The 546,240-nt window shown below is 47.3% G+C and overlaps 8 protein-coding genes and 1 long non-coding RNA gene across 34 annotated transcripts; 5 read left to right on the top strand and 4 right to left on the bottom strand.

Moving 5' to 3' along the window:
• Positions 1 to 11,552: 11,552 nt before the first annotated feature.
• Positions 11,553 to 178,393, top strand: MGA (MAX dimerization protein MGA). Of its 20 annotated transcripts, none has more exons than XM_008016971.3 (24): positions 11,553 to 11,638; positions 83,082 to 84,212; positions 110,550 to 111,498; positions 113,342 to 113,420; positions 113,543 to 113,638; positions 122,517 to 122,648; positions 122,893 to 122,997; positions 125,776 to 126,443; positions 128,175 to 128,523; positions 137,144 to 137,370; positions 139,117 to 139,302; positions 145,594 to 145,666; positions 147,239 to 147,756; positions 150,994 to 151,291; positions 153,613 to 154,239; positions 159,637 to 159,927; positions 160,062 to 161,569; positions 165,237 to 165,367; positions 168,595 to 168,646; positions 171,100 to 171,306; positions 172,542 to 172,653; positions 172,931 to 173,164; positions 175,058 to 175,234; positions 176,213 to 178,393. In XM_008016971.3, the coding sequence occupies exons 2-24, from the start codon at positions 83,149 to 83,151 to the stop codon at positions 177,487 to 177,489; spliced, it is 9,360 nt and encodes a 3,119-aa protein (XP_008015162.3). In that variant the 5' UTR covers positions 11,553 to 11,638; positions 83,082 to 83,148; the 3' UTR covers positions 177,490 to 178,393. The 20 variants fall into 20 exon arrangements, with proteins under 20 accessions (XP_008015162.3, XP_037865783.2, XP_008015160.3 ...); XM_008016969.3 differs by lacking the exon at positions 11,553 to 11,638 and adding an exon at positions 11,747 to 11,929; XM_008016968.3 differs by lacking the exon at positions 11,553 to 11,638 and adding an exon at positions 73,815 to 73,939.
• A 5,612-nt stretch (positions 178,394 to 184,005) lies between these two features.
• Positions 184,006 to 238,081, top strand: MAPKBP1 (mitogen-activated protein kinase binding protein 1). 4 transcript variants are annotated; one of them, XM_008016941.3, is made up of 31 exons: positions 184,006 to 184,543; positions 185,098 to 185,320; positions 209,881 to 209,972; positions 221,155 to 221,217; positions 221,449 to 221,506; positions 222,209 to 222,379; positions 222,767 to 222,904; positions 223,170 to 223,352; positions 223,873 to 224,033; positions 224,792 to 224,981; positions 225,501 to 225,647; positions 225,865 to 226,040; positions 226,802 to 226,893; positions 227,152 to 227,277; positions 227,629 to 227,699; positions 227,855 to 227,976; positions 228,252 to 228,327; positions 228,435 to 228,546; positions 228,761 to 228,824; positions 229,073 to 229,207; positions 229,496 to 229,629; positions 229,835 to 229,890; positions 231,082 to 231,318; positions 231,847 to 232,013; positions 232,240 to 232,385; positions 232,500 to 232,697; positions 232,868 to 232,952; positions 233,211 to 233,494; positions 233,719 to 234,333; positions 234,756 to 234,841; positions 235,476 to 238,081. In XM_008016941.3, the coding sequence occupies exons 2-31, from the start codon at positions 185,207 to 185,209 to the stop codon at positions 235,701 to 235,703; spliced, it is 4,527 nt and encodes a 1,508-aa protein (XP_008015132.2). In that variant the 5' UTR covers positions 184,006 to 184,543; positions 185,098 to 185,206; the 3' UTR covers positions 235,704 to 238,081. The 4 variants fall into 4 exon arrangements, with proteins under 4 accessions (XP_008015132.2, XP_072868173.1, XP_072868174.1 ...); XM_073012072.1 differs by lacking the exon at positions 184,006 to 184,543 and adding an exon at positions 184,556 to 185,012; XM_073012073.1 differs by lacking the exon at positions 184,006 to 184,543 and adding an exon at positions 184,556 to 184,994.
• Positions 238,082 to 238,230: 149 nt separating this feature from the next.
• JMJD7 (jumonji domain containing 7) lies at positions 238,231 to 247,978 on the top strand. 2 transcript variants are annotated; one of them, XM_008016934.3, is made up of 8 exons: positions 238,231 to 238,355; positions 245,167 to 245,320; positions 245,397 to 245,650; positions 246,015 to 246,071; positions 246,551 to 246,646; positions 246,874 to 246,950; positions 247,180 to 247,339; positions 247,467 to 247,978. In XM_008016934.3, the coding sequence occupies exons 1-8, from the start codon at positions 238,292 to 238,294 to the stop codon at positions 247,553 to 247,555; spliced, it is 951 nt and encodes a 316-aa protein (XP_008015125.1). In that variant the 5' UTR covers positions 238,231 to 238,291; the 3' UTR covers positions 247,556 to 247,978. The 2 variants fall into 2 exon arrangements, with proteins under 2 accessions (XP_008015125.1, XP_008015123.1); XM_008016932.3 differs by having other exon boundaries at positions 238,252 to 238,355; positions 246,455 to 246,646.
• Positions 247,979 to 248,878: 900 nt separating this feature from the next.
• Positions 248,879 to 258,637, top strand: PLA2G4B (phospholipase A2 group IVB). Its single transcript, XM_073011959.1, has 20 exons — positions 248,879 to 249,082; positions 250,526 to 250,622; positions 250,915 to 251,051; positions 251,163 to 251,294; positions 251,436 to 251,476; positions 251,613 to 251,655; positions 251,880 to 251,934; positions 252,204 to 252,334; positions 252,604 to 252,687; positions 253,532 to 253,629; positions 254,142 to 254,277; positions 254,934 to 255,070; positions 255,305 to 255,527; positions 255,652 to 255,769; positions 256,064 to 256,201; positions 256,371 to 256,475; positions 256,641 to 256,820; positions 257,108 to 257,274; positions 257,797 to 257,983; positions 258,107 to 258,637. The coding sequence occupies exons 1-20, from the start codon at positions 248,879 to 248,881 to the stop codon at positions 258,316 to 258,318; spliced, it is 2,625 nt and encodes an 874-aa protein (XP_072868060.1). The 3' UTR covers positions 258,319 to 258,637.
• Positions 258,638 to 258,727: 90 nt separating this feature from the next.
• On the bottom strand, positions 258,728 to 305,615 carry SPTBN5 (spectrin beta, non-erythrocytic 5). Its single transcript, XM_038009863.2, has 67 exons — positions 304,649 to 305,615; positions 304,261 to 304,428; positions 301,496 to 301,612; positions 299,355 to 299,512; positions 298,622 to 298,850; positions 297,143 to 297,774; positions 295,066 to 295,204; positions 294,713 to 294,945; positions 294,307 to 294,460; positions 293,993 to 294,193; positions 293,669 to 293,878; positions 292,764 to 292,958; positions 291,912 to 292,064; positions 291,487 to 291,617; positions 291,014 to 291,253; positions 290,387 to 290,674; positions 289,186 to 289,426; positions 288,895 to 289,034; positions 288,634 to 288,733; positions 287,826 to 287,996; positions 287,170 to 287,334; positions 286,555 to 286,769; positions 286,006 to 286,192; positions 285,559 to 285,759; positions 285,208 to 285,324; positions 284,027 to 284,184; positions 283,508 to 283,643; positions 283,103 to 283,248; positions 282,173 to 282,287; positions 281,970 to 282,080; positions 281,568 to 281,747; positions 280,019 to 280,222; positions 279,690 to 279,839; positions 279,157 to 279,261; positions 278,601 to 278,768; positions 277,987 to 278,136; positions 277,681 to 277,872; positions 277,449 to 277,544; positions 275,540 to 275,655; positions 275,336 to 275,450; positions 274,480 to 274,593; positions 274,219 to 274,340; positions 273,814 to 273,976; positions 273,426 to 273,614; positions 273,113 to 273,190; positions 272,294 to 272,466; positions 269,821 to 269,911; positions 269,533 to 269,679; positions 268,535 to 268,672; positions 268,200 to 268,456; positions 267,815 to 268,001; positions 267,306 to 267,518; positions 266,465 to 266,661; positions 266,140 to 266,344; positions 265,699 to 265,893; positions 264,942 to 265,097; positions 264,398 to 264,603; positions 264,058 to 264,247; positions 263,619 to 263,795; positions 263,385 to 263,486; positions 262,942 to 263,073; positions 262,537 to 262,608; positions 262,055 to 262,141; positions 261,831 to 261,922; positions 261,624 to 261,709; positions 260,351 to 260,441; positions 258,728 to 259,114 (listed from the first exon to the last, which is right to left on the bottom strand). The coding sequence occupies exons 1-67, from the start codon at positions 304,862 to 304,864 to the stop codon at positions 259,102 to 259,104; spliced, it is 11,016 nt and encodes a 3,671-aa protein (XP_037865791.2). The 5' UTR covers positions 304,865 to 305,615; the 3' UTR covers positions 258,728 to 259,101.
• Positions 305,616 to 309,597: 3,982 nt separating this feature from the next.
• On the bottom strand, positions 309,598 to 384,549 carry EHD4 (EH domain containing 4). Its single transcript, XM_008016928.3, has 6 exons — positions 384,203 to 384,549; positions 366,457 to 366,633; positions 355,551 to 355,648; positions 328,999 to 329,411; positions 319,135 to 319,299; positions 309,598 to 312,323 (listed from the first exon to the last, which is right to left on the bottom strand). Exons 1-6 carry the CDS (start codon positions 384,436 to 384,438, stop codon positions 311,787 to 311,789), a joined length of 1,626 nt encoding a protein of 541 aa, XP_008015119.1. The 5' UTR covers positions 384,439 to 384,549; the 3' UTR covers positions 309,598 to 311,786.
• Positions 384,550 to 384,656: 107 nt separating this feature from the next.
• On the top strand, positions 384,657 to 411,146 carry LOC140710449 (uncharacterized). The gene is made up of 4 exons (XR_012091468.1): positions 384,657 to 384,942; positions 385,772 to 385,926; positions 393,814 to 393,965; positions 409,213 to 411,146. It is a non-coding gene; the product is annotated as an uncharacterized lncRNA (long non-coding RNA).
• Positions 394,942 to 457,895, bottom strand: PLA2G4E (phospholipase A2 group IVE). 2 transcript variants are annotated; one of them, XM_008016926.3, is made up of 20 exons: positions 457,713 to 457,895; positions 425,896 to 425,968; positions 419,907 to 420,043; positions 418,158 to 418,289; positions 417,104 to 417,144; positions 414,717 to 414,759; positions 413,211 to 413,274; positions 412,156 to 412,334; positions 411,965 to 412,051; positions 411,571 to 411,608; positions 409,198 to 409,333; positions 407,463 to 407,599; positions 404,869 to 405,091; positions 402,301 to 402,415; positions 401,609 to 401,746; positions 400,527 to 400,634; positions 399,725 to 399,928; positions 398,390 to 398,556; positions 396,982 to 397,165; positions 394,942 to 396,520 (listed from the first exon to the last, which is right to left on the bottom strand). In XM_008016926.3, the coding sequence occupies exons 1-20, from the start codon at positions 457,893 to 457,895 to the stop codon at positions 396,300 to 396,302; spliced, it is 2,610 nt and encodes an 869-aa protein (XP_008015117.3). In that variant the 3' UTR covers positions 394,942 to 396,299. The 2 variants fall into 2 exon arrangements, with proteins under 2 accessions (XP_008015117.3, XP_072868176.1); XM_073012075.1 differs by lacking the exon at positions 457,713 to 457,895 and adding an exon at positions 433,128 to 433,223.
• A 17,191-nt stretch (positions 457,896 to 475,086) lies between these two features.
• On the bottom strand, positions 475,087 to 495,870 carry PLA2G4D (phospholipase A2 group IVD). Of its 2 annotated transcripts, XM_038010285.2 has the most exons (18): positions 495,463 to 495,690; positions 494,362 to 494,493; positions 493,638 to 493,678; positions 493,244 to 493,286; positions 491,831 to 491,894; positions 491,326 to 491,462; positions 490,421 to 490,528; positions 489,944 to 489,981; positions 489,627 to 489,762; positions 489,148 to 489,284; positions 487,378 to 487,600; positions 479,750 to 479,867; positions 479,258 to 479,395; positions 478,922 to 479,029; positions 478,602 to 478,793; positions 478,197 to 478,363; positions 477,391 to 477,577; positions 475,087 to 476,425 (listed from the first exon to the last, which is right to left on the bottom strand). In XM_038010285.2, exons 1-18 carry the CDS (start codon positions 495,547 to 495,549, stop codon positions 476,199 to 476,201), a joined length of 2,283 nt encoding a protein of 760 aa, XP_037866213.2. In that variant the 5' UTR covers positions 495,550 to 495,690; the 3' UTR covers positions 475,087 to 476,198. The 2 variants fall into 2 exon arrangements, with proteins under 2 accessions (XP_037866213.2, XP_072868177.1); XM_073012076.1 differs by lacking the exons at positions 475,087 to 476,425; positions 477,391 to 477,577 and adding an exon at positions 495,791 to 495,870 and having other exon boundaries at positions 477,590 to 478,363; positions 495,463 to 495,599.
• Positions 495,871 to 546,240: the final 50,370 nt, after the last annotated feature.

Consider the following 546,240-nt stretch of genomic DNA (forward strand, 5'->3'; position numbering starts at 1 on the left):
ACCTCAGCCTCCCAAAGTGTTGGGATTACAGGCCTGAGCCACTGCACCCAGCCATTCATCTATATTGTTGATATATCAGCAGTTCATTTCTTTTTATTGTTGAACTCCAGAACTCCATTCTTTTTTTATTGCTGAATATAGTCCATTGATAATCAATTTGTTTACTCATTTATCTGTTGATGGACATTTGAGTTGCTTCTAGTTTTTGGTTATTATGAATAAAGCTGTTATAAAATTTTTAATACAATAGTTTTTTTGTGTGTGCTGGGCACAATGGCCCAGGCCTGTAATCCCAGCACTTTGGGAGGCCGAGGTGGGAGTATTGTTTGAGCTCAGGAGTTCCAGACCAGCCTGAGCAACATAGCAATACCTTTTCTCTACTAAAAATAAAAGAAAATTTAGCTGGATGTGGTGGTGCACACCTGTAGTCCCAGCTACTTGGGAGGCTGAGGCTGGAGGAGTGCTTGGTCCTGGAGGTTGAGTGCGCAATGAACTGTGATCACACTACCACATTCCTGCCTGGGCAACACAGCGAGACTCTGTCTCAAAGAAAGACATACAGTTTTTTGTGGATATATGTTTTCATTTCTCTTTAGTAAATACCTAGCAGTTAAATTGCTAGGTGATACATTAAGTATATGTTAAATTTATAAACAATTGTCAAGCTGTTTTCCAAAGGGTTGTACCCTTTTTTTTTTTCTTTTTTTGAGATGGAGTTTTGTTTTTCATTCAGGCTGGAATAAAGTGGTGCGATCTTGGCTCACTGCAACCTCTTTCCTCCAGGTGCAAGTGATTCCCCTGCCTCAGCCTCCCGAGTAGCTAGGATTATAGGCGCCTGCCACCACGCCCGGCTAATGTTTGTACTTTTTAGTAGAGATGGGGTTTCGCCATGTTGGCCAGCCTGGTCTCGAACTCCTGGCCTCAGGTGATCCACCTGCCTTGGGCTCCCAAAGTGCTAGGATTACAGGTGTGAGCCACTGCGCCCGACCGATCATACTATTTTTTAATAGAGATGGGGTTTCACTCTGTTGTCCAGGATGAAGTAAAGCAGTGCAATCCTACCTCACTGCAGCCTGAATCTCCGAGGCTCAGGAGATCCTTCAACTTCAGCCTCCCAAGTAACTGAGACCACAGGTGCACACCACCACTCCTGGCTAATTTTTAAAATTTTTTGTGGAGATGGGGTCTCACAATTGCCTAGGCTGAATTGTAGCAGTTTATACTCCCAGCAGGAATGTGTGAGAGTTTTAGTTGCTACAAATCCTAGCCAACACTTGTTATTGTCAGTCTTTTTATTATTCATTTATTTATTTTTGAGATGGAGTCTTGCTCTTGTTGCCCAGGCTGGAGTGCAACGGCACAGCCTTGGCTCACTGCAACCTCCCCTTCCTGGGTTCAAGTGATTCTCCTGCCTCAACCTCTGTAGCTGGGATTATAGGCGCCCACCACCACAACTGGCTAACTTTTGTATTTTTAGTAGAGACGGGGTTTTACCATGTTGGCCAGGTTGGTCTCGACCTCCTGACCTCAGGTGATTTGTCCACCTTAGCCTCCCAAAGTGCTGGAATTACAGGCATGAGCCACCATGTCCAACCTTGTCAGTCTTTTTAATTTTAGACATTGTAGACGGTGTGAACTGGTATCTCTTTGTGGTTTTAATTTGTATTTCCCTATTAACTGGTAGTGTTAAGCATGTTTCATGTGTTTATTGGCCATTTGTAGATTTTCTTTGGTAAAATGTCAGTTCGTTTACTCATTTAAAAAATATTGGCCATTGAACATTTTCTGTTTTATGGAATGAATTATTACCTGATTTTAAAACTGCAATAAAGTCAATTGAATTCTTTAAAAAAATGTATTGGCCAAGACTATACTTTCAGGAATAATTTTTTTAGTTTGTTACTAGAGAAGTTTCTCTGAATGCATACAGCAAAATATGTAATAAGAAAAAAAGGGGGCCGGGCATGGTGGCTCATGCCTGTAATCCCAGAACTTTGGGAGGCCAAAGCAGGCAGATCATGAGGTCAGGAGATTGAAACCATCCTGGCTAACATGGTGAAACCCCATCTCTACTAAAAATACAAAAAATTAGCTAGGTGTGGTGGCGGGCGCCTGTAGTCCCAGCTACTTGGGAGGCTGAGGTGGAGAATCTCTTGAACACAGGAGGTGGAGGTTGCAGTGAACTGAGATTGCATCACTGCACTCCAGCCTGGGTGACAGAGTGAGACTCCATCTGGAAAAAAAAAAGAAAAAGAGGCCGGGCGCGGTGGCTCAAGCCTGTAATCCCAGCACTTTGGGAGGCCGAGGCGGGCGGATCACGAGGTCAGGAGATCGAGACCATCCTGGCTAACACAGTGAAACCCTGTCTCTACTAAAAAATACAAAAAACTAGCCGGGCGAGGTGGCGGGCCCCTGTAGTCCCAGCTACTCGGGAGGCTGAGGCAGGAGAATGGCGTAAACCCGGGAGGCGGAGCTTGCAGTGAGCTGAGATCCGGCCACTGCACTCCAGCCTGGGCAAGAGAGCCAGACTCCGCCTCACAAAAAAAAAAAAAAAAAAAAAGAAAAAGAAAAAGAAAAAGAAAACAAAGGCCTGTAGGCTGGGTGTGGTGGCTCATGCCTATAATCCCAGAACTTTGGGAGGCTGAGGCAGGTGGACCACCGTGAGTTCAGGAGTTTGAGACCAGCCTGACCAACAAGGTGAAACCTCGTCTCTACTAAAAATACAAAAATTAGCCGGGTGTGGTGGCAGGAACCTGTAATCCCAGCTACTCAGGAGGCTGAGGCAGGAGAATTGCTTGAGCCTGGGAAGCGGAGGCTGCAGTGAGCTGAGATTGTGCCACTGCACTCCAGCCTGGGTGACAGAGCAAGAATCCATCTCAAATAAAGGAAAAAAAAAGAAAAAGAAAAAAAACATATTGGCCAGCCTGGGCAACATGGCCAAAACCCATCTCTGCAAAAAATACAAAAAATTAGCCAGGGGTGGTGCTGCATGCCTGCAGTCTCACTTACTAGGGAGGCTGAGGTGGGAGGATTACTTGATCCCAGGAGGTTGAGGCTGCAGTGAACTAAGGAGCTGTGATCTTGCAACTGCCCTCCAGCCTAGGTGACAGAGTGAGACCCTGTCTCCAAAAAAAATAAAAAATAAAAAAAAAAATTGGATTTCCACTTTATTATTATTATTACAGGGTTCTTTTTTTTTTTTTTTTTTTTGAGACAGAGTCTCATTGTCGCCCAGGCTAGAGTGCAGTGGTAGCACCATCTCAGATCATTGCAACCTCTGCCTCCTGGGTTTGAGTGATTCTCCTGCCTCAACCTCCCTTGTAACTGGGATTACAGGCTCCTGCCACCACACCTGGCTAGTTTTTTCTTTTTTTTTTTTTTTTTTTTGAGAGGAAGTCTCGCTCTTGTCCCCCAGGCTGGAGTGCAATGGCTTGATCTTGGCACACTGCAGTCTCTGCCTCCCAGGTTCAAGTGATTCTCCTGCCTCAGCCTCCAGAGTAGCTGGGATTACAGATGCCTGCCACCATGTCCGGCCAATTTTTGTATTTTTAGTAGAGACAGGGTTTCACCAGTTTGGCCAGACTGGTCTTGAACTCCTGACCTCAAGTGATTCACCTCAGCCTCCCAAAGTGCTGGGATTACAGGCATGAGCCACTGCGCCTGGCCATTTTCCTGTATTTTTAGTAGAGACGTGATTTCACCATGTTGGCCAGGCTGGTCTTGAACTCCTGACCTCAAGCGATCTCCCACCTCAGCCTCCCAAATTGCTGGGATTACAGGCGTGAGCCACCACACCCAACCTATTACAGGGTTCTTAACACATTGTGGATTTTTGTCCTTTGTTAGATATATGCATTGTGACTACATGTTAATGAATCAGAAGTCTCAATATTAAAATATTAATTATTCAAGAATTGATCTGTAGATCCAATGCCATTCCACTAAAAATCCTAGCAGGATTTTCATAGAAGTTGATGAGCCAATTCTAAAATTTATATGAAAATGCAAGGGCCGGCCGGGCGCGGTGGCTCAAGCCTGTAATCCCAGCACTTTGGGAGGCCGAGACGGGCGGATCACGAGGTCAGGAGATCGAGACCATCCTGGCTAATACAGTGAAACCCCGTCTCTACTAAAAAATACAAAAAAAATAGCCGGGTGAGGTGGCGGGCGCCTGTAGTCCCAGCTATAGGGAGGCTGAGGCAGGAGAATGGCACAAACCCAGGAGGCGGAGCTTGCAGTGAGCTGCGATCCGGCCACTGCACTCCAGCCTGGGCGACAGCGCGAGACTCCCTCTCAAAAAAAAAAAAAAAAAAAAAAAGAAAATGCAAGGGCCAGGCACAGTGGCTCACGCCTGTAATCCCAGCAATTTGGAAGGTCAAGGCAGGAGGATTGTTTGAGCCTAGAAGTTTGAGACTAACCTGGGCAACATGGTGAGACTCCTGTCTCTATAAAAAAATTTTAAAAATTAGCCAGGTGTAGTGGTGTATAACCACAGCTACTTGGGAGGCTGAGGTGAAAGGATTGCTTCAGCCTGCAAGGTCCAGGCTGCAGTGAGCTGTGTTCATGCCACTGCACTGCAACCTGGAATAGCCAAAACAGTTTTGAAAAAGATAAGTTGAAGGACCTAACTACTGACCTCAAGACATACTATAGTTACAGAAATCAAGGCAGCATAGCTGTAGTCAATGGACAAATAATTAGATCAGTTGAACAGAATACAACCTAGAAATAGACCCAAATATATACAGACAACTGATTTTTGACAAAGGTGTTATGTTATGATGGACCAGCCTCTAATGATGGACCCTAATCTATCAGGTCACACTTAGTAGAGATTGCATGTCATTGAATATCATGATTCCTACCTCCAGGTGTTCACACCCATATGTAATCTCTTTTGGGTGTGGGCTGATAGGTGTCAGAGGATGTCACTAATAGAGTTAGGTTTTTTTTTTTGAGACGGAGTCTTGCTCTGTCACCTAGGCTGGAGTGCAGTGGCCGTATCTCAGCTCACTGCAAGCTCCTCCTCTCGGGTTCACGCCATTCTCCTGCCTCAGCCCCCTGAGTAGCTGGGACTACAGGCACCCGCCACTTCGCCAGGCTAGTTTTTTGTATTTTTTAGTAGAGACGGGGTTTCACCGTGTTAACCAGGATGGTCTCGATCTCCTGACCTCGTGATCTGCCCGTCTTGGCCTCCCAAAGTGCTGGGATTACAGGCTTGAGCCACCGCGCCCGGCCTAGAGTTAGGTTTAAAAGAGACTATGGCTTACATTTTGGGGTCATTGTTTCTGTCTTGGATTGTTTACTATCAGTAACGCTAACTGCCATGTTGTGAGGTAGGCCTGTGGAGAGGCCTATGGGGCAGGGGACCAAGGCTTGCCAAGAAGCACAAAGGAGCTTGGAAGCAGACTCCCCTCACATTGAGTCAAGTGTTCAGTTGAGACTACAACCCTGGCCAACAGCTTGACTGGACCCTCATGAGACACAGTGAGCCACTGGCACCCAGGTATGCTGTGCCCATATTCCTTAACCACACACACAAAAATGAGGTAAAAAGTATTTGTTATTTTAAACTGCTAAGTTCTAGAGGTAATTTGTTATACAGTAACAGATAACTAATACAGATGTCAAGGTACTTCAAAGAGGGAAAATAATGTTAAACAAATAGTGTTGGATCAACTTGACATCCTTATGAAATAAATGAATCTCAACCCCTACCTCACACCATACACAGATTATTATTATTATTATCATTTTTTTTTGAGACAGAGTCTCACTCTGTTGCCCAGGATGGAGTGCAGTGGTGCCATCTCAGCTCACTGCAATCTCTGCCTCCTGGGTTGACACCATTCTCCTGCCTCAGGCTCCCAAGTATCTGGGAAGCTGGGACTATAGGCATCCACCATCATGCCCGGCTAATTTTTTGTATTTTTAGTAGAGATTTCACCATGTTAGCCAGGATGGTCTCGGTCTCCTGACTTCGTGATCAGCCTGCCTTGGCCTCCCAAAGTGCTAGGATTATAGGCATGAGCCCCCGGGGCCAGCCTTTACGGATATTAATTTGAGGTGGATATTAGACTTAAATGCAAAATGGAAAATAATAAAAATTATGCAAAAAACATAGAAGAAAATGTGTACAACTTTGGGATGAGCAAAGGTTTATTAGGTAAGGCACAATAAGTACTCACCACAAAATAAAAAGTTGATACATTGGAAATTATCAGTGTTTTATAAAGTTTATTTTTATTTTTAAAAGTAACAATTATTTTTATTATTTTTTTGAAACAGGGTCTCACTCTGTCACCCAAGTTGGAGTACAGTGGTGTACTGATGGCCAACTGTAGCTTCAACTTCCTGGGCTCAAGCGATCCTCCCGCCTCAGCATCCCAAGTAGCTGGGACTGCAGGCATGCACCACCACACTTGGCTAATTTTTTTGTTCATTTCTTTTTTCAGAGATGAGGTCTTGAAATTTTGCCCAGGTTGGGCTTGACCTCCTGGCCTCAAACCATCCACCCACCTTGGCCTCCTAAAGTGCTGGGATTACAGGTGTGAGCCACCACACCCAGTTGATTATGAATAAAACTTTTATAAACACTTGTGTGTAGGTTTTTGTGCAGACATATTTTCAGCTCATTTGGGTAAATACCTAGGAATGTTTTTGTTTTTGTGTGTTTTTTCTTTGTTTTTAGATACAGAGTCTCTCTTTGTTGCCTAGGTGGGAGTACAGTGTTGTCATCATAGCTCACTGTTAACTTCCAACATGTGGGCTCCTGTCTTGGCCTTCCAAAGCATTGGGCTTACAGGCATGAGCTACCACATCTGGTCTAATACCTAGGAACGTTATTGCTGGGTAGTATAGTAGGACTATACTTCATTTAGCTGTATAAGAAACTACCAAACTGTCTTCCACAGTGACTGTATGATTGTGTACTAGTAATGACTGAGTGTTCCTGTTCCTCTTCATCCTCATCAGCATTTGGTGTTGGCAGTGTTTTGGATTTTAGTCATTCTAACAGGAGTGCAGTGGTATCTCATTGATTATTTTCTAATTTGAAAGCTGTGGTAAAATATACATACATAAAACTTACGTTTTTTTTTGAGATGGAATTTCACTCTGTTGCCCAGGCTGGAGTGCAATGGCATAATCTTGGCTCACTGTAACCTCTACCTCCTGGGTTCAAGCAATTCTCCTGCCTCAGCCTCCCAAGTAGCTGGGATTGCAGGCATGAACCACCATGTCTGGCTAATTTTGTATTTTGAGCAGAGATGGGGCTTCTCCATGTTGGTCAGGCTGGTCTCCAACTCCTGACCTCAGGTGATCAGCCTGCCTCGGCCTCCCAAAGTGCTGGGATTACAGGCGTGAGCCACCGTGCCTGGCTTTTTTTTTTTTTTTTTTAAGACAGAGTCTCACCCTTACCCAGGTTGCAGTACAGTGGCTTGGTCCTGGCTCACTGCAACCTCCGTCTCTCCCAGGTTCAAGTGATTCTTGTGCCTCAGTCTCGTGAGTAGCTGGGATTACAAGCCACCATGCCTGGCTAATTTTTGTATTTTTAGTAGAGACAGGATTTAGCCACATTGGCCAGGCTGGTCTCGAATTCCTGACTTATGGTGATCCACCTGCCTTGGCCTCCCAAAGTGCTGGGATTACAGGTATGAGCCACCGTGCCCGGCCTAATGGTGTTTGACTTATTTCACATAGCTTAATGTCTCCCAGGTTTATCTATATTGTTGCAAATAGCAGTGGTTTCTTTTTTATGGCTGAATAATATCTCATTGCATATACAATTTGATATTCTCAAATAAACTTTAACATTTTGATTGTCATTATAGTGGAATACTTCTATATTTGTAGGGTCTCACAGAGAAAAATGTTTAACTAGTGTAATGGTGGAGGAAATGGAAAGTAGGTATTAAATTTACAAGACATTTAGACTGCCGGGCGCAGTGGCTCATGCCTGTAATCCCAGCACTTTGGGGGGCCAAGGTGGGTGGATCACGAGGTCAGCAGTTCAATACTAACCTGGCCAGGATGGTGAAACCCCATCTCTACTAAAAATACAAAAAAATTAGCCGGGCATGGTGGTGGGCACCTGCAATCCCAGATATTCAGGAGGCTGAGGCAGAGAATTGCTTGAACCCAAGAGGCAGAGGTTGCAATGAGCTGAGATCGCACCATTGCACTCCAGCCTGGGTGATAGAGTGAGACTCTGTCTTAAAAAGAAAAAGGACATTTTGGCTGAGTGCGGTGGCTCATGCCTGTAATCCCAGCACTTTGGGAGGCTGAGGCGGGTGGATTACTTGAGGTCAGGAGTTTGAGACCAGCCTGGCCAACATGGTGAAACCCCATCTCTACCAAAAATATAAAAATATTAGCCCGGTGTTGTGGGGCATGCCTGTAATCCCAGCTACTTGGGAGGCTAAGGCAGGAGAATTGCTTGAACCTGGGAGGCAGAGATTGCAGTTGCAGTGAGCTGAGACTGTGCTACTGCACTTCAGCCTGGGCAACAGAGTGAGACTCCGTCTCAAAAAAGAAAAAAAAAAAAAAAAGAAAAAAAAAGACATTCAAATGTTGGAAGCAATAGAACTCTGGGATCAAGTGATTGTGGAAAATAGATGAAAAGGGTCAGTTGAGGATAAGATTCGTAGCCTGGCAAACTTACTGGAATGGTGGTGGTATTGCCCATTTAGAGGAATGCTATAGTACTTGTGTGTGGTGGTGAAGGGATGGATAATTAGTTTGGCTTTGGAAATGCTGAGTTTCGGATGTCTATGGGAAGTTCTGCCTAAGCGAATCCCTCCCTTTTTTAAGGGTAAATGATGAAGCTAGTAGAGGTTCTATGGAACCACTGGAAGGAGGCCGGGAAGACAGCATCTGAAATATTGTTATGTAAGTGAAGAGTGAGTTTTGAGGTGTCTTTACTTTGAGATATTTATATAAAAATTTTCAGTCTCCTTGAAGTTCACACACAAGTGCCCTCTCTAATCCTCTATCAGCATTATTTTACTGCAATAATGTCTACAGCTCAGCATTTTAACATGTTAAGAAAAAAAAAAAACTGAAATGAAGGTGGGAGACAATGTAAATATATATACCAACAGATGGGGAGTAGTCACTAAGCAGTCCAAAAAAGATCTGTGGTATATGAATCTGTTAGTGTTCCTCTAGCACTGTCTAGGGGAGAAACAGAATAGCAGAGGAAAAAAGATTCAACAATGTGCTGTATTGCAGAGTACAGGGTGCTAGTTCGAATACAACCTTACCACTAACTAGTACTCACATTCATAGAGTCCATCCTATTTATCAGGGATTATGACAGGTATTCTAAATATTTTGATCTGAGAATCATTATGACAACCCAAATACAATCCAGGCAGGGCATGGTAGCTCATGCCTGTAATCCCAACTACTTGAGAAGCTGACGCAGGAGAATCCCTTGAACCTCGGAGTCGGAGGTTGCAGTGAGCCGAGACTGCGCCACTGCACTCCAGCCTGGGCAACAAGAGCAAAACTCCATCTCAAAACACACACACACACACACACACACGCACACACACAAAGACAAGCTGGGCACAGTGGCTCATGTTTGCAATCCCAGCACTTTGGGAGGCTGAGGTGGGCGGATCACAAGGTCAGGAGTTCGAGACCAGCCTGGCCAACATGGTGAAACTCTGTCTCCACTAAAAATACAACAATTAGCCAGGTGACGTGGCATGCGCCTGTAATCCCAGCTACTCAGGAGGCTGGGGCAGGAGAATTGTTTGAACCCGGGAGGTGGAGGTTGCAATGAGCCAAGATTACACCATTGCACTTTAGTCTGGGCAATAGAGTGAGACTCTGTCTAAAACACAAACAAACAAAAACAAAGACAATCCAAAAGTGGCCTCAATTTGCAGTTAAAGGAACTGAAAATCAAAAAGTTCAAAAATGGGCGGGCATGTGGCTCACGCCAGTAATCCCAGCATTTTGGGAAGCCTAGACAGGCAGATCACCTGAGGTCGGGAGTTTGAGACCATCCTGGCCAACATGGTGAAACTCCATCTCTACTAAAAATACAAAAATTGCCAGGCATGGTAGCAGGCGTCTATAATCCCAGCTACTCAGGAGGCTGAGACACTAGAATTCCTTGAACCTGGGAGGCGGAGGTTGCAGTGAGCTGAGATTATGCCTTTGTATTCTTGCCTGGGCAACAGACTGAGACTCGGTCTCAAAAAAAAAAAAAAAAAGTTTAAAAACCTGTCACCACAATCAGAGTGCAGGAAGTAAAAGAGCTGCAAGTTGACATGGATCTGTCTGATTTCAAACCTTGGGTTCTTTCCACTACAGCCAGTATGTCCCAAACCCACTTGTGCATAACAATTGCCTGGAGAACATGTTAAAATACGTTTTTCCAGATTCCCACTCAAGACTGACTCAGAAAATGGTAATACTAGTATAGCACTTTTCTCTGAGTTGTTATAAGGATTATACATAATGAATATTAGAATGTTTTATAAACTTCAATATAACATCATATGCTTACAATTTAATGCTTTTTATTACACATGATCATCTAATACCCTTTCTTTTGATTTTCTAGTCAGGGAATAATTTTCTGATAGTTAGGCTTATGAAGTACCTTGAAATTAGAAAAGGGTGCCACAAACTATATTTTGGCTTGATAACCACATTATAAATGGATACATTTAATTTTTAATCTATAAATAAGAACTCTTGAGCTTGACCATCGCTAGTCAAATTCTTCAAGCTTAATCATCTCTTTAAGAATTGATGAAATCGTTCTGAAATCGGCAAAGCTGAAGAATGGAGTTCAAAGCAGAAAAGGTGTGAATTGTTTTGAGTGGGGGTTTCATGGGAGTAAAATATTAGGTTTTGGCCTGAAGGGCAGTTTGTGAATACGTTACAAAGTTAATTGGTTCTGATGCATGCATGACCACTTTTTCTGAGTTAGGAGACGGTGTTTTTTTTTTCTCGTTTCCAATATACCGTATCTCGTATGAGGTGGAACCAGTAACTGTGATACAGACATGTCCCTGCCTCCTTTAAAACGCCGCATGCTCTTATCACCCTGCTTTCCCCAACAGTAGCAGTGAGTTTAGCAAGAAAGGGCTCATCTTCTATCCCAAGGGAAATTCCAAGTGCCATTTCCACTCTCACGTGGGGCTCCTGGTAAGTTGCATTTAAATTAGCATTCTTTTTCACTGGCCAGGAAAGGCTGGCAGTTCATTTGTAGGCAAATACTCTTGCTGTTTTTTTTTTTTTTTTTTTTTTTTTTTTGAATCTTTACAAAGTCACTCAGCAGGCACACACTTAACGCTTGCTCCGTGGAGAAAGGTTTAACGGTTTCCCCAAGACCACACAGATCAAACAAGTGGGGGAGGAGGGGCTCAAAGTGCCTGGTATACCTCGCCACACTCCCATAATTACCCAAACCGTCTCATTCCAAGCCCAAGGACCGGGCTTTCAAAGGGGACACGAAAGGAACGCCCGGGAGGTGAGCGCCAGGAGATCGGGAGAGGTGCCTTTCCCGGCATGCTCTGCAGCACACCGAGGGGCGCCAGGCGTATCCCGGCGTGCATCGGGGAGCGCCCAAGGGCGATGGTTCCCGGCTCCTGGAGAGGCGCGCGAAGTTAAGCCGGTAGGTGCGAGCTTCCTTAGCTTTGAACCTCTGGTTTCTCGTTTCCTCTTTATGAGTTTAATTCCATAATGGCAGAAAAGGATGGCCCTATAACTACCCTCCCTCTCCGCGTGCGAACGACTCGGCGCCGCTTCGAGCTCGGTGCCAGGTGATTAGCGGGTAGGGGCGGGCCGGCGACCAGCACGTGACCCGAACTGGCAGCCAATGACTAGCCGGGTGGTCCAGCAGCGCGAGGATTCCGGGACCCGCGAGCGGAGCGGCGCGTGGGTCGGTTGCTGTCGGCCCTGGCAGGTACGCGCAGGCGCTTTGCTTGCCACGCGCTACGCTCGTCCCCACGCGCCTGGTGGCGTGTTCTTGGCGCGAGGTGTTAACAGTCTGGGTGTTTTTGTGAGTTGGGGGGAAGGAGAGGGTGGCAGGGAGGGGGCTGAGGCGTCACGTGGATGCCACAGCCAATCTCAGGCCGAGGCGCACCCACAGCTTTCCCCGGCGCCCCGGGGTGCGACGTGTTCAGTGAGATTCGACCGGGCCCTGACGGCCTGAGCGCTCTTTCGAAGCGCGTGTGCGGCCCGTAAATTCTGGCCGCGGCTTTTCGCGGCGTCCTGCTCCGCGGCGAGCACAGACGACAAGTTCTCAGCAAAATGGCTGCTGGAAAGAGTCGCCAAGCAGGGGGAGCGCTGGGGCCGCGTGAAGGTCACATGACGAGGTTGGCAGCGCGTGCTGCTGGCGCGGGGCAGGGGGAGGGTGGGGGGCGTGGCGGGTCACGTGCCTTCGACTGCGCCGGCCTGTGGTTTTCCAGCGTCTTTGCTGCGGTCGGATTGCCTGCCTTTACTCCTCCCACCTCGAAGCGTGGCAAGCGTCGGTGAGAAGCTGTGTGGTGTACTGGGATGAGCCGAAATCTGGGAATTCGGAGGCCTGGGGTCCAGGCCTTTGGCTGGTTTCATCTTGCCACTCTCGGCTTCCATTTCTCGTTCAGCTCAGTAGAGGAGATCACCTCTTAAGGTCCCTCATACGGCCTCTGACTTCCTCACCTCAATTTCAATGCAGAAAAAAAAAAATTTAACAAATTCTTAACAATTAAATGAGACAACCCCCCCCCCCAAAAAAAACCCACAGCCTCTCCCCTCTCAGTCTTTACAGTGATGTGGGAAACCTGGTAGAGGTAATTTGTTATAATATTCTGGGCATGTCTCTCCATCTTTATCATTCCCATTTATACTTTATAGGGGCCCACGACCTCATTTGAAAAATACTGTCTTTTAGACATTTAATCTCTATGTATTTTCTGGGAGGAAATCAAAAGGTAACTACTATTGTCATAACTGTGGAGATGGGGAAATAGTAATATTTAAAAGGGAAATGCTGATCACCCATAACGCTGACTAGAAGGGCCTAGAAGTCTTCGTTTCCACTTGATGGGCTCTCTTTGTAAAATTTTAGAGACCTGGTAGCCTGTGGCATTTTTCTTGGTCTCTGTTCCCAGTTCCAGCTCTTTATTTCACCAAAGAAGGGTCAAGGCGTTGGTGAAGAAAAGTATACATTGTATGTTTTCCACACCACTGCTTATGTTTTATGATACCTTTTGATTTATCTTAAAAAGAGCCTTTGAAGATTGTGCGAACACATCTGGAAAACATTTATTGAGCAATCATAATAGCTGTCACTTTTGAGTAATTATAATAGTTAACATCTTTCTGGCTTGGTGTTTTAAATACTTTGTACTGTATTTAATTTATTTAGTTCTCATAACAAACCTACGAGGTAAGTACTGTTATTTCCATTTTACCACTGAGGAAAATAGCAGCAGAGAGATATGGCTGGCAGTTTTACATGATTTCAACCAGATTTCCTTTTGAAAACTTGACAAAATGGTTTTAAAATTCATTTGAAAAAGTAAACCTAGAAAGTAAGAAACTTTTTGGAAGAGAAGAATGGGAAAAGGACTTGTACTAGAGAATATACAAATAAAGCTATGATAATCAAAATATAAGTAGCAACCCTGGAACACAAGAGTGGTGAAACAGAATAATCTAGAAATATATAAGGTTATTTAGTGTTACAAAGGTGGTATTTCGTATCAGTAGGGAAGGGGTTCCAAAATTTATGTTGGAACAATCAACTGTTTGGAGAAAGAATGGGATTTTTACCTTAAAATTTAAATAAAATTGCCGGGTGTGGTGGTTCACGCTTGTAATCCCAGCACTTTGGGAGGCTGAGGCGGGCGGATCACCTGAGGTCGGGAGTTCCAGACCAGCCTGACCAACATGGAGAAACCCTGTCTCGACTAAAAATACAAAATTAGCCAGGCATGGTGGCGCATGCCTGTAATCATAGCTACTTGGGATGCTTGAACCCGGGAGGTGGAGGTTGCAGTGACCAGAGATTGCGCCATTGCACTCCAGCCTGGGCAACAAGAGTGAAACTCTGTCTCCAAAAAAAAAAAAAAAAAAAAAAAATCTAGGTGATTTATATGTATGTGTGTGTGTGTGTGTGTGTGTGTGTGTGTGTGTGTGTGTATATATTTTTTTTTTTTTTTTTTTTTTTTGAGAGGTAGTTTTGGGCTTGTCCCCAGGCTGGAGTGCAGTGATGCTCACTGCAACCTCTGCCTCCTGGGTTCAAGCAATTCTGCCTCAGACTTCCGAGTAGCTGGGATTACAGGTGTCCACTGCTACACCTGGCTAATTTTTGTAATTTTAGTTGAGATGGGGTTTCACCATGTTGGCCATGCTGGTCTGGAATTCCTGACCTCAAGTGATCCTCCAGCCCCATAGAGATGGGGTCTCACTATGTTACCCAGGCTGGTCTTGAATTCCTGGGTTTGAGCAATCCTCCCACCTGGGCCTCCCAAAGTGCTGGGATTATAGACATGAGCCACCGAGCCTAGCCAAATTAAAATTTTTTTTTTTTTTTTGAGAGTCTCACTCTGTGGGCCCAGGCTGGAGTGCAATGGCATGGTCTCGGCTCACTGCAACCTCCGCTTCCTGGGTTCAAGCAGTTCTCCTGCCTCAACCTCCCGAGTAGCTGGGATTATAGGTGTAGGCCACGACACCCAGCTAATTTTTGTATTTTTAAAAAAATTTTATTTTTTGAGACGGAGTCTCGCTCTGTTGCTCAGGCTGGAGTACGGTGGCGCGATCTCGGCTCACTGCAACCTACGCCTCCCAGGTTCAAGTGATTCTTCTGCCTCAGCCTCCCAAGTAGCTGGGACTACAGGCAGACTATGCCTGCCACCCCACCTAGTTAATTTTTGTATTTTTAGTAGAGATGGGGTTTCACTATATTGGCCAGGCTGGTCTCAAACACCTGACCTCATGATCCGCCTGCCTCGGCCTCCCAAAGTGCTGGGATTACAGGCGTGAGCCACCACACCCGCCCAATAATTTTTGTATTTTTAGTAGAGACGGGGTTTCACCATGTTGGCCCGGCTGGTCTCGAACTCCTCACCTCAGGTTTTCCTCCCATCTCGGCCTCCTAAAGTGCTGGGATTACAGAAGTGAGCCACTGCTCCTGGCCCAAATTAAATATTAAAATGTAAAATGTAAAATCAGAAAATTACTGCTTTAAAAAACTGGGAAAACAGTTTTCCAATCTTGAAATAGGATGAGGCCAGGCACGTGGCTCATGTCTATAATCCCAGCACTATGGGAGGCCCAGGTGAGAGGATTGCTCAAACCCAGGAATTCAAGACCAGCCTGGGTAACATAGTGAGACCCCATCTCTACAAAAAAATTGCAAAATTAGCTTGGTGTGGTGGCACGTCCCTGTTGTCACAGCTACTCAGGAGGCTGAATTGGGAGGATCACTTGACCTCAGGAGGTCGAGGCTGCAGTGAGATGTGACGTGTCACTGCACTCCACACTGGGCAACAGAGTGAGACCCAGGCTCAACAAAAGAGAAAAGAGCTGTTCTACTAAGCATGACTGCCAAGGCGAATCCATAAAAACAAAGATTGATGCAGTTATTACAAAAAACATCTGTCTAGTTGGCAGAAACACGGTAAAGTTAAAAGACAAATTTATTTATTTAGTATTCATTTATATTTACTGAGTGTTTACTATGTGCCAGCCAATGTTTTTAGGTTTAGGAGATCCAGTAATCAGCAAAGCCTGGCAAATTGTGGGGGAAAAAAAAAAAAATTGAACAAGGCTAATGCAGGAGGATTCCTTGCGGCCAAGAGTTTGAGAACAGCCCAGGCAACATAGTGAGGCTCCATCTCTAAGAAGAATAAAAAATAAGTTAGCAGGGAGTGGTGGTGCTATCTATGCTTTCAGTCCCAGCTATTCAGGAGGCTGAGGAGGGAAGATTCCATGAGCCCAGGAATTTGAGGCTGTGGTGAGATATAGTGCCACTGTACTCCAGCTTAGGTGACCCTGTTTCTAAAATTTTTAAAAAAACATAATAATATGGGATTGGTTAAATAAATATGGTGCCTTTAGGCCTGATGCAGTGGCATGCACCTGTAATCCCAGCACTTTGGGAGGCCAAGGTGGGCAGATCACTTGAGACTGGAGTTTGAGACCATCCTGGCCAACACGGCAGAACCCCTACCAAAAATACAAAAATTAGCTTGGTGTGGTGGCACATGCTGTAGTCCTAGCTACTCAGGAGGCTGAGGCAGGAGAATCACTTGAACCCAGAAGGTCAGCGCTACAGTGAGCCATGATTGTGCCACTACACTCCAGCCTGGGCAACATAGTGTCTGTCCCAAAAAATAAATAAATAAAAATAAAAATAAATAAATATGGTACCTTTATAGAGGGGAGTACTTTGTACCTGGTAAACATGATATAGATCTCTATTAATGACTTGGAAAGCCTGTAATAAGTGAACAAAGCAGGTTACAAAATTATGTGATCACATTTTTGTAGAAATATACCTGTATATATCCCTTTATAGTACTTCTTCCTTATCCATGGTTTCAGTTTCAGTTATCTGCTGTCAACCGTGGTCTGAAAATGTTTTGAGAGACCACATTTATATAACTTTTATTACAGTATATTGTTATATTTTATTAGTTATTAATCTCTCACTGTACCTAATTTATAAATTAAACTCTATTATAGGTAAGTATGTTAGTATAGGGAAAAATACTGTATAGGGTTCAATACTTTCCTAGGTTTTAGACATACAGTGGGGGGTCTTGGAATGTATCCTGTGGGGATAAGAGGAGAATTAACTATACCTGGAAGTCTAAAAAGATGAATATCAAGCGTAAGCTAATGGTGACTTTTTTTGAGCAGTAGGATTTTGGATGAATTAGATTAGAAAAAACTATTTTCCTCTTTTTTTTTTTTTTTTTTTTTTTGACAAGTGGTCTTTCCACGTTGCACAGGCTGGTCTCAGACTACTGGGCACAAGGGATCTTCTTGCCTTAGCCTCCCAAGTAGCTGCGACTGCACCTGCACACTTGACTCTAAAAAAACTTTTTTTTTGAGACCGAGTTTCACTCTTGTTGCCCAGGCTGGAGTGCAATGGCGCTCTCTCAGCTCACTGCAACCTCCACCTCCCAGGTTCAAGTGATTCTCCTGCCTCAGCCTCCCGAGTAGCTAGAATTACAGGCATGCGCCACCACGCCCGGCTAATTTTTGTATTTTTAGTAGAGACAGGGTTTCTCCATGTTGGTCAGGCTTGTCTTGAACTCCCGACCTCAGGTGATCCACCTGCCTCGGCTTCCTAAAGTGCTGGGATTACAGGCGTGAGCCACTGTGCCCAGCCTAAAAAAAACTATTTTTTAAAAGTTTTAGATTTATAGAAAAATTACAGACTACAGAGAGAATTTTCATACACCTAGCTTCCCTTCCAGCTTTTCCCATTATTAAAATCTTATGTTAGTATGGTATATTTACTATAATTAAAATAAATTATTTTATTTTAGTTTTTGAGATGGAGTCTCTGTCACCCAGGCTGGAGTGCAGTGGCACTGTCTCTGCTTTCCGCAGCCTCTGCCTCCTGGGTTCAAGTGATCCTCCCACTTCAGCCTCCCCAGTAGCTGGAATTACAGGTGATACTCATGTCCCAGTCACCCAAGTAGCTGGGATTACAGGCATGCGCCACCACGCCCAGCTAATTTTTTTGTATTTTTGGTAGAGATGGAGTTTCATCATGTTTCCCAGGTTGGTCTCCTGAGCTCAAGCAATCCACTCTCCTTGGCCTCCCAAATTGCTGGGATTATAGGTGTGAACCACCACACCCAGCCTTTTATAATTAAGGCACCAATAATGATACGTTATTATTAACGAAAGTCCATAGTTTGTTCAGATTCCCTTTTTATCTAATGTCCCTTTTCTGTTCCAGTATTCCATCCAAGATAACACAGTACTTTTTGTAGTCATATCTCCTTAGGATCCTCTTGGTTATGATAGTTTCTCATGCTTTCCTTGTTTTTGATGACCTTGACACTTGTGAAGAATACCAGTTAGGTTTTTTGTAGCATGTTACTCAATTGGGATTTGATACTTTTTTCGTCATTAGACTGGGATTAGAGTACTTAGTATCAACATGATTGTCACTATTGATGTGACCTTGATCACTTGGCTGTCAGTTTGGTTGTTAAATGTTTGCTTTTCTATACCTAATATTAAAAAAATTTGTTACTTGCAATATAAAAGTAAATATTTGTTGTTATTCTGCACATGTCTACCAGTAGCATTTATAATAAGTAATACATTGACAAGCCTAATAATACAGAAAAATGATAATGAATGTTATAATCAAGGAAAAATAATGACGAAGTTGCCTGAAGGGCTAATTGTAGAAAGGAATTAAGGGCATTAGTACCATATAGCTTATTTTAACAGTCTTTAAGCTGTTTTAGGACTCTGTTCTAAGAAGAACATTCTGGTAGTCAAGAATTGGATCTAAATTCAAAGGTAGGAAAGGAATTATTCAATTATTCATAATAGGATGAAAATACAAATAGGATAGTTTAGATCAATTAGGTAAAATCTTACAATTCAACAACAAATAATTAATGAGCCCTACTGTGTGCCAGGTGCTAAGGATTGAGCAGTGAACAGGACAAAGTTCATACCCTCATGGAAGTTATATTTTGGTAGACTATGAGCTAATAAAGAAAGATTATTTCAGGGCCAGGCATGGTGGCTCATGCTTGTAATCCCAGCACTTTGGGAGACCGAGGCAGTTGGATCACCTGAGGTCAGGAGTTTGAGATCAGCTTGGCCAACATAGTGAAACCCCGTCTCTACTAAAAATGCAAAAAATTAGCTGGGCGTGGTGGTGTGCGCCTGTAGTCCTAGCTATTTGGGAGGCTGAGGCACAAGAATCACTTGAACCCAGGAGGCGGAAGTTGCAGTGAGCTGAGATCATGCCACTGCACTCCAGCCTGGGTGACAGAGCAAGACTCTGTATCCAAGAAAAAAAAAAAAGTGCTATGAAGAAAACAGAGAGTGGTGGTGGTGGGTTTGGTGGTTCTTTTAGATGGGTTGCCAGGCAAGGCTTCTCTGAAGTAACATTTGAAAATAACACAACCTGAATGATAAAGAGTAAGACACACCAAAACGTGGAGAATTGGAAGTAGTGCAAAGACTTTGTGTCAAAAATCAGTTTGGGAATTTTCAAGGAATTGCAAGAAGGCTAGTGTGCCAGAGTTGGGAGAGTGCTGGGGTATGAAGTGGTGGTGGTGGTGGTGCATGGTGGTAGGAAACGAGATTGAGAATTGGCGGGGCTCAGAACGTGTGGAGCCTTGTAGACCATAAGGTTTTTGGATTTTATTCTAACTGATGGTATTCATTGGACAGTTTTGTGCAGAAAAATGATACCTAATTTATGTTTTGAAAACATTGCTTTGCTGCAGAGGCAATTAAGAAGCCGTTGGAGGCCAGGTGTGGTGGCTCACACCTGTAATCCCAGCACTTTGGGAGGCCAAGGCAGGTGGATCACGAGGTCAGGAGATTGAGACCATCCTGGCTAACATGGTGAAACCCTGTCTCTACTAAAAATACAAAAAAAAAAAAAAAAAAAAAATTAGCCGGGCGTGGTGGTGGGCACCTGTAGTCCCAGCTACTTGGGAGGCTGAGGCAGGAGAGTGACGTGAGCCTGGGAGGCTGAGCTTACAGGGAGCTGAGATTGTGCCTCTGTACTCCAGCCTGGGTGACTGAGCAAGACTCTATCTCAAAAAAAAAAAAAAAAAAAAAAGAAGCCGTTGGAGTGGTGTGAGGTACAGTAGCTTGGACTAGTGAGGTAGATAGAGATAGAGGCAGTGAGAAGTGATTGAATTCAGGGCCTGTTTTCAAGGTAGAACCAACAGGATTTGCTGATAGATTAGCTGTGGGAGGTGAGTGAAAGAGAGTAATCAAAGATGATTACAAGGCTTTTAGCTAGAGCGACTGGTGCCATTTACAGAGATGGGAAACAGGAAGGAGCTAGTTTGAATGAAGTGTTAAGATGTTTGGAGCTTGAGATGCCTGCTAGATATCCAGGAATAGCCATTGAGTAGGCAGTTGACTATTAAATTCTAGAGCCTAGGGTCAAGATCAGGGTTGTGAATATACCTTTGGGATGTCATCGATATGTTGATGGTGTTTAAACACATAGAACTGCCAACCTCGGCAACATAGTGAGACCTTGTCTCTAGAAAGAAAAACAAAAAATTAGCTGGGTGTGGTGTGATGTGCCTGTGGCCCCAGCTACTTGGGAAGCTGATGTGGGAGGATTACTTCGGCCTGGGTGGTTGAGGCTACAGTGAGCCATGATCATGCCACTGCACTCTAGCCTGGGTGACAGATGGAGATCCTGTCTCAAAAACAAAAACAAAAACAAAAACAAACTGAAAACAAAAACATGTAACTGGTTAGGACAGCTAGGGAGTAAAGAAGAGGGCCAATGCCTGAGCCCTGAGACTACTGACGTCATGGAGGGGAATAGATTGTAATATATACTTAAATTTCTTTTGTGTTGGTATTGGGACCAAATTGAGCAGCACGTAAATAGTATAACACTGAATAATGTCTTTGAGGTGATTATAATGTTACTAGGCTCTTCCTGTTACTTGAATCCTCATGTTTTTGTCACTTTCCTGCCCGAAGATTTCTACTTTCTCTCCATTGTTTGAGGACATAACCCCCCAGACTTCTTAGCTTAGCAGAGCCTTCATTGTCTGACTACTCTATATCATCTCGCTCCTTTTTATCTTTTCTCTTTATCACACCTACCGTGCCCCATGTGCTTGGCTCCTCTATAACCCCTTGTTTGCCTGGAATACTCTTTCTCCTCCTACTGCTCTGCCTCAAACTCAGTCTTCAATGTCCATCTTAAATTTGCTATGTAATTTTCCCCAATTTCAATGGATAAAATTGACCCCTTCACTGAATGGTACATTCTCAGTGCTGTTGCTTATACTTCAATTTATAGCAAAATACAAAATCAGTTGGTATTTTGGGTTTTAAAAAAATTCTTTTGTTTCCCCAGTGCTTGGCATGTGGTAGATACTTAATCATAATGCATCGAAAAAGTTTAAAAGTTTTACTTTGGCCAAAGAGTAAGTAATTAAAAACTAGATCTTATAATACATGATCATATGGATCATTAGCTGAGATTTTTAGGATCTTTTTATTATGTCAAGTTGTTGGTTTTAATGATATTCATTGTGGCATAATTTAGCCAGTACAAAGTTTAGTGAAATGTCAGTTAGGAATCTTAGTTCAGAGACATATTAGGAATGTTTTATTCTCTAGGGCTGAATAATGCTTATTCTTTGGAGGCAGGCTATTATAATAGATTTTTCCTTCACTTGCCCACTTTTCCACCCACCTTCTCAGTAGTTGGGAATTCTATTTTAACAGTACACGTGTACTTTGAGCTCTTTGCTGGAGACGGAACCTAATGTTGTAAATCCAGTAGAATTAGCAGTACTCACCCCAGGAATGTCCTTTAAATTGTTGGACAGAAGGAGGCTTACTGGTGTGAATTGTAGGTGTGAAGATTTTTCAGCCTGTGAGTCCAAAGTAGGGTTGATTATTTTGTCATTCGATCATAAGCATGTATTGAGTACCTGCCATATCTGGATATTGTATGAGGTGCAGTGTGGGGGACACACAAAAGAAATAAAATAAAAGGCATGGTTCTCTGCACATGAGGCCCTGACAATTTAGTTGAGGAACTGAAACATAGGAAGGAATTTAATCTTAACAAGCAATATATCAATAATTGCAAAGTACTGTAGTATAAATCAGGGACTGCATTTCTTAAGCCCATAATTATATTCTCAGGGTTATATACAGTCTTATATCAATTTTTAACATTTTAATTTGACTTGAAGTTCTGCATTTTCTCTTATCCTTTAACATTTCTGGTTTCAATAAGATATTGATTTAGCTCTTTGTTTGATACGATAAAAGCCATATATAAGAAGACTTCTCTGCCACAATGTTGCATCCAAGCATTTTATTCTTTCATGTCTGTAAAGAAAGTACATAGGCCCACACCTGTAATCCCAGCACTTTGGGAGGCCGAGGAAGGAGGATTGCTTGAGTCCAGGAGTTCGAGACCAACCTGGGCAACGTAGCGAGACCCTGTCTCTATGAAAATATAAAAATGAAAAATAAAAAATAAAATACGTAATTTGAAATGGTGGAATGTCATTTATCCTTTGCAAATATGACAGAGGCAGACTTTCATTTTTTTGCTATGTGTAGGTTCCTCCTCCGCATACTTTGTGTTTCCACTTAAAGGGGTGGAGGGGGAGAAAGAACCTGGAGAACAAATTTTGTGTGTGTATCTGAATGTGAGTTTAAAAGTATGTATTTTCTTTTTTTTTTTTTTTTTTTTTTTTGAGACAGAGTCTCACTCTGTCGCCCGGTCTGGAGTGCAGTGGCCGGATCTCAGCTCACTGCAAGCTCCGCCTACCGGGTTTACGCCATTCTCCTGCCTCAGCCTCCCGAGTAGCTGGGACTACAGGCGACCACCACCACGCCCGGCTAGTTTTTTTTTTTTGTGTTTTTAGTAGAGACGGGGTTTCACCGTGTTAGCCAGGATGGTCTCGATCTCCTGACCTCGTGATCCGCCCGTCTCGGCCTCCCAAAGTGCTGGGATTACAGGCTTGAGCCCCCGCGCCCGGCCAAAAGTATGTATTTTCATTAAAGGCAACCAACTGAACAGAAAAGAAGTACGTATTTTCATATTTGAATTATAAAAGTAGTTTTTTTTTTTGAGAAGATAAATACATAAGCACAAATAATAATTTCTTTTTTTTTTTTTTTGAGACGGAGTCTTGCTCAGTTGCCCAGGCTGGAGTGCAGTGGCACAGTCTCGGTTAACTGCAAACTCTGCCTCCCAGGTTCACGCCATTCTCCTGCCTCAGCCTCCTGAGTCGCTGGGACTCCAGGTGCCTGCCACCACGCCCAGCTAATTTTTTTGTATTTTTAGTAGAGACTGGGTTTCACCATATTAGCCAGGCTGGTCTCGATCTCCTGACCTCGTGATCCGCCCGTCTCGGCCTCCCAAAGTGCTGGGATTACAGGCGTGAGCCACTGTGCCCAGCCAGAATAATTTCTAATAAGCCAACTATCACTGTTAGCGTGTTGATATGTTTCTAGGTTTCTTTTTTTTTAAATGGCAAGTTTTGCTTTTTAACTCAGATACCTTTAGAAAAAAGATAATTGTCTTTACATAGGTTTATCTGATCAAGTTACTCTCAATAAAATTCTGTAGTGGCTTTGCATAGTAAATGGAATCAAGTTGAGACAAGTTCAGATTCCTTACTTAGCTTGACACATAAAGCCCTCTACCTCATAGTTTATCTCATGCCATATGACTCCCTCATACACAACTTGTTTTATCCATATTACATGTGTGTACTACTTTCAGTCCTCTAGATGAGGGGTTGGCAAACGTTTTCTGTAAAGGACTAGATAGTAAATATTTTAATTTATGGGCCTTAGCATTTCTTTTAAGTACTACGCAATTCTGTTGTGGTAGTAAACTGCAGGACCAGCCCAGAGAGTGTCTACTCTGTTGATAACAGAATGTCAGGTTGCAAGTCATGTAGCCTGGGCATGCACAATAGGAAAAGCTTTGATCTCTAACAGCACCCAGAACCAACATCCCTCCTCCCCTCTCTCAGCAGAACCAAGAAGTCTGGGACATGACCAGAACTTGAATGCTGGAATGTTTTCAGAAGCAACGGGTCCATTGGCCGTAAAGATCCAGGGCTAAAATTCGCCTCAACATACCTTACTGAAATGGTTAAGTTTGAAGCCCCCCATCAGACCTTGGCAAGCCAACATTTCCAGATCTTTTCCCTTGCCCTCCAACCTCTTAAAACTTGTCCCAGACTCCAAATCAGGGAGACAGATTTGAGCTGGGCCTCCTGTTTCCGCACTAGTCTGCCTTGCAATAAAGCGTTTCTTTTCTCAAAAGCTGGTGCCTCCTACCTATAGGAGATCTCCTTCCTATAGGAGATAGGAAAAAAAAAAAAAGGCTGGTGCTGTAGTATTGGCTTCAATGCATACTGGGCAGCGAGCCCATTTGCTAGATAACAGCACTAAAGCAGCCATAGACAATAATACACAAACAAATGAAATGGCTGTGTTTCAGGGAAACTTCATATATAGACACTGAAATTTGAATTTCATGTAATTTTTTTTTTTTTTTTGAGATGGAGTCTCGCTCTGTTGCCCAGGCTGGAGTGCAGTGGTACAATCTTGGCTCACTGCAACCTCCGCCTCCCAGGTTCAAGTGATTTTCCTAGCTCAGCCTCCCGAGTAGCTGGGACTACAGGTGTGCGCCACCATACTCGGCTAATTTTTTTTTGTATTTTTAGTAGAGAGCAGGTTTCACTACGTTGGCCAGGCTGGTGTCAAACTCCTGACCTCAGGTGATCCATCCACTTCTGCCTCCCAAAGTGCTGGGATTACAGGTGTGAGCCACTACACCTGGCCTTTCATATAATTTTTACATGTCATAAAATTGTATTTCCTGGATTTTTTTTCAACCATTAAAATATGTAAAAAAATCATTCTTAGCTTGTGGGGCATATGAAAACAAATGGCAAAGCATGGCCTTTGGGGCTATAGTTTATGGATTCCTGCTCACTTCCTGGGTGCCTCTGTCCTTGCTGAGTACACTCTTTTCCCTCTGCCGCACTTTGTTTTCCTAGTATGGCTAACTTACTCAAACTTCATCTCAATATTACAGTTTCAGGGTATTCAGAATTTGTTTTAGATTTTCTTTTTCTGGTGATGGAAGTGCTCTGTTCAGATCTCTCTCTTGTTTGGGACAGGGTCTTGCTCTGTTGCCCATGCTGGAGTGCAGTGGTGTGTGCACAGCTCACTGCAAACTTGACTTCCCAGCCCAGGCCCAAGCCATCCTCCTGCTTCAGCCTCCCAAGTAGCTGGGATTTTGTGCCACCCACCACCCCTGGCTAATTTTTTTTTGTGTTTTGTTCTTTTGAGACGAAGTTTTGCTCTTGTTGCCCAGGCTGGAATGCAATGGCACAATCTCGGCTCACTGCAGCCTCTGCCTCCTGGGCTCAAGGGATTCTCCTGCCTCAACCTCCTGAGTAGCTGGGATTATAGGCAGGCACCACCATGCCTGGCTAATTTTGTATTTTTAGTATTGATGGGGTTTCTCCATGTTGGTCAGGCTGGTCTCCCAACTCCCAACCTCAGGTAATCTGCCTGTCTCGGCCTCCCAAAGTGCTGGGATTACAGGAGTGAGTCACCGCACCTGGCCCCACCCCTGGCTAATTTTGAAAAATATATTTATGTTTTATTTTTATTTATTATACTTTTAAACTTCTTATTTTTTTAAATAGAGGTGGCATCTCACTGTGTTACCCAGGTTGATCTTGAACTCCTGGGCTCAAATAATCCTCCCACCTTGGCCTCCCAAACTGCTGTGGTGGCCTGTAATCCCAGTACTTTGGGAGACCAAGGTGTGAGCCACCATGCCGGGACTGAGTTTTAAAATTTTTGGTAGAGATGGGTTGCACTGTGAGCCGTGATTGCGCCACTGCACTCCAGCTGAGAGTGAAACCCTGTCTCAAAAACAAACACACACACAGAAAAAAGAAAAGAAAAAGAAAAAAAACTACAAGCGTGTGCCACACACAGACACAGAAATTAAGAGGAATAAAAAGTTGTCAGTGGTAAGATTGTAGGTGTCACAAATTATATTATTTGCTTATTTATTTTATAGGTTCTTTGTTAGAATGTAAACTAGAGGTCAGGGATTTTGTCTGTCTTAGAACAGTGCCTGGCTTACGATAGTTTTGAGTAAATATTTGTTTATTGTTTCATGAATTGAATGTGGAAACATTTCTTTTTGTTGGCCTTAATGTTATAGTAATGCTTATTTACATTAAATTAAAACAAAAGTTAAAAAGAAAATTCCTGGTGGGCGTGGTGGCCCACGCCTGTAATCCCAGAACTTTGGGAGGCCAAGGCAGGTAGATCACCTGAGGTCAGGAGTTTGAGACCAGCTTGAACAACATGGTGAAACCTTGTCTCTACTAAAAATACAAAATTATCTGGGTGTGGTGGCGCATGGGTGCCCTATAGCAGCTGCTTGGGAGGCTGAGGCAGGAGAATCGCTTGAACCTCGGAGGCAGAGGTTGCAGTGAGCTGAGATTGCACCACTGTACTCCTGGGCAACAAGAGCTAAACTCTGTCTCAAAAAAAAAAGAAAAGAAGAAGAAAAGAAAATTCCTAATTCTTTTTTTTTTTTTTTTTGAGACAGTTTTGCTTTGTCTCCCAAGCTGGAGTGCAGTGGCTCGATCTCAGCTCATTGCAACCTCTACCTCCTGGGTTCAAGCGATCCTTCTGCCTCAGCTTCCTGAGTAACGGGAACTACAAGCGTGTGCCACCACACCTGGCTAATTTTTGTATTTTTTGTAGAGATGGGATTTTGCCATGTTGGCTAGGCTAGTCTTGAACTCCTGGCCTTAAGTGATCCACCTGCCTTGGCCTCCCAAAGTGCTAGGATTACAGGCGTGAGCTACTGTGCCCAGCCCCAACCTTTTTTTAGTGCAGCATGGTTTTTGCATGTTCTCACCACTGTTACTGGCCACCTCTGGTCCTCTGTAAGTATTGTACCCAAAACAGGACACACTCTTCTAGATTTAAGCAATCCAGCCCAGCATATAGAGGAATTACTTCCTCTCAGAATCTAGATACCACACATTCAATTTAGGGTTTCTTGTACATGTTGTCCCATTGTTGGGTCATATTAAACTTTGTAGGTATAAGAGATAGGAAAAACCAAACTGCTTTTTCCTGATCTCACATACTACTCAACAATTCTGACACCAGATGTGTGTTGGATTTTTCCTTACACACTAAGCAGTTCTCTCGTAGACACCAATTGGATATCCTATAATTCAATTGTAACAGTGTCTACCTGCAGATAGTGTCAGATAGGATCTGATAGGATCTGACACTATCTGCAGGTAGACACTGTTACAATTGAATTTGTAGGGCTCAACCATGCACAACTGTCTCCACTTAACATGCCAGTTGCATGTCCCAGGTTGTGACCTGTGTTAACCAACTGGCTATAAATTGGGGGTTCCCACAACCTTCTCCTTGGGTTTGGTTAATTTGCTGGCGTGGCTCACAGAACTCAGGGAAACACTTTATTTGTGTGTATCCATTTATTATAAAGAATATTATACAGGATATAGATGATCAGCCAGATGGAAGAGATGCATAAGGCAAGGTCTGTAGGAAGGAGTGTGGAGTTTTTGTGTCCTCCCTGGGCACTCCACACTCCTGGCACCTCCCTGTGTTCAGCAGCCCAAAAGTTGTCCAAACCCTGACCTTTTAGGGTTTTGTGGAGGCTTTATTATGTAAGCATGGTTGATTAAATTATTGGCCGTTGGTGATCAGCTTAACCTTCAGCTCCTCTTCACTATCAGGAGGTGGGAGTGAGGTGGGAATCACAGTTTCAACCTTCCAATCACATGGTTGGTTCTCCTGGCAAGTAGCCCCCAGAAGCTATCTAGGAGTTCACCCTAAGTTGCTTTGTTAGAACAAGATATGCTCCCGTCACCCAGGAAATTCTAAGGGATTTAAAGGCTCTCTGTCAGATGCTCCTATCACTTAGGAAATTACAAAGATTTTAAGAGTTTTATCTCAGGAACTGGAGGTAAAGACCAAATATCTATTTCTTATTATATTACAATATTATAGTAGGCATTTAAAACTTTAATTTTGCTAACACATTATAATAGTTTCCAACTCTTTCCCAGTAAATGTTTACCTGCTAATGTAACAGAACTGGCTAGCTTGACTTTTGTGTATTTTTGTTTTTCCCTGCCCTCCTTCATTGGAGGTACTAGTAAGTAGCAAAATGTTCAAAAGATGGGTAGGCAGAGAAATGGAGTGACACCTCTGGAAAGTCTACACTTTTTTTTCTTTTTGAGACGGAGTCTCGTTCTGTCGTCCAGGCTGGAGTGCAGTGCGCGATCTCTCCTCACTGCAAGCTCCACCTCCCAGGGCGCCTGCCACCGTGCCTGGCTAATTTTTTGTATTTTTAGTAAAGACGGAGTTTCACTGTGTTAGCCAGGATGGTCTCTATCTCCTGACCTTGTGATCTGCCTGCCTCAGCCTCCCAAAGTGCTGGGATTACAGGTGTGAGCCACCGCACCAGGCCGAAAGTCTACACATTTTAAAAAATTTTTGTTTTTAATTTTATATTTTGCTAACTTCTTTTTTTAACTGTCCTTACTGCTTATGCAAAGTCTGCACATTTTATATTATAAAATATATATTTTAAATTTTATAGAGTATTATAAAATTTGTAATATTCTCCAAATAATTCAATGATGATTATACATTTTCTTTTTTTCTTTTTTTGAAACGGAATTTCACTCTTGTGCAGGCTGGAGTACAATGGTACGATCTTGGTTCACTGCAGCCTCTGCCTCCCGGGTCCAAGCGATTCTCCTGCCTCAGCCTCCTGAGTAGCTGGGATTTCCGGCATGTGCCACCATGCATGACTAATTTTGTATTTTTAGTAGAGTTGGGGTTTCTCCATTTTGGTCAGGCTGGTCTTAAACTCCCGACCTCAGGTGATCCGCTTGCCTCAGCCTCCCAAAGTGCTGGGATTACAGGCATGAGCCACCGCGCCTGGTTGATGACTATACATTTTCTAGATGCTTTCTTCAGAATTCCTGAAATTGCAGGAGAGTAAGTGCTTATGTAAAAATCAGAAACTGATCTCATGGCTGTCTGTTCAGAAAGTATTGAAAACCTATTTTTTCCAGGAAAATGTGTCATTATAATTTTACCCTAACTTTCCAAAACTGTAACTAAATTCTTATTCCCATCAGCCCTTCATTTCTCATGGATGTCACTATGATATCGTGTGGATGTCACTGAGATATAGCTCATGGATATCATAGACCAAGGGATGTCAACCTTTTTCTTTCTCCTCCTCAGTGTTTCAGGAAGGCAAATATTTTCTGTGAAGGACCAGATAGTAAATATTTAAGCTTTGTGGACCAGAGGGTCTCTGTCTCAACAATTCGACTATGCTTTTATATCACAAAAGTGGTCACAGACAATATGTAAATCAATGGACATGGCTGTCTTTCAATAAAACTATTTACAGAAGCAGACATCAAACCTAGAGTGAAAAGAAATCATTGTACCAAAAAGACACAGGCACATTGCAGCACTATTCACAGTAACAAAGAAATGGAGTCAACCTAAGTGTACCCATCAGCAGTGGACTGGATAAAGAAAATGTGGTACATACCCACCATGGAATACTATGCAACCATAAAAAAGACTGAAATCATGTCATTTGCAGCAACATGGATGCAGCTGGAGGCCATTTTCCTAAGTGAATGAACACAGAAAACCAAATATCACATGTTCTTACTCATTTTTTTCTTTTTTTTCGAGATGGAGTTTTGCTCTTGTCACCCAGGCTGGAGTGCAATGGAGTGATTTTGGCTCACTGCAACCTCTGCCTCCCGGGTTCAAGCGATTCTCCTGCCTCAGCCTCCCGAGTAGCTGGGATTACAGGTGCCCGCCACCATGCCCAGCTAATTTTTGTATTTTTAGTAGAGACAAGGTTTCACCGTGTTAGCCAGGCTGGTCTCGAACTCCTGACCTCAGGTGATCTGCCTGCCTGGGCCTCCCAAAGTGCTGGGATTACAGGCATGAGCCACTGCAGCTGGCCCACATGTTCTCACTTATAAGTGGGATCTAAACATTAGGTGCTCATGGACATAAAGATGGCAACAGTAGATACTGGGCACTACCAGAGGGGGTAGGGAAAGGGGGACAAGGGTTGAAAACTCTAATTATTGGGTATTATGCTTACTACCTAAGTGACAGGATCATCCGTACCCCAAACCTAAGTATCACACAATATCCCCATGTAGCAAACCTGCACATGTACCCTGAAATGTAAAATAAAAATTCAGATGATGATGATGATGATGATGATGATGATTATTATTATTTTGAGACGGAGTTTTGCTCTTGTTGCCTGGGCTGGAGTGCAGTGGCGCCATCTCAGCTCACTGCAACCTCTACCTCCCAGGTTCAAGCAATTCTTCTACCTCGGCCTCCTGAGTAGCTGGGATTACAGGCTTGTGCCACCACCCTGGCTAATTTTGTGTTTTTAGTAGAGATGGGGTTTCTCCATGTTGGTCAGGCTGGTCTTGAACTCCCAACCTCAGATAATCAGCCCTTCTCAGGCTCCCAAAGTGCGGGGATTAGAGTCGTGAGCCACCATGCCTGGCCAAAAATTGAAATTATTAAAAAATACCAGGCCAGGCGCGGTGGCTCAAGCCTGTAATCCCAGCACTTTGGGAGGCCGAGACGGGCGGATCACGAGGTCAGGAGATCGAGACCAACCCGGTGAAACCTCGTCTCTACTAAAAAAATACAAAAAACTAGCCAGGCGAGATGGCGGGCGCCTGTAGTCCCAGCTACTCGGGAGGCTGAGGCAGGAGAATGGCGTAAACCCAGGAGGCACAGCTTGCAGTGAGCTGAGATCCGGCCACTGCACTCCAGCCTGGGCCACAGAGCCAGACTCTGTCTCAAAAAAAAAAAAAAAAAAAAAATACCTAGAGTGATGTCTGTTGTATCAGGCCTAGTATAATGACCGTCATCATAGACCCACTATCTTCACCATCCATGAAGATAGACTAGAATTCTACATGGAAATCATTTTCCTCCAGAGTTTTTGAAAGCCTTGGTTCTGTCTTCCAATGTCCCTTTTGAGAAATATTTTGCTATTCTGATTCTTTTTTTTCCTTTTGTTTTAGAGATGGGGTCTTATTATTCCCAGGCTGGTCTCAAACTCCTGGTCTGAAGCAATCTTCTCATCTCACCCTTCCAAAGTTCTGGGATTATAGGAGTGAGCCAAAGTGCTTGGCCCCATTCTGACTCTTTTATTGTATTTTATTTTATTTTTGAGACGGAGTCTTGCTGTGTCACCCAGGCTGGAGTGAGTGCAGTGGCACGATCTCAGCTCACTGCAAGCTCCACCTCCCGGGTTCATGCCATCTTCCTGCCTCTGTCTCCCAAATAGCTGGGACTACAGGTGCCTGCCACTATGCCCGGCTATTTTTTTGTATTTTTAGTAGAGACGGCGTTTCACCTTGTTAGCCAGGGTGATCTTGATCTCCTGACCTTGTGATCTGCCCGTCTCGGCCTCCCAAAGTGCTGGGATTACAGGCGTGAACCACCGTGCCCGGCCTCTGACTCTTGATCCATTGTTTAAACCAGTCTTTTCCTGTCTTTCTCTGTCTGGAGGCTTCTCTTAGTTCTTAGCACTTTCTGTGTGTGTCTTTCAGGTTACTTAAATTCTCATCACTTTTTCTAGTCAGTGCAGTGGAGTTGGCAGTACCTACCTTAGGCTTGTTTTGAATATTAATGTGATAAAGAATATAAAGTGCTAAAAACAGTGCTTTGCATATAATTGTTGCTGTTATCATCAACATCTTACTGAGGCATCTCACTAAAATGCCTTTCTGTAGTTTTGACCGTTCATAACCACCTTTTGGTACTGTGGGGTTCCTATGGTGTGAAATTCTGATTGCAGAGACAAAGTCTGGGATAACTTGAAATGATACTAGAGATTTGTAGGGTTAAGGAATGGAAATGGGATCTTCCAGTAGCCCTGAGCCTAAAATAGAGGTTTGGAGTCACGTAAGAATTTGGTATAATTGGAATGTTTGTAACACAAGGAAATGATAAATGCTTGAGGTGATGGATACCCCATTTACCATGATGTGATTATTATGCTCTGTATGCCTGTATCAAAATACCTCATGTACTGCATAAATACTATATACACCTACTATGTACCCATAAAATTAAAAGTAAAAAAATAAAATTGAAAAAAAATAGAGAATTTGGTTCCCAGTTGCATTCACTGAGTTGGAGGTTACAATAGAATACACGTGTACCTTCCTCCACCCAGGTGACCCCTTGCCAGGATTATGCATATGTTAGTGTCAATCACAGTGTTTTCCAAGCTGCTAACTGTATTTATATTTTTCAAGTGAAAGCTTTTTAGCACTGCAGGTTACTTTTCAGTTCTTTTAAAGTGTTATAACTTCCCTTTTATTTTAAATAGTGTGTTCTTGGAACCAGCATTTTATATTGCCACTAAAAATTTAAAATAATTAGATCAATATTGGTGTCATTTGAAATAGGATATTTGAAAAGAGCAGATTGTTTTCAGGTTATATTTTTACGCAAAAGCATACTTAATTTCCTCTGATTCTCCTTAATTTTGTTTTTTGAGGACACTCTGCCTTCTGAGTAGCATATTAGTAAAGATGTGGGTAGGAACAGACCTTTTATGTCATCTTTAAGGGAAATAGGGAATCATAAAAGTCCTTATTTGTTTAATTTTTTTTAGTAATAAAATTAAAAAAATTTTTTAAAAAGTTTCTAACTCAGTAATTTTTTTGTTTTTATTGAGACAGGGTGTTGCTATGTGCCCAGGCTCAAGCTCAAGGCCCGCCTCAACCTCCCAAAGTGCTAGGATTATAGGCATGAGCCTCCACTCCTGGCCAGAATGTTTTTATTTTTGATGAGCCTAAGATTATATGAGATACACTTGCCTTGCCCCCTAACTTCAGCCTTAAGTTCAGCTGGCTATTTTACTGGTGTTTTGTCCAACAGGTGAGAAAAGGTGAGCTGCCTTGTTAAATTCTTCCCCCTGCTGGGAAAATAACCAGAAATGTATTAAGTTTATCATCTTTACAAATGAATTGTTCATAGTATACTTTTCCTGGCAAGGAGACTTGGACTAATGTTTGAGCCAAATATGAAAGGAGGTAATCATACAAGTGCTGTTAAAAGGTGAGCAAGATCTGGTGACGGGCTTTGGAAGCAAGGATGACCATCCATTAAGCATAGTAGGCACAGTGCATATGTGGCCCACAGTACTTTTAGGGGGTCTATGATAATGTTTTAGTCTCATGTAAAATCAGAAGAAAAAACTATTAGGTGAAACAAAATATTTTCATATATTTCTTTTTGTGTCAGTACAGCCATAAAATATAATTTCAATTAAATTTTATTTATTTATTTATTTTGAGATGGGGTCTCACTCTGTTGCCCAGGCTGGAGTGCAGTGGCATGATCTCACTGCAGCCTCTGCCTCCCGGGTTCAAGCAATTCTCCCACCTCAGCTTCCTGAGTAGCTGGGATTACAGGGGTGTACCACCACGTCCAGCTAATTTTTGCATTTTTGGTAGAGATAGGGTTTCACCATATTGGTCAGGCTTTATTTTTATTTTTATTTTTATTTTTATTTTTAATTTTTTTTTTTTTTGAGACGGAGTCTCGCTCTGTCACCCAGGCTGGAGTGCAGTGGCCGGATCTCGGCTCACAGCAAGCTCCGCCTCCCGGGTTCACGCCATTCTCCTGCCTTCGCCTCCCGAGTAGCTGGGACTACAGACGCCTGCCACCTCGCCCGGCTAGTTTTTTGTATTTTTTAGTAGAGACGGGGTTTCACCGTGTTAGCCAGGATGGTCTCAATCTCCTGACCTCGTGATCCGCCCGTCTCGGCCTCCCAAAGTGCTGGGATTACAGGCTTGAGCCACCGCGCCCGGCCTATTTTTATTTTTAGAGAAAGGGTTTTGCTCTGTCACCCAAGCTGGGATAGAGTAGCCTGATTGTAAGCTCACTGTAGCTTAGAACTCTTGGGCTCAAGTGATCCTCCTGCCTTGGCCTCTCAGTATTGGGATTACAGGCGTGAGTCACTGAACCTGGCCAAAATACAGTTAAAATATATATATATTTTTTTGTACAGGAAGGAGCGCAATAAAGCAAGTGCCCAAGGCCCACAAAAGCTGTAATATGGCTGTTTGGAATGATGGAAACCAGTCAAAATGACTTTTTTTCTATCTTGAGATGAGGGAGAAGTAGTAGCTGTCAGTAAGGAAATTGGAGGACATATCACAAATTTTGCCTTAGATTAAATGAGTTGTGGGACATTTATGAAGAGAGGTGGATTATATAATGCATTTTTAAACTAGTAGTTATTCTTCAAGAGCCTAAGGCAGGTTTTCTGTGACTTACTTGTTCCATGGTAGGGAACAGGTCCTGGGGATATAAGCCTTTCTTCCAAACTAGTATATTGTGAATGTGTTAGTGACAAGTAAGACGTCAGTTCTTTTTTTTTTTTTTGAGATGGAGTCTCACTCTGTCGCTCAGGCTGGAGTGCAGTGGTGCGATCTCGGCTCACTGCAAGCTCTGCCTTCCCGGGTTCACGCCATTCTCCTGCCTCAGCCTCCCGAGTAGCTGGGACTACAGGTGCCCACCACCACGCCCGGCTAATTTTTTGTATTTTTAGTAGAGACAGGGTTTCACCGTGTTAGCCAGAATGGTCTTTATCTCCTGACCTTGTGATCCACACGCCTCAGCCTCCCAAAGTGCTGGGATTACAGGTGTGAGCCACCGTGCCTGGGCAGACGTCAGTTCTTAAGTTGTAATTTAGGATTTTGCTTTTACTACTATCCATGATATCTTCCATCTTAGCCTTTTAAAAAATATACATATTTTATATTGTTTGCTTTAAATGTGTTCACAGAGGGGACACATGAAATTTCATAGTTTGATATATTTTTTGTTTGAGGTATTTACTGGCAAAGTTTAGAATATTGTTGAAAATTTCAGTCATCATGGCTCTAGAATTTCATTTTCCCTCATTTCTCTGTTTTGCTGCTTGTACTAGAACCCAGAGAAGACAATTAGAGTCAAGAGTCAGTGCCATTTTGGTTTGCTTCCCTGCAAGGTAGTTCTCTATGTTACTGAAAGGGGCTGAACACTCAGGTCAGTCACCAAAAATCAATATGGTAGCCACCTTTTTTTTTTTTTTTTTCCTGAGAATGAGTCTCGCTCTGTCACCCAGGCTGGAGTGCTGTGATGCGATCTCAGCTCACTGCAACCTCCGCCTCCTGGGTTCAAGCGATTCTCCTGCCTCAGCCTCCCGAGTAGCTGAGACTACAGGTGCGTGCCACCATGCACAGCTAATTTTTGTATTTTTAGTAGAGACGGGGTTTCACTGTGTTAGCCAGGATGGTCTCGATCTCCTGACCTGTGATCCCCCCACCTCGGCCTCCTAAAGTGCTAGAATTACAGGTGTGAGCCACCACACCTGGCCTGGTAGCCACCTTTTAAGGGAAACTTACCATATGCCGGGCATTGTGTTAAGGATCATTATTTAATCTCCTAAGTGGTCTCTTCCTCACCTTGTCCTCTTACGGTTTTTTTTTTTTTTTTTTTTTGAGATAGAGTCTTGCTCTGTCACCCAGGCTGGAGTACAGTGGTACAATCTTGGCTCACTGCAAGCTCTGCCTCCTGGGCTCAAATAATCCTCCCACCTCAGCCTCCCTAGTAGCTGGGACCAATGTAACTGTGATGTTACAGAAAAAAATAAAGCAGGGAAGAGAGATGGGGAGGAAATCAAAATCTGAATCAAGACATTCAAATCAAAATCTGAATTGAGATTGAGCCACCATACCTGACTAATTTTTGTATTTTTAGTAGAGATGGGTTTTTGCCATGTTGCCCAGGCTGGTCTGGAACTCCTGAACTCAAGTGATCCACCCACCTTGGCTTCCCAAAGTGCTGGGATTACAGGTGTGAGCCACTGTGCCTGGCCTGTGATATATTCTTAATATGGCAGCCAGAGAGAAGCTGTTAGATCAGAGATGCTGATGCTGTTTAGGTCCAGTCATATCATTCCTCTGCTCAAAACCTTACAGTGACTTCCTATTTCTGGCAAAATAAAAGCTAAAATCCTTACAGCAGCCTTTAAGGTTCTATGTGAGCTGGTCGCCTCTTACTTCTCTGACCTTCTCTCTTAACATTCCCTTCCTTAGTCTCTGCTCCAGCTTCTTCATCTCCTTGCTTTTCCTTGTTCATGCTGGGCATGTGCCTTTTCATTTCTAATTTCCCCTATGTGGAACACGGCATAGCTTGTTCCCTCAATTCAGATTTTTTTTTTTTTTTTTTTTGAGACGGAGTCTGGCTCTGTCACCCAGGCTGGAGTACAGTGGCCGGATCTCAGCTCACTGCAAGCTCCGCCTCCCAGGTTTACGCCATTCTCCTGCCTCAGCCTCCTGAGTAGCTGGGACTACAGGCGCCGCCACCACGCCCGGCTAGTTTTTTGTATTTTTTAGTAGAGACGGGGTTTCACTGTGTTAGCCAGGATGGTCTCGATCTTCTGACCTCGTGATCCACCCGTCTCGGCCTCCCAAAGTGCTGGGATTACAGGCTTGAGCCACCGCGCCCGGCCTCAATTCAGATTTTGATTTGAATGCCCTGATTCCGATTTTGATTTCTTCCCCATCTCTCTTCCCTGCTTTATTTGTTTCTGTAGCATAACAGTATATAACATACCATGTTACATCATGTATTTATTTGTTTTCCTTGTTTGATGTTTCCCCTACTAAAATTCGAGTACCATGAGGACAGGGATTTTTGTCCTGTTTCCTGCTGTTTTTGTAGCACCTGGCAAGCACAAAGTAAGTGCTCAATAATGTTTGCTGAGCGAATGAATAAATTGCCACAACCCTCTGCCATGGACACTGTTATTTCATTTTGCAAATGAAGAAACTAAAGCCCAGAGAGGTTAAATGATTTGCATAAGGTCACATGACTCTTAATCTTCCTGCTGAATGGCTTTATCTCGTGTCATCTCATCATGCCTCTGTGCTCAGTCATGGGACACTAAATATTTGTGTATGTTTATGTGTGTGTGTATGTGTGTGTGTGTGTATGTATGTGTGAATATCATATACACAGTTTATCTTCTGTGCCTTTGCTCATGTTTCCTCAGGAGACGTCCTTCTTTCCTTCCCTTACTGAGGTAGAACTTTATTTGCAGAAGAAATGGTGATTTAGAGGAGTTGCTGGGTACGAAGATTGTTTGGTGAGGTAGAGGGATGAGTATTGGGAGCTAAGGCCAAATTATGGTAAATGCTTATAATGTGTGTTCAGGGAGCTTTTGGTTAGAGTGAGGTTTTGTTTAGGAGTATGATAGACAATGAAGTTAAAGAGAGAGAGGGTTATAGTCCCACTATCGGGACCTTGAGCTTCAGGCTAAGGAGCAGATATTTTTATCTTGTCCCTTGAAGGTTTTTGAGCAGGAGAACGTTAATGAGTATTAGTGAAAAAATAGTACTTTGAAAAATACTTGATTTTGCAGGGTGATGAGAATAGTTTGAAGTAAGAGGCTAATATTAGGAAGAACACTTAGGAGATTATTAGGATGACATAGTTTAGAGGTGAGGCAATCAGGGCTGAAGTTTATACTTAAGATTGGAAATTGCCGGGCGCAGTGGCTCAAGCCTGTAATCCCAGCACTTTGGGAGGCCGAGACGGGCGGATCACGAGGTCAGGAGATCGAGACCATCCTGGCTAACATCCTGGCTAACACGGTGAAACCCCGTCTCTACTAAAAATACAAAAAACTAGCCGGGCGAGGTGGCGGGCGCCTGTAGTCTCAGCTACTCCGGAGGCTGAGGCAGGAGAATGGCGTGAACCCGGGAGGCGGAGCTTGCAGTGAGCTGAGATCCGGCCACTGCACTCCAGCCTGGGCTACAGAGCAAGACTCCGTCTCAAAAAAAAAAAAAAAAAGATTGGAAATTGGCTAGGTGTGGTGGCTCACGTCTGTAATCCCAGCACTTTGGGAGTCCGAGGCAGGTGGATCACTTAAGGTCAGGAGTTCGAGACCAGCCTGGCCAGCATGGCAAAACCCCATCTCTACTAAAAATACAAAAATTGGCCGGGTGTCATGGCACGCGCCTGTAGTCCCAGCTATTCGGGAGGCTGAGGCAGAAGAATTGCTTGAACCCAGGAGGTGGAGGTCGCAGTGAGCCAAGATTGCACTGCTGCACTCCAGCCTGGGCAACAGAGAAAGACTCTGTTTAAAAAATAATAATAATAAAAGTGGAAATTCAAGTGCAGAGATGAGATACTAGACCAACAAAAATCAAACACACACACACATACACACACAAAATAAGGCTGGGCGTGGTGGCTCATGCCAGTAATCCCAGCACTTTGGGAGGCCGAGGTGGGAGTTTGAGACCAGCTTGGGCAACATAGTGAGACCCCCCACTCCTTTAAAAAATTTTTAAAAATTAGCTGTTTACGATGGCATGTGCCTGTGGGCCCAGGTACTTGGGAGGCTGAGGTGAGTGGATTGCATGAGCCTGGGAGGTCAAGGCTGCAGGGAGTCATGATCGTGTCACTGCATTCCAACCTGGGTGACAAAGTGGGTGTCTCAGAAAAAAGAAGACTAAATCCCAACAACAAATACAGTCATATGCCACATAATGATATTTTGGTCAATGATGGACTGCATATACTACAGTGGTTCCATAAGATTATAATGGAGCTGAAAAATTTCTGTTGCATAGTGATAGGGTAGCTGTTTTAACGTGGCACAGCATTTTACTCTTGTTTATGGTGATACTGGTGTAAACAAACCTGTGCTACCAGTTGTATAAGAATATAGCAGGTACAATTCTATATAGTATATAGTAGTTAAAATGTTTTTTAAAAATTCAGTACTAGATGATACTGCAGTAGCATATAGTATATAATATATAGTGGATACAAATATATTACATAGTTCATAATAAACTAGGTTACTGGATTATGCATTTATTATACTATATTATTTTATTTTCTATTTTCTTGCAAATACCTCACCTACTACTTGAATTTAATTTTTTTTTTTATAGACAGGGTTTCATTCTGTCACCCAGGCTGGAGTGCAGTGGGATGATCGAAGCTCACTGCAGCCTCCAACTCCTGGGCTCAAGCAATTCTCCCATTTCAATTTCCTGACCATGTCAGACTAAATTTTTTTTTTGAAATGGAGTCTCGCTCTGTCTCCCAGGCTGGAGTGTAGTGGCACAATCTTGGCTTACTGCAAACTCCGCCTCCTGGGTTCACGCCATTCTCCTGCCTCAACCTCCCGAGTAGCTGGGACTACAGGCATCTGCCACCATGCCCAGGTAATTTTTTGTTACTTTTAGTAGAGACGGAGTTTCACCGTATTAGCCAGGATGATCTTGATCTCCTGACCTTGTGATCTGCCTGCCTCAGCCTCCCAAAGTGCTGGGATTACAGACGTGAGTCACCGTGCCCAGCCCAGCCCGATTTTTTTTTTTTAACTTGTAGAGAGCCATGTTGCCCAGGCTGGTCTTGAACTCCTGGCTTTAAGTGATCTTGCTGCCTCAGCCTCCCAAAATGCTGGGATTACAGGCATGAGCCACCACACTCTGCTATACTATATTGTTTATCATTATTTTAGTATATACTCCTTCTACTCATTGAAAAAAAAAAGTTAACTGTAAAACAGCCTTAGGCAGGTTCTCCAGGAGTTATTCCAGAAAAAGGCAATTGTTTATCATAGGAGATGACAGCTCCATGTGTGTTACTGCCCATGAAGACCTTCCAGTGGGAAAGATGGGGAGGTGAAAGACAGTAATATTGATGATCCTGACCCTGTGTAGACCTAGGCTAATGTATGTATGTCCTAGTTGTTTTTTTTTTTTTTTTTTTTTTAAAACAAAGTTTATTTTTATTTTTATTTTTCTGAAATGGAGTTTCTCTCTGTTTTCCGGGCTGGAATGCAGCGGTGTGATCTCAGCTTGCTGCAACCTCTGCCTCCCAGGTTCAAGCCATTCTCATGCCTCAGCCTCCCGAGTAGCTGGGATACAGGCATGTGCCACCACGCCCAGCTAATTTTTGTATTTTTAGTAGAGAGGGGGTTTCACCATGTTGGCCAGGCTGGTCTTGAACTCTTGACCTCAATGATCCGCTGGCCTCAGCCTCCCAAAGTGCTGGGATTACAGGTGTGAGCCATCATGCCCATCTTTTTTTTTTCTTTTTATTAATAAATGAGACAGGGTCTTGCTCTGTTACCCAGTCTGGAGTGCAGTGGTACAATCAAAGCTCACTGTAGCCTCAACCTCCTAAGCTCAAGCAATTTTCCTGCCTCAGCCTCCTGAGTAGCTGGGACCACAGGCATGTACCACCACATCTGGCTAATTTTTGTTTTGTTTTGTTTTGTTTTTTGAGATGGAGTCTCGCTCTGTTGCCCCGGCTGGAGTGCAGCGGCACGGTCTCGGCTCACTGCAACTCCCGCCTCCCAGGTTCAAGCGATTCTTCTGCCTCAGCCTCCTGAATAGCTGGGATTACAGGCACCTGCCACCATGCCTGGGTAATTTTTTGTATTTTTAGTAGAGACGGGGTTTCGCAGTGTTGGCCAGGCTGGTCTTGAACTCCTGACCTCGTGATCCACCTGCCTCAGCCTTCCAAAGTGCTGGTATTACAGGTGTGAGCCACTGTGCCTGACCCACATCTGGTTAATTTAAAACAATTTTTTGAGGCTGGGCATGTTGGCTTATGCCTGTAATCCCAGCACTTTGAGAGGCCAGCGTAGCTAATGACTTGAGCCCAGGAGTTTGAGACCAGCCTGGGCAACATAGCGAGGCCCCATCTCTATTAAAAAAAAAATACAAAAAACTTTCGCCAGGTGTGGTAGTCTCACTCTTGTAGTCTCAGCTACTTGGGAGGCTGAGGCAGGAGAATCACTGAACCTGGTAAAGTTGAGGCTGCAGTGAGCTGAGATTGGACCACTGCACTCCATCCTGGGTGACAGAGCTGGACCCGGTCTGAATTTTTTTTTTTTTTTGTAGAGATGGAATCTTGCTATGTTGCATAGATTGGTCTTGAACTCTTGAGCTCAAGGGATCCTCCTGCTTCAGCCTCCCAAAGTTCTGGGATTTACAGGTGTGAGCCACCGTGCCTGGCTCAGACTAGATATTACCAAAATTTTAAATATTTGCTGGTCTGGAAAATGATACCTTGTTTTGATTTGTATTTCTCTGATTAGTGAAATTGGGTTTCTTTCCATATCCTTATTGGCTTTTTCTGTTTTTTTTTGAGATGGAGTCTCACTCTGTCACCCAGGCTGGAGTGCAGTGGCATGATCTCGGCTCACTGCAAGCTCCACCTCCCGGGTTCACACCATTCTTCTGCCTCAGCCTCCCGAGTAGCTGGGACTACAGGCATCCGTCACCACACCTAGCTAATTTTTTGTATTTTTAGTAGAGGCGGGGTTTCACCATGTTAGCAAGGATGATCTTGATCTCCTGACCTTGTGATCTACTCGCCTCAGCCTCCCAAAGTATTGGGATTATAGGCATGAGCCACTGTGCCTGGCCTTACATATGTATTTTTTTTGTGAATTGCATAGTCATATTTTTTGTCAGTTTGTCTACTCAATTTATAGGAGCTTCTTGTGTTCTGGGTATTAATCCAGATTTTTTTTTTTTTTCTTTTTTTCTTTTTGTAATAGAGACGAGGTCTCGCTATGTTGCTTTGTTGCCCAGGCTGGTCTTGAATTCCTGGGTCCAAGCAATTTGCTAATTTTGTCCACCCAAAGTGCTGGGATTTACAGATGTGAGACACCGTGCCTGGCCCAGATATTAATCTTTTGACTATCACGTATCTTTAATATTTTCTCCAAGTATGTCACTTACTTTTAACTTTTTTAATGGCACATTCTACTATATAGAAGTTTTCAGTTTTGAGGCAATGGTAGCTGCTAGTCTTTTCCTGTATGATTTTGAGGTTTTGTTTCCTTATCCTGTGATTATATACAATTCTCTTATCTTACAGAACTAGTATAGTTTTTAGAAATAGAACCTAACTTTTTTTTTTGAGATGGAGTGATTTTTATTTTATTTTCATTTTTTTTAGGGAGGGTAGGGAGGAAGGGCCTTTTTCAGTGATTTGAAATGCCTCCCTTTTATAAGTTTCCCTTCAGTCAGTTTCTGGAGTCTCCTTTCTGTTCTGTTTATGTATCTATGCATCAATATCATATACCATTTCAAATTCCTATAGCTTTATAATTTTTCTTGTTGTTGTTGGGTTTTTTTGAGATAGGGCCTTGCTCTGTCACCTAGGATGGAGTGCAGTGGTGTGGCATGATTACAGCTCACTGTAACCGCTGGGTTCAAGTGATCTGCCTGCCTTGGCCTCCTAATGTGCTAGGATTATAGGTGTGAGCCACTACACCTGGCCTGGGTTTTTAGTTTTTGATAGCAGGTAATAAAACTTTATTGAATATTCTCATTTTGATTTCTAGTTGTTAGACTATGAAGTTTCAGAAAACATTCTGTTGAAATTTTGATTAGAATTACATTGAATCTATAGAATAATTTGAGGACCATTTCACATCTTTACAACATTGAGTCTCCTTGTCCTGGACTATGATGTTTCTCTATGTTTTCTATTGTTATATCACCTTTGAGCTTTGTAATTTACTTCAGTTGGCTTTATATATTTCTTTTTAGTTAGAAATAATCCCCTTAAACTGGGTGAAGTGGCACATGCCTATAATTCTAACTACTCAGGAGGCTTAGGTGGGAGGATTGCTTGAGCCCAGGAGTTTGAGGCTATAGTATGCCATGATCACACCCATGAATTGCCACAGCAGTCCCCAGCCTGGATGACATAATGAGAGCCCTATTTCCAAAATTAAAAACAAAAATCCTCCTTTGATTAATTTTATTTTTGTAAAGCTTCAAGGGAAAAGAAATACCCAGAATTGCTCTGGTGACTGGTTATGATTTTTTTTCTTTTTAAAAATATTTATGTATTTGTTTGTTTATTTAGAGACAGGGTCTCACTCTGTCACCCAGGCTGGAGTGCAATGGCATAATCTAGGCTCATTACAGCTTTGACCTCCTGGGCTCAAGATATCCTCCTGCCTCAGCCACCCATGTAGCAGGGACTATAGGTGCACACCGCCATGACTGGCTAATTTTTTGTGTTGTGTGTAGCGACAGGGTTTCACTGTGTTGCCCAAGCTGGTCTTGAATTCCTGAGCTCAAGCAATCTACCTGCCTCGTCCTCCCAAACTGTTAGGATTACAGGTGTGAGCCACAGTGCCTGGCCTTTTTTTCTTTTAAAATAGAGACAGAGTCTCACTCTGTCAGCCAGGTTGGAGTGCAGTGGTGCAATCACAGCTCACTGTAACCTTGAACTCTAGGGCTCAAGTGGTCTTCCCACTGCAGTTTTCCAAGGAGCTGGAACTACATGCATGTGCCAACATGTTCAACTCATTTTTAGAATTTTTTATAGAGATGAGGTCTCGCTGTGTTGCCCAGGGTGGTCTTGAACACCTGGCCTCAAAACATCATCTCACCTAAGCCTCCCAAAGTACTGGTATTACAGGATTAAGCTACCATGCCTGACCTGTTTCATTAATAAAGTTACTAAGTTATTAGATTTGCCTGCTTCATAGGAACTTAAAACCCTCAATGGAGAAAAATATAGACAAGCATAGATGGCTTAATCAGGGACATTTTGGGTCTTTATTTAACAGAAACTGGCTTTCATTATATGCTTGATAACCTAAGACCTTTTACATGGTTAAAAGTATAGAAACTGTTGAATTTAGTAGATGTAGCAGGAAGAGTCATAGTGTATCTAAGGTGTCTTACGTAGATTTCTGAATCTTAGCAGTTTTCAAAATTGTAATTTATTGATATCTACTTTGTGTAAAACCCTGTGCCAGTTGTTCTGAAGAATACTAAGACTAAATTCCTGCTGTCTAGGCATTTACCAGCTATAAGACTAGCAATATAACATTTAAGAAAACCTATAATTGCTGGGTGCGGTGGCTCACGTCTGTAATCGCAGCACTTTGGGAGGCCTAGGCAGGCAGATCACCTGAGGTCAGGAGTTTGAGACCAGCTTGACCAACGTGGTGAACCCCTGTCTCTATTAAAATTACAAAAAATTGGCTGGGCGTGGTGGTGTGCGCCTGTAGTCCCAGCTACTCAGGAGGCTGAGGCAGGAGAATCATTTGAACCGGGAAGGTGGAGGTTGCAGTGAGCTGAGATCGCGCCACTGCACTCCAGCCTGGGTGACAAAGTGAGACTTGGTCTTAAAAACAACAACAAACAAAAAGTCCTGTACTTGAAGGCACTGTATGATATGTCCAGTGAGTGTTGGAGAAACTTCACTGAAGAAAAAACGAATTACCTGTAGTTGAATATTCTGGGTCAACTTGGTAGGTAAGCTGTGATTTGAGGCGGACCTTGAAAGATGAATGAGATTTTCGTTGTGCTAAGGTCTGCATATAGTACTTTATGTGAATTTTTAAAATGTAATCTTTACAACAACTTTTATGAGACAAGTCTAGTTATGATTGCTATAGTAAAGATGAAGAAACAGGAGCTTAAAGTGTATATTTTTTGCTGGAGTATAGTGGCGCCATCTTGACTCACTGCAACCTCTGCCTCCCTGGTTCAAGCGATTCTCCTGCCTCAGCCTTCTGAGTAGCTGGGATTACAGGTGCCTGTCACCACGCCTAGCTAATTTTTGTATTCTTAGTAGAGACAGAGTTTCACCATGTTGGCCAGGTTGGTCTCGAACTCCTGACCTCAGGCAATCTGCCCACCTGGGCCTCCCAAAGTGCTGGCATTACAGGCATGAGCCACAGTGCCCGGCCATGAAAAACATTTTTAAAAAAAGTCTAGAAAGATTCATGTTCTGTTACATATTGGTTACCTATGGGGGAAGGTACTGAGATTTTGGAGGTGGAAGTCAAAAGGAGGCTTTGGAATTTCAGGTTGTCATTTAAAGGAGGTATATTTAAAAATGCATTTCAAGAAGAAAAATATAAACATTTTGGAACTAAGATAATGGGAAAGGAAGGCTAAGGTACTAAAAGTTTTAGAAAAGATATCTACTTGCAAAATAGTGCAAGGTAGTCAGTTGGATTGGCTCCTGAATTTAAAAATATGAGTATTTATAGGGAAAATGCATGAGATCACCAGTTATTTAGTTTACATTAATCTGTCACGATGGAAAAACTCCACCTTTCTCACATTATTATATCCACAAAGGTCATACCATTTCTTTGGATACCACTGTTGGGCATAAAGTTAGGGACAAAGTTGTTTAGTTAGGGGGTCTAGGCTTATAGGAAATGCTGCAGGTTATATTTATTTTGGGAAAAGTATTTTCTTTCCCCCATCTCTGGGATGTGAGTTTTATTCATATTGGTGGCAAGGCAGAACATCAATTTTACTTTCCCAGTAGGTTGTTCAAGGTTACATAGCTAACAAGTGGTTCAGTAGGATTTGAACCCAGACAGCCTGGGTTCAGAGTTCTAGATCTCAGCTACTCTGTTATTGAAAATGGAGAGACAGGAATTCCAAAGGAAGAATCAAAGTTTACAGAAGGAGGGCAGTATAAAGTATGTTCAAGGGTGCCGTAGTAAAGTAGTATAGTAATTATGCCTGTAATTGGCGGGAGATAAAAGATGATGAGGCTTTTTCGGGCTATAATGTGGAATATCTTGAAAATTAGGATAATAGATGGGTCCAAGGATGGATGAAAAAGATTCATTCCTCTTACAAATATTGCATTGAAATAAAATTTCAGATACATAAAGGATCATTCTTTGAGTGTACTTACAGGATTGTGGCTTATCCATCCTTTACAAAGGTTATTTAGCTTGGCCAGACATGGTGGCTCATGCCTGTAATCCCAGCACTTTGGGAGACCAAAGTGGGCAGATCATGTGAGCCCAGGAGTTCGAGACCAGCTTGGGCAACATGGCAATTGCCACTACATTAATTTAATAATAATTAAAAATAAAAGATATAATTTATTTTTATAATTAAAAAATTTAAAAACGGTTATTTAACTTCAGCTGTTCCTTATAATATACCAGATTCTTTTCAAAGGAAAGGATAAAGTTCTGTTCCAGCAATTTTCAAATTTAACTAGCATTCTTACCTTTGAGAATACTACCATGACTTTTTTTTTTTTTTTTTTTTTTTTTTTGAGACAGGGTCTTGTTCTGTTGCCCAGGCTGGAGTTCAGTGGTACGATTTCGGCTCACTGCAGTGAGCTCAGTTGATCCTCCCACCTTAGCCTCCCATGTAGCTGCTACTGTAGGTGTGTGCCACAATGCCCAGCTAATTTTTTTGTAGAGACAGAGTTTCACCATGTGGTCTGGGCTGGTCTTGAACTCCTGGGCTCAAGCAGTCCACCCACCTTGGCCTCCCAAAGTGCTGGGATTACAGCCATTACTTTTGTATTATGGTAAAATATATATAACATAAAATTTACCATTTTAATAATTTTTCATTGTATGGTTCAGTAGCATTAAGTACATTCACATTGTTGTGCAACCATTACCACTATCCATCTCCAAAACTTTTTCATTTCCCCAAACTGAAATTATGCCTATTAAACACTAAACTTCCATTCCTTCTTCCTCCTAGTCCCTGGCAACCACCTTCTACTTTCTGTCTCTATGGATTTAACTATTCTAAGTACTTCATAAAAGTGGAATCGTACAATATTTGTCCCTTTGTGTCTGGCTTATTTTACTTAATGTCTTCAAGGTTCATCCATGTTGTAACATCTGTTAGAATTTCCTTCCTTTTTTTGCAAATTTTTAAAATTGTGGTAAAGTACATGCAACAAAATTTAACCATTTTAAAATGTACAGTTTAGCCGGGCGCGGTGGCTCAAGCCTGTAATCCCAGCACTTTGGGAGGCCGAGACGGGCGGATCACGAGGTCAGGAGATCGAGACCATCCTGGCTAACACAGTGAAACCCCGTCTCTACTAAAAAATACAAAAAACTAGCCGGGCGAGGTGGCGGGCGCCTGTAGTTCCAGCTACTCGGGAGGCTGAGGCAGGAGAATGGCGTGAACCTGGGAGGCGGAGCTTGCAGTGAGCTGAGATCTGGCCACTGCACTCCAGCCTGGGCCACAGAGCGAGACTCCGCCTCAAAAAAAAAAAAAAAAATGTACAGTTTAATGTTATGAACTACATTTATACCGCTGCACAACTATCACCACCATACATCTCCAGAAACTCTATCTTGTAAAATTGAAACTCTATACCCATTAAACAATCAATCTCCATCTTTCTCCCAGCCCCTGGCAAGCACCATTCTACTTTCTGTCTCTATGATTTTAACTACTGTAAATACCTCACATAAGTGGAATAATACAATATTTGTCTTTTTGTTACTGGCTTATTTTACTTAGCATAATGCCCTCAAGGTTTATCCATGGTGTAGCATGTATCAAAATTTCCTTCCTTTTTAAGCCGAAAAATACTCCATTGTATGTACATGCCACATTTTGCTTATCTATTCATTCATTTATGGACACTTGCATTTCTTTCTTTCTTTTTTTTTTTTTTTTTGAGACGGGGTCTCGCTCTGTTGCCCAAGCTGGAGTGCAGTGGCATGATCTGGGCTCACTGCAACTTCCGCCTCCCGGGTTCAAGCAGTTCTCCTGCCTCAGCCTCTCGAGTAGCTGGGATTACAGGAGCCTACCACCACACCCAGCTAATTTTTATATTTTCAGTAGAGATGGAGTTTTGCCATTTTTGTCAGGTTAGTCTCAAACTCCTGACCTCAGGTGATCCGCCTGCCTCGGCCTCCCAAAGTGCTGGGATTACAGTCATGAGCCACCGTGCTCAGCCGGACACTTGCATTTCTTCTACCTTTTGGCTACTGTGAATAATGCTGCTATGACTGTGCATGTACAAATGTGAGTTTTCTTTGTTTTTATTTATTTATTTTGAGACAGAGTTTCACTCTTGTTGCCAGGCTGGAGTGCAATGGCTTGATCTTGGCGCACTGCAGCCTCTGCCTCCCAGGTTCAATCGATTCTCCTGCCTCAGCCTCCTGAGTAGCTGGGACTACAGCCATGTGTCAGCACACCCGGCTAATTTTGTATTTTTAGTAGAGACGGGGTTTCACCATGTTGGTCAGGCTGGTCTCGAACTCCCAACCTCAGTTGATCTGCCCACCTTGGCCTCCCAAAGTGCTGGGATTACAGGCATGAGCCACCGCGCCTGGCCGTTTTCTTCCTTTTTAAGACTGAATAATATTAGATTGTGTATGTGTGCAAATACACACACACACACCCCATGTTTTGTTCATCCATTCGTCAGTGGACATTTGTTGTTTTCTGCTTTTGTTGAACATTTGTGTACAAGTTTTAATTTAAGCATGTTTGAATACACGTTTTCAGTTCTTTTAACCCTCTAGCTAGAAGTGAAATTGTTGGATCATATGGTAATTTCATGTTTGACATTGAGGAACCACCAAATTCTTTTCCACAATGGCTGTACCATTTTACATTCCACCAGTAATGCAGAAAGGTTTCAAGTTCTTCACTTCCTTGCCAACACTTGTTCTTGGTGAGTGCGTGCCGCGCGCGCACGCGTGTGTGTGTATGAATAGCTATCTTAGTGGGTGTGAAGCAGCATTTCATTGTGGTTTTGATTCACATTTCTCTTAACAGCTAGTGATGTGGAGAATGTTTTTATGTGCTCGTGTGCTTATTGCAATCAGTATATTTTCTTTGGAGACGTGTTTATTCAAGTCTTTTGTCCTGTTTTGAACTGTGTCATTTATACCACCATTTTTAAAATCTAGTAAGTCTCTCAGCTGTCTTCTGGGTTGAACCAAAGGCTCCTTATAACACTGAAGCATATTGTGATAGGAAGGACTTATTAGGAAGTTAATAATGAACTATTAAGTATTAATGTAGGAAACCTCTTAGTTGGGGGTGACTGACTCAGATTGTTCACCTAGATCTATTTTTCTATAACATGACATCAATAGTAAATTATCCAAATGTGGCATAATCTCCATTGGTTGCTGGAAGTCATCATTGTTTTTCTGTTCCATGGCTTTTCTACAGCTAGAAACTATTCCTTTTTTTTTTTTTTTTTTTTTTTTGGTGAAATGGAGTCTTGCTCTGTCACCCAGGCTGGAGTGTGGTAGCATGATTTCAGCTCACTGCAACCTCCACTACCCAGGTCCAAGCGATTCTCCTGCCTCAGCCTCCTAAGTATCTGGGATTACAGGTGCCTGCTGCCACGCCCAGCTATTTTTTGTAGTTTCTGTAGAGAGGAGGTTTTGCCATCTTGGCCAGGCAGGTCTCGAACTCCTGTCCTCAACCAGTCCGCCCGCCTTGGCCTCCCCAAGTCCTGACATTACAGGCCTGAGCCACCGTGCCCGGCCAACTATTCCTGTTTTCATTTTTAGTTTTTGCTAGGGTGTGCTTAATAATGTCAATCTTCCATTTAACTTTCTGTCTCCCTCTACTTTCTCTAATCCATTGCCACAGATGAACTTCAGTGTTGTTAGGGAAACCCCTCACTTGCTTACTTTAATAATCCTGTGACCTCATGGTCATTCCTAATGGTAGTAATTTCTAGTTATGATACACCTAATACAAAGATGGCATTAACTTGATTACTTCTGTTAAAGAAAAAAAAAAAATGGAGTAATAATTTTGCAATGGATAGCATATTGAAATTTTAATCTTTTTCTAAAAGATACCATAAATATCTCTAGAACATGAAAACAAAAGCAATGAACATTGAAAGCACTAAATGAGTCAACGGGCAGTTTTTGAATCTAAGGATAGAGTCTTCTTAAGAGTTGCCCAGGTAGGTCTGTTAAATCTGAGTAATTAGGCACCTCCTGAGGAAGTATGCAGTGACATTTGCTATCACTCTTTGGAATTAACATGAGGGTTCAGTGCAGTTTTCCTGCTGGCTCCCTGACAGTATTGGTTTAAGTGACAGCCAGAATTAAGTTAGCCTAGCTCACAAACTTCATAATGGAAATCTGAATCACAAGGAGGTGAGTACCTTAAAGGATTCTGTCTTTTTCACTTTTTTTTTTTTTTTTTTTTGAGATGTCTCAGTCTCCCAAAGTGCTGGGATTACAGGCGTGAGCCACTGCGCCCGGCAACTTTTTTTTTTTTTTTTTTTTTGAGACAGAGTCTTGCTCTGTCACCCAGGCTGGGATGTGGTTGTATGATCTTGGTTCACTGCAACCTCTGCCCCCTGGGTTCAAGTGGTTCTCGTGCCTCAGCCTCCCTAGTAGCTGGGATTACAGGCATGTGCCATCACACCTGGCTAATTTTTGTATTTTTGCAGGGTTTCACCACGTTGGCCAGGCTGGTCTTGAACTCCTGACCTCAAGTGATTCGCCCACCTCAGCCTCCCAAAGTGTTGGGATTACAGGCGGGAGCCACTGTGCCCAGGGTTTGAGTCTAGCCGGGGCAACACAGCGAGACCCTGTCTTTACAAAAAATTGAAAAATGAACCAGGCTCTGTGGCACACATTTGTGTCCTAGCTGCTCCAGAAGCTGAGATGGGAAGATTGTTTGCACTCAGGAGGAGTTGGAGGCTGCAATGAGAGTGCCACTGCATTCTATCCTGGGCAACAGAGTGAGATCCTTTCTCTATGAAAAAATAAATACAAAGAGAAAGGAGGGCAAGTGACCTGAAATTGTAACATAAGAGACTTAGGCCGGGCGCCGGTGGCTCACGCCTGTAATCCCTGCACTTTGGGAGGCCGAGGCGGGCGGATCACGAGGTCAGGAGATCGAGACCATCCTGGCTAACACGGTGAAACCCCGTCTCTACTAAAATACAAAAAATTAGCTGGGCACGGTGGCGGGCGCCTGTAGTCCCAGCTACTCGGGAGGCTGAGGCAGGAGAATGGCACGAACCCGGGAGCGGAGCTTGCAGTGAGCCGAGATGGTGCCACTGCACTCCAGCCTGGGCGACAGAGTGAAGACTCTGCCTCAAAAAAAAAAAAAAAAAAAAGAGACTTAGATATGTAATCTTAGGATTTGGACTGGGGGGAATCAGAGGGATTATAGATCAAGGAGCAGGTATGGTCAGAGTAAGATTTTTGCAAGGTACTTGAGTATCAAGACGGGACAGTTTCAAATGATGACAAGATCCAGAGTTAAAGAAGTAAAGACCAGGTACATTAAATAGAATTGAACTAAAGATTGCTGGGCGCGGTGGCTCATGCCTGTAATCCCAGCACTTTGGGAGGCCGAGGCAGGCAGATCACCTGAGGTCAGGAGTTCGAGACCAGCCTGACCAATATGGTGAAACCCCATCTCTACTGAAAATACAAAAATTAGCCCAGCATGATGGCGTGTATCTGTAATCCCAGCTAGTTGGGACGCTGAGTCAGGAGAATTGGTTAAACCCAGGAGGCGGAAGTTGCAGTGAGCCAAGATCGTGCCACTGCACTCCAGCCTGACTGACAGAGTGAGACTCTGTCTCAAAAAAAACCAACCAGGTTGGGTGCAGTGGCTCACGCCTGTAATCTCAGCACTTTGGGAGGCCGAGGCAGGCGGATCATGAGGTCAGGAGATAGAGACCAGCCTGGCTAACACAGTGAAACCCCATCTCTACTAAAAATACAAAAAATTAGCTGGGCATGGTGGCGGGCGCCTGTAGTCCCTGCTACTTGGGAGGCTGAGTTAGGAGAATGGCGTGAACCCAGGAGGTGGAGCTTGCAGTGAGCCAAGATCGCTCCAGTGCACTCCAGCCTGGGCAACAGAGCAAGACTCCATCTCAAAAAAAAAAAAAAAAAAGAACAAAAAATACAGTAACCACTATTTGTATAGCATATTTGTATAGCATTTACACTGTATTAGGTATTGTAAGTAATCTAGAGATTATTTAAAGTGTACGGGATGATGTGTATAGGTTATATGCAAATACTGTGCTTTTTAAAAATTTAATTTAACTTAATTTAATTTAATTTAATTTTTGAGTCAGAGTCTTACTCTGTCACCCAGGTTGGAGGGCAGTGGTGAAATCTTGGCTCACTGCAACCTCTGCCTCCCAGGTTTAAGCAGTTCTAGAGCCTCGACTTCCCAAGTAGCTGGGATTACAGGTGCTCGCCACCACGCCTGGCTAATTTCTTTTTTTTTGAGATGGAGCCTTGCTCTGTTGCCCAGGCTGGAGTACATTGGCGGGATCTTGGCTCACTGCAACTTCCGCCTCCTGGGTTGAAGCGATTTCTGGCTTATTTTTTTTTTGTGTTTTTAGCAGAGACAGGATTTCACCATGTTAGCCAGAGTGGTCTTGAACTCCTGACCTCAAGTGACCTGTCCTCCTCAACCTCCCAAAGGGCTGGTATTACAGGCCTGAGTCACCACACCCAACCTAATTTTTGTATTTTTAGTAGAGATGGGATTTCACCATTTTGGCCAGGCTGGTATCAAACTCCTGACCTCAGGTAATCCACTTGCCTCAGCCTCCCAAAGTGTTGGGATTACAAGCTTGAGCCACCACACCTGGCCTGTGGTATTTTATATCAGGGATTTGAGCATCCATGGATTTTGGTATTTGCAAGGGTGTCCTGGAACCAGTCCCCATAAATAACAAGAGACAACTGTGTATCTCAAAGGTGAAGCCGTAAAGGAAGATGATCGTGATCTGGAAACTTTGATAGAAAGGCAAGAGAATGACAATCATTTCTGGCTCGGGGTGGGGGGGGGCGGTAAAGGTTGTAGTAAAGAGAGAAATGTGAGAAAATACTTGATGGGGGACAGCCAGGTTTAAGTCAAGGTAAATAAGTGGAAGGACCATTGTTCAGAAAGATTGAGGAAGCCTGATACTTGGTATGATAAGAGTGAGTATTCTCTTGGGCATAATGGAAAGCTTTGGGCAGTGACAGTGTGGAAAGAACCAGGGTTGAGGACCTACAGATTAGTAAGATAGTTCATGGTTCGTATCATATTGCCTTTGTCTTTGGTGACCTGGGATTATAGAGATCAGAGGGAATGTTGGAAGTTATTGATTGACTTAATTGTCTGGACTTTGTAAGTTGTTTTGGTACTGAAACTGGTTTAAAGATCCAAATAATATATTATGTGATCTCATAGAGGTGGTAAATACTTTTTATAAAGTTAGTGTGAAAGTCAACAAAGACTATATTCTGGGTGAGGGGTTGAATAAACAGAGTTGAAATCACTTGTTAGGTAAAGGCTCCCAGAAGGAATGTGGTGAAAAACTGATTGTGTCCAAGGACTCCTGTGATGCTTATAGAGGGGCTATAAAGTTCCCCCAGGTTGAGGGGAATGTGGTGACAGGGATCATTTTATAATAGAGTGATTATCAGTTTAAAATTGAATGGCTTGTGGATATATGCTAGAAGGAAACAGAAATGAATACCTGTTAGGATATTGGGATATGGCTTACTTTTTTTTTTTTTTTTTTGAGACAGTGTCTCTCTCTGTCATCCAGGCTGTTGTGCAATGGCGTGATCTCGGCTCACTGCAACCTCCGCCTCCCAGCTTCAAGGGATTCTCCTGCCTTAATCTGCTGAGTAGCTGGGATTACAGGCACCTGCCTTCACGTCTGGCTAATTTTTATATTTTTAGTAGAGACAGGGTTTAGTTTGCCAGGCTGATCTCGAACTTAGTTGGTCCACCCGCCTCGGCCTCCCAAAGTGCTGGGATTACAGGCGTGAGCGATTACCATGCCCGGCCTTTTTTTTTTTTTTTTTTTGGGACACAGTCTTGCTCTGTTGCCCAGGCTGGAGTGCAGTGGTGAGATCTCAGCTCATTGCAACCTCCGCCTCCTGGGTTCAAGCAATTCTCTTGCCTCAGCCTCCTGAATAGCTGGAACTATAGGTGTGCACTGCCATGCCCAGCTAATTTTTGTATTTTCAGTAGAGACAGAGTCTTGTCATGTTGGTCAGGCTGGTCTCGAACTCCTGACTTCAGGTTATCTGCCTGTCTCGGCCTCCCAAAGTGCTGGGATTACGGGCTTGAGCCTGGCCAGATATGAGTTAATTTTTAATTTTAAAATATACTAGAATTTTTTTTTTTTTTTTTTTTTTGGAGAAAATCTCACTCTGTCACCCAGGCTGGAGTGCAGTGTCATCATCATAACTCACTGCAGCCTCTAACTCCTGGGCTCAGGAGATCCTCCTGCCTCAGCCTCTTCAGTAGCTGGGACCACAGGCATGTACCACCACAGTCAGTTAATTTTTAAAATTTTTTTGTAGACAGGGGTCTTCTTATGTTTCCAGGGATCTTGCTTGTCTTGAACTCCTGGGCTCAAGCTATCCTCCAACCTTGGCCTCTCAAAGTGTTGGGATAACAGGTAAAAGCTATTTTACCTGGCATTTCTTTTCTTTTTCTTTCTTTCTTTCTTTCTTTTTTTTTTTTTTTTTTTTTGAGACAGGGTCTCTCTCTGTTGCCCAAGCTGGAGTGCAGTGGTGTGATCTTGGCTCACTGCAACCTCTGCCTCCTGAGTTTGAGCGATTCTTCTACCTTAGCCTCCCTATTAGCTGAGGCTACAGGCATGTGCCACTATGCCTGCTAATTTTTTGTTGTTGTATTTTTGGTAGAGATGGGGTTTTGCCTTGTTGCCCAGGCTGGTCTTGAACTCTTGGGATCAAGTGATCCGCCTGCCTTGGCCTCCCAAAGTGCTAGGATTACAGGTGTGAGTCACTGCACCTGATGTTTTTTTGATGGGGGTCTCACTGTGTTGCCCAGGCTGGACTTGAACTCCTGGTCTCAAGTGATCCTCACATCTCAGCCCTTTCAGCATGAGAATTTGTCCTTCTCCTCCTGGTTGGGGATCATAATGTCTTTTTTTTTTTCCACCTCTTGTTATACTATTCTTGTCCCATCCAACTTCTGACTTCACCCTTTTCTTTTGTGTGTTTTTCCTTGTCTTATGGTTTCCTCTCGTGTGGCTCTACTATTTTATGGCCCCTTCTCTGGCAATGTTTTAGTTTCTCTTCTTGATTCCAGCTCCATGAGTCTTTTCCTCCCATTTTCCATTCAGTTGAGAGGGAATGAGAGAGTACATTTTTACATTTAAGGCAGAGAATCTGTTTGTTACTCCTATTTGACTAAACTCTCATAGCACTCTTTCCTCACAAGCTGATGGTTAATTCATAGAACCTTTAGGTCTGTTGGATCCCTCCTATCTAATTAGCTTGGCACAGGAGTCAGGAGCATGTAGGTTTTTTTTTTTTTTTTTTTTTTGAGATGGAGTCTCGCTCTGTCGCCCAGGCTGGAGTGCAGTGGTGCAGTCTTAGCTCACTGCAAGCTCCGCCTCCTGGGTTCACACCATTCTCCTGCCTCAGCCTCCCAAGTAGCTGGGACTACAGGTGCCCGCTATCACGCCCGGCTAATTTTTTTTTTTTGTATTGTTAGTAGAGACGGGGGTTTCACTGTGTTAGCCAGAATGGTCTTGATCTCCTGACCTTGTGATCCGCCTGCCTTGGCCTCCCAAAGTGCTGGGATTACAGGCGTGAGCCACCATGCCCAGCCTATTTTTTTTTTTTCCGAGACAGATTCTTGTGCTGTTGCCCAGGCTGCAGTGCAGTAGCATGATCAGGGCTCACTGTAGCCTCATCCTCCCAGGCTCAAGTGATCTCTTACCTCAGCCTTCCAGTTACAGGCATGTGCCACCACACTTGGCTAATTTATTTTTTTTAGAGACGGAGTCTTGCTGTGTTGCCAGGCTTGGTCTTGAATTGAGCTTAAGCCATCTTTCTGCCTTGGCCTCTCAAAGTGCTGGGATAACAGGTGTGAGCCAGGGTGCCTGGCTCCCCCCCTTTTTTTTTAAGACAGAGTCTCGCTCTGTGGCCCAGGCTGTAGTGCACTGGCGCGATCTTGGCTCACTGCAGCCTCCGCCTCCTGGGTTCACGCGATTCTCCTGCCTCAGCCTCCTGAGTAGCTGGGACTACAGGTGCCCGCCACCACACCTGGCTAATTTTTTGTATTTTTAGTAGAAATGGGGTTTCACTGTGTTAGCCAGGGTGGTCTCGATCTCCTGACCTTGTGATCTCCCTGCCTTGGCCTCCCAAAGTGCTGGGATTACAGGGGTGAGCTACTGTGCCGGCCCTAGCTCCTATTTTTAAAGTGATTTTGTTGTTGAGTTGTAGGAGTTCTTTTTATATTCTAAATATTAGTCTATTATCAGATATATAGTTTGCAAATATTTTGTCCTTTTCTGTACGTTGCCTTTTCACTATCTTAATAGTGAATAATATACAATAGGTTTTAATTTGATGAAGTCCAGTTTATCTTTTTTTGTGTGTTACTTGTGCTTTTTGTGTCATACTTTTTTTTTTTTTTTCCCTGAGATGAAGTCTCGCTAAGTCGCCTCTGCCCGCCTCTGCCTCCCTAAGTGTTGGGAATATGGGCGTGAGCCACCATGCCCAGCCTTTTGTGTCATACTTAAGACCATTGCTAAATCCAAGGTTGTGACTCTTTTTCATTTTTTTTCCGTAAAAGTTTTATCGTTTCAGCACTTACATTTAGATCTTTGATCTGGTTTGTGTTCATTTTTGCGTATGGTGTGAGGTAGATGGTTCAACATAATTCTTTTTTTTTTTTTGAGTCACTGTTCTGCTGAACCAACATAATTCTTTTGTATGTATATCCAGTTGTCCCAGTACCATTTTTTCATCCTCTATAAATCTAATAAAGTACTTCTTCATATTTTACATAAGACATTTCTTCATACTTTATATAAAACTGGCCTAACATTCCATTCAAAATATTACTATACAGGTCAGGTACAGTGAGTGGATGGATCATACATGTAATCCCAGAACTTTGGGAGGCTGAGGTGGGAGGATTGCTTGAGGTCAGTAGTTTGAGACCAGCCTGGGCAACAGAGCAAGATTCCATCTGTACAAAAAAAAAAAAAAAAGGAGAAGGCTGGGTGTGGTGGCTCACATGTGTAGTCCCAGTACTTAGGGAGGCCGAGGTTGGAGGATCACTTGAGTCCAGGAGTTTGAGACCAGCCTGGTCAACATGGTGAAACCCTGTCTCTACTAAAAATACTAAAAATTAGCCAGGCGTGGTGGTCGCACACCTGTAATCCCAGCTACTTGGGAGGCTGAGACATGAAAATCACTTGAAACCCGGGAGGAGGAGGTTGCAATGAGCCGAGACTGCACCACTGCCCTCCAGCCAGCCTGGGCAGACTCTGTCTCAAAAAAAAAAGAGGAAAAGAAAAAATATTACCATTCAAAGTGAATATGAAATGTGTATTATTACTTGTGGAATACTAAAGTTGAAGTATATACCATAGAGGTTGTCTTCAGTCCCCCTTATTTAATAATTGTGGAAAGAAAGACCTAGAAAAGTTAACTGATGTCCAGTGTTGTATAGCTAATCAGTTAGAGATAATACTTTAACCCAGGTGTTTGCAAACTTTTTCTGTAGAGGGCCACATAGTAAATATTTTAGGCATTGTGGGCCAAGAGGCAAAATAGGGTATTATGTAGGTACATATATAAAAGTAAAACCAAATTTCCACAAATTTTGTGTTGATGAAAATTAAAAAATGTAATTATTTAGTACTTTTTCATTTTGGTAATACATGTCTACAGATGAGAAGAATGGAATTCTTTTTTTGGGGAGAATAACAATTTGTTTAATTGAGATTCAAAGTAAATGTTCCTTAGCCTTAAAATCAGTTGCAAATGTTCATCTGTTATTATTTATCTGTATGAGGTTTTATGTATTTAATCTTAGAAAATGTCATTTTTCACAGACAGGTCCTGCCAATTACTGATATCAGTTCACAAGCATGTGTTTCTAATTGAGCCTGTTAGTCTCTTGGAAGGCATTTTAAGAATTCTGTTAGGGCCGGGTGCGGTGGCTCACGCCTGTAATCCCAGCACTTTGGGAGGCCAAGGCGGGCGGATCACTTGGGCGGAGCTCTAGACCAGCCTGGCCTATGTGGTGAAACCCTGTCTGTACTAAAAATACAAAAATGAGCTGGGTGTGGTGGCACGTGCCTGTAATCCCAGTTACTTGGGAGGCTGAGGAAGGAGAATCTCTTGAACCTAGGAGTTGGAGGTTGCAGTGAGCTGAGATTGTGCCACTGCACTCCAGCCTGGGCAACAGAGTGAGACTCTGTCTGGAAAAAAAAAAAAAAGACTTTTGTTAGATTCTTTGATTTTTAAAACATTACTTGAAGATTAATCACTTTAAATTTGAGGCTAGGTGGAAGCTCCTCAATTGTACAAGTAAATAGATTTTGAAATGGGGAAATTCCCTTTTCATTTGCACCAAGTTCTGAAAAATGCTGCTGGAACTGTAAAATGCTGAACTTGGAAGATACATTCACTACAACTTTGTATGGAAATGGACATTTCTCATACTGTTTTAATTCTTGACAACACAGGAGTTGTATGTACCTTGACAATACTTGTGGTTCAAACAATGTTAGTTTTTATTTAAATGACTTTGTTGCAGCATAAGTTCTGCATATAATCACTGTTTTGCTATTTTACTAGGTTGAATTCATTAAGACACATGATGAAGTCTGTCAGAAAAGCTAATTTCCAAAGCCATTCAGTGTTCAATTAATAGTGAATGTGGGTAGTCTCATTCAGAAAAGTTTCAGCTCACCCTGAATTTTAAAAATTGCAGTAAAAATTTCCCTCTGCTAAGCTAAGTCACTGCTTCAGAAAATAAAGTGAAAAAGTTTATTTTCTCTGGATGTACAATTCTTTGGCAGCTATAGTCAGACATGATTTAGTTAACTAACCATTGCTAAGTGACTTTCCTTGCTTGGCTAATAGAGGTGATATTCAGAAGCTTACTTTCGTTGTATCCTCATTTTTAGTTTTTATTTCTATGAAGAAATTTAGCTGTGAGGAGATATTCCATTTTATTTTGTTTATTAATATTTATTAATTTTTTTTCTATTTTTCTTTTTTTTGGAGATGAAGTCTTGCTCTATCGCTGAGGCTGGAGTGCAATGGCATGATCTCGGCTCACTGCAATCTCTGCCTCCCAAGTTCAAGTGATTCCCATGCCTCGGCCTCCCCAGTAGCTGGGATAACAGGTGTGCACCACCATGCCTAATTTTTGTATTTTTAGTGGGGGGGGGGGGGTCCGCCATGTTGGCCAGGTTGGTCTCGAACTCCTGGCCTCAAGTGATCCACCCACCTTGGCCTCCCAAAGTTCTGAGATTACAGGCGTGAGCCACTAGAGGGAGAATTGCTTGAACCTGGGAGGCGGAGGTTGCAGTGAGCTGAGATGGCGCCACTGTACTGCAGCCTGGGCAACAGAATGAGACTCCATTCCTGCCCCCCACTGCCAAAAATGCATTTTTGACTTAATGAGATTTTCAATTATGATGGGTTAATTGCAATATCACCCCCACTGTAAGTTGATGGGGACCTGTATTGGTGTCATTCCAGGTTACTAGAAAATTATTTCTGTAACCTGTATGTGTACACTGGTTAGCAATGTAGTTTTAATGAGTCACAGTCAGAAAAGTTAGAGAAATATTTATAGAGCATATATGATGACAAGTAAAAAATGTCTGAAATCCATGCAGACTGCCTCTCTTCCGTGTACAACTTACTTCTTCAGATTTGTTATTTCCATTGGATAAGCTTCAGGTTTTTTTTATATGTTGATGTTCTCCAGGGCTATTTTCTAGCTTGGCTCTCTTTTCTCATTCAGCTTCTATGGTTCTTTACCTTTTGTTGGGTCATACACCTCTTGGGAAAATTGATAAAATTTATGGACCCTTTGTCAAAAATTGCTTGTATGTACCTTACACAAACTTCTGCTTAAAATTTTAGGAGTTTCACAGGACATCTATCTGCCTGCAAGCTCATTCGTAGATTCCAGATCAGAGCCGCACCTCCCTATGTGCTACCTGAATAATTGCACTCACATTTGTAGTTTGAAATACATTGATTTTCCAATCTATTTCTTCAGTATGATTCTCTGTGCTGAGCACTAGACCCTGATACTCATTTACTTCCTCTCCTTGCATATGTGACTGTTCTGTTGTAGTACTCCACTTACGAAACTGTGTAGTTCCTGGAATACATTTTCCTGTTGTTAAATCCTTGACTCCTTGGTTATGAGGCCCTGCCACTTCCTTGTTCTTCAAGACGTTCTCCCTCCTTAGCTTCTGTAATTCTACTTTCATCTATTTTTCTCTTATTTCTGTGACTACTCTTCTCTTCCTTTTTCCTAGATTCTTTTTTCACCACCTGTCCTCTAAATGTCTATTCTGACCATAACCCTCTGAGATATTTGACTCTACATTTTTGGGCTTTTTCATACCCCTGGCTTTAGTTACTTCCCAAATCTTTGTATTTAGCTAAAGTTCACCGTTTTTATCTCCAATGTCTACTGGACATTTCCACTTAGATCAATGGTTCCTAAATATGGTGGGGGATTACATACTCCCTTAATAATCTGATTAAGGTATATCTCTCTTCCCAGAAAAGTGTACTGCATACTAAATTTTGCATATTGTTTTAGGGTGTTCCTGGACCTCTTTCAGCCCCTCCATGGAATCCCTGTGGTATTCTAATTAAACACATATTAAGATGTTCCTGAACTGCCTTTAATTCAGTTTGTCCAAAATTGACACTATCATGATTGCCTCTAACCCATTTTATTTTTATTCCTCTCCCTGATGCCTCTAAATATAATTATTTGCCTCTTAATTATTTACTAACAAATTCATTCTGCAAATACGTGAATGCTTACTTCATATCTGGCACCTGACTTGAATATGCAGTGATGCACAAAATAGACATGGTTATTCCGTTCTCTCAAAGCTTACTCTATAGCATAGTGATTAAAAGTGTGAACTTTGGAGCCATAGTATCTGGGTTCAAGTTTTGAATCCTTACTGCTTTGTGACCTTGAACAAATTACTTAACCTCTCTGTTTAACCTTTAACTTAACCTTTTAGTTTCATCATCAGCCTGCTTCACTGGTTATTAGGATTAAATGAGTTAATATATGGCAAATGCTCTGTATATGTTAGCTTTTATTCATGGAGGAGACATTGAATAATCATAAGTAAATAATTATACATTTTGATAAGTACTATGAAGGAATAGAACAGGGTACTTTGAGAGAGAATTTAAATTAGGGAGTAGGGATAGGATTGCTAAGGGAGTGATATTTAGACAAACTGGTAGGATGTATAGGTGTTTCCCAGGTGAAGGTTTGTGGGGACTGGAAGCAAAGCGTTTCAGGCAAATAGAAAAGGCAGTGTAAGAGTCCTTCTCTGAGAAAGTGTTTGGAACATTTCAGAAATAGAAGGTCATTGTGCCTGGAGTATGATGTGTAATGGGGAGAATTATGTGAACGCAGAGATCTGTAGGCCATATCCAGGAGGTTAGATTTTATTCTAAATGAAATGGGAAGCTAATGGAAGGTTAAAAATGGCAGAAATGGCATGAACTGATTTATGTTTTGAAAGGGTCCCTTGATACTGTGTGGAGAATGGATTAGAGGAGAGCCATAATGAGGGCCTAGAGAGAGAAAAGAAAAGTCTGTTGTAGTAGTCTGAGTAAGAGCTGCTGGTGGTTTGGACTAGGGTGATGCATGAAGGTGGAATGAAGTGTGTGGGTTCAAAATGTTTTAAATTGAGTGCTTCTATGTGCCAGGTACCATTGATAGAATCTGAGGGTACAATGTAGAGGTTAAAAAGGACATACAGGCTGTGTGCAGTGGCTCACGCCTGTAATCCTAGCACTTTGGGAATCCGAGGCGGGTGGATCATGAGGTCAGGAGTTCAAGACCAGCCTGGCCAAGATGGTGAAACCTTGTCTCTACTAAAAATACAAAAATTAGCTGGTCATGGTGGCAGGAACCTATAATCCCAGCTACTTGGGAGGCTGAGGCAGAGAATTGCTTGAATCTGGGTGGCGGAGGTTGCAAGTGAGCCGAGATCACACCACTGCACTCCAGCCTGGGGGACAGAATAAGACTCTGTCTCAAAAAAAAAAAGAAAGAAAGAAAAAAAACAAGGACATAAAGTCTATAGTTTATAGGGATGGGATGAACAGGAGAGAGAAGACAATTATACAAATAAATATAAAAAATAGACCTGTATAAGTTCTAGGAAGAACAGATACATGGTGTTTTGACAGCATATCATGGTCAGGAAGGTCAGTGATGTTTCTACATCAACAGGCAGATTTGATGATTGACTTGATGTAGAAGGAAGGGAGAGGAGGATATGTAGATGGATATGGAGAAAAATCTTACTGGGTTCTAGTCTTGTCATCTTCCACACCATCTTGTTTGTTTATTGAGCTGGAGTCTCGCTCTGTCGCCTAGGCTGGAGTGCAATAGTGCGATTTCAGCTCACTGCAACCTCTGCCTCCCAGGTTCAAGTGATTCTCCTGCCTCAGCCTCTTAAGTAGCTGGGATTACAAGCACCCGCCACCACATCTGGCTAATTTTTGTATTTTTAGTAGAGACAGGGTTTCGCCATGTTGGCCAGGCTGGTCTTGAACTCCTGACCTCAGGTGATCTGCCCACCTCGGCCTCCCAAAGTTCTGGGAGTACAGGCGTGAGCCACTGCACCCAGCCTTCCACACCACGTTAACCAGTAACCAAAGTAATTCTTTACTTCCTATGAGAATTATTCTATGATCCCGCAGTATAATTTAGCTGCTTTTTGTTTGTGCTTCCATTACACCCCAGGCACAGAGCCAGTAGCTTTCTTTATTCTTTGCTGTCATCGAGTATTGGTTATCTGATAATGGATTGTAAGCTTTTGAGGGTAGGAATCATGTCTTTGTGTTTCAGGATATGTACATGGTAAGTGCTCAGTAAATGTTTGACTTGAGGAATTAATGAATACTCTGTTCTTTTTTGTCATGTGCCTTTGCATAAGCGGTTCCTTCTCCTTGGAATGCCTTTCCTTCCCTTGTCTGCTTTGTCAACTTCTAGACATTCTTTAACACTAAGCCTTACTTGATACCTCAGTTACAGTTCCTCCTATCACTGTGCTTCTATAGTTTTTCTTAATTTTAATTTTTTTTTTTTTTTTTGGAGACAGAGTCTCACTCCATCACCCAGACTGGAGTGCAGTGGTGCAATCTTAGCTCACTGCAACATCTACCTCCCTGATTCAAGCCACATCATGTGTCTCAGCCTCCCGAGTAAATGGAGTAAATGGAATTACAGGCGTGCGCCACCATGCCTGGCCAACTTTTGTATTTTTAGTAGAGATAGGGTTTCACCATGTTGACCAGGCTGGTCTCAAACTCCTGACCTCAAGTGATCTGCTTCTCATAGCCTCCGAAAGTGCTGAGATTACAGGCATGAGCCACTGTGCCTGGCCCTATAGTTTTCCTTTTGTGTACCTCTTATAAATATTTGATAGTGCAGAGTAGGGATCTAAATGTTCAAAAGAGTGAATATATATCATTAACATCATGGACTTGTAGATTGGATACATATTTTCCAAATGTCCAAGCCCATTTCCAAGTAACCTAGGTTATTTTCATCTGGTCTTAGTTCATTTTCTTCTGCTATAATAGGATACCACAGAGTGGGTAGTTTATAAACAATAGAAGTTTATTTGGCTCACAGTTCTGGAGGCTGGGAAGTCCAAGAGTATGGCACTGGGATCTGATGAGGGTCATTGAATGGTGGAAGGCAGAAGGGAGCATGTGAGATAGAGGGGGACACCAGGGGCAGGACTCACTTTATAACAACCCACTCTTGAGATAACTAACCCACTCCTGTGATAGCAACATTAATCCATTCATGAGGGCCCAGACCTCATGACCCAGTCTCTCCTTACTAGGCCCTACCTCCCAACTGTTGTGTTGGAAATTAAGTTTCCAATGCAGGAACTTTCTGGGTACAGATTCAGACCATAGTACTTAGGAGGTAAGTTTACTGATCTTACTTGGTTTTAATTTTGTCTCTTGTTTTGATCTTTAGTGTTTTACTCTTATAAAGGCAGCCCTATCTCCAAGTTCTGGATAATTTATTGTAATTCATTGTTTGTTTACTACATAGCCACTGATTGCAATGTCTTCCTCCACTTTCTCTCTCATTAATTTTATTTCTCCTTCAAGAGTCAGCTGAAAAGTCTCTTCTTCTTTGTAAAGTCCCCTTTCTTTTCCTTCTTCCCTTTCCTCCCCCTTCCCCCTCCCCTGCCCCTTCCCCCTTCCCTTCTCCTCCCTCCTCCCCCCCTCCCCTGCCCTTCCCCTCCCTCCTCCCCTCCTCCCCCTCCCCTCTCCCCTCCCTCCTCCCCCTCCTTCCCCCTCCCCTGCCCCTCCCCTCCCCCCTCCCCTGCCCCTCCCCTCCCTCCTCCCCCGCCCCTCCCCCCTCCCCCTCCTTCTTCCCCCTCCCCTGCCCCTCCCCTCCCTCCTCCCCCTTCCCTCCCCTCCCTCCTCTCCCCTCCCCTGCCCCTCCCCCCTCCCCTGCCCCTTCCCCCTCCCCTGCCCCTTCCCCCTTCCCTTCTCCTCTCTCCTCCCCTTCTCATCTCCCCCCCCTTCCCTTCTCCTCTCCCCTTCTCCCCTCCCCTTCTCCTCTTCCCTCCTCCTCTCCCCTCCTGCTCTCCCCTCCCCTTCTCCTTTCCTTTCTCCTCTCCCCCCTCCCCTGTTTTCCCCTCTTCCCTCCTGTCACCTCTCCTTTCCCCTCCCTCTCCTCTCCCCTCCCTCTCCTCTCCCCTCCCTCTCCTCTCCCCTCCCTCTCCTCTCCCCTCTCCCTCTCCTTTCCCCTCTCCTTCCCTTTCCCTTCCCCACTTCCTCCTCCCCCTCCTCCCTCCTCTCCTCTTCTCCCCCACCCTTTTTTTTTTTTTTTTTCCCAGATGGAGTCTCGCTCTGTCACCCAGGCTGAAGTGCAGTGGCACCATGTTGGATCACTGCAAGCTCCGCCTCCCGGGTTCATGCCATTCTCCTGCCTCAGCCTCCCGAGTAGCCGGGGCTACAGGCTCCCGCCACCACGCCCGGCTAATTTTTTGTTTTTGTTTTTTTGTATTTTTAGTAGAGACGGGGTTTCACATGTTAGCCAGGATAGTCTCGATCTCCTGACCTCGTGATCCACCCGCCTCAGCCTCCCAAAGTGCTGGGATTACAGGTGTGAGCCACCACGCCTGGCCTCCTCTTTCCCCTCTTCTTTCCTCTCCTCTCCTCTTTCTCCCCTCCCCTCTGCCCTCCGCTTCCCTCTCCTCTTTCCCCTCTCCCTTCTCCCCTCTTCCGTCTCCCTTCTCCCCTCTCCTCTCCTTTCGCTCTGATGCCTAGGCTAGAGTTTAGTGGTGCAGTCATAGTTCACTGAAGCCTCAAACTCCTGGGCTCAAATGATCCTCCCACCTCAGTCTCTGAGTCGCTAGGACTACAGGCATGCACCACCACACTCAGCTAATTAAATGTTTTTTTTTTTTTTTTTTGAGAGACAGGGTCTCACTGTGTTGCCAGGCTGGTCTCTAGCTTCTGGCCTCAAGTGATTCTCCTGTGTTGGCCTCCCCAAGTGCAGAGACTTTATACCCTTTGTAGATTTTGTATGTTTCTATAGTGTTCTCAGAGGTTTTTCCACACTACCAACTACAGTTTTTCAATATGATTATTCTGTCTTTTCAATCAGAGCTTGAGCTTTTTGAGGGGACTTGTTTTTGTTTATTCATTTTCCCCAGTTTTAGGGCTTAGCACATAGTTGATGCATAATAAATATTAGTTTAACTCATTGTAGCCTTATTTACTTACGCTAATAAGGATAGATAACCCCAAGAATGTAGAGTGGAACTAATCATGAGATGAAAAATAGTGCCTGTATATAATCGCTACAATTTATAATCTATATACATACAATTTGCACTGCATTCAAGTTACTTGAATAATCTTTATGTTCTCTATTTCCATACAGCTTTTTTCCTCTTTTTAAAACAGGTGTAGCTGGGTGCGGTGGCTCACGCCTGTAATCCCAGCACTTTGAGAGGCCGAGGCAGGTGGATCACCTGAGGTCAGGAGTTCGAGACCAGCCTGGCCAAGATGGTGAAACCCTGTCCCTACTAAATATATAAAAAAATTAGCAGGGTGAGGTGGCGGGCGCCTGTAATCCCAGCTACTCCCTGAGGCAGGAGAATTGCTTGAACCCGGGAGGTGGAGGTTGCAGTGAGCAGAGATCATGCCATTGCACTCCAGCCTGGGTGACAGAGCGAGATTCCATCTCAAAAAAAAAAAAAAAGAACCACACAAAAAACAGGTGTTCCCCTGCCCTCCAGTGTTTAGATCACAGCTAACAATTTTAGTAAAGGTCAAGATTATAAAACATTTTGAATATTTATTTATTTTGAAGTAATATTTAAAATTCGACCTAGCAAGACCCTATCTCTACATTAAAAAAAAAAAAAAAGAAAATTAGCCAGTTGTGGTGGCATGGCCTGTAATCCCAGCTACTCAGGAGGCTGAGGAAGGAGCATCACTTGAGCCCAGGAGATTGAAGCTTCAGTGAGCCGTGATCATACCACTGCACTCCATCCAGCCTGAGAGACAGAGTGAGACCCTGTCCCTTAAAAAAAAAAAAAAAAAATCCCATTTGGTTTACTTTTCAAATAAAACAAGTTTCCCCCACATTTTTTCCTCATATATGTGATATGCCTGGAGCCTACGTTTAAACTAAGTGTAACTTAACCTGCCTCTTCCTTTGCCACCATGTGTTCCACAGTTTTTCCTAGTTATGTGATTGGGTGGGTCTGTTTGACCTTGGTTTCACTACACTGTTCTGTACCATTACCAAAGTTCCAGGATCTTGCCCCACCATAAAGGCTTTCCTGTTTTCAGTGTCTCTCCCACCCTGATTCCCAAAGTAGCTTCTTAATCTTGTGGCTGTCCTTTGGTCTCGACTGAGATGTCTCTTGGCTAATATCTTCTTCTTCGGTATTGTTACTGATGAGGAGAAGCTGACTCTTGACTTCTTGGCAAAGTGACTTATACCCCATCACAGTCCTGTTGTATATATTTTCTTCTATGAATATCAAATCTTAGCTGTCTAGGGAGGCTGATGTATGGCTGATCAGGCATTTCTAAATACCTGTCTGCAAATAAGTTTTCAGTGGTATATCACAGAATAAGGACAATGTAGTGAATTTTTCATCTATCTAAGTGTATTAAAAATAAGACTATTATAATGAGATGTTCTTTCCAGTGGTTTTTAATCTTAAAATGATCTTTTTTTGGCCGGGCGCGGTGGCTCACGCCTGTTATCCCAGCACTTCGGGAGGCCGAGGCAGGTGGATCACAAGGTCAGGAGATTGAGACCATCCTGGCAAACATGGTGAAACCCCGTCTCTATTAAAAATACAAAAAATTAGCCGGCTGTGGTGGTGGGCACCTGTAGTCCCAGCTACTCAGGAGGCTGAGGCAGGAGAATGGCGTGAACCTGGGAGGTGGAGCTTGCAGTGAGCCAAGATCGCGCCACTGCACTCTAGCCTGGGCGACAGAGCTAGACTCCATCTCAAAAAAAGATTTTTTTTTTTTTTAATAAATCATAGCAATAACAGAGGATGGATGTTTGGTAAGATAAATTTTTTTCACCTTATGATGGTCCTCTAAATACTTTTTTGGGATATCTTGCTGGTCTGTGATGTCCAATAGCTGGGGAATTCCTGTGTTGACCACCATAGCTCTTTTCCCTGAGGCAGTATTGCCTTTCATGTACAGTAAGGATGGCTTCTTTCGTATGCATTTGCAAACAATTTTCCAGTATATTCTTCTCTCATAGGCTTCTTCCTGATTTTTGCCTAATTCCAAAGTGATGAGATTACAGGCATGAGCCACTGTGCCATCTTCTAAATAAAGATGGAGTGCCATTGTGTTATCTAGGCTGGTCTCAAACTCTTGGACTCAAGCGATCCTTCCACCTCCTCCTCCCAAAATACTGGGATTACAGGCGTGAGCCACTGTGCCTGACTGACATTTTCCCTTTAGAATTTAGTAAAACAAATTCACTGTTACTAAAGTGTCCTTTCTTTAATACATTTGCTATTTTTTCTTATAGATGAATATATAACAGATGGTGGTCTCTATTACAGCTTGTTGCTTCTATTACCAGATGGTATCATAACATTTTTTCCATTTTATTCTAAGGATCTCTTTGTTTTTGTTGATTTTCTAGGTAACACAGTTGTCCCTCAGTATCTGTGGGGGATTGGTTCCAAGATCCCCGCCCCCACAGGATACCCAAATCCTCAGATGCTCAAGTCTCTTCTATAAAATGGCATAGTATTTGCATGTAACCCATGTATGTCCTTCCATATACTTTATTTTTTTTAATTTACTTTTTTTTTTTTTTTTTTTGAGACAGAGTCTTGCTCTTTCACCCAGGCTGGAGTGCAGTGGCAGGATGTCAGCTCACTGCAACCTCCGCCTCCTGAGTTCAAGCAATTCTTGTGCCTCAGCCTCCCGAGTAGCTGGGATTACATGCCTGGCTAATTTTTGTATTTTTAGTGGAAACTTGCTATGTTGGCAAGGCTGATCTCGAACTCCTGACCTTAAATGATCTGCCCACCTCGGCCTCCAGAAGAGTTGGGATTACAGGCGTGAGCCACCGTGTCTGGCCTCTCCCGTATGCTTTAAATAATCTTTAGATTACTTATAATACCTAGTATAATTTAAATGCTTTGTAAATAGTTATACTATTTTATTTTTATTATTGTATTGTCATTTTTAAATTTTTTCCACGTATTTTTGATCCACGATTGGTTTAATCTGTGGATTTGGAACCCACAGATAGAGGGCAGACTGTATCCAGTCAATGGGCAGTCAATAAGACTTTCCTAGAAAAATATTTGTATCTCCTCAAGTATCTGCCCTGTCAACATTTATCCATTCCCCTAAAGAGAAATAATTTGGGATAAGAGTCACTGGGTGCTAGTTTTTTTCTTTTTTTTAAAATATTTTAAGTTCTAGGGTACATGTGCACAACGTGCAGGTTTGTTACATATGTATACATATGCCATGTTGGTGTGCTGCACCCATTAACTGGTCATTTACATTAGGCGTATCTCCTAATGCTATCCCTCTCCGCCTGCCACCCCACAACAGGCCCCAGTGTGTGATGTTCCCCACCCTGTGTCCAAGTGTTCTCATTGTTCAGTTCCACCTGTGAGTGAGAACATGGGGTGTTTTGTTTCTGTCCTTGTGATAGTTTGCTGAGAATGATGATTTCCAGTTTCATCTATGTCCCTACAAAGGACGTTAACTCGTCCTTTTTTATGGCTGCACAGTATTCCATCATGTATATGTGCCACATTTTCTTAATCCAGTCTATCATTGATGGGCATTTAGGTTGGTTCCAAGTCTTTGCTATTGTGAATAGTGCTGCAATAAACATACGTGTGCATGTGTCTTTATAGCAGCATGATTTATAATCCTTTGGGTATATACCCAGTAATGGGATTGCTGGATCAAATGGTATTTCTAGTTCTAGATCCTTGAGGAATCGCCACACTGTCTTCCACAATGGTTGAACTAGTTTACAGTCACTGGGTGCTAGTTTTTTAAAATCACAACTCTACCCCTTTGGGAAATGTTGGCCAAAGCCAGGGATGTAACTGCTTAATATAACTTCAGTATGTATTATGACCCTGTTTTCCAAACCCCATATTGTTGGACACTGAATCAGTATTTGATACTTAGACTTGCCTTAAAAATGAGGATCTATGGTTTTCTATTTATTTATTCAACAAATATGTGTCCACCCTATTCCAGGCATTGTGATAAGCACTAGAATAGAGTGGAGCTAATGGTCTAATGGGGAAGACACATTAATACATGGTTTTAAAAATAACACAGTTGTGGTAAATGGTATAAAGAAATAACAGGGTACTATGAGAGCATGTAACTGGGAGACCTTACCTGATCATGGGAGTTAGGGCAAGTGTCTTGAAGAAAATACATTTAAACTTAAGTATGAAGGGTGAATAGAGTTATCTGAGGCCGTCTTCTTAGGCAAGGGTAAGGAACGTGGTTATGTGGGCTTGAGATGTGGGGGCAGCAAGAAGGAATGGTGTTTTTCTTCCTCTCCCCTCTTTCCTCTCTCTCACTCTGTCACTCTTTCTCTCTGTCACTCTGTCACCCAGGCTGGAGTACAGTGGCGTAATCTTGACTCACCGCAACTTCTACCCCCTGGGTTTAAGCAGTCCTCCCACCTCACCCTCCTGAGTAGCTGGGACCATAGGTGTACACCACCAGGCACAGCTATTTTTTTAAATTTTTAATTTTGTTTTTGTATTTTTGGTAGAGACAGGGACTTGCCATGTTGCCCAGGCTGCTCTCGAGCTCCTGAGCTCAAACAGTCCATCCTGCCTCAGCCTCCCAAAGTTCTGGGATTATAGGCATGAGCCACTGGGTGTTTCTTAATGAATGTTGATTATATTCTACAACATTTCTGTCCTTCTTTTCATCCTCCCTTCTCTTAGCATTTTCTAAAACGTGGTTTTAATCATATTACTATGCTGATTAAGAAACTCTTTTCTTTAAGAGACGGGGTTGGGGGGTAGGTCTCACTTCGTTGCCCAGACTGGAGTGCAGTGGCACAATCACAGCTCACTGTAGCCTCGACCTCCTGGGGTCAAGCAGTTCTCTCACTTCAGCCTCCTGAGTAGCTGGGACTGCAGGCACCACCACACTTGGCTAATTTTTTAATATTTTGCAGAGATGGGTTCTCACTATGTTGTCCAGGCTGGTTTTGAACTCCTGGGTTCATGTGATCCACCTGCCTCTGCCTCCCAAAGTGCTGGGATTACAGGCATGAGCCACTGCGCCCTGCCCAGAAAGTCTTAAAAGTTCTTCTTTGGGTAGATTATTAGCTCCTTAAAGGCAGAAATCTTGCCATTTTTAATTCCTTAAATCCTTAATTTTTAATTCCTTAATTCCTTCATTACAGATATTGGAGGCAATCATACTTTGCCCCTCAGCATTTGATTTCAGTTGTAGTACTAAATGGTGGGCAAGGATGGAGTTGTCCATGATTCTCTTTTTACCCTCTGCCTAAGACCTAAGTTTTCAGGTTGGCTAGTGAGGGGCTTTTTTTTTTTTTTTGGAGATGGAGTCTTGCTCTGTTGTTCAGGCTGGAGTGCAGTGGCGCGATCTCGGCTCACTGCAACCTCCACCTCCCTGGTTCAAGCAATTCCCCTGCCTTAGCCTCCTGTGTGGCTGGGATTATGGGCGCATGCCACCATGCCTGGCTAATTTTTTTGTATTTTTAGTAGAGACAGAGTTTCACCATGTTGACCAGACTGGTCTCCAACTCCTGACCTTAGGCAATCTGCCTGCCTTGGCCTCCCAAAGTGCTGGGATTACAGGCGTGAGCCACCGCACCTGGCCGAAGGACTTTTTGTAAAAACAAAACAAGCATCTTTTGCAACTCGTTCTGTATGTAGCCCTTATTTTATGAATGTTCTTTATTATATTGATATTTAAACAAGGCCATAGTCCAGGAGTTTGTTCATGGTAGTGGTTTCATCTGAAGAGTGAGGTCTTTTTGTCAGTTGAGAGAGGATGTTTTAGAAATCAGAACTGAGAGGACTGGATCTGAATATATTGGATTAGGAAGTTTGTCTTGGTGGATTCTGTTACTTAAGTTGTGCCAATCTTTGGCATTCCACTGTAGACATCTGAAAAGTGCATGAGGTGCCAGCCTTTCCCCTATCCTTAGCATATAGTAGGCACTCAGATATTTGCTGAATAGGAAAAGTGTGCATGGAAATGGGATAGTTCCTATGGGTTTATAGAACAATCTAGGATCAAAACTGTGTACATTCTAGGCCAGATTGTTTAATGACATGCATTCTCTTTAGTTTTTTGTTTGTTTCCCCTTAATATTCAGAAAAATCTCCTTGAACGTGCAGCCTAGGAAAATCAAGGCAAAGACTTTTGTGTTAGGTTGGACCAGTAAGTTGAGCAACCATAACTGAAAAAGGTGGAACTTAGGAGCATCACTTTAGCAGTTAGCTTGGCATTCTTAAACCTTGGGTTATATATGGATGCCTTTTAAAGGAGGAAATTTCTTACATTATCCAAAGTATACAACCAAGAATTTCAGTATGAGAATACTGCATTAAAAGTTGAATGTAACCATTTAAATGGTTACTTGAAGCAAACAAAAAATAAAAAAGAAAAACAGGTGGTTACTTGGTACCTGCATGATGGTAAATCCAAACTGGATCTCTGAAATGCATGTGGTGGTATGATGATTTTTAGAATATCATATAAAAACAACACTTAAAAGTTCTCATAGGACCCTCAGATTCTTGACATTTCCTGACCTTTCTAGGTTAGACAGACTCCACTTTGAAAAACTATGGATAGTTTTCCTCTCCCACCAAGATATTTAGTACTGAATCTTCAAAGTTCAGGGTTTTTAATTTTTTTTTTTGTTTTTTGTTTTAAGTATCTAGTATTTAGTAATATGTTTGCCTGGTGTAGGGAAAGAGTACCAAAAGAGAATCTCCATTCCCCTTCTTCCCGAGTTGTCCTCACAGATCCCCTAGTTAGATAGATCATTTGGTTTAACCTGTCTCTTTGGGGATGCATGGTTGTTAACCAGTCATTCACACCTTGGGATCATATGTTTTAATGCTAAATCAACATAAATTTACTTCTTCCCCAGAAAATGGAAATTTTTTATGAGGAAACTTCAGATCCTTGAGAGGAAGACATTCTTGGTAAGGTGGGAGATTCTGACAGGGCAGCTTGTAGGAAAGAGGTTCTTGGGGTCAGGGAAGAGAAGGAAGGTGTTAAACCGTTACTTTTCAATTTTGCCTAGGATCGTGAATGCTCCTGCTGACGGTGCCTGAATTAGGGTTTCAGAATGCCTTCAGAAGTCTCTAAAGTAGTCTAGACGTTTTCTTGTTCAGACTATTCCAGCAGTTTCTGTCCATGTTGTTGTATATCTCCTCAGGAAGAGCAAAGTGTAGAGAAACAGGATCCTTCCTAAGTAAAAAGTAGGTCAGATCAGTAGTGTTGGATAAGCCTCCTCCTGTTGACTCCTTCCTCATAGTCTCCTCATTCTCCTTCATAGTGTTTTGTATTAAGTCACCTAGCATGTCACGTAGTGGGTTCTCAGTGCTTGCTAATTCTTATGAAAGAAAGCAGTTTTGGATCATTGACCACAAAATCTGCTCTCCTACTCCCTACTTTTTTGCCTCTTAAGAAACTATGCTTCCTTTTTACTGGTGTGTCAGGAGCACAGAAGAAAGAACAGCTGGTAAGGAGCACAGAAGGAGAAAGATAACTAATTTTTGAAGATTGGGAGAAATACTGTCCATTGATTTACTTCAGCAACTGCCTGACACATAATAGATATTCAGTAATACTTTCTTTGCACCTCGTAGCTTAAATGTCTTGAAGAAACAAAAATTGAATGCACAGGATCAAGGCACTAAAGCTCAAATAACACACTCCTGCAAGTTTCTCGTTTCCCTGTTTTATCAAGATATCTTTCATCTTTGTATCAGGCAATTTAGTGCCAACTCTTCGCTTTCCAACTGCTCACTGAGTCTTTCGGTCTCCTCCCCATTTTCCTAGTCGTCTTCGGTTGTGGATGTTGTAAACTCGACCATCCGTCTCTCAAGGTCTTTGCTTCAAGGTTTCCCAATGCTTTGGCGCTGTCCAAGCCCCAGTACTCCGGGGAGGAAGACCTCGGATTCATTTGACGGGCTTTTGGAGGCTGGGGGTCTGTGGAGCCCCATGTGGGTGGGGCTGGGCGCGGCCGGGGCGGGGCCGGCTAGGAGCCCTAGGGAAAGGGTGAAAGGCACAGTTGAGAAAGGCCCGCCGGGCATTGGTTTCACAGTTTCCACGAAGGCTTCGTGTGCAAGCCTGAGGAATCTAGGTGCCTCCCATCTGCCTCGCCTTTCTTGATTCTAGAAGCTTCAGTAGGCTTTTCTGGGACCCGGAAAAGCAGCGGCTTCCACTCTGGGGGCGGGTCCCAAGGGTCTTGCTGCTGCTCTGGGGCCGTTTGGACTCCTGGTGTTGGGGGAGGGGCCAGGGAGGTGCTGCTCGCGTTTCCTTTTGCGCCTGCGCGGCGGGCTCTGAGCGGGTAGGAGCGCGTGCGCGGTGACGTGGACGTCCGGTGCGCGCGCGCAGGCTCTTCAGCTGGAGCGGACACACGGTGTGCGAACCGAACAGAATAACCCGCCCCCAGCGGGATATGAAGGACTCCGGGTGAGGCCGGCCACGCCCCGCACGGTAACTCTCGGGCCTGGGTGGAGGGCATCGCTTAGTACTGGCCCGATTGGAGTTTTTCGAGAGTTTGAAGCTCTTGTGTATTTGAACGGCGTGAGAAACGTTCTGCTGAGAGAGCTTCGCACGCCCTCGCCAGGCCGGGCCTTGCGCGGGGCCGCCTTTGGCGCGCGCCTGTGGTCTCTGAGCGAGGCTGCGCATGTCACCTCGCGCGCGTCCCCGGCCTCACTTCCGCGTCGCTCAGCTACCTAACTGGGAGCATCGACGCCAGAGAGAGCGGCCACGAGGCGGGAGGGGTGAGAAGCGCCCATGGCTCGGCCCTGCCCTCGCGTGCGTGGGGTGCCGCTCCGCGTGGTACGGTCCGCGTGACGACTTAGCCTGGCGCTGGGCTCTAGGTCGAGAGCCATGCTTACGCGCTTTGCAGTTTAGCGCCCAGGTCTCGTGGTTCTAGAACTCCAAGGGAAACGGTGTTGGCGTCGCTTTTCTGAGGAACTGGGCACAGCGTTTTGACACCTGTGCAAACGTCTTTTCTAACAAGTAATTTCCGGCCAAATTGTTTGAGGCAGGACGGCAAGTTTAATAAAGGAGGGCGAGGAAGTGAGCTGTAGGAGTGGGGACTTGGTAAACAAAGGACCGGTGGTGTGTGAGTGCAGAAATGAGGGAGGGGAAAACAGGTGGGAAGAGCAGGTGTTATTTTCTTTTTTCCTCTGTGGGGCAGCCTTTACCTAGTTCTGTTGATGGGGTTTCCTGTTTCTGTTAAATGGTCAAGTAGGTCTCTGCCCTCAGTGCAAGATATCTGGGATATTAACAGCACCCTCCGGCCCCCCGCCCCCCCCCCCCCCCGCCTCCCACAAAGCTCCAGTAGCCAAAGTTGAGGAATCTGTGTGTCAGAAGAATATGGAGAAACTAGGTATCGTTTCAGACTGGGTCGAGAGTGCAAAGTGGTAGCGTCTTGCTGTATAGATTTTTGCTTTGCCTTTCGAACCCTGGGGAATGCCTTCTTCCTCTGGCCGGGGTGGAAGCAGGACCGGGTAAATGAGGTCTGAAAGGAGGGGTTACTGATGGCAGACCAACATGAGAAACCAAAGTGCACTCTTTTAGAGGAAAGATAACTTTCCCAAGGTTCGCCTCGCCGGAGCAAACACGTGGATCATGAGAAGTCTCGAGCCCACCCGCGCGCGTGTTGTTGTAGAGCTTCCCAGGCTTATGCGGCTGAGTCCCTGGTTAACTGCTTGCTCTGTTCGTTCTTTTTGGGCACGATGCCGCAGCTAGGCTGCAGGGAAAGTGCCTGGGGGCGGCGTGACGGCTGCTGGGAAGGGGGTTGGCCGCGGAGGGTCTGGTGGCTGGTTCTGTAGTCTCCAAGGTAACAAAATGCGGCTGGGTCCCGCAGAGAGATCCTCGGGTTCCGGACGGCGGCACGTGATCTGTCGGGACTCCTCTTCCCCGGAAGAGCTTTCCTTGCGGCATTTTTTCACGTGGTTCTTGGCCAGCTGTCTTTGCAGTTGAAAAGCGGCGGTTTGTGGGTCATTAATAGTCGACGGCGTCTGCTCCTCTTGGGGAAGGCAGTGAGAGCCTTTTACTTTCTTGCGTATCGGAACAGCGCCAGTGTTTCTTGCCGCCTACGGTTGTTTCTAGCGTTTGTGTGGGTTAAGTGGCTTGGGTCCACTTAACAGAAACACAGGCTGAGGACTTGAGGAAATTCAGTGCCCTGGGTACCTTGGCATACTTCAAGTTTGACTACAGCCCGTTTCTGCCTTAAAAGTTCTTCAAATTCTGCTTATCCAACTGCTAGGGACCTGTCAGCTCGTTGGCCCTGAGTTGTAGTTAAGGGTCCATTCTTAGCAATAGAAAATACTCCTGGGGCCAGCAGTAACAGATGGTATCTGGGAAGAGAAGGGGGCAGTACTGTCTTAGGCAGGTGCAATTCTGTGCCTTAAAACCTAAAAGCGTTTCAGATAATATTTTGACATTTGCCCTATAAGGTTGTGACGATAAAATGCCCAGGATATTGTCTGTTCCGAAGTGAGTAGTTCTTAATAAATAGCAAGTGTCATTTGTTAAATTAGTAAAAATAAGCAAATGATGGTTAACAGCGATTAAGAAAGTATTAATAGTTGGCTATTTTACTGTCTTTGCCACCATTTACTGTCATATTCTTATTATATTTATATCCGCATTCTGTTTTTAAAAAACTTAAAATTTCTTTACCCAGTGTTTATTAGTAAATGAAATCTGAGTGAACCTGTTCTCTTGAAATTTGAGTTTCACAAATATAATTTAACTTAATCATATTCTTGTGGTGAAGGATTATGTTAAGGAATATACTAACATCTTGGTGCCTACCATACTATTGTATTTATTGTATGAAAGGGTTGTAGATGTTTGTAGCAATTTGGAAAACGTTGAGAATGTGTTGCTTAGCATTTGAATATTTGTGTTTTTAAATCATGGTATTGACTTGGAATTTTGATTTTGTGTAACTAATTTTTGGGGTTGAGCACAGTACATAAATCATTGAATTAGGAAACTAGTAAAACTGGTGTATTTTGTGAGTTGTATGAGGGTCATTGCTTTAGTAGATAAACATTTCCCAAAGAGGTCACTGATGAAAAGACATTAAAATAGGGAGTCTGAAATTGTAACAATTTATGGAACTTGTCAGATTACTTAGCTAAAAAATGTTTTCTATGATAGGTTTTGTGTGTGTATATATGTCTTCTGGTGTGAATTTTCCCCTCCACAACGTATTTGGTTAGGTTTTTATTATAGCTGTTTTATCTAGATAAAAAAAATTTGATGTTGAAAAGCCGAATTGAACGTTTTTGAATGTTAAGGTGTATATGTATGTACCAAAATTGTGGTTTTCATTAAAGCTTTTAGTTTACAAGAGTATTTTTAGGATGTTGCTAGATTTATTTCTTAATGAGTAGTCTACCCCTTTCTTTTCTTTATTATTATTATTATTATTATCTTGAGACCGAGTCTCTATCTCGAAGGCTAGAGTGCAGTGGCACTATCTCGGCTCATTGCAACATCTGCCTCCCGGGTTCAAGTGATTCTTGTGCCTCATCCTCCCAAGTAGCTGGGACTACAGGTGCACAACATGACACCTGGCTAATTTTTGTATTTTTTGTAGAGAGAGCGTTTTGTCATGTTGGCCAAGCTGGTCTTGAACTCCTGACATCAAGTGATCCACCGGCCTCAGCCCCTCAAAGTGCTGGGATTACAAGCGTGAGCCACTGCGCCCGGCCTAGCCTACCCTTTTCTAAAGTACATTTGAGTTTAGCAGTTGGCTTAAGATTGTCTTAGACTTTCGAGTGGTCTTGGTATCTGAAACAGCTGAATATTCTTAATTGACTGCCTTTTGATTAGAAAATTAAAATGTTTTGCAATATTTATCTTAGAAAAGAAAATTCATATGGTAGCTCCAAACCTAGGCATATGCTTATAGTGAAGTGGAATCTGTGCTTAGATTTGATGTAGAATAAGAATTGCATTCCATGTTCTTAAACCAGTAGCTGTTATGGCTCAAGATAGAGATGGTTTTAGTTGTAAATTAAGTCTTTAATTCAATGCATTTTCATCAACTAACGGATTAATTTGATTAGTGGAGTTAAAAACCAGTCTTATACAAATCATAAGTCAGAAAGTTTGTTTTCTTGTCTTCAGGCACATTTTTACATTTTTTTATTAGATGCCTGTGCACAAAGTTGAAATAGGTTAATGTGACTTCTCTGCACTAATTTTTTGCTTAGGCAGAAAGAAAAACTCAAAATGTGCGTATATAAAGTTAGTGTAAAATTTACTTCAAGTGCAGTCTAATATTCACTAAACTGGGTTTTTGTCAGTTGCATCTTTGACATTTAATAGATTAATCTTTAGAAGAGAGTAATTTTTGGCTGGGCGCGGTGGCTCAAGCCTGTAATCCCAGCACTTTGGGAGGCCTAGATGGGTGGATCATGATGTCAGGAGATCGAGACCATCCTGGCTAACACGGTGAAACCCCGTCTCTACTAAAAAGTACAAAAAACTAGCTGGGGGAGGTGGCGGGCGCCTGTAGTCGCAGCTACTTGGGAGGCTGAGGCAGGAGAATGGCGTAAACCCGGGAGGCAGAGCTTGCAGTGAGCTGAGATCCGGCCACTGCACTCTAGCCTGGGTGACAGAGCGACACTCTGTCTCAAAAATAAATAAAAAAATAAAAATAAAAGATAGTAATTTTTAAAGAATTGGTTAAAACTTCTCTGTCTTGATTTTACCAGTAATGATCTGAAAATCAAAATTTCCCCATCTCTACTAAAAATACAAAATATTAGCCGGGCGTGGTGGCGGGCACCTGTAGTCCCAGCTACTCAGGAGGCTGAGTCAGGAGAATGGTGTGAACTCAGGAGGTGGAGCTTGCAGTGAGCCGAGATCGCACCACTGCACTCCAGCCTGGGCAACAGAGTGAGACTCCGTCTCAAAAAAAAAAAAAAAAAAAAAAAAAAAGGTAATGTTTAAGAAATTCGGCACCTTTTCATGTAATTTATAGGTTTGGGATAACAAAATTTTTTTTCATATACTTCTTTACTGCCTTAGTCATGTTAAATACACCTAAGGATGTTGTGCTCACATGGAGCACATACACACAAAGGATGTTTTGCATACTTGACTCACAAAAATAGTTGGTGATTTGTAACAAAACTTTGAAGTTTATGAGTTAATAAATACAAGCTAGGAGTTTGCGTTGTTTGAATTATACATCATTGTAGAGGTTTTTTTTTTTTTTTTTGCCTGTTCTTTAAGCTTTCATATTTTACCTTATTTGTGACTTCTGAGTCTGTTTAGTTTTGTTTTGTCAATCTCTGATAGGTATTGCTTAAGTGTGTTAGGTTTAAAAAACCAATGAACTTCATAGGTAAAAGCTTGAGGCCACTTTTGAAAAGAATCACTGTAAATTTTATCTGTCTTTTAAAAATAAACTTCTCATCAGAGGAGAGATTTTTTGTTGTTGTTCCTCACCTTCCCTGATATTAGTGCTTTAGTGTTAGGAAGTGAATTTCTATTTTTATCTCTAGTCATAATAGGAAACAATAGTAAACCTTTTGAAGTCTTGATTTTAAAAATATCTATTATCTGTAGACTAACAGATATTTTAAGCTTTGGAGATGTATGACCAATCTTGTAAGAAGAGGTAAAATTCAGATTAGATGCTTTTACTGCTCATCATTAGCCCTGATGAAAGGTAAAATACTTTTTAATTATAATGAAGACTAATAATGGCTGAATTTGATTAAGATTACTGACCCACTTACACAGGGGTGAGGAAGTGTCATCTTCCTTTTTGTATAAAAACTAGAAGCTGTAGCTTTTATTTAGTATATCAGTTCAGTTGATTTTAGCAGTCAGATTTCTTTTTTTTTTTTGATACAAGGTCTCACTCTGTTATCTAGACTGGAGTGCAGTGGCCCCATCACAGCTCATTGCAGCCTCAGCCTCCCCACCCCCAGGCTCAAGTGATCCTCTCACCTCAGCCACTCAAGTAGCTGGGACTACAGGTACACACCATTGTAGAGATGGAGTCTCACTGTGTTTTCCAGGTTGGTCTCAAACTCCTGGGCTCAAGTGATCCTCCTGCCTTAGCCTCCCAAAGTTGTGGGATTGTAGGCATGAGCCACCACGGCCGGCATCAGATTTCTTTATTATAACTTTTTATTGAGATGCAGTTCACGTAACATAATTCATCATTTTAAAGTATACACCAAAAAGAAATCCCACACCCTTTAGTAGTTAGTCCCAGTTACCCCTTCACCTGAAACCACTAATCTACTTTGTGTTTCTCTAGATTTGCCTGTGTTGGACATCTCATATAAATGGAATCGTACAATATATATGATCTTTTTTTAATAACCTTTAATAATTAATTTAATTTTAACTTTGTTTTTTTTAAAAGAGATGGGGTCTCACTCTGTCTCCTAGGCTGGAGTGTAGTGATATAGTTATGGCTCACTGCAACCTGAACTTTAAGGGCTGCTGAAGGTGTCCTCCTGTCTCAGCCTCCTAGCCACCATACCTGCTAATTTTTTTTCTTTTTTTTTTTTTTGGTAGAGACCGACTCTGGCTATTTTGACCAGGCAGGTCTTGGACTCTTGACCTCAAACGTTTCTCCCACCTTGGCCTCCTAAAGTGCTGGAATTACAGGCGTGAGCCACTACACCTGCCCACCTGGCCTGTTTTTTAGTTTTTAAAGATTGTGTGTTCACAAGGCACAAAATTTAGAAAGTGTAAAAGGGTATCTTTTCCAAGTCACCAAGTTTTCCTTGGATATGACCAATACTACTGTTTTCTGTCTTTCCAGAGATAGTCTGTGTAAAGCAAATATGTACCTGTTCTTTTTCATTCTTTGGTTTATTTATTTTAAAGACCGAAATGCTGTCTATTTCTTTGACTTTATTAAGGAAAAAAACTTTTACAAGGGTTGAAAAACTACCTATCAGGTACTATGTTCACTGCTTGGATGATGGGATCATTAGAAGCCCAAACCTTATATTATGCAGTACACTTATATAAACAAACCTGCACGTGTACTCCCTGTCTGAAGTTTAAGAAGTACAATAAAAAACTTCTGACTGGGCGCGGTGGCTCACGCCTGTAATCCCAGCACTTTGGGAGGCCAAGGCGGGTGGATCATGAGGTCAAGAGATTGAGACCATCCTGGCTAACGTGGTGAAAACCCGTCTCTACTAAAAATACAAAAAAATTAGCCGGGTGTGGTGGCGGGTGCCTGTAGTCCCAGCTGCTGGGGAGGCTGAGGCAGGAGAATGGCATGAACCCGAGAGGCGGAGCTTGTAGTGAGCTGAGATTGAGCCACTGTACTCCAGCCTGGGCAGTAGAGCGAGACTCCATCTCAAAAACAAACAGACAAACAAAAAAACTTTTAAAAGACGTGTGGCATAATTTAAACTCTTCTGAACATTTTGCGCTTAATATATCTTGTAGATATTTTTTGCATGCATTCATTAAGCTTATACATTCTCTTTTATGACTGTTATCATTCCACTCTATGGATGTGCCATCATTTGTTTTACCACTTTAAGGACTTCTCTCTTCCTGTCTAGTCTTTTGCTGTTATAAATGGGAATGCAGGGGATAATCTTGTATAGATATCATTTATCATAGGTGTGTGTATTTAAAATAAAGTTCTATAGTGGGTTTTATCAGTGAATTAAAAAAACTTAAAGTCCTGGAAAAACTTCTTTGTTGTAGGATGATATATGGATTTGTACTTTCGATATTTTCAAGTTGCCCTTTCTCATAGAGATTCTGTTATTTTATACTCCCAGTAACTAGTTAGGGGAGAATGCTGGTTGACCTATACCCTTTCCAACACTACCAGGCTTTGATTTTTGCCAGTCTGATAAGTAAAAAAACAATCTCAAGATGATTTTAATTTCCTTTCCTCTTCACTATATACATATTCATAGCCATTTGCGTTTATTATCTTTTACTTATTTTTCTGTTAGGTATTTGGTCTTGTTGATTTGTAGGAAGCCTATAAAAATTATTATTACTGTTAATGTATTTTTATTTTATTTTTTTGAGTCAGAGTCTTGCTCTGTCACCCAGGCTGAAGTGCAGTGGTGCCGTCTTGGCTCACTGCAACTCCACCTCCTGGGTTCAAGCGATTCTCTTGCCTTAGCCTCCTAAATAGCTGGGATTATAGGCGCACACCACCATGTCCAGCTAATTTTTTTGTGTTTAGTAGAGATGGGGTTTCACCATGTTGGCCAGGCTTGTCTTGAACTCCTGACCTCAAGTGATCTGACCTCCTTGGTCTCCCAGAGTGCTTGGATTACAGGCGTGAGCCACTGCTCCCGGCCACTATTATTTTTTAATAGAGACAGGCTTTCACTATGTTGGACAGGCTGGTCTGGGACTCCTGACTTCAAGCAATCCTCCTGCCTTGGCCTCCCAAAGTGCTGGGATTATAGGTGGGAGTCACCATGTCTAGTCTCCTTTTTATATTAGGGAAATGAGTTCTTTATAAGTTGCACATACCTTTTCCTGGTTAGTTGTTTGCTTTTTGATTTTGCTTAAATGATTTTGCCAGATTAAAAAATTTACAGAATATTACATTTTGTTTTATTTTTATTTCTTTGAGACAGTCTTTCCCTGTCACCCACGCTGGGGTGCAGTGGCGTGATCTTGGCTCAGTGCACCTTCTGCCTCCTGGGTTCAAGTGATTCTCGTGCCTCAGCCTCCTGAGTAGCTGGGACTACAGGCATGCGCCACCACACCCGGCTAATTTTTTAGTTTTTAATAGAGATGGGGTTTTGCCGTGTTGGCCAGGCTGGTCTCGAATTCCTGGCCTGAAATGATCCACTGGCCTTGGCCTCTCAAAGTGCTGGGATTGCAGGTGTGAGCCACCGCACCTGGCCTTATATAATATTAAATTTATCAACTTTTTTTTTTTCTCCTGCTTTACTGGTTTTAGGTTTTGTGTCTCATAAAAAAACTTTTCTCAGGATTTAGGAATAAAAAAATTAAATATTAGATTCATCTGGAATTTTTTTCAGTGTAAAATCCATTGAGTTCCAGTGATTTGTCATGGCTTCTTTAAATGCATGTACTAAGAAGTTAAGATAGCTTTTTACTTACTTATGGAACCATGTCTTCTGAACCATGTGAAGAACTAATTCTGTACAATTAGCTCTTTGGAATGAAAATGGAAATTTACTTATTTAATTTACTCATCACAGGGGAACTTGCTATATAAAGGAATCTTCTGGCAAATTAATTCATAAAGTGTTAGGATGCTTTAAAAATGCATAACCTTCCAATTTAACTTTTTAATTTTGTATATTTTTATTTTTTTAAATAATGAATATATGCTTTTGTTTCTTTGTGTGAGATTATAGTATTTATAGTGAATTGTTAGAGGATTAGGATATGAGCGACTTAACTAATTAGATTAAAATGAACTTTAAAAAATGATTAGATATTCCAGAATAAATATTCTTGCTGTGATTGAAAGAAAAGCTTAGAAGCAAAGTCTTACAAGAATTTAGGAATATTTTGGGGATGACATCATTCTTGTATTTTTGTTCAAGAAATAAATACTCACTTGATTAAAGGGTGTTTTTTGTTTTTGGTTTTTTTGCTTGTTTCTTAGGATGGGAAGGCCATTGTGACTATGTGGTGATTACAGTTGTCTTACTACTGAGTTTCCTACTGAAATCATGGAGGAGAAACAGCAGATTATATTGGCTAATCAAGATGTTGGAACAGTGGCAGGAGCAGCACCTACCTTCTTTGTCATCTTAAAGCAGCCAGGAAATGGCAAAACTGATCAAGGAATTTTGGTTACTAATCAGGATGCCTGTGCTTTGGCTAGTAGTGTGTCATCACCAGTAAAATCTAAAGGGAAGATTTGCCTTCCAGCTGATTGTACTGTGGGTGGAATCACTGTTACCCTCGATAACAATAGTATGTGGAATGAGTTCTATCATCGAAGCACAGAAATGATTCTGACCAAGCAAGGAAGACGCATGTTTCCTTATTGTCGTTATTGGATAACAGGTTTAGATTCAAATTTGAAGTATATTCTTGTCATGGATATATCTCCTGTGGATAACCATCGTTATAAGTGGAATGGTCGTTGGTGGGAACCCAGTGGGAAGGCTGAACCTCATGTTTTGGGGAGGGTTTTTATTCATCCAGAATCTCCTTCCACAGGTCATTATTGGATGCATCAACCAGTATCTTTCTATAAACTCAAACTTACCAACAATACACTGGACCAAGAAGGGCATATCATCTTGCACTCTATGCATCGTTACCTGCCAAGGCTTCATTTGGTGCCTGCAGAAAAGGCTGTGGAGGTGATACAATTAAATGGCCCTGGTGTCCACACTTTTACCTTCCCACAGACTGAATTCTTTGCAGTCACAGCTTATCAGAACATTCAGATTACTCAGCTGAAAATAGATTACAATCCATTTGCCAAAGGCTTTCGGGATGATGGGCTGAATAGTAAGCCCCAAAGAGATGGAAAACAAAAGAACAGCTCTGACCAAGAAGGGAATAATATTTCCAGTTCTTCTGGTCATCGGGTCCGTCTTACAGAAGGTCAGGGGTCAGAGATACAACCAGGTGATTTGGATCCTTTGTCAAGGGGTCATGAAACATCAGGCAAGGGTTTGGAGAAGACTTCCCTTAATATAAAACGAGACTTTCTTGGTTTCATGGATACTGATTCAGCACTTAGTGAAGTTCCTCAATTGAAGCAAGAGATTTCTGAATGGTAAGTAGTAGTTTTTCTGTTCTTAGAAATAAAAGGAAGATTGAGATGGGCCAGGTGTTGGATTTAACATCTTGTTTCTGTGGAATGCTACACATGTTGATAAATGTAAGTCACTATCACTATAAAATGTACCACAACTGCTTTTACATTCTGTGAAATGACAGATAATTTTTCTGTAATGAGAATCAGTTGGGTTCAGGATCTAGAATTGTAGGCAAATTGGATAACTTACCTGAATTATTCATATGTATTTAGAATGTTCCTTGATATCCTTGGGGGATTGGTTCCAGGACCACCTGAGGATACCAACACCTTACTATATTTGAGACTCCGTCTCAAGAAAAAAAGAAAATCATACCAATTGTGACAACATAGATGTTCCTAGAAAATACTGTGCTAAGTGAAATAAGCAAAACAAAAAAGACAAATACTGCAAAATATTCTTAAAAGTAGAAAGTAGAATGGTGGATGCCAGGGGGTAGAGAAAGACTGAAAGATGTTGGTCAAAGGGTATAAGGCTTCAGTTATGCTAGGTAAATTTTACAGAAACAGTAAACATGCTATTTTAACTAGTAATAATTTTCAGCTGCTTCTTTGTTTGGGCAATTTATGGATTAGGATATCCCTCAGGCAGTAAATTCACAAGTATTAGGTACAAATAACGACTGTAAATGCATTTTGTGCCTTGTGTAGATAAGTTTGGTTTCCATTATGATTTGGGATTTTCTTCCCTTCTTCAATTATAGTAGGCCCACCACATCTTCTGGTTCTGCATCCACAGATAAAACTGGCCAACTAAGGTACTTGAGTATCCTCAGATTTTGATATCTGGGGAGGGTCCTGGAACCAGTCCTCCTCAGATACAGAAAGTCACCTGTAATCATGAGTTGTCTATACAATCAGTCTTCCATGGAGGCTGCAGCTGTGTGTTCAACCAACCACAAATCCAAAATATTTGGGATGGAATGTGGGGGAGGATTTCACAAAGTTCCAAAAAGCAAAACTTGAATTTGACTATTGTGAATGATACTGTTGTTTCTTTTTGTTTGAACTTGCCTTATTTTTGTTTGTTTATTGTTTTTGAGATGGAATCTCGCTCTGTTGCTCAGGCTGGAGTGCAGTGGCGCCTTCTCAGCTCACTATAACCTCTGGCTCCCAGGTTCAAGCGATTCTCCTGTCTCAACCTCCCGAGTAGCTGGGATTGCAGGTGTGTGCCACCATGCCTGGCTAAATTTTTTGAATTTTTTTTTTTAGTAGAGATGGAGTTTCACCATGTTGGCCAGGCTGGTCTCAAACTCCTGACCTCAGGTGATCCACCCGCCTCGGCCTCTCAAAGTGTTGGAATTACAGATGTGAGCCACTATACCCGGCCTGAACTTGCCTTATTTTTATTTTTATTTTTTTATTTTTTGAGACGGAGTCTGGCTCTGTCGCTCAGGCTGGAGTGCAGTGGCATGATCTGGGCTCACTGCAAGCTCCACCTCCCAGGTTCACGTCATTCTCCTGCCTTAGCCTCCCGAGTAGCTGGGACTGCAGGCGCCTACCACCACGCCCGGCTAATTTTTTGTATTTTTAGTAGAGATAGGGTTTCACTGTGTTAAGCCAGGATGGTCTTGATCTCCTGACCTCGTGATCTGCCCACCTTGGCCTCCCAAAGTGCTGGGATTACAGGTGTGAGCCACTGCGCCCAGCCATTATTTTGATTTTTAAACCCAAGTTCAGCAAAAGTAAAGAAATCCCTGCACACGAATTCCCTGTACTTTCCTTTTCTTGCTAAAATTGTAGGCCACTAACAGCTACTATTTTTTGAATTTGGAATCACCATGCTCATGAGTTCCCCTTGCCTTGTCTATGAGCTGGTTATTGCTTTGCTTTTTCTAAGGATTGTTGCAGCAGGAGTAAGTGCTACTCAAGCAAGGCATACAGTTTTTTTGTCAAAGGTTCTTTCAGGTTACACTTTTTGCTGTGGTATTGTTTGTAATTGCAACTGGTGGATGCCGTCTTTAAACTTGATTCTTCAGCCACAGCTTAATCATCTTGATTAACATAATTAAAATAGGATTTAAACAGTTGACCACAAATTATATTTTTACCCTTGTTATCCAGAAATAGTTGAGTGTACCGTTGGATGATGCAGAATTTATTAAAATTCCTTTGGAGGATGGGGCCTGAAGAAGTTCTTCAGGTTAAAGGGTCAGATGTATGTTGGTTTGTTTTTTGAGGCAGTGTATGGCTCTGTCACTTAGAATAGGGTGCAGTAGTGCAATCACGGCTCACTGCAGCCCTGACTTCCTGGACTTGGGTGATTCTCCTACCTCAGCCTCCTGAGTAGCTGGAACTACAGGCATGCATCACTATGCCTGACTGATTTTTTGTATTTTTAGTAGAGACAAGGTTTTGCCGTGTTGCCCAGGCTGGCCTCAAACTTGTGAGCTGAAGTGATCTGCCAGCCTTGGCCTTTCACAGTGCTGGGATTACAGGCATGAGCCGCCATACCCGGCCAGGCTTATTTTTTTTGTTACAGAAAGCAGCTGTTGGGATTACATATGGTTGAGCTTTTGATTTTAATGAATCAAGAGAGTGGTTCAGATTTATTAACATGTAGTATCTCTGTCACTGAAGGGAGAAAAGCAACTCGAATCATGCTCCAAGAAATAACATTATCTTTATGTGTGAAAATGGTATTTAGCTCTGTGTAAACTTTTTCTCTAAATGCTTGATATGGGAGCAGAAATTATTTTTAGGCGAGAGTTGGGCAAATCTGGCCTATAGCTTGTTTTAGTGTGTATACAAGAATATGTGGCAGAGACCATAGATGCTTGTAAAGCCTAAAATATTTACTATCTGTTCCTTTACAGGAAATAATTGCCAACCTCTGATTTAAGGGTCTAAAAAATTATATACACATGCGTGTGCATGTGCACACACACACACACACCCCCCACACTATTTTCCCATTTTCTATTCAGTTACTGATATATGATTGCTTTGTCATTCTGCTTTGTTTTAGCTAATGCTATTGGTAAATGCACTGATCTTTAGGCTTTATTTGCTACATTTCCTGTTGCTTGACCGTTTTCTCCTACTTGAAACTCTATTTTTTCTTCCTTGGCTTTTACCATACCATTCACGTGGTTCTCCTAACTCTTGATTTTTTCCCCTTCTTTCAGTTATTCTTACTGACTCCTTATAATATATTCAGATATTTATTAAATGAAGGTTATTTCCTAGTATTATGCTCCTGTAGTCCCCTTTCTTCCTTCCTTCCTTCTTTTCTTCCTTTCTTCCTTTCTTTTCTTTCTTTCCTTCCTTCCCCCCCCCCCCCTTTCTTTCTTTCTTTCTTTCTTTTTTTTGAAGGGGGACAGAGTCTTGCCCTGTTGCCCAAGCTGGAGTGCAGTGGTATGATCTTGACTCGCTGCAACCTCCGCCTCCTGGGTTCAAGGGATTCTGGGTTCAAGTGCCTCAGCCTCTGGATTAGCTGGAATTGCAGGTGCATGCCACCATGCCTGGCTAATTTTTGTAGTTTTAGTAGAGACAGAGTTTCACCATGTTGGCCAGACTGGTCTCGAACTCCTGGCCTCAAGTGATCCTCCTGCCTCAGCCTCCCAAAGTGCTGAGATTACAGGCATGAGCTACCATGCCCAGCTGTTGTAGTCTTTTTCTTTTTCTTTTCTTTTCTTTTCTTTTTTTTTTGTGATGGAGTTTTGCTCTTGTTTCCCAGGCTGGAGTGCAGTGGCACCATCTCGGTTCATAGCAACCTCTGCTTCCTGGCTTCAAGTGATTCTCCTGCCTCAGCCTCTGAAGTAGCTGGGATGACAGGCATGTGCCGCTACGCCTGGCTAATTTTTGTATTTTTAGTAGAGATGGGGGTTCACCATGTTGGCCAGGCTGGTCTTGAACTCCTGACCTCAGGTGATCCACCCGCCTCAACCTCCCAAAGTGTTGGAATTATAGGCATGAGCCACCGTCCATGGCCATCTTGTAGTCTTATCTATGACTTTGACCTCTTCTCCCATCTAATATTGTTTATTATTTTGTTTTGAGATGGAGTCTTGCTTGTTGCCCAGGCTGGAGTGCAGTGGTGCAGTCTCGACTCACTGCAACCTCTGCCTCCTGGGTTCAAGCAATTCTTTGCCTCAGTCTCCTGACTAGCTGGGATTACAGGCATGTGCCGCCACACCCAGCTAATTTTTGTATTTTTAGTAGAGGTGGGGTTTTGCCATGTTGGGCAGGCTGACCTCAGGTGACCCACCCAACTCAGCCTCCCAAGTGCTGGATTACAGGGGTGAACCACTACATCCCACCAATTATTATTTTTTATTTTTATTTTTTGAGACAGTCTGCCTCTCTTGCCTCAGCTGGAATGCAGTGGCGCGATCTCGGCTCACTTCTTCTGCCTCCCAGGTTCAAGCAATTCTCCTGCCTCAGCCTCTGGGGTAGCTGGGATTACAGGTGCCCGCAACCATGCCCAGTGGAGTCTCGCTCCGTCACCTGGGCTGAAATGTAGTGGCATGATCTGGGCTTACTGCAATCTCTGCCTCCTGGGTTCAAGTGATTCTCCTGCCTCAGCCTCCTGAGTAGTTGGAACTACAGGCGTGCGCCACCACGCCCAACTGTTTTTTTGTATTTTTAGTGGAGATGGGCTTTCACCATGTTGGTCAGGATGGTCTCGATCTCTTGACCTCTTGATTTGCCTGCCTCTGCCTCCCAGAGTGCTAGGATTACAGGTGTGAGCCACGGTGCCCTGCCAATAGTGATTATTTTTAAAGCTACTGATATCTCTAGCTTATTTGTCTCTCTTCTTAGTTCCAGACCTCTACATCAAAATGTTCATTATTATACATAATTCCAACTGAATTTTTCTTTTTGCTTTTAAATCCTGCCCTTTTTTTTTTTGCATTAGCTGTCGTAGTCATTCAAATCAGAAAACTCTGCATTATTTTTACCTGATTACATAAACCTGTTAAGTTATTCTATTGATGTGTATTTGGATTGTTTCTAGTTTTTGACTATTATGAATAAAACTAATATGAACTTTCTTATACGTGTCTTTGGTGGACATATGCGCTAGTGTCTTTTTGTTATATGTCTAGGAGGAGAATTGCTGGGTCATACAGTAGGCATACTTTTAGTAGACACTGCCAGAATTTTCCAAAAGGATGATACCAATTTACACTTCCACCAAAAATGTATTATGAGAGTTCCTGTTACTTCTACATCTTTGTCAGCACATGTGGTATTGTCTGTTTTGTTTTTAGCTATTCTGATTTCACTATCTCTAGAGGCTACTGCTGCTTTTTTTTTTTTCCTATCTTTTTTTTTTGTGTCAAGATCTTGCTCTGTTTGTTTCTCAGGCTGGATTGCAGTGGCAGGTTCATGGCTTGCTGTAGCCTTGACCTCCTGGGCCCTAGCGATCCTCCTGCCTCGGCCTCCCTAGTAGCTGGGACTACAGGCATGCACCACCAGGCCTCTTTTACACGACCTTCAAACATTTGGGGGAAAATTATACTCCTTTATGATTTTTGTTATCTTTTATTTGTAACTGAATACCTTTTAGTTTCAGGTACTTTTCTAAGTACCAAATGAAACAAATTCCTGCATTATGGATCTTAGGTTTTACATAATTCCAACCTAAACACAGCTTTTCCATGTGTGACATAGTTTTCCGATGTTTTTCCGTTTGATTAGTTGATTGCACACTACCATGGGTGCACCTCGAGTTTCTGGCACATTTATTTTTCTCCCAAGAAAGCTCATCAGAATGCAAGTGAGTGAGAATGATATTGTTATAGAGAGAATCACTCTGGTTTGATTTTTTTGAGACAAAGTCTCACACTGTTGTGCCAGCTGGAGTGCAGTGATACAATCTCAGCTCATTGCAACCTCCACCTCCTGGGTTCAAGTGATTCTCCTGCCTCAGCCTCCCGAGTAGCTGGATTTCAGGCACACGCCACCATGCCTGGGTAATTTTATATAGGGGTTTCACTATGTTGGCCAGGCTGGTCTCATGATCCGCCTGCCTTGGCCTCCGCAAGTGCCGGGATTACAGGCGTGAGCCACTGCGCCTGGCCTGGTTTGATACATTTAAAACAATAATTAATTCACAAATGTCAATATTAGACAAATATGAACAGTTTTACAAAAATGCTGTTCCCACAGTCTAGAATCCTGCTGTTTTCCCCAACATTATACATTCTATGACAGGCATTTTAAAGGGGCTGCATTAGTATCCATAAGATGTATTTAATCAGTTCTCTGTTGATGGCTCTTGAAATTTAGTTTTTTTAGCCACTACAAATAATACTTCAGTAAAATTTCTTACACACAGTTTTTATATACTTTTGCAAATATAGCAATTAATTCTTCGGAATGGAATTGTCTAGATCAAGATTTTAAATTGTAATTAATTGTTAAATTATATTCTAAAAGGTTATAACCATTTATATCCCTACCCATAGTACATGAACCTGCTGATTTTTGTATCATCTTTGCTGTTGTTATTGTAGTCCAAAATACCATCCCTGCTGCATAACATCCGCCTGGTTTCCCAGCTGCTTTTCCCCCCACAATCCCATGCTCTGTTTGGTAGACAGAAGGATCTTTGAAAAATATGACTTACAGGGGATTATGTCCCCTCTTAAAATTCTTCAGTGGCTTTCCTTTGCACTTGAAGGCCTCTTGCCCGATCTCTTTGGCCTTATCCCATTTATCTGTTGATGGACACTTGGATAGCTTGTACCTTTTTGCTACTGTGAATAATGGAATTACGAATTCATTTTTTTTTTTTGGAGATTGAGTCTCATTCTATCGCCCCCAGGCAGGACTGCAGAGGTGTGATCTTGGCTCACAGCAACCTCTTGCCTTCTGCATCCAGGTGATCCTCCTGTGTCCAAGTGATCCTCCCACCCCAGCCTCCAGAGTAGCTGGGATTATAGGCATGTGCTGCCACACCCAGCTAATGTTTATATTTTTATTAGAGGTGGGGTTTCGCCATGTTGGCCAGGCTGTTTTTGAACTCCTGACCTTAGGCGATCCACCCACCTCAGCCTCTCAAGTGCTGGATTACATGGGTGAGCCACTGCACCTGGCCAGTGAATTCTTTTGGGTATATACCCAGAAGTAGAATTGCTGGATCATATGTTAATTCTATTTTTAAGTTTTTGAGGAGCCACAATACTGTTTTCCAAAGTGGCTGAACCACTCTACATTCCCATCAACAGTGCACAAGTATTCTAATTTCTCCTTATCCTGGCCAGCACTTACTATTTTTAATAATAGCCATTTTAATGGGTATGGAGGGATAGCTCGTTATGGTTTTTAATTTGCATTTCCCTAATGATTGACAATGTTATTTAGGCATCTTTTCACATGCTTATTTACCGTTTGTATAAGGAGAAATGTTTATTCAAGAGCTTTGCCTATTTAAAAATTGAGTCTTTATTTTGTTGTTGAGATGCAGGAGTTCTTTATATATTTTGGATATTAATCCATTAGATAAAATATTTGCAAATCTCTTGTCTCATTCTGTGGGTTGTTTTTTCATTCTTATATAGTGTGTTTTGATGCACAAGTTTTTAATTTTAATGAAGTACAATTTTCCTATTCTTTATTCTCTTGCCTGTGCTTGATGTTACGCTTAAGAAATCATTGCCAAATCTAACATTAGAAAGAGTTTCCCTTATGTTTCTTACTAAGGGTTTTATAGTTTTATCTCTTAAGTTTAGGTCTGCGATCAATTTTGAATTTTTTTTTTTTTTTTTTTGACACAGAGTCTTGCTCTGTCACCCAGGCTGGAGTGCAGTGGTGTGATCTTGACTCACTGCAACCTCTGCTTCCCGGGTTCAAGCGATTCTCCTGCCTCAGCCTCCTGAGTAGCTGGCACTTGCCACCATGCCTGGCTAATTTTTGTATTTTTAGTAGAGATGAGGTTTTGCTATGTTGACCAGGCTGGTGTCGAACTCCTGACCTCAAGTGATCGGCCCGCCTCAGCCTCCCAAAGTGTTGGGATTATAGGCGTGAACCACCACGTCTGAGTATTTTTATTAGTGGTATAAGGTAAGGTTTCAGCTTCATTCTTTCGCATGTGTGTATCCAGTTTTCCCATCACCATTCATTGAAAAGACTCTCCTGGCTGAGTGCGGTGGCTCACGCCTGTAATCCCAGCACTTTGGGAGGCCGAAGCGGGCTGATTACGAGGTCAGGAGTTTGGGACCAGTGTGGCCAACATAGTAAAACCCTGTCTCTACTAAAAATACAAAAAAAATTAGCCAGGCATGGTGGTGCACACCTGTAGTCCCAGCTACTCAGGAGGCTGAGGCAGGAGAATTGCTTGAACGGGGGAAGTGGAGGTTGCAGTGAGCCAAGATTGTGCCACTGCCCTCCAACCTGGGCAGCAGAGTGAGACTCTGTCTCAAAAAACAAAAAACAAGAAACGAGAAGACTGCCCTTTTCCCGTTGAATGGTCTTTGCACCTGTTGAAAATCAATTGACCACATATGTGCAGATTGATTTCTCAGCTCTCTGTATTCTGTTTGCCTGTATGTTTATCTTTATGCCAGTATGACATTATTTTGATCACTAGAAATTTTCAAATTGGACAGTATGAGACCACCAACTTTGTTCTTGTTTTTCAAAATTGTTTTTGCTATTTAAGGTCCCTTGAGATTCCATTTTCTTCCTCTTTTTATTTTTTTAAGACTGAGTCTTGCTCTGTTGCCCAGGCTGGAATGCAGTGGTGTGATCTCGGCTGGCTGCAACCTCTGCCTCCCATGTTTAAGCGCTTCTTCTGTCTCAGCCTCCTGAGTAGCTGGGACTACAGGTGTGCACCACCATGCCTGGCTAATTTTTTGTATTTTTAGTAGAGACGGGGTTTCACCCTATTGGCCAGGCTGTTTTTAAACCCCTGACCTTGTGACCCGCCTGCCTTGGCCTCCCAGAGTGCTGGGATTACAGGGATTATAGGCATGAGCCATCGTGCTCGGCCGAGGTTTCATTTTCTACTTCTGAAACATCCTGTTGGGATTTTGATAAGGATTTTGTTGAATTCGTTCAACACTTTGGGTTGTCTTCCTGTTCATGAACATGGGATATCTTTCCATTTTAATTTTTTTCAATAATGCTTTTATGGTTTTCAATGTAAAACTGTTTTGCTTTCTTAGTGAAATCTATTCGTAAGCATTCTTTTTGATGCTGTTATATATTGAGTGGTTTCTTTTTCTTTTTATATTGCCCATTGCTGTTTTGTGTTGCATATTGTTCATTGTATAGGAATACAGTTGACTTTTGTGTGTTGAGTTTGTATCCTTCAACTTTGCTGAATTTGCTGAAGTGAGTGGTTTGTGTGTGTGTTGTGTTGGGGGGTGTACTGAGAGTGGGTTTTTGAAAGTTTTCTATATGTAGGATTGCACCATCTATTAATAGAGAGATCTTTACAAACTCCTTGACAATTTGAATATGCTTTTTTTAAATTTATTTTTCTTATCTAATTGCTCTAAATAGGACTTTCAGTAGTAGGTGGCAAATAGTGGCCAAAGTGGGAGCATTATGGTTGTAGTTTGTCTTTTTCTAGTGATTAGCAAAGTTGAACACCTTTTTGTATTATTTATTGACCATTGGGGTTACTCAGGTGATTGTGTGTGTGTGTGTATGTTCTTGGGCACTGTTTTCTTCCCTTGATCAATTTGTCTACCCTTAAGGCCCAAATCACACTGTTTTAATTGGTATAGCTTTATGATGGTTAACTGCCTGACCATGGTCCTACTGTATTCCACTTCTGTGGTGAGGCGTTTTTCTAAGTAGTCATTGTTGGTTCTTAACTACTTTGATGCATTTCTTACTCTCTTGAGTGTATTGCTCAGGTTGTTGCAGCATTCTTTCTTCTAGTTTTGCCCTTGTCAGAATTTTAATTTTTTAAAGGAAATTCAATACTGTTACTAATCTGCTTAACTTTTCAGAGGTACACAGTTGCCTTACAATTTACAGAATTAAGTAAAAGTAGTACTATTCTGTGTTAACCCCACCTGACATATTGAATAAGAACCCATAGTTAGTCTCCATAGGTTGAAATGCATGGTCCCCAACAAGACTGCCCCTAGTTGAGACATTAACCACAACTGGAGATTCTAGGCCACCTGTACTTTTCACTAGTTGGCTACAAATCCTGAGATTCTCACAATCTCCCTCAGGTTCACTAATTCACTAGACTCACAGAACTCAGGAAAACGCTGTATTTAGAATTAGAATTTTGCTGTAAAGAATACAAATTAGAACCAGCCTAATGAGACGTAAAGAACAAGGTCTGGGAGGGTCTCACATGCAGAGCTTCCATGCCCTCTCCCCATGGAAACATATAGGGTACATCACCCTTCTGGGACATCAATGTGTTCACCAACCAGGAAGCTTTTATTAAGCTTTGGTATTAAAAATTTTGGGGGTGCATTATGTAGGGGTAATTGACAAAATCTGTGATTGAACTTAATCTTCAGTTCTTTTCCCCACCCTAGAGGTTGAGCTGGCTCAGAGTGCCAGTTCTTTAATCACAGTGTTCTTTTTGGAGACCAGCGCCATCCTGGATCTATTTAGGGGGTCTACCACAGGTCATGTCATTAGCATAAACTCAGATGTGAGCCATTGGGCTCGTAAATGACAGTCCCTTCTGTCACTCTGGAAATACCAAATATTTTAGAAGCTTTGTACCAGGAACCCTGGACATAGACCAGGCAAGCTCATTATACAGCAAATACATAATACATAATTTAAAAGGATTAGAAAAAATCACTTATGATGAAAAATAGTAGTGACTTGCTTTACCGTTTTTCACCTTCTAGTTTTCTTCATAGAGGAAATTAGTTTTTCCATCTTAGCTATTTCTTGTGGTATTTGCCTCTGTCTGGGTCATATGCATAATGCCAAATAATTATCAATTTTACATGTAATCCGTTTAAAAAATTATTTTCTAGTACAATATATAGGCCATTTAGTTGTTACTCTTTTTAAATCCTCTTAGTATAGTTACTCCTTTTTTTTTTTTTTTTTAAATTCTCTTAGTATCATTATCATAATTTTTGGTCAACTAATTTTTCTTTCTTTTTGAGACAGAGTCTCACTTGGTTGCCCAGGCTGGAGTGCAGTGGGTGATCACAGTTCACTGCAGCCTCAACCTCCCAGGCTCAAGTGATCCTCCCACCTCAGCCTCCTGAGTAGCTGGGACTAGAAGTGTGTGCCACCTCATCTGGTTAATTTTTTTATTTTTGTAGAGATGGAGTTTCAGCACGTTTCCCAGGCTGGTCTTGAACTCCTGCGCTCAAGTGATCCTCCTGTCTTGGCCTCCCAAAGTGCTGGGATTATAGGTGTGAGCCACCATGCTTGGCCAAATAATCCCTTTTTTAAATAAGATAAATACTCTATACTGCTGAGCCAAATGTTACACTATGAGTTAATTTTCTAACTTTGTTTTGTAGTAGTTAATTATTGCCTTTTTTAAATATATATTTGTAATTTTATATGTACTGGTGCTTATTCTATAGACCACATTACTTTTCTTCCCCCATCCCGAGATGGAGTTTTGCTCTTACTGCCCAGGCTTGAGTGCAATGACTCGATCTCGGCTCACTGCAACCTCCGCTTCCCAGGTTCAAGCGATTCTCCTGCCTCAGCCTCCCGAGTAGCTGGGATTACAGGCATGTGCCACCATGCCTGGCTAATTTTGTATTTTTAGTAGAGACAGGGTTTCTCCATGTTGGTTAGGCTAGTCTCCAACTCCCTACCTCAGGTGATCTGCCTGCCTCGGCCTCCCAAAGTGTTGGGATTATAGGCGTGAACGACTGCACCCCTCTTCTACCTACATTCTTTAATAAAATCTTTTGGTTCATTCATACGCACACACACATTCATACATATATGTGCATACACATATTCTTCTATTGAAAGTAAATTTTTGTGTGTACCTTCTCTGCGTACTTCGGGAGCTCTTTATTCTCCTTTGCCAATCTGTTCTGGTTGTTCTCTAGCCCCCTACCAAGCTGCCATCTTGGGATTTTCCTTTGCTGTCGTCCTGCTAACTTTACATTTGCTATTTTCATATAGGTTCTTTTTATTTGTCTGTTTGTTTATATGTATGTATATTTATTTATTTGAGACAGAATCTTGCTCTGTCGCCCAGGCTGGAGTGCAGTGGCGTGATCTCGGCTCACTGCAACCTCTGCTGCCTGGGTTCAAGGGATTCTCCTGCCTCAGCCTCCCAAGTAGTTGCGACTATAGGCTCATGCCTCCATGCCGTGCTAATTTTTGTGTTTTTAGTAGAGACGGGGTTTCACCATTTTGGCCAGGCTGGTCTTGAGCTCCTGACCTCAAGTGATCCTCCTGCCTCAGCCTCCCAAAGTGCTGGGATTACAAGTGTGAGCCACTGCACCTGGCCCTGTAGGTTCTTTTGTGTACCATATCTTAGGCTGTCTTTACTGGTTTGTGTTGTTTTTGTTGATTTGTGAAGTTCCTTTTTCAGTAGTTTCTTTAGAAAGTATCTGTGGAACATAGAATTTTAAGATGTTTAAGTAAAATTACTTATGATGAAAATAGTTCCCAGCTTCACCTCTCTTCACCCCTCAATTTCTTCTTATATGTTGGTAATTGGCTTTATTCTGCTTTTCACATTTTATAAAATTGTTTCTGTAACGAGTTCTTTGAAAATGTGTTGTTGCCTCCCAGTTTCCTGTTGAGAAGTTTGATGCCATGTTTTGCTCTGGTGATTTGAATGTAACCTTTCCCCCTTCTGCTTTCAGAACCTTTTGTTGATTCCTCATATTATGAAATTTCACAGTTATAAATGTTGGTACGGTAGTTCTCATCATTGTACTGTGCTTTATTTTTTTAAATTGAGACAGGGTTTTGCTTTGTCACCCAGGCTGGAGTGCTGCGACACAATCCATGGCTCACTGCAACCTCGGTCTCCTGGTTTCCTCAAGTGATCCTCTCACCTCAGCCTCCTGAGTAGTTGGGACTGATTACAAGTGTGCACCACCACACCTGGCTAATTTTTTATTTTTATTTTTATTTTTTGTAGAAACAAGATCTCACTGTGTTTCCCAGTTTGGTCTCAGCCTCCTGGGCTCAAGCAGTCCTCCTGCCTTGGCCTGCCAAGAGCTCTTTTATTTTCTTCTGTACTCTACATTTCTCTTAATTAAAGCACTAGGTTTTTTTTGTTTTTGTTTTGGAGATAGTGTCTCACTTTGTCACCCAGGCTGGAGTGCAGTGGCACCATCTTGGCTCACTGCAGCCTTGACCTCCTGGGGTCAAGTGATCATCTCATGTCAGCCCCGTAGGTAGGTAGTTGGGACTACAGGCATGAACACTTGACTAATTATATTTTGTATTTTTTGCGGAGACGGGGTTTCGCCATGTTGCCCAGGCTGGTCTCGAACTCCTGAGCTCAAACAGTCCGCCCTTCTTGCCCTCCCAAACTGCTGGGATTACAGGCATGACCCACCGTGCACAGCCTAAACACCAGTTTTATTTTCTTTTCCCCTTTCCTTTTTTTTTTAAAAATTTATTTTTATTTTGGCCGGGCGCGGTGGCTCACACCTGTAATCCCAGCACTTTGGGAGGCCGAGGCGGGCAGATCACGAGGTCACGAGATCGAGACCATCCTGGCTAACACGGTGAAACCCCGTCTCTACGAAAAACGCAAAAAATTAACCGGACATGGTGGCGGGCGCCTGTAGTCCCAGCTACTCGGGAGGCTGAGGCAGGAGAATGGTGGGAACCCGGGAGGCGGAGCTTGCAGTGAGCAGAGAATGTGCCACTGTACTCCAGCCTGGGCAACAGAGCGAGACTCTGTCTCAAAAGAAAAAAAAAAAAATTTATTTTTATTTTATTTTAAGTTCCTGGGTACATGTGCAGAATGTGCAGGTTAGTTACACAGGGCATGCTAAGCACCAGTTTTGTGGAAGGTGCTATAATATTGTTTCTTCTTATGTGCACCCTTACTGCCTATATGTATGTTTAATCATAGCATCTGTTAAATTACATCATATTGTCTACTTGTCTGTCTCCCGCACTGGCTTGTAAATTTCTTGAATCTACATAGAGACAGTGCTTTGTTTACTTTGTTAATCTCTGTGCCTAACAGAATGTCTGGCATTACTGGGCACTCAGCAAATGTTAAGTGAATGAGTTTATCAGGAGTATTTAAAACTTTCTTAATGTGTCTTAGAGTGGGTGGTATTGTCACACATTAATATGTAGTGTTATTTGTTGCATTGATTACATAATGCCAACAAAAAAAATCCTTTTAATTGATGTTTGTAATTCATTGATTTTTGCCTAGGTATTCTTTTGCCTAATTTACTTGGATAGAAGAGACTTCTTAGAAGAATGAAACTTAACTGTTTGTAAAATTCTTTCCCCAAGGCAAGGTTTCACGTATTATGTATAAAGTTTTTGTTGGAAAATAGAAGAAATCCTTTCTTAGAGTGTTTATAACTTAGCAAGTTCAATTTCTCAGGAAGATGTGAAAGCAGTTATTACAGTAGCAGCCAAGATCTAGCCTCAGGGGGTTTCCCAGCTACTGCAAACAAACTGCGTGTTGTGTGCTAAATGAAAAGAAGATAAAAAAATTTTTTTCTACATTATGAGAGTTATGTCTTGAAACGCGAAGATACTGAGAGAACAATAGCAAGTTATTTAAGCGTTAATCTTAAATTACTTGATATAGAATGTCATTTGTATGTGATATACATACGAACTGAGATAATTGGGAAAGGGAAAAGAGTGGGCTTGATTCTGGAAATCGATTGACTTGTGGCTTTTCTGTAGTTTTTGCTTGCTTAACCTTTAAAAAACAGATAAAGGGAAACTGGATTTTGGTAATGGCTAATAACCATACATTTATTAAAAATTATTGAGTTAACACTTAAAATGCGGGTGGGTATTATATTATGTAACTTACAAAGTAAAGTTGTAAAAAAAATTGATAAAGAGATAGCTGTTTTCATCAGTTAAGTGAAATACGTGAAAGGGGGAAGTTTTGGTTTTCACATTTAAGTCTGTGATCTATCTTGAATTATTAATAATTTTTGTACATGCTGTGAAGGGTCAGCGTTCATATTTTTCCATGCAGATGGCTAGGTGCTCTAGCATCACTTATTGAAAATATTTTCTCCATTAAATTGCATTGTTGCTTAGGAAAATCAGGTGACTATATGTGTACAGGTAGGTTTATTTTATACTAAATTCTGTTCCAGTGATTTATTTGTCCATGTTTTCTATTATTTTGGGCAATACCATGCTGTCTTACTGATAGTAGGTTTATAGTAAGTCTTAGAATCTGGTAATGTAAGCCTTTGAACCTCCCATTATTTTGGTAGAATTATTCTAGGTTCTTTGTATTTCCACATAAATTTTGAGTCAGCTTGTCGGTTTCTGTGAAAAAAACCACTGGAATTGCCTTGAATAATAGATCCATTTGAAAAGACTTGATATCTTGACATCATTGAATCTTCTGATAAACATGGTGTATATCTCTGTTTATTTACATCTTATTTAGTTTATCTCAACTGTAATCCATTATTTTCAGTCTTTAATTAAACTTATTCCTAGGTGCTTTAAAAACTGATCCTTGTAATTGGCATTTAAAATAATTTCCAATTTTCGCTGGGCACGGTGGCTCACGCCTGTATTCCTAGCCCTTTGGGAGGCCGAGGAGGGTGGATCATGAGGTCAGGAGTTCGACACCATCCTGGCTAACATGGTGAAACCCCGTCTCGATTAAAGTTACAAAGAGAAATTAGCCGGGCGTTGTGGTGGGCGCCTGTAGTCCCAGCTACTCAGGAGGCTGAGGCAGGAGAATGGCGTGAACCTGGGAGATGGAGCTTGCACTGAACCGAGATTGTGCCACTGCACTCCAGCCTGGGTGACAGAGCAAGACCCTTGTCTTAAAAAAAAAAAAAAAAAAATTCAGTTTTGATAGTATATAGAAATTCAGCTGAGTTTTACTACTTTATAGATTCCTTTAGAAATTTTTTACATATGCATTGTTACCTGTGAGCAAAATTAGTTTTATATCTTCTTTCCAATCTTTATGACTGTTCTCTCTCTTGCTTTATTGTATTGCTTGGACTCCCAGTACTGTGTTGAAAATAAATTTTGAGGCAGGGTGCAGTGGCTTACGCTTTTAATTCCAGCACTTTGGTAGGCCAAGGCAGGAGGATCACTTGAGCTCAGGAGCTTGAGAGCAGCCCTGGCCACATAGTGACACCCACCCAGCCCACCCCCATCTCTATAAACTTAAAAAATTAGCTGGGCATGGTGGCACACACCTCTAGGCCCAGCTACTTGAGAGGCTGAGATGGGAGGATAGCTTGAGTTGAGCCTGGGAGGTTGAGGTTGCAGTGAGCCATGGTTGTACCACTGCATGGGCAACACAGTGAGATGCTGTCTTAAAATAAAAAAAAAATTTGAGTGGTCATTCATGTCTCCTGATCTTAGAGAAACTCACTCTGTATTTTTATTGCATATTGGGTGTAGTTTTTGTGTAGTGCTCTTTATCACATTGAAATACTTTCCTACTATTACCCATTTTCCTGAGTATTGTTAAGAATGAATATTGAATTTCATCAAATGATTTTTCTAAATCCATTGAAATATCATATGTTTTTTCCCTTTTATTTGGTTAATATGGTGAATTAACATTGATTTAGAGGGGAGGGGTGATGATGTTATACCACTCTTACATTCTTGGGCTAAACATTACCTGGCCATGATGATATCATCCTTTTTAATGTTACTGGTTTCAATTTGCTAATATTTTATTGAGGATTTTTGTACCAAATGCATGTGGGATATTTGTTTATAGTTTTATTTCTGATGTGTTAGCAGTAGGGTCATGGTTACCTCATAAAACATGTTGCAAAGTGTTCTGTTGTCTGTATGTGCTGAGTTTGTGCAAGATTGCTATTTTTTTTTCATTATGTATTTGATATAATTTATCAGTGAAGCCACAGAGTTTTCTTGTTGGCAGGTTTCAAATCATGACTTCAAGTTCTTTGTTTTTTTCTATTTCGTTGATTTTTCTCTCATCATTAATTCCTTTACTTGTTTTTGCTTTAATTTTCCTTAGATTAGGGTTTGGTGGACTAAGACCCATGGATCATATGTGCCTACCACTGGTTTTTACTTGACTTGTAAGCTAAGAATGATTTTTACACTTTTCAGTAGTTGGGGGAAAAAAACAAAAGAACAGTTGTTTGTGATTGAAAATTACAGTTCAAATTTCAGTGTCCTATTTTTTGGAAGACAGTCATGCTCATTTGTTTATGTATTGTCTGTAGCGTTTTTTTGTGCTAAGATGGCAGAGTTGAGTAGTTGGAGCAGAGACTGTATGGACTGCAAAGCCTAAAATTTTTACTGTTTAGCCCTTTACAGAAAAAATTGATCAACTCCTGTCTTAGATAATTTATTTAAGACTTTTTCATTTGTATATATTTTAAACTATACATTTGACTCTTGAGCACTACTTTAGGCACATTCTACACATTTGAAATGTTGAGTTGATGTTTGTTATTGATTTGTAGTTTGATTCCATTGTTGTCAAAGAATATATGGCTTAAAATCTTTGGATATTTATCAAGGGTTTGCTTTATTGTTTAGCATGTGATCTGTTTCTAATTGATACTTCATGTATACTAGAAAAGGAGGTGTGTATTGTACAGTTGTTGGATATAATGATCTATAAAGGCTTATCAAGTAAGTTTGATTGATAGTATTATTCAGTTCTTCTGCTTCCTGGTATTTTTAATGTCAGTTACTGATAAGGATAGGTTAAAATCTCCTACTGTAGTTGTGGATTTGTCTGTTTCTCTTTTTGGTACTATAGATTTTTGCTTCAAATATTTTGAAGCTATATGATTTAGGTACATACACTTCTGGGTTGTTAATGTTTTCTTGGTGAATTGAGCTCATAAAGTTTTAATTATGTGCCTCTTTATCTCTGATAAAACTCCTTATTTATTTTATTTTTATTTTGTTTTGAGATGGAGTCTCGCTCTGTTGCTGAGGCTGGAGTGCAATGGCGCGATCTCGGCTCACTGCAACATCAGCCTCCTGGGTTCAAGTGATTCTCCTGCCTCAGCTTCCCAAGTAGCTGGGATTACAGGCACGCACTACCATGCCCAGCTAACTTTTTGTATTTTAGTTGAGATGGGGTTTCACCGTGTTGCCCAGGTCGAACTCCTGACCTCAAGTGATCCACCCGCCTTGTCCTACCAGAGTACTGAGATTACAGACATGAGCTACCGCGCCTGGCCTGAAACTCCTTATTTTAAAGTCTACTTTGATGTTATTGAGCCATATTGGTTTCCTTCTGATAAGTTTTTGCATAGTTTATCTTTTTCCCTCCTTGTATTTTAATTCTTCTTCCTTGAATTTATGTTGCAGCTCTTTTAAATAGCTTATAGTTGGACTTGTTTCTTTATCCCCTGTTACAATTGGACTGTTTTGTTCATTTACATTTAATGCCATTACTTATGTAGCTGAGTTTTAACCATGTCATCTTACTGTTTCCTGCTTCTCTTACCTGTTTATCTTTCCCTGTTTTTGTGTGAATTGAGCTTTTCAAATTTCATTTATATAAACATTACCTCTTTGTAATTTTTTTAGTGGTTGCATTTGTCTACTCAGGCTGCAGTAACAAAATATCATAGATTGGCTGGCTTAAACAACAGAAGTTTTTTTTTTTTTCCCCACAGTTCTGGAGGCTAGAAAGTCCAAGATCAAAGTTCTGGCAGGGTTTGGTTTCTCATGTCTTATCTTGGCTTACATATATAGCTGCTTTCTTGCTATGTCCACATATAGGGGGAGCGGGAGATGTCTCTTTTCCTCTTCTTATGAGCCCACCATCCTGTTGGATTAGAGTCCCACCCTTAAAACATCTTTTAACCCTAATTTTCTCGTAAAGCCCTGTTTGGGCTTCCACATACAAATTTGGTGGGGGACACAATTCAGTATATAGCAGTGGTTATATGAATTACAATATGCATCCTTAATTTATTGAATATAATTTGAATACGAACTGCTAATGCAGTTATAGTTGATGTCCTTGTATGTGATATAAGCCTCTAAACCTTGTTACTTTATTTGCTTTAAACAGTCAGTAGTCGGTGTGTGTCCTCTCCCTCTCTCTGGCTCGCTCTCACCCTCTTGCCTTCCCTTGCCCTCCCTCCCTCTTCCTCTCCCTACCTCTTTCCCTCCCTTCTCCGTTCTCTTTCCTCCCTTCCTTTCTCTCTTTCTCCTTTTCTCCCTCTCTCCTTCTCCTCTCCCTCTTTCCCTCTCTCCTTAAAAATAATAAAAGTCAGTCAGTAGTCGTTTAAATAATATAAGAAAAAGTCTTTTATATCTATTTATTTATTTATTTTCTTTCTTTCTTTCTTTTTTTTTTTTTTTTGAGATGGAGTCTCGCTCTGTCGCCCAGGCTGGAGTGCAGTGGCCGGATCTCAGCTCACTGCAAGCTCCGCCTCCCGAGTTTACGCCATTCTCCTGCCTCAGCCTCCCGAGCAGCTGGGATTACAGGCACCCGCCACCGCGCCCGGCTAGTTTTTTTTTTTGTATTTTTTAGTAGAAACAGGGTTTCACCATGTTAGCCAGGATGGTCTTGATCTCCTGACCTCGTGATCTGCCCGTCTCGGCCTCCCAAAGTGCTGGGATTACAGGCTTGAGCCACCGCGCCCGGCTATTTATTTATTTTCATTTGTTTCTGGATCTCTGTTTATTTTCGTTCATTTTTTTTCTTTTCCTTTTTTTTTTTTTGAGATAGGATCTCACTCTGTCGCCCAGGCTGGAGTGCTGTGGTGCTATCTCAGCTCACTGCAACCTCTGCCTACCAGGTTCAGGTGATTCTCCTGCCTTAGCCTCCCGAGTAGCTGGGACTACAGGTGTGCACCACCACGCCTGACTAATTTTTGTATTTTTAGTAGAGACAGGGTTTTGCCATGTTGGCCAGGCTGGTCTTGAACTCCTGGCCTCAAGTGATCCGTCCACCTCAGCCTCAGTCACCACACCTGGCCCATATTGTTTCATTTTCTAACAGTCTGAAGAACTTCCTTTAAGAGTTATTTTTTAAAAACTTTTAAAAAATTGAGATATAATTCACATACAATAAAATCTACATAAAATTCACCCACCAACTGAAAGTGTAGAGTTCAATGGTTTTTAATATATTCACAGGATTGTGCAACCATTACTTCAGTGCGGCAGTCAGTTTTAGGACATTCTCAGCACCCCAGGAAGAAAACTCATTAAAGTAACTTCCCATTTTCCCTCAGCTACTCTCAAGCTCCACCCAATCCAGCACAACCACCTGTCTGTCTCTGTAGATTTGCGTATTTTGGATATTTTATATAAATGGTATCATTTAATATGTGGTCTTTCGTGCCTAACTTATTTTACTTAAACTTGATGTTTTTAAGATTCATCCATGTGTAGCATGTATCTGTACTTTGTTTCTTTTTATTGTCAAATAATATTTTATTGTGTGGACATTGCCACATTTTATTTATTCATCAGTTGGACAGTAAGGTTTTCAGTTTTTGGCTGTTATGAATAATGTTGCTGTGAACATTTGTGTACAAGTCTTTGCGTGAACACAGTTTTTTTGTGTTGAAAAGACCATTTTTTTCCTTTGTTGAATTCTCTTGGCACCTTGGCAATTGAATCAGTTGACATAAATGTGGGCATTTGTTTCTGGACTTGCAATTCCGTTAGTTGATCTGTGTATCTAGTCTTATGTCAGTCTCACACTGTTGACTGGGCACAGTGGATCATGCTTATAATCTCAGCACTTTGGGAGGCCAAGGCAGGAGGATAGCTTGAGCACAGGAGTTTGAGACCAGTCTGGCCAACATGGTGAAACCCCGTCTCTACTAAAGAGAACCTGTCTCTACAAAAAAATAAAAATAATAGCTGAGTGGTGTGGTGGTATGTGTCTGTAGTCCCAGCTACTCAAAAGGCTAAAGTGGGAGGATCACTTGTTTCCAGGAATTTGAGGTTGCAGTGAGGTATGACTCTAGCCTGGGCAACAGAGTAGGACCTTGTCTCAAAACCCAACCAAACCAATAGACACACTGTCTTAATTACTGTAGCTTTGTAATAAGCTGAAATCTGGAAGTGTGAGTGTTCTGAGAACTTTGTTTCTAATTTTCAAGACTGCTTTGGTTTTTTTGGTGGATCCCTTGCATTTTCATGTGAATTTTAGGGTCAGTTTGTTTGTCGCTTTAAAAAAAAAAAAAAGTCACAGATAGGATTTTGGTAGATATTGCGTTGAATTTGTAGATCACTTTAGGGATTATTGCTGTTTTACCAATATGAAATATTTTTTTCCCATAAACATGGGATATTTTTCTATTTATTTTGGTCTTTAATTTGTTTCAACAATGTTTTATAGTTTTCTATGTATAAGTCTTGAACTTCTTTTGTTAAATTTATTCCTATTTTATTCTTGTTGATGCTATTGTAAAATGGAATTATTTTCTCATTTCACTTTTGATATTCATTGCTAGTTTGTAGAAAAACTATTTGTGTGTGTGTGTGTGTCTTGGATCCTGGAATCTTGGTAAACTGATTAGTTCTAATAGTTCTTTAGTGAATTCTTTAGTATTTTCCATATACAATATCATGTTACCTGTGAATAGAGATAGTTTTGCTTTTTCCTCTTCAATCTGGATGCCTTTTATTTCTTTTTCTTGCCTAATCATCCTGATAGAATCTCTAGTACAAGTAAGTAGAAGTGGCAAGAACCGATATCTTTGTCTTATTTCCGAGCTGAGGAGTATTTTTATGCAGTCTAAATGATCTCAGCTGTCCGAAAATGTCTTCAAGTTTAAAGGCTTCTTTTGATAGATATAGAACATTAGGTTGGGAGTTTTTCTTTCAACACTTCATGATGTGGGGTATATTGTCTTCTGACTTTCCAGTGAGTCACTAGTCAGTCTGTTGTTTTTTTTCTTGTTCCTCCAGTGTAATGTCTGTTTTTCCCTCTGCTGCTTTCAGGATTTTTCTGTTCGTCTTTCATTTTCAGCAGCCTGACCTTGATGTGCCTAGATAATGACTTTTTTTTTTTTTCCTTCTGTTTGTCCCCCATTGTTGCTTACTGAGCTTGGATCTGTGGGATAAAATCTTTTGCTTTTGGAAGATTTTTGTTCATTTTCTTTTCAAGTATTTCTTCACTTTGTTTCTCTTGTCTTTTTGGAAGGGCGGTTACTAGTATGTTAGATCGTTTTATGTTGTCCCAGAGATATCTGACAAGGTTTGTTTTTGTTTGTTTGTTTCTCTGTCCTTCAGTCGAGGTGATTTCAAGTGGCTTCCTAAAATACAAAAAACTAGCCGGGCGTGATGGCGGGCGCCTGTAGTCCCAGCTACTCGGGAGGCTGAGGCAGGAGAATGGCGTGAACCCGGAAGGCGGAGCTTGCAGTGAGCTGAGATCTGGTCACTGCACTCCAGCCTGGGCGACAGAGCGAGACTCTGCCTCAAAAAAAAAAAAAAAAAAAAAAAAAAAAAAAAAAATTTCAGCTCACCTCACCTTTCAGCTGTGTCAAGGGAGGAGTGATTGGTCTTCTATCCCTGGCAGGACCTTAGGATCTAAGCATTGGTAGACTACATGTTCTCTTATTTCCAGGCCAGCCTTTCTGCAGCACGCTGTTTATTCCGCAGAAGTCCTCTGGAGTCGGTGGTAATTGGACAGCAGTGAGAACTAGTTTTCTATTTGGGATCCTCGAGATTCTGCCCATGCTCAGGCATTAAAAGTTGGTTTTTCCGTGGTTTTGCAGATCCTTTGCATATAGTTGCTTTTTTCTCTCCTTACTCTATGTTCACGCAGTGCAAATGCTGCTTAGGGTTGAAAGCAGTAGCTATCTCCGGTCACCTAGGGAAGGCTAGTCCCCTTCTGTAATTCACTTCATTTAGACTTATTTATGTCCAAATGTTTTCAGTATCTTGTAAGAAAAATAATTTACTTAGTGTTTTCTCATTGTTACGGCAAAAGTGATGATCTTTTGTGATCCTCCACATTCTAACTGGAGGTGGAAATCTTCGATTGGAGGATTTTCTTTTTTTTTTTTTTTTTTTCGTTTGAGACAGAGTCTCACTCTGTTGCCCAGGCTGAAGTGCAGTGGTGCAACCTCTGCCTCCCAAGTTCAAGCAGTTTTCCTGCCTTAGCCTCCTGAGTAGTTGGGACTAGAGGTGTGCACCACAAAGCCTGCCTTTTTTTTTTTTTTTTTTTTTTTTTTGGAGACCAAGTCTCGCTCTGTTGCCCAGGCGGGAGTGCAGTGGTGTGATCTCAGCTCACTGCAACCTCTGCCTCCTAGATTCAAGCGATTTTCCTGCCTCAGCCTCCCAAGTAGCTGGGATTACAGGTGTGCGCCACTGCACCCGGCTAATTTTTTGTATTTTTAGTAGAGATGGGGTTTTATCATGTTGGTCAGGCTGGTCTTGAACACCTAACCTCAGTTAATCCACCCGCATCAGCCTCCCAAAGTGCTAGGATTATAGGCGTGAGTCACTGCACCCAGCCTATTGTTTTAGTAGAGAATGGGTTTCACCATGTTGCCCCCAGAGTGGTCTCAAACTCCTGAGCTCAGGCAATCTGCCTGCCTCTGCCTCCCAAAGGGTTAGAATTACAGACGTGAGCCACCACACCCGGCTTCTATTGGAGGAATTTGAAGTAAGGTAAAAAATCTTAAGTAGAAATTGTGCAAGGAACAAGTAATTACACATTCATGTAGTAGTTGCTAGTGCCTATTTTAAGTTTTATAAAGTTTTACAAAGACAGTGACTTTAATTGGGTTAGCAAGTAGTGAAAAAAATAGTGCTTCATTCATTAATGATGGATTGGTGTTGAAAATGTATTTTATGGCCGGGTGCGGTGGCTCAAGCCTGTAATCCCAGCACTTTGGGAGGCCGAGACCATCCTGGCTAACCCGGTGAAACCCCGTCTCTACTAAAAAAATACAAAAAACTAGCCGGGCGAGGTGGCGGGCGCCTGTAGTCCCAGCTACTCCGGAGGCTGAGGCAGGAGAATGGCGTGAACCCGGGAGGTGGAGCTTGCAGTGAACTGAGATCTGGCCACTGCACTCCAGCCTGGGCGACAGAGCGAGACTCCATCTCAAAAAAAAAAAAAGAAAATGTATTTTATTGGACAGAGACACTAATGTAATATTTTCCATGTGATTGGATCCTATGCAGGTTTATTGTTTAAGATGAGGCTGAAATGGCTGAAGATAAATTATATTGGACTTTGAAAAACATCCCAGATATTTATACTTTTTTCTTTAGTTTCAGAAGCCTTTGAAATGCTTTTGAACAGGCAAGTAATGTAAATATAGTTCAATATTTTAGGGAGATAAATTAGGTAATAAAAGTAATGGATGTGGAAATATCTTGATTGGGGGTATTTAATTTTATTGCCTTTTCTTGTGATTTTGCCCCTCAAATCACTGCCTTGCTAGCTTTTTGATGTCTTCAAATAGATTTTAAGAAATATTCTGGGGTGGGGGGGGAAACTGTTTAGTGTAACTTTTCTAGTTCTAAGTGGAGGAGGGTCAGTCTGCTCTGAGCTATTTCACACTACTAATGGGAACGTACCTACCTAACTTTTAAAAAAGTGACTAGGCTGGGTGTGGTGGCTCATGCCTGTAATCCCAGCACTTTGGGAGGCTGAGGTGGACAGATCATGAGGTTATGAGTTCAAGACCAGCCTGGCCAACATGGTAAAACCCTATTGCTACTAAAAATACAAAAATTAGCCGGGCGTGGTGGTGCATGCCAATAATCCCAGCTACTCAGGAGGCCGAGGCAGGAGAATTGTTTGAACCTTGGAGGTGAAGGTTGCAGTGAGTTGAGATCATGCCACTGGACTCGAGTCTGGGCGACAGAGCAAGACTCCATCTCAGAGAAAAAAAAAGTGACTGATCAGAGGAAAATATTTTAGTTGCGTAAATGCTGTTTTCTTATTTTTAAAATTTTAAAATTTTTATTTATTTATTTTAGAGGAGGCGTCCTGCTCTGTTGCCCATGCTTTAGTTCAGGGTGTTATTGTAGCTCACTGCAGCCTTGAACTCCTGGGCACAAGCAGTTCTGGCACCTCAGTCTTCTGAATAGCTGTACTACAGGCATGTGCCACCATGCCTGGCTATAAATGCTATTTTCAGTCATAGACTTTGAACTATTTAAAAAAAAAATGCCCACAGTCCCTTGTTACATACATATTATTTGTTAGTGAATATATATAGTGGGTGTGTATAGCTTTTCTCAAAGCAGTTTTCATCCTGCTTTCCTCTACTGTTAACATGTTGACTTGTATGGATATTTTGGTGGGGGGAAATGAGAGGTGCAGTTTTGGAATTTCTGAAGCTGAGAATTCTAATTCCAGTCGTATTACTTTATGTGGAATCTTTTTTTTTTTTTTTTTTGAGACAGGGTCTCGCTCTGTCGCCAGGCTGGAGTGCAGTGGCGTGATCTCGGCTCACTGCAACCTCCGCTTCCCGGGTTCAAGCGATTATTCTGCCTCAGCCTCCCAGGTAGCTGGGACTACTGGCATGTGCTGCCACGCCCAGCTGGTTTTTCTAGTTTTAGTAGAGACGGGATTTCACCATGTTGGCCAGAATGGTCTCAATCTCTTAACCTTGTGATCCGCCTGCCTTGGCCTCCCAAAGTGTTGGGATTACAGGCGTGAGCCATTACACCTGTTATGTGGAATCTTAGCCCAATTTTTTATTTCTACTATTTCTTTTACTTCTCAAGATACATTGATATAGTTCTTAGACTTTTAATGGCTGATTGGGAGGGAGGGGGAAACTAGATGTTTATGTTGCTTTTTGATGAATTAATACACAATATATCTGGGTCATACGTATTTGCCTTCAACTACTCTATCTTTTATTTTGGAAGAATTAGTGGTGAAATCTTTATATTGAAAGTGAGTTTTTCAATTTTAAAGTTGAAAAATCATCTGGCAACATCAAGACTATACTAAAAACCAGTGAACTGTATATTCTAAAATAGCTGAAATATTATGTTTTATGTTATGTGAATTTAATCTCAAACACACAGGAAAATATCAGCTGGCAGTTTGATGGCCCTTTCCTGTTTGTTGCAATTCTTAGTTGTGATGGATGTGTGTTTGCTTTACAGGGTTGTTAATCATCATGTGGATTTTTAGAGTTTTTTAGTGTTTTTGAGGAATGACTCAGGAAATCTGATGTATTACTTGGATTCCTAACATCTTTTTTTTTTCCTCTTTGAGTCTTGTTTATGGATCATTTTGTACTTTTAAAATCCCTTTCTCCCCTCTCTCTCCAGTCTTATTGCCAGCAATTTTGAAGATGGCTCCCATGTAGCCTCACCATTAGACCAGAATGGAAGCTTCAATGTTGTTATTAAAGAGGAACCTCTAGATGATTACGACTATGAACTTGGTGAGTGCCCAGAAGGGGTCACTGTGAAACAGGAAGAGACAGATGAAGAGACAGATGTATACTCAAACAGTGATGATGATCCTATACTAGAGAAACAGCTAAAGAGGCACAATAAAGTTGACAACCCAGAAGCTGACCATCTATCTTCTAAATGGCTTCCAAGCAGCCCATCAGGTGTTGCTAAAGCTAAAATGTTCAAATTAGACACTGGAAAGATGCCAGTAGTCTATCTGGAGCCCTGTGCTGTCACTAGAAGCACAGTGAAGATTTCTGAACTCCCTGATAACGTGCTTTCCACATCTCGAAAGGATAAATCTTCTATGTTGGCAGAATTGGAATATTTGCCTACGTACATTGAAAATTCCAATGAGACTGCCTTCTGCTTAGGCAAGGAATCAGAAAATGGTCTTAGAAAACATTCATCAGATCTCCGAGTGGTACAAAAATACCCCTTACTGAAAGACTCTCAGTGGAAATATCCTGATATATCTGATAGCATTAACACAGAAAGAATACTTGACAGTTCAAAGGGTTCAGTTGGAGACTTACTTTCAGGAAAAGAGGACTTGGGCAGAAAGAGAACAACTATGCTTAAGATTGCAACACCCCCAAAGGTAGTGAATGCTAATCAGAATGCCTCTCCAAATGTCCCTGGAAAAAGAGGAAGGCCACGAAAATTGAAACTCTGTAAGGCAGGACGACCACCCAAAAACACAGGAAAGTCTTTAATTTCTACAAAGAATGCGCCTGTAGGCCCTGGGAGTACTTTTCCAGATGTGAAGCCTGATCTGGAAGATGTGGATGGTGTTCTCTTTGTTTCCTTTGAATCAAAGGTAAGATTGTAATTTTCAGGATTCTTTTAAAGGCTAATTAGTTGCATTTGAATTGTATACTGGCTTGTAACTAACTCAATTTAGAATCTAGTTTTGTGACATCTATTTGTGAGGGTGTATGGGTGGGTGGAATTGGGAGGGAAGTGTCTCCAAAATGTTTGGTTTAGTTAATAAGAATAACTTAAGATATTTCATTTGAATAGACTTAAAAAATTATGTCTTAGATTTCAGTTCATGATTTTTGCATAGCTGTGTTTAAAAAAAATCTTCGGGTCTTACTGGAATTATCATCATTATGGATTTTGGAAAGGCCTAAAAATACATGAAATATTTACTAACTCTTTGGTGACACTCCATTTCTTTTACCTCCTGGTTTTCTTTTCTTTTCTTTTTTTTTTTTTTTGAGACAGAGTTCTCGCTCTGTTGCCCAGGCTGGAATTCAGTGGCGCGATCTCAGCTCACTGCAATCTCTGTCTCCCGGGTTCAAGCCATTCTCGTGCCCCAGCCTCATGAGTAGCTGGGATTACAGGCGTGTGCCACCACACCCAGCTAGTTTTTGTAATTTTGGTAGAGACGGGGTTTTGCCATGTTGGCCAGCTGGTTTCGAACTTCTGACCTCCAACAATCTGCCTGCTTCAGCCTCCCCAAAGTGCTGGGATTACATGCATGAGCCACTGCTCCCGTCCCCGGTTTTCAATAGTAGTAGTAGAGTACCATTGGAGAACCAAATATTAATAGTCATCTTAACTCTGCTGTCTTACACATTGACAGTCTCTCTATTACACTCTGACTCTTCAACCAGATTATTTTTCTTTGAAATTTTTATAGAAGCCTGGTCTTTCTTTTTTTCTTTTTTCTTTTCTTTTTTTTTTTTTTGAGATGGAGTCTCGGTCTGTTGCTCAGGCTGGAGTGCAGTAGTGCAATCTCGGCTCACTGCAAGCTCCCCCTCCTGTGTTCACGCCATTCTCCTGCCTCATCCTCCCGAGTAGTGCAGGTGCTCACTACCACACTCGGCTAATTTTTTTTTGTATTTTTAGTAGAGACAGGGTTTCACTGTGTTAGCCAGGATGGTCTCAATCTCCTGCCTCGTGATCCTTTTGCCTTGGCCTCCCAAAGTGCTGGGATTGCAGGCGTGAGCCACCGTGCCTGGCCTCTTTTTTTTTTTTTTTTTTTGATACGGAGTCTTGCTCTGTCGCCAGGCTGGAGTGCAGTGGCACAATCTCAGCTCACTGCAGCCTCTCTCCCAGGTTCAAGCAGTTCCCCTGCCTCAACCTCCCAAGTAGCTGGGACTACAGGTGTGCGTCACCACACCCAGCTAATTTTTTTATTTTAGTAGGGGCAGGGTTTCACCATGTGGACAGGATGGTCTCAGTCTCCTGACCTTGTGATCCACCCGCCTCGGCCTCCCAAAATGCTGGGATTGTAGGTGTGAGCCACCCTGCCAGGCTGTCTTTCTTAATTGACTACACAGATGTTAGATATTTAATCCCTTCTGGCTGTTCTTTTCCTCCCTTGTTAGCTGAGTAAGCTATCTGAATATAGGCAATGAGAAATGAACATGCAAATTGGCATATACTTTGAGGTCAGTTAGCTCAGTATGATATCACATTCACATTTTTTTACTTTCCCCTTTCCCCCTTGTGATTATTAAAGTAATATTAATGTAGAACACTTAGAAAATATCAAAAAGTGTGAAAAAATTGCTCCTGTTCTTCCAATTTTAGTGTAACTGTAGGCATGGACATATTTTCCTTCTGGTCTTTAATTTTTTTAAATCCAGTTTTACATTTAATTTTTCAGAAGCAACATGAACTACCTTTTTTTTTTTTTTTTGGATGTATAGGAAGCTCTAGACATTCATGCAGTTGATGGGACAACAGAAGAATCTTCTAGTCTTCAGACATCAACCACAAATGACTCAGGTATTATAAAATAGTATAAAATGAGTTGTATTTGTGGTTTGGGCTCCAGTAATGAAACATGCAACATTCGTTTGTCTGTAGTGTACAGTAGCTTATTTTATTACTGTTTATTTTGGGAGTAGGTTACAGAGCAAGAATTTCCCAGTTGGAAAAGGAGTTGATAGAAGATTTGAAGTCTTTGCGGCACAAGCAGGTGATACATCCTGGTCTTCAAGAAGGTAATAGACTGGCAACTTTTTTTTTGGTTTTCTTTTTTCTTTCTTCCCTGTTTCTCCTCTTTTTCCTCTCTCCTCTTCTTTTTGTTTTTTTCCTCTTTCTTTCTATCCTTGATTTCATTTCTTTCAGCACCTCTTTCAGTTTGCATATTTTTCTCTTCTCTGTCTCCAGAATTCTTCCCTTTAGTTTAAAAACCATGTCTAGGTCTTTTTTATCCTATTATCTTATGTAAGAAAAAAATGTGTCATGGTGAAGCAAGTGATATTTTCTTTGTTCATTCTCACAACCTGGTATTCTGCCCCCGCATTTCTCATCTTAGTTTGGTTACTTTTGTTTATGTGGTTGTTTGTTTATTTGAGACGGAGTCTCACTGTGTTGCCCAGGCAGCTGGAGTGCAGTGGTGCTATCTCGGCTCACTTCAAGCTCCGCCTCCTGGGTTCACACCATTCTCCTGCCTCAGCCTCCCGAGTAGCTGGGACCATAGGCGCCCGCCACCGTGCCTGGCTAATTTTTTTGTAGTTTTAGTAGAGACAGGGTTTCACCATGTTAGCCAGGATGGTCTCCATCTCCTGACCTTGTGATCCACCCGCCTCAGTCTCCCAATTACGTGCTTGTTTTTATAATTTTGGAGGAAGGGTCTGCCTTGTCCTTTAGTAATATATTTAGGTGTATAAATAGTAGAATACTTTTCTCTCTCATGTTTTGGCTGCAAACATCTATTTTATATATTCGATGTACCAGTGGGAAGTTAATTTAAAATTTTCATTATCTTTTTTTTTTTTTTTTAAATTTAAGTTCTGGGATACATGTGCAGAATGTGCAGGTTACATAGTTGTACATGTGCTATGGTGGTTTGCTGCACCTATCAACCTGTTATCTAGGTTTTAAGCCCCACATGCATTAGGTATTTGTCCTAATGCTCTCCCTCCCCTTGCCTCCCACCCCCCGACAGGCTCTGGTGTGTGATATTCCCCTGCTTGCATCCACGTGTTCTCATTGTTCATCTCCCACTTATGAGTGAAAACATGCAGTGTTTAGTTTTCTGTTCCTATGTTAGTTTGCTGGGAATGATGGCATCCAGCTTCCTCCATGTCCCTGCAAAGGACATGAACTCATTCTTTTTTATGGCTGCAGTTTTCATTATTATCTTTATTTTATTGCAGTGCGTTATCTTGGCCTTGATTATGTTGCTTAATCTTTAAAAAAACATATCTACTATGGTTATTAACATCATGATCACTACTGATTTTCTACTATGGTTATTAACATCATGATCACTACTGATTTTCCTGTTTTGGGATGTAATGAAAAATTTTAAGCCGTGCCCCAATTTTTAGTTTCTTACAAATATCTTTGATTTTAGATACACATCTTGGAGTAGTTTTTTGATTTTTTGACTCTTAACAATTTTCAGAAGGGTGTCTAGACTATTTATACTAATTAGTAGTTCATTTACCTGAGAGTCTAAACATTACAAGTTATCAAACAAAAGATTTATATGCTGGTCATTCAGTTTCTAAATCAAATGGTAATACTTGAAGAAGTTTTGCTTTAACGGAAGGCAGCTTGTGTGACAGTGCGATCTTAAAGTGTGCGGATCCCGGTCTCAGTCAATCAATATGGGCTGATTGCTGTGGATTGTAATGGACAGTCACATCATAGCAATCTTGCAGATAACGTTTGCTGCTGTTTATTGTCAGCTTTAACGTCTACTATTTTATTTAAATAATATTCTCTTATTTCTCCCTATCTTTTTTTCTCCCCTTCGTTCATTTCTTCCTATCTTTAACTTAACCTGTCTTCTCCCTTTCCCACTTCCTTTTTTTCCGTTATTTTCTTGATAATATAAAAATATTATGACATTTATATTGTGTTCTTTTAACTTAATCCCCACATTTAAAAAACCTTAGTTCTAGAGTTAAATATATTCAGTGCTTGCAGCTGGTCCTTTTGATCTGGTTTATTTGCCTAGTATTTGCTGGTTGGCAAAGCTTTGACTGTTTTTCTTTCTTTTATAGACAACTTAGTCAAATTTGTAATCTTTTCCTTAATGGAATGGGGTGTTCAAAGGCCAATGTTTATGGAAACTGACGAGGTACCATATATAGTGAAATTAGCCTGAATTTGGGGGGTAGAGTTGGACTCTGGTGGGGTAGAGTACAGGCACTTCTTCGAAAGGGACAACTGCATCAGTGGATTCTTGTCATATGGAAAAATGGGCCCAAAATTCTCAGGTCTTCCTATAGTTCAGTAGAAGCTGGAGTGGCTATGTGATGTGTCTGAAGTGGTGGCCGCTAATAGTTTTTTGGGCACCTAACTCAAAACTTTAAAAACACAGCCAAACGAAACATATCTGTGAGCTATTATTTTTCACCTTCTTTATAGATTCTGCATTTGGTGCAAGTTTGTATTTAATCCTAAGGTTGTTAAAATTTATTCAACTACATGCTGACATAGTTTTGTTTTTTTAAAAATAATTAAATCTGTAATCTCTCTGGTACTTAATTTTCAATGTGTGAGGTGGAGTCCTGTTTTGGATTTTTTTTATTCCTCTGTTTTATTTTGGCATATTTTTCTCCCCAACCTTGACTTCCTTTAAAAAGCCATGCTTGGGCCAGGCTCGGTGGCTCGGGCCTGTAATTCCAGCACTTTGAAAGGCTAAGGCTGGTGGATCACTTGAGGTCAGGAGTTCGAGACTAGCCTGGCCACCCTGTCTCTACGAAAAATACAAAAAATTAGCTGGGTGTGGTGGTGAGTGCCTGCAATCCCAGCTACTCGGGAGGTTGAGGCAGGAGAATAGCTTGAATCCAGGAGGTGGAGGTTGTAGTGAGCTGAGATCCTGCCACCGCACTCCAGCCTGGGTGACACAGGGAGACACTGTCTAAAAAAAAAAAAAAAAGCTAGACTTAAACAGTTTCTAAAGAATAAGTTAATTTGGCCAAATATTTGTAGTAACTGGGTGATGCCAATCCCAGGGCTCTGAAGATAATTAAAGTATTCTAGGTCCATCTCTAAAATTTGATTCTTGAAATAATTAGTTAAATTTCAACTTAATGTCATATTTCTTTGCCCTGCTATTAACTGTAATTTCATTATTTAGAAAATAGCACTTGGCCGGGCGCGGTGGCTCAAGCCTGTAATCCCAGCACTTTGGGAGGCCGAGACGGGCGGATCACGAGGTCAGGAGATCGAGACCATCCTGGCTAACACAGTGAAACCCCGTCTCTACTAAAAACACAAAAAACTAGCCGGGCGAGGTGGCGGGCGCCTGTAGTCCCCGCTACTCGGGAGGCTGAGGCAGGAGAATGGCGTAAACCCGGGAGGCGGAGCTTGCAGTGAGCTGAGATCCGGCCACTGCACTCCAGCCCGGGCGACAGAGCAAGACTCCGTCTCAAAAAAAAAAAAAAAAAAAAAAAAAAAAGAAAATAGCACTTAAACTTCTTTTGAGCTGAAAACCCTTGAAAAACTAGAAAATCTTTTTGAGTTTGCTTTAAAATTGGGAAAGCAGTGTTGATTAAGCCTGGGAAAATGTTTTTATTGTTGTTGGTAGTTTTACTTAAAAATAAAATAAGGTTCTTAATTTTTCTTTCCATGGTACTATATTTTTGTTTGCTATACTAAATTTACTATATCTACGTTGGTCTGCTTTTTAAGTCTGTTAGCTTATCTGAAATTATCATCTGTCTTTGCATTTTAAAAGTGTGTTCAAAGCATTTCTCCTTCATTGCTACCAAGTCAATTATTGTCAGTTTTTAGAACTTTATATTTTAGAAGAGTTTTAGATTTATAGAAAAATTAAGAACACAGTGCAGAGAATTCCGGTTTTTTTTCTTTTTACTCATTCCTAATTCTCTCAGTATCCAGAATTTCTCCTATTAATATCTAACATTAGATTGGTACATTTGTTACAGTTAGTGAACCAGTACGGATATATTATTATTTAAAGTTCCTACTTTATTGAGATTTCTTTAGTTTTTACCCAATGTCCTTTTTTTTTTTGCATCTAAGATCCCATTCAGGATACCACAGTACTTTTAGTAGTGATGCCTCCTTAGGATCTTCCTGGTTGTGACAGTTTCTCAGATTTTGTGTTTAATGAAATTGACAGTTTTGAAGAGTCAGGTATTTTTATAGATGTCCCTCAGTTGAGACTTATCCTGTCATATCAAGAGTACATACATTAAGCATAATTTATCACTATTGATGTTACCTTGATCACCTGGCTGAGATATTGTCAGTTTATTCACTGTGAAGTTACTCCCGACTCCCTGCCTTCCGTTTCTCTCCATACTGTACTCTTTGGAAGGAAGTCATTGTGCTTAGCTCACACTTAATGTGCAAGAAGTTACATTGTACCTCCTTGAGTGTAGCCTATCTATGTAAGTTATTTGGAGTTATTTTTCACCAGAGATTTATCTAGTCTTCTTTTTAAAAAATTCACTTAGGTGAATCTCCAGCTCTACTAAAAATACAAAATTAGCTGGGTTTGGTGGCATGTGCCTGTAATCTCAGTTACTTGGGAGGCTGAGACAGGAGAATTGCTTGAAACTGGGAGACGGAGGTTGCAGAGATTCTGCCACTGTACTCCAGCCTGGGCAACAGAGCGAGACTCTGTCTCAAAAAAAAAAAAAAAAAAATTCACTCATCAGTATGGACTATTGTCAGTTTTAATGTTTTGTTTTGATGTTTATTGTTTGTTTTAGAGACAGGGTCTCGCTTTGTCACCCAACCTAGGCTGTAGTGCAGTGGCATGAACATGGCTCACTGCAGCCTCGACCTCCTGAGCCCCAGTGATCCCATGTCAACCTCCCAAGTAGCCGGGACTACAAGCACATGCCACCACACCTGGCTAATTTTTTTTTGTATTTTTTTTTCTGTAGAGATGGGGTTTTGCCATGTTGCCCAGGCTGGTCTCGAACTTTTGAGCTCAGGAGATTTGCCCACCTTGGCCTCCTGAAGTGCTGGGATTATAGGCATGAGCCATATGTCTGGCTGATTTTAATGTTAATTTCATTTATGAGTAATAACAATATTTTAATAACTCTCTCCCTCTTCCTTTTTTAGTTATTTAATAAAAATGCTTTATTTTTCCTTAAAAAATTCTTTTTTTTTTTTTTTAGAGATGGTGTCTCCCAGTTTTGCCCCGTCTTGTCTCAAACTCCTGGCTTCAGCCCATCCTCCAAGTAGCTGGAATTACAAGTGTGAGCCATGGTGCCTGCAGTAAAAAAAAAAAAATTCTGAATGTTGTATTAAATTAGTGTTTAGTGGCCAGGCGCGGTGGCTCACAACTGTAATCCCAGCACCTTGGGAGGCAGAGGCGGGCGGATCACAAGGTCAGGAGATCGAGACCATCTTGGCTAACACAGTGAAACCCTGTCTCTACTAAAAATAAAAAAAATTATTTTTTTTTTTATGCGTGGTGGCATGTGCCTGTAGTCCCAGCTGCTGGGGAAACTGAGGCAGGAGACTGGCGTGAACCCGGGAGGTGGAGTTTGCAGCGATCCGAGATCGCGCTACTGCACTCCAGCCTGGGCAACAGCGCGAGACTCCGTCTCAAAAAAAAAAAACAAAAATAAAAATAAATTAGTGATTAGATAGAGTTTTCCTTGTAATATATCCTTTTCTAGTCTATGTTTACTGCTTATATAGGTGTTTATAGAACTATAAACATCTTGAGTGTACTTTTGTATTTCAGTGGGTTTAGGTAGCAGTAGGCATTTTTGGCCATATCTTATCGTAGGTGAATCTGTCTTTGCTTGAATCTAAAAGTTATCTCTTTTCAGCTTTATCTTTATGAGTCTTTTTTGTAATGACATTATAACAAATTTTTAAGAAGTAGCTTCTGATATGGTGAAATGAAGGAAAACTGTTTAGAAGTGTAGTTTAAACTGACATATGTAGACAGGATTTTAGGTTCTAAGTAGGCTCTGGTTGAATAAAAATATAAAAAGATAGTAGGGCTTTCACAGTATGCTTTCTATGAATTATTCAGCTATATTATTTTCTGCAAGCTAAAGTTTTTATGCCCATTTCATATGAAATCAACGAGTCTAGGTCTCAGGTGTCTTACTTGGGGAAGGATTTTCTTACATGACCTCAGGTGATCCACCCACCTCAACCTCCCAAAGTGCTGGGATTACAGGTGTGAGCCACCATTCCCAGCCTCAGATTTCTTTTTGTTTACCTCTCTTAGGGACTTATTTACCCTATGCTAACTACTAAAAATCAATTGGGAAAACAACACTAAAGCTTCTTGAGGTCTTTTTGTTTGTTTGTTTCAACACAGGATTTTGCTTTTTTGCTCAGGTTGGAGTGCAGTGGCATGATCATGGCTCTCAGTACCCTCAACCTCCTGGGCTCAAGCAGTCCTCCCACCTCAGTTTTCTGAGTAGCTGGGATCACAGGCATGTGCCATTACACCCAGCTAATTTTTAAATTATTTTGTAGAAATGGGGTCTCACCCTGTTGCCCAGACTAGTCTTGAACTTCTGGGCTCAAGCAATCCTTCTGCTTTGGTCCCCCAAAGTACAGGGATTACAGATGTGAGCAGACACACCAGGCCTGAAAAATGTGTTTTATCTTTCTGAGACCATCTGCTTTACAGAGAAAGTACAGTAGATTCTCAAAGCATATGACTGAGTGTGGTGGATTGGTGTTCATTTTACTGTTGAGAAAATGTAGTAGAGACAAGATTAAAAACCATTGTTTTGACTCATTATCCTATATTTCCCATAGTTGATTGAGAACATGGGGAAAGAATGTTGTTTTATTTGATTGATGTTTTAATCATACTGTGTAATTAAATACCATAAATATGTAATACAGGCAGGGTGCGGTGGCTGACACCTGTAATCCCAAACTTTGGGAGGCTGAGGCGTGCAGATCATGAGGTCAGGAGTTCGAGACCAGCCTGACCAACGTGGTGAAACCCCATCTCTACTAAAAATACAAAAATTAGCTGGGCCCGGTGGCGTACGCCTGTAATCCCAGCTACTCAGGAGGCTGAGGCAGGAGAATCGCTTGAACCTGGGAAGCGGAGGTTGCAGTGAGCCAAGATGGCACCATTGCACTCCAGTCTGGGCAACAGCGAGACTCCGTCTCAAAAAGAAAAAAAAAAAAAAGTAATACAATAAAGATATGTTAGAGAATTGGAATTGCAAACTAAAACAAAATAGCTGTCTTTTTTTTTTTAAAGAGATGTGGTCTTCTCACCTCAACTTTCCAAGTAGTTGGGACTACAGGTGCACGCCACAGTGCCTGGCTTGCCATCTTTTGTTCAGATAGATTTTATGTATAGGGTACATGGGGTTCATAACCCACCTAATGTCTTTAACTGTTAGAGAAACAGCACTATGTGAGCTTTTTAATGGAAACTTATACCTGTGACTTTTAATGGCTTTACTGTGATACTTAACACTTAGCTTTTTTTTTTTTTTAAAGATAGAGTCTTACTCTGTCTCCCAGGCTGGAGTACAGTGGCATGATCTCGCTCGGTTCACTTGAACCTCCCAGGTTCAAGTGATTCTCTTGCCTCAGCCTCCTTAGTAGCTACAGGCACACACCACCACACCTGGCCAGTTTTTGTACTTTTAGTAGAGGTGGGGTTTCACCATGTTGGACAGGCTGGTCTCAAACTCCTGACCTCAAGTGATCCGTCTCCCTTGGCCTCCCAAAGCGCTGGGATTACAAGTGTGAGCCACCAGGCCTGGCCAATAATTAACGCTTCACTTTGAACTTCTTTTGCCTTCAGTTTATTAAAAGTTAAGTTGAATACCTTCCCAAAAGATTGCCTTTTAACCTATAAATAAGGAAGTCATAATGTTTTTAGGCTTGATTAACCATAAATGTCATTAATAAGAACTAGAGAACCAGTAGCCATAATCAGGCCAGCAGCTTAGTCTATGGTAAGTTCATAATAGAGGCCTTAGATAATCTCTGGACCACAAAGAGTTTTTTTTTTTTTTTTTTTTTTTTGAGACGGAGTCTCGCTCTGTCGCCCAGGCTGGAGCGCAGTGGCCGGGTCTCAGCTCACTGCAAGCTCCGCCTCCCGGGTTCACGCCATTCTCCTGCCTCAGCCTCCCAAGTAGCTGGAACTACAGGCGCCCACCACCTCGCCCGGCTAGTTTTTTGTATTTTTTAGTAGAGACGGGGTTTCACCATGTTAGCCAGGATGGTCTCGATCTCTTGACCTCGTGATCCGCCCGTCTCGGCCTCCCAAAGTGCTGGGATTACAGGCTTGAACCACCGCGCCCGGCCTGGACCACAAAGAGTTAAAGCACAAACGATCTGAATTTTGCCATTTTTAAATTAGTTACCTTGCTTAATAGATTATCACAAACTTAGCAACTTAAAACCATATGTTTACTGTATCACAGTTTCTATGTGTCAGCAGTCTGGGCATAGCTTGGTTGGGTTCTCTGCTTAGGTTCTTACAAGGCTACAGTCAAAATATTGGCCAGGCCTGGTTTCTCAGAGACTTGGTTGGAGAGGGATCTGCTTCCAGTTTCCCTCAGCTCATCGGCAAAATTTATTTCATTGCAGCTCCAGCAAGATGGATAACTTGTGTTATCACATGCACATTATCATGCATGGCCCATCTCCCTTACCACATTTTATTGATTAGAAACAAATTAAGGCCCTGCCTACCACACTCAGCAGAGTGAGGGGGATTATACAAATGTGTGATACCAGATGACATGGATCATGGGGCCACCTTAAAGTGAATCTGCTACAGTTTGTTTCATTGTTTTTGTTCTTTACTATCTCCTTTCTCTCTTGACCTTACCCCCCACCATCTCTCAGGCACAAGTTAAAAAAAAGAAGGGAGATAATATGATTTGTGATTGATCTATGGAAATAAGATTTCCTTTTTTCTTGTAGTGGGCTTAAAATTGAATTCAGTGGATCCAACAATGAGCATTGATCTTAAATACTTGGGAGTACAGTTACCTTTGGCTCCAGCTACTAGTTTTCCTTTTTGGAACCTTTCAGGAACCAACCCTGCCTCTCCTGGTGAGTATGTAACATTGGTAAAGTCATACACTATTTTTCTTGAAGTTTACATTATTTGTAATGTAAGTAAAAAGCTACCTTTATTGGTGACATTTAACATTAGTCTAAGATAGGTCTTTTGTCTGTTGTTATAGTTTCAGTAAGTGATTTATACACTTACCAAATTAAAGTTTTATTAATTAATTAGGTCCATAATATTGGCCTGCTAGAATTTTGGTCATCTGTTTGACTTTTTCTTTTATAGATGCGGGATTTCCCTTTGTTTCTAGGACAGGGAAAACCAATGATTTCACTAAGATCAAGGGATGGAGGGGAAAATTTCATAGTGCTTCTGCATCTAGGAATGAAGGTAATTAGTTTTTAAAAATTTTGTAAATGTTCTGAAACATGTAGCCAAAAACCTTTTGTTAAAAGTAAGTCTTGGTTGTTTTTCTTCATTCCTTCTCGCCATGGTTTTTTTCTTTTTTTTTTTTTTTTGAGACTGAGTTTTACTCTTGTTGCCCAGGCTGGAGTGCAATGGTGCGATCTTGGCTCACTGCAACCTCCACCTCCCAGGTTCAAGAGATTCTCTTGCCTCAGCCTCCCAAGCAGCTGGGACTACAGGCATGTGCCACCACGGCTGGCTAATTTTTTGTATTTTTAGTAGATACAGGGCTTTACCATGTTGGCCGGGCTGGTCTGGAACTCCTGACCTCAGGTGATCCATCTGCCTCAGCCTCCCAAAGTGCTGGGATTACAGGCGTGAGCTGCTGCTCCCAGCCTTCCATGGTTTAAAATGAACTGAAAATACTTGTCTTGCTGTTTTCTGTCTGCTACCCATTTTCCTGTAGTCACAGCCCTGAGGTTCAGTCAGGCTTAAATAATTGCTGCAGCCTTTTAAACAGCATTTCTGGTATTTCTGTTTCTGCAGTTACAAAAAACATTCTCAAGCATTAGTTTAGAACTGTATACCTCACAGTTGTATAGTGATTTCCTATAGTCTTATACTTCAGACTAAATTTCTAATCCAGGCATTTTGACTGTATCCCTCTTGGTCCCCATTCTTAGTGCTTTTCCTTGTCCACTGCATTCGTTTGCAGTTTAACCAGATAAATATGCCAGTTTTTCAAAATACTTTTTCTTTTCTTTGAATCTTTTCACTGTGTTTATAACAGTGTAATTCATGTCTCTGTACTTAATTTTTTTGTTTCTTAAAAACTAAATTTTATGGTTGGGCATGGTGGCTCATGCCTGTAATCTCCCAGCACTTTGGGAGGCTGAAGCTAGCGCATTGCTTGAGCTCAGGAATTTGAGACCAGCCTGGGCAACATGGTGAAAACCCCTCTCTACAAAAAATGCAGAAACAGCCAGATGTGGTGGCACATTCCTGTAGTCCCAGCTGCTCGCAGGGCTGAGGTGGGAGGATCACTTGAGCCCGGGGAGGTTGAGACTGCACTGAGCCGCGATCACACCACTGCACTCCAGCCTGGGTGATAGAACAAGACCCTGTCTCAAACAAACAAAAACCCAACTAAATTTTATACCCCTTTTTTTGTGGTCTTCCTTCTTCTCTAATGTTTTGTATCACACTACAGGCATTCCAGTCTCTCTCCCTTGCTTTTTAAGGATGGGGTCTTGATCCATCGCCCAGGTTGGAGTGCAGTGGTCCAGTCTCAGCTCACTGCAGCCTTGACCTCCTGGGCTCAGGTGATTCTCCCTGCTCAGCCTTCAGAATAGCTGTGACCACAGGTGTGCGCCCCCATGCCTGGCTAAGTTTTTGTAGAGCTGGGGTTTGCCATGTTGCCCAGCCTGGTCTTAAACTCCTGAGCTCAAGAAATCCACCTGCCTTGGCCTCACTAAGTGCCGGGATTATAGGCATGAGCCCCTGTGCCCAACCTCACTATTACAAATAATCTTTTGGCATTCTGTTGAGGCCTGCTTTGGTTTTTTTTTCCCCCCCCGTTATGTGTTTTTTTTTTTTTTTTTTTTTTTTGGAGATGGAGTTTCACTTTTGTGCCCAGGTTGGAGTGCAATAGTGTGATCTCGGTTCACCACAACCTCCGCCTCCCGGATTCAAGTGATTCTCCTGCCTTAGCCTCCCGAGTATCTGGGATTACAGGCATGTGCCACCACGCTCAACTAATTTTGTATTTTAGTAGATAATGGGTTTTCTCCATGTTGGTCAGGCTGGTCTCGAACTCCCGACCTCAGGTGATCTGCCTGCCTCGTCCTCCCAAAGTGCTGGGATTGCAGGAGTAAGCCACGGCACACAGACTCCCTGTTATGTTTTTACTTATCTTTGGTCTCTTTAATCAGGTCAAAGATTGTCAAAGATTGATGATTTTTAGGTTAAATACATTGTTAGCACTTTGTAAAAAGTAGTGCCTCAATAAATAATATAATGTGGTAATTTTAGGGTAAGACATAATTGTAGATAATGGATTTTAATTTTTTGTTTGTTTGTTTGAGACAGAGTCTTGCTCTGTTGCCCAGGCTGGAGTGCAGTGGTGCGATCTCGGCTCACTGCAAACTCTGCCTCCTGGGTTCATATCATTTTTCTGCCTCAGCCTCCTGAGTAGCTGTCACTACAGGCACCAGCCACCATGCCCAGCTAATTTTTTTGTATTTTTAGTGAGACGGGGTTTCACCGTGTTAGCCAGGATGGTCTCCATCTCCTGACCTCGTGATCCGCCTGCCTTGGCCTCCCAAAGTGCTGGGATTACAGGCGTGAGCCACCGTGCCCGGCAAGGATTTTAATGTTTTTAGTGCCCAAGACTAGAGAATAGATTTTAATGTCAGTAGTATCTGAGACTCATTCTCTTCACTTGGTTTTATTTATCTTTTCTTTCTGAGGAGGGATGGTTTATTTATTAATGTTTTTATTTTTAAAAATTTTAAAAAATTTTTTAGAGACAGGGTCCTCGCTATGTTGCTTAGGCTAGTCTTGAACTCTCGGCCTCTAGTGATCCTTTTGCTTCTTCTTGCCAAAGTGCTGGGATTATAGGTGTGAGTCACTGTGCCCGCTAAGGGATAGTTTAGAGGATTCAGTATTTTGTAGCTCAATATTCTTGACCTTTTTAGTGTTTTTGTGGAGATTCATAAATCTGCCCTAGATTTCTTTAAGCATTTTGTGTTTTCTTATTTCTAGGTGGAAATTCAGAAAGTTCACTGAAAAATCGTTCTGCTTTCTGTAGTGATAAGCTAGATGAATACTTGGAAAATGAAGGCAAGCTGATGGAAACAAGCATGGGTTTCTCTTCTAATGCTCCCACATCTCCTGTGGTGTACCAGCTTCCCACTAAGAGTACCAGCTATGTACGAACACTTGATAGTGTACTAAAGAAGCAATCTACTATTTCCCCTTCTACCTCTTACTCTTTGAAACCTCATTCTGTACCCCCTGCCTCTCGAAAGGCAAAGTCTCAAAACAGACAGGCAACTTTCAGTGGCCGAACTAAATCATCTTACAAGTCCATTTTACCATACCCTGTTTCACCAAAGCAGAAATACTCTCATATGATTCTGGGAGATAAGGTTACCAAGAATTCTTCAGGCATCATCTCAGAAAATCAGGCGAATAACTTTGTTGTGCCAACTTTAGATGAAAATGTGTTTCCAAAGCAGATTAGTTTGCGGCAGGCACAGCAGCAGCAGCAGCAGCAGCAGCAGCAACAGGGAAGTCGTCCTCCAGGCTTGTCTAAATCTCAGGTGAAGCTAATGGACCTGGAAGACTGTGCACTTTGGGAAGGAAAACCGAGGACATATATCACAGAAGAGCGAGCAGATGTATCCTTAACAACTCTACTTACAGCTCAAGTAAGTAGCTGCTGTTTTCTGGAGGTATATTAGTGCTTGGCTAGAAAGAGTGAGGTTAGTGAGGGGAAATGGGAACGGTAGTTTTTGGCAGGATGATCAGCTAGTTTTTAGCATTTAGAACCTTCATGGGAACTAAGGCTACGTCTTCCCTGTTTGTTCTTTACCAACTGGACCCTCAGGTGTAGATTCCTCCTGCCAGCAGAGGGAGACAGTACAATTGTACTTTTGAATAACCTCTCTGCTGTCTAAAGACTGACCATTCTGAAAATCTCTCAATTTCATTTTCCAACATATGGGCAAGTACATTTGCTGATCTTGTTAAAACAACTTTGAAGATCGTGCTTTTTTTTTTTTTTTTTTTTTTTTTTTTTTGAGATGGAGTCTTGCTCTACTGCCCAGGCTGGAGTGAAGTAGCAGGATCTCAGCTCACTGCAACCTCTGCCTCCTGGGTTCAAATAATTCTCCTGCCTCAGCCTCCTGAGTAGCTGGTACTATAGACACATGCCACTGCACCTGGCTAATTTTTGTGTTTTTAGTAGAGACGGGTTTTTGCCATGTTAGCTAGACTGGTCTGGAGCTCCTGAACTTAGGTGATCCACCTGTCCCGCCTCCCAAAGTGCTGGGATTACAGACATGAGTCACCACGCCTGGACTTTTAAAAGATACTAAATCTCAGGAAATTAAAAATTTAAAACCTATGGAGAAAAACCTTTATCTTTTGTGAAATTTTGTATTAACACTTTTTCACTTATTTATTTTTATTTTTATATTTTAAGAGTTTTATGGCAAGGGATGCAGGAAGGAATTTTTGATCTATTGATGATATACCTATCTTAGCAGCCTCTGATGCACGTGTACCCAGGCTGGAGTTCAGTGGCATGATCACAGCTTACTGCGATCCTCCCACCTCAGCCTCCTGAGTAGCTGGGGCATATAGATGTGCACTACCATGCCTGGCTAATTTTTTTATTATATTAAAAATACAAATCGAGTTTTGCCACGTTATCCAGGCTGGTCTCAAACTCCTGGGCTCAAGCTATCCGCCCTTCCTCGGTCTCCCAAAGTGCTAGGATTACAAGTGTGAGTTACTGTGCCTGGCCTTTCCATTAATTTTTTTACTTTCCATTTTGTAATTCTGTGACTGAATTCTGGAACTAAAGATCATCAGATGTTGGAACTAAATGCAGATTGTTTTATTTGTTATTAATCCTTCATAAAGACTTTTATTTATATATTGTCCTATTCTTTTTTTATTAATTACCTTAGAATAGGGACCAGCAAACTTTTTCTGGTAAAGGGCCAAATAGTAGATATTTAAGGCTTTGCAGACCATACACTCTCTAGCAGTTACCGAACTCTGCTGTTGTAGTTCTTCAGACGGTATGTGTATGAATTAGCCTGGCTGCGTTCCAGTGAAACTTTATGACACAGGCTGGATTTGGCCCATGGGTCTCACCCTTTGTTAATCTTTGCCTTAGAACATTGTGTATAATTTATATTGAAAATAAATCCATCCTTGATTGTTTTGCTGATAATTGTCTGTACTAAACATTAGAATGGCAGATTGTTTAGAGCCCTGGTTATATTCATGTTCTGTCCTTTGAATCTGCATTAATCCTGTGCTGTTAGTACTTAAAGTCAGAGAGTAATGTAGTCCAGTATATGACCATAAATTGTTGGGGGTGTGGGAGGATGGTTTAGTGGAATTACAATTTTCTGCTTTGACTTTAGGCATCCCTCAAAACTAAACCTATCCACACAATTATAAGGAAACGAGCCCCTCCCTGCAACAATGACTTCTGTCGACTGGGTTGTGTATGTTCCAGTCTAGCTTTGGAGAAGCGCCAACCTGCTCACTGCCGCCGACCAGACTGCATGTTTGGTTGTACTTGTTTGAAAAGAAAAGTTGTACTTGTTAAAGGAGGATCCAAAACTAAGCATTTTCAGAGGAAGGCTGCTCATCATCGAGATCCAGTATTTTATGATACTCTGGGAGAGGAGGCAAGGGAAGAAGAAGAAGGAATCAGGGAGGAGGAGGAACAGTTGAAAGAGAAAAAGAAGAGAAAGAAGCTAGAATACAGTGAGTATTCATTGAGAGTTAAAACTCTGACATATCAGTTTTTGGAAAAGTATGGTTATTTTAGAATAATACAATCTACCTTAATCCTGATCAATTATCCAATAAGAGTTTTGAGACTTCTTATTATCCTTACATGCTCTTTCTGACTGGCTGTCTAGATGCACACATACACACACACCTTTTTTAGGTTGTTCTCTGAAAATTGCTTTTTTGTGCTAAATTTAAATCATACTGTTACTTGGTTTTCTAAAATGCCCTTGACCTTTGAGTTTCTTCCATTTTCTGGATTGTGTGCATGTGCACGCACACACAGACACACGTATGTTCCTTGGAAAGACTACAGATGATCCATATAATGCATCATGTTTTCTAAAAGGAGAAGTTTGCAAAAAGACCCGCTGGTCATGGTTGAAGATTTGGGGACAAAGTAGGGGTGTGGTAAAGCTGAACGTCATGTACTGTGTTGAAAATTGGAGCTTTTTTTGGTAGGAAAGGATAAAATATGATGTAGATGTAGACCCAAGTTATATATTATTTCATTATTGATTTTTTTCGTTTCTGTTACATCTTTGTATTTTGTTCAAATGTATTGAAATGATTTCACCATATAATTGAAACAGGTTTCTTAGTTTGTCAGGGGATTGATACTCCTTTTTTGGCAATTTATATTTATATTTCCTGTTGCTCTGTACTCATTTCAATCAGAGATGATGATTAATATTTCAGTGTATGTTCCATCATAAGGTCATGTTCTGCTTTCCACGTCAGCAATTGTAGATCTAATTTATAATGTTAGTTTTAATGGCTTCATGTTGTTATAATCCCTTTGGTTGGATAGTTAGCCTTTTTGGGTTTTCTTTATTATAAACTGTATGGTGATGAACATCCATGTTCAGGATAGGCTATTAAAAGTGGAATTATTGTGACAGTGCATACATGTTAAACATTTGTAGATGTCATTAGAGTTGTACCAACTTTAGACGTATGCTAGTAGTCGGATACTAGCTGGTGCCAGTTTTCTGTTCTTTTTTTTTTTTTTTTTTTTTGAGACGGAGTCTTGCTCTGTTGCCCAGGCTGGAGTGCAGTGGCATGATCTCAGGTCACTGCATCCTCTGCCTCCTGGATTCAAGTGATTCTCCTGCGCCAGCCTCCTGAGTAGCTGCGATTATAGGTGCCCAGCTAATTTTTTTGTATTTTAGTAGAGACGGGGTTTCACCATGTTACCTAGGCTGGTCTATGAACTCCTGAGCAGTCTTCCTGTCTCAGCTTCCCAAAGTGCTAGGATTATAGGCATGAGCCACTGTACCCAGGTAGTTTTCTATTCTAACACTGAATATTTTAAAACTTTTAAGTCATATGGATAGGCAGAAATTGGTATTGTTTTAGATTTGTATTTCTTCTGTGATAGGTTTATTGACCATTTATCATAAACTTTTTTTCTATAAATTGCATTTTTGAATTCTTTGCTAACTTTTTTTGGAGTATGTTTTTTTCCTTTAGTTTGCAGAAGCTTTGTTTTTTCTAGGTTGTAATTTTGTAATTTACATTTTCATTTTGTTCAAGTTTCCCTCCCTCACTGCCCACCACCGCCAGTGAAAAAACAGTGATAGTTAAACTTGGCAGTCTTTTTATGGTTTCTGTCTTTTTTTTTTTTTTTTGAGACAGAGTCTCTCTGGAGTGCAGTGGCGTGATCTCGGCTCACTGCAACCTCCGCTCTCCTGGTTTCAAGCAATTCTTCTGCCTCAGTCTCCCAAGTAGCTGGGACTACAGGCGTGCACCACCACACCTTACTAATTTTTGTATTTTTCGTAGAGATGTGGTTTCACTATATTGGCCAGGCTGGTCTTGAACTCCTGACTTTATGATCCGCCCACATCGGCCTCCCAAAGTGCTTGGTTTCTGTCTTTGAGGTCTTGCGTAGAAAGTCTTTCTCTACCTTGAGATTATAAAAATATTTAATTATATTTCTTCTAGTACTTTTTTGGACTAAAAAAATAAGTTGTTAATATGTCTGAATTTATTTTATGTGAGATTTGTAGTAGGGAATCACATTTCCCCCAAATGCCTAGCCAGTTGTACCATCACTTATTGAGAAATATACTTTTCCTACTGAATTAAAATGTCACCTATAATAAAATAAATTAAAATATATTAATGCCTGGATCTCTTTCTGGCCTCTCCTGTTTTGTGACCAGTGCCAGGCTATTCTTATTTCTATTTTAGCATTTAAGTGAGATATAGTGTATTTATATACCTAAGTGATCTTTGTGTAAATAAGAATTCAAAGGTTTAAAATGCAGCATAGTGTAGATTTATTAGTTTAGTTCTATCCATATCTCCTTACTGAGTTTACTCCCTTCTTATGCTTATGACAACGCATTTCCATTTCAAAGCAACAAAAATAAGATACAGAAGCCCACATAAGCAGGAATACTGCTTACCTGTTAGGCTTTACTGCTTTTTGATTATTGTCTTCATCCTTTGTCCTATCCTTGACTATCATTAAACACCGATAGCCAATTATCAAAGTATTTTTTGGTTTTCTTACTGTTACAGTTCATTATAAAAAGCAAAGCTTGCTATTCCCTATCTAGGAGCCATCAGTTTTCTTGTGCTGTTAGGGAAGGATGAAAAAGGAGGGGTGATATTTTTGTTAACAACTGATATGTAAAGGGAGTAGAAATAGGAAAGAGTTCTTACAGGTAAACATGTTGCCGATACCAAAAATGGACAAAGAAAAAAATATAAAAGCTGAAAAAGTTGAAATCCTTTAGTATGTTTTTCAAAAAGATAGGTGGAAACTGAGGGGAAAAAAAGTAAGTTGTGAAATTGAGGTATAAGCATTTTATTTAGAATGATTGAGTGTAACGACTAAAAATAAACATAAATGGTTAAAAGTAGTCACTTGTGGTCACTGCAACACTGGTTTTGATGGAAGACTTGTTTATTTTTATATTCTTTAGCACAGTTTTAATTTTTTTGTGTGTTTTTGTTATGTAGTTAATATATAAATAAAATCAGTATTCTCAATGCATAAAATCTTGGCATTTAATACTTTTTTTGGTCATTGTAACAGACTTAAATTTTTTTTTGTAATGGTTCAATCCATTGCTGAAAAAAAGATGGGTAACGTTATTGGACCCTCTTATGCATGACACTGTGAGGGTTCTATCGTTTAAACCTGCAACCTTATATGATAAGGAGGCTTCATTCTCCGTTTTACAAATGAGCTAATTGAGTGCTTAGTGACTTGTTCTCCAAGGTCGTCATAAAGATACTAGGTGAGTTGTAGGGTACTGCCAAGTTCTCATGCTTTTTCTGCCTTGTAAGATTATAATTTCTGAAATTTTAATTCTGCCTCCTTGTTTTTTGGCCTTTACTTTTATCACCTGCTTATCATTTGGCCTTTACTTTTATCACCTGCTTATCCTTTGGTTTGTCAAAAAATACTGCTGACCGTGCAGAGGTACTGTGCCTAGCTATTGTGGGTAGTACCAAGGGAAAGAATAAAACCTGACATTTCTATTTTCTTAGCCCACTTTATATACCTATAAATTAACTATATAAAGAAAAAAATCAATAAAATTGGTACTTGTAGCCAGACTGAGGAATAAAGAGAATATACTAATTACCAATATTAGGAATGAAAGGTGACTTCAGACATTGAAAGGATGATATGGCAATATTGTGAACAACTTTATGCCAGTAAATTGGACAACTCAAATGAAATGGAGAAACTCTTTAAAAGACACAAGGTACAAAACTCACTCAAGAAGAAATAGACGACTGTTTAGCCTTATACTTATTAAAGAATTGAACTTGTAGTGGAAAACACTGCAATAATAATTCTGGTCTGAGTTGCTTCACTGTTGAATTCTACAAAACATTGAAGACTAAATCCCATATGATACAATCTTCCATAAAATGGTATCATCTTGTGAGACTAGCATTACCCTGATATTCAATCCATAAAAAGACTTTATAAGAAAACTGTAGACTGATAACCCTTATGAACATAGATGTAAAATTTCTAAATAAAAGTTTAGCAACTCAGATCCAACAATATATTTAAAGGATACTGCATCATGGCTAAGTGGGGTGTATCCTAGAAGTGTAGGATTTGTTTAACATTCGAAAAATTGATCATTATACTTTGCCATTACAATGGATTTAAAAATAAAACTATATAATCTCAAGATCAATCTATCACACTATATATACATATATAGTGTATATATGTAGTATAGATATATGTAGTATTATCTAATTAGGTTCTTAAGAAATTTAAAACACCAGTTTGTGAGGATAAATTCCATTTGTCAGGGCAAACACAGATCGCAGGTAGCCCTGGAGCTGAGGAATAGCTTTGATTTTTTGTACAATTTGTGAGTCCACAACTTTCTCATCAATCTTGCACTGCTCTGTAGTCTTGTAGTTCTCTTTTTCTGTGTCAGAGATCTCATCTTCCTGGTGTCTGGGCTTCTGTAGCTGCTTCTTGAAGTGAGCATCAATAAGATGTTTTGGGATTTTTACATTGCTGATGCTAATTTTGGTTGAGGTGGCAATGACAAATTTCTGGTGTGTTCAAACTCCACCTGATTAAGAGATATTTTTGAAAGATTGACAAAATTCGTTTCTGGTAAAAAATTCTCAGCACTCTAGGAATAGAAAGGAATTTTCTCAACTGGATAAAAGAATCTTTGAAAAATATTACAATTGACATATTAATGATAAAAGACTTATTGTTCTCTCCCAAAGACTGGGAATGAAGAAGAATGCCCACTTTTTACCACTTCTGTTTAACTTTATACACAGGAGGTCCTAGCTGGTGCAGTAAGGCATGATAAAGAGAGAAGTGTCCAGATTGGAAAGGAGGAAGTAAAAATTGGCTTTATTCGTGGATAGGAAAATCCTAGGGAATCTACAAAATAAGCTACTAGAACTGTAAGTCATTTTAATGAGGTTGCAGCATACATTATCAGTATGCACCATGTTTGTACATATAAACAATGAACAATTGGAAATTGAGATAAATTGAGATTAAAAAATAAAAAACCATTTAAAATAGCATCCAAAGAGAAGAGACACTTAAGGATAACTTTGATAAAAGATGCCTAAAACCTATATACTAAAAACTACAAGACATTGCTGAGAGTGATTTTAAGAGGCCTAAATAAATGGAAAAATATATTGTTTGCATTTATCAGAAGACACTCTTGGTAAGATACTTTTCACAAATTGGCCTGTAGATCTGCTGATGCTATTCCAATCGAAATCTTAATAGGCTTCTGGGGGATAGAAATTGGCAAGTTTCTAAAATTTTTATGAAAAACAAAGGACTTAGAATAGTTCAAACAACTTTGATAAAGAATGTACCTGGCCATGCATGGTGGCTCATGCCTGCAATCCCAGCACTTTGGGAGGCCGAGACTGGTGAATCATCTGAGCTCAGGAGTTCATGACCAGCCTGGGCAACATGGCAAAACCCGGTCTCTACCAAGAATACAAAAAATTAGCCTGGTATGGTGGCATGCACCTGTAGTCCGAGCTGCTCCCGGCTGAGGTGGGAGGATCACTTGAGCCTGGGAGGCAGAGGTTGCAGTGAACTGAAATCATGCCACTGCACTGCAGTCTGGATGACAGAGTGAGACCCTGTCTCAAAAAAAAAAAAAAAAGAAAAATTAATGTTCTAAATTCTGGTGACATTATATGTTGTAATTAGTAAATATGTCCATATGTATAAAATACATATTAGGGATTAGAGATAGAAATTTGATTTAGATATGAATATTTGTGTAATTTTCCATATAACAGATTAAATGAGATAATTTATATTAATGAATTAATATATTTAAATTGATAACAGTTCAACATTTTTTATTTAAAAAAATAACTAGCTATCATTAAGTGAATCCTTTTTTTATAGGAAGGGGAGGGACTGATTGAGAAAGGGTCTGGAATTGATAGCACTGTTCTATTTCTTGTATTGTGTTTATGTGGATGTATAGTTCTTAATATGTATTGAGCTGTATATTGTTAATGTACTTTTTAAATAAATATTATATTTCATTATAAAGATACTCAAAATGCCTACAGAAATCAGAGGAAGAGGAGCATGGTGTGTTAGTGTGCTGTATTAGCATGGCAGTTCTTGTAGGTCTTCTAAGTGTAATGCTATTCATTTATGGTGCGACTACTATGGACACTGCTAAGAGTGAGGACATGGAATAAGGCAATTAAAACAAATCCATCTCTCTAAGAGGTTACTGTCAATTTGATAAAACGAGTGTGTGGTGAAAAGATACATATTTATTGTAATTTTAAGTCCCACAAGTAACTAAATTCCTGTAATGTTTTAAGTGTCATCAACAAAAGGCTTACTGAGAAGCCAGAAGACAGAGTGGAGTGATAAAGCCAGGGGACTTGGGGAAGGTAATATATATTAAGAGGCATTTCAGTAGAAATGAGGAGACCATTTCTTTGTTAAAACTGTTTTCCATTCTTGGCTCCTGTCAATGAATATGTGCTACTGAGGTTCTTCCCTTAATTCTGCCTTTTCCTGCTGAGTGTTGTTCTGTTTTTTTCCTGAGTTTCAGGGAAAGAGTAGGGGAATCTCTAGTGTCATTATAAGGGGGAATGAAGAGGTGCTATATCTTGAATCCCAGGCTGTAAAAAGGAATCAAGTGAACAGTGGGCCAGTGAGTGTGAGGGATCAGTATCTTCTTCTTGCCTTTGTGAGGAGTCTGTTTTCATGGCTTCAATTCTACTAGTCTCTGCCAGTGATAGTCCTGATTTTTAATTCCCATACTATTTTATTTATTTACATATATTTTTGAGAGAGAGGGTCTTGCTCTGTCACCCGGGCTGGAGTGCTGTGTCTTGATCATAGCTAACTGTACTGTATCATTGATCTCCCTGGCTCAAGCGATCCTTCCATCTTAGCCTCTGGAGTAGCTAGGACTACAGGTGCATGCCACCATGCCCAGCTAAAGCTTTTTATATTCTGTAGAGACAGGGTCTTGCTATGTTGCCCAGTCTGGTTTTGGACTCCTGGCCTCAAGAGATCCTCCGACCTTGGCTTCTGTATTGGGATTATAGGTGTGAGCTACTGCACCTGGCTCCCTACCCTATTTTTAGTATGTTGTTGTCCTTCCAATTTAAGACATCTTGTAAACAGAACTGAACTCTACCCCTCTCAGCTAGCTCCTTTTATGAACTCCCCTGTTTATTGGAAGCTCCATTTCTCGTTTTTTCCCATTCTGGTGACAGATTAACCATTTCCTACGTATTCACAGTTGAAATTTTAAAATTGTCTTTGCCTGTGAGAGATTAAGAAAAATACGAATAATCATTCTTGGCATCTTAAGAGGTTTTTTGTTTTTGTTTTTTGAAGTACTGTACTGTGTATTTTGTAGCTATTATTTCAAAAGGAAAAGATGAAAAGGGACCTTTGCTTAGTATAATGCTTAGTTTATGAAGGCTTAGAAAATCCTTAAAAGATTATTGATAGAAGTCCAAGACGTCTTGCTTGCCCTAAAGGTGCTTTTGTTTTTGTCTTATAATTAATATGTGTATAAAATAATTAACTACACTGAATAAGAAAGTTTTTACTAAATGTGTGGTAGAACCTCTTAATACCACTTTCACTGGGAGGGCAAACCTCAAAAGACATACTTGTATATACTTACTACACATGCTACCTATTTCCTTTCCTTTTTTTTCTCTTAAGTACCTAACCATATTCCAACACATTTTCCTTATTCGTCACATTGCCTGTCTCATCTTACTTCCCCCAAAATCTACCTGAGGGCAAGGATTTTTGTCAGTTTTATTCATTGTTGTATCTGCAAAGTCTGATACGTAGTAGAAATTCAAATATTTGAATGCATAAATGAATATTGGTGGCTCACAACTATAATCTGACACTTTGGGAGGCCAAGATGGGCAGATCACTTAAGGCCAGGAGTTCGAGACCAGCCTGGCCAACATGACAAAACCCCCTCTCTACTAAAATATAAAAATTAGCCAGGTGTGGTGGCGTATGCCTGTAATCCCAGCTATTCAGGTGGCTGAGGCATGAGAATCTCCTGAACCTGGGAGGCAGAGGTTGCCGTGAGCTAAGATCGTGCCACTGCACTCCACCCTGGGTGACAGAACAAGACTGTCTAAAAAAAAAAAAAATTTTTTTTTTTTCAGTAAAATCTTCTCTGACTCTGCTAAATATAATAGCATCCCCCTTTTAATTCTTCATTCCTTAATTACCTTGCTCTGTTTTTCTACATGGCTTACCATTACTTGATACTATATATTTATGGTTTTGTCTTCTCCTACTTGATTTTAAACTCTGAGGGCAAGAACTTTGTTTTATTCATAGCTGTGTTCATTCTAGTGCCTAAAACGGTATCTGGTTGATAGCTGGTGTTCAACAAATATTTATAGATGAATAAATTAAAAGTATATGAATGCAACTAAATGCCCTTTTTTTGAGGGGGGGTAGCTACTTGATTGTTTTAATGAGTTACTGCCTTTTGTGAAGGAGCATATTTTGTTTTGTCAGTGCCTCAGTATTGATTGATTGTTGCCAAAAGCACCTAAAATCTTACCCTTCTTTTTTGTTAAGCTATATGTGAAACAGAGCCTGAACAGCCTGTTCGACATTACCCATTATGGGTAAAAGTAGAAGGTGAAGTAGATCCAGAACCAGTTTATATCCCCACACCTTCTGTCATTGAGCCTATGAAACCATTGTTATTGCCTCAGCCAGAAGTTTTATCTCCTACTGTGAAGGGCAAACTGCTCACTGGAATTAAATCTGCACGGTCATATATTCCCAGACCCAATCCTGTGGTAAGTTTGGAATTTAATCTTTTATTATGAGTTACCAAAGTCACATGTAAAGATGATGTGTTTCAACTAAATTTTTGGTTGATATTTTGTGAATCATTTTGCTTTCAGTAATACGTTTATAAGACATCTTCCTTTCTGGTTTAATCAGTTTAGTGCTGGCACTTTAAAAAGTCTTAAAAGTAGAAATGAGTAGTAGTAATTTTAAAAAACAGCAATCTTCTCTTCAAGAAGATCATAGAAAGATGGGCTTTTTTACATGACTTGGAAAAAGTTTTAAAAAATACTGCTCCTGTATTGTAGAATATTAATAGTCAAGATAAGCAGTATATATTATTAGTAGAAAAACATTAGGAAAAAGCTTTTAAAAGCAAATTTAAAAATGCACAATAATATCAGTAAAGTTTAAGATTTAAAGTAACAGTTGATGTAATATGACTGTGAAGACTGGTAGGTAAAAGTAGGAAGTTATTCATTGTGTTAATGGCTTAAGCAAGTCTTATTATCAAATCCATATATCCTACTAGTCCATTAGATTGAAGAAAAATCCTATACTACGATGCTACTGAATATGTTCTCTGTAGCAGAGCTATTATAGCATAAAACTGTTTCTGGCCTGTGATGGAATAGGCAAGGGTAGGCTGGGCGCGGTGGCTCACACTTGTAATCCCAGCACTTTGGGAGGCTGAGGCGGGTAGATCACCTGAGGTCGGGAGTTTGAGACCAGCCTGGCCAACATGGTGAAACCCCGTCTCTACTAAAAATACAAAAAATTAGCCCTGTGTGGTGGCTCATGCCTGTAATCCCAGCTACTCGGGAGGCTGAGGCAGGAGAATCGCTTGAACCTGGGAGGCAGAGGTTGTGGTGAGCTGAGATTGCACCACTGCATTCCAGTCTGGATGACAGAACAAGACTCCATCTCAAAAACAACAACAAAACCTGAAAAAGGCAAGAGTTAGGGCCGCTGATCTCCACGCAGTCAAAATTCTGCATGTAACTTTCAGCTCCCCTAAAACTGAACAATAGTGTACTGTTGACTGGAAGCCTTACCAATAACGTAAACAGTCAACACATATTTGTATGTTATATATAGTATATACTATATTCTTACAATAAAGTGAGCTGTGGAAAAGAAAATGTTACTAAGAAAATAATAAGGGAAAGAAAGTGTTGTTATTGTTCATTAGTGGATCATCATAAAGGTCTTCATACTCACTGTCTTCACATAGAGTAGTCTGAGGAGGAAGAGGAAGGGTTGATTTCACTGTCTTGGTGACAGAGGTGTAAGAAAATCCATATGTGAGTGGACCCACACAGTTCAAACCTGTGTTGTTCAGGGGTCAACTGTATAGAAAAGAGAGTAAATATTTAGAAATTTCTACAGCAAGTTGATTAGACTGAATCTAATATTTAAAAAACCTTGCATTTTATATGTTTTTAGTTTTTCTAGTAATTTATTGTATTTACTAAAGTGTCAGTCTATGATGGACTGGTAATTAGGAATGTATCCTTCATCATAGGTAATTTGAAATGTGCTGTTCTGGTATGATCTGAAATTTCCTGATAGAGAACTGGATCCTTTCTGACTATCCTAAGATTAGGGCGTATGAACTGTACTTGTGCTATTTGATTTTAAAGTTGGCATTAAAAAATTTCAACTATTGTAATAGAAAAAAACATTCATTTTGTTTTGGGGTCTTGGGGAGTTTTTCCCATTGTATGGAATGTTTTGTTGTATGAAATTTACAGATTCGGGAAGAGGACAAAGATCCCGTCTACTTGTACTTTGAAAGTATGATGACTTGTGCTCGAGTTCGAGTATATGAGCGAAAAAAAGAGGACCAGAGACAACCGTCTTCTTCCTCCTCCCCATCTCCATCATTTCAGCAGCAGAGTTTATGTCATTCTAGCCCTGAGAACCATAGTAATGCAAAGGTGAGTTTCTTGTTGCATAATTTCTTTTCAATTTCGAATTCCCTGTTTTTGGTGTTAAGATTTGCATTACTATCAGAATAATTAATCCACCAATTATCCTACAGGGTAGAGAAGTCATATGTGACATGTTTATCAGTTTATTTTTCTGTGTACCTATTGTATGATATGTCCCTTAGGGTTATTACAAGTATTATTCTTTCTTGGTTGGGCGCCGTGGGTCATGCCTCTAATCCCAGCACTTTGGGACGCTGAGGCAGGCGTATCAGTTGAGCCCAGGATTTCAAGACTGGCCTGACCAATATGGTGAAACCCTGTCTTTACTAAAAATACAAAAAAAAATTAGCTGGGCCTGGTGTAGCATGCCTGTAAACCCAGCTACTTGGGGCGGTGAGGAATGAAAATTGCTTGAACTTGGGAGGCGGAGGTTGGAGGTTGCAGTGAGCTGCTATCATGCCACTTTACTCCAGCTTGGGTGACAGAGTGAGACTCTGTTTAAAAATATATATATATTGCCCTTTCCGCCATCTTTCCGCGCCGCTACAGTGGTGTGCATGAATGTCCTGGCTGATGCTCTCAAGAGCATCAACAATGCCGAAAAGAGAGGCAAATGCCAGGTGCTTATTAGGCCGTGCTCCAAAGTCATCGTCCGGTTTCTCACTGTGATGATGAAGCATGGTTACATTGGCGAATTTAAAATCATTGATGATCACAGAGCTGGGAAAATTGTTGTGAACCTTACAGGCAGGCTAAACAGGTGTGGAGTGATCAGCCCCAGATTTGATGTGCAACTCAAAGATCTAGAAAAATGGCAGAATAACCTGCTTCCATCCCCCCAGTTTGGTTTCATTGTACTGACAACTTCAGCTGGCATCATGGACCATGAAGAAGCAAGATGAAAACACACAGGAGGGGCCGGGCGCGGTGTCTCAAGCCTGTAATCCCAGCACTTTGGGAGGCCGAGACGGGTGGATCACGAGGTCAGGAGATCGAGACCATCCTGGCTAACACGGTGAAACCCCATCTCTACTAAAAAAATACAAAAAACTAGCCGGGCGAGGTGGTGAGCGCCTGTAGTCCCAGCTACTCGGGAGGCTGAGGCAGGAGAATGGCGTGAACCCGGGAGGCGGAGCTTGCAGTGAGCTGAGATCCGGCCACTGCACTCCATCCAGCCTGGGCGACAGAGCGAGACTCCGTATCAAAAAAAAAAAAAAAAGAAAACACACAGGAGGGAAAATCCTGGGATTCTTTTTCTAGGGATGTAATATATACATTTACAAATAAAATGCCTCATGGGGAAAAAAAAAATATATATATATATATATATATATATAAATTCTTTTTCTTTTCTTTTTTTTTTGTTTTTGTTATAATAATCTTTTATTTATTTATTTATTTTGAGATGGGTTTGTTTTTTTTTGTTTTTTTGTTTTTTTAAAAAGATGGAGTCTCACTCTGTCGCCCAGGCTGGAGTGCAGTGGCGTGATCTCGGCTCACTGCAAGCTCCGCCTCCCGGGTTCATGCCATTCTCCTACCTCAGCCTCCCGAGTAGCTGGGACTACAGGCGCCCGCCACCATACCCGGCTAATTTTTTGTATTTTTTAGTAGAGACGGGGTTTCACCATGTTAGCCAGGCTGGTCTCGGTCTCCTGAACTCATGATCCGCCCGCCTTGGCCTCCCAAAGTGCGGGGATTACAGGCGTGAGCCACCGTGCCTGGCCTGAGATGGAGTTTTGCTCTTGTTGCCCAGGCTGGCGTGCAATGGTACGGTCTCGGCTCAGTGCAACCTCTGCCTCCCAGGTACAAGCGATTCTCCTCCCTCAGCCTCCCGGGTAGCTGGAAATACAGGTGCCTGCCACCACATCCAGCTATTTTTTTGTATTTTTAGTAGAGACAGGGTTCCACTATGTTGTCCAGGCTGGTCTTGAACTCCTGACCTCAGATGATCCACCCGTCTCAGCCTCCCAAAGTGCTGGGATTACAGGTGTGAGCCACTGCACCCGGCCACATTTGCCCGCAGCACTTTGGGAGGCCGAGGTGGGCTGATCGAGACTAGCCTGGCCAACATGGTGAAACCCCATCCCTAGAAAAAGTACAAAAAATTAGCTGGGCGTGGTGGTGGGCGCCTGTAATCCCAGCTATTTGGGAGGCTGAGGCAGTAGAATCACTTGAACACAGGAGACCGAGGTTGCACTGAGCTGAGGCCACATTGCACTCCAGCCTGGGCAACAAGAGCAAAACTTCATCTCAAAAGAAAAAAAAGAAAAATGTAATTATGCACTGGTTATCAAGAAAGTTAACTCAATAATAGGGAATAGTTTTCAAATATGCAGCCTGTACCAACAAAATCCTATATGATTTACGCAGTCGTTCAAGCAAAGACAAGAAAATTGGTTCAATTTCTATGAATTATCAAGAGGAAAGGAAAACATGCCCTTCTATCTCAAATAAATCAATCAGGTTTGAATGACAGCTTTTTTGGATATAATAAAGACATACATGCACACAATAAAGACAAAATGTGTCTTCCCATTTAGAAACACTTCCTCTTTTAGTCCATTATATACTTTGCATAATCTTGTGTAGTAAGTCTTTGCTGCAAATGATAATATTCAAAGTAAATCCCTCCTCGTTTAGTGTCCTAAGAAGCCAATAGTTGCAGCAATTTGAGCATTAAATAATATTCCAGTGCTGTTACCAGGCAAGTAAACGCTGAGGCTGTAAAAAGAAGAAACTATGTTATAAATCATGTATTTGTGATTATTTTGCAGAGATAAAGAGAATAATGTTATCGTTAAGTGGAGAGCAAAATACAAAGGACATCCAACCAATTTTCTCTCCTGCATTTTTCATTCCGTGGAAAATTAAGGATGAAAGACATTCTTAAGGGCAACATTAATGCCATTTCTTCTTAAAAACTCCTGTATTTTAAAACAAAATAGGGATGACAGTAATTTAAAAATGTAAATTATATGTAATTTAGAACCTATAAACAGTATTTAAAATCATTAGCACTAACATTATTAATGACCACTTTAATTATAAGTTCTAATTTCAGATCTCATGATAAATAAAAACTTTGTTACCTATATTAAAATATTATGTAGTTAAGCTAGTAGAATAAACATCTATGTATGTATGAAGAGAAATTTTTAATTACCTTTTTAGTATATTTTAAAATAATTTCTCTCATAATTATTTTAAACATTTTAATAAAAACTCTTTAAACTCAGGTAGAAGGAAAGACAGAAAAAGCATCATGTTTTTAAAGTAGTTAATATACTACTTTTACTTTGTTACATCATTTTGGATAAAAAAAACTTCTGTTTTCCCAGCTTTCAGGAGGTAGATCTGGCTTTTAGGGACTTTTAGGGACTCCCTAGTCTCCAGTTTGTTTAAAATACCCATGAATTAATTTTTAAGAAGGACAAACTTTTATGAATAAAGACACAAGAGGTTAGTTTTTCAAAGTAAAGTTATTCATAGCAAATAATCCTAATTATACACTATGACATTTGATCCCAGTACTAACTGAAACTTGGTAAATAAGATCATTTTCTCAATTTTAAGAAATGGAATTAGGCATCTCTTAAACATGTGGGGAAGCAGGACATTTGAGAAGTAATAACACCAATGAGAGTTTTTTGTCTAACTGCAACTGGGCAATTATACATTCTCCCATTTGATCCTGCTACTGTTTACCATGTGTCAGGTAGTGTGCCAGTGTGCTGTGCAGTTACATGTACTACCTTATTTAACCATATGAGGTTGGTGGTATTATCCCCATTGCACACATGAGGCAATAAAGGCCTAAGTTATATTGCTAGCAAGCAGTGGAGCCAGGATTTAAGACTAAGTATACTTGACACCAAAGGTGTCGTTTTTTTTTTTTTTTTTTTTTAAAAGAAAAAGCCCCCGAAATCCATTTTGTTATCCTGTTTTTGTGGCAGAGTCTTGCTGTGTCCCCCAGGCTGGAGTGCTGTATCCCAGCCTCAGCTCATTGCAAGCTCCGCCTCCCAGTTCACACCATTCTCCTGCCTCAGCCTCCTGAGTAGCTGGGACTACAGGCGCCCGCCCCCACGCCCGGCTAATTTTTTGTATTTTTAGTAGAGACAGGGTTTCACCGTGTTAGCCAGGATGGTCTCTATCTCCTGACCTCGTGATCCGCCCACCTTGGCCTCCCAAAGTGCTGGGATTACAGGTGTGAACCACTGTGCCTGGCCTGTTATCCTTATTATACCCTGTGGCACCCGAAATACTCAGTCTGTCATTTACTTGAGCCACATAATGCTATCTAGATGGTTATATCCTCTGCTAATGCAAGAGCTGATAAATTTTTAGATAACCAAGTGAATACTTACTCATTGTGAGGTGGGAGGTATTTTAGTCCTTCATTTAAATTTGCTGTTTATCCTCTGTGGCCTGTCTAGGGAGACATACTACATATATGTAAAATGCTTAGGTCAGCATGTGCCTGGTACATTTTAAATAACCTGTAAACACTAGCTTTCATTATTATCTGCCCAGAACAAAACCTGCTATTAATACGTTAACTACATAGATTAAATGGAAACTGCCATTATCCTACAGCTCTTGCCTCCTTGGCAACATTGTTCTGGGTCAAAGGATGGTATCTGATCCAAGATGAACCATTCAGACTCCTTTCCTAGGATTTTAAAAATTGGAACTAAGGGCTGCTCTGTCTATGGAGTAACCATTTTTTTATTCCTCTCCTTTTTTTTTTTAAAAGATGGAGTCTCGCTCAGCTGCCCAGGCTAGAGTGCAACCACTGTCCCTGGGGGTCAAGTGATTCTCCTGTCTCAGCCTCCCGAGTAGCTGGCATTACAGGCGGACGCCACCATGCCTGGCTAATTTTTATATTTTAGTAGAGACAGGATTTTACCATGTTGACCAAGCTGGTCTTGAACTCCTGACCTCGGGTGAGCCGCCTACCTTGGCCTCCCAAAGTGCTAGGATTACAGGCGTGAGCCACCAAGTCCAGCCTCTTCCTCTACTTTCTTAATTTGCTTTCACTTAAAAAAAATTGGAACTAAGGAAAGAGGGCAGTCTCTCCTGATTAGTGAAAGTGGAATGATAAAAGAGTCTAGGTGGCAATCTTTCCAACCCATGGAGGAAGCTGGTATGAGAAACTTGAGGCACACATTCACAGATAATTTAAAGAATGAGTTCTGATTCCAGTTACCCTTGTAGTTAGGCTATACCTCTCCCTTTCCATGGTTCAGCTGATGGCTGGGGCTCCACCTTCACTTGTACTGCCACCTCTACATCAGTGGTGACTACCCAGAAAACCACTAAAGGTATAAATCAGCAGTTTTCTTTTAAACAGCAATTTGTTAATAATGACAAAAACAAAAAAATTTAAATGTACATATCTTTTTGACCCTAAATTTTAAGTGTACATAGCATGAGGGCACAAAGATATGTGCGTGTATGTGTGTTTACTCAAACATATACATATATATGACTGTTCAGTGCATTTTTGTCCTCACTAATGAGAAATTGGAGGCAGAATGCCTGTTAATAGAGGATTTGGTAAATTAAAAAGTATTATTCTTTCTGATCCTGGAGTAATTTTTAAAAATTCTTGTTTTATTTGTTTATCTGTAATTATTAGGGTGTGCATCTTTCCACATTGGCAAATTTTCTTTCTTTCTCCCTTTTTTTTTTGAGATAGGGCCTCACTGTGTCACCTAGGCTGAAGTGCAGTGGCGCGATCTCGGCTCACTGCAACCTTCACCTCCCTGGCTCAAGCGATCCTTCTGTCTCAGCCTCCCAACTAACTGGGACTATAGATGTGTGCCACCATTTGTGGCTAAGCTTTTGTATTTTTTGTATAGATGGGGTTCTGCCATGTTGGCCAGGCTGGTTTTGAACTCCTAGGCTCAAGTGATCTGCCCACCTTGGCCTCTCAGAATGCTGGGATTACAGGCATGAGCCACCGAGACTGGCCTCAATTGGTGAATTTTCTGAATAGCTGCAGTTTGTTTTGTTTAACAGCAAATAAATATGTTTCCCTCTTTACTATAAAGTACAATGTGAATTATTTTCTTGATGACTCAGTTACTATCAGGGACATTAGGGAACAAAGCTACGTGTTTTTGCCCAGGGTTTTATATGATAGTAGTGTAGCTGTGGATGTGGATTGAAGCTGTTGACATTTTAATCATTCTAATGATTTAAACTTCCATGAGAGATTTAATGCTTTTGTCCAAGTTTCTGTGGGTATTGAATATATGTTAAGTTAAAGTATTTCTGTGTTACTCTCTCCTTCAGGAACCTGACTGTGAACAGCAGCCCTTAAAACAACTCACCTGTGACTTGGAGGATGATTCTGATAAATTACAAGGTCAGAATGAGCACTAGATCTTAACATTTGGTAGAAATTATTCAGATCTAGATTATATTAATAATGGGAGAAAACCCAAACCATCAATTCAGAATATGGCTGCTTACCCTGTTTGAAACTTATGCCAAAAACAAGGACAATAAGTAAAAGTTTTTTTTCCCATTATTTGGTCTGTTAACACTCCTGCTCTCAAAAGAAAATTCGTTCATGTTGATACAGCATGTTGTTGCAAGAGACATTTAGGATGAGGTCAGTGAATTTTTTTTTTTAACTTCTTTCCAAACCTCAGCAATATTGGCATCATTAACTATTGGTCCTCCATCACTGCCACCTCTGGGGAAATCTAGAAGGAGAAAGGAAGGGAATATTACTGTGATTTACTAGTAGAGGCTACTATCAGAATTACTTTGATGAGAGGTAGTGGTCAGGGAGTTAACAATTTGTTTTTGGTTATGCTTCCTGTGACTTCTGACACTTAAGGAGCAGGGCTTCCTAACTTCTTAAAAAATGTCATGGTACATACAAATAATTACAATGTTTCTATAGCACATTGAGGTAAGTGGAGGAGGCTGCTAGGGTGGAGGGAACCTGCCTGAGAGTGTGAGCACCCTGAGAGGATTGTGGGGGCCCTTAACATACCAGTACACTCATTGGGAAGCTGTACTAAGGAAATCCGGGAGTCTAGTGAAATACGTATCTAGTCAACATGTTGCCAACTTTGGGGAGTTGAGTGGTCTGCATACAATGTAGAAATGGAGCAATCATATCTAGAAGCACAGAAGTAATTCAGAAGTGTTTGCAGTAGAAATTAGAGGTAGAGTGCACTTAAAATCAGAATACTACAGCTGGGTGCAGTGGCTCACGCTGTAATCCCAGCACTTTGGGAGGCTGAGGCAGGCAGATCACGAGGTCAAGAGATCCAAGACCATCCTGGCCAACATTGTGAAACCCCGTATCTACTAAAAATACAAAAACTAGCTGGGCGTGGTGGCGCACTCCTGTAGTCCCAGCTACTTGGGAGACTGAGGCAGGAGAATCACTTGAACCTGGGAGGCAGAGGTTGCAGTGAGCCGAGATCACGCCACTTTACTCCAACCTGATGACAGAGCTAGACTTCGTCTCCCAAAAAAAAAAAAAAAAAAAAAATCAGAATACTATTTTTCTGGCTGTTCTTTAGGATTGACTCTAATCTTTACATGTTTCAAAGCATCTTGTAAGTAGCTTCACTTTGCTTATATGAATAGCAAAATAGTAACCTATACCAGTGAAGCTTAACCTTGGTTATAGGTCATGGTTTCTTTGCAAGCTAACTCTACTGTAATAATTGTGGCATTTAGAGCAGTGTTAAGGGAGCTCCCTGTTAGAGCCCAGTCACCAGGATAATGAGGACTATTGTAGTCTTATTCTCTGGAACTTTTTCTTCCTGGAAAACTCCCAAATTGTGAAAGTTAATAGATGTTAAACTACTGTGAAAGAACATGAGAATGTGGCAGTTGTTTTCAGAGTTCCATACAAAATGCTGGGATGCAGAAATCTTTCAACTTTTTATTTATTATTATTATTTTTCATCAGAAAAGAGTTGGAAGTCTCCCTGCAATGAAGGGGAATCCTCTTCTACTTCCTTTATGCATCAGAGGTCACCCGGTGGTCCCACCAAACTGATTGAGATCATCTCAGACTGCAACTGGGAGGAGGATCGGAACAAGATTTTGAGCATCTTATCCCAGCACATCAATAGCAACATGCCACAATCACTTAAGGTGGGCAGCTTCATCATTGAGTTGGCTTCTCAGCGAAAGAGCCGGGGTGAGAAGAACCCTCCTGTTTATTCTTCTCGTGTGAAAATCTCTATGCCATCATGTCAAGACCAAGATGATATGGCTGAGAAATCTGGATCAGAGACTCCTGATGGTCCATTGTCCCCTGGGAAAATGGAGGATATCTCTCCTGTGCAGACAGATGCCCTGGATTCAGTGAGGGAGAGATTACATGGAGGCAAAGGTCTGCCTTTTTATGCAGGGCTTTCTCCTGCAGGGAAGCTTGTGGCCTATAAACGTAAACCCAGTTCAAGTACATCTGGGCTTATCCAGGTGAGAATTATCTTTAATCTGGGTATAGCACCTTTTTATACCTAGGTAGCATCATGATTTTTCAGAGCCCTTTATGGTCCTGATATCCTTTATCTTTACATTTCCTGGGAACTGGGTGACAAAATTATTATCTCTTTTTGTAATAGGCCTAGTTTAGATGGATACCTAGAGTGAATTTTTGTCCCATTTATGAACAGAAATGTAGAGCCTTGTATTAGTTTATAATTTTCTTTCTAATCTTCCCAGAAAGTTACTCTTCATAAACTTTATTGCCTGCAGGCTCTAGTGATACTTTGACAATAAAGCAAGGATAATCAGGGTTTCAGTCTAGCTCTTGGAATTTATTATTAGCAGATAGGTTTCAAAACAAAACCATGGTTAGAATGGTTAGGTGTAAGTGGAAGATGAAATTGACTTAAAGATAGGCAATGTATGTTTAGAAACTTGGGGAAATTTTTCATTTTTAAAATTCTGTTTATTATTTATTTAGCACAATCTTGGCTCACAGCAACCTCTGCCTCCTGGGTTCAAGCGATTCTTTGTGCTTCAGCCTCCCAAGTAGCTGGGATTACAGGCATGTGACACCACACCTGGCTAATTTTGTGTGTGTGTGCGTGTTTTTTTTTTGTTGTTTCTTGGTTTTTTTTTTAAGTAGAGACGGGGTTTCGCCATTTTGTGCAAGCTGACCTCGAACTTCTGAGCTCTGGTGATCCACCCACCTTGACCTCCAAAAGTGCTAGGATTACAGGTGTGAGCCACCATGCCCGGCTGAAAATTTTAATTTAGTAAGGTGTTATTTAAATACAAGAGTAAAAATTGAGCCATGTTTACTTAATTATATCTTTATTTGATTCATAGGGGTTTTGTCATTGTAATCGTTGTAGGACAAATATTTCTATCCTTGATATTTAGTAATTCACGCAGGTTATATTAGTAAAATTATACTGGCATATAGAAAATTTGAAACGAGATGTTCTGAATTAATGTCATAGTCAAAAAGGTTTTTCTAGCTGAGCACGGTTGCTCACACCTGTAATCCCAGCACTTTGGGAGGCCGAGGTGGTGGATCACCTGAGGTCAGAAGTTTGAGACTAGCCTGGCTGACATGGCGAAACCCCATTTTAACTAAAAATAAAAAAGCTCAGCATGGTGGCGCGGGCCTGTAATCCCAGCTTCTCGGGTGGCTGAGGCAGGAGAATCATTTGAACCTGGGAGGTGGAGATTGCAGTGAGCTGAGATTGTGCCACTGTACTCCAGCCTGGGCCACAGAGGGAGACTGTCTCCAAAAAAAACAAAAAAAAACAAACAAAAAAACATATTAAAGTAGCAAATGTGTGGAAGTGCCTGATATTGCGACTTGACTTTCATTAGATTGGCTGCTTCTAAGTCACTAAGGACTTCTCCATTAATAATATGATTGATCTAGGCTGGGCATGCTGGCTCACGCCTGTAATCCCAGCACTTTGGGAGGTGAATGCAGGTGGATCGTGAGGTCAGGAGTTCAAGACCAGCCTGACCAACATGGTGAAACCCCATCTCTACTAAAAATAGAAAAATCAGCCAGGCATGGTGGTGCACGCCTGTAATCCCAGCTACTCAACAGGCTGAGGCAGGAGAATCGCTTGAACCTGGGTAGCGGAGGTTGCCGTGAACTGAGATTGCGCCTCTGCACTCCAGCCTGGGCAACAGAGCGAGACTCCATCTCAAAAAAGAAAAAAATTATAAGATTGATCTAAGATTGATCTACTTAATTTAAAAACTTTTTATTGCAGTTTACTATTGTGCATGCTATGTAAATACTTCTGTTGATATTTCTTACACTCTTGATGAGGAGAACAGTATTTTCTCTACCTTATTTATTGATTGACACTTTGAAAACAAAGGTTTGGCTGATATAATTTCTAATGAGACCAGGCTCCCTAAAATACAAGCATGGAAATTTTTTGTTCTCTTCTACCCAGGACTCACAAAGCCACCATAGAATGTGTCTATGTAAGCAGTCAGGCAACTGTAAGATAAACTTTGGGGAAGCTACAGAGTAGGCTTCAGCACAGTCCCAAGGGAGCCGGGAGGGTATCTGACCTGTTTCCATATAGCCTAAAAAGTTACAGTAAAGTTTACTTTCAGGGGGAATGATCACATTCTTTGTACCAAACTCAAGGCAGAGATATTCTTGATCTCTGTGGAAATAATCATAATTTTACCAAAGTAGCAAAGAGTAATTTTGTTTTGTGTCTCTGAAGATGGAGTTGCTTGCTGTAGCTAGTCTCCTCACCAATTCCCTATTAGAGGGTAGATTCTACCCCACTCCATCTCCCCCGACCCCCAGCTTTTAAATGGTGAAAGTGATGTAGAAAAGATTATCTTCTCTAGAGTTGCCTGGCAATATGACCTAGAGAACATGGGTAGAGACTTGGGAAGTTTTTGTTTTCTTTCTTTAAAAAAAAAAAAAAAAAAAAGAGAGAAGAAAAGAAATCAACCCCCACAAGAAACAACTGTGCTGGTACCCGTGACGGGCAGTCCAGTCAACTTAGGCAGCAGAGGGAATCTTTACTTCATTTGTTAGTTCACTTTCTTCTGACTGTTTAGTTAATTATATCTAGAATTAGAATGAGTTTCTACCAACATTCATTTTGAACCCATGTTTTATCCAACAGATGAAAATAGTATTTTCAAAACTAAGCTTTTTGAAAATTAACAACTGTGAGGTAATTGTGGCTTAGATTATTGCAACAATGATTGCCTTATAACTTAAAGTAGATTTCACTTATATTTTTCAAATATGAAGGATGCTTGAAAGGACCCTTGTGTTAGAGCTTCATTATGCCTCTCTGGTCTTATCAGAGAGATTCTGTGGGACACAGTTACTCATTTTTGCTGATGAGGTTAATAGCTTAACCAGAATGGCTTATTTACGAGGAAAACAATTGGATAATTCTAGTTGTTTAGATTTGATGATAACTTTCACATACCTAGTGCAGAAATGATGAGTTTCTGATTCTCTGTTTTCGAACTACAATATGAAGGCGATGAGATTAGTTCAGAATATCAGATGACAGCATTTTTCTACCTCCTGGTTACTCAGATTATTCTCAATGGAAAAAGTCTACTTCTTTTTCCCTTTTAAATCTGAAAAATAGACTTATAAAAACTTGTAAAAATGAAGCCCCTGTCAAGGGAGAGGAGTTAGCAAGAGAATTTTATCTTTACAGAATTTCTCTTTGCCACTTGTTTCAGGTTAATGGTAAGAGTTACCCGCAGGCTAAGTTGCTATTGGGACAGATGGGGGCATTGCATCCAGCCAATAGGCTAGCTGCTTATATCACAGGCAGGTTGCGACCCTCAGTCCTGGACCTCTCAACCCTCAGTACTGTCATCTCCAAGGTAGCATCCAATGCCAAGGTGGCTGCATCCAGGAAACCACGTACCCTGTTGCCTTCAACATCCAATTCCAAAATGGCATCCTCCTCTGGCACTGCAACAAATCGCCCTGGGAAGAATCTGAAGGCGTTTGTCCCAGCAAAACGGCCAATTGGTAAGTTAGGGTGTATGTATAGTTTGGAAAGGCCTATGACTTGGTGGTGGGACAGTAGGTAACAGGTATGGAGGTTGTAAAAGTTAGAGAAATATGTAATTTGGCATTATTCTTATTCTTGATGTCTGTCTTGCCTGGACTTTTTTGATTGATTGGGGTTAACTTCTGATAACCTGCAATATTAGATGAATTGTTTTATAGTTGTTTTCTTTGTTTTAAATTTTTATTTTATATTTTAATAATACTGACCAGAAAGCAAGTTTTACAGTTATTTTTAAGGTTTTTACTGGTTTTTATTAATGTAGAAAAGACAGGATTTTAATTTTGTTTCTAAAAAGGGAAGATATTTAAAAATACCATTTTACTAAATTATTTACTAAAATATTTTACTAAATTAAAAATAGTTAACTATTTTCCTATGAATACTGGTGTTTTTGGCATCTTGCTGAACTCTTGCTGGTGCTGTGTAAATGCTTCTGTTGGTATTTCTTAAACTTACGAAACCAAGGAGCTAGCAAAAGCTAGTGGGGTAAGTAGTATAGGCTTAAAGTGGAAAGCTCCTATAAATACAATTTTGGAAATGTTGATTTATTCCATTCATCTCGGTTCTATGAATGAAAATCTCTCTTTTCCTTAACATTTAAATGCTGAAGTCTATAATAAATTACCTTATTGAAGCATTGGTGTTTTAGCATTGAGAGTATCTGTAGTTGGTTTATGGAATTCCTCTTTTTGTTGTTTCAAATCTATTAGGAATGTTAAGTAAGAGTGTCAGTTGAAATCTCTGGCTGAATGGCTAGAGTTGTGTGAAGATAGAAGATATTTATTGTTTGCCTTAAAAGAACCTATTTTGGCCGGGTGCAGTGGCTCACGCCTGTAATCCCAGCAATTTGGGAGGCCGAGGCGGGCGGATCACGAGGTCAAGAGATCGAGACCATCCTGGCCAACATGGTGAAACCCCATCTCTACTAAAAATACAAAAATTAGCCGGGAGTGGTGGCGCACGCCTGTAGTCCCAGCTACTCGGGAGACTGGGGCAGGAGAATCACTTTAACCTGGGAGGCAGAGGTTATAGTGATCCAAAATCGTGCCACTGCACTCCAACCTGGCGACAGAGTGAGACTCCATCTCAAAAAAAAAAAAAAAGAACCTATTTTACCTTTTATTAAAGCAGCTTCAGGTGTGATTAAGGGGGGAAAAAAAGCAATCCTATCCTGATCTCTTTTGAGAAACGTCTTTATATATTTTAGGAATATGTAATACATAAGCATCGCATAATAGCACAGCTGTAAAGAGGTGAGAGTGCTCAGACAGGAGGAAATGGTAGAAACAAGTTTTTACATTAGAAATCAGGGGAAACAAACCCTCTCATTCTCTTTTATCTGTTTTAGGTGATGAAGTTTTTGCTAGTGTATTGTCTTTTTAGTATCCTGACAGGTTGAATATATTGCATAGTCAAAAGAATTTTAGTAGGAACACTCTATTTAATTTTTTAATTTTTCTTTCAAGACAGAGTCTTGCTCTGTCTTCCAGGCTAGAGTGCAGTGGCACTATCTCATTTCACTGCAACATCCACCTCCTGGGTTCAAACCATTCTCCTGCCTCAGCCTTCTGAGTAGCTGGGATTACAGGCATGCGCCACCATGCCCAGGTAATTTTTGTATTTTTAGTAGAGATGGGGTTTCACCATGTTGGCCAGGCTGGTCTCGAACTCCTGACCTCATGATCTGCCCGCCTCGGCCTCCCGAAGTGCTGGGATTACAGGTGTGAGTCACTGTGTCCGGCCTGGAACACTCCATTTTAATCCCTTTCTTGTTAGAACTGAGATTTGTTTTTGGTCAAGGCAAACGTTTGATTTCTGAGAGTAGAAATTAGCTCAGATGCTGGGTGTGGTGGCTCACGCCTGTAATCCCAGCACTTTGGGAGGCCCGAGGCAGGCAGATCACCTGAGGTCGGGAGTTCAAGACCAGCCTGACCAGCATGGAGAAACGCTGTCTCTACTAAAAATACAAAAATTAGCCAGGTGTGGTGGCGCATGCCTGTAATCCCAGCTACTCAGGAAGGCTGAGGCAGGAGAATTGCTTGAACCCGGAGACAGAGGTTGCAGTGAGCCGAGATCATGCCATTGCACTCCAGCCTGGGCAACAAGAAAGAAACTCCATCTCAAAAAAGAAAAAAAAGAAATTGACACAAATAATGCAGGTAGGTAGTACCTGTAAGAAATTGACCCAGTGGTGCACAATAAATGTCGGTAAGCACAGTCACTGAGAGGATAAAATATGAGAACTGAAGATTTTTGACCTGCAAATTTCTATTTGCAGCGGCTCGACCCTCTCCTGGTGGTGTGTTCACACAGTTTGTGATGAGTAAAGTTGGAGCCTTGCAGCAGAAGATACCTGGAGTTAGCACACCCCATACCCTGGCAGGGACACAGAAGTTCAGTATCAGACCTTCTCCAGTAATGGTCGTCACACCTGTGGTTTCTTCTGAGCCAGTTCAGGTGTGCAGCCCTGTGACTGCTGCTGTCACTACTACCACCCCTCAAGTGTTTTTAGAAAATGTTACTGCTGTGACACCTATGACTGCTATTTCTGACGTGGAAACTAAAGAAACTACTTATTCTTCTGGTGCCACCACTACAGGGGTTGTTGAGGTCTCTGAAACTAATACCAGCACCCCTGTAACATCTACCCAGTCTACAGCCACTGTGAACCTTACCAAAACCACTGGGATAACTACCCCTGTGGCTTCGGTTGCTTTTCCTAAGTCTTTTGTAGCATCTCCTCCAACCATAACTCTTCCTGTTGCTTCCACTGCCTCCACCTCCTTAGTCGTGGTGACTACAGCTGCATCTTCCTCCATGGTGACCACACCAACTTCATCTCTGGGCTCTGTTCCTATTATACTCTCAGGAATTAATGGGAGTCCACCAGTGAGCCAGAGACCAGGTAAGGCCTAGATGTTACTAGCTGCTTTATTACTGTACACCTATTTATATAACTTTGTGGTTGTGACAGGATTATAACTATATCAAGATAACAATATAGGTGTTTCTATTGTAACATGATACACGTATTCCTGAAAACCTCTGCATGCTGCAAAACTGAACACTTAATAGAGCTCATGGTTAATACAGGATTGGGATAAATCACTGAAAATATATGCAGTTTTGTAAGCAGAATATTAATAAAAACAATAACTGATAACCTTGAGAGAGAACTTGAACAGTCTTAACTGATAGTTTAGTGGAACTGGAGATTGTGACTCAAAATACTCAAAAACATTAGAATGGAAGTGGTGGCTGAAGGATACTAAAGTAATGCAGGTAAGACTGGAGCTCTGAGCCACTAAGATGGGCATGGGAGGAAACCTGACCTGTGTGCTGAGAGCTGGGGGTGCACATCTTTGAGGAGGGAGCCCCAAATGCAGATGTTCCTTTTGTGGGGTGCAGGGGTGCTGCTTTTTAATTAGAGACAGATGAGCAGACTTCATCTCCTTTTGTCTAGTAAAAATCACTAATGAATCAGGATCTATTTAATTCCTGGACATGAACTGATTGAAATAGAAACAAGGAGGCATATTTGTTTAGGGCTCTAATATTTTTATAAACTTTTTAGTTAAAGTATTTCTTTTATTGGCTTAGGTTGAATGAATTTGAAATAGGAATATCCTACGCTTTGTGTAGTTTTTATATCTAGATGCAACTAGCTAAAGTAAATGGTTCTTTTAATCCACTCATAGAGGAATTAATATGGAAAAGAGCAAGAAACTTTGCAGAATTTGAGGGGAAATAGTTACCCAACAGCAATTCTGTCTGGGTTATTGATGTTTTTCTCTTAAATATTTTTGCATTTAGTGATATGGTCTAAATTTCTCTCTGTCTTTTATGGAAGAAGAGATTGGGAGTTAGTTTGTAAGTTGAAGTTCTGTTGAAGGGAAAAGTGAATCTCATATATATATATATTTTCATATATATATATATATTTTTGTTGTTGTTGTTGTTTTTTTGAGATGGAGTCTTGCTCTGTCACCCAGGCTGGAGTGCAGTGGCGGGATCTCAGCTCACTGCAACCTCTGTCTCCCAGGTTCACACGATTCTCCTGCCTCAGCCTCCCGAGTAGCTGGGACTATAGGCGCCCACCACCACGCCTGGCTAATTTTTTGTATTTTCAGTAGAGACGGGGTTTCTCCATTTTGGTCAGACTGGTCTGGGTCTCCGTGATCTGCCCACCTCGGCCTCCCAAAGTGCTGGGATTACAGGTGTGAGCCACCGCATTCAGCTTGCGAATCACAATATTAAATGTGTCTGTCTTCTGCTTCATCCCATAAATAAGCCCATAAAACATGACTAGTCTGATACATAGTTTTGGGAGTGAAGTCGTTAGTGAAACTACTTTGATTTCCTATTGAATCTCAAGGTGCATATCTGTTATATTTTAACAGATCATGTCTTCTAAACCATACGGATTCCAGCCTTTTTCAGTACTCTTAATTCTTTCATGAAACAGTAAAGTAGTTTATTCTTCTGTAGTTTTGTTGTTTCTCAGACTTTAGTTATTTAGGATATGCATTCACATATTTTGCTGAGTCCCATCTGTACTGTCACCTGCCTAATATTTTCATTTAAATCAACTGCTTTTTTATATGTAAATGTGTGTGTGTGTGTGTGTTTGTTTGTTTATTTATTGAGAAGGAGTCTCGCTCTGTTGCCCAGGCTGGAGTGCAGTGGCGCCATCTCAGCTCACTGCAACCTCCACCTCCCAGATTCAAGTGGTTCTCCTGCCTCAGTCTCCTGAGTAGCTGGGGTTACAGGTACCTGCTACCATGCCCGGGGTATATTGTATTTTTAGTAGAGACAGGGTTTCACCATGTTGACCAGGCTTGTCTTGAACTCTTGATCTTGTGATCTGCCTGCCTTGGCCTCCCAAAGTGCCAGGATTTTTACAGGCATGAGTCACAGCGCCTGGCTGTAAATGTGTTTTTAAAAGAGATAGCATTAATTGGAAACCAGCATTACTTGGCATAATAGAGGTTAACCCTATAAAGAAATATACTGGAAACTATAATAATAAAAAAATCATTAAATTCCTGTTACCTACTATATATTCTGAGCACATGGCTTTGCTTTCTTTTAAAGAAGAAAGCTAGAAAATACTAGAGTAACATTAAAGACATATCATCAAAGACTGTACCTAAAAGTATCTTCTGTAATACCATTTGAGGGAAAAAAAGTAGATATATTTTTAATAAAAATGTATTTTTATTAAAAAAAAAATATATATATATATATAGAGAGAGAGACAGACAGACACACACACACACACAGATGGGGTCTTGCCCTGTCATCCAGGTTGGAGTGTAGTGGCATGATCATGGCTCCCTGCAGCCTCGACATCTCAGGCTCAAGTGATCCTCTCATGTCAGTCTCTCATAGCTGGAATCATAGGCATGTGTCACCACACCTGGTTAATTTTTTTTGATTTTCAATAGAGGCGAGGTCTGGCTATGTTGTCCAGGCTAGTCTTGAACTCCTGGGCTCAAAGCAGTCCTTGCATCCTTGGCCCCACAAAGTGCTGAGATTACAGGCTTGAGCCGCTGCATTCTGCCAGGAAATACTGACATTTAACAAATTTTCTAATCTTTTAAAATAAATGGACCTGACTCAGGTAACTGCTACTTAAGGAAGTGTGTGTAGTTTTTTTCTCTGTTTATAAAGAAGATCCCATGTTGGCACTTTGATATCTGTGGCTTTTAAATTTTGATTTTTCTCCTTTTTCTCTTTACCTTCCTTTCCCTTGGCACACATTTAAGTAAACCATCACATATTTAGTGCATATATTAAAGATTGTTTTCATTGTCTGAATTAGTTTTTGAATCACTCTCTAAAAGTTAATTTGAAGAAAAAAGTTGAAAATTAAGAATGCATTAACATATTTGTTTCTTAATTCATGTATGATAGATTAATATGGCCGGGCGCGGTGGCTGATGCCTGTAATCCCAGCACTTTGGGAGGCCAAGGTGGGTGGATCACCTGAGGTCAGGAATTTAAGACCAGCCTGGCCAGCATGGCGAAACCCAGTCTCTACTAAAAATACAAAAAAATATTAGCCGGATGTGGTGGTTGCATGCCCGTAATCCCAGGTACTCTGGAGGCTGAGGCAGAAGAATCGCTTGAACCCGGGAGGCAGAGGTTTCAGTGAGCCGAGATCTTGCCATTGCACTCCAGCCTGGGCAACAAGAGTGAGACTCCATCTCAAAAAAAAAAAAAGGATAGATGAGTATTTTTTGTTTAAATTGCACGACTATTTTCATGAAGTTTGGTCTTTGTGTTTTATTTAATATTTAAGAGTAGTCCTGGATTTTCTATATAATTTTTTCATCTAAATGTTATGAGCATGACTTTGTTAGAAATATGATATTTTTTTGTGTGGGCAGAGTGCCTGTTTGATAGAAAATCACATGTTAAGCTAAAGTCTTTTGTTTCATTTGTTTGTTTTTTTTTTCTCTTTAGTAGCAAACTTTTTAAGTTTTATTTATTGTTAAATAAACCCACCAATTTTTATTTGTTAATGTTAAATAAGCTCACCAATTTGAATAGTAATGTTAGACCAGTTTCATTTATGCTTACTATTACCATGATTCCTACCTCTTTATCTCTCTGATATAAAAAAAATTCTAGATTATTCATACTGTTTTTTCCTGTGTCTTTAGTATTTCGAAATATCTCTTCCAGTCAGTAAAGGGTATCTTTAAGTACTATTAATGGTTTGAAATCTCTATTAATTCATATATTCTGTATTAAATTTCTGCTTTTTCTTTTTGTTTTAAAAGCATCTTTTGCCTCTTCTAAGCCAGGTTTATTTCCCTGCTTCTTTGATGTCTCTTAATTTCATTTCATTCTGGGGGTTTTATGTAATTTTTTCCTTCTGAAAAATAATTCCCACAAACCTTTAAGCTTTGCTTATTTGTTAGTGAATTTTAAAAACCAAAAAGCCCTTTATAAACCAAGGATTTTTAGTTCTTTATCTTCCTCAGGTGGTATAAGCTTAGAAATTCAGTCATAACTCTCTAGTAAGTGTTATGTGCTTTAATTTTAAAGTTAAATTGTGCAGGATCTGGATTTTATTTAAAAAAAATAAAGAAGAAGCCAGGCACACTGACTCATACCTGTAATCCCAACACTTGAAGAGGCCGAGGCAGGAGGATTGCTTGAGCCCCAGGAGTTCGAGACCAGCCTGGGCAACATAGCAAACCCCATCTCTAGAAAAAAAAAAAAAAAAGTGTGCACCTGTGGTCCCAACTACTTGGGAGGCTGAGCCTGGGAGTTCAAGGTGGCAATGAACTGTGATTGCACCTCTGCACTCTAGGCTGGGCGACAGAGTGCGATCCTGTCTCAAAAGAATAAAGTTGAAGCATAATTTTATCATAAATGATCTCTTTAAGAAAGGAATCCAGATTTAGAGAGATACCCACGTTTTTCTTTAGGCAAAAGTATTATCTCTTTAAATGTGCCTCTTGACAATTGGTACTCTATTTTTTTACCATTCTAAATGTAAAGCTCCATAATGTCTGGCTGTTCTCAGCCATAAATAATGTATTATGAAACTACAGAATTTTAGCAACTTTATAATCCAAATTAGAAGTTATTTGCAGCAAGGTCAGATTCTGTGTCTTAATGACTGGGCATGGTGGCTAATGGCTGCAATCCCAACACTTTGGAAGGCCGAGATGGTAGGATCGCTTGAGGCCAGGAGTTTGAGACTAGCTTGAGCAACAAAGCAAGACCCTGTCTCTGCAAAGAATAACATAATTAGCCAGGCGTAGTGACACATCCCCGTAGTCCCAGCTACTTGGAAGGCTGAGGCAGGAGGATCTCTTGAGCCCAGGAGTTTGAGAGTACAGTGAGCTATGATTGAGCCACTGCACTGAAGGACTGAAGGTAACAAGTGCAACCCTGTCTCTCTTAAAAAAAATTAGGCTGGGTGCGGTGGCTTATGCCTATAATCTCAGCACTTTGGGAGGCTGAGGAGGGCAGATCGCTTGAGGTCAGGGGTTTGAGACCAGCCTGGGAAACATAGTGGAACCCTGTCTCTACCCAAAAATACAGAAATAGGCCAGCTGTGCTGGTGCACACCTGTAGTTGCAGCTACTCAGGATGCTGAGGTGGGAGAATTGCTTGAACTATAGAGGCGCGGAGGTTGTAGTCAGTTGAGATTGTGTCATTGCACTCCAGCCTGAGCAACAAAGCAAGACTGTCTTAAAAAAAAAAAAAAGTATGAATACTTTTTTTCCTACATGTGTTAAAGGGGAATTTTGGTACTATGTTTCCATTTCCTGTTTTTCAGAAAATGCTGCTCAAATTCCAGTGGCTACTTCACAGGTCTCTCCTAACACAGTGAAACGTGCTGGACCTCGACTGTTGTTGATTCCAGTGCAGCAGGGTTCTCCTACTCTTAGACCTGTCTCAAACACACAACTTCAGGGACATCGAATGGTCTTGCAGCCTGTTAGGAGTCCAAGTGGAATGAACTTATTCAGGCACCCTAATGGGCAGATTGTCCAGCTTCTACCTTTGCATCAGCTTCGAGGCTCTAATACCCAGCCCAACTTACAGCCTGTCATGTTTCGGAACCCAGGTATAAAGTTATTTTTCATGAACTTTTCTTTTGTTAAATCACTTGGCCATATGGTATGTTAATACACCAGGACATCAGAAGTCTTGATATGGGCAGTCATGATTTAAAAATTTCTCTCTTATTTTTTAAACCAGGGTCTGTGATGGGAATCCGGTTACCTGCTCCTTCCAAACCCTCTGAGACTCCGCCATCTTCCACTTCGTCTTCTGCTTTCTCTGTCATGAATCCTGTAATCCAAGCTGTTGGGTCTTCTTCAGCAGTGAATGTTATCACTCAGGCACCATCATTGCTTTCCTCTGGAGCTAGTTTTGTGTCTCAGGCTGGTACATTGACCCTGAGGATTTCTCCTCCTGAACCACAAAGCTTTGCAAGTAAAACAGGCTCTGAAACCAAAATAACCTATAGCTCAGGAGGACAGCCTGTTGGTACAGCCAGTCTTATTCCTCTCCAGTCTGGTAGTTTTGCCTTATTACAGCTCCCAGGACAAAAGCCTGTTCCTAGCTCCATTCTTCAACATGTTGCTTCCCTTCAGATGAAGAGGGAATCTCAGAATCCAGACCAGAAAGATGAAACAAACTCAATAAAAAGAGAGCAAGAAACCAAGAAGGTTCTACAGTCAGAAGGAGAGGCTGTAGACTCTGAGGCTAACATAATAAAACAAAACTCAGGAGCTGCTACCTCAGAAGAAACTCTGAATGATTCCTTGGAAGATAGGGGTGATCCTTTGGATGAAGAATCCCTTCCAGAAGAAGGTTCTGCAACTGTCAAACCATCTGAGCATTCCTGTATCACTGGGTCACATACAGATCAAGACTATAAAGATGTTAATGAAGAATATGGGGCTAGGAATCGTAACAGTTCCAAAGAAAAAGTGGCTGTTCTAGAAGTTAGGACGATTTCTGAAAAAGCCGGTAATAAGACCGTCCAAAATTTAAGTAAAGTACAGCATCAAAAACTTGGTGATGTGAAGGTGGAACAGCAGAAAGGATTAGACAATCCAGAAGAAAACTCAAGTGAATTTCCAGTCACCTTTAAGGAAGAAAGTAAATTTGAATTGTCAGGAAGCAAAGTTATGGAGCAGCAATCTAATCCACAGCCAGAGGCCAAAGAGAAGGAATGTGGAGACTCTCTGGAGAAAGACAGTATTAGAGAAAGATGGAGAAAACATCTGAAGGGCCCCTTAACCAGGAAATGTGTTGGAGCTTCACAGGAATGTAAGAAAGAGGTAGACGAGCAGTTAATTAAAGAAAAGACATGTCCGGAAAATTCAGATGTGTTTCAGCAAGAACAAGGCATCTCTGACTTACTTGGAAAGAGTGGAATTACTGAAGATGCCAGAGTTCTGAAAACTGAATGTGCTTCTTGGAGTAGGATTTCTAATCCTTCAGCCTTCTCCATTGTTCCTAGGAGAGCTGCAAAAAGCAGCAGAGGGAATGGACATTTTCAGGGTCACTTACTGCTACCTGGAGAACAGATACAACCAAAGCAAGAGAAGAAGGGTGGGAAAAGCAGCGCTGACTTCACTGTTTTGGATTTGGAAGAAGATGACGACGATGAGAATGAGAAAACCGATGATTCTATTGATGAAATTGTGGATGTTGTTTCTGACTACCAGAGTGAAGAGGTTGATGATGTAGAAAAGGTGGTGAGCCCATTTTTGTTGTGACTGAAACCTAAAGGATTTAAATGATTTATTAGAGACAGAAGCTTTTTCAGAAGATCACTAAGACATAATACATTTAATTGGATGCCTAGGTTTAGATTATGACTTAAATGGCTTAGTAGTTTTTTAGGCTGTGTCAATCAAGCATCACTTGTTGAGCTTTTATTCTTTGAGACTTGCCTGGTTTTATGGGAAGGCTGGTTTAAGCATTTGGGGGATAGGTGCTTGAGAGTCCCTACTCTTTTTAAGTTAGATTTTTAAAATACCGAAACCACTACTCCCATTTGATCCCAGTCAATTTCTGTGACGTTTTCTATGTGAGATGGTTGTAGCTTCTCTGGTAGATGTTAATCAGAAACTGGGAATGGGTGACCTTACAACTGGAGGAGAACTTACTTGCATATAGAGAGATGTTTTTGTTTTTGGAGAAAAACTGGAAAATACCATCTTTTGATATTCTAATACCATTTTACCTTGAGTTGCTTTTATTTGTAGTCTCTGGAATTTATATTCTAGACTTCGGTCATCGTCCTTTGTAATATAACCTTTATGGCCTAGTTTTATTATTTTCCCGAAGTGTTTTTTATAGGATTCCTTTTTAGGGTTGTCGTATTTACTGAAATAAGTAACTGTCAGGTATTGATACAGTGCAGGAGTTGTACAAATGTTTTCTGTAAAAGACCAGATAGTAAATAGTTTTAGACTTTGCAGAGAGCTAGAGGGCTCTCTGTTCCAACTACTTGACTGCTGTTGTAGTATAAAAGCAGCTGTATTCCATTAAAATGTTAGTAAAAAAGGCCAGGTGCGGTGGCGCACACCTGTAATCCCAGCACTTTGGGAGACCGAGGTGGGTGGATCACCTGACGTCAGGAGTTTGAGACTAGTCTGGCCAACATGACAAAACCCCATCTCTACTAAAAATACAAAAAATTAGCTGGGTGTGGTGGCAGGTGCCTGTAATCCCAATACTCAGGAGGCTGAGGCAGGAGAATTGCTTGAACCCAGGAGGCGGATGTTGCAGTGAGCCCAGATCACGACATTGCACTCCAGCCTGGGCGACAAGAACAAAACTCCGTCTCGGGGGAAAAAAGCCACAACTTCTTTAAAAAAAAAAAAAAAAAAAAGTTAGTGGGCTGTGGTTTGCTGACACCTGACGTAAGGTCTGATTTTAAAACATGGGGAGATCATAACCAGCTGCCTGTGGAGTGCCCTAAAATCTGAACTGTAGCCTTCTCTTCAGGAGCAGATGAAAGCCATCTGCACTGATTGTCATACAACTGCTTGTTTTAGAATCGTACTTCCTTGAGATTCATTCTGCCTCTGTTATCTGGTCCTTTTCTGTTAATGCTTAATTGCTTTATGCAAATAAAACAAAAAAAGATTACTGTTTTAAAAATCTAAAATGTTGAAATATTTTATTTTAGAGACGGAGTCTTGCTCTGTCGCTCAGGCTTGAGTGCAGTGGCACGAACTCGACTCACTGCAACCTCCGCCTCCATGGCTCAAGCAGTTCTCCTGCCTCAGCCTCCCGAGTAGCTGAGATTACAGGAGCCCACCACTGCACTCGGCTAATTTTTGTCTTTTAAGTAGAGATGGGGTTTCACCATCTTGGCCAGGCTGGTCTTAATGTTGTTTATGTTGGTTATTTCAGTACCTCCATTGTCTTATTTATAAAGGAGGATCTTGCTCTAAAATTGGATGATTCTATATTCATTTGAGTTATACTTTCTCTCTAGACTAATCTTTTTCAAGAATGGATGTAAATTCATTGACTTTAGCAGTTATATTGCAGATTTTTTTGTGTTTTTTTGCAGCCGAAGTAAACATGAGACCAAAAAACAGTTCAACTTTAAAACCAGTGAAAACTGTTATTACTATTAGGGGAACTGATATAATAGATCTTCTAAAGTAGGTTTTTTCCTTTTTTCTTTTTTTTGACTGAGTCTCGCTATGTTGCCCAGGCTGGAATGCAGTGGTGCCATCTCGGCTCATTGCATCGTCTGCCTCCCAGGTTCAAACGATTCTTCTGCCTCAGCCCCCTGAGTAGCTTAGGATTACACGCGGGCACCAGCATGCCCAGCTAAGTTTCGTGTTTTTTTAGTAAAGACAGGGTTTCACCATATTGGCCAGGCTGGTCTCGAACTCCTGACCTCAGGTGATCCAACCACGTTGGCCTCCCAAAGTGCTGGGATTACAGGCGTGAGCCACTGTGCCCAGCCTGAAGTATCTTAATCATACAAGGAGGCATTGCTTGAATGTACTAATAGGGAATTTGACAAGCAAATGAGTTATACTGACTTTTTTTTTCTTTAAAGGTCATATTAAGTGATCTCTAAAATCTAAACATTGTTTTTATTTACACGTCTCACACCTATGTTACCTTTATGATTAGCATTGGAATACCGTGAGGGAAGTGGTAAATAGCTTCTTTAATTTAAATCTTCCTTGTGGAAGTTAATCCACAGATCTTCCTTGTGGATATTATTTAGAAATCCTGCAGTTATACCAGGTGCTGTAGCTCTCTCCTGTAATCCCAGCACTTTGGGAGGCTGAGGCAGGCGGATCACCTGAGGTCAGGAGTTTGAGACCAGCCTGACCAACATGGTGAAACCCTGTTAGTAAACAATACAAAAATTAGCTAGGTGTGGTGACACAGTCCTAGAGTCCCAGCTGCTCGGGAGGCTGAAGCAGGAGAATCATTTGAGCCCGGGAGGCGGGCTCGTTTACTATGTTTCTGGCATAGTAAACAGTTTTGTTTTGTTTTGTTTTTTTTGAGGGGGGCACAGAAATGTTGCAAGTAAACACTATTTTTAAAGGTGGCCTTAAAAAGATCTGCTTATCCCATATATCCATATAACTCTAGTGTTACATAAAATATTTAGCAAGTTTCTGTGACAGGTGCTCAGTAAACACTTTGACTCCTTTTTTGGTATAATAAGGAAATACAGCAATCCTGGGCTTTTTTGAAACCTGAAATTCCTTACAGGCTCTGAATTTGTGGGGTTGAGAGAGTTGCAGGACTGGGCTGTATCCTATTTCCATACCTGCCTGTGTATGCTAATGTGTGTTGATTTGTGGGCATCTGATAGGATGTTGGTCATGAAGCCCCCTTAAAGTGGCACTTGAGTTTTTCTCCTTTCTATATTTATCTCACCAAATTTTATTTTACTGTTATTTAATCTTAAGATTTATGAAACCTTAATATATCTGTACCTGAATTTTGTCCACTAGAAATAACACTGAAGCATCAATGCAGTCCTTTGAGGACGCTGTTAAGTTTAATGATGTATGTTTATTTATTTTTTATTATTTTTTTTGAGACAGTCTCACTCTTGTCTCCCAGGCTGGTGTGCAGTGGTGCAGTCTTGGCTCACTGCAGCCTCGAACTCCTGGCCTCAAGCAATCCTCCCACCTCACTCTCCCAAGTAGCTGTAATTATAGGCGAGCGCCACCATGTCTGGCTGATTTTTGTATTTTTTGTAGAGACAGGGTTTTGCCATGTTGCCCAGGCTGGTCTTGCACTCCTGAGCTCAAAACGATCCACTTGCCTGGGCCTCCCAAAGTGCTGAATTATAGGTGTGAGTTGAAAAGTTTAGGTGTTCTTGCTAATCAATACATTATTTACTTTTGTAATGATGTATTTCAGAATAACTGTGTAGAATATATTGAGGATGACGAGGAGCACGTGGACATTGAGACTGTAGAAGAGCTCTCAGAGGAAATTAATGTTGCTCACCTGAAGACCACAGTGGCCCACACACAGTCATTCAAACAGCCGTAAGTCTTATTGCTCTTTGGATTGTTGTTTTTGTAGTGTTGTAACCAGAAATAAAATGAAATGTTCTGTTTAGGAGCTCTGGGTAACTGATCTGGTTCCTTCTTCCTCTAGCTTTTTTTTCTGATTAGTATAGATGAGGAGAGGAACTAGAATTTGGATAATTTTCTTTGGTCATTGGTAGGAGGCAGTGTGTAAATGTGAATAACATGCTTTTGGAGCCCGATAGACTGGTGTTATAAAATACTAGTTTTGCTAGTTTGTAGGTATTTAACCTTGGGCAAATCTTTAATCTCTCTGAACCTCAGATTCTTTACCTATGAAATGAGGAAAATGCTCCCATTTGAAGTGTTAAATGAGGTAGTATGTACAACTAGCATAATAACTGATATAAATGGACTACTCAACAAAAGTTAGTTTCTTGTATCATTTAAGAATAGGCATTACATTCTAAATTTGGTTACTTTACTAGTTGAATAGATGAGATACAGGTAGGAAAATTTTTCTTCATATTTCACTGCTGAGATGAAAATGTGGAAGGAATGATGACTTGCTCAGGAAAATTTATTTCATTTTCTGTTTTAGTAAGCCTTATATTGATTATGGATTGGGGTGTGAGAAAGAGTAGGGAAGGAAGATATCTTGTGCCAGACATTGTACTTTTCCTGCCATCTCATTAACTACAATGATATGAAAGTAGCTATGAGCTGAGAAAGAATAATTCTTCGTTCCTACTGATACTGAGAAAGTTGAAGGAGTAGAAAGTAGGACTGATAGTTCTCTTCACTCCGGAGCTGTTTGCAGGCTACTTCAGTTACCTACTGGCTAAACTTGAAAGAATTTAAATCCCTTAAAAACTTAATTAGACTTAATGAGTTTAGCAGTATTACTGGGATAATGAGTTCTGTATACTAAAACTGAATTTGTAAACAATGGCAACAAACAAAACCTCTAAAAAATATTTGCAATAGTAACAGGAAAACTGCTGTGTGAGAACGTTCTCTGACAAACTGTGTAAGAGTTTTCTTGGAAAATTGTATTGAAAGACGAAGAGGAATTCAGCAAATGGGGAGAGATAACATGTTAATGGATTGGAATAGTAAAGGGCCAAGAATAACCAACACACAGCACAAAAACCGTAAGGGAACAGATTAAAATAAAAAACTAAAGATTTAGGCTGGGCGTGGTGGCTCACGCCTGTAATCCCAGCACTTTGGGAGGCCGAGGTGGGCAGATCACCTGAATTCAGGAGTTCAAGACCAGGCTGGCCAACATGATGAAACCCTGTCTCTACTAAAAATACACAAATTAGCCGGACTTGTTGGCACACCCCTGTAGTCCCAGCTACTTGGGAGGCTAAGGCAGGAGGATCGCTTGAACCTAGGAGGTGGAGGTTGCAGTGAACTGAGACTGTGCCACTGTACTCCAACCTGAGAGACAGTGAGACTACATCTCAAAAAAAAAAAAAAAAAATTAAAGATTTAATTAGATTTGTTTAAATGGTTTAAATTTAATTAAAAATAAAGGCTAAAAGAATTTAAAAATTCTGTCAGAACACCATGAAAACAGTGAAAAGGCAAACTCAGACTATGAAGAAAGTGTTTGCCATACATATTAACTAACAAAGGATTAATGTCGAGGGTATAAAAAAATTGTTACAAGTCACAGAAAGATGACCCAGTAGAAAAGTAAATAATGGATATTAGAGACAGTTGACAGAAGAAGAAACCTAAAAGCCCAGTAAGCACATGTACATTTGTTCAACTTCACAAGTAATTAGGGAAATGCAGATAAAACCACAGTGACTTTACCAATTCACACTCATGAGACTGCAAAAATGGAGATTTCTGATAGTACAGTTATCTAGGTTTGGAGCAATGGGAACTCTCATACAGCAAGTGGGAGTGTACATTGTATTACCAGTTTAACAGTTCCTGAACTTGAAGGTGTGCATATCTTTCTTTTGCCTGGCAATTCTGCTCCTATGCCCTAGAAAAATTCACACAAGGGGTCATGTATGGGACTGTCCATTGCAGCATTGTTTGCTATTATGAAGATTTAGAAACAACCTAAATAACTACAAACATTCTGGAAAAAAAAATTCGGGGAAATTCACATTGTGGAATACTACGTAACAGTTAAAACAATTGGAATTAGAACTCTGTGTATCAGCATATATCAGGTGTAATTTATTTGTACTTTTATTTTCGATTTTTTTTTGTAGAGACGGAGTCTTGCTATGTTGCCCAGGCTAGTTTTGAACTCCTGGCCTCAAGCAGTCCTCCTGCCTTGGCCTCCTAAAGTTCTGGGATTACAGGCATGAGCTACTGTGCCTGGCCTTCAGGTCGAATATTGAATGAAACCAATGAGTTGCAGAAAGATATAGTTTAGTATATAATATTTAAAGTAGTACTTTTTTTTTGTTAAGATATATATATATATTTCTAGTAAAACTTACAAAGATGTGCATGGTAAAACTCTGTCTTAGAATGTTTACCTTTGAGAAGGAGGGAAGGGAGTGTGATTGGACTGCACATAAAACCTGTATTTTTGAGATGTATTATTTCTCAAGCTAGATGGTTCATATGTGGGTGTTCATTATACACTTGGTCCTCCTTCACAGTTGGGAGGGACCAAGTGTATAATGGAAAAGCATGTATCCACAAATATAGAAAGCATGTATTTGTGGATTCACCCAACTGTGGATTGGAAATATCTGGAAGAAGAAAAATTGCATCTGTATTGAACATGTATAGACTTTATTTTCATGTCGTTATTCCCTAAACAATACAGTATAACAACTATTTACTTAGTTTTTACATTGTACTAGGTGTTATAAGTAATGTAGGGGTGATTTAAAGTATATGGGAGGAGGTGCCTATGTTATATGCAAATACTATAGCATTTTATATCAGGGACTTGAGTATTCAAGGATACTGCTGGAAGTTTTGGAATGAGTCTTCCATGGATACTGGAGGACGACTTTAAATTTGTTTATATGGTTTTGTGTATTAAATATTTCATGATTGTACAAAGTAATTTGAAGTTATAGTGACTATTTGTACACTTTTAGAGAAAATATATAATGTCAAGTAAATAATGTGGCTATATATCACACCTTGGGAAAAAGAAACTGTTTGTAATTTGGAATGGTTTGGTTGTAGCTGTGAAATAGGTCTTAAGATTATTAAATTTCAGTAAGATGCTGAAAAATCCTGTCTTTATCCAGGTCCCGTACTCACATCTCAGCAGATGAAAAAGCAGCTGAAAGGAGTCGAAAGGTATTTAGGATATATTTAGTGATAATTACTCATTGAATAAAATTGTTAACATTTATTTTAGGGTTGAAACAACATTAGCTATATTAGCCACGATTTTTTCTCAGGGCTATTTTTGCCAATGAGTTAATATAATCAGTTTTTTCTCCTTAATGAAATTATACTACTAAGGTCCTTTTTTTCCCCCTTTTAATTCTTCTCCTCAGAGGATAGACTAATTTAGAGGAGTTAAAAATGGATATGAAATTTATGAGAATATATATGCTTATTTGAAAACTGTTCTTGTAATGGTTTGATGTAAAACAAGCTGCCATTCTTTCTTGCCTGGGCTTATGATTTTCAGTGACTTAAAAAACTATCCTCTGCAAAATGGCTAGCAGTTCAGGGATCCATGAAACAATAAACCTTTAATTTTCTTAATCTTTTTGGTATATATCATAGTAACATAAGTAAGCAGGGTTTTCTGTTTTTCCTAACCAACAGTAGGCATGGAGGAGAGTTTGGTTTGTTTAAATTGTTTTCCACTTGTTTTTTTATCTTAATTTAAAAGATTAATAAAAGTCAATGATGGCTTGGGTTGAAGTAGAGGGTGGCATTTGGTTCCTTTAAAACATCATAGTGCAGTTTGGTTTTGATCTGATTTGGGGACTCACGATACAACGTATTTGCATGGTTGTAATTATTTGCATATATCATTATATTTGGCTTTTAAAAATTTATTCTGAAGCATTTTTCAGATATAACAGGAATTTTCATAATAGCTTATTTACGTAATCCATTGTTTTGTACCCAAATAATTACATGCAAATTCTTGCTTCACTTTGCTATATTTAATGTTTATATTGCCTTTCTTTCTGTCTTGTTGGCTCTTTTATTCTCCCATTCTATCTTAATGCATAATAGGTTTAACTTTAGAAAGGCAGTGGCTTTTCCATGAGAGTTTTTGGGTACTGTCAGAGTTATGATTAAGCAAACAGTGTCAGAAAAAGAGACAATTAGAAACGTCAGAGGGAAAAAACACAAAACCAAGAAACTGCACAGGACAGGAAATATTATTCACTTTGTATGAGTAGTGTTTATAATGTCATAATAGTTAATGTTGATGTTTTTCAAAAAAAGTTTATAACCTATAATTAAAATATAGAAGACTTAATTTCAGTCTTGAAAAATGTGAGAATACATATGACAAATTGGGAGGTGAGAGAGGGAAGAAGAAATAAAGGGAAGGATACAGGTGCTGATACCCTCATTTTACAAAGTAGAAAGGCAAGATAGATTGTTTATTCTTGATGAAATAAGAAATTAAGGTAGAATTCAAGTTGCTAAGGGATCAGTAGAAACTAAAAGTAGTGATGTAACTATATTGGAATGATAAGGTGGTATAAGACATGAGAGTGATATGAGCTCAATCCTCTTCTGCATAGCAAGAAGGCAGTAGATAGCATTGAGAATAGAAAAAAAATAAGCTTATGTTACTATTTTTGGTTTAGGGTATAGATTTAAGAACTAGAAGAAGCTGCTAAAAGAATTAAAAAGTGATTGTTTCTGAGGATCCAGGTACAAGTTCAGGGCATAGTTGGTTTTCATTATAAACGTGTGTGTGTGTGTGTGTGTGTGTGTGTGTGTGTGTGTGTGTGTGTGTAGATGAAGTCTTACTGTGTTGCCTGTGTTAGTCTCAAACTCCTGGCCTTGAGTGATCCCCTACCTCGGCCTCCAAAAGTGCTGGAAATTAAAGATTTCAGCCACTGTGCCTGGCCAGCCTCTTCATATATTTTAAGTCCTATAAACAAAGATTGTAATGGAATAAATAAGATAGAGAAAGGAGGCCTTAAGCCTTTCTGAGGATCAAGAAGGACTTTCCTGAAAAAGTTTGAGTTTGAAGTGTTAAGTTTTAAATGTTATGGAGGTTTAGGTAAGAGGTGGGATAAGTAATCTAGTACAGGTAAAAAGCCTGTGTAATGGCAGGGAGGTGTGGGATTGTGTAGTATGTCTTGGGAATTTCTAGCAGATAGGAATGGTTGGAGAGAAAGGGGATTTAGAAGAGTGGCAGTTGATTCTTTACCAGATTGAGGAGGATCTTACAGTATTTTTTGAAAAACAGTTAATGTAATTTGTATCATGAAAAGTTTTAGTAATATAATAAATTACATAAGTAAGCTCTTTCAGATCTTCTATGCCTGTAACATACACAATTTCTTCCTTGTTTGAAAATCACTGAAATTTGAACTAAGAGCTGGTAAGATCACTTCAGCATGCATTAGAAATTATACTATTGGCATTGTAAGAGTTAGATTTGAAGGAAAGATAGACTGGTAGTAAGATGACCAATTGAGAGGCTGTTACAACATTCCAGACAAAAGGTAATGGGTGCCTGAAATAGGGCAGTGTCATTTGGAACAGAATAAGAGGGCCAATTACATGTTCAAGATGTTTAGGAGGCAATCTTGTTTGAACAGGCTCCACCAATTCCTCTAAAACTGAAGCCTGATTACTGGAGTGACAAACTACAGAAAGAAGCAGAAGCGTTTGCTTATTATCGCCGGACACACACTGCCAATGAGCGGCGGCGGCGTGGTGAAATGAGAGATCTCTTTGAGAAATTAAAGATCACATTGGGATTACTTCATTCTTCCAAGGTTTCTAAAAGTCTCATTCTTACTCGAGTAAGTGTTCTGTGTAAATGACAATAAGAGCTTGACTAAGAGATTCTTACTGGTGCTATGAGAAAGAGAATCCACTGACATATATAAGGAACATTGAAATAGAGCTACTTAAATTTAACAGTTGAATATGGACTAGTGAATGCCCAATAAATCCCTTAGGGGGAAAATCATTATGCTAAGTCACAGGAGCTTTTCATTGAAAGTCAGGTTCTTTTTTTTTTTTTGAGACGAAGTTTTGCTCTTGTTGCCTAGGCTGGAGTACAATGGCACGATCTTGGCTCACCGCAACCTTTGCCTCATGAGTTGAAGTGATTCTCCTGCCTCAGCCTTCCAAGTAGCTGGGATTTCAGGCATGCACCACCACACCTGGCTAATTTTGTATTTTTAGTAGATCAGTAGTAAAGTTTGTATTTTTGTATTTTTATTAGAGACAGGGTTTCTCTATGTTGGTCAAGCTGGTCTCGAGCTCCCGACCTCCAGTAATCTGCCCACCTCTGCCTCCCAAAGTGCTGGGATTACAGCCATGAGCCACCACACCCAGCCGAAGGTCAGGTTCTTAAATGGGCACAGCTCACCTTTCTTCAGATAGAGTCAGAAACTCTGGTTAGCCATGTTGACCACATTCTCTTTACATTGGTGTTCTTGATAGCACTTAGTACAGGTTATCACAGTGTAAGTGATATTTTAATATGCTTAACAGCATAAGTGATATTTTAATATGCTTAACAGTTGACAGTCATTTTAAAAGAAAATCTGAAATATTCAAGGGAGCAGAAGTTTTAACTTTGCGTGTAGAATATCTAAAGTATTTCATTTAAATTGTTCTTAAGTAGAAGCTGGAAGAGGACAAGATAAGCAGTCATATCCCTCTAGAACAAAGTTATTTCAGCCAGATTTTGGTTAGACTAGAAGATGATCTTGAAGTTGATTATTAAAATCTAAGCAGAGCACAAGTGTTTTGTATCTCCTTGCAGTAGTGGAATACCTACTACAATTCAGTGATACTCTTTGGAAATAATCATGGTCACGTTCCTTAAAAGTGTAAGCCAGAAACCCTCTTACAGTTTAACAAAAAATAATTTCTGAAACATCAACAATTGTTAATGGAATTTAAAAATTCTCTTAAGATGTTAGATTAAGTTTTTTTTTTTTTTCATTAGAGAATTGTGTAGACCTTACCTGTGTTTAAAGAAAGAGTGAATCAATTTTCAGTAATACCACTATTTCTGTTCTAGGCCTTCAGTGAAATTCAGGGACTAACAGATCAGGCAGACAAATTGATAGGACAGAAAAATCTCCTGACTCGAAAAAGGAATATTCTCATACGGAAAGTATCGTCTCTTTCAGGTGAGATAAGTAAATAATCTCTGGTAAAGAGCATAATTATAGCTTCAGCAAGGAGGAATCCTCAGTAGATCTTTCAGATACTTAATTGAAAGCTTGACTCCCACAGTTCACAGCACAGTTATCCTCTGACTGGGTGGGTTGTTTCTTGTGAATTGTAATCACCTTACTTTCCATAGTTTTTGGGAATATTGTTAAAGTGACTAGATTTCCGTTGACTCTGTTTCTCATTATGTGGGGTAATGCAGAAAGTACTAATGTATTGTCTGTCAACCTATAGGTAAGACAGAAGAAGTGGTCCTGAAGAAGCTAGAGTATATTTATGCAAAACAGCAAGCACTAGAGGCACAAAAAAGAAAAAAGAAGATGGGATCAGATGAGTTTGACATGTCTCCCAGAATTAGCAAACAGCAGGAAGGATCTTCTACATCATCTGTAGATCTTGGACAGATGTTTATAAATAACAGGAGGGGGAAACCTTTGATTCTTTCCAGAAAAAAAGACCAGGCCACAGGTAGGAGGGAGATTCTTTGCTTTCCTTAATGTAGATTTGTATCAGTTGACTTTACTGGACTGACCATCTTCTCTTGTCCACATTTTTAGTTTTGTTTTTTTTGTTGTTGTTGTTCTTTTGTTTTTTGTTTTTGAGACAGCCCTGTCACCTAGGCTGCAGTGCAGTGACGTGATCTCAGCTCACTGCAACCTCCACCTCCCGGGTTCAAGCGATTATCCTACCTCAGCCTCCTGAGTAGCCTCCTGAGTAACAGCATGCACCACCATGCCCAGCTAATTTTTTTAATTTTTAGTAGAGATGGGATTTTGCCCTGTTGGCCAGGCTAGTCTCGAACTCTTGACCTCAAGTGATCCACCCACCTCGGCCTCCCAAAGTGCTGGGATTACAGGCATGAGCCACCACACCGAGCCCACAGTTTTAGTTTTAATTAAATGAATTAAAGATGGGTTGTATAAAAAATAGAATATTAGCTACATTAGATTTTGGTTTCTGGTTGTAATACACACTCATGCAAATCCTGAGAAGTTACCAGTCCTGGTAAGATATTAGTCTATAGTCATGTATTTTTAATGAGTAGTTTTTTAAACTTAATCTTTTCAGACTTTATACTTTGTGATTTCCCTGCAGTTCTGCTGATGGGTTTAAGAAGTTGGGTCTGGCTGAGACCAATAAATGGGAAATTTTTTGTAAAATTTAATTTTGTCAAATCAGGCTCTATTTTTCATCAGATCACTTACTAATACATTGCTGTTAAGAAACAGTAGGCCAGGCACGGTGGCTTATGCCTTTAATCCCAGAACTTTGGGAGGCTGAGGTTGACAGATCACCTGAGGTCGGGAGTTTGAGACTAGCCTGACCAACATGGAGAAGCCTTGTCTCTACTAAAAATACAAAATTAGCCAGATGTGGTGGTGCATGCCTGTAATCTCAGCTACTTAGGAGGCTGAGGCAGGAGAATCGCTTGAACCCTGAAGGTGGAGTGTGAGGTTGTGGTGAGCTGAGATCGTGCCATTGCATTCCAGCCTGGGCAACAAGCGCGAAATTCTGTCTCAAAAGAAAAAAAAAAAGCCAAAGCCAAAGTAAATTGGTCTTAAATTCTTATTACCATCTTGATTTTGGAAGTAAAGCTATATTGATTTTATGTGTTACTTATATTCTTAGAGAATGGTATATATCTGGCTGGGCACGGTGGCTCATGCCTGTAATCCCACCACTCAGGGAGGCAGAGGCAGGAGAATTGCTTGCACTCAGGAGTTTGAGACCAGCCTTGGGCAACATGGTGAAACCCTATCTCTACTAAAAATACCAAAATTAGCCGGGTGTGGTGGTGCACACCTGTAGTCCCAGCTACTTGGGAGGCCGAGGCAGGAGAGTCACTTGAACCTGGGTGGTGGAGGCTGCAGTGAGCCGAGATCACACCACTGTACTCCAGCCTGTGTGACAGAGTGAGACTCCATCTCAAAAAAAAAAAAAAATAATAAGGTATATTCTTTTTTACTCTTTGGATGTTTGGATAGCCCAGTGTATGAGCCAGAAAAATCTGGTGTGGGTGTTTTGTTTTGTTTTGAGACAGGGCCCCACTCTGTAGCTCAGGCTGGAATGCAGTGTCTCGCTTGCAGCCTTGACCTTCTGGGCTCAAGCAATTCTCCCACCTTAGCCTTCCTAGTAGCTGGGACCACAGGTGCACACCACCACACCCGCTTAATTAAAAAAAAAATTTTCTTGTAGAGATGGAGATGGGGTCTCACCATGTTGCCCAGGCTGGTCTTGAACTCCTGGGCTCAAGTGATCTGCCTGCCTCAGCCTCCCAAAGTGCTGGGATTAGAGGCATGAGCCACCACACCCAGCTGTGACTGCCTTTTATCTGTAACTAATTTCTGATCTTTCTTGCAGAAAATACTTCACCCTCGAACACTCCACACACCTCTGCCAATCTTGTGATGACTCCACAAGGGCAATTGCTCACCCTAAAAGGTCCCCTATTCTCAGGACCAGTGGTAACTGTTTCTCCTGATCTCTTAGAATCTGATCTTAAGCCTCAAGTTGCCAGTAGTGCTGTGGCTCTACCAGGTATGTCATAAGTGTTGTCCTCTATGGGAAGTGATAAAGTTATCTCTAGCATCTCACAGTGACCAAGGAAGGCTTTGGATGTGTTCTGTAATGAAAAAGAGCTATTCCGTTGGCATTTGCCTTGGTAAGAGGTGGCCCTATTTTTAGAACATATTTGGCTTGAGTTACGGTACTGTTTGGTGTGTTTTACACCTGGTATTGAGCACCATTTTGTGAACTCTAGTAATTTCTAAGAGGAAGAATAAAAAAGATGTCAGAGGGAAAGGAAGATGTTAAATAATCACGGTCTTAGGTCTTGGTGTTGATAAATATTTGTCAGTTTCTTGTGGTACTCAGAGATGATAACACTCCTGCATTACAAGCCTCATTCACTTTGAGCACTACTCTGTTTTGGGGCAAAGAGTAAAGTTGAAAGAGAATTCTCACTTGGGTGATTAGGTGATAAAGGTAAAAGGGTCTCTTTAGTAATATTAGGTAAAAGGTAAGGGTCTATTAAGGTAAAAGGGTCTCTTTAGTAATATGTGAGGATCCTCATTACTTTATTGCTATTGCCAGCCAAAATTCCTTGTCTCTACCTCTTGCCAGACTCACTCTGGAGGACTCATCTTTTCCTGGTTCCCATGCTGCCTCTAGGGCTTCATTTTCTGTGCTAAGTAGCAGTTAATTGGGTGAACAGAATCAAGATGTATTTCTGCCTTAGGACAAGAATTAACTTGGGGGAGCATTTCTATAAAATAATTAAATGGAACTTTAAAAAATGGTGGAAAGAACCTTTTGGTTGGATTTTAGTTGAGTTTTTTCTTATTGGGTTAGGTCAGTAATTTGAAGAACTGATACTTCTTTCATCTTCTTGATAAAAGCAGAGTGCTGAATTTAGACTACAACTCCCTAAGATCGTCATATGGTATGACAGAGAGAAAGAGATGCTAACTCTGTAGATCTAAATGAATTTTTCTTTTTTTAATTTTTGTTTTTCAGAAAACGACGACTTATTTATGATGCCACGAATTGTTAATGTGACATCATTGGCCACAGAGGGAGGTTTGGTAGATATGGGTGGCAGCAAATATCCTCATGAAGTTCCTGATGGCAAGCCATCTGAGCATCTGAAAGACACCGTCAGGAATGAAGATAATTCCTTAGAGGATAAGAGTAGAATCTCTTCCAGAGGAAACAGAGATGGCAGAGTGATGTTGGGTCCAACGCAGGTTTTTCTGGCAAACAAAGATTCTGGTTATCCACAAATAGTTGACGTTTCCAGTATGCAGAAAGCACAAGAGTTCTTACCTAAAAAGATTTCTGGTGATATGAGAGGGATTCAGTATAAATGGAAAGAGAGTGAATCAAGAGGGGAGAGGGTGAAGTCAAAGGAGTCTTCATTTCATAAATTAAAGATGAAAGATCTCAAGGACTCAAGCATAGAGATGGAACTGAGGAAAGTAACATCAGCTATAGAGGAAGCAGCTCTTGATTCCAGTGAACTGCTAACTAACATGGAAGATGAGGATGATACTGATGAGACACTGACTTCACTGCTCAATGAAATTGCCTTCCTTAATCAACAACTAAATGATGACTCTGTTAGCCTGGCTGAACTACCCAGCTCTATGGATACAGAGTTCCCAGGGGATGCTCGGCGGGCTTTTATCAGTAAGGTTACTTCTGGAAACAGAGCAGCTTTCCAGGTTGAGCACTTGGGAACTGGTTTGAAAGAGTTGCCTGATGTTCAAGGGGAGAGTGACTCTATCAGTCCCCTCCTCTTGCACTTGGAAGATGATGACTTTTCTGAGAATGAAAAACAACTTGCAGAACCAGCCTCTGAACCAGATGTCCTTAAGATTGTTATTGACTCTGAAATAAAGGATTCCCTCCTTTCCAACAAAAAAGCTATTGATGGAGGGAAGAATACTTCTGGCCTCCTTGCAGAGCCTGAAAGTGTATCCTCACCCCCCACCCTACACATGAAGACTGGCCTGGAGAACAGCAACAGCACAGATACTTTGTGGAGGCCTATGCCAAAGTTGGCCCCTCTAGGTTTAAAAGTAGCTAATCCTTCCAGTGATGCAGATGGTCAGAGTCTCAAGGTGATGCCTTGTTTGGCACCTATAGCTGCCAAAGTTGGGTCAGTTGGACACAAAATGAACTTAACAGGGAATGACCCGGAAGGCCGGGAAAGCAAGGTGATGCCTACATTGGCACCTGTTGTGGCTAAATTGGGCAACTCGGGGGCCTCACCAAGTTCTGCAGGGAAATGAACTTACTTGTCCTTAAGCAGAAGCCAGGCTGTGAGGGGGAACTGATCTCACCTCCTTTCTCTGCAGGCATCTGTTTGTTTGTGTCTTGGAACTTGGATCCTTGACTTGGATGATGCGTGGATAATGATGGGAGAAAGGGGGTAGGGTGCTGACCCTGGTATTAAGAAGTACTCTGAAATTCTGATCATGTTAAAATGTGTTACCTCACTTGTGGTGCTGGGTCCCCTCATCCTCTCTAAGAAGATGTGATCCATTACTGAACACGAGGTGCCCCTCTTACCCAAGGAATTTATAACAGGACTCTGGCTCCACAGTGGTTTCTAGTTCTTCCCCCACAAGCGAAAGAGCTGTTTGCAACTTTGGAGTTGCTGTGGACTGAACTGTAACTTGTAGCTGTTGAATTAAGTCTGAAATCTAAAGAATGTGATGGACTTGTGCAAAGGGATCCAGAAGAGATACTTCTTAGTTGATGTTTCAAGAATAGGGAGAGAGAGGATGTGTACCATGGAATACCAAAGTGAAGGACTTTGTGTCATTCAGCAAAATTTTCTTTTTTCATATCCCAAGTAGCTCCCATTCCCTCACCTTTTCAATCAGAATTAACAAATTCAAGCCTTCGGTAAAGTAGGGATGCTTTTAACTTTTACTATTAAGTTAAATATTTTGAGATCTTAAAAAAATAGTAGTTCTCCCTTATTATTTTTGTGGGCATTGAAAAGCTCATTTTGCAGTACCAGGGATTTTTACTGGGAATATATATTTTGGAGGTAGGCATAGAGGGAGCCCTACCCCTTCCACAAATTACGTCACTCAAGAGACGGCTAAAATAAAATGCATTATCCCCCCAGACCAGAGACAGTGGCCAAAATAAAAAATCATGGGGCTGGAAATTTCCCAAATCAAACCAGCCTCCTGGTGCTTGAAGGTTTCATTCACTATTACCTGCACAGGATGTAAAGAAAAGTCACAGTAGGCACTCTTTACCAGGGAAATAAGGCAGTATTTGAATCACAAGATATATTTTTTATCTGCAACCATGGATTCAATGATGTGTAGAGCTTTTTCACTCATTAGCTGTCAGGATATGAAGGACTGACAGTCTGTAAAGATATTTATATTTTTGTATAGTTGTTTTCATAGATTTCTCAAAGGCTGAAGTTTTCAACCTAGAAGATGAGATTTGTATTGAGTATAGAAATGATGTTTCCTATCTAGTTTGTAAATAATCATGGTGCACTTGAGGGGTCTCTTGGAAACTCCTGGGGGCAAGAATCACTATTCTGAAACTGTATAGACTGGGATTTAGCTGCTGCATTTTGCCTTTCTTAAATAATTATATTTTGGAATGTAACCCCTGTTCTGTCTTCATTGACAGGATTTGCTTGTGTTGTTACAACACTAACACAAGAGCTTCCAGTGCCTGGGCCGTGCCTAGGTGATGCTGTTTCTTCTATATCTCCTGTCTTGTTTATCCCAAATCCCACTCAGCGTATCTTCAGACCTAGGTTGTGAGACCAACTTTGGATTGGATCTAGCCAGTGAATTATTATTTCCATGGTTGGTTCCCTGTTAACTCTGGTAATCAACGGATTGAAAACGGTGGAAGAACTTCCTCTGCAAATTGCAGTGGGAGCAAATTCTTGTTGGTTTTGTGCTGCTTGCCTTTCTAGATCTGCTCATCAGCACTTAACCTTCCCTCCTCTAAAGGTTACTAAAGAAGCTTGAAGTAGGTAAAGAGTGCTCCTCAGCTTCTCGTTATCCTTCCACTCTTTACCCAGCAGATTTCATTCAATGCCTTAGCCAAGGAATCCAGCACCTGTCTCCCCTGCTAATAATTGTCCTTAGAGATGCTAGTACTTTAATTCAGGTATAACAGTTTCCCATTATTTTCTTGCTTGTCTTTTCCCTACATTTCCTCCTGATTTCCCAAGGCTCTTTTTGTGGCTTTTGAGGGTCAGCCAAGGAGCAGGCAAGTGAGTGAACAATCCTCAGGAAAAGAAGGACCATTTTAGCTTAACACTTCCTTTTTGTTTTTTTTTTTAAAGAAGAAAATAGGTAAATAGGTAATGATTCTTGATTGGAGATACTTGACTCTTGATGAGAGTTGTATGAAGATAGAAATGAGGGATGATTCCAGGCGTTTTAGGGGGAAGGCTGCAGATATCATTCTAACCCCCAAGATACTGTGTTCTCAAGACCTCTTAGAGCTAGGTGTTGTCAGGGATAATTTGAGGAGGGCTTAGTCTTCAGAACAATCCTGCAGTCTTGACAGAAATCTAAAATCTCCAAAAACTCCTACCCTTTAACCTTACCCTAGGGGGAACTGATCTATGAATATTACATGTGTGATTATGAAAGGTGAAGTTGAGTGAGAGGAGTTGAGGAACGTGGAAGACAGTGAGCTCTCACCCTAACACTATAAGAAGCATGATCTCAGTAGACCAATAATTCGCCTTTTTATACATCTGTAAATAAATGGAATGTTTTTAAGAATATAATTATGTCAGATTTAGCATTTTCTTTTATATATTAAATATATATATCTTTCCTTTTCTGCTTTGGAAAAGTGACTATTTTTTTAGAATTCTAAGAACAGAAGTTTGGTGATTGAAAGGTAGGATATATAAATCTGAAATAAATCAGTTAAAATAATTAAAGCAGAACTTGGTGTTGGGAGGTTTGTGCCAACTTGGAGTAGAGAAATCTAATTCCCTAAGACATATTCGAGAGAGCTGCCACTGAAGTGGTTTTATCATAGGAATCCTTTCCTTTTCTCAAAGTTTCTGATATGCCATTTGGGGGAGGTTTTTGGTGTTCTAATCCTTGTAGCATGTTTTACATGGAGGCTTCAAAATTGTGTGCAACCTGATGGCAAGTATTTGTTTTAGAAGTCATTCTAAAATCATTCTAGTATCAGTATGAGCAAGGCAGTTTACCTGTTAACCTTGGGGAGTAAAGGTACACAAACACAGTCTTAGTGGTAAAGGACAGTAGGTATTCTTAAGGGAGGATGTGTTAAAGGGTTTGACAGTTAACAAAAATGTTTAAAGGAATCCTTTAGACATCCAACTACTCTTAATCTATTAAGGTCACTAACAGATCAAGTCCAGTTATATAAGCTTCATACAAATTGTTCACTTTGTGTAATTTTATAGTAAATGGAATAGTTTTTTCCTGGAATTATGAAATCCCTGATGCTAGGCTCTTCCATAACAAGTTTGAAAATGTTTTGAACACACAAGAAAGACAATCCGTGTTATTTTGGGTTTAGTGGTTTAGATAATTTTTTTATCTTTTTCTTTTCCCTTTTTTTTTCTTTTTCTTTTCCCTTTTTTTTTTTTTGAGACGGAGTCGCCCAGGCTAGAGTGCAGTGGTGCGATCTCGGCTGACTGCAAGCTCCGCCTCCTGGGTTGACGCCATTCTCCTGCCTCAGCCTCCCGAGTAGCTGGGACTACAGGTGCCCGCCACCAGGCCTGGTTAACTTTTTTGTATTTTTAGTAGAGACGGGGTTTAACCGCGTTAGCCAGGATGGTCTCAATCTCCTGATCTTGTGATCCACCTGTCTCGGCCTCCCAAAGTGCTGGGATTACAGGCGTAAGCCTCCGTGCCCGGCCTACTAATGAAATTTTACCTGGACACAAATATCTAGGTGCAGATAAAATTAAGGCTAAGATACTCAGACTCACTGCCAGTTGGAGGAAAAAAATCAGTTAAAATGCATTTTTTTGGAATAGAGGAAAATAATTTGGTAAGTACAACTTTTTATTTGAGGCATAGCTAATATTACATGACTGAGCTGCTCTTACACATAAGTGTTGAGTAGAATAGTGATGGTAGTGCATTAAGAGGATGGGAAGACTGGGATGAGTTGGAAATTTTGAGACAAATCTGAACTCTACTAATTTCTATTGTAAACTGCTGGTAGAAAAGATAATAGGAAAGCAGTCTTGGAAGTATGGTTTTTGAGATCCATTCTGTTTCCAACTGCAATCATTGGTCTCAGCTGTTGCACAGTGCCTTGCATGTAAAGGTGCTCAATAAATATTTGAATTGATGAGCAAATGTTTAGCCTGTTTCCCAGGATCTTATAATTGTACCTTATTTGCATGTTATGCCTAGGATGAATTTTAAAATTTGATCTAATGAGTATAGTGCTAAACAGAACTATATAACATCTATTCCCAGACATCTAGAATTTCAGAAGCTGGCAAACACTCTGTATAGATGTTTAGGACATATAAAAGCAGAATAAAGTGTTAAATAGTTTATGGATGATGAAATACGAAGAGTTAACTGCATTTTGGAGGATTGGGATTGCAAGTAGAGTCTTGCGTCACTTAATGATGGGGATATGTTCTGAGAAATGCAGCTTGAGTGGTTTTGTTGTGCAAACATCATAGAGTAGACTGTACTTACACAAACCTAGATAGTGTCGCTTAACCACACACTTAGGCTATGTTGCTCCTAGGCTACAAATCTGTACAGCATGTTAACTGCACTGAATATCATAGGCAGTTTTAACACATGGTAAGTGTGTGTCTACACATAGGAAAGGTACAGTAAAAATATGGTATTATAATTTAATGGGATCATGTGGTCATTGAAATGTATACAATGGCTGTAAATCTGAGTGGAGAAAAGTGAATAATGCTTCTGTTCACATTAGACCTGGGACTGTTATTTTCTGAGGAATTCATGAAGAATGGGAATAGCCTATAGCCTATTTCTATATTGGTATCTCAAAGGCAGCATAGTACCTAGACAATAAAAGTTGGACTGAATTGTGAAGAATTAAAAATGTGTGGGCTGGGCGTGGTGGCTCACACCTATAATCCCAGCACTTTGGGAGGCCAAGGCGGGCGGATCATGAGCCGGAGATCGAGACCTCCTGGCCGACATGGTGAAACCCTGTCTTTACTAAAAATACAAAAATTAACTGGGCATGGTGGCGCGTGCCTGTAATCCCAGCTACTTGGGAGGCTGAGGCAGGAGAATGGCTTGAACCCGGGAGTCGGTGATTGCAGTGAGCTGAGATCACCACTGCACTCCAGCCTGGCGACAGAGTGAGGCTCTGTTTAAAAAAAAAAAAAAAAAGTGTGGCTTTGGCCTAAGAAAGTACCCAGGTTTCAGACTTAAGAAATCCTCATTACACTGCTTTCAGTTGTTTTTCATGAAAGAAATGACCAATGATACTTTGTAAACCATTTACCTGGCCATGAGTGATTAGGTGAGAAAACCGTTAGTGGACACCAGAATGATCTGAAGAGGATTAGGGATGGCTCTTTGGGCACATTTTTACTCTAGTTTAATGGGTGGAGATGGCAGCTGCTGTGGTCTGCAGCATGCAAGTAAAGACACCAGGTGGCACCATTTATTAGCTTTTACTCCCATGGAGAGGTTGCATCATGTAACAAGAGGTTGAGGGAACCAACTATCTTTTGCATATTGTAGCTAATGGTTCTTGCCTTCTTCCTCCAGACTTGGGAAATAAATGTGAAAATCGTATTTTATGTTTCATAATATTTGCAGTTGCATGGTTGAAGGGAAGAAGGCCACATGCTATTGCCGGTTGGTCTTCCAGGAGATGACATCCATCATCTCCATGTCAACTTGTGAGCTTTACAAATCTCATTTTTAGTATGTGGCTACAGTATACACAAGCACATATGTGCTTTGCCACTTGGCTGTACAAGGCTCACCATTGTACACAAGCAATGAGTTTAGGGGTTCTTCCCTCTTGCTATCACATGTCTTCTCCACAGGGCTGCAAAAGATCTGGGTAGGGTGAGACAGATACACCAGTGTAGTATTCCCTTGGGTCCCTTGTCTTTGGCTTAGGCTTTTTCATAAGGTATAATAATTTCTTAGAGGTTCTTCCCTCTTGCAGACACATGTCATCTCCACAGGGATTCAAAAGATCTGGATAGGGTGAGACGGACACACCAGTGTACTATTCCCTTGGGGCCCAAGTCTCTGGGTTAGGCTTTTTCATAATTTCTTATGGTAGTAAGTGGAGAATACAGAGGAAATACATATTTCATGTAACATTTCTGTGTATTCCCTCTGCCTCCCCCGACATGAGTTAGAAAAACTACCCCTCGATATAGTATCAGCAAGCTCGACAGTGACCTCAGCAAGGAACAGCCCTAGAGAAAAGGATTCACAAGTAAATGGAACGAGGAAAGATCTGGAGCAACGAAGTGCTGGTCAGCTTTAGCTGAGGAAGCACAATGGGACGTCGGAGGCTAAAGAAACGATGAAACCTGCAGTATTATTAACATAGCACATTCACTTGTCTTCTCTTGCCCCCGCACGCCCAAAGCTCTGTTCAAGGCCACCCTTTCCCCTTTCATAATGACCAATCAGGTTACCCAGTGCAAAAACACTATTAAATTCTTAGCTATTAAATTGCGTTATTCAGAATAATCCTTTTCACTTTGAGTCTACGTGCCGGACTGGCTGCGAGCAGAAACTACTTCAGGCGCTTTAAATCTCAACACTTGTGGTCGCTGGGAGCAGAGCTCGTAGGCTGTAGCTCAGTCTTGTAATTCTGAGCTACGAGTTTCAGCTACGGTCCCTCGGGCCTATCAAATGGCAACCTGAACACTGGAGGCGTGGTTATCGTCTTGGGGCTCTGGGAAGTGCAGTTACATGGGGGACCAGGCCTGATAATACCATAAAAGGCTTGGTTCTCTCAATTCTGAAGTCATGTTCTGTTGACCTTCCTCTAAAAGCGGTACCCGCAATTGTGCGGATTCCGTGGTTCTCTAGTCCCAAGCCGTCTGCTTCCTGGGCCCTTTCATTGGCTACGCCCCCGTAATTCTTGCTCGTCCACTCTGGAAGCGCTCTCCTGACTACGGGCCGCGCCCCTCGCATCGGCTCCGCCCACCTGGCGCGCAGCTTGGCCCGGGCGGTAGTTCGCGTTTTGAGCCGATCGTGCCACCATAGCTCCTGCTGCTGCCTCTACCACTGCCGCTACAGCGGCGGAGCTGAAATTACCGAACGCGATGCCCGAGGGCGCTGTGAGTGGGGTGGCCCTCGCTCGCCGAGGCTGGTGAGGCTGGCCCGAACGGGGGCGCTGGCGAGTAGCAGGGGCCTCAGAGGCCGGTGAAAGATAAAGGTCCAAAGCCGCTGTGGAGGGCGGAGAGCGAGCTCTGGAGGATAGGGAGTGGGGGAGGGAGGCTCCCGTGGCAGAACGAGTTGTGGGCTGCGGCGAGCCCCGCCGCGCCGAGTCCCCGCCGGCGCTAGCGCAGGTGTCCAGGCCTGCGGAAATCCCTGGTGGTCTCGGCGGCCTCCTCCGTTGGACTCTACAGTTGCCATGGGAACAGTTGGGCATTAACGGGAACCAGATCGTCCACGAGACCAACTAGGGCCCATCCCATCCATCTCGCCAGTTAAACGCCTCTGGCGGGCGTGGGCCTGGCATTTCTTAGTGGCTTAGGATTTCCCCCCTTTTTCGTGAGCCTTTCCTTCCGACGTTGCAAGAAACTGTGCAGGGCTAGAAGGTGGGGGTGAGGAAAATGGTGAGAGCAATACCCAGAGGTAAAAACTGCAGACTTCGCTAGGCAGAAGGTAAGACACTGTTATACTTGGTTTCTGCCATCTCAGGTCAGTGAGAGGGCATATTGGGAAGCCCTGTGGAGTGGGAAGACAGTGCCGCTGTTGAGACAAGACCCAGGACTGTGCCGGGGACTGTCCCAAGGGGTTTCTCATCATAATGGCTGTGGAAGGGTCAACCATTACCAGCCGGATCAAGAATCTGTTGAGATCTCCATCCATCAAACTGCGCAGGAATAAAGCAGGAAACCGACGAGAGGACCTCAGCTCCAAGGTGAGTCCTGTTGGGAGCCACCTCTTGCCAAACCCACCCTCTCCTGCTCAATGTTCCTCGTTAACCTTCCTGTTTCTTGGGAAAGGTAACTAGAAGCTCTTGTTTACTCTAAAGGATCACATGTGATCTGTGCAGGCAATTTAGGTTGAAGGAAAAAGCAGCAGGGGTGGGCATGCTGAGATTCATCCATGAGAAGAGGTGAATAGTAGGAAGGCCACCTGGGTTCAATTGAGGCCTCACTATACACTAAGCATGTGCTTGGGAAGCCAGTTGATATGCTATGACTCAGTTTCCCTTCTTGGGAGAGGACAGTAGGAACACATACCTTGTGAAGGGCTAAGGTGTGACTAATGTAGCTGCAGGTGTTAATGTAACAGCTGGGGTTATGTAAGACTGTAGTGGCAGAAAGAAATATGCTAAAACACCTAGTCAGAATTACTGGCTTGGTAATTGCTCTTGCCTAGGGTCAAAACAAATTTTTTTTGGTCCTTCAAGAGGCTAACTGGAGCATCTTGGCTTCTTAGGAATGATAACATGCAAGAAGCCAGATATCTGTCAGCAAAAAGTTCTGGATGGCCCTTGAGCATTGCTTATCTCATTCACTATATGCCAAGAGCCACATGCCACTCAGCTGCAGATGATCCTCAGAGGCAAAGTTCCTTTCCATCCCTTCACTTGTCTGGGTTTTGGTCCTTATGCTTTCTTCAACTAAATAAACCCCACAACTTTGGGAACCCAGAAGTAGACTACATTTGTTTAATCACTTGAGACCAAGGCTTTATTCCCACAGGATCAGATCAGATTTTGTGTCTTATTAGTAGCCTGTAAACACAATAGCCTTGTGAGGTACGAGGTTGTTACTGGGAGAGGCATTTGAGACCACAGCATTGTATTGCTTTGCCTGTATCTCTTCAGTGATGAGTAACTCCCATGAGGAATGATTTAGAATGCCACTGTACAACTGGCAGGGTTCTGGGAGGACTTAGTTCAGCCCTGTATTCATTAGCAGAACCTGGAGTAGGTTTGGTAAGAAGGTGAACAACTTTCCTGTATATTTCAGCAGAAGTTGTGTTGAATCACAGTTTGCTACAAGGTTTTGTGATCGGTGGACATTGTGACCCTTCCAAGGTCTCTTATTCATCATTGTTTCTATTCTCCTGAGGCAGGCAAATAAGCCTGAAATGTAGAAATTGTTTTAGATATGACTCTGTTCATTCTTAATACTGCAAGTGCTCTTATTCTTGGCTGGTAACTTGGCAGTGATCAGCACTGTTAGAACAATCTTCTCAAATCTTTGGCCTCTTTTTCTGGCCAGGAATGGTGTATGTAGTAGAAATGTATAATAAGAGTTTAGCCTTCATTGTTAATTCTTACTGTAATTTTGGTCTGGAATCCAGAAAGTATGTTGCCATTCTTTAAGACTTCCAATATCACCCATTATTAATGCATTTAACAAGTGTTTATTGAGTGCCTATTAAGTGTGCAATCAGTTATGGGTAAAACATTACCCTTGCCATCAAAGAGCTTATGGCTAGTCAGACATGTAAACAATTAAAACACAGTGTGGTTAAGTGCTGCTCTAAAAGTATGTGTACGTTGTTAATGGAAGCACAGGGGAGGCAACCTAACTCAGTTTAGAGGAATTAGGAAAGGCTTCACAGGCTGGTCATGGTGGCTCACCCCTGTAATCTCGGCACTTTGGGGGGCCAAGGCGGGTGGATCACTAGGTCAGGAGTTCGAGACCAGCATGGTGAAGATGGTGAAACCTGGTCTCTACTAAAAATACAAAAATTAGCCAGGTGTGGTGGTGCACGCCTGTAATCCCAGCTACTTGGGAGGCTGAGGCAGGAGAATTGCTCGAACCCAGGAGGCCGAGGTTGCAGTGAGCTGAGATCCCGCCAGTACACTCTAGCCTGGGTAACAGAGCAAAACTCTATCTCAAAAAAAAAAAAAAGGAAAGGCTTCATAGAGGAAGGGATGCTTGAACTGTGAGTCCTAAGGCAGGTGGAAAAGAGCTCTCCAGGAAAACAGTGGAAAAGGGGCATCCCTGGCAAGACCATTTACACATTCCCTGTTTAAAATAGGAATTCAGTGCTTCAGACTGCTTTAGATGGCTTTGTCTGTCCTGAAGCTGTGTATGAAATACTTAGCTGAAGTTGAATGACCCTTGAATGGTCTGGCAGCAAAATGACTGGTGCATATCTTTAGTACCCAAGAGGCATAGCTGTCTTTGTGTGCCCAGGACCCTAAAGATGCCAGACTCCCCACACTCCTTAGTAAAAGGTCTCTACCTAAGATTATTCTAAAAGCCTGCCTTGAGATTACTCTAGTGTATTAAGCTCTGTGGACCAGGCGTATTAAGCTCTGTGAGTTGCTCTAATATGTGGTGGCTGTGGGTAATCATGATAAAAGGAAATCTGTGATTCATGGATAGCTAATTCTCAAATAAAATTTGAAGACAAAAAGGCACATGCCCCTTTTGGGGGGCAAAGAAGGAAATGTCAGAAAGCCTTTATGCAGCTCTTACTTCAGATTGCCTCCTGCTTTGAATTATACTATTGTTTCTATCTAAAGTAGCCTTCTCCTTTACACCAAATTCTACACTTATTTTTAGGTCCAATTCTGTATTTATCAGAGCCACAGGGTTTTCTGTGACTAGCCCCCGACCTTGAAACCGATATCTTATTGTTGTTTCATGTATGTCTTCATTTCCTAAGGATCGGGGTCATGTTCTCTATTTCCTCTACATCACACCGTTTAAGACAGTGTAAAATAGGCAGTAAGTACTAAAAAAAAAAAAAAAAAAGAATAATTTAAAGATGTCAAATATAGTGCGGGATAAACTTGGACATCTAGGTGAATAAAATAATCAGGACGAATTTATGACCTCTTTAGAAGAGAAATCAAAACTAGGATTAATGAAAAGGTGACAAAGAAGTAGAGATGCAACCTAATTAGGTGTGAAGGACGTAAGAGAGAAGAAGTCCACGTATGCAGAAAGCAGTGCTCTAGTAAAGGGTTCTTAATTCAGGAGAAATCTAGTTAAAAAATATGGCTAAATGCTGGTGTGAGAGAGCCAGTGGAGGTGGAGATTTAAGTTACAGCAAAGAGAGTAGATCAGTGCTGAGATTTTCATTAAGCTTTTTCGAAGGGAGGGAAGTCTCTTCAGTGGAGTACATTGGAAAAGACTGATTTAAAGTTTTTTGTTTTTTTTTTTTTTTTTTTGAGACGGAGTCTCGCTTTGTCGCCCAGGCTGGAGTGCAGTGGCCGGATCTCAGCTCACTGCAAGCTCCGCCTCCCAGGTTTACGCCATTCTCCTGCCTCAGCCTCCCGAGTAGCTGGGACTACAGGCGCCCGCCACCTCGCCCTGCTAGTTTTTTGTATTTTTTAGTAGAGACGGGGTTTCACCATATTAGCCAGGATGGTCTCGATCTCCTGACCTCGTGATCCGCCCGTCTCGGCCTCCCAAAGTGCTGGGATTACAGGCTTGAGCCACCGCGCCCGGCCTGATTTAAAGTTTTATATTAAATCAGCTTAGTCTTGGTGAAGCGTGACTTGAAGTTATCAGTAAAGCCGCAAGTTCAGATCCTGTAGACATGTCAATTCCTGCCTCTCATCTCTAAGTTGGGGTGTGTTTTCCTTAAGAAGCAAATGTGAGTGATCTTGGTAGCTAACCCTCCTCCTCTTAGAAGTTTCTGAAAGATTTTTATGTGGAGGGAGTTGGGCTTGTTTTCAAGGACAAAGGACAGAAATGGACCGAAGCCCAGCAGGCAAGATTTAAGTTAGGGTTACAAAAGGATTGTCTGCGCTGGAGGGTTGCTAGATTTTTTAAAAGTAACCGAAGGAGGTATTGAGATCTTCCTCCTTAAGAGCCATTAATCTGATCTAGGTTATATTATTCCTTCTGGAAACAATGGGTAAGATGACTTTCTTCTAGTTGTGTTTTTTTCATTGTAAATCTAATTCTTCTTTCTCTATTTTTGTCTCCAAGTTTTTTTCCTGTATAGTTGTGTAGTGGTACTTCGAGCTTGAGCCACCACGCCCAGCCAGTTATTTTTGTTTTTTGTAGAGACAGAGTCTCACTCTGTTGCCCAGGCTGGTCTCGAACTCCAGGCCTCAAGGGATCCTCCTGCCGCAGCCTCTCAAAGTGCTGGGATTACAGCCATGAACCACCATGCCCAGCTCCTGCCTTACTTTCTGAGTAGCTGGGACTAGCGGTGCTCGCCTCTGTGCCAGGCTCCAGAGAACACACTCTGAGCTCTCCACATAGAATAAATGACTAAGAGTGGATGTCATTGTGGCCAGCAGCTATGCCCCTCACCACCCTTTGTGAATGACCTTGGTCTAGCTCTTGTTGAATTTTCTCTCTCAGATCTCTTGAAATAAGGCTTGTGAAGTGTCTTGAGATCCTCACTACAGGTGGTATACAATGAAAAATGTCAGTGTTCTCCTAGTTTTGTTTCTTTGATCTCCATTTCATTCCTCCTTCCGGTGCCTGCAGCTGCCCTCAGCCTTCAAAGTGATTCTCATTGGAGAGAGGATGCATCTCTCCCTGGACCCAATACCTCTTCCTTTACTGTCTAAAAATAGCCCAGCCTCTTCAGGCTCGGAGTTGTCTTTCGAAACCTCTTCTCACCTACTTGGCCTCACTCATTTCAGAGTGGAACAGCACTGCTGCTTTCCAAGTATTTCTCTCTTTCAGTTTGCAGTTTAGGGCAGGTTCCCCTCTTGGATTTGAGTCAATGTCTTATTTCCTGCTGGTATTTTGAATGTCTTCCATTTGTCACCTGTGTATTTTCATTTCTTGACTAGTGAAAAAACAGGTAGAAATGAGGCTTTGGCCTGACCTCTGTGACCTCCGCACCAACCCCCTGATCTGAAGTTGGGCTTGATGCTGTTATCACTGACCCTTTGTTTGGAGAAAACAGTCCAGGGCTTGAAATTGGGGCTATGTTTATTCAAACTAAGCTTCTATGAGCACATGGTCTGCCCCACTCATCCTCAGAGTATCTGTTGGTTTTACTTCATGTTCAGACTGCAGTGTTGTTAAAGAAATAAAGCTACAGTGTTTTCAGAAGGATTTGTTATATTATACTTCACATTCCCACTGTTCCAGGCTAAGCCTCTCCTCTGGGCTCCATTGTTTAGTGTAGGACAAAGCCAGGTTTTCTGGCAGCTTCCTTTTCATAGCAATTCTCAGTAGAGGTGTAGAATGAGACCTGCCCACCTTCTTGGGTGTTTATTACCCCATTTGTGGATTTTACTTTAACTTCTGTTACCTTTTAAAAAAAAAAAAAAAAATGTTGGTGAGGAAGGCAGTAAATAAAAGTGAGTTTGACAGCCAGACTGGGTAGTGTGGATTTTTAGCGTTGTTATTTTTGAATGTCTAGATTTTCCAAATCCTTCCTTCCTTTCAACAGGTAGAGCAGCAGGTCCAGTGCTTCTTCATTGGTCACATTATTTTCCTCTGGTTTTGAAGGATACTTAACAGAAGAATGAGTTTACAATATGGATAGCTCCTTCTAGATTTCTAGGGAGTAAATTCCCCCCTCTCATTTTATCATAATGTTTGCAATGCTTTCTTCCCCCCCCCCCCCTTTTTTCTTTTTTTGAGACAGAGTCTCGCTCTGTCACCTAGGCTGAAGTGCAGCGGTGTGATCTCAGCTCACTGCAACCTCCACCTCCCAGGTTCAAGTGATTCTCTTGCTTCAGCCTCCCAAGTAGCTGGGATTACAGGCATGTGCCACCATGCCCGGCTACTTTTTGTATATTTGGTAGAGACAGGGTTTCAACACGCTGGCCAGGCTGGTCTCGAACTCCTGACCTCAGGTGATCTGCCCACCTCGGCCTCCAAAAGTGTGCAGTGCTTTTTTTGGTTGCTTCCGTATTCTGTAAAACAATCCTGTGTTTTTTGTTTTTTGTTTTGTTTTGTTTTTTCTTGCTGCGATTTTAAAGTTTATATGCCTTATCTCTCCCCCTCAAACTGAAATGAAGCTAAAGATATTTTCCTTTCCTTGCTATGCTGGGCATGGTGGTGCACACCTGTAGCCCCGGCATCTTAGGAGGCTGAGGCAGGACAATCGCTTGAGCCCAGGAGTTTGAGGCTACAGTGAGCTGTGATGGCACCACTGTATTCCAGCCTGGGCAACAGAATGAGACCCTGTCTTAAAAACAAACAAAAAACTCTCTGCCCCTCTGTTTATAATTGATATTTTAATTTACTTGAAGATCTTAGAACAACCCTTTCTGAAACCATATGACTGATTTTTTTTTTCCCCGCTTTGCCAAATGTTCTTTTGGAGAAATCCTGAGAAGAGAGTTTCTTTCGTGGTTCAGGATTTGAGCATTGCTCCTTATTCATCACAGTTCTAATCAGCCTTTGAGACCCATCTTCCTTTAGTGGCTCTTCTGGTCCTTTCTTCATAAGTTTGGCTGATGCTGTTACAGGTGCTAGCACTTAAGAAAACAAGACTTTAAAAAATTATGAAATACAGGCCGGGCATGGTGGCTCACGCCTGTAATCCCAGCACTTTGGGAGGCCGAGGCGGGCAGATCACGAGGTCAGGAGATCGAGACCATCCTGGCTAACACGGTGAAACCCCATCTTTACTAAAAATAAAAAAATTTAGCCGGGCATGGTGGTGGGTGTGTGTAGTCCCAGCTGCTTGGGAGGCTGAGGCAGGAGAACAGCGTGAACCCGGGAGGCGGAGCTTGCAGTGAGCCGAGATCGCGCCACTGCACTCCAGCCTGGGAGACAGCGAGGCTCCGTCTTAAGAAAATATATATATATGAAATACAACAGACATTAAGAGAGTGTACAGATATAATATTGTATTATAAATAATGATAAATGATTCCCCTGTGTAACCACAGCCCAAGTGAAAAAATAGAACAATGGTAAGGGTCTTGGCAGTTTCTGAGGGATATGATGTGAATGGTGTCATCAGGGTGGATGAGGATGTACTAGGCCTGTGCTAAGCATTTTACATATACTATCTTATTTGAGTTTTACAGAACTCTACCATAGATAGTATTACTACCCCATTTTGTAGTTAAGAAAACGAATGATAAGAGAGGTCAGGTGAGTAGCTGGTAGTTACACTAGTGTGTAACCAGTGAGTGGCTAAGCAAGAATTCAAATAGAGGCTTTCTGAACTCCAGGGCCCACACTTAATCTTTATTCTGCATTCCTCCCAAGGAGCCTTCATGTGCACAGCATGGCGCTGACTGAAGAAGTGTGCCTAGTATTGCCATAGCCAAGGGGCACATCCTGCACTCAGCTTAGAAAAAGGGGCAGCTCCCAAAGAGGGGGGGGGGGACAGCTCTCTCTCCAACATTCCTTATAAAAGTCAATTTAATGCATTTCTCAGACTGTTATTTTAGATCCATCACTCAGTAACCCTTGTCCATCTGTATCCTTACTCCTCTTCCAACCTCCAGTTCCATATTTGCTGAACTGTTGTTCCTGCTTGTTCTTGTTAGAAACTGTGCAACCTTGGTTCTGTGGGTATGTGAATGTCAAGTTGGCAGGCTGAAGCTGCGTGATTCCTGATGACCAGAAGCCACAAGCAGTTGCTGCTTCTCTCTTAGGGTTGGTTGGAGAGTGAAGGGCAGACCCACAGATGCCTTGGTTGTTTTTGTGTGTGGGTATCACGGGGCTTCAAACTTGTGCTCTTGGTTGGCTGATTGATTTTGTAGCTCATGCTCTTGACCAGTTTCAGTGCTCCTTCAGGTCTCTCCCTCTTTTCCTCTGAATTCCACCTCTTTGTTATCTCTGTTAGCATACAGCTGACCTTGTTTTTGAAAAGCTGTTTAGAGTAGCTGGTGGAAATACCTCTTCCAGTTGGGATAAAACGAACTTAAAATGTCCCATGTCCAGGCTGACCTGGATGATGACATTTGGTTGATGAGTTAATTTGAACATAAGCAGAAATGAGGTCACTTGCCCACCTGACTCCATGCGGCCATGCTGGCTCCAGGTTGCAAAGTTCTTCGAGCAAGTGCCTTGTCTTGCCTAATCTCGAATGTCTATTCTTTTTATTTCTTCTCTCAAATAGGCACTGTGATAACATTATAGGTGCAAAAGTATGAGGTCTAAAGGCCTTTGCTTCCCTGCACTCACTCAGTTTGTCCTGAGCAGAGGAGCCCCAAGCCACATGGATTGGATGGGTAAGAGCCCATAGGCAGTTTGCAGTTGTGGGGCATAGCTGGGAGCATGCTCAGAAACTCTGATTCTTGCACCTCTATGCTACTGCTTTGGAGAAAAGCAAGCAGCTGTTTGTCAGGACTAAACTTGTAACATGCAGGCCTGCCTCCGTTACCATGACATTCATTGGTTGGCTTCTGTTTGAGAGGGCACAGTATCTTTGTATGCCATGATTGTTTTCATATGATATAATAACCTGCTGCTGACTTTTCTCAACATGTCCTTTCTGCTTATGATGCTCTTTCTCCAGGCTGCTTTGGATTCTCTTTTGAGGCCTCTACAGCTGCTGTCACTGAGATACTGCCTCATAACAAACCTAGAATGGGCTAGTGAACAGAGCTTCTCAAGAGTTAATATGAGCTGGACGCAGTGGCTTGGGCCTGTAACTCCAGAGTAGGCTAAGGTGGGAGGATCACTTAAGGCCAGGAGTTCAAAACTAGTCTGGGCAACATAGCAAGATCCCACCTCTAGAAACTTTTTAAAAAAATTAGCTGGGCCGCACGTGGTGGCTCACGCCTGTAATCCCAGCACTTTGGGAGGCCGAGGCCGGTGGATCACGAGGTCAGGAGATCTAGACCATCCTGGCCAACATAGTGAAACCCCATCTCTACTAAAAATACAAAAATTAGTCGGGCGTGGTGGCGCACACCTATAGTCCCAGCTACTCGGGAGGCTGAGGCAGGAGAATTGCTTGAATCCGTGAGGTGGAGGCTGCAGTGAGCCGAGATCGCGCCACTGCACTCCAGCCTGGCAATAGAGCAAGACTCCGTCTCAAAAAAAGAAAAAAAAAAAAGCTGGGACTTTGGGAGACCAAGGCGGGGAGATCACTTGAGTCCCAGAGTTTGAGACCAGCCTGGGCAACACAGTGAAACCATGTCTGTGTAAAAAAAAAAAAAAAAAAAAATTGGCTGGGCATGGTGGTGCATGACTGTAGTACCAGCCACTTCGGAGGCCCTAGGTGGGAGAATTGCTTGAGGCTAGGAGTTCTAGGTCACAAGGTGCTATAGACTCCCTCCCAGGGCCATTGTGAGATTTAAATGAGATTTAATGAATTTGAAAGCACATTGTAAGTTTTTTTGTTTTTTTTTTTTTGAGAGGGAGTCTGGCTCAGTGGCCCAGGCTGGAGTGCAGTGGCTGGATCTCAGCTCACTGCAAGCTCCGCCTCCCGGGTTTACGCCATTCTCCTGCCTCAGCCTCCCGAGTAGCTGGGACTACAGGCGCCCGCCACCTCGCCTGGCTAGTTTTTTTGTATTTTTTAGTAGAGACGAGGTTTCACCAGGTTAGCCAGGATGGTCTCGATCTCCTGACCTCGTGATCCGCCCGTCTCGGCCTCCCAAAGTGCTGGGATTACAGGCTTGAGCCACCGCGCCCAGCCGACATTGTAAGTTTTAAATAACTTTATAGCTATAAGGGGTTGCTAATACTATCAGTATCTGAGATATCTAGAATACCAAGGAATTTTCTTCTAATTTGTTAGCAATATTTTATTCCTTCAAGTTTCCATTTGTGAGAGGTCCTTTTTTGTAGGCTCAGCCTCTTCTGTTTCAACATTTTTCATCAGCCTTTCTGCATGGCTTTTTATTGTGAACTATCTTCAGTACCTTTTTCTTGCCAATATTCTAACATGTATCAACGATACTGACCAAAAGGAAGGCTTAGCAGAAATTCTTTTTGATACTAACTTCTGTGTAATTTATTTCAGGACTATGACTATGATTTTGGGGGGAAATTTTTTAAAAATGTCAAACCAGTGAACTCCAGGAATAGAGGGGAGTCCTAATTTTTTTCTTTATCTGTTTAGAAACCACCGGGGTGATGAGCATGATTTTTAACAGGAAAAGCTTCTCTAGGTATAGAAATAACTTTTTTTCTTTTGGGTCTAATTTGTATTGACAAATAATTTGAGAAATGAATTAGCCTTTTGTCAGACTAGGAATTTACAGGCCAAGTGAAAATGTGTTAGTTTTGTAACTCGTTATTTAAGTTTCTAAGTTTATCTAAGAGTGAAATAATCTATTAAAAATTCTTTTTTGCTTAAAAAAATAAAGATACATGAAGATGTGAAGATACAGGTGCAATCATACCCTTACACTATTGGTGAAAACATACATTAATCCAACTTTCTTAGAGGACAATTTGGTAATATCTGTTAGAAAAATTTGCACATTCATACCTTTTGATTCAGCAGTTATCATTCTGGCATCTTATTCTGTGCAAACACACATACTGCACAAAGGTGTATGTAATTGAATTTTTTGGTGTTATTCATAAGAGTGAAATTTTGAAGTAATCCAGGTACCTATGAGTAGGGGATTGGTGTACATCAATAAGATGAAATTCCTTGTACCCACCAGAAAGAATGAGGTTAATCTGTATATACTGATGTGGAAGAGTATACAAGATATCTTAAGTGGGGGAAAAAAGCAAATTGTATAATACTTTTTTATGTTAATGATTATATTTTTGTTAAAACATATATGTGTTAGTGTATGCATATTAAAGAGTGAGGCTATCAATACCAAACTTGTTAATATCGGTTATCTCAGGGAGGGATGATAGTAGATTATGATGGACTTTCACTGTCTACATTATATATTTCTGTAATGTTTAAATTTTTCACAAAGAGCCTGCATTATTTTTGTAAGTAGAAAAAAAAATAAAGATGGAAGTCTCTCCAATTTAAACATGTGTATTTCATATATAAATCTAACATGTTTAAAATTTAAAATCTGTATGCTCACTTTATTAAAGCAGTTATGCACAAGTGCTATTGAAAAATATGTCTGGTATAATAAGCTTTTTTTGTTTTTTAAAGAAGCAATAGTACATAAAAATATTTTCTTGAAGATTAATGATTAGCTTGTTGAATTTGAGACAATTCGTTTCCTTTTCTTTTTGAGATTGAGTCTTGCTCTGTCACCCAGGCTGGAGTGCAATGGCGGTATCTCAGTTCACTGCAACCTCTGCCTCCCAGGTTCAAGCGATTCTCCTGCCTCAGCCTCCTGAGCAGCTGGGAGTACAGGCGTAATCCTGACCTCAAGTGATCTATCTGCCTAGGCCTCCCAAAGTAGATTTTTTTTTCCTGTTGGGATTACAGGTGTGAGCTACCGTACCCGACCAGTTTCTAATATCTTCAAAAATATTTCCTCATTTAGCTTTGATAAATAAAATATTTTTTGATACTTTTTGAAGTACCTGTGCTTTCTGAAAAGATTTGATACAACTAATATAGAAAAGCATAAAGAAGAAAAATTATAATTCCAACACCTAGAGATAACACTGTTCTGATTATCAAGGGCATTTAAAGCTCTTTTTGAGCAACATGGTCGCTTTTATTTTATTTATTTTTTTGGGGGGTGGGCAGGGACAGTGTCTCGCTCTGTCCCCTGGGCTAGAGTGCAGTGGTGTGATCTCGGCTCACTGCAACCTTTGTCTCCCAACTTCAAGCAATTCTCCTGCCCCAGCCTCCCAAGTAGCTGGAACTACAGGCACGTGCCACCACACCCAGCTAATTTTTATATTTTTAGTAGAGATGGGGCTTCACCATGTTTGCCAGGCTGGTCTTGAACTCCTGACCTCGTGATCCACCCGCCTCAGCCTCCCAAAGTGCTGGGATTATAGGCATGAATCACCATGCCTGGCCACGAACACATTCTTTAATTATAACTTAAGTCAGATTTGTGAAGAGCCACACTATGCATGTCTTTACTAAAGTCAGGGATAAGAGTGTTCTGTTTGTAATCATGTATGGCACATGGATTATGTTATTCAGGCCTTCCTCTGTCTTTCTGGAAAGGCATCAGAATCTTACTTCCTGCTGCAGCTTCTAGGGCCGGCATTGATACATAGCTGGGGAATTCCCTAGGAGGTAAAAGAACTTACTAAGTAAGATTAACCAAAGAGTAGTCATAAAGATTTTAAGTTTTTTATTTAATTTATTAATTAATTTCCCCCCTGCCCCGGAATGGAGTCTTGCTCTGTCACCCAGGCTGGAGTGCAGTGGCACTATCTTGGCTGACTGCAACCTCCGCCTCCCAGGTTCAAGCAATTCTTCTGCCTCAGCCTCCTAAGTAACTGGGATTACAGGCACATGCCACCATGCCTGGCTCATTTTTGTATTCTTATTAGGATGGGGTTTCACCATGTTGGCCAGGCTTGTCTTGAACTCTTGACCTCATGATCCACCTGCCTCGGCCTCCCAGAATGCTGGGATTACAGGTGTGAGCCACCATGCCCGGCCAAGATTTTAAGTTTTTAAACAATGTTTTTGAGTATTTAAAAAACTGATTCAACAAATATATATTAAACACTGTGCCCTGTGCTATAAGCATACAGTTGTATGAGATACAACCTCTGCCCTCTGGGAGTGTATAGACTGGTAGGAGAAATCCATAAAGAATAGAGGTTCTTTACAAGGTTCTAAGCAGTGCATGCCATGTGAATGATGCAAATTAAGTGCTGCTATAAGAGTACTGAGGAGGAAGGAATCATTTCTGGCCAGGCGATCACAGAAAGAATCAGAGGGGATGTGACATTTGAGCTGGTCCTTGAAGGAAAGGTAGGATTTCAGTATAGGGTAGTGGAAGGGAAGGTTAGAAGAAGCATATGAGCTGTAAACGAGGCTCCTTTCCAGAAAAATGAATACTCCAGATTGACAAAGGCACATGATTCATATAGGTGAGTAGTAGGAAATAGAATTATGAGAAGGGCAGGGCTCACTGATGCTAGGCTGAAACATTTGTGTTTTATTTAGTTGACAGGAAGGAGTGACTGAAAAAGTTTTTGGGCAGGGAGAAACATGGATCAAAGCTATGCTGTGGAAAAATTACGCTGATGGGTTGGAGGAGGGGAGGAAAGAGTCTATAGTAAGGAAATTGATTAGAAACCCATTGCTATATCCAGGAATGTGTTGAAGGCCTACACTGGGGTGTTGGCACAAAGTGAGCATTTTGTAGAGAATAGGTTGAGGAAACCTTCCTTCCCTGGAGAGTTTCATGGCATAAGTTGTGTGACTGTAGGGGCACTGAGAGCCCTCCACACTCCCCTTTTTGTTCTGGGAGACACATTCACTTTGTACACTTAGTCCACAGAAGGAACAGTTAATAGTCTCCCTGGTTACAAAATAGAAAAACAAGAGTTTAAGAAAATTCAGGTGTGTAGAGTTGGTATGTGAGGAGGGATTAGATCCTTTTGATGACCAGATTTTTAGCTCATAAAGCTTTGCTTGTGGTTCTGGTTTTGCTGTAGTATTGTAGAGAGGACTGACTTTAGAGGAAAAAAAAAATCTAACAACCCCTACCCCCACCCCAATTCTGCATGCTTACATTGAGATAACTCCTTTTCTTGCCTTTCTGATAACTGTGGAAGAGAAAAGAGAGGGCAGAAGGGCTGTACCAGGCACTGTAAAAGCTGGTAAATCTGCTCTCTGGACTTGGGCACGTGCTGATGACTGTACTATTAATATAACTAACTGGGCCTTTTAGCTGGAGTGTCTTCATTCCCTCTCCCTCTAGTCTGACGCCTTCCTTACCTCTTCCTCCATCTGCATACGAAATCAGCTTCTCCTGCTTCTGACCCTGCAATGCCAGTTGCCTTGGAAATGGGTGTCTGCTGTCTATATTTGGCTATAGCATAGGCTGGACATGGGCAAGCTCTGACCACATGAGATACTCTGGCATTAGGAAGACCCTCCCTCTTTCTTGCAACCATCTCAGTGAGGAGAGGTCAGAACCCATTTTTTAGACCCATTTTAGCTACTGATAAGTTCTGTTAAATTTTTTTGTTAATGTTAAAGATAGCATGAAAGGTCTCTATTGTCTGTCTATCTTGTGACCCTCTGCCTTCTGTCTCGGCTCTCAGACCTGTCCCTGATGCCTGCACAAAGGCATAGTGACTTCCCTTTGTGCTGTTTCAGAAACTGTAGCATTCTGGTGGTGCTAAAGAATTTGAACTCGGCCGGGCGCGGTGGCTCAAGCCTGTAATCCCAGCACTTTGGGAGGCCGAGACGGGCGGATCATGAGGTCAGGAGATCGAGACCATCCTGGCTAACATGGTGAAACCCCGTCTCTACTAAAAAAATACAAAAAACTAGCCGGGCGTGGTGGCGGCGCCTGTAGTCCCAGCTACTCGGGAGGCTGAGGCAGGAGAATGGCGTAAACCCAGGAGGCGGAGCTTGCAGTGAGCTGAGATCCGGCCACTGCACTCCAGCCTGGGCGACAGAGCCAGACTCCGTCTCAAAAAAAAAAAAAAAAAAAGAATTTGAACTCTCTCCTCAAAGCATCCCGATTTCTGGAACCAGACAGCCCCAGGTCTAAATCCTGGTTCTTCCACTCACTACTTACCTCTTTCATCTGTAAAATGGAGATACTAGTCCTTCATGAAGTTGTCAAGAGTATTAAATGAGATGATCTGTCTGAAGTGCTTAGAACAGTTATTGGCACAAAGTATACATTCAGTAAATGGCAGCTGTAGATCATCTCTCTGCCCCAGACCTTTTGTACCTCTGGTGTGTTCTTGTAAAAAATACTTGGAACACTGGGACTAACCCAAGAGAGGCTAAAATTTGGAAATAAAAGGGCAAATGCCTTAATTTAGTAGTTCCCAATCTGATATCAATCATTAGAACTACCTGGAGAGCTTTAATATGCACATTCTTAAACCCTACTCCTTTTCTTTTCATTCAGAATCTTGCAGTTAGGGGAAGTGGATTGGGTAGGGATAGAGTAGGGACTGCTACATGAAAAAAGCCTTGGCCGGGCGCGGTGGCTCACGCCTGTAATCCCAGCACTTTGGGAGGCCAAGACGGGCGGATCACGAGGTCAGGAGATCGAGACCATCCTGGCTAACACGGTGAAACCCCGTCTCTACTAAAAAAAATAAAAAAAACTAGCTGGGCGAGGTGGCGGGCGCCTGTAGTCTCAGCTACTCAGGAGGCTGAGGCAGGAGAATGGCGTGAACCCGGGAGGCGGAGCTTGCAGTGAGCTGAGATCCGGCCACTGCACTCCAGCCTGGGCGACAGAGTGAGACTCTGTCTCAAAAAAAACAAAAAACAAAAAAACCTTAAGTTCTTTGGGTACTTTGTTGACTGGCCAGGTTTGGGAACTTTTGTTCCAGTCTCCTTGTCCACAGGGGCTGTGGCTAGAGGCTTTGTCAGGTTACCCTTTCCAAGCAGTGGCAAATGCACCTTCCTTAGAAACTAAGGCTGTTTTAATCTTAGTCTGGAGAATTTACTCAGCTCCAACTAATTCTAAACTGTAAAGAGGATACCCTTTTTTTGTTTGTTTGTCACATTGGAAGTTACTTGTTTCTGGGAGTCTTTGTGGTATAGATGGAACTCCAAATCAGCCAAACTGGGTAGAGACCAGGAGCAGAGACTAGATCCAAGGTCTGCTCTTTTCTTCGATTGACCATTGTGTCCCTGCCTACCTCTGACCAGGTGGCACTTTGAACTTTGAAGGAACAGGAATGAGTTACCCTGAGCATGATACTTGCCCTTCCTCCCCACTCCCAGGTCCACGGTCACTGGGTCTCTGCCCTGCTGTCTAAGTCTCTGCACAAAGCCTCCTGGCCTTGGCTTCTTCTGTGGCTTTTGCATAAGTGGCAGTTCTCAGAATCTGGTAGAGAATCTGCTTTGTGAGATTAGAGTGTAGTGTGTGGGCAAGAGACAAATATAGTTCTTAACCTGCAGGAAGGGAGGGGAGGGCGAAGAGAGCTCTGCCTTGGACAGGTCTCTGACATGCTTGTTTATAGAAATAGCAAGTCCATGGTTTGGCTGGAATGACTTACAACTCAGGTATTTATAACTTGAATTGAGTGGGATTGAGAAGTGGGGGAAGGGAAAAGGGGGAAGAAAGTAGCTGGTGGCAACAAAACATAGCAACAAAAACAGATTGTTTTCCTCACAGTTGCTGGGGTTTCCTTGCCAGTTTGAGGTCAGCCAAATCCTAGGGGACCCTGGCCTTCTGTGACTCTGGCCCCTTAGTTCTGTATCTCAAGGGAGCAGCCACTCCGTGCCATTGCAGACTCCCTGTAGTGGTCCCTAACACTAAAAGGGAAAGCATTTCCTGCCAACTTCTGCTGTGGGTCCAAGCAGGAAGCCCTTCCTAACTGTGCCACTGTCTTGGCTCCACTTGGACTCGCTTCCTTTGGCTAGTGCCTGTCCTCTAGCTCGTGGACATATCTGATCAGATCCAGGGACTTGAGAGAGAGCAGAAAAGCTTCGAAGGCCCTGCCCAGTGTCTAGGATTGTGTGTTTATGGCTCTGAGACGACTTGAGACCCTATACTGTGACACCTCTGTTGAGGATGACTCTGGACTCTGGAGAGTTCTGTCCTTACCTCCTTCATTTCTTTCAACACTCACTATTAATCACGCCTCCCTTCTGGGAGCTCTCCACTTCACTGGCTTCCTGGTTCTCCTCCAGTCTTTCTCACTGCCTGTACCTCATCTTCTCCATGCTCTAAAAAGAGGTGTTCCCTGAGGTTGGGAGTTCGAGACAAGCCTGACCAACATGGAGAAACACCGTCTCTACTAAAAATACAAAATTAGCCGGGTGTGGTGGCGCATGCCTATAATCCCAGCTACTCAGGAGGCTGAGGCAGGAGAATCACCTGAACCCGGGAGGCAGAGGTTGCTGTCAGCCGAGATCGTGCCATTGCAGTCTAGCCTGGGCAACAAGAGTAAAACGCCCTCTCAAAAAAAAAAAAAAAAAAAAAAAAGCCGCAATCTACAGGCTGGAAACTACTGTTCTATCTAGTATGAATGAGCAGTCCTGTCTCTTGCCTCTACGCCACCTGTTTTTTCCATCTACTTTAATGAGAGCCAGAAGAGCACTTAAACACGTGGCTTTATTCTTTCTTTCTCTCCTGGGAATAGACTAGTATGCAGTTACCCGTTTATCTTATTAAAGTGATGATTTTGCTGGCCCTCTTTCTCTTGGGAGGATACAGTAGTGCTCTGCCTAGTTCCTACTGGGAGTGGTGGGTATTCAAGCCTTCCCTTGCATTATACTTGTAGTAATTCTGCCTCCAGTAGCCTTGCTTCAGGGGAAAGATGACACCTCTGTCAGGTTGGTATACGCTTTCTTCCATCTCAACACTGTCCACCTGCCAAAGCAAAAGCTGGGTCACAGCTTGGGTATTCTCCCTGCTTCGAGGCTGCATTCTGGGTGTGGAGGAGCTCACTGTAGAGAACCAGCTGAGTCCTCTCTTCTTCCTTCTGAGTTTCCACTTGTGCATGAAGCAGTGTTCCTAGAGCTGTAGATTGACAGGTCAGGGTGCCAGCTGCCTGCAGCAGTTGTGTCCCAAGTCACTGACCAGACACAGTTGCCTGGACTGGTGTGTCTCTTGGGCTGTATTTCATTGGCATTTGGGCCTTGAAGGTTTGGAGCTGAAGTTCCCATCAGAACTTTGGGCTGCATCCCAGACTTTATGGACAGTTATTTTCTCACAGGGCCTCTTTCCTACCTCACTTTCTTCAAGTGATCCTTGAGGCCAGAACTCTCTCACGTGTGGGCTTGCTTCCTCATGTGGAAAGATGCTGTAGTATTTAGAGGGGTAGGTCATTGGTTCTCAGAGTGTGGTCTGAGAAGCCTGGAGTCCCCAAAACTCCTTTAGAGGGTCCATGATGTCCTGTTTCCAACTACATATCCACATGAGGCTAGGTTTTCTTCACATACTTCCACCAGATAATGTCAGAACAGATTGAATGCAGATGCAGATATGAGAACCCAAACTCCCTTCTGTTAAGCCAGATATGAAAAAGATTTACAAAAATGTAAAACAGTGCCATTCTTCTCACTAATTATTTTTGTTTTGGAAAATAAAGTTATCTTTAATAAGAATATTAATATGTGGGCCGGGCGCGGTGGCTCACGCCTGTAATCCCAGCACTTTGGGAGGCCGAGGTCAGGAGATCGAGACCATCCTGGCTAACATGGTGAAACCCCGTCTCTACTAAAAATACAAAAAATTAGCCGGATGTGGTGGCGGCACCTGTAGTCCCAGCTACTCGGGAGGCTGAGGCAGGAGAATGTCGTGAACCTGGGAGGTGGAGCTTGCGATGAGCCGAGATCGCGCCTCTGCACTCTAGCCTGGGTGACAGAGTGAGACTCCGTCTCAAAAAAAAAAAAAGAAAAAAAGAATGTTAATATGTAATGGGTTTATTGTTATTTCTAAATTAATTAGTAAATATTTTTAATGTTTCCGATTGTGATTTCAAATATAGTAAATATTGATAGATGTAGCCTGCATAATAAGCTCTAAGACTGTGAAGAGGTCCCAAGACCAAAAAGTTTGAGAATCTCTGGGCTAGGTCCTGCTTGATAACAAACCACCTCAGAAATCCCCCTGGCTTAAGCAACAGTTTATTTCTTGCTCATGCTACGTATTCAGTGAAGGTCAGCATGGGGACCTCAGGCCCATCTCATTGCCTGCTGCCATGCTTAGCAGTCAGAAAGGGGTACGCACAGTGGTTCTGTGACAGGTCAAAGAATTATACAAATACATAGCTGCCTAAGGACAGACATGAGAAACTTAAATAAAAACACAGATTTTTGGCCAGGCGCAGTGGCTCACTCCCGTAATCAGCACTTTGGGAGGCCAAGGTGGGTGGATTGCTTGAGGTCAGGAGTTTACGACCAGCCTGGGCAATATGGTGAAACCTCATCTCCCCACTAAAAATACAAAAATTAGACAAACACGGTGGTGGGCGCCTGTAATCCTAGCTACTGCAGAGGCTGAGGCAGGAGAATCGCTTGAACCCTGGAGGCAGAGATTGCAGTGAGCTGAGATCACCCCACTGCACTCCAGCCTGGGTGACAGAGCGAGACTTGTCTTAAAATAACAACTACAACAAACCAGATTTTTGAGTTCTTCATACCCCTTCCCTCCACATTGCCAGGTCAGTGAGTGTTAACGAAATGACTTGAGGCTAGAGAGAGAAGTGGGGATGTGAGTTATAGAAGGATGTTGCTTATAAGGTCCTAAGCCCCACAGCACATGTTCCATTATATTTTTTCTCTCTTTTTAATATTTGTTATGCAATATTTAAGACATACAATAAAGACATGGAATAATAAGCAATTATGTGCCTACCATCAGCTTATGAAACAAAATGTTACCTGTACCTTTCTGCTTGTCCTCAGTTCGTCATAGCCTTTCTGTCACAGCCAGTTTTAGATACTTTGTGAAGAACAGTTTATTGGCCTGAAATACCCCAGTTTTCCTGGGCTTTCACTGTTGCTGAAGCCTCTGCAAGGCGTTCATTTATTCCTTAAATATGTGTCAAGTGCCCATTGTGTGCCAAAGGCTGTTTAAAGTACTGGGAATACATCCATGGGGTACAGCAACCTAGGTCCTGTCCTCAAGGAGTTCACATTCTGATGGGACAGGCAGGCAGTAAGCACATGGACAGAAATCAATGTTGGGTTGCTACCTGCCTCTGTGAGCTATGAAGAAAAATAAGGCTGGGTGGCCGGGCGCGGTGGCTCATGCCTGTGATCCCAGCACTTTGGGAGGCCGAGGTGGGCAGATCACTTGAGGTCAGGAGTTTGAGACCAGCCTGGTCCATATGGTGAAACCCTGTCTCTACCAAAAATACAAAAACTAGCCGGACATGATGGCAGACACCTGTAATCCCAGCTGCCTGGGAGGCTGAGGCAGGATAATCGCTTTAACCTGGAAGGCAGAGGTTGCAGTGAGCTGAGATCGCACCACTGCACTCCAGCCTGGGTGACGAGTGAAACCCTGTTTCAAAACAAAAAAAGAAAAAGAAAAAATAAGGCTGGGGCTGGGCACGGTGGCTCACCCCTGTAATCCCAGCACTTTGGGAGGCCGAGGTGGGCGGATCACGAAGTCAGGAGATCAAGATCACGGTGAAACCCCGTCTCTACTAAAAATACAAAAAATTAGCCAGGCGCTGTGGCGGGTGCCTGTAGTCCCAGCGACTCGGGAGGCTGAGGCAGGAGAATGGCATGAACCCAGGGGGTGGAGCTTGCAGTGAGCCGAGATCCGGCTACTGCACTCCAGCCTGGGCGACAGAGCAAGGCTCTGTCTCAAAAAAAAAAAAAAAGAAAAAATAAGGCTGGGTAAGTTGGGTATAAGATTATGGCAGTAGGCGGGTGCAGTGCCTCACACCTGTAATCCCAGCACTTTGGGAGGCCGACACCGGTGGATCATGAGGTCAGGAGTTCCAGACCATCCTGGTGAACACTGTGAAACCCCGTCTCTACTGAAAATACAAGAAAAATTAGCCGGGCATGGTGGCGGGCACCTGTAGTTCCAGCTACTCAGGAGGCTGAGGCAGGAGAATGGCGTGAACCTAGGGGGCAGAGCTCGCAGTGAGCAGAGATGGTGCCACTGCACTCCAGCGAGGCTCTGTCTCAAAAAAAAAGAAGAAAAAAAGATTATGGCAGTAAAGCTAGTCTAAAAGGCCCTCTCTGAGGAAGAGACCTTTGAGCAAAGACTTTAGGAAATTAGCTCTGTGCATAGCTGAGAGAAGAACTTTTTAGTCCAAGGAATGGCATATGCAAAGGACCTGAGGCTACAATCGACTTAAGGTGCTTAAAGTTGGTCCGCTGGGGTGGAGTGAGTGAGTAAAGGGGAGGGTGTAGGAAATGAGGTCAGAGGTAGCCAGAGGCCCGATGATTTAGGGCTTTTAAGCCTGGGTAGAGTATTTGGATTTGAACTTAAGGGAGATGGGAAGCCATTTGGAGGGTTTTGGGCAAAATGATGACATGATCTCATTCATATTTTTAAAGAATCCCTGTGACCTACCGTGTGAAGAAAAGACTATAGGGGGTAAGGCCTGAAGCAGGGAGAGCATGTGGGTGTTACAGTCCAAGTGAGAGATAATAGTGACTTGAACTAAGTGGCATGCTGGTAAATAGTTACAGGCTCTCTGAGAGGGGAACAAAACTGTGATTTGGAAGATTTGTGAGCCTTTGCTGATTTCCATGGCGTAAGTCGTCCTGCAGTGGTGATTTCAGGGCCACTCGTGTGCTAACACTGCATATGGGAAAAGTTGTGCACAGTCAGCATTCATGAGTTAGTGCAAGCCAGCTCCAGCACACCACTGACTGAACTTGAATGCATTGAACCTGGGGTGTGTTTGCAGGGGATGTTCAAATTTGTCTCCATCTTCTAGGACAGGTGGAAGCTCTACCACCTTCTTGGAAAGGAGGCGAGGAAGAAGGTTATCAGAGGGAGAGTCAGTTTATGAAGTCCATCATGTTGAAGCCTTGCAAAATAATCCTAGATGTTGAAGGCCTTGCAGGAACTCTGGACTCTTAGATCCTTTGAAAGTGGAGCTCAATCCAAAACCTCCCTGCAAACAGGAAGCTGGTTTGAGTTAAGAACATAAAATAAAAACCAGCTGATGCCCCTGAATGTTTTCCCCTGCTCCTCCCCTTCCACAGAGCCAAAGGAAACTGCTTTTTTTCCCCCTTGGATAGCTACTTAGAAGGCCAGAAAAAGCCAAAAACATAAATCCTTTGAAAATAAGCCAAGTTTTGAGCTCAGGCAAACTCCTGCCTGTGGGGTTTTCCTAGTGCGGAAGTATGTTCCACTGCTCAGAGTCCTAGGAGGAAAATGACTAACAAACACAAAGGTGCCGGTGATCAGAGCCTGTCTCCCAGGCCAGGCGGAAAGAGATAGTCTGTAGCAGGGTTTCCCAAACTAGAGCTTTCAGCCCATTGTAGGTGAAATCAGTAAAGTGGGCCATGACCAGAATTATTTTTTAATGAAATGGATATAATAGAAAATAGAGTATATTCCACTCTAGGATTAACAATAGGATATTGTTTTGTGAAACTTTCAGTTTTATGCATATGCATACACATGTCTCTGTATACTGGGTCATGCTATAAAATGTGCTTCTTCCTGTGGGTCATGGCCAGAAAACTTTGTTAAACACTGGTCTTTAGAGTGTTACTAGCCCACGTCTCCTTCTTGCTTTAGAGAATTAATTCTCTTTGGAATGGGATCATCTACCCACAAAACACCTACCCAAATTCCTGTTAGAAAGAAGATCAGCTGAGAACCAATGGACTTGGTGTAATTCTTCGGGACCGACACTGAAGCGTAAGGGATGGAAGGGATCAATGCAAATTTGAATCCAAAGGATTTACCTTTAATCACATTACCAGGAGAAAATAAGAGTTGAGCAGCCCTTTAGCTCCCTACACTTGATTTTGTGGCCTCTCCCAGCTGTGTGGGTAATGCCAGCCTGGGGCTGTTCTCTTTCCTGTCTGCAGAAGGCAGTGGGTGTGGCAGGAATGTCCCTAAATATCCCCTCCTCTGGGAGAGTTGCAGGTTCAGTGCCAGGATGACATGGTGACTTAAACTGAGTATCCCCCAGACTTCCCCAGGATGATTTTGTTGCTCTCCAGTCAGTAATAAGTGACTAGGTCCCAGTGGTTCATTAAGCTGAGAAAAAGTAGAGCAGGTATAAGTTAGGGTAACATATCAAGAATGTATAGAGAAGGCCAAAGTTACTTTATTCCACACTAGGTTTAGTGCCTCAGATTGGCACAAGGGTAATTGGCAAGTTTGGTGCTTGCCAGGTGGCTCTGGGTTCCTTCTCTGTATCGAAACCATATCTACCAGTGAGCAGACACATGTTAGAATTCCTCATCTGCATCCCCAAGATACACAGATAATCCTTGGGGACCTTTCTGGGGAATAGGTATTAAATGTAACATCTCTGGAGACTTATTTTGGTCTTCGGCCACCACAGGGCATTTCCTTCCAACCTAATTCAAGCTAAAATAATCCTCAGAGATAAAAATTTAAACACGGTCTCTAAGAGTACTTTTTTTTTTTTTTTTTTTTTTTTGAGATGGAGTCTCGCTCTGTCACCCAGGCTGGAGTGTAATGGTGTGATCTCAGCTTACTGTAACCTCCACCTCACAGGTTCAAGCGATTCTTGTGACTAAGCCTCCTGAGTAGCTGGGATTACAGGGACCCACCACCATGCCCAGCTAATTTTTGTATTTTTAGTAAAGACAGGGGTTTCACTATATTGGCCAGGCTGGTCTCGAACTTCTGACCTTGAGTGATCTGCCCACCTTGGCCTTCCAAAGTGCTGGGATTACAGGCGTGAGCCCTTGCCCCTGGCCCGTCTAGGGGTACTTCTGATTCTGCAGTTGGAGCAATAAGAGAGAAGGAGAAACTCCAAAACTGTCCTAATTGATTTTGAGCCTCCCCTCTCTAGAAACTGGCCTGGACTAGTAGTAGACCACCCTGCCACAAGCATCTACCCTATGTGTTTCTGGTTTACATTGTCCTCTTAGGGCCTCCGAGACTCTTCTCAGGGTCAGTGTTTTCATAGCAAAGTGCTGTCTAGCCTGTTCACATGTCCGTCCTGCATTCTGAAGCCCCACTCTCTGAGCCAGGGGAGATCAGGGACATTCCTGAGCAGGGCCAGTGCAGGGAGTGCACAGTCCTGGAGCAGGTAAAGACCTGGAGCAGCAAATGAAGACCTGGAGCAGAGGATGACGTGAAGTGACAGCAAGAGGTTAGAGGGAAGTCTCAATCTCACTTGGCATCGTCTAGCAGAAAGAGCAGTGAGTTAATTTGAGGTTAGTTCAGTGTGGGTCCTGGGGTCCGCAGACAGTGTGGGGTAATAATACTAATGATGAGAGTGATGAGTGTCTCCCGTGGCCATGTCCTCTCCGAATCTCTGAGCATTTTATCTTTCATCTCTGTGGGAGTTGTGGCTTAATAATAATAATTAGAATAACCTGAGCATCGGTGCTTTGCAGAACACAGCATTAAACCCTGTTTCTGCCTCCTTGGATTGTAGTGTGTACGAACTGGCAGACATTTGGGAGGTGGAGCCCTCTGATGGAGGGGAAGAACATGATAGAATGCAAAGGTCAGGGATATTCTGAGTCACCTAATTGATACCTAACATTCTTTTGGCTCTTGGTAGGTCAGAGTGGCCTTTCCTTCATGTCTGCCAAAGCACAAAGATCAGTGGCCTCACCCAAGTCTCACGGATCCAAGAGTCTAGTCTGGGGATCCCAGGCTCCAGCTTATACATGGTGCCTTCCTGGTTTTGGGGAATGCTTGTTCCTCTGTGGCCATGAGTTATACTTTAACGAGTTGGTTTTCTTTCCTGTGGTACCAGCAGACTGAGCCCTCCTGAAAATAGGTGTTGCACACTGGGTTTTTCCCATGTGATCAAGAAGCCCAGTGGCCAGAACGGAAAAAGCTGCAGAAGTCATAGTTCCATTCTCCTGAAGACATGGGCATCTGGAAAGTAGCCAGTGCCTCAGGATGTCCCAAGTGCCTTCAGCACCTTCTTCCCAAACATACTCTGTCTATAACATGTCACTTCTGTCTTGCTCTGACAGGTGACCTTGGAGAAGGTGCTGGGAATTACAGTGTCTGGAGGCAGAGGACTTGCCTGTGACCCCCGGTCAGGTTTAGTTGCCTACCCAGCAGGGTAAGTAAGTGCCTTGGAAGAGATCTTGATGCATGGGAATTTATAGCCATGCTAGAGCAGTTGGGGTGGGCAGGGGTTTTCTGGTATCTTCTGGAAGATACATACAGGTTAATGTTTCGTTGCCATTTTTGTAAAGGGACGCAGGACCAGGTAAAGGTTCTTTGGTGCTATCATTGTTGCCATCCTGTCCTGCTTTTTGGTTATCTACTCCACCTCCCACACACAAATTTCACACAGTTCCCAGCACCATCTTCAGTAGCTACCTTCTAGTCATTTAAAAGACAACTTTGTTGAGATGTAATTCACATACCATATAACTCACTATTTAAAATATCCAATTCAGTAGTTTTTGGTATATTCACAGAGTTGTGCGGCCATCACCACAATCAAATTTAGGACATTTTCATGACCCTGTTCCTTTTTTTTTTTTTTGAGACAGGTTTTGGCTCTGTCACCCAGGCTGGAGTACAGTGGCTCGATCTCAGCTCACTGCAACCTCCACCCCCGACACTCAAGCAATCCTCCCACCTCAGCCTCCTTAGTAACTGGGACTACAGGCGTACTGCCCCATGCCTGGCTAATTTTTTGTAGAGATGGGGTTTCACCACATTGCCCAGGCTGGTCTCGAACTCCTGAGCTCAAGCCATGTTGAAGCCTCAGCCACCCAAAGTGCTGGGATTACGGGTGTGAGCCACCGTGCCTGGCCCCGTTCCTATCAGTCACTCTTCATTCCCACCCCTACCTTACCAGACCTTCATCCCTAGGCAACCAGTGTCTCCATTAATTTGCCTATTCTGGATATTTCATACAAACGGAATCAGATAACACTGTATTTGGCCTTTTGTAACTGGCTTCTTTTTGTTGTCCAGCCTGGAGTGCAATGGTACGATCACGGCTGACTGCAGCCTCAGCCTCCTGAGTAGCTGGAACTATGGTGTGTGCCACCATGCCCAGCTAAGTTTCCCATTTTTTTGTAGAGACGGGGTCTAACTGTGTTACCTAAGCTAGTTTCAAACTCCTGGGCTCAAGCAGTCCTCCTGCTTCAGCCTCCCAAAGTGCTGGGATTACAGGCGTGAGCCACCACACCTGGCCAGCATACTGTTTTCAGGGTTAATCTATGTCACAGCGTGTATCACTATCTTATTCCTTTTTGTGGCTGAATAATATTACATTGCATGGATGTACCACATTTTATCTGTTCTTCAGTTGATGGACATTTGAGTTGTTTCTACTTCTTAGCTATTAGGAATAATGCTGTTATGAATCTGTTCTAGTCACTTTGAGAGAGATCCGTGCCATAGAAGAGAAGTAGGGGACTGGGGCTACTATTCTTTCTCTTGCTGCCTTTTCACTCCTCTGCTCCTAAAGTGGGAAACCTCCATCCATAGTTTCTTCAGCCTTCTGGAGAAAGCTTGGAATCCCTCCTGCTTCTGGCTCCCTCTGTTCCATGCTGATAGGCACAGGAATATGAACATGAGTAGGGCTACTGCTGTACCTTTCTTACTCTACCATTAACTTGGTAATGCCTAGTTCATTCCCCAATGTAATTTTCATAGCAACTTTTATAGTTTTTATACTAAATACATGATTTGCTTAGTTTTATCACCTCATCAAAAAAGCTCTGTTATCAGGCTGGGCCCGGTGGCTCAAGCCTATAATCCCAGTACCTTGGGAGGCCAAGGTGGGCAGATCACTTGAGGTCAGGAATTCGAGACCAGCCTGGCCAACATGTTGAAACCCTGTCTCTACTAAAAACACAGAAAAATTAGCTGGGCGTGATGGCGGGTGCTGGTAGTCCCAGCTGCTCAGGAGGCTGAAGCATGAGAATCACTTGAACCCAGGAGGTGGAGGTTGTAGTGAGCCAAGATTGCGCCACTGCACTCCAGCCTGGGTGACAAAGAGAGACTCTGTCTTAAAAAAAAACAAGCCACCACCAAAAAAGGCCACCTTTATCAATCAAATACAGTCACATGTCACTTAATGATGGGGATATGTTCTGAGAAATGTGTCATTTTGCAATTTCGTTGTTGTGCGAACATAACAGAGTGTACTTACACAAACCTAGATGGTGTAGCCTTCTACACACCTAGGCTACGTGGTATAGCCGGTTGCACCGAGGCTAGAAACCTGCACAGCATGTTACTGTACTGAATACTGTACATAATCCTAAGACGATGGTATTTGTGTATTTAAACATAGAAAAAGTATGGTAAAAATATCATATAAAAAATATATATAAAAGGCACACCTGTATAAGGGCACTTACCATGAATGGAGCTTCCAGGACTGGAAGTTGTTCTGGGTGAGTCAGTGAGTGAGTGTGAGTACCCAGAACATTACTGTACACTTTACAAGCACTGTACACTTGGCCATACTAAATTTATTTTAAAAACATATATTCAACAATAGATGAACCTAACCTACTATAACTTTCTTACATTTTATAAACTTTTTTTTTTAACTTCTTGACTCTTGTAGTAATACTTAGCTTAAAACACAATGCAGTACAGCTATACAAAAATTTTTTTAAAAATTTTTTTCTGAGATGGAGTCGCCCTCTGTCACCCAGGCTGAAGTGCAGTGGCACGATCTTAGCTCACTGCAACCTCTGCCTCCTGGGTTCAAGTGATTCTCCTGCCTCAGCCTCCTGAGTAGCTGGGATTACAGGCTCCTGCCACCACACCTGGCTAATTTTTGTATTTTAAGTAGAGATGGGGTTTCGCCATGTTGGTCAGGCTGGTCTTGAACAAATGACCTCAAGTGATCCGCCCACCTTGGCCTGCCAAAGTGCTGGCATTACAGGCATGAGCTACCATGCCTGGCCCAAAAGTATTTTCTTTTTATCTTCTATAAGCTTTAAATTTTGTTTTTAACTTTTTAAAGTTTTCTGTTAAAAACAAAGACACAAATACACACATTAGCCTAGCGCACAGAACTACATAGGGTCGAGATCATCAAGATGTCACTAAGTGGTAGGAATATTGTAGCTCCATTATAATCTTACGGGACCACTGTCATACATGCCCTTTACTGTTGACCAAAATGTTATTATGTGACGTATGACTGTACTTATTCTATGCCAGGCACTTTTTAAGTACTGTATATTAATTATTTAATACTCTGAGCAACGCTTTGATGTTGGTACTATTATCACCCTCATATTTTAGAGGAGGAAATTGAGATTCAAAGAGGTCAAGCAGGCCCAGTGCGGTAGCTTACGCCTATAGTCCTAGCACTTTGGGAGGGCAAAGTGGACGGGTCACCTGAGGTCAGGAGTTCAAGACCAGCCTGGCCAACATGGTGAAATCTTGTCTCTACCAAAATACAAAAATTAGCCTGGCACGATGGCAGGTGCTGGTAGTCCCAGCTACTTGGGAGGCTGAGATGGGAGAATCGCTTGAACCCAGGAGACAGTGGTTACAGTGAGCTGAGATCGTGCCACTGCACTCCAACCTGAGCAGTGAGCAAGACTCCATTTCAAAAAAAAAAAAAAAGTTAAGCAGGCAGGGTGCAGTGGCTTTGGGAAGCCAAGGCAGGAGGATTGCTTTGAAACCAAGAATTTGAAACCAGCCTGGGCAACATAGTGAGAACCCTGTGTCTACCAAAAGGTAAAAATAAAAAAATTGGCTGGGTATGGTGGCATGTGCCTGTAGTCCTAGCAACTTGGGAGGCTGAGGCGGAGGATTGCTTGAGCCCAGGAGGTTAAGGCTGCAGTGAGTGAACTATGATCGTGCCACAGTACTCCAGCCTGGGTGACACAGTGAAACCCTACCTCTTAAAAAAACCAAAAGGGTTAAGGAGTTTGCTCGAGGTAACATAGCTAGTATGTGTATTGGGGTTCTAACCCAAGTAGTATGACTGTAGAGCTCTGATTGTTAAAATGGCATAGGGTGAGGGAAGACCACACTTTTTTTTTTTTTTTTTTTGAGACAGAGTTTCATTCTTGTTGCCCAGGCTGGAGTGCAATGGCATGATCTCGGTTCACCACAACCTCCACCTTCTGGGTTCAACCAATTCTCCTGCCTCAGCCTCCCAAGTAGCTGGGATTACAGGCATGTACCACCACACCCAGCTAATTTTGTATTTTTAGTAGAGACAGGGGTTCTCCATGTTGGTCAGGCTGGTCTTGAACTCCTGACCTCAGGTGATCTGCCCACCTCGGCCTCCCAAAGTGCTGGGATTACAGGCGTGAGCCACTGTGCCTGGCCACTTTCTGCTTATTTTTAACAAATTGCTTTTCCTCTAAGCTGCCTACCTGCCCTTTGAATAAGAAGAGCCCCCTTTATGGGCAACTCAGTCTGCGCCAGGGAGACTTCTGCCCCTGGGTTTGGGGTCATTCTCTCTCCCAAGTGGTCCTCTGGTGTTCAATGGCTGCAGTAGGGGTGCTGTGGAGCCACACGGGCTCTGCCTGGCAGAGGCTGGACTGGGCTCCATTTTCCCCTGGAGAAGCAGGTTGATGGAAAGACCTCTCTACTGGATAAGTTTGTGCAGCCTGCCTCAGGGGAATTCCACTTGTTCTTGCCTCTGCCTGGGAAAGCCAGGTTCCCTCTTGTTGGAGGTGGGGCTGGGGCTGGATGTAGCATAGGCAGAAAAGGCCTTGGGGTGCTGCTTGGTGCATGCTGAGCCCTGTGTCCCTGCCCTGGGGAGTGTGGAGTCCTGCCCGCTTTCTTCCTCACACACCCCTGGACTCCAGGCCTGACCTTTAAGGGCGTGTGCTTATGCATGTTGATGGGCATGTCTCAGCCCAGTGCATGTGCCTGGGAGTCATGATCCTTCCAGGTGGTGTGCAGGCTTCCCTGATGGAACCTCTAGTAGGTTTCCTGAGTGTGTGTGCTTGACTTTGGCCACCCCTGGGCAGTGTCCCTAATCTGTTCCCTGACCTTTTGATTTCTTAGAACTTCAAGTTCTCTGTGCAAATGGCTTCTTTCTGGGTGTTTGAGTTTTGCTGTGTTCCAGAGCTCCCTGATGTGCTGCTGTGATGTTGGGGGCCACCAGATTCTGTGTGAGCACAAGCAGGTTCTTCACCTCCCTCCTTGTCTCCCTGCTTTTCTTATCTGATCATCCTTACACTGCCCCCAGCCCCCGCACTCTTGTTCCTCCTGTGCCTGTTGCTTTAGGAGCCAGCTCAGGTATCCTAGAAACAAGGAGAGAAACAAAACTCAGAAAATTCTCTGAGTCCCAGAGGCGAATATCAAACCAAAACAAAGTTTTCTGAAAGGAAATGGAACAGCACAGGAAAGGAGGGTGGGCATTGTGTCAGGGAGAGGTGGGTAGGAGCTCCAGGCTGAGCATGGAGCCTGTCCTAGTGGCTCCTACATCCCTTGGCTTTTGTTTCCCCATGGGAAGCCCCCCTACCAGAGGATGTCAGACAGCCCCTTTGAGAGACTTAGTTGAGCTGAACACCGTTAATTGTTGGGCCTTTTCCCCAGCCAGCTTAGTGGAGATGGATGTTCCAGCCCAGCACAGCCCCTGGGCACCTGTGCCCCTGTGCCTAGTCCTGAGAATGGGTTTCTCCTGGCTCCCATGCCAGAGTGGCCTGGGTGAGTGTCCTGCGCACAGCTGCTCCTCTCCCGCTGGGGTGGGAAGTGTCCTAGTGAGGTAACAGGGTGCTAAGAAGAGATCTCTTGGTTGATTTAAGTGGGGAGGAAAAGAGGGAACCCCTGCTCTCCTGAGGAGGCCCTCCATTTACTCAGCCCATGTTAGAAATGATGTTGAGATCCTCAGCTTGGAAGCATTGCACTGGGTGTGACGGAATCCGCCTCCTGAACTGTGTTCTCGTGGCACCTGAGCTGAAGGAACACAGAGCTGCCTTCTTACTCTCTGTAGGGAATTCGCCAGGGACAGTGGAGAGACCCGTGGACCTGAGAGAAGAAAAGGCTGGGACTTGGTGCCCAGGATCACGCAGTGTGTTAGCAGACAGGCCTGTGACCTTAGTGTTCTGCTCTTTCCACCTCAGCGCTGCCCTTGAGCATCAAGGAGTCCTAAATGCCTGAGGTGCGGGAGAAACATGGACCTCTCCCCAGGGCCCTGGTTCACACTCTGCTACACAGGAGGTTCTTGGCAGCCAGGGCTTTGAGATCTTGCAGCTAGTGACTTGAAGATGTATTCACTCATTTACAAATAATTACTGAGGGCCTATCTTCTAGGCCCTGGGAACTTAACAGTAAGTAAAACAGACCAAAAATACCATCCTCACAGAACTGGCAGTCTGGTGTGTGAAGATGGATCCCCACCCCCAATGTAAGTTATAAGCATAATTACAAGTTGATGTGTGCTTTGGAAACAGTATAAGCAGTAGCAGTGACGGGGGTAGGGTTGTAATGATAAATAGGGCTGGAGGGCGACATTTGAGCGAGGCCAGAAGCCCCTTTGGTATGCTTCTGTGAGTCACTCTCAGATTTTACCTGGTCTGAAAGAAACAATTCAAAGGCCCAGGGTCCCTGGTTGATCTTGTGTGCCCTGCTCCCTGTCTGTGCTACCCCGTGCATAGCTCATCCCGTCCGGGGGATGGAGAGTGGTAGGAGGTGGATCCTGTGGGAATCCTGGGCTCTGTGGTAGCAGCAGGCCTGGACCTGTGTAGGGAAGGGGGATGTTGAAGGCTTGGCCCTTCCTGGGCAGTAGGCCCAGCACCTGGCGCCAGTACTCCACAGCGTGACTCCCCCAGGCTGAGGCCTTACACCCTCCCCGTGAGAGTGAGCAGCCGCCCTGCACCCTCGGGTGCTGAGTTGCGGGACTCGGCTGGTTGGGCCAACCCAGCCCTTGGCATGTGGTGGATCCCAGCCAGCACTGCAGCAAGGGCTCACCCTGCTAGGCAGGGTCAGGGGATGTGGAGGGAAAGATTGATACAAACCGTGCCCCGCGCTCCTCTCCCCGGCTGACCTAGGAGCTTGCTCAGAATTCACCAAGAAGGCTGAGAGGGCTCCTTGGTGCTTCTGAGAACAGGTTGGGAGGGCGTCAACAAGCCAAGCACACAGGGAGCCCTGGCCATGCTGCTGTCACTTCAGCATCTGTGTTATCGTCCCTGCATGTGGAGCTGTGGCCATGATTGCATGCTCTCTTTCTTTCTCTTGTTGGATGGCTTCCAAATATCAATAATTAGAAACAAAAATAGTTGCTTAAGGGACGACCTCTGGTGTTTCCTTTTCTTGCTTAGCTCTTCCATGGCACACCTGAGAATTTCTTAGGCTATACTGGGAGCAGGGGGATGTTAGAGGAGGGAGAGATTGCCTCATTGCCATTGCCTCTAGCCAGTCATCCTTCTATCTACGTAGTGTTCCTACATATACACACACACACACCATTCATCCTTCTTTTTCCACCATGGAGCTGAACATAGAAGGAGGAGGAAACAGGATATTGTGTCCCAGGAAGACTGAGTTTGTATGCAGTGACTTGGAAAGTGTTTTAAGCAGTCTGATGCACTACCCTTTAAAGGCTGAAATACTGCTTTGGGATGAGAATTAAGGGAAAACTCACAAGCTTGCAAATAGAGCCCACTTTTTCTGGATTTGGGATACGGTTGGCTGGATTATGCATTGAGTCAATTCAATTAGATCAACTCTCAGCTGAAGCCCTTTACCATTGTTCCTGTGGAACTCATCAGAAAGCTAGGGAACCTGTCCCCATTTAGACTGAGCCTTTGCTGGAGAGAGGAGCCTGCAGAGGGCCTCAGGTCAGCACAGACTGCAAGAAGGTTCAGAAAACGTTGGTTAACCACTGAGAACTTTCTGGGCTCTGAATTCATGATGGTGGCAGGCCTGGGGCTATAACTTTTCATATACTGCATAAAGTATTAAAACCTAAATGTCTAAATCTGGCTGGGCACAGTGGCTCACGCCTGTAATCCCAACACTTTTGGAGGCCAAGATGGGTGGATCACCTGAGGTCAGGAGTTTGGGACCAGCCTGACCGATATGGTGAAATCACATCTCTACTAAAAATACAAAAAAATTAGCCAAGCTTGCTGATGGGTGCTTGTAATCCCAGCTACTCGGGAGGCTGAGTCAGGAGAATTGCTTGAACCCGGGAGGTGGAGGTTGCAGTGAGCCGAGATCACATCACCGCACTCCAGCCTGAGTGACAAGAGCAAAACTCCATCTCAAAAAAAAAAGAAAAAAAATCTAAATATGTGGACTTTGAACTCTGTTATAATTTTCTTTTTCTTTCTTTCTTTCTCCTTCCTTTCCTTTCCTTTCCTTTCCTTTCCTTTTCCTTTTCCTTTTCCTTTTCCTTTTCCTTTTCCTTTTCCTTTTCCTTTTCCTTTTCCTTTTCCTTTTCCTTTTCCTTTTCCTTTTCCTTTTCCTTTTCCTTTTCCTTTTCCTTTTCCTTTTCCTTTTCCTTTTCCTTTTCCTTTTCCTTTTCCTTTTCCTTTTCCCTTTCCTTTCCTTTCCTTTCCTTTCCTTTCCTTTCCTTTCCTTTCGAGTCTCACTGTCCCCCAGGCTGGAGTGCAGTGGTGTGATCTCGGCTCACTGCAAGCTCCGCCTCCCGGGTTCCCGCCATTCTCCTGCCTCAGCCTCCTGAGTAGCTGGGACTACAGGCGCCCGCCACCACGCCCAGCTAATTTTTTGTATTTTTAGTAGAGACAGGGTTTCACTGTGTTAGCCAGGATGGTCTCGATCTCCTGACCTTGTGATCCACCCGCCTTGGCCTCCCAAAGTGCTGGGATTACAGGCGTGAGCCACCGTGCCTGGCTTTGTTATAATTTTCATGTGCCTCCTCAAGAGCGATGGGGTGCAGAGTTTCCAAAGCCATCTTGCTTTTGTCATACTTTTTTTTTTTTTTTTTTTTTTGGAGACAGAATCTAGTTCTTGTCTCCCAGGCTGGAGTGCAATGGCATGATCTCAACTCACTGCAGCCTTCACCTCCCAGGTTCAAGCAATTCTTCTACCTCAGCCTCCCAAGTAGCTGGGATTACAGGCACCTGCCACCACACCTGGCTTATTTTTGTATTTTTAGTAGAGATGGGGCTTCACCATGTTGGCCAGCCTGGTCTTGAACTCCTGACCTCAGGTGGTCTGCCTGTCTTAGCCTCCCAAAGTGCTGGGATTATAGGCATGAGCCACGGTGCCCGGCCTGTTATAATTTTTAAAACCCTCCTGACTGTGACATTCTTGAAGGGGAAGCAGGAGACTAGAAGGTGGTATAAAAAGAGAAAGGAGTTCAAGACTAGCCTGGGCAACATGGCAAAACCCTATCTCTACAAAAAAATACAAAAATTAACTGGGTGTGGTGGCATGTGCCTGTAATCCCAGCTACTTGGGAGGCTGAGGTGGGAGGATTGCTTGTCCAGGAGGTTGAGGCTGCAGGGAGCTGTGATGGTGCCATGGTGCCACTGCACTCCAGCCTGGGTGACAGAGCAAGACCCTGCCTCCAAAAAGAAAAAAAAGGAAAGAAAGAAAGGAAGGAAGGGCTAAGCAGGGTGGCATGAGCCTGTAATCCCAACTACTTGGGAGGATGAGGCGGCAGGATTACTTGAGTCCAGGAGTTCAAGACCAGCTTGGGCAACATAGTGAGACCTGGTCTCAAAAAAACGGAAAAAGGAAACAGGAACAAGGAAAGAGTAGGAAATGGAGAAAGAAGGAGAAAAAAAAAAAAAAAAAAACAGGAAGAGTTGAGGGGTTAGAGGAGAAAAGTGACTTAGGAATTCCACAGCTGTTGGGCAACCTGGCAGTTCTGGGCATATCTGGTCACATCGGAGGTCCCAGTGTCCCCAAATTTGCATATTGAAGTGGTTTATTGAGCCCAAGATGCTTAGCACTCACTAGCAACTTGCACCTACCTCCCTTCAAGCTTCCAGCCAGTAGTGGCATTCAGATACGGGGGCTGCAATGGGGTCCTACTAGGGAAAGTTAGGTCTGGGGGTAGTAGCTGTCTGCTCTTTCTCTCCTCCCTGCCTTTCCTATTCGCAGCCTGCAGGCTTGCTCTTGTTTGCTAGTTCCAGTGTTAACGAAGAGTTGAGGCAGAAGGGGCAACGGGCCAGGGCCTGCTGACAGCCAAGAAGCCTAAAGAGAAGCTGCCTGGCTGTTGGCCTTTGGCTTCTTGCCCCTGATTCCTACTACCCAGCTTCCGTCTCCAGAGCTGCCTCTGGAAAGGCAGGACCTGATTCCATCCAGCAGCCTTGCTGCCTGGTGGGAGAGGTTGCCCCCCCTCTCTCTGTGAGGCAGGCAGAGTCCCTGATTGTCTGCTTCTGGCAGTCGGGGGGCTCTTCTCAGGTTTTTTGGGGCCAGGGATTCTCAGGGTGGGGCTTGGGACCTCCGTGGCACTGTAGGGCTTTCCCAGGCCTTCTCAGGCTATCTCTATCCCTCTACCCCATCTTACTGAGCCTTTCTGCTATGTGGCCCCTTCCTGGCCTCCCACTTCCTTCCTCATTCAACACATACAGGGTGTGGGGGGCCAGCTCTTGCCAAGTACACACGTGGGTGCACATGTGAGAGACCTTACATCTTCAGGCACACATGCTTGATACACGTGTGACCCCAAGCCTGTGAATGGGCTGTGCACCTGAGGCCTGCTTTGTCCAAATCACATTTCTTCTCCCCTCCTACACCCCTTCCTGGGGTATACGGAAGAGCTGCGGGATGGCCTGTGTCCCTGCCAGCCCTTTGTGGGTATGGCCAGAGATAGAGCTGGTATTTAGGGGTCTGGTTCGGGGGACAGGCTTCCAGGGAGTCCTTATGACTCTCATGGGGCTACAGAGATAGGCCCTCTTGGGTGGGGAAAAGGAGCAAGAACAGGTTGCCAGGAGAAAGCGGTAGAGGCTGGGCGAGGTGGCTCATGCCTGTAATCCCAGCGCTTTGGGAGGCAGATCACTTGAGCTCAAGAGTTTGAGACCAGCCTGGGCAACGTGGCAAGATCCTGTGTCTACAAAAAAAACAACAACAAAGATTAGCTGGCATGGTGGCACATGCTTGTGGTTCCAGCTACTAGGGAGGCTAAGGTGGGAGGATTGCTTGAGCCTGGGAAGTTGAGGCTGCACTGAGCCATGTTTGCACCACTGCACTCCCGCTGGGGTGACAGAGTGAGACCCTGTCTCAAAAAAAAAAAAAAAAAAAAAAGCAGTGGAACCCTTGTGCTGTCTCTACCCAGCTCCCTCTGCTGGGTGACTGGAAGTCCTGGGTGGCCTGGAGGGCTCCTGGGGGAGCTGTGGTTTGGTGCTGAGCCTGTTGTCTGCTCATCCCCTCAGGTGTGTGGTTGTGTTGTTCAATCCCCGGAAACACAAACAGCACCACATCCTCAACAGTTCCAGGTAAATGGGCCGGGTCCTCAGGATGCCTCTTCCTTCTAGGAGCTATGAGAAGGGCACTATCTGGAGTTTCTGTGGCTCTGGGGGCTGGGACCTGGTTGGAGCGTAAGGTCAGATGCGGAAGTGCCACATGTGCCATTGGTGTCTGCTGGTCTCACCTTTTGAGAGGCTGGGAGGGGGCTAGGCTTAGGCCAGGATGCCAGTGCCCCTCTGAGCCTGCCCCATCTCTTGCAGGAAAACCATCACTGCCCTTGCCTTCTCCCCTGATGGCAAGTACTTGGTCACTGGAGAGGTGAGTGAGGAAGAGGGCTGGCAGTACTGTAAAGAGGGCAGGTGTCCTGGCCTCAGCAGAGAGCTGCGGTCCTAGGCCTGCGCTCACTTTGGCTTCTGAAACAGACATCAAATCCTGGTTTTCGCTATACCTTAAAACAGTGGTTCTCAAGCTTTAGTGTACATCAGAATCACTTGGAGGGCTTGTGAAAGCACACATCGCTAGGCTGGTCCTCAGAGTTTCTGCTTCTGTAGGTCTGGGATGGGGTTTCGAAATGTGCATTTGTAAGAAATTCCAAGATAGTACTGATGCTGCTGGTCAGGGAAGGGTGCTTTGGAAACCACTGCCTTAACTATTCCTTACCCCCGGGGGCCCCCTGCTGGGCTCAGGAGGAACGCCTCTGTCCCGGCGGCAAATAGACCTGAGTGGTAGTGGCTCTCAATGCCGGCTGCCCATCAGAACCATTCAGGGAGCCTTGAATAACCAGAAGTACAGACGGGCACCCAGAGATGCTGACTAAACTCCGGGGCCACTTTCTCCCTGATAATCACTGTTGCTCTCAGATCTTTACCATATTTCCTCTGTACCCTGCCCTGACTTTTGGCCGGGAGAATGATGGTATCCAGTGACTGAGGAGGCGAGGGCCCCACTCTGGAAAACAAACAGGGGCTGTATGCCTGTGGAGAACTCAAGAACTCACTTCCAGTTCTTGCCTCCCTGCAGAGTGGGCACATGCCTGCCGTGCGGGTTTGGGACGTGGCAGAGCGCAGCCAGGTGGCCGAGCTGCAGGAGCACAAGTATGGTGTGGCTTGTGTGGCTTTCTCTCCTAGCGCCAAGTACATCGTCTCTGTGGGCTACCAGCATGACATGATCGTCAACGTGTGGGCCTGGAAGGTGAGTGGCTGGGTGGGATGGCCTGGCAGCCTCACAGGGGTCAAGTGTCAGCTGGGGAGGCAAGAGACTGCTGGCCTGCATGGCTCCACTCCACCCCACTGAACCATTCTCATTCTAGAAAGTTATTTGAAGCAGAAAAGAGCAACCGTGTGGCCAAGCATGTTGGTAGAAGGAGCTAACTTTATGCCTTCAGGGACTTCTGCAGGAAATGAATCTTTTCAGCTCCTCTAGAAAGGGATTATTTCCCCACCCCTCTTTTTCTGGCCAGTAAATTCTGGAAAAAACGCTTTTTCAAGTACAAATTCGAATTCTCCTCCATTCTCTGAGTCACTGTCTTCTTAGCTCCAAGAGACAGGGCCTTGATTCTTCCTTTGGCATCCCCTCTAGAAAAACATTGTGGTGGCCTCCAACAAGGTGTCCAGTCGGGTGACAGCAGTGTCCTTCTCTGAGGATTGCAGCTACTTTGTCACTGCAGGCAACCGGCACATCAAATTCTGGTATCTCGATGACAGCAAGACCTCAAAGGTGAGGTGCTAAAGCTGGGAGTAGCCACCAAGTCCCCGGCCAGGGCCTGCCCAGCCCACCCCGGGAGACTCTGCCCGACTTGGGTCTCTCTCTGCATTCCCAGCAGTCATGCAGAAGTTTTGGATGAGCCAGATGCTGTCTGGGCTGAGGAGTAGGCTCAAAGAGCACGGGGGTGCTGGAGGCATCCCCTGTCCTCTCCTAGGGCCTGGTTTCCAGGGGCAGGCTCTGGGGTGGATAGGGGGGTAACAGTGGTGTACGTCCACAGGTGAATGCCACTGTGCCCCTGCTGGGCCGCTCAGGGCTGCTGGGAGAGCTGCGGAACAACCTATTCACTGATGTGGCCTGTGGCAGAGGGAAGAAGGCGGACAGCACCTTCTGCATCACGTCCTCAGGGCTGCTGTGCGAGTTCAGTGATCGAAGGCTTTTGGACAAGTGGGTGGAGCTGAGGGTAAGTACCTCTGTCCCCAGGGGTAGGGTCTACCCATGTCTCAGCTTAGGGGAGAACTAGTGCCCAGGGCTTCAGACTAGGGGCTGGGCCCTCATGCATATGGGAGATCCCAGGAGAACGAAGCTTGGGGGAGCTAGAGCTTGGCCCAGTTCCAGCCCTTGGTGATCTGTGTAACTGCCTCCTCTCTGCTCTTTCTGTCTCTCTTTCCCCTGCTTTCCTCTTCTGCTCAGAACACAGACAGCTTCACAGTAAGTGGTGCCTGCACCCTCCTCTCTTTCTCATGCTGTTTCCTTCTCTTCACTGGGCTTTTCTTACTGGATCCTCTGGTGCCTAGAAGAATCCTCAATTCCTATCCCCTGGCTGGACAGGGCTGAGGGCTCAGAATAGAGCAGCTGGGCAGCTTTTCCCTTGCCCCTGCCTTGGCTGGTCCCTCCTCTTGGCAGGTGGCTGTTGATGGGTGGGGAGGAGAGAAGACTGAGTGGGCAGGTGGCCTTGCTGAGCTGAGCCACTCTGCCCACAGACCACAGTGGCCCACTGCATCTCTGTGAGCCAAGACTACATCTTCTGTGGCTGTGCTGATGGCACCGTGCGCCTTTTCAACCCCTCTAACCTGCACTTCCTTAGCACCTTGCCCCGACCCCATGCTCTGGGGACAGACATTGCCAGCATCACTGAGGCCAGGTGAGCTACGTGGGCCCCCTTCCTCCATTCGTAGCCTTACCCCTGCCCAGTCTTTCTTGTCAGTGCCTCAGGGAGCAGGCGAAGAGTGTATTGATGCCCCAGAGATTACTGGGAACACCTCTTTAGACAGAAGAATTTGGGTTTATTGGTACTTGTTGCAACCAAGGAGACCCCACCCTGTGGAGGACTGTGGAGAGTCTCAGTAAGTGGGTGTTAGAAGGGGCATATGGGATTTGGGCTTGCGTTGGGTGATTTTAGGAGTAGTTCAAGGGATTGAAGTATTCTGGTTGGATGCTGTCAGGAGCTAGGGGGCAATTCTACAGTGGCACATCTTGTTAATTTATCTAAGAGGTGAAGGAAAGGTATGGGGCTAAAGCTGTATTTGGTCAAGAAGCCGCCAGCAGTCATGTAGATGGGAAAGGTGGTGTTTGGTCATCGTTGTGGTTTGTGTGGTGATCTTGTTTTTATTTGTGCACAGAGTAGTCGTGGTTTTGTTTTGCCCCATCACAGCCATAGAATTACCTTGTCTAACGTTGGTGTTCTGTGAAACTGTGTTCATCCGAACACCAAGGCCCAGCAGCTAGCGCCGGGTCAGGTTCCTGCTGCTGGCTAGTAGGGGCTCCTTTCTTCTCTCAAGCAACTACTTCCAAACCTGCAGGTCCGGGAAGGGCTCCTCACGCACTGCTCCTTCCATTGTGGATTGGCTTCTCTTTTCAGTCCCTTCAGTCTCACTAGTGTGCCCTGTCCTCTCCCTACAGTCGCCTCTTCTCTGGAGTGGCCAATGCCAGGTATCCAGACACCATTGCCTTGACCTTTGATCCTACTAATCAGTGGCTGTCTTGTGTGTACAACGATCATAGCATTTATGTTTGGGATGTGAGGGACCCCAAGAAAGTGGGCAAGGTGTACTCGGCTCTGTATCATTCTTCCTGCGTCTGGAGTGTGGAGGTATGTGGGCTGGCTGGCTGGCTGGAGACTGGCCAGGTTGGCTGGGATACCATTTTGAGGACAGAAAGTAGGGATCCCCAAGTATAATCTTAGATTCCTGCTGCCTCCCTGTTTCTCCAGTGAATTCCCTGGGATAGATCCTGGGGACTGAATTTGAATGTTACAGGCTTCCCCAGTGTGCCCCATCCTTAGTTTTGCCTCGGTGATCTTGAACAAGTTACTGAATTTGACCAAGCTTCAGTTTCCTCAACTGTAAAATGGTGTACTTGCTTCACCTAATTGTTCTAAGAATACAATGAAATAATGTAAGTGGGAGGCATAGAAGAGTGCCTGATTTATAGTGGGTGCTTCCCCTTGGTCATAATGAAGAGTATATACTAGTTATGCATGGCCTGTGACAGGCACTGGACTAAGTCCTGGCCACCATTCCCTCTTTCGTCCCATTCCCTTTCATCTCCTTGGGTAGGCAGAGGACTGCTCCCGAATGGAGGTCTGATTGTGTTCCCTCGGCCCCTTCAGGTCTACCCCGAAGTGAAGGACAGTAACCAGGCCTGCCTGCCCCCCAGTTCCTTCATTACCTGCTCCTCAGACAACACCATCCGCTTATGGAACACAGAGAGCTCCGGGGTGCATGGCTCCACCCTCCACCGAAACATCCTCAGCAGTGTGAGCCCTGAGGCTGTGGGGCCCTGCTTCACCCTCAGTGCCCCCCTCCCCACAGCTTTTACACCTTGTTATTGGGAACGGGTCCCTAGGCCTTGGCTTTCCAGCCTTCACTTGGCTGTGCTCTGTGGTCCAAGGGTTTGTTTTGCCCAGCTGTCTTCCCCTTACAGCTGTACCGGTCAGGCCTGCCTCATCTACCTCTTCTAACCTGTTCCACTAGGACCTCATTAAAATCATCTATGTGGATGGGAACACCCAGGCCCTGCTGGACACAGAGCTGCCTGGAGGAGACAAAGCGGATGCGTCCCTGATGGATCCCCGCGTGGGCATCCGCTCGGTGTGTGTCAGCCCCAATGGACAGCATCTAGCATCAGGGGACCGTATGGGCACACTTAGGTAATGCCAGGCCCTGGGTGGGTACTGACTGCCGCTCGTGATGCAGAGTCAGGTGTTTAGAACTTTAGGGAGGGTTGGGCTCAAAAAGGTTGGGCAACAAGATACTTATTTACAAGGGAAAGGTAATAACTTTACAATGAGTAAACCTAGCAGAAATCATCTTCCCCAAGTGGTCAGGCCTAACATCCTCCTATCAACATCATGATGCCCGTAATAGGATGTACTAGGAAGGATGTGACATTGTTTCTGTGGTATTCTTACCAAAAATGCATAAACTCAATGTAGGCGTGAGAAAACATCCAACAAACTCAAATTGAGGTACATACCACAGAGTAACTGATCAGTACTCTTCAAAAGCATCAAGATCATTAAAAGTAAAGAAAGACTGGAGAACTGTTACAGACCACAGAAATCTAAGGAGAAGTAACTAAATGCAATTTGGACTCTGGATAGGATCTGGAGTCAAGAAAAAGGACATAGCAGGAAAACTGGGGAAATTTGAATAAGTTTTCTAATTAATAGTATTATACCAACATAAATTTCCTAGTTTTGATAATTACACTATTGTTATGTAAGATGTTAACATTAGGGGAAGCTGGGTAAGGGAAACATGGAAGCGCTCTGTTCTTTCAGCAACTTTTCTCTAAGCCTAAAAGTTCACAAAAAGGAAAAAGGTAGGAGGAGAAAATGTAGAAGTGGGCGTGAGTCCTTCTTCCTGCGGCCTGGCCATCACCTCTTCCCACCTCTCCTCATCTTTGCAGGGTGCACGAACTTCAGTCCCTGAGTGAAATGCTGAAGGTGGAGGCCCATGACTCTGAGATTCTGTGCCTGGAGTATTCTAAGCCAGACACAGGTCAGGAGAATGCCCGGAATGGCACAGGGCTCCTGCAGTCCTGCTGGTGCCACTTATATTTGTCCTGGCTCTTGGATGTGGGGTCGGTAATCTTTGGATCATTGTGTCTTTGCTGGTTTAGAGGAGGACAGTTCTGTCCTTGCTCTGTGGTTCACATGGCTTGGGGATATGGGGCTCAGTTCCCTTGGGGCTCTTTGCCAGGCCCAGATAAGGGCTGTTCAGGGCACTCATGGGCTGATGGAGTTCTTCCATCCCCAGGTCTGAAACTGCTAGCATCGGCGAGCCGGGACCGGCTGATCCACGTGCTGGATGCCGGGCGGGAGTACAGCCTACAGCAGACACTGGACGAACACTCATCCTCCATCACTGCTGTCAAGTTTGCAGGTGCAGGCAGGGTGAATGAGACACATCCTGCCACACTCACCCCTGCTGCCATCTGCCTCCCATCTCCATGAGAAGGGTCTGCTAGTCGTTGGGGAGTGTTGGACAGCAGCTGGGAGGCCTGGAACTGGTTGGGAAGATAGGTGGAACAGAGACTCTCAGTGCAGGGACTTGAGCCAACCAGGTTGGACTGAGGAGAAGGAGAAAGGCAAACCTGAGTTTCCAGGTTTAATTTAGTTGGTTTTCCCTAGCATGTAGAGTAGCTTGATGGGGGATCTCATGGAGGGAAGGTGGGAGACAGGCTGCTCCCATGTGTGAGAACAGTGGGAACAGCTGGGCCTCCCTCCTTCATAGCCAGCGATGGGCAAGTCCGCATGATCAGCTGTGGAGCCGACAAGAGCATCTACTTCCGCACTGCGCAGAAGGTGAGGGCACTGGGCTTTCCTGAGAGGGGTGGGGCAGGGCAGGGTCTGCCATTCCCTGCCTAAGGTTACAAGAGGTGAAGGGAGGCGCAAGTAGGGCTCTTGGGGCCTGGTGAGGCATTTGAGTGTGGGCCTGCCCACATGCTCCACCCCTGCAGTCTGGAGATGGAGTGCAGTTCACACGGACACACCACGTGGTGCGGAAGACGACGCTCTATGACATGGATGTGGAGCCCAGCTGGAAGTACACGGCCATCGGCTGCCAGGACCGAAATATTCGGTGGGCATCCCCTCCTCAGACTCTCTGCCCACGTTCCTTCATCGCCCTAGGGGGTCAGCTCTGTGCAGCTAAGTTCCCACATCTGTCGTTCTGTACAGGACTTTGTACTCCCTTGAGCCTACAATACTTTGCCTCACCCAAGAGGTGGTAGCCCGTTTGCTGCTGGTGGTAGCTCCCAGAGAGTGTAGACTGGGAGCGAAAGCTGGCATTTCCATCCCCCAGGCGTGTTCCACCTTCACCGCCTCCTCACGTGAAAGAGACTGTGTTTCTTACAGGATATTTAACATCAGCAGCGGGAAGCAGAAGAAGCTGTTTAAAGGGTCACAGGGTGAGGATGGCACACTCATCAAGGTAAGGACCCAGGAGGGGGCACCGGCTAGGGGATCGGGGACAGAGTGGTGCTGGATGGGAGGGACTGGTACATCCCGTGTCCTCCAGCTGCACACCCTGCTCCTCAGGTACAGACAGACCCCTCAGGGATCTACATTGCCACCAGCTGTTCCGACAAGAATCTCTCCATTTTTGACTTCTCCTCAGGCGAGTGTGTGGCCACCATGTTCGGCCACTCAGGTGAGTGTAGTCCTGAATACCTGAGTAGAAGCTGATACCTGCATAAACCTGAGTGAGTTCTACCCCTGAAACTTCACTCTTCTGTTAGTTTCTTGGGACCCACAGAGCTACCTGCCCCTACCCTGCAGCCAACCCCCGTGTCCACTGTTGGGACGGAGAGGACTTGGTTGGGAATTTAAGGTGGCTTATAGGCTGTATTCTTTGTTCTTCACAGAGATTGTCACTGGCATGAAATTTAGTAATGACTGCAAACATCTCATCTCTGTGTCTGGGGACAGGTGAGCAGAAGCCAGCTTCCCTGAGAGGCAGATTCTTACTCTGCCGCAGCACCCTGCACTCCCCTCTCTTCATTTTAGTGATGTCTCTGGGAAGTGGGGTTAACAGGAATATCTCTTGGCTGTGCCTGACCTGAAGTGGAGGGTGGCTCTGGTCTCCTTGCCAACCATGGATAAGGGGAACGAATGGCACTGCCCCCTTCAGAGTTCTGCCCACCCCCGCTTCAGCCAACTGTGTGGCTTTACCCCAGCTGCATATTTGTGTGGCGCCTGAGCTCTGAGATGACCATCAGCATGAGGCAGCGTCTGGCCGAGCTGCGCCAGCGTCAGCGGGGCGGCAAGCAGCAAGGACCATCCTCTCCCCAAAGGGCTTCTGGACCCAACCGGTGAGAACAGAATGTGGGCAAGTGATGGGTGGGTGTGCAGATGGTTTGCTGGGAGCTTTCCGCACTTCCTCCATGCTCTGGGCCTGCCGTTCACAACTCTGTCTCCCAAGACCTTACCTCTCACACAAGGATCCATGATGTCAGCCTCTTCCCCTTGTTGAGTCTCCTCTCCCCCCACTGAATCTTGTCTTCCCCGCCGTTGAGTCTCCTCTTCCTTCTTCCCCCATTAAGCCTCCTCTCCCCCTGTTGAGTCTCCTATCCCCATGCCCTTCCTTGTCTCGGACTCAGGCACCAGGCCCCATCGATGCTGTCTCCTGGACCTGCTCTCTCATCAGACAGTGACAAGGAGGGAGAAGATGAGGGGACTGAAGAAGAACTTCCAGCACTGCCCGTCCTTGCCAAGAATACCAAGAAAGCACTGGGTCTGTGGCAGTTGGGTGTGGGGGCAGATAGTCCCTCGTTGGTATAATGGCTAGATACGGTTTTTCTGGGACTCTGGGGTGAGAGCAGTGTGAGCTGAGGAAACTGAGGCATCACTGTGGCCACACAGGGTATGGGTTGATGGGGCCAGGGCTCCAGGGGTGGGTGGGCAGGAGACACCTGCCCTGACTGCCTGTTTCTGTCTAGCCTCGGTCCCCAGCCCTGCCTTGCCCCGAAGCCTGTCCCACTGGGAGATGAGTCGGGTGAGTCGCCATTGTTAAAATGTTCTTCCAAGGTTAGAGGAGGCAAAGGAAGGTGTGAGAATGGGGCTTTCTGGGCCTAGTAGGGGTATTGGGGCATGGGGTCTGCCCACATGCTGCACTCCTGTATCCAAGGAAGGCCTTGTCAGGGAAGTTGAAGCAGCTGGGCCAGTCCTGGGTACGGGGTGAAGAAAGCCCAGGTATTTCCTTCTTGTGGACCAGATGAGGTGGATGGAACACAGAGTTAGTCAGCACTGGGGAGGTATGGCACTTATTCAGCTGCCTGGTACCTGGAAGTAAATATCATCAGAGAACAGCTCAAGGTGGAGAGGGCAAAGGGCCTCTAAGCCAGATAGAACTAAAGTGCAGGAAATCAAGAATCCAAAGAGCGGAGATCTGGAGAAACAGTAGTTCTAAAGACCCCGGTTAGGAGGTAAGCAGAGAACTTCCAGAATAGTTAGAGGGAAAAGGCCATGAGGGGACCTATAACTGAGTGACTGCTCTGGGGTGGCCAGAGGGGGATCAAGGTTCAGAGCAAGTCCCCAAGCACCAGTACCTTCCGTTGTCAGCAACAGTTTCACAGAGTGATGATGCTGTGATGTCTCTGGAGCATCCTGACCGTCCAGGGGTCTCAGGCCTGGGCTATAGGTTTGTCCTCAGTGCTGTGAAGGGACTTTGGGGCCCCCAGCCATTGGAGCGATTAGGGTAGAGAGGCAAAAGTGAGGTAGAGAGGCAAAAGGAGTGGTTGGGGTAGACAGGCAGAAGTGGCCTTTGCCCTGGGCTGGGTTTCTTGGAGGACTCTTGGTCGTAAGTGGTTGCTGTTGGCTGTCCTCAGAGCAGGAGACTTTGAGAGGCCTCTGAGGCGTCCATGATACCAGGTGAAGGCTGAGACTAGAGGTTCATGTGCCCGAGGATGTGGAGTGCAGCTAAGAGCATGAACTCTGGAGCCAGACTAACCTGCAGGCCACTTCCTGTCTGTGGGATGCGGCCTGGTCACTTAAGCCCCCTGCGCTTCAGTCTCCTCATCTGTAAAACAAGGATTATACTAGTGCCTGTTTCAAAAGGTTGCTGTGAGGATGAAGTAAGCTAGTATGTGTAGTGTGCCAGGCACATAGTAAGGGATATGTGGATATTTGTTGATCTTACTGTGTGGTGGTGGTTGTTACTCCTCCCCCACACCCTACCTCCCACCAGGCACAGGAGTCCGTGGGGTTCCTGGACCCAGCTCCTGCAGCCAACCCAGGACCCAGAAGAAGGGGGCGCTGGGCTCAGCCAGGTGTGGAGCTGAGCGTTCGATCCATGCTGGACCTCCGGCAGCTGGAAACGCTGGCTCCAAGCCCACGGGGCCCTAGCCAGGACTCGCTGGCCACCATCTCATCTGGTTCCAGGAAGCATGGGCAGCAGGCCCTTGAGACTTCACTCACTAGCCAGGTGAGCCCGCTTTCTCCCAGCTCTCTAGAGAGCTCCAAGGGGCCTTAGGCAGCCTTTGCCACCAGCTGGGACCTGAGCACTGGTCCAGCTATGCTTGCTCTGCCCCTGTGGCACATGGGTAACCTGAACTGCAAAGCCAGGATGAGGCTGGCTGGGCTGTATGGTTTGGTCATCAGGATAGGCAGGGGAGGGGTTGGGGTAGAGAGGCAGAAGTGGCCTTTGTCCTGGGCTGGGTTTCTTGGAGGACTCTTGGTATTAAGTGGTAGCTGGAGGTTGGCGGCCCAGAGTGCTAATATAGTTCATCCAGAAGCTCACATCAGCAGCTGGAGCTCAGCCTGGCTTCTTGGTGTCTGTCCTTCAGCTCCCCCTAGAATTAGTGCACAGCACATCGTTAGTCACCTCCACCTCTTCTCCACGGGGAGGGTTGGCCCCCAGGATACTCAGGGCTTACCCACCAGCTACCACTGCCTCATCCGCCACCTCTTCTCACGCCAGCTGCTCTGGTAACATCCCTTTGCCTGTTCCCAGAATGAAAAGTCCCCTCGGCCTCAGGCTTCCCAACCCTGTTCCTGTCCCCATATTATCCGATTATTGTCACAAGAGGAAGGGGTCTTTGCCCAAGATCTGGAACCTGCACCCGTTGAAGATGGTATTGTCTACCCGGAGCCGAGTGACAGCCCCACCATGGATACCAGGTAAGGATCCTGCCCTGGCCAGACCTCGTGGGCTGTGCAGCACCCCTGTCTTCCCCTCCCTGTGAATGTTCTTTAGTTGAGGGAGGGTTGGCCCCCAGGATACTCAGGGCTTTCCTTCTAGCTCACCACTGCCTCATCCCTCACCCTGATCACAGGCAGGAGTCCAGCAGGGCTGCTGCCCACCTCTGCTCACTGCCTTTTCTTCTCCCTGCTGGAATCCTGGCAGTGAGTTCCAGGTGCAGGCTCCAGCCCGGGGAACTCTGGGAAGAGTGTACCCAGGCAGCAGGAGCTCAGAAAAGCACAGCCCTGACAGTGCCTGCTCTGTGGATTACAGCAGCAGCTGCCTTTCCAGCCCCGAGCACCCCACTGAAGGTGAGGCTGCAGCCTGGAGGGAGGGGTCATGGTGGGTGGGGCCTGGAGGTGGGTGGGGAGGCTCTGGCAACAGATGGGTGCAGTGCAATGCCTCTCTCCCCTCCCCACACCCAGACTCTGAGAGCACGGAGCCCCTCAGTGTGGATGGCATCTCTTCAGACCTTGAAGAGCCAGTTGAGGGCGATGAAGAAGAGGAGGAAGAGGAGGGAGGCATGGGCCCCTATGGGCTGCAGGAGGGCAGCCCCCGGACTCCAGACCAGGAGCAGTTTCTGAAACAGCACTTTGAGACTCTGGCCAATGGAGCTGCTCCAGGTGTGGTCAGAGGGCCAGCATTTAGTGCCTGCAATTTGCCCTTCTCCCCTCCTTGCCTACCTGAGAGGAGGGTCCCAGGATATAGGCAGTGGCTGGGGGTCTCAGGGAGGCAAAATCTGGGTCAAGGGCTTGATTTCTGCCCCAATTCATGATTTCTCTGACCCTGGTAGGGGCCCCAGTGCAGGTGCCAGAGAGGTCAGAGTCTCGGAGCATCTCTTCACGATACCTGTTGCAAGTACAGACCCGCCCACTCAGGTACAGAGGCCCCTCCCCCCAGCAGCAGCTCCAGCTCTCCTGGCCTCCCAGGGCTGCTGCCCTCTCCTCCAGTGTTCTCTCTCTCCATGCCTGGGGTGTTTAGCACTCCCAGTTTTGGGCTAACTGGCCTTTTCCCAGCCCTGTCTGGCTTTGTGCTTGTCCTTCTCTCCTGGTGCCCTGGTGCTATGAGTTTCTTGCCATTTTGGCAGGGAGGAGCATGGAGCCTTCTGTTTCTTCTTTCACATTTCCTCCCTATAGGGAACCATCCCGGTCCTCCTCAAGCCTGGCACTGATGTCGAGACCAGCCCAGGTGCCACAGGCATCTGGTGAGCAGCCGAGAGGCAATGGTGCCTGTCCCCCTGGAGCACCCCCGGAGGTAGAACCGTCCTCCGGCAACCCCAGCCCCCAGCAGGCAGCCTCTGTGCTGTTGCCACGATGCCGTCTCAACCCTGACAGCAGCTGGGCTCCCAAGAGAGTGGCCACAGCCAGCCCCTTATCTGGACTCCGGAAGGCCCAGTCTGTGCACAGTCTGGTGCCACAGGGTGAGGAGCCTGCTGGGCTCAGTGCTGGGGTGTAGGGTGTGTGGAACACATGTACATGCTGGAGGAGGGAGGGCCTAGTGTGGCCCTGATGTGTCACTGTGCTGGCCACTGGGTGTCCCTTAATGGGCATGTGGAGGGGAACAGCAGCTCTTTGAGATTGGGCGTTGGCATCTGGGATGCCTTCCTCGCCACCTGACCTGCGTATACCTCTGTCTCCTTTGCAGAAAGAGATGAGGCCGGTCTACAGGCCCCTTCACCAGGCCCACTGCTCTCTCGGGAGACAGAAGCTCAGGATGGTCTGGGCTCCCTGGCCCTAGCTGATGGCCCTCCGTCTCGGCCTCACTCCTATCAGAACCCCACCACCAGTTCCATGGCCAAGATATCCCGCAGTATCTCTGTTGGGGAGAACCTGGGCCTGGTGGCTGAACCTCAAGCTCCTGCCCCCATCCGAGTCTCACCACTCAGCAAGCTGGCCCTGCCCAGCCGGGCTCACCTGGTCCTGGACATCCCCAAACCACTGCCTGACCGTCCTACCCTGGCTGCATTCTCTCCTGTCACCAAAGGCCGGACCCCTGGCGAGGCAGAAAAGCCTGGCTTCCCATTGGGCCTAGGAAAAGCTCACAGTACAACTGAGAGATGGGCCTGTTTGGGGGAGGGTACCACTCCCAAGCCTAGGACAGAGTGCCAGGCTCATCCTGGGCCCAGCAGCCCCTGTGCCCAGCAACTGCCAGTCAGCAACCTCCTCCGAGGCCCTGAAAACTTGCCGCCCCCACCCCCTGAGAAGACTCCCAACCCCGTGGAATGCACCAAGCCAGGGGCAGCCCTGAGCCAGGACTCAGGTGTGCACAGCTCCCCAGCTCTCATCTCCTGCCCCATCCTTTCTCTCCTCTCTCTGTTGGCCGCTCTCTGGCTCCATCTCATTTCTGTGGGTTCAGCTTCTGGTGTTTCTCGGCCTGTCTGCTCCTGTCTCAGGTCCATAAGTCACACCCCTGATGGTGAGACCCTCCTGCTAACCTTCATGATTTCCTTGTGACCCACTTGCCCATTCAATGGCTTCTGAACTTGGGGCTGGCCCTCTCCTCTGGACCTTGTTTGTGTGGTGATGGGGAGGCCATTGGAAGAGAAGGCAAGAGGAAGGGACTGAGGGCAAGTTGGGGGTGCAATGCTGAGGGCTAGGTCTCTCCTGCTCTGAGTGTCTTGGGTGCGGAGGCCTGAAAGGGCTGCATGTTGGGTCTCACTGAGCCATATCCGTCTCTTTCAGAGCCAGCAGTGAGCCTGGAGCAGTGTGAGCAGCTGGTGGCAGAGCTCCGCGGTAGCGTGCGCCAGGCCGTGCGGCTCTACCACTCGGTGGGTGTTAGGTGCCCCCCGGCAGGAGGGTGAGCACATTAGTAGTGTTGGGTGTTTCGGATAGCCATGTCCAGAACGGCATACTAAGGCTGTTATGCTAACAGGGTGGAACACTCAAGAGCATCTTGGGCAGCATAGGTGAGGGGATTAGAGGCCAGGCTAGCCTCTTGAACCAGGCACCTGCGGTCATTTCTGGTTAAGAGCTGGAGACTTCCCTCAGGAGGTGAGGCCTGGAGAGACCATATCTCCTAGTTGGCTCAGGACAATCCTAGTTTATGTCGTCCCAGTGTAATTATTAATGGCATCCTTTTTCATATCCACGATTTGGCCCCCTTAGACATAGGGGACAGTCCAAGAAGGCCCAAACTTTGAAAGAGAAAGCAGATTCTGCCAGAGTTGTCATAAGGAGTTGTTTATAAGATGTAGACAGTTCTGCAATCCGATGGGATCCACTTTGGGGGTCACCCCCAGAGTCTGCTGCGTCCCATGTCCCCTGGCCATACACGCTGATCTTGGCAGGTAGGGTTCCCAGCTAGTCCCTTCTTCTGAGGCAGGCTGGACCCAGGTGGGGCCTCTCCCTTTTATATGTCTGCTGACAGGCTCCCCCACCTCACTTCTGGGGGTCCTGTTTCAGGTGGCTGGCTGCAAGATGCCCTCAGCAGAGCACAGTCGGATCGCCCAGCTCCTCAGAGACACCTTCTCTTCAGTGCGACAGGAGCTGGAAGCCTTGGCTGGGGCAGTGCCATCCAGCCCAGGCGGCAGCCCTGGGGCTGTGGGAGCCGAGCAGACACAGGCCCTGCTGGAGCAATACTCAGAACTGTTGCTTCGAGCCGTGGAACGGCGCATGGAACGCAAACTCTGAGTTCCGGAAGCCTGTCCCAAGTGAATGAATGCCCCAGTGATTCCAAACTGCAGCCCCTCTGCCACTCACCAAAACCCACGGGGCTGCTTGGATTGGAAAGCAGGGAGCAGTGTTCAGAGGCAAAGCAGCCTTCCCAGCCGCTCCTCATAGGGCGCCTGTATTTATTAATTTATTTCCCTGACTGTTGCCTCACTTCCTTGGAACTCCTGCCTCCACAGCCCCTCCAGTGGCAGGGACAGGTCTTGGGTCTTTGTCATCTTGGTGCTGTGAGAGGTAGGAGGGCAGCTTGCCCCATCTAGGAATCTGGGAAGGGCTGGCCCTCTCTTAGAAGCCATTTGAAATTTCTGCAGGGATCAGCTCCCTGGGGTGGAGCATACACAGGGTACTCTGGGGTCGAGGTGAGGTGATGTGGTGTTCAGGGCCCTTCAGCCAACTGTGGGCCTTCACTTCTACCTCCACTTCCCCTCTCACACCAGCTGCACTCCCCTGGCTGCCAGAGCAGGGTGGTTTTCCCCAATACCTGGCAGCTCAGAAAGGCAGAGCCGTCAGGCCCTCCAGGGTGTCCCCACCCATCAGGAGACTTGAATTGGTATTAGGACCTGAGCCCCCACATTCCACTCCTGTTCTCCCTCCAAGAGGGACCCAGCATTGTCTTTCCCTGTGACACCTTTCTCTCCTGGCCAGAACTTGAGCCAGCTGTGGGATGTTGCTGCGGGACAGTAAGCCCTCACCTGGGCAAACATGAAGCTCTGGCCTCCTTTCCTCAGCCCCTTGTTCTTCCCTGTTCTCCGGCCTTGGACCCCAGCCGGCTGCTGGAGCCCAGAGGCCACCTGCTCCCTGCATCCTGAGTGATGCTCAGTCAGAAGCCTGTGTTGGAACGTCCTTCGTTTACAGGGCGCTGGCCCACCTCCTGAGGACCTCGGCCACAGATGAGATCACACGCATGCATGTGCACACACGTACACACACACACACCACTACCTGCACAGCACGCAGGTGTTGGTTGCTAGAGTATCCGGCTGGCTGCTGTGTGCCTGGCTTGCTCACATCCTGCCTCAGCTTCACCACCCTGGCTTATGTGGAACACATATCAGGGAGCAGAAAAGGGGCGCAGCACACTCAGTGAACCCAGATTCTGGATTCTTCGTGTCCACAGCCTAGCTGATAGGAGATGGCCCACAGGACACCTGGTTTAGGTAGAAGGAGCCTCCTCAAAGGCAGTGCTGGGCACCCACGGGTGTGCTGGATGCTGTGAGAGGAGGGAGGTGCCAGGACCAAAGGAGACACTAGAAAAGTGGCAGATGGGACAGATAAGTGGCAGAGGTGAGGGGATAGGTTACAATGTGAAAGGGCAGTAATTAGGCGTGAGGGGAAGGAGATAGGGGAGCGTAGGAAGTAGAGCGGGACCAAGTTGTGAGGCAGTTAAAGAGTTGAGGAAAGGTGTCTGTGGGCCTTGCTGCTCCCCTCTGCTCCAGGTAAGTGAGAGCAGCTTTACCACAGCCTCAGGCCACGAGAGCCCCTTCACCCACGCTGCTGTGCGGTAGGCATAAGCTTATAAAGAATTGGGTTCCGGACCAGGTGTGATGGCCCACGCCTGTAATCCCAGCACTTTCAGAGGCCAAGGCCGGCAGATCACGACGTCAGGTGATAGAGACAGCCTGGCCAACATGGTGAAACCCTGTCTCTACTAAAAATGCAAAACTTAGCTGGGCCTGGTGGCGAGCGCCTGTAGTCCCAGCTACTTGGGTGGCTGAGGCAGGAGAATCACTTGAACCTTGGAGGTGGAGGTTGCAGTGAGCCGAGATCGCGCCATTGCACTCTAGCCTGGGTTACAAAGAGAGACGCCATCTCAAAAAAAAAAAAAGAAATGGGTTCCGAAGGGTGCCCAGCTCTGGGACATCAGCCTGAGTGCGCTTGAGCTGCTCCAAACCTGGCCATTCCCCACTCCTCTAGCACCGCCACCCGCATGGCCCCGGAACTCCCGCTGTGCCCCGACCTCCCACACCAGCCGTGTCCACCGCAGGTGGGACTCAGGTTCGCCCTCTGGGCCAGGTCCTTCACGAGGAGGGAGCTTCCCTCCGCCTGACGTTTGTGAGAACGTGGCCGCCCTTTTCTTGCCCTCTGCCCCATGTGGGTGAGGGGCGTCGTGGCCCGGCCGGCGCCCCGTCCCCTTCTGCATGTCTGAGGCCACCGGCAACCGCCGTCCAACTCGATTCTCCCCCGCCCAGTTTTGAAAGCCCCTTATTTATAACTTTTCTACTTTGTGCAGGTCGCGGCGCTTCCCGCCTCCTCTTCGGCTGCACGGGGCGGGGGGCTGTTTTTAACGTGCCCGTTTGTACTGATGTATGAACTTGTCAATAAACACAATTGTTTGTTAATGCTGGGATGCCGGCCAGTGGGTGGGGCAGGCGGAAGCGGGCGCCGCTTCGGTGGCGGAACCGGGTACGCTCCCAGGGCAGGACGGGGCGGGGTGCTGGGGGTGTGGCCTGCGCCGGGGGCCGCGGGAAGGGCGGGGCGAGGGTCTGGGGGGTGTGGCCTGCGGCGGGACGTCGGGTTGAGGCGGGGTCTCGGCCAGCGCAGACGCAGCCATGGCGGAGGCGGCTTTGGACGCCGTCAGGAGGGAGTTACGAGAATTCCCGGCCGCTGCAAGGGGTGAGTGGGCTCTGCCAGAGGCTGCGGCGATCTCCGAACATGGGAGGGGCCCTGGGATGCCGCTGACACCGGGGGCTCGGAACCTCGCGTGTGCGACTGGCCTAAGGCCCCGCTCAGGTTGCTCTTCTGTCACAACCCGCTTCCCTCCCCGAGTGTTCGCGCACTCCCGCGGCTTCCTGGGTGACTCTGTTCATGTCATTCCCAAGGCCCGGTGCCGTCTTGACCGTGGTCGTGGCGAAGCCCTGTGTTTCCCACAGTCTTGAGGAGTTTGCTGTTACCCTTGTTGAAAGCGCATCAAAGGCACACAGGTGGTGGTCGGATTTCTCCCCCACGTGCCCCACCTCCGGCCCCAACTCCCCTCTCCCACTTTGGGAGGACTGCAGGGTGACCAAATGGTCCCTGGCTCTTCCCCTGCTGAGTTTTTATTCCTTTTCTTTCTTCCTCTCTTCCCTCCTTCTTTTTTCTATTTTTAAATGATTTCTTACCACTGAACAGCAACACAGGCACATGTGTATGTAATGGGTATGTAATATATAATGGTATGCAATGTAAATGAAGCAAGGTTCCCTCCCAGCCCCAGTTTGCATTCTTCCAGAAAGATTGTTTATATCCGTGCACACACGACTTTTTACACTTTTTTTGTACAAATAGTAGCCTGCGAAACATACTCTTCTGCACCGTGTATCTTGGAGATCATTTCACATTCCTCTACCTCAGTCTTTTTCACTTACTCATTTAGGTCATGTCCAATCTGTTGTTTTCAATAATGCTGTAACGAATGCTTTGAGTATTGATTTAACAAATACTTATTCAGCATCTCTGTGTGCCAGGTTCTGTTCACTGTGTTTGAGATACATCACTGAACAAAACAAATCTCTCTCCTTTACATTCTGTGCCCTGTTACATTCTAAGTGAGAAGGTGGACAGTTAATCACAGGTGTACTGAATGAGTAAGTTGTAGAGTAGAAGTAGGTTAGAAGGTAAGTGCAGGCAAAGCCCTCGGTGGGAGTGTGCCCGATGTGTTCAGGAAACAGTGAAGAAGCCAGTCTGCAGGAGCAGGGTCTTTGTGCACATGTGTGAGTATTTTTATTGGTTAAATTCTTTATATATATATTTTTTTGAGACAGGGTCTTACTCTGTCAGCCAAGCTGGAGTGCAGTGGCACAATCATAGCTCGCTGCACCTCGACCTCCCAGGTTCAAGAGATCCTCCTGCTTCAGCGCCTGGGAGTAGCTGAGACTATAGGCATGCCACCACCATGCCTGGCTAATTTTTTTGAGTTTTAGTAGAGACCAGGTGGTCTCAAATTCCTAGGCTCAAGCAATCCTTCCACCTCGGAATTCCAAAGTTTCGGAATGCTGTGGAACGCATAAGCCGCTGCTCCCAGCCTTGTTAGTTAAATTCTTAGCAGAGTTATGGGGTCAAAGGAATTGTTTGGATCCCTTTTGAAATTTTCTCACTTTGAAGCCCCAGGAGAGAAAAGCAGCCATTCTCTAAAAGTGGTGAGCAAGTAAAACAAATCCTTAACTGCAGAAGTCCAAAGGGTGAAAAAATGACAGTTTCCACGTATTTCCAGAATCCCAGGCTGTGTGCAGTACTCACGCCTGTAATCTTAGCACTTCAGGAGGCCAAGGTGATGTAGCAGGACGAGCCGCAGACAAAACTCCTCAGACACCGGATTAAAGAAAGAAGAGGTTTTTTATTCGGCCGGGAGCATCAGCAGACTTGTGTCTTAAGAATTGAGCTCCTCTAAAAAGAAATACTTGGCCTTTTTAAAGGCTTACAACTTTAAGGGGTCCACGTGAAAGGGTTGTGATAAACTGAGCAAGAGTGGGAAACGTGACTGGGGCCGACATGCATCAGCTAACAGAACAGAAAGTTTTACAATGCTTTTTTCATACAGTGTCTGGAATTTACAGATAAGTAGTTTAGGCCGGGGTTGATATTATTATTACTTTGTTTAACTCCTAGGGCCGGGTGGTGGTGCCAAGGTTGTCTGGCTATTTATCTTACTTTTGTTTCTTTCTCTCTTTCCTCCTGTCTTGTGAACTAGGCAAGGTGGGGGTAGGAAGGCAGCAGAATAGTAGTGGTCTCCTTCCTTAGTGAGAGGATCTGTTGAGGCCAGGAGTTCAAGACCAGCCTGGGCAACATAGTGAGACACCATCATGGGTGGTGGCATGTGCCTGTAGTCCCACCTGTTCAGGAGGCTGAGGCAAGAGGATTGCTTGAGTCTGGTAGTTTTGATGACAGTGGCGGCAGTCAAGTGGATGCTGTCATCATGCTGGCTGCAGTGGGGAGCCATGAGTCGGGCAGCAGAAGCGGCTCTGGGAGCGGCAGTGGTAGTAGTGAGTCCCCTGTTCCCTGCATCCCTGAGGCAGCCGACTGCACCACCCCCACCTTCACACAGCTGGGCAGGACCTGCTTTTAAGCCCAGACCCTCTGCTGCAGCCTCAACCTCGCTCCCCGCCTTATCCCAGAAACCCACGAGCACCCTGCCAAAGGTGCAGTCGGGACTTGTAGGGCCAGCCCCAGGACCATCAGGCTTATTTGTGCGGGGTGGTCGGGGCTTCCGTGCCATCTGCACCCTGCCCGCTGCCACTGTGGGGAAAATGCAAAGAGGAGGTGCCGCTGGGCCGCATGCTCCACAGAGCTGGCAGGAACTGGAGACAAGTGGGAGCCCCACCCCTTCCAAGTGGTGGAGTGGGAGCTCCCTAGGCACAATTGCAACCACCCAAGCCAGGGCTGCAACTCAGGTACCCCTGTGCTCTTGGGAGCCAGGAGCAGGCAGGAGCCCCACCCTCCTGGCTGCAGCTGCAGCTGTGGGGCCTGGCATCTCTGCACTCTTGGGGGTCCAGGAACGCCCCTTCCTGCTGCCGCAGGCTTGGAAGTGCCTGATCCTGCTGTCTGGCTTTCCCCACTGTCAGCACCTGATCTGATCATGGAGCAAAGTTGAGGCCGAACCTGGGTGCTGCTGCGGCTTGGCTGGGTGTATGAATGCTCTGGGCAGTACTGACACACCAGCCCCCTGCCACCTTGGCCCCCTCCGGCCTTTGGGTGCCAACGAGCATGGGAGGGAAGCCAAGAGGGGCTGAGGGCAGCTCAGTGCTGGCCTGCAGGCACCCCTTGGCACAAACAGCCTGGGTGCCATGAATGGTGGCAAGAGGCAGATGGGTCCCGGGTGAAGCCTGACCTTCAAGCCAGGGAAGGCTTGAAGCCTGGGGGCTGGGCTGCCAGTCCCATGGACTGGAATGGGAACTTTTGGTGCTTTTTCTGGCCCACCCATGGCTGCCCATGGACCAATAGGCATGTACTTCCTCCCCTCTGAGGGCCATAAAAAGCCCCTGACTCAGCCAGACCAGAAGACACAATGGGACGACCAGCTGCAGGAAGGAGCTGCCCTTTCTGCTGAGAGCTGGAGAGACTCGGCAACCTGCCCACAGACAGGAGCCACTCTAGCCAGGGAAGCAAGCAGGCAAGCCAGCTCTTTCTTTTCCAGTACTCCTGGGCCCAGTGGGGTCTCACTCAGTTACAATTTTTGATCTAAGAACATTCACTTTCCAACTGATTGCAAAGTAAAGGTGACTGGCATGGTGTGGCCACGAGAGATGCAGCATAAGCTCAGAGGTGAACATCAGTGCCGGGACCATTTGGAGCAGGATGTGGTAACCACCAAATGGAGACCAAGGCCTTCTGGCTCGACCCGGAGCACGAATGTAGCAAAGCGAAGCCCTGCAGAGGAGCCATCCTCTCTGCTGAGAGCTGAACACTCATGGGGATACCCTGGCTGCGGAGAGGAGCTGCCCACTGTGGGTCTCCTCTGAGCTGTTCTATGGCTCAGTAAAGCTCCTCTTTGTCTTGTTTACCCTCTACTTGTCTGTGTGTACTTCATTCTTCCTGGATACAGGACAAGAACTGGGGACCTGCTGAATGGCGGGGGCTAAAAGAGCTGTAACATGAAGAGGGCTGAACCATGCGTCTTGCTCACCACATGGTGGGTGACAAGAAGGAAAGAAGAGCTGCAGCCCTTTGGGGAGCCCAGACCCAGGAGCTCCCCAAGCTGGGGTTTTGACATCCTCTTTAGGGCTCTCCGGTTCCTGGTATCTCCAAGCTTCCAAGCACCACCATGTTTCCTAGTGTCAGCTGTGGAAGCTACTTATGGTATACTTGGTCTAACTGCAGCCTTGCAGGAAACCAGCGCCCATGTTGGCACCTGGAGCTGCCTGCCCCACCGCAGCCCACATGCCTGGCTGTGCACAGTGGCCAGACCCCACACTCATTGGCTCACACACACCTCGCCACCCCACTCGCCCTTGGCAGGTATGGGATACAGGTTGGTAGCATGAGCCGAGCACAGGCTGCAGAGATGAGTGGGCCCAATGGGCCTGAGCAAAACGGGCAAAGGCATCACTGGCCACAGAGGTTTCCAGCTGGCAAAGCAACACCCCAAAGATCCCGTGACAGTTTGAGGCTGTGGTGAGCCATTATTGCATCACTGCACTTCAGCCTGGGCAACAGAGCAAGACGCTGTCTCAAAAGAATCTCAGCGAGTACAACAGGGAGATGTACTGAGCCTCAGACCACCGTCTCCCAAGGTGACTGCTTGGATGGGCTGGCATGACTGGGAAGGCCTTTGCCGCTTTCCTATCTCCTGGATCTCATATCTAGTGGACGGGTGCCATCTTGCCTCTAGCCAGGGAAGCAAGCAGGCATGCCAGCTCTTTCCTTTCCAGTATTCCTGGGCCCATGGGGGTCTTCTCACTCAGTTACAATTTTTGATCTAAGAACATTCATTTTCCAACTGATCAGAAAGTAAAGGTGACTAACATGGTGTGGCTGTGAGAGATGCAGCATAACCTCAGAGGTGAACATCAGTGCTGGGACCATTTGGAGCAGGATGTAGTAACCACCAAATGGACACCAAGGCCTTCTGGCTCGACCTAGAGCATGAATGTAGCAAAGCAAAGCCCTGTACACTTTATAAAAACCAGCAAAAAGACATTCCAGTCTGAGTGAGCAGCTGGGACAAAGTCAGGTACCACCTGAATAGAGGGTGTGTGGCAAGGGCAGGCACAAGACAGGAAATCAGACTGGAAGAGTAGGTTGTTCTTGGTCGTGCGTGCCAAGGCAGGCGGCATTCTCTAAGGAGCAGTGGTAAGCCATCGAGGCATTTGTTACTAGGGGTATGGCAAGATGAGATTGTATCTTCAGGAGATGACTGAGGCTATGATGATGAATGCTTTGAGAGGGAGTGGAATTAAGCCAGAGAAACCAGCTAGTTCACTGCCACAACCATCCAGCCAGGATGCTGGAGACTTCTATTCAACATTAGGCAAATATTTGCTGATTACATGCTGTGTGTTAGGTACTGTTCTAGGTCCCAGGGGGTGCATCAGCGAACAAGATGAGTGTCTCTGCCCTTGTGGAGTTTACATTCTAGCAAGGGTGACAGAACGATAAACAGTTTATGTACATGAAATATATATATACACACACACACACACACACACACACACACACACTCTTTTGAGATAAGGTCTTGCTCTGTCACCCAGGCTGGAGTGCTGTGGTATGATGATCGCTCATTGCAGCCTCCAACTCTTGGACTCAAGTGATCCTCCTGCTTCAGCTTGTAGTGTAGCTAGGAGTATAGGTGCATGCCACCATGTCCAGATAATTTTTAGTTTTTTTGTAGAGATGGGGTCTCGCTACCTTGCCAAGGCTGGTCTTGAACTCCCAGCCTCAGCAATCTTCCTGCCTCTGCATCCCAAAGTGCTGGGATTACAGACGTGAGCCACCATGTCCAGCCCTAAAATATATAGCATGTTAGATGGCGATGAATACGAAGGAGAAAAAATAGGGAAAGGGGTATAAAGATTTTTGGCGGTGGGGAGGGGGACAGATTATAAATTTAGAAAGTATAGTCAGAGAAGGAAGCCTTATCAATGTGATATTTGAGTGAGGACCCAAAGGAGGTAGCTGGAATGTGGATACCAGTGGAGGAGAGGAGACGGTGGGTTTGAGAGACACAGGAGACAGAATCAACAGGACTTAGAACCAACCAGTAGGATGATGGGAGTGAAGGAGAAAGAAAGCTGAGTCAAAAAGAGATTTTGATTAGAGGTGACACAGGGCCACTGTAGACCCCTGCACAGGCGCATACCGCACAGCCTGCAGAAGTGCACGTGGTGACCCTGGGTGTCGACATGGCGATGCTGTTCAGCAGGACCCAAACCACAGCCCAGCCCTTCCTTTTCCTCCATTGGTGTCATCTGTTAGTTTGTCTCCCTGGGTAAGAAGGTTGTAAATTTCCCAAGATGATTGTGTGATCCCTGATAGCCCCAGATTAGCCAAGCCAAGTGCTCAGTAAATATCACTGTTGAAGGGGGCTTCCCAGAGCCACACCCCACCCAGAATAGCCCGTGGCCATGGGGCCTCAGCCTTACTCATTCTGGAGTTCCCAACACCACTCCATGGTGCCTTTCCTGGTAGATGCTGGGAGGCTGGCCCTCCAAGGTGGGAAGGCAGAGGGTTCACTGTGCAGACACAGCCCCACGGGCGATTTGGATTATGGGTTGTGTAGCAGCCCCTGGCCCTGTGCACAGTCGGGGCCCATGCTGGTGTGTGTGTGTGATGCTTTCTGCTTTCATTTTCTCTCCTCATCCTTCTATTACTGGTTGTCCAGGGTCCTGTGGTCACCAATGAGCATTTCCCAGTGACACAGCCTGGCCTTTCCAGGGAGGGCATCTCTTGGGCTGGGACTGGGTGCTACTGACTTCAGCCCCTCCATCCCCTATCTTCCTCTTTCTCTCAGAGCTCAGCGTGCCTCTTGCTGTGCCCTACCTGGACAAGCCCCCAACTCCGCTCCACTTCTACCGGGACTGGGTCTGCCCCAGCAGGCCGTGCATCATCCGCAACGCTCTGCAGCACTGGCCGGCCCTCCAGAAGTGGTCCCTCCCCTATTTCAGGTGGGAGCTGCCCTGGGGTCGGGTGTGAGCAGTGATTACTGGCATCTAGGCATGCGCTGAGCATCCATTCCTTTAGAGCCACAGTGGGGTCTACGGAGGTGAGCGTGGCCGTGACCCCAGACGGTTACGCGGATGCCGTGAGAGGGGACCGCTTCGTGATGCCAGCTGAACGCCGCGTGCCCCTGAGCTTGGTGCTGGATGTGCTGGAGGGCCGGGCCCAGCACCCCGGGGTCCTCTACGTGCAGAAGCAGTGCTCCAACCTGCCCACCGAGCTGCCCCAGTTGCTGCCTGACCTGGAATCCCATGTGCCCTGGGCCTCAGAAGCCCTGGGTAAGTGGAGGTGGGGTGGTCCCGGCCCTGGGCACGGAAGATACGGGAAGGAGGGGGTCAGCCTGCTTGCCCTTAGGTGATGACCTGACCTACAGGCTTGGTCCTGTCAGCATCTGGTGCAGCTCACTAAATACATTCCCAGGCCTCGACTTAATCATAGACAAACTACTGAAGATTGTTGTCCTTCCTTCTGCCCCAGGAGAGGGCGGGCCCCTTCCCCAAGCTTTCCCAACCTCTCCCTCTTCTCCCTGACCCCTTTCTTGGGATTCTTCTGTGCTCACCCAGGTTTTGGCTCCGGCATCACTGGATGGCAGCTATCCCCAGCCTGGCCTTCCTAACTTGCTCTCTGCCATCTGCCCTGCAGGAAAGATGCCCGATGCTGTGAACTTCTGGCTAGGGGAGGCGGCTGCGGTGACTTCTTGTAGGTGTCGGGAATACAAAAGTGGGGAAGGAGCAGGTGGGGGCAGAGGGAGGGAAGACCCTGGTTGGAGGTTGGACTGACTGTTCTCTAAGATTTCCTTTGACTTTAGGACTCGGGCACCACAGAGGGCTTCCCTTGACAGCTGAGGTGGGGGAAGGGACCCATGGCATTGGGGGTGGGTGCATTGTTTCTTCTAGACCCAAAGAACGCTCCCTAAAGGCCAGTCGGGTCAGGGGGTAAGTGTAGGAGAACTTCCCCTCTTGGTGGAGAGGAGTCCAGGGCCTGGCGAGCATCAAGACCCTGGTAGGCGGAGTTCCAGAATGCCCATCGGAGCCCCTGGCATCTCCAGCCCACTGACTCTGTGTGCTTCTCTTTTGTCATAGGCCGTCTTGGGGTGCAGGGCTCTCAGCATGATGGTTTGACGCCTCCTGTGCCCCTGCACTCCATACCCTGCCCCCGGGTCTTCTTTATGTTGGCAGTGCACAAGGACCCCTATGAGAACCTCTACTGCGTGGTCTCAGGAGAGAAGCATTTCCTGTTACATCCGCCCAGCGACCGGCCCTTCATCCCCTATGGTAGGGGATGTGACCTGCAGGGGCTGGGGAACAGCTGGCCCAAGGGGGAGGGAGGCAGCAAGAGCCTGGGAGGCCAGTTCCCAGGCCTGAGGTGTGGCTGTGGCATCCCCACTGCACCAGGGCCCCTGATCCCCTTGCCCCTGCCCAGGGCTGGCTGGGGTGGAGGAGGGTCTGGCAAGTTCCAGGCCATTTGCAGTTCCCCCACACCCTTCTCCCTTGGGCTCCAGAGCTGTACACACCGGCAACCTACCAGCTAACCGAAGAGGGCACCTTTAAGGTGGTGGATGAAGAGGCCATGGAGAAGGTGTCTGTCCTGTTCTTGGGCTCTAGGGAGGGAGAAGGGCAGAAGCCTGGCCCTGAAGAGCGGGCACAAAAGATCTGGGGAGGTGGCACCTTGCTCTGAAAAATCCCTAAGTCTGAGGCCTTTCATTGCTGAGCTGAGCAGGGTCAGTGGTGTTGACCTTTGGAAGGGACACAGCCTGAAGTCCTGGGGGGTCTGGGGGGCGGCTCCCTGGCATCTGATGTGTTCCCAGGTGCCCTGGATCCCACTGGACCCCTTGGCGCCAGACCTAGCCCGGTACCCCAGTTACAGTCAGGCCCAGGCCCTTCGCTGCACAGTGCGGGCCGGTGAGATGCTCTATCTGCCGGCTCTGTGGTTCCACCACGTCCAGCAGTCCCAGGGCTGCATTGCAGGTAAGGAGTTGCCCAGGCTGCCCGGGGACAGGCCCCGCCAAGGTCCAGCAGGGCCTCTAGGGGGAGGCTTGGGAGGCTCCAGGTCAGAAGAGCGACCTTCATACTCAGATCCCCATTCTTCCCACAGTGAATTTCTGGTATGACATGGAATACGACCTCAAGTATAGTTACTTCCAGCTGCTCGACTCCCTCACCAAGGCTTCAGGCCTTGACTGATGGAGCACTGGTGAACACGGCCAGGCACGCCTCGGGGGAAGGGGCCAGCCCCTCCCTGGCCGGGTCAATTCTCGAGAGCCTGGAGTGTGCATGCTGGCTGCTGGCCCAGGGTCCAGCATGGCTTGAGATCAACTTTGGAGGATCTTGGAATGTGGTCATGAGGACTCAAGGTGCCAGGCAGGTCTGGGTGAGGGTTCTCAGGAAGTTGCCACACAGGTGAGCAGAGCAGGGATCAGGTGCAGTGGCACCTCTCCCCAGTGCTGTGATGTTGGGAGAGTCACTGCATCTCGGGCATTGGTGTTCTGTCAGTAAACAGATAATAATGGCTCTACCTCGCGGGGCTATCATGGGCTTGGAGATGATGTCTATGAGGACCAGCATGGAGCTGGCACACAGGACATGTTGAATAAAAGGTAGCTGTGAGTCGTATGTTCTTTTTTTTTTTTTTTTTGAGATGGAGTCTCGCTCCGTCGCCCAGGCTAGAGTGCAGTGGTGTGATCTCGGCTCACTTCAACCTCCGCCTCCGGGTTCACACCATTCTTCTGCCTCAGCCTCCCGAGTAGCTGGGACTATAGGTGCCTGCCACCACGCCTGGCTGTTTTGTGTTTTTAGTAGAGATGGTGTTTCACCGTGTTAGCCAGGATGGTCTCGATCTCCTGACCTCGTGATCCACCCTCCTCAGCCTCCCAAAGTGCTGGGATTACAGGCATGAGCCACCGCGCCCAGCCTGTGAGTCGTATGTTCTGATCCTCCCTCTTGAAGTTGCCTTCTGTGCTCTAAGGAGGGCCTGAAGGTTCGGGTAAAAACTTCAGGGTGACCTTCACTGGGGGGTGAGGGCTGGATCCCAGCCTGGGCCCACAGAGCCGTCAGCTGCCCAAGTTCCGCTGTCCATGAGAGCCACCGCAGCCCCTCCCTGGGACAAGCAAGCAGACCTCAGTCTTGGAACTCTCGCCTAGACCTCTTCGGCCCAGGACCTTGAGAGCTATTCCTAGCTTTGCTATGGTTATTGTCCTCCCCCAGTTCAGGGGCAGCAGGTGGGACCTGGTGCCCTGGGGATAACCCCTGTTTTTCCCATAATAGGCACAGACAGGAAGGGACAGAAGCCCCTGCCTGTTCTGGGGCTGTCCCTCTGAGGAACGAGTTGGTCTCTACTCTCTGACCCCCCTACAAACCATGCCTTGGAGACAGAAGAACCCCCTGCCCCTGAGTGCCAGCCCACAGGCCTCATCCCTGGCCACTCAGCACCTGGCTTTGAAGGGCTGTTTTATGTGACAGCCACTCCCCTGCCTGTTGTGAGGGGGCCCGGGTGCTCATCTCCGATTGATGGAGCCCTGCAGTCAAGACTGGGCATTCCTGTCCAACAGGTGCCAGAGTTGCGAAAGGCCTGTGACGGGGCACTCCACTGTTCCCTTGGCTGCTGTTCTGGGACTCACCCCTGCTTTCCTTCTGCTCAGCCCCTGGCAGCAGGCTCTCCGGACTGGGATTGCAGAGCTGGGAGTTCAGGGCTGGGCGGGGCAGGCCCGGGTGGTAATGCTGGCCAGTGCCACAGAGGTGTCAGGAGTGCTAGTATAGGCTTAGGGTGCCTCATTTCCTGGACAGGTGGCTGGTCCAGGAGTGGGTGTGGAGCTTAGGTGGAGCAGAGGCAGCAGGTGGGAGGGACTTGGGACCAACTGGGACATTACATCCCTGGCTCTGGGTTAGAAAGCCCACAGTCCTTGATCCTGTGGCCACTGCTTCATCATTCCTGCTCCTAAGGACTGGGTCTCATGGCTCTGGTAAGGCCTGGCAGGGTACTGGGTCCCCACTCTGACCCCTGCTCTCTACCTGGGGCCTGGTTAGTATGTTTCTTATGGGAGCTGTGGTCTCCAGGTGTAGGGAGGGAAGTTTATTGACCACAAGACCAGGGCAGTGGGCAGAAGCCAGGGGAGAAGGAGGCCTGGGGATGAGGGATCCAGCCTGAGTTTTTTCTGCCCTGGGAACGGGCTCCTGGCACAGCTCCCTGGCACCATGGATATGGGCCCTGGAGACTCACAGGCTCCCAGCTGCCATCCTGAGGCCCTGGAAGGAAGTGGCTGCTCTGCTCCTCTGACTCAGTTACCTGGAGTGTGGGGGCCCTGAGCTGACCCTGGTGGATGAGGCTCTCCAGCACTGCCCTGGACCTGGTTGCTCCCTGGACTTGACCTGTTAGGGCCCTTGTGGAGGCAGGCAGAAGGCCGAAAGGAAGCAGTTGGCACTGGCTTCCCTGGTCCCGGTGCGCCTGCCAGGCTGCATTCCCGGAACCGGGGGATGGGTTTGGAGGGAGCTACTGGGGGACCATCTTCAGCCTGACCTGGCAGACGTGACAGCATGTGAGGGGTCTGAGCTAGGAGCCACCTCCCCTGCCCAGGAGAGAGCCCATTTTTAGGATGCACTTCTGACCAGGGGTAGAGGGAGGGTGCAGGAGCAGCTCAGCCGGGGCCCAAGGCCCTGACTTGCCACTTCCCCTCCCTCAATAGCTTATGTCCCCTGCCACCCAAGACCAGCCTGAAAGCTGCTTAGCTGGGGTGTGGGCTGGGGATGTAGGGTGGAGAGCCTAAAGGATACTACCCCAAGGAGGTGGAAGCAGGTCCGTGTGAGGCATAAATCTGGAGCCAGCCTGCCCGGGCTCTAGTCCCAATTCTGGACCTCAGGCAAATGACTGCTTCTCTGTGCCTCAGTTTCCTCGTGGAGTGGGTCGTCATAAATAGTATCTGCGCATACGGTGGTTGTGCAATAAATGAGTTAATGTATGCAAAGCCCTTGGCCCAGAGCCGGCGCAGAGCATTGTGTGAGTGCTGGCAGGCATCATGATGGAGATATCATGTCTCCTCTTGTTGATTCAGGATTCTGATGGGATGGAGGACAGGCCTGGGGTTCAGGATTAAGCCTTAAGGCACTGCTCCAGCCTCCTTTGCGGCCCCTGTCACCCTTGGCTTCATCAGCCTGTAGCAGGTCTCCCCTCTCCCGCCTCTGCAGGCAGAGGTGTCCAGGACCTGCCTGCTTACAGTTCGTATCCTGAAGGCCCATCGCCTGCCCTCTAAGGACCTAGGTGAGTGCGCACTGCCCTGGCGCCTCTGCTGGGCTGAGGGAGGAGGAGGGTGCTGAGGAGGAGGGTGCTGTGGCTGGATTTGGTGGAGGCGGGTGGGCTGGTGGGCAGGGCCTAGAGGAGGGGGCTGAGAGGAGCTTCTGAATGGAAGGTGGCAGCTGGGGCTCTGCCTCTGTCCCCCACTTCCCCTCCCCTTAGTCTTACCCCACATGGGGCTCCAGGTGATGGAAGGAAGTGGGTCTGGGTGGCTGGGAAGGGCTTTTGGCCACCGCTGGGCACTTGTTCCTTCCCACAGTGACCCCCTCTGACTGCTACGTGACTCTCTGGCTGCCCACAGCCTGCAGCCACAGGCTGCAGACACGCACAGTCAAGAACAGCAGTAGCCCTGTCTGGAACCAGAGCTTTCACTTTAGGATCCACAGGCAGCTCAAGGTGGGCCAGGCATCAGCGCTAGCTCTACCCACATCCCCACCAGCCGCTGCCGCTGCCCTGCTCACCTTCCCGTCCCCTCCCTCCTGCAGCCCTGTCACTCTTCCCCTCCAGAATGTCGTGGAACTGAAAGTCTTTGACCAGGACCTGGTGACCGGAGATGACCCTGTGTTGTCAGTGCTGTTTGATGCGGGGACTCTGCGGGCTGGGGAGTTCCGGCACGAGAGCTTCTCACTGAACCCTCAGGCAAGGCGGTGTTTCCACGGCAGCCCCAGCTGGTGTCCGGGTTGAAATTCCACACGCACATGCACACACACGCATGTCTCATACTCACTGACACATGCGCGCTCCTGACCCTTTCTAACGCGCTTCTGGCTCTCTTCCCAGGGGGAGGGGTGCCTGGAAGTTGAATTTCGCCTGCAGAGTCTGTGAGTCAGGGGCCTGGGGCCGTTTGGGTGGGAGTGCCTCGTGGGAAGGACAGCACTAGTGCCTGGGGGATGCCCAGGTTTTCTGTGGGGTGAGAACTTGGACTCCTACTAAGGGGGCTTTGGGATCTCTTTCCAGGGCTGACCGTGGCGAACAGCTCGTCAGCAATGGCGTTCTGGTGGTGAGTGTGACCAGTGCTCTGGGACTCCCTCGTGCCAGCAGCTTGAGGCACAGGCCCACCGCTGCCTCTGTCTGGGGCCCCTGGGATTTCAGTTTGTTAAGGGAATACAATCTCAAGGGTCCAGGTAATGAAGTGCAGACCAGCAGGAGCCAGGGTGCCATGGGAGGGTGGGGTCCCTGAATGGGGGTGGGGTTAGTGTCTGAGGGGCTCTCTTCATGACTCAGGCCCGGGAGCTCTCCTGCTTGCACGTTCAACTGGAGGAGACAGGAGACCAGAAGCGTGAGTCCCCAACTCACTGGGACAGCCCCCGGCTCTCAGCCTGTCTTCCCTCTTTAAGCATTGGACAATTCTCTGTGGGGCTCCCTGGGGCCTGAGCTTTCCCCTTAGGCCTTCTCAGGGGGACTGTGGTGGGGGCTCCATCTCGTACCCCCGGCCTGACCAGACTATTTCAGCGGGGAGAGGGAGGTGTCCTCCAGGCCTCCCAGCAAGATGGGTTCTGTGGGCAGAGATACCGCCCTCAACCTCTCTGCTCTGGCTCCTGTTTCCAGCCTCAGAGTGCAGAGTTCAGCTTGTGGTTCCTGGGTCCTGTGAGGGTCCGCAGGAGGCCCCTGTGGGCGCTGGCACCTTCCGCTTCCACTGCCCAGCCTGCTGGGAGCAGGAGCTGAGTATTCACCTGCAGGTAGTGTGCCTCGCTCCCTGGAGGTGGGGCCCCCAGAACTTCCTCCCTCCCTCCACACCTCCTCCCAGTACCCTGGCTCAGCACCTCCTCCCAGCCTGACCTCTGCCCCACCTGGCAGTGTGGGCACGCTGGCAGCATGTGTGGGCCCATGCTGGCCTCCCCTGCCCATCCCTCCCATACCTCTGTGGCTGCCGGTGGGAGTTTGGTGAGATCTGTGCGAGGAGCGGAAGCGTAAAGATTCTTAGGTCTCCGTCTTTTGTCCCCTGCAGGATACCCCCAAGGAGCAACTAAAGGTGCCACTGAGTGCCCTGCCCTCTGACCAAGTGGTGAGGCTTGTCTTCCCCACGTCCCAGGTACTGGCCTCCCAGGGGAGGAAGCAAGGTGCCTGGACTGGGCTGGGCCCCAGGCCACAGAGGGACAGGCCTGCTTCCCGCTTCTCTCCGTGGGCCACACCTTGAGCAGGTGCCGGGGGCCAGGCTCTTTGGGGAGTATCCTCTGAGCATCCCTGCTTCAGGCCTGGCCCCTGTGGAGACAGTGTGGGGGTGGTACGCCTGGGGTCAGGGTAAGAGGAGCAGAGCTGGGTGGAGGTGGCCGACCTTTGTGACTGGGGCCTTCATGGTTTTCAGGACCCTCTGATGAGAGTGGAGCTGAAAAAAGCAGCAGGGTGAGAGGCCTGGCTGGAGACTGGGAAAGGCCCTGGAAAAGTAACCGGGGCGCAGGGCTGGAGCAGGCCTGGAGGAGTGAGGGGGAGAAACAGCCACCCCTCATCCTCATGCTCTCTGAAGGGGCTCAGGCTGGCGCTCAGCAGGGGGCACGAAGTACTGGGAGGAGCCTTAGCACCTATGGTCGGAGGGATGAGTGAGTGGCCAGCCCAGTGCCAGGCACCTGGGGAGCACTTGATAAATGTTTGGCTGGAAAACGCAGGGAGGTGAGGATAGAAAATGGTAACATGGTTTGGGGCGCAGAGAGGGCAGGAAAACCAAGGGAGAGAAGAGGAGAAATTGCGCCCTTTTGGGTGGAAGCTGTTATGGCCGGATCTTAAATGATCTTCATAGAGTTGTCGCCCACTGCCTTGGGAGAGTGGCTTCTCACCTCTCGGAAACAGAATCATTGGCCCTTTTCTGTCCCTCCCCCGGCCTTTTTTTTTTTTTTTTTTTTTTTTTTTTTTTTTTGAGATAGCGTCTCTCTGTTGCCCAGGCTGAAGTGCAATGGCGTGATATTGGCTCACTGCAACCTCCGCCTCTAGGGTTCAAGCGATTCTCCTGCCTCAGCCTCCCGAGTAGCTGGGATTACAGGTGCCCACCACCACACCTGGTTAATTTTTATATTTTTAGTGGAGACAGGGTTTCCCCATGTTGGCCAGGCTGGTCTTGAACTCCTGGCCTCAAGTTATATGCCTGCCTCAGCCTCCCAAAGTGCTGGGAGTACAGGCGTGAGCCACTACACCCGGCATCCACCCTCTTTGTAGTCATTTTTGAACTCCATGGGTGAGGGACAGAGCACGAGACTTGGGTGGGGGATCCATGGTGTAGGTCCTTCTTGGGGGCCTATCTGCACCCAGGACCCCAAGCAGCCTCTTATGGCCACGGAATTCTGTATCCCGCCAGTCTGCTTTGCTGCATTCCCAAGCATGTCCACATGGACACACCCTCCCTAGGTGTCAAACTTCAGTCTCATGACACAGGAGTGGCAGTGAGGGTTGGGGAGAGGAGGGAGGGCAGTGGGCAGTGCAGGTGAGGCAGACCCAGCTTTCGATTCTCTGAGGAGGGCTGAGAGCTGTCTCATGGTTTCTTCCCTCCCCTGCCAGACCGAGGGAGCTGGCCGTGCGACTGGGCTTCAGGCCCTGTGCAGAGGAACAGGCCTTCCTGAGCAGGAGGAAGCAGGTGGTGTCCGCAGCCTTGCGGCAGGCCCTGCAGCTGGACAGAGACCTGCAGGAGGACGAGGTTTGGGGGCTGGGCTGGATGGGGTGTCCCCGGGCCTGCTTGTTCAGTGCTGAACACTGGAGCTGCTTGTCCCTGATCTAGACCAGAGTTCGCAGCCTCCTGTCCCCACCCTGCTTCCTCTCGCCTGGCATTAGCAGGGACTTGGCACAGGCAGTGTTGCTTGAGGTGCCTGGAGCCCACACGGGAGCTGCCTCGTGGGGCTGGCTTTCCTACTCTGTTTCCTGATTCTCAGCCTAGCCTGTCTGAGGAGTGAGACAGATAGCTGGCATGAGGCCTGTTGGTCCTGGGATGCCTCAGGAGGTTCATATTAGCCTGGGCCATCTCCTGGGGGAGTGATGGCAATTTGGGAAAATTTTAAGTTTGGGCCCTGGGTCTTCCAGAAAATGAGCATCAGACTTGGGGACTGAGGGCGAGGAGATGAGGCTCAGAACTTGCTTGGGCCATTTTTTCCTGGAGCCCTTAGGACTGGAGGAGCTGGGTGCTCACTAAGGCTGTTTCTGGCCCCCAGGGCTGACTCAGAACTGGTCCCAAGACCTGTGATCAGGCCTTAGCTGTGGGCTGGGCGGCCACTTGAGCTGCTACCTCCTCTTCCCCTCTTGTAGCTTGGCCTTCCCCATCCCTAGGGCCTCTGCAGGCCTGGCTGTCTTCTTTTCCAGATCCCAGTGGTAGCTATTATGGCCACTGGTGGTGGGATCCGGGCAATGACTTCCCTGTACGGGCAGCTGGCTGGCCTGAAGGAGCTGGGCCTCTTGGATTGCGTCTCCTACATTACCGGGGCCTCGGGCTCCACCTGGTGAGCTGGGGACAGGCTGATGCTGGACCCTGTGGGGCAGGGGGTGCTGGTGCCAGGGTTCTTCTAGGCCTCTGAGCAAACTAGAAGGGCTGGGAGAATGAACGTGCCAGGGAGAAATGTGCTCCAGGAGACCCTGGGGAGGTCCCTGCCAGGCTGTTGTCCTAGAAAACCCGGGGCACGTGAGGTCTAGATGGGGTCTTTCGGTGACAGCCCTCTGGCTTTGGCTTTTCCCAGGGCCTTGGCCAACCTCTATGAGGACCCAGAGTGGTCTCAGAAGGACCTGGCAGGGCCCACTGAGTTGCTAAAGACCCAGGTGACCAAGAGCAAGCTCGGTGTGCTGGCCCCCAGCCAGCTGCAGCGGTACCGGCAGGAGCTGGCCGAGCGTGCCCGCCTGGGCTACCCAAGCTGCTTCACCAGCCTGTGGGCCCTCATCAACGAGGCGCTGCTGCATGACGAGGTGCGGGGCTGCAGCCGGGGGCAGAGCCAGGGCTGGAGCTGGGGCAGGGGGCTGGACGGCAGGGTGGGAAAGGACCTGGGCACCCAGGCAGCTGTGGGTTCAGGTTCCACTCATCTTTCCCCAGCCCCATGACCACAAGCTCTCAGATCAGCGGGAGGCCCTGAGTCATGGCCAGAACCCTCTGCCCATCTACTGTGCCCTCAACACCAAGGGGCAGAGCCTGTCCACTTTTGAATTTGGGGGTGAGTGGCCCTAGAGCTGAGATGAGACCTGTGCCCTCGAGGTTGGTGGAGTAAGGGGAGACAGGGCCTGTGTGCAGATGGCAGATGTCACACCCACCTCTCCTGGGCCAGGTCCTGTGCTTTCTGGAGACTGACACCCTACCAGGGTCCTTTGGGCCTTTGAGAAGGAGGCAGGGGCCTTAGGTCCCATGCACAAAGCCCAGGCCACAAGGCTGTCCTAAAGCAATGCCCTGGGTGGGGGTGCGGGTGCCTCAGGGCTCTGCACCATGAGGCTGAGGGGTGGTCTCCTCACAGAGTGGTGCGAGTTCTCTCCCTACGAGGTCGGCTTCCCCAAGTATGGGGCCTTCATCCCCTCTGAGCTCTTTGGCTCTGAGTTCTTCATGGGGCAGCTGACGAAGAGGCTCCCTGAGTCCCGCATCTGCTTCTTAGAAGGTGAGGGGCACTGGGCAGGCTGGGGAAGCTGGGCCGAGCAGGGAGAATGGGCCCTGAGAGAGAGGGTGGCCCATGGTCAGAAGAGCTTCCTGGGTCAGGACTGGCCATGGGGAAGGGTAGGGTTGGGACAGGAGTCGGGGGCCCTCTTCCCTCACGGCCGCTCTTTCAGGTATCTGGAGCAACCTGTATGCAGCCAACCTCCAGGACAGCTTATACTGGGCCTCAGAGCCCAGCCAGTTCTGGGACCACTGGGTCAGGAACCAGGCCAGCCTGGGTAGGTGCTCCAGCCCCTTCGTAAGGGTGCCAAGAGGCAGCCAGCTGGGGCTGTACCAGAGGGTGGGGGGGTCCCACCTCTTCCCCCTCCAGGGTCACCACCAAAGTGGGGATAAAGATGCAGGAGTCCCCATTCTCCCCCCACACCCCCACCTTGCCTGTGTAGACAAGGAGCAGGTCCCCCTTCTGAAGATAGAAGAACCACCCTCAACAGCCAGCAGGATAGCTGAGTTTTTCACCGATCTTCTGACACGGCGCCCACTGGCCCAGGCCACACATAATTTCCTGCGTGGCCTCCATTTCCACAAAGACTACTTTCAGCATCCTCACTTCTCCACCTGGAAAGGTACCTGCTTCTCTCAACAGACCTCCTGTGGCCACCTGAGCCTTGAGTCCCCAGCTCCAGACACCCCTCCCGGTCCACTCTCGTTCTCCTGCTTTGAGCTCGATTCCCTGGACTGCTTGGAGCAGGGGTCTTTTTCTCCTTGTCTTGGGGACCCAGGGCCTACCTGCAGGGCTGCGGGGGTGTTAGTTCAGCAGGAGAGCAGGGGCCAGAGGCCAGGGTCTCTCCTTCCAGCAGGAATCTGGTGCGCTTGGTATCCGTGACAACTGCTGCTCTCCCCAACCTTCCAGCCACCACTCTGGATGGGCTCCCCAACCAGCTGACACCCTCAGAGCCGCACCTGTGCCTGCTGGATGTTGGCTACCTCATCAACACCAGCTGCCTGCCCCTCCTGCAGCCCACTCGGGACGTGGACCTCATCCTGTCATTGGACTACAACCTCCACGGAGCCTTCCAGGTTGGGGAGGGTGGGCAGGCATGGGAGGTGGTGGGTGGCCCCTGCCCCCTGAAGAGAGGGGCTTTGGAGTCCAGTGTCTGGTCCAGCTTCCTTTAGGAGCTGTGACAGTGACTGCATGTGACTGGGACACTGGAATCTGTTACTTTGCCACTAGAGGAGCTCATTCTCTTCCGGAAGTTGGGAAGCTGGCGAGGTTTTATCTTGTATCTGGGTCCCCTTACTGACCTGCGAGGTGTGGTCCTGGGCCTCCGGGCCCACCTGCCGAGTCTGCTCTGCTTCCCAGTGTCAGAACTGGAGTGCTGGGAGCAGCCCAGCTCCGTCTAGCCCCAGAGGAGCTGCCACCAAGGCCTGTCAGGTGTGGCGTTTTTTCCCCAAAGGCTGGCTTCATAGGCCCCACTGGAGACCCTGACTTGGCATTTGAGCCCCAGGTCCATGAATCTTGGTGCAGCTCACATTGTCAGCCCCAGTGTTGAGGCCACCAGGGGCCCTGTCCCTCTGAAGCCCTTTCTGCCTGCCCTGCAGCAGCTGCAGCTCCTGGGCCGGTTCTGCCAGGAGCAGGGGATCCCGTTCCCGCCCATCTCGCCCAGCCCGGAAGAGCAGCTCCAGCCTCGGGAGTGTCACACCTTCTCCGACCCCACCTGCCCCGGAGCCCCTGCGGTGCTGCACTTCCCTCTTGTCAACGACTCCTTCCGGGAGTACTCGGCCCCTGGTGAGCCGCTGTTCACCTCCCCCTCCTGCTGCCCTAGTCCCCCACACTTCCTCTGTCCCCTGTGTGTCTCCAAACCCACCTTCCCCACGTGTTCCCCTATGCCAGGCTCCACTCTCTCCACAGGGGTCCGGCGGACACCTGAGGCGGTGGCGGCTGGGGAGGTGAACCTGTCTTCAGTGGACTCTCCCTACCACTACACGAAGGTGACCTACAGCCAGGAGGATGTGGACAAGCTGCTGCGCCTGACACATTACAATGTCTGCAACAACCGGGAGCAGCTGCTGGAGGCCCTGCGCCAGGCAGTGCAGCGGAGGCGGCAGCGCAGGCCCCAGTGATGGCCGGGGCCCCTGCCTGGCCCTGCCACCCCGACTCTCATTCATTCCCTGGCTGCTGAGTTGCAGGTGGGAACTGTTACCACCCAGTGCTTCAGAGCCTCTGGGGCTCAGGTGACCCTGTCCCAGGGTCCATGCTGAGGGCTGGGAGCTCCCTGGGGCCTCAGCAGGTTGCAGGGGGGTAAGGAGGCCGAGCCCATTTGTGTATCACCCAAAACCCCATGGCCTGTGTCTGTTTTCCCTTCCGCGCTACCTTGAGTAGTTGTACAAGGTGAGCTGGAACACTCGATATATTACAGACTCATACACGTGTGAGGCGCTATCTGAGACCAGCTGTTATTACTGCGGAGAAGGGCCATGTCATTCTAGGCTTTTGGTTGTACGTGGCAAGGGCTGGTACAGAGCTCGCTCGTCGGCGTAGGCTTCCTCTGAAGAGTAGATTCTCTGCACACGTCCACATCCACCTGTGCTCAGTCACCCCTTCCAAGCAAGGAGGCGGCCACGTGGGCCTGGGGTAGCCTTGGCCTTGCCCACCTGCTCTGCTGGAACACGTCTCCTCTTCACCCAGACAGGAGTGCAGGGGGAGGCCAGGCAATGGCTGTTTCCTGCCACATGGTGGGAGCCATCTTATAACAAGGAACTGTCTATGCCAGAAGCTGGGCCTGGGGAACTGTGTTGAAGCAGCCACGGGAAAGAGCCCTTTTGCCTGTAGCTGGGTCTCATTCTGGTCCCCTAGACGCGTCCTCACTTGTGGCCCTGAAGTTTGGTGTTGCCCTGGGGTTCACCTCAGGGATCAGACCTGTTGGGAAAACAGATGGAGTGAATTTAGTAGGGTATGGCCACCCCAGAATCTTCTCCAAACACTGGCGCACTGCCCTCCCCTGGACCAGCCAGCCTCCTAGAGTAAGCATGGGAGTGGATTCCAGAGCTGACAGGCACTGCAGCAGCTGTGGGTAAGGGGTGGGAATTGCCTCGACTCTCATAACCCAACTCTATGTCTGTCAGCTGGCCTAGCCACCCCAGCCCTGGGCTAGAGACAGCAGAAGAAATGACTGTCCTGGTAGCCTCAGGAGCCACTGTGTCCAGGACAAGGCCTGTCTCATCAGCAACACATCATCTAAATCATATATTGGGCCCTGCAGGACTGGGAGCAGATGGTTACACTGGAGACCACAGCCGTGGCTGCCACCCCTTGTGGTATGAGCCCTCCAGGCACACAGCTGTATATGCGTGTGCATGTCTAGGCTCATCCTGGCATGGGGCCCATGCACGGAGGATGTGCCTGTCTCCAATGCCTCCTCCATTTTCACCTAACCCCAGGTGTCCCCTCCCCCATGGAGAGCCTGAAGCCCTCTGGTTTGGAGGGGAAGGAGATGTGGGTGAGGGGGTTGAGCATCGAAATGATGCTGGGATCTAAAAGGAGGGACCGAGGAGCCAGGTAAGAGCCACCTGCCCTGTACATCCACCTTCGCATCTCCTCCTCCCTGGCCTGCAGTCCAGGACATACTGGCCCTCTCCATTGCCGTGGAGTGGGGAGTGGGGAAGGCAGGGGAGGACCAGCTAGAGAACGGGTTGGAACAAGGGTGGGGCAGGGTCTGGCCGTCCTGCCAACGTGCTGTGCCTTGGAGAGCAGAGAGGAGGGAGGAAAGTGAGGAGGGCCTGGGCCCCCGGGAAACAAACCCAGGCAGGCTCTCAGCACCAGGCAGAGGGAAACCTGGCTGCCCCTCCTCCAAGCAGCCAAGCAGGAGGGGCACAGGGAGCCCAGGCAGCTTTGTCTACAGGGCCCCCACACTGTGGAGAGCATGGAGTGAGCCCTGGGAGGGGAGCGCTGTTGAGTCTGTGAAAATCTGGGCCTTGTGGCCTGGATTCCTCTCAGCTGAGAGTGGGCAGGGGCAGCTGAGTGTTCGGTAGTATTTCCCCACAGCCCAACAGAGTCAGTCTGAGGCCCAGAATCTCAGGCTTCAGAGGGCAGCATCTGCCAGCCACTGAAGCCCAGGGCTCCCCGCCCTGCTCCCCCTGCCCAGGTGTGTCCCACCTGAGTAGACATCCAGGCCGGGCATCCTTGGTCGTGCACTCATTCGGAGAGCTGACAGGTTTGGCTTTGAGTTCCGGGCTCAGACTCTGGGCTGCAGAACAAGGGAATAACCACTGTTAGCCCGGCCCAGACCATCTGCAGGTGCCAGGTCTGGCTGCTCCTTCCTCCAGCTTCTGGAGGCTCAGCACAGCCTTGGGCAGCCTGGCCATGCCAGGCCCTTCCCACGTGGGGGTGTGGGGTGGGCTGAGCACTCGTGGGCAGGTTTTTCCCCCATGCGTCTTGCCTCTTAGAAAACTCCTCGCAGGTGAGTTAAGAAAGGCTGAGCCGGCCAGGCGTGGTGGCTCAAGCCTGTAATCCCAGCACTTTGGGAGGCCGAGGCGGGTGGATCACGAGGTCAGGAGATCGAGACCATCCTGGCTAACATGGTGAAACCCCGTCTCTACTAAAAAATACAAAAAACTAGCCGGGCGTGGTGGCGGGCACCTGTAGTCCCAGCTACTCGGAGGCTGAGGCCGGAGAATGGCGTAAACCCGGGAGGCGGAGCTTGCAGTGAGCTGAGATCTGGCCACTGCACTCCAGCCTGGGTGACACAGCGAGACTCTGTCTCAAAAAAAAAAAAAAAAAAAAAAAAGAAAGGCTGAGCCTTTCTTAGGAGGTGGGGAATTCTGGAATGCCAAACAACTCAAGATCCCTTTGGGCTTCTGGGAAGACAGACTCTTGAGAGGAGAGTCCAGGGGAACCAGACACATTCCCTGAATACTGTGTCCACATGGAGCCTTGGCAGAGCACACTGACCATGGAAGAAAGTGGTCCAAGGGGTTGTCTATATATTCCTCCAAGTAGAACCTGGCTTGCTTACTGTCAAGGTGGTGACATTCAAAGTTGTCTGAGGACTAGACGGTTAAAGAAGCCCCCAGGTCAGACAGAACAGAGCCTGGAAAGCCCCTGGAGGAACAGTCCATGAGGATCTTGGCAGGAAGGGCTTGGGGCAGTCTCAGAATGGCCAACTCTAAAAGGGGCAGAACAGGACCAGGACACAGCTTGGGGGTCAAAACTGGCTCCATCTCTGCTGCTAATGAGCTGTGATGTTGGGCAAGTTGCTTAACCTCTCTGGGACCTAAATTCTTTGAGGAAAAAAAAGTAAGTCCAACTTACCTCTCGGGGGTTAGAGATGCTAACTGTGAAACCTGAGGATGCATAAAACGCTAGGGGCCCAGAAGCTTAGGGCCCAGGGAGTTGGCCGCCCTCCCCGCATCCTTCCCCTGAAGCCCACCTGCAGTGCTGCCCAGGGCTCGCCACCAGCTCTCAGCCTGCTCTTCGGACGGTGCTGCAAACAGGATCTCTTCCCCACTGGTCAGCCTGGCACCCACACAGACACGTCAAACTCTCCACTGTCCCTTTGGGGTCCCCCATGCTTCCAGCCCCCACTGAGCCAGGTAGCTGCTGGGGCCCACGCTGGAGTCCATGTCTGTCCCCTCACCTTAAGGAGAATGTGTGTTTCCTGCCGTGGCAGCCCCGCAGCCTCTCACACCGGGCTCCCGTGAGGTCGAGGGCGGCCAGGGAAGCTGCTTTCTGAGGAGAGATGAGAGGCAGGGGTCACTGCGGCCATCTCGGCTTTTCCCTGTGTGGTCCCTCCGTCCTGGGGCCCCTCTGCCCTGTCTCCCAGCACCCTGATGTCTGCATCTCCTCCACCCTGCCTGGTACCTCCTCTGCCATCCTCTCGTCCAGGAACAGGCTCAGGGAGTTGCCCTGCAAGGTCCCATGGCAGCTGTCCCAGGAGCTTGAGCTGGGCTGTGGAGGGGAGGCGGGAAGGCCACATGAGCCATGTGCAGAAGGGAAGTTGGAGCTAGGGCCTGCCCGTGCCTCGCCGTGTGTGTGGAGCCTCCCAGGAAAAGCAGTGGATTGGACCAAAGTCCCTATGGGGAAAGGGAAGCCACAGAGGGGCTCTGACAGGGGAAACCAAGCAGAAGGGGAAGAGCAGGCAGGGAGGAGGAATCCCAGCACCTCCTGGGTGGGGGCGGACGCTGGGAAGGGCCCCAAGGAGAAAAGTGCCTGGATAGCATGGTGGGGGGTGGCATCTGCCCAAGGTCACAGGGCAAGGGTGCTGGGCCCAGATGGCTCTTCCCAGCCCCTCAAGTTTTACTGCAAGTGGGGGCTGCCTGGAGAAGGAATCTCCTGGCACTTACCTGCCTCCCACCAGGCAGCAGGTGCTGCTTGAACTCCAAAGGCCCCTCCATGGTGGGGGCACCCTTTGAATCCTGAAAATGCAAGATGGGGCCCAGAAATGTCAGGACCAGCACCCTCAGGAAGGCGGGTGAAGCACCCATTGCCCCCTGCTCTCTTTATTCCTCCCACCCAAGTACTAACCAGGCCCGACCCTGCTTAGCTTCCAAGATCAAATGAGATCAGGCATGTTCAGGGTAGCATGGCTGTAGAGAGCCATCTTTATTCCTAATGACCTTCAGCTCCTGTGCCCAGGGCTCCCAGCACTGGCTCCAGGGTGTGGGCCCTCACCCCCACAGCCCCAGCCCCACTGCATACTCCAGGGAGACCAGCATTGGGGGTGCCTGCAGCCCCATGGGGACACCTGCCTGGGGGCCCCTTGTCTCAGCCAGCTGCGCTCCTGGCCCCCGGTGTCCAGAGGGCCTCCACTGAAAGGACGTCAGTTTGCCGGCTCTCCCAGGTTTCAGCTCCTGTGGCTGCAGCAGGAGCTCCTGTTCCATCTTGGGGAGTGTGGCAAGATGGGCAAGGTGAGCCAGGTCAGGGAGACCAGCCACGCCTCGGGCTCCCGTCTACCTCCCCTCCCCCATCCCTCCCGGTCAGAGGGGGCCTGCCTCCCCCTCACTAGCTCTTTCAGCTTTGGCTCTGGAGGCTCGTACCCAGTCCACCATGGTGCCTCTCCCACCACTGCAGCTGGCCAGGGAAAGGAGTGGGTGAGGCAGGGTGAGAGCTCAGTGCCCTGGAGACCCTGACTTGCAGGCTGAGAGGGACTGTTCCCCCACAGCCCTCAGCCCCCAGCTGAGGCACTCTTCACCTCTGTCTTCTGCATTTGGGCAAACTTCTCTTCCTGGGCTGCCAGCAGCTTTTCTAAGTCCCGGTGTCTGTGTAGCAGCAACTCCACGTCTGACACTGAGTGCTGGGGAGAAGCATGTTTGGGTGAGGCCCAGCTCGGGGGGTGCCCGGAGCCTGGTAGCCAGCGAAGGGGCAGGACCCCCTCGGGGGGTGCCCGGAGCCTGGTAGCGAGCGAAGGGGCAGGACCCCTACTCACCCCATAGTCGGGCTTCAGCAGGAGGCCTTCCCGGCAGGCCAGCCACGCCTCAGCCTGCTCCAGCCTCTGCCGAAGCTTCTGCAGACCCCAGCTCTCGGCACAGCGTTGCCGGCGCAGGGCCCAGGCCGCCTCCAGCTCCTGCAGCCGCCCTTCCAGCTCCTGCAGACACCCTGTCACCTGGCGGGGAGGGGCTGCTAGGGGTGACAGCTTGGGTAGGGCTCCCACCCTGGGCAAGGCAGGGCAGGGCTGGAGAGCCAAGTGTTAATGGAAGTGCAGAGGGAAGGCTGTGAGACCCGCACCTGCCCCTTCCCAGCCTCTCTCCCTGCCTGCGCCCAGCCTTCCTGGCCTGCTGGTTTCCATGCCTGTGAGGGGCCCTGAGGCCTTTGGCAATCAGGCTGCATCCCCAGCCCAACTCCAGGTCCACGATCTGTGTTCACACCTCCGGGGACATGAAGTGGCTGTTGTCCACCAGCTGCTGTCCTTCCTGCCGCAGGTCCTGGGCTTGAAGGCGGCACTCCCTGATTTCCTGCCCCAGCTCTTCATGCTGCCCAAGGAGCTGCTCAGCCCCCACCACGTCCTCAGCCAGCTCCTCGGAGGATGCCAGCTCCTGCCTCTCCCGTGCCCATGCTCTGTAGGGCAGGGAAGGGAGCTGTTGTCAGGGCTGGCTGGGGAGCGGGGGAGGGCATGGGCAGGGGAGGGAGGGTCCAGCTCCCTGAAGAGCCAGGATACCCCCACCCCACAGGGCAGAGCTGAGCCAGCAGCCGAGGTAGGACACCTACAGCAGTTCCTGGCAGCGCCCGAGGAAGGCATGGCCCTGTGCAGCCTGCGCCAGCCACTGGCCTCGCTCCTGGGCCTTTGCCTGCAGAGTGGCCCAGGCCTCCTGCACCTTGGCCAGGCCCCCTGAAGCCATAGGATGTAGCTGGCCCAGTCGGCAGGCCTCCGTCTGCACCCGTGCCACCTCCTTCTCCATAGCTGCCAGCTCTCTCTGCAACCAGAGCATGAGATCAGGCCTCAGTCTCCACACTGAGCCGACGCGTGCTCTCCATTCAGGAGCACCAGGCCTCAGTCTCCACACTGAGCCGACGTGTGCTCTCCATTCAGGAGCACCAGGCCTCTCTGAGGAGCCACCTCCGCTCTGCTGCATAACCTGGACCAAGTCCCAGGGCCCCTCAGGGAAGGATCTGGGTTTCTGGAGAGGAGGCTGAAGCAGGCTGGGGTGGGAGCGCCCTCACCTAGCACCTTGGGGGAGGGCTGAGATAGGTCCCCCTCAGCCACCGCCTTGGGGCAGGGACAGACAGGCAGGCTGCAGGGTGTGGGCCTCACCTCCAGGCGCCTGTGCTGTTGCTGCAGGGTCCGCACAGATGACAGGCTGTGGCCTCCGTCCTCTCCCTTCATCAGGGCCGTTTTCTCCTGCATCCTTCCCTGGAGCTCGGCTGCTGCCTGCTCAAAGCTGTGGACCTCATGGGCTGCAGCCAAGTTCTGGGAGAGGAGAAAGGACCTGCTCAGGGCTATTCTCTGCTCCCAGGACTCCTTTCTCCCTGGAGACATGGCCTCCTGGGCCACCTCCGAAGCAAGGAGGACCATGGGGCTTGATGTGTCCCCAGGTTCAGAAACCATCCTCCATGCTGCGACCCTCAGTGAACATGACGATGTGCGTCTTGTGGCAGGCCAGGGGGTGGGGAGGGTGGGGAGGGGAGAGGGCCTCATGTGCATCTCAGGGAAAGGCAGACACGAGGTGTTGGGTCCATGTGACAGAGCAGGCTGGTTCTCAGGGATCCAGCTGACCCTGGCAGTACCACCTGTAGTGCCTCGCATGGGGCTGGGAGACAGGTCAGCTCAGGAGGCAGCCCCAGCCCAGGACCTACAGAGATGGAATGTCCTGGGCCACAGCCGAGTCCCGGGAGAAACCTGAGCGGGTGAGTCCTGGGAGAAACCTGAGCGGGTGAGGGAGAAGGCGCGTTCACTCGCGGCCAGCAGGGCGTGTGTCTTGTGGGAACCAAAGCCTGTGCTAGGGAGGGCTTAGAGGGATTTTTTAAAGATGCTGGGACCCCCTAGCTTGGCCCGGCCTGTGGTTACCCACCTCTGTGCGGGCTTTTATTGCTTGGTCCAGCCTCTCCCAAGCGGCCTCAATGCGGCTCCTCTGGGCTTGGATGTGGGGATAGCGCCCGGGTGCGCCCCGCTCCAGGGTGCCTGCCAGCTTCCTCAGGGCATGCACCTTGGCCTGGCCCAGGCTCTGAACTTCCTTTCTGAAAGCATCAAACTTCTCTTCCAGCACCTGCAAAGGTGTGAGGCCCGGCAGGGTCACTCGAGATGGTATCATGAGCTCTCAAAGTTCATGAAGAGCTCAGCAGACTGATGGCTCTGCTAATCCCTCAGCCCTGATTCTGGAACCATCGGGATCCTCCCTAGGACACCCTCTCCAAGCTCTTCTCTGCTGACTCCCCAGCAACCCTTTCATCCCAAGGCAGGCCTTCCTCGGCCTCTGCCCGCTGCCCGCGAGGTTTGCTCAGGAGTGACTCACCTTGACGCCCTCCAGGTCCTGCCCGTAGTCCTGGGACTCAGCGGTGGCCACCTTGGTGGTCAGCCAGGCGTCGAGGAGCAGGGTCTCTCGATCCAGCTGGTGTAGCTGCAGCTGCTCCTGCAGGCCATGCCCTCTGGCCTCCACCCTCCGCAGCAGCTCTGCGTGGGCCTCCCGAACTGCCTGCAGCTGGGCGAGCACCCTGGGGCTGCAGGAAGACAGCGACAGCCTGGACTGCAGCCCTTCCTCTCCAGGCTAGAGCAGTCTCCTGCCACCTCTGTAGGGGCTTCTCTCTGCTCCTTCCCGGGTGGCGTGGCTCCCCCCGCACCTGTCTGCGTTCTTCCTGCTCTCCAGGAGTGCTGCCGTCTGCTGCAGCCGCTCGAGGCGTGGGCTGAGTGCTTCCAGGTCTCTCTTGGTGGCCTCTAGCCGCCGCAGAAGGGCCTGTGTGGCCTCAGCACTGTGGCCCATGTCCTCGCTGTCCAGGACGTGGCCCCGCTCGGCCAGCCAGGATCCCACCTCCAGGAGCTGGGGTGACAGAGTGGAGATTTGTTTTCCCGGGGCACCCTCCAGGGCTCGGGATTTACAGCCACGATTCTCCGCCTGGCCGCACATGGGAATCACCTGGGAGCCGTCGCGCTCCCTCGGCCTGGCCCCACTCCTAAGCAGCCTCATCTGGTCCGAAACAGCCAGGGAGGCAGTGCTTTGTAAAGGGTCCAGGTGATTTTTTTCCATGCAAAATAGACGCTTTATTCTTGGTTCATAGGCATAGATTTTGTTTCTGTCACTTGATAAAATAAAACCAAGTTTTAGCAAATATTCCTTGCAGTGTTTCTCCCTTTCATTTATTAGCCTATTTACTTCATTTACTTCAGTTTTTCTTCCTTTACAATTGTATTCACCATTCTGAAGTAATTGAGGTATAATCATCCAGGGAAGGTTCCAGGTGATTCTCATGTAAAGCCCTGGTTGAGAACCACTGGTCTAGAGGGAAAAAACACAGCCAGCAGCTGTGTTCTGGGACACATGTGGAAGGAAGCCTTTGGGGGCAGGAGACCACTGAGTGGAGGAGATGAAAGGTGCCCAGGCCCGGAGCCCTGGAGTTACCTCCCGGCTGCACTCGCCCTGGGTTCCAGGCCCGCCCGCTGTGCCCTGCCCATCACTCCCCTCACCTCAGTCAGAAACTGCTGGGCCTCCTGAGCCTGCTGCAGCAGAAGCCGCCTCCGTGCCGCCTCTGCCCGCAGGTGGGCCATGGCCTTCTCCAGCTGCTGCACCCGGGCGGCCACCTCGTGGGCAGCAAAGTGCCCTGCCTGCACCAGCTTGTGCCCAGTGCCCAGCACCACCCGGGTCAGAGCCTCATGGCTGTTCATCTCACTCTCCAGGTTCTGTGGGGGAGGAGGCAGGAGGATGGGGAGGAGGCAGGAGGATGGGGAGGAGGCAGGAGGATGGGGAGGTTGCTGACCCTTGGGGGACTCCCACAGTTGTGCTTGAAGCTTCACAGGACCCCACTAACTTGTCTCCAAGGAGTCCCCTGTCCCCATGACCCCCAAAGAATCCAGAGTACTCCAAAAGCCCCCACAGGCAGAGTTCCTGGCTGGGCCACAGAGAGTGCCATTTCCTTGGCTGAGGAGCCCCGCTCACATGCGAGGGCCGGCCCTCCCCTCCCAGGGTGGGCCCATACCTGGTGCTGCTCCTGCAGGTGCCGCACCGCACTCAGGCTCTGGCCATAGTCCTGGGCAGTGGCCAGAGGCAGCTTCTCCTGCACCCAGGCCATTTCCTCATCGGCGTCCCTGAAGAACTGCAAGAGGAGGCTCCGGGCCTCCAGGGCCGTCCTGCGCTCCTGCAGGGGCTCCCTCAGGCTCTTGAACCTGCAGTGGTAGAGGGTGGGACCCAGGGAGGCAGGGACCACGGGTGTCAGTATTAGGGATACCTGGTGACACAGATCCCCCAGTTGTGGCCCTCACCATGGGCAGTGGGAGAAAATGAGAAGACATCAGTTAGAGGGCAGGGGTGGCAGTCCCTCTAGGAAGGCAGGGAAGAGAAGCTGAGGGCACAGGCAGATCTACCTCTGAAGCAGCCGCTGGGCCTGCTCTTCCACATCTTGGGCAAGGCAGTGGCCTTCCCTCACGAAGGCCTGGGCCTGGCCCAGCAGTGCCTCAGCCTGCCTGGCCTTCTTGTCCACTGCTGCCTCTAGCTCCCTCTGTGTGCCCAGGAGCTCGCCCACCCCAGGCAGGGCCTGGCCCCCAATGGGGGCTCTCAGCTCAACCTCGATGGGCTCCAGCCAGTTCTCCAGTTCCTCCATGCTCCGCCGCAGACGCAGGGCCTAGGGTAGAAAGCAAGGTTGGCAGGTGCGGAGAGGCCTGGAGCCCGGCCAGCCACCCCACGGCCCACACGACCTCACCTCGCAGGCATTCTGGAGCTTGGCCACCTTCTTCTGGAAGTTGTCTTGTAGCTCACCCCAGAGTGCTCCCAGCTCCTGCAGCTGCTCCTGGATGGCCTCCGAGGCTGGGTGGCCCCCCTGCAGCAGCCTCTGTCCCTCCTGCAGCCACAACATAAAACACCCCTTGTGGACTGAGGACTGCTGGTACCAGGGCACTTGTGTTGACTCTGACCACCAGCACCACAGCTGCAGAGTCCCTGCAGGCCAGCTGCATGATCTTGAGCAACTTTCTTTACCTAAGCCTCATTTTCCTCATCCGTATCATAGAAAAAATCATGGTTATTTTGTTTAAATAAGTCATGTAAAATACTTAGCAGGGTGATTTATATCAGAGGGAGCCAGCCTGGGGTCAGGATCTGCCTTTGCAGGTGGAAAAGAGAATGTTTAAAAAAGTGCCATGCTGGGCACAGTGGCTCATTCCTGTAATCCCGGCACTTTGGGAGGCTGAGGCAGGTGGATCACCTGAGCTCAAGAGTTTGACACCAGCCTGGGCAACATGGCGAAACCCCTTTTCTACCAAAAATACAAAAAAGTAGCTGGATGTGGTGGCACGGGCCTGTGATCCCAGCTACTTGGGAGGCTGAGCTGGGAAGATCACTTAGCCTGAGAGGTGGAGGTTGCAGTGAGCCGAGATCTTGCCACTGCACTCCAGCCTGGGTGATAGAGCAAGACCTGTCTCCAAAAAACTGGCTATGTTTTGACTCCTTCACTCACAGGACTGCTGGCTATAACCTGTTCACATCAAAATGTTATCTTTAAAATTACTGAAAAGGTGTCATTTTTGGAGAGGGTGCCCCCACCCGGGGGAAGCAACTGCTTCTCACTACACTTCCGCCTACACAACCGCTTAGCCAGGTGCCTGCACACAGAAAGTACTGGATAACATTGGCCACCGTTACTGTGGTTCAGCACCAGCTCTGGGGTACCGTCCTGTGCTCCTCCTGCCCGCAGGGCCTCACCCGCTGCAGCTCCTGCTGTTGGTGCCTGCTCGCGTCCAGCTCCGCCTGGAAATTCTGCTGCTTCCGTAACTGCGCTGGCAGCGTGGCTGTGTCCGGCAAACCCTCCTCCAGGGCCACCACGTTCTTCTCCCTCAGCCACGCGGCCACCTGGGCACATGGGGAGGACAGGCCTGCTGTCCAGGGCTCTCGCCTTCCCCCGACCTCTGGGATGCCCCAGAGGAAGTGTGGCCTTTCCCTGGGTCAACTCCTTCCCCACCGTGACCGCCTCCCTCTCCAAGCGAGGCGAACCTCCTGGGAGTCCTGCAGGAAGGCCTGCAGCTGCCGGAGCTCCTCCAGGCGATGGCGGCGGGTCCCGGCTTGCCTGAAGAGCGCCTCCTTCCTGCCAGGAGGAGAGGCTCATGGGCCTGGGGCCACCCCCGGGGCCGGGTGGGGTGCCCGTTCAACCTAGGCTTTCTCAGGTATGAATATATTCGGAGTCTGGAGTTTCCTTTGGAATAAAGGACCATTTCACTCCACCTCTGTATATGTGGGTTATGGGCCGGATTTTGTACCCCCAAGTTTTTTTTTGAGACAGAGTCTCGCTCTGTCACCCAGGCTGGAGTGCAGTGGCACAATCTTGGCTCATTGCAATCTCCACCTCCTGGGTTCAAGCAATTCTCCTGCCTCAGCCTCCTGAGTAGCTGGGACTACAGGCTCATGCCTCCACGCCCCGCTAAATTTTGTATTTTTAGTAGAGGCGGGCTTTCCCCATGTTGGCCAGGTTGGTCTTGAACCCCTGACCTCAAATGATCCACCCACCTCGTTCTCCCAAAGTGCTGGGATTACAGCTATTGCACCTGGCGTGTCCCCCTGAGTTCTTATGCTGAGGGCCTAACCCCAGAACTGGTTTTGGAGACAGTGTCTTTAAGAGAGGCAATTAAGTGAAAACGAGGTCATATGGGTGGGTCCTAATCCACTGTGACCTTATGTGTCCTTATGAGAGGAGGAAACTGGGGCAGACACAAGCATGGGGGGAAGGCACAGGGCAAAGGTGCCTCTGCCAGAACCGGGAGACCTCCAGAGGAAACTGACTGCTGACACGTGGACCGTGGACCTGCAGCCTCCAGGATTGTGAGAAGAGTGTTTATTCCAGGGGTCCCAGCCTCTGGGCCGCAGGCCGGCACCAGTCCGCAGCCTGTTAGGAACCAGCTGCACAGAAGTGAGCTGCGGAGCATGAGTGCCTGAGCTCTGCCTCCCGTCGATCAACTGGCAACAGATTCTCACAGGAGCTGGAACCCTGTTTTGAACTGCGCACACGAGGGATCTAGGTTGCAGGCTCCTTATAAGAATCTAATGCCCAGTGATCTGAGGGGGAACAGTGTCATCTGGAAACTACCTCCCACCCCCGGGAAAAACTGTCTTCCACAAAACCGGTCCCTGGTGCCAAAAAGGTTGGGGGATTACTGGTTTATACCACCCCACCCAGTCTGTGGTATTTTGGTACAGCTGTCTGAATAGGCTAACATACTGTCTAAACCACTTTTTTGATCAGGCATTGCTATTAGCAAGAATTTTTAAAGCAGGACCTCCCTATATATAATATGTAATATCTAACATTTATATAATATTTAATAATTTGATTTATATATAACATATGTACCTCTGTACCAATATCAAGTATAATGCCACATGCACAAAAATAGAAACTGAGATCTATAAAGTAAATAGAAGTTCTAACATCCCTCCCACCCACCCCACCTCCTCAGGTCCACGCACTGCTCCCCACGCTGGTGAGAGTGTGTGGGGAGGAGCGGGTGTGGAGCAGCTGGACTGAACAGAAACGTGCTCCTGCAGGAGGGACGAAGCCAGGGGCTAGAAGTCACGGTGGCACTGTGCTGGGGGCAGCTGGGCCTGCCAGGAACCACCTAAGGTGACTGGGGGAGTGGGTGGTGACAGAGGCCAGCAATGTTTGCATTCTGTTAATTCAAAAAACTCCACAGGTACCCAGGTGTGATCCACCTGCAAGAATGGAGAGAGGCTGGCCCCAACCACTGCCAGGACACCAGCACAAGGAGCCACGGCATTTGTGGGTGCTGGTCGGCTCTCTGGGAAGGACAAAAGCCCTCACCAGTCTGGGATCTGGCTTTTGACCCTATCTCCCTTGATCTAAAAGTCTGAGGAGCCGCATGAAGCAGCCAAACCCGATGAGCTTTCACAGGGAAAAAAAGCCGCAGAGCTGGGGTCTCATGGGCCGTGCAGGTCACATGTATCTGTGTCTGAACCGGCGTTAGATGAGCTAAGACTTCTGCTAGCCTGCCTGTGGGGCCAGCACCATGCTTTCATCCTCATCACAGCCCGTAGAGCCCGGGATGTGAGGCTCAGCTGCCGTGAGGAGGAACTTGCCCGAGTCCTGCCATTAGTGGGCAGCATAGGGACTCAGGACTGTGGCCCTGGAAGGCCGATGCTTGACCTCTGTGCCCTGCCCTTCCGTTTCGTGAGATGGTTTCCTCTTGGTCTCCTAGCATAAGCCTCTCTTTAAACTCCCTTTGATCTCAACTGAATGAAGAAGGAAGTGGGATTTTCCACATGGTGTTTGATGTCCATAACAGGCAGACACATTGCAGGGCCAGGGGCGGTGGGGACCCCCGGCATCTGACCTCAGTCCTTGGAAAAGACTGGTGAGCCTGGGCCAAGCAGTGGAAGGGTAGGAAGGGAAGAACCAGGATGTCAGATGCCTGTGCCAGCCCGCCCACAGCATCCCTCACCCCAGAGCCACCAGTACCTCAGGAGCATGGCCTGGCACCTGCCCAGGGCACTCGGGGCCTCGGGGTGTCCACCCTGGTGCAGGCTGTGGGCCAAGGCCTCCAGAGCGCTGATCTTTCCTGCCTGCACCTCCAGGTCCCGCTCCAGCATCTTCTGCTTCCACAGAAGGGGCTCCATGGGGGCCAAGGGGTCCTGGTGGGGGTGGGGAACCCAATACTGTCCACGGGGCTGCCCCCTCCCATCCCAGGCTACCTGCCTTCCCACCTATAACATCCTACCAAATGCACATCCACAGAGCAGCTGCTCCACCCAAATACGTCCCTCAAGGCCGTTCCAGCTTTAGGACAGTGATTCCCAGCCAGGGGAGGCATTGGGATAGGGATCAAGAGCCAGAATCTCTGAGGCAGGCAGAGTTTGTTCACATAAGGTGAGCGCTCCCTCCTCTGCACTCCCCCGAGGACTGTTAGTCTCCAGTTATCCTCTGAGGTCTCCTATGAGCTACACTTGTCTGCTACAGGGTTGGGGCAGTGGCGGGAAAAGCGAACCTCTAGGCATTTGGGAAGTGAGGAGGGCAAGGGTGAGGCAGCAAGAATGGGTCAGGGCCACACAGGCACTCTCGAAGCTCCTGGGTGTTGGTGGTGGGGCCTGCCCACAGCTGCGTAGGAATTGCTCCAGATGACAGGTAAGTAACTGCCCAGTGACGGATGTGGCCCCAAGTGGGGAGATGCTCCAGAAGGGGAGGATCGCTGGCCTGGGGAGCTCAGGCAGCACTGGCTGGTTTGACCCCGAACGCTGCTCTTGTAAGATCCCCTCCCACCCATTCCGGCTGGACACCTACCCACAGACCCTCACTGGCTAGGGAGTCTTCCTTGCTGCTAAGCCAATGTTCTATCTTCTCCATGGAGCTCAGAAACAGCTGGGAACAAAGGAAAAGGCAAGAGGCAGTCGGCAGAGGATCCAGCCACTGCAGGTGGAGTGACCCAGTGGCGCAGGTTGGGGAACCAGGGTCCTGGAAGGCAAGAGTGCTCAGTGGTGGGGAAGTCCCTGGCCCAGCAGCCCCTCCAGCCTTAGCCTTGACCAGAGGCTGTGGGGTCAGCGCAGGCCGTGTCGGGTGGGGCCAAGATGCAGGCTGGGGATGGGACTGTGCCTGCCTGTAGCTCCAGGGCCTGCTGCAGCTGTAGCTGGTGCTCCTGCCAGGTCCCTTCCAGGCTGCTCAGCTCCTGTTCTAGGCCAGCCAGGGCCTGGCGAATGTCCGGCGTGGAGGGGTGCCCCGCTGTGAGCAGTCGCTGCCCAGTGCTTCGGGCCAGGCTGCTGCTGTCTGTCCAGGAGTCCAGCTCGGCCTGGAACGGGACTGGGCTCAGATCACCGGGGACTGGAAGCAGCCCAGCAGGCAGGAGGAGAGGAGGGGAAGCAGCTGAGGAGTGGGAGGCTGGAGGAGACAGGCAGGGCAGGACACCCAGGAGGCCCAAGAACAAGGGGAGGAGAGGAAAGGGCGGAGGTGAGGGTCTGGGAAAGGCTTAGGACCAACTGCCTGCTCACCTTGCGCTCCTGGTGTACTTCTAACATACGCCGGGCTTCCACAGGGCTGCGAGGAGCGGGGCTCATGTCCATCTGAGCCCGCAGCCTCTGGGCGCCGACCAGCAATTCATGCAGCGTTGCCTGGAGTTTCTGAGCTTGGTGCAAGGCATCCAGCGCCTCCCTCCTGCCCACAGCGCTCATCAGCTAGTTCCCAGGCCTTCAAACCCCTCTCCCCTGTGCCCACTGGTATCTTCTGTCCCTTAATCCCCTCAACCACAGGAGGGCCCACGGGCTGGGAGTTACTGGGAGGACAGTAATTTGCAGGGTGGAGAAAGAATCCCAGGGGAACACAAGGGCTGAGGGGAGGTGTGGGGACTGAGATGCTGGAGGATGGGTCGGCAAAGGCAAGGCCTGTGGGGCTCATACCGCTTCTGGGCCCTGCTCTGGAGCTGCCACCAGCTCTCAGCCACCTCCTGCTGCCTATGCCTGAGGCTGTGGGCTGCCTCAGGGCTTCTCTGGCACAGGCGGCCCACCTCACGCTCTAGGGACTGTGGGGGAAGCCAGGGTCAGAGGTTGGGGCAGGGGAGCCCTGGGCCACCCTGGTATCCCATATCCCCTCCTCCCCGCTTCTGCCCAGGGTCCCCCTGAGGAGATGCCCTGGGCCCAGCTCCACAGCCAGCTGCGCACCTCCACCTGGGCCTGGATGGGGTGCACTTCCCGCTCCAGCTCCTCGTGTTTCCGCAGCAGCCTCTGCACGTTCTCCAGATCCTTCCCGCAGTCCAGGGCCTGGATCAGGGCTTCCTGGGGGAGGGGCACGGCCAGTTACCTGCTGGGCCTTTGCTTCAGCTCCTCCTTCCTGGCAAAGGGCCCAGCCAGCGGTTTCTGTGTGCACAGCAAGCACCCAGCGTGATTTCCCGGCCCTGGCTTTGAGGGCCAGACATCTCTTCCTTATGTGAGGGGGACGATTCAGAGGAGCAACTCTGGATTTGGAGTCTCCTCTGAGGGAAGAACCTCATGTGTGTGCTGCTTCCCTGTACACTGTCTCATTCGACTCTCATCCCTTGAGGAGTGAGAAAGAAAATAGAGCAAGGATGGACAGACAGGCCTCGGCAGACACCTGTTTCACACGAGGGCTTCCCAGACCGGGTTCTAACTCTGCCAGATTCAGCCTGGGGCTCTGTGGCTGTGAACAGTCCCAAGGCAAACATCCCGAGGGTTTGGGCTTCCTCGGGGATGGGAGGAAACCGAGAGGGTGTTTTCTGGCCTCTGGACCTGCAGTGTGTCTGGGACCAGGATCTGGGGGAGAAAGGAGACAGGGAGGCCCCCTGCTGAGCTTGCAATAGGTGCTTCTATGGTCCTGAGTTGATCCCAAGGGCCACCCCATCAGACGTCCCTGGTGCAGCCCTGATAGGACCCACCTCCAAGTACCCAGCGAACAGGAGAGGCCAGTGATAGGGAAGACACACGGGAGACTCTAGGCAGCGCCCCCTCCCCTGACCGCATTTGCTCACAGACCCTGCCGGGACCCGCTTCCACCACGTACCTTCTCCTGAATCCTCTCGGTGACACTGTCCAGCTCTTGAGACAACATGTGTATTTCCAGGGCCCCTTCGAGCCGCTGCTGGTATTGGAGCAGGTTGCCATGGAAACTCGCCCACCTGGCCGAGGGGTGGTGGTGTAATGTGGAGCCTGAGGCGGCCCTCCACCCCTCTCCCAGCCCCTCGGTTCTCCCCAGCCTGGGACTGGCCTGCTGTTGAGCTGGCTTCGCCGCTGGCAGATGATCTTGACTTCCTCAGGGTCCCGGTTCTTGAGTTGCAGTGACAAGTCACTGATGCTCCTGATGCGGGCATCACCCACTGTGTCCTGCAGGGGAGGTATGGGTGAGGGCACTGGCACCCCCCATGCAGAGCCCCTTCTTCCCACCTCAGTGGACACTGGGAGCATGCCTGGGCCCCAGAGCAAGAGGAACAGCATATTTGGGCAGTGGGAGGAACTGCTTCCTGCCTCCTCTACTGTGGCAGGTGACTGAGGTCACCCCGTCCAGGTGAAGTGAACAAGATCGGCTTGGAGCCTGCAGCCCCAGAGTCATCTCTAAGGCCAGAAAATGGGATCCCTGCGCTGGGTACCACGTAGGAGGGGAGAGTGGGCACATGCTCGCTCACAGCTCTTGAGACAGAGTACCCCTCTGTTGCCCAGTCTCCCTATGTCACACTGTTGTTGTAGTGGCACAATCTCAGCTCACTGCAACCTCCACCTCCCTGGTTCAAGTGATTCTCTTGCCTCAGCCTCCCAAGGAGCTGGCACTACAGGTGCCTGCCACCAAGCCTGGTTAATTTTTGTATTTTTCATAGAGATGGGGTTTCACCATGTTGGCCAGGCTGGTCTCAAACTCCTGACCTCAAGTGATCTGTCTGTCTTGGCCTCCCAAACTGCTGCGATTACAGGCGTGAGCCACCACGCCCGGCCACAGAAACTTTTAAAATAAAAATTCAGCTTCTTGGATGAAGAGAAGCAAATGGAGATTGTGGAATGGAACAGTGAGTTCTGGTTTCCTGGGGTTTGGGTGTCCCCGCCTCAGGACTCGCCTGAGCTGAGGCTGGTGCTGCTTGGACACTGGGCGGGGTTTAAAGGTGCACAGGGAGGGGTCTCCGCAGGGTGCCTTTGCAGGTCTCCTGCCTCTGGCATCCAGAGAGCTTGTTTACATTTCCAAAGCACTATTCTATGAAGTGCCTCGTAAGAGGTAGACAGGGAAGGACAGTCCCCTCCTTTTATAGACGGCAGAGCAGAGCTCCGAGGCTAACGTGGCTCCTTTGCGGCAGAGCCAGGATTCAAGCCCAGCTCCTCTAAAGTCTAGCTCTCTTCCTCCTCCAGCATCTGGCACAGCGTCTGTGAAATGCTGCCATTAGCAAGGGATGTCTTAGGTTTAAGCACTGCCACCTTTTTAAAAGTTATACGTACATGTACCAGGGAGACAAGGTTAGCACATTTGGTCTTTAACATCCGATTGCAAATACATTTGCCAATTTTATTTCCCTGTACACCACATAAGAGAAATAGATGTTTGGTGTGTGTATGTGTAAGGGGGCGGGTGTGAGATGAGGAGGAGACGCTGAGACGCTGAAATAGTCACACTGAAGGCGGGCACTGATTATCCACTGCATCCAGGCATATGTCTCATCTTTTTAAGATTTTCTGAAATACTTATAGATGCACAGGAAATTGCAAAAGTCCCGCAGAGAGGTCCATGTGCCCTTCCCCAGCTTCCCTTACAGCAGCACCCTATATAAGGATAACATTGAAGCCACAAAGCTGACATCGGTATACCACTACCAACTAGACCAGACTTCATTCAGATTTTATCAGTTTTTGCAAGTATGCATCTGTGTGTGGCAAAGGGGCAGAGGTCTACGAAGTTTTATCACAGCTAGAGATTCATGTATCTGCAACCATGCACATGCTCTCTTACCTCTGAGGTGGGTGCTACCCCCATTCTAAAGAGGAAGGAGCGAAGGCGAGAGGAGGGAGCCTGCCCGAGGGCACGGGAGTAGCAGGCATGGAGCCCACGCACTGCCCTACAGCCCACACTCCTTCCCTGCTCTCAACTGGATTTTCAGTGAGGGATGCATGGCCAACTCCACCCAGCAAGGCCCCCTCACCCCAGTCGAGGTTCCTCGGAACTCCCGAAGCCGCCATCGGAGCTTCAGGCAGTGCTCCAGGTCCTGGCCCAGGTCACCAACATTCACCATCACCTCCTGTGAAGGCCGAGGGTGGAGAGGGAGCGCTCTGAGCACCAACCCAGGCTCCTGGCACCTGCTGCTGGGGCTCCCTCCTGTCAAGGGAGGGCTCCTCCCCCCATTTCTCAGCTCCCCCTGCTGGCTGGGGCTACACCTTCTCGTGGATCCAGGCCTCTGCGAGGTCCACTCTCTGCAGGAACTCCAGGAAGTCCCGCCTGTCCTCCAGCTCCTGGCCCCTGAGGGCCACTGCCTGCCTCAGGTCCTCCCAGTGCTTCCGCAGGCCCTGCAGCCGCTGGGAGACCTCTCCCACTCGAGGGTGGCTCTGTACCAGCAGAGCCTCTCCCTTCTGGAGGGAGAGAGGGGACACAGGACATCTTGCCTGCCGCCCTTCCTCCTAAGACCGACATCACCCCTGGGCCACACTTTGGGGCAGGCATGGGGCTGAGGGCCCGGTTGTTACCTTGGCAACAGAGGTCATGACCTCCTCATGGGCCTGGACTTCAGCCTCAAAGGCCTGGTGTTTCAGCAGGGGCTTCAGCTTATCTCTCAGGTCCCCAGGAGGGATCGGCTTCTTCAGCTGCTGGGCACATGCCTGGATCCAGTCCTCAGCCTGGTGGGGGTGGGACACGAACGCTGATGCTCTGCAGCCTTGGGCCCCAGATGCCACAGGCCTAGCCCTAGCCATTCCCAGGAGGCTGGCCTCAGGGGTAGCGTGGGCAGCACCTGCTAAATGAGCCCTGAAGGTTCTAGCTCCGGAAGACAGAAGACAGAAGACGTGCTGCAGGAAGAGCCGGGCAGGGCCTTGGGTGGGCTCTTGTTTTGGAGGTGTGGCCCCTACTCCTGGGACCCTGGGCTGTTCTGCTCCCTTCCCTGCCTCTCTTTGCCCTGGCCCTGCTAGAGCTCGGGACACTGGTGGGGTCTCCACACAAAGGGGCTGAGATCCCATGTTCTGAGCTCCAGCACAGCCATCCGCTCCCTGAACCTGTTTCTGCCTCACAGTGTTGTGGTGTGAAGGCAGCTGGAAATGGTTGAGTGGTCCCAGTGGAAGGCCCTGGGCTGGGGGTGCCCTCTGACCTGGGTTGCGGCCTGGGTGAAGCTGGCCATCAGCAGGGAGGCGTGCAGGGCGTGTCCCCGGCTCTCCGCCAGCTCCTTCACTCTCACCCGGCGCTGCAGCAGGGCAGGAAGCAGGTCCCGCACCTGGGCGTGCCGGAGCATCTTCAGCCGCTCACGCAGGGCTGCCTCCTGTGGGGCAGGGGCACAGCTACTGCTCTCCCACCCTGGGCTGGGGCAGGGCCTGGCCTGCAGGGCTCACAGCCCTTTCCTCAGCCCCACATGGCTAAGGGGTGTCTGATCCTCCCAGCCACCAGCCAGACCAGTCTGCTCCCCAAGGACCACATGGTGTGCACAGAGCCGAATGCCCTCCGTGGGTCTCTGCAGTGTGGCCCATCTCACCCTGGGCCCTCTTCTTGAGCCACACATACAACTTGCTCAGTCAACCCCAACCAGGCCCCCAGCCCCGCAGGCTCATCAGCACTGACTCCGGGAACACACCAAGCTCCCTGTGACCCCCTTCAGGACTCTCTCCTGACCCCCACACTCTGACCACGGCCAGGACTCCTGAGCCCATTACCTTCTTGTCCTGGGCAGTCAGAACCTTCAGGAAGAGCTCATGCTTGCGAATCAACTGCTCTACCTCTTCCACCGAGCTCCCCAAAGCACTGGTTTTCAGGGAGACCTGGATCCACAGAAAAGTCAGAGGCCACCATGCCTTCCAGCCAGTCAGCCCCTCTAGCTACAGTCTGTGCTAGGCTGTGCCCATGGGCACTCTGGGTATAGCAGGACCTTAGGAGTGCCCGCCGAGCTTGGTATGGAGCTGTGAGGAGGAGTGGGAGCCCAGGTTGGGAGGCTGTGACACCCCAACCTCTGCACCACAGGGGAGCACGACCAGCCTCTGGCCAACTTCCTCAGGGCTCAGTCTGGGGATGTCAGTGGAAGCTCAGGGGCCTCAGCGCTTCACCCAGGTCACCTGGACGGACTCATGCACAGCTGCCCCATATTAGAGAAAAAGCCAGAGAGGCAGGAGGAAAGGGACTGAGCAGAGAGAGGAGAACGGAAAGGAGGAGCAGGAGGCTGTGCGGAGTGTGAGGGCGGGACGGGACCTGCCTCCTGGGCCGCGAGGATCTCCTCCAGGCGGCCGCACTCTCTGAGGAACAGCTGCTCCTGCTGCTCAGCCTGCAGCCTCTCTTGCTTCCGCGCCCAGGCCTGATACACCTGGTCCCGCTGGTCCTGCAGGGCTCGAAGCTTTTCTTGGACCTGGGGATGGACACGTGAGGAGCTTCAGCTGGGGAGGGTGGTGTGGGTGAGGTGAGGACTGGATCCTGAGAGAAGCCTCTGAGGAAAGGCCAGCATGGCACAGTGGGGCGGGCCACCAGGTGGCCAGGCACAGGCTAGGTCAGCTAGGGTATGTGGGGGCACCAGGAAAGGGGGCCCACCTCTTTGGTGGGTGTCCCTGCAGCCAGGAGTGCCTGCTGGCCCAGCTGGGTGGCCTGCTGCCACAGCTTCTCCCGGGCCTCCAGCTCTGCCCGGAGCCACTGGTGGGCACTGAGCTTCAGCGGGCCACTGCTGGGCTCTGGCGAGCTCTCCTCCAACTGGAGGTCCTGGCGCACGCAGGCTGCCCAGGAGGCGTAGTCGCGCACCTGATCCCGGAGACACGGAGGGAGAGCCGGGTGAGGGAGGCGCGGAGTGGGGGCCGGGTGGGGGAGGCGCGGAGCGGGGGCCGGGTGGGGGAGACGCGGAGGGGGGGCCGGGTGAGGGCCGGGTTTCGGCAGGAAACCAGGTGCCGAGGCAACTGCAGCCCACCTGAGTCCACTCCTCACACAGCTCGAGCCGACCTGTGTCAGGGCCTCGGCTGAGGCATGTGTGGCCCTTTGTCACTTGGTTTCTCCGTTCTCATCCAACCCGATCCTCCCAGAACCACGAATCCTCCACGTGAGCCAGACCCTCACCACGACACATCTCTGTTCTTTGCTCCTGCTGACCCTGCTGCTTAGAAGTTTCTCCTCCTGCCTTCCCATCTCTACCGAGCTCACCTGGATGAGGCCATGAGCGGACTGGCGGCTATAGCAAGATCATCAAGACTGCTTGATGGGGAAAGAAAGCTCGCCTGCTCTTCAACGGCCTCTTGGCCGCCTTTGCCTGGTGAAGCCTTCCCTGGTATTTGACACTGCACTGCTCTCCTTGTTCTCTGAATTACTAACTTAGCCCTTACAGACTGTCTTCTGCTGATTTGTATACAACTACACAAGACGGGTGCTGGAGGGACTTCAGGTCCTTGACCAAATACCTCATTGCACAGAGGAAGGGTAAATAGCACAAACAGTCTTGTAAACTCTAAGTGCGTGACAAACCCAGGGTTAAGTGCCTTGCTCAAGCTCGCACTGCCAGCAAAGCAGCAGAGTTGGGTCCCTAAACTCAAGACTTTTTGTAGTGTCAGTTTAGGCCTCCTGGTCTGCCAGGTCCCAGGACAGGGGGATGCCAGGGACACCCCGTGGCCAGGACCCACTGTTCCAGTCTGATTCTCTGGGTTTCGGGCTCATCTGCCCAGGAAGGAGGGCTCCACGCGGGCAGAAGTTCCACCTTCCATAGCTTCTATATCGCCCTCCTCTCTCCACCCTCGGCTTCAGCAGGGGGCCGAAGACGGACATTGAATAGATGCTGGCTGATCCAGAGGTCACTGTCTAACATCTGGGTCTCCAGTTATGAGCTTTCCTGGGCTGCTCTTACTCTCAGCCCCGGCTGTGACCCCGCATGACTGCCCTGCCACTCACCTTGCTGGCACTGACCCAGACCCTAAGGTGTCACTGCTATGCCCATGTGCTCAGCCCCTGACCAGCCAGACTGACCTCCATGTGCTCGTGCTCTCCCGCCTGAGTTCATGCTTGTTCTCCCTCCGGAGCTGGAGGGCCTCGTGCGTGCATGCCCATGTGTGGTGCAGCACACACACATGTGCATACACGCCACCCAAGGGGCGGGAGCCCTCACCGCTGTGCGGAAGCGGGCCAGGAGGCGTGCCCGCTCCAGCTGGGCCCTGCGCTGCTCCACGCGTCGCTGCAGCACTGCCCACGCCTGCATCACAGCTTGCTGCCTCTGCTGCACCGCATGGGCCTGAGGCCCCGGGCACAGCTTCTGCACCCTGCCGGCAGTCTCCAGCAGTTCCTGCAGCTGCGAGAGGGGCAGGGAACAGGGAGGCAAGGGTCACGTCCTCCTGACTATCCCACGGATATATCCCTTGCCTGGGAACTCTGGCCCCCTTGGGCCACATCCTGCCATGCACAGTAGGCCCATGGGAGGCCCTAAGGGACAGTGGAAAATCTAGAGGAACAGGCAGGCTAGCCTGAGGGGGCTGCAGGGGCCTGGGTCGGAGAGGCAGCCAGCTGGGCTCACCTGCTGCTTGGTGCCCACGAGTTCTCGCTCCAGCCCCTGGTGGCTCCTCAGCTGGGCCTCCAGCCCACGCAGGTCCCGTGCCACATTGTTGGGGAGGCTCGCGGCTTTCTCCTGAGGAAAGGAGAATGCCAAGGAGATGAGGAATGGAGGGTGGGCACTGAGCCTGGAATGTATCCACTTCTAGCAACCCCTCCAGCTCACACCTTGACCTGGGCAAGGACTTCCAAGAGATCTCTGTGAACTCTGAGGGTGGTCTCGGCATCTCGGAGCGCATGGCCTCGGGCCTGGGTCAGCTCCCACAGCTCCGACCAGGTGGCCCTACCCGTGGCGTGTGGAAGACCAGCAGGGGATCAGCCCTGGGCTGCCTCGTTCCTCCCTCTCGCTAGGTCTGGTCAGCCCCCTCCTCTCTGGGTTGTATCGGAACTTGCTCGAAGCTCCTCCTCCTTAAAACCTCTCCCGCCTGTGGCCCTGCCTACGCACTTTCTTCCCGGGAGCCTGTCTTCTAGCTTTACCATGAATTTCGTGTTTTGCTGCTGTAATACTGGGCACTGAATGGTATCTGTGCTCTGCGACACTCCTTACATCTTGTGCTTTGATTTATAGCGCGTCACCCAGATTATGATTACAGACGCTTTGTGGGCAGAGGTCACATCTCTCCATTCTTCATTAACTCCGCAACTTGCTGAGCTCCTAAGGCTTCTGCCAGGCCAGGCTCTGGGCTAGGAGTTATGAGCGAGTCATGACCTTGCCTGAAAGCTCACAGGCTGGGAGTGGATCCAAATCAGCCAAGTGGACAACTAGGAACGACATGAGGCATGAGCTGTCCCAAGTGAGCACAGGAGCTGGGACAGCTCAGGGGAAGGCCCTGACATCCGGCCCCACCATCTTCCTACAGCTCCTGCTCTCAGTCCCGGGAGCAGGACTCTGACCTGCACACCCAGCCTCACCTCCCTTCACAGTCCAGAGCCTGTGGCGGGCTTGGCTCCTCCGGAACTAGGCCCCCTGCAGAGCCTCGTGGGCAGCCGGGGCCAGCGCGGCCCTCACAGCATGCCATCCTCTCTTACCACTCTGGGCCCTGCCTGCCCAGCTCCTTCCCCCACACCCCATGCTGGCCTGGCCCACTGGGCACTCACTGCAGATCCTGCTGCCTCTGACGCACCATGGGGCCAGCACTGTGCCCACGCGCTAGCAGGCCCTCCGCCAGCAGCCGGCAGGCGGCCACCCGCTGGCCGCCCATCTCCACTTGGCGCTGAAACTTTGCAAACTTGGTGCAGAGGTGCTGGGAAGATGGGAGTGGGTGACAGGGTAGCCCCCGAATGGTTAGGCGGCAAGCAACCTGGGAATTGAGGCACCTCAGTGCCCAACTGGGTGATGTGGGCTTGGACGGCCACGGCGTCTGCCCGCTCCACTCAGGAGGTCCGCCTCAGCCAGGGCTCACCACTCTGCACCACCTTCTCCCTCCGCCCCACCAGGGCCAGCTTCCCCACCCCACAGGCTCTGCCCCAGGACACCCTCCTTGACCCTGGCCCTCTTCTCACCAGGGTGTGCTCAGGGTCCTCCCCCAGGCTCTCCCCTCCTTTGGCCGCCTGCTTCTGGCGTGCCAGCCAGCTCTGCAGGTCCTCAGTCTCCCTCAGGAACTCGTGCAGCTTCAGGGCCCCCTCCAGTTCCCGGTCCCTGTGGTGACAGCCCATGGTTCCCCAGAAGTGAGTTGCCCGCCCCCCGGGGGCCAGCCAGGCCAGCCAGAGGGGCCAATCTGAAGAATGGGGTTACTCATGGTCTCTGTCCAAGCCTGCAGCTCGTGATTCAGGCAGTAGTAGACCCAGCAGGGCGAGTGTAGGGGTAGAGGAGGGTGTGGACATGGGGAGATGGACAGCAGGGAGTTGTGGGGCCTCACTGAAGAATTTATGGAAAGAGGTAAGCAATGCATACCCTTCTCCTAGCACCACTCTACAGCCTGGGGTCATGGGTTCTGCTCGACTTAGGGCCATGGCACGGGAGCAGTCAACTGTGGCCAGGCCCCCTGTACCCAATGATGAGAGGGGGTACGGAGCCCTCACCGTGTGGCCGCCAACTCCTGCAGTGCCTGCAGCTGCTCCCGGAGCCTCTCCCGCACCACACGCTGCTGCTCAGGGGCTTCAGGGCCAGTGAGGGTTTGGGCCCTCTGGTCAAGCTCCTCCATGGAGCTCCAGTAAATGGTTAGTTCCTCCCGTAGAGCCTGTGATGAACGAGGACCCACACCAGGCTCAGCCTGGGTGACTCATCCACCCACCTGTCCGTCCCCCACCCATCTAGTCACCAATCCTCATCCATTCACCCACCACTCACACACCCATCCATCTACCTCAACTCATCCATCCGCCCACCCAGCACCCAGCTACCTATCACTGATGGAGTAAGGACTTACTGTTCCATTAAGTGAACACCTGGTCTGTGCCCACTGAGGGCTCATTATTTAGCAGGGAAAGGTGAATGCTGGCTAATCTGGGCCAAGGAAGGGAGGGCACAGGAGGCATCAGACTGAACCCCAACCTCCATGTGTGAGAGAGAGGCAGAATTAAGCAAGCTGTCCAGTATAACCGGGGGATGCTCCGTGAGGCCAAGGCTACAGGCCTTTAGAAAAGGTTCTCTGAAGGTCCTGTCGCAGAACACACTGGAACTGGGGCTGTGCAGAAAGCATGCCCAGACAGGAGGACACTTCAGTGACAGCAGGAACCGGGACGGCTGTGGGCCCCAGGCTTTGGAGCTTGTGTGGTTCTGGGAGTCCGAATTCAGGAGTGAGGAAGGGGACTTCGAGACCTCCCTCTCTTCAGCCAGGGGATGTTTGTGGGAGGAGGTCGGCTTCAGGAAGGGCATTTAGTTAGCTCAAAGGATGAGAGGCAAAGCCTGGGAGGAATAAACCTGTGGGAGATATGGAGCAGGCTGGGCAGGTGACCTCAACAGAGGAGAAAAGTGCGAGGGGTGGGGTAGAGAGGAAGCAAGAGTAGGCGAAGAAACCCCAAAGCCACAGGGAGAGGCAAGACTCATAAGAAGATGAAGGGAGAAAGCATGTACATCACAGTGCCCTGGTTGCCTTGGAAGAAGGGGCACTGTGGGATCTGGGTGGGCAGTGGGGATGGGGCTGTGTCTCCAGGAAGCAAGAGCGGGGCTCCGTGCCTCTGAGAGAGCGAGGGTGGCAGCCCTCTCCCTGTGGTCCATCATCACCCAAGCCACACTGGAGGGGAGGCTCAGAACATGATACCTGGTGCTTCTTAATGAGCCTGAGGGTGGCTGCCTCGTCTCTGCCATAGTCCTGACTGCTCACCAGCGGCTGCTTCTCCTTCACCCAGCCCTCCAGCTCTGACACATCCAGAAAGTACTGCCAAGAGTGGGGTCGACTCACCTAGAGGATCTCAGGACTCTCCATCAGCCCTGGAGACATCTGCCCCTGCTCTCCAGCGTGCTGCACAAAGGGGCTTCTGTGCCCATGGGGCACCCATCAGCTCCTGAACCAGAGCCCCCACTGACCCGCCTCCCTGAGAGTCCCACAGGTGGCCCTTCAAGGAGCCCTGACTTCTGCCTCGTCCCCCAACCCCACCTCCCTGCATCCTACCTGCTGGAAAGTGACAGCCTGCTGCAGACACCGGGCCCGCGCCTCACATGCCCTCTCCAGCTCTGCCCAGCGGTCTTCCAGCTCCTGGCACTGCTCCGCGATGTGTGGGGCTTGGGGGTGCCCTGAAGCTGCCAGGCTCCGCCCAGAACTCAGCACCCGTTGCACCTGCCCCTGGTGAGCTGTTACCTCCACCTGGAGCTCCTGCCACAGAACAGCTTGAGAGGCTGCTGCTTTTAACCCAGGGGCGTCTGGAGCAGAGCCATGGATGTGGCTCCAGGCCCCAATCATGGCAAGATTCCCAGGGTCAAAATAGCTGGGGCAGAGATTTGGAAATTGGGATACCCAGTGGGGAGGGCTTAGAGGCCAGGACACCCGAGTAGGGGCAGAGCGTTTCTAAGGTCTGGGAAGCGGATGTCCGGAATCATGTAGGAAGAGGAGGGCTATTACCTTGTGCTTGCAGTGAAGGCTCTGGGCATCATTCAAGCACTCGGCATAGCTGGTGGGTTTGCTGCAGGGCATGTGCTCAGCCACCCATGAGAGCTCCATGTTGCTCAGGTCGCAGAACTGGTGCAGCTCCACTGAGGCCTGCAGCTGCAGGCCCTGGATGGCCAGACGCCCCTGCAGAAGCTCCAGCCTAGGAGGAGGAGGAAGAGATGGGAGAGGTTGGGAACAGAGTGAGGACAAGGCTCCTGGTTTTTTCCTTGGCCCAGACGGGGCCCATGAAGAACAAGACCAGGGAACAGAGCAAAGCCCCATCTGACAAACAGAGGCAGCGGAAGGGCGCCAGGGCCCCACCTCATGGCCTCGATGACTTGCCTGACCGCACTGTGGGGATCCTGCTGAGGATGTATAATGGGGTCTCCAACCCTCCCATCCAGAATGACTCTACCCATAAGGGAGCAGGTCTAGACACCCCAGCCCTGTGGGTGCCACCTTGTGGGAACTTAAATTCACACGGGGGAGTGACACACAGGTGGGTGGGAGGACAGGCCCCACCTCTGGAGGTGCTTCTGGGTCTCTTCCAGGATGGCGGGGGAGGCAGCCACACCACGGGCCTGGGAGGCGAGGGCAGCCATCTTGGCGGCCAGGGTCTGGCTCTCATTCTCCAGCTGGTGGTGCCGTTTCTGCAGCTTCCGGCTGGAGCGCAGGTCCTGTCCCGTTTCTGAGCCCTGCAGGGCCCCTGCGAGCTGCTCCAGCTGCTCCTTTGCATCCTGGGGAGGGACGCAGGGAGCTGCATTAGGCTCTCCGTGTATAGCACAGCAAGTGGCCTTCCCGGGCTCTGGGACTGTAGGATTTGCAGGACCAGGTTCGTCAGGGACCTCTGTCCCCACCACTGCCAACCTCCAACCAGAAGTGCCCAATCTTCCCGTTCCCTCACGCTTCTTTCTCCCTGGGGGACTCAAGCTGTGCTGACCACACGCTGGGCACACAGGAGAGAATCCTGTATTGGCCGACTGAGGGGAAAGCCACGCTCAGCTTGTCCTAGGCCAGAGGCCTCCAAAGGCTGCAGAGCCAGGGTCAGCAGAACAGCCAGACTTCTCCCTCCCGGTTCTGTCCAGCCCAGCCTGGACTCCGTCTCCCTCTTGTGCCCTGTCCCTCTTCCCAGCGGACCTGCAGCTGCCTCAGGAGCTGCTCCTGCTGTCCAGCCTGCCGGAGCTCGTCCCCACGCTCAGTCATCTTGCGGTTCAAGGCTTCCCACCTGCTCCTCAGGCCTTGAAGCCTAGTCTGTATGTCCTCCTGGCCACCGGGCCTCCTACTCAACAGCTCTCCCCCAACCTGGAGTGGAGAGAAAGGCCCAGGGAGTTTGGCTGAGCTGCTGGTACCACCAGTGGCCGCAGCAGGCTGGACCTGGGTGGCAGTGGAGGTGAGGGGCTGGCCACAGCTGCATTCCACAGGCTGCCTGGACGAAAGCAGTTCATGTGGCCCCAAAACTGCAGGTAGGAGGGCCTTCCTCTGACCCTGGCAAATGGAGTGAGGTGAGCCGGCATTAGGTTGGTGGCTGGGGAAAGCCGTGTTCTGGTAGAGGTGGTCAGCTCTGGGACTTGCCACGGAGAGTTGAGGGGGAAGGGATGGATGGCAGCAGCTTTGGGACTGGTTTGGGTGCCAAGGGGATGCCAGCAGCATCAAGGCGGCTTGGGGAGGGAGGTTCTAAGTTCAAGCTGAGGCAGATTCTTCCTTCAAAGACTTTTCCATGAAAACAGGTGGTGCGATAGGGTTGGGAATCTGAAGACAAGGAGGCTCTGCACTCTCTGTCCCATGTCCCCCACCTGCTGCAGGGCCTCCACGTGTCTGCGGGTGGCGAGAAGCTCTCTCTCAGCTGCTTCGTGACGCCTGAGTGTCCGCAGAATGTTTCTGCGCGCTCCGGAGGGCTCATGTGCCACCATCAGCCCCTTGTCCTCTATCCACTGCGTCAGCTCCGCCACATCCCGCTTCCACTCCTGCCAAGAACCGGGCGAGAGTGGGTCTCAGAGCACGGGGGTGGGGCCTGCTGCAAGGACCTGCCTCTAAGGGAAGGGATCCCCCATGGGGAAAAGCAGGACCAGAGCTGGTTCTGGGTGGGGCCTGAGGTTGCTGCTCCCCGTGTGGGGCGGAAGGGCTGTGCCTAGACAGGAGGAACGCCTGTGGGGTCCTTGCTGCTCTCACCGACATCAGATCCCCGATGGCTGCACCTCTCCAAACACAGGGGAGCTCAGGGAGCCCCCAGCCCTGCTCTGCTGTGGGGACTGAGCAAACATTGGACAGAGCCAAGGCTGGCAGCTGGTGCCATGACCTGTGCAAGACCCTAAAGTGTGGCCCAAAGCACTGGGGAAAGGGCATGGTGGGAGGAGGGGGAATGTGGGCTTAGTTCAGACACCCAGACATTAAGCCCGGCCCTGCGTCTGAGGGCGGTGTGGCCACAGCCCCAGTTTTCTGCATCAGGAAAAACCTGAGCTGTGCTGCCTGCCTCACACAAGGTGTCGAGAGGATGAATGACACAGCAGGTGAGGGAAGTGCTCTGTAGGCTGCACAGAGCTCCGCATGGTCTCAGGCCTTCTTCTCAGGGAGGCCGCATGCGTCCTGGGCCCTGCCCCTCACCTGGAGCTGGAGAGAAGCCAGCAGCTGCCTCCTCCTCTGCTCACTCCTGCTCTGGAGCCTGGTCCACTGTGCCTGGACACTCTGCAGTTGCTCTCTGACCCTAGAGGGCCGGGGGAGTTGGAGGAGGGCATGGGAGAGGACTTCCACCGCAGCGTGAGGTGCACTCTCCCCTCACCCCCCACTCTCCCAGCCCCAGGGCGGCCGTCTGTGCAGGCTGAGAAACGGTTGTCTGCGGGTGCTGCAGACTGAGGCCAGGCTCACATGTGTGCAGCTGGGTGCTGGCTCCGAACCAGCTTCTCGCCGTGTGCCCACAGAGCCTCTGCCCGAGGCCCCAGGGTGCTCAGGAGCCGCCCAAATTCCCGGTGCTGCTGCAGCAGGCTCAGGGCCTCCCTCACGTCCTCCTGGGAGTGCAGAGACCGGAGGTCATGCCTGGGAGGGTGGGGGTCAGGACCATCTCACCCGCCACTGTCCCAGCCCAGCTTCTGGACCAAGGGGATGAGCGCCCTCCAGGGACAGGGAGTGACAGCCTAGCTCCACGTTCCTGCTCCATACCCCAAGGTTGTCCAGGTGGAGCCAGGACTCGTGGTTGGCACAGGTGGCAGTGAAACCAACCACTTCTCGGCTAAACTTCTGCAGCTCCAGCCCCTCTTGCAGCCACTGCTGCCTCTGCTTCCACACAGCCTTCAGCTCCTGGCCCTGCTGCCCCAGGAGCCTCAGAGTGTTGGCCACCTCCTGGGAGTCTGGGCAGTCCAAGGCTGCCATGGGCCGGCTCTGAGCGTCCAGCTGCTGCAGCCTGACCAGGATGACAGGCAGAGAGTCAAACCCCAGCAGGCCCCCCTTGTCAGCCTCCTCCTCCTCTCACCTCCAGGGTTCATGCATGTTGGAGCATGAATGAGACACTGAATGTGATAGGCCCGGCAGAGTGCTTAGATTGCAGGGGTTCCCAAGCTCCCACCAGCTCCAGCTGGCCGTCCCTAAGTGTGGACTGTCAACGGCCAATGCCCGGCCTAGAGGACATGCGGAGGCAGCACAGCGCAAGAGAGAAAAATCACACAAGCCACACAAGCACCTGATCCCAGGGCCACTGCAAGCCCCCATGGAGCCTTTGAACAATTAGAAAAGGTGCCCCTTTCAGTGGGTGGCTTGGGAACAGGTGACACCCTTGTGTGAATTAGAGCAAGGCTCCACTTCGTCTGAGCTGCTGCAGCCCTGAACCAGGTACTGGAGTCTGGCAAGCTGAGGACCAGATGCATTTCAGTGCCCACTTGACCACCTGCCAAGCATCCTCAGGTGGGGCACAGCCTGTGGACTGTCCCTGGTGGCCTGGCCTTGCCTACCTGCCAGGCCATAACATCATCCCTGCAGGAGGAGAAGCACCGCCTGACTGAGAAGGTGGGTATCTCAGACCCATGGGTGGGTCCTGAGTCATTCCACTTAGGGGCCAGTGGGGTCCGTGTTACCCAGGATGGCAGGGGAGGCCTGATTGAAAGCAATGCATCGGGCCCACCTGGAGGGGGCCGGCCAGGCCGGGGCTGGAGAGAGCTTCCTAGGCAGCTCAGTGTCCTGGGTCTCTTCTTAAAGCATACATGCTGCCTGACCCAGTCCTCAAGCACCAGATGCCAGATGCCAACCAGTCTGGGCCCCTCCCCGCGGAAATCACACTACTTCCTGCATGCTCTTTCTGGGCCTGAACTCAGAGCCCAGAGCCCTGGGCCCAGGCCAAAGCACACCCCTTCTGCCCTCCCGTCCTGACCTCTCCTGCCACAGGTGGATCTCCTCCAGCAGGTCTTGGTGCTCCCTCAGCAGCCGCTGAGCCGAGGCCACATCCACCGACTCCTCCTTGCTGCGCAGCTGAGCCTGGACACTCTCTGCCCACAGTAGCAGTTCCTGGTTCTCTTGCAGGAAGCTCTGCCGGGCCTGAGCCTCAGCCTGGCCCCGGGCCTGTTGGGCCACTCGTTCCTGTACTTGCTTCAGTAGCCCCTGCAGTGTCTCCACCTGTCCTTGCAGAGGCTGGCTCTCTGCGTGGCCTGACTCCTCGACCCTGGGAGACAGGGTGCGCTGCACAGTCAGTGCCCTGTCCTAGGCCCAGTGCCCCAGGCGCACGTCCTCCTCCCAAACCTGCATCCCCCAGGGAGAGGGGTGGTGACTCTGGATGGCCCACCCCACCCTTGACCTGGGGGCAGCAAGAACATAGGGCTCTTCCTGTCCCCAGGAGCATTTTCTGCTGATCATCCCCCCACCTTTGCCAGAGCACTTCTGACAGCCCCTCCTACCTGTCCTCTCCCCAGCCCAGTTTCTGTCCCTTCCTCATTTCACTGCCCTGCCCACGCCTTCCCACGGTCGTCATTGCCTCCCAATGCCACCACTGCACTGGCCGTACTTTACGACCACCCTTTGGAGGAGGTGGACCCTCCTCTCCAGCACCAGGGTCTTCTTCTGGGCCAGCTGCAGGGTATGGCGCGTGTCCTCTGAGCTCCCTGGCTGCAGGGCCTCCAGCTGGAGGAGCACGTCTCTCAGCTGGACCTGTGTGGGTCCACACTCCTGCAGAAAACTGCACACGTCCGCGCTGTGCGCCAGCTGCACGGCCTTCTCCCTCTTCAGGGCCTCCAACCGCCCCCACCTGGGCAGAGGGTACGAGGTTGTCTCCACCACAGGGACACCTCCCCATCCATCCTGCAGCCTTGGCCAGAGCCTCACATGACAGAAGCTGCCAGACTGGCTGTCCCTTGCCCCTTCCCTGTGCCTCGGACATGTCCAGCCTCTCCACGTGGCACGGTGGGAGGAGGTGAGTCAGGCCCAGGCTGGGCATTGTGTCCGCCTGCCTCACCACCTGCACTCCTGCCTCGTTCTCACCTCTGGCTCAGTTCCTCCTGCTGTCGTTGGATTTGTGTGGAGTTCCCAGGATATCTCTGCCTCAGTTGCTCAGCAGAGCTGCTGACCTCAGCCCAGAGGCCCTTTCCCACAGACAGGGCAGTGAGGAAGTTCTAGGGAAAAGGAGGACCCAGGCCTCTTGGGGGGCTTTTTCTTTTTCCGCACTCCCCTCAAGCCTATGATGTACCTCAGTGGTCCTCTCTGCTACAGGGGTGCCCACGTTGCCTGCCCCTGGAAGGACAGCTATGTGAGTCTTAAGGGCCAGGAGGCCCTGGAAATTCAGGCCAGCTCTCTACTCCCCTCCCCCAGGCAGGACGGTAGTTAAATTGGAGAACTGAGTTACAGCAGCGGACCACAGGCAGGCAGGGGCAAGGTGAGGAGGAGGTGCCAAGCTCCCAGGGCTGTACCTCATATTTGAGCTGTGTGACTTCCAGGATGTCAGCCTGGGGCTGCACCCTTTGGAGCAGCGCTGTGTGCTTCTCCAGCCACAACTGGAGGTCCCTACAGGAACTGCAGAAGCTAAAAAGGGCCATGGCCTCCTCCAACCGGGCCCTGCGGCGCTGGGGAGAGGTGGCCCAAGACTGGGGTGAGGGTCGGGGAAGGTCAAAGGGGTGCTCCTCTCCATCCCAGCCCACCAGCAGAGCCCAGGGTCAGGGCCAGAGGGGGTCCCTGCCTCACTGCTGGGCCCCACATCCTCTCTCAGAGGCCTCTTGGCACCACCTGGAGGGAGCTGGCAAGGGCTTAGGGTAGGGTAAAGGGACCTGGCAGTGTGCTCCTGTCTGGCCTTGCCCTGTTGAAACCCCTCAGTGCCAGCTCTGCTCTTAGGTGAAATCCACACCGCTCCCTCTGCCTGCTCCACCCTCACCTGCCTCTCTCGTCTCTCCTCTGGCCATGGCCTCCCCAGCGTCTGTGCTGCAGGCACCCGGGTCTTCCCTTCCTCCACTGGGCCCCCTTCCTACCGTTGCACAGGTCCTGGCCAGCACCCCTGGGTTTACCTGCTTTCTGTTTCTCATTCAAGCCTCAGCTTAAAAGTCCTTCCCTCCAAGGTGTCTTCCCTGTCCTCCAGCCTGACCTGGGCTACCTTCTCATGTGACCCATTACACCTGCATCTAATGAGTTGTCTAACATCTTCTTGGCCATGAGAAAAGCTCCTTGAGGACAGGGAACATGTCAGTCACTGCCTCCTCCCCTGGGATCATTGCGCAGGAGTTGCTGGCATAGGGTAAGGACTCGAGCATTTCTTGAAAAAGAAGTGTTACCTCTGCCAGGGCCCGCACACTCTCATAGTCCTGACCCAAGTGGTCCTGTGTCTGGAGTATGGTGTTGGGATCAAAGTCAGGGTCAGGCTCAGCTGGGAGAGCCGTCTTCCAGGCATCCCCAGGGTGGCAGGAAGCCTCACTCCAGGGTCCTGGGTTCCTCAGGCTTTCTCCTGGAGGGCTCAGGGCAGACTTCACCTGTGTGACAGAGGGCAGCGTGTCTAGAGAGGGCCCCATCAAGCAGCAGGGGCTTTGGCCACCCCCGCCTCTGTGCCCTGAGACCTGGAGGGCCTGAGCTGTAGCTCAAGGGGTGTGTGGGACATGGGTCTGGGGGACAGGAAACTTCCTTGGGGCTGAGAGTCGAGGGGCCAAACGTGAGCACAGGATCCGATGGCTTTGATTTCCACATCATGTGCTACACACACAGCTTCTTGAATGGGGGCTGTGAGCCAAGCTGTACGTTTTTTAAAGAACTTTGGGGGCTCAATGAACTGAGCAAGGGGTGTCAGAAGGCAGTCTGAAGCAGTGATGAGTCCAAACCAACAAGGAGGGCTAAGTCAGGAGAGACAGCCAAACAGGGCTGAAGGGTCACTACCGGCCTGGATGCAAGTGGAGGGAACCTTCCTGGACGAAACTGCTTAACGCTCTGAAACTGCTAGCAACGGGAGCCAGGCCAGGCTGTATTCGGACGCCCTCGGTTGGCGTGGGCAGACAGGATTCCAGTACTTCTGGGCTAGGTCAACAGGTGAGATGCCCCTGAGGACTAGGGTGAGGGACACCGACAGCCACGGGAAGGCCACGAATTCCAGGCCAGAGGCCACAAAGGCCCTCCCATTTTTGTCCTCTGTGTGGCCCAGCGGCAGTAGTGCAAGGGAGACCAGGCGACCTTCCCTGTCCCCCGTCCGCACCGTGAACAACGACGCCCGGGCCGAGGCCGCCCGCGCCTGCTCCTCCAGCCGCCGCAGCTCGGCCGCGAAGGCGCGCAGGACTCGCTCCAATCGCACGTGGCGCCGCAGCAGCGTCTCCGCGGCCGCCTGGTCTTGACCGCAGGACGCTCTCTCCAGCGAGCATCTCCGCTCGCGCAGCCACGAAGCCGCCTCCGCCGCGTCCGCGAAGTACTGCGGAAGGGGGTCGGGGGGGTGTGTGGATGAAGGGGCGCGGCTGAGCGCTGGCAGGTTCCGGCACCCTCATCCTCCGCCTCGCCGGGCCCCGCCCCTACCCCGCCCCGCTACCTGCAGGACCAGCAGGGCTGTCTGCAGCCGTGCGCCGCGCTCCACTACCCGGGTCTGAAGCAGCTGCCACGCGCCCTGCACGGCCTCTGCCCGTTCCCCGGGATCTGGCTGCGTCGGGGGCCTGCGGGCGCTGAGGTCGCGTCCCCTCCGCACGAGATCTACGCACACGGCCTGGTGGCGGTGGACCTCAGCTTCCAGGGCCTAGCGGCGGGCAGAGCAGGGGGCTCAGTGAAGGAAGAACAGGGGAGGGCCCGGGGGCCGAGAGGGAAGGGTGCAGCGCTAGCGACTGGCGGGCGTGCACGGGGAGCTGCCACCTTGTGTTTCTGCAGGGTGCCTGCGATCTGGCTGAGATCCCGGCCCAGGACCGCATTCCCCACCCGCTGTCCGCACTCTTTCAGCCAGGCTTCCTCCTCTTCACAGTTGCACAGGAACTCTGCCCGCTGTAGGGTCTGCTCCAGCAGGGCCCGCCTGAGGGACAGTAGGGACCACTGAAGGGCATGGGGAGTAGTGGGGCATGGGCAGTGGGTTCCCCTCAGGCGTTAGACACTCCCCTTAGGGTTTTTCTTTTCCCTGGATGACTCAACGGTGAGACAGAGGCTTTGGAAGTGAGGGTCAGTATGGAGAAAACTGCCAGGCCAACAGTACTTTAACCTGGGCAGGAGATAATTTGGGTTACAGAAAAGTTCTGGGAAAGGTGGAAGAGTTGGAGCAGTCTCTTACCGGGCCCTGACAAGAGCCACCAGGCTCTGGTGGAGCTGGACCAGTGTCTTGGCCTTGGCCTGCAGCACCTCCACACTGGTGCCCAGGGAGGAGTCCAGCTCTGCTGTCTGCTGGGCAAGATGGCTCACATGGGCTCCATGGGCCGAGACTTGGGCCTCCAGCAGGTCATGCCTCTGCAACAGCTCCACCACTTCTGCCAGCTGCTGCCCACAGGCGGTGGACCTGGCCAGCCCCTGGCCAGAGATGAGTGGTCATTGCAGTGGCCCCAAAGTGCTGGGTCCCTCTGAGCACTGGCACTGGGGAAGTCCCCCCTCCTGCTGTGTTTCCCAAGGGCCTGCTGGTCCAGTGCCCACCTGCAGCTCCTCCAGCTGGCGGGAGGCAGCCTCCACCTCCTGCAGCAGGCTCAGCACAGCCTGCATGTCTGCCACCTGCTTCCTCTGTCCCTGTAGACGCTGAAGGAGCCTCTGCCAGCGCAGGGTAACTTCCTCCTGCCTGGAGGACGTGAGAATAAGGGAGATCTCCTCTGGGTTGGGGCAGGGAAGCTGTTTCAGGGTTCCCGGTCCGTGATGGGGCTTGGCTGCCCTGGAGGAGTCTGACCTCTGTGGCTGGGGCAAGGCCTATGGACTCTGAGAGCATCCTGGCAGGGGGTGGGAGGGGCAGTGTGTCCTATCTTTGGACACATGCAGAGAAGCTAGAAGGAGGGCCTGGAAGGATCAGGCTGTCAGGGCCCCCTACCTTGCATGCAGTCCCCATCTCAGTTGATGAAAACTCCATCCTTCCAGGTGCCCAGACTAAAATCTTTTTTTTTTTTTTTTTTTTTTTTTTTTTTTTTGAGGCAGAATCTGCTCTGTCACCCAGGCTGGAATGCAGTGGTGCAATCTTGGCTCACTGCAACCTCCACCTCCCAGGTTCAAGTGACTTTCCTGCCTCAGCCACCTGAGTAGCTGGGATTACAGGCATGGGCCACCATGCCTGGCTAATTTTTGTCTTTTCAGTAGAGATGGGTTTCACCATGTTGGCCAGGCTGATCTCAAACTCCTGACCTCAGGTGATTCACCTGCCTTGGCCTCCCAAAGTGCTGGGATTGCAGGCGTGAGTCGCCGGGCCCGGCCTAACATCTTGATAACTCATTTTCTCACAGGCCACGTCTGATCTGTCTGCAAATTCTACTTGGCACTGTCTGCAAAATCTATCCAGAACCTCACCCCTTATCACCACTGCTGCTCCGTCCTGGATTACTGCAATAGCTTTGTAACTGGTGTCTCTGCTTCTGCCTCTGCCCCTTGGATCTATTCCCAACATGACATCCAGGTGAGCATCACAAAACAAAAGTCAGATCGTGTCACTCCTCTGCTCAAGTCCTCCACTAATTTCCCATCTCTGAGTAAAAACCAAATCGTTACTGTACCTGCAAGGCCGGGCTTGACCTCCATCCCCACCCCTCACCCCTGTGCCCGCCTGACCTCAGCTCCTGCCACTTGTTCACTTTGGCCAACACTGGCCTTCAGGCTACTTTTCAAACCTGCTAGGCATGCGCTCGCCTGAAAGGACACTGCATTTGCCGTTTCCTCTGCCTAGAATACTCTGTCTCCCATGTCTGCATGGCCAGCTGCCCACTTCTTTCTGGTCTTTACTTGGAAGTCAACTTCCCAGTGAATCCCCTCTAGCGACTCAACCTTAGCACCTCATATTCCCCTATCCTCTTTATTGTTATTATTATCATTATTATTATTTTTTTTTGGAGATGGAGTCTCGCTCTGTTGCCCAGGCTGGAGTGCAATGGTGCCATCTCTGTTCATTGCAACCTCTGTCTCCCAGGTTCAAGCGATTCTCCTGCCTCAGCCTCCCAAGTAGGTGGGATTACAGGCACTCGCCACCACGCCTGGCTAATTTTTGTATTTTTTAGTAGAAACGGGGTTTCGCTATGTTGGCCAGGCTGTCTTGAGCTCTTGACCTCAGGTCATCCTCCTACTTCGGCCTCCCAAAGTGCTGGGATTACAGGCGTGAGCCACCGTGCCCAGCCTCTCCTTTATTATTATTATTTCTTTATTACCACATGCTATGAATTTTTCTTATTTGTCTGTTTTCCTTAGTAGTGTGTAAGTTCATGAGGGAGGGAATTTTCGTTTGTCCTCTTCTCTACTAAATCTCCAGTAGCTAGCACAGTGTGTGGGACGTAGTAGACACTCAATCAATTCTTGTTTAGTGGATGAATCAGAGGCTACCTAGGAAGTGCTTTACCAATAGGGATGAATTACTGATGGTGGACTTGCAAGCATCACTGGGAGATAGATCTTTGTAGAGGGAGCCCTGAACCCATAAATCACCCCTCTCCTCTCTGGCAAAGAATGGGCACATGACATGGAAGGATGGGGGTGTGGTAGGAGAGCCTCAGCCAGTTGTGAGGAGAGTTCATGTGCTGGGGCTCACCTGCGGGCCACATCTGCCCAGCTGTGGTACTGCTCCTGCTGGAGGATGTCTGCAATCTCAGCCAGGGCCTGGAAGCGCCCCTCCTGGGGCAGGATGCCAGCTTCCAGCATGCCCAGCCTCTGGCTGGCTGCCTCCGCCATGGCCAGGCTGGCTGGCAGGGCTCTGGCCTGGTCCAGCACCTGCTCTGCATCCTTAAGGAAACTCTCCCGGAGAGCTGCCTTGCGCTGGAAGCGCCGGGCCAGGGTTTCTAGCCGCTCCAGCTGCAGTAGCCTCTGCTGCAGGGCCTGGCTCCTTGCGGCCTCTGCCCATTCCAGCCCTGCCCAGCACTGGGACAGCTCTGCAAGGCCCAGGCCCTCATGAGGCAGGAAGAGCCTGCGGTTCTGGGCTTGGAGTGCTGTCTGTAGCCGGAAGAGCAGGGCCTCTGCAGCCCCTCGCTGCTGCAGCCGGGGTGGCTTCTCCTGGGTGCGGAAGATGGTGAACGCTGCCAGTAGCTGCTGCATGGCGGGCAGCGAATCTGGGAAATCCCGCACCTCCAGCTGCGCCTGCTTCTCTGCAATCCAGCATAGCAGGTCGGCCACCAGCTGCTCGTACTGGGTCTGTAGCGCCTCTGTCTCCTGGAGCTGAAGCAGGATCTGGTGGAGGGTGTAGGAAAGGGTCAGGGTCCTTCTCGGAACAGGCCCTGGAATGGACACCGAGTGCCAGCCAGAGTTCCCCAGGTGGGCTGTAAGCTACTTCTCTGAGCCGAAGATCCTTTGAAGTGGTGGTACCCCCACCGCGGAGAACTGGGTTTGCTTGCATTGCACACTCAGACCCAGGAGCTTGGGGCCCTCTCCATGACTGAGGGTGAGGCTATCCTGCCTTCCTCCTCTTGTTTTACCCATTTGGCCTCACTGGTGGGGGTTGAGGCCCTTCAGGCTGCTGTTCTTTTTCTAGGCCGCCTTTCCCTTCCCTGCACCCCCTACCCCGCAAAGCAGCTGACAGCCCTTGGCCTGTGTCCCCCCCACCCACACCCCAACTGAGATACCCACCCTGAGAAGAGCACTTCCAGGCCTCAGCCTCTGCCATCGTGTCCAGAGAGTAAGAAAGCCCCCCAGAAACATGAACTCTGTGTGGCCCCAGCCGGCAGAGCCTCTTCTGTGCCTGTCCTTGCAGAATCCTGGCTCTCTAAGCCTTTTAATCCCATTAGAAGCTTAATAGCCTGAGAGTCGGGGAGAAGGGAGAGGCCCAGGAGGGGCCATTCCTCCCCTGGCTTCCCTTGTATGCCAGGCACCATGCTGGGCCCATGCCCCGTGCTCCCTGGAACACTCACAAGGGCCTTCTGTTATCCAGGCAGCATCATCTCCATGTGATAGAGGGTGCACAGTGAAGTTGGGTGACTTGGCCAAGGCCACGCAGCTAGTACGTGGCAGGGCAGGCTTCATGCTTAGGCCTGTCTGCCTCTGGAGCCCTTGCTCACCCCACCCCTCCTTTCTCCCCCACCTTAGTGAGTCTCCTCTGGACAGTCTGCCCCTGATGCAGGCGGGAGCAGTAGTGGTAGTAGAGGGAGATGTAGGTCATGATGGAGCGCTCATCTGGCTGTGTGGCTGCCACGTCCTCGGGGTCCAGCAGCTGAGCGATGCCCAGCTCCTGCTCAGCCACCAGGAAAGCAAAGGCGAGGTTGTGCAGTGGGCGGTCTGGACGCAGGGAGCTGTAGTCCAACAGGTCTGGCCTGGAAAGAGAGCGAGAAGGGCTCTTCACCAGCAGGAACCTATTGCTTTCCTTTCAGTAGATTCTTAAATGCACTCATGCTCCTATTGGCCATTCACATCTTCTTGTGAATTCGTTTTCCCAATAGTTATCTGAGGCCCTGCTGAAGGAGTAGGACTCTGACAGAGAAAGAGGAGGGTTCATTCGGCACAGGGACCAGGCTGGGGGGCTGGGAGAACCTCCAAAGGGCAGGTGCTGCCAAGGTGAAGAACATGAATAGAATTGAGGGGCACAGGAAGTGCAGAAGACTGGGGTCAAAGGTAAACTTGGCCAATCTCGTGGCATTGTCTAGGGAAGGGAAAGGGGCTAACCCAGAGCAGGGACTCACACATCAGCCCCTTCTACATCTGTGTCCACTTTCCCTCCTTCAAGCCTAGAGATGTGGGACAATGGGCAGGCTGAGGACCAAAACCCAGGCGTCGTTGGCCCAGTGGGCGGAGGCCTCCTGACGAGGGTGGGGTCACACCTGTGGGCATGGATGAGGGCATTGAAGCCCAGCCCATCGCTCCAGCTTCGGGAGAAATCGGTAATGTTCACGTTGGTGTAGCTGGCTGTCTTCCGCTGGCACCAGAGCAGTAGGGCTTCCTTGGTGGACAGCAGGGCTGCGCTGGCCCCGAACTCCTCCTGGCAGGACAGGGCAGCGGGGTCACCATGCAAGGACGGGGTGGGGAGGCAGACAGCCTACAGGCTGTGGGAGAGGCAGGCTGGCCACAGCCGGATCCTGCTTCTCCCCGGCCCGGGGTCAGTGTGACTCTCCTCTCTTTAGAGTATCTGATTTGACCCAATTTCATCCACGGTGGGCAGGGGTTGGGGGTGAGAGCGACGGGCCTTCCAAAGAAGTGGAGCAAGGGAAAGCCGTCCCTGCAGAGGCGCTGGCTTTGCATGACCACAGGTGACCACACAGCAACAGCTCCCATTTTTTGAGTCCTCTGATGGGCCAGGTGCTGTGCTAACTGACCTCGGGCTCATGGGATTGTGGCTGGGTTTCATGAGACTGGATCCCGTCACTGCAGGCTTTCTGTGAGCCAGGCCCGATGTTATGGGCTGGAGTGCAGTGGTGCGATCTCGGCTCATTGCAACCTCCGCCTCCCAGGTTCACGCAATTCTCCTGCCTCAGCCTCCCTAGTAACTAGGGTGACAGGGACACACCACTATGCCTGGCTAACTTTTTGGATTTTAGTAGAGACGAGGTTTCAGTATGTTGGCCAGGCTGGTTTCAAACTCCTGACCTCAAGTGATCCGCCTGCCTTGGCCTCCCAAAGTGCTGGGATTACAGGTGTGAGCCACCACGCCCAGCCTCACTTCCTGTTTATAAACTCAAAATATCAAGGTTCAGCGGGTTGCACTTCCCCTGCCCTCTGGGCCCCAGAGCTTGGGTAGGAAGGATGTGCATGGTGCCCACATGACAGGGAGTGGAGTCTCAAGGCCCTGGGTCCTAGTGAGGTCAGGCCCCAGTACCCTGCATGGTGAGGTCAGGCTGGCAGACGGAACTAGGGAAAATGCTGGGATGGCTTGTGAGGGAGCGGGGCTAGCCTGAGCCCAAACACATCTGAGTCAGCAGCAAGCAGGGCCAGAGGGGGCTGCAGACAGGCAGAGACGGTGCTGCTCCCAGGGGCCTAGGCTGCGGGGGGCACCTGAAACTAGCCAGGGGCCTGGGGAGGTGAGTATGGCTTCCTGAAAGGGCTTGAGGTCACTTAGAAATCCATCTGCCCCTCCAGCCTTCAAATAGATGCTCAGCCCTGCAGACGCACAGTTCTCCTGCCCTCCTGGGGCTCAGGCCCTGAGTTTCCAGGCCGTCCTGGACTTGTACCACATGTGTGGCTTCTTTTCATGAGGGTTTCATTCTCCAGGTTGACTTTCCTTACCTACTAGAATTGAGGTTTAGGTGGCATTCTGGAAATCATGAAACTATGAAAAAGGATAAGTATAAGGGCTCTTTTTTTTTTTTTTTTTTTTTTTTTTGAGACAGGGTCTCACTCTGTGACCCAGGCTGGAGTGCAGTGGTGTGATCACGGCTCACCACACCCTCGACATCCTGAGCTCAGTTTATCTTCCCACCTGAGCCTCCTGAGAGCTGGGACTACAGGCATGTGCCACAGAGTTTACAGTCTTTCTGATCCAGTGCGGGGGAAAGAGGTAGAATGGAGGAAGCGGGGGCCATGAAAGAAACGCTGTCTTTGGGCTGCAGGGTGCCAGGGACCTTGTAAACCTCCAGAGCTGGGACTCCCTCCACACACTGCATTTCTCCCAACAGTACATTGTGGTATAATGGAAGTTACAGAGCCTCAGTGCCAAGTGGGGAGCAACACACAGGGGTGAAAGTGGGTGCTGGCAGTGACCATGAACCCTCCCTAGTGAATGACTTGCCCAGACCTGGCTTGAAGCCCATGACCCTGTCCCTCACTTTAGCATATTACAACGTTACAATATCTCTGGTATCCTGGGTTCTTCACCCATGGTTGAAGAGTGAATATTGACTTTGCAGTTTCCAAGATCTCCTATGGGAATCATAAAAGTTGCATGCAACTTCTCAGTCCCCAAGAGTCTGAGGTGAGGCGAGGGCTGGGCTGAGTCACCAGGTGCTGGGTGCTGGGGACTGAGCCATACCTTGTCCAAGGAGATGTGGGAGATCTGGAAACGCAGAATGATGACCCAGATGAGTCCCAGGATGAGTGTCTGGTCTCCATCCACGATGTTCTCTGGCCCAATGAGTGGTATTGGCACCTGTGGGCACAGTTGGCTGGGCTAAGCCATGAAGCCCATGTCCAGAGGGGACTCAGTCACCAAAAGCTTAGGGTACCAGCTGCGGGATGGGAGGGTCCTGGAATCTATCTTGCCCCAGCCGGGAGGTCCCCCAGGGAGAAGCAGGCAGGGGATAAGTCCAGGAAAGCAAAGGCGTCCCGCTTGGTTGGAGCCATGGCCTCAAGCCCACCTGGGTGAAGCCCCAACCTGGTGGACTGGGCTGGGCCGCTAGAGCAGCAGGACTCCCTGTGTGTGGGCTACAGGTGGACCTGGGCCAAAATCAGTGGTTCAGCTACAGGGTTTGGAAATGAGGGGTCATAACAGTCAATGTGTGAGCCCAACAGACAATAGCAACTGTCTGCCTCCATCTCCCAGGGTGTCCTGGGATATCCAGGGGTGGCTGGGTCCCTGGGCTCACACCCAGATCTCAGCCTTCTTCATCTGTTCCAGCTCCAACACGGCCAGCTATAAATCCAGATTCCCAGGCTCCACCCAGTCAGACTGCCTTGGGCCAGAGCCTGAGAATTTGCACTTGAACAACACCTTGGGTGGCTCTTAAGTACACCAACGTTGAGACTCCTCTGCCCTACATCTTGCCACGTGGACAGGGAGGATGGGTGAGTCAAGGGGAGAAGCCCCACAGGGTCTGGCCCCCAGCCCCCTCTGGCTCCATCTTCCTCTCTGTGGAACCACACAGCTCCAAGCCCATCGGATTCTAAGCACAGGACTTCAGACCTTTGCACGGCCGTGCCTGCTGTCTGAAAGTATCCTCCCAGATAACTGCATGGCTATTCACCTCCCTGCCTTTGACTCTTCACTCAGATGTTGCCTAGCCTGATCACTTTATTTAACATAGAAACCTAAGGACTATTTCTCCCACCCAAATACACACTCTCGATCCCCTTGCCCTGCTCAAGTGAGGATCTTGACTTTGTTTTCTGATGTATCCTAGTGGAGTGGCACACAGCAGGGAATCGATCAGTAAGTACCGAATGGAGAAAGAAAAGGAGTGAGACGTTCCCTAAGACCTGAAGGGCAACTGGCTTCACCTAGCCACTACTAGCCCTGTGGGAGGAGCTGCAGCCCTGGGTGTCCCCCTGGGTAAGCTTTGGTATATCCGGCTGGTCGCTAAAGGATTCCACCCGTGCTCCTGGGGTGGATTCCACCTGGCGTGTCAATCACCTTGCCTTAGAGTTGGAGCCTCTGGGGAGTGGGGTGTTTGTCTGCTCCTCCCAGCTCCTGAGAGCCCATCCTCCCGACTTTCTATTGAGCGATGTCACGCTGGTGACTTAAACTCACCGTGCTGGGGTATTAACGCCACAGGATCAGCGAATACAGCACACTGGAGGTTTTATTTCCCCCAGAAAATCATTTGTTAAACATTTACCAGCATACCGCTGATCTGGGTTCAATGAACCTGTCTCCCATTGAAGCCAGATGCCTCGAGGTGGGGGTCTGGGCTTTGCTTAGTGTAGCCCAGTGCCTGCATAGAATGCCCAGGGCATGGGAGCGTCTCCATAAGTGAGTGCATCCCTCATTCTGCTACACATTCCCTGTGTGTTTGCAGCAACTCCCTTGTCCTTTCCAGACCACAGTTGCCTCCTATGTGTATGGAGACGAGGATGTCACCCTCACAGGTATCAGTGACATGCTGTATATAAAGCTTGGGGAGAGCTGCAATGCCTCTGACAAAGGCTATGGAACTTACACCCCTCCCACATTCCTGGAGGGGAGATGAGTGGCTCACAGGGTCATTGTCCCTGGATCAGCTAGGGCCCAGCATTCTGCAGCTGGCAGAGTTTTGCTCTCGCACCTGCTCAGGACAGCGGTCGCACCCCTTCCCTTTGCTTGGGTTTCTCCCCTCCCTGGCTTTCCTCCCACACACCAGTACCCCAGGAGGCTGGACAGAAGCTCCACTCCAGAACATAGTGATGGAAATGCACAGTCAGGCTCCGTCCAGCCAAGCCCAGCTCAGTGACTTCACAGCCTCCAGGGATAGCACCTCCAGGAGCCCTTGGTCTTCATGTTTCCTGGTTCCCAATGATCCCTTTGCTCCACCCCACCCCTGCACAGGCCCCTCACCCCGGCCATAAGGGTCCCTCTGCCCCTCGAGCTCCGGCTTCGTTTTAGCGGCCATCTCCTTGACCTGTCCCTTTCTTTCAGGTAACTCTGGCTCCCCTCATTTGCTGAGGCCTCCTCCCTCCTTCTCCAGGACAGGCCCTGCTCCTCTTCCCCACCCGCCGTCTTAGTGTCCGGGTCTCTTCCCTCTGTTTCCTACTTGATGCCAGCCCACCATGGCCCCACATCTGGGCTCTGTTGGCCGGTTAACCATTGATCTTGCCTGGTAAATAATTCAGGGCCTCTGTTTTCTCATCTGCGAAATGAAAAGCCTAAGATTCTTTCGGCCTAGAATCCTGTGAGTCTCTCTTATGACAGAGTGACATTTTCCACCCCAGTAGGGACGTGGATCGCTCCTGCAGGCAGGCTGTGTCCCAGCCGCTCCCCCTGTACTCAGGCCCCAGCTCCTCTGCTCTGCCCTGTGACCTGGCCCAGGAAAGGTGACCCAATAGTTCAGCCTGTCCCAGCTGCCTGCCCCAGCACCATCCCAGACCCCTTTCCCTGGGGCCCACCTTGGCCCTGAGGAAGGCCAGGGCTCGGCTGCTGTTTTCCAGGAAGTGCACGCGCAGGCGGCCCCGGCTGGGGGGTGGCAGGGCCTCCCCTGAGATAAGCTCCAGCAGCCGCAGGAGGTGGATGCCATCAGCCAGCTCTGTGTACAGGTTCCGGATCTTGATGCCCACCTAGGGAGGGGACGGCGGCAGGTATGGGATCAGCCCAGCTTCACCTGTCCTCCCATCCTGGGACCTGAGATGTGTGACCCAGAGCAGCTGCCTTAGAAGAAGGAGCTCTGGCCTCAGCTTGGCCTCAGGCAGATAACCCCACAGCTCGCCCCCGAGGGCCACTGGCCAGAGCTGGGGGCATGGTACGGGTGGGCTGTGGGTCACAGCTGGCTATACTCACCTGGCCGCACTGGAAGACGTTGTTGATCCACTTGGTGAAAGTCTTCTCCTGCATCTGCGTGTGCCGGGCCTGCAGCTTGCGAATGTGGCCCGTCTCGTACTGAGAGTCCACGGTGAGACTTGGACTGGGCGGGACCCGGAGGTTCGTGCTGGGCCTCCTGCTGCAGCGCCCTGCAGCTCCGAGGAGCTCCCGGGGACTCTGGGGCTGACCAGCCATCAGGCCTGCAGCCCTTTTGGGACGAGGAACTGCTGGACAGCCCCCTAAACCTGGAGGGCATGCAGGTTAGGGGATGATGTGCCAGGGGCCTGGGATCCTGCCTTGCCAGACTGTCCTCACATTTCATGGTGGTTGCAGCTTGGAGACCAGCCAGGTAAGGGCCAGTGCTTCTGATCCCCTGTGCTTGAATGTCCCAGGGTCCCCTTTGCCCCACCCCACCTTCCAGATTCTTCTTTCCAGAGCCCCTGCTGCCAGGTCCCTCTACTGCAGTGACTGGAGCAGGTGGAAGGAAGACAGGAAACTGCTTACCTTGGTGATGCCTGGGTCCTGTGGAGGCGACCCTGCTGGATGGATGGAGATGGCAGATAGCAGGGGCTGTGCAGGGAGGGAGAGGGACATCAGGAGAGGCCAAGGCTGGAGTGCGACCGCACCACAGCCCTCCCCTTGAGCCAGCGTGCTGGGGTGACGGCACACAGGCGACATTGTCCTCCCACCTGCCACAGGGCGTGGCCCAGACTGGGAGGGGGTGGCTCAAGAATGCTCCAGGGCCATTGCCAGATGATCTCCTCCCTCATCATCCTCCCTTCCCCGCCAGCAACTTCCCCAACTCCAGGTGGGGGTCCTGGCTCCCAGGACGCAGAGGCCCTTGGGGTGGTCCTGCCACCCCGGGTTGGAGCTCTGTGGGGGTGCTGCAGTCTGCGTAGGAGGCACCAAAGGGCAGAGCCTCTGTGGGAAGCCTGTGGACGCACTTCCCAATCTGAGGCTGCCCTCTGTACCCTCGTGGGGCCTCTCTGTGAGCACCCAGGGCGAGGGTATGAGGGAGCGTCCTGGGCCATGGTCTTCTCATTCACCCCCAGGGAACAGCCCATAGACTGAGGGCCTCACACACCCTGCGCTTGGTTTTCCAGGCCCTGCCAGAGGTGCAGCCTGCCAAGCCTGGGGCTGAAGGGTAGGCTCCCCGGAGGAAGGGGCGACCTGGAACTGCTAGGGCTGTGGAGTCTCCTCCAAAATGAGAGACATGGTGTTAACTCTGGGCTCCACAGAGCTGGCCGTGACCCAGGGCTCGGAGGCAGGGGTGCACAGGGAGCTGGTGGGCGTCTATCTCTTCCTCCCCGAGCAGCCGTGGACTGCATGCCAGAGTGAAGGCAGGTTCTAATTTTGGTGGTCTCGCCCGCCTCTGGCTAAACTCAGGGTAGCAGTGTGGGCTGGGGTGCGTGTTTGTGGGTGTCTCCCAGTAGCCCTGAAGCCTCTGAAGCGACAGCCCACTCCTCAGGGAGGCGCTCCTGGCAACCACAGCCCACAGTAGGACAGCAGCTGAGCCCATCCTTGAGAGCTGGGCTAGGGAGTCACACCTGAACCACCTGGGCCCACTGCAGGCAGTCAGGGGTGACGCTGAGAGGTGCCGTGGTCTCGGGTGGGGTGCAGCTCCCTGCGTCTGAGAGACGCTTTCTCTCCTGCTGTCCTCTCCCTGCCAGGCCCCTCCTGCACCGGCTGGCTTCCAGACGCCCTGCGCTCCTTCCTTGCTTTCAGCAGTTGCAGTGGTGGTCCTCCCGTGCGTCCCCCTTCTGCCCTCACTGCCCTGTGGGTCCTTGTCACCGACCCCCTAACTTGGCAGCCTAGGCACCACCACCCCGCACCTTTCCACAGTGCAGCTCTGCTCACGCCTGTGAAGCCTCCCACCGCCTGGGAAGGAAAACTCAGACTTGCCAGACCTTGCCTCAGCTAGGACTTTGAAGCCCGCCAGGTTACCTAACCAGGCCAGTCTGCCCGCCTCACTCTGGGTGCTCTCCATGGGCCACTCACCATCTCCTGAGCAGGACCAGAGCTCTCCTGCCCCAAGCCTGGGCTTCAGCTGTTCTTTCAGCTTCGAACGTCCCTTCCCACTCTCCATCATCCACATTCACCTATCCTGTCTGACACAGTTAAAATCCTGTTTCTTCTAGAAACAACCTCACCCCACCCGCTTACCCTAGGGAGACTAGCTTGTTCCTTCTCCTAGTAAGACCCTCAGCCCACGGAGTCCTGGGTGATGCTGTGAGCACGAGAGGACGGACTGAACTGCGTGGTGCTTTGCACATAGACCTCAACAGAGATTGGCATTTTGAAGTTGTTGGCGGGGGCTGTGGACTGCTTTTCTTCCTTTCTAACTCAACGGCAGCTAAAGCCACTGTACACAATGCAAGGACTGGCTCCTGTTTGACCATGTCTGATTGTAGCCCCTGGTGAAATGAGAAGCCTGTGGGTCGGAACAAAGTTTGGATTATTTATGTGGCAAGTAACAAAAATCTCAAGTGAAACTGGTTTAAACAATATATTTTTATTATTTATTTACTTATTTATTTATCTATATTTAATTCTTTTTTAGAGACAGGGTCTTCTTATGTTGCCCAGGCTGGTCTTGAACTCCTGGCCTCAACGATCTTCCCACTTCAGCCTCCCGAGTTGCTGGGATTATAGGTGTGAGCCACCATGCCTGGCTTAAACGGTATAAAGGGAATGCATTGGCCCACACAGTGGAAAAAATAAAATCTAGTAGGAATAGGACTTCAGGTGAAGTTTGATCCAGCAGCTCACATGTCACCACAGGCCTGGATTCCTCTGGCCTTTCTCAAGGTCTCTTTCATTTTCATGCTCCACAAGGTGGCTTCTGTCAGGCTGACCTCCCTCCCCTGACCCCAGCAGCTCTGGACACCCCTCTCAATGCCATTTATATTGTTGCATCAATAGGCTCATTTCTATATACTGCAAGGTTCAGAGAAGAGAGAATCTCTCTCCCAAGAGTTGTAACAGAAGTCTGGGGGTCCTGGCTCTCATCAGCTTGAACAGGCCCACATGTCCACTCCTGAACCAGTATTTGTGACGGAGGATGTGGTCTATCTCATCCAAACCTCACTTGAAGTGAGGGTGGGAGGAGGAGTACTCTGCAAGGACTCTAGGTCTGGACCCCCAAAAAGGTAGATGGGTTGGTGGGAAAAGCCAGATGCCTACTACGGTGGTGGGTGGGGGGAGGGCACACTGGCGAGGTGCGGCAAGAGGCAGGCGCAGTGCTGGCCAGGCAGGGGCTCCTCCCTAGCACAACTGGAGAAAGGACTCCTGTGAAGCGGCCACCTCCATGAGTCCTCGCTGTCCTGGCTTCCAACCACTCTGAGGTGGGGCTTTTGTCTGCAGACCTGGCCTCTGCTGCCTACCCTCTTCTGCCCCCACCCGATGGGGCTGCTTTCCTTCTGAAGCAGCCACATTTTGGGTTTCTCTCCACAGGAAGAGTTGGGGGTCACAGGCACACCCTCTCCCTAACTCTTCTCCCTCAGTTCAAACTGGATCCAGGGATCCACACTCTGCTCCGAGAGGCCAGCACGCAGCCACTGGAAAATGAGCCAGTGGGAGAGGCAGCTCCATGTGTACTGATCAGCAGACTGTGTCTTTTTGTTTGAAACTTCTAAATAAGATTACAAAAAGAAAAACAATGGAAGCATCGTGTATTAACTGCATTGGTTAACCAACATTGGGACCCAATACACTCTTGTATTAGGCCCGCATTTACCTGAGTACTCAGTGGTTTTCTGTCCTAAGCATGCTCGCCTGCTACATCCCATGGAGGAAATAAACAGTGAAACACTTGCCTCATCTTGAAGGCAATCGTCTCAGGCATCCTCCAGGCATAATGAAGGGGGTGAGCGAGGGTGCGAGGCGGAAAGGTCCAGGCCGCAGCTGTGACTCCCATGGGTGAACCACAGCCCCAAATTCAAAGACGCTCTTGCCACATCATGACAAGTGTTCAAAAGAGAACTAGGTCCAGCCCTGGAGAAATGAAACCAAAAGCCAACTGAAAGAATGACCCTCCCCCAAAAAAGCGGCCCTGCCCGCAGGCCATCCAAGTGCAGTGAGTTCGGACAAGAATTGACAGGTGCTGCTGGGCCGGTGCAGGAGGTAGAAGCAGCAGTGGAAGGCTGTTGTGTGCCGCCCCTCCCTGGGAGCTGGGGAGATTCCCAAGTCTTAGTGTTTCTTTACAAACGGAATCAGGAGACCCTCACTGGCAGGCTGACAACTTGGAAGCAGACTGTGGGAGCAAATAGGCTGGAGTTTTCATTTTCCCTTTAAACTCAAGACCGGAAGGTTTGTGTTATGCGATACCATATGCTGTGTAGAAAACAGGGCCTCAGCTTCTTAGATGTTGTCATTCTAGAGTTTAGGTACTTCCACCCTCCCTCCCATACATAAACACTCTGGGGAAGAGGTTCTTTGAAAATTGGGGTGGTGCAGGAAGGGCAACAGTGGCGGTGAGCAGGCCCCAGGGTCAGCCCTGCTGCCCTGCCGTGTGGGGTGGGGAGACCGCTGGTGGTGTGGGCACATTCACAGAACTTTGTACTGGTCCTGGGAAGATACAAGTCCTCACTTGGTCACCATCCCTAATATTTTCCAGTGTTTTCTTTTCCAGTCAACTTTTCATGATGAATGACTTCATGTAAGAGGATATTAAGAAAAGTGGCCACATGATTTCCCCTTTTTTTTCCTTTCTCTCCAAGAACATTACCAGGTGCCAGCAGGGAAAGGCCCTCGCTGCCAGACGTCTCTCCCACCTGAGGGCGCAGAGGCAGGGAGATCACAGCGCCTGAGAGGCTTCCCTCCACGGAGAAATCGGAGACCTCAACCTGCTGCCCTCTAAAGAAGCTTTCTGTATCCAGACAAAACTTACATACGTACACGTTGTTTTAAAACGACATACTCATGTGACATACATGTATATAAATTCATGTTTATATATGACAATTGAGCAGAGATAAAGAACAAGATAATTCTGGATGGAAAAATCAGTTTGTCTAGGCATCTCTAAGCCTTTGGTCAAGTGAATTCCCTCTTCCCTTCCTCAGTTTACCCTTTGGTGACCTCCACTGTGGTTGCAGACTTCAGGTGGTCCTCACGCATTTACAGAACCGTCTGTTTAGATTACAGCATTTTGGGAGGCCGAGGTGGGTGGATCACGAGGTCAGGAGATCGAGACCATATTGACCAACATGGTAAAACCCCGTCTCTACTAAAATACAAAAATTAGCCAGGCGTGGTGGCGCGTGCCTGTTTTCCCACCTACTTGGGAGGCTGAGACAGGGGAATCGCTTGAACCTGGGAGGCGGAGGTTGCAGTGAACCGAGATCGTGCCACTGCACTCCAGCCTGGTGACAGAGTGAGACTCCATCTCAAAATAAAAACAAAAATAAAAATTATAAAATGATAAATGGTTCTTTTCTATGTATCTAACAAATTTAAGTGCTTGTTAAGACTAAAAACCACGTTACGCATTTCCTTCTCTTAAAACTAAATTATGTGGAAAGTAAGCTAGGGAGTGTGAGGGTGGGCATCTGGATATAAATGCTTCTCCCAAGTCAAGATCTTCTCTTCAGTCTGTGCCTTTGACCCTGTCACCAAAGGCAGGTGACAGAAAAAAAAATTATGTGACTTTTGGAAGACTCAGTGGGACAGTTCTGATTTCATTCACTTCTGGTGCCTCGTACCATGTGGCCATCGCTGTTTTGTGTCTCTTCCTGCATAAATAATGGTGGATGGCACCTACCTCCCCAAGCTGGTGCCCACAGACGGGGAGGCACCTCCACCTGATGTAGTTGTCTCAGCAGTGGTCCAGAGAGGTTTACTCAGGGGATTTGGGGAGAGCACACTCTGGGGCCAAAGTACAGGTGTGTGCCCGAATCCTGCCTCATGACAGGCATTCACGATACGAACCACACAGCCTTTAAAGAAAAGCTTTTATATGAAAGATTCCATTCTGTTTCTATATAAAGGGCTTTTATCCTGTTAGGAAAAAAAAAAACCTAAATATAATAAATGCCTGTTTTCTACAAAAACAATGTCTAACTCTGGGTGGACTGATCTCTTCTTGACAGCCCAGGGCAGGGCTGGTCCCTCATTCACCTGTGTCCATAGGGCTGAGGACACTGCACACACTAGGACAGGATTTGGCTGAATTTAAATCCTGCCACCCACCAAGGAGACTTGGGGACATTTACTGGTTGAGGGCCACACTAAACAATCACTGCAGAGAAACACCTCTTTTCCTTACTGTAGTTTAAGTATGATATGTGGGTTTTGCTATTACTTATTGGAAAAACTAGTAAGAAAACTCATCTTCAGGCTTTAATGTGATTCGACGTGCAAACGGGAAGTTTTGCCAGGGGTTAATAAAGGTTGTGAGTTCCAAATTCCTAGCCGAATATGGCTTTGCTGGAAAGCCCCTGGAGGGGAGGCTGGGAGGGCTGACCAGGTGGTCATCGGGGCAGTGGGACAGACGCACGCTGGGGCCTGGCTGCCTGCTCTGCAGAATGGATGGGGGATCCACAGTGCCTCCCCCTTCCAAGCCCAGGAGGCATCTGTCGCCTTCTCTTTGGTAGACAGTCTGGAGACAGCAGAAACCCTCTGCTCTGTTTTTTGCCACTCTAAATATAGCAGAAAACAAAATAAAATAAATAAGATAATCTTTGCTGCCTCCTGGTGCCCTTTGAGGGACAGAGAGCTGCTCCAGAGTCGTTCACGAGAACGAACAGCCCAGGCAGCCTGAAGACCCAGCTGCTGCGCGTAAGCCCCGGCTCCCTTCCTGTGGTTCCTGGGATGCACCAGGCCCATCCCAGGCGTGCTCCAGGCAGATTCTGAGGACTCTTTGGACCATTTCTCTTTCTTCTCAACCATTCAATCTCCTAATCCACCCTCCTACCCCCAATATTTTCATAGAAACGAAGGGAATTTTGGAGGTGAAGGAAGTCATCTAGTTTCCAGTGTCCACCCTCCCCATTCTACAGATGGGGAAACCGAGGCATAAAGAGGGCAGTGCCTTGCCCAAGGTCTTTTGGTGAGTCAGCGGCAGAGCAGGCCTGAGGCCCGGGTCCTCCAGTTCCTGCCCCGTTCTGCGGCCCGCCCCTCAGTCGGCCTTGGGCAGGGACTTCCTGTGCGAGGGTGGCACGAGGTGGGGGGGCAGGCTGCTGGGCAGCTCGTAGCCGTCGAGCTTGATCTTGATGAGGTGCTTGGCCAGCGCGAACTCCTCCTCGTCCAGCATGCCATCACAGTCGCAGTCGGCCAGCTTCCAGATCTTGCCCAGGACGCTGTTGGGCAGCTTGGAAGTCACCATCTCCTTCTTGGCGTTGACACCCGATATCTTGCCATTGATGGGCGACAGAGTGTAGAAGAGCTCGTCGTAGATGGGTTTGTCTTTGGCCACGACCCACTCCTCCTCGTCGGCGCCCTCCTTGGCGCCCTCCCCATAGCCCTGGTTGAAGGGGCCCTCGGTGGTGCCGTCGAAGGCGCCGCCCTGCACCAGCTGCGTGGGCGTGCTTATCTCCTCCTGGCTGATGAGGTTCATGAGGGGCGAGATCTTGTTGCTCAGCATGTTGTCCACTGCCTCGATCAGCTTGGGCTTCAGCGAGTGGAATTTGGTGAAGTCGTAGTTCTCAAGCTGTTCCTGCAGAAGGACAAACCACAGGATGGGTTACACGCGGTCTCTCCAGGGGGAAACAGCTGGGAGCCATTGGAGGGAGACTAATTCTGCCCCAGGCAGACGCCCACCACGCACTACTCAGGAGTGCATTCTTTGGGAGCTTCTCATATCCAAATGTACCAGATATAGGAGTGGTTTTTTTGGAACAAGAAACAAGTGTTTTCCTATGGCAGCCAATCTCCGCTGGTGGCTGCACGAGCGACAGCAACCTCCGAGGACTCTGAGAAACCTTCTTTCACCTGCCTTTTAAAAATGCTCTGGAGTTAGTATTCTATTTCTCAAGGGATTTCACCACACACTTCAGCCGATCTTCACAGCAATCCTGGGAGGAAGGAGGGGCAGGCATTTAGAACCCCATTTTCCAGGGAGCTGTGAGGGGCTGTCTGGCAGACGCAAGGCAGAGTCCCTGTCTCCTGGCTCTTCGCTAATGCTCTCCGAGCGGGAACACAGAGCTGTGACAGAAGGACTGTATTTACGCAAAACAATTAATTAAATACCTTGTTTTCAGAAGCACCTAAAAAATGGAGTTTAGGGCACCTTCTCAGTGGCTCTAACCTCTCATGAATGAGCTGAGGGGTCTACTCAACAGGAACCCTGTAGGACCAGCCCCACCAAGCACGGCCTGACCAGGAGCACCCACGCCTCCCCAGGAAGGTATCGAGGCAGGGCCATGGAGACCTTGCACATAAAAAATAATCATCATGGATCCACTGTCATCTCAAAAATATGGACAAGTAAGCAAAAGCTGGAACTTGTAAGAGCAGGGAGTAGGGCTGGGGAACCCGAGGGAATACACGTAGCCAATAGGCCTGAGTATCACTGGCCAGGTCAGGACAGGTCTTAGCTCCACCTGTTGAGCGAGGCAGCCGGTCAGCCCACAGAGCAGCAGAAGCACAGGCTCTAGAGAGGGCCTGGCAAACATGACTGCCCACCCAGGCTGGGGCAGACTACAGGATGCCATAGAGGCTCTGTGGACGGCACTGTAGAAAACGACCTTCCTACCTTGGTTCTCCTTGGTTACTCCATCCATCCATCCATCCATCCATCCGTCCGTCCGTCCGTCCGTCCGTCCATCCATCCATCAATCCATCCATCCGTCCATCCATCCATCCGTCCATCCATCCACCGTCCAATCAACCCTCCATCTAACCATCCATCCATTCAGCCAACCCTCCATCCATCCATCCACCCACCTGCCCAACTTTTATTTGTCATTTACTCTGCACCAGCCCCTGTTCTGGGGCTTGGGGATATAGAACAAATATGAAAAGCCATAGTTCCTGCTTTAAATGAGCTTATGGTGTAATGGAGGACGGACACTCCAATTATTTAAAAAAGGACCTGACATAACACAGTGAAAAGGATAACATGAAATTAATAAGTCATTAGAAAGAAAAAAGCCAAGTCATTAAAAGGGAGAGCGGCCAGGCTCGGTGGTTCACGCCTGTAATCCCAGCACTTTGGGAGACCAGGGTGGGAGGACTGCTTGTGCCCAGGAGTTTAAGACCGGCCTGGGCATGAGACCTATATATATATGTGAGGGAGAGGAAGGGAATAATCACATCAGATGGCTGAGGTTAAGGAAAACGACTGCCTGGATATGGAGAAGAGCTCAGTTGCCCAGGGGGACCCCTGGGGACCCTCACTGTCTAAGGAGAGAAAACACTTGTTTATTGCAAGAGACAAACTTTCGGTGGCCTGAACTGTGAGAGTTACCTAGAGCTTTACACGAGGAGCTTCAAAGAGCCGATGAAAAATGTCTTCAACAGTAGTTTTATCGAACAAATGCAGAAATGTTCCAGGTATGGTAGGTTTTATGTGTGAAGTATTTCTGTATGTACAGTTCTAGAGGGGGCCAAAAGACAGGCCATGCAGGTGTGTAGTTTTCTGGAGATGAGGCAGGGAGATTTGCAAGGAAAAGTCAGACCTTGCTGTTTTGGACAGAAGCAATGTGACACACTGCTAGGGGAAAAAACCAAAAACCAAAAACCAAAAAAAAAAAAAACTTGGTGTTATCATAAATATGCTTTCTGACTGAGAAACTGAGAAAAAACTGGTAAGCAAAACTAAAAATTTAAAATAATTTATAATCTCATCATCTGGCAAAAATCTCTGCTAGCATATGTGGGCATGCATTTCTAGCCATTAACACATACACACAGACACACACATGCATGCACATACACACACACATACACTGAAGCAACAATACCATACTGTTAACAATATGTCATATATTTCTGTGGTATTAATTTTTACATAACCTTTCTCTTAACAGCTACAGAATATTGAACTTAGACTGCAGAGCTGGGCCATTCTTCATTTACCCTGTCCCCTGTAGCTGGACACATAGGTTGTTTCCAATAGAGAATCAAAATCATGGTCTCTAGGGTGGCAGGGCAGGAATTCTGGGCTGACATTTGGAAGGGGATTCCTGGGTGGTGGACGGTGGGGGGACAGAGCTGAGAAATATCAGCTAAACGGGCTGATATTTCTCTAGCGAAGGGACTCTGACATTCTTCTCAGGTAGCAACGTCAGCAGCCATTGAATCGTGCAAACCCAGCGTGTGGCCCCTGCTCAGCTCAGAGCAGTGGGTACTGCAGGCCGGGTCTCTCAAACGCAGTCACTAGCATTCACTCCTGACATCAGCACCAACCAATGCGGCCTGCACTGCGGGCTCCTACCACCAACGTCAGCCGAGGAGATGGAAAAGAGAAAGCTAAGCAGGTGGAGGAGCAGGCACCCCCCACAAAAATTCCAGCGCTGCTGGCTCAACGAGTTTGGATTCCCTGGGTGCGTGAACACCTACCCTATTTCCTTAAGAATGAGCCTGTGCTCGGAGCGCACACAGAGCCCCTGTGTCTGGCCCAGCAGACAAAGGAGGGTGACGCCTGCCCAAACTTCCCACCAGCCTGCAGGGGCCGTGGATTCCGACGGCAGAGCTCTCGAAAACTGGCAGGGGGAGTGGCCGCATATTTGTGGGGTAGACAGGAGGCAGCAGTTATTCCCGTCCTGGGAGGCAGGCAGGAAATAAACTCTCCATTCTCATCCCTGTGGTCCCCCCCAGGCTTGACCGGGGACTACAGGGGCACCAGTTAAACCATCATCATGTCATTCCTGACATCAGCACCAAACCATCATCATCCCTGCCCTCTGCCAGGGTGAGTCCAAAACAGTTCTTATTGGGATGAATACACACTGGGGAACTTAAAGGTATTTGCGCATCGACAGTTGTATCCACTGAGCTAGGACCCTGGAATTGCTCCCTCTCAAGAGGCAAAGGTCAGTTCCCAGCCCCCGTCCCCGGTAGGGCTGTCCCTTGCTCATTAATTGCCAACATTCACCAGAAGAGTTTGCAAATCCACCGGAGGGTCTGAGCAGACGGGGCTGACTCTGCTGCCCTCTGCTGTTGAAATGCTGCCAACTCATGAGCTGAGGGGTCCAAATTCTCCTTCCAGTGGGAAGATCAGAGTCAGCAGTCACGGTGGCCCTTCTGGTGCTCATCTGGTCCTGCAGTATTGACACTGTGCTGTCAGTCACGGTCCCTCCCCAGAGTGTGCCAGGCACGCACCGGCAGCCACACAGGTGGGTTGCAGGGCCTGTCCCAGCACAGGGAAGAGCCTTCAAAATACATGCTCTTCTCACTGCTACAGCTAAGAGTCACTCTGACCAGCTGGCTCCATGAGAGAACAGGGAGAATAGCAACCTAAACTGGCATCAGCAAACTCTCCGTGTGACCCTGATATGTGCAAAGATCACAATATGGTCACTTCTAAGCGTATGCCCACTCTTTGTCAAGGCCTATGTTGTAGAGGATGTTAGACTTTAACAGTCTCAGGGATGGGAGAGGCCCTAATCCACATATGTGCCCCTCAAAGCTTCCGGTGACAGCAAGGTAGCTTGCAGTATCAGGTGTCACTGAGCATTCCTGACAGGCTCCATGCTGTCTTATTCCTGGGGATTCTCTGAAGGAGTCGGGTGGTGTGACTGGACCTCAGCTTACTTCCCAAGGAGGCCTCTTCCTGCAGCTTCCAGGGCTTGGCACTGGGAACCCCTGGTCTATAAGCCCTGTGGGAATCGAGGCTGGGTCAGGGCCTGAGAGCCTGCTGTGATATGGGCTTACACTAACTTACCAATTCATTCGGCATGTGTTAACTGAGCACTCACTACGTCCCAGATGCTGGGGATATGGCAGTGAACAGGGCATGGGTCACTGACCTCATGGAGCCACAGACTTATGTGGGAGAGAGATACTAAATATCAGATATCAGATAATCCAATTACATGGAAGCACAACGGTGCTCATATTGTAAGAAGAAACATGTGTCCTGACAATGGGGTTGCTGTCAATTATTTTTACCCCCATTTGTTCATTTTTTCTGTTTTTTGAGACAGGTCTCCTCTGTCGCCCAGGCTAGAGTGCAGTGGCGCAATCATGGCTCACTGCAGCCTTGACCTCCTGGGCTTAAGCCATCCTCCCACCTCAGCCTCCCAAGTGGCTGGGATCACAGGCATAAGCCAACCACGTCTGGCTAATTTTAAAATATTTTAATGGATACAGGGTCCTACTATGTTGCCCAGGTTGTTCTCCAACCCCTGGACTCAAGTGATCCTCCCATTTCAGCCTCCCAAAGTGCTGGGATTACAGGCATAAGCCACCATGTCCAGCCCCATTTGTTCATTTTTTTTTTTTTTGCTGATTTAGTCCAGGGGCCTAGAACAGTGATAGCAGCAGGAGGCAGACAAATGCTGAGGTAGATAAGGGCGGGTCTCCAGTGAAACCCTATCTTCAAGCCAAAGGCATTTTAAAGCCTGCAGGCCAAGCTACAGGTCAAATCCACAGACTGGACTGAGAACGTGTCTTCCCATTTGGCTGCTTTTCTTTGATTGATCCCTACCCTTCACCTATTTTACATATACTTACCCTTCCCTAATTGTTTTTACACTGTCATGCCCACCTTTGACTGGTGCCTTTGTTTCAACCTTTTTTGTATACTCACAAATCAATCAGCATGCACTCCTCTAACCTGTGCCTATAAAAACCCCAGACTCAGCCACTGGGGAGATGACCTGACTTCAGGAGAGATGACCCAATCTTCCCATCCCCTCTTCACTGAGAGCTGTTTTGTTGCTCAATAAAATCCTCCACCCTCATCACCCTTCAATTGTCAGTGTGACCTCATTCTTCTTGGATGTGGGACAAGAGCTTGGGACCCACCAAATGCAGATACCCAGAAAGGCTGTAACACTGGCCCTCCGCCCTCACTGGTGGAGGGTAGCCATGCCACTCAACAGAAGCAGTGGTGGGGCCCAGCTGGTCCAGAGCCATGGGCCAGAGCAGGGTAAGAGGGTGACTGAGCTGCTAACATTATGCAGAACTAAAAGAGCTAATTAGCATACTGTAACACCCCCTCTGGGGCTTTGGGGTTGCAGGCATCCCTGCCTGGGCACTGCCACATTCCCCTTGGGGTGACACACCTGGTCTGGCTGCAGAACCTGCACAGAGCCTGCTCCTATGTCAGCACTTGGAGTGGCCGGCTGGATCCTGCACTTGCTTGCTCACCCACCTTCAGTGGTGCTAAGGTACTGGGCATAGACCTGACTTCAGGTGATTCTCAGCAAAGGCTTGGCCCTCCTTGTATCCTCCATCTCAGTGGGCCACGGCTGCTCCTGAGATCATGCTTTCCTTGTTGCCTTCCCCTAGCTCGGAGGACCCTGGGTGTCTTCAGACCTGGCCATCCCAGGCTAGCTTTGTCATGAGTAGCTCTGGTTCCAGAGTCTGCTCTCTACGTTATGGGGCTCACAGGGGACCAGCAGGAGAGGCCTGGCAAGGGAGGAATCTGCAGAGCCCCAGGGCTCAAGAGCAGCGTCTCCCCGCGGTGAGGCACTGTAGCAACTTCAGGAAGCAAGGGTGACAGAGTTTCTCTTTCGCCTGGCCTGCTCCACTGTTTGCGTTATTGGGTAGTGGCTGCAGGCATCTGAGTTTGTGGCTCCTGCTTTACAGAGAGGACTGTGGCCCCCGGGGCAGAGGGGTCCCTGCACCAGATAAGAAGACAGCCAGCCTGGCTCTGTGAGGACTGTCAGCCCAGACGCCAGACGGGTGGCCTCGCTTGTGAGGGCACACTCATCTAACAGCAGTGCGGAGAGGTAGATATGCCGGTCAGGCGGGGGCGGCTGAATGCAGCACCCGTTGTTGCCTGGCTAGAGCCTCCCGGCCACAACTCAAGAGAGGCCTTGACAGCGGGCCAACGGCTGCCCAGCGCCAGCCTTTAAGCACGGTCCTCCCTGTGCCCACACAGTCCAGCAGCGTCCGCAGAGCCCCACAGCCCCTGCTGGAGCCCTTGAGCCTGCAGCAGCAAGGCCGCCTGAGCACATAATCCCACAGCGTGGGGCAGGTCTGGGCGGGGCTGGAGGAGGCCGCCCAAGGTGACCCTCAAGGCCACTCCCAGCTCTGATTCCCTCAAGGTTCTGGGATTCCAAAAAGCAGTGTCACCGCAACACCAAGCAGCCTCCTGGGACACAGTCTGAGAGGGCTGCTCACCTGACTTTCTCATGGGAGCTTCGTTTGCCTTTGGCCATGTGTCTCCTTTGTTTACTCATTTTGGAAGACAGGCAATTTCTGCTTTATTCACAGCCTATTATCATGGATCACCATTAGGAAGATGCATTCTCCTTGATCCTAAACCATGAGACCCTCATGTGTCTCCAGCAAACAGACAATGTGGCACTGCATCTCCACCTTCTGCCCATGACATTGTGAGGGGCTCCCAGTACCTGCATAGCCTTGACCTCGGGGAAGTCCCCTGCAGAAATCTGGTATTCTCGCTGTAGCTGAATGTAGATTTCCGGTAGCCTGCTGATAAGCTCTCTCTTCTTGTTTTCCTTTCCAAATACACTTGGCATCTCCTTCTTCAGGTAGCTGATGATGTAGGCATGCACCTGGAGGGGTACAGATCAGGCAGGGAAGTATCATTTAGAATTGCACCAGAGAAGGAACAAACAAGATCGCATCTTAACTCCATCATAACACATAGCAGGTACCCACACAGACCAGGTCCCAAGAACAGGAGGAGGGGAGGGTATAGGGGGAGTGCAGCTGTCCAAGGGTGGCTGGAATGTGGCCAGACTTGGGTAAACTCTACGGCTACTATTCTGTTGTGCCTCTGAGTGGCAATTCTGGTGCCTGTAGGGAGTGAGTGGTATGGGTGGGGCCTGGGTGGGAGAGCTCTTAGTTCTGGCAATTAACCAGAATACTCAAGAGAAAGTTTCACCAGGCTAGTGCCTGGGAGCACCAGGAAATGAAGCTGGAGGCTGGTGTCAATGGCTGGTCAACATGGAAATCTGTGCCCAGTGAACAATTTGATGAGAACTCCCATAACCCCCCTGTTGTGGGAGGTTTAGACTCTGAGATCTCTGCACGTGGAACGAAAGTTGTTCTGCACAAGACCAGCTGCTTGGGATCAGGCTGGATGGCAGAAGATCCCTCTGGGAGAGGAGCCCAGAAAACTTGATCACTGGGGCCTGGGGTCTGTCATTGGAGGGGAGAGAATCTGGCCTTAACATTTCCACTCTTCTACTGATTTCCAGCTTCAGGATATTAAGAAATGTTCACTACAAAAGTTCTCTTTGTATATCTGTTTTTTTTGGATGGAATCTCGCTCTGTTGCCCAGGCTGGAGTGGAACAGGACGATCTTGGTTCACTGCAACCTTCACCTCCTGGTTCAAGCGATTTTCCTGCTTCAGCCTCCCAAGTAGCTGGGATTATAGGTGTGAGCCATCACGCCTGGCTAATTTTTGTATTTTTAGTAGAGATGGGGTTTCACCATGTTGGCCAGGCTGGTCTTGAACTCCTGACCTCAGGTGATCCACCCACCTTGGCCTCCCAAAGTGCTGGGATTACAGGCATGAGCCACTGTGCCCGGCCTCTTTGTATATCTTGAATTCCAGAGTAATTGTGAAGTCAAGTAAGTAACTAAAATAAGAAAGGATGAAAAACAGAGTGGTGATCACAAAAAAGCAAATGACTATGTAGCAGTGGAAAATCCTATCGAAGAAAACAGGCTTCTACTGTAATCTTGTGGAAGTCGAAATTAAATAAAGGGGGTAAGCAGATACATTCTGTAGCTCAGCTGAGGGCTCGTGTGTGGACACATGCTGGACACAGCCAAAAACCTTTTGCGAGGATTCGGACGCTAACCTAAGTACCTAATGCAAGGTCTGACACGCTGAGGTCAGATAATGCCAACTTCCCGTCTGCACAAGGGTCGTTCAACAGAAGCAGACACCGTGCAGCCTGGCTACCGCTGAGAGGATGGACTTGGAGAGAGAACACTAAACCTTTCTGTCACCAGCAAACTTGTTTATGTACTTATTTTTCAAATGAAGACAACTGAAATGATTTACAAGATTCTTAGAGATAACTAGAGAAACCCGAAGTTTGGGATCCGTTATTTAGAACCCTGGGCTTTAACCACACTCCTGAGGCTGTGATGAGCAAGTGGTAAGCTACCAATTCCTTTGCCTCCGGCAGTGAATGCCTGGCTTGGTGTGGGTGGGCTGGGGAGGGCCAGGGCTGGGGGAGCACCCTCAAACTGGAGGGGCTGCCACGTTCCATCAGGGAGAACCAGCTGCTCACCAGCGTCCTTGCATCATTTCCTTGGTGCAAGGAACTCTGGACTGGGCCTATGTATATATTCTCTGTGTATACCTATGTGTACTCTCCCTTCTGTGCTCAGGCTCACCCCACCCTGGAGCCAACCCAAGGGAAGCAGGAGGCCCCCACACCTGCTCAGTTTCCCAAACACAAGGGCTTCTTATTGAGACACCCCCCTTCTCTGCCCTGGGGCCCTGCCCTGGAGCAGCTGCCTAGGCCCCTACAGGGCTTCCCAAGACCCCTCACCACCTACTAGTAAGGTACCTCTGAGTTGCCCGTTCCCCCTGCTCAGGGAGGGCTTAGTTCCCACTCATCTGTCTGACTGCTCGCCCAGTCCCTGCCCCCCGCCCCCAAGGTTGGGCACACTGTTCCTGAACACTCCCTGGTGCCCAGAGCCTGCTTTACCTGCACTGAACTCAGCTGATGTGCACCTGCCACACCCTCCACCCACTGAGTGGCACCTGCTCCGTCTCAGGCCTCGTGGTGTTTGCTGGCTGATGACCGAGGCTGCCCCAACACTAGCCCTCCAGCGCCCTGACAAACCTGGGGCTGATCTCGTGCCAGGTCTCAACTCCCTCCTCCTTCCACCAGCCTGGTGCCACCTGAGTCATGACCCTTAGGTGACCTGCTCACACTGCAGCTGCTCTCGGCCCCAGCCTCCACTTCTGGGAAGTTCCATTAGCCTGTTTTGTGGAAGTCTCCTGTTACGCTGCCTCTGCACATCCACCTGCCTCCTGCCCTTCCTGGTGCGTCCTAGATAATAACCCAGGGCCAGCTTCTGTGCATGGACCTGCTTTCAGAAGTTCATCAAGTTGGCCCGGCGCAGTGGCTCATGCTGGTAATCCCAGCACTTTGGGAGGCTGAGGCAGGTGGGTCACTTGAGGTCAGGAGTTTGAGACCAGCCTGACCAACATGGTGAAACCCCGCTTCTACTAAAAATACAAAAATCAGCTGGGTGTGGTGGTGTGCTCCTGTAGTCTCAGCTACTCGGGAGGCTGAGGCAGGAGAATCGCTTGAACCCGGGAGGCGGAGGTCACAGTGAGCTGAGATTGCCCCACTGTATTCCAGCCTGGGCAACAGAGCAAGATTCCATCTCAAAATAAATAAATAAATAAATAAATAAATAAATAAATAAATAAATAAATTCATCAAGTCACAAGGTAAATTATAATTCTTAGCATCATGGAGTACTGAATCTGGAAGTGACCCCCGATATCTAATTTAATTCCTGGTTCCAGGACATCCATGTGACTCACTCAAGGTCGCACAGCTAGTTGGCAGATGTGGAGCTGGCACTAGCATCCGAGTGCCTCATTCCTGTCCTGAAAGAACTAACGACTCCCTGTGGGCGTGCATTCATAATCTTACTGAAGTTGTTCAAAATCTGGAATTGAAAATGAACTGTGTCCCACAGAATGAGTTTGGAAAACTTTGATCTGAGGTTTGACTTCTGATCGTGTCTAATTCACTGAGAGGCTTTGAAGGGTCCTTTATTCTCCCTTTCCCCATACAGCAAACACGGACACAATGACGGCACACAAACGTCAGGACACCACGTGGGAATGCGGGTGAAGACTGCGAGCTGCTGGCGGGATGGAACCCTGTCATTTTCTAAAGTCGTCTGGTAAACAGACGGGACAGCCTGAATGGCTAAAATTCACAGTCAGCCTCCAGAGCTCACTCCTGCACTTACGTGTCAAAGGTGTCTCCAAATACATGCCAGACCGAGGGCCAGACCTGGCGGTTGTCCCTGGGGAAGGAGGTGGAAACACACAGGTCTTTTGACCTTTATAACGCGATAGAACTCATTGGGAAGAGGAGGAGTAGAAAAGAGAAGAGGGGGACTAGACCTAGCGCTGGAAGATGAGGCTCAGGCCCTGTGACCACTGCCTACCCACCGAGCAACTTGGGGCCAGGCGTGGGATCTCCGCCTCAGCATGCTCATCCACAAATTAGATATGACAGCAACATTCAGCTCACAGAGTTATTATGGGAATAGCAGAGGCCATGTATTTGAATGCACTCTGCCCACTAGAAAGAGGAGTAAATGCAACTTGTTATCAACTAATGGCCAAAGACCCACAGCTGGAGGTGCAGGAATGCACGAGAGGGCTCCCGGCTGGTTACTCCTTACCAAATAATTAATAAACTCTCTCTATTTAAATAGTAATAAAATTAATTTGGGGCCGGGCGCGGTGGCTCAAGCCTGTAATCCCAGCACTTTGGGAGGCCGAGACGGGCGGATCACGAGGTCAGGAGATCGAGACCATCCTGGCTAACACGGTGAAACCCCGTCTCTACTAAAAAATACAAAAAAACTAGCCGGGCGAGGTGGCGGGCGCCTGTAGTCCCAGCTACCTGGGAGGCTGAGGCAGGAGAATGGCGTGAACCCAGGAGGCGGAGCTTGCAGTGAGCCGGGATCGCGCCACTGCACTCCAGCCTGGGTGACAGAGCGAGACTCCGTCTCAAAAAAAAAATAAAAATAAAAATAAAAAAATAAATAAATAAAATAAAATTAATTTGGGTTCCAAGTGTTTAATTTACATTGACCCCTGGGGGCTTCTGAACATTCGTATCTTGTTCAAGTCATCCTTTGCCCTGTGTAAAGTTGCAGAAGCCCCAAGGCATCTAATGGGGATGACTGGGGGAAATCAAATGGATCAAAATGACAAATGAGTTTTTCTCTAGGCTAATAACTCAATGAGCAGAAAAGAATGTCCTCCCCTTTAAATGTATATCAATGCACATGTAGTTCACACTTTCACTCTGACACAGGTCTCATTAATTGCGTCCAATGATGTGTGTGTGCGTGTCTCCAAGACTGAGACACACATACTAAAGAGTGATACTGGCCACATCTACTCTGGGCTTGGAGGGTAAGTTCAGCGAGTGCTGGATGCTGGCAGTGACCAGTGCTGGAATGAAAAGCTTCCTGGAATGTGAAGATCAGGCAGTAGGTGGGGGAAGGTGGCCTGGGAAGGCATGGTGACGCCTGTGCCACGCTCATCCGCAAACCTAACACGACCTGCTGGAGATCTGCAGCTTTGGAAGCCCGGCTCTGGAAACCTGCATAGAGTATTTAAAGCCAGGGTATCAGCACGTTTATAAAGTGGGTTTATGGTAATATAAAAAGTTCAGTTAATAAGCCCGAGACCCAAAAGATGAACCCATGGGGTAACAAGAGTGTGAGACTGTGAGAGGCAGAGAAAGGCGGCTGACGTGTTCCCACTTGAGCAAGGGTTTGTTATGCTGTTCAGATCAAAACTGGCTCCAATGGCATGAGTAATTCTGTGCAGCTTCAAAGGGGACTGGAGGGGGCCACACAGTCGTCTGAGGTCAACCTTCAAAGAGACAGGCTTCCATTTATGGGCTCAAGCACTGACACACACACGTCCACAGGAGCTCAGGGCTGCTGACCGAGTTATTTTTAGAGCCCTGCCGAGGACTAGGCAATACCACGATCTTTATGATCCATCATATCATGATTCTCACACACTTTAGCCTGAATCCATTTGGTGCACAAAAAATGTGTCATTTCTTTATAGGAGGTTTTTTTTTTTTTTTTTTTTTTTTTGAGATGGAGTCTTGCTTTGTCGCCCAGGCTGGAGTGCAGTGGCATGATCCTGGTTGACTGCAACCTCTGACTCCTGGGTTCAAGTGATTCTCCTGCCTCAGCCTCCTGAGTAGTTGGGATTAAAGGCGTCTGCCACCACGCCCAGCTAATTTTTGTATTTTTAGTATAGATGGGGTTTCACCATGTTAGCCAGGCTGGTTTTGAACTCCTGACCTCAAGTGATCCACCCGCCTCAGTCTCCCGAAGTGTTGGGATTACAGGCGTGAGCCACCGTGCCCGGCCTATAGAAGGAATTTGACAGCGCAAACAGACGGGAAAGCCAGGCTCTGCACATCACATGTGACTGAGAAGAGTCTATGTTTGAAAGAATAAGCTAAATTCCACAGAACTATAGTGAACCTTGAGATTCACTGAGCTCTCCTCTTCTTTCTCAGTTTTACTTGTTTCTTCCTCAAATGTTGCCTCATTTTTGTTGAGCAAAGATCTCCAAATGGGTGACAGCCTTTCCTATTCTTGGGCAATATGTTTCTAAAGGGTGGGGTCTGACAGTGAACTTGCACTGTTTGGGATTTGTACGAGTCTAATTTCTTTAATTTGGCTATTTTAGTTATAGCTGAATAAAAGTAAACGATATTTTCCAAACCCTTTTTTTGAGCTTTTGCAAAATAGCTTCCTTTAAAGAATCATGAAACGAACCCTGATTGGCATCTCAGAGTGTAAGCCGTCTTCCAAGAAGGATGTCTACTGAGACTGTAAGAAGTGATCTTTGAGGCTGACCAAAAACCCACTCTAAAGGTTTCCTGTTCCTTAAATACAGAGTTGTGAAAAAAATATATAAACAGAAAAAGCAGGGAAATAAACCTCAAGAGCTCCTTGGGAAGAGTATCTGCTATTCACATGATTAAAATGTCACCTTTATGACACTTGGAGTTCGATTAAAATGATGACGCACTTGTTTTATCTGGATGGGCCATGAATCCTGGTTCATTATGGTGTTCTATAAATAAACATACTCCACAACCCAACTCAGACTTGACACCTCTTAGCTGACATCTGAAAACTTACCCTTTGCATGTTTTCAAAGTGTCAGCTTGAGAAACCTAAACTTTGTAGGGTTTCTGTGGATGGAGACTTTAACAGAATAAACAGGATAACAGATCAGTGCAGAAAACAAGGACACATGTGAGGAGGTACTGCAGCTGCCATTCACTCCCGATTTCAGGTGACTGCTTTCTGGACTGAGGCGTCACACTGACCGAGGTTTGAATGTATACTTTGCAGCTTACAGGCTGTGAAGCCTTGGGGACATGACTTCAGCTTTCTGAGCTTCGATTCCCTCAGGTGGGAAATGAGGACAAAAATGCCCAACTGTGTAGCTGTCAACAGGATCAAACAAAATAACACACGTAATGCGGACTACAGAGCTTTGCAACACTGTTGGTGTGAAAAAGGAAAACTGGATCAAGAGAAAGGTTCATAAACCAAAATAAAAGCACTTTTGGGAAATATAAACACTCTGAAAAGAAAAACTCAGGTAAGTCTCTGTCCATTGAAGCAGAAGCAAGTTCAGTGGTGGATCATGAAACTGCAGGTGGTATGAGGTCAATGTCATGAGTTAGCGGCCAAGGCCGCCGTGCTGAGTCCGGCTTCTTCTCCGGGTGAGCCCGTTTCCTGTCCCCGCTTTTCAGCACGGCACTGCCCACGAGCGACTGGCACTGAGAAGCTCTGGCTGCAAATACCCATACTTCAAACATTTTCCTTTGTGAAAAGGAACAAGCCAGATACTATTCTTAGGAGGAAAAAACCCACAAGCCTTTTTCCTACAAGTAAGCTCAGCAAGTTTGTCGTCCCCCACTCCCCACATCCACACAAGGGTTTTCATTATTCACGGCGTCAGAATACAGAGCAGTGTTCTGTGCCTCTCCAAACCCAGGCCACGCTGGCCCGTTCAGAGGGCCCAAGGCTCAAGGATGGCAGGGAAGCTCTATGGGTTAAGGTGCCTGGTATTTCCAGAGAGCTTTCTGCTCCTTATTTATTTATTTATTTGAGACAGAGTCTTGCTGTGTCACCCAGGCTAGAGTGCAGTGGCGCAATCTTGGCTCACTGCAACCTCCACCTCCAGGGTTCAAGTGATTCTCCTGCCTCAGCCTCCTGAGTAGCTGGGACTACAGGTGTCTGCCACCATGCCTGGCTAATTTTGGTATTTTTACTAGAGATGGGGCTTCACTATTTTGGCCAGGCTGGCCTTGAACTCCCGACTTTGTGATCCGCCCGCCTCAGCCTCCTGAAGTGCAGGGATTACAGGCGTGAGCCACTGTGCCTGGCTTCCTTATTTATTTATATGACTGAATACAGCAGCATCTCCAGTCACTGGGTCCTCAGCAATAACTGGTAAATGAAGAACGCACATGAGCATTTAAAAATAGTTAAAAAAATCTCAAAATCTGCAAAGCCTATGACATGAGTCACTAACTTTGGTTATAAAATAATGTAGGGTGTCACATACCCCGAAGGTTGTTCAGTTGTACCTGCTGGAGAAAGGAAACACCATAAACCAAGGGATCACCAAGCAGAAAAACAGCCTTCCTGCTACCAAGCATTAGGTCCAGGACAAGGGCGAGGGAGAAATCATTTCAGGAGTGCTGGACGTAAGTGGATTTACAAACTAGTTAGCACAACTACCTTGCAGAACTGGAACACAAATGGCTTGCAGTTCTGGAAAGGAAACCACTTGGACCAGGAAGAATGGATAAAGAAGGGTGACTCACACAAGCACCACGCCGCTGCAGGTTAGCTGAGCCATATGGGAGGAATGTGTGCACATGCACTGTGACACAGGTGACAGAGAGGGACACAGGACACTGAGGTCCTATGTGAGGGGCAGCAGCAGCCAGGGAGGTGTTTGTTTTCACCCAGGTGAGAGGCTGCCCTGTGAGCACAGTGGCACGAGGACAGGCTGCTAACGAGCAGCAAGAAGGAGGAAGGCTTGTCCCCATCTCGGTTGTCACCATCAGGGAAGCCCTCCCTGCCTCCTGGCCAGGCATGTAGTCACCCTCCCCAGAGCACTCGTGGCAGTGTCCACACCATGACTGGCACATAGCCAATCACCTAGGGAGCTTTCCACACACACACACACACACACACGTGCGTTTACACACATGCATATGCACACATGGCCATGTGTACACGCACACCCCTACATCCGAAGCTCTGGGGCAGGGCCTGGGAATGTATGTTGCTTCTGATGATCAGCCAGGTTTGAGCTTCACTAGGACTAACTGGGCGCGGTGGCTCACGCCTGTAATCCCAGCACTTTGGGAGGCCAAGGCAGGTGGATCACGAGGTCAGGAGATCAAGACCATCCTGGCTAACACGGTGAAACCCTGTGTCTACTAAAAATATAAAAAACTAGCCGGGCATGGTGGCGGGCGCCTGTAGTCCCAGCTACTCGGGAGGCTGAGGCAGGAGAATGGCGTGAACCCGGGAGGCGGAGCTTGCAGTGAGCCGAGATCGTGCCACTGCACTCCAGCCTGGGCGACAGAGCAAGACTCCATCTTAAAAAAAAAAAAAACAAAACTCTAAGGGCACTTCCAGCATTAGAGGACAATGATTTTATGGAACATGCACATATTTTTTAAAGAGCCATTTTTTTTCTCTATATTTTCTCTTGGAGGAGGGATATGCTTTTCTCTCTTTGGAGACATGAATTGACTCTGCCACTTGAGGGATGTCAGCAGGCCGCCTCTCACTGCCCCATTGGGCACGCACTCCCGGGGCTGCTGAAAGGCTCAGCCATGAGGCAGGGGAGCCAGGAGCCCAGGCATGCAGGCTCACAGCCCGCAGCCCAGAATGAGGATGGGCTGTGACCCAAAACCAGCACACTCCAAGGGTAAGGCTGAGCCAAACTTCTCCCCAGGGTTCCCCTGGATCCAGGTGGTAACACTGGCCTTTGGTGCATGGGGACTAGCAGTGGCCGCTCAGCATCCCGTTGGTCTCACCAGTGCCACCTCTCTCAGGTTTGGCTGGTTATATTCCTATCGTCCTGACATCCTAACAGCTACCATGTAGCGGGTGCTCTGACTGACCCCCTCCCTGTGCACCAGGCACTATGCCAAGTGCTCTGTCACACTGACAGACTGTCACCCCAAGTCCTGATAAGCGCCTTGTGAAGCGCTCTTATTAGCTCCATGGTACAGACTGGAGAACTGCATTAGCCATCTGCTCAGGAGTGTAGAGCCAGGAGCCAGGGTGTCGGCAGGGCCACCTGACCTTGAGGCTGTATTCTTAACCTAGGGCGTGTTCATTCCTTAAGCCTTCTGGAACGGAGCCTCCTCCCACCCACCTTGCCTCTGGAGAGGAGAGAGCAGAGTCCCAGCCCCTGGCCTCTGTGCAGGGCGTCTCCTGGCTTACCTTGGCCAGCCTTGCTCGCTTGATGAGGTCGTTGAGTTTGCGCACCGCTGCCTTCTGGGGGAGGCTCTGGATGTCTCTGAAGAGGTCCTGGGCCTCGGCCTCGAAGAGCCGGCGGTTGTCTGTGTTCTGCAGGGGCTGCGCCCAGAAGGAGCCAATGTAGACGCGCAGCACCTCTGGCGTGTTGATGACCTTGCCCAGGGACCACATGAGGGCCCCGTAGACCCGCATCAGCTGCTGCGTGTCCACTTGGTCGGCCTTGTTCAGCACTACACGGATCTTGTCGTCCTGGCCCCGGAAGGCCTTGATGGCCTCTGAGAATTCATCTGAGATGTCCAGCTTGTGAGCGTCAAAGAGCAGGATGATCCTGTCCACCCTCTCGGCAAACCACTGCAGGACCTGGCAGAAGTCATAGCCTGGGTGGAGAGAAGGACACATCAGTGTGGCCACTGCTGCAGGAGACATGTTTCCTAGCGGGGCTCAGGAACAGTCTTGCTCTCCAGCAGCTGCCAGGGAGACAGCCTTGTCTCCATCCTGGAGGCAGTGGAGGCCTGGTGACTTGAAAATCATGGTCTGGATGAATCTGGGCGGGAAGGACCTGGGCAGCCCTTCCATAGGAGGACGGGGGAAATAGAATGGGGCTCATGGTCACTTTGGGAATTGCTGACTTCCATATCTGCAGTTTCATTTGGTCCTCATGAGTGTTTCATTTCACCTAATACAGACCTTTTGCTTGATGGCAAAATTGATCAGTGGTTTTGTAAAAACACAGGCCATGGGTCAAAAGATCCTACTTCTGAAAAGTTTCACTTTTCTGAAAGCCCACTTAGAGAAGAAAGAGAACCAGAGGCCACCTGGCGTCCCATGGGGTATCCCGTAAGCATAACAGAAGAGGTTTCACCTTCAATTAACCCAAGTTTGTAGAGTGCTGAGGAGGTCAAAGGTTGGCCCAGCAGGTGTTGTGATCGAATATTTATCTTTGGACTATTTATAGCTCAGGTATATTATAAATATTTTTAAAATATTACATCTCACAGTCATTGTGTAAAATGGTCTCTTGCCAATTTCTTTTTTTAAAATGGCCAGGCCCACAGCAAATTCTGTTCAGCCTATTCTGGCCAGCTCCACAAATCCTGCAGCTGCGTAAACACTCTTCAGCCCAAGGTCAAGGCTCTCGGGCCTTTCCCCAGGGAGGCAGATTCCCACGAAAAGCAAACAAGAGGAGGCCAAGCCCACGAAGTTGACTTTTCATCTCAGTCTCATCAGTTGCAGAAGCAGAGTCTCAATCCAGCCCAGCTAGTGCTGAGATGTCCCCTTGCCCGACCCCCACGCTAGGGGTTGTCTCCCCTCTTCTTTTAGATTTTGAAAACTTTCAAACAAACGTAAATATGTGTAAGTCATATAATGAATGCTGATGTACCTGCCACATAATTTTAACAAATGTTGACATTTTGCTTTGTGTGCTATTTCAGATACGATTTAAAACCAAGTCTAGTTTCTTCAGATAACAAAATACAGTGGTGAGACGGGACTAGATCTTCACTTGTCAACACAGGCAAATCTCCAGAAAAGAACAAGAGTAAAAACTTAGTTTCAAAATGATATGTACAGCAAGGTGACATTCGTGTAAAATGCTAAAATACAAAATACTCAACCATCTATGGATATAGACTATAGCACAAATACAAAAACGTCAACAGCGATTGTGAGACCCTGGTTGGCCGTGGGGGTGGAGGAGGTGTGGATCTAAGGCAGAGGAGGAAGTATCTGAGGGGAACAATCTATTAGGTGAAAATAAAGAGGGTCTGCGGACTGAGGTTTCCATGCATTTGAAGAACAGGTGTTAGAGGAATAGCTGAACAAGCCAACTGGATTCAGGTCCATTTTTCATAAAGAAAACAAGACACTCGGTAATGCTGAAGCCCCCTGTGCACCCCTCCCCGAGTCCTTCCCCCCACTAGGAGGCCGCTGTTCGGAAAGTGGTGTTTATGCCACCACACGCGTGGATACTTCCAGTTCATGCTTTTCATTTCTCTGTTCTGTCTCACTGCGCACTCCCTGACTCCTCGGGGATAAGGAAGACAAAGGCCGTTCTCGGAATGTGGGCCAGAGTTTATTTTCATTGCTGTCAACAGCCAGTTTAGGTCAGAGGAAAATAAAAAACCTACTGACAGGGTCACACATAGTATGCAAAGATTTAGAGTCAAGGTTTCACTCTGAGTTCTGTCCCGAAAAGCCAGAACAAACTGCCCCCTAGGGTAACACAAAGTGCTACCGTCATTTGAGACAAACGTGTGCACAGACAGCCCTAGCCCACAGGACTGTAGGTCCTCAGAGGATGAATGAACTGGCTGTTCGCTGGGTGCCGGGAAGATGCTTTGGAGCCACCCTGCTGGGGTGGAAGATGGAACTGCATGGGGCCTTGCTTTTCCAGGAGAGATGATTGATTCACCATGCTGACCTGACCACTCACCCATGTGGTCTTCCTAGTGACCAGCTGGGGTGTCTGAATGTTCAGAAACAAATCAAAGAAAATGCTGTGTCCAGGGTGCACATGGAGTGAACGTGAGTTGCTTTTGCTGAATACCCTTCCTGTTGGGTCGGGGGGTATCCTTTACGGGCTGTGGGGCTGAAGGTGTGGCAGAGAGCCCCTGGCCCCATTCCTTAGCAAGCTGGGGCATAGGCATGTGATCTAGAGTTAGACATTCACCTCCTTCCACCAGAGAGGAGTGCTGAACCTTAGGGAAATGACACAAAGACACAGTGAAAATAAGAATTTATTCACGGTGGTGGCGGCTTCCTAACTCTTTTCTAAGCCTAGTTCTCCAACTTTCCCATTGATCCTGTGAAAAATTCTCCAAAACATTTTCTTTCCTGCTGAAATTAGTTAGAATCAGCTTCTTTGGTTTGCTATTGAAAGCGATGATAGGGCTGGGCGCGGTGGCTAATGCCTGTAATCCCAGTACTCTGGGAGGGAGAGGCGGGAGGACTGTTTGAGGCTAGGAGTTTGAAACCACCTGGCGATATGGTGAGACCCTGTCTCTACAAAAAATAAAAACAAATTAACTGGGCGTGGTGGCGTATGCATGTGGGCTCAGCTACTTGGGAGGCTGAGGCAGGAAGACCACTTGAGGCCAGGAGTTTGAGGCAGTGAGCCATGGACACACCACTGTACTCCAGCCTGGGTGAGAGAGTGGGACCGTCACACACACACACACACACACACACAAAGAAAGAGAGAACCACAGTTGGTAAACAATCCTCCCCTCACCCCCATTGAAGATTTCGGAATACCTCTTACTGTCAGTTCCGAAAGAAACCTGCCGCCCAAACTGAAACACAGCTGTCACTAGCTGTGCTCGCGCCAACTCAGCCGTGCAGATGCAGTCTCTCTTCCTCTCAGGGCCGCCTGGGTCGAATGGTTAGCTTTGCAACACTTGTGTTTAAACTTTAACTTAAATTGGAGTTCCCAACAGTTAAGTATTTTTAAAAAGGATTCCATTTCAATGCTATAGTGAAATCAAAAGTTACTAGGAACAGAGTTGCCAGATTTAAGTTTACTGTAAGTGATGCCAATACTCATGTCCGCAGGACGGGTGTATATCCATATTTTCTTGTGTTAAAGCAACAATGAGAGCTTAATACAGTTCGAGAAGTACAGGTAGGCAGAGCTGTGTTTGTTCTGTCCCCGAGCAGGTGTAAGAGGACTGCCTGTCACACATCAGGCAACACAGTCAAAGGAGTAGAAATCGCCGTGTCCAAAAGAGAGCAAGGAATGATCAACGCTGGGAGAGGCTGCTCTGCTTACCACCTCCCCCTACAAAGTCAGGATTATTTTGCCACTGTAAGCACGTTAAGTGTACTGCACAGTGGGATTAAATGAGTCACACTGTTGTACGACCATCACCACCACCCAGCTCCAGAACTCTTTCACCTTCCCCAATGGAAACTGAACCCATCAAGCACGAATTCTCCCTCCCTCTCTCCAGCCCTGGCGACCACCATTCTACTTTTTGTCTCTATGAATCTGAGTACTCCAGGTACTTCATGGAAGTGTCCTTTTGCGCCTGGCTTCTTCCACTCAGCGTAAGGTCCTCAAGATCCATCTGTGGTGTGGCATGTGTCAGTCTCCCTCCTCCTAAGGCTGAATAGGTCTGCTTGATTCTTGCATCATGAAGGACTCAGGCACCAAAGACCTAGCTACCCCCAAATCCCAGCGGATCTAACTCCCAACATATCATTTAGTCTGCCTGCTAAAGGAAAACAGTCATTCAGAAGGACCTAGAGACCACTGATCCTCAAAGCCTGTTCATGCATTGGAATGAAATAAGGGGCTTTGCTAAAATTTAGACTCCCAGGCCCCTCCCCAGAACCACTGAATCAGCACCCTGGGGACTGAGCCTGGCGATCTGCACTTAGAAGCTCCCCAGATGACTGCAATGCGTGGTGCAGTTTGAGGATCACTGTCTAGACTCAATACCAGGGTGCGGGAATTGTACAGATAGGTTTATGTTCCTGTTGGTTGGCAAGCAACAAAACAAATCAAATACATTTAAAGGAGTATTATTTCCTTTTATTTCAAAAAGTTACCAATAGATGTTTAGGTGGTGCATCACAGGTCCAGGAAATGCAGAATTGAAACATGCTTATTTGAAGATGGATTTTAAAACTCACCCAAGCTCCCTGCTCTTGCCCATGCTGGGCCCTGGCCCTGCCAAACCCTTCCTCTATGGTCTAGATCGGGCCTAGAGATCCAGCCCAAATCCTAGTCATTCTTCAAAATATCTGGGCCAACTTTGATTAAGTTAGACATTATGTAACTTTAAGCTCCAGTTTTTTTCACCTGTAAGATCGGGTTGTTAAGTGATTACATGAGAAATGTTTTCATGGCGTTGAGACTCTGTTAACTTTCAGCAAATGTGAGCTGTGGTTACTCTGGTTTCCTCAACTGCTCCCCATCCTGAGTTCCCTTGCCTGTGCTGCCTATGGCACCACTTGACACAGGGTATTAAAATCAGAGGGATGGGCTGGTCTCTCTCATTAGATTATATATTCTCTAACCGTAGGAACCATGTCTTCATCATGGTCACACAAGATAGTGGTGGACAACTTGGGCCTTGGACCCAGACTGCCTGGGACCTTCCCGGCTCCATCACTTACTAGTTCTGTGACCTTGGGCAAGTTACTTCACCTCTCTGTGCCTCATTTCCTCATCTGTAATAATAGTGTCTTAGGGCTATGCTAGGACTGATAATAGTATCCACAGGCCTCAGGAGTTGCAGAGTTCATATAAGTGAAGCATTTAGAATCACCTTGGCACCTAGAAAGCGGTCCAAAATGCTATCTACTGGTTATTTTAAAATCTTTGTATCCAGTGCCTGGCACACAGTGGGGATGCAAGAAATATTTGTGGGAGAAGCACAGTCTGCGGTTATAGAAGGAAAGAAAATCATTTAGGGTGAAGGCGACAGTGCACTAATGCTTGAGACGAGTGAGAGAATCAGTGCTCAGAAGTAGATAACAGAAGATACCAAGGGAACAAAAACACTGTTCATCTGCGGTCAATGAGGCACCAGACTCACAGAAGCCCAGTGGCCTTCCTTTCCTACCAGCAGGTCTTAAAGATTCCAGCTTGCTTCTCAATTGAATCTATGATTTTAATCACAGACGCTCCCCAGCTCAGGAAAGTCCTGTACATACCCACGCTGGCTGGGATAACGCAGGGCACACGTTTGTACCCAGAAGGATAAGAATAATGAATGTTTCCAAAGGTTCTATTAGAGGGTGGTTAGGTTCCCAGGAACACTAGAGGTTAGCTACGCTGTGCTAAATAGGCCTGTGAAGGAAGCGATCACTTAGAACAAGGTTGAAAACCAACAGGCCTCAGACTGAATGTGGTGCTCAGCTGCTGTTTTGTTTGGTCTGCATAGCGGTGTTTTTTTTTTTTTTTTTTGAGATGGAGTCATGCACTGTTGCCCAGGCTGGAGTGCAGCGGCGCAATCTCAGCTCAATACAAGCTCTGCTTCCTGGGTTCACGCCATTCTCCTGCCTCAGCCTCCCGAGTAGCTGGGACTACAGACACAGCCACGTCGCCCTGCTAGTTTTTCGTATTTTTAGTAGAGACAGGGTTTCAACGTGTTGGCCAGGATGGTCTTGATCTCCTGACCTCGTGATCCACCCGCCTCGGCCTCCCAAAGTGCTGGGATTACAGGCGTGAGCCACTATACCTGACCTTTGTTTTAAGACAGGGTCTCACTCTGTCATGTGGGCTGGAGCGCAGTGGGGTGATTATGGCTCACTGCAGCCTTGACTTCCCTGGCGTAAGTAATTTTCCTGACTCAGCCTCCCAAGTAGCTGGGATCACAGGTGTGCATCACCATGCCTTGCTAATTTTTAAAACCATTTTTTATAGAGATGGGTCTCACTATGTTGACCAGGCTGGCCTCAAACTCCTAGGCTCAGGTGATCCTCCTGCCTCGGCCTCCCAAAGGGGTAGGATTACAGGTGTGAGCCACCGTGCCTGGCCTATATAGTGTTTTTACAATTCTGAGTGGACTGTGTTTGGTCTGGATGTGCATTGTTCAGTTCTTACAGACAGCCCAGTTCATAGGTGCATCCACCTGGTGTTCAGTGCTGGGTAGAGACACAACAGCTCAGACTCAGCCTTTGAGACCAAGCTCTGTGTCCTCTGAGAAGCGGCCCCTGCTCTTCTGGGATCCTACAGGAGTCCTACAACCCTGCTGGGCTGTGAGCCATAAGGGTAGGCCTTCTCACCTGCTGGTCACAGCCCAGAACAGTGCTGACTAGGAGAAGGTCTCAGTCATTGCTTCTGAGAGGATTGAATGTTTTCTGTGAAAAAATCTGTTCAAAATTCCCAATACTGGCTTTAAACAATGGTTTGGAACACATGTCTCTGGACATTGAGAGTACACTGAACATCTTGGAATTTTACAAGACACTTCAAAGACAAAAGTGGAAAATGGATTGGTGAGTAATCATGGAGTGTCTAGGATGTGGTTGGAACGGTCACCGAGGGACACACTTCTATAAGCCCCAAACTGGACGTGATCTCAATGTCCCTCAACGGGATGGGATGGATACACGGTGGCACAACTATTCAGTGGAATACCACTCAGCCGTGAAGAGGAATGAACTGCATGGCTGAATCTCAGACATATTATGCTGAGTGACACAGACACCAGGGAGTGCTTTCTGGGGGATTCCATTCCTATGAGATTTTAAAACAGGCAAAGCTAAACTATGGTGACAGAAAGCAGGCAGTGGCTGGCTGTGACGGGAGCCCAGCTGGTGAGTGAAACGGACAAACAGGGAGCGTCTCAGGCTGATGGAAAGTTTCTATAACTTGATGATGGCCGTGGTCACATGAGTATGCAAATGTGTCAAATTCACCAAACTGTACAATTAGATAAAATAGATGCATTTTTCATGCCTGTAATCCCAGCATTTTGGGAGGTCGAGGCGGGTGGACTGCCTGAGGTCAAGAGTTCGAGATCAGCCTGGCCAACTTGGTGAAACCCTGTCTCTACTAAAAATACAAAAATTAGCCAGGCTAATTTTTGGCGGGTACCTGTAATCCCAGCTACTCGGGAGGCTGAGGCAGGAGAATTGCTTGAACCCGGGAGGCGAAGGTTGCAGTGAGCCGAGACTATACCACTGCACTCCAGCCTAGGTGACAGAGAGAGACTCCATCTCAAAAAAAAACAAAGGTGCATTTAATCATATGTTATACTTCTACAAAATTGACTTAAAAAGCAAAAGTAAATAGGAAGAAAAGAAAGAAAAAACCCGGCCGGGCGCGGTGGCTCAAGCCTGTAATCCCAGCACTTTGGGAGGCCGAGACGGGCGGATCACGAGGTCAGGAGATCGAGACCATCCTGGCTAACATGGTGAAACCCCGTCTCTACTAAAAATACAAAAAAATAAGCCGGGCGAGGTGGCGGGCGCCTGTAGTCCCAGCTGCTCGGGAGGCTGAGGCAGGAGAATTGCGCGAACCCGGGAGGCGGAGCTTGCAGTGAGCAGAGAGCGGGCCACTGCACTCCAGCCTGGGCGACAGAGCGAGACTCCGTCTCAAAAAAAAAAAAAAAAAAAGAAAGAAAAAACCCAAGGCTGCTAAACTTGTTTAAAGATACACATCTCCACAAACTGCTGAATGGACCAGGAAGTTGAAATCTGTTCATCAAGGGGCTACATACCTAAGCTGGCTGTATATGGAGATGAACGAAGCTACGGTAGAAGTCTTAAAGCTTTAGAGGAAATCGGCCTTAAGAACCACTCGAAGCGGCTAACCTGCATCCTGATTTCTGGCCAAAGTGATGACATCCTCTCATGGTGGCAGATCAGGAGCGAGAATGCTCCAAGGTTGTGAGAATTGGTTTCAGCTAGGCACAATGCAACGTGGCCTGGGGCACGGACCGATCTGGACCTATGTGAGTTTGCACGTACGAGTGTGTGTTGTGGGCGCAGGACTCAACATAACCATAGAACCATCCCACAGTGCTCAGTGTATTTTCAACACTTATTCATGCAATAGAAATTTCAATTCTTTAAGACCTTCCAGTGAAAACTGTATTAGTATGGAACAAAAAAGAGATGTAATCAGTCCTGTTGTTTCAAAATATAGTTTCTTTCTTTGCCAAAGGACCCAAAAGCTGCACAGCTTGGGGAACTAGGAGAAAGAATCTGCTCTGCGGAAGATCCCAGATTGGCATTCCCGGCTCCACGTTCTGGGAACAAAGGGAGGGGGCAGGAAGGAAGGAGCCCCTTCTACCCAATCAAGGGCTTCCCGTCACAGCCCCTGTGGAAACTGTGGTCCTCCATCCTGGCCGGAGAAAGAACCACCAGGAAATGGTATAAGGGGTTAGAACAGTTGCTCCCTGGCTCAGGTCAAATTTGGCAGTCTATTTTTAATAGAACAAGATAAAAATAATGCTTAAATTTATTTTCAGAGCCAAGTTTGTAATTACGAGTTTTAAACAAGATGTGTGTCTATGGCCAGGTGTGGTGGCTCAGACCTGTAATCCCAGCACTTTGGGAGGCCAAGGCAAGAGGATCACTTGAGCCCAGGAGTTCGAGACCAACCTGGATGAGTGAGGCCCTGTCTATATTTAAAAAAAAAAAAAAGAAAGAAAGAAAGAAAGAAAAGAAGAGAAAGCAAGCAAGCAAGCAAGCAAGAAAGAAAAGAAAACAAAGAAAGCAAGACAACAAGCAAGCAAGGAAAGAAGGAAGATAGATGTGTGTTAATGAAAGGATGCAAAGCAATGGAGCACAGGCAGAAATGCAGCCGGGCCCCTCCTGCCATGTCCCTCCTCCCACTCCTGCGGTGGGCAGGGCCACTTGCCTGTGGTGGTGACGGAACACTGCCTAAGACTCTGCTCAAATCTCTCCTCTTTTCGAGGCCCTGCCCACCCCTCCCAGAGTTAGCAGCTCCAGTTCCATGTGGGCATTCCTACCCCTGCCCCCAGCGCTTTCTGTGTGGCTCTGTCTGTGCAACCCCAGGCTCTCCTGGCTTCATGTTCACCTTTGTGTCCCTCCAGCACCCAGTGCAGTGAGCAGCCAGCCCGAGGCAGGCACCAAGAGTGCCTTCTTGTTTCATCTTCACCAATCCAGGTTCCATCCCCACCCCTTCTTAGAACCCAGAGATAATCTCCAAAACTCTGAGTGTCCCTGATTACTTCTAAAATAAATGTTTACAGAACAAATTCTCCATGGCTAACCTCTGCCTCAACTCTCAACCTTTGCCCATAGTCTCTTACTAAGCCCCACCCTCTCCACTGCACAAACCACACTGGGCTCTTTGCTATTCCCCAGTAGCATCCTGTACTTCCCTGTCTCCACACCCTTGCCCAGGCCCTTCTTTCTGCCTGGAATGCCCTTTCCTCTTCTCCATCTACAGCCACTCATCCCTCTGGAGCACCTTCCTCTGGGTGGCCTTCCCCACCCAGTCAACAGAACTGCCTTTCCTGTTTCCTCCTGATGGGGTCTGCCGCAGCCTGAGAGCAGGGCCAAGTCTTCACTGTGTCTGTAACCCAAAGGCCCACTGCAGATGCCTCACACGATCAAATCAGGTTCCTGGGGGACAGAGTCTTATGGCTTTAATGAATTTCCTTTGTAGCACTTATACTCTGAAATGGTATATAAATTTGCTGATTATAAGACAGAAATTCTGAGGGTAGAGACTCCACTCCTTATTATATTCACCACTACAAGCCCTGGAATTACTACTGAACACAGTAGGTGTTCAATACATTTGGTTTATTCCTCCAAAAATTAAAAATGGAACTATCATATCATCCAGCAATCCCACTTTGGGTATTTGTCCAAAAGAAATGAAATCAGGACTTTGAAGAGACATCTGCACACCCATGTTGACTTCAGCATTATTGGCATAATTTCTTTATCCATTCATTCATTGATGGACACTTAACGGCAATAGCCAAGATGTAGAAATAAGAAAAGCATCCATCAATGAATGAATGGATAGAGAAAATGTGGTGTACACACCCAGTGGAATACTATTCAGCCTTAAAAAAGAAATTCTGCAATATGCAACAACATGGATGGCCCTTGAGGAAAAAAACATGCTGAGTGAAATAAGCCCATCACAGAAGGACAGATATACCTAATTCCACTTGTATAAGACATGTAAAATAGTCAAACACACAAAATCAGAGAGGGGAACTGTGACTGCCAGAGGCTGTGGGGAGAAGGAAATGGGGCTTTGGTAATCAACCGGCATAAAATTTCAGTTAGGCAAGATGAGTAAGTTCTAGAGATCTGTGGGACCACACTGTGCCTATAGCCACATTGTGCTTGTAATGGATAGTTAAAAATGTGTAAAGAGGGTAGATTTCATAAGTGTTCTTATCACAATAAAATACAGTAAAATTGGTTTAATCAAGTGAATTCACTTGAACAAGAAATGTAACGATTTTTAGCAATTTGGCAGGGTTAGCTGCTTAAATAGTGGTATGCGTTTCTAAAAAGGATTGTTACTAAGTGGGGAAGTGTAAATCATCTCAAAGTAAACATCAACTACCTGGGATCAATCAGGTATTTATTATAAATGCACTTTCGAAAAGAGTCCCTTTAGTCAATAATAACAGTCACTTCAGGGCAAGGAGTCTCTGCATTGTTTCCAGGCTGAGTTTACTTTGCAACTAGAAAAGGTTGCTTCTGAAAATGTCCTCCTGGCTGAGAGCAAAATGATAGCTATAAATCAATAACTGCAGTAAATATTTACTTAGCTCTTACTACATTCCTGCACTGCCCTGTGAGCTCCATTATCACTACAATCTTGTAATCCCTGCAACAATCCCATGAAGTAGGTACTTTTATTACCCCCATTTTACAGGGGAAGAAAAAAGACTCAGAGAGGTTAAATAACCGATCCAAGGCACACAGCTGTTTCTCAGGGGAGCCCAGATTCAAACCGAGGGTCTCGGATCCCAGAGCCTGTGCTTTCACCCACTGCGCTGCACCATATGTGCACCAGGATGGTAGAATCAGAGGTGACTGTACTTTATTTTCTCCTTTTCGATTTGTGTTTTTCTAAGTGTTCTACCATGAATATATATTATTTTTATATCAAGAAAACAAATATGCATATTGTAAAAATGATTGGCCCACTTGTATGATTATTGAGGAGGTTGTTCTTTTTCTTCTACAATGGCGCTTTTGGTGAAGGTAATTCCAGCACTTTCCTGCCAGAGGCTATGCTGGGTGTGCCGAGCACCACCCTGAGGGGGAAGCAGTATCTCAGCAACTACACCCCGGAGGAAGAGGCGGCCCCCAATCAGCAGGAGCAATGGGAACTGCTGATGACAAAATAAGCCACAGAATGAATGGCTCTGCTCCACCAGCCTTCTCTCCTCCCTGCCCCCTTCTCCCCAGCTGACCAGACGCAGGGCAGTGGCGGGGAGGGGCTGATACCAAACTCAGTCTGGGAGACTGTCCAGAGGGAACACAGGTTCCCAAGCTCCTTTTGCAGAGGCTGGATGTGAGTTCACCTCAAAGCTTTCAGCTGGTAATGGCCACCTCTCGGAGAATGTAACTGGCTACCAGAAAACTCCGACGGTTGTCTCCTGGTACCTAGCCTGAAGTGGGTGTGGCCACTGAACCTACCAAAATTTAAGTAAAAGCAAGAACCAGGCGTGCCCGGGACCCCGTTGTGCTGTTTATCTGCTCTCTGCTCTTCCCACTCCTCGTTCCTTTGGGATTTTGCCCAAAACTCTGTAAATTAATTTTCCTGTGCCTGTTTCCTCATAAAATAAACAAGCTAACCTCACAGCCTGTCCCTCCTTCCTCTGGGGGATGTTGTGACAATAACAGATGGGTGAGCCACTTGTCCCTGAAGGCCCCTCCAGGGCAAGGGTGGGAGAGCCCCATTTCACAGGTTCATGCCACGCCACAGACATGGGAACAGAGGAAGGTTCCAGGCCATTACTCAGGCCACTGAACACTGCTGCTTCTGGGCATGTGACCAAGTGAAAGGGAAAATTGGGTTTCGTATCTCACTTTCCATCTCAGATGAAATATCAGATGAAGAAGCAGGCCCATTTAAAGAAGGCTGAGCCCTGGAGAAAGACAGCAACTCGGTATTATCAGTCATTTTAGGCTCTTTGCTGGAGAGGGAAGTTGGTAAAAAACGTACCAAGAAAATCCTGTAAGTCCTGGAGCCTGGCTTAACCATTGCATTCTGCTGGGCCTCAGTTTCTATAGCTGTGAGTCAGATGATCAATAAGGATTCTTTCTAGATCTTAAATTTTAGCTGTATAGGGTGGTTCCAAACAGTAAGCTTCTTTGAAATAAAAAGTCAAATTCCCAGGAAAATCGATTTAGCTCAGCATCTATATAGTACAGACACGAACTAGTTACGGTGCCAGCCTAAGATGACCCTTCAGATGGCTACAGGAATACTGAATGAACAACTCTAAATGACACCATTATCAAACCATAAGTTTCATTTCATTATATCCCTTCCACTGGATTCATGTGCTATAGCATTTGGGCCGATTTGAAGGTCCTTGAATGTTTCTTCTTTTGTTTGTTTGTTTGTTTGTTTGCTTTTTCAGATGGAGTCTTGCTTATCACCTAGGCTGGAGTGCAGTGGCGCAATCTTGGCTCACTGCAAGCTCCGCCTCCCGGTTGATGCCATTCTCCTGCCTCAGCCTCCTGAATAGCTAGGACTACAGGTGCCCGACACCACGCCCAGTTAATTTTTTGTATTATTATAGAGACGGGGTTTCACCGTGTTAGCCAGGATGGTCTTGATCTCCTGACCTCGTGATCTGCCCGTCTTGGCCTCCCCCAAAGTGCTGGGATTACAGGTGTGAGCCACCGCACCCGGCCAATGGTCCTTGAATGTTTCTATAGGTGTAATTAGTTGCCCTAAAGTTTAACTTATTGTCATCCAATTCCAAACAATCCTATACTGAAAGAAACTATCCGAGAAAGGGTTGTGAAATGAATGACTTCCAAGGATGCTTAAAAAGTCCCCCCATCTAACCTTCTGATATCGTTATATATTAGGATGAACAGATCCAGGAATCCCGTGTCACGCACATGGAAATTGTCCATTCCTCATTTTTCAAGTGGGCTTTGTGTATAAGTCAGCCAAGAAAGTCTCATACAATATGTCTATAAATCAGACGGAGTTAGCTTGGCAAACATTACTTGCACTGAATTTTCTTGAGGCAAAATGCCAACAGACTCCACCCAAATGTGATGAGGCCAAACATTTATTAACAAGGCTTTGACCGTGACAATGCATCTTGTCATTCTGTGGTTCAGAAGGGCAAAGGTAATGTTTCTTTAGGTTACAGTTTTCTAAAGAGAAATGTTAAACCAAGGGGATGACAACTGGGGTCAAAAAGGACTGGAAAGCAACTTCTGACCTGAAGACCCTGCCGCTCGCCCTGCCCTGTTCCTCTTTTCAAACATCTTGGCATTGCACAAGTGTCCTGCATGCTTGTGGACAACAGCCAGCTCTGCAGACCAGCTCTAGCAATTAAGTTATCAGCTAACCAGTTCCTCAAGCCAAACTATTACTCAGAGACAGTCATTTCTGGGCTTACGTCACAGATGGAAAGAAAGACCCAGTCAGTGGGAACCATGGGAATCCACACGGGGCTCCTTATAAAAAAAATGACTCACTTATTTGCTAAAAGACGTCCATGTAGTTACCAACAGTATTTCAAAACAGTCAAATACCTCCAGAAAAGGAAATACTTTAGAAAGGTATACATGAAAAGATGCTCAACCACACTAACCATGAGGAATGAAAATTAGAATTGTAATGAGATGGTGGGTGTGTAAACGGGCATGCCTTCTACAGTGGCATTTTTGGCACCAGCTAACGTAAAAAGACCGCAGTTCCTTTTGATTCCAAAATTCCACTTCTAGGAATGCATCTTAGAGTTACATCTGCACATTTTTTGGATTAGTCTCTATTTCATTTTTTTTTTACATTGATAAAGAAAAATTGTATATATTTATCATGTCCAACATGCTGTTTTGAAATATGTATACACTGAGGCTGGGTACAGTGGCTCATGCCTGCAATCCCAGCACTTTGGGAGGCAGAGGCAGGTGAATCACTTGAGCCTAGGAGTTTGAGACCAGCCTGGGCAACAAGGTGAAATCCCATCTCTACAAAAAATACAAAACATTAGCTGGGCATGGTGGCACGCACCTGTAGTCCCAGCTACTCAGGAGGCTGAGGTGGGAGGATCACTTGAACCCAGGAGGTCAAGGCGGCAGTGAGCTGTGATCATGCCACTGCACTTCAGCCTGGGCGACAGAGCCTCGAGATCCTGTCTCAAAATAAAATAAAGTAAAATTAAATTAAAATAAAACAAAATAAAATAGGCATTCATTGTGAAATGGCTAAATTGAGCTAATTAACATATGCATTACTTCACATACTTGTTTTGTTGTGGTAAGAACACTTAAAATCTACTCAGCGATTTTTTTTCTTTTTTCTTTTTTTTTTTTTGAGGCAGAGTCTAGCTCTGTCACCCAGGCTGGAGTGCAGTGGTGCAATCTCGGCTCACTGCAACCTCCGCCTCCCGGGTTCACGTGATTCTCCTGCCTCAGCCTCCTGAGTAGCTGGGATTACAGGCGTGAGCCACCACGCCTGGCTAATTTTTGTATTTTTAGTAGAGATGGGGTTTTACCATGTTGGTCAGGCTGGTCTCAAACTCCTGACCTTGTGATCCGCCCGTCTCAGCCTCCCAAAGTGCTGAGATTACAGGCATGAGACACTGCACCTGGCCAGCAATTTCTTTTTTTTAAGCTCCTCCCTACTAGGCACTTTTCAAGATACATTTGCACATTGTGCCAACTGTATACACTTGCACTATACATGCTAACCTGTCTACATCCACTGTGGCACTGTTTGTAACAGCAAAAGATTAGGAAGAGCCTGAATGTCACCCACCAAAAGGATGCCACCTATTAATTCTGGTCCATCTATATGATGGACTGTGGCAGGCAGCTCCAAAGTACAGACAGGGACAAGCTCCAAGATTTACTACAAGTGGGAAAATCACGACACAGGGCAGTGGAGTGAATCCTGCCAGGGCTCCATGGGAGTGGGTGGGTGAGCTGGGAGGAGCCCCAGGGTCTGCAGACAGGGTCTGCTCTGGGAGAGAAACTGGGGGACATGGGTGGGACAATCTTCACTATCTTTTTGTAGCCTTTTGTCCCAAGCGCACACACACGTACCCACCGCAGGGCGCTTCAGAAAAAGGCGGAACAGTGCATAAATGGTCTGATCTGTGTTTTGCATCTTGATTTGGATTCCAACTGGAGGTGACTTTGAGAAAGAGACTAAGATTACAGGTGAATGGAGGTTTCTTGAGGAAACTGCATCAGGGCACATGTGAGAAATATCCCTAGATACAAGAAAGAGGATTATGGCAAAAAGAATTGGAGGAGTGACAGAAGCCGGGCCCCTCAGCCACAGAACACCACTCCCGGGTCATTCTCTTCAGCAGGTTTCCCAGCTCCAGTCCTTGCCTGCATTCTCGTGGCTTTCCATAGCTCTACGGTCAGGCCCAAATACTTCACGTACCCTTACCGCCCCTACTTTTGATCTCCTGAAGAGTAAGGCCCTTGTCCGAGTCCCAGGACTCGGCCATCCTCTGCCCTCCCCTGAGAAATGCTGAGTGCTTGGCCGAGCGGGCCCTCTGAGCTGGGCCCATCTATTCTGGGACCACCCCAGTTCTATAACATGAATCATGACTGCCCCTATCACCAGTTATTAATCATGATCCATGTTAAATGGTTTACACATGGTATCTTCAAAACAACCCTGGGAAGGAAAATTCCCTTACTTTATGAAAGTGGAAAGAGGCTTACAGGGCCCCATGCTGGGATTCAAGCTCAGGTCAGCCTCCTCCAGGGCCCACAGGAGTGTGCCTGCATCTCCCCACCTCCCTCCGTCTTTCTAAGGAAAACACTGACGCTCCCTGAAAGCCTTGTTATTTTCAGGGTTTCCACATCCTCCGGCTTGTTTGGATGGTCAAGATGCCTGCCGGGCACAGGTACATGAAACCTGAATTCGAGCCACCTGTGTATCCTGGGCAAGGCCTTTTGCTGTTTCCCTCCCACTCTGTGCTTCACAGATAACAGGAACGGCTGATATCTATGGAGCGCTTAGGTATGAACACAGATCATTCAGATCCTTGTAAGATCCCGCTGTCCGAGAGAAAGTACTTTCCCGTTTTAGAGCAGGGGAAAATGAAGCTCCAAGAGGGGAAGTAACTCGCCCAGGTCGCCTAGCTGGTGAGAGAAAGAGCCGGGGACAGGGAGAAACGTGCCTGGCCAGTGTTTCTCGGCATGGACTGCCTACTACCTCTCTTCCACCTAGAATCCTGCATTTATAATCCTTCCCTCCCACCTTCTAGGCTGGGGGTTCCCCACTGGTGCCCAGTGATTAGGAGGGAGAGGGGCTTTACCACCTCTAGCAACAGGGATTGAGGCTGTGTAACAGGAATGTCCCCATAACACCAGGGAAGGTTATTAAATGTTTCCAAGTGTACCTGAAAACTTAAAAAAAATTCCTTCTTTATTTTTGTTAGGGGTTTCTAAAAATCCTAGCTTCCGAAGTGGGCTAGGCGGGGGTGCTCCTGCAAGCAGTGAGGCACAAGCAGAGGACCCAGCATCAGGCCTCACACCCTCCCTGTCAGACGCCCATGAGGCCGACCGGGTCACTTGGTGACTCCTGCGGGGCAGCCACCTCTGCTTCCTTCCAAAGCCCTGTCCTGGGAGGAGGCTGGTTAGTCACAGAGCCTGCCCCACCCTGTCATCTCTCTCATTCAAGTCCTCCCCTCTGTCCTCTGAGAGGGCAGCCTTTACACTGGGGCACACAGAGATGCAGGACAAAGCCCAGGTCAGTTTCGGTAGGTTCTCCAAGTTTGCCAGCCCCTTCTTTCACTTGTTTTGGGGATGGCAGGGTATGTAGGAGGGACAGGCTCAGGCTCAGGAGTGGTGGCTCAGCCCTAACCCAGATTCCTCAAAATGGGCCCCCCGTATCAGAACCCTCTGGACCCTGCCCATATGTCCCTGAACCGTGTACCAGGAAGCAGTTTTTTTTTTTTTTTTTTAAATAAATGGTGTCTTGCTCTGTTACCCAGGCTGGAGTACAGTGGCACAATTATAGCTCACTGCAACCTCAAACTACTGGGCTCAAGGGATCCTCTTGACTCAGCCTCCCAAGGAGACAGGACTACAGGAACACACCACCACACTCAACTAATTTATTTTATTTTTTGTAGAGACTGGGTCTCTCTATGTTGCCCAGGATGGTCTGGAACTCCTGCCCTCAAGTGATCCTCTCACCTCGGCCTCAAGTTCTAGGATTACAGGTGTGAGCCCTTCTGCCTGGTTGAAGCAGCATTTTAACAGCTCCCCAGGTGATAATGTCTGTGGACCCTGGGGCTCACTGCGCTAGTCTCCTGAGCATCATCTGCAGCCGTGTGGACTCCAGAGCAGAAGGCAGCAGCAGGGACAGGCTGGCCTAGAACACGTATGCCACACGTATAACACAGAAGGAAATGACAGCAATCGCATGGCCCAAGGGAAGAGAAAAACCAGCAACCAAACGCGCCCAGAGAACTCAGTGGCAGGCCCAGGGCTGTTCCTGCCCAGTACAGGAAGACCTGGACATTCCTAATAATTCTAGGTAATCAACAGAAGGTGGAAAGAGACAATCCTGCAGTGGCTTCCTGGCACTCTCAGAGAAAAATCTATGCACTTCCCCAGGGCCTACAGCTCATAGCAGGTGGCGGGGGGGCCTCCTGATCTCATCACCCGCCACTTCCTGGCTGCTCCCTAGCCTCCGCCTTCCCCGAACCTGCCAGGTCTCACCTACCCTCTGCCTTTGCCGATGCAGCTCCTCCTGCTGCAGAGTTCTTGCCCCAACTCTCTGCCAGGCAAACCCTCCATTCTTTATGTCCAGCCTAAATGCCACTTCCTCAGAGAGCCCTGCCTGACTGCCCACCCCTTGCTGTGGGACATGTCTTTGTTTCAGGTGCATTTGCTTTGTATTTTGGCTCCTCTGTCTCCCCCAGTGCATGCTTCATGAAGGCAGCCATGAGGTCTCACTGTTGCTGTGAAACCTAAGGCACCTGGTACCTGACACGTAGTAGGTGCTTAAGAAATTGACCAGGGGGCACCTAGCAGAGTGGGGTGCACAGCAGACATTCGACATAAGAAAACCTCTTTCACCTTTCCACTGTCCTATGAGTGAGAATGCAAGGTAGTGTGTACTCTTTTCCAAGCAAAATTATCACCAAAAATTGCTAAAGGAAAAAAAACAGAAGATTTGATGTTGTTGGGGGAAAGCATCAATTACATTTTCTCATGGGGTTTGCTGCCTTCTCCAAGGGTGTGACTGGCAGCTGCATTTTGCCCTGGTTTGCATCCACGTCTCTTATGGTTAACAGCATGCACTCTGGAACCAGACTGCCTGGTTTAAATCCCATTCAACCACTTGTTGGCTATTTTGGTCATCAGCCACCTTAAAATGTAGTGGCTTAAACAATAACTTCTATTTTCTCTGTGGTTCTGTGGGTTGACTGAGCTCAGTTGGGTTCTCGCTTGGGGTCTGTCAGAAGGTGATAGTCAGATGGCAGTTGGGGCTGGAGTCACCTGACAGCCCAATTGAGCTGGTTCTGTGATGGCCCCTTCACTCACAGCTCAGCTGAACCAGGCAAGGAGGCTGCCTGGGCCTCTTGGCCTCTCCCTGTGGCTAGCTTGGGCTTCCCTCACAGTATGGCGGCCTCAGTCATAGTATGACAACTACTGTTGGACTTTTTAGATGGCAGTTGGCTCCCCACAGGATGAACACTTGAACAGATTTAGGTGGAACCTGCAGGGCTTCTTATGACCTAGACTTAGGAAATCATGAAGTATCACTTCTGCAGGATTCTACTAACCAAAAGTGAGTTAGAAGGTCAATCCAGACGCATGGACAGAAAACTCCCAAGGCCCGAATACTGGGAGGCACAGGTCTTGGCGTGCTGGTGGGAGGAGGCAGCATCTTTTAAGACAAGCTACCATACTTGCTACATGATTGTCAGCAAATTACTTAAGCTCTCTGTGCCTCAGTCTTCTCTTCTATAAAATGGGATAACTGCTCCTACCTCACAGAGTTTTTGTGAGGAGCAAATGAGTTAATAATATGTGGAAAGCACTTAATGTACTATCAGAGTATTTGCTATTATTATTATTACTCAAAAGAGTAAGAAGCAAATGTTTTTCTCTGATTAATTTCTGTATCCCAATGTCTGAGATATCCCATGAAATGTTTTATATCATAAACATAAAAATGAAATGCTCTATATGCAAAGTAAGTGAAGTGTCCTTCTCCCCATCAAATAAAACTTTTTTTTCATGTAAAAGTCTAGGTTTCAAGTTTAGATAAAAACAGTCATTTCTCACAATCAATAATGCATTTGATACATTAATAAAAACTCAAAATAGCTGCCAGGGCTGGCGAATGCTGCTGTGAGTCACGGTGGTGATGTGCTCACATCAGGGCCGGAAGCAGCAACAGTTGTGGTGTGGAATTTCCCGTGGCAGCAGCGGAAAAGGAGTCTGGATGCATTTGTCAAAACTTCCCCGAAACCAAAAGAAATCAGGATTTCCTGCTAGAGGCCCAAGTGGCTAGTGATGTCCAGGACCTCACAACCCAGCCTCAGACTGGCCTTAGCCCTGGCTGGAAAACAGGATCTGCCAACAAATCAGCAGGGCTGGGCCCCCCCTCCAGGGATGGACACTTTTCTGTCACTGCCAAATCCAGACAAAGCTCACAGTCAGGTCACTGAATGCAAACTCTAAATACAAAAATGGCTTCATGATCGCGCCTGTGGCTGCATGTTCTATTCTACAGAATTGTCTACTACATCCTCCCATACCTCCTACCCCTCAGTATTCCATGTGGCCTTCAGGACAAATTCGAGTCTACTGCCCCGTGCTCCCGCCTGCCGTGGACCCGTGTTCCAGCCACATGCACAGCTTCCTTTCCTCCAAGGGCCCTGAGCTCACACATCTCTCTCTGTTGTTTCACATACTCTTTCTGCTGTCTAGAAGAGATATCGACAGGAAGGGCAGCCACGGTTCTCTCTCCCTTGACTCTGCGCCAGGCAGAGGCTGTGATAAGAGTGTCATGTCTTCGTCTCACTTTATCTGCACACCGGCCCACAGCACCCTGCCTTGGCTGGCCAGCGAGCTTGCCCATCTCTCCAGCCGGGCTCTCATCAACAACAGCCCTTCGGAAGGACAGACACATAGACCAAAGGAAGGGAACTGAGGGTTCCTGGTCTCTTAGGAAAAAAGCTTCTGTTATTGCCTGTCATTCCTTTTTTTGCATATGTGTGTGTTTTCATCTCAAATCCTTCTTGTTACCAAAGTCGAGAGGGGAAGTCATTCTTATCTGGACATCTGTAACTGTTCTCTCTCCTTTCCTGGGCAAGCTTCAAAATCCGGTCTTTTGTCTTCAAAGTTCAAAAGTAGATGTGTTTGTACTTCCCTCATTGTGGTCTCTTGGTGCCTTTTTCATTTTTTTCTGCACCCCTCTTAGTCACAGCTTGGATGTCCAGGCCCCGTTTCCTAGCTCTGTCGATTCTTCTGAGATATGGGTTGAGGAAACCTTATCCGAAAAGGTTGGGACCGGAAGTGCTTTGGGTTTCAGATTTCTGATTTGGGAATACTTGCATGTATATATGAGAGAGCTTGGGAATGGGACCCAAGCCTAAACACAAAATTCACTTATGCTTCATAGACACCATCTACAGATGGCCTAAAGGTAATTTTATAGAACATTTAAAATAATTTTGTGCATGAAACAAAGTTTGGATTGTGCCCCGTCACAGGAGGTCAGATGTAGAATTTTCCACTGGTGGCATCATGTCAAAAAGTTTTGGATTTTGGAGCATTTTGGATTTTCAGTTTTCAGTTTAAAGATGTTCAACCTGTAGGGCGTTTGAGCCCCTCAGCTGTATCAGCAGACCCTTGAAACAGCCTGTTCCTGTTTGTATCACTACTCAGGCGCCCTTTTGATGCTTGAGGCCTAGGGGGACTTAAAGATGTCTGTATATAAATGTTAAAATGGTAATCAGTGATTCTGAGCTTCTGTTATTGCCCGTCATGTCATCTGAAGTGCAGTTAGATCCTCCCGGTTTCATGTACTATTACTGTCTCCAACTTTTACTAGCAGGGCGTTTTCTGTCCTTTTATTTTTCATTGTCTTTTCAGCTCTATTCATTGGTTTATAATGAATAGGCTGGGATTAAGAGGCAAGGGCTTAAACATCAGGAAAAGACACTCTCGAATTTTCATTTGACAGCTGTTGTTCCTGAGAGAATCAGTCGATCTGTTACAAAACGTAGATAGAGTTTTTTCCTTCTAGAGTTATTTAAATTTTTAAAAGGGAAAAGCTGCACTATTTTTATTACCAAAATCAAGTCTATTGAAGGCTACACAAAACCTCATATTCTCAAGAAACCATAGGAATAAACAGCACCTTGAAAATGCCATGTGCTAAATAGGTGGACAAGCATACCAGTTGCTACATTATAATTTTTCAAAGGATGTTACGATTGGAGTCAGAATCCAGAGGCTTGTCCTAAGTAGCTGGGAACACACTTGTGTTCATGCTAACTCTAGAAATAAATCCTAGATTATGTTTAGGTTCAGCATGGACTCAATAGTATTCTAGGAAACAGTATTTCAGGGGCCAGCATGATAAGAGGTCGAGTGGGACGGAAAATGCTATGTGTGTGGATAAAGGTGCTCTTTCTTCTCATCACAGAGTCAAACACCTGGCTACTATGGTCAAGGGCAAAGGATGTTCTGAAGAGTGAACCAACTCAGATTTACCTACACACTTCAAGAAAGCAATTTAGAAAACCGCAGAAATCCAAACATTCTTTCATTGGCTACTAAAATACAAGAAAAGAAATCAAGAAAAGTTTGTAGGACTTTTGGGAAGTTATTACTTGATCAGAATATTATTATTATAAATATATGAGAACATTTTTATCCTTGCTTGATGAGAATTCAACACTTCATGTCAGCCAGGAAAACTACAGGTTAGTAACTAAACTAACCTAGTCTGTTGTCCTTAAAGATTTTCTGCTAATGGCCAGGTGCGGTGGCTCACGCCTGTAATCCCAGCACTTTGGGAGGCCGAGGCGGGCGGATCACCTGAGGTCAGGAGTTTGAGACCAGCCTGGACAACATCGTGAAACCCCGTCACTTCTAAAAATACAAAAATTAGCTGAGTGTAGTGGTGGGTACCTGTTTTCCCAGCTACTCAGGAGGCTGAGGCAGAAGAGTCGCTTGAACCTGGGAGGTGGAGGCTGCAGTGAGCCGATACCATGCCATTGCACTCCAGGTTGGGTGACAGAGCAAGACTCCGTCTCAAAAAAAAAAAAAGAAGACTTTCTGCTAACCGTAATTTGAACTAAGGAACATTTGAGGGGTAAGGAGTTTCCCCATGGAGTAGCACAGTAAAAATTGCTCCAAAATCAATTGCCCTCAAGGGTTTCATTTATACGGCTCCTAAACAGGAGATTTAGATGATATTTACTCCCCGGGAACGCTATGTATTTTTTTTTTTTTTTAATAAATAGACATGAGGTCTCACTATGGTGGCCAAGCTGGTCTCGAACTCCTAAACTCAAGTGATCCTCCTGCCTTGGCCTCCCAAAGTGCTGGGATTACAGGCGTGAGCCACCGTGCCCAGTCAGTTACTCAGCTTTTGAGGGTTAATCATCAACTGCACAAAGGGGAAAGGCAGAGCACTGGAGGGCAGCACGCCAGCGGCCACCTTTCCTCCTTCCCAGGCATGAGGCCCATAAAGAAGGCAAAGACCTGCCAGTGAAGTCAGTGGGGGATGCTTTAAACATCTTGTGGGGTCACAATTTGTACCCAATCTATTATCCCATGTTGACGTTAATTCCTGGCAAAGGTGGGGCTGTGGTCTTACGAAGCTGGTCTTACGAAGCTGGGTGTAGGTGTGAGCCTATGTGAGAATGCGGCACTGTTTGCGATCGTTTGAGCTGAAGCTGCTTTACAACACTACGTATTCTTTGGGGTAAATGTGTTGAAAATGTCAGCTGAGTGACTTTCACCACCAGCTGTGCCCCTAATGCTGTGTGGCACCAGGCTTGGGAACCATGGCTGTGGCCCGTCGTGCTGTCATCGCTTGTGGCTCTGGGTCCTTCCCCACCTGTTGCTGTGTCCATCAGTGTGGCAGGGACCGCCGACTGGCTGGAACATATATGCTATTTCTGTGTATAGGATGTGAGTAAGTACATGCCACAGTAAGTCAGACCAGGATATGAGTCAGATCATATTATAAAGTGATACAAGGAACTGATCTTCAAAGCATTTTGGAAGCATTCATCCGTGTGTCAACACCACTGTAAGGGAGCTACAGTTTGAAAGACACGATTACTAAGCAAAAGAGAGATGCTGCAACACACGGGGGAACAGAGTTGGCTAAAGGCCTACCAGTGAGGACAAATGCATACGGTGGCAGTCAAAACCTGGAGGCCTTAAACTTTAGAGGTAAAAAGAAAGAGTTACCAGGACCACTTATTTCTCCAGCATATTCAGTCAGAAATGGAGAAGCAATGAAACATGAGCAGCTCAGAATAGCGGGAACATGAGCCTGCTTTATTTTCCTGTTAAAACAAAACATATTATCTGCAGAGCGACCTTTCTGGGGCTAAATGAATGGTCCTAAACTGACTCTTAAAAAAAAATTGATTGGGCTGGGCGCGGTGGCTCACGCCTGTAATCCCAGCACTTTGGGAGGCCGAGGCGGGCGGATCACAAGGTTAGGAGATCGAGACCATGGTGAAACCCCGTCACTACTAAAAATAGAAAAAATTAGCCGGGCGCAGTGGCGGGCGCCTGTAGTCCCAGCTCCTCGGGAGGCTGAGGCAGGAGAATGGCGTGAACCCGGGAGGCGGAGCTTGCAGTGAGCCGAGATTGCGCCACTGCACTCCAGCCTGGGGGACAGAGCGAGACTCCGTCTCAAAAAAAAAAAAAAAAAAAAAAAAAAAAAAATTGATTGGCACTGAGGTATAGAGATACACATAAAAAGAGGACCGTATACAGCACTAAGCATAAAAAAGTATTAACAATCATGATGTCTACAAATCCACAAAATGAACTATATTATGTCCCTTTAATGGAACCCAAGCAGCTATTAAAACAAATGAAACAATCTGAATATACTGGCATGGAATGATGTCCAAGATAGACTGTTATGAGGAAAAATCAAGTTATAGAGAATTTGCATGGTAATCCCATTTCTATTAGAAATGTGTTTGCATATGCATAGGAAAAAGTCCTAAGAAGTGAGAGAAAACCATTAATAATTGTTATCTGTGACAGTGAGTTTTTTTTTACATTCTTATTCATTGACTGAATCCTTTGCAACAAACATCTATACTTTTCTAACAGAAAATAAAGCAAACAAGATATTTATGAGAGAAGAATAGCATTAACCTGTTTTTTGTTTGTTTGTTTTGTTTTTTTTACAAATAATTGCAAGGTTCTTGGAGGCCTGGGAAGGGGAAGGGTGGCCTTAATGGCGCTCCATACCTGGCAAGTCCCTGACTGAAACAGTGAAGGCACAGCAGGCAAACCCTGGGAGGCCTTGGCTCAGCGCAGTCCTGAGCTCTCTGCGGGCCACGGAGCAGCAGAGATGGCATTCCCAAAATGCCAAGAGAAAGGAGGGCTTATTGGCCTCGGAATCCCTTTCTTGACCCCTGTCATGGGACCCTCGCTGGCCTATATAACTGCACTTCTGCTTTGTGAGCTGTGGGGTGTTCACTGCCTGGTTGTAACCTGCGACCGTGACCCCACACAGGCTTCTGCTCAACCTTGGCATGCCCGGACTTCTCAGCACGGTGCTACCGACTTGCTGTTCAAGCGGTTGTGAAGAGTTCTCAGCCAGAAGTGATGGCAGCGATGCACCTGCTCCATCTCCTCCCTCCCAGCAACCCGCCTTTGTTGCAAGGGCCAGGGTGAGGGAATGACTTGAGCTGCCTCCGGACCTGTGATGGGAGGAACCCATCCTGACCTTCCCGATCAGGCATTTCTTTTCCATAAGTCAACTCTGTCCTCTGGTCTGCCCCTGATGCCCTCTTCCTCCAGGACAGAGGGAGACAGCAGGCCCACCTGTTTTTTTGTTTTTGTTTCTTTTTAGACGGAGTTTCGCTCTTTCGCCCAGGCTGGAGTGCAGCGGTGTGATCTCAGCTCTCCGCAACCTCCGCCTCCTGGGTTCAGCTCTCATGCCTCAGCCTCTCAAGTAGCTTGGACTACAGGTGCACGCCACCATGCCCAGCTAATTTTTGTATTTTTAGTAGACACAGGGTTTCACCATGTTGGCCAGGCTGGTCTCAAACTCCTGACCTCAGCTGATCCACCTGCCTCGGCCTCCCAAAGTGCTGGGATTACAGGCATGAGCCAACCGTGCTCAGCAGACCCATCCGTTTTGACTACAAAGCGCAGGCCTAGAAGCAGCTGTTGCCTCAGCCTTGTCTTGTGAAGGCTGGAGAAGCCCGGATGTCCTCTTCTGTGCAAGCATTTTCTAGTCTTCACAGATCCCCTCTGAACGCTTCACAGTCTCTCCCCACCCCAGAGCTTCCCTTAGGTAATTCCTACTCCTCCTTCAGATCCTACAGCCAGTGCTGTTTCCTCCAGGCGCCTCTCCCAAAAACCCGAGGCCAAGGCAGGTCCCTTCACACCCTGGTACCTCCCAGTGTTCACCCCACTCCTCATCTTCATTTACTCATGTGTAACTCGACAAACGTCTTCCTCACAGAACATAAGCCCCTGGAGGGGCAGAGTCTTCGATGCTATGAACTCCTGGCTGACATTTGGGGTCCCTTCAGCTGCCCAACAGCTGTGCTGGAGGACAGACAGAATACGATAGGGACAGAAATCCTCTGCTCACAGCAGAGAGGGCCTCAGCCAGCACTTGGTGGGGAGGGGCGGGGACAGGCACTGACCTCGGCTGATGCGCTGCTTCTCCCCAGAAAGGATGCCGGGGCTGTCGATGATGCTGATGCTCTTCAGGACCTGATTGGGCAGCTGTGAGCACATGAATCTGGAAGAGACGGATCAAAGGAGGGGTCAGAAACTGGACATCGCAGAGTGCTCCAACCATGGGGCTCCTTGGCCTCTCTGGGCTTACTGACATCTGTAAAGTGGGGGTCTGAAGGAGACTGACAGAAATTGAGGATGGCTAATGAAGTCATTTGTGAAGTAGGAGCTTGGAGGAGATTGACAGCACCTCCATCCTGCCACAGAGAACGGATGCTGGCCCATGGAACAGGTATGGGAGGTACACAGGAACCTGCTGCCACCTGCCACCTGATGCCTTTCTGTTCATTTTGATTTTAGCTAACATTTATTGAACATGTAGGAATCTTACAAATATCCTCTCATTTGATCCTCATATTGACCTCATGAGGTGAAGGAATTATCCTTAACCTAAGAGAGGTTAAGTAATGCTCAGGGTCACTCAGAGCAGTGCCTTAAACCCAGGTCAGCCTGGCTCCAAAGCCATGGGCCTCACCTCTCCTTGCTCCATGCTGGTCCCTGCCCAAGCATCCCGGGCTTCTCCCCCTGGGAATCCCATGCCTTCTTCAGGGTGCACTGCCCCACCGGGCTGGAGAGCCCCAAGCTCCCTGCCTATTCCCTAGCATGAAAGCTGGAGGGACTGGGGCCTGTTTTCCCATCTGATGCCCCAGGGACTTAGCCTCCAGCCTGGTGTCCCCTATGGCCTTAGGGCCAGGGAGGGGCAGGCACCTGTGACACCCAACATCCTCCAGGTGCTTAGGAGTCTAGGGGAGCTGGAGAGTAGGTGAGGGGACCAGGTTAGGGGAGGCCCTGGCTGAGCATCTTTAGGCCTCTCTTGTTCCTCACTTGCCTGACACCATCGCCTCCTCCTGATCCTGGTCCCTTCTCCCCGTAGTCACTGCCCTCGCATCCAGCCCACAGAAGCAGAGTGGGGAGGAAAAATCGAGCCTGTGGATAAGCAGACCTGGGTTCAAGTTCTGCCCAGCGTTTCCTGACAATCTGCTATGGGACTCTGGGTAAGGGCCTCCCTGCTCTGGGTCTCAGGTTCCTCATGTGAAAATGGTGGCTTCCCGACAGGGTCTGGCGATGTCCTTTTAGCTTTCAGACTGAATAACTCCACAAGTGATGGTAGGAAGTGCTTTGTTACTTCCACCCTGGGCACCAGGGCCTGGGCTGGACCTTTGTGAGGCGCCATGTATGTTTAAGGCAGAAAGTGTAGAACGCCTCTGCTTTTCCGCTACCATGGGTGGCTGACATCTGCGTCTGTGTGGGCAGAAAGCTAAAACCTCAATTCTTCCGTGCGGCGGGGAAGTGGTGGGGATTACTCACAAAGTAAAAACGCTGGGAATGCAGGACAGGGAGGCCTGGCCAGCCTCCACAGCGCACATGTGGACAGCACAGCCCTGGCTAACAGCGGCCAACACTGACATTTCAAAATCACTTTCTCTGAAGGGGCTCAGGACACGATTTTCACACAGTCTTTCCTACACTTTCAAATCGGCCCGGGAAGATATAGGAAAAGATATTGAGATCCTTTTGCAGATGGAAAAGTTGAAGCACAAAGCAGTTATAACATTCTGAGGCCGTGCTGCTATGCATGCTGGCTGCAGACCGCAACCTACTATTTCTGATGTCAGTGGGGTGGAACTTAACCCACAAAGTTAAAAACCTCATAACGTTAAAAGTAAACGGTCAAGTTAGTGGAAGAGAAGCCCCCCCATTTCTACCTGTCTCCAGACACGGGGAGATTTGTGTGAATAAAGCACATGAGGCTCACCAAGCATTCTTTGTAAGTTCACAGAAAAAACCCCACCGTGCCATTATTCAATTCTCTAGAATTGGGGTAGGAACAGGGCTCTGAGCGCATCTGTGGTGAACCTCGTTTCTCGTCAGGAATGATTGTCTCTCAGTGCCGTCCCATCCTTTCCACCACATGGCCCGAGACATCTGGCAGAGCTGAACACATCGCACCTACGTGAAACAATTTTCTGCAAACCATTCCCGTGGAGAGGCTGATCTTTTCCCCAAATCACAAGCTCACACTCTATATCCATTTTTCCAAAACAGCCACCCCCTAGATTCTCAGGTGAGGCTAACAGAGGGATTCAAAATTTGCACACTGTTCACTCCCTGTGTGTAAGGCAACAGCCTTTCCACAGGCCTCCTGACATGACAGCAGAGGCCAGGCATGGCAGCCACAGAGCAAGCCACTGTGAGATGCACTGACGTCACCACACGGCATACAAGGGGGCAAAGCGAGGAGCCCAGGAGGGCTGAAAAAGAAAGGACGAGGAGGGGGAAGGGGGAGGGGGAGGGAGAGCTTTGGCTGGGCCACCCCAAGAGTGGGCGGTGGGGTTTTGTGTGCACAGCTGGACTCTGCTCCCTGAAAGACAGTGTCCAGGGGTGAGGGGCAGGCAAGAGAACAGAAAGGAGCATTGAGAGCCTGTGGTGCCACGCTCATGCTGCGAGGTGACAACTCCGTACGAATGTGTTCCTACGAAGTTATGCTGGGATCACAAAAAATCCTAATGCTGTTCTAGCAATCGTGCCTCATGCTTCTGCTCTGAGAAAGGGAGGTGCACGGCAAACGTACTTGTTGTGTGTATAAAAGCAGTGCAGTGGCAGTTGTAGCCCAGGAGTGAAGAACCTGGGCTCTGTAGTCAGCACTGCCAAGTTCATGTCCCAACCCCATCAATTCACAGCCGTGGGACTTGGCCATGTATGTCATGTGACTCCTCTGCGCCCAGTCTCCTCCTTTATAAGCAGAGGCTCACAGCCCTACCTGTAAGGTTGCAGTAAGCCTGGAGTTAATGTGCACAGAAAGTGCTTCGAACAGTGCCTGACACCCAGTAAGACGGCCCTGGCCAGCCTGGCTTATTGAAATGTTTCCAAGCACAGATTTGCTGTCCCAAGATGGATTTCCTACCCCTTCCTGGGGAGATTAACACAAGGAGGATCTGTGCCTTGCCTTCTACATTTCATGTAAAATATGCAGACACATGCTGGTTCAATCCAGGAGCCTCACATGGCATTTGTGAGTGGCCTTCACCTGAGGATGACCTGATAAATGTTGTCTTCTGAAGTAAGAGAAGAAGTGGGGGCAACCAAAGATCCTAGGCTGGTACTCCCAACTCCACATCCTCTCCACATCTAAGGAAGGGCCAGGGGTAGCAGAGAAGGGGAATAAAGTAATGGTCCGGGCTATGAGGTCTCAGGCAAGCTGCTAGGAGTCCTGTCACACAGTAAAAGGAGAGAGTAAAGCCAGGCATGGTGACTCTCACCTGTAATCCCAGCACTTTGGGAGGCTGAGCGGGGAGGATCTTTTGAACCCAGGACTCCAAGAACAGCCTGGGCAACATAATGAGACTTTGTCTCTACAAAAAATAAAATTAGCCAGGCATGGTGGCATGCGCCTGTAGTCCCAGCTACTCAGGAGGCTGAGGTGGGAGGATGGCTTGAGCCCAGGAGGTTGGAGCTGCAGTGAGCTTTGATGGTGCCAGTGCACTCCAGCCTGTGCAACAGAGCGAGACCCTATCTCAGTTAAATACATACATACATACATACCTACAGAAGGGGGGGGGGCAAGGAGATTACTTTAAATTTCCCCCAAACACTAACATTCCAATTAAATGATCAGCATTTTAAAAACTAGACTTTTAGAAGAACTAGGCAGTACCTTAATACTGATTTTGATTCCTTAACAAAACAGTAATATCTGTAGTCATTATAATAATAATAAAATAGCACAAACATTTCCTGACCTCTTACTGGGTGTCAGGCACAGTTTGAAGTACTTTCCATGCACATTAACTCCAGCCTTACTGCAGCCTTATAGGCAGGGCTGTGAGCCTCTGCATTTAGAGGAGGAGACTGGGCACAGAGAGGACACACGCCATAACTTGCTGAGAAGTGATGGAGCCGGAACATGAACTTGGCAGTGCTGACTGCAGAGCCCAGGTTCTTTACTCCTGGGCTACTATTACCATGGCTGCTATTACTATTACCACAGCACACACTGGAACCACTGTCGTGTGGCGTATCACGCACAGGGCAACATCCTAAAACAAAGGGGTGACGTGCCACAGCCCTGGAACTCGTCCCCAAAGGGGCTTCCTTGTGTGGCTTGCTCTCTACCTAGTGGTGTGGAGTGTCAGGGTGGGGAGCAGGAGGTAGGAGATTTGGGCTCTAGATGTCTCCCTTACTCACTCATTCTGAGACCTTGACCTTGCACAGGTCTCTAAACCTCTCTGAGCAACTCTACCAGTCCTGTGGACTTCCAGGTTTGCCATTAGGTTCAAATGAACCTAAGCTTACAACAGAGAGAGTACAGAATTGTTTCAAAGTACTTCCTTTCACCCCAGCCCACTTTATTGATGAAGGTAAAACCAGGGAGATAATACAACTTCCTAAATTTGCACAGTAAATAGGACACAACCCACAAAAAGACTTTGACAACTGAACTGTAATAATTCTTATTATATGGTCCTACCACAAATGGTTGATCTTATCTTCCAGGGCTTAGGAGGAATCAGGAACTGAATTTCACATCCAGATCATAGCAAAGCCCCTGGCTACCCGATTAGATTGAAACTAATTACCATTTTTAAAGGTTAAAGATGGTTTAAGACTGCCAATTTCATATGGTTCAACCTAAATATGAACTTTTATAAATCCCCTCCTGACTGCCACAGGGGAAAGCCCAGTGCAATGGCCCAGCCAGGAAGGTCTGCCTGAGCCCAGGGAGAAAGGCATTTCTGGAATGTCAGGACCAGAAATGTACAGGCAGCTGCCAGTCAAGAACAATGGTTTAGGCTAGGTGCAGTGGCTCACGCTGTAATCCCAGCACTTTGGGAGGCCAAGGCAGGTGGATCACGAGGTCAGGAGTTCAAATCAGCCTGGCCAACATGGTGAAACCCTGTCTCTGTTAAAAATACAAAAATTAGCTGGGTGTGTTGGTGGGCACCTGTAATCACAGCTACTCGGCAGAATGAGGCAAAGAATTGTTTGAACCTGGGAGGCAGAGGTTGCAGTGAGCCAAGATCACGACACTGCACTCCAGCATAGGTGACAGAGCAAGACTCTGTCTCAAAAAAAAACAACAATGGGCCGGGCGCGGTGGCTCAAGCCTGTAATCCCGGCACTTTGGGAGGCCGAGACGGGTGGATCACAAGGTCAGAAGATCGAGACCATCCTGGCTAACTCGGTGAAACCCCGTCTCTACTAAAAAATACAAAAAACTAGCCGGGCGTGGTGTCAAGCGCCTGTAGTCCCAGCTACTCGGGAGGCTGAGGCAGGAGAATGGCGTAAACCCGGGAGGCGGAGCTTGCAGTGAGCTGAGATCCAGCCACTGCACTCCAGCCTGGGTGACAGAGCGAGACTCCGCCTCAAAAAAAAAACAAAACAAAATAAAAACAAAAAAAAAAACAATGGTTTAGTGACCAGGGAACCACCACCCAGGGAACTACCACAATCTTTTTTTTTTTTTTAATTTTTTTTCAGAGACAAGGTCTCTCGCTATGTTGCCCAGGTGGGTCTCAAACTCCTGGGCTCAAGCGATCAGCCTGCCTCAGCCTCCCAAAGCGCTGGGATTATAGGCATGAGCCACCGTGGCTGGCCAACAAATCTTGAGGTTAAAGAAGAATGGGGAAAGTTTCAGCAAGTTTATTATAGATAAATGAACCACAACACACATGTACAAGACAACCCAGTTATTCCCTCAGATTAAAAAAAAAAACTATTTTGCTGGTGAATCAAGAGTGATTCTTGGCAAGAGCCTGTTATCCTTAATTTCTGCAGCTAAATTGGCTGGGGGAAGCAGCATGTGCTTGGACTGATGCTGTGAACTTTAGTAAGTCAGTTTTTAAAAATTCCCAGTGGTACATAGTGACTATGAAATATTAAAACCTTGGCTGGGTGCAGTGTCTCATGCCTGTAATCCCAGCACTCTGGGAGGCCAAGGTGGGTAGATTGCTTGGGCTCAGGATTCAAGACCAGCCTGGCCAATATGGCAAAACCTTGTCTCTACAAAAAATACAAAAATTAGCTGGGCATGGTGGCACATGCCTGTAGTCCCAGCAATCGGGAGGCTGAGGTGGGAGGATCGCTGGAGCAGAAGTCGGGGCTGCAGTGAGCTGTGATCGTGCCTCTGCACTCCAGCCTGGGCAACAGAGTGAGACCCTGTGTGTGTGTTTGTGTGTGTGTGTATGTATAAATTCAGCCAGGCACAGTGGCTGATACCTGTAATCCCAGCACTTTGGGAGGCCGAGGCAGGTGGATCACCTGAGGTCAGGAATTCAAGACCAGCCTTGCCAACGTGGTGAAACCCCATCTCTACAAAAATACAAAAAGTAGCCAGTTGTGGTGGTGGACACCTGTAATCCCAGCTACTCGGGAGGCTGAGGCAGGAGAATCACTTCAACCCAGGAGGCGGAGGTTGCAGTGAGCCAAGATAGATTGCGCCACTGCACTCCAGTCTGGGTGACAAGAGTGAAATTCCATCTCAAAAAAAAAAAAAAAAAAAAAAAATCAAAACTCAAAAGCTAAACTGAGTAAGCCTCGCTTAATTACAAACACAGAAGTAGCAAATGGAGTACAAGCCCAGTAAGACACCTGTGTGTTTTATGATGGGGGAATCACCATTCAAACACCAGACAGTGGTTATCATCACCATCATCAGGCCCAGTTAAAATGACTGAGACCTGGAAGGGCTGTTCACACTCCTTCAGCTCAAAAGGAAGTTTCAAGTTATTTTTCACAGAAAACGCAAGTTATTTTTCACAGAAAGAAACAGAGGCAATGACGAAGTACATGAGATTAAGAATTTCTTCTGTGGAAGACGACAATTTAAAATAATACTAGATCCCAGACTAAAAATGTCTGTAGCTAGCTGAATTTGAAAATATATACATTACCATTTTTTAGAAAAGGAGACTGAGAAATAACATAACATCTTATTCAAAAGCAGACTGCAGGGGGAAATGTCAGACCCCAGTGAATGCCTGGCACTTCTTGGACTGACCCGACTACCCTGGCATCTCCGAGGATCCAGTGCTCTGGGTGCCCCTGGCTGTCTCCTCCTCTGTGGGGGGCAACTGCCTCCCGATAGCAACCTTTGGAACGTCAACAAGCACCTCCCCAGAGCAGCTCCCAGACGGCCGCTAAGGAATTCGTCCTGAGCGCGGCAGTCTGCTAGAGTTTCAGAATGTCCCACTACAGCCATTTCCACAGAACTCTTTGTGTTCTACACTAAACTCCTTTTATTGTTCAAGTATGGAATTTCTCTAATATACACCTTTTTAGGAATTTATATTCATTTCTCAGAAATGCACCATAGACCCCCTTGTCACTCCTTAGATGCCAGCCTGGGAGGCTGAGACTCAGGCTCTGCTGCTTTGCTTAATGGTGGAGGGTGTTGTCCCCCTCCAGGTATCACCTGGTATTTAACTCTTTTAAAGACGCCCCTGGGGGCAGATGCCCAAGCCAGCACTCCTTAAGGAGAAGGCCAGGTAATGACGACCTGTCACCTGTCACCTGTCGCAGGGAGATTCTAGTGTGGCTGCCTCAGGGAGAAAGTTCTCCACATAAAACAAGCAATTTTCTTTACTTGGTGTTACATTTTGACCTAGTTCCCAGGGAAGTATGCTATGTGAAAAGAGGTTTGCCTCTAGTGCTAACCCTGTGCTGTTCCCAGAGGGAAGCTATAATTATGTACACACATTTGAACGCCCTAACTAATTGACTCTTTCTTAAGTAACTGCTGTGTGGCGCTGTCCTGTGGATACTACTTATTCAGGCTGTTTACTCTCAGGTAGCTGAGTTTACATGAGGCATGTCCCTTACATGTGAGCCTGACACACACTTGGTAGAAGGACAGAAACTCCTCTTGGCTGGTGCTGAGCAGAGGTGTGGGGTGGAGGACAGGGGAGAAGGGGAACCTGGATTCGGATCCCCTCTCTGTCTCTCCCTGATGGCCTCTCCCTGAGCAAGTCATGTCTTTGCTTTCTGCTTTCTCATTTGTAGACTGGCCACAGTATTGTCTGTCATCAACCCCAAAAGAATAATGTACATGAAATGAATGTAAGCGATGACTGGGGACATAATCACTGTCATCTTCATCATCATTACCGGAGGGCTATATTAGGGACAGCCTTACGAGTTAAATAGGGGACACTGGGCAGTGATTCCCAGTCCAAACATCGTACTGTTCATCGGCCAGCCTGGGTTTCAATCCCAGCACTGATCTTACTGGTGAAGTGACCCCCTGGAAATTAAAGTAACCTCTTTATGCCTTGATTCCTCCCCCTCCATTGAGGATAACAGTAGCACCATGTCACAGGGGTTCTGTGAGGATTTAAAGCTAATATACAAGTCTACAACAGAACCTGACACATAAATGCCATATAATTATTTGCTATTATTTTTCTATGTGTTATTCTGAATTCAATTGACACTTGCTTTTATTATAAGACATGAATTATTTTCAGCAAGTTTTAAATTCTGAGACATGAGCTTTGCCATTCAAAATCATTCCTGAACACTTCTTTTCTGTACTCAAAATTTTTTTTTTGTTAGGAAAGTAAATCATTTGCCAAAATAAAACAAGCCAATAACCACTCTTCCTGGTTTCTCCCTTGTGAATACAGATGTCACAAAGTGGGAATCTGAAAAAAGTGGCAGCTTATTTCATTAAGCCTTTGTTGGGCAAAAAGAGCCTCAGACAAAGGGCAGTGGCAGTGAAACCAGAGGACCCCAGGGAAGCCTTCCACAGAGATAGACCCTGTGCCTTGAACTTTCTGGGACCTCCCCTTCTGGTCTACTTCCCCTCCACCCTGGGCCACTCTGTCCTGAGAGATCTGGAGAGTTGACCCTCTGGGGTTCTCCCGCCCAGGGCTCAACCTCCTCTCCCACAGTGAGACACTCTGGTGCCAACCAAGGCAGCTCTGGAGTTGAAGAGTAAACTCCTCCTAGAAAAGTCAGCCCTGCAGGTTGGAAAAAATCACCTGGACAGTGTTCCTATCACCATCAGTAATAAGATGGAACTTCTCTGGGACTCCTTCCACATCACCTGCACATTTCTGTTCATCCCATTGCCAAGTTTCCTGGATACTTTCTTTGATATGCAATAGGACCATCAAAAAGCCCCTAAAGGAGAGTTCAGCTCCCCGGAGAGTTCCAACTTCCACAGAAGGCACCTGCGGAGGGGCCTGGGGGGCCCTCGGGCGAGCCAGTGCACAGCATCCAGCACATCATTCATTCCTCAGGCCACGTGAATGGTGCCCCTGGAGCTGCGAGATGAGGTGCTTCAGCCTTTGGGAGGACAGCAGCCAGCTGGGAGGATCCGTTCCTATTTTTAAAAACTTCTAGAAAGGAGATGTGGTCTGTCAGCTCTAATCCTACTTCCTCTCCCTAAAGAGGCTTGGATGACCCTCCCTAGCTCTGTGCCTCCTGCAACCCACTCCCCCAAATCAGTCACACAAAAGCTAGACCCAGGAAAGAGGGAAATAGAGGGGTGGGAGGCGGATGATAGGAAAAAAGAGAAAAACATTACACAAAGGCTAGGGGTAGCAAATAGGAGGTGCAGGAGGGAGGAAGGAAGGCAGATCCAGTGGGAAAGGGCAGAGCTGTAGCCAGGGGCACCAGCCGGCCTATCCTCCCCACCCCCAGCAGCTCTCAGTTCCACTGGGAACTCTAATGAAAGGTTATGGGAGGAGTACAAATAAAACACATCTGCAAGTAAGGCAGAACCTCAGCGATCCCACAACTTTACATCTATAAAATAATGACCACGTAGGCTGGGTGCAGTAGCTCACACCTGTAATCCCAGCACTTTGGGAAGCCAAGGTGGGTGGATCACCTGAGGTCAGGAATTTGAGACCAGCCTGGCCAACATGGTGAAACCCTGTCTCTACTAAAAATATGATAATTAGCTGGGTGTGGTGGTAGGCGCCTGTAATCCCAGCTACTCAGGAGGCTGAGGCAGGAGAATTGCTTGAATCCAGGAGGTGGAGGTTGCAGTGAGCCGAGATCATGCCACTGCACTCCAGCCTGGGAGACAGAGTGAGACTCTATCTCCAAAAAAAAAAAAAAAAGGCCACGTAAGAAAATCAGCTTTTCATGTTTTTCACTCTGTTTCCCTGGCCCTGCTCTGATAAATAAGGAAACAGCTCACAGCTGGGAGTGAGAAGCAAAAGGGTCAGCCAGGGAGGTGGGGGGACCTGTCCTGGAGTCAGCAGATAAAACCCAAGTGTCAGGTGAAGCTTAGGGGTCCTCTGGGCTAAGCTCTCTGACTGCAGAAGCCCAGCGCACCATGCCTGAGAGGTGTCCGTCTCGCCAGCGCTTAACATTGCTGGTGACAGGGAGCTCACTGCCTCACGAGGCAGCCTAATCCATTTCTGTGCAGCTCAAATCCTTAGAAATTTTTTCCTTATACTGTATAGCCTTTTTATTTTTTAACTTTTTAAAATTTTTGCAGAGACAGGGTCACACCACTTTGTTGTCCAACCTGGTCTCAAACTCCTGGCTTCGAACAATCCTTTCACCTCGGCCTCCCAAAGTGCTGGATTGCAGGCACGAGCCATGCACCTGGCCCTGTGCAGCCTTATAATGTCCAATCCTGGGCATTAGCTCTACCCTCTCAAGTTACCCAGAATAGGCATAAATGATCATTTCCTATGATAGTCTTTCAAATATCTTAATATGATAAACATATTTGCTATGACTTCTAGAGTAGACAGTCTCTGTTCTTCTGTTTTTGAACCTTTATATGTAACTGGCAATAATTCAAAGAACAGGTTTAAACAGCCTGACCGAAGATGGCAGCTTGCGGGTCCTTACCGATTCAGGAAAGCGTTTCCAAAGCGACTGAGCTTTCTAAACGGCTTTTTGGGGTCCACGACTAAAGCATTCCCTGGGGTGCTGCCCTCAGTCTCTCCATACATCACAGCGATGAAGGAGTCAGTGGTGGGCTCCGGACCAATCCTCATGCCGGGGAAATCCTGCTCCAGTAGGTATCTGGGAGAGGGAAGAAGAAGAGAAAGCTTAGCATCTTGTCACAAAGTAAGAGGCCAGAAAGCTGCCTGTGATTACCATTTTTTTTTTACATAATCATTTAAAAATGTAGAAACATAACCCCCAAGAAAAGCACAGTGATCCTCATTTGCATTTCTGTTGATGCAACAGACGCTACCCCAAGAGAAGTGTACCGCGCTGGCTCCTGGGCGGATTCCTGGAAGCTCTGTTCAGGCTCACATCCCTTAGGGGAGCCTCCCTGATCTGCATGTGGGGACACCTCTTCTGTGGTCCCTGGGTGCCCTGTGCCTGCTGCCAGTGTGGTGCTCAGCATGTGTACTACAATGACTTGTTTATGGGCCCTGCAAGGTGTCTGAGGTGATGAGGGCAGACCCATGTCCCAACCATGCCAGCAGGGTGATCTTCACCTTATAAGTCTTAAAGGGACTCAAGGGAAAAAACCTGCATGGCCTTCTGCAGCTCCCCATTCCTGCGACTAACAATCTATTTGGTCCTAAACTATTTCTTTGTTTCTAAAAAGTTCTGACTGTTTCCAATGTAAGCCCACAATCTGTGACTATTTCCAGGGAGAGAAAGTGCTGAATTCTATCAAATGCCAAACACAATTTTCCCACCTTTAAAAGAATGAGAAATTAAGCCACCATTTAGAACTACGTTTTCTATGGAAATAAAACTGATTTTTTTTTTTTGAGACAGGGTCTTGCTCTGTTGCCCAGGCTGACTGGAGTGCAGTGCTGCAATCTCAGCTCACTGCTGCCTTAACCTCCTGGGCTCCAACAATCCTCCTACCTCAGCCTCCCAAGTACCGGGGACTACAGACACACACCACCATGCCTAGCTAACTTTTTGTAGAAACAGGGTTTCACCATGTTGCCCAGGCTGGTCTTGAACGCCTGGGCTCAAGCCATCCACTCACCTTGGCCTCCCAAAGTGCTGGGATTACAGGCATGAGCCACCACGCCTGGCCTAAAACTGAAATTGTTTAGCAACCTTAACGGGCTATATTCTACACCTTTAATTGATGTCACTGCTAGTTTTAACTTCGTTCAAAGTTTCTATGTTCCTGTGAAGTTGTGGCACCCCAGAATAGATACATCATTAAAATATGTCTCCTAAATTTAGAGTAAATCTATCTGATGATATATTTTATCTCTAAATTTAGAGAAAGAATCTGCTAATAGCACGCGGCATTTACTGGTGCTCGCTATAATCCTGGTGCAGCACGAGCCTTCTATATCGTTTCACTTCACGCTGTGAGGTGGATGATGACATTATCCGCATTTATTTACAGGTGGGAAAATGGGGTATCAGAGAGGCCAAGCGGCTTGCCCAAGGTCACACAGTGGATGTTCGAGTAGAAATGGAATGCAAGCAGTCGGACTCCAGAGCTTGCACTGTCTTCAGAAATGGCCTTGAGTTACTGGTTTGCTCAGGGGGTGAAGAGCAGAGCAAAGTTCAGGGCCTCATCCCAGGGTGTGGCACTGGCCATGAGGCATGAGGATCCCCATTTCCTCTCAGGTGAGGGGAAGAGCTCTGCACACAGTCCCCCTGCACGGTCTTCCAGCCACCCTGACAACAAGGGCCAGCTCTCCCTACTCGCCCTGGAGGAAAGCTGGGCTCAGGAGGTGCTACCGTTTCAAAATGTGTTCAGATATAATTTTTCAAATATCTTCAAAAGTTTCTCAATCAAAACCTTTGTGTCCCTAGTAGCCTAGAAATATTCATGTTGATCAATTCGTATACATTCCACACAAATCTGAGCAATATCGGTAAAAGTTACTGAGAGGGATGGCCCACTCTGTGAAACTCCAGCCTCTGTGGAGCGTATCCAGAGCGCGTGGACTCCATATCCCACGGGAACGTGGAATTTAGGTTTCACAGCCCCTCTGGGATCTCAAGTGTGAAGTCATTCAGCAGCGAGGCTGGAATTCAAAGCCAGATCACACTCTTGCCTCCCCTCACGTCCAGTTGGATTTTTATGCCCTGTGGCCTGGATGAGGCCATGTCTGGAGGCTGGTAGGAGAGACCGAGGCAGGGGAGACTGCTAGGGAGGGAGGGGCTTGGGAGAACAGCAGCCAGTGTTGCCCGGCTCCCCGCAGCACACACAGTTCGCAATTCACGAAAATGTGAGGTGCGGGAGTGGGTTTGAAGCTTGACAGGCACTTTGCTCCAGAATCAGTGCTAACAGCAACGGTGGGCTGGCCAAGACAGCCCACAAAAGGTCATGCACACTGATTAAAGGGATGAACCAGACGGGAACTGCAGCGTGTGCTTTTCGGGGAAGAGCTCGGTGTGGAGCTCCACCTTGGGTGGCTCGTGGCAACACGGGCCCTTCTCGGCACCTTCACCAAGCCCGGCCAGGAGGAGGCCCTCCAGATTCCAGGCCAGGGAGGTGAGCATACGGATACCGTATTTAAGCAGTGAGTCCCCAGCTGGACAATCACTCACACAGCACAGGTGTTGAAGTCAGACATCACTGTCGAGGAGTGCCTGAATTACTTTCTGATGTTTCATTTCCATACTAGTACAGCAAATCCCACTACTTTTGAAATAACAGGAGTTTCAAGGAAAAATATAAATGAAAAAAAATTGTTTAAAGAAGAGCAGATGTTTCCTAAGTAAGAAACTCCTAAACCAGAGTTTCCTAAGTAGCGACCCTATCGGACAGAACTTTAACAACAAATTATTTCTAAACTGTGCTTCAAATGTGAAATAATTTGAAGTTGAAGGTGTCCCCCTTTGGCTGTGACCTTGGTAAATCAATCTCTGGATCTCAGACACAGAGGAAGAACTAGAATTAGGAAGAATTACTGTTACAAAGCTTGCTTGCATTATCAACTTGTTTGGTGATACTTTCTCCCACAGGTAATACAAAGTTAACATTCAATGTTCAATTTCACTATCAAAGAAATACCAGTAAAGACACAGCATATTAACACATTTTTAAAAACTCAGAATCATCAATGCTGGCAAGGGTCCTATGAGATAAACACCCTTATATATGTTGGTGGGGGAATAAGTTGGTCTAACTTCGCTAAAATGCAATTTGACACTATATGTTAGAAGCCTTTAAAATAGGGGTCTTGCTGGGAGCAGTGGCTCGTGCCTGTAATCCCAGCATTTTGGGAGGCTGCAGTACGAGGATCACTTGGCATAGGAGTTCGACACTAGCCTGGGCAACATGGAGAAACCCCATCTCTACAAAACATACAAAAATTAGCCAGGTGTAGTGGCGTGTACCTACAGTCCCAGCTACTTAAGAGGCTGGGGTGGGAGAATTGTTTGAGCCCAGGGAGGTCGAAGCTGCAGTGAGCTGTGATCACATCACTGCACTCCAGCCTAGGTGACAGAGTGAAACCCTGTCTCTAAATAAATAAGTAAAAACTAAACTCAAATGGGGGTCTTGCAGAGTTGACCTCTAACAGCTCGTGCTGGTGTTATTTGAGGGCTTGTTCCCTCTCCTCTCTTGGGCTGTCATTTCCTGCAGGGCATGGTCTATATACTCAGTACTTTGGAAACCTGGAGTCTGGTAGGAATGATTTGATTCAGGCTCTTATCTCTACAAGCGACAAGACTGAGGGTTAGCGCAGGAACATGGCTTGTTGCTGGTCAAACTCACAGGGTGGCCACACAGGACCCAGAACCTGCAGTCCCTTTCTCCTGGCCCCAGGCTTCTGCTCTTACATCAGGCACAGCACCATCACCCTGGGGTCCCATACTGTCCCCAGCTCCCTGGTGTTCTAAGCAGGACCTGGCAGATCCCTGAGTTGACATATGACACTCTAAGCTGATTGCCCTGAAGAAGATTTTTCACTGGGGGACTGCAGAAACTCAGATTCATTTATGTCACACTACTGGGTAGGCAGGTACGTGTCAGTGCAGGGAAGGAACTCGGAACAACCAAGACACCAAGTATCTGACATGGAGAAAGGGAGAATGAAGTGATGGATCCACACACAGCAAGCTGGAAGGGAAGAGTCTGAGCTGATGCTGAGGTGTAATGTGCATAAACGGGTCAATCACACAACCACACGGGACAGCCTGATCAACTGTGTTAGACATTTCTCACGGCGGGAGTGCCTCAGAGGCTTTCCCAAAGCTACGAGTTTCAGGGACTCCAGTGTTATCTGCAATAACAACAATTCAAAGGAACAAGAGGACACAGGAAGACCACTGTGATTCAGAGCTGATTAGCCCCTCCACAGGCATCCTGTGCTTTGGAGACTTGATTTTTGTCCTTGGCTCCACTTTGCTCCCCCTTTCCTGTGTTCTCGGAGAGGCCTGCCAATTCCAGCAGTGATTGCTCCAAGGTTCTCGAGCCAAGCCATCCACATAAAAAGGTACAGACATTTGGATTCCAAGCAGCTGGGCGGAAGGGATGATGGGGTGGATGGGAGACCTGACATTCCCTTATCTTGGTCCGATGAGGTCCCCAGTTCAGACTCATCCAAGTGGCTCTGGGGCACCCCGGCTGGCAGCACTCAGCCTAAACTCACAGAGCTACTTTGATGCAAGAGTATATATGAATGGTGTCTTCTTTTTTTCATTGCTTAGGCTAGATTTTTTTTTTTTTAACTTCATAGAAGTGAATGTCATTTATGACAAGGGGAAGAAAAAAACTCTCAAGATATTGAAAACAGAGATACTCTCAACATGTCCAAGCACCATCTTCTCAACGATGTGCTTAAGAATGAATAAAAACCAAACAAATCTAAGTAGCACAATATCCAAACTTTGATTCCCCTGGATATTCATCCTGCATTATCTGGATTGTGACTGTTGCACTGGTGCCTGGAGTAGTGGGCAAACACTACACTTTAAAGAAATATATCTAATGTTTGACGACTCGTTATGTGCTAAAGTCTTTACGTGAATAGTCTCATTTCATCCTAACTACCTTATGGGCAGGTACTATTTCTATCCCTATTTTATAGATGAGGAAACTAAGGCTCAAATGGGTTAAGTGGTTTATTAAGAGGAAGGATTTCTTACTAGTCCTATGAGGACACCACCCACCCTAAATCAGAGCCTGAGAGGCCAATGGGTTCCACTGGGAATGTTTACAGGAATGTGTCCTGTGAATCATAACAAACACACAAATGTAAGATTTTAAAAAGAATACGGCACATATATTTTGAGTGTTGTATGAGCATTATTTTTAAATTCTCAAGCCAAATCTAAAGAAATGGTTTGTGTGGGCTGGGTGCTGTGGATCACGCCTGTTATCCCAGCACTTTGGGAGGCCGAGGCTGGCGGATCACAATGTCAGGAGATCGAGACCATCCTGGTTAACAAGGTGAAACCCTGTCTCTACTAAAAATACAAAAATAAAATTAGCCGGGCGTGGTGGCAGGCGCCTGTAGTCCCAGCTACTTGAGAGGCTGAGGCAGGAGAACGGTGTGAACCCGGGAGGCAGAGCTTGCAGTGAGCCGAGATCATGCCACTGCACTCCAGCCTGGGCGACAGAGCAAGACTCCATCTCAAAAAAAAAAAAAAGAAAAAAAAAAAATGGTTTGTGTGATGAATAACGGGATCTTAAAATATGTTTGTGCATACCTTGGCATCTGTGCATGGAGTTTGGGGGTTCAATTCATTGCTATTACCTGAAATATTTTTAAAATAAGTGTTGGAAAGTTTCATGTAATGTATTTTTCTTGATAATACTTACTCGATCCACTATTTCACTAGGAGAGGGATGAAAAGGAAGGGTTGGTCCTTCTACTCTGATTTGATTTGAGCCTGGAAAGATGTTTTAAGAGCAGTTTCTGGCCGGGTGCGGTGGCTCACACCTGTAATCCCAGCACTTCGAGAGGACAAGGCAGGCGGATCACCTGAGGTCAGGAGTTCGAAGCCACCCTGGCCAACATGGTGAAATCCCATCTCTACTAAAAACACAAAAATTAGCCGGGCATGGTGCTGTGTGCCTGTAATCCTAGCTACTTGGGAGGATGAGGAAGGAGAATCGCTTGAACCTGGGAGGCGGAGGTTGCAGTGAGCCAAAATCACACCACTGCATTCCAGACTGGGTGACAAAGTAACAATCCCAGCACTGTGGGAGGCCGAGACGGGAGGATCACGAGGTCAGGAGATCGAGACCATCCTGGCTAACACGGTGAAACCCCGTCTCTACTAAAAATACAAAAAACTAGCCGGGCGAGGTGGCGGGCGCCTGTAGTCCCAGCTACTCCGGAGGCTGAGGCAGGAGAATGGCGTAAACCCGGGAGGCGGAGCCTGCAGTGAGCTGAGATCTGGCCACTGCACTCCAGCCTGGGCGACAGAGCGAGACTCCGTCTCAAAAAAAAAAAAAAAAAAAAAGAAAAAAGAGGAATTTCTATTGTTCAGTCTATCTTCGTGTTTCACACCAGGAAAAGAAGTGGGAGAATCAAGAATTTATTACTTCCAAAGTCTTATAAGATAGGCCAAGAAATATAAATATTTCCTAGCAAAACAGTACAACCTGCACTACCACTGCTTCTAGATACTAACAAATGACAGGTTACTCTGAAACCGTACTGTACAGTTTATAATGCATTTCACACATTCAGCTTATTTCATCCTCACTTCCATGGGAGCAGGTATTTTTATCCCTAGTTTATAGAGGAGAAAACTGCTTATGGCAAGTTAAGTAGCTTACAGGAGACCACAATTATACAGGGTAATGACTACTTTTAACATTTGGATGTATTTCCATACTGTCATTTTTCAGTAAATGTAATTTTCCTTTATAAAAGATTAAAGTTAAACAATTTTGCGTCTTGATTTTTCACCATTAGTTTTTCCTCATACCATTAAAAATTCTTTGAAGACATGATTTTTAATGACTGCATCCTATTCTAAGTTGAATATGTATCAATTTATTTTGTCATTTTCTAACTGTTAGGCATTTAAATAGCTTCCCATTTTTTGTTGTTATAAATAATGCTGAGATAAATATCCCTGAACAAACATCTCATCTACTTAAAAAAGTGTCCTTTGAATTACTGAAAAATTAAGTTAGGCTGATCTTCACTTACTTTTTTTTTTTTTTTTTGAGACAGAGTCTTGCTCTGTGACCCAGGCTGGAGTGCAGTGGCATGATCTCGGCTTACTGCAACCTCTGCCTTCTGTGTTCAAGCGATTCTCCTGCCTCAGCCTCCTGAGTAGCTGGGATTACAGGTGTCCGCCACCATACTGGGCTAATTTATGTATTTTTAGTAGAGATGGGGTTTCACCATGTTGTCCAGGCTGGTCTCAAACTCCTGACCTCAGGTGATCTGCCTGTTTCAGCCTTCCAAAGTGCTGGGATTACAGATGTGAACCACCACACCAGCCTCACTTGCATTTTAAATGTGGAAACTAAGTTTTATTTTCATTTTTCCTTTAGTTAAATCATTGACATATTATCACCAGGACTGTTTGTTCAGATGATGTCACCTTTGAAACTGCTGTGCCTACTAAGGGAATGGACATTAGGTCATTGAACCAAGAAACTGGAATTTGTTGGGTAAAACCTTTCGCATCTCAGGCGATTTTGCCAGCAATGGATGGGATTTGTACTCCTCAGGGCTGAGATGTGCTTGAAAGCACACTGCTGTCTACCTACTGCCATTACCTGTAAGTTGCTCCACTCCACCTTCCATGCTGTTTTGGGGGGAGGGTGAAAGAAAGGGAAGGGAGGTTTACTGGAATCAAATCAGTTTCTTACAGTCCTATTTGTTCTTCCAGTCTTTCACTCATGTAATGAATATTTGTTGAGTGTTTTTGATGTTGTGACTTGTAATTTAGGAATCTGACAACAGACTAAGTTGTAAACTCTTTGATCTGGGAGCACTGTAAATTATCATGAGGAGGTTATGGAACACAGCATATCCCAAAGTTACTTGACTATGGAACCCTTTTATTTTCTTTGAACACTTATGAATAATCTCCCACAATTGCATTCCACAGAACATAGGTTAAAGGAAAAGGCTAAAAGGCATCTAACAAACTCCATATCCATTTAATTTTTTTCTCCAAATAGAATCATTTAAATGAAATCCTTTCAAAACTAGTAATAGATAATTTCTTAATGCAATTAATTTATAGATAAGAAGCCACCAGCTGACATGATCTCTTAAGGTGAAATAACAAAGGCAATACCATTAAGATTAGAAGCTTGATATGAATGCCTACTTCCTGGTATTACGAAATATGGAACAGAAGGGGGGACAAAGTAATCATGAAGGTAACTGACACAGTTATCGATCTAGAAAACCTGAGAATCTACTGACAAGCTGTCAGAATAACTTCTTGAGTCAAATGACCAGATATAAAACAAAAAGGCACAACTCAGTAGCTTCCTTACATATCAGCAATATCCTGCCAAAAAAATAAGAGAAATAAAAAGCCCATTCACAAGAGCAAAAGGGCACAAAATACCTAATACATTAATAAGAGCTCCATAGGACCTGCATGAGTAAATCAATGACTTTTCCAAGAAGGTCTGCATTAAAGCAATGGTGAGCTGTCACTTGGGAAGAGTAAATACAAAAATGTAACTTAGAGACAGAATGCAGTTCCAGTACAAATAGGTCCCGGTGGGAATTTTTTGTTTGTTTGTTTTGAAGAACCTAACTAAGAAAGTTCTTCTCAAAGAATGACGGAAAATGAGAATTGATAGCATTTGGAAAATAAAGAGTAATGAGCTCAGAAGGGTCTTGAGCTAAAATTATTAAAAAGTATTTCAAAGTGACAATGTTTAGGATGGTATGGCACTGGCATAAGAATTTACAAACAGAATAACAAGAGACAAAGGTCCTAACAGACCCAATATAGTATTTAATAACTTAGCATATGAGGAAGCCTCATGTGACAGCAGAAAAAGGTAGAATTATTTAATAATAGTGTTAGAAAATGACAAAAGACAAAAAAAAAAAAACCCACAACAAATATAAATGAGACAGATTTTACTTCCAGGTAGGTTAAAAAGATAAATATTTAAAAAGTAATCCTATTTTAAAAATAGGCAGGGCATAGTGGCTCACGTCTGTAATCCCAGCCCTTTCGGAAGCCAAGGCGGGCAGATCATTTGAGGTCAGGAGTTCGAGATCAGCCTGGTTAACAAGGCAAAACCCTGTCTCTACTAAAAAAATACAAAACTTAGCTGGGCATGGTGGCTCAGGCCTATAATCCCAGCTACTTGGGAGGCTGAGGCATGAGAATCACTTTAACTGGAAGGTGGAGGTTGCAGTGAGCCGAGATCGTGCTATTGCACTCCAGCCTGGGTGACAGAGTGAGACTCTGTCTCAAAAAAAAAGAATATGAGTGAAAATTTCCTGAGTCTTAAGATAAACAAGGATTTTCTAACCAAAAAATAAAAGATATGACAAAAGAGGAAAAATTGTTAGATTTGATCACAAATATTAAATATATCTGCATGGAAAAATTATTACAAAAATTACAAGGCAAATTTTAAACTGGAAAAACACTTTTACAGTTGTGACAAAGGATTGATATCTGTTATTGTGAAAAACATTTAAATTTATTTATAAGAACAAGACCAATACTTCAAATGAAAATTGGACAAAGTTCACAGACAATTCACAAAGTAATACGGATGACCACTATATATTTTATAAGTTCAACATCACTAGGAAGAAATAAGCCAATTAAAACAATTCTGTCCTGGCTGAGTGCCCCATGGCTCACACCTATAATCCCAGCACTTTGGACTTTGGGAGGCCGAGGCATGAGGATTGCTTGATCCCAGGAGTTTGAGACCAGCCTAGACAGTACAGTGAGATCCCATCTCTACAAAAAATAAAAAAATTGGCTGGGTGTGGTGGTGCAATGTACCTGTAGTCCCAGCTACTCCAGAGGCTGAGGTGGAAGGATTGCTTGAGCCCAGGAGTTTGAGGCTGCAGTGAGCTATGATGGCATCATTACACTCCGGCCTGGGCAACAGAGCAAGATCCTATCTAAAAAAAATTTTTTTTCCTATCAAATTCATTGTAATTAGTTTTACTGGCAGTTTGGTGAATTACTGATCCTCATATTTCTGGTGGGAGTCTAATTTGGAATAACTTTCCTAAAAAAGGATAGATACATAGATTTAGGAATATATATAAATCTGAAAAAAATATATACATATATATATTTTTAAGACAAGGCCTCACTCCGTTGCCCAGACTGGAGTTCAGTGGTGCAATCTCGGCTCACTGCAGCCTGGACCATCTGGGCTCAAGTGATCCTCCCACCTCAGCCTCCCAGGTAACTGGGACTACAGGCGTGTACCACCACGTCCAGCTAAGTCTGGTATTTTTTGTAGAGATGGGATTCACCATGTTGCCCAGGCTGATCTCGAACTCCTGGAGTCAAGTGATTTGTCCACCTTGGCCTCCCAAAGTGCTGAGATTACAGGTGTAAGCTGCTGCGCCCAGCCTATTATCTATATTTTTTGAGGCACTAATTTATGCTTAGGCTATTCTAAGACAAAAACTGGAAATACAAAGATTTATGGCCAAAAATGTTCAGTTCATTGCAACATCACGTGTAACAGCACAAAAACAGAAACAACCTAAATGTTCCAACCTGTACCATAGATTATGATGCAGTCATTGAAGTTATTTCTGAAGACTATATAATGACATAAGAAAATGCTCATCATATCATATTAAGCAAAAAAGAACCCCATTTATTAAATTATATTTATATAATCCTCAGTTTTGTAAGTACAACTTCTATGTCTTCTTCTAAGACACTGAGAGAAATGTTAACAGATGGAGTTTGGAACGGATGGAAGTTTCAGCAAAGTCAGTCTCCCTTTTCTGGGTTGAGGCTAACCCTCTTCCATTCCTCCGTTAACTGAAACTTCATCTAACAATGGTTCCCAAATGTTTCCCAGGGGAGGGTGCATAAGAATTACTGTGAGAGATGGTTTAGAAAAACAAAAACAGATTTTAGAGCCTGACCCACCAAGATTTCAACTCAGGAGGTCTGAGGTGGGGCCCTGGAATCCGTGTCAAAAGGCCTCCAACTGATTCTGATGCATCGCCACGTGTAGAAAGAACCACGGCCTTCTGGTTTGAGGTTTTGAAAAGTATACTGAACACCTTTTGTAAGACAGCTTCTGAACGTGAGTTAGGGAAGATAACGTCAGGATGGGAAAAGCCTTCCCCTCCTATCTTTCTCCAAGTACTCCGTTGCTGCTTGGCAGGTGGATGATGTGACGACTGGCCCAGTTGCTGGCCTGCAGTGCCTCCCTGCTTGGACTGCAGCTGCCAGTGCATCCCCGCCCACCCTTGCCCCCCACCCCCTTGCTTGCCCTGCAGTTCCCTGCCCTGCTCTTTCGGACTTTTGCTCCAAGTCTTGTCTCTTCTGTGTCTTCTGAGATGCCAGCTGCTCCCTCTCTACGGCTTCCCTTCCATCCACTTTTCATTCTGCTGAGGTTGTGCTCGTCTTTACCCAAACCCCCGTGATGCCTGTGCCCAGGCCTCCTTCCCCTAGGCCCAGCTGCTGAGAATTTGACGCCTCACATCCCACTCATTCCTCAACCCGCGCCATCTGGCTTCCTTCACCACCACTCACAGGCACACCTCTTGGCAAGGTCATCTGGCTCCTGAAGGCTAATGCACTGGTTCTGCTTCAGTCCTTTTCCTGGGAGCATCTGACACTACTGACCACCACCTCTCTCCCTGGCTTTTGTGGGGGTCATCATCGCATCCCCTTTTTTCTTGGTAGCAGCATCCTCAGGAGCTGCCTTCCCCAGTTCTCAGGCCACGTGGTTGGGGCTGACCTCCCCACTCCCCACAACGCATTCCCTTGCCCCTAGGGATTGGTTCAGGGATGGGCATATGGCCAGGGTCAAACCAATGAGACTCAAGCCTGAGACTTTTACTGGGGCTGCTGAGTCAGCAGAATTCAAGGCTGGAAATGGAGGTGGCCACCTGCCCGCCCCTGAGAAGGAACCCAACATGAGGAGTGCTGCAGAGCCAACAGAGTCCTGGTGTGTCTCCTGCAGTCCTGGGCCAAGCCTGAAGCTTGCACATCCTGGTCTGATGGGTTTCATGAAAATGTTCTTATCTTTTTATCTAAGCTATCTTTGGTTGGATTTCTGTCACTTGCAACCTAAAGAGCGCTGAGCCACTACCCTCCCGGGCAATTACCCACCTCTTTGGTACTTTCTCCCCAGGGTCTCCACAAGCTCTGCTTCCTCTCACTTAGAGTCCTGTGCAAGGACTTCTATTTCCCAGATGTTGGCTACTAAATGCTGACACTCCCAAGTCAACAGACCAGCCCAGATATCCCCCTGAGCTCCAGACCCACGTCTCACCCTTCATGGACATCGCCACCTTGGTGTCCACTCAAACATGACAGGTCTAAATCTAAACTTATCATTAGGCCCCATCTTCCCGCTTCTTGGATCCCCATCTCAGTGAATGGCTCTACTCCCCAGTTACCCCAGAAACTGGGGCCTCATGGCTGACACCTCCCCACCCTCACTCCCTGGCCCTCGTTGGGCAACTAATTCTCTGCTCATTCCTCAGGGCTCAGCTTTTAGGCTGCAGTCTCAGGAAGGCCTTCTTTTCCAACCCGCAAGCCTGAATGAGGGGGACCCTCCTATGCCCCCAGCCGCCCTGTGTTTCTAGTGTCACAGCCCTTGTCACTCAGAGCTGCGGCCTGTTGACTCTTTTCTGTGATGGCTGGCCCCAACCCTGAAATCAGTAACATTTGAATAAATGAACACTAGCATCTGTAGGTGTGATCTTATATTGTATATTGAAAATATAGTCTAATTTTCTATAAAAATAAAATATCTCAATATTTTAGAGAGATCTGTAGAGTATTTGGGACAGAAGATTGATTTTCAGGAGCCCCAGAACCTGGATGAGTGGGAGAACCACTAAATAGGACCCATAGTTTTTCTGTGTGAGATTTTATTTTTTAACAAACAGACGAACCAGGCTGCCTATTAGTGAATGCCTTTACTTCCCTTTTCCTTAATTACTGAGTCTGGAAACTTATCAAGGGAATGAAGCAGGCCTTTGTTTCTATTCAGAATCCATTTCCCCTCTTTTTTGAAAATGAGAACATCTGCCTGCTTCCAGTTTTCCAGCACTTTTCATATTCTTCACAATTTCTTAAAAGTCACCAGATACAGTTCTTTGAGCAGAACTGCAAGTTCTTTCATCCATGTGTCCGGCCAGAGATTTCCTGAGCCTCGCCTGTGGCAGGCCCTGGGAGAGTTCCTCAGTCTGTTGGTTTTATTCCCCTCTTGAACACAGCTGGGCTCCCTTCTGCCATCTCTGGGGCATTTTCTTTGAGGACAAGGAGGAAGCTGAGTAGTTCTGCTTTCTGTTAATATTGCAGCAAGAGCCCAAGCAGTGGACCGATCACTTCCTGATTCTTGTTCTTGTTCTAATCATACCTTAAAAGGCTTTTTAATGTCCAAGCCATTTTTACCCTCTCAGCCCACTCCAGCTTCTTGATCCTTCATACCACCCATAAACCTTGTCTGCATCCTTGCACGTGTACCCCTGCCCCTTTTTTCCCCTATTTAACACTATAGTTAAATGTTAATATTTAAAGTTTTTAAACACAATTATGGCATCAAGCATTTTATTAAAAATTTTTATCATACTTTGATTTCACCAACTTGAGTGTTATGAACAATGAACATGTTTATACACTGACAAGATGACTAGTGGAAACATATAGGGATTGTGGGATGGTTACTTTCACTCCCTTTTCCCTCATCTTTACTCCTTTTTTTTTTTTTGTAGAGATGGGGTCTCACTGTGTTGCCTAGGGTGGTCTTGAACTCCTGAGCTCAAGCAATCCACCTGCCTCAGCCTCCGAAAGTGTTAGGACTACAGGTGTGAGCCACCGCACCTGGCCCCTCATCTTTACTCTTTAGTTCCTTTGCCCTTGGGTTCTTTTAGCTTATTTCTACTTTGTTTTCTTTCTGGCATCCATTCCTATTTTAAATTATTACACATACATACAGAAATGACTTGGCTGGTGCTAGTTGCAGAATCATGAAAATTAAATAAATCATAGGACGCTGAATGTTGAAAGACTGAATTGTTTCGGTTTTTTATTGAGATATAACTCACATGCCAGAAAATTTATTCGTTTATAGGGTGCCCTCTGGTTTTTAGTATATTCACAAAGTTGTGCAACCAATATCATTATCCAATTTCCAAACATTTTCATCACATCAAAGAGAAACCCCATGCCCACTAACAGTCATTCTCTGTTTCGTTTGCGTGTGGCTATCCAGTTGTCCTAGCATCATTTGTGGAACTATTGTTTCCCCCATTGTTCTAATAGTTTTTAAGTGGTTTCTTAGGATTCTCTACACAGAAGATCATGTCATCTGCAAAGAGTTTTACTTTTTTCTCTCAAGTCTGGGAGTCTTTTATTTCTTTTCTTGCCTTATTTCCCTGCTCTCTACCCTTTTAAAGCCTATATAGTTTCTTGAGTGACTTCCCTCTTTTTTCCTCATTAGAATAAGTTTTCTGGGGAGAGGGGACAGAGCATAGGAAGGGAGAAAGTGGAGCTCTTAAAAATGTGTAGTTTGGGGCCGGGTGTGGTGGCTCACGCCTGTAATCCCAGCACTTTGGGAGGCCAAGGCAGGCGTTTTTTATTGCCCAATCGCTAGAAGCAAACAACCCAGACCACCTGAGATTGGGAGTTCGATACCAGCCTGACCAACATGGAAAAACCCTGTCTCTACTAAAAATACAAAATTAGCCAGGTATGGTGGCCCATGCCTGTAATCCCAGCTACTCGGGAGGCTGAGGCAGGAGAATCGCTTGAACCTGGGAGGGGGAGGTTGCGGTGAGCCAAGATCGTGCCATGGCACTCCAGCCTCGGCAACAAAAGCAAAACCCTGTCTTAAAAAAAAAAAAAAAAAGTGTAGTTCGAATTCATTTCAAATAGACTTCATACTTTTTCAGTGGAAATGTCTTCCTTCACAGCACCTGGGCCCAGGGATTTTCTGGAGGAATCTTTGAAATCTGTTTTCCTCAAGTTTTGGACACAAGCCTGGCTGAGCTCCATATCCGTGCTTCCTTGGCTAATGCAGAGTCTAAGATGACATGGTCACTTTTCCCCGTGCCCATCTCCCCTCCTTCTCTGGCCAATTCTTCATTGCCAGTCAAAGGTAGAAGAGCCAACAGCAATAAGAGAAGCTTCCCACCAGGTCAGCACAGGTTCTGTGTCATCAGTGACCTCTTGGAATGTGCAGGAAGCCAGGGAGATAAGAATCTATGGCTATGTAGATTAGGTACACCCTACAGCCAAGTAGGAGCTTCTAGTGCCCAGTCAATAGAAGCAAACAACCCAGACCACTAACCAGGCTCTAAGGCAGGATCCAGGATGCTCAGCACCCTGGGCCAACCCTTCCGCTCAAGATGAATCCACAGTTCATTTTGAGTGTCTGGGGTGATATTTAATTCCAAGTGCACAAGTCTCCAGGGTAGCTGCCCTTTCGTATGGGGATTTCCTCCCGGGTGCTAAATCACTTCCTCCTAGCTCCAATCTGAAAAGCAATTCAGGTCTCCTGTGGCCTCACCAAGCTTCCTGCCCACACTGATTTTCTTCTAACCTCATTGTCTACCTTGTGTACATCGCCTAACAACAAAGCCACTTAGCTCAAGGAAAGCCTCAAGAACAAATGACTTCCTACTAAGGTGATTCTTCCCTCACCCTAGGGTGGCCCACAGCTCCAGCACCTACTGAGAGGTGGCCAGTTTGGATGAGGTAGCTGCTAGGCATCAAATCTCAGAACGCTTCATAAAACTGTGCTTAGCTATTTCACAAATTTCTCCAAATAATGAAACAGACAGAAGAGTGAGAATATAATGAGAGAGAAATCTGGAAAAATACAAAAGATAAGTTCATGTTCCTGTGAGTTGATAATCAGGCTGGCTAGCTATCCAGTCTATGGGAGCAGAGAGAGGGCTGTATCATCTCCAGGTTGGCACAGCATCTAGCAAGTGCTCCCTGATGACAGCTGGGCACAACAAGGATCTCACAGCACAAACAGGAGGAAATGCCTAGGGTGCGAGGACATGCCACCACTAAATTACAAAAATATATGCCCTTCTTCTTTGTATGTTTCAACAGTACCACTTCCCATTCTTGTACCACTTGGCCATAACACTATTATCTCAAGTACCTGAAAACTAACTGAGACCTTAAATGTGACATTTGTTTGTCATCTTTCAAGATGCCAGTTACTGTAATACAGCTATGGTTCATTTTGAGTGTTTGGGTGACATATTTAATTCTATTTTTATCTTGTTCATAAGCACCAAATAAAGCAATTTTGAACTTTCTTTGGGTCTTCCTTCACACTCAATTTAATTGTCTAGAACGTCATTTCAATACACACTATATTTGTTTTGCGGAATTCATTCGCAGTGTATCTGGAGGCCTGGATTTAACATATTTCCTGTAGTGACAGCTACTCTATTTGTAGGAACTATTTAGGTCACTGGAGTGGAGAAAAAGAGGTCGCTACTTAACAGAAATGGCATGTATCCAAATATAGATGCAGTTTTCTGAACACCTGTTGAACATCGAATGATGAAGAGATTGTTACAATTTCCAAAACCCTGGACCAAAACCTTAAATGATCAGCACTTGGTTTCAACTGATACACGGCTTAAGTCAGAAAAACAAGTTCTTCTTACCAAAAAAAGTGAGTCTAAATATGCTGGTTGCTTTAGAAATAAAACAGGTGATTAACAAAGCAATCTGTTTCCGTCTAAATTATTTCCCAGCAAAAGTCACTTCTGATGAAACTATATGATTTGAACCACAGGGCATGCACAGTGATTGTGTGCTTTCAGAAACACGGTAAGCATGACAAATATTTTCAGTTGTCAAGGATGAGCAAGGAGGGGATGACCCACCTAAGAAATAGAAACTAACAAATAGTAATATGACACTCCCCCTTAGTTCCACAGGCTGGTGCGGCTGCTACACGCAGCTCACTTCCTACAGCCAGCTAAGGGCTGTGCACGAACGCACGAACGGAACGAAGGCGGCCTCTTTATCTCCTCCCCACAACACTGTGGGGTGGCACATAAAGACCTCAAGGGAAGGGGACCAGGGCGATACCCTCTCCTGCTGCCATTCATTTGTTCAAGAAATAGTTAAACAAATGAATAGTTGAACAAACTCTCCAACTAGGACTCTGTAGCCCGTTCGGATACTCCACGCCTTTCCCCCCATTTCCATCCCTAGGAGTCACTCCTTCGTCAAGAAGATGCTGATTATGGCTCGCGCCGCTTCCCTCCCTTGGACCCTCCGGCCAGGGCGACGGGACAAGGCCAGCGGGAGCAACGCCTTCCGAACCGCAAGGAAGGAGGGCTCCGAGGGCGCAGGGCGCAGGTTCGCGGGACCCTCCAGCGCGCGGGGCCGGCGAGCAGGGGCGGGGCCCAGGGCAACGGGCGCCGAGCTCCGGGAGGGGTCCCCGAGGTCGCGCCGGCCGGGAGGGGCAGCGGCGGGAGGCGGCCGACCGCGGCGCACACGTGGGGAGGGCGGAGCGGGGCGGGAGCCCGGCGAGGGGCGGCGGCGGTACCTGATGAAGGTGGTCTTGCCGGTGCTGTACTGGCCCACCAGCAGGATCATGGGCTTGTTCTCGAAGTCGGCGTCCTCCAGCGCAGGCGAGTGGAATTCGTGGAAGCGGTACGCCTCCTCCAACGGCAGCACCTTGCGCAGGTAGAGCGAGCGCAGCCCGCCCGTCACCGTCTGCACCGCGTCAGCGCCGCCCGCGCGTTCGCGCCCGCCCGCCTGCCGCCCCATCCAGCTGAACATCCTGCCGCCAGTCCACGCTCGGCTGGGACCCTGCTCCGGGTTCGACCCTACCCGGCTAGCACTGAGCCGCCCTGGCCGCGCCGGCCGCCGCCCGAACCCGGTCCCGCCTTGTGCTGCCACAGCCAATCTTTGGCCGCTACGTCACGTGCGCTCGCTCACTATTCACAAGAGCTCTCTCAGGTCCTTCCTGATTGGATCTCTGCCAGGGAGGGCTGAAGGCGTCAGCCAATGGAGAGGAGGTTCTTAATGAATTATTGATGACGGAGTCAGTCTGGAGGACTGGGCGGGGAGATGGTGTCTCCCCGGCCGGGTGGCACTGACCGGTCATACCCAGGGCCCCCTTCTGGTCGCCGGAGCCCCACCTCTGGCCAGGTGGCATCGGCTTCCGGGTAAATCTGAGCTGCCCAAAGCGAGCCTCCGGTGGCTGCTCCATCTCCTGGAACGTTTACTCATTCAGGCCTCTGGACGTCGATACTGGGGATGAAAAGTTCAGAAAGTGGACAGGCAGGTTCTGTCTTCCCGGGGGCGGGTCGCTATGAGTCCATTTTACAGGCCAAGAGACCCAGGCTCACGGGCATAATTGACACAATCTTAAGGAGGGGAAGTGGACTGGAATCTATTTGAGTAGCTGTGTCTTCTACTTCTCCACGTTGCCCTCACTAAATTCTGGATCAAGTAAAGGCCTCTTCTTAGTTTTCATTATTTGATTTTCTGTAAAGCCGAAAATTTAGTCATTACTCTCATTATTACATTATCCTCATTATTACAACTTTATTTCCACATATTGACATGTGAGTTATTGTCACCTCCTAGCTGTTTTTTTTTGTTGTTGTCGTTGTTGTTTTTTGTTTTTGTTTTTCTGAGATGGAGTCTTGCTCTGGCGCCCAGGCTGGAGTGCAGGGGCACGATCTTGGCTCACTGCAACCTCCACTTCCTGGGTTCAAGCAGTTTTCCTGTCTCAGCCTCCTGAGTAGCTGGGACTACAGGCGCTCACCACTATGCCCAGCTAATTTTTGTATTTTTAGTAGAGATAGGGTTTCACCATATTGGTAAGGCTGGTCTTGAACTCCTGACCTGGGGTGATCTGCCCACCTCGGCCTCCCAAAGTGTTGGGATTACAGGTGTGAGCCACCACGCCCGGCCTCGCTGTTTCTTTTCTAGGTTAAAAGGACACTCACTTATCTAAGTTGAGATTGGGGGAAATAATCACCTTTTGTGTCCTCAATTGTAGCTTAGGAATATTTCTCAGTTGTTTTAGAGCATTTCTCAGGTGTGATCCATGGGGCCACCTGCATATATACATACATGACCTGGGATGCTTGTTAAAATGCAGATTCCTGGTCCTCAGTCCAGACCTACTGAGTTAAAATATTGAGGAGAGATGGAGCTCAACAGATGTCCTAGGTGACTCTGATGTGGTCTAAGTCTGGGGAAACAGTACACACTGCAGTGCTTCTCCAACCTAACAGAAATGCGGATTCTGATTCAGTAGGTATGGGATGGGGCCCATGACTCCACATTTCTAACAGGCTCTTGGGTATAGCCAATGCTACCCATCTATGGATCATACTTTGAGAACAGGACTTTGCATCAAAAGATCTGGGTTTGAATCTTGACTATGTAAATTAATGGCTGCGTGACTTTAAATGTGATGACTTACTTCTCTGCCTTAGTTTCCTTATGAGCAAAATGGAAACTCCTTTGGGATTGTTGTGTGGGTCACATAGTTGGAGGGAATTGTATGTAACTAGGGAAGTGAAAAGAAAGCCAAGGGAAAATAAAGTTAGACATCTGCCTTGTGTCAAAATAAAACAAAGACTGAAATGTAAAAATAAAATGAAACCCGCTGCACTACCAGAAGAAGGTACAAGAGATTTATACAATTTTGGGGTGGAAACGCCTTTCTAATCAACACTAAGGACAGATATTATGAGAGAAAAGGCTGACATATTTGACAACAAAAGTAAAAGCTTCAATATATTTTTTTACAATACATAAAAACAAACCGATATAAATACAATCTTACCATATGATGCAGAAATCAGCTCCTTAGTATTTACCCAAATGAGTTGAAAACTTACATCCACAGAAAAGCCTGCACATGGATGTTTATCGCAACTTTATTCATGAGTGCCAAAAATTGGAAGCAACTAACATGTCCTTCAGTAAGTGAAAGTATAATCCGTGGTACATCCAGACAATGGAATATTATTTAGCACTAAAAAGAAATGAGCTATCAAGTCATAAAAAGGCACAGAGGAAACTTAAATGCCTATTACTAAGTGAAAGAAGTCAATCCGAAAAGGCTATGTACTGTACAATTTCATCTTTATGACATTCTGGAGAAGGCAAAATTATGGAGAAAGTAAAAAGGTCAGTAGTTTCTACGTGCTAGGGAGGAGGAAGGAATGAATAGTCACAGAACAGAGGATTTTTATGGCAGTGGCTCTACTTTGGTACTATAATGATGGATACATGTCACTAGATATTTGTCAAAACCCACAGAATGTACACCAAGAATGAATGTAAGTGATAATGACTTGTGAATTTCAGATCAGTTTTAGGTTCACAGCAAAATGGAGCATCAAGTACAGAGAGTTCCCATATACCCCCACCCTGCCTGACACACAGCCTCCTCTACTGTCAACATCCTGCACCAACTGCACATTCATTACAATCAATAAACCTAACCTAAATTGACACATCATTAAATTAACTCAAGATGGAACTAGATATAAAACTAATATAAATGTAGAACTAAATGTAACGCTTAAAATTATAAAACTTCTAGAAGAAAACATGGGAGAAAGTTGTTGTGGCCTTGGGTTAGGGAAAGATTTCTTAGATGACACCAAAAGCACAATCCTTAAAGGAAAAAAAAAGTTGGTAAATTGGATTTCATCAAACTTGAGAACTTCTGACCTTTGAAAGTACTGTGAAGAGAATGAAAAGACAAGACAAGGTACCGAATATACTTGCAAATCACATATCTGATAAAGGACTTGTATCCAGAATACTTAAAAGCTTCTTAAAACTTAATAGTAAAAAACCCAATTTTAAAAAATGGAAAAAAGATCTAAACAGATATTTTACAAAAGAAGATGTATGGATGGCAAATAATTACATGAAGAAATGTTCAACAATGTTGGTCATTAGGAGAATGTGAATTAAAACCACAGCAAGATACTACTACATACCTATTAGAATGTCTAAAATTAGGAAGACTGATCATGCCAATCTTGATGAGGATGTGGAGCAACTGGAACTCTTACACATTGTTGGTCAGAATGTACAATGGTACAACCACTTTGGAAAACACTGTGGCAGTTCCTTAAAAAGTGGAACATACACTTACCACATGACCCAGCTGGGGAGGAGCAGGGAGAAGGATTGCAAAAGGCACTAGAAGGTTTTGGGGCTGAAGGGTTTATTCATTACCTTGATTATGGTGATGGTTTCACCATTGCATACATATGTAAAAACTCATCAAATTATGTACGTTGGATCCTCCATATCTGTGTGTTCTGTATCCATGGATTCAACCAACCACAGATGGAAAATATTTGGGGAAAAAATGGATGGTTGCATCTGTACTGAACACATACAGACCTGTTTTCCTTTTCATTATTCCCTAAGCAATACAGTATAACAACTATTTTCTTATCATCTACATTAATAATAAGTAATCTAGGTAGGATTTAAAGTATATAGGTTCATGATGGATGGCGTTTTAAGTTTGAAACAAAGTATGTGGAGGATGTGCTTAGGCTATATGCAAGTACAATACCATTTTATATAAGGAACTTGAGCATCCATGGTTTTGGTATCTCCAGGGGTCCTGGACTCAGGGATAAATGAACTTTAAATACATGCAGTTGATTGTATGTTGATTACACCTTGATTAGTTGTTAAATATGGTCATACTTTTTGACTCAGGAATTTTTATCTTGAGGAAATTTATCCTGAGGGTATTTATACTGAGGAAATGATGAATGTAAATTTTTATCTAAGAGGATGTTTGTCAGCATGGAGCTATCTATCATCATGGAGGATTAGTTAAGCAAATTATGGATTCCTATGTGGTTTAAAATTAATGACGTGCAAAAATGCTCAGAATATATTTTTAAGTGGAGAAAGGCTAGATTACAAAAGTGAATGTACATGCAGCTGCTATGGAAAACAATATGGAGGTTCTGCAACAATTTAAAAATAGAACTACTGGCCGGGTGCAGTGGCTCATGCCTGTAATCCCAGCACTTTGGAAGGATGAGGCAGGCAGATCCCTTGAGGTTAGGAATTCAAGACCAGCCTGGCCAACATGACAAACCCCCATCTCTACTAAAAATACAAAAATTAGCCGGGCGTGGTGGCGGGTGCCTGTAATCCCAGCTACTCAGGAGTCTGAGGTAGGAGAACTACTTCAGCCTGGGAGGTAGGTAGAGGTTGCAGTGAGCCGAGATTGTGCTACTGCACTCCAGCCTGGGTGACAGAGCAAGACTGTCTCAAACAAAGCAAAACAAAAAATACCATATGATTTACCAATCCCCAATTTGGGTATATATCTAAAAGAAAAGGAGGCTCTCAAAGAGGTATTTGTCTACGCATGTTCACAGCAGCATCATTCATAATAGCCAAGAGGTGGAAGCAAGCCAGTGTCCATTGATGGATGAGTGGATAAACGAAATGTAACTCCCACATACACACATGCACACAGAGGAATATTATTCAGCCTTAAAACAGAGGTAAATTCTGGTACATGCTACACCCTGGAACACGGATGAACCTTGAGGACATTATGCTAAGTGAAATAAGCCAGTCACAAACAGCCAAATGCTGTATGCTTCCACTCATATGAGGTTTCTAAAGTACTCAAATTCATAGAAGCGGAAAGTAGAATGGTGGTTATCAGGGGCTGGAAGGAGGGGAATGGGGAGTTGTTCAATGGGTATAGAGTTTTAGTTCTGCCAGATGAAAAAGTTATGGAGATCTGTTGCACAACAGTGTGAATATGCCTAACACTGCTGAACTATACACTTACAATTATTAAAATGGTAAATTGTGTGCGTATTTTTTACCACACTTCTTTTAAAGTGGACGTACAGGCCGGGTGCGGTGGCTCACGCCTGTAATCCCAGCACTTTGGGAGGCTGAGGTGGGCGGATCACAAGGTCAGGAGATCGAGACCACGGTGAAACCCCGTCTCTACTAAAAATACAAAAAATTAGCCGGGCGCGGTGGCGGGCGCCTGTAGTCCCAGCTACTCGGGAGGCTGAGGCAGGAGAATGGCATGAACCCGGGAGGCGGAGCTTGCAGTGAGCTGAGATCCGGCCACTGCACTCCAGCCTGGGCGACAGAGCGAGACTCTGTCTCAAAAAAAATAAAATAAAATAAAAAATAAATAAAGTGGACGTACTAGATTTTTATACTTTTATTTAAAGAAGTTTAAAGTATCCAAGAAAAAGATGGGAAGGAAAAAGCCCCAAATAATAATGATGTCTGAGTTTTGGACTGGTAAATGATCTTAGTTTCCTCTTTATAAGCTGTAGCATTTTTCAAATGTTACATAGTAATCATGTTCCTGTTATAAAAGCAGAAAAAATTATCAGGAAATAAAAAATGTACTGTCTTTAATCTTAAAAAAGAAAAAAAAAAAAAAAGAGAAAGTCTTAAAAGCACCTGGCCCAGAGCACTGGTCCCATCTTGCTTTGCTCCCTGCTTGCCTTCATGCAGCTGCAGCTTTCTTGTTTATTTATGATTTTTGTAGGCACATAGTAGGTGTGTACATTCATGGGGTAGCGGCAGCTTTCTTATTTATTTTTGTGGGCACATAGTGGGTGTGTATATTCATGGGGCAGTGTCAGGTTTCTTTATTGTTTTTGTGGGCACATAGTAGGTGTGCATATTCGTGGGGTGGCAGCAGCTTTTTATTTTATTGTTTTTGTGGGCACATAGTAGGTTTGCATATTCATGGGGCAGCGGCAGCTTTTTAAATTTATTTTATTGTTTTTGTGGGCACAGAGTAGGTGTGCATATTCATGGGGCAGCGGCAGCTTTCTTGTGCTTGCTCTTCCCTCAGTGAAGCCGGACGGTGGCGGATCCTCCCCACCATAGTCATGTGGCATCTGTTTGCAAATCATGCTACCCTTTTTGGTTTTCTTTCTTCAGACTAAACAGTCCCAATTGCAGTCATTCTTTCATCTGAATCCAGTTGTTTTTCAGGTTAAATCCTATCACAGGTAGTTCTACAAGAGAATGCCATTAGTTGTTTGGAAATCTATTGTATTGGATGCGTGCTTGAAATTAGGAAGCTGGTAATAATGGTCAGAAGATTTGCTCTAGATCACGTTCAGTGGTTGGCTTTAAATGGTGATCAAGTCCAGTGTTTTACTCCGAAAACTGGATTGCAGAGTGGTTAAAGGCCTGGGATTCCCATGCTGAGACCAGAAGTGGTGCTGTGGCCTGGTGCTCTTACATGCTGATGGCCCTTCTCTGTGGCCACTTCCCCAGGTCACTGCCACCACCCAGAGGAGGGGCTTATAGGACACACAGGTGGAGATGGCTAGGAGGTACTTGCAGGAAGTCTGGTAAATTGTCCTTTCACAGCAGAACTCTGATTTTTAGATGGGCATGTTGCCACCCATGCAAAAAACAAAAACTTCTAAACATACAACTTCTAAACTGCAGCCTCTCTGCAGTTAAGTGTGATGATGAGACCAAGTGTGGTTGGTGATATGTTAGCTGCAGGATGTGTGGGACTTCCAGGAAGTCCCTTTAAGAAGGAGTTCAGGCCGGGCGTGGTGGGATTACACGGTGTCTGTAATCCCAGCACTTTGGGAGGCCGAGGCGGGGGGATCACAAGGTCAGGAGATCAAGACCATCCTGGCTAACATGGTGAAATCCCATCTCTACTAAAAATACAAAAAAAATTAGCCGGGCATGGTGGCGGGCACCTGTAGTCCCAGCTACACGGGAGGCTGAGGCGGGAGAATGTCGTGAACCCGGGAGGCGGAGCTTGCAGTGAGCCGAGATGGCGCCACTGCACTCCAGCCTGGGCGGCAGAGCAAGACTCCGGTTCAAAAAAAAAAAAGGAGTTCAATCTTTTTTCTTCTTCCTTCTGGTGGCCTGGAATATGGGTGTGATTGCTGGAGCTCCAGGGCTCACCCTGGCCCATGAGGCCAAGGACCACATAAGGGTGAATAAAGCAAAGGGCCAGAAGAAGCAGGGTCCCTGATGAATTGCAGAAATGCCTTGAACTGTCTTCCTGTGGATGTCTTTTACCTGAGTGTGTTTAAGCCACCATTTTTCAGAAATAAACATGCAATTCCTAACCAATAATCAATGTGTTACCAGAAATGGAGTCTGCCACAAAAGAACCTAAAATGTGACGTGTGCTCAGTGGACAAGGGGGAAGGTCAATATTAAGGATTCAGATATTGTAGCTGGAATTTAAAATATGGCTGCATAGTTCTTGACATGCCCTCCAACCAGAGATGGGCTCATTGTCCCCTCCCCTTGAATCTGGACTGACTTGTGACTACTTCTACCAGTAGATTTCCATGGAAGTGGAGCTACGTAACTTCTGAGGCTAAGTCATAATGGGCCACGCTGCTGCCACTGTAACAGACACTCTTGGAACCCTGCGTGCCATTTAAGAAGACTGACCATCCTGAGTCCATCATGCTGGGGTCACCAAGGTGCTCTGATTGACACTCCTAGCTGGGACTGCCTTTCATTTTTCTCAGACTTCCCAGCCCAGGCACCAGACACATGAGTGAAAGAGTCACTGGACGTGGGCCCTTCAGCCTAGGCTGTTCCCAGATCCCAACATTCGAGTCCTCCCCAGCAGTTCAGATCGTCTGAGCTGTGGCCCCAAACATGGAGCAGTTATGCCTTTTTCAAATTCCTGACCCACAGAATCTGTGAGCATAATAAAATGGTGGTTATTTTATGTCATTATTCGTTGAGGGCTTTTGATGCTTAGCAGTAGAAAACTGGAACAGCTGGTAATTCTTACTATCTTAAGATAAAAGCTTAGTTCTTTTTCACAGAGAAGAAGTCCAGAAATAGGCAGTCCAGGACGAGTTTGGTCACTTTATAGTCAGCAAGAACGCAGATTCCTTTATCCTTCCTGCTACCTGGAATGTGGACATGATGGGTGGGGCTCCAGCAGCAATATTGGACCAGATGGTAATCTTGAGGATGACAGAAGAGAGCAGAAAGGAGCTTTGGTCTCTGATAATACAGAAATAACTTTCTCTCTTGTTTAAGCCACTGTAATTTTAGATCCTCAGGTTATATGACAAAAGCATTGCGAATAGGCACAGAATTAGAATTCATGGGGAACTCGAGAGATTGGCTTGGCTAAAGCTAAAAGCTTAAGAATTTTCAAATTAGAAGCAGTAGTTGAAGTCCTGGGTATAAATGAGGTGCTTAAGGGGAGTACGGAGTGAGAAGAGGAAAGAGCTAAGGAGCCTCGAGGAATGGCAGCAGTTAAAAGAGAGACCAGAGGAGGGGCTCCCACCTTTCCAGGGGGAGAAACCCGAGACAGAAGGTGTTCAGTGAACCTGACCTCTTGCCCTCTGTGGCTGGGTTGGGAGCCCTTCCTATGCCTCTTCTGGACACAGCTAACATGCAGCTTTCTCTTCATATCACAAGGGCTCTGTTTTACATGTGGGCCTCCCACATGGGACCAGAAGGAACCTCCTTAAAGTTTGGGATCAATTGTTAATTCTTCTTATGGCCCCAGTGCCTACAACAGTCACTGGCATGTAATGGGCAGGCAGTAGTTATTTGCAAGCTGAACTGAATTGAACTCCTTTGGCAAGGAAGTCCTGGGAAGGGAAGGTTTCCAGAAGGAGGGAGTGGTCTGCGGTGCAAACACTGAGAACAATCAAGTCAGATAAGGACTGTACAGGACTGGTGGGTTTGGCTCAGTGCATCTGGCAATGAGGAGGCCATTGGTGACCTTGGGGAGAAGTGTTTTCGTGGGGAGGCAGCAGAGACAGGGTAACTGGCATGTGGGAGCGGGTAGGGTACTGGCTGCTCTTTTGGGAAGGAAGAGTGGAGACAAGGAGGGAGGGGTTTCACTTATTTTGTCAATTTCATCATCTTCATCATAGGCAGAGAGCAGGGAACCGGGGAGGAAGCCTCCCCTGACTTCTGCGGGTCACCGTGTGCTTGCCCTGTCAGAGTTGATGACACTTTAGTCTTTTCTGTAGCCAACTCATCATTTAACTTCTCATGTATGCATAACAATCTTTTCATGGTTTTCTCCCGAACCAGAATGTAAGTTCTTGGAAAGCAGAGACTGTTTACAGCTTGCTGTGCACAAAATAGGTGCATTGTTGGTGTTCATTGCCTCTGCTTCCTCTCAAGCAATGTTTCCTGAAATATACCTGAGCTTGGAACAGGATGGATCTGTACGAGCTGGTGCCCCACTAGTTGATGACATGGCTTCATGAAAATGGAGGAGCACCTCACCACAAGAGGAGAACCTTGCAGTAGGAAACAAAGCTGCGTGAGAAGAGGTGGGATGGGATGGAAATGGCCTACTCACTCCCCCAGGAGTGGAGAGGAGGAAGCCTGGAGGGATGAGGGCAGGGTTATACATATTTTGCAGCATCAGATAATGAAAGCAGATGAGTCAGCAGCATTCACCCATGTGGCCATTTTATTCCATGCACAAATAATATGATGATTTTATGAACCTCATTTCACAAACTTTTGATGAATCCAAGGCGTGGCTGCCTTCAGCTTACAATAAACAAGTCCAGTCTGTTGCTTGGCTCACTCTTTGGTACTTGAAGGAGAGTCTGTTGCAGTCAGAAAGAAAAGATGTCACAGTGGAGGCAGCCAGTTGCTCTGGTGGAGGGGAGGGCTGGTGTCCCAGGTTAGCATTTCCTGGGTGGGGACCAGTTTTGCAGGTCCAGAGCTCAGTTTATCAGTGGCTCAAGGGAGCACTGATTCATACTTTCCAAGCTCATGGGAGGGAGTGGCATAAATCCATGCCTCTCAAACTTTAATACACATAGGAATCACGGGGGGCATGGGGGTGGGAATCTCCTGAAAACACAGCTTCTGATTTAGTATAGCTGGGCTGAGGTCTGAGCTTCCACATTTCCACCAGCTCCCCACTGCACTTTGAGTAGCAAGGATGTACATCGGAGGCCAATTTTTCTAAACTTTTGGTACCTGACACCACTGGTTTCCTCATAACCCAAAGACTGCTTAGGGAGCGTGGTGGCCCAGAAAGGGGACTCTACCTTCCAGGGTTGCTGGGCTTCCTGCAGACCTCCTGTCTTTCTGCCTTTCTGCTTTCACCTTCTATCAGCCTGGGCCTGTCCATGGCTCCTGTTATGCATTTCCCTGGTTACGTTCCCAGTCTGAAGGGAGACCTGCTGACTTTGGGCTTCTCTGTGTCCCACTGTTTTCCCAGAGATTCATTAGGAAGCAATCTTCAAGGATGGGCTTCTTCCTCTGAGGACTAACCCAGTCCTTTTTGACTAATGCTTCCTAGTTTCAGTCTCCCTGGGTGACTCTCCAAGGTTGAATGCACTGGCCATGGTGTTGACATGACAGATAAAGGGAATTACATTTAGAAATAAGTAATCCTGTCTGGCAGCCAGAGAGATGGGCGGTAAGAGGCTGAGAGACAGTCTTGGAGCAGGGTCGTCAGTGAGCACCGACAGCTGGAGTGGGCAGTGCTGGATGCATCGCCTGCCTGGCACCCAGCCTCATTTACCTGCAGCCTGCCTGACCTTGCTGAACATCCCAGATCCTCATTTGGTGAACCTGGACTGTAGACTTGGGCTTTGCCTGGCATTTCTTTGGAGGTGGAGGCTTGGGTATGGCTGCCTGGTCATGATCACATGGATTACCAGCCCTGGAGCTCTGAGTAGCTGGAGAGAGCCACTGAAACCGGCCACCTATTTGGGTTTGTTGTGGCAGAGACTGGTTTATCTCTAGGGCTCCATCCAGATCTTCTACCTTCATGTTTCCTATTAATACCCCGATTCATAAAAATAAAAATCACGAAATATAATTGCCTATAAAAATAATGAGACTAGGGCCAGGCGCGGTGGCTCATGCCTGTAATCCCAGCAGTTTGGGAGGCCGAGGCGGGTGAATCACCTGAGGTCAGGAGTTCGAGACCAGCCTGGCCAACATGGCAAAACCCTGTCTCTACTAAAAATACAAAAAATTAGCTGGATGTGGTGGCAGGTGCTTGTAATCCTGGCTACTTGGGAGGCTGAGGCAGGAGAATTGCTTGAACCCAGGAGGCAGAGGTTGCACAGTGAGCCAAGATGGTGCCATTGCACTCCAGCCTGGGCAACAGAGTGAGACTCTGTCTAAAAAAAACCAAAAATCACAAGACTAGAACCGCCTTAAATTTTAGAGTGTTTTTCCAGGGAAATGCAGAGTGCTCTCAGGTCCTCCTGTGCATTTCTCTAGGCCTGCCACATGAGGTGGGGGGCAAAGAGAGGAGGGCTGCCGGCCCTGGGCTCTGCCTCTGAGTCGAGGTTTCTGGGGGCCCAGCCTCTTCCTCAGGCTTTTCCTCTCCACAGACGTGTAGGAGCCTGTGGCTATGAGACCACCTTCTCTATAGGGAAACACCTAGAGAAACTCTAGTGGGTATAAAACCCCAACAGGGCTTCTCTCTCTCTCTCTCTCTCTCTCTCTCTCTCTCTCTGTGACTTTCTTAACTTTTAAACATTTTTATTTTTCATTAGAAAGTCCAGGCCAACCTGTTCACACCCATTGCCAGAGAGCAGAGCTGGCTGCGTAGTAACCTGGTCAGCCCTGATGGGTCCTGTGCCTCTGACGGTAGAAGCTGACACAGAATAGGGGAGACTCCCTGGGGCCTAGGAGGGACACTGGCCCTTCAGGCGCTTCTTCTTCTCCACTGCAAGCTGCAGAGCCTGGAGGAGAGTGTCCTTATTATTCAGGATGTTGTACTCTGAGAGTTTCACCAGCTTGTCGAAGGTGGCCTCTGTGTACGTCAGCTCCTTGGTGGCATACGGAGTTTTGGGACCATAAATGTCCACCTGGCCCTGCTCCAGCTCCTCAGGGCTTCGCTCTACACCTGCGGGCAGCAGGAGAACTTGTTATAGACTTTGTCGTGTTAGGTTGGAATGACTTGTTGCCACATCTCTCCCCAAGGCCCACCAACCTGCACTCACGGACACACACACCTGCATGAAAATGTGTACACACGCACACCCTCCACACACACCTGCACACCAGCAAGCTCCTCAGGGCAGGGTACGGGCTTGCCCATTGGAGGATTGCCCTAGCACCAAGCACAGTACTGGGCACATGGCTGAATGTCAGAAAATGTAGAATGACTGAAAGAATAGGGGATGACATTACCAGCCCATGGGGGTGAGGGAACGGGAGGGGCCCTTCTTTGTGAAAGCCAAAGTTGACTCAGGCTGGAGCTGAGCCAAGCTTCCCCGTTAGTGCTCTTAGCAGACTCTACAGATCTAAAGGCACTCCCGGGCCAAGGGCAGTGGGTGCTGGGAACTGAGTGCAGAGGCAGCTCACCTGGTGCCTTGTATTTTTGGAAAGTGTCATTGATGAGTGGGAAGAAAGTCACGATGGGGGCATCGGGTTCCTGGGGGTTCTCCATCAGGTAGCATTCCTTGAGATTTTCATTCTCATCTGGCAGCTCGTATTTGGGGAAGGGGATGTTCTGCACAGTGCAGTACTCACAAGTTTGTTTCAGGGGCTGGAATAGCACAGAGGGTGTGTTTGAGCATTAGGAGGAGTGGGAGTAGAGAAGCAGCACAGAGTTCTTAGCCCCAGCTTCCTGATTGCCCCAGCTCACAACTCAGTTCCCCAGCTGCTTTGCCAGTGTGTGGTATTTTGAGACTAAAGCCAGGTCAGGACAAAAGGCCCGAGGTAGTAGGTTGACGCGCCTCCAGCTGCAAGCTGCTTCCCCAAGTAAAATGGACAGAAGCCCTTTCGATGGTGTTCCCATGCAAACACAGACTTGGGTGGATGTGGTGTGTCGCCTGGAAGGGCAACTGGAACCAGGCCATACACAGCCAGAGCTACCCAGGCCCCTGTGGGATGTGCATGGGCTTTGGAGCTGACAGTAGTACAGGGCTAGAAAAGACTCTGCAAGGGCATCTCTGAAAGCATGATGTCGCAGGAAGAGTACTGCCCTAGAGTGTCAGAACCCCTCAGTTCTGCCCCTCGTTCCTCTGCTCACTAGCTGTGCGATCTTAAGCAAGTCTCTCTGTGCCTCGGTTTCCTCATCCATAACATGAGAAATGATAGCAGTTGTGCCATCTCCCTCCGAGAGCTGGTGTAAGGGCCAAAAGAGATCACACGTAGGAAACTGCACTGTTACCCATTTACAAACTTAGATTGTTTCCACTGTTGTCCTGTTGGTCTGTCTACACGTTCCTTCCCCTGGCTTCAGGGTAGGACTGTATACACATAGAACTTTCCAAAGTAAGTAAAAATAAATAAAAACCTCTGGTCCTGACCAGTGCCCTCCTCTCCCCGCCACACTGTTCCGTCCCACCTGAGAGCACTTGAGTGTAATTCATGGAGGGTCATATACCCTGGGGGAGGGGAGAGTGTGATCATTTTGAAAATAGGATATTCCAAGCTCTTGAATGGAATGGGCTCTACTAAGGTTATTTTTAAGAACTCATTTTCTGTAGCTGAAGAATTGCCAAATATGGCAAATGCTCCAAGGCAAGAGTAAAATTCGAATTTGCTAAGTCAACGTGGGCCCCGCGGTGTGTGACAGCCGGCTGGCTACCCATGAGGTCTGGGTGTCTGGCTGCCCATCATGACTGGTGCTTGGATTTCTCTGATGCTGTCTGGGGGTTGTCGAGAGCGTGCCTCTTCCCAGCTCACAGCGAGTGAGGCCGCTGACGGCGGGGCCCATCTCAGGAGAGGCTGCAGCCCGTGCTCAGGATGGAGGCTGCACACTTGCCTTTGTCTGGGACCCAGCACAGTAGTTGAGGTGGATGATGAGGTCGACTTTTCGCTCTGGCCTGAGGAGGGGCGGGTAGCTGGAGTTGACAAAGAACGCAGTGTCCAGCAGGCACAGGTGGTTTGCGGACTCGGTCAGCTGGTTTGGGAAACCATCCAGCACTGTGTCTGAAAGCCAAGCCTTCCCGTTACCGACACACCTGGTGCCCTGACCTCAGCCAATGGACAGAGGCACCTGGGGGGACGGAGCGCCCTGTCTGGAGCGTCCTTCGCCTCAGCCTGACCAGGATGCCCACTCAGTTCCAGTGCCCTCTGGGTGGGCTGAGGAAGAATAGCGCTATCTTGGGCTTTTAGCTAGTCTTTTATGGGATGTTCATACTTGTGGAGTATGAGGGGCTTAAGACCACCCACAAATAGTGTAAACCCTGGGCCCTGAGTCAGCTAGCTGTCGCATTGGCCCCAGATGGTGAGGATGAGGCTTAACAGGTCAGGCTCAAGCAGCCATTTGCAGGCCATGGCCAATTAAAATACTGAAGAAGGTGAAGGTCAATGTCTTAGAGCCTCAGCAGCAGAGGAGGCAGCACTGAGCTGATGCTTCAGGACCACAGTTCAAGGCCTGGCTCTGCTGCTTACCACTTGGGTTCCTGAGCTGGGCCATCCTGCCCAGTTCCAAGGGGGCACCACTCACTGTATCTTTATTTATTTTTTTTTTTGAGACAGGGTCTTGCTGTATTGCCCAGGCTGGAGTGCACAGGCGTGATCATGGTTCATTGCAGCCTTGACCTCCTGGGCGCAAATGATCCTTCCGTCTCAGCGCCCACGTAGCTGGGACTACAGGTGCTCATCACCATGCCCAGCTAATTAAAAACAATTTCTTTTTAAGAGATGGGGTCTCACCACATTGCCCAAGCTGGTCTCAAACTCCTGGACTCAAGAGATTCTCCAGCCTTGGCCTCCCAAAGTGCTGGGGTTACAGGTATGAGTCACTGTGCCTGGCACCACTCATATTAAAGGGCACCCCCAGAGCACAACTGCAGAAAGGAAGACCCCCTGTTTCCCCGTCTATAACATGGGGCCAACTTCTACTTGCTAGGACTGTTGTACAGATTCTGTATAGATGCCATGAGTTAAGTACCCACACCACTCCCTGCTGCCAGACCCATACAGTGTTCAAGGCAACACCACCAAATGTGGAAAACACCGTGGGGAGAGGGCTGCCTGGCCCAGTGAACACAGCCAGAGAAGTTTGCTTATTCTTTCTCCATGGCAGCCTTGACATCCACATCTTCCTCCTCCATATGGAGGCAGGCCTCAAGGAGTAGCCAGGAAGGGTTACCTTTCCACCTAGAGAACTGGCCATTCTGGAGGTAGTTGGTGTGCAGCTGCAGCCCGGACAGGAAGTTGTGAAACTCAGACACGAAGGACCGATGGGTAAGGATTTCTCGGAAAGAATTGGACAGCCATGACCCTGGGATCACTACCGTGGTCTCCAGGATGTTAGCGTCACATTTGGGGATTTCGGGCAGGATCGGCTCGTCTTCTGCAGGGGAGGGAGGGATGAAGGGCAGGTCATGAGAGGTGGGGTCCCCAGTTTGCCCACATGAAGCCCCCACATGGTTGCCTGGCACCCAGGGGTGAGCACTGTAAAAGCAGCTCATACCTTCCTTGCTGGGCTCTCAAGGCCCTGGCACTGGGGTTAGGAGGACCCAGGTGAGAGACAATGGAGAAAGCGGGGAGGCAGTAGAGAGGGAGAGGGAGCGAGACAGGTAAGAAGGGTCCTGGAGAGGACAGGGAGTTTCAAAGAGCGACCTGTGACTGCCATAAATCCTACTCTCTTCACTTCTCCTGGGTGCTGGGAGCCTTGCCTCCAGGCCTTGGCACAGGCATCACTCACCTACAGTCACCCTCCCCTCCAGGCAGGGAAGACACTGTAGCCCCAGCTGTCTTCCTGTGTCTTAGGCCATAGGGGACGATGCGGAAGCATGTGGCAGGGGACCTCGTCCTCGGTTCATGATCCACACCCCGCTACCCATCACCCAGCCATGAGGGAAAGCCGGGGGCCCCCCATCACCCAGCCATGAGGGAAAGCCAAGGGACCCCCATCACCCAGCCATGAGGGAAAGCCGGGGGCCACCCACCGATGTCCTGCACTTTCTCCCTTGTCCACCTGTGGAAAAATTCTTCTGAGGTGTGTGACAGGTTCCAGGCATCCAGCAGGTTCAGGGAGAAGATGCTGCTCCACAGGCCTGGGAGCCAGGGCTAGCATGAGCAGCTCCACCCTGCAGCCCCAGACCCCACAGACACTGATACTTGATTCCCCCACTGCCCGCCAGCCCCCCACAAGCCTGGCTGCTCCGCAGGTGGGACAGACTTCCCCGTCCCTCTCCCCTTCCCCGTGCAGCTCAACACAGTGACTGAGAGTCTCAGCCTTCAGCTCTTCCCTTCCCTCCCCTCACTGCCCCAGCAGGGATTTAATGCTGGCAAGTGAGTGAGAAGCCAGAGTTCAGAGTTCAAGCCCAAGTGTTTTGACTACAGTTTTCTAAACCACATGCTCAACGGCATAGGTGTTCAGGGGAAGGAGAGGCCACCGTGGGCTGGGGGCTTCTGGGGGAAAAAGTGATGGGACTGAAGTGGATCTTCCAGGATGGGTTGCTTTGGGATAGACAGAAGGGGAGGGCACAGACAACTAATTTAAATAAGGGCATGTTCAGGCTGTGAATGTGGGTCTGTTTCTGAAGAAGCCCTTTGACGGGCACAGCTAAGACTCTGAAGGGAAGAACTTGAGTGGGTCCTGCATTAGGTGGGCCCGGCTCCTGAAGGACCGAGGCTCTTAGGGTGGGAGGCTGGGCCAGGCTTCCCTGGTGACCCTGCCCCTTACCCTGTGGTCTCCCTGGACCCTCGGGTCCCAGGTCTGGGTTGGCCCCTGGAAGTAGGCACGCTGCTGCCTGAAGCCAGATGGGGAGTGGATGGGAGTTACAGAAGCTTCCGTCTGAGTCTGCTATTCCCAGTGTGGTGCTGAGCAGACAGCAGGGAGACTGCTGGAGACCAGGAAATTGGGAGAGGTCCCCGACCAACTCTGGTTCCCAGTGACCTGGGACCTCTCCTAGGATGAGGCAATGCTGGCAAGTGTGCCGAGTGTCACATAATCAGGGGCCAACCCAGGGCGGCCCAGCGCTGAGGCAGCAGCCCCCTGTCATTCCGCCAATTCTAAGGCAGTCACCTAGCATGTAGCAGATTCGAGACTCTGGGATCCTCTTCACCAGCCGCCCCATGAAGAACTCGGAGCCGAAGAGCTCAGAGGGGATGAAGGCCCCATACTTCTGCAGACCCACCTCGTAGGGGGAGAACTCGAACCACTCTGCACATGAAGCAGCAGGACAGGGGGTCAGTCTCAGGCCAGGGAGCTGTCCACACAGCCAGGCCCCCCTCCTGCCTGCAGGCACTGGCTGCGGCCTTGGGAAGCCTCAGACAGGGAGACCGCAGTTCCCCCAAAGGACACATGGGGGCACCCTTGGCTGGCTTCTGCTGGCATGGCAAGGCTCAGCTTGGCAAGGGGGATGGCTCATTTGCACCTCAGAGCCTGTTGAATGGGACAAAAACTGACCCTGAAGCAGGGCAGGTCTCTCGAGTCTCTCCCTCTGGGCAGCTTAGAAATATCTTCCTTTCACAACCTTTGTCTTCCCCAGTCCCATCAAACACATGCCTAGGGAAGCTGCAGACGGTGCCTGTCGGCCTCACCCTTGCAGCAGGGCAGATTGGGATGGCAAAGGTGATTTCTCCAGCTGTGTGCACAGTCTGGATGTAAGGGTTGACAAAGATGGATGGGATTGAGGGACCTGGAGGTGATGGGTGCTTTTGCCCACCAAGAAGGGACCCCCCCGACACTTGTAAATCACCAGCCACTGGTGTTACCTCTGAAGTCCTGGTTGCTTACATCATCCTTGACATTGATGGTGAGGTAGATGGGCAGGGGGTTCTGGCCACAGCTCAAAGCAGCACGCTGATCTGACAGTTTGCATTCATTTCTCTGTGAGGAAACAAAATGGTTAAAGAGAAGCAGCAGCCCAGGGTGTGGGGGAGGCAGTGCAGAATGAGAGGACAACCTGGACCCCTGCAGCCACTTCCTAGCTCCTGAGCTCACCAGGACGCTGTACCGGCCCCAGCTGACACCAGCCAAATCACTCTGAAAAGGCACCCATGGCATAGGAACCACCTTCTTGGGCTGCCCACCACTAGACAGGGGCCGGGACTGGATCCGCAGTTTAGGACAGTCCCTCAGAGTCCCAGGGTCTTGGTCTCCGGGGTGAGCAGATAAAGAGGAAGGGGTGGGAGAGGCTAGCACTGCCCATCTTCTGCTCCATCATCTTCCCTCTGCTAGAACTGGAGCAGCTCCATTTTTAGCAGCTCCATTTTCTTTTTCAACCAGCTTGGCATGTTGAGCTCCCTCAATTGAGGGGTAAAAACTTGGGTGAAAAAGAAGTTTCCCTTCCTCCGCTCCCCTCCCCTCCCTTTCTTTTCTTTTCTTTTCTTTTTTTTTTTTTTAACAAAAGACTTAGGACTTGAGCACTAGACTTAGGACTAGTCTAATGCTAGACTTAGGACTAGCATTAGAGTGGCTGAGGTCCCTCTAATCCCCAGAGTGGGAAGCCTTGCTGATCAGCCTGGGCCACAGGCCGCCTCCCAAAGTGAGTCAGCCACTGCAGACGAGGCGGAATCCAGGTCTTAGAGGCCCAGGCTCTGACCCCAGGCCAAGCAGCTGACTTCTGGGTGACCAATCCCGGTCACCCAAGTGTGTGAAGGCTACAGAACCCGTATGGAATGGCAAACACATGCATATGCCCAATGACATGTGGGTCTCCTTTGAAAGCAAACAGGGTCATCACTGGGCCCAGAGATCTGGGCATCACAGAGCTGACTGTCCTGGAAGTAAAGCTGCAGGCTCAGGGAAGAGCCGGTCCACATTCTTTGTCAAGGGGGCCCACGGGAAAGGGGCTCCTGTCCTGGCCAGAATGCTGAGACTCCTGATGTCGGAAGACTGGGTGCTTCCTCCTCATCATATGCGGCACTCACGATTGTTACAATATTGTTGAAAATGTTAACTAGCACTTACTAATGTAATTCCCACTTAAGGAATAGTAGAGAGCAGGGCCTGAATTTCAACCCCATCCTGCCTGAATCCCAAAGCCGACGCCCTTGGCCTCTGCCTGCTCTGCTTTATAGGGAGGACAGGTTAGGTGGTGGGTTGTAACAGGGGCAGGGTGGGTGGGATCCATCAGAAGTGGCGGGCACCTCAGCTTGGAAGCCATGTCCAATTCCTTTCTGGATCCCCATTTGCCAGCACAGTTCCTGGCATGCAGGAGGTACTCAAGTAATTTAATTGAAGGAATGAGGGAAGATTGAAGATGAGGGTCCAGTCATTCTCAGTTGCTCAAACTGTCTGGCTTTCTGGAAGATGAGACCTACTATTATAAAAAATAATTGCTGCAATAATTTTCTAGCAAGTTCTCATTTGAATTCAGAACTCTGCAGACACCTTTGGAGTGGAGCAGAGAAACATGGGCCTGGATAGAGGTTAGGTGGGAAGCTCTGCTTTGGGGCCAAGCAACAGCGAAAGTTGGTTCATCTCGGCTTGTGCAGCCTAAAGGGCACAGGTGTCAGCTGAGCCTACCCTGATGTCCAGGATCACAACACCCCTTGGGGATCCCTCTGCTCTGCCAATTGTCCAGGAAAAGGACCAGCCTGGTTGGGTCACAGTTCTCACAGCAGCAGTCACCCAACACAGGCTGGTCCTCTACTTGGGCACATATTAGTCAGATCATTGGATCTCAGAATAGGAAGGAACCTCATTGGGCCCATTGGTGGCTGCGAGAATGAGCCCCGCAGACCTCTAACTGCAGAGAGTGTTATTGACTAAGGACCCCAGCTGCTGTGCTCTGAAATCCACAGCGGAGTCTGTGCTGAGGCTGCACTTCCTGTGACTGAGTGGCTGCAGGGATACTGAGGCTGGCCCGTTCTGGGAGACGCGGGACTCCTGTGACAGCCAGCTTTGGCTGGAGGACCCTCCAAGGGCCTTGCAGACCCCGCCGTGGTCTGGGATGCTGCCACCTGACCTTTCTTCCTCTCCCCACCCCTAGGGTAAGAGTCGCTTCACGGCGTCACTGCTTTCCAGTCTTCCCCAGCTTCCTCTCCGTTTTTCTCTCTCAGGTGTCTTGGCATGGTTCTCAGAGGACATGATGCCTCCAGGCAGGTTTGCCTCCAACACGAGGGTCTCAGCCGTCCTCTAAAGGGCACACGGGAGACAATCCCACCACCTTCCTCCGGCGTAGATTCCGACACCTTATGGGTCTTCCAGCCCGAGGATACTCCCTCAGGTCTAACCTAACTCCCTGTGCGCAGTGAAAGTCCTGACTCCCCTGAGGAAGAAAGAGAGCCAGGCATCAGCCAGGGCAGGGTGGGGCCGGGGAGAAGCTGAGTGCCTACCTCGTCCCCCAGGCAGGTCTCTATCAGCAGGCCCCAGAAGTCTGTAAAGGTGACCCTGTAGCCTTCCTGGCTGCGCTGCCGGAGTTCCTCCCGGAATTTGAGGAGCTGGTCTGGGAACAGGGAAGGTAGCTTGTCCTTTACCACGTGTCTCCGGGCCTCAAAGATAGCAGGCTCCAGGTTTTTGGAGGACCAGTCAGGGTCCTGGTACAAGGTAGCCATGGTCCTGGAGAGAGACAGGCACAGCTGACAGGGCTGCCCTGGCCCTTGTCTGATCAGTCCTGGACCCGGGCAGGAGGGAAGGTAGGCAGGCCACTGGGAACCCTAACCTGCCAGGAGGGGAACCTGGAGAGCAGGGGTGAGGCAGAGGCCTGGCAGGCAGCGAGGAGCAGGGGAAGGTGAACATTATTACTCATAATCACAAGTGCTACCAGCTCTCGAATGCCCACTGTGTACCAGGCATAACAGTGGTTAAGATGAAGATTCTGGATCCAGATCTTTCTGATCAAGCCAGGCTCTGCCGCTCACTAGCTGTGTGATCTTGGGCAAGCTACTTAATCACCGTTCCCTTCAGTTTTCCTGTCTGTGGAATGGGGAGAATTACAATAATTGTAGCTGCTTCATAGAGTTCTGGTGGACTACATGAGCGAAGGTGATGTGGGGTAGTTAGAACAGTGTGTGGCACAAAATAAATGCTGGAGCCCACATTTAAACTCAGCCTCGGCTGATTTCAGGTCCTGGCTCTTTCTACTCTGCCACGTTAATTCCTGTAATTCTGATGTTGACTGAGGATTTATTTCCCTTTCTCTTCTTAACTTACATGTTGGTTGCAGGGGGAGCAACACAAAGAGGTGATCCCGCTAGCCCTGGGTCTGGCCTCAGTCTGCCTGTCTGTGGCCTGGATCCAGCTTTTCTATGTCAGGACAGGGAAGGGTCCTTTTCATTCTGTGCCCAAGAACGACCTCCCTGGCAGTGGAGCTAGTCTGCGGCTTCACATTTAAGGAAACGGGCCTCTTCCCTCACAGGACTTGTTTTTGAGAAGGTGGGAGGTGGTCAGGAGACTTTTCAACAAAAAGCATCCTGCTCTCCATAAGCTTCACCCATTAATTTTACACTTTAAAAAAGCTTCCAGAAGCCATTGCAAATGAATTTTTAAAAGAATATGACTTGTGTTTTCCCCAGGCCAGGGGGCCCTACCCATTCCACGCTGGCTGGGCCTGAGTTCCTCCCGCTTTCTGTCTATCGCACAATAGTCCAGGAGGACACAGGTGCCCCTCAGCCTGCTGGAAGCAAGTTACCTTCTTAACCTGCTACCTGGGACAGCCATTTAGCATGGAGGTTAAGGATGTGGGCCCATGACTGGGTTCAAATTCCACTCCACTGCTCGTTAACTGAGCGTCCCTAGCAAATTACTTTGTTTCTCCAGCTGAAAAATAACGACAGCGCCTCCCTCATAGTTTTTGTGAGGAAGAGACAAGATGAGCCATAGGAAGCAGTGACTCCAGTGCTTAGCCAGAGGCAAACAGCTCCTTCTGTCCCACCTGGGCTGGCACTTCTGCCCCCTGGGGAAGTGTGTGGCACAGGAGCCCTTGGCTTTCCAAGGCCCATTCATATCCACTTGCTCACATGGGGGCTACCCAGAACTCCTCCAGTATACAAGGCACAGCAAGGGACTTTGGGGCTCACAGGCCCACCAGTCACAGACAGGACACGGTCCTGCTTGATAGGCCACGCTGAACCAGGGCCACAGGAGGATTTTGATGGGCCCCATGAAAAACATTGATTTATTTTTTATTTTATTTTTTATTTTTTTATTTTTTTAGAGACAAGACCTCCCTAGGTGGCCCAGCCTGGTCTTGAACTCCTGGCCTCAGGCAATCCTTCTGCCTCTGCCTCCCAAAGTGCTGGTATTACAGATGTGAGCCACCATACCTGGCCACATAAAAAAATTAAAATTTATATTTGATGACTCTGTGATATAAAGACAAATGTATTCATATTATTTATTAGAACATTTTCTTCAACCTATAAGTTTGTTTAGGAAATGATCCTGATTTTAAAAGAAATTAACCTATTTTTGGGGGCCCCTAAAGGTACAGTGGGCTACAGGCACTGTGCCTTCTGTGGGGCAGCTGACCTGACCCTGGCCTCCCTGTGGGGGAACCCCGTGCTCAGCTCCTGGCCCTGCTCACCAGCAGAGGGTCAGCAAGAGGGAGCTCAGCCCCAGGGCCCTGCCCGTTGCATGTCCCCAGCACTATGGGGTCATGTTCCTGGGTCCATACCACAGCCTCAGGGAAACAGTAACACACGAAAGGCCAGCGCATACAGCGTCTCTGGCATACTTAGTAGCGGGAGAGCCTCTTACACCCCCTGCGTGAGGTTAGAGCTGTTGTCATCCCCACTGTGCAGATACAAGGCCACACACACTGCATGGTCAAGCTGCATGCCCAACGCCACACCGGTGCACCTGGGGCACTTCCCAGGCTTCAGGAGTAACTTTGTCTTTGGGCGGCGGGGAGGAGCTTCACCTGAGACCCCAGGCCAGCCTGTTTGCAGCTTGCTCTGGGCTCCACAGACAGTGGCTCATGTCTCCTTACCAGGTGGCCCCTGACAGGCCAGTGATGTAGCTGGCACAGTCCAGGAGGTTCAACTTCTGTAGCCCCAGCAGGTGGCCATACATGGCGGTCATGGATCTTGTTCCACCCCCAGTGGCCATGATGGCTATCAGCGGCACCTGGGGTGACACAGAGGCAGGTGGTTGGGGAAGGCTCCAGAGGCAAAGCTTGGGAGAAGATGCAGAATGACAGCAGCTTCGAACAATGGAGGAGGCAGAGCTGGCTACAGAGGGCAGGGAGTGCAGCGTTGAGCCACCTGACACCTGCCTTTCCACAGAGCAGTGGGTCTAGAAACAGACCTCAGCTCCACACCCAGTGGTTGGTGTCAGTGAAGGACTCGGAAGCCTAACACAGGCTTGGTAAATCACAGAAAGCTGTGGCTAGCAGAGTTCTTAGCACTGTTAGTCCGGCCCTCAGTTAACAGGTGATAAAACTGGGGTCCAAGGGGAGTGGGCAGCTTGTTCAAGAACTCTACTAATGTGTGATCCCTCAATGGGAGAAACCAACATCTTCTGTAGCTGGATCTGATGTAGGCACCAGGCCTGGCACATGGCGCCTGCTCAGCACGTACTGTATGGCAAGGCCAAGAGTCAATGGACTGGTGATGTGGGAAGGAGCAGGGTTGCCAGCTGTGGGTCGACAGAGGTTTAAGAGACCCCTGGAATGTTTCCCTAAAGATAGGGCCAGGCACAGTAGCTCACACTTGCAATCCTAGCACTTCGGCGGGCTGAGGTGGGCAGATTGCTTAAGCCCAGGAGTTTAAGACCAGCCTGGGCAACATGGGGAAACTCCATCTCTACAAAAATTACAGAAATTAGCCAAGCGTCGTGGCTTGTTCCTGGAGTCCCAGCTACTTGGGAGGCTGAGGTAGGAGGATTGCTTGAGCCTGGGAGGTGGAGGCTGCAGTGAGCTGTGATGGTGCCACTGCATGCCAGCCTGGGTGACAGAGCAAGACTCTATCTCAAGGAGGAGAAAAAAAAAAAAAGGAGGGAGAAAGGTGCTCTTTTTTGAGACTTACTCCATCTGTTTTCATTTGAGTGGGGGCTGTAAGAGCCTTCCATTGGCTAAAGCACTATGTCCTCCTCAGGCACCTGCCAGGTCTCTGTCCTCACCTAGGGTCAGCCTCAGAAGGCAGGCGCTTGGAGGGCTTGCCTGCCGCCCAGGGAGTGTGGGCCTTGGTCCACACAAGGGACGCAACAGAGGGCTGTGACAGAGGCCCAGCGTCTGCCCCCGCGGGAAGAAGGGGCTGACCCTTGGAGTGCAAGTTGTTTGTCTCCAGCTTCCTAGTGCTGTTGTTTCTGGGGGTGTCTACCTGTGCAGGTTTGAGAGGAGAGACAACAGGGGAAAGAAGGACCTAAGGCCTTTGGGGTGGAGGTGTGGGGTGCAGGAGGTGGTACAGCTTAAAATGTTTTCCTGGCTGGGGTGAGGAGGGCATTTTGTCCCTGGGCAAGGCCCCTTTAGCCACCGCGGGGGCTCTTAGTGCTTGGCAGGAGCCGCTGGGGCTCTGTCCTCTCTCTCTCCATTTCACTCTCCCTTTCCCTTGTGAATATAAAACAGAATCACTTCCAGCACAGCTCTCACCAGGGCGCCTGTACCTCAGCAGTAAAAGCATCCACGGAGGTGGTGCCTGGGGCAGGGCAGGGCCTGGGTTGGCTGGCAGGGCGTGGTGCTGGAAGGACCAGCTGGGCGCAGGCTGGCCACACCCCTGATTACCCACCTCATCCTCCTGCAGGTCCGCCTCCAACTGCAGCACCTCCTTCAGGGCCTTGGCCACCACCACCTTCCGCTTCTGCAGAAACTCCAGCTCTGCTGGGCACAGGCTGAAGCCCAGCCGCACGTCCGGCATCTCAGGGCTGGAGGGAGAGAGGACTCTGTAGTGGGCCTGCAGCCTCTACCTCCACTGGAGTAGACACAGCTTTAGGGTCCACTGGACCTAGGCTCAAAGCCTACTTCTGCCAGGGACCACTTCTGCAACCGTGGGTCTCCACTTTCTCATCTGTAAAGTGGGGCGAATTGTGCTGAACTCCCAGCACTGTCTTCAGCACTTAAAGAGATAACAAATGCAAAGCCCCCAAAGCCTTAGCCGGCACCATGCGAGCTGCTACTCAACAAAAGATAACCATTGGCACTGCGTTAGGGACACTTTGAGTCCTCTGTCTCCTCGGCCACATCTGGAAGGTCCAGAAAGTCTTCCCCCAGGAGGCTTCTCTAGCCTAGGACCAGGCATGGGTGACAAGAGGCTCTGAGATCATTTTGCCAAATCCGTCTGAACAAGGCCCCACAGTATGGACTCTTCTGTGCTAGGTAAACAAACTCCCTGTTCCTATGGAGCTCACATTCTTCAATGAGCTCTTCCTGCTCCTAGAACAATTATCCTGTGTGTGTGTGCAACTGACAAAAACTGTCACATCCCTGATCTCACTGTGTCACCTCACAGGTCTGCAGGCAGGTGGGGCACGAGCCTCTGTGACATGCCCAATGCTTGTCCTCTTTTTTTAATCACATCCCTGCCCCAAACAAGTCCAGACTCCTGGCCTGGCATCCAAGACCTTGCCTGACCTTTCCAAGCTCACCTTGAAACTACCCTTGAAGCTTCTGGGTCAGGTCCCAGAGCCCCCAGAAGCAGTCCTGTTTCCGGGCCTTGGCATAGGCGCCCGCCTTCACCAGAAGCATCCTCCCTTTGCCCACCTCCAGTCTGTGCACCCTCTGAGGCCCAGCTCCCCAGTGACTCCAGATGAATGTACCTTGACCATTTCCAACTGAGCCTTGGCTCACTAACAAAGCCACATTTCCTTGAAGGCAGGGCCTGGGAGATTTCCATCATGTTTCCTCTTTGTCTAGCACAGGGCTGCAGACACAGCTGTTAGAAAATAATTCTTTCTTTGGCCTCAACAGGGAATGAATAATAATACAACAACCATAATAACAATAACATTAGTTGACGTTTTCTGAGCATCCCACTTGCCAGATGGATTACTGAGTACTTCGCATGTGCTGTCTAGCTGGATCCTCAGAGCAACCCGGTGATGCACAGGATCCTTGTTATTCTCCCAATGTACAGATGAGGAAAACGGAGACTCAGTAAGGGTAAAGAGCTTTTCCAAGGGCAAATAACTAATCAAACTGTAAATAGAAATCACGGCCACTTGATTTCTCACAGTCAAGATTTCTGAAAACAATGTTGTTTTCAGGAGATAGTGCTGAGACAACTGGATATCCACATGCCAAAGAACGAGGTTGAGCCCCTCTTTTACACTGTATAGATTAATTACCTAAAAATTGATCATAGACCTAAATATGAAAGCTAAAACTAAACAAGTCTTAGAAAAAAAACATGGGAATACATTTTCAGGACCTTGGTCGGGCGCGATGGTGCACACTTGTAATCCCAGCATTTTGGGAAGCCGAGGAGGGTGGATCACTTGAGGTCAGGAGTACAAGACCAGCCTGGCCAATACGGCGAAACCTCATCTCTACTGAAAATACAAAAATTAGCCAAGTGTAGAGGTGCGCACCTGTAATCCCAGCTACTGGGGAGGCTGAGGCAGGAGAATCGCTTAACCCAGGAGGCGGAGGTTGCAGTGAGCCGAGATCGCACCACTGCACTCCAACCTAGGTAACAGTGAGATTCCATCTCAAAATAAAATAAATAAAAATTTCAGGACATTGGATTAGGCAATGATTTCTGGTTTCTTAGATATGACACCAAAAGCACAAGTGACAAGATAAAAAAACAAATTTCATCAAAAGTAAAGTCCTTTGTGCTTCAAAGGACACCACCAAGAATGTGAAAAGATAAGCCATAGAACAAGAGGAAATATTTGCAAATCATATATCTGACAAGGGATTTGTATCTGGCATATGTCAAACACTCTTACAACTTAACAATATAAACACAAATAACCTACATAAAAAGTGGGCAAAAGATCTGAATAGAAATGTCTCCAAAGAAGATATGCCAATCAGCCCATGGAAAGATGTCCAACATCTTCAGCCATAGGGGAGATGCAAATCAAAACACAGTGAGATGCCACTGCACACCCACTAGTATGAATGGGTGAGGGGCACAGACAGAATGTGAGTACTGTACCAGGGTGTAGACTTCATGTGTAATTCATAACTCTCGCCCTGGGGAGGGAAAGATGAAAAGCTTGTCAGAGGTGACAATTCAGAGCCAAGGGACCCCAGATCCATACTGTCCACCCAGACCCCACTCAGCACACACATGCACACACAGGCACCCCATCCCTGCTTCCCTCTTCTGGACACGATCTCCCCACCATCTTCAACTCAGCCTCGATACACTCTTTGGACCACACTGTAGCTCATCAGTCTCCTGCCTCACAAGACTCCTCCATCCTGCCTGAGGGAGACCCTCACAAGCCACCTTCCCTCTTGTGCCCTCCCCAGGCTCTCCCCATCTCCCTGCCACGGGAGCTCCAGGGAAAGTAACTCAAGGGCCCTTTCCAGACCCAGGCACTCACCACAGGCAGGGTCATCACCTGACCATCGGAAAGGCAGTCGAGGGGCTGGCTGACGGGGCCGTTCTTGTGAGAGCCGCAGCAGCAAAGCTGGAGGGATGGGCAGGTTCTGTGAGAGGGGCTGGGGGGGCTCCTCTGGCACCCCCCACTTGCCCCAGTCCCCCACACCTTCCCCAGTGTCGGCCGCCTTGTACCCCACAGCTCCAGTGACTCTTGGGCACTTCCACGTGCACCTGGGACTGGAAGTACTTGGGGTAGTGGAAGCAGGCAGAGGTTTGGAAGCAGGCAGAGGTTGGACAGCAGGGTTCCAAGCAGGGCCGGACACGCTGGGTGTTCTGAAAGGACTCGCTCACCATCACCAGAAGGTCCTTCACTGGGAGAGAGGTCAAGAGGGTGAGACCCCAGGAGCCTCTCACTCCCCACCCGCAACTTGGTCCAGCAAAAAGCCTATCTGGAGGTGTCCAGGAAGAGTTTAGAATCACCTGGGGCACTGGTTCAAATTCCCCAGAGACTGTCAATCTAGAGGGTAGGGCAGGGCCCAGGAACCTGCATTTTAATGAGGTTTATGAGGATGTGGACAAATGTAGTCCCCAGAAAACCCTTTGAGATGCTGAGAAGGTCCTCAGGACCAGTCCTTGGCTCAGCTTTGCCAGAAGATGCCCCAAAGTAACCTGCCCACTGCCGAGGAGGCAGGCCCTCAGCACACTGTCAGTTTTCAGGTAGATGCCTCTTCTGTCCTCCCTCCTTCCCTCATGTCTGGTAGCCTTGCATGGGCAACACGGGGGTGGGGGGTGGGGAGCAGGGTGGGGGTATGGTATTCATGGATCTCTTAGGTCTCTGCCAGCTCTAAAGTGCTAGGACCATTTGTGACCTGTGGTCTGCCTAGAGGAAGGGGCATAGTTAGAGGGGCCCTGGGCATCAGGTGCTGACCACCTCACTGACCCAGGCACTCTGAGGTCCTGACAGGGCACGGCACAGACAAGCATGGACAGAGGGGGCAGCACTGGGACTCCAGACCAGGGACATTCCAAGGTTATGTGGGTGCTTGGGAGAACGTGCCCTTTACAGAGCAGGCTGGGAGGCCAGGGCTCGTGACCCCTGGGGGTGAGATGATTCTGAGGAGTTGCGGCCAAGCTTTTGGTCCCCCTGAGCCCAGGAAAGCCCCGGACCAGGCGGAGTCTGACGCTCATGGGCTTTGGATGCAGCTCCCCCTTGTCTCCCAGTAGGCAGAAAAGGCAACGCAGCTCACTTTTCTCCCTCTTCCTCCGCCTCCTGGATTGTGCATGAACCTCCAGGCAGGAGACTTGTCGAGACTGTAAAACACAAGGGAGGGTCGCTGAGTGTCTGAGCACCAGCCACCTCCTTGCTCTTCCAGGCTGAAGGGAGAGGAAGGACCAGAGGATAAATTCAGCATTGGTCTGGCTGGGCTGATGCTGGAGAATGCAGAGTGTGTTGACCACGTTTTCTGAACCCAGTCAAGGCATGCCATCTCACTCAGAGGTAGGACACTTGACTATGAAGCTGTCCTAGGACGTCTAGGACCCACGGTCACAGTTTACTAGGGGTCAGGTCCTCAGCTGCAGGTCAGGGATCTGACCTGAGGGAATGTGCAACTCTGGGCTTTCAAAGTGAGAGCTTCCAACGAAACAGCCTTGTCAAGGTGCCGAGGCAGACCATACTCCTTTGCCACACATTCCCAAAGACTCTTCTTTTTGTGGAAGAGGTCTCCTTGAACCCTGAGGCACTGGATGCATTTAATTAAAATGCTGTACCAACAGCTAAAATATGAATTTTTGTTTTTGACACAGGGTCTCACTCTGTCACCCAGGCTGGAGTGCAGTGGCATAATCACAGCTCACTGCAGCCTCGACCTCCTGGGCTAAAGCAATCCTCCCACCTCAGCCTCCTGAGTAGCTGGGACTACAGACACATGTTACCATGCCTGGCTAATTTTTGTATTTTTTTATAGGGATGGAGTCTCACTATGTTACCCAGACTTGTTCTGAACTCCTGGGCTCAAGTGATCCCCCCACCTCGGCCTCTCGAAGTACTGGGATTATAGGCATAAGCTACCGTGACTGGCTATGAAACAATTTTTAATACAGAAATTGTGCATGTAGGCCAGGCATGGTGGCTCACACCTGTAATCCCAGCACTTTGGGAGGCTGAGGTGGGCAGATCGCTTGAGCTCAGGAGTTTGAAACCAGCTTGGGCAACATGTCAAAACTCCATCTCTACAAAATAAAAATACAAAATGCAAAATACAAAATAATAGCTGGGCATGGCAGTGTGCTTGAGCCCAGGAGGCAGAGGTTGAGGTGATCTGAGTTCGCAGCCCTGCATTTCAGCCCTGGGTGACAGAGTGAGACCTTGTCTCAAAAAAAAAAGGTAAATTGTGCTTGTAGAATGACTGGGGTCATGGGGTACAGGACCAAGACTGAGTCTGAGAGGAGGCTGCACTTAGTGGGTTCTTTTATTGGGGAGGTTCTTAAGGGGAAGGGTCACTTTTGGGATATGGAGTGCCAGGCCAGCGTGATGTCCCAGCTACCTCTTCCCTCTGTACAGAAGCCCCAGCTCATGCCCCATTTGGCTGTCTGTGCCCCATTTGGCTGGCCTCGATTAGTCTAACTCCTGCAGAGGTCAGGATAGGACAGAGACCAAGCTGGTCCCAGTGTTTTCTCCCCTGGTCCTGTTCCCCTGAGAGCAGCAGCCAGCTGTGGCCTCTGGAGCGACAGGAACCCAGGAAGACAATTACCACCAGCACGCCATTGGTGACGAGGGTCTCAGGTGGAGAGGGACTGAAAAACAAAAGGAGAACTCCTGGTCAATTCTAGCATTCTTGACTGGTTTCTTCTAACGGTGACAAAGGGAATGAATAGGGTCAATAACAGAATATCAGAGCCTTCTTTGTTCTCATAAAAAATGTTAGCTTCAGAAACCTTAGCCTTACAGGTTGTCAGGGAGGAAACTGGCACACATTTGAAACAGAATGTCCAGAAAAAAAATAGATTTATAGGTTAGAAGAGTAGGAGAGTTCAATTTTTGTTTTTAAGGATAACTGTTTTTTATGTCCAACCAGATGCAAATGCATGGGGTTAGAAGAATAAATAGGTTGCAAGAAATGGCTGCAACCTGCCAGCTACAGCAGACATAACAGTTTTGGTAGCAAAAATGATCCATTCTCCATTCTGTGCTTTATTGAACTTATGCATTTAACAGTCTGACCCAGCCGAGAGGGTGAATGTTAATTGCCCTTGTGTTATAAAGTTGAGAACATAAGCCTCCAAGACTTCAATTAGCCTGGCAGGGTCCACAGCATCCCTTGTCAAAATTAAGCCCAAGGTGACTGTGTCTCCAGATCAACTTTTTTGTTGTTGTTGAGAAGGAGTCTCACTCTGTTGCCCAGGCTGGAGTGCAATGGCGCGGTCTGGGCTCACTGCAACCTCTACCTCCTGGGTTCAAGCAATTCTCCTGCCTTAGCCTCCTGAGTAGCTGGGATTACAGGTGCGTGTCACCATGCCCAGCTAGTGTTTTGTATTTTAGTAGAGACAGGGTTTCACCAGATCAACTCTTATTACCAAGTGTGCCACGTTTCATTTTGGAAGCCACTTTCTAATTCAACCCAGGAGTTTTCTCCGCCCTCTAAAAATCCTGTCAAATCAAGAATTGGAGGGGAGAGCTTCGATTTTCTTCAGTGTGAAATACATAAAGTTGATCTTAATTTGCCAATCAGTTGTTGATGGGAAGTAAGTTCCCTCACATAGTTTGAAGATCCTCTAGGCAGAGGATTCTCTGAGTGGCAGCTGATGAACCCTGTTGTCCTGTCTCCCACCTGTCATCCTCCTTCTGTGCCTGGACTCATCACAAGTATGGGGGGCCCAGCCCTGCCAGGTGAAGAAGAAGGAAGAGTGCCCAGTTACAGGGCACTCTGCCCGGCCTGAGGCGGGATTTCTCCCTCCCTCCCTCCCTCCCTCCCTTCCTTCCTTCCTTCCTTCCTTCCTTCCTTCCTTCCTTCCTTCCTTCCTTCCTCCCTCCCTCCCTTCCTTCCCTCCCTCCCTCTTTGTTCTCTCCTTCCAGACCTCCAGTTCTCTGAGTCCTCAGCACAGTCATATCTCCAGGATCCTGGGTCATTTTCCTAATTGAAAATGATTGGGGCTGGGCACAGTGGCTCACGCCTGTAATCCCAGCACTTTGGGAGGCCAAGGTGGTCAGGAGTTCAAGACCAACATAGTGAAACCCCATCTCTACTAAAAATACAAAAATCAGCGTGGCATGGTGGTGCATGCCTGTAATTACAGCTGCTTGGGAGGTTGAGGGAGGAGAATCACTTGAATCTAGGAGGTGGAAGTTGCAGTAAGCTGAGATTGTGCCACTGTACTCCAGCCTGGATGACAGAGTGAAAAGAAAGAAAGAAAGAGAGAAAGAGAGAAAGAGAAAGAGAGAAAGAGAGAAAGAGAGAGAGAGAAAGAAAGAAAGAAAAAGAAAGAAAGAAAGAAAGAAAGAAAGAAAGAAAGAAAGAAAGAAAGAAAGAAAGAGAAAGAAAGAAAGAAAAAAAGAAACGGGGAGGGAAGGAGGGAGACAGGAAGGGGGAAAGGGAGGGAGGGACGGAGGAAGGAAGGCAAGCAGGCAAGAAAGAAGATTGGAAAGAACCCTGCAAGATGGGCCTGAGCCTCCCACTGATGTGGTTCCAGAGTTGGCTGCAGAGGGGGTGGCCTCTGCTTGTGGCCAGGGTTTGGGGTGTTTGTTCTAACAGTTCTGGTCAAGGAGGAGACCCCTGGGCTCTGACCTCTTTCTCAGCTGGGCCTCAACAAGGCCCCCATCGCCATGGTGGCAGGAAATCTTCCCAGAAGCCACCCTTGGGAATGCAGGGGGCCTGAGGCAGGCTATCTGGCCAGAGTACTAGATCCTTAAAGCAATGCTGAGGCCAGGAGAACTGGGTAAGTGCGGTGAGGCCCAGGCTCCTACACTATGGAGAAGCTCACAGGTGATTCTGATGCACTGTGAAGAGTCAGGGTTAGTGCCAGGAGTGAGACTGGAAGAGGGTGGGGCAGCATAAAGGCTGACCTGACTCTGAAATGCTAATTCCCAGAAGCCACTTGATGGCCAGGACCTTGGTGGACCCCAGGGCCCGGGCCTACTCACCTCTCCTCCAGCAGGAACTCCACCTCCAGCTCTTCCATGCCCTGGTAGGGAAGGGAGAGAAGGCGGCTGTGAGTGGTGTCTGCACATCTCTGCTGACCAGAACCCTTTGCCTCCCGGAGAGCCCCTGTGGACCTGCCTCTGTCCTTCCCCCACGGCTGCCTGCTGCCATGGAGTGCACTTGTGGTCTCCTCGGCCAATCTCTGTCCCCAAGTCTTTGACATCAGGAGCATCACTGACAGCCCAGGGGAGGTCGAGGTATGGAGCTGACCCCCAGCCCCAGCATGTGCGTTCCTCTGCCCCAGAACATCTCCTTTTTGTCACTTCCCTGGCTTCCCACTGCTCTTCTGCCTTCCCAAGGGGCTCAGTGCCTGTGGCAAGGGAGCGCTGAGATACGCCTTCAGAAAGCCCATTCCTTCCTTCACTGAGTCCCTCACACCTCTTGCTGTGTAACTGGAGGCAAGCCAGGGCCTCACTGGGCCTTCCTCTCCCCACCGAAATGTAAGCTAGGTGAGGGCAGGAATGCTAGTTCCCAAGGGGACGCAGTGCCTGGAACAGTGCCGGCCCCTCGAAGGCACTCAAGTGCTGGTTGAATGATTGAATGGACAGCATCCTGGGGGCTCCAGCTCCGGCTGTCTCTGATCTGCAGATTCGCCCGCCTTTACCCTCATCTGTCCTCTGTTCCTGGGGCCATCCCAGCAACGGGACTCTGAGGGAAGAAAAGGAGGGAAGGGAACCAAGGCTTACTGCATCTGCACTGTGTTCTGTGAACACTGCTAGTTGCCTGAATTATGGTTTCTTATTTAAGTCCCACAGCAACCTTCTGTGGTAGGTATTAGGATCACCCTTTTGTAGATGAGGAAACAGAAACTTAGGAAGTTATTTTTACAGCATCACATAGTGAGTGACAGTGCTGGGATTTAAACCAGCAGCACCATCTTTTCTCAACTTGACTGTGTACAGAGAGAAGACCCTGGGGAATGGCTTTGTGGGAATCAGCACCAGCTCTGGGGTTTTTATGAGGCTGGAGTCTGAGGGCCCAGACCCCTGCACCCACCTGCGGGTTGAGTGGAAACTTCACGTGGGTTTTCTTTCGGAAGCAGAGCTTGGTGAGGTCATAGAGAACTGTCAGGAGATGGTCATCTGGTGTCACTGTGTCTTCATCACAGACACTCAACTCTAGCACGTTCTAGGGGAGAAGGAAGGATGCCAGTCTGGTTACCATGGTTGCATTGACCCCTTCCCAGAACAAGGGGCCTGACCTCTGTCCTAGCAAGGAGGTAGGTCTGGGGGATGGGAGACAGCCCAGAAGTCCCTGCTCAGACGTGAGAGACATTTGTAGGGAAATGAATTAAGGAAGTAAAGTGTCTATTCCCTCTTTTCCAACTCCCTAAAGCCTTCTTGGTCTTCTGCTCTCTCTCTCCTAGTAGAGAATTTTGCCTCTTTTACAAGCTTGGCAAAGACCCGTGAAGTATGGAAGGATTTCGTTTCACCTGAGGGGAAGGATGGATGGGAAAGAGCAAGCAAGACCCCTGCCAAGATATAGAATGTGGCCAGCACTGGGCCCCTGGGCGCTGAAGACAGCCCCTTTGTGCTAGAAAATCCAGATCGGGGAAGCTAACATCTAACACTCCAGGGAGTGATGTGGCAAAGCTTGCAGGGATTCTGATAATTGGTGGGGTTGGGGTGAGGTGTGTGAACTCTATCCTTTGACTCATCAGCCCCTAGTAAGGTCTCATGGATGGTCCCAAAGCAGCTACCCTGTCATCTGGCTGAACTCTGAGGTCAATGTTCTCAGGTGACGTGGACTAATCTCCGAGGCCTCTTCATCCAAGGATCCTGGGAGAGGTGGGTTGAGGCTGCCTCTTAAATACATCTAGTGGACATAAGGTGGTTCTGGAGGTTCCCAGCTGGATGTGATTGTTGATCTTGTAATTACTAGAGACCCAAATATGTCCCAGAACCAACCCAGCAGCTCCACAATCCAAAGGAAGCTCAAATTTTGATTTCAAGATGGCAGACTGAACCCACATCCAAATCCTCCTCCCTTACCAAACTCACATGTATGATTGAAAAGGTATTTACGAAATAATAAGTATAAAGTCATTCTTAAAAACAAAAAGGATACATCATGTAACAAAAATAAAGAAGTATCCCTAAAACGTGGAGGCAGTAAGGTGGAGTTGTCAAGCCTCAAGCACCTCCAGACTGGGGCTGATGCCACTATGATGAGGCCAAATTTGTCTTAAGGGATCTCTTCTGAGGCTGTCACAACTCAGGATGCTTAAAGGATAATTATCCCATGGGAGATGTGAACTCAACTTAGAGTCATCATATATCTGAAGACCAATCCTATGAAACAACTCAACAAATAAAAGAATACATACCTAAAGAAATGGAAATAATAAAGCAATATGAAAAGAATTTAAGAGGCAGAGAACCCTCTGGCTGGAATTAGACTGGCCTCAGACCTAGTGAATAGAATGGTTCTTCCACTCTGTGTTTTCCCCTGCTTGGAGAAGACTCTGGAAACACAATGTTTTGGATTAAGAGACACCTAGTTTCAGCAACAATTAGGACAAGAGAGACCAGGATAAAAAGCTAGAAAGATAAATAGACTCAGAGAGGGGCAAACATGAGACAAGCAGAAGGAAGTGGTAGGTAAGTGGGAAGACAGGTTTGTAGGACAAGAAGTGGCAGAAAGAGAAACAAAGAGGCATGACACAGAGGCAAAGAGAAGGACAAGTGGGTGAGAGGGGAGTAGAAATGCAGACAGGGCAGACAGGTGCAGTCCTCCATGTCTCACCTTCACTTGGCTCTGGATCTGGAAGTTGAAGCTTTCATTCCACTCTGGGTTTGGGCAGTTGGAGATCGTCCTTGTCCTCAGCTTCTTCTGAGAGGCGGTGGGCAGCCAGAGGCTCACAAAACAGTCTGTCTGGCTCACTGTCCGAGAAAGATAAATGGAACCAATCCAGGTTCAGAGAGAACATGTGGAGTCAAAAGGGAGCTTCAGGCAAGCCTCTTCCAGAGCCAGGCCCCATCTCAGCTCCAGTTCCTCTCCTCACTCATGGGTCTAACTTTCCAGAGACCCAGATCCCCAAGAAGTCACAGACTGCAGGCTATGGATCTCACAGAGAGCGACCCAGTCCCACTGGCCATTCTCATAGACACAGATGGCCTCCGGCTCTTATTAGAAGCACCCTTGTCTCTGAGCAAACACCTGCTGGTTTGGGACAAGGTATAGTCACACAGTTTTCCCTCTGCCAAGGTAAGATCTGGAAGACCAGCCCCCAGGGGTCTGGATTACTTCTTGTCTTAGCCCAGGGACCAGGAAAACCAAAGTAGGGCCAAGCGCTCCCTCTGGGCTGCGGAGAAGTGAGGTTGAGAAGGAACAGTCTTTTGTGAGTCGGTCAAGAAGAAGGGCCCCAGTGGGCAAGGGCTTGAGTGAAACTAGCTCTTCAGCAAGATCGAGGAGCAGGAACCCCCATCTCCATATGGCTTAATGCCTCCACTGCATCCAGCCAGGCTCTTCATACCTACCCTGATTTACAGCGTGAGGTTATGGCCCAAGAAACCCTCCCCTCTGTGGCCATGTACTTCTTTTTCATCCTAAATGAACAACCCAAGGGTGATGTTGCTGGATATGCTCTGGAGAAGGAACAGAGACTTTGACTCCAACAAGCCCTCCCGAAATGACAGAAGGTCTCCTAAGTCTTCCACCTGGAGCAGCAGAAGGGATAGGGTGAAAATAGCAGTCCAGGCTGGCTCCCTGCTCTATTCTACCTGGGAGGAGGGAGGCGGAGGGGCCATGACTGCCCTTGTCACTCTCCTGGCAGTCAGTGAGGGTGAGTCCCAGGGTACACACCAGATACATAGGAAATGGTGAAAGCCAACACAGTTTCCAGTGTCAGAGAATCCTCTCGACAGTAAAGCTGGTGGGAGGATGGGAGTTCTACACTGGTAGGACTGATTCAAATTAGTTTTTAATTATTAATAGTCACTGATGAGAGTGGAGCCAGGGCTTTCTTCGCCCTACGTCGTCACCACACTGAAAGGTTTATCAGAATCAAGAGCCCTGATCTAAATCACAGGCGTTCCTAGCTTCTGATTTAATCCCTGAAGTCTGGTTGATCTTTGAGGCCTCATCATTTGGTGAATTGGAATTCACAGCCCTCCTCCTATTGAAGAAAGATGAGATAACACTACCCTTTAGATGTCATGATAATCACTTAATCCAAACAAAAAGAATGACTGAAACCCAACAGAATCAAAAGAAAATGATGACCTCATCACCCTCCTCTTCCCCTCTATGCTCTACCTGCTCTTCCTTACCATCACTCACGTGTCCAGGCCAGAAACCAGTGTCATCCTTGACTCTCACATTCAGTTGATTTAACCCTTTGTCTCTCTCGGGCCACCCAGCTTCTCATCTGTCCTGCCACTGCCCTGGTGTAGACCACCATAATCTCTGGGGCCACTTCCCAAATGGGCTTCCCATCTCCTGTCTTGCCCTACTCTAATATTTTCTCCACAGAGAAGCCACAGGGAGTTTTTTAGATATGACCGTGCCACTCCCCAACTTAAGATCCTCCAGGGGCTCCCTTCTGCCCTCAGGAAGGAGTCCCAGCCACTCAAAGCAGCTGTGCTGCTCACTTCCCCAACCTCAGCCTCATCTCTCCACCCTCCCTATACCACACCCCTGCCCTCTGTGTGTGAGCATGTGTACGTGTGCACACACGTATTCACACACATTTACACAGGTACGCATGCACTCAAACTTACACACACGCACTCACACTTCAGACTCCAGCCAAACACAGTCACTTGTATTCAAAAGTGCCTTTGCACATGTAGCTCCCTCTGCCCAGAACACTCTTCCACTTTCACCCACCCTTCTCCTGGCTAGCCCCTTGGGGCTTCAGAAGGAACCTCCTCTGGAAGCTTTCCCTGAGCACCCAAGTCTGGGCCAGGTACCCCTGAGCCCAGGGTCCTCTGTTGTTCCCCTGGGGAGCACCCCTATGCTGCACTGCAACAACAGGTAGACTCATCTGTCTCCATACACTGTGGCCACAGGATACAGGTACAGATACGTCACGGCAGATACAGGTAAGAGGTCAGCACGTCTCATTGCTCTGCTGGTAGGGAGACTCACCGGGGACCTGCTCAGCCCTCTTGAACCCCTCCCTTAGCTTTTCCAGAACACGGGCCCCTCCTCCTGGGCCTGGACCACACCCCTCAGGTCTGTCTCCTGTATGCTGGGAGCCTGCAGGCAGGGACCGGCCAGCTCTACACCTGCTGGCTCTGTAACGCGCTTCGCACGCACGATTTAATGGACCCTGTAAGAGTCCCTTCCCTCTAAAATTGTTTTCCTATCATCAGTCCATGCCTAAAATTCTCCCATGAAGCCCATTAAATAAAAACTCAGTAATTTTGGCCTAAGGCTTAAATGTCTAGTTAAGATAAAGAAATATTCCTGGCAGAGACAAGATTGATCAGACACCCACATTCCAAGCACTACTTTTTCAGTTCTTTTGCAGAGAGTTGCTTCCCCTGCCCACGCCCAGCAATGAATGGTTAGGCAACTGTGACCTGGTTCGGAGAATTTCATGGACGATGGGGATTTCCTAGGCACAGATAGGTTCTAATCCTTGTTCCTAGTGGAGTGACAGAGGCTTGGTCATCTGAATGACATGTCTCCTTTCCTGGAATGTGGGTGGCAGAGATGACGCAATCACCTCTATAGATGTTCAGAACTTTGTCTCTCTAATACCTCTGGAGACACCTGTCTGATATCCCTTGGGGTGCTGGTTTGGGTTTTAATTTGTTTTCCCAAGAGAAACAAAAACTCCTGGCCAGTGGGAGGTTTCCAGGCCTGATTGTCCCTCCGTCCTGGCCCAGGGCTTTTTTGGTTATCGAGAAGGAGTCAGCCCTGAATCTGAGTATTCACTGCCATTCGGCCTCTTCGAAATTTTAGGAAACTCAGGCACAAGTTACAAGACTAAATGGAAGTGCTGTTTATTTTGGATTCAAACTAGAAGGGAAAAATTGGGGACAAGGGTAACCCAGGACCTAAAAGACTTTGGGATAGTCTTAATCTAACCCAGGCAAGGTAGCAACACAGCCCAGCCTGCAGCAACTGTGGAATCCAGACTGGACATGACCGGGGCTGGCACCCCGAGATGCCACATGTGCCTTCTGCCTTGTTCCTCAGGGGAAATGCGGAAAACGTAAGCAACAAGGGGGTTTCCAAAGAGGACCAGGTATCGCCCAAAGGCAGCCTGCCTGCCTGAGGAGCATGTAGGGAAGGGAGGAGGAGGCTTGTAGAGCCAGACCACAGCCTGTTTCTCTAGCTGCCTGCCCTTCCTCACACCCCGTCACCTGCTGAGTGGCAGGTGTGGCAGGAAGAAGACAGAAGAAAGGGCCCTGGACAATAGGAGGTCTGGGCATGCAGGTGCAGGCATGCAGATGGGGGCATGAAGCCAGGTGACTGGAGGGGCTGATACAGATACATCTCAAAAGAAGTTGGAGGGCTGGGCGTAGTGGCTGATGCCTGTAATCCCAGCATTTTGGGAGGCTGAGACAGAGGATCACTTGAGCCCAGAAGTTTGAAACCAGCTTGGACAACATGATGAAACCCTGTCTCCACAAATAATTTTTTTTTTTTAAGTCAGCCAGTTGCGGTGGTGCATGCCTGTAGTCCCAGCTACTTGGCAGGCTGAGGTGGGAGGATCACCTGAGCCCAGGAGGTCGAGGCTGCAGTGAGATGAGATTGAGCCACTGCACTCCAGCCTGGGCAACAGAGTGAGACTCTGTCTCAGAATAAAATAAAATAAAATAAAATAAAATAAAATAAAATAAAATAAAATAAAATAAAATAAAATAAAATGAAAATGAAAAAGCAGAAGGAGTTGGAGGAAGGTAAGCACTGCTGTGGATATGTGGGAGCTGGACTGTCCCAAGGAGGAGGGTGAACTCTGCTTAAGAGTGGGAAGGTGTCCGATTGGCCACCGAGGTATGGACAAGAAAGGCAAGAGAGGTGGCCACGTCCCGGACCCAGAAGACATTCCCTGGCTCCTCAGATTGTTCACCGATGGGCTGGGAAAGACCCCAAGAAGCTTGAGGAAAAGTTCCTGGCCCTCTGGTTGGCCACTTGGCAGACACAGACCCAAACTAGAGGTTACTGGAGCCACTGCTGCTGGCGCAGGCTCTGGACATGTTGCCCTCCAGAGGCTCTGTCTCTGGAATCCTGCTTGGTCTCTTCGCTGTCTCTGGGGCTCAGGGCCCTCCCACACTCACCCATTCACACTTAGCCCTCCATTGGAGTGACAGCTTCCTACAAGTTCCCAGACTCTCTGCACCTGCACTCTAGCACAAGCTGCGTACAAGCCCTCAGGAAGTCATGCAATCTCTTCCTCAAGACCTCAGGCACCCCAACACTTTGAAGGCATCCAATCCCTCCTCTGCCTCACTTCCTGGTTCTCCACACCTGGCTTGCCTCCTCTCTTCCCACACTCTCCAGACCTGGGATCAGACCCTACTTCCCTCTTAGGCAATCGTTAACCTCTCATTGCAAAATGGGCCTCCAGGGCCTCTCCTCAAGTTGTTGGGAGCATCAGGTAGTGTGTGGATGTCTGGCCACAGGTCAGCCAGGCAGGTGCTTAGAGGGTGTGGGTCCCTCCCTCAGGACAGCCTCTCCCCAAGGTAGGGCTCCCAAGGCCTCTGGATGCTCAGGCCCTGCCCCTCTCAGACCCCAGGCTTTCTGTGCAGCTTTTCTTGGCCACTCCCAGCTCTCAGCGTTCTCCTCTGCCTCTAAACTCCCTGGTGACGAGAAGGAAATGCTGTCTCCTATTGTTCTATAACTGCTCTGGACATAGATAGCTCCTCTTGTTAAAATGTACACTCAATCTCAGGGCTCTGTGTCTTCTCTGCCCCTCTCAGGCCCTCCCTGGCCTTTGGGGATCCCTGTGGTCCTTGAGCCATTCCTGTGTGGTTACTGGTGAGCAGGGATGCTCCCCACCTGTGGGACCTGGACATAGAGCTTTTTCCCCTTGGGGGCCAGCTTCCTCTCTGGATGGGGCCAGGGGTGGGCAGTGTGGGGAGGGGCTTTCGGTTCTCATGATGTCTTAAAATGCCACCCAAAGACAGGGCTGGGGAGGATTCTGCCCACTGAGATGCCTCTATTGACCGCCGTGGCCTGGAAATGCAGCAGGCTCTGGGATGAAGCGGGAGGCTGGGGCTGCCAGGAACCAGCACTGCACAAACAGCCCTGCTAAGTCAAGCCACATCCACGGGCTGAACTGTAGAACCGGGGGCTGTGGGCTCTGGCATGGCCCCCAGAGCCTCGTTTCAGATCTGTCTTGAGAAGGGGCTCTGGGAGTCACCTGGCAGCTGGTTCCTTGATGCCTAAGCACCTCCCCTTCCGCTTCAGCCCAACAGGCCCTAAACGAAAGAAGGAGCAAGGAGTGCTCCGTGTGGGCAAAGCTGGTGCTCTTGGAAATCGATTCCAGGAAGAGAGAGTGGGGAGGAGACAGTGGGCAAACAGAGCTCTTGGGTAGTGCCAAGGGAAGAGCATGAATGAGGGGCCTGGAAGAGTGACAGAAACCCCAAAGTCTGAACTACAACTTCAGTACAGAACACACATGCATGCACATGCATGCACACACATACACTTATACACCATGCACGAGTGCACACACACACACACACGGATCCACCTGACCATTTCTCCAGCCAGGGCCTCTTCCATCCAGACCCTGTAAGCAGAGGAGAAAGAGAGAAACGAAGTGGATACTTACGCATATCAGCCTGCCGGACATTTTTCATCCGGATGACCCGCACTGTCAACAGGTAGCATGGAGACAGCCCCTCCTGTGGAAGGAGAGGACAGAGGACTCCGTCTTCAAGCATCACCCCAAGGCCATCTCCCAGGGGGAGACTTTCCCTCTGTGCCTCCCCACTTGCATTACAGCAACGCCCAGGCTGGTTTTCTTTTGTTTGAGACAGAGTTTCACTCTTGTTGCCCAGGCTAGAGTGCCATGGCACGATCTCGGCTCACTGCAACCTCTGCCTCCCAGGTTCCAGCAATTCTCCTGCCTCAGCCCCCCATGTAGCTGAGGTACAGGTGCCTGCCAGACACCCAGCTAATTTTTTGTAGTTTTAGTAGAGAGGAGGTTTTACCATATTGTCCGGGCTGGTCTTGAACTCCTGATGTCAGGTGATCCACCCACCTCAGCTTCCCAAAGTGCTGGGATTACAGGCGTGAGCCACCTTGCCAGGCTCCCCATGCTGTTTTGTCATTGTTTGCTGGGGTTTCTGTCTGTTCTTCAGCCTGGAAGGTCCTGGAAGCTCCAGAGAGCCTGGGACCCTGACTGGTTTTTCATCTTTGTACCTCCAGTACCTACAGCATGCTCATTTTTAGAAGGTGCTCAATACATGTGCATTAAGTGAGTGAATGAATGTCCCAGCCCCATGCACAGAATGAGTGCCCACGGCAAAGGAGTCCTGAGGTGTTCCCCTCTCCTTTCTTCACTGCTTATTAGCACTTTCCTCCTACTGTCCCATGTGCAGATATTTGCCCTTGCCCAGGCCAGATGGCAGCCTGCTTGGGAGGCAGGCACAGCGTGGCTGTGGGAAGGGGGTGGTGACAGACACTGATCACACACGGTCACATCTACTCACTGGGAGACCACGTGCCAGGGGCTCACCCCCACTGGTACTTATTTAGCTCCAGCCCAGACCTTTGCATCTCCTTTGCCCTTTGGGCCTCTTCCCCAGGGTATCCTCCCGCAAGTCCTTCTGGTCACTCTATTTTCCCTTCCCAGGAAACGTTCGCCTCTTGCCACTCCACCGTTTCTCACAAGAGGTCCTTGTGGAGTCTTGGCTGGTCTGCGATGACCTCTCTTTCCTGATGGCAAAAGCTCAAGTAGTCCTTGGTTTGATGACTGGCTCCTGTCCGACGCCTCTGCGGGTCACGATAACCCCAGGGGACCAGAGCCCTGAGGTGTCCCCCTCCCCTAGCACCTTGTCCTAACAACTGGGGTGCAGCAACACCCCCAGCGCTGCCCCCTCGGTGCTGATGGCTCCTCCTGACGTCCCACCCCTCTTCTAGTTCTGATCGCCTCCTGGGGGCTCTGCCATCATCTCAAGCCCATGTCCTCAAGGAACACCCAGAGCCCTCCCCGGGCCACAGTGTCCGGAGCAGTGGCTGTGGTTCCTTAAGGCCCCGCGCCCCTCCCAAGCTGCCCCAGCACTCTGAGTCTTGCAGCAGCCGCTGCTCTACTTTGTCCCCCTTGGATCCATCACTTTCTGCCTCCCAGAGGCCCTGAAACCACCTTTCCCAGCCGCACCAGCTTCTCCGGACCCTGCAGCTGCAGAGTGTTGCCGGATCATCCTTCCTGCCTACCAAGGGACCGCATCTCTCTCCCAGTGCCCCTCTGCCTGTTCACTCAGCCCCAGGCATTAAGCCCGTGGGAGCCGCTCTCGTTTCACCCCTCTCCTGGCCGGCAGAGCCTGTCTTCAGAGCTCAGGGCCTGCGCCCTCACTGGTGGGGCTCCCTTCCTCCGTTGCCCTGAGGGTGCCAGCCCTCTGATTGTTCCTCTGAATGAATGAACCATCTTCTAGAGTATATTTTTGAGCACCTATTGTGTGCCAGGCCCTATGCTAGATGCTGGGGAGTTAGGGGTGAATACGAGGCGGAGACAGAGAGGTTAAAGGCAACGGCAGCCAGTGGCTTTGATGAGGAGAGCAGGTCAAGCTGGCCACAGACTGTTGTTGTGAAGGCTTGGGGCCTCTTGCTGGCTGCAGAAGCCTCCCCACCATCAATCATGCTCCTGGACTCTGGAAACCTCTTCTGGTCCCTAGGGGCCCAAGGCTGCCGAAGTGAGGTGCATTTCCACTCGACTGGCACACCCTTGAAGGGGCAGTCTCGCGCCTGTTCTCTTCAGGAGTCCTGGTTCTATTCTTGGTTCATGCCTTTCCTGTTGGAATCTCAGGCCTTGAAGCCCCTTTGCTGAGAGTTTTATCCGGGCTTAGATGAGTCTTTGTTGTCACCCATTCCCTGCGTGGGCCCCTGGTAAATGCCCACCAACCGAATGTCTATATTTATAGAAGCCTCTGAACTGGCACCCTCAACACACCACCCTGCATGCTCTACTCCGCGTTGCCAGAATCACTTTATACCTTTTTAAGAGGATGCAATTCTTCTCTCTTTAAATACTGTTGGGATTGGGGACAGGGGAAACAAGGTATGAAGAAAAAAATTTCTATAATCCCACCACTCAGAGACAATCTTTTTATCTTTACTTTCTTTTTTTGTTTGAGACAGGGTCTCACTCTGTTGCCCAGGCTAGGCAATCTTTTGATGTTGGTCCTTTCAGACTTTCCTGGGGTTTCCTGGGGCTTAATTATTATTATTATTTTTTTTGGAGATGGAGCCTCACTCTGTCATACAGGCTGGAATGCAGTGGCAGGATCTCGGCTCACTGCAACCTCCACCTCGCAGGTTCAAGCAATTCTCCCTCATCAGCCTCTCGAGTAGCTGGACTACAGGCACTCACGACCACGCCCAGCTAATTTTTGTATTTTTAGTAGAGATGAAGTTTCACCATGTTGGCCAGGCTAGTCTCAAACTCCTGGTCTCAGGTGATTCTGCCTGCCTCAGCCTCCAAAAGCGCTGGGTTTGTAGGTGTGAGCCACCGCGCTCGGCCCCTGGGGTTTAATTCTGATCAGCAACAGAATGCCAATTCTGGGGAGGTCACGTTATTTAGCTCCTTTTAAGGTCTCCTCCTCTCCTCAACAGCTGCCTCAAAATCAGGGCAAAAGTCAAACTCACAGTCAATTATAGGTCTGGAGATTTATTTTTTGAGGTCAACTCTGCAATGTTGAACATTTCATGGTCAATAACTTGCTCTAACAGCATTCTGTTGAGAGCCGGAGATTTGGGCCAAAAGCCATGCACATTGCTTCTCTTCTGGTGCTGCAGACGCGGCTATGGCCTTTGGCCAGACCTCCGAGGCACGGTGCGCTCCTCCTTTCTCACTCTGCCTGAGCGCAGCATGCACCCTGGGCTGGCCCGGTGAGGAGGCAGGGTCAACTCTCACCAGCAAGCGGTTTTGGCAAAACCTGTGCCCACTGGCCCACTTTCTCAGAGGGCAACTAGAGTCCAAGCTGTGGGGGCTTCAGCCCAGGACGAGTCTGTCCTGAGGGATATTCCACAGTGTTTCAGGGCTCTGGACCCAGGTCTCGTGGTCCTCTCAGCCATCACAGCCCTTCTCCCGCCTCCAGGAGGGGCTGCCTGTGGCCCAGCCTGCGTCCTTCCATATCTGCTCTGGCAGGGAAGGCGTAGCCACACTCTCCCTCGGGACCTCCCTCCAGGTGTCCTGCCTTCCAGGACAAGTTCACTCGCATCATCTAACCTCAGTGCCTTCCAATGCAGGTGACCATTTCTTCCTGCTCTAACTCAGCAACAGTACCAGCTGGCATCTGCTGCGTGCCGGCCATACGCAGGTGCTGTGTACGGGTTCTCCGTACATGACCTTGCTTAATCCTTACAACCACCCACGAAGCAATTATTATTAGCCTCGTCTTTACAGACGGAGAATCAGAGGCTAAGCCCTTTGACGCCGGGCTCACAGCTAGAATCAGAGACATCCAATGCTACCTCTCAAGCCTGTGTTTCTCCCACTGGGATTATCTGTTTACTTGGCAAACAGGAAGACAAATGTTGCTTGCCCTCATCTCCTCTTCCTTGCTTTTCTTCTCCTTAAAACAATTTTTTTCTGACAGATTCTTCTTTTCACTCAGCACTTCCCCAAGGCTAAAAAATAACCACCAAACTCTGACAATTCTTCTATGGCCCGCACTCTTACTGGCTGTTTCTACCAGCGCATTCTAGGATATCCCTCTCTTTTTAAACAACTAGAGAACATCAGAGCTGTGAGGTTCTTGGAGAGGTCCCCACTTTCCAGTGGCCACAGATTGCTCCACTAGAGCCTCAGATCACACCCTCCAGCTCATGAATTTTCAGGAGAGACCCAGTTTTCAGGAGACAACCACATTTTGCCAGCACAGAATTGGGACTGGGAAGGGGGTTCGAGAGACATCCCAGCCAGGCCATGCCGGGAGGAAGGCAGCAGGAATATGGGACTTAGCTCTGGGGCCCAGATGCATTCCAGGAACCAGGTCTATGAGAAATGGCCTTCTTGGGTTGCAATGAATGTACCTATTTTGCTTCTGATATAATCTGTTCGATCAGTGTTGCTAGAGATGAGCAAAAATTCATGACCTGGAGGTAATTAATCTAGAGTGGAAAGATGCAACAGAGCAAAGCACAGTGTCTGTGATGTGTGTGTGGGAACCAGAAACCAGGGAGGCGGAGGAACCCACATTTACAGGGTTGCTCATGCTGTGGTAAGGGCCAAAGCTTTAAGGACTCTGACAAGCTCGTCTCTAGAACAGGATTCCCTGGCTGGGATTGGGTATCAGGGTGAAGAGTCAAAGTATTTAAGAACATACATGATCAGGCACCATGCCAGCTGGGCTGCAGCCCTGGAGTAGGGACAGGCATTCATCCTTCAGGGGGGCCCTGGGGTAAGGACAAGGGAGCACTTGGGGACTTGGAGCTCAAGGCAAGAACTGTTTGGCAAACCGTACAGAGGTATATTTAGCCACTTTGACAACCAGTACAGCTGGGACGGGGAGGACAGGCTGGACAGCAGTTTTCTGGGAAGCCAGGGGAGAGAGAGGGCCTCGCTACTCAGGCTGCAGACGCACAGTCCCAGCCCCCTCCCCAGCCTGGATTCTGGGGTTGATCTTGCCAGGACTCCACTGTCCCCTGGGGACCTACTGGGGACTGGGGGACCTTGCCAGCTTACGTGGAAAAGAGGCAGCCCCTTCAGTCTCAGGATTGGCTATGATGTAATCCAATGCTGCCCCTTCCCACTCCTGCTTTTATAGATATGACCTTCAGCAGGGGTGGGGGTGGGGAACAAAATGTATGACTCCGCTCTTGGCAGGCTCAACTGGGCTGTGCTCTAGGTGCTGTGCATATGCTCTTATCTAACCCTCCAACCACCGCCAAGGAAGGCATCATTATCCCTGCTTTACAGAGGGGAAGGCTGAGTTTAGAGAGATTACATCTCAAACAGGCTCACACAGTCCGGGAGTGGCAGAGCTGGGACTTGGGCGCAGGTCTCCAGGACCCATGCACTCCATCCACCTGGCTCTCACTCCATCCACCTGGCTCTCACTCCATCCACCTGGCTTTCACTGTGAATGTACAGCACCAGCTGGCAGCTTGCTCCAGGCCACATGCTAGACTAGTCAGTAGCAGAGACAGGAGGAAAAGCCTCAGCCTCCACATTGGAGCTCTCCCTATACCCCAAGAATCTAGCCATTACCACAAATCAGTCAGAAGAATACTTAATTACCGAAGGGCTCCCAGGGTCAGGCTCCTGGGTGGGAGTGGGGTCTGGGGAAGGGTCTGACAACCATGTTTCAGAAGTGGTGGGTCTGATGCCCATCCCTGGGTCAGACATACCCTCAGCAAACCATCCCATGAAGTCTGGGGAGCCTGGAGAGAGGGGAAGATGGCTCCTGGGGAGCCTGCAGGAACTCCCTCCCCAGGGCTTCTCAGGTCAGGCCAGGCGGGGTGATGCCACCTCCTCCTCCCTAGAGAGCTGGGTGTACCCTTCAGTTCCTTGCAACACCTGTGTCAGAGCTTAGACCAGCCAGGTGCTGTCTTCCAGAACATGTGGGCCCTCCTTTAAGGAGACCATTGGGAGGGGACATCATGGGACCCTAATACATGTCCCAGCCACTCTGAGCAACATCCCAGACTAAGTGTCACCTGGGAGGAGCTACTACAGCTGTTTTCCTTTTTATCACCAGGCTAGTTGAGTGGTCAGGGCAAGAAATCCCGCAGGGACAGATGCAGCTCATGGAGAGGCTCATGAAGCCACACTTGGGGCCTTGGGCTCTCAGCTGCTTCACTGCCCCCTTGGAGGTAAGCTCTGTCACCTCTGTGGAAGATCTCTCCTGGCCCAAGCTCTTGGAGGCTCAAAAAGATTGGCAGGAACAATAGCTGGCCAGAGGCCCTTCCAGCCACCCAAGTGCTGCAGGGAAACCAGGGCACACCCCAGGAGGCCGTGTCTACCTGGCTGGGCAGCGGGGGCACCGGCCACCACCCAGCACGGAGCTCCCTGCCTTGGGCTCCTTGGAGACTGAACAGGGTCTCCATCTGCCCCACCAAGAGACAAAGCACTTTCAGGGTATCACCCATGTCATTCGACGATTTAATTTGATCTGGGGAGGAGGCCCTGGGGAGGGGAATGAGGAAGAAGTGCTGCCTTCGAGGAGCCAACTAACGATCCTTCACTGCCCCCTTCAGACTGATCAGCCCCTTCAACCTGCCCCTATGGCAGATTGAAGCACTGAGGCCATCTCCCTATTGCCTAGATGGGGAAACAGAGGCAGGGCTGGTCTAGAGCCCTGGCAACCTGATCCATGAACCCAGAGGTCTCCCTGTGAGGCTGTGAGGAGTTGGATAGACCCAGGAACCTTGACTGTAAACCCAGGTGGGCAGCTGATGGCAACAGATTGACAATGCCACCAATTCTCACCATACACTACACCATACTCTCGCACAGCATAAGAGCTTAGGATGTTTGCAGGGTTAATACCTGCTTCCCATTAGGGCAGGCCAAATGTGGATCCCCCTGGCATACTGTCTACCCTGGGTGCTAGCCTGGCCCCAGGATGGCCCCAAGCCACTTCATGGTGCCTTGAAAAGCTTGAGGGTACTCTCAGCTGGGCCACCCATGCAGGAACCCTGGCCCCAACTGGGTAAACCACTTCCCCCAGGTTTTAGGATGAGGCTGCCTGAACCCAGGTCCCTGGGATGTCCAGTGCCTACCAGCCCTCCCTGAACCTCGTCTCCTGCCCCCAGCTCCCTACCCCTGCCCCTCACTTCCTGGCCATACCTCCCTAGCCCTCAGCCTCTGGCCCCAGCCACTGAGCACCCCTCCCTCACCTTCAAGGCACAGGTGGCTGAGGGCCTGCCATCTTCTGCTTGGCATGGGTCTGGCAGGGAGTGGGAGACCCAGGCGGGCATCTGCCTCAGGAGCATCACGGCAGCTCTCCAGCTGGGTGGCAAGATCAGTAACTTATACTCTGACTCAGAGCTCCACCCTCCTGGCCACAGCTTGGCAGTGGCTGGGATTGCTCTGGGAGTGGTTTGAGTGGGTAGACAGATACGGTGCTTGGGCCTAGATCTCTTCATATCAAGGCAATCACAGGTCTTCAGGTCATAGAAATACAGGGACCTGCAGGGCTCTGGGCCTTGGGGTCAGCAGTCCGTAGCCCCTAGCCACTCAGAATGACCAGGCCTTCGAGGACACAGTGGGTGGCAAGAAGAGGACACTGGACCCGCACGACTGTAGGACTAGCCCGCCGTAATTTGGGAAAGCTCTATCTCTTCAGCTTGTAGAGGTATGGCTCATAGATGCCCCTCTAGGAGGATGGGACCGTCGCTCCCAACTCCACTTCAGTTTCATGGGTACCAAGCCCATGGGGTCCCTTCATGGGGTCCCTGGCCACAACTCCCAAAGAGACCAGGGTCAGGGCTCCCAAAGTTAGAGGGTGAAGAAAGAAAATAATTGCCCAATACTTCATGAAAAGGGGGTCTGGGGCAACCACCCCCTGTCCTCCCTCCTGGGAGGCCAGGTGGAGAGAGGGCGTGTCCAGCCCCTGCCTGGCCTCAGGACAGCCTGAAGGATGCTCCTGCCCCTCCCAGATGATTCCTATCTCTAGCCTGGTGGCTCACTGAGGGGCCTGACAAGGGCAGCTTTGCCTGCTCTGCTGCCTGACTGTGTACACTGGGAGTTTCCTGCCTGAGCTATTGCCTGGGGCCCCACAACCGGCTTTTCTGGCCCATAGATAGAAGTGCTTTTTTGAAATTAGAATGAGATCTGAACATGGGACAGACTGGGCCTGAACGCAGGGATGGAACCCGGTTGGAGGTACCTGTGGGATCTCTTCACGTGCCTGGCCCTCCAGAAAGTGGAGGGGCCTTAGCCTGCTGCTCTCACGGCTTCCTTCCTGCCCTGCTCTCCCCTCCTCTGCCAAGGACGGAGACTCAGCACCATATCCCTCAGCAAACTCTACAAATTCAATTTAGTTCATGTACCTAGTAAGCATCTGCTGTATACATCCTACTAAGAAAGGAAATCCCAAGCTTGAAGTTGCTGACAGTGTGGATGGAGAGCCAGATGCATCCAACCCCTCAGAGGCTCAGAGATCCAAGTTTCCCTGTGGTGACAGGGGACATCTTAGAAGGATCAATAACAATCCTTCACATTTGTGAAGATCCATGGTTTACAGCAGTAGTCCCCAACCTTTTTTAGCACCAGGGACTGGTTTCAGGGAAGTCAATTTTTCCATGGGTGGGCAGGAGATGGTTTTGGGATGATTCAAGTGCCTTACATTTATTGTGCACTTTATTTCTATTATTATCACATTGTCATATATAATGAAATAATTATGCAACTCACCATAATGTAGAATCAGTGGGAACCCTGAGCTTGTTTTCCTGCAACTAGATGGTCCTATCTGGGGGTGATGGGAGAGAGTGACAGATCATCAGGCATTAGATTTTCATAAGGAATGTGCAACCTAGATCCCTTGAGTGTACAGTTCACAATAGGGTTTGTGCTCCTGTGAGAATCTAATGCCACTGCTGATCTGAGAGGAGATGGGGTTCAGGTGGTAATACAGGTGATGGGGAGTGGCTGTAAATACAGATGAAGCGTCACTCATTCACCCACCACTCACCACCTGCTGTGTGGCCCAGTTCCAAACAGGCCACGGACTGGTACTGATCCAGTCTGCCCTGCGTTCAGAGGTCACCCTGCATTCCATACTAGATTAGGGTCCCATAATCATGACCCTAAAAGGTCATACTTTACATTTGGACTTAGTCTCTAAGCAGCGGGGGGCTATTGATGGTTTTTGAGCAGGAAAGCTGAACTTTAAGAAGGCAAGGATGACTGATGTTGAAACAAGGGATCAATTAGGAGGTGAGATGTGAACCATCTGGGACAGGGGAAGTGGGTGGGAAGTTAAGGGAGAGATAGGCCAGAACAGGCTATACAAGCTAAGTCCAGGAGCTTCCGTGGCAACTCAACCCATAGCACTATACTGTCCTGAAAGCCATGGGTCCCACCTGTCTCCCCATCCCTTCCACTCCTCCACTCTTCCCAATCAAATAGGGCCCAGGCTGAGCCCCGAACGCCAGGGCATTCCTCAAGGCCTCCTATTTGGCTGATTTCTATATTTTTTGTAGAGAAGGGGTTTCACCATGTGGGCCAGGCTGGTGTCAAACTCCCGACCTCAGGTGATCCACCCACCTCAGCCTCCCAAAGTGCTGGGATTACAGGCGTGAGCCACCGTGCCCAGCCTGCACTGTCTTTTTAAAAGGCTTCCTCTATGTGCCTATGTTCCTTGATAAATAAAATCCAATTTCCTAAAATGAATGTACAATGAGGAATATAATTTTCATGACATAAAGTAAAACAAGTCTTATAGCTTCTCTGGGTAAGAGGAGATTTAAAAAATCAACCATGGAAGTTAGTATGTTGAGATGTCCCAGAACTTCTGGCCCACAAACTCAATGTGACTCTATTTCATGATGACAAGATAACAAAGTACAAACATTACAAGAAAGGGCCTTCACCCCAGTGTAGGTAATATTTATATTCTTAGCGTCATCAACATATCTGGCTCATGAATATTTTCTGCCTTGCTTTGTCTTTACAAAATATTAAGGGCCAGCTTAGTGCTTTTCTTTTTTCTTTCTTTCTTTCTTTTTTTTTTTTTTTTTTGAGATGGAGTCTCACTCTGTTGCCCAGACTGGAATGCAGTGGTGCAATCTCAGTTCATTGCGACCTCTGCTTCCCAAGCTCAAGCGTGATTCTCCCACTGTAGCCTCCTGAGTAACTGGTATTACAGGCACACGTCACTACGCCCAGCTAATTTTTGTATTTTTTTTTTTTTTTGTAGAGATGGAGTTTTGCCGTGTTGCTCAGGCCAGTCTCAAACACCTGGGCTCAAGCAATCTGCCCGCCTCAGCGTCCCAGAGTACTGGGATTACAGGCATGAGCTATGGTGACTGGCCCTTTTCATTCTCAAAGCACTTGTATCCACAGTTCAATATTTCTCATTTCATGAAGTTCCTGCTATTAAAACTTGTGGCCTCTGGTTTCAGCTAGATGCCAGGCTTCATTTCCCTGCTCTGGACTCTTGCTTACACAGTGAGGTGCCAAGAGCCTTCTGCACACTGAGTTTACTCCTTATCACCCATCACTTTGGGGAGGATGACATCGTCATTGTCTCAAGACTGAGCGTGGTATAGCAGTCTAGACTTTAAGTTTAATAGACCTGGGTTTGTACCTTCATTCTGTGACATATAAACTGCATGGACTTGGGTAAGGTTATCCCTCTAAGCCTGAGTTTCTCCATCTGTAAAGCGGGAAGCATTGCAGTTTCTACCTCATGGGATGGTTGTCCAGAATAAATGAGATAAAGGACTTAGCACATGACTGGCACATGGCTGATTTACTGTAAGAGATCCACAGTACAGTAACATCAGGGAGACAAAGACATCGTCGCTCCCCCAAGGACCTCCCAATTTAAGTGGGGTGAGACAGGAAGGTCACACAAATAGTCTCAGGACAATCATGTCATATATGAGAAGAGAGGTAAAAAGAAGCTGCTCAGAGAGCTTGGCCACTCAGGGCTGGGGAGGTCAGAAGAGGGCCTGGAGGAGGAAGAATTTGAACTTGCCCTTGAAGAAGGAAGGGTATGGGCCTGACAAATGAAGAGGAAGGGAGAGGACATTTTTCTCAAGTGAGGTGGCATGAGTAAAGGAATGAAGGTTGGAGAAGGGGATTAAGGAGGTTCGTGGCTATGGAGTGAAAGAATCACAATCTTTCTGCAGTTGGCAGTGGTACTCATGGAAAGTTTTTGAGCAGAGAGAGTTTAAGAAAGAGAGCAAATCCTGCTTCTACAGTAGAGCGAGTGACCCTCAGCACTGTGTGGTTAGGGTGAGCTGGAAGACCTTCATCAGCCATCATGGGGCTCCTGGAGCAAAGGCCTGCAAAAGGCCCCAGATCAATGCCTTTCCCTCTTTATCTGCAAGGAATGGCCACCAGGTTTAGTTTTCTCCAAATACACTGTAGGCTCCCAGAGCAGGGCACGCTTTGTATCAGGCTCTCCAACTATCACTCTGGGCCCCGACGGGATAGAGCTCAGGAAAGAGAAATCTGCACGTTTGTGGAGGAGGAGGAGAAATTTGGAGCAGGGCCTGTGTGAGAGGGAGATGGTGGGAGGCCAGGTGGCAGGCTTCACTCATTTCTTCACTTTGCCTCTGGCCATCCCCTGTTAAGCCAGATCAGAGTCCTGCTCCATCTGTGTTGAGGTGGTCTCACAGCTTTCCGCTTCCCCCTCGGCCCAAGTAACCACTCATTTGCCTCCTGTTGCTGTAGATTAGGTGCGCCTTTTCTGGTGTTTCGCATAAATGGAATCATGCAGTGTTCACTCTTTTGTGTGTGGCCCCTTTCATTTAGCATAAGGCTTTTGAGATTTGTCCAGGTTTTTGTGTGTAACAAGAGTTTGCTTTTTCATTGCTGTGTAGTATTCCATTGTAAAATTATTACAATTTATTTATCCATTCATCAGTTGAAGGGCAAAATTCTTTCTTTTCTTTCTTCTCTTTGAGACAGAGTGTTGTTCTGTTACCCAGGCTGGAGTACAGCGGCACAATCAGGGCTCACTGCAGCCTTCACCTCCGTGGCTCCAGTGATCCTCTCACCTCAGCCTCCCGAGTAGCTGGGACCACTGGCATTTGCCACTATGTCCAGCTAATTTAAAAAAGTTGGTAGAGTTGGGGTCTCACTATGTTGCCCAGGCTGGTCTTGAACTTCTGGGCTCAAGAAATCCACCCGCCTCTTCCTCCCAAAGTGCTGGGATTACAGGTATGAGCCACTGCACACAGCCACAAAGCTCCTTCTCTTCATGCTTAGCAATCATAAATAAAGCTGCTGTAAACATTTGCACACAGGTTTCTGAATAAATATATGTTTTCATTACTTGTGGCTAAATCTCCAGACATGAAATGGCTGGGTCTGATTGATGTTTTTACAGAGTGATGGCATATTTGGGCTCCTCTGAAAATCCCAGCCTCCTGCACAGAGCCTCCTCTCTTTGGCACTTTCCTATTTTTCCTCCTCTCATTTTCCTCTCTTCCTCTCCCTTCATCCTCCTCTTTCTCCCATTGGCTTCCCTTTTCCCTCCTCCATCCCACAGTTCTCTCCTGCCAGGCTCCTGGGTTCTCCCACATAGGGGTGGTTGTAACAGGCAGCCCTCACATTTGCTTGGTCCGAGGCTGGCTGACCAAGCACCCATAACTAGACTCTGCCAAGCTTCTTGACATCAGCTCCTGAGCCAGGGCACCTCTGGGAGACTCCCAGACTTCACAGGGAGAGAGAAGGGGAGGCCTTCTAGCAAGTTCAGCCCTGCAGTAATTTAGCAAGGCTGGGTTTCTCCTAGCTCCACTGTCTTAAGAACCATGTCAGATGGTTCGAGTCTACCTGATATCATTTGGATGTTTGTCTCCTCCAAATCTCATGTTGATACGTGATCCCCAATGTTGGAAGTGGGGCCTAGTGGGAAGTATTTGGGTCACAGGGATGGATTTCTCATGAATGGCTTGGTGCCTTCTGGTGGTAATGAGTGAGTTCTCGCTCTGAGTTCAAGTAAGATCTAGTTGTTAAAAAAGACTTGCCCTCCCAACACCTCCTTGCTTCCTCTCTTGCCACCCAACATGCTTGCTCCCTGTCAGCCTTCTGCCATGAGTAAAAGCTTCCTGAGGGCTCACCAGATGCCAAGCAGATGCTGGTGTCATGCTTGTACAGCCTGCAGAACCTCTTTTCTTTGTAAATTACCTCGTCTCAGATATTCCTTTATACAATGCATAATGGACTAATATACTACGCCATTCACTGGTGCTCTATGTTTTGACTGAATTGGGTTCTAGCTAAGTTCTAACAGAGAAAAATAATTCCCCATGGGCTCCATTTGGTTCAAACCCTGGAGTCAAGGGTCCCTGCCCACCACCCCACAGGGAAGGGGAGGCAGAAGGGACGGTGTCAGGCCTGGGAGGGACATGAGCAGGAGATGCCTTCAGATCACATCCTGGGTTTGACAAGGACAGCACAGCTGAAGAGGGCCTCGGCTCCCTACTGACTTTAGGTCAATGTCCATTTGCATTTAGGAAGGCAGTGTGGGGATGGGCAGGACACCGGGTGGGGAGACCTCTGTATATTTTCACCATCTCAGGTGAGTCTGAGAGGCAGCTGTGGTGTGGGCCATCCAACCAATTGACCTCAGAGGCCTTTCTCACTGCTGATTTCTGGGGTCTGGCTTGTTCCTTGCTGCCCGGTAAGGCTATACCATGCTTGGGCACAGAGAGAGAATAAGGTGGGAGATTTGTGGGAAGACACAGATTAAAAATTGTGTTTGATGTTAGAAAGAGGAACACAGCCAGGAAACAGCTTTAAGTAACTAAAAATAGGCTGATATTTAATGAGGGGACCGAGATCTTTTGGGGAGGGCATTTGGGTTATGTGAAAACAGAACCTATGGCCTGTCTTTGGCAGGATCCAGGGCAGGGGACTCCCCCACTCCTCCCCACTGCGTGTGTGTGTGTGAGAAGAGTGTGAGTGTGAGAACAGGTATGTGAGTATGCTGTGAGCGTGTCTGAGTGTGTGTTGTGTAAGTGTGCGAGTGTGTGTTGTATGAGTGTGCTGTGTGAATATGTTGTGTGAGTGTGTGTGTTGTATGAGTGTGCTGTGTGAATATGTTGTGTGAGTGTGTGTGTTGTGTGAGAGTACTTGGGAGGGGACGCTCATGTGTTCTTGCCTTGACCTTTAGGAAGAAGAAAGCCCCTGAGCTCTTGCTGGGGAATAAATTCCAGTTGCACGGAGATGGATTAAAGTCAGCAGCCCTGTGGTGCTGGCCATGTGGTCCTGGAGCCCCGTTTCTGGCTGTCCCGGTGAGCCTCAGCCGTGCTTGCCCTGCCAGACAAGAATGAGTGCAAGTCTTGTGGCCAGTAAAGGCAAAATACTCTGAGGATTTTTTCAGTGCCATGTAGTTGGTTTTAAGGTTTGAGTTAAAGAATTTTCACTGAGGAAATAGAGGAGTGGCTGAGCTGGCCCTTGTGACACCGTGAGGGCTTCTGGGAGGGGCCCTGCCCAGCCTCTGTACTCTGTCTGGTTGGTGACTGGTGGGCTCCAGGGCCAGCATGGTGAGATGCCAGGCACCTGGAGGAGGCACTGGGGCAAAGGACATCCTGGGTGGGTGGGGTGGGAGGGGCAGGTCCTTTGGGGTGACTCTGCAGTCCTGGTTTCTGTCGTCTAGGCAGCGCCTGGGTGAGGCTGAACACATGGATGACCAAGCACCAAACACAGAAGAGGGTCCTCTGGTCTGTGAGGAGCAGGAGAGGGACAGGAGTCACCACCTGGAACCTCTCCCTGCTGCCTCCCCGCAGCCTGTAAAGCAGCCCCTGGCCCTGGGTGGAGTGGGCCCCGGTGGGGCTGGGCTCAGGCCTCCTGTCCCGTGTAGGGGAGCTGGAGGCATGGCAGAGACCCCTTGCCAAGGTGCAAATAACACTTCACCTCTCTCAGCTGCTGCTTCCCTCTGTGCACATGTATGTGTAGGGACTGGGTGGAGTGGGAGTGAGGAGTTCAAGTCCTTTTTCCGGTGATGTAGAAATTCAGAGGGAAGGACTCTGGGCTGCAAGAGCGCAGACCTGACCTCCTGTAGTACCTGCCTTGTAGCCCTCAGCAACTGTCTGCTGCAAACAATAATCAAAGACTCATTTTAAAGTAATCAAACATCCTGGTTTGTCCAAGACTAAAGGGTTTCCTGGGACTCAGGACTTTTAGTGCTAAAACTGGAAAGTTCCAGGCACACTGGGATGATCAGATCACTTATTTCTAATTTCTCTTGAAAGTATTTTTGGAAGTAGAGACATACCTGGTATGCCAGACCCAGAGTACTCCTAGGCTTTGTAATCATTCGAGGCAAAATAATTTGATTAGTTTCTGATTTTATTTTGGAGAATATGAAGAAAATCTGTATGTGCTGATTCTGAGTACATAAGCCAGTCCTGAGGTTAAGGGTTGACTGTGTCTGCATGTGGGATGCTGGTATAGTGGACTCATGACCCCTAGAGTCCCTTTCCCCTTTCTCTGATAAGAGAGCACTGTTTGCCTTTGGGATCTTATGCAGCTGTCATCAGGGAATCATCCTCCTTTCTCAAAGGTGGGCCCCGACCAGTCTGGCCGGTCTCATTCTCATCCTCTTAGACTCAGTGATTGGTTCAGGAACAAGGAAATCTCCTTCTCTGCCTCCTCCTCTTCTACCTCCTTCTTTTAAGGATTACATGAATGTTGGGAAAGAGAGAGGAAGAGGTCAGCTTTGAGTTATTAGTCGCCATCTCTGTCACCATGTGGAAGGACTCAGCCTTAAAAAGTTGAGAGAAGACAAAATTCTGAGGACATGATCTGGACTGCTAGATCTAGCTATGCCTGAAGCCTATATGCCCCTTGGACTTCCCAGTTACATGAGACAATAAAGGTTTTTTATTTGCTTAAACTTATTTGAATTCAGCTTTAGTCACTCTGCCACTTGCAGCGGAACAGAACTCCACACAGACTCCTGATCTGCCTGGCTGCCACATCTGCAGGAGGGCTCTGTGCAGGGGATCACAGGGGCGGTGCCTTTCACTGTCCCCTGAATTGAGTCCCTTGTGCCTTTAAATTAGGGCATATGCTCCTCTAGGGCACACCTAGGGTGGGAGGCACATGTCTGAGCCTTTGCCTTCAGGAGCCCTCTTCTGGGAATCATGGGGGAAGAAATCTTCCAAGTTTCTTCTCTCATCTTCCCATTCTTCTCGCCTCATTTCCAGGATTTGCTCCGATCTCTCATTTGTCCTTCACTCGAAGTCAGCGCTGTCATACATCCACCCACCACTCACATACCTTACTGCCTTGGTGACATCCTCTGCACAGGGAAAGCCTCTCCCAGTCATGGGAGGAGCAACCAGCACCTGAAACATTGCATTTCAACACCTGTAAACTGGGACAGATAAAGAGCGTTGGTTATTGTCCATGCCTAGGGGCTAGAGAGTGGGGACTCACCCTTGTTCCCCTGCTGGGGATGGGAGAGTCAGCCATGCTCTCCCAGCAAGTAAGGCTGAGTTGAAGGAAGGGAAAGGCAGACAGGATGGGGCAGGCCCAGGGGATGTGGCTAATCAGCCACAGGAAATGGAAATCATGTCATATGCAAGTCAGGATAAGAATTTGCAAATGAACTCAGCACTTTGGCTTCAGGTTAATTTTTTAACCAAAGGTTAAAAACTATCCCTAGGAAGAGAGAGAGAGGGGAAGTGATTGGGTAAGGAGCTCACTGGGGCCTTTGACTCTGTCACCAATGTGATTTTTTAAAGCTGGACAGTGGAGTCATGGGTATTCATTTTATTATTCTCTATGCATTTTGTATATCGTAAATATTGCTTAATACTTTTAAAAAGCAACCTGAATTCATGTCTATCACTCCCAGGCATTTCTTTACTCTTTCTCTACTATGTGTGTATTCCTAAGCTATACTTAGTATTATTTCACACATTTTAAAACTTTGAATAAGCTAGATAACATTCAAATATCCATTCTGCTATTAACATGTTTTTTTCTCCGCTCTACATTAGGCGTGTAAGATTCACCTATACTCGTAGGAATAGATCTGGTTCATTCATTTTCACAGTTGTGACCTATTCCACAACTTATGTTTTTGTGTGATAGACATTTAAGCTGTTCCTTATGACGGCAGCGGCGGACCGTCTGCAGCAGCCGCTGCCATCACCGGCCGCAGCAGGGAGGGTGCGGGGCGGGGGAGGCCGACAGCCTCCTCTACAGCCCACCGCCCTGGGGGCCGCGGCGATGGGGCTGGGCCAGGTCGCCCGCTGGCGGAGGAGCAGCGCAGCTGGGGAGCAGCGCGATTGGGAAGAGCGCGGTCCTGAGGCGGAACTGGGCCTGGAGCGCTGCTGCTCTTGCACAGCGAGCGGGCGGCCCGGGGAGGCGGAACTGCGGACGCGCTTCTGGGGCCCAGGGCTGAAAGTGGGAGCGGTGCCCGCTTTGGGGACCAGCCAGCGGGGCAGCCATTGCTCCCACCCGCCGAGAATGCCAGGTTCCTGTGCCTCGGAAGGAGGCTCTGCGCGGCGCTGCTTAGGGGCGCATTCCCAGGTCCACCCTGCATCTGGGTGACCGCCAAGCCTGACACTCCCAAAGGCTGGGCCAGGGCCTGCCATCCACTCCACCCCGGACCGCCCCTGGGTGCCAGGGCAATAGGAGGGAGCTCGTAGCCATGTCGCCCCTGCCCTGGACACGGGCCGGGGCCCAGCCAGTACCGGGAACCCCTGCCCCAGGCTGCGAAGGAGGGGCGAATGGGGCTGCATGCTCCACGGAGCTGGCGGGAGCCGGGAGCAGGCAACAGCCCAAGTTTGGGCTGTGGACCTGGGCCTCTGTGTGCTCTTGGGGGCCCGGGTAGTACCACCGACCTCCCGGCCTTGCAGGCTTGGAAGTGCCTGCTCCCGTTGCCTGGCTTCTCCCCGCTGTCAGCGCCGGTTCCGATCTCGGAGCACCGTGTGGCCGAGCCGCGTGCTGTGCAGCCTGGCCGGGGGTGCACATATTTGGGGCAGTGCAGATATGCCAGCCCTCTGCCGCTTCAGCCCCCTCCAGACTTTGGGTGCCAATGAGCATGGGGTGGGGGGTGAAGCCAAGGGGTGGGGGGTGGGGGGCTTAGGGCAGCTCCGTGCTGGCCTGTAGGTGCCCCTTGGTACCAGCAGCCTGGGCACCATAGGTGGCAGCAGGAGGCAGGCTCCTAGGCAGAAGGGGGTGGGTCCCTGGAGAGGCCCTACCTTCAGGCCAGGCTGCCAGTCCTGCAGACCAGAGTGGGAACTTGGGGTACCTTTTCCAGGCTCACCCATGGCTGCCCATGGACCCATGTACGTGCATTTCCTCCCCTGGAAGCCCTGGGCTCAGCCAGAGCAGGGTAGTCATCAGGATGACCAGCTGCTTAGGGGAGCTTCCCACTCCAGGGCCTCCTCTCTGCTAGGAGTTGAACACTGGTAGGGACACCCTGGCTGGAAGAGGAGCTACCTATGCGGGTCTTCTCTGAGCTGTTCTATTGCTGGATAAAGCTCCTCATCTTCTTGCTCACCCCGCACTTGTCTGTGTACCTCATTCTTCTTGGTCACAGGATGAGAACTTGGTACCTGTCCAATGGCGGGGCTAAAGGAACTATAACACAAACAGGGCTGAAACATGCCCCTTGCTCACTTCGTTGTGGGTGAAGAGGAGAGAAGAGCTTCGGCCCTTCAGGGAACCCAGACCTGGGAGCACACGGAGCCAGGTCTGTGACTCCCTCTTTGGGGCCCTATGGTTCCTGGCATCTCCAAGCTTCTGGGTACCACTGCGTTCCCCAGAGCCAGCTGTGGAAGCTGCTTGAGGTGCACCTGGAGCTGCCCACCTCACTGCAGCAGCTGGCATGTAGCCAGACTCCACGCTTGCTCATCCACCCATTGCTGCTCCATGCAGTCTCCCTTGGCAGGCGTGGGATCCAGGCTCGTAGTGTAAGCTGAGTGCAGCCTGCCAGGCTGAGTGGGCAGAACGAACCCAGCGGACCCAAGCAAAACTCGGGCAAAGGTGCCACTAGCCACAGGTTTCTGGCCAGAAAAGTGACACCCCAAAGATCCCATAACACTAAGTTTTTGCTGTTACTGTATTTCATCAATTCCAAGGTACATATTTTTTCCCATTTTAAAATATCTGAAATAAGAAATACTTTTTAAAAAATTATAATGTGTAATATTCCGATGTGTAATATCTAAGGTATTGACATATCTTAGATCAGTGGTCCCCAACCATTTTGGCACCAGGGACTGGTTTTGTGGAAGACAATTTTTCAATGGACGGTGGGGGCAGGGATGATTTAAGTGCATTACATTTATTGTGCACTTTGTTTCTATTAATATCACACTGTAATATATAAAATATATACCTCACCATAATGTACTATCAGTGGGAACCCTGAGCTTGTTTTCCTGCAGCTAAATGGTCCCATTTGGGATTGATGGGAGAGAGTGACAGATCATCAGGCATTAGATTCTCTTAAGGAGCGTGCGACCTAGGTAGTTCACAATAGGGTTTGCACTCCTATGGGGATCTAATGGCATTGCTGATCTGACAGGAGGCAGAGCTCAGGCGCTAATGCTCACCAGCCTGCTGCTCACCTCCTGCTGTGTGGCCCAGTTCCTAACAGGCCACGGACCGGTACTAGTGCTGTGAGCTTTCTTAGAATTGACTATGGTAAGGGAGGATAAGAGGCTTGAAAGCAGTGTGGGGGCAGGGAGTACAATGCTACTGTGTGCTTTCCTGTACACGTCACGTTTCTTTAGTGTCTATATTCCTAGGAAATAAATTGCTGGGTTATGAGGGATATTATCACCAATTTTACTAGATACTACCAAAGTGTTCTCCAAAGTAATTGTTAGTGATTCACACTTCCAACACTAGGTACGAGAGTTCCCATTGGGCTACACCATGGGGTATCATCTGACTTTTTGAGTTTTGCTAATCCAGTGGATATAAAATTATATCTCATTGTGGTTTTCATAGGCATTTTCCTTATTATTAGGGATCTTGGGCATCTTTTCAAGATCTTTTACTTTCACTAACCCATATTCTTGGGACCAACTCTTCATGGACTCCACCCACTGCCCCCACCCACTGCCTGCAAGCCTCTTAACCTCCCTTACCATAGTCTAATCTAAGCACCATCAACACTTATGAAAATACAGCAGTTTTCCAAAGCTACAAGACTATTTATGCCCAAGTAATTACACTCTTGGAAACTCACAACCAGGAATACAAATGCTACCTGTTCAAAAATTTCATTTAAAATTTTTGATGGTGAAGAATTGAAAATCACTTATATGCTCAATATTGGTAGAAATATTAGTAAATGATTGCATATTTCTATGACTGAATTCTATGTAGTCTTGGAAAGAGAACTCTAAAGAGAATGTACCAACATGAAAAAATACTTTTGTTAATGGTGTGATACTGGTATACTGATTAGCAGACTGATCAACAGAATAGAATGAATATCTCCAAATAGAACCAAGTATACATATATACATACGTGTGTGTGTGTGTGTATATATATGAATACTTGAATTTGGCTATGCATGTATATATATGTATACTTGAACTCAGGATATAAGAAGACTGGATTATAAAGATAAATAAGTAAAAAATATTAATTTTTCCATAAAAATCATAGCCACAGAAGAAAACAAGATCACATACAAAATAGCAATGAAAAATAAAATAAATAAGCCTAAGGAAAAATAAATAAGAAATTCACAGACACTATGTAGAAAGCTATAAAACTCTCCTAAGAGACATAAAACAGCTTAAAAAATTAAGATATATACATTGTTCTCAAATGGGAAAATAAAATGATCAATTCTTCCTAAATTGATCTATTTATTTAGTACAATAACCAATTAAATTTCCAACCAGAAGTTTTTGGGGAACTTAACCAAAAGTTGTAAAATATATGCAGAAAAATGAAAATGAAAAAATGTTCAGTGAATTTATAAAACAGATAAAATTAAGGAGAGAAAACCAATTCTATCTAGTAAATGTATATTAAATCTACAGTATTTGGCCAGTTGTGGCAGCTTCTGCCTGTAATCCCAGCACTTTGGCAGGCCGAGGTGGGAGGATTGCTTGAGGCCAGGAGTTCAAGACCGGTTTGGGCAACATAGTGAGACCCCCTCCACCATTCTACAAAACTTTAAAACACACACACACACACACACGTTACAGTATTTAAGGCCTAGAGCATCCAGAAATAAATCCAAGTGCATACAGGACATTTACATGTACCAATGACGACATTGCAAATTAATAGGGGAAGGACAGGTTATTTGATAAATTAAGTTGAAAAAATAAGTTTTCTGAAAAAAATAATCATTTTGTCATTTGGGGAAAAATAAGCTGGTTCCATATCTCCTTGTACTAAAATAAATTCCAGATGTACTGGTATTGTTTTATCATTATTAGTAAGAAAGCAAGATATGAAATTGAGATGCAATAAAGGAAAACAAATGGATAATTCTGACCATACAGTTTTCAGCTATTAAGTTTCTCTATGTCAAAACACATACACAGTAATACAAGACTAATTTGTAAAAATTATTTACTAAACTTATGATGGTTAATTTTCCCAAAAAACTAAAATCTCTTTCACATAAATACTAAAACGCAAACAACATAAAAACTGACAAAAGATACAAACAGGCAATTCATGGTAGTAATGTGTATGTCAGCAGTTCCAGAACTTTGCTGAACACTGGAGTCATCTGGAGATCTTTGAAAATATGTATTGTTGCCTGACTCCCAGATACTCTGATGTAATTGGTATGGTATATAACTTGGGCACTGGAAATTTTAGAAGCTCCTCTGATGATTCTAAAGTTCAATAAAGGTTGAGAATCAATGGACTATGCAATAAGTCTATATAAAAGATCATTGCTAATAATTTAAAGACTACATTAAAACAACAAACATGCCATGTTTCATTTATCAGATTGGCAAGGATAAAAAATTGATAAGACATAGTATTGGTGAGGGTGTGAGAAAGTCAGTAAAATGTTGGTGATAGGATGCAGATTAGAGCAAAGTTTTTGGAGGGCCATTTGGTAATCTTATGAATATGCAAACTTTGCACTGCCTTTGACTCAGCAACTGTATTTCCAGGAATTTATTGTACACAAACACTTGCTCAAATCCTCAAAGATATTTGATTTGGTATTATTCCCATAATATTTTAAATTTTGTTGTTGTTATTTGCCTGTTGGTTTAACGAGGGATAGGGCTTAGCAGTGGTTGATGGATAAAAGGAAAAAAAAAAAAAGTTGTTGATGGATGGAAATAGCAGTGCCTCCACTCCACTCGCACCCACCAATGTATCCATGGCATCTAGGTGTTGGATACTGGCAAGTGGAACTGGGCAGCACCCTCCCTTATGAATCAAGTTGCATCCATAAATTTACATAGGAGCAGACGAGCCTCCTGGGGACGGGGAAAGAGGTTGGGACTCGGACTCCTCATTGAGGATTCAAGTTATCGCAGTGTATATGATGAAGTAAAGAGACCTCCCCAAGAGACCCATTGAGGTCAGATGACAAAGAAATGCACTGGGAGTTCCAGAGAGGAAATGTGCCCTAAAGAGGGAAGTTTAGACCAGGGTCCTGCACTCAGTATTAGGGTTTAGCTTATCAGAACCTAAGGCACAGAAATAATACTGAAACTCTTTCATGCTTATTCACTTTGCTACCATGAGTCTCTTTGTGGGGAACTGGCTCTGTGTGTGTGTGGAGGGACAGAGTTGTACCATTAGCAAGAGATACTTGGTCACCAGGTCCCTTTGCTGAGGGACCCTCCCCATTGCTCCTGACAGGGCAGATGCATTCTTTAGCCTGGACAAGTCAGCAGAGAGTCTTTTGTGAAGTTTCCAGTCAGCAGACAAATGAGGGGGGTCTGACTCATGGACGGGGACAATGGCCATGGGAATTCTCTGGGCTATTTGGAGAGAAATCTTGACTTCTCTGCCAACTTGACAAGGAGGGGAGAGGAATCATTGTAATTTGTGTATCAATGACATATTTTCTAGGCTTTTGGGTGTTCATAGCATACCCCAAACGGTCATAGCATCAGAAATTGGAAACAACCTAGATGATATGATGCTATGTTATGTAGCCATTTTCAAAAACCTGGTTTTTAATAGCAGAGAAAAGTTATCACTATTCACTGTTTTGTAGAAACGACAAGTTTTATATTACAAGCTTAATTTTACCTATATCAATATACATATATATAAAGAAAATTTATTTCTATTTATATATATGCCTATAAAAAAGCTGGAAGGAAGTATTAAGGGTTCAGGAAGTTATTTCTGGATGATGTTATTGAGAATGTTTATTTTATTACATTTTTCAAATTTTCTAATGTCTGTACTGAATATATATTACATATTTATAATCAGAAAAACTATTTTGTAAAAAGAACATTATTATAAATAAAGTTGCTTATTATAAATAAAGTTTCTCTTTAAATAAAGCAAAAACTGCATTTAGAGACAGGGAAAGAAAGCTAACGTTTATTTCATGCCTACCATGTCCCAGGCCACCATACCAGATATTTACATATGTCAACTCTGTTAAAAGTACCTTCTCCCATGGCCATCTTCTGGGAGTAGCAGGAGGTCTTATTTGAGCATGGGGTCAGGCAAGCCCACCCAGGGAAGGAATTTTTTTCTCAAGAGCTGGGAAGCCCCTTCTTCCTTCTACCAAGCAGCTGGCCATCTGTCCACCAGCCAGATCCTTCTCTTTGCCTTGGGTGAAATATCCACTCATTAGGCAAGGAAGGGGGCAGAGTCGTGGCTCACTGAAAATGTGACTGGAGCAGATACTGGATCCTAGGCCGGCAGGGGCTTGAAACTATAGAGCATGGAAGGCAACTTCAGGTATGAAAAGGGCTGTCAAGCACCAAAAAGGGTTAGACTGATATCGTGCCTGACCTGATGGTGGAAATAGGGCCTTCCTGAGTAGGTAGATTTGACCTTGGTGTAAGAAAGAACTTAGTCATTTGGAAGGTAATAAGCTTCCATTCTTAGAATTATGCAAGGAGTCCCTGCCTGGAAGGTATGGAGGAGATTCCTACACTGGGCAAGCGGGAGTGGCTTGAGAAACCTGATGACCTGTTCCAGTTTTGAGAGTCTGTTTCTCTCTATCCCACCATGCCCCAGATTCAGAGGACAGCTTGCTCACTCCTTCAGCTGCTGGAAGCACGGGGGAGAGGACTTCCGGAGGCCAGACCCACCTTTGTTGCCTAAGAAGTAAGTGGCTCTGATGGTGGGACCTTTACGAGGCAAGGAGGAGGGAACAAGGAAGGGCCAGCCTGGCCTAGTGAGGGAAACATGTGAGGAAGGCAGGCCTTTGGGCACCCATAAGTCAGGACCTGTGGGTGGCCGTCCACTCGGCCTTTCTCAGAACCAGCCCTGGAACTCATCTCGTGGGGCAAGTCTGATGCGAACACGGAGTCTCTTGTCCTGGGTGGCTCTCACCTGCTGATGGACACACCTTCACTAATGGTAGGTATTTAGGGAGCATGTGGTGGAGGATACAAAAAACCCCAACCACAAACCAAAGAGGCCAGTGGAAAAAGCTTACAACAACAGAAGTTCACAGGCAAGACCCACAAGACAAATATAGAGGAAACAGCAGGAGATCTGGAGTTAGAGAGACCCGAGTGAGTATCTTGGCTCTGGCACTTACTGGGGCAGTATTCAGCAACGACTGTCTCTCTCTGAAACTCACTTCTCACTTTCCTCATCTGTAAAATGAGGTTAATAGTACTGATTTCACAGGATTGTTGTAAAGATTATATATCATATAGACATAAACACTGTATATACACATCTGGCACAATCTGGCATGTCATAAACCTTAATAAATTGTTGGCCGGGCGCGGTGACTCAGGCCTGTAATCCCAACACTTTGGGAGGCCGAGGCAGGTAGAGCACAAGGTCAGGAGATCGAGACCATCCTGGCTAACACGGTGAAATCCCATCTCTACTAAAAATACAAAAAATTAGCCAGGCATGGTAGCGGGCACCCGTAGTCCCAGCTGCTGGGGAGGCTGAGGTAGGAGAATGGCGTGAACCCGGGAGGCGGAGCTTGCAGTGAGCCAAGATGGTGCCACTGCACTCCAGCCTGGGTGACAGAGCGAGACTCCGTCTCAAAAAAATAAATAAAAACATAAATTGTCATGGTTGCTATTATTCTTTTTGCTACAGGACAAATAAATTGGAAAGAACTAACTGTAAGTGAACTTGGAAAGCAAAGAACCTCAAGGTTGGCATGGGCTGGAGAAGTCAGTGACAGCTTTGTTCACTGACGATGGAGACTTTAGCACCTCCTAAATGCTAGGCACCGTGCTACAGGTTCCGAGTATCAGAATCAACGTGGTGCCTGCTCTTGGGAGCTTCTTGTGAAGTAGCTTTGAAAGAAAACAATGTCTAACCATCAACTGTGAGAAGTATCAGGAAGGAAAATAACAGGGTGCTATGAAAGACAGGAACAGATTCTGATTTGGGGAGAAGTCAGGGATGACCTCCCAGAGGAAGCAACCTTGAAGCTGAAGCCTGTAGGAAAATTGAGGTTAGCTACATGCAGGCTGCGGGGTGAGTCCCCCAGGCTGAAGGTAGAGCAGTGCAAGGCGCTGAGGGGTGGAAAAGGCTGGCGTGTTCAGGAACTGAGCACCTGTGTCTGGGGCATGGTGAGGATGGAGTGATGAGGTCAGAGAGGCCTTGGAAGCCATGGTCAGGATTTGGGATTTTATCTTAAGAAATTGGATGCCACCGAAGGGTATTAAGCAGGGAAGTGATGTGAATGAGGTCAGCTGGCTGCTGGGTGGGGACAGAATTGGGCAGGACCGGGGCAGGAAGATATGTTTTAGTGGCTCAGATGGGAAATAAATGGTCACTTGGGCCAGGGTAGGGGTAGAGATGGAAGCAATGGTGAACTCGAGGGATATTTCTGAGCAGAACCTACACGGCATGGTGATAGATTAGATATGAGGGGCATCCAGTGGGCTCCAGTGACCCGGCAGGTGAAGGCGTGGTACACAGGACTGGTCTTGAAGGGGAGGCTGTCAAGAGCCCATGTGGAGGCTGGTGGGGAGTCTCAGGGGCTGAGCCTTGAGTTAGAGGCAAGGTTTGGAAAGGTGGCAGCTGGGGAAGGGAGAGCCTCTAGGATGGGAGGCAGCAGAACTGGGGAAAGAAGTAGGAATGAGCTTGCCTCACTCCACGTGGGTGGCACAGAGTAGGGCGAGCCCTGCTGGGAGGGAAGGGCATGAGCTGGGGGCCAAGAGTGTGAAACCAGGAGGGTGGGGTGAGGTGGGGCCCCCGGAGTGGGCGGAGGCCTCTGCCTCCGGAGAGATACAAGAGATAGTAGGGAGCTGTTAGGTTCCCAGGCCAGCAGCCAGCCACCCAGGCAGCACTGGCACTCCATGGCAGGGCTGGGGGATGAGAAGGCACGAACAAGCCGCTGCAGAGCTTGCGCTTTCTGAGAGTATTTACTGACCACCTGCTCTGTGCTCAGAAAGATAACGGGATGGGATGTTTATGGAAAAATCTCTTGGCTCCCAGGACACCACTTTCTCATTGGTTCCTTCCAGCCTCACTGGCTGCTGCTTTTCGTCTACTCTGATGGCTCTTCGTCCTTGCTGGCATCTGAAAGGTGGAAAACGGGAGAGCACAGACTTCTTCCCCTTTGCTTCTGTCTCTTTATCCTTTGGACATGTCCTCCAGCTCCATGGCTTCAAAACCTTCTCCATTCTGCTTTACGATTTCAAACAGATTTCCTCCTCAACCTGCCTCCTGCGTTCCAGACTTGTATTTTCAATGGCCCACCTGACACCTCTGCTTAGAGGTGAATCTCAAGTGTAAAATGCCGAAGACAGGGGCACCCAGACCCCTCCACCCCAACCCATTTCTGTCCTAGCTGAGTGAGGGGCATCTCTCAGTTATTAAGGCAAAAACCCACTAGGCATGTGTGATTCCTCATTCCGTGTCCAGTCTATCTGCAAGTCCTGTAAATTCTACCTCCAGAAACCCAGAATCCATTCACTCCTACTGTCCACTGCTACCACCCCAATCAAACAACCCCGGTCTCTCTCTGGGCCACAGCAAATGCCTCCTCACTCGGCCGCACTTCCCCTCTCCCCCAGGCAATCCACGCTCCACAGACCAGACAAAGTGATGCAGGTAAAACATAAAACAGATAAGCCAGTCCTCAGACGAAAGGCCTCCATGGGCTCCCCTGTGTTTTGGAACAAAATCAAAGCTGCTTTCTGCAGCATCCGGCCCAGCATAAGGCACCTGACTTCACCTCCCACTGCTTCCTTCCTCGCTTCCCCTGCTCTCTGCTCTCCAGTCACCCTGGTTTTCTCCCTGTTTCTAGAAAAGGCCAACCTTGTGTCCACCTCAGGGCCTTTGCACTTAGAATATGCTCTTTCTGGAATATTTGCCATCAATCTTCTCATCATTCGGATCTTAGTGCAAATGTCACCCTCTTCTGATGTCCCCTCCCTGCTGCCTGTCACTCGCTGTCACATTTTGTCCTAATAGCACCAATATCAGGAATACTCAGATATTTATTTACTGTCTCCCCCATTGAAATGTAAGTTTCATGAGAGCTGGATCTTGTCTGACCTGCTCAGTGCTCTCTCTCTCCCACTCCTAGAACAATACTAGGTGCATAGTGGGAGCTCAGTAAATATTTGTTCAATGAATGAAAAAATGCTTTGGATGTAGTCCCAGGTCTTCTTGAAGGAGTGTGACAAGCCACATGAGAAGTTATCTAAGAATATAGGGCAGGAGATGGTAACTCCTCCACAGGGCAGGAGACGCGGTGATTCAAAGGTAATCTGATAAGCTGATATTTGCTTTAGGGTTACTGGATGACAATATGCTACTCAGTAATGGGAGCCTCCAACTGGCCCCAGAAAACATGAAGGCCTGATCCATAGGGGTGGTCCTGGAGGGAACCCTTCAAGGACCAAAATGGAGGGCAGACAAGGAGCTATTTGAAGGCTGGTGAGTGTCTCAGTCCATTTTGTGCTGCTATAACAGAATATCTGAGACTGGGCAATTTATAAAGAACAGAAATCTATTTGTTTAAAATGTGTTTTTGGGGCGGGGCGCAGTGGCTCACGCCTGTAATCCCAGCCCTTTGGGAGGCCAAGGCGGATGAATCACGAGGTCAGGAGACGGAGACCATCCTGGCTAACACGATGAAACCCTGTCTCTACCAAAAATACAAAAAATTAGTTGGGTATGGTGGCGGGCGCCTGTAGTCCCAGCTACTCAGGAGGCTGAGGCAGGACAATGGCGTGAACCCGGGAGGCGGAGCTTGCAGTGAGCCGAGATTGCACCACTGCATTCCAGCCTGGGAGACAGAGCGAGACTCTGTCTCAAAAAAAAAAAAAAAAAAAAAAAAAAATGTTTTTGGCAGGTAGAGATGGAGTGTCAGTCACTATGTTGACCAGGCTGAACTCCTGACCTCAAGTGATGATCCTGTCTTGGCCTCTCAAAATGCTGGGATAATGGGTGTGACCCACAGCACCTGACCAAGAACAGAGATTATTTCTTATAGCTCCAGAGGCTGGGAAGTCCGAGGTCAAAGGGTCCACATCTGGCAAGGGCCTTCTTGCTGTGTCATCCCATGGTGCAGGGGAGAAGGTCAGGAGAACACGAGAGAGCAACAGGGTGCCGAACTCACTTTTATAACCATCCCACTCTCTCGGTGACTCACTCCCAGGATAACGACATGAATTCATCCATGCGGGCAGTGGCCTCATGACCGAATCCCCTCCCAAATGTCCCACCTCTCAACACTGTTGCACTGGGGATTAAGTTTCCAACACGTGAACGCTGGGGGACATGTTCAGTCCACAGCGGCGGGTCCTTGCAGTTCCCTCAAAATCTGCCACGTAGGTAATTGAAGATTCCACTGTTACCCAGTGTGCACACTTTCCCCAAGCCTACATGCCCCCCATTCATACACATATATACACCCTCTTGCAGAGCTGGTGGTGACTCTTTTTATCATGTTCAGATATTTCACAGAGGTCTCGGGGAATGACCAACTGACCTGTCTCCGAGAAATTCCACGGAAATTTGCAAAAATAAAACACCTATAAAAACTCTGATATTTCATCATAAAAATCCTAATAAATGTTGGTGCTTACATATGCACCATAGAATATTATTTAGCGACTAAAATCATACGAAGTTTAGGTAGCAAGATATAAAATATTCATGACTATAATTTTAGGCTAACCCCCCTCCTGGGCATAGATACAGTATAAACATTATGCCATATCGTTATGATGGTTTGGTTAACAACGGACCACATATATGATGGTGGTCCTGTAAGATCAGAATACCCTATTTTTATGGTAGCCTTTCTATATTTAGATACATTTAGGTATACAAATACTTATTGTGTTACAATTGCCTACAGTGTTCAGTACAGTAACAGGCGGTACAGGTTAGCAGCCCAGGAGCAAAAGGCTACACCATATAACCTAGGTGTGTAGTGAGCTATGCCAGCTAGGTTTGTGTGCACACACTCTGTGATGTTTGCAAAATGGCGAAATCGCCTAATGATGCATTTCTCAGAACATGTCCCTGTTGCTAAGCAACACATGACTATAGTTATCGTATGGGATTACAGTGGATTGGCCCTTTATGTTTTCCAAACATTTTTAGAAATTACTTTACACATATCAGAATTAAAATATTAAAACTAAATCCAATGTCTTTTTGTGTCCGTCTGTGTCCCAGTCATGTGGGCCTTTCTGCTCTCCCCTCAAGCAGCAGGAGAAAGACCAGGGGGCCACGGGTACAGCCTCATGTGTGCACTGTGACGGGCATGGGGATGACGGGGCAGAGGGGAGAAATCACAGCAAAGCCATGATGGTAACAACGACAGCGAGCCACATTGCTCCAGCTTTCTATGCCTCAGGCGCTGTGCTAAGCACGTGGTTGACTCCGCACTTCATTTTCCCCATAGAGGGAGAAACTGAAGTTCGAAGAGGCTGAGGAGCTGGTCTCAGGTTACAGGGCTGAGGAATGACAGAGCAAGGGATCAAACCTGGTGTAACTCCAGAGCCCTTGCTCTTAACGACTTGAATGAAGCCAACAGTTTCACAAATATTAAGCCATTATGTTTTCATTGCTCCCAAAACCTTTCAGCTGCCACTTCCAGGTGTGAGTCAGGAGGCTGAAGATGCCAGGGCAGGCAAGGGCAGGCCATTGACCTCGTTAGCAAGGCAGCAGGGGAGGGAGCTCGCCCCAGTTCCCATCCCCCTCCAGCGTATCAACAGCAGGCCCTGCCGATAAGACACAGAGACTTCTGGAACGGAGGCAGAGTCAGGAAGAGGAAGGGGAGAAGCACCTGCTCACTGGAGACTGGGAGACTGCAGAAGATGAGCTTTTTGGGAAGGGTGGGATGGTGTGGGGCAGAGATGTCGAGGGAAACTCTGGGGTGGGGCTCTTGACCCCTCTTCACATGTGACTCTGGGAAGTGTCACCGGCAGAGGCCCGAGCCTCCAGTCCACCTGGGTTAAGGGATGGAGGCCAAACTCACTTTTATAACAATCTCACCCTCTCAGTTATACTCACTTCCATGATAACGACACGAATTCATCCATGTGGGCAGCAGCCTCGTGACCAAATCCCCTCCTAAAGATCGCACCTCTCAACACTATCGCACTGGGGATTAAGTTTCCAACACACAAATGCCGGGGGACACACTCCCCCAATAGGGAGGATGGAACGCTGTTTGCATGACGGGGTCATCCCCAAGCAGCCCTCAGTTACCTGTGTGGTGGACGCTGTGGCAGGTATGAAGTGGGACCTTCTGGATCCAGACAAGGGGACCCCGTGGTTGGGGCTCAGGATGGACCCTCCAGGCCAGGGACCAGAGAGAAGGAGGCAGAGACCAGAGGGGTCCATAGGAGGCGAGGGGACCTTGGCCAGCGCTCCCTTTGAGCCAGGCCTTGGCTGGTAGGAGGAAGGGAGGCTCACTCCCTGCAGAGCTCAGTCTGGTGCCACCGCTAAGACCATAGCAGCCAGAGGGGCACAGGAACGCTGTCACCTCCCCAAATCACTGGGAGCCTCCGGGAAGCTCACACGCCTGCCCGGAGGAGAAACTGCACGAGGCAGACCTGGATCACCTGATAATTACCTTCAGATGCGGTTTGATTTCTGTAGCCCACTCAACTTACCAGATGGGAATTACGTATTGACTCATAGGTGGGGTTTGCGAGGTAAGCCAAATCTATATGTTTCCTCCAACTCTCTCTGAGTTGCGTGGAATTACACTCATGATCCTGCTAGGCCACTATGCTAGACTGCACGGTTTGAGCGCCTAGGTGACAGGCACTCTGCCAGGTGCTTCCCATGCACAGTCTTGTTCACTCTTCTCAGCATCGTATCGACAAATATCTTCCATCTCAGGTGCCCATGAAACTAGCTATGTGGCCTTGGGCAAGTTCCTTGACCTGTCTGTGCTGCAGTTTCTTCATCAAATGCAGATACTGATTCCTGCCTAGCAGTGGCAGGTGCATGGAATGCACTTGATAAAAGCTCACCACTATTGTTAACAGTTCTTTTGAGCACAGAGGGAGGTAAGGACAGACAGGTGATGGCAGCGGGGTAAAAGGACTCCTCCAGAGAGAAAGAAATTAACAAAACCACAACCTCTTAACTCTCCAGCAATGCAGGTGATCTTATTTCCAGTCACGAAAGTGAGGGTAAAAATTTAAGTGGCCGGAGCCCCGTCCCAGGAACACAGACATACCTGAGAGCCCCAAGGAGCCATGGGACAGAAAGGTGGGAGACCAGGAGTGTCCAGGTCCTGTGTATCCTCGAACTCACTGAAACTTCTTCCTGACCTGCTGCCTTCTTCATCCCTTTGCGGGCTCTGTGGGACAAACACATTAGTTTCCAGCCCAGGAAAGCCTTCTGAGGCCTGGAGACTCATCCCAGCCTCCTCTCTGGGGCTCAGGACAGGCTGTGTGGAGCTGAGACTGGTCTTTAAAGCGAGGTGTTGTTGGAGCCTCCTGGGGGAATTTCAAGGGAGTTTTGTGCGAAAGGGAAGCAATGCCATCAGACTCCTCCTGAAGCTAAGCCAGGATGAATTATTGAGGACCTGAAGGAAGCCAGGGCTTAACTAAAGGAGCCCACGTCTATCTCTGCAAATATTTCAAACAATCTGGGCCTATTTTGTGGAGAGAAATTTCTTGTGCTGCCTGAAAGACAAGCAGGGAGCTAGCATTGCACTCACATAGGGCAGTTCTCCGTCAAGGGATGCCTGCATTTCAGGGCTGGGATCCAGGCTCAGAGAAAGCTTCTTAGTGCTGCAAAGCTATTTTTAAAGTGCGAAACTCAATATGTCAGTGGGAGAGGGAGGGAGAGAGGGCTGGGGGTGAAATGGCTGAGGCCATCCAGGCCCCTGAAGGAGCCTCATTTTCCTGGGTAGGTGAAGCCACTTGTTTGTTATCCCCAGGTCTCTATTGTAACCTCTGAAAATAAATACCTAGCCTTGTGTTCAGAGCTGATGGCAGGGCCACGGGCCAGAATAGAATTTAATCATTTACTCTGGCTCTCTTTGGTTTAATAGATGCCATGTCTGGCAGCCTAAAGGGGATGCGTCCTAGTTCCATGTTAAAAACAAAAATTAAAAAAAAAATTAAGAACCCTTTTTTATGTTCTGTTTACAACTGTTTTTAACACACATTTGAAATGTTCATCTTCCTGTCTCTGTACTGGCTCTGAGGCACCCAGCATCCTCTCTAGTTGGGAGTATCCCACCGTCCCCCTCTCTTTTCTGAGGCTGTGGTTTTCCAGTGGGTGTCTCTGCCCCAAATAGTCCTATCAGAAATGAAGCAACAGGCTGGGTGCAGCAGCTCATGCCTATAATCCCAGTACCTTGGGAGGTCAGGGCAAGTGGATCGCTTGAGCCCAGGAGTTTGAGACCAGCCTGGGCAACATGGCGAAACCCTGACTCTACTAAAAATACACAACTTAGCTGGGCATGGTGATACACGCCTGTAGGCCCAGCTACTTGGGAGGCTGAGGTGAGAGGATTGCTTGAGCCCAAGAGGTCGAAGTTGCAGAGAGCTGAGATTGTGCCACTGCACTCCAGCCTGGGCTGTAGAACAAGACCCTGTCTCAATCAATCAATAAACCAAGCAGCAGCCAGACCCACACTGAGACTGACCAGGCATGTATTTGGGTAGGAGACGGGTATAAAGTGTCATTTTTCCATTTGTGCTATATAGGAAAAAAATAGCTTGAATAGCAGTGCTAATAAGGATAAAAGGACTTGACGTTCGTCAAGCACACACCTGGTTCCCTTACAAAGCAAAGGCAGTTTGGAATAAAACAATAAAAAGTAAACTTAAAAATAAAATGAAATAAAATAAATGGAAAATACATTGTAGAAACATCAGTTTGGAAGTGACTTGAAGAGGTGCCAGCTGTCTTCCCGGCACAGCATTTCACAGTTTACAAAGCTCGTTCGTTTACGTTTCCCATTTCTTAGGGGACTTGTTCTGGAGGTTTTTACTAGAAGCCAGGGCTGGCAAGTGAGTGGCGAAAAGGCAACTCTTTATGGAGGAAGTGTGCAGATGCCAGACATGGCTATAATATTTTACTTTTTATTTTGCACAAGGGAGAAAGGAAGCTTGACACTGGAAGAAAGAAAGTTCTGCGGATGGAGATATGTAGATACAAAGGTGTTTGAAATCAAGCTTCCTTGAAGTCAAAGAGAAAGTTACGTGTAAGACCCAGAATAACTTCTGATTCAAGGTGAACTTAGAATGTGAGAGGGAGACCTGGATTAGACCAAATATTGATAGGTGATGGTTTATTTTGCAATTAAAAAAATACAAATTAATAGTTCTTTATCCAGGGCCGGGCGCGGTGGCTCAAGCCTGTAATCCCAGCACTTTGGGAGGCCGAGACGGGCGGATCACGAGGTCAGGAGATCGAGACCATCCTGGCTAACACGGTGAAACCCCGTCTCTACTAAAAATACAAGAAAATTAGCGGGGCGAGGTGGCGGGCGCCTGTAGTCCCAGCTACTCGGGAGGCTGAGGCAGGAGAATGGCGCAAACCCCGGGGGGCGGAGCTTGCAGTGAGCCGAGATCGCGCCACTGCACTCCAGCCTGGGTGACACAGCGAGACTCCGTCTCAAAAAAAAAAAAAAAAAAAAAAAGTTCTTTATCCAGTTTCCAGTGAGAATTACTTTTGTGAATAATCAATGCAAAGTAAAACCAGCACCAGCTAACATTTCACGTGGTAAACTTTGAAAGAATCATATCTTGGGGATAAAAAACCGACCTGGCAAAAAAAAAAATTAGACACTAAGCAATAGTAGCCACAAAAGAAAATTCATGAAAGTCAAGCTATAATGGAAAACTCGTGAGGATTAGTGAGTGGAATAACCGAGTGGACCTAGGTATTCTCATTTGTCTACGTCTTACCTTGATTGTAATTTAAAAAAGAAATGTAGAGATCAGAATGGGGTCGTTTAAGACATCTTTTGGTAGATGTGTTTTTGGCTTAGTCAAAGTGAAAGGATGCCCAGGTACTGCCATTCAGAGGCCTCTGCCCTGTCCAGGGCACCTGGGGGCACCTGGAAGGGGTCTCTTCCTCATAGCTCTGCTCACCCTCCCGTGCAGGTGAGACCCAGAATGGGCACTGCTTTGAGGCAGCTGACCAGTGGGATCCTTGGTCAGGATCTGACCTGGGGCAGCTGGTGGCAGCCAGGGCTGAGGGCCAGGATGAGTGTGGAGGCGGTGCCATGCTGGAGAGTGAGAAGAGAGGGCAGCCTCCCTGGTAGACTGAGTGTGGGGTCCAGGCAGGGAGGAGCCAGGCTTCCTTTCCCTGCTCTTGGGACATCCTTTCTCCTGTTCTTTCTTCCTGCCCTTGAAGACCCTCCTGTCGCTTGGGTTATTTTTCTGTCCTGTGGTCCAGACTCCAGGACTTCTCCAAGCCGGGAACTATGGTGACAGATAGGCAGACAGGGTGAGAGACGGGACCCTCCCTGCAGACCCTCAGGAACTTAGTGCCAGGGGAGGGGGCTCTGACTCCCTGACCCGGTGGGCACAGGGGCCGGAGCAGAGGGGAACCCTCATGTCATTTCCAGATTGGTGTCAGGGAGTATCTGAATGTTTGTTTACCCTTTTAAAATATTTCTAGGGGATGTCTCCATGCCTTGTTGAGCTTAGTCTCCTGTAAGATTCACCTCCTACATATTAAAAAGAAAAGCCAAACAAAGACTTTCAACCTCAGCTGAAATAACAACTCCAACAAACATTCCTACACTGAGCACCACATGCCCAGAGTCCCTCAAGGGCACCTGGCCACTGGTCCTGCCAAAGTCCCCACTTCCCCGCCCAGCCAGGCTCTAGGTGGCCCCACAGTTGGCCACTCCTAGAGAGACTCCACAGGACTATGTGTAGTTTATGTATTTGTTAACTTTTTTTTTCTTATTCAATTCCTAAAATGGAAGATCTACAGGTGGATAGAATGTTCACTAAGTAAGTCCTCAGCCTCCAAAACCTACAGGCACATTATTACCCTACACGTTTAGGTAAGGGAAAATAGAAAGGAGAAAAGGAGAGAGGGAAGGAGGAGAGAGGGGAAAGAAAGAAAAGCAAGGCAAGGCCTGGGAAGATTTGCAGAAGTAATGACATCTTTTTTCTTTTGTTTTGGAGACTTAGTCTCACTCTGTCACCCAGGCTCGAGTGCAGTGGCGTGATCTCAACTCACTGCAACCTCCGGGTTCCAGCAATTCTCCTACCTCAGGATCCTGAGTAGCTGGGATTACAGGCACGTTTTTATATTTTTAATAGAGATGGAGTTTCGCCATGTTGGCCAAGCTTGTCTTGAACTCCTGACCTCAAGTGATCCGCCCGCCTGCACCTCCCAAAGTGTTGGGATTACAGGCATGAGCCACCGCACCTGACCAGTAACAACAGCTTTAAATGATGAAAAACAGAACAAGCTGAGAAGGCTACAGTGAGGACTGGAATGTTGGGCCCTGATGTGTGGCTTTGATGTGTATATGTTTGAGCTTCTCCCTTTTTTACTTTCCTGGAGAAGTTTTAACTTCATTCTGTTAAGCTTAAATGCTTTTATGAGAAGTATCCTAATTTAATAAACTCTTATCTAGAAAATGTTTTATGAAAAATACCTAAGATGTATAATAGGGAGTAGAATAGAATCTGGTGTGTAAAGGTGGGCTGCATACATAATTTTAAAGAAAAGAAAAAGAGAAAAATGTGTTTTCTGAAGCAAATTCAATTAAGCCAATTTAATTTTTGATCTTCTTATTTTTAATAGAATAATACTTAGGGATTTCCAGTTTTGCTGCTTATCTTCATTAGGACAAAGTCTCTTCCACACACCATGAAATCATACCCATTATGATGGGTTTTACCTTCTTCTTTGTGGCCACTATCTCTTTACAAGTCTTTTTTTTTGCCAGGACAATTTTTTTATTCTTAATATGTAGTTCTTTAAAAGTTTATCATGTGAAATTTTAGTTGGTTTCATTTTGCATTGGTTATTCACAAAAGTAACACTCACTGCATTGGATAAAGGACTGATCATTTATTTTTATTTTTTATTGCAAAAAGAAAAGATAAAGAAAAGGCATTTTCCATGGTATGGTTAAAATGTCAGGAAGCTTTGTTACATTGAAATAGTTGCTTACAATGTGGGAAAGCCTACAGATACAAAGAAACAAACCAACAAAACACCCTTAGTTTCCAGGGGCAGGCTCTTTAATAAGGAAGGATTTTCTCCAAGAAGAGAAGCCCTTCACCAGAAGCAGAGTGAGGAGATCACACAGGGAGAGAGGCTGTTGGACACACCAGAGATTTCAAGCCACTCGGGAAGAACTGTCCCATTGGAGCTTAAATTAAAACGTCCAGATTGGCTCTTGACACACTTAACTAAACGTGCAGGGGAAGAGTGTGCCTCTAGGTTTGGGAAGCTGAGGACTTCCTTAGTGAACATTCTATCTACCTGTAGATCTTCCATTTTAGGAATTGGATAAGAAAAAAAAATTTAACAAATATAAAAAATACACATAGCAATTAATGTAGGTTGTTTACACATAATAATGTATGAGACCATAACATAGTTATATGTTACATATATTATATATCATATATATAACATATATCATATATATAACATATATCATATATATAACATGATAATATTATCATGTTATATATACGTATATATATTACATATATGTGTGTATATAGGTATATGTGTGTATATATATACATATATATACGTATATATATATTATATATATGTGATATATATCAGTTGGGGACAGTTAGTAGAAAAAATAAAATTGTTTCATGTTTGCCCCCGGAGTGAGCCGAGGCTCTTTAATGAACTGGTTCAGTTTGTAAAGGACATGGAGTAGTGACCGTGCCTGGCAAGGACAGGGCCTGCTGCTATCACCCTTAGGTACAAGCAGGATCTGCCCAAGGCACTTACGTTTCAGGAAGCAAAAGTCTACTTAATTTTCCTCTACAAAAGGGGGATGGGGCTTTATCAAAAGGAGCTGATTACCTTCAGCTCTGGATCCAGGTATATCTCCTTCCAGGTCCACGGAAAACATACGGGGTGACATCAGGAAGACATGAGAGGCGAGGCTCAGTGCCTCTCCAGTGGTACCTGATTCAAAAGCGGATGGTGCCCACCCACCCAGGAGGTGCTGGGGTGCTGTGGGAGGGTGGGGCTCCCACAACTCTTGACAGTATTATTGGCAAGTTATCCAGTCGTTCTGAGCCTTAGTTTCTTCCTTGGTAAAACAGGGATAATAATGATACCGACTTTATAGAAGTGTGAGAACTAACGCCTGCCAAATAGTAGGCGCAATTAATGTTAGTGCCTTCTCTGCCCAATTGCCCAGTACAGAAAGTGTTGCTTCAGTAACCTAGCTGAATGCCGAGACCGATTCGTAGGAATATCACAGATACATTCGCAACTTCTACAATGATCTCAAAATGATCGTTTTTACAAAAATAAGCTATATTGACTGTTTTGTATCCCATGAAGGGGAGGGGAGGCATTTTCCTAACTTTCCTTCCAGAACCAGCTATTAGGGTGATAGACTCAGCAACTTTCTGTCCTCCCCTCCCCTCTCTTAAGTGTTCCTCATCACACAGTTGGAAATGGGGATAGAGCTTGGCCCATTAGAATTTTCCCCATTCCAGGGGCAGAATGCAGAAAGAGGAGAAAGGTAGCTGGGGGCCCGGCGCGGCGGCTGATGCGTGCAGAAACCCTTTGAGCTGCCACCCTGGCAGGGCCGGTCTGGGGGAATGTGCCTGAGGATGGTGGGTGAGCAAAGCCACCTGCCCCGGCACAGAGCCTGCGGGTTGTGCTCTGCAAAGCCCTCCCAGTTTCATTCCTAGAGACGGGGCGAGAAGGGGCAAGCCAGGCAGCAGGTGCTGGGGGGTGCGTGGCCAGGCTACCCGGATCGGCCAGCGCAGCGTGGCGTCTGTGTGTCCTCACCAGGGCTGCATGACAGGAGACGCGCACCACCGGCGCCATAGGCTTATCTGTGTCTCAGCACTGCCACCGTGTGGTACCGAGCAAAAGCAGGCGAGGGGTCTGCTGAAAGCCTTGGCAACGGGAGGTTGTCCCGTTTCCTTTCCTCGGGAGGTTAATCAGCATCCCTGGGACTTTCCTGGTTATCGCTGATAGGAGAAGTCCAGGAAGGAAAGGAATGTGTCTAAGCTCAAAGGTTGAAGGCTTCAAGACTTAGAAGTCAATTCGATCAATAATGAGAAAGAATATAATCTCAAGGTGAGTTCCAGAGTAGGGAGTATGTATCCTGACCTTGGGGACTAGTCATCACCCCGGCCTAGACAAAGATGATGTAAAACACCTGCGTCAGGGTTGTGACATCCTCCTGACGTCGAGGAGTGCCCGCCCCTTCCCGGATGATGTGGTTCGCCAGCTCACACTTTCTCCGCCTCCTCTGGCCGTGCCTGCTTCAGTAAGTGCCCCTGCCGTCCACCCAGTTGCGTAATGGATTAGTCAAGACTCCGTCAGTCATAGGTAGGAGCCAAACTAAGCAAGCTAAAGCATAAAAAGCAATTTACTGCCTCACCTAGCTGGGCAAGAGGCCGAACTAACTCACAGGTTTGACACAAGGAAGATTCCGGGAAGTTGAGGAAGAACAGAACCTGGGATTGGCAGCGGCCAGGGCTCTTTGTCCTACCCCTGTCTCCTCTGTCCCCCTTTGCCCGTTGGCCTCATTCTCTCCTGCTGTAGACAGCCCCCCTCCACTGGTGGGGACACAGCCCCTGGCAGCCCAGGCTCAGCCACCCCAACATCAAGGGAGAAGTTTTTTCAACAGGAAGCTTTATAATAAGGGAGGGCTCAGATGAGCTTGCTCAAGTTAGGTGTCTCCCCCCACCCCGAGGCAATCCCCAGTGGCAAGGAGATGACACACTGAGATAGGCCAGTCCTGCTCACACCCTCTCGCCTGGGGCCGATGGGCAGGAGTCATCAACAGAGAAGAGTGACAGGAACACTTACTTGGCAGGCACAAATCACAGGTTGCTGTGCTCCACTATACAGATGATGACACCCTCAGATTTTCTTTTCCTTAGTAAACTCTTAAAGCGAGACATATACACAGAAAACTGCATGAATGATGAGTGTGCAGTGTCTATTCACAAGAGCAAAGACATGGAATCAACCCAGGCGCCCATCAAAAGTAGATTTTTAAAAAATGTGGTCCATATACAACACGGAATACTACACAGCCATTAAAAAGAACAAAATCATGTCCTTAGCAGTAACATGGATAAGGCTGGAGGCTGTTATCTTAATTGAAATAACACAGAATCAGAAAACTAAATACTATGTGTTCTTACCTGTAAGTGGCAGACACAAAGATGGGAAAAATAAACACTGGGAATTCCAAAAGCAGGGAGGGAGAGACTGGGAGAAGGGTGGAGAAACTGCCTACTGGGTATTACGTTCGCTACTTGGGTAGAGCCCAAACCTCAGTATCACGCAATATACCCATGTAACAAACCTCTACATGCACCCCCAGAATCTAAAATTTGTTTCAAAAATGAAAATACTTATAGAAATAACAAAATGTAAGATGCCTTTAAGTTCACCTTTCAGAGATAACACTGTTTATTATTTTCTTCAAGAATCTCATTTCTATTTATTTATTTATGTGTTTTTTTTTTTAGAGACAGGGTCTCACTCTGTTGCCCAGGCTGGAGTGCAGTGATGCAAGCATAGTTCACTGCAGCCTCAGACTCCTCAGTTCAAGCAATCCACCTGCTTTGGCCTCCCACAGCGCTGGAATTACAGGCTATGAGCAGCACACCCGGCCAATAATCATTTTTATAGGCTCGCGTTTAAAAAATAAAATAGTATACTGCGTAAAGAAAAACAATGTGCAGCTTCACGAAGTTTCCCTTTTGAATACACGTATGTAACAAGCATCCTGATTGAGAAACAGAACGTCACCAGCATCCTAGAAACCCTCCTTGGCTTCCTTCCAATCATGGCGCTCCTGTCTTCCAAAGGTAAGTGCTATCCTGATTTCTGCTAATGTAATTAGTTTGATCAATTTTGAAACTTTATACCAACGCAGCTGTTCAATATTTTATTCTTTGATGCTTTGCTTCCTACATTTAACATTATGTTTATGAAACCCATCCATACTGTGGGTAATACACAGTGTTTGTTTTCATGGCTGCATAATACTCCATTGCATGAATACACCAAACTTTATTTGCCCATTTTACTGTTGAGGGACACCCTAGCCATAAAGAGGAAAATCCCAAGGGCCATTGGGTTGTGACAGTACTGTGAGAGACTTTAGCTAGGCATTTATGTCTTTGAATTTTGCTCTGAATCATTTCCTTCTTTGAATATAGGTGTAAATGCTGGCTGCTAATTCATATATAAGGTTGTTACATGAGTTTAAAAGTGTTATTTCAGCCAAGTGCAGTGGTTCATGCTTGTAATCCTAGCACTTTGAGAGGCTGAGGCAGAAGGATTGCTTGAGCCCAAGAGTTCGAGACCAGCCTGAGCAACATAGCAGGACTTCTATAAATAAGAGCGTATTTTGTGGAAAGGTTTACAGAGTGACGAGTATGTTCTGTGATCCTGGGGTCCACTACTCCAGGTAAATAATTGTCCTGGCAACACAGTCACTTGGCAACACAGCCCCCTGGTGGCAGCCACCTGAACTGCAATCTTACCTCATAGAAAAGGTTAATTGCTGGTTTTCAAACCAGGCATTACAGCAAGCGTCACAACCCAGGACATAATTTATACTTTTTTTTTTTTTTTTGAGACAGAGTCTCGCTCTGTCGCCCGGGTTGGAGTGCAGTGGCCGGATCTCAGCTCACTGCAAGCTCCGCCTCCCGGGTTTACGCCATTCTCCTGCCTCAGCCTCCCGAGTAGCTGGGACTACAGGCGCCCGCCACCTCGCCCGGCTAGTTTTTTGTATTTTTTAGTAGAGACGGGGTTTCACCGTGTTAGCCAGGATGGTCTCGATCTTCCGACCTCGTGATCCGCCCGTCTCGGCCTCCCAAAGTGCTGGGATTACAGGCTTGAGCCACCGCGCCCGGCCCATAATTTATACTTAAAGCAGTAATCATTTATGTGAATAAAAGTGCTCCATCTCCATGGCATTGTATCCAATCAGGATACAAGTCCATCTCTAAAATAATGATAAAAATTTTTAAAGAATTACCATTTATCAAGTACTTCCTGTTTCTGGTATCATACCAAACACTTCACATACAGTATTCAGCGCTGTCCCTCCGGCAGTGCTGCGGAGTGCCATCGTTGTCACCTTTTAGAGACGAGGAAGCAGAGGCTTGCAGACCTTCAGGAATCATCTCAAGGTAAATGGAGCCAGGATGGCTTCTCCCACGATCCCGGTCTCCTCTGCCCCCTGCGATTGGAGGCACCTGGCTGTTCCACGCGCACTCAAGGTTCATTCCCACAGACCAGCCCCCGCCCCGAGGAGGGCTGGAGTCAGAGAAGAACCCGCACTTTCTCCTGCAGCTCTCTGCTGGGAGGCACATACTTCTAGTTCCTCTTCCCCCGTCCATACCCACCAGGGGGACAATCTGTGTTTCCCACTAGTAGAAGCCCAAGGCATTGTCTGGGGCACATTGTACTAGCGGCTGGGATTCACGTGGGTGTCTTCCCCATCTTTCTGTGCCCAGGCAGTGTCAGGCTGGCCTGTCCTCCGTCCCTCTTTGGCTGCTCATGACCAGGTGGCAGGTACAATAACCAACTTGCCCCACGTCTCCATTTTTGCACTGAAAATCTCCCATCTCAGGAACCCCCCTGGGCTCCAGGCAAGCTGCCTTTCCCCCTCAATCTTGGGCAAGTCAGGCCCAAATTGCACCACAGATTCAGCTGTCCTAGATCCTGTGAGAGGATGAGAAACTCGTTAGGTCTCCTGGCTTATGATGGTTGGCCGATCCAGCAAACCAGAGCTCTGCCTTGGGATTAAGGATTAACAGGGGCCTGTCCTGCCTGTGAAAACAGGCCTTGGCAGCACGTCGGGTAGCCCAGCATGTGACTTCTGCAGACAGGTGGCCTGGATTCGGATCCTGGTTCCACCTCCTGCTGGCTCTGTGGCTTTGAGCAGGTTATTTCACCAACCTGACCTCAGAACCCAGTGCTGAGCACAGCACATACCTCACTGTGGCTGTTGTGAAAACTCAATATGAAAATGCGGATGCTTGCAGGCATTCGGCTCCCAGGTTGTGCTCCGCAAATGACAGCCCTTGCCATTCTCTTTGTTCCACGAGCTGCCAAATTGCCTCCCAAGTTCTGATCCTAAGACTTACTTATTTTTATTATGAAATGCTTCATAAATACAAAGGAATATAGATCACACATTCATATATAAACTGTGAAGAGTAACGAAATATGTACCCATGTACTTAAACCTCCTCTCCCTGAGCTTAAAATAGAATGTTACAGACCAGGCACGGTGGTTCACACCTGTAATTCAGCAGTTTGGGAGGCCAAGGCAGGAGGATCGCTTGAGCCCAAAAGTTCAAAACCAGCCTGGGCAACATGGCGACACCCCATCTCTACAAAAAAAAAAAAAAAATTATCAGGTGGTGGGGGCGTGGTGTGCACCTGTGGTCCCAGCTACTTGGAAGGTTGAGGTGGAGGATCGCTTGAGCCTGGAAGGTGGAGGTTTCAGTGAGCTGAGATCATGCTGCTGCACTCTGGCCTGGGTGACAGAGTGAGACCTTGTCTAAAAATAATAATAATAATAATATTACCAATGCTTTTGTATCCCCCTCTAATCATAACCTTCCCTGTAATGATAACTCATCTGAATTTTGTCATTTCCTCACTTTTTGTTATATGTTTACTACATATGTATGTATCACTAATAACATACTGTTATGTTTGAGATATTTGGGTCCTGATCCAAATGCAGTCATACTTATTTTCTGTTTTCACTCAACATTGTGTTTTTGAGATTCATTCATGTTAATGTATGAAGCTATAGTTCATTATTTTTCCTTGCTGTACAGCATTCCACTGTCTGAATGTGTGGTCATTCATCGATCTACTCCCCTATGCAAACAGTGCCACCACAAACACTTTCATAGGTTTCCTGGTGCACGTGTGCACAAATTACAGTATCCACCTAATCTGAGAAGCCTTCACTGATGGCTCAGTGGCAACGGCCTGCCCTCTGGTTTGGTTTTCCTTGTGACCAGAATTCTGAGCCCAACACTCTCTGCTGCATTAAAATCTTTTTCTGTATTTAAAGGAGGATTCAGGATTATGAGTGACAAAAAAACTCAAGTGATATCAGGCCAAAAAAAAAAAAAAAAAAAAAAAGGTGGGGTAGAGAGGAGAATTGTATTGGGATGAATGATGGAGCAGTTTAGAGGGGACTGGTTGAATCTTAGCCTAAGCGCTGTCCACATAGCCCTGTGGCTCTCTCAGTCAAAGGACTTGGCCACCCCCGTTTTCCTTCCATCCTTGGACAGACCCTTCCCTCCTCGGGAACAGATAGTGGCAGTCACTTCTGCCTGCAGTGCCCAGGTCTGAGTCCAGTGGGAGGGAGCGTCTATCTCTGCAGCTTTAAAAAAGCCTCCTGGTGTGTCACTGGTCACCTGCTCATGCCTATGCTCATCTCTGTGGCCAGAGGAATGCAGTCCATCCCTCGAGTTAGGGTGCAGTCAGTCTCTGCCCTAAGCTTTCAGGCTGAGAGTGAAGTCAAGGGGATTTCTTCCCAGGGAAATAGGGGTACTGTTCCTAAAAGAAGGGTAATGACCACAGACGGCCCAAAACAGTAAGTGTCGTGCAGGCTTGGTGGCTCACACCTGTAATCCCAGCATGTGGGAAGCCAAGGTGGGCAGATTGCTTGAGGCCAGGAATTTGAGACCAACCTAAGCAAAATAGTGAGATCCTGTCTCTACAAAAAATAAAATTAGCTAGGTGGGATAATGCACACCTGTTGTCCCAGGTACTCTGGAGGCTGAGGCAGGAGGATCACTTGCACCCAGGAGATCGAGGCTGCAGTGAGCTATGATCATGCCTCTGCACTCCACCCTGGACAACAGAGTAAGACTGTCTCTAACAAAAAGCAAACAAAAAGTGAGTGACCAACGTGCCCTGGGCTTGCTGTGTGACCTTGGACAAGAGACTTCACATCCCAAGTGTCCGAGTCTCCATCTTGGGTGAGTGTGGCAGAGCTGAAGGTCCCTGAGATCCCATCGGGCCTTGGCCTCTGATTGTGTGGGCTCTGGCTGCCCTGTCGTCCTCTTCCTTGCCACTCTTGTGCCCTTTAACATCATAGCTTGTCCAGTCCTCCAGATCTTTCCCCTATAATGTCGAGTGCATACTTCTGGGATCACCTCCATGAGCTCATTCCTCTTGCTGACAACATGGCTTCTCAGAGGTAGCCCACAGGAGGACAGCTCCTCAAACCGCACCCTCTGCCAAGACCGGGAGCCTCTCAAGAGTGCCTTGTCGTGCTCGCCACCACCAGCCTTTCAGGCCACAGCCTTCGGAGTCTTCTGTGGATCTCCATCTTCCTTAAGCCCCTGAACCTGCTCTATTATGGAATTTGGGCCTTTGTTTCCTCCTCTCAGAGTTCTTCTTGCTTGTTCACATCAATGAAGCCAGCTGCCATATTGTGACTACCCCATGGACAGGCTCATGTGGCAAGGAACTGAGGGCGGCCTCGGGACACATGGCCCACGAGGAGCTGACCCCTGCCAGCAGCCACATGTGTGAGCTGGAGACAGATTCCTCCCCAGCTGAGCCTCGGGGTGAGGACATTCCCGGCCAACACCTTGATTGCAGAGGGCAGCTAAGCCATGCCTCAATTCCTGACCCACAGAAACTGAATGAGCTCCAGCAAACCATTGTCGCGCAACAGAGATAGTGGGCATCCTGATCTTGTTCCTCAGCTGTAAGGAAATGAATCTAGGAGTTCACTTCACTATTCAGGATGACAGGTTTGGTTTTTTCATCAAATATATACTGTATTTGTCAATGCTCTACAAAGAAACAGAACCAATAGAGAGAGAGAGAGAGAGAGAGAGAGAGAGAGGCGCGAGAGAGACTTTTTGTTGTTTATTTTTGTTTTCGTTTTTGAGATGGAGTTTTGCTCTTGTCACCCAGGCCAGAGTGCAATGGTGCGATCTCAGCTCACTGCAACCTCCACCTCCCGAGTTCAAGCAATTCTCCTGCCTCAGCCTCCTGACCTGGAATTACAGGCATACACCACCATGCTCGGCTAATTTTTGTATTTTTAGTGGAGACGGGGTTTCACCATGTTGGCCAGGCTGGTCTCATACTCCTGACCTCAGATGACCCACCCACCTTGGCCTCCCAAAGTGCTGGGATTATAAGCGTGAGCCACTGTACCCAGCCAAGACATGTATTTTAAGGAATTAGCTCAACATGGTGGAGGCTTGGTGAATCCAGAGTCTGATGGGGCAGGCTGGCATGCTGGAGACCGAGGGAGGAGTGCAGTCCAATGGCACTCTGCCAACAGAATTCCTTCTTGCTGCAGGGAGGTCAGTCTTTGGTCTATTAAGGTCTTCAACTGATTGGTTAAGGCCCACCCACATGGTGGAGGATAACCTACTTTACTCAAAATCCACTAATTTATTTATAATTATTATTATTGTTATAGAGACAGGGTCTCACTTTACTGCCTACACTGGTCTTGAACTCCTGGCTTCACACGATCCTCTTGCCTCAGCCTCCCACAGTGCTGAGATTACTGGCATGAGCCACTGCACTCAGTCCAAAATCCAGTAATTTAAATGCTCACCTCCCTTCACAGAAGCACCTAGAATACTTTTAAACCAAATCTCTGGGCACTGGAGCACAGCCAAGTTGACACATAAAACGAACCAGCACAGTTACCTACATCAAGTTATGCAGATGCCCTAATTTATTAACACCTGTTCATAATTTCCGAGTTTGTGTTGAATTTTATCAAGCAATTACTTTTATATTATTGTTCTCATTTGTTTATACATTGCTTTAAAAAATTGTAAATTTTCTAATATAAAAGCATTCTTGCATAGTTGAGATAAATCCAACTCGCTGAGGAAAAGGGAGCGTCTCTCAGTCCATCTTGCTCGCCGTTCCCCTGCCCACAGCCTGTGGTGAGCAGAGGGCAGAGTGCCAGCCGTGTCCTGGGACTGTTGACAGATAGCCTGCTGTCTTCCTGTCTCTGGGCTGGCCCTGGGAGGGGCCGACAGGCTGCAGGAAAAGCACTGTGCAATTTACATTGATGCCTTTGTGTGGAGGCCTGACAGCTGCTGGAGTCACGGTCCTCACCCAGGTCAGCGTGGGGCTGAGAGGGCCTCCGGGTGCTCAGGTAGTCAGGGGCTGGGGTGACAGCAGCTAGTGGGGGGCGGGTGTATGAGACAGATAAACACCCACGCTCACATGCCAGGTGTGGCTTTGAGCCTCAGCCCAGCCACTCTCCTCAGCTGTCTGGCTGGCTTTATTGGAAGTTCACCAAACGGAAAAGGTCTCTTTTTTTTCTACTGTGCTGGCTCGCTCTCCAGAGTGCCTGCAGTTGGCCAAACCCTGAGGTTGGAAGCACAGTCCTCCAGACCACCACATCTTCCTGGACGTCTGACCTCTGCAGCAGAGGTTACCAAACTGTCCTGTCCGAGGGAACAGTCCCCACAAGACTGCCCCAACTTCAGCCACCAGTCTCAAGTTCAGAGTCCCCAGGGCCACCTTCACTTCAGACCAGCTGGCTACAAAAATTGGGGGTGCTTACAAGCATCCTCAGCTTCAGTAATTTTCTAGGGTGACTCACAGAACTCAGGAAAGCACTAAACTTATGATTACAGTTTTATGATCATGAAAAGATACAAATGAAAATCAGCCAAAGGAAGAAGCACTTAGGGCAGAATCTGGGAGGGGTCCAGTCGCAAGCTTCCAGGGAGGCGTCCTCTCCCTTTGGGGTTCTGGACAGCATTGCCTCCTCTGGGCCACAATGTGTGAGGATACGCACAGGGCGTTGTCCACGAAGAAAGTCTACCTGAGCTTTTGGTGCCCAGAGGCTTTACTGAGGCTTGATCAGATGCTGCCTGTGTGATGGACCTTTAGTCTCCAAAGCCCCCCAGCAAACAAAGACACTCCTGTCAGACAGGACATTCCAGGACCCACAGGTCACCTCCCACTAGCCAAGGGCAGAGGCTGGACCTCTCTTTGGGTGAGGTTAATTCTAAACTGTGAATAGGGCATGCAACAAAGTCAGTGACCAAAGACGCAGAGTGGTGTGGCTGTCAGAAGCTCCAGTCCTGGATCCGCCACCTTTGAGGTTAGCAAGTTACTTAATCCCTGTGGACGCCTACCGGCCAGAGGCCATCAAGAACAGCCCCGCAGTCAAGCAAATTTGAGTTAGTTGGTACCCACTGCACTAAGAAGACTGCACACTAGGGGGCAGCGCAGAGTCTCAGTAAGTGTGTTGTGGGGGTGAGGGGGTGCTTATTGAAAGATTTGGGCGTTTGTAGGAGTGATATTAGGAAATGTTCAAGGAAGCAAAGTGTTGCTCTGGATTGGGTGCTGTTGGGGAGTGGGGTGAGTCTACAATTGGGGATCTTCACAATTTGTATCCAGGAGGTGGAAGAACAGGGGAGGTACGAAAAGCCTGGCAGGGAAACAGCAGTCTCTCGTGTGAAACAGGAGAGGGCACTGTTTGGCCATTTTTGTGGTTTCACGGTGACCTCGTTTTTTTGTCCATGCTCAGGCATATTTATGGAGTGGCCTTGATTCTGTCCTGCTGCATCATGGGGGCACGGTGACCCTGCCTGACACGGGTGCTCTGTGAAGTTTGTGTGCATCAGGCAGACACCGGGCCCAGCAGACGAGTCACAGGATGCTTTGTTCTGTTCCTTTCCCACCCCTGAGTTTCATTACTGATAACACGGAGACGGTAATTCTACCTAACACATTAGGCAGCTGTGAGAATTAAGGGGAATAATGTAAAATGCCCAGCATAAAATAAAACACAACAGCCAGTCAATTCCCATATCATTGTTAAAAAAAATCAAAGTCTGTGATAAAATGGAAAAAGTGAAGAATCAAAATAAAGCCAAATGCAGAAGAGGCACAGGGAAGGAAGCTGAGCGAGGACATCAGATGAGGGCAGTCCCTGAGCCAAGATCTGTCCCGAAGCTCCCACTGCAACCCCCACCTGGGGCCAGGTGTGTGTGTGTGTGTGTGTGTGTACACGTGTGCATGCACCCTTGCATGAGGGAGGTAAGAAATGTGCCAGCAGCTGGCTGTTGTGGCTCATGCCTGTAATCCCAGCACTTTGGGAGGCTGAGGCAAGAGGACTGCTTGAGTTCACGAATTCAAGACCAGCCTGGGCAACTTGGTGAGACCTCATCTCTACAAAAATTTTTTTTTCAAATTTAGCCAAGTATGGTGTTACATGCCTGTAGTCCCAGCTACTTGGGAGGCTGAAGTGGAAGGATCACTTGAGCCCAGGAAGTTGAGGATGCAGTGAGCCATGATTGCACCATTGAACTCAGCCTGGGTAACAGAGTATGATGAGATTCTATCTAAAAAAAAAAAAAAAAAAAAGGTTTACATACCATAATCAAATGGAAACTGCCCCAGGAATGCAAAGTTGGTTTAATATCCAAAAACCAATTAATGCAATAGAGTACATTAATAAAATACAGGACAAAACCACATGATCATGCCCATATACACAGAAAAATCAGTTGACAAAACCTAACACCCTTTCATCATAAAACACTCAATAAACTAGAAATAAAAGAGAACTTTCTCAACCTGATAAAGGATGTCTAAGAAAAACCCACAGTTAAAAATCACACTAAATGGTGAGAGACGTATGCTCTCCTCTCAGTGTCAGGAACGAGACAAGATGTCTGCTCTTGAAACGTGTATTCATCATTGCACTGGTCAGGGCAATTGGGAAAAATAAATAAAAGGCATTCGGATCAGAAAGGAAGAAGTAAAACCATCTCTATTTGAAGATGGCATGATCTGTCTACAGAAAATTTTAAGAAATCTGCAAAAGTACTAGAGCCGGTAAACAACTTCAGCAACACTGTGGAATACAAGATCAATATTTAAAAATCCATTGTATTTCTATAAAATAGCAATGAATAATCTAAAATGAAATTAAGAAAATAACTCCACTTATAAACAAGAATAAAATATTTAGGAATAAATTTAAACAAGTATAAGACTTGCATACTGAAAGCAGGAGGAGAAAGAGGAGAAGGACAAGGAGAGGAGGAGGAGGATGAGGAGCAGGAAGAAGATGGGGAGGCAATGTATTCAGGATATCTTGTGATTCCTGAGGCCTGAAGCCACCTGTCAGGTCAGGCATCCCCTGTCCTTCCTCTTCCTACTCCTGATCTGCCGCCTCTAGCTTGCACCTCAAATCTATTCTGCTCAGGCATGGAAGTAATTGTGGTGTGAAAGTCTGCCTGGTTGGACCAGCTGTTCCACACACTGGCCTGGCGAAGTTATTTTCAACTCTTCTCAAGCCAGCCATGAACGTAAGGGAGAACTCTGCACTGGATGCAGTTCCCTCTGGGCAGTGAGACCAGCTGCAGAGGTCACCCAGGCCTGGGAGTGCCTAGAACTCCAGCCGGGAAGGCCTGTGGCTGAGCCCAGCTGCAGATCAGGTTATGCCCGCAGGCCCTGGAGGGTCAGATTGTGGCCCTCAGGGTCCTGGGGGCTCTGAGCAGCCTCAGGTCTGTGCCCCTGGAGGCCTCGCCTCTAGGGCCCGGTGCTTCAGTGCGGTCCTCAGGGCCTGCAGGATGGCACCCTGGCTGGTCTGCACGTTGTAGTCGCTGAGCCGTAGCAGGCGCTCGAAGTCTTCCTCCTTGTAGGTCATGTTGGACAGGGCGTACGGGGAGGTAGCCCCAGTGAGATTCACTTGGCCAGCCTGGAGCTCTGCGGGGCTGCGCTGGACACCTGCCCAGGGGTGAGAGGGGTGTCAGGAGCAGAACGCCGGGGTCTCCACAGCCTGGCAGCAGCGCACAGGGAGGGCTGCCCCCACTGGAGGAGCCCCTGCTTTCCTCCCAGCAATCTGTGTCCTTTGCCCAGGGATGTAAGTGTGGGTGGCAGGGTGCTTTTTGGAAGGATACTATTTGGTGGTAGAAAATACAATTTCATATTTTGTTGCCTTGCAGCGTGACACTCCTTAGGCTATTCTGGCAGCCCCACATGTCTGTACATTTCTTCGAGGCAAGGTGGAAACAGCCAGAAGAGGGAAGTCAACTGGGTTTGTGAACAGATTCTTAGGACTCACAGTGGAAGCAAGGGGGCAGCGAGAACTTGCTGAGAGATGAAGGTTCTTTAGAATTCTCAGATGTGGGCTGAGCATGTTCAGAGGAAAGCTGGGAGATCTAGAATGATGGTGGGAACCGGAAGCTGGGAATATCGCACAAAGACGGCAATGAGTTTTTCCCACCAGAAGGAAATAAAATTCTGACCAGTTGGTGAGAAGAGAGGATAAGAAGGAATGTGATGGGGGTTTAAATTTCGGGAGCCCCTGAGGAGAGGCCCATCTCCTTGAGAAGGGGCCCAGCCTGGGCTGGGGAAGGATGATGGAGAGGCCGACTGAGTTTCCCACAGAGCGGGAAAGCAGAGGAGCCCCGGGCAGCTGGGGGCACTAGGGCAGGTGGAAGGCCGCAGGAGCCCGGCGTCATGACAAAGGGGACCACTGCATAGTGACCCTGCAAACAGAGGGCCTGCCGGGATGAGGGCATCAGCGAGGAGGCCAGGGTGGGCTCTAAGGTCTGGGTGGGCCTGGATGGGCCTGTCCTGAAGCCTTCTCCTGGCAGACTCACTTCCCTTCCCTCTGCTGGGCGGCGGGGGGCCCAGGGCAGGCCTCTGAGGGGCCAGACAGCCTGGGTGCTTGGGAGGGGATGCCTCACCGGGAGCTGAGTGGTCCTTGAAGGAGGCATTGACCAGCGGGAAATGCAGCAGGATCGGGGCCTCGGGGCAGGCAGGGTCTGAGAAGAGGTGGCACTCCCTTGGCTGCTGGTGGTCCTGAGGGCTGGGTTCCACCCGGGGGAAGGGCAGCCCCCGGGCCCGGCAGTACAGCTCTGTCTGCTGCAGCGCCTGGTGGGGAGAGGGTGGCCCGGAGAGAACCAGCCCGGCCCAGGTCAGTGCTGGGCCAGTTCCAGCACACACCAGCTGCCTGTGTCAAGACAACGGCCTGGCTCTGTCCTGTCAGTGGTCAGGCCAAGCTGCAGAGTGACTCGGAGGGAGACCCAGGGGGAGTCCAAGGACTCTGGTGGCCTGCAATGTTGCTTGGTTAAAATCTCTAGGTGGGGTACAGACCCACCCCCAGCCCCCCAAACTCCAACTCTGGATTGCTATTGCTGGATTGTTCAAATCCTGGAGCCGGGAGGGGACCTGCATTTGCACGGCGTCTCAGGGGAGGTGTGGGGGATGGACATGGAGATGCGAGGGTCTCCTCTCTGCTCTGTCCAGCTGTTCTTTGGAGGAGGTGTGGGGAGTTCCCTCCCTGTTCACCTGGCCTGGGAGCCCAAGGCCCCTGCACCACCACAGCCCTTCCCACCTGAGGACCCTGGCAGGAGCCAGCAGATCAAGGCCTGACACCCCTCCTTCCCTTCGGGACCCAGGCGGTGTGGGGCAGTAGGTCAGTGGCCCTGCTGTCTGCCTCTGGAGCTTGGCCTGGCTGGGCAGAGGGGTTCCCCTGGGGTGACCAGCGTACCTCAAAGGGCGCAGATAGAGAGTAGTCGAAGGAGAGGATGAGGTCCAGCCTGCGGCCCGGCCGGAACATGGAGGGACAGCTGGTGTTGATGAAGTAGCCAGCGTCCACCAGGCAGAGCTGGGGCTCCTGGGGAGTCAGCTGGCTGGGCGTGGAGTCAAGCTGGCAGTCTGGTAGGAATTGCAGGATGGTCAGGGGCCACCACCCTGCCACAGGTCATCCATGTCCCCTTCTCTCCTCTGGGTCACTCCCTGAATGCCACCAGTCCTTCCCCAGGACCTTCCAAGAGGATCTTCTCCAGGCCATACCCCAGAAATGGATGCTGACCTCCTAGGCTTCGGCCAGTCCCTGCCACACCACCCAGAGGCCCAACCTTGTGACCTAAGGACCCCTGGCCGCGGCCCTGACCTGCCCAGGTGGAGAAGCCTTTGTGGCTGCAGTAGTCCTGGTGTAGCTGGAGGCCCTGGAGGAAGTTGGGGCTACACTGGTGGAGGGGCCTGCCGGTCAGGAACCCTTTAAATGCCTGGGCCAGCGCCGTGCCCGGCTGCAGCCATGAGGCCTCCAGCCACGAGGTCTCCAAGGAGGTCAGGGGCTCCTTCTCTGAAGCCAGAGAAACAGACATTGGACCCTTCTTCCCCTCACTTCTTCCCCTCAGACACCGCACACGGCAAGCAGAGTCTGAAGGAACAGCATCATCCCAGGCCCCTCAGTGCCCCCACCCTTCCCACCTAAGCTCCTGGTCTTGTCCTTGATGTGCTGTTTCCAGGACTCCCCAGAGCTGGTGAGGTCATACCAGGCGTCCAGCAGGTTCAGGGAGAAAACGTTGCTCCAGATGGCTGAGGGAACCCCAAGAGAGGTCAGCCTCAGGCCTCAGCCAGCGGCCCCACCCTCGGGTGCTGATGGAAAATGGGAGTGGGGAGAGGGCTGCCCCTACCGTGTACCGCCCCCCGCCACCTACCCCTCCCCCTCATCCTGAGGTTCTGCCCCACCTGAGCTACAGGACCCATGTCCATTCAGACGCCTGGCCTAGGGCTGCCCAGGGCCTTCAGAGCCACCACTCTCACCTTCCAGAAAGCAGATCCGGGGCTCCGGGATCCTCCTCATCAGCCGTCCCATGAAGAACTTGGAGCCGAAGAGCTCAGGAGGGACGAAGGCTCCGTACTTCAGGAACCCGACCTCATAGGGGGAGAACTCAACCCACTCTAATGGGGTGGGAGGGAGAGGCAGGAGTGTGAGGGGAGTGGATTACAGAAGCCCCAGGTCTGGCCAAAGATACTACCCCTGCCCCCAGCAGGCCCGAGCCTCGCTGTGCCTGACGCCAATGCAGCAGATGTAAGCAATGTGCACTCTTGGGCTGACCACACCCTTCCCAGCCCTTGGTCCACACCCTCAAGCACTCCCTACTGCCAAACACAGAGAGCGGCCCTGAGTCCCTCAGGACTCAGGAAGGTTGGGCAATCTGTGCAGAGCTTCCAGTGTGAACTCTCTGGGGACTCTCGGGGTACAGAGGATTTGGAGGGTGGAGTATGAGGAAGGGGGAGTGGGTAGAACCATACCCTTGAAGTCCAGCGTCTCCAGATTGTTCTCTTTGACATTGAGGCTCAGGTAGAGGGGCAGAGGGTTCTGACCCCGTTCCAGGGCGGCTCTCTGTCCTGACAGCTTCTGATCCATCACCTGGGGCCAGAGGGCATCAGAGCCTAAGTGAGGCTGGGAGTGTCCTGGAGACAGCGGCTCCACCAGGACGGGGGCAGGATGGGGGACCAGGCTGGGGGTGAGGAGGCACCTCCTCCCGTGGGATCTGGGGACCATATGTGGGTCAGTTCCCACTCGTGCCCCCGTGTTCCGACCAGCCCCAGATGCAGGGTCGCTGGACAGAGCATGCAGGCTGTGCACTGTCAATCTCCAGCGAGGGCCATTCACAGGGACTACAATGCCAGCAGTGCTTCCAGGCCCATCTTCGTGGGTTTAAGGGTGAAGTGGGTGTGGATACTGACACACAGACACAAGGACACATGCACATATACATGCATTGCTTCGCAGAAAGGACACAGCAATGCCCTTTTAGCATATACCGAAGCCTATGCCAGGGATGGATTGCCTCCTCTTCTAGCTTCTCCTTAATGCAGTTCAAGTTTCAGCCCCTCCCGAATGCTTTCCTTACATCCTTGCCTCCCCCTTATTGTCCCTCTTATTTCTGGCTTTGCACAGCATGAGGTTATACCCCGTTGTTTATTCTTGCCTTCTGTTCTTAATTTCCTCTTCAATAGAGCTCCAAGCTCTGTCTTTGTTTTATCTTATTTTGAGATAGGGTTTCACTCTCTCACCCAGGCTGGAGTGCAGTGATGCAGTCTTGGCTCACTGCAACCTCCGCCTCCCAGGCCCAAGTGATCCTCCCACCTCAGCCTCCTGAGTAGAGTAGCTGGGACTACAAGTTACATTTGGCTAATTTTTGTATTTTTTGTAGAGATGGAGTTACACCATGTTGCCCAGGCTGGTCTCAAATTCCTGAGCTCAAGCAATCCATCTGCCTTGGCCTCTCAAAGTGCTGGGATTACCGGCATGAGGCACCACCATCCACGGCCCAAGTTCTTTGATGGCAACGACTATAGCTTGCCTTTTGGGGGAGCCTCCACAGAGCCTCCCTGAATTGTGGGGGAACAGAAAGACCTCATTCTATGCTGAACTAGAGTTGCAAATGGAGCTCTTCCCAAGCACCAGCAAGGCTAATGGTGCTGCCTGCCGGGAGCACCACCTTGGGAAGGATTCTGCCGCCAGAGCTGAGGTTGATGCCTTCAGCCCTGAGCTGTTTGTACTGGGCAGTACATGTACCAGTACATGTCATCCTTCCTTTGGGCTCTCCAAGCTGAAGAGTGTCTAGTTCTAGACGCTCCCAACCTGCCACAGCAGCCCTTATCATCAGATTGACTCAGTGAATGTGTACATGTGAGAGCATGTGAAGCATGCGGACCTCTGGGTCTCCACTGAGAATCAGCCTGTCACAAGTCACTTTGGAGTTTGCCTTTTAAAAACCCGCAGATGATCCTGATGGCCAGCCAGGTGTGAGGATTCCTACCCAGCCTACTCAAGGAGGGTCCCTCTCCCACATCCATGGCAAAACCCAACACACCCAGTGTGTGTGTCCTCCTCGCTGGCAGCTCATCTGTCCCTGACGAGAACACTCATGTGTCAACCAGTCGTTTTTCCACCCCATTCTTCAACGGTCCCCAGTATGAGTTATAGGGAATTTGCAGGAAATCTCTAAATAGGGCTCAATCCCCTGCCATGGATGGTGGTGGTGTATGGACAAGTCAGTCCTTAGGTACAAATGTGTGTATGTGATCCCTTCTCAAAATCTTTTTATTTAGAAACTCTGTTGCTCTTTTGATACATAGGATGAGGGAAAATGTGTCCTTTTACTACAGTTGCACAATTTATGCCCTAGGGAAAGTTCTGGAAAAAGATCAGCACACCCCTGTATCTACTGAAACAGCACCCACCCAGTATATCTAATGGCTCACCAGTAAGCTGCAGCAGGACTCTCAGTCTCTAACCCCCCAGTTTCCAAGTGAGTAACCCCAACCCTGCAGAACACCGTTCTGATGATTCGAGGGTCCCATAGGAAACGCTGGAGCTTGGTGCAGTACTGGCAATGCAGACTAAATGGAAGGCAAGTGTGTCAGCTCTTAACTCAGGAAAGGATAAGAGAACCACTCTGAGTTTCTCCTTGAGGAATGATGAGCAGCTTCTAAGCAGTTCGGTACTTGCCAGCAAAAGACTGAAGAAAAAAGTTTCAAAGAGATGAGAGTTTGAGAAGCACTGATTATAGCTAGTGTATTTTATGAGTGGGTTTTTATAAAAACCTAATCAATATTAAAGATGTATGTAGGCTAATAAAGTCATTCTGAGCAAAGTTTCAGGGTATGATATTCATTAATATTAATGAAATTGTGATTTGTCATAAATGGAGTTATATTTTCTGACATTGTAAAGTGACTTTTGGTACTTTAGATTATTACATTATAGAGGAAATAAATACCTGTTTTTATCTAACATCTTTAAAAAATTAGAAATAGACACTAAAATTGCCTGAATAAAACATTATTTTATAAAGTCTACAATGAATGTTAGCTTTAAGAGGTAAGGTATGATAAACAGAAGAAAAAAACAATAAATTGAAAACCTTTCCTATTGGGACAAAATTTTAAAAATAGCATAGGTGCTTTTTTTTTTTTGAGATGGAGTCTCGCTGTGTCACCCAGGCTGGAGTGCAGTGGCGCGATCTCGGCTCACTGCAAGCTCCGCCTCCCAGGTTCACGCCATTCTCCTGCCTCAGCCTCCGAGTAGCTGGGACTACAGGCGCCTGCCACCACGCCCGGCTAGTTTTTTGTATTTTTTAGTAGAGACAGGGTTTCACGGTGTTAGCCACGATGGTCTCGATCTCCTGACCTCGTGATCCACCCGCCTCGGCCTCCCAAAGTGCTGGGATTACAGGCTTGAGCCACCGCGCCCGGCCGCATAGGTGCTTTTTTTGAGATAGAGTCTCACTCTAAAGCCCAGGCTGGAATGCAGTGGCATGATTACATGATTACAGCTCACTGCAGCCTCAACCTCCCAGGTTCAAGCGATCCTCCCGCATTAGCCTCCTGAGTACCTGGGACTATAGGGGTGTGCCACCACGCCCAGCTAATTTTTAAATTTTTTGTAGAGACGGGGTCTATGTTGTTCAGGTTCATTTTTAAGAATATATAGGTATCTAATAATACCACAAGCATTTCTATTTTTGTGAACAATTAAAAAATTGTCTTCTAAAAATGTCTATAAAGCTTACATACAAAACTATGCATTAAGTCATTACTGGAGGATCCAATGGTAATTAAATAAAAGTCTGCTGTATAGCCTAGAATCAAACTGCATTTTCTAGCACCTTGTAAAGGGAACTGTTAAAACAAGCTTCTCCCATTCTATAATAACTAACTGCTGCCACCCAGCAGGAAAGTCAGTTATTAAAACACAACACCATCAAAACTGAATATGAACTTAAACAGTAGATCCAAAGACTACATAGCACATAGTGATAAAATGAAAATGTTTCTAGTAATTATGTTGGCTTTATAAATTCAATGCCATTTCAATAAAAATCCCAACAACATTTGTCACAAAACATGACTAGGTGATTCTATCATATAATTAGAACAGCAGGCCAGGTGTAGTGGCTCACACCTGTAATCCCAGCACTTTGGGAGGCTGAAACAGGTGGATCACTCAAGGCCAGGAGTTGAAGGCCAGCCAGGGCAAAGTGGTGAAAAACCATCTCTACTAAAAATACAAAAATTTGCCGGGCATGGTGGTGTATGCCTGTAGTCCCAGGTGCGTGGAAGGCTGAGGCACAAGAATCACTTGAACCCAGGAGGAAGAGGTTGCAGTGAGCTGAGATTGTGCCACTGCACTCCAGCCTGGGTGACAGAGCAAGACTCTGAGGAAAAGAAGGGAGGGAGGGAGGGAGAGGGAAGGAAGGAGGGAGGGAGAGGAGGGGAGGGGAGGGAGGGAAGGAAGGAAGGAAGGAAGGAAGGAAGGAAGGAAGGAAGGAAGGAAGGAAGGAAGGAAGGAAGGAAGGAAGGAAGGAAGGAAACAGCAAAGGGGCAAGTACAACCAAGAGAATACTGAAGAAGAATTCAAGTGGACTGGTAACTTGGCCTATCAGACACCAAGATTTATCACAAAACTTTAGTCAGTGTGCTATTGGCATAGGGATAGAGAATCTGTCCTGTCGGAACAGAATAGGGCACTCAGGAAGAGTCCCGGGAATATAAATATATGAAAAATATATGAAACCTGATATATGACAAAACTAGCAATGCAGATCAGTGGAGAAAAAATTCAGTAGATGAGACTGGGAAAATGTGTTATTAACATGAGAAAAAACAAAGTTGGATCCCTAGCCACATGATACCTGGAGAAAAATTCTGGGTGGATTAAAGTCCTATTAATAAGAAATAAATCTTTTAAAAATTTTATAAGAATATATAGAAAGATATTTTATAACTTTGGGGGAGGGAAAAGGAAGACTCCCCAAAATACAAACCATAAAGGAGAATGATAAATTATATTATACTAAAATTATGCATTAAAACCATTAGAACTGATGAGGGTTCACATCAAAAATATATAAAGAATTCCTGCAAAAAATATGAAAAAGACAAATTAAACAGGAAAATGAAAAGGGGTTTGAATAGGTAATTCATGGAAGAGGAAGCGCAAATGATAAATATACTTAAAAACATAAACTGTCTAACTAAAATTCAAAGAAATGCTAAATGATAAATGTTCCTTTCACACCCCATAGTTAAACAAAAATTTAAAAGTCTGCCCAAGATACAGAGAAAAAGCAACTATTATACACTGGTAGTGGGAGTGTGAATTAACACAACTCCTTTGGAGAATGGTTTGGCAATAGGTAGGAAAGTTGAAGGTGCACAAACCCAGTAGCCCAACAATTTAACTACTGGGTATGTATCTTGGAGGCTTAGAGAATCTCTAATGCAGGTGTACAAGGAGACTTGTACAAAATTGTTCATGCAAATAGTATCATATTTTTCTTAAGGATATATATGTTAAAATTTGTGAACTGGAAAACCTGGAAGAAATAGATAAATTCCTGGACACATTCAACCTACCAAGATTGAACCATGAAGAAATAGAAAAGCTGAACAGACCAATAACAAGCAATGAGATTGAACCAGTAATAAAATGTCACCCATTAAAGGTAAGTCAAGGACCTGATGGCTTCACTGCTGAATTCCACCAAACATTTAAAGAACTAATACCAATTCTACTCAAACTATTCGAAAAAATTCAAGAGGAGAGAATACTTCTAAAGTCATTATCCAAGGCCAGGACTACATTGATACCAAAGCCAGATAAGGACACAAACAAAAAAAGAAACCTACAGGCCAAGATCCCTGATGAACATAGATGAAAAGTTCTCGACAAAATACTATCATACCAAATTCAGCAACATATCAAAAAGATTATTCACCATTGATCAAGTGGAATCCATCCCAGGAATGCAAGGATAGTTCAACATACACAAATCAATAAGTGTGATACATCACATCAACAGATATAGTTGGGATCAGTGCCCTGGTTACATAATCAAAAATGCCTTCCCAAGTCTCACCTTGTTCTTACCTCTCCTAGAACCTTTGAGAGCTATCTTTTTATTATTAATCTTTGGCCCTTGCTTGATTAACCTCTTAGTAAAGTTTGTGTCTTTTAGATTACAGTAGTTCCAGGTAAAGTCAATGCTGGTACAAGGCTTCCAATCCATCTTGCCTACTGACCAGGAGAATTAAAGTGTTCTGCCTACGGGCCCCTTAGGTCGCGTATCCAGAGATTTTTACTCCTCTGGTGCTTGGCCAGGGCCTACGCCCATAACATAAGCAGGAAGCAGTTACAGAAGACAGATTTTCACCCTTCTGCAGCCCTGTTAAGATTAAGGAGGAGGGTCTAATCTCTGAGACAGGAATGAGATAGGAGGCGGGGCTCAACTCTGGAACCAGATTGGAGACTGGCTGAAACAGGGAAGGGCTGAAAGCACCTCTCCATAAGACATGCTCACCAGTATCATGACAGTTTACTCATTCCCCGGCAACAACCTGGAAGTTACCACCCTTTTTCTAGAAATTTCTGAATAACCTACTCCTTAATTTGCATGTAATTAAAAATGGGTATAAATGTGACTGTGGAACTGCCCCTGGGATGCTGCTCTGGACACATGGCTGATGGGTGCCCTGCTCTGCAGGAGCAGTCACAGAGCTGTAACACTGTGCCCTTGATAAAGCTGTTTTTCTACCACCAGCTAGCCCTTGAATTTCTTCCTGGGGGAAGCCAAGAACCTCCATGGGTGGAACCCCAGTTTTGAGGCTCCCTTGCCCTGCAAAATGATGATAAACCTAAATTCAGGATGGTGTTTGCCCCTGGGGGCAGGAGGGAAATAGGACTGGGGAGGGAATACAAAGGGCTTTAACTGTATCTGTAACATTTCATTTCATAGGCTGGTTGGTAAGGTCATGCATATTCATTATGTCATTATGGTTTATTCAATGTCTTAGGTGTGAAGTTTCATAATAAGTAAAGATTGAGATTTGCATAATAAATATTTATAGCTAATACAAAAAATAAGGATGGCAGTTTCTAAGCAGTGTTGTACTTAATCAGTAAGAAAAATATTTAAAGAAAAAATTTCAAGGCAAATTCATTTTTGGTTAGTTTACATGATAATCATTCTTTTTAAATTCCTTCTATATAAATTTATTTTTATACCCATTAACCAATTTTTCTTTGTCCTCTCCCATGATAATCATACTTGATCAAACTCCTGACCCAAAGATAAAGATGAGTCCTTCTGCTACTAATATTTTCCTTACATTTTGTCTTTTCATTGTTTCAAATGCTTTTGAAACTTTGTTCAGATAGTTATGTGCGGTAAAACAATAGTGTGAAAAAATAGCTGATTTTAATAATTGTATCAGTGTAAAGTTCAGCAGTTAACTTACCAAGCTTTCCCTCAAGGAGCACTGTAATGTTTTTAAAAAATGAATGTTTAGTTTTGTCTTGATGCTGTTAGAATAAAGAAAAATAGCTGACACTTCATGCTTATTCTATGCTGAGGTATCACTGAGTATTCCGAACAGCTCTATAACTTAAGAACCGTTGTTATCCCCATTGTACGGATCAGAAAACGGACATACAGAGAAGTTAAATAACTTGCCTAAGGACACACAGCTAGAAAGAGATAGTGGGGTTAGAACTCAGGCAATCTGGTTCCAGAGTTTGTGCTTTTAACACCACCCTGAAGATGAAGAAGAACAGTACGTTTCATATTGCAGGATAAATAAAAATGGTTCTAGCAATCTTACCCACTCAAAACAAAAGGTTTGTTTGCTTGACTGACTTTGACACTGACTCATTCCCAGCTTTTGGGAGATCCAGAAATTTCTGTTTTATAGCAGCTAATTAAAGAATCTGCTAACTCAGAAAGGCAGCATTCCAAAGTCAGGCAGACACTAAAACACAGGGTCTTCCACGCTGCAGGAAATGCGCATGCGCATGTCGGCTGCCCGGGCGCTCTGCCTTTGCCCCCACGGTGCACACACGCTTCTCCCCACGTGCTCAGGCGCCCTACCTGGCCGTGCAGCATGGACTCCAGCACTAGCGCCCACAGGTCCACAAAAGATGTGGGGTGGCCCTGCTCAGCCCGCAGCTCCAGCTCCCGGCGGTAACTCGCCAGGCGCTCTGGGGAAAAGACCTCCAGCTTGCTCTTGGCCAGGTGCTCCCGGGCATATCGGATAGGTTCCTCCAGGTCCTTCTGCGACCACTCAGGGTCCCCGTACAGGTGGGCCATTGTCCTGGGAGAACGAGGGGACAGAACAGTAGGAGCCCGAGGCCCAGCATGGGGCGCTGCAACCCCTCCTTCCCACCCTGCAGCTTCTCCTGACGCGTGGCTTCTGCCGCCAAGGCTGGGCCGATCTGGGAAGCGGGTCTCAGGGCTGTCTCTCCTTCCAGACCGGCGCTGTCCAATATTAATACAATGTTTGCCACGCACGGAATTTAAAATTTCCTAGTAAGCACATTAAAAAGATAACAAGCCTGTAAAATTAATTTTAATATTTTATTTAATCGCTATATTAAAAAATTATCATTTCAACATGTAATCAATACAGTTACTGATGTAATTTCTATTTTTGTTTTCAAACTAAGTCTTCCAAATTCACTGTGTATTTTTTTTTTTTTTTTGAGACGGAGTCTTGCTCTGTCGCCCAGGCTGGAGTGCAGTGGGGCAATCTCAGCTCACTGCAAGCTCCACCACCTGGGTTCACGCCATTCTCCTGCCTCAGCCTCCCCAGCAGCTGGGACTACAGGCACCCACCGCCATGGCTGGCTAATTTTTGTGTTTTTAGTAGAGACGGGGATTCACCGTATTAGCCAGGATGGTCTCGATCTCCTGACCTCGTGATCTGCCCGCCTCAGACTCCCAAAGTGCTGGGATTACAGGCATGAGCCACAGCGCCCGGCCTTCACTGTGTATTTATAACACACCTCAATGTGGACTGGCTGCATTTCAAGTGGTCAATAACCACATGTGGCTACTGGCTACCATAGTGGCTTACTGTACTGGACAGCCCAGTTCTGGACCCCACTCCCATCTTCATGGTCCTGTCCTGAAGCCTTTTCACACTGTGCTTGTCAACAGCTGTCACCTAAACTCCTCTGAGGAGTTTCCTCTTCTTTTACTCCTTAAAGTCACATTTCAATAAGACTCAAAGGAACGAATCTCTAACAGCGGGATGCTGCACCTCGTCATGCTGCACGATGAGGGCGTAGGGAGGTCATGCTATCTTTAGGTAAAAATAGCATTTTGACCTCAATGTCTACACAGTCTTAAATGGACAATAAGGGAATCTACCTCGAGTGTGGTGAAGATTAAATGAAATAATAACAATGAACAATAAAAAGAGTTACCAATTAGGAACTCCTGGCTGTGCTGGGCATTAAGTTAAGTGCTTTACTTGGGTGATCCCCCCACCCCAGTCCCACGTGGTGTGCGCCATGATTGCCCCTGTTTGGAGCTGCGTCAACTGAGAATCAGAGGAGATAAGTTGCTCAGGGTCAGCCAGCCAGTAAGTGGTGCTGCCGGGACTCAGACCCAGCTGCATCTGAGCCAGCTACCTCATAGCCCTTCAGTAACATCCGGAACGCACCTCCTGCACCGCCTCGCTCACGGCAGGGCTTCTGTAAACGTCTGTTTCCTCCCTTGTGGGAAAGCTGCTTGGCTCTATCAGATCACACTGCTCACACCTACTTGGCCTCCCCACACAGAGGGTCCCTCTGGTGTCCACTCTGCCCCGCTATGGCCCCTGATCATCTCTGCCGTCCAGTCCCCCCGGATCCTCACCACGTAGAGCCCGAGACGCCACTGAAGTAGGTCACACAGTCCAGCAGGCCCAGCTTCTGCAGGGCCAACAGGTGGCCATAGAGCGAGGTCATGGCCCGGGCACCTCCTCCTGTGGCCATGATGCCCACGATGGGTACCTGGACCACATACAGACACAGGCTGGATTAACAAGGAAAGGGGCCAGCTGCCTCCTGTCTCACCCAAAGCCCTGCCCCACTCCCTGTCTGCAGGGCCCACATGGTTGAGGCCTGATAGAGTCAGGGTCAGAGCTAGGTCCAGCCTTCTTCTGGAAGCAACGGCTCTCAGCCCAGGATGGAGCTCCCAAGGGAGTTAGATCCCCAAAGCCCACCCACGCTCCCATGTCTCCCCACATATGCCCACTCTCCACTGACTGGAGTTTCTGGAGAGGCACAGGAATCAGGTACTCCCTTATGGCCAGTCCAGGATATCTGCACACACATCTCCCTGCACCCCCAGACCTCGTCCTCCTGCAGGTCTCCGTCCAGCTGCAGGGCCTGCTTCAGGGCCTTGGCCACCACCTGCTTCCTCCTGCTCAGGAAGGCCTGCTCCTCTGCACACAGATTGAAGCCCAGGTGCACGGCCAGCTCCTTGGAGCTGTGACAATGGAGGATCCAGGGGTCAGGGGACACCTGCATAGCTCAGCCACCGGCTGGCCAAGCCCACAGCGAGCTGCCAAAGAAGCCCCTCCTCCAATCTCAAGGACCACCCTTGTCCACAGCCTTCCCCTCCTGCATGCCCCCCTCTCACTGTCCCCACAGATGGGAATGTCCCTTACCAGCCCTCTGCCTTGAGCTGCAGCCTCACTCCTGGGACCTGAAATCAAAGCCAGAGACCCTGCTCAGACCCTCCTAGACCCTAAGCAGCACATAGGTATCCCCTGGGGTCTTGGTCCCCTTCATCTTCTTTTTTTTTTTTTTTTTTTAAGATGGAGTTTTGCTCTTGTTGCTCAGGCTGGAGTGCAGTGGTGCAATCTTGACTCACCGCAACCTCCGCCTCCTGGGTTCAAGTGATTCTCCTGCCTCAGCCTCCAGAGTAGCTGGGATTACAGGTATGTGCCACCATGCCCAGCTAATTTTTGCATTTTCAGTAGAGACAGTATTTCCCCATGTTGGCCAGGCTGTTCTCGAACTCCTGACCTCAGGTGATCCGCCTGCCTTGGCCTCCCAAAGTGCTGGGATTACAGGCTTAAGCCACCGAGCCTAGCCTTATCTTCATTCTTACTGTCATTTCCCATCCAGTTGAGGCCACTTACATCTTGAGCAGGAACATCCATGGTCACCTCCTTCCCGATCAAAGGCCTCAGGGGCACAGTGAGGCGCCGAGCTGAGTTGTCCCCATTCCAGACATTGCTTGTGGAGCTCTGGAGGGAAAGCATCATTCATTCATTCAACAAATCCCTACTGAGTATCTAGACTGTAATCCAGGCAGACATAGTCTCTCCCTGATAATACAGAATATTATAATATTGATAAGTATCATAACTATAAAATTATAAGAGCTAACATTTATGTAGTATAAAGGCATTGTTCTCACTGAACAGCATGTGTAAATTTATAAAGACATGGGTAATGAACTGATGTTAGTAAATGTCGTGAAGGAAATAAGTGGTGTGATATGACAGTTTCTAATGCAACCAAAAGTGGAGTGCGTGGGGTTTATTTGAGGTAGGGGTCAAGGAGGACCCTCTGAAGAGGCACCATTTGAGCTAAGATGTTGAGGAGGAGGAGGAGGCAGTCTTGGAAGGAGCCAGTGGGGGACAGGAGAGCACCTGGCATGTTGGAAATGAGAGAGGAGACAAGGATGGCTGATGCATCGTGCATGGGGGGAGTGTGGAACAAAATGAGGCGGCAGAGGTGGGCGGGTGCCTTGTGGGCACAGATGTCATGGCCTTGTGGGCACAGATGTCATGTCTTATTCTAAGGGTATCACTGGAGGGGCTGCTGGAGGATTCAAAGATTGATATGGTGCAGCAACCCCATGGCCACTCTGGCCCCTGGTGGTCCTCCATGTCTGCCAAGGGTGAGGTACCTAACTAGGGAGGCTGACAAGGCCACAGGGGCCTTGGCCCTGGTGGGCAGGGAGAGCAGGGAGGGGCCTGCAGCAGCTGGAGCTGCCCAAGCCTGGGGATTACAAATGAGGTCTAGAGCCAAGACCTACCCTCAGGCGCCCACTCAGCTCTGTCTCTAGGGCTGCCATGTAGTGGAAGCGGAAGGCAGAGGCTGTGCCCAGGGAGGATGTCTGTGTGTCCTCATAGGACCCCTTCAACTCCAGCTCCAGCTCTAACTTGTCCTGATCTAGGGAGAGAGTGGGTGGGTTAGCATGAGAACAAGAGCCCAGAGCCCTAGCTCGGACCTGGGACAGCAGCACCACCCCCCGGACTCAGAGGATGCCCGGGAGCCTGGGCCATCTGAAAAGGGCCCTTCCCAGTCCACGGGGCCCACAACCTTCCTGCCCCAGACTCCTGCCTTCTGCCACTTGCTCTCCCCCAGGTCAGGGGACCCTCCTGCCCAAAGGAGACCCATGGGCCTCTGTGCCATGTTGGTGAGAAGGGAGAGGCACGCTCTATCCTGCTGCTGGCCTCCCGCCCTGTGCAGGCTTCCCAGCAATCCTCCTCACCCCCACATCCAGGCAGAGTCCAGGCCTGGTTCCAAGCCGGTCTCACCTGCAACCACAGTGGTGCTACCTGCGCTGTCCAGATGCACATCCAGGCATGACAGCTCTCGGGCCTAGGGAAGACCACATCATGGGCAGGGGCCTCTGCAGGGTAAGCTGAGGTCCCCTCAACCTCAACCCTCTGAGCCCCACTGTCTCAAATCCACCACACACACAAGGAGTTGTGGAGTTGTGTGGGCTCAGGATGAGTTTGGCTGCAGAGGCCCTTCACCCCATGGACGATCCTCTGCCGCTGCTGAAGCTGATGCTCCCCAGCAGCCAGGTGGACCCCGGCTCCATACCTCCCCACCAGCTCTCCTGGCATTGCCAAATTCCCGAAACCTCCTAGAGCGCCCAGCCCTCAGATACAGCTCTTTCTTCTCTTGTTTCCCTGTGGCTTGGAGCTGGAGGAGATATTCTACCACAACTCCAAATAATCTAAGCGAGCTGCTCGTCCACAGGAGGGTGGACTGGGCGCCGGAGAAACACTCAGAACATCTCCTGGCCGTCGTCTGTGGCCTAACTGGGGACACTGATAAGGCCAGGCCCCCATGGCCTTGCCAAGGGAGTCTGTGTGCTATCTGTGAAGCATACCAGCAGATGCCCGCCACCCACGCTCCACACAATCACTGAATTTGCCCACCTGCTGCGTTGTCTCCATCACCTCCTAAGAGGCAGTGCCATTGGCTTGACTTTATTTTCATGTGTATTTTTAAAAGTAATACCCGCCCATCAAACAGCCCCTGGGAGCTTAAATGCTGGGCTCTAGGTGACCCTGGACCCGCCTGCTCCCAGGTCTGTGCCGCTGGTCTGGGACACCGTGTGGCTGGTCTGGGACACTGTGATAAAAGCTTCTAGCGCGTCGCCCGCTTGCCCCCTTGCGGCCATTTCTGTTCACTGCAGCTTCGTGAGCCCGCGGTCAGGAGCGCTGACGGGGACTCTCCCCGTCCCAAGTAGAAACTGCCTGAGCCCCGGATCCGATCTCTAGGATCCGGTCTCCGAGGTCGACAGCACACCGCCCTGGGAGCTCCCTCTGAGCCTCGGTGACCTCAACATGAACAACCAGAAAGTGGGCCTGGCCTGCCTGATTTCTTCACCACTTCCCAGGGAAGCGCTCAGTCAGTCCCTAAAACTATGAGTTCACCGCAGGTGACTAAACACCTTCTGGAAGCACCCCCAACAGCTGTGGGCCAGAACCTCCTCTCGGCAGAGCCCTGCCTCCCCTCTCTCTATGCGCCCCTTAGCTCCAGGCCCCTGCAAGACCCACACCCCCAGGTGACCACCTGGCTGGAAGGCTAGGGGTGGTTTTACCACGAAGCCCTGCCCCTTCCTTGTCGCTGCTGGTCCACACCCCAGGCAGCTGCCCTCCCTCCCCAGGTGTCTGCTCTGGGGCCCCTCCCCTAAGCCTGGGGAAAGCGCTTACCACAAGGACTTTGTTGGTGATGAGGTTTTCTGGGCGATCCGACCTGGAAAAATCAAACCATGCAAAGGCAAACGCTTCTTGCATTGACCTCCCCCTCCCGCCCATGTGGGGTCTGCCTGGGTGATGCTGAGGGCTCTGTAGGTCCTGGATAAGGTTCAGAGGGAAGGGGAGATGTTTTGCAGGAGGAGAGGAGAGGGGAGAGAGCAGGCATTGAAAACATCGGCCTTCCTCTGCATTTCCCTGAGAAGCCCCACCCCACACCCAACCTCTCTGGCAGAGGTACAAGATGGGGGACAGTCAGGCAGACTGACCGCAGGGAGATCTAGGTCAGGGCCATTTCCTCAGACAGAGCCTGAGTCCCGAGACACTCCCTGGGCTGTGTGACATTACTCACGTTTCTTCCATCAGGAACTCCACATCCAACTCCTCCTCTCCCTGAAATCAGAGAGGATGAGCAAGTCATCAGCACAACCTATTTCTTCAGAGTTGACACAGTTCTTTTACAGGTGTCATCTCATCCTCTCAAGCAGTCTCTAAGGGAGGCACGTTAGTACAATTATTTCCAATTTAAAGATGAGGAAACTGAGGCTACCTGCCCACATTGCCTGTGGCTAGTAAGTCTGCAGAGAACAGGTCTCCCTCCCTTGGAGGTCCCACAACTCTGGGCAAGACTGAAGGGGAAGACAAGGAGCACAGCCAAAGGAGGCATGATGTGCAGGACCCATTTGTTTTTCTTGAGGAGGGCCCAGACCCCCGAACTCTGCCGTCCCCACCCCCAGGCTGCAGCAGGAAGGCAGGTAAGGCCTTCACAAAGCAGGCCTTGGCACCACCAGCAGGAGTGATGGATGCTGAGCTGTGTTTTGAGGGGTGTTAGGAAGTTCTCCACCTCCCAAAGCCTTCCTGCCACCGGTGGCCAAAATTCCTCCACTGGGTGATTTAGCCTGATAACTGTAAAGCGAAGCCTTCTCCTTGCTTATTAAAATGCAAATATCCCTGGAAGGGGTTTAGATTTTCTGTGAATGAGTTCACCCCAGCAGTCTCCCAACAGGTGGGAGAAACAGCAACTTCCTCAGCTTGGAGTCAGAAGAAGTGCGGCCCACGGGGACTTCCCCACCCACCTGGGGACTCTGGGAGAAGGTTTTCCGGAGCAGCTTGCCAGGGAGGACTTCTGAGATATCATAGAGAACCTTGAAGCAGATGTCATCCTCCGTGATTGAGTCCTCATCATAGATGCTAAGTTCCAGAACATTCTAGGAACCAAGAACAGCGACTTAGCATTTTACCTGCTCATAGCGAGAGTAGCTCACCTCTGTTGAGCCCTTACTTGATGTCTAGAGCCACAGAAGATTATTATGCCCCCACTCTTCTGCACTTAAAAAAAAGAACTGTAAAACTTAAATATAAGGAAATCTTATTAAATTTCAAATTTCCTCCTTCTAATTTTTGTTTTTATCAAACATAAAATTCTGAGCTGGACATGGTGGCTCATGCCTGTTATCCCAGCACTTTGGGAGGCTGAGGTGGGTGGATCACCTGATGTCAAGAGTTCGAGACCAGCCTGGCCAACGTGGTGAAACCCCATCTCTACTAAAAACACAAAAAATTAGCTGGATATGGTGATGGGTGCCTGTAATCCCAGCTACTCGGGAGGCTGAGGCAGGAGAATCCCTTGAACCTGGGAGGCGGAGGTTGCAGTAAGCTGAGATTGTGCCATTCAACTCCAGCCTGGGCAATAAGAGCAAACTCCGTCTCAAAACAAAAACAAAAACAAAACAAAACAAAACACATAAAAGTCTGTCAAAGAATTCTCTCTTCCTCTCTCTCTGTCTGTGTCTCTGTCTCTCTCCTTGGCTTCTCTGGCTCCCTGAGCTGCACCCTAAGGTATGTGCTGGTGACCTTCCACGGTCTTCCACACACAGTCTCATCTCACCCCACAGCACGACCCAGTCAGGAGGAGGCTCTTACTGTCTCTGTTTCATAGCTAGGCTTCGAGAGGAACCCAGCTTGCGGGAGGCAGTCCCACAGCCAGTTGGTGAAAGGACCATGTTCATGCTTTCATACATTCCCTTGCACACAGCACAGACGGGCCAGGCCACAGAGACCCCCTTCTCCTAAGAGTTTCTCTGACAGCCCCGGAGGAAGCATGCTCGACCCCAGGAACCCTCGCATGGGGGTCCGGCCTGTTCACAGGGAAGTGGCCAGGAGTCCCCGGCCTTCACCTTGACCTGACTTTGGATAAGGAAATGGAAGGCCTCATTCCACACAGGATGACTGGTGTCGGTGAGCGTCTTGGTCTTAAACTTCATTCCAGGCACGGTGGACAGCTGTAGGATCACGTACGGGTCGGCCTCACTCACTGCCAAGGTTAAGGAAGACTCTGTGAGGAAGCATTCCTCACACCCCTCTCCATGGGCCACGCCAGTTTCCTATCAAGACCCTGACAGTCACCACAGGTGACCCAGCCCAGCCCCAGGGTGCTCGTCTTGGCTCTTCCCATGGGATCCAGTCCTCCCTGCTCCCACCAGAGCGCACAGGGCATTTACTCACACAGGTCAGCCCTGCGCAGGTTCCGCGCCTCCAGGACCCTCACGGTGAGCTGCCAGCAGGCAGAGGCCTCCCACTGGAGAGAAAATCAAACTCCAGAGTCCTTCCCACATTCCCTCCCCTGTGCCTGGAGCTGCCGTGCTGCACCGGGCTGCCGACACCCCTCACCACTCTCCTGGCACTTGGCGGTGCCGACACCGACCGCTGCCAGGCATTCCGAGACAGCCTCTGGGGACCACACAGCCTTTGTCCACCTCTGTCTTTGGGGTCAGGGTTCTGGGCTGCAGCAGTCAGGGAATAGCAGCCCACCCAGGGTGGGATTTGTGGAACCCACTCCCCTTCAGGAACAGAGAAACATGGGGTAGTGGACAGAGCAAGGAACTGAGGGCCAAGGAGTGGCCACCACATAGGTCAGTTAGATGTCAGCCCTTCCCAGAGCTCCCAGGGAGGGCAGCCCTTTGGCAAAACAAGGGCTACCTTTGGTGACCCTACTGCCAGCACTGCCCACCCCTCAGCCCTTCCGGACAGGAAGCAGGCGCATGACTTAAGGGAGGCTGAGCCTCGGCAGCCCAGTCCACAGGTGCTACCCTGGATCTCAGCAATCTGCACTGTAAAGCGTATGAATGAGGAAACTCCAGGAGCATTGGGCCATCGTAGGGAGCAGTCGGTGCTGTGGGTGAAAGGCCACTACGTATTAAGATGCTGACGAGGCCATGTCAGCCACAGGCAGCCCAGGTGACAGGGAGAAGCAGCTGAGTGGGCAGAAGCTGGAGGAGAAGATGAACAGAGAGTAGGTGACAGGAGGGAAAGCGGATGGCCAGTGGGGCGTGACTGAGACCTGCTGGGGACAGAGCACTGGGGGTGTCCCCACACCCCACTGCTGAGGTCCCTGGCACTGTCAGGATCAGGAGGGTCCTGGGGTTTCTGTTCCTATGCCCTGTGGCACGGCTTCTTCTGGGTACCTAGCACAGGTTTCTTATAAGCCCCTTTGATGTGAAGTGACTCACATGGGTTTGGCAGGGCCAATGGCATTTTTTTCCTGTGGGCTGACCCCAAGGAAGGTTGCTGGCCTTGCATCCTCTTGGAAAGGAGCCTTCCTAGGAGGACCACCTATGGGGCACGTGGCCGCAGCAGAAAGAGCCCACGTACAGAAGGTCCGTTAGAACAGGGGCTATCAGGAAGGAGCACTGCCTGTGCCAGGGGGTGGGGGAGTGGGAGCCCCCAGCCCGGAGGGGACCCTGCTGGGCCACAGGGTGGCAGGACCCCCAAGGGGCACCAGGCACATGAAGGCCTACGAAATGCTAAACGCAGGAGCCACGCAGTATGGCGGCCCTGCTGAAGAACACACAGACCACCTTCATTCCGGAAAAAAACACCCTGCTGGGGCTTCTGCCATTCAGCGGCTCTGCCACCAGGTTAGACTCCCCACCAAGTAAGTATGATTGTCTCAGACCCTTATATCCCTTCACCTCCTCCTCCCTGATCCTGAGGGAGCCACCAGGCCGTGCAGTGTTTGCACAGTGAACATTCGACATCACATGGCTGGGAGACTGTTGTGGCAAAACCAGAGCTGTTTCCTGCTTTGCGCTCTCCCATGACCAGACCCACTTCCACGCATGTGGTTGGAAGTTCTCGGTGCCTACCAGGACTGGTCTCCGCTCTGCACAGATGCTGCTTGCCAGGGGCTGGCTCAGCACCCACGGGGACCTGACTCTCCACTCACCACCAAAAACCATAAAGGACCATGGGCCATGGCGAAACCATATGCCTGGTGGCCCTGCCCCTGCATCTTTCCTCTCTGCGGTTCCATGCCAACATCCCTATCACTCCAGGCAGCTTTCCAGCACAGCATGCACGACCTCCCTGAGCAAGGTAGACTGGTTTCTCTCTTCCTGGGGATTAACTCCAGTGGCACCAGCAACATGTCAACTCTACAAACCTTAAGCCTTATAGATACTGTCAGCAACAGAGATTTCATGAGCTTCGGGGCATCTAGCTCCATTTCCTCCCCTCACTCAGACTCCACCACTGCCGGCCACAGGTAGCTCCATTTCCTCCCCTCGCTCAGACTCCACCACTGCTGGACACAGGGAGGTGATGGCTGGGACACTGGGGCCCTGCAGGGTGTTGAGTTTCAATGTCCCACTCCAAGACAAGACAGGGGAAGGGCAGAGGCAGCCTGGCCTCGTTCCCCTGCTCCCCGGGGCCAGGCCGACGCTCCACAGGTCCACAGCTTGTGGGCTGCTCTAAAGCCATTTGGGCTACTAAGAAATGGCCCCAGTTACTCACTGTCTAGCCAGTCACCATCCCGGGTTTAAGCACTGTAGTTCATTTCTCCCTGCCATCACCGAGAGCTTCTCAACCTCAGAAAGCCCATTCCCCGGCAAGTCATTTTCCCTAGAGAAATCCCAATTCTCTTCGCCTCTAAGATCATCGCTAACATGGAGTGCCCAGAACATGGTATTATTGCGACAATGATTACAATGTCTGGTCTTTACGGGGGCTTCAAGGCAGACTCTGGAGCCAGCTTGTCTGGATTTAAACCCTGGCCCTGCCACTTACTTGCTGTGTGACCTTGGACGAGTCACTAAACTTCTCTTTGCCTTTGTTTCCTCATGTGTAGTGGAAATAATAGCAGTTCTGACCTCACATAGTATTCTGAGGCTTAGAATGTTAATGCCTGCAGGCTGCTTAGGAATAAAGTAAAGTTTTTAAGTAACTGCTATTACTACTACTGTTCATTAAGTATTTGTCATGTTTCCAGGCGCTGTGAATGTTGCAGATACCAAGATGCAATCAGTTTTGTCAGACCCCGACAAATTAGGGCTGGGAACGCATGAAAGAGCAGAGCTCATGTTTACATGTCTGAGATGAGAGCTGTTTCCAAGGACTTTCTGCAAACCCCACAGAAAACAGCTTCACATCCTTCACGCATCCTTCGGCATCTTCATGCCGAAGTCCCTCTTCAGCAGGAAGACAGAAATGAGCAGACCTGCCCTGTCCCCTGCTGGCACCAGTGCCCTGTGGTGGGGCAAAGCAGGAGGTCAGAGAGAAGAGAGGTGGAACCCCTGGGCACAGCCCCTGGTCCTGGGGACTCAGTCCTGCCAATGCCAGTTGGAGGCGAGGTGCTTTCCAGGTGTGGGGCAGACTCAGGCTCCAAAATCGCTGACACTTAGGCTTTTGTTTTACCCGGGAGCTAGACCTTGAGCAGGCTGAGGGAAAAGGGGGAAGGGGCACAGCCTTCGCCAGGGAGATTAGCTGACAAGTTTTATCACTAGACATCCATTAGGACTGCGGTAATTCAGATAAGATGCCCTCAAAAAATACACATGCCCAGTAACAGCATCTCCACCAATGAACTAACAACTCTGGCTTTGAGCCTCCAGAACCAATGAATTCTGTTTCCAAGCAGTTTCTGTGAGCCTCCCCTTTTTTCCAGTGAAAGCTTCCCTTTCCCCTTCCCTCACCATTGCCCTGGCGGCCTGTCATTCGGCACATTCCGAGCCACAGTCGTTTATCGTTCCAGAGTAAACACAACATAGTTAGAGACCATTTTCTCTCGTGTCTTTCTGTGGGGTGACAATACTGTACTAAGCATGTTACCTATTGTAACTTTATTTATCCTCCCACAACTTCAAAAGACAGTACTCCCATTTCCTCCCGTTTTCTAGATGAGGGAATTGAGGCTGAGAGAGGCTAACTTGCCGAGGTCACAGAGTTAGCAGGGACAGAGTTGGAATTCAAACTTCGAGGCCAGAGCTCACAACCCGTCTATTCTCCCTCCCCAGGACTTTGCTCCTTTGGAAAAGCATGCAACTCTTCCCTCATTGCCCCACGGATATCTAGGATATCTAGACACTAGATTTTCATAGATTTGTCTAATTTGAGTAATAGATATTCATAGATTGGTCACAGATTTGACTAATACGATTACTGAGCTAACTGGCATAATTAACTGATAGGAATCTTTTCTCCTGAGGGCATAGGGGTGTCACCTTCCCTTCTGAAAGATCCTCCCATCTGAAATACCACCTTAATTGATGACGAACCCAGAGGCTTCTGGAGGGCATTCATCAGCCCAGTCACCTGTAGGTGACAGTAACCTTAGCACACTTAGCCTCATTCCTGGCCACCACCTGGGGCACCGGACCAGGAGCCAGCCCTGCTGGCCTTGGTCCCTGGCAGAGGATGACAACTCTGGGCTTTGGAGAAACACGTGACAGAGGTGGGCACGAGCAGTTTGCAGGCCTCCCTGGCCTGGGTGCAGCCCCCAGCTCTTGGGCCTAGTAAATACTTGGCAGTGGGTGGGGATTTGGGCCCCCAGAGCTCCGGAGACACACAGGGTGATCCCAGGAGTCCAGCCAGTTCCAGGAAGTCTGCTGGCCTGTGGTGATGGGCTGTGGACCTGGTGGGTTTCCTTTTGTGACACACGCAGCCACTGTGTTCTCCGATGTTGGTGGGGGGGAGGTCCCTAAGGCCACTGCTGCGGTCACTGGTGGTGGCGAAAGGAAGCTCTGCTGGCCAGGCTCATGTTTCCCAGCCCCCGCATCTACGGATGCTGCCCACCCAGCCACCCACTCTGCACCCCAAATCTCAGACTCCCTCGCCCTCTGGCCCAGTCTGGTAGAGACTGAAATCACCCTGATTCCAGCTACCACACTTCCCAGAAAGCACCCTGGCCCCAGGCCTGCCCTGACTGGTGCCCACATGCTCTGCAGACACTATTACCTGGTAAGGATGGCCAGGTGGTCCCCCAGGTGACAGACTCTCCATGCTAGCCTTTCCAGCTTCACTCCAGGCCCAGCCCTTGCCAAGATGCTAGCTCTCTGGCTGGGTGGCAGCAACAGTCCCAATGGGATGGGACCAGCGTGAATCTGCCAGCCTTCGATGAGCCACGATCCTATAAACAGGTTGGGGCTCCACCCCCAGGTCTCTCCTTCAGCCCTGCACCTGCCCCTCTTCCCCAGGAGGCTGGGTCAACCAGCATCTCCAGAAACCTCTGGCAGGGCTCCAGGATCTGCAGGTGGAGCACCTCTTCCAGACCTGGAGTTTCAGGACAGAAGACGCAGCCAGGGGGAGGCAGATGAGTCCCAGGAGTGGTGGCAGGAAGCTGGTTCCCCTGAGGCTGAGGGCAGAGGCTGGGGTAGGGGTAGAGCTGAGGAAACCCCCAGCCCCACCGGAGCCAGGGCAGCCTCTAGAGGAGGGGAGGGCTGAGCACCTGAGACTAGGCAAGGGGCCAGCCCTCCTGGGCAGCTCTGTGCAGCAGGGATCCCTGTCCAGGGGATGAAAACAAGAGCAGTCGTGGTGACAGGCCCAGGCTAGTACGTCCTCCTCACCTGACCTGAGCAGGCTCCAGGGAGCGGCAGAGGGGTCTGGACATCCCCCATCACAAGCCCCTCACCTCCATGCAGCGGGCCCTAAGAATTTAGGGGATTTCCATTAGACTTTGTAATAAAGGTGAGAGAGACCAATCAGGAGACTCTTAGGTTATGAAAATTGTAGAAGAAACCTTTGTGAGGCCACCTCACCATTCAGTGCATTCAGTGTGCACGAGAGCACTGAACACTCTCCTAAAATGACACGAATTCGGTCATTTTACCATCAATTCTGTATACAGTTGGACAGTGATGATTTGTTTTTCAAATCAAATGAAACTGAGTTAATGTTAAATTACTACAAATGGATCTCAAATGTATTAGAGTTGGCCAAAACAGAAATCTAATGATCTATGAACAAGTAAACATTATTTGGATGGAAATACCTGTCATTTGCATGAACCAGATATAAAATCCAATAAAAAAGTGAATGGAGTGGTTGAGCATGGTGGCTCATGTCCGTAATCCCGGCACTTTGGGAGGTCGAGGAGGGAGAATTGCTTGAGGAGGAAATGGAGACCAGCCTGGGCAACATGGTGAGACCCCCATCTCTACAAAAAATTTTTTCTAAATTAGTGGGGCATGGTGGCACGTGCCTATGGTCCCAGCTACTTAGGAGGCTGAGGTGGAAGAATTGTTTGAGCCCAGGAGTTCAAGGCTGCAGTGAGCTATAATTGCACCTTTGCACTCCAGCCTGGGTAACAGGGTGAGACGCTGCCTCTTTAAAAAAGAAAAAAAAAAAAAAAGGAAGTAAGTGTAAGATGGAGAAAACTACAAAGGACAACTTATTTCAAGTGGGTCACAGACAGAGCGATACAGAAAGTCACCCAGCTGGTGACTGGAAAGGCTGGGATTGTACTCTCTATCCTGAAGCCCACTCACCAGAACTTCCCTGGTCCTTGGTGGCCTCCATTGTTTAGGCCTGTTCCAGAGGAATCCTGGGACCTTAGGAGTCTTGATTAACCTCCATGCCCGTCATCTCCATACGCCCACCGGGATCCACTGGGGGAGCCTAGGGAGGCAGAGCTGTAGCAAGACGTTCCATGAGGTGACCTCAGCCCCAGCACCCCACTCCAGTATGGGAGGGCCAGGCACCCCCTCCCTGCTAGAGGACAGCTGGGCATGCCTGGAGGAGGGCATGGTGCTCAGTTTCCCCACCTGTGCAATGATGGTGTGGTAGATACTGGGCCTGGTGAAAACCACGAACTTCCTAATTCAGAGATTCTTAATTTGGGGCTAGGGTCCATGGATGGGAATTAGGATAGTTTTAACCAGCCCTGAAATTGTATAAAACTTATGTGATTATGTATGCATGTGTGAATGTTTCTAGAGAAGGGGGTCTAGAACAGCACTGTCCAGTAGGAATGTTTGGGAGCTCTACAGATGTTGTATTAAACTTTCTAGTGGCCACACAAAAAGATGTAAAATGATACAGGTGAAATTAATATATATTTAGCCCAGTAATCTAAGGTATTATCAATTCAACATGTAATCAACATATAAAATTATTAAGGAGATATTTTACTCTTTTTCATACTAAGACTTCAAAATCCACTGTGTTTTATGCTTGCAGCACATCTTAGTTCAGCCCAGCCACATTTCCAGAGTCCAGCAGCTGCGTGTGGCTACAGCCTACCTTACCAGAGAACTCAGGTCTATAACTTTAATCAGACTCTCAAAAAGAGTTTGAAATAGATGGGAAACCATTGCTCAACAGGTCACATGTGGCTACCCCCACTTGAAGAGAGCCGCAGGGTTCTACACGGATGAGAGGAAATATTTAGGATGCTCCCATCACAGTTTCCATGAATTATGTGCCAAGACTTAGGGTTTTGACACATGGTGGAGACCCAAGGTGGGAAGGCGGAAGCACCCGGAGCAGAGAAGCACAGTGGCTGGCCTGAGGCTGAAGTCCTAAAGATCTCCCCACTCCAACCCTCCAAGGGCTATGAATAGGGCGCTATGAATAGGGATCAGAGCAAGAACGACAAAGGTCAGGACAAGAAGACAGAAGATAGGCAGAGGTGACCTGGAGGCAGTCAGCCTGGAACAGGGCTGGCAGGCACAGCGGGGCTGGGCTGAGGCCACATGCTGCTCACCCAGGCCAGGGGGATCCTCAAAGGAGGGCCACGCCTGGAGAGCCCATCAGAGCAGACCTGACCTAAGCAACCACGCCGGAGGAGGTCTTGGGCGCCATGCTTTCTACTCTCTCATCCCTCTCCCTTGCCGGGTATCCTTCCCACCACTGTCTCTCTCAACGTTTGCTCTACACTCACAGTAAACAAACATCATTTTTTCATGCGGCACTCAAGGCTCCTTTAATTTCCCCAGATTTTCTCTGGAAATCAGCCCTCCCCTACTCTCTTTCCCCTTGGTTTGGGTGCTGTTGACTCCACCTCCAGCTGCAAAAACACAGCATGTGGTCCAAGGCTGGCCAGTCAGCTCCTGGAATCTTTCTGACCAAGGTATTTGGTTCATTGGACTCATGACTCCAGCTGGTGCAATCACAATAAATGCTGGTGCATGAAGTTCTGAGAAAGACACTTTGTCTTTCCTGCTGGGCAGAACTTGGGAGGATATGAAGCTGGGCCTGCTAAATGTATCCATATTGCCACCACCAGAGGAAAATCTGTCAGGAAAATGGAGCCAGTAATGATAAATACCTGTATAACTAACACTTCCTATGTGTCAGGCAGAGGCAGCTTTATTGTGCAGGTAATGATGCTTAAGCTGGGTCTTCTCCTTGCACACACACGCCCTTCCAAGGCTCCAAAGGGAGCCCTAGCAGTAGATTCTTGTGATCACACATTTTAGTAAAATTCACAGTAGTAAACGATTGTATCCACAATTGGTAAAGACTGCTGTCTTCCCATTCCTACACTTCTGTTAGCACTGGTGTGGCTATAGATATTTTTAGGATCTGGTTAAGGAGAGGTTGAGTTAGAGGCATGTTTTATTTCAGTTTAGTGAGATATATTTATGGGATTTGCAGTCAGCTTCACATATAGTGAAGTCAGCTTCACGTGTAGTCAGCTTCATGTATAGTGAAGTTCACTGTGATGTGGGTGTGTCCTTTGGTGCCAGAAGAATTGGATAGAGGAAGAGAAACGAGGTCTGAAATATCCAGAGCCAGAAACCAATCTGAAAAATTCCTCCAATCCAACACATGACATTATAAGTGGAAGACCTGGTTTTCCTTGACACCTGATCAAAACAGAAACTCTCTCTCTCGAAAAGGGTGTTTCCCATCATGTCTTGAATGCATGTTTTCCTTTATCTGAGGGTAATTTTAAGAAATATTAATAGAATATGTATCGTGATTCCTATACTACAGCAGCTAGCACAACACCTACAACAGCTTATACACCAAAGAAGCTTGATAGAGGCTGCGGCAGATTCTGTTTTCCAATAATGGTTGCACCAATGTCTCCTGTCCATGCTCTTCCAGCACCTGCCACTCCCCATCAAAAAATAGAGGCCAACTCCCCTTCTCTTAAATCTGGTGGGCTTGTGATTGGTAACTTACAGGATGTGAGAAAAGTGACTGCTTGACTCCCCAGGTTAGATCGTAAGGTGATGCAGCTCTCTTTTTTAATGGCTAGAACACTCCCCCTTAGAGCCCTGAGCCACCAGGTGAAACACCCAGCTCCCCTGAGGCGGCCATACTGTTGGGAAGGCCAGTCATACGGACAGGCCACCAGTGGGCGCTGGAGTCAGCAGCCCTAATTTCCCGCCAGCCCAACCCAGGCTCCAGACCCATGGATGAATGAGCCTTCCCATGATTTTAGCCCCAGTGGCTGGGTCACCCCTAGCCAGGGCTCTTTCTGAATTTCTGACACACGAAATATCTGTGAGCCTGACAGAGTGGTTGCTGTGTTATGCCATTACATTTTGGGTGATTTATTACATAGCCATAGTAAGTAAAGCAGAGGTTTTCCATAATTGGCAATGATCCTGAAGTTTTATGTAACATTACCTGTAAAGAATTATGAAGCTGAAAGAAACAATAATGAACTACTATTAACTATGAATAATTTTCTAAACATTCCAAACCACCAGACTAGAGGAAAGATTGCTACCTATTTGCACCAAAGAAAATGATATTACAAAATTGATATTGTTATATAGCAAGGAAGAAATAAAAAAAAAAAAAACACCTCACAAAATGGGTGTTGAACAAAAAGGCAATCAAGGTATATTCAGGCAAGTAGTGGAGGGAGAAGCCTGGAGGTGTGCCTGGCAGCTGATTCACACAAATATCATGGTGTTTTGTTGTTGTTGTTGTTGTTTGAGACGGAGTCTCGCTCTGTGGTCCAGGCTGGAGTGCAGTGGCATGATCTCAGCTCACTGCAACCTCCACCTCCCCAGTTCGAGTGATTATGGTGTCTCAGCCACCCCAGCAGCTAGGATTACAGGTGCGCACCACCACGCCTGGCTAGTTTTTCTGTTTTTAGTAGAGACAGCGTTTCACCATGTTGGCCAGGCTGGTCAAGAACTCCTGGTCTCAAGTGATCTGCCCGCTTCAGCCTCCCAAAGTGCTGGGATTACAGGCGTGAGCCACTGCACCCGGCCCGTATCATGGTATTTTTAAAAATTTTGTGATATTTTGGAATTTATCGACCTTTTAAAATTTGAATTTTTGTGTGATTTATTTTTATCGTTTGCAAAGAATATTAACTTTTGTACCTAACTTTGTGTCAACTTGTATAACCTTCAGGCTCCATAATACACAGCCCTGTGTCACACTGTTCAAAGCACTCTATACAGAATACATCGTTCTTTTATCTACAATTGGTGAAGCTGGCTGTCTTCCTGTTTCTGCCTCTCTGCCGACATTGGTGTGGCTATGGATGTTTTTAGGATCTGGCTAAGGAGATTCCCCAAGACCTGTCAGGTGGGGAACTTTTATTATCCTCATTCTACAAATGAGAAAACGGAGGCAGGAGTTGGTTGATGAACTGCCCCCAGGTCACCCTGGGAGTAGAGCCCAGAGGCCACAGCACAGTCTCCCTCCAGAGGAAGTGCAGGCAAAAGGGAGCATAGAGAGTTCCTGGATCAAGCCTTGCCTGAAGGAGTAGATCTAGTCCTGGGCGTTTCACTTGGGTCTCAGCACCTCCCCACCTACTTTAACCCCAGGAAAGAAGGGTTTGGCCACCCCCTTCCCTTTTTCCTTGCTTAGAACAGCACTCGATAACAATGTCACAGAGAAGAGAAGAGGAGGCAGCTGACTGAAAGGGGTGTAGGAGGCATCAGGGCCGATGATCTGTTGAGTTTCCATTCCAGGCAAAAGCCCTGGAGCAGGTGGTTGGTCAGATGGCAAGATACGTAGCGTGAGGCAGGCATGCCACATGCTTCAGTGTTCAGCGCTGAGTACCATGGGAAGGCACAAGTGGGCCTGTACTCTTGCCTCATGAGGAAGTGGTTATTTACTCTGCTGACATGAGAGAAAGGACCATTTCCTGTCCAGGAGTGCTCAGGACCAACCAGGAAAGGGACACCTCACCCCTGCCCACATTCTAGGGCTACTGGAAAGGATAAGCCTTGCTGTAAGCAAGGGACAGGGCACCACCAAGCCAAGCCATCCATTCATCCCACAAATCATTACTGAGTATCTACCATGTCCCAGACAGACAGCTGTGAGAGTAAAAACAGGCCTGATCCCCACCTCCAGTGTACAACCCACCTTCCACTCCATGGCTCTCAGCCAACGGGGTAAGTACAGCGTTCCAGAACCTGGGACATTACACCTCAGGCCCTGGAGTGCTGGGGCAGATATGCAACCCAGACAGAGCCTCTGGAATTCCACGTAAAGAACCATGGAAGAGCTGTAAACAAATATTAGTCAGCTAATTAACTTAGTTTGGAGGCAGTGGTAGCAGGCCCTTGAGCTTTGGGATAAGAAATAGAACCATGTTTTGTTTTGTTTTGTTTTTTTCTGTGAAATTTTTGTTTGTTTTAATACAATTGAACATTTCATCCCTCCCACAGTAATCAAAGCAAACATTTTATCATTTTTATCATATTATTCTTGGTATATCAAACTAAATTCCAGGAATGCAGGAAAGTCTGACTTGGAAATACTATATAGAAAAAGGTTGAATTAACACATTACATTTTTTAGTCTTTCCTTGTAAGTATACATTGACATCTACTTATCTGATAGCAGCACTGCTGGTTTTGAGTGAGTTTGGTTTGGTTTGCTTTCCTTACAGAGGGAATACAGTGTGGCAGTATTTTCTTTGGAACAAATTTAAAAAGTAGTAACAAATAACAGAAGAAATATTTCTACACATGTATTTTCCATGGACAATAAATAGATAAGGATATAATTATGAAAAAAATATGCCTCAACTATGCTTTTTAAAATTTCTCTAGGTTTCCTGGTTTTTCTTATTAAAATAGAATGCACTATCAGTACTATCTGTGCTGGGAAAACAAACCCTGAGGTTTGAGTTTCCTCCCTCAGCCCATAGAGTGATATCAAGAGTAAACCTGGATTGAGGTCACCCCGTTTGAGCCAACAGCGAGTTCTGTAGTATATCTGGTTATTTTACTAATGTGTACATATTCTAGGTTATAATCAAGATACTCATCAAGTATTTTCTATGAAAGTTTTATATCCCGAACAGATTCTTTGATTTATCATGCTACCATAGGAAATTTGAAGAAATAACACATTGTATAACAGAAATAGACACGCAATATAGAGAACAGAAAAGATATAGCTTGACCCTGGGTTTTTCCCTTAGAATAATTCCTTCTGTAAATCAGACTTCATTTTTACATATAGAGTCATCCTATAACTGGTCTTGAATCATAAAGTTAATGACATAGTTGGAAAAATCTTGGCCACACATTTTTGTGGTCTTTTGTCACCCTAGACCACACACAAAAAAACATTCTCCAAGTGGATGCTCTGGTTAGATTACGATGCTCTTAAATAACAATTGACTGAAGTTGAGAATGTAAAGTACACAACTATTTGCAGCAGCAATAGTCTTTCAAAAATGACTAAAACAAACTTTTAAATACAAGGCATATAAAACAGACTATTAAGGAGAGTTTTCCAAACTATATCTAGAAATACAGGAAAATACGTGTTGCCTCATAATAAACTTAAATCAATATTATTTCTGAATTCTATAAACACTATCAGAGGTTATCGTTTTATTTGAGAACCATGTTTTAAGACCTCCTGAGGTACCTGCTCTGACCTCTCCCAGAACCTCTCTGCGTCTCCTCACCAGGCCTTCTCCACCTCAAGGGCATTTCCCTGCTCCCCACTCTGCCCTGTTGGCCTTTTCCTCTGATTTCTGTTTTTCGCAAAGTTTCCAAGCAATGGAAATGTGTATGTGTGTTTTAAATGTACTGTATTTGTCACTTTCATATTCTAGTTCATAATATTTTTTTAAAAAATAGATTGAGACTTTGATACATTTTCGAAACATAAACCAAAACAAAACTGATTTAGGCATGAATAGGGCCCTTTAAAAGATTATTTCTGTAGGCTGGTTGATCTGAATAGAAGACACATCTTTCTCGAAACTCCAGTAGTGACCCCCTGCTGACCGCAGATTTGGTAAGAGAATCCCCAGTCCAGATTCTATGTTCAGAGTTTCATCCTAACACTCTATTGCCAGGAGTTCTGTGAAATTTTGCCATCCCCTCCCCACATAGCACTGACTCATCTGAAAGGCAATAGGTTTCCTGTAAACACCCAGCTCACCAACAGCTGCCAAGGTGGACGACTGAGAGGTAATGACCTGCCTGCCCTGGGTTCAGGAGGGAGCGGGGTACACGTTTCCCACCTGCAAGGCCGAGGGCCCCAGCCAGCCTCCTCTCCTCCTGCCCCTGAGGAAGCAGCACCTGAGCCCCCCGCCAGTGCAGAGGAGACTTCCCTTCTGTGCGCCACCCAGGGGTGGCCCAGAGGGACTTGAGGTGAAGCCCAGAGCTGAGGGCCAAGCCCAGCCCTCCCCATCACACTCCCTCAGCACCAGCCACAGTTGATGACTTCCCTCACATGACAGGATTTGAAGTGCGTATGTGAATGTGCTTTTAATGTTTTGCCCCTTCCTCCTATTCATTTCTCCCCTTCCTCCTACTCATTTCTCCCATCTTCAGCCAATGGCACCGACTGTTAAAGCTGGAGATGAGAGAAAGAAAGGGGCCCTCCTGGCTGGGCGCAGTGGTTGACACCTGTAATCCCAGCACTTTGGGAGGCTGAGGCTGGCGGATTAACTGAGGTCAGGAGTTCGAGACCAACCTGGCCAACATGACAAAACCCCGTCTCTACTAAAAACACAAAACAATTAGCCAGGTATGGTGGTACACACCTGTAATCCCAGCTACTCGGGAGGCTGAGGCAGGAGAATCGCTTGAGCCATAGAGGTGAGCTAAGATTGCAGTGAGCTAAGATTGCACCATTACACTCCAACTGGGGCAATAGAGCAAAACTCTGTCTCAAAAAAAAAAAAAAAGAAAAAGAAAAAAAGGTTGGGGGGGGGGTGCTTCTTCTGCTTCAAGTCTCAGACCCAATATTCCAGAAACAAGGCTCGAAGGCTGACCACTGTGAGGAAAACGAAGACTTTTCTAAATTCCCAAAGTTTCCTTTTACAGACCATAAGCACGGCTTTGAAATGTGGGTCCTGTGAAGAGAGAGTCTTGGAGAAAGTGCCCACCCAGCATACGATGAAAGGAGAAAGCCCCCGTACTTCCAGGAGGGGAGCAGGGAGAAGGACTCACATGTCCTCCCGGCCCAGCCCAAGCCCTCGGGGGTATTCCACATGAACGAATCACATGGGTGAAATCCCTTAACTGTGGGCTTGGCCCTGTCTCCACAGGCACATCCTGGGAAAAGTCACGTCCCTGGACAGGAGCACTGTGTCCCTCATAGTGATGTCTGTCGACCGTGGGTGTGGGAAATGACTGGGGAAGGGCCCAGGCAGGATGGGGGCCTGTGGTGGTGCCCTCTCATCTTCCTAGGCCCCTAGTGCCCTTCTGGATCCTGATGGAAAGATCCAGAAGTCTTCCTGAACTCCCACTGGGGGTGTGGAGGTAGCTCAGCTGAGAGCAAGAGGCCTGCCTGGAGCTGCCATGGATAGGATGAGGTGAGGCAGAAGCTGGGGGTGGTCAGCCTGAGCCAGGGCCCACCCTGACCTGGCCAGCATGGAACACAACAGTGGTCCCATCAGCTGTGGCTTTGGCTGTGCATACAAGCAGGAGCGCAAAGGCCTGGCCAGGGACATCTCAGAAGACCCCACATAGATCCTAGACTATAACCCTCCCAAGACCACTGAGGGTCCTGCATGCTTAGCTGCCATCTCGGCTACAAGGATGGGGTAGAGAGAGCTCCAAAATGAGCATTTCTTAAAAGAAGCTCAGTTTATCCAAAAGTGAACCTGAATTTTTTATGGTAAGTGGGAAACTGTAATTCCTCCCAGCCTATTTGTAACCTCCTCCTTACACAACTGTCCAGAGGTTTGGGGACTAGGAGATAAGATGTCACAAGTTACGAAGCAGAAAAGGAATCTCAATGGGATATCTGGAAAGAGATTCGCAGAAGAGGCATTTCTGAAGTTGAGCCTTTAGAAGATGGGTTGGTGCTTACAGATTATTGCAACACCAATTTACAGCATTCTGTGCTGTTTAAAAGTGGAGTACCATTATTAGACATAAGCTCTACTTCAGAGGTCATACAGCAGCTGCATTCAGCCTTTTTGGCTGTCTGTAACCCCTCCCCATATCCCCGTCTACCCTCTTCTCAGAGCCTCTCACCACACTCCATCCTAAGCCCTCTTCCTCATTCAGCTACTGCAAACCGCCATCTCTTCCATATCATATTGCCAGCCCTTCTCAAAAAAGCCTGAGTTGGGCCAGGCACGGTGGCTCATGCTTGTAATCCCAGCACTTTGGGAGACCAAGGCAGGCAGATCACCTGAGGTCAGGAGTTCAAGACCAGCCTGGCCAACATGGTAAAACCCCATGTCTACTAAAAATACAAAAATTAGCTGGGCGTGGTGGTGCACACCTGTAGTCCCAGCTACTTGAGAGGTTGAGGCAGGAGACACGCTTGAACATGGGAGACGGAGGTTGTAGTGAACCGAGATTGTGCCACTGCACTCCAGCCTGGGTGACAGAGCGAGACTCTGTCTCAAAAACAAAAAACAAAAGCTTGAGTAGAGAAGGTCTCCAAAGCAGATGCTCCACCAGGCATGGTGGGGGGATTAGGCACCCACCACAGCCCCTTCACCAGGGCACAGCAGCAGCCCAGAAGCAGAAGTCCTGGGAATTCCATTCCTAGAAGCCTCAAAGAGCAGGAAGGAAATCAGCCCCTTTCATCAAGGACTGCCCCTCTGAGGACACCCAGGGAGGATGGCACCAAGATCAGAAGTGTCAGAGCCAGGAGGACAGAGGGACAAGGCCCTAGAATCCTTTCTTTAGGCATTTAAAATATGGAATCAGAATCATCTTGAAGGCAGTATCAGTGACTCTGTAATTCTATGTAAGCTGAAAATACTTGCTGAACATAACTCTCCCCTGTATAGACAGGCAGGCAGGCCCTGCAATAAAATGTTAAACCAAACTAAGGCACATTCTGTTTCTAAAACCTCTCAAAGTTTTCCTTAATCTTTTTACTTCTTTAATCTTTAAGAAAAGAAAGAAAATTATAATCAACAAGGCAAAGCTCCTACTGCAAAAATAATGTATACTTTAGTTAAATAATTTCTGGGTGGGGCGCAGTGACTCACACCTGTACTCCCAGCACCTTGGGAGGCCAAGGTGGGTGGATCACTTGAGGTAAGGAATTTGAGACAAGCCTAGCCAACATAGCGAAACCCCGTCTCTACCAAAAATACAAAAATTACCTGGGCCTGGTGGTGTGTGCCTGTAATCCCAGCTACTTGTGAGGCTGAGGCAGGAGAATTGCTTGAGCCTGGGAGGCAGAGACTGCAGAGAGCTGAGATCATACCACTGCACTGCACTCCAGCCTGGGCAACAAGAGTGAAACTCTGTCTCAAGAAAGAGAGTATCTGGACTATAAACGTGGCAGTACTGAAATCAGCAAAGATCATTCTGAACAGAATAGGCCGTCTGTATACAATGAAATCAAAGACCAAGACAACCGGTAAATGCTTTCTTTGATCTTAAAACATCGCAGGCTGGATGCAGTGGCTCATGACTGTAATCCCAGCACTTTGAGGGGCTGAGGTGGGAGGATTGCTTGAGCCCAGGAGTTTGAGACCAGCCTGAGCAACACAGTGAGACCTAGTCTCCACAAAAATTTTTTAAATTAGCCAGGCATGGGAGTGCTCGCCTGTGGTCCTGGCTACTCAGGAAGCTGAAATGGCAGAATCACTTGAGTCCAGAAGGTCGAGGCTGCAGTGAGCCGAGTTAGCACCACTACACTCCAGCGTGGGTGACAGAGCAAGAAAAAAAAAATGCAACTTCTACAAAAAGATATGAAGTAAATTTTATTAAGAAGATGTCCTCAGTTTTCAAATAAGGGGTGGCCTTATTTGAAGATGAAGGACTGACAGAAAAGCTAGAAGTTTGAAAGTCTGAAGTTAGTTTCAAGTTAGCTGTTTACCATTCCCACGGCTCATATAGATTCAGAAGAGCTTTTCTAGCAGGTAGAATGATTGGCTCTTAACTCCAAGGTAACAACTTTGACACACTCAGTTTCTTCAAGAGCATACTTTTCAAATATCTCACGTGTTACTCTCATTCTGACCCACCAGTGTCATGCCTGCCACCCTGGCCGTGCTGAGCTTCCCACAGTGGGGTTGCTGTGTGGCTTCTGCTGCTGTTCCCACTGGTCTTTAAAAAGGGGGGTTGGGGCCAGGCGTGGTGGCTCATGCCTGTAATCCCAGCACTTTGGGAGGCTGAGGTGGGCAGATCACCTGAGGTCAGGAGTTTGAGACCAGCCTGGCCAATATGGTGAAACTCTGTCTCTACTAAAAATACAAAAAAATTAACCAGATGTGGTGGTGGGCACCTATAATCCCAGTTACTTGGGGGACCAACGCAGGAGAATTGCTTGAACCTGGGAGGCGGAGGTTGCAGTGAGCCAAGATCGTGCCATTGCACTCCAGTCTGGGCAACAAGAGTGAAACTCTGTCTCAAAAATAAATAAATAAATAACATTTAAAAAGGCCAGAGGGTGTCAGGAGGAGACCACTGGCTGAGAATGAGTCTTTTCTTCACAGCCTAAAATCTATTGACCCTAAAGAAACTCACAATATTTGATGGATCCAAGGGGCTTGGAGGAATGAGAATCAGAGGGACAGAGAAACAGACTTGCCCAGATCAAAAGATGCATCGTGAAAGAGGCAAGAATTCAGATCAGACTTACATACCCCGCCATACACACTTTCTCAGACACTGTTTAGCTACCAGGAACAAAGAATGTATTTGCATGGGGTGGCAGTTGTGTACCTGGCCCAAGTTCAAAGAGCTGACTGTGGATAATTATCAAGGAAACTGTGCACACCCACCAGCTGGAGCCGTGCTGGGATGGGTTTGTCCCTTCACAGCCATCAGGAAGCTGATAAAGGAGACACTGAGTTGTGAAGAGGGACAGGGGAGGCCACAGAGTCAAGGGGTGGAGAAGAAAGGATGGTGAATCAGAAAGCAAGACTAGCAACTCAAAACAAAATACCTGTACAGACATAATGTATCCTGAAAGAAGCCGGGCACAGAAGAGTACATAGTGTGTGATTCCGTGGATACCAAGCTCTAGAACGAACACAATTAATCAATGGTGACAGAACTTAAAACTGTGGTTACCTCTGGTTGAGTGGTATTTTCTGGAAAGAGTCACAAGGGAATCTTCACACATGATGAAAATGTTCTGTATCTTGATCAAGGTGGTTACAGGGGTAGAGACATAGAAGCATTGATCCAGCTGCACACCTATGGTCTTGTGCTTTTCTGTCTATGTTATACTCAGTAACATTTTTTAAAAAAACAAAAACATTAAGAGTCTGCAGCTGGGGATGGAAGCAAAGAGCTATAAGCAAACTGATTGGTGGTTCAACTTCTAGAAGAGCTTAGTTACCATGAAAGGTAAAGGTGCAGATTAACCTGAAAATAGGATTAGGTGGAAGTTGGCAGAAGCATAATAGTCCCACAAACCACCTGTCCAGCCTCAGCAGAAGATTAAAGGTTTGCTCTTTGGGGAGGAGCAAGCAGAAGACATGGGAGTCCACGTACTGGAATGGGAGTCATTGCCTTCAGACCTCTTTCTCCACTCAGCCCTGAGAATGCTGGCATCCAGTCTTACACTTCCCCTGCTGCCACCACCACCAGTATCACCAGGCAAGAGAACAGAAGATCCCTTTCCAGGGAAACACACCAACACAAAAGGAAAAACAAAAACAAAAACAAAACTACCAATATTAACAGGTGATTGTTGTACTCCAGAGTTCCAGGTCCCTGCCTAATCAACCTACATGGAAGTTCCTATTCAGCCATAGAGCTCCACGTGCACAGAGCTTCCAGCGATCACTTTAGTGCCTCACTCTTAAATGTGACCAGACAACCTGGGATCACCAAACATTTGAAGAAATCCTCTAACATGATTAAAGATTAAAACTACAAACCAAATAAAGAGACACAGAAACAGAGACAATGCTGGAAATATGAGAAAACTTTTTACAAAGCTGTAAGTAATATTGTTAAAATAAAAACTTCAGCCAAATTAAATGTAAAGGAGTTTAATTGAGCAATGAACAATTCGCAAATTGGGCAGCCCTCAGAATCACAGCAGACTCAGAGAGACTCCAACGCAACCATGTGGTAGAAGAAGATTTATAGACAAAAATGGGAAGTGACATACAGAAATCAGAAGTGAGGTACAGAAATAGCTGAAGTGGTTACAGCTCAGCATTTGCCATATTTGAACACAGTTTAAACACTCGACAGTATATGAGTGGTTGGCCAAGACACAGCCACTGTTAAGGCACACAGTCCCAAGGTTGGTTCAGTCTTGTCTACCTATTAGTTAGGTTGCAGTTCGTCCACAAGGACTCAAATATAGAAGTACAGAATCCTTCTCAAGCCATATTTAGTTTGCTTCAACAATATCTTTACATGAAAAGACACAAAAAAGATGATGAAGATAAAAGATGATGGATCTTTGCAATGAAAAGGGTGGGGATGCCATGAAATGGAATGTTCAGAGTATAAAGAACCCTCGTATGTTAAAAATATGATGGCAGAAATAAGTACAATTAATGGAAGAATTAGATAATAGAGTTGAGAAAATCTCCCTAGAAAAGCAAATCAAAAATTCAAAGAAATGGGTCAGGCGCGGTAGCTTATATCCATAATCCCAGCTCAGCTCTTTGGGAGGCTGAGGCAGGCAGATTGCTCGAGCCCAGGAGTTCTAGACCAGCCCAGACAACATGGTGAAACCCCGTCTCTACAAAAAAATACAAAAATTGGCTGGGCATGGAGGCACATGCCTGTAGTCCCAGGTACTTGGAAGGCTGAGGTGGGTGGACTGCTTGAGCCCTGGAAGCAGAGGTTGCTGTGAGCCGTGATGGCGCCACTGCACTTCAGCCTGGGTGACAGAGTGAGACCTTGCCTCAAAAAAAAAAAAAAAAAAAAAAAAAAAGAAAAGAAAAGAAAAAAAAAGAAAAAAAAACCAAAGAAATGAAAATAGGAGATAAGATAAGACTATGTATTTAAAAGAGCATGCCAGGAAGCCTAATTTATTCTTTCTTCCCCGCTCCTCTGCCTTCTCCCTCTTTCCTCCCCCATCTTCTTCTTGTCCTCCCCCTTTTTCTTCTCTTCCTCCCCCTTCCCCTCTTCCTTTTTTTCCTTCTTCTCCTCTTTAGAGATGTGGTCTCACTCTGTTGCTCAGCCGGAGTGCAGTAATATCTTCTTGGGAGTTCCAGGAGTGGATAAAAGAAATAATAAAAGAAAATTATCAAAGAAATAATACAAGAAAAGATTGCAGGACCAGAAAAGTCTCTAGATAAAAGGGGTCGCTGAGTACACAGAACACCCAGCAAACAAGTAAAAAAATAAAACAAAACAAAACCCTCACCAAAGGATATTTATCATTAAATTTTAGAAAACTGGAAATAAAAAGGTCACACACCAAGGACTAAAAATCATAATGGGATTGAACTTATTAACAGCAACACTGGAGGTTACGAGACAATGGAGGAATGTCTTGAAATGTTTTATGGAAAATTATTTACAACTTAGAAGATTTTTTTCCCAATCAAACTGCTAGTCAAAAGTGAGAGTGGCATATAGGCATATACAGAAATGCAAGGACTCAAATTTTTTTAGCCTTTCCCATAGGCTACCAGAACATGTTTTCTAGATATTAAAGTGCCATGGATCACATGGGAACCTGTTACCATGCAAATTCTGGTTCAGCGGGTCTGGAGTGGGGCCTGAGCACTTCTGACAAGCTCAAGTGATGCCAGTGCTGCTGATCTGTAGCCCACACAGTGAGAGTGAGGTGCTAGAGGACACGTCTCACCAAAATGAAAGAATAAACCAACAAAAAGGAAGAAGTAGGACCCAAGAAATTAAGGATCCAACATAAAAGCAAGTTAATATCCAAAATGATGCTGAAGGGAGATCCCAGGGCATTACCTAAAGGGAAACCAGTCCAGACTAGGATCTATAAGGAGATATTAAAGGAGGAGGAAGTTGAAGTGGAGAAAATAATGAAACTGACGATTACCTTATATATCGAGAGGGGATTTATACTTCTGTTGGAAAGTTAAAAGACAAATTACTGATAGTAACACAGAAATCTAAGCTAATCAGGAAGTAAGGTAATTATTAACTCCAGGGAAAACTAGAAGAATGAAAGTAACTATATCACACTACATAATCACAATTAAAAAATGAATGTTGACTGAAAAATTATAACATAACAATATTGAGGTGCTGAGAGAGGTTAGAGCAAAAAAAAATTAAGCCGTCATCCTCCATAATAGGAAGTCAATAAAAATCAAGAAATAATAGTATAAGCATGTTATTTAGAAATCTGAAGATAGGGCTGGGCACCATGGCTTGCACCTGTAATCCCAGCACTTTGGGAGGCCAAGGTGGGTGAATCGCGAGGTCAGGAGTTCAAGATCAGCCTAGTCAACAAGGTAAAACCCCATCACTACTAAAAATACAAAAATTAGCTGTGCGTGGAGGCGCACGCCTGTAATTCCAGCTACTCGGAAGGCTGAGGCAGGAGAATCGTTTGAACCCAGGAAGCGGAGGTTGCAGTGAGCCAACCTGGGAGAAAGAGCGACACTCTGTTTCAGGAAAGAAAGAAAAAAAAAGAAAGAAGGAAATCTGGAAATCTGGAGATAAATACCGAAAGACGCAACTAAAAGAGTCCTTAGCAGTTGCTGCTGGGTGAATAGGAGCAGGGGAGGAAGCTAATGTTTCTTCATCATAAGATTTGTAAAGTTGTTTGACTTTCTAAAAAAATAATTACTTGGGCCGGGCATGGTGGCTCATGCCTGTAATCCCTGCACTTTGGGAGGCCAAGGTGGGTAGATCACCTGAGGTCAGGAGTTTGAGACCAGCCTGACCAACATGCAGAAACCTCGACTCTACTAAAAATACAAAAATTAGCCGGGTGTGGTGGTGCCTGCCTGTAATCCCAGCTACTTGGGAGGCTGGGGCAGGAGAATTGCTTGAACCCAGGAGGCGGAGGTTGCAGTCAGCTGAGATCACGTCATTGCACTCCAGCCTGGGCAACAAGAGCGAAACTTCGTCTAAAAAAATAAATAAAATAAGAATTACTTGATCAAAATAAACATTTCAAATTAAATGAAAATGACTTGAAAATGTGGGTGTTTTGTCATTAATAATAACTGACTTACAACGCGTATCACAGTGCAGTTTGCAGTGTTTGGGGACTGCAAACCACAGCTCAGAGGCAGTTTGTTCCCTTTAGATGCTCAATTCTAGGAGAGGCCATATGGGCAGGAAACACGTGGAGTACAGCAACAGTAAGTTCCAGAGGTGGTTATGAAACTTCCTGACATTCATCAGGTTTCTAGATGAGACAAGATCATGCTGTATCTACTTTTTTCAAAAGAAGAACTTCTCCCTCCCAGGTATATCCAGCCAGTTAGCCAATAGACTAGTCAGGATTTTTTCAGTTGCAAGTACCAGAAACTAAACTTGAAATGGCTTAAGTAGAAAAGCAATTCATGGAGTCCCATAAAGTCCATGGGAAGCCCTGGGAAAAACCTAGGTTCAAATCCTACCTTCAGTATTTACCACTGTGTGACTTAATTGCCTGTAAAATGAATATGATAATAGCATCATTGTGGATATGAAATGAGTTAACACTTACTTAGTGCCTGGTACAGAGTATATTAGTTCTCCCACGGCTATAAAGAAATACCTGAGACTGGGTAATTTATAAAGAAAAGAAATTTAATTGGCTCAAGATTCCACAGGCTGTACAAGAAGCATGACTGGGATGGCAAATTTACAATAGTGGCAGAAGGCAAAGAGGAAGCAGGCACATCTTCACATGGCCAGACCAAGAGAAAGGGAGAGAAGGCAGACGTGCTACACATTTTTAAATAACCAGATCTCCTGAGAACTCATTTATTATCATGAGAACAACAAGGAGGAAATCTGCCCCCATGATCCAATGAACTTTCACCAAGCCCCTCTTCCAACACTGGGATTACAACTGGACATGAGATTTGAGTGAGGACACAAATCCAGACCATATCACACAGCTAACACTTAACAGATATTATAACATTATTATTGTAAACTATTATTCAGGAATCACAGCAAATCTGGAGAATAAATTAAAAAGTTCCTCCTGGACATATTGTAGAGTAACTGCAGAAAACCACAGATAAAGAAAAAAATACTAAAAGTCTTCAGAAAAAAAGACATAAGTTGCCTATGAAGGATAGACAGGCTGGAGCAGGCTTCTCAACAGCAGTAACTGAAGTCAGAAGAAAGTAAAATATCTTCAGACTGCTGGGAGAAAAGAACCTGCCAACTGAGAATTTTATAACTCAGCCAAACTATTATTGAAGGATGAGCATTAAATGAATAATTTATCAGATCAACAAAAATGGAAGGTTTACCACTAAGAAACCTCACCAAGCTCTTCTATAGATTTTCCCCAGGCAGAAGGAAATAGAATAGGTTATTAAACATACGGTAAAGCAAAATATTGACTATACAGATACTAATCATAATGATGACTAATATGGGGAATAAAAAATGAAGGAGGGAAGTAGAACACCCAACAGTAACAAGTGAAATGGGAAGATAGGATAGAGCGAAGATTTTAAAACACCTGGCCTTGTTCTGGAATAGGGTAAAGAAGTTGGTTAACTTTACACTTTGTTAATTCAAGTAAACAGGTTAAAATTTAGAGATATTTACAAAAAGAATAAAATTAGAACATGAAATTCCAAGATAATAAACAGGTTAAAATTTAGAGGTACTTACAAAAAGAATAAAATTAGAGCATGTAAATTCCAAGGTAATAAAGAAGGAGGGAAAAGAAAAGGAATCCAAAAGTTCTCAGGGGGAAAAAAAAAACACAGAAGAAAAGAGTGAATAGAAACCACAAAATAAGAGAGCAGGCCGAGTGCGGTGGCTCACATCTGTGATCCCAGCACTTTGGGACCCCGAGGTAGGCGGATCACCTGAGGTCGGGAGTTCGAGACCAGCCTGCCCAAGGTGGTGAAACTCCGTCTCTACTAAAACTACAAAAATTAGCCAGGTGTGGTGGCAGGCGCCTGTAATCCCAGCTACTTAGCAGGCTGAGGCAGGCAAATTGCTTGAACTCAGGAGGCGGAGGTTGCAGTGAGCTGAGATAGTGCCATTGGACTCCAGCCTGGGTGACAGAGTGAGATTCCATCTCCAAAAAAAAAAAAAAAAAAAAATAGCAGTAAGAAATCCAAATATATCAATAATCATAATAAATATGAATGGACTAAACTAATCCATTAAAAACTATAAATTTAATTTTCTATATGCTTGAATTTCTCCTAATAAAAAAATTTTTAAAGAGAGATTGTCAATCTAGTGTTTTCTTTAAACCCCACCTGTGGCTGTTTGCAAGAGCACACTGAAAACGTAAGAACACACAAAAGTCAAAAATAAGAGATGGGATAAAGAGATTGGACACCAGGCAAACACTGATCATGAGAAAACTGTTGTACATATAGATAAAAGAGACTCTAATGTAAACATCATTAGGAATAAGGAGGATTGCTATGGAAAGCTTAAAGGAATTTTTCGCCAGGAAGATAGTTTCCAATTGCATGTCTCTAGATAACATAGACTTAAAATGTTCTAATTAAAACTTGACAAAATTAAAATGTTCTAAGCAAAACTTGACAAATCTACAATTCTACCTCTCTCATCAATGGATAAATAAAACATATAAAATATTATTGAGAATATAGAAGATTTGAACAACACAGTGAACAAGCTTCATCTACAGGACGTATACAGACCCCTACAGCCACAACATTTAGGGAATACACCTTCTTCTCAAACACAATCGAACATTTTTTACAAACATTGATCATGAACAGGGTTTTATGGTAAGTCTCAAAAATCTAAAAAAGGTACCGTGCGGATAACATTTCTTTTACCAACATGCAAATAAGGTAGAAATCAATCACAAAAATATGCCTTACAAAATCTATGATTCGAGAATTATGAAACACCTTACCAAATGGAAACAGAACTTACTTTTTTTTTTTTTTTAAAAAAAAAAGAGCTTTTCTTTAAAACAGAAAAATTGTGAAGATAGTACAGCATTCCCACAGACCCTGTGGCCAGTTTTCCTATTATTAACATCAAACATGAGTATATTTGCTACAATTAACCAATATTGATATGTTATTAACTAAATCTATCCTTTATTTGGATTTCCTTAGTTTTTACCTAATGACCTCTTCTTTTCCAAGATTCCGTCTAGGATATGACATTTAGTAGTCATGTCTTAGGCTCCTCTTGGCTGTAATGGTTTCTCAGACTTCCCTTGTTTTTGATGACCTTGACAGTCTTGAGAAGTACTGGTCAGGTGTTTTGTAAAATGTCCTTCGATTGAGATGTGTCTGATGTTTTCCTCATTATTAGACTAGAACCATGGTTTTGAGGGAGGAAGACTACAGAGGTAAAGGGACATTTTCCTCACATCACGTCAAGGGTACATGCTATCAATGTGCCTTATCAATGTTACTGTTGACCTGATCACCTGATCACCTGGCTGAGGTAGTATTTGCCAATTTTCTCTACTGTAAAGTTACTTCCTCCTTTCCATTCTGTACTCTTTGGAAGCAAGTCACTAAGCGGAGCTCATACTTAAGGGGTGGGAAATCATATTCTACCTCCTTTATTGAGTAGTGTCTACATAAATTATTCGGAATTATTCTGCTTGAAAGATTTGTCTCTTCTTTCCCATTGATTTATTTATTTTATTAGTATTTATTTATATTAGTTTATATTAGTATGGACTCACGGATATTTATTTTATGCTTTGGGTTATAATCCAATGCTATTTTATTTTTTAATTTTTAAAATTTTTAAAAATTTTTTATTTTATTTAATTTTTTAAAATTTTTAGTTATTATTAATTTTTTTGAGACAGGACTCTTGCTCTGTCACCCAGGCTGGAGTACAGTGGCATGATCTCAGCTCACTGCAACCTTCGCCTCCCAGGTTCAAGTGATTCTCCCACCTCAGCCTCCCAAATAGCTGGGATTACAGGTGTATGCCACCACACCCAGCTAATTTTTTTTTTGGATATTTAGTAGAAATGGGGTTTTACCATGTTGGCCAGGCTGGTCTTGAGCTCCTGACCTCAAGTGATCCACCTGCCTCAACCTCCCAAAGTGCTGGGATTACAGGCGTAAACCATCATGCCCAGTCAACTGTATTTATTTTTGTTGCTCAAATTGTTCCAGCATTGGCCATTGGGGGGCATTTGTGGTTGCCTCCTGTGTCTCTTTTGATACACATCTATTGTTTTCCTTTTTGAGCACCTCCTTGCTTTTTGATCACTTCCTTACTTTCTGGCACTACAAGATGCTTTAGGATCATCTTGCATCCTGACTATTTCTACTCTAGAATGAACCATTTCTCCAAGAACCTGGTTCTTTCTTATTGAAGAATGGTATTAGAAGCCAAGATCTAGGCACCATGTGTGCTCATTGCTACTGGGGTGTCATTGCTTCTAGGTTCTCTCAGCAGACAGGGCTAGGCTGTTTTGTGTGTGTGTGTGTGTGTAACACATATTTAATATATTATATATGTTTATATAAATCCATATGTATATGACATATACTGATCTATGCATACACACATATCTATAATTATTTTTCTATCTATCCATCAATATCTAAACCAAACATGGTATCTCTGACTCTAATCCAGTACCATATTGTTCATTCTAGTAATCCAAAAGTCTTTTGAAAAAATGAATTAGTGGCTAGGTGTGATGGGATCACGCCTATAATCCCAGCACTTTGGGAGGCCGAAGTGGGTGGACTGCCTGAGGTCAGGAGTTTGAGACCAGCCTGACTAACATGGTAAAACCCTGTCTCTACTAAAAAAAAAAAAAAAAAAAAAAAAAATTAGCCAGGCATGGTGGCACACGCCTGTAGTCCCATCTACCCAGGAGGCTGAGACAGGAGAATTGCTTAAACCTGGGAGGCAGAGGTTGCAGTGAGCTGAGATTGCACCACTGCACTCCAGCCTGGGTGATAGAGCAAGACTCCGTCTCAAAAAAAAAGAAAAAAGAAAAAAAGAAAAACTGAATTATTAATCAAAAATCTAACAACAACAAAAAATAAACTCAAGACCCAGATTGCTTTATAGGCAAGTGTTACCAGGTAAAGACTAGACAACATTTTTTTTTTTGAAATGGAGTCTCACTCTGTTGCCCAGGCTGGAGTGCAGTGGCGCGATCTCGGCTCACTGCAAGCTCTGCCTCCTGAGATCACACCATTCTCCTGCCTCAGCCTCCTGAGTAGCTGGGACTACAGGCGCCCACCACCACGCCCGGCTAATTTTTTGTATTTTTAGTAGAGACGGAGTTTCACCGTGTTAGCCAGGGTGGTCTCGATCTCCTGACCTCGTGATCTGCCTGCCTCGGCCTCCCAAAGTGCTGGGATTACAGGCGTGAGCCACCATGCCCAGCCAAGACTAGACAACATTTTAAATGTGCATTTGAAAAACATTAAGACCTCAAGAAAAATGGAAAAAATATGCCATGTTCCTTAGAATCTTTATCTAAAGATATCAGTTCTCTCCAAAAACAATCTCTATATTTAATGCAACTTCAAATAGAATCCCAAAAGGGTTTTTCATGAAACTTGATGAGATGAATCAAAAATTTATATGGAAGATCAGAAAAACAGTAATAGCCAAGACAATACTAAAAGAACAGGAAGGAGGTTTGCCTTACTATAAATTAGTTACAGCAACTGAGTCTTGGAGCAAGAACAGACACACAGACAAATATAACAGAATATAGAACCCAGAAACATACCCATACACAGTTGGAAACTTGTTATATGATAAAAGTGGCAGGCAGATCAAGGCAGAAAACATACTCGCTATTTAATGGTGCTAGGGAAAACATAAAATCAATTCAGGCCCTATATTTTATTTTATTTTTTTGAGACAGGGTCTGGCTCTGTCATAAGGCTGGAGTACAGTGGTGCAACCTTAGCTCACTGCAACCTCCACTTCCCGGGTTCAAATGATCCTCCCACCTCAGCCTCCTGAGTAGCTGGGACTACAGATGCAAGCCACCATGCCTGGCTAATTTTTATATGTTTTGTAGATATGAAGTTTTGCCATGTTTCCCAGGCTAGGCTTGAACTCCTGAGCTCAAGCAATCCTCCCGCCTCAGTCTCCCAAAGTGCTGGGATTACAGGCATGAGCCACCGCGCCTAGACAGGCCCTGCATTTTAAAAGTAAAGGTTAAAACTCTTAGAATAAAATATATGATATTTAGAACATCAAGATAAGGAAGGATTTTTTAAACAAGAAACAAAACCCATAAATCATAAAGGAAAATTATTATTTATTCAATTACATTAAAATATAAAACTTTAAAGACATCTTCCAATGTGGAAAAAATAATTCACAGACTGAGGGAAGATATTTGCAATATATTTAGCCAAAAATGTATTAGAATAAAAAAAAATTTATAATTTACAGATCAGAAAAAGACAAAGAACTGAATAGAAAAATGGGCAGAATATACAAACCAGCATTATCACAGATGAGCAAACCAGCATAGACAAAAACACACCCAAAATATGCTGCCTCTCACTAACATTTGGGGAAATGCAAATTAAATCCACAGTGGGATACTATCTCGAACACATCAGATCTGCAAAATCTCAAAAGTCTTACAAGGTCCCTGAACTCAGCATTTTGCCTTCTCTTAAGTCATTCAAAGGCAACAGGAGAAAATAATAACAGAAACACAAACTCTACCTTTGATGAAATTAAAAAAACATTTGAACCCCAATCCACAAATATATGTGGAATACCAAAAGCAACGACAAGCACACAGGAGTGTGGAGGGAAGGGAATCAAGGATGCCTGCAACTTCTGAGCTCACAGACAACTACACGGTGCCCATGCCAAAGGGAGGAACACACCTTACATTGAAAAGCCAAAGTAATGGATGGGGTGCATGGGCTTGTGGCAGGAACTTCTCTGGAGCTGATTTAGTTATGGGAAGTATTGGGGGCGGGGCTGACTGACAAATCCCGGAAGCAAGACTCTTTAAGGAGAAGCTGTGTATTCCAACAGCTGCCTATCTCGTTCGGCTGCCTAATGATAAAGCTAAAGGAACTCACACACACTACCCTGAAAGGACAGTTCCTGCTGCAGCACAAGCAGCCCATGCCCCTCCCTGAGACTCGCATTCTGAAATAGCTGGTGTCTGTAGTAGGGTTCTTCAGAGAAACAAAAAGGATGTATACAGAGAGAGAAGGAGATTTATTATAAGGAACCAGCTCACAGTTATGGAGGCTGGCAAATCCAGAATCTGCAGTGTGGGCCAGCAGGCTGAAGACCCAGGAGAGCTGACGGTGCAGATGAGGTCCAAAGGCAGTCTGCTGTACAGCGGCCTCTTGCTTGGGGAGGTCAGTCTCTGCTCAATTCAGGCCTTTAACTGATTGGATGAGGCGTACCTACATTATGGAGAGCAGTCCGCTTTACTCAGAGTTCACCAATTTAAACGTTAATCTCATCCCAAAACACCCTCCAAACTGACACACAACATTACCCATTACAGTGTCTTAGGTTGGGTTCCTTAGAAGCAGAGCCTGAGGCAGGGACCGGGGGCACTTGTCATACAGGGGGAATAATCCCAGGAGACAGGGAGAGAGGAAAGCAGGGAGGAAAAATAGCTAAACAAACACGTGGTCTCAGCTGCAGCCTCGCTTCAGTCTGATCCCATGGGGACCTCTGCCGCACAAATTGCAATGGAATTGGTCCCACTTTGGAGCAGGGGGCCTGGCCTTCTGAGCCCCTCTGTCTGTTGGGGATTGACTCCTGACAGCCTCAGGGTTGCGGGTATGAGTGAGGACTTAACCTCTCAGGTGTGATGGTTCATGGGCTTTCTTGGCTAGGCTATGATGCCCAGCAGTTTGGTCAAGCACTAGTGAGATATTGCTGTGAAGGTATTTTATAGATGTGACTAATTTACAGTAAGTTGACTTTAAGTACAGGGCATTACCCTCAGTAATGTGGGTGGGCCTCGTTTAATCAGTTGAAAAGCATTGGGAGCAAAAACTGAGGTTTCTCAGAGAAGGAGGAATTTTGCCTAAAGACTGCAGCTCTTGCCTGGGTTTCCAGCCTTCCAGCCTGCGCTACAAATTGCAGCCTTGTCAGAGCCCACAATTGCATGAGCCAATTCTCTCTCCCTCTCATTGATATTGTTTCTCTGGAGAACCCTGAGTGATAAAGCAGGTATGGGGCTCTCATTCAGCCAAGAACAAATCTTTGGAGAAGGGGTTAGCTGAGGGCCATCAGCAACCAACCCTCTCAGCACAGGCTGGTCAAAGGAAGCTGTGCAGGCCACCAACAGCATGTACTATGGTCCACCTCCCGAACCACTGAGATCCAATTGCTTCCCACATTAACTTCATTCAGTCTAGGCACAGCTTTTCCAGGAATCTGGCTGGTCACAATTTGTGGGAACATTTACAGGAGAAGAGTTAGTGGAAGGAACTACAGCCCACACCACCACAGTTTGTCTCAATCTGTCACTGACACTCGTCATCTTCCCCCTCCACCACTCATCCAGGTTCTCCTTCCTCTCAGCGAGCACTCCTGCTGCTCTCTGTGGCTCTCAGGAGGGGTGTTCCAGACCCTTATCTCTGAGGGGTCTGAAGCTCCAGTTATTATGCTTTACTTAGACCATAATAAGAGAAAAGCAAACCCAGGATCACCTGAGTGCCAAACATATTCCTCCCTGCCCCCATAGTCCCACTGTATAGCAGCAACTCTGTCTCTTCCTGATGATCAGATCAATTACCCCTGCTGGACTTATAACCCCTTCCTTTGCCTGCTGCAGAACAGGCCGAGTGACAAGCCAGCCCTGGTACTGGTGACTAACAGCCTGCTGGACCTCCCTGCCCCAGTCCTAAGCTTGAGCTCTGCTGGCTGGCTCTGGGCCTGGCCCTGGAGGGGTCCACAGGTTGCAAGAAGTACCTTGTGCAATCCACGCTGGAAGCCTGTCCTCACCCAGATCAGGGTGGGGCTGAGGGGGCCCTCAGGGTTTCAGGGCCTGGGTGTAACAGCAGCCAGTCAGATCAGGGTAGACACACACACGTATTGTCCCTGAGGCTCAGCCCAGCCCACTCTGGAGACTGAAGGCCCTCCCATCAGTCCTGCATCTGGCTTCATTGGAAGTTTCCCAAACGCAAAGACTTTTGTTGTTGTTGTTGAACTCGGGCCTCTTACTTTCTCCACACTCATGCCTAAAACACAAGACGCCAAAAAAAAAAAAAAAAAAGAAAAGAAAAGAAAAGCCAAGTGCTCAGAGACATATGGTAGTATGGTGGCTAATTCTTTGAGTGTTGGAATAAAAAAAAAGCCCTGAGTCTGAGTTCAAGGTATGGCTTTGTCACTTTTGACTTTAATGTTCTTGGATAAATAACAATTCTCTGAGCCTCAGTCTCTACATCTATAAAACATGAATATTACCTCCCTCACAGAATTGTGAGGATAAAGGAAAACACATACGTAAACTGTTTGACACAAAACAAGTATTCAACAGAGGCTATATAACATTATTAAAAACAAGAGTTCGTGATAAAATAGGGAACACAGACAGAAAACACAAAATAAATGCAGAAGACAAAGCAATGGGAAACACTGAAGACCCTGTGGCAAGCACGAAAATCAGACCTCCTTCAAGAGAACCTGCTGCAGGCTTATAGTGACCACCAGCCCCTGGCCACCCTCTGGAGCTATCACTGCGTTCACACCAAGGCCACGCTTTCTTGAGCTACTCCCAGCCAAAGACAGAATGTGGTGGGGCACTAGTGTCTGCCCATTCCTGTAGGATATGGAGCTCCTATAATGGGCAACTTTGGCTCCAGGACTCCCATCAGCCAGGCTGGGATTTTCTTAGAACTGCACTGAATCTGAGGCCCTTCCTTCCATCGCCCCTTCCTTCCATCGCCCCTTCCTTCCCTGTCTCCTTTCATAGGTGTCCAAATGGTATTACAATCTGAAGGCTCTCCTGCTTCTTTCCTTCCTCATTCACAGGTGTTCCCCTCAACAAGTCTCTGGCACATATAATCCCATCTTGGCCTCTTTAGAGCACCTGAGCTAACACAGGCCCCTTCCCTGATACTGGGCTTCCTTAGAGGGAGGGTCCTGAGAGGATCTGTCCCAAATCCGTGTTGTACACCACCTGGGTGAGGGCAGTCACAGTTTCAGGTTGACATGAAATTCTTTGATCATGGAGCTTGAATGGGAAATAGGAAGTGAGTGTCCTTGGGACATGCTATGATGCCTGATGGTTCATATTCCTCTCTGTACCTGAAGTCACCCCTCAGGTTAAACAATCCCTGCCTCTTCCTGCCCCTACTCCCTAGGCTGGCTCCTCTGGCCTGCACTTCAAATTCATCCTGCTTGTGCATAAACATAATTAGTGTGAATGCTTTCTTTGGTTGAACCAGTATTCTATACAGGTCTGGGTAAGAGTTTATTGTTGGCTTCTCTGAAACCATAAATGTAAGGGAGAGCTTTAGGTGGGATGTGGCTCCCTGGGCAGGGAGACAAGCTGCAGAGGTGGCCCAAGCCTAGGAGAGCTGGGAAACTCCAGACCAGGGAGGGCTGTGGCTGTGCCCACTTGCAGGTTGGGTTCAATCCCCAGCCCTTGCAGGGACAGTGTGGCCCTCAGGGTCCTGGGGGCTCTGGGGCAGATAAGGGTCTCTTGGGGACTTCCCTCCACCCCTCACTCCAGGGCCCAGTGCATCAGCGCAGTCCTCAAGGTCTGCACATGGTGCTGTGGCCACACAGGTGCAACAAGTGGTCGTCAAAGTCTTTCACCTTGAACATCATGTAGTACAGAGAATAAGGTGAGGAAAAGTCACAAAGGTTTAATTGGCTTCCCTGCCTCCCAGGGGAGAGGAGATTAGGAGCAGGTCACAGAAGGCTCCCCCACATCTAGTAAGCTGAGGTCTCAAGGGAGGGGACAAGCCAGCCTTCATGGTTGGAAACATGGTAATGTTGCACATGTTCTGGATTCAGACACATGTAACCCCATGTAACCAGCACTACAGTGTCATATAAAGTAGTTTCACTACCCTCAAAAGCCTCTGTGCTCTGCCTCTTCGTCCCTCCCTCCCACCTAACCCTTGGCAATCACTGATTTTTTAAAATTTTTTTATTATCGTTTAGTTTTTCCTTTTTCAGAATGTCATACAATCGAAATCATACTCTCTTCTCTTCTCAGACTGACTTCTTTACACATTAAGTTTCCTCCATGTCTTTTCAAGGCTTGACTTCTTATTTCTTTTTAGCACTGAATCATATTCCATTGTCTGGATGTACCCCAGCTTGCTCATCAGTTCACTCACTGAAGGACAGCTTGGTTTCTTCTAAGGTTTAGCAATTATAGCTAAAGCTGCTATCAACATTCACGTGCAGTCTTTGTAAAGAGGTAAGTTTTCAACTCTTTTGGATAAATATTCCAAAATGAAACTGAGAATATGTTTAGTTTTGTAAGAAACCTCCAGATTTGTATCCAAAGTGACTGTATCATTTTGCATTCCCACCATTAATGAATGGAAGTTCCTGTTGCTCCACTTCTTCACCAGCATTTGATGTCGTCAGTGTTCTGAACCTAGGCATTCTCATAGATGTGGAGTACTATTTCATTGTTCCTTTAATTTGCATTTCCCTGATGATGTGTGATATGGAACATCATTTCATATGCTTACCTGTCATCTGTTTTTTTTCTTTGGTGAGGTGTCTGTTAAGGTCTTTGGCCCATTTTTTTAATAGGGTTGTTTTATTTTTATCAAGTGTTAAGAGTACTTTGTATTTTGGATAACAGTCCTTTATTAGATGTCTTTTGCAAATATTTTCTTCCAGTCTGTGGCTTCTTTTTGCAATCTCTTTGCAGCGTCATTTGAGGAGCAGAAATGGTTTTTTTGTTTTTGTTTTTTTGAGACAGTCTTACTCTATTGCCCAGGCTGGAGTACAGTGGCACAATCTCGGCTCACTGCAACTTCTGCCTCCCAGGTTCAAGCAATTCTTCTGCCTCAGCCTCCCAAGTAGCTGGGATCACAGGTATGTGCCACCATGCCCAGCTAATTTTGTATTTTTAGTAGAGATGCGGTTTCACCATGTTAGCCAGGTTGGTCTCAAACTCCTGACCTCAGGTGATCCACCCACCTCAGCCTCCCAAAGTGCTAGGATTACAAGCATGCACCATGACACCTGGCCAAGAAATGTTTTATTTTAGTAAAATCCGGCTTATCAATTATTTCTTTCATGGATGTTGCCTTTGATATTGTATCCAAAAAGTCATTACCAAACCCTGTCATCTAGATTTTCTCATCTTCTAAGAGTTCTATAGTTTTACATTTTACATTTAAGTCTCTTATCCATTTTGAGATAATTTTTGTGAAGGGTGTAAGGTCTGTGTCTAGCCATCTTTTTTTTTTTTTTTTTTTTTTTTTGCATGTGGATGTCCAACTGCCCCAGCATCATTTGTTGAAAAGACTCTGCTTTCTTGTATTGCCTTTGCTCCATTGTCAAAGATCCTATATTTATGTGAGTCTATTTCTGGGCTCTCATTCTGTTCCATTGATCTGTTTGTCTCTGTGCTGTGTCTTCATCCCTTCCTCCCCTTTAACCTCTGTCACCAATACCACATTGTCTTGATTATCATAGCTTTATAGTCTTTAAGTTAGATAGTGTCAGTCTACCAACTTTGTTCTTCTTTAATGTAGTTTTGGCTACTCAGGGTCTCTTGCCTCCCCATACAAATTCTAGAATCAGTTTGTCGGTATCCACAAAATAGCTTGCCAGGATTTTGATTGGAAGTGCATTAAAACTATAGATCAAGTTGTGGAGAACTGACATCTTGACAATATTGCATCTTCCTAACCATGAATATGGAACATCTCTTCATTTACTTAGTTCTTCTTTAAACTTCTTTCCTTGGGGTTTTATAGTTTTCCTCATATAGATGTTGTGCATATTTTTTAGCTTTATACCTAAGTATTCATTTGTGGGGGTGCTAAATAGTATTGTGTTTTTTAATTTCAAATTCCACTCATTCATTGCTGGTATATAGGAAAGTGATAGACGTTTGGATATTAAACTTGTATCCTGCAACCTTGCCATAATTGCTTGTTCACTTGGAGTTTTTCTAGTACTTGGTATGGAGTATGTGAATCCAATTTTATTTTATTTTACAAATAACTATCTGGTTATCACAATACCCTTATTTAAAAGTTATTTTTTTCTTCAGTGACTTGAGATATCGTGTATAGTTTATACTAAATGTTCATGTGTATTGCCATCTATTTTTATGCTTCGTATTCTGTTCCATTCGTTATGTGTCAGCAACATATAATTTTAAGGCCTTTATCATGTTTTAATATTTGATAAAGCTCATCCCCTGCCCTCCATTCACACCACAATTATTGCTTTTTTAAGAGATAGGGTCTCACTGTATTGCCCAGGCTGATCTCAAACTCCTGGCCTCAAGCAATCCTCTCGCCCTAGCCTCCCAAAGTACTAGGATTATAGGCGTGAGCCACCGTGCCTGGCTCCTGCAAGTTTATCTGTTCATATAAACTTTACAATTAACTTGCCTAGCTTAAAAAAGTTATTTTTAATTGAATTACATTGGGGGAAATTGATGACTTTATGACAGGGAGTGATTCTACTTATTTATTTTTTTTGAGACAGAGTTCTGCTTTGTCGCCCAGGCTAAAGTGCAGTGGCACAATCTTGGCTCACTGAAACCTCCGCCTCCCCAGGTTCAAGCAATTCTTGTGCCTCAGCCTCCTGAGTAGCTGGCCATCAACGCCTGCCACCACACCCAGCTTCTTTTTCGTATTTTAGTAGAGACAGGGTTTCACCATGTTGGCCAAGTTGGTCTTGAACCCCCAATCTCAGGCTATCAGCCCACCTCAGCCACCCAAAGTGCTGGGATTACAGGCATGAGCCACTGCCCCCGGTCTCTACTTACTTACTTACTTATTTATTTTTTGGGATAGAGTCTCGCTCTATCACCTAGGCTGGAGTGCAGTGGCGCAATTTTGGCTCACTGCAACTTCTGCCTCCTGGGTTCAAGTTATTCTCCTGCCTTAGCCTCCCGAGTAATTGGGATTATAAGCGTGCGCCACCATGCCCAGCTAATTTTTTGTGTTTTTAGTAGAGAAGGGGTTTCACTATGTTGGCCAGGCTGGTCTTGAACTCCTAACCTCCGCCTGCTGAGTTCAAGCAATTCTTGTGTCTCCGCCTCCCTAAGTGCTGGGATTACAGGCATGAGTCACTGCATCCAGCCTCCTAACCTCCACCTGCTGAGTTCAAGCAATTCTTGTGTCTCCGCCTCTCTAAGTGCTGGGATTACAGACACGAGTCACTGCATCCAGCCCATTTATTTATTTCAGATTCAGGAGGTATGTGTGTAGGTTTGTTACATGGGTATATTGCATGCTGAGATTTGGGCTTCTAACCCAAGTAGTTTGCCCAAATGATATGGGACAGGGACAGGGAAGTGCTGGTTAGAGAAAGGCGGGGTCCCTGGCAAGGACTCCATCCCCATTTTGTGCCCAAATGTTGCATTTCCCATGACCACCCTGGCCTGCCACACTCTCATCCTGTGCTATAAATACTCTGAGACCCTAGCGGGCCAAGCAGCTGGATATTGAGAGGAACACACCCGTGGAAGAAGACACAAGCCACCCACAGACGGCAAAACTGAAAGAGCACACCGTAACACACGCCCACTGGGGCTTCAGCTGTGAACATTCATCCCAAGACACTGCCATGAGGTCAGAACCCCACAGCCTGTCTGTATGCTCCCCTAGAGATTTGAGCAGTGGGACACTAAGAAGCGAGCCACACCCCCATTGCACACCCTGCAGGGGGATAAGGGAACTTTTCCCATTTCACAAGTATTGAATAGGTAGTTTTTCAACCCTTGCCCCCCTTCCTCTCTCCCTGCTTTTGGAATTCCTAGTGCTTATTGTTCCTATCTTTGTGTTTATTCATATCTAATGTTTAGCTCCCACTTATGAGTAAGGACATACAGTGTTTGGCTTTCTGTTTATGTTAATTTGCTAAGGTCTCCAGCTTCATCCAAATTGCTGCAAAGGACATGATTTCATTCTTTTTTATAGCTGTGTAGTAAGTATTCCATAGTGTATATGTGCCACATTTTCTTTATCCAATCCACCATTGATGGGCACCTGGGTGGATTCCATGTCTTTGCTATTGTGAATAGTGCTGTGATGAACGTACAAGTGCAGGTGGCTTTTTGGCAGAACAATTTATTTTCCTTTGGGTATATATCCAGTAATAGGATTGCTGGGTTAAATGGTAATTCTATTTTTACTCCTTTGAGAAATCTCCAAACTGCTTTCCACAGGGGCTGAATTAATTTGCACTCCCACCAACAGTGTGTAAGCATCCCCTTTTCTCTACAACCTCACCATCATCTGTTATTTTTTGAGGTTTTAACAATAGCCATTCTGACGGGTGTGAGATTAAACAGTACTTAAAGGAAGTGTATAGCTTTAATTGCATATATTAGAAAACAACCTGGGCTGGGTGTGGTGGCTCACACCTGTAGTCCTAGCATTTTGGGAGGCCAAGGTGGTCAGATAGCTTGAGTCCAGGAGTCTGAGACCATCCAGGGCAACATGGCAAAACCCCATCTCCACAAAAAAAAAAATACAAAAATTAGCTGAATGTGGTGGTGCACACCTCTAGTCCCAGCTACCCAGGAGGCTGAGGTGGGAGGATCACTTTAACCCAGGAAGTCAAGGCTGCAGTGAGCCAAGATGGTGCCACTGCACTCCAGCCTGAGCAACAGAACAAGACCCTGTCGAGGAGGGGAAAGGGGAAAGAGGAGAGGGGAGAGCGGAGAGGGGAGAGCGGAGAGGGGAGAGGGGAGAGGGGAGAGGGGAGAGGGGAGAGGGGAGAGGGGAGAGGGGAGGGGGGAGGGGCTGATAATTAATGATGTTGAACATATTTTCATATATCTGTTAGTCATTTTGTATGTCTTCTTTGCAGAAATTTCTGTTCAAGTCCTTTACTCAGTTTAAAATCAGATTATTTGCGTTGTTTTTGGTTTTTGCTATTGAGTTGCAGGATTTCCTTACATATTTTGGAAATTAACCCCTTATCAGATATATGACTCACAGATGCTTACTCCCATTCTATAGGTTATCTTTAAATTCTGTTAATTGCTTCCTTTGCTATGCAGAAGTCTTTTAGTTTGATGTTGTCCTTTCTGTCTATTTTCAGGTTTGTTCCCTGTGCTTTTAGAGTCATATCCAATAAATCATTACCAATGCCAGTGTCAAGAAGTTTTCCCCTATAGTTTCTTTTAGAAGTTTTACAGTTTCATATCTAATATTTAAGTCTTAAGTTCATTTAATTTTTGTGTATAGTGTAAAGTAGGGTTCTAACTTCATTTTCATTTTCTGTTTTTTTTTTTTTTTTGGGCATGTGGATATCCAATTTTCCCAGCACATTTGTTTGAAAAGACTATATTTTCTCACTGTCTCATTGTATATTCTTGGTACCTTTGTCAAAGATCAATTGACCATATATACATATGTTTACTTCTGGGCTCTCTATTTTGTTCAATTGGTCTATATGCCTGTCATTATGACAGTATTTTTTAGAGTCAGTCCCATGGAATTTATTTTTTAAGAGTCAGACTCATGGAAGCAGAGAGTACCATAGTAGTTGCCCGAGTTTAGGTCTGAGAGAAATGAGGAATTGTTGTTCAATGGGTATAAAGTTTCACTTTTGCCAGATCATTAAGTTCTGGAGATCTGCTCTACAACATAGCATCATATAGTTAACAACCTGGTATTGTAGAATTCAGAATTTGTTAGAGGGCAGATCCCACCTTAAGTGTTCTTACCACAAAAACAAAACAAAGCAGAAACAAAAACAAAACAAAGCAGAAACAAAAACAAAACAAAGCAGAAACAAAAACAAAGGACACCAGGAACCTTTTTTAGGGGTTGACTGTGTTGACTTGATTGTGGTGATAATATCACAGGTGTTTGCCTATGTCCAAACTCATCAAATTTTACAAATTAAACATGTGTCGTTCTTTGTATGTCAATTATACACCAATAAACCTGCTTTTTAAGAAAGGAAACCAGGCCGGGCGCGGTGGCTCAAGCCTGTAATCCCAGCACTTTGGGAGGCCGAGACGGGCGGATCACGAGGTCAGGAGATCGAGACCATCCTGGCTAACCCGGTGAAACCCCGTCTCTACTAAAAAAGTACAAAAAACTAGCCGGGCGAGGTGGCGGGCGCCTGTAGTCCCAGCTACTCGGGAGGCTGAGGCAGGAGAATGGCGTGAACCCGGGAGGCGGAGCTTGCAGTGAGCAGAGATCCGGCCACTGCACTCCAGCCTGGGCGACAGAGCGAGACTCTGTCTCAAAAAAAAAAAAAAAAAAAGAAAGGAAACCACTGAGTTGAAATGGTCAGCTTCTGCCTTAAGAAGCTAGACAAAGAGCAAATTAAACTCAAAGTAATTAGAAGGAAGTAAAAAAGAACAAAATTCATTTAAATAGAAAATAGGAAAATAATGCATAAAGTCAACAAAAGCAAAAGTTAGCTCTTCTTGAATATTTAATAAAATTGAGAAATCTCTTCGCTAGACTGACCAAGCAGAGAGAAAACACAAGTGAGCAACATCAGAAATGAAAGGGGACATTACTCTTCATCCTAAAATGAGAGACTTGACCTAGCTAGCCTCTGACATCCCTTCCAGCTCTAGTTCAACCTTCTCCCATGGCTCCCTGCAACTCTGTTTCCACCCGTGCTGAACCCACCAGGAAGGAATCCCCCAGTAGCTTCACCAGCTCTGCAAGAGTCACTCACTAGGCTTGAGACGAAGGGGGCCAGGGAAGGAGCCTCCAGTATGACTGTGACTTGGGGTCCTCTGCAGGAAGAGCAGCCTCAGCAGATCGCTGACCCCCTCCCTGGTTGGTAAACTAGGACCCATTGGTAGTAAGAAGGTTTGGATGGGGAGCATTGGAGAAGGGGCGTGGAACTACAGACAGAGCTGAGAGCCCTGCACCATAAGGAAATAGCTTCCTCCATGCCTTGGACCCCCCAGCGGGCAGGTTCTAGAACAGTCCTGGATGCCCAGGCTGCTCCCTAGCTGCTCTTTTGCCCACCTACCCCATTCCTGCAGCCTTGAGCTCCTCCAGCCCATAGTAGGGCACTTCCATCTGCTAATGGATGAAGTCCTCTGGGACACCTAGCAGGAAACACTAGAAGCTCAGGCTGACACAGGCTGTGGTGGCAAATCCCTGGCTGTAACGGCACTCGATGAAAGGAGATCTCTACCCCTGGGGCCCCCAAATGCCTCTCATTACCAGTTCCCCAGGGTCGGCTGGTCCCCACAGCAAGCCTCCTCTGAGAGGCCCAGTCGGGAACTGCTTGTCTAGACCCAGCTCAGGCCTAGGTGCCCAAGGTCAAGGCTTCAGTAGCCAGGCTCAGTCTGGGAAATAAGATGAGAAACCCAGGATAGTGACCCTGGTGACATGTGGGCCCCCTCTATAGCCAGGATATGGGACCCCAAGAGAGACTTGAGAAGGCAGCCTGCCTCCAACAGTTCTCGCTCAGAGAAAGACACAGATCAGGAACAGGGGCCATGAGGAGGCACCAAGGCCTGGATCAACAGGGGGCTTCTACTAAGTGTGAACCCTGTGGGTGCATCTGGGGAGCCTCTTGTCAGTGTGGTGAGGGCAGGGAAGGGGGTTTGTACGAAGCATGTAGCCTTGTAGCTGTTGATCATAGCAAGTGATCCAAAAATGTATGGCTTGAGGATGGCCCGGCGGTCCCTTAGGCCTGTACTTCCCGCCTGTTTCCATGTGAAGGCACTCCTGGAAAGTGAAGGCATTTACTCCTGGAAAGTGAAGGCATCGATGCGGTACACTGGGTTAAACAGACAAGTCTGCAGGTGGTTGGAGGAGAATGGCAGCAAGACTCCTGTCTTCAGTTTGTGCTGCTCTAATAGAACACTGCAGCCTGGGTGATTTATACAGAACAGAAATGTATTTTTCAAGGTGTCAGCGGGTGAGGGCTGCTGTCTGCTTCCCATATGGCACCCTGTGGCTTTATCCTCCAGAAGGAAGAACTCTGTGTCCTCACGTGGCAGATGGGTCAGAAGGGGCAAATTTGCCTCCTGAATCGCTTCTGTAAGGTCACTAATCCCCATTCATGAGGGTGGAGCCCTCATGGCCTAATCACCTCCCAAAGTCCCCATCTCTTAATATTGTTGCACTGGGAGCTAAGTTTCAACATGAATTTTGGAGGGGACATCATCTTTCAAAACACAGCAGCTTCTAACAGCCCAGGCCCTTCCAGCCACCTTGGGGGCTGAGGAGCTTGGCATCTCCCATCCAGGAATATGAGAGTACAGCTCTGGACTGCAGGCCCCTCCTGCCCTGGCTCTGGCTCCACTCCAAGCCCAGCTCTTAACAAAGATACCTACTCCCTGGGTGGTGGCAGCAACAGTCGCACAGAATGGGAGCTTGAATCTCCTGACCTCAGCAAGGCAGGTATCTATGAAGGCATCCAGGCTCTACCCTCTGGGTGGCACCACACCAAGTGCTTTTCCCTCAGCTCTTTGAGGCTAGCCAGCACCACCAGGAACCTCTGGCACAGCTCACAAAAGAAAAAGGAAAGGCCAGGCATGCACACGGGGGCACACAAAAGTAGATACCTCCCACCAGGCCAGCAGGTGAGGGAGGGAGATGAGGCAGATCCATGGGCAAAGACGAGGAGCCAGTCCTGTGAAACGTCCCATAAGGTCGGGTCCTCCCCCTGGCCTAGGTGAGGGTTGAGACCAGAGGACTGGTCACTCTGGCCAGCACCACCCCAACCCCCACCAGTGTGGCAGCAATAAGGCCAGGTCTGAACCAAGCTGCTCTGAATGCACCTGGCAGAAAGTGGGGAGTAATCAGGACTGACTCACTTAGGACCAGGCAAGAGGCCACTCCTGGGCAGCTTAGCGCAATCAGCACCCTGTGTGAAATAATAACCATTTATACTGAGGACTCCCAGGGTGCCGGCCACTGTGCTCACCACGCTGCACACCTTATTTCAGTTCGCCTTCATGGCAACCTGTGAGCAGGTCCCTGAGAGACTTAGGGAGGCCTGGCAGCTCTCAGGTTAAAAAGCTCCTTATCCTTGCACATGTCAGGTCCAATTAGTCCACCCTCTGATTCAGCTGGTGGAGAGGAAGAGTGGCTGTCAGCTCAGATTGATGGTGCATTTGGGGATTGAAAAATACATGAGTAATTGACTGGGCGCAGTGGCTTACGCCTGTAATCCCAGCACTTTGGGAGGCCGAGGTGGCCGGATCACCTGAGGTCAGGAGTTCGAGACCAGCCTGACCAACATGGTGAAACCCGTCGCTACTAAAAATACAAAACTTAGCAGGGCATGGTGGCTGTGCCTGTAATCCCAGCTACTTGGGAGGCTGAGGCAGGAGAAATCAGTTGAATCTAGGGGGGCAGAGCTTGCAATGAGCCGAGATCGCACAACTGCACTCCAACCTGGGCAACAGAGTGAGACTCCATCTCAAAAAAAGAAAAAAAAAAATAGTAATCAAAAAACTCAAATATTAATAGAATAAAATATATAAAACAATTCATACCTAAAATTTCTTCATTGTTTCAGATGTAGAATAGTTAATTTAATTTAAATCATTTCTTAAAAAGACAAATTCAGAAAATTTATTGTGTAATAGAAAATACTTTTAAAAATGTTGAGGGTGAACTTAGCCTGTTCTCTGTCTTTCATCTTGAAACCAGAACTTTTCCTTTATAACATTTTACTCATCCCCACCTTAGTTCATTTGTGTTGCTATGAAAGGATACCTGAAGCTGGGTAATTTATAAAGAAAACAGGTTCATTTGGCTCACGGCTTGGCAGGCTGTACAAAAAGCATGGTGCCAGTGTCTGCGTCTGCTTCTGGTGAGGGCCTCAGACGGCTTCCACTCATGGCAGAGGGCAAGGAGAGCCTTTGTGTGCAGAGATCACAGAGCGAGAGGGAAAGCAAGAGATGGGGGAGGTGCCAGGCTCTTTTCCACAACCAGCTCTTGGAGGAACTTATAGAGTGAGAACTCACCCAGCCCCCAACAAAGAGGGCAATAACCTGTTCTTGAGGGATCTGGCCCCATAACCTAACACCTTCCGTTAGGCCCCATCTTCAACACTGGGGATTAAATTTCAACATGACATTTGGAGGCAACAAACATCCAAGCTGAAGGACCCTCTATACCAAACCCATCATATTAGTAATAGAAAAGATATAAACATAGGTTAATACATTCATGACCCATGACTCAAAGCAAGAAAGAGAACTCTTCATGTGTCAGAAACTCAGAGGCAGCCCTGAATGAAAGAGGTAAACAGGCAGCGCAGTGGAACACATGTGCACGCTACCCAGCCCTCCATGTCAAGGCTGCTACTGCTACTGCTACTGTTACCCAGAGGCTGCAGCGTCCCTTCAAGGCTATGCGAGACCCCCAACAGCATAGCTTCAGCCTCCCTGGCCCCAAGTCCCACACTGCCATCTGCAGGCCGGCCATCATTGCCATGGCATGGCCAAGGACACGCAGCCAGGAGCCATCACAGCCCAGGGCATGCAAGGAACTCTCTCAGAGATGAGGTTACAACCAACAATCACCAAATACATACAGAAGGCAGAATCCATGAAAGAGAGGCAACAAAGAACCTACCCCCAAGGAATCCAGTCACAGAACAATCAGAAAAACGTGTTAAAATACATACGCTAACCTCATCACAGTGAAAGGAATGAAGCCTATTCAGGAAATGAAAACACATAGTTTTGGAAAAGATCCACTTAGAGAACTTAAAATGAAAAATGTGATAGTCAAGTTAAACAGAAACCCCAAAAGATGAATCCAGGAGCAGACTGGACACAGGAGAAGATTGTGTTCATAATCTGGAAAACCATGCTAAGAGAATCCCCCGGAATATAGCACAATGAAAAGATAGAACGTGTAAGAGGAAAGTTTAGGGATACACAGCATTGATTCAGATATTTCTACATCCATTTAACATGAATTCCAGAAAGGGAGGATGAACAGCACTTTTGACAAAATTGACAGGTAATTTCTTAGAGCTTCAAGAAACATACATCCAGAAGTCGAAAGAACTCACTGATAATTTTTTCCTTTACACTTTAGAAAAATCAAAATTAAACTTTCTGATTTTATTATTATTGGCTTTTAGAGACATAGTTTTACTCTGTCACCCAGGCTGGAGTGCAGTGATACAATCGTGGCTCACTGCAGCCTCGACCTCCTCCTGGGCTCAAGCAATTCTTTCGCCTCAGCCTCCCACATAGCTGGGACTACAGGTGTACACCACCATGCTCAGCTAATTTTTTATAGAGATGAAGTCTTGCTTTGTTGACCAGGTTTGTCTCTAACCCCTGGCTTCAAGCGATCCTTCTGACTGACTTCCCAAAGTGTTGGGATTACAGATGTAAGCCATAGAGCCTGGCCAAAGTTAAACTTTAAAAATCAAAGACAGGCCGGGTATGGTGGCTCACACCTGTAATCCTATCACTTTACAGGGCCGAGGTTGGAGGATTGTTTGAGCCCAGGAGTTCGACACCAGCCTAAGCAACATAGGGAGACCCTGTCTCTACAAAATTTAAAAAAATAATAATAAAAATAGCCAGGAATGGTGGCACATGCCTGTGGGCCCAGCTTCCTGGGAGGCTGAGGTGGGAGGATGCTTGAGCTTAGGAGGTTGAGGTTGCAGTGAGCCATGATCTGCCACTGCACTCCAGCCTGGGTGACAGAGTGAGACCTCATCTCGGAAAATAATAAATAAATAAAATAAAAAGACAAAGTCCTAAAAATTAGAGAAAGACAAATGACCTGCAATGGAGACTCCAGCTGCCATCAGATTGCGTATCAGCAATATCAAATGCAAGAAGGCATTAACATCTGAGCAAATGCAAGCGTGAACCAAGAAATCTATACTCATTCAGGTTATTATTCATAAGTCAGGGCAAGAAAAGACAATTCTAGACATATAAAGACTCAGAATATTTACCATCCACGCACCCTTCATTAAATATTCAATTTTGCACTCCACTAAAAAGAAAAGCAAACACAAAAGAAAGGAGTTACAAGAAGCAATGACAAACAACTAAATCAAGAAAATATATTGTAAAGTGGAAATAAAAAATTCTATTTTGAAGTTTTTAATACACTGGAAATAAGATTCCAGGTGATTAGTAGAACATTTGGGTGGTGGGGGAGCAGAGTATAGCGCAGGAAACAGGAAGCCACAAGCATGCCGGGATGTTTGTCTTGTTTGGGGAGAGACAATAGAGACTGGTGGACTTTTTAAAGGGACTTTTAAAAAATAAAAGTGTAGGCTGGGTGCAGTGGCTCATGCCTGTAATTCCAGCACTTTGGGAGGCAGAATTGGGTGGATCACTTGAGGTCAGGAGTTCAAGACCAGCCTGGCCAACATGGTGAAACCTGTCTCTATTAAAAATACAAAAATTAGCTGGGCATGGTGGTACACACCTGTAATCCCAGCTACTCGGGAGGCTGAGGCAGGAGAGTCGCCTGAACCCGGGAGGCAGAGATTGCACCACTGCACTCCAGCCTGGGCGACAGAGTGAGACTCTGTCTAAATGAATGAATGAATGTTTAAGTAAGAAGACTTTTTTTTTTTTTGAGACAGAGTCTCGCTCTGTCACCCAGGCTGGAGTGCAGTGGCATGATCTTGGCTCACTGCAAGCTATGCCTCCCAAGTTCATGCCATTCTCCTGCCTCAGCCTCCCGAGTAGCTGGGACTACAGATGCCCATCACCACGCCCGGCTAATTTCTTGTATTTTTAGTACAGACAGGGTTTCACCATGTTAACCAGGATGGTCTCGATCTCCTGACCTCATGATCCTCCTGCTTCAGCCTCCCAAAGTGCTGGGATTGCAGGCGTGAGCCACCACGTCCGGCCATAAGAAGACTTTTAATGAGAGCTCAATTTGGAAATAAACCAAATTTCCATCAGCAGGGGAATGGATAAACATTGTGGGATATCCACATAAATCCTAGTGAGTTATACTAAACAAAGAACTACAGACACATCAACAGGGATGACTGGCAAACGCAAAACATGTTGAGTGAGAGAAGCTGGACACGAGTGAAAAATTCAACAAATTGTAAGTCAAAAAAATGTTTAAGCGGTTCAATGTAACAATTTTTTGACTGTATCATTCCATTTGTATGAAACTCTGGAAAAGACAAATCCATTGTGGGAGAAAGCTGATCAGTAGTCACCTGGGGCCAGGAGTGGGGAAACTGACTGGGATGGAACACAAGATAACGTTTTGGGTGATGGAAACATTCCATATTGTGATTGTGGTGGTAGTTACACATGTATATAAATCAGAATTCATTGAACTGTACACTTACTCTCTTGTACACTTACTGTGCACTTGGAGTGAATGTGTGCTATTGTAAATAAATGGTACGTCCATGAAATTGACAAGAGGAACCACCAGAATGGTAGAAATAGGATGCATAACATTCAAACCAGCAGACGGGGGAAGGAAGAAATCAAACCAGAAAGCAGGAAAAGGGAGGAGGAAGACAAAGCATGGCAAACAGAAAACAAGTGTGTCTCAAGACTCAGGACTTGCTTTGAAACCCAGTGATGGTAAAATAAACGGAGAGGTTGGGGTGCAGAGTGAAAGGAGACCTGGGGCATGGCACAGTGTTTTCTGGTACCCAAGATGGAACTGAAAATCTACAGGCCCTTAGAGGCCTTGAGGTGCCTCGAGGAAATGCTGGCGGTGTTCCGGGACCTGAAGAGAGGGCTGGAGGACAAGGATGGCAGAAGGGCTGAGGCCAGAGGGAGGAAGGAAAAGCAAGAAGGGGCTTCAATGGTACCAACCCGAACTAGACGAAGCACAGCAAGGGCCACCTGGACCCTCCTGTGGAAGCCTCAGCCGCCATGGTCCAGAGGAGCCCAGTGGGGGTGGTGGGATGAGAAAGACGCCCTGCAGTAGACCACGCAGAGCTGGGCCAGGCATCAGTCATTTAAAGCTCCCCAGGTGAATTCAATATACAGCCCAGGTGAGATCCACCACTCTGGGGTCAAAGGATAAAGAGCCACGAGGACTGGTGAACGCCAGCAAATAGTCAGAGCCTCTCTCAAGAGCACCTGCCTGCCTCTCCCCACCCAGGTGGCTCCACTCTGGGTAGCTCCCCATCCCTTCTCTTCCGTACTCATATTTTCCTCCCCTTTGTCTATTCCTCTTTCCCCAGCCTCGCCTCCTTTTACCACTTACTTTGCCAAAGCTCCCCACCTAGTGTTGGTAGACTTTTCAAACTGTGGCCTTTATTACATGTTTATACAGATGGTCCCCAACTGAATGGTTTGACTTACAATTTTTTGACTTTCCAATGGGTTTATTGGGATGTAATCCCATTGTAAGTCGAGAAGCAACTGTGCATCTTTTTCAAAACCAAGACCTAAATCTTACTAAAGTAACTGGCTTTTTAACATAGTGAGTCATTCACCGCTTAGTATTTCCTGTGCCTCAGCTTTCCTAATAGGAAAAAAAATCATTCCCCAGGCCCGACTTCTAGTGGTAAATAGCCTCCCTAACTCGCCCAGGACAGCCCCCTACAGACCACTGTCCTGCATGGAGAAAATCCCAGGACTCCTCTGTTGGGTGTCCCTGTGGAGTTTTACAGGACAGAGGTGCTAGGGAAAAATAGATTCCTGCAGGGTTATGCAGAGTGCCCTGCTTTCTGCTCTGCAAGAATGGTTCCATCTGAAATGAAGGACATTTCATTCAAACCCTCAGCTGATTACCACCACCAACGGAGCAATGTTAGCTGCATGTCCTGGGCTCAGAGAAGGCAGGGGTTACCCATGCCCACCAGCCACCTGCCAGTACCTGAGGCCCCTCTCCCAGTGCTGCACCATCCAAGGAATGGAAAGGATACTTGCTTATTTTTTTTCTGCAGGAGATTCTTGTGAATGCCCAGAGATGCATCGAAGCAGCCAGGGGGCCTGATATTTGAACCAGCCTCTGTCCTCATACTCAATTGAGGCTGTGGTCCCAGGGCTGCTAGGTCACAAACTCCAAGGAACAAATTCGCATCATCGGTTCATGTGAACAGCATCCCCTGAAGCTGTGCAGTGCACAACCTGTGCAGCCATGTGTGACAGGCTTGTGGCCCCCTCTTTCTCTCATGAGGGGCTCTGACAAGTTGATGAATGATGTCCTTGTTCCTGTGTTTCTACCCACATTCAAGGGAAACCATGCTTGTTCTTCTGGACAAATCCCTCCAACTCCGTCACCTTCAGGACCTTGAAGCTTATTTCCAGCCATCTTAGACAAGGGTTGGGAATGAGGTAAAGACTCAGATACCTCCTCACTGAGAAGTGACCCTGGCCGAGCAGTGGATGAAATGGGTACCCAGACACAGGTATGCAGTGTAAGAGCAGCCAGGGGACTGGCTGGCTCAAGTGGCCAAAGTGCAGCCCCGAGAAGCTGGAACTGCTTGCCTTTATTCAGTGCAGGCACAATGCCAAAAGCCTGGAGCAAACACTGGAGGTAATTAACGTTTATTGTTCCCCTTTCAGGGAACGTCATGTGTGCAGATGATCAAAGGTCAGTTCCTGGTCAACATAAGTAAACAAGCCTGTTTAAGAAAAATTCCCTCACACTCCCTTGTACCTACTCCTTGCCCTCTGGTCAGGGTTATAGAACAGCTGCCTTCAGCTATTCTCCTCTGGGGCTCTGCAGGAGCTTCCAACCTTTCAGAAGGCCTGCTCCCTTCCCTATAGTTTCTCCCACCACTCTGACCAATCTGCTACACTTGTGGCCCCCTTTTTCTTGCCTTGCCTCATGAAGGGCTCTGACAAAGTTGATGAATGATGTCCCTGCTCCTGTGTTTCTACCCAGCTTCAATGGAAACCATGCTTGTTCTTCTGGACAAATCCCTCCAACTTTGTCACCTTCAGGACCTTGAAGCTTATTTCCAGCCATCTTAGACAAGGGTTGGGAATGAGGTAAAGACTCAGATCCCTCCTGAGGAGCAGGCATCAAACTGGCTGGGTTATCTTCAGCCCCTCCCCTGGTTTCTCACTCTGCATGGCTCCCAGTCAGTCTTGATGGAGCCTCCCCATCCCTGGCTGAGATCCTCCCAGCACCTCTGGCCAATATCTGGGCCATAGCACCAGTCCAGCCTCCTGCTCCCTGCCCTCGATCTTGTCCCAGTGTCCTCCCAAACCTGATCTGAGCACAAGTGGCATTGTCTACACTTCTGTGTGAGAAGGTCCCCGCCCACTCTGCACAAGCCTTACTGGCGTTGGGGGACAGTCACTGGCCTCTACAACCCCGGGGCTGGTGATCACATAGCTGAAGCAGAGACCCTGATGTAAGCAACTTTTCATGTGTGTGTGTGCGCCTTTTTCTTGGAAGAGGGTCTGTGGTTTACATCAGCTCTTCAAAAAGTCCAAATGGGTTAAGAATCATGAAAGCACTGCATGCTTTTTTGTGGTTGGTGGGTGATGATCCATCTCTTAGAATGTAGGTTCCCATTCATTTATCAAGTATTTATTGAGCACCTACCATGTATCAGCTGCTGCTCTAGGCACTGAGGATACAGCAGTGAACAAAACAGATGGTAGAATGACTTTCTAGGAGCCAGAGACAGCCTGAGGCTCTAATGGACACTGAAGAAACACTGCAGATTCTAAGTTGTGAACACTGTGCAGTTCTAAGCTGGGAACCTATGAAAGTTTTACTAACAAGTTATTGATGACAGCAGGCACAGCAGTGTTGATGACGATGGCCACAGCAGGAGCCAGATAAACTCCCAGATAAACTCTCACTGCTGAACCAAGAGGAGGAGCCGTGCCCTGTGACAGGCAGCCATGGTGAGGAGGCAGAGGAGAACTGAGATGCCCCACCCCATGCCAGCCCAAGTAACTGGCTCCCCCAGCCCTCGCAATTCATGCCAGCTGCAGGGCTGCAGGTCCCAGCCAGGCCAAGACACAGGCTGGGCTCCAGTCCCCCTTCCCCCATCTGGGAGCCAGAACTAGAGTCTTCTTCCCAGACTCAGGACAGGTGAGGCTTCCCAGCACAGGTGTCCCTGACAGCATGTCTGTGTGAGAGAGTGAGGAGCGGGGGCACAGCCAAGTGGGAGCCCCTGGCACAGGGGGCAGAAGGAACAAAGGCTCAAGTGCTGCTGCAGGGTCCTGGGCGGCTCAGCACCAGGGGCATAGACTGCAGAGGCCGTGGCCAGAATGGATCTCCTCTTCAC

Source organism: Chlorocebus sabaeus, chromosome 26 (genome assembly GCF_047675955.1).
Source record: "Chlorocebus sabaeus isolate Y175 chromosome 26, mChlSab1.0.hap1, whole genome shotgun sequence".
Classification (NCBI taxonomy): domain Eukaryota; kingdom Metazoa; phylum Chordata; class Mammalia; order Primates; family Cercopithecidae; genus Chlorocebus; species Chlorocebus sabaeus.

Coding starts and splice junctions, on each gene's coding strand:
- SPTBN5 (XM_038009863.2), bottom strand. CDS start 304,864: ATGGCTGGTCAGCCCCAGAGTCCCCGGGAGCTCCTCGGAGCTGCAGGG. Junction 273,977..274,218: donor CAGAGCAGGGCCCAGAAGCG/GTATGAGCCCCA, acceptor CGCTGTGGGCAG/GAGGGAGGCGCTGGATGCCT. Junction 269,912..272,293: donor TGCCAGGCCATGCTCCTGAG/GTACTGGTGGCT, acceptor TCCTCCTGGCAG/GAAGGAGGCGCTCTTCAGGC.
- MGA (XM_008016971.3), top strand. CDS start 83,149: ATGGAGGAGAAACAGCAGATTATATTGGCTAATCAAGATGTTGGAACA. Junction 122,998..125,775: donor TTCTGCATCTAGGAATGAAG/GTAATTAGTTTT, acceptor TCTTATTTCTAG/GTGGAAATTCAGAAAGTTCA. Junction 172,654..172,930: donor GAAAGTATCGTCTCTTTCAG/GTGAGATAAGTA, acceptor GTCAACCTATAG/GTAAGACAGAAGAAGTGGTC.
- EHD4 (XM_008016928.3), bottom strand. CDS start 384,438: ATGTTCAGCTGGATGGGGCGGCAGGCGGGCGGGCGCGAACGCGCGGGC. Junction 366,634..384,202: donor GGCAAGACCACCTTCATCAG/GTACCGCCGCCG, acceptor TCCCTCTCCCAG/ATACCTACTGGAGCAGGATT. Junction 319,300..328,998: donor AGCGAGCAAGGCTGGCCAAG/GTAAGCCAGGAG, acceptor GTACCCCTCCAG/GTGCATGCCTACATCATCAG.
- MAPKBP1 (XM_008016941.3), top strand. CDS start 185,207: ATGGCTGTGGAAGGGTCAACCATTACCAGCCGGATCAAGAATCTGTTG. Junction 222,905..223,169: donor ATGACAGCAAGACCTCAAAG/GTGAGGTGCTAA, acceptor GTACGTCCACAG/GTGAATGCCACTGTGCCCCT. Junction 223,353..223,872: donor ACAAGTGGGTGGAGCTGAGG/GTAAGTACCTCT, acceptor CTCTGCCCACAG/ACCACAGTGGCCCACTGCAT.
- PLA2G4E (XM_008016926.3), bottom strand. CDS start 457,895: ATGAGTCTCCAGGCCTCAGAAGGCTTTCCTGGGCTGGAAACTAATGTG. Junction 405,092..407,462: donor GGCCTGTCAGGGGCCACCTG/GTAAGGAGACAT, acceptor GTCTCTCTCCAG/GACCATGGCTACCTTGTACC. Junction 401,747..402,300: donor AAGCAACCAGGACTTCAGAG/GTAACACCAGTG, acceptor CTTCATGTGCAG/AGTGGTTCGAGTTCTCCCCC.
- PLA2G4D (XM_038010285.2), bottom strand. CDS start 495,549: ATGAAGTTTAAGACCAAGACGCTCACCGACACCAGTCATCCTGTGTGG. Junction 493,287..493,637: donor GAGTTCCTGATGGAAGAAAC/GTGAGTAATGTC, acceptor TGATTTTTCCAG/GTCGGATCGCCCAGAAAACC. Junction 478,364..478,601: donor AGGCTTCTCCACCTGGGCAG/GTCAGGGCCGCG, acceptor AATTCCTACCAG/ACTGCCAGCTTGACTCCACG.
- PLA2G4B (XM_073011959.1), top strand. CDS start 248,879: ATGGAGCCCTGCAGTCAAGACTGGGCATTCCTGTCCAACAGGTGCCAG. Junction 256,202..256,370: donor CCGCATCTGCTTCTTAGAAG/GTGAGGGGCACT, acceptor CCGCTCTTTCAG/GTATCTGGAGCAACCTGTAT. Junction 257,984..258,106: donor CCGGGAGTACTCGGCCCCTG/GTGAGCCGCTGT, acceptor CTCTCTCCACAG/GGGTCCGGCGGACACCTGAG.
- JMJD7 (XM_008016932.3), top strand. CDS start 238,292: ATGGCGGAGGCGGCTTTGGACGCCGTCAGGAGGGAGTTACGAGAATTC. Junction 246,072..246,454: donor GGCGGCTGCGGTGACTTCTT/GTAGGTGTCGGG, acceptor CTTTTGTCATAG/GCCGTCTTGGGGTGCAGGGC. Junction 246,951..247,179: donor ATGAAGAGGCCATGGAGAAG/GTGTCTGTCCTG, acceptor ATGTGTTCCCAG/GTGCCCTGGATCCCACTGGA.